General features: G+C 38.7%; 18 protein-coding genes across 30 annotated transcripts; 8 read left to right on the top strand and 10 right to left on the bottom strand.

Moving 5' to 3' along the window:
• The first annotated feature begins 9,856 nt into the window (after nt 1-9,856).
• Nucleotides 9,857-20,808, top strand: smarcad1a (SNF2 related chromatin remodeling ATPase with DExD box 1a). Of its 2 annotated transcripts, none has more exons than XM_032579340.1 (24): nt 9,857-10,316; nt 10,688-10,826; nt 10,925-11,054; nt 11,470-11,539; nt 11,741-11,835; nt 11,924-12,022; nt 12,246-12,324; nt 12,440-12,559; nt 12,662-13,311; nt 13,917-14,113; nt 14,493-14,583; nt 15,275-15,374; nt 15,531-15,590; nt 15,754-15,829; nt 15,939-16,074; nt 16,154-16,285; nt 16,553-16,648; nt 17,378-17,495; nt 17,584-17,699; nt 17,913-18,101; nt 18,194-18,312; nt 19,499-19,681; nt 19,789-19,898; nt 20,195-20,808. In XM_032579340.1, exons 1-24 carry the CDS (start codon nt 10,211-10,213, stop codon nt 20,254-20,256), a joined length of 3,273 nt encoding a protein of 1,090 aa, XP_032435231.1. In that variant the 5' UTR covers nt 9,857-10,210; the 3' UTR covers nt 20,257-20,808. The 2 variants fall into 2 exon arrangements, with proteins under 2 accessions (XP_032435231.1, XP_032435230.1); XM_032579339.1 differs by having other exon boundaries at nt 10,907-11,054.
• Nucleotides 20,809-22,227: 1,419 nt separating this feature from the next.
• Nucleotides 22,228-26,947, bottom strand: prf1.5 (perforin 1.5). The gene is made up of 5 exons (XM_032578321.1): nt 26,522-26,947; nt 26,053-26,328; nt 25,632-25,903; nt 23,519-23,660; nt 22,228-23,394 (listed from the first exon to the last, which is right to left on the bottom strand). Exons 2-5 carry the CDS (start codon nt 26,320-26,322, stop codon nt 22,507-22,509), a joined length of 1,572 nt encoding a protein of 523 aa, XP_032434212.1. The 5' UTR covers nt 26,323-26,328; nt 26,522-26,947; the 3' UTR covers nt 22,228-22,506.
• Nucleotides 26,948-29,751: 2,804 nt separating this feature from the next.
• On the bottom strand, nt 29,752-33,111 carry mpeg1.1 (macrophage expressed 1, tandem duplicate 1). Its single transcript, XM_032578320.1, has 2 exons — nt 32,630-33,111; nt 29,752-31,903 (listed from the first exon to the last, which is right to left on the bottom strand). Exons 1-2 carry the CDS (start codon nt 33,080-33,082, stop codon nt 30,245-30,247), a joined length of 2,112 nt encoding a protein of 703 aa, XP_032434211.1. The 5' UTR covers nt 33,083-33,111; the 3' UTR covers nt 29,752-30,244.
• A 2,801-nt stretch (nt 33,112-35,912) lies between these two features.
• On the bottom strand, nt 35,913-36,709 carry LOC116729648 (histone H1). The gene has a single exon (XM_032578319.1). The coding sequence runs from the start codon at nt 36,626-36,628 to the stop codon at nt 36,113-36,115; it is 516 nt and encodes a 171-aa protein (XP_032434210.1). The 5' UTR covers nt 36,629-36,709; the 3' UTR covers nt 35,913-36,112.
• A 5,231-nt stretch (nt 36,710-41,940) lies between these two features.
• On the top strand, nt 41,941-51,608 carry tspan36 (tetraspanin 36). Its single transcript, XM_032578753.1, has 7 exons — nt 41,941-42,145; nt 47,174-47,365; nt 47,532-47,606; nt 47,729-47,833; nt 48,294-48,428; nt 49,315-49,398; nt 50,276-51,608. The coding sequence occupies exons 1-7, from the start codon at nt 42,086-42,088 to the stop codon at nt 50,354-50,356; spliced, it is 732 nt and encodes a 243-aa protein (XP_032434644.1). The 5' UTR covers nt 41,941-42,085; the 3' UTR covers nt 50,357-51,608.
• An 8,455-nt stretch (nt 51,609-60,063) lies between these two features.
• On the top strand, nt 60,064-80,386 carry mapk4 (mitogen-activated protein kinase 4). Of its 2 annotated transcripts, none has more exons than XM_032577666.1 (9): nt 60,064-60,345; nt 62,368-63,706; nt 65,997-66,172; nt 71,414-71,558; nt 72,510-72,592; nt 73,918-73,996; nt 74,335-74,551; nt 75,205-75,370; nt 75,934-80,386. In XM_032577666.1, the coding sequence occupies exons 2-9, from the start codon at nt 63,340-63,342 to the stop codon at nt 76,876-76,878; spliced, it is 2,178 nt and encodes a 725-aa protein (XP_032433557.1). In that variant the 5' UTR covers nt 60,064-60,345; nt 62,368-63,339; the 3' UTR covers nt 76,879-80,386. The 2 variants fall into 2 exon arrangements, with proteins under 2 accessions (XP_032433557.1, XP_032433558.1); XM_032577667.1 differs by having other exon boundaries at nt 62,365-63,706.
• Nucleotides 80,387-81,019: 633 nt separating this feature from the next.
• me2 (malic enzyme 2, NAD(+)-dependent, mitochondrial) lies at nt 81,020-94,588 on the top strand. The gene is made up of 15 exons (XM_032577668.1): nt 81,020-81,193; nt 83,654-83,811; nt 89,066-89,199; nt 89,289-89,438; nt 89,638-89,713; nt 89,954-90,115; nt 90,229-90,442; nt 90,636-90,733; nt 90,910-91,023; nt 91,107-91,218; nt 91,387-91,529; nt 91,718-91,820; nt 92,004-92,074; nt 92,572-92,670; nt 93,019-94,588. The coding sequence occupies exons 2-15, from the start codon at nt 83,698-83,700 to the stop codon at nt 93,175-93,177; spliced, it is 1,749 nt and encodes a 582-aa protein (XP_032433559.1). The 5' UTR covers nt 81,020-81,193; nt 83,654-83,697; the 3' UTR covers nt 93,178-94,588.
• A 711-nt stretch (nt 94,589-95,299) lies between these two features.
• On the top strand, nt 95,300-98,834 carry elac1 (elaC ribonuclease Z 1). The gene is made up of 5 exons (XM_032577671.1): nt 95,300-95,569; nt 95,741-95,947; nt 96,035-96,093; nt 96,390-96,600; nt 97,300-98,834. Exons 1-5 carry the CDS (start codon nt 95,413-95,415, stop codon nt 97,782-97,784), a joined length of 1,119 nt encoding a protein of 372 aa, XP_032433562.1. The 5' UTR covers nt 95,300-95,412; the 3' UTR covers nt 97,785-98,834.
• Nucleotides 98,835-101,167: 2,333 nt separating this feature from the next.
• mier3b (mesoderm induction early response 1, family member 3 b) lies at nt 101,168-107,571 on the bottom strand. Of its 2 annotated transcripts, none has more exons than XM_032577669.1 (13): nt 107,538-107,571; nt 105,740-105,764; nt 105,378-105,523; nt 105,043-105,165; nt 104,814-104,937; nt 103,991-104,064; nt 103,813-103,885; nt 103,557-103,705; nt 103,360-103,441; nt 102,998-103,092; nt 102,781-102,908; nt 102,510-102,664; nt 101,168-102,383 (listed from the first exon to the last, which is right to left on the bottom strand). In XM_032577669.1, exons 1-13 carry the CDS (start codon nt 107,544-107,546, stop codon nt 101,911-101,913), a joined length of 1,656 nt encoding a protein of 551 aa, XP_032433560.1. In that variant the 5' UTR covers nt 107,547-107,571; the 3' UTR covers nt 101,168-101,910. The 2 variants fall into 2 exon arrangements, with proteins under 2 accessions (XP_032433560.1, XP_032433561.1); XM_032577670.1 differs by lacking the exon at nt 107,538-107,571 and adding an exon at nt 106,909-107,498.
• A 50,966-nt stretch (nt 107,572-158,537) lies between these two features.
• plk2b (polo-like kinase 2b (Drosophila)) lies at nt 158,538-163,444 on the bottom strand. Its single transcript, XM_032578722.1, has 14 exons — nt 163,208-163,444; nt 163,001-163,108; nt 162,781-162,897; nt 162,459-162,588; nt 162,075-162,258; nt 161,734-161,932; nt 161,457-161,604; nt 161,251-161,345; nt 160,811-160,943; nt 160,593-160,673; nt 160,303-160,462; nt 159,923-160,052; nt 159,667-159,777; nt 158,538-159,518 (listed from the first exon to the last, which is right to left on the bottom strand). The coding sequence occupies exons 1-14, from the start codon at nt 163,427-163,429 to the stop codon at nt 159,327-159,329; spliced, it is 2,010 nt and encodes a 669-aa protein (XP_032434613.1). The 5' UTR covers nt 163,430-163,444; the 3' UTR covers nt 158,538-159,326.
• Nucleotides 163,445-165,137: 1,693 nt separating this feature from the next.
• LOC116729877 (adenine nucleotide translocase lysine N-methyltransferase) lies at nt 165,138-169,807 on the bottom strand. The gene is given in 8 exon segments (XM_075074336.1): nt 165,138-165,627; nt 165,719-165,769; nt 166,517-166,582; nt 166,584-166,640; nt 166,642-166,659; nt 166,782-166,886; nt 168,118-168,305; nt 169,576-169,807. Coding segments are annotated over 8 exon segments (690 nt in total). The 5' UTR covers nt 169,601-169,807; the 3' UTR covers nt 165,138-165,447.
• Nucleotides 169,808-170,612: 805 nt separating this feature from the next.
• rab3c (RAB3C, member RAS oncogene family) lies at nt 170,613-185,140 on the top strand. Of its 3 annotated transcripts, none has more exons than XM_032578792.1 (5): nt 170,613-170,731; nt 172,948-173,172; nt 178,121-178,239; nt 181,519-181,643; nt 181,947-185,140. In XM_032578792.1, exons 1-5 carry the CDS (start codon nt 170,714-170,716, stop codon nt 182,135-182,137), a joined length of 678 nt encoding a protein of 225 aa, XP_032434683.1. In that variant the 5' UTR covers nt 170,613-170,713; the 3' UTR covers nt 182,138-185,140. The 3 variants fall into 3 exon arrangements, with proteins under 3 accessions (XP_032434683.1, XP_032434682.1, XP_032434684.1); XM_032578791.1 differs by lacking the exon at nt 170,613-170,731 and adding an exon at nt 170,892-171,133; XM_032578793.1 differs by lacking the exon at nt 170,613-170,731 and adding an exon at nt 171,041-171,274.
• Nucleotides 185,141-186,639: 1,499 nt separating this feature from the next.
• Nucleotides 186,640-397,366, bottom strand: pde4d (phosphodiesterase 4D, cAMP-specific). 6 transcript variants are annotated; one of them, XM_032578259.1, is made up of 17 exons: nt 397,243-397,366; nt 375,639-375,737; nt 353,800-354,038; nt 208,631-208,822; nt 207,067-207,103; nt 206,913-206,989; nt 206,324-206,373; nt 202,760-202,872; nt 194,430-194,523; nt 194,169-194,344; nt 193,978-194,076; nt 193,687-193,851; nt 193,434-193,533; nt 192,285-192,439; nt 192,060-192,182; nt 190,948-191,130; nt 186,640-190,863 (listed from the first exon to the last, which is right to left on the bottom strand). In XM_032578259.1, the coding sequence occupies exons 2-17, from the start codon at nt 375,681-375,683 to the stop codon at nt 190,372-190,374; spliced, it is 2,340 nt and encodes a 779-aa protein (XP_032434150.1). In that variant the 5' UTR covers nt 375,684-375,737; nt 397,243-397,366; the 3' UTR covers nt 186,640-190,371. The 6 variants fall into 6 exon arrangements, with proteins under 6 accessions (XP_032434150.1, XP_032434149.1, XP_032434151.1 ...); XM_032578258.1 differs by lacking the exons at nt 353,800-354,038; nt 375,639-375,737; nt 397,243-397,366 and adding an exon at nt 341,221-341,519; XM_032578260.1 differs by lacking the exons at nt 353,800-354,038; nt 375,639-375,737; nt 397,243-397,366 and adding an exon at nt 286,636-287,626.
• Nucleotides 397,367-404,673: 7,307 nt separating this feature from the next.
• Nucleotides 404,674-408,975, bottom strand: elovl7a (ELOVL fatty acid elongase 7a). Its single transcript, XM_032577741.1, has 8 exons — nt 408,849-408,975; nt 407,347-407,431; nt 407,060-407,250; nt 406,602-406,682; nt 406,421-406,477; nt 406,237-406,342; nt 406,019-406,155; nt 404,674-405,924 (listed from the first exon to the last, which is right to left on the bottom strand). Exons 2-8 carry the CDS (start codon nt 407,408-407,410, stop codon nt 405,676-405,678), a joined length of 885 nt encoding a protein of 294 aa, XP_032433632.1. The 5' UTR covers nt 407,411-407,431; nt 408,849-408,975; the 3' UTR covers nt 404,674-405,675.
• Nucleotides 408,976-409,697: 722 nt separating this feature from the next.
• On the bottom strand, nt 409,698-422,318 carry ercc8 (excision repair cross-complementation group 8). Its single transcript, XM_032577738.1, has 12 exons — nt 421,960-422,318; nt 421,084-421,179; nt 420,651-420,752; nt 420,321-420,444; nt 418,415-418,496; nt 417,426-417,494; nt 416,143-416,209; nt 415,452-415,555; nt 414,744-414,868; nt 413,986-414,183; nt 412,110-412,206; nt 409,698-411,108 (listed from the first exon to the last, which is right to left on the bottom strand). The coding sequence occupies exons 1-11, from the start codon at nt 422,034-422,036 to the stop codon at nt 412,117-412,119; spliced, it is 1,134 nt and encodes a 377-aa protein (XP_032433629.1). The 5' UTR covers nt 422,037-422,318; the 3' UTR covers nt 409,698-411,108; nt 412,110-412,116.
• A 73-nt stretch (nt 422,319-422,391) lies between these two features.
• Nucleotides 422,392-440,397, top strand: ndufaf2 (NADH:ubiquinone oxidoreductase complex assembly factor 2). The gene is made up of 4 exons (XM_032577742.1): nt 422,392-422,605; nt 435,591-435,680; nt 437,303-437,343; nt 439,635-440,397. The coding sequence occupies exons 1-4, from the start codon at nt 422,407-422,409 to the stop codon at nt 439,875-439,877; spliced, it is 573 nt and encodes a 190-aa protein (XP_032433633.1). The 5' UTR covers nt 422,392-422,406; the 3' UTR covers nt 439,878-440,397.
• A 1,266-nt stretch (nt 440,398-441,663) lies between these two features.
• On the bottom strand, nt 441,664-445,187 carry smim15 (small integral membrane protein 15). The gene is made up of 2 exons (XM_032577743.1): nt 445,076-445,187; nt 441,664-442,408 (listed from the first exon to the last, which is right to left on the bottom strand). Exon 2 carries the CDS (start codon nt 442,374-442,376, stop codon nt 442,155-442,157), a length of 222 nt encoding a protein of 73 aa, XP_032433634.1. The 5' UTR covers nt 442,377-442,408; nt 445,076-445,187; the 3' UTR covers nt 441,664-442,154.
• Nucleotides 445,188-448,431: 3,244 nt separating this feature from the next.
• On the top strand, nt 448,432-513,394 carry LOC116729637 (zinc finger SWIM domain-containing protein 6). Of its 3 annotated transcripts, none has more exons than XM_032578308.1 (14): nt 448,432-449,416; nt 489,130-489,486; nt 491,172-491,320; nt 493,427-493,577; nt 494,884-495,054; nt 495,689-495,859; nt 495,974-496,120; nt 496,836-496,982; nt 497,690-497,950; nt 498,861-498,996; nt 506,728-506,885; nt 507,307-507,470; nt 508,514-508,595; nt 508,691-513,394. In XM_032578308.1, exons 1-14 carry the CDS (start codon nt 448,984-448,986, stop codon nt 509,554-509,556), a joined length of 3,393 nt encoding a protein of 1,130 aa, XP_032434199.1. In that variant the 5' UTR covers nt 448,432-448,983; the 3' UTR covers nt 509,557-513,394. The 3 variants fall into 3 exon arrangements, with proteins under 3 accessions (XP_032434199.1, XP_032434200.1, XP_032434198.1); XM_032578309.1 differs by having other exon boundaries at nt 448,435-449,416; nt 494,884-495,063; nt 496,836-496,946; XM_032578307.1 differs by having other exon boundaries at nt 448,442-449,416; nt 494,884-495,063.
• The last annotated feature ends 27,087 nt before the right edge of the window (nt 513,395-540,481 follow it).

Here is a 540,481-nt window from a genome sequence, read left to right as displayed (position 1 = left end):
TTGGGATGGTGGCGTTTCATCTCAAGCTCTAGTTTTGGGATCTTTGATGTCCTTCGCAGTGTTCCTACGACTGCACTCTGTTTGAATTGAGATTTACAATGCTTCTCCAGCCAGGTGCCTGTTGGAGCCACACCATACTCCTCAGCATCTGCTGACCCCAGTTTGTGATAAAAAACAAAAACAAAAAAACCCCAAACAGATTTAGACTGAAAATGTTGTCCTTGTGTATTCCTGCTTCTTTTGTGAAAATGTTGTGTTAGCACAATCGCTAACCTGACCTATAACCCCGAACACATCATACATGACAATAACATTGGCAGATTACCTGTTCATGATTGTGCAGCAGTGGTTCAACAAAGTTCGCTTTGTAGCTCATCATTCTTGTTTATTTGTTGTGTTGTGTTTACTTGTGAAAAATTTCAGCATATTAGATTGCATCACAAACTTTAAAATTCCTGGAGACTTTAAATCAATTTAGAGGCACACACAATAATAATTGAAAATTCAAGGTAACATTGACCAAAAAATGTTTTTCTGTATGATCCAACATTCTGGTGAAAAGTTAGAGGAGGAGTAGCTCCTGTTTCATTCTAATCTCAGCCCAGAGTGAAGTTTAAAATGACTTTTCCTCATACGGACTACTTGTTTATTTTGTAGTTTAGGCTTACCTTAATGTTATTTAGTAAAAGCTGGACAGTGATTGAGGGATTAATCCTTATAATCTTTAATAAAGTGTTAAAATACCATAGGATTAAATATATACATAAAAAAGTTACCTTTCACTTGTAAGAGTTGTTAAAAACACAGTGGACAATTTTATGTTTATTTTACTGATTAAGATGCCATTGACTTTTTCTGTGTGTTTTGCTCATCATGCTTCTTCCTGTGTCCTCTCCTGATGAAAAAAAAAGTCTTCTCTTATTTCAACTTTACAAATTGTCTTATCGGTCAGTGAAGTGATTGGGGCCAAATGAAAACATGACCTCTAGATGAAGAGAACCCCCAGATACACAGATCTAACTTGATAACAGCTCAAGGAAGAAGATATGCTACATACTTAACTCCATGCTCACTAATCAGCAGTGATAGTCATATGAGGATAAGTGAGACCAGTGGAGTGGAAAACAAGTTCCCTTAGAGTTATTCTTCTCATACCTGGAGAAGGAGGGAAAGCAGGTGCTATTAGTACTACCCTGACTTTGTGATTGGTGGTTAGAAATTAGGCTGAATGGGTGACTAATGTACTGACGGATAGAAAAGGGGGAGAATAAATGGGTTGATTATTTATTTATATATAAATATATATATATATATATAACAGTTTTTTTTAAAAAGAATATATAAAAAAATAATAATATTACACAGAACATCAACAATTTAAATAAGTTTAATTTAATTTGGGCCTTGAAGTCACATAGGAATTGTTTTGTTGTTAAATGTATTTATATATAATAACGTTTATGTCTTTCAATGTGAAGCATTATCAGAAACAAAAACTTCAAAATAGTATAGATTTTTGTAAAATGTAACCTTCCTAATATAATAGCCTAAGTATTTTTTGGCAGAAGTGATTTTGGCAAGAAAAAACGTAGGAAGAATATGAAATGTCAGTTTTAGAATCACCGTCGTGATTTTAATGTTCAGTAAGATTTTGGTATGTTTTCTCTAAATTCATGTTACCTGTCTTTATACTTTACAATCACTGTGTGATGAACACAAAAAGGTGACATAACTTTTAGCATGTACAAAGACAGCATTCCCCTTCTCTTTTTTACTTGAGGGCTCCAGGATGGAGGAAGAATAAGAGAGAAAGAGAAGAGATGGGAGAAGAATAAAGGGTCACACTAGACAGTGGAGGCTTTGTTGGCACTTATCAGGCTGATGGCAAAGCTCTGGACCCAAAGAGGAGAGACATTGAATAGAAAAGGCATGTAGTGGTGTGTGTTCCTGTGTGTGTGTTGGACTATGTAGTCGGAGGACAGAGGGGAATAAAAGATAAGAGAAAGGATTCAAGTAGAGATCCATGAAATTTATGAAGTGGTAGAATGAAATTGGACTAGTAGGAGGCATTGCACCTTGATGCTTACTTTACCAACTAAAGTATATCTTCAGAAGAGATTGCAGAGGATGAAACAAAAAGTTATGTGTTATAAAAGACATGCGATATGGAGCAGGAGGACACCAAAAGCAAAAATAGGAAGATCAAATATGGATTGAGTAACAAATCCCGAAAAGTCCACAGTGATATTCATGTAGATATTGCAATGAAAACCAGGAAAGAAAGGCAGGATTAGTGAAAAAAAAGTTTTCTTTTGTTGTGTTTGTTGCTCACTTTCTAATCGAAACTATTGCCAACTTAAAGAGAATAAGACACAAACACACACAGTCAGCCTACAGCTTACAGCTCCCAGCTCCCCGCGGCGTGCATGCTGAGAAAGGTCATGTCAGACATCAGCTCCCGTCGCGTCAGTTCTTCTTCTCCCACAATTCAACACAGCTGACGATGTCATACCAATAACCTCCCTAGAAAAGGGAAACGGTCAATGGCCCCTAACTTTCACACAGACATAAACATGGTTATGACACATAGTGAAAATGCACACACACTCCTTCCCCGAGTCTCGTTGAACACACGTATTTAGATGCATTGGGGTCTCTGAGGAATCCGACCCCCAGCTGGTGCCGACCAGCAGGGGAGCTGATCTTGTGCTGACATTCCCATCTAATCCTTCTAAACTTCCTAAGCAGTTTCGAAAATGAACTGAATGGTATACACACACATGCACGCCCCAACTTACACTTTCATAGCTGTCATAACTCGTCTAATATTGGAAAGGTTTTTCAGTTTTCTTTACCCCCAAACTTACTTCCCTCTGGATGACCTTGTATGCATAAAACTGTTACTTTGGCATGTTGCCTTCAGAAAGGCTTAAATTCTTTGGGAAAAAGATTCATATAAGTGCCAGAAGCAGAGATTTGGGTCCATGTTGGCATGATAACGTCACACAGTTTCAGCCAATTTGCTGCTAATCTCCAGGTATCACCTCATACCAAAGGTGCCCTGTTGAATTGAGATCTGGTGACTGTTGGGGATTATTTATGCTTTGTGATTAGGTGCATTATTCTACTGGAGTCATTAGAAAATCTGGTTCTGTATGGTCATAAAGAGAAGGACATTGTCAGCAAATACACTTGGGTAAGCTGTAGTTTTTAAATCATGCTGAATTAGAACTCAGAGGCCCAAAGTGTACAGAGAAAAGGTCAACCCACCATTACACCGCCATCACCATATCAATAATACTCCAAAAAATTTGACTGTAATGTGTGGTTATTTGAGCATTTGATGCCTTTTTGATACCTAGTCCAGTCGTCCTAATCATGTCTGATACTAACAAGGCTTTTTTGTTCACACAATTACTGCTCACTGGATTTATATATTTATTTTTCACTTTTTCAGACTAATCTATATGACCCAGAGAGATGTTTGGGAATGAAAATCTCAATATACCACCTATTTTTGGCACACTCAGACCACCATGTCTGACACCAACAACCACAGCATGTTCAAAGTCATCCAGTCATCAGAATCCAGTTACTTTCTTATTCTAACACTCAAGAGCTTTTTGCACTACAGGCCCAGACTGGCCCCCTTTAGCCAGGCCCTATTGTACTCCAGTCCTGGTTGTTTTCCATTGATTGAAGTACCTCTTCAAAAGTGGGTGGGGAGTGTCATGTCAATCAAATTTCTGCTAAAACTACCGAAGCAATCTCCCCAGGCAGAGTAACAGTTTCTTTCTTGGATGTCCCATATGTATCCTCATGGAAATGGGTGCTAATTAGTGTTAGTGAGGAAGCTAAGGAAAATAATTACCTCAGATTTACCTTTAATTTAAAAAAAACAATTCTCATTTGCACATTGTCTCTGAACTGGACTTGCGTTTGTTGCTGCGGGATTTCTCCTATTGTCGGGAAGTGAGATGCAGAAATGCCCTCATTCACAGACCTTTCGACTTCTGTTTGCTTAAATTGGAGAAATGTTATTTACATTTACCATTAAAACCTTTGGCTGAAATGGCACTTGTAATCCCAGCCCATCGCAGATTCATCCACCAGTTCAACTTCAAAACCCTGAGACATTTTATGAAGTACAACCGATCCAGACCAGAAAATCGTAAGATTACATATACATTAAGGCTACAGCAGATGAATAGCTCATAATTTAAGGCAATCATTTAATTTTCTTGTTTATATGCAATTACTGAGACCATAGTCAGTGTGTGTTTTTTAACTAGACATGCTAGTTAAAAAAGTGCTTGGTGAATAACTGTATGCAAACTAAACTCCAACACTGGTGTTAGAAATTAGCTTGCAAGAGCATTTAAGTACTCTTACTCAAAGCAAATGCAACATTTCAGAGATATAAAGGGTTTCCTATCATCTAACCATATCAAGTGAAAAGTAATTATACTACTGAAATTTATTTAAAGGGCTTCATATAACTGGAGAACATGAATAAAGTCAAAGGTGACTGATTTAAAATTAAAACATGGAATCAAACACAAGAAAATGCTCAACCTGAAAATATCAAGCAGAGTTTAAGTATGATCCAGCCAAACAAACCCTCGACAGTTTACAAAGTAGAATAATAAATCACACAACATATTACATGCCTGACAAATATATAATTAGCATAATTTCTGGAGAAAGGTGCAAAGACACACACAGTCAACCTTGTTCTTTTTGAATAATGTTTTTTTAGGCAGCTTGGGAATCAGTCATTGTCCTCCTGTCTGAGTGTCTCTTTCAGCCTAATTAAAACACTGAGATTGTGTGAAAAACGCCAAATAATGGCAATAATTTCTACATTCATTGAAAACATTATGGATGATTAAACTATTCAGAAATTCAACTGAGGTAAAAGCAACTTTTTTTAATTGTGATGCCCCTTAATTAATATGTTCCCATTACAATAAATAGGGAGTCGGGAGGAGGAGCATTTTACTTCATGAAGCAAACATGAGGGGGTTCTGAGATATAAAAGTAATTAACTTTTTTTGATTAAGGAGTGAAAACAGGAGGACAGCATGGAGGAATGCAGTGCTAACAAAGCTCAGTTTGACTGATGTTCTGTAAGGCAGCCAGTAGGATCAGTCTTTGTCTCTCTCAGGATTGGTGGGTTGTCTCGGCTGCTCTGTGCCATCACCTCCTGCAACACGGGAATTCTCCCCTGCTGCTGTTGCTCTTTGCATGCAGACAGAAAGAGTAGATACATGAGTGATGACTAAACAAAAGCTTCACAAAAGAAGTCAAATGAGTGGTTGATACGTTTTCCGACAGCAGCTTTCCAAGAGGTGTGTCTTAATGCAATCATCCTGTAGGTTATAAAGGTAAGGCATTAGGGTTGGATTATATTGGATACAGTGCCTTCCACACTTTTTGGCAGTACAGATAGAAATGTGTGAAACATTTTACAATAAATGAGTCTATAGTATAATCCCATACTGAACATTTTACAAGTATTTGAGTGTATTGATTCATAGTAAAAGAAGTCTAACATTGATACGTGAACAGTTCCTACAAATACTATCAGAGCATTTTTTTTAAATTCATACTTTACTTTTTTTTTTTTACTTTGATGACAGTGTCTGGGAACTTTTAATTAGTAATATGTGATAACTTGTTCTACTGCTGTATATTTTTTTTTTCTGAGACAAAGACCCTTGTCTCTTAGCCACTCTTCAAAATGCGAAAGACTACAGACTATAATACTTTCAATATAATACTATAATGGTTGTGTGTTTAAATATTATCTTACCAATAAAATCATAGCAGATTTTTTCCTGTATACTGCCAAATTACATCAATGTGAAAAGATGTCCAATATTATTTCATTTTGAAGAAGGACTTATTGAATACATAGACAGCCAACTTGTTAACAGACAGTTTTATCAATACAAGCTGTCAGAAGCAGCCCTTTGAGGATATTTGTGATCTTGATATGACCCAAAATAAAAATGAGTTTGACACCCTTGCTGTAGAACATGCCTCTCAAGTAAAGCAGCTATGCCATGAAATGAAGGACTGGGATTTTGTTTAGTTACTTTTTGATTACTGTGCCATTTTGGTGGGATTTTGCAGTCTAGTATTTTCTTTTTTGTTCTTTTTGCCTATATGTCCTGTATGCACATTTGTATTTTTCAGTGGTTACCTTGTTCAGTGACTTCCCTCTGTGTTTCTTTGTAGTGTTTATGTAAACTCTGTCATTTCCAGCCCTTCTACCTCTTTGCCCCAATTTAAGCTCCCCCTCAGCTGTTCCAAATTTAGTTGATCTGAAACCTTTTCACTGATTCACTAAACTTGTACTCCTCATTTACTTGCAGTCTCTGTTAGATCGACGTGCTTCTATACCCATGCCTCACTGATTTGCTCCTTGTCATTTCTCTTTACATATCTTCTTCTTTGCGATCTTCTTGATTGTGCCTGCCCCCTGCCTGTACTTGGGGCCTACATATCTGCAAGGCCAGAGGAGCAAAGAGCAACTTTCAATAGTGAACCCTATAACTGTACTTCATCAAAAAGCAGAAAGAAAAATACTAATTGCTTTAATGAGAAAAAAATAGTTAAACCCCTTTGAACTTATACTTCAATTTGCCCAGATATGAAGTTGAAATTAAGCATTTTTTCCCCTGTAAACTGGTGCTATGCATCTTTCCTTTGAAAAGGTCAATGAAATGTTGTACAGTGCACAGAAAAAAAAGATCTGAAGGTCTACATTTTCCAAAAAGTAGTTGAGACCGGTTAAACATGGAAAACCTGGTACTAGTTAGAAGAGAAATAAACTTCTTAGATACCAGTATGAATGGAAACAAATTTAACTATTCATCATTTTGAGAACATAATTGCTACAGTAAACCCTTAGAATGCGGTTGTGTCTTTGGTATAATTTTGCCTGCTGAGAATCTGAAGTTCAGAGCTGAAGAATGAATTGATTGTGCTTTGCACGAATTCCCAAGAAAAACAAATCTAAATCTGACTAAATAATACAGAACACTACCAGACATTATTTCACATTTGAAATAATGTCTTGTCCTTCTGGGACCAATAGTTCCAGAAGGACCAAGAGTAATGGAAGACCTGATTTGATATCGACATGAAATTCCTTGTCTCTTTTTGGCCACTCAAGAGTTAGTCGTTAGTTTTAACATCAAATACTACTTATCCTTAGGGAAACCTTTTCTGAGTTTTTGAATGTGTGCATTTCTTAGGATGGGAGGGGTGTTGCATCCCAGACATGTTACCACGGCAACAAGGTGCTCCCTGCCGCCGTCGGGTCTCGGCCAAGTTGGGCGCCATGGTGGCTGAATGGTGACAGACACTGTGACGACACCACTAGGACACCATAGATGGGTCACATTTATAAATTCACACATAAACAGACATCCCTATTGTTATATGTAAAACCAAGTTTTACATGTAATATTACAAACATGATTATATTAAATAATTTTAGGTTTGCACTTGCAACCTTTTTTGTTGTGTGGATAAAACCACCCCATGTAGACGAACAGTATAAGAAATAAGCATACATGCTGCATCTACTATTGTCCCCAAATTAGTGCATTTGGGGACAATGCACACATTTGGGGGCAATAATAAGCATGTATGCTTATTTCTTATGGAAGTAGTTTTATGCATATGTATATGCACCCAAAGTGTTAGCAGAACTTTGGGTGGCAAAGCTCTGCTAACACTCCATTTTCTAAAGCAGCAAGAAAGTTCACGTAAATACCTTGTTGCTTTTATTTTCTTATATGACCTGCAAGAACATCCATGAACATGGTCACTGTACTATTTTATGTTCTTGTGTGTTGTTTGTGCATGGTAATGACCAGTGACAGCTTTAGGACAACCTTGTGATTTATCTATCTGAGATGCTGCACACACGATTGTATATCTGTGTGTTTGTCTAAACACACAGGCATACAGTTTAAAACAAACTTGATCTAGCAAAGTTTAAAAAGTTAGCATGAAAAACAAAAATAAAACGTTATCATAAATTAGAGGTAAGACACAAATACATACACCCACACAGAACTTGATTGGGAGACAGAGGAGAAGCAAGGAGCCACAGTTTGAGCTTCCCGCTGCGAGGGGTCATGACCCCTATCAGACTCTGTGTCAGTCCGCCTATTGTGTCCGGGCCTGAGCTCTAACACACATACATGCTCACATATACACACACGCTATGCTATAACTTACATGGTCTCCATGACAATGGTTAGGGCGACAGTAAGGCGGCAGGAAGGGGCTGTAGTGGCTGCTGCGACGTTCGAATGAAAAGGCCCAACCTAATCATCATCATTCAGCCACTGTACTCGTGTGGTCACTTCTATGTGAAGAAATTTTGCATATTGGACATATTTTCAGGTAATTTATAGCAATGATGGTTTAAGCAAGATTCCAAAATTGAGACACCAAAATAGAGTCAAACATTTAATCAAAAGCACCTAGAAATACAAATGACAATTTATTAAAAAAAAATGTATGTCAAGTTTTAAAGTAATCAATCAGTATGTGACTATGCATTTGCATGTACATTTGTTAAATTTTTGAGGGGGTTGGGTTTTGACTTTGACCTCCTGTAATGGTAACTTTGGAAAGTCACATCAGGGGAATTAAATCTATAGCTGACATTCAACAGAAATGTGTTAAGCTCATATTGACTTAAAGTATTTCTTATGCGACATATTAAATAAGTATATGTCACTAACAGCTGCTGCAATCCCTTCAATAAATATAAAATTGTTTTAGTCCTTATCTCTGCACATCATACCACTTTATGTGTTCGTTCCGTTTCAAGTTAACTTTAGATATTTTTGCCACTGCAGTGCAGTTTGAACAGTTTAAAATATGCTCTTTATGTTTTGCTAAATTAACATAATTGGCAAAGACTGTTTCTAGGAATGGGCAGAACAGGAGGAAGTTATGAGGACCTACAACATATACACTGCATAGGCCAACGTTTAAAATAATACCTAAAAGCTTTATAATTTTCTTTAACAACTGTCATCAGTTAGTGCAGCCCCAACATGATTTTAAAAAGTAGTTTATATTTTTGGCAGTAAACTCTATCATATCCTGTTGAATCTGCTGCCCTCTTTTGTTTGAACAGAGAATGGATAACAGACTATTTTGGTAGTTTACCGCCATCTGATGGACACATTTCATCCATCAGACTTGTTGCATATCAACAAGTGTTCGCATGTTCATTAAGAAATGAAAAAAAGTCTTCCTGATTTGTAGAATTTATGTTAAGTTGTTTTGTTCTTGCCTGTTTGACTTTGGGTTATAAGCACTAACCTAACGCTATTGAGTTATTGCTTATATTGTGGGGAGTAAACTACTCACATTGACTTATTTACTTTTATTTGAGAAAATGTTGGGAAAAAATGTACTTTAAGGTCTAGTAGTTTCCTTAACTAGAGCAAATCCTACTTCATAAAAAAAAAATTCTGGACACTATGTCTACTGTAAGTAACTTCATTAAATGAAGAAGAAATATTTTTTAACTGAAAATGTATAAGGCACAGACACACACCTAGCTGGTTCTTCTGTTATTTTTCTATCTACTGAGGCTTTTGCGCCATTTAGAATTCAAGTGAATGTACAGTAAACAATGCGTCTTGTCACTGGAAATACTTTACCCATACTTATTGATTTGGAAAAATGTTCCATATCCATCCACCCATAATCCAACTGGCTTATCCATGCAGGGACGCAAAACGGAAGTACCATGTAGAGTATTATCTTGACCCGATGGTGTAATACCCGCCCACTTGTGTTCCTGACCAATCATCTGTTCCTACTAGCTGCCTAACTAAGCGGGAAACCGGCTTTCCGCCGTGTGGAGCACAGATTATTCGCGTATTGATTTTGTTTTGTCGTGTTGTTTATGAAGTGCGCTACTTATAATTTGGTTTTAAAGCGCTGCGGTCAAAAACAGAGCAGTGACAAAGCTCAAAACTCGCCGCCTGCGCTCAATTTTCTTCCTGGCCCGTGTGCTAACACCTGGCGCTAGTTAGCTGGATCATCGCGTTAGCTAACTGGGACGTAGATGATGATGCGCTAGACGCAACAGACAACATACTGGCTGAGTAAAATTAGACAAAGGGCTACCGCGTTCCGATATAGACATAAAAGATTATCTAAAATGAGTATGTTCAATCTAGACCGCTTTCGATTCGAGAAGAAGGGAGCAAACAAAGATCCAGGTTGCGTGTCCAAAAGTCCGGATTCTGAAAAGGAGAACGAACCAGGTAACTAGGAGCAAACTAGCATGCATTGTTGTTAGCCAACATAGGAAATACTTGACTTTGTGACGATTAATCTTAGCGACACAGATATTACAATATTTTCAACGTGAGTACAAGTCCATGTGGTTCTCACGTTGCAAAGCAGAGATGTGACCAAAATGCATCTAAGCACATGTTGGATTGTGTGTCTGTGCAAAATCATGTTTGTTTGTTTTTTCCAACAAGTATACAGTTACAGTTAAGATTAATGTCAGCACTGATGCTACATGAGACGTTATTTTAAATGTAAACTCCGCCTGTGAGTGGCAATACATTTTAAATAAAAACGTTTCTCATGTACTGACTAGATGCCAACGTGATCGTTTGTTTTTCAGCTCAAATGAAATCATTTAAAGCCACGCCAAAGTCCCACGCACGAGGTGTGATTTTTGAAGAAGTCATTTCCATAGATTTGGAGGAAGATGATGTCATGGCCGAGCCAAACACAAAAATACAAATAACCACAAAGAACAAGTATGTGATTCCCTGTAAACTCAAATGAATTTGACATGTTGCATTTTATTACTCTGACATAACTGACTATTGTCTGACAGAGATGTTTCTGATTCTAGGAGCTCAGTTCAGAAGCTACCAAAAGATTTAGCACCACTAAATACAGATGATGAGGATGAGGAGATGGATGAGAAGATAAGCAAACTATTGGAATTGTTTCCTCAATTATCAAGAACTGAAGTGATAGAGGTGAGTCGGGTCCAGCTGTTTATTTAGTGAAAATGCTTGAGGTTAATTTTTGTTTTAGGTCCAGTCAAAGGTTACTGTTCAGTAAAGCAATAATAAAAACAAAAAAATATATATGTTTTATTCTCCATATTGTCTTCTTCTGTCATGATGTTCAATCTCTCTCTTTTACATTTCGCATTATTTAAACCAGTGATTGCACATATAACTTGACTTATCCCAGTCATTTTACGAAATTACAATAATAAATAATAAAGTTTTCTTTTGAAAATGGATCTTTCTTTCTTTCCAGAGCAACATGAAGACGCAGCTTTTATAATCAAAAATTGTTGTAATTTAATGCTGCTGTGATTTAGTTTTGCGGAAGAAAATGATTGATTTTGATTTGTTCAGCTCACTGTTTCTCTGATGCTTTCAGGTCTCTGGGAGTACGAGCACGTTGGAGGGCGCTATAGCTGTCTGCCTTTTAAAATTTGGGGATGAAGAAGGTAAATGCTTTTCACTTTTTGTTTAAAATCCAATTTTAAACAGAAATCACAAATTTTTGGAGTGAAAAAATGTTGGAGATTCATGAAAAGTACATCTAATATTTTAAATGCAGAAAAGGTCAAAATAGAAATCTCTGCCTAAAGGCTTCTGATGTCAATCCTTTTACCTCTTTTGAGATATCTTCCCGTTTTTCCTCTCAGCTCCAAATGATGGCAAGAAGAGAAAGCAGGGTGGATCCAGCTGTTCTCAGGACAGTGGTGATATTCAACCCAGTAAAAGACGGAAACCGTCTTTGGTAAGAACATGAGAGCTTTTTGATTAACTTTAAGAACCTAATGTAGATTGTAAGGCTTTGGACTTTCAGGCATAATTTTATTGTATAGGTCTCTGATGAAGAGGGCGAAGGCGACGAACCAAGCTGGGAAAAGCAGGAGGCCATGGTGAGAAAACTCCAGAAACGGTTTCCGGACCAGGACAAGGAGGTGAAGACACACAGCAAATCTGACAGAGTTTAGCTTTGTAAACTGAAGCCATTTTATGTCTCTTTTTAGTTTAAATTTATCTTTAGTTGGTCACATAAGGTCAAGTGAACCAAAGCACTGAATGCCTTCGGTAATTGTACCAAAGTAAAATGGTTTTAAAAAAAAAGAGAGAAACTGAAAGATGATTATTATTGTTACTCTTCTGATGATGTTGCTGGTCTAGGAGTTGAGGATGGTGCTTCAGGAGCACGACTGGGATGTGGAAGAAGCTCTGCAGGTTCTTCAGATGTTCTCAGAATCAGGTACGAATCCAATTAATTGTCTGGATCTAACCAATTTTTTTTACCTTTTTATAATTTTGATATTTAACAGTAATTCCTGGACTGACTGAAACTTTCTCGTTTATTTAATTGATAGATAATAGTAGCACCAGCCTGGTTATTCCAAAAGAGCAGAAATCAAAGGGCAAAGCTGAATCAACCAGGAACTACTCAGAGGACAGCAGTGAAACAAATGGGATGAGTACCGATGACACAGGTGCAGAGAATACATTTTGACTGAAACTAAATATAATTTTTTTTTCTTCAATAATTTCTTGTAATCAGAATGTGTTGGTGAACAATCTATTTCTTTTGACAGAAAACAGTTCTACTGACTCTGATAATTCAGAAAAAACAAAACCAAAAAGGAGACAAATGTCAATCAGAGATTACAAAGACTCAAAGGGCCAGAAGTCTACTGAAAGAAAAAGAGAAGCACATCATGGGGATCTTGAAGACCACAGAGACGTTGATAAAGCAGATGGGAACAGTACAGATAATACAAAGGACAGTGAAGACGAGTCGGAGCTGGAGGACACAAAAGTCTCCAAACTTAGTACTAGCATTCATACTGTTCACTCACGGATTGCGTTTTTATCATGCTCTCGTATGCAAACCTCTACCTCATCCACCTCGAAGCCTTCGCCTTCCTCCTCAGCCTCCCAGGTTTTGTCCAAGTTTTCTAGCGACACAGGACTCGCAAAGAAGCAGGCGGCGGAGAGAAAGAAGAAGGCACGAGCTACTGAAGAACAAGTCAGTTCTGATGATGAAGAGGACGTAGTAACAAGCGAGTTTGAGGACTCTGACGACGAGCTGGAGAGCATCAATGTCAAGAAGGATGTGAAAGATGAAATACTTGCGTTTTTCCAGGATGCATCAATAGACGAACTGTCGCTGATTTCTGGCTGTTCTGTTAAAAAGGCCCAGAGGATCGTGGAACTGAGACCCTTTGATAGCTGGGAATCCCTGGTGAGATTTATTTTTGGTTGGTTCTTACAGAAATCGCGTATAACTTGCACATATTATTCCAAAAGAGCAGAAATCAAAGGGCAAAGCTGAATCAACCAGGAACTACTCAGAGGACAACAGTGAAACAAATGGGATGTTTGATTCAGCATCAATCAAATTAATTTGGAAATACTTGGAACTATTACCTGTGTGTGCTAGCTTGTAGGCTTTACGCAATAAAGTGCGTCTTTGTTTTTAATTTAGCAAGTTTTAAGTAGGTTAAATTTCATACCTACTTGTATATATTCTACATGAATGGTTTCTTCTTTCTATTAATGTAGTTAAGTCATTAAATTTGCAGTGCAAACCCACTGTAACAATATATATTGATGCTGTTGTGTGGAAAAATATTTTAGAAAAACAAAACTCATCCATTTAGTGTTTGACGTTTCCTCTGATTTTTAGTTTCAAATACATTTTTTCTTTTAAACCGGTAACTTTTACTTTTGTAAATCTTTGTCCACTTTTAATATCTTTTAAAGTATGAACTGTTCATAAATACATTTAACACAGCATGCATACACTCTATAATGTGCAAGCTATTAAATAATGATCTCCCTCCTCAGTGGGATGTCTTCCACAAGGGAAACGGACTCTCAGACGATTTGATGCATGGCTGCAAGGTCGTCCTCAAAGAGAGGAAGGTTATACTTGGACTCATGTCTAAATGTCAAACAATTTCTATAAAAATGGTGCAACGGGTCACAGAGGTGATGGAGAGTGGGACTGGCTCCACAAAACAGCCCAGTTTACTTAACAGCCAGTAAGTAAAATTCACTACTGACCATTAATTTACAAAAAATGTTGCACCAGTTTGTGCCAAGTGGACTTTTTTTTTTTCTTTATACTTCATTTTTCATGTAAAATACTTGTACAAAAGAAAAAAGTTAATTTTCTGTCACAGACTGTTGTAAAAGACAGACATTTAGAGTTAAAATAAAAGAAAACAAAAGATGTGGTAACGATTTATGAAATGGCAAACAGCAGCAAATTAAACTTGACTTTGTTGAGAAGCTTGTAAAAATAGTTTGTAGTTTAAGCTGCCTTATGAATTTGGATTGGCTACATTTTAATGAGTAAAAATCTTTTATACATCATATAAAAGTGGGTTTTGTTTACTTTTCTTATTGTTTCCCTTTCAGGTTGCAGCTCAAACCGTATCAGCTGATTGGCCTAAAGTGGCTTATGCTTCTGAATGAACACAAACTGAGTGGCATCCTTGCTGATGAAATGGTATGGAAACATTTGGTGGATTTAATGTAGTGCCATACCAGTATTTGTGTTAAAATGCCCAACAATGGAATAAACTGGTTTAGATCTTTTACCCTCGAACCTGTTGACTTTTGGAAAGTAACATTTATGTCAAGATGACCTCCTGCCCAGCTCTCCTGGTTTCTCCTCAGAAGCAGAGGAGAGTCTGGGCAGACTAGACACCTGTCAGTTTGTTTTGATTGTGATCATCAATAACCAAGATTGACAAGTCAAGGTCTAATCAGTGATTTTGTTTTCACAGTCAGTGTTCTAAGGCACAAAAAAAAAACTGTGTTGGACATCTAGTTTTTGCTGTAATTTTCTTATTTTGTGTTACTTTTCCCACATAATTTTGTGATAAAACTTTTAATTTAATGTCTCTGAAAAGATCTACAGAATTAATAAAATACTTGATATGTTGCATCAAGTCTTACTAGATCTCATCCAGTTGATGCCTGACACTGAGATTTCGCTAAAGCACATATGGGTGTGTTTATTACACAGATGTAAACTCATCTGAAAAGAGAAACGTTTTTTATTTACAATTACAAAGATTGTTGGTGTTTATGCTTTTTTGCAACGTGCATGTAATCTAAAAGGAGAACTTTAAATATTGTGTTTTTGTATATTTTTCTCACCACGTCCATTTCCCGTTCGCATTTCTTGCTCTCAGGGTTTGGGGAAAACCATCCAGGCTATAGCATTTCTTGCTCAGCTGTATGAGAACGGAATAGAAGGTCCTCATCTCATCACTGTGCCTTCCTCCACACTGGGTATAGAACCTTCACACATAAAATGCAACATTTTCTCATACAGTTTCTTACAATATATTAATATCAGTTTTAAATATCTTGTTTTCTCATGTATTGCCTCGGAAAAATAATTATTAGCCTGCGATTTATGTTGCTTGTATTGTTTCCGTCTATTAGATAACTGGGTTAGAGAGCTGAGGCTGTGGTGCCCTGCTCTTGAAGTTCTTATTTATTATGGTAAGCAGAAGAAAAATCACCTTTTTCATATGTACTGTTTCAATATATAAATTAATCGGGTTTTTTTCCCCTTATATGCTGCATATAAGAATGCTATGCTAATATTCTATAGATTTGATGCCTTTTCCCTCTGAAAATCATTGTGTGCTGTTCTTTTCTATAGGATCTGTGGAAGAGCGACGCTACCTCAAACATGACATCCTCAATGGGGAAGTCCATTTTAACGTGATTGTGACGACGTAAGCAAACGCTTTGAGGCTGAATGGAAATCGCTGCTGATTTTGAGTTTGATGGACGTTTAACATAATTCTTCTTCTAACTGTTGCTTGCCATTTATTTCATTCACAGGTATAACTTGGCAATAGGGAACGACAGCGATCGATCTCTTTTTCGTAAGTTGCCTATCAAATATGCCATCTTTGATGAAGGCCACATGTTAAAGAACATGAACACTCTGCGCTACCGCCACCTAATGGCCATTAATGTAAGTTGATGTTTTGTGGAATTTACATTTCTTACCAAAGAAATCCGATTTAATGGTCTTCGTTTGTGTTTTCCTGCAGGCTGAGCATCGCCTCCTGCTGACAGGAACTCCTTTACAAAACAACCTGTTAGAGCTGATGTCGCTGTTGAATTTCATAATGCCTACCATGTTCTCCAGCTCCACAATGCAGCTCTCCAAGATGTTTTCTATGGTCAGTATCGGTATGCATGCTTGGTATGTTTCCAGTTTAGTTTCTTTAGCCGTCTAGGAAAGACATTTGAAGACATTTCCCTGTTAAGTAGCTGTATATTAACCAATGCAATGATGATGGACACAGTGATGAAGAGCATCTGGTTTTACTTGTCACATTTTATTGTTCAGCTGTAATGACTTCTTATACCAGCTGCCGGTTTAAATGTAGAATTTATAATCAAATAGTTTTATGAAATTTGACTCGTTTTTTCCTTTTTCTCATTAGAAATCTCACGAGGAACAAAGTCGATTTGAGAGGGATCGAATTACTCGAGCCAAACTCATCATGAAACCCTTTATCTTGCGACGAGTCAAAAATGAGGTGAGTTTCTTAGGAGAAATGACAGATATTTATCACACATTAAGCAAACTCCATGTGATTGTATGCAATCATTATAGTGTATGGATGAAGCTATAGACGGCTTGTAGAAGAGGGATGGTAATTTAAATGAGTTAGTTAATATGGATGCATCATGTGCTCCTATTGGCTGATAGGGTCTGACCTGTTTTTTGATTCTTATTAAATTGTAAAAGTGTTGAGGGTGCTTCTACAATAAGGCAGCACAATATATTTCAATATTCATATTGAATATGACTGCAGTGCAATGATTGTTGGCCTGAGTATTTTAAGTGGTATAATCTTGCATTTAGTCAATGTTCACATCAGACATTGAAGAAACAGTTAAGTCTGAGTGATAGAAGCATAGAATGAAAATAGTCATATTGCAACTGATCTCTTCATTGCAATATTGACCGATGTCGGCAGCATTGCAAAATTCTGAGAATACACTGCTTTAATTTACATTGTGAATATGGTTGGAGTTCTATAGTTTTGATGTGCTTAATGTTTATCAGCTCTATACTTGAGCCGATGAAGCAAACTATTAGCAAAAAAAAGGGATTTAAAATATTTGCTTCTCCTAAAACATAAAATTACTTACTTTTATTTTCACTGTTATCCTAAAGAAATACACTCTCCTGTTGTGTCCTACCTGCAACTGGATTATAAAAAAGCATTTATTGACACACATTGGTGTGTTCATGCTTCCAGGTTCTCAAGCAGCTCCCGGCCAAAGAAGAAAAGATCGAGTTCTGCTCCATGAGTGAGAAACAGCAGGTTCTCTACGAAGCGCTGCTAAAGAAACTAAAGAGTACCACTATTGGAGAGAGTAAGACTCATTTCAACTGCAGGCTCCCTGTTGTATATGTGGGCTTTATTAATAACATAATGAATTACAAACATCTCTTCTCTTTTAGAGCGTGAGCTGTGCAATGTGATGATGCAACTGAGGAAGATGGCCAACCATCCTCTTCTTCACAGACAGTACTACACCACAGAAAAGCTTCAGGCTATGAGCCAACTTATGCTAAAGGTCTGTCCTGATACTTTGCTGGAGCTCACTTTTGATTTCTTTTTTCTTCTTAAAACTAAAACTATGAACCTTAAATAATTCTGCTGTTGTAATGTTCTTAACTTTACTCTCCTAAAGTTGAGATGCCTGTAAATATCCACCTTCATTTGATTGATGTTTCATTTTGCAACATCTTGTTTTCCTCCCACTGTTATTTTCTTTCTTTCTCCTCAGGAGCCAACCCACCACGATGCCAGTGCTGCTCTGATTCAGGAAGACATGGAGGTGATGTCAGATTTTGAGCTCCATCGTCTGTGTCAGCAGTATTTCTCTATCGGCTCCTTCCAGCTCGACACAAGTCTCCTTCTCGACTCTGGGAAATTCCTCCACCTAAAAGAGCTGCTGACCTCTCTAAAAAGCCAGGTCACTACTGCTGAACTGTTTCTGTGACGCATAACCGAGAACATTTAATCTTTATTTACACTGAATATTTGGGCTTTTCTCTCATTCTGCAGGGAGACAGAGTGGTGCTATTCAGTCAGTTTACCATGATGCTGGACATTGTGGAAGTTCTCCTGAAGCATCTACAGCATCGTTACGTCAGACTGGATGGATCCACTCCTATCGCTGACAGGTCAGGGATATTTGTTTATGTTTTAATACTGATAACTCATCGCCTGTGACCAGCATGTTATGAAACCGATGAGCATAAGAAATATGTATAAAAGTTGTATACCAGCCATACAACTTTTATACCAGAAACTTGAAATGATTGGTTGGATAAACATGGTGACCTAACCTCTCACTGGACCTCTGTTCATATGTCAACAGTTGCTGACATATGAGACGTGCACTATTCTGAGAAATACACAGTGGTAAAGACTCTCTGTGCTGTATGATAAGTTGTTGTTCTCCCCCATGAATGTTATCAGAAGAACATTCAGTAATCGACCTTGTGGTGCCGCAGTTTCGGTGTATTTTCACACACTGACCTTGCTCTCTTAAATCCAAATACTATTCACATCGTAGTACAACTATCCACTAATCTCTCTTTAAAACATCTTTTTTTCACCTTAACAAATATATTGTCTAATCAAAATCTTGCAAAAAAATACCTGATACAATTTTACACATGGACGCTTCATTGTCCTCCATTGGTAAACAGGTAATATATCTGCTGCAGGTGCATCTCAAGATATTATATAATGGGAAAACTTAAATTCAGCAGAGTAAAACTTTTGTTTTTATAAAGTCATCGATTTTTTTTTTTTATATAATTAATTTTGATTATTAGAATTTACGAGGTACGAAAATCCAAAATACCTGTTTAATGTTAAACACAGCCTACTGCTTGAGAATCATTTTGCACAAATGAGTGCATCATTGCAGCGTGGCATCGAGGCGATCAGCCGGTGGATTGGCTGAAATGTTAAAGAAGCCATGGATGCTCTAACCTTCTGGGTACTAATAATTGTCTTCTTTTTATACTTTCATTATTTCTTATAGTAGTAAAAGTTCAATATTGGCCTTTTCAGCTTCATCAGCTGAGTTTATTTTTAAGGTTGGAAAAATATACTGTGGACCAAAGTCTGAAGTCTTTTAAAAAGCTACATATTTTTTAGAATCAGTATTAAAAATTGAGATTTACCCTCCAAGATAACTTCAAAGTAACTTTCAAGTTTGTTGTTGTTGAAAGATTTATCTAATGAAAACAAACATGCAGGATGTTAGCTTAGGATTTTGCTGAATAAATCCCTGCATTAAGGTGTTCTTCTAAACATTGCGGTATCTTCTAACTGCTCATAATTTCTCTTCTGCAGGATTGTTTTGATTGATGAGTACAACACAGACCCAGACATATTCGTGTTCCTGTTATCGACACGTGCTGGAGGGCTCGGCATCAACCTCACCTCTGCTAACGTTGTCATCCTGCACGATATCGACTACAATCCCTACAACGACAAACAGGCAGAGGATAGATGTCACCGCGTGGGCCAGACCAGGTTAGAATGGCACATCAGCTTATTGTTTCGATCTGATTGTACATCAACACAGTTACTGAAGAAGAAGACTTTATTTATTGATTAATTTACATCTTTGTAACTGGCAGGACTGTACAGGTGATAAAGCTGATCAGTAAGGACAGCATAGAGGACTGCATCCTGCATCTCGGTCAGAAGAAGCTAAAGCTGGAACAGGACATGACTGCTGCTGACCAAGGTAAGGGACTCTGTGCACATAGATGATGTAATTGCTCTCTGGTTCTGCAATACTTCAATGCAACAGTTAAAGAGAATGCACTTAACTTGAAAATGCATTTTAGAATAAGCAAGACTGTAATTTGTGGTAGAACCAGAGGCTTTGACACAACATTTTACAGTTTTTCTTGCCGTTACTACAATATTTTCACCAATATGGTGTGGAAAAGATATTTGATAAAGGAGATGTACTGTATATATTTATTAGGTACTCTGTTAATTTGTGGGTTGCTGAATTACTTATGCATTGTTCTATAGATGATGAAGGAAGCATTCCTGACGATATGGCCTCTTTACTCAAAGCCTCTCTGGGACTGTGAAGAACATCAGCCTTGAAACTCGTCTGAACTGATGAAGTCTTGTGACTGTGGGCAGGCTGCTGCCAACAATATTCTGCCTTGAAACAAGCTGTAGCACGGTAACTGTGCCTAAATCACAAACTTTACCTGCTCTGTTGTTCCCCACACATGTGAACTGCCTTTGCGTTTCCAGGCTCTGTACATGTTTTGCTGGGTTAACCAGCTGTCACAAAGGGTTCAGTATTACAAGAGAAGCAAAAATGAATCACCTCATTTCACATGTCATGTTCATAATTATTCATATATAAACTTTCATATATTTTGGTTTGAGTTTCTATATAAAGTACACTTACCAAAAGTTAGAACCATTTTGAAAGTATGCTGCATGTAAAAAGTACCGTCAGGTAAGAGATTCTGATACTCTCACAAGGCAGCTCTTCATGTACTGTATTTGGGGCCAATGCATTGGAAATGTACAGGTGTTACTGTAAAAGTTCTTTCCTAAGTCCTTTGTATGTTTCAAGGTTCATGTTTGGACTTAATAATAAAATATATAAATATTATTGGAATAAATATCAGTTTTTGGCGTCATTAAAATTTAGTTGAAGAAATGTTTTCTTTTCCACCTTATTCTTAAAATTGTGATGCTTTGTCTAAATTCAGCTCAAGTCGGCTTTCTACAATGTAACCAAACTCTCACAGAGTAAATATGGATATAAACATTACACTTTAAAACTGGACAATAAGGTCATAGCTAGATCTTTATTTTTCACATATTTGGACCTGATGAACCTGACTTTGACTACATCTACAATTTCATTTACCATTTTCATCCACGCCACAGCTATGGGTCGAGAACAAAGGTAAATGTATCGTTTGTTTTTACATGGTGTTCGCTGTGCTTTAAAATCACGTAGAGCACAATGTGTATCCTACATAGGGGGTTTAAAATAACTACACATTTTGTATTTCATTTTAAATTAACTTAGTGGAGTTTTTTTCTCTTTGTAGTTCTAAAATACTTTGTTGTTCAATCAATCAATCAAATTTTATTTGTATAGCACATTTCAGCAGCAAGGCATTTCAAAGTGCTTTACATCATTACAAACACAGAATCACAATGCAATATAGAATCAATCATTAAGTCAAGTTCCATCAATAAATTTGTAATTGATTACATTTCAAATACAATTCTAAACAGGTGGGTTTTCAGTTGAGATTTAAAAGAAGTCAGTGTTTCAGCTGTTTTACAGTTTTCTATAACATGAAATCACCAAAAAAGTTATCTACGGTTGTACATGACCGAATGTGAAAAGGTTAAGCATTATTAATGCTTTTGCAAAGAATTGTACAGAAGTTTGAGCATCGATTTAATTCTTAATGCTATTAGACTAAAAACATGTTTTAACAGAAATCCATGTTTTTAGGTATCGGACAGTTGTGGGTCTGGAAAGTGTTTTTAACATTGCTGTAAGGAGAGGTCTTGACCAGAGGATTATTTCTCTATCTGCAATTGGCAGAAGTTAAGAGGAGACAATAAAACTACAACTGCTGACCAGCTGGTGTGAGTGGACCCTCTCATAATGAACAAATGTTTGCTTTCTTTCTGAGGAAAGTTGTTGATTTATAGGAATGGCTGCAAATGTGATAAATGACCTCAAATAAGAGGAATGAAATTTGTCATTTTCTTAGTAATTCCCCTTCCTGCCACATCGTGGCCACATCTGTCAAGTTATGCTCTGTTGAGTACATGCAGCCCAGGGCCTTCCACATCTGTTGGACAAATCTATTTTATGCAATTTAATATATAACATAAGCAATAAACATTTGTCTTTGGTATTGTTTAAATAAATTTTACATCTGGGGTTATATAAGGTAGATAACATATTAGTGATTAATGTTAATGTTTAAAAAAACGGGCCCAGATAAACATGATCAACGAATAAAATATATCGTATTTAGACTCCTAAGAAAAAAACAAGCAGAATGAAGAATGTTATAGTGTCAAACATTTTTATTTTGTACAAATAATGAAAAAGGATTCTGATGCTGCATACATTTCTTGTGTATTACAAAGGGAGCTTACTTAGACTTTAACTAATAATTATAGTCTTTTACAACTTAAAACAGCTACTGTTAATAGGTGATGGTATAAGAAATTTCTGAAGTCTCTTACCATCTGTATTAGTGCAAATTACTATGTAGAACATAGGTTAGAAGTGCTCTTTGAAAAATGAAGAACTAGATAGAGAGGCTAAATACTTATCTTATTTACTCAGCATGTGGAGAATATCGGCCACATCTAAACCCTGTCAAATGTGCGTCGCAGCTAATGGCGTAGGTAAAATAGAGAACTCCTTTGCGCAGCTGACAGCTTAAAGAGTGAGTTCCTTTCTCAGGATAGACGATGCATATTCCTGCCATGTCATTGTAAAGAACGTCCCTATCCCAGACTTCGAACCTCAACTCCTGACCCAACTCCACTGAGCCAAAGTCATATGTGGCGTTCCAAACTGGGTCGTTGTTGTCCATCACAGTCTCAGTCTCCTCATACATGCTGCTGTAGAAGATCTTCACGTATGCATCCGTTTTTGTGAAGGTGTCGGCCCTCAATCCTGCGGCTCTGTGGATTTCCAGACTCAGAGTTCCTCTGCCGGCCCGTAAAGGACAGCAGTTATGATCCAAGTTGGGAGTCGGGGAGCAGTTCTTTGGGCCAAGCTGCTCCTCGTCCAGCTGGTTCTCATTTATGTACTGTGTGACCATGCTTCTCAGATTTTCACTGATCTGATTGTCCTCCACCAAATGATGCAGAGGAAAGATGGCATAGGAAACCACATCTGGGTTGTTGTGGAGGCTGTTCATCCAGCTGTGGTATGCCTCTGAGGGGTCTTGTTGGTAGAGAATGTCGGGGAAATACTGCTCTCCTCCTATTACCTCAATCTTATGCGTCATGAAGCCCTGGTAGAAGCCCATGCTCATGTTACCCTTCAGAAGATTGTCACACTTGTTGGAGAAAGTTGCATTAGCAGGAAGAAAACCAAGAGCCATCCGGAGTTCAAGATTCAGGCAGTTTTTGATCTCTGACTCCGAGAAGCCCTTCAGTGTGGCCAGACAAGTCCTGAAAGCAGTGATCCGCCTCACCTTACCCCCAAGCTGCACCTAGAAACAAAAAGTAAATGAACATAGAACTTTAAATGGTAGTTTTAGCTTTACTCGAGCACAGAACTGTTTGAGCAATGGGAGGGATGTTTTGCATTTGTACAAGAATAAAGAAGCTAAAAACCTGGTGTATGTAATGTGTTCCATAGGTGTCTATGAGGCGTCTGTACAGGGCTTTGTTCTGGATTGTGCTTAAGCTCTGTGGGAGTCTCCTCAGATGCTTTGTGAACTCTGAGCTCAGGTGGGGATGATCGGCCAGCCTATAGCTACAAAAACAGAAGGCTGTAAGACAATCACCAACATAATGTTCATCTTTCTGCAACAAAGAAAGTTTACAAGCTTGTATTATTGATGTGAGAGCATGATAGTAAACACTTTGCATTTCTTAGCTTTTCTAAAATATTTTTGGATATTTTCTAGATGGGAGTTTAAAATAAAACTTTTATCCCATCCTTGTCATGTCTAGCATATTGTTTTTCTCAGTATATTTCTCTGTAGTGAATTATGCAATGCAGTTTAAAGTGCATTTTACTCTCTGGTTGTTGGTGATATTCTTGTATTAGACAGAACACTGACGTTTTAACCTGTTATTGCCAAGTCATTTCATAATGTCCTTGTTAGACCATTTGTTTGGTCAAAAACAATCTGTTATGCCCTGCCGATGGCATCCTGAAAACTTCAAAATGTGAAAGTTTTTATAGCCTTGAAATGGTATTCTCATCTCAAGAATATTTAATAAGAAGCATATTTTTACATTTCTGTCAATATGTCAAAGTATCTCCCAAATAAATTACCTTATTTTGTAAATGCAGAAATCCAGAAAACTTTCATTATAGTACGTGATTACTTAACCTTAAATATCTACTCAAACCTTTATCACACTGTTTCTTTCTTCTATACAATGACTACATGTTTGAACTTTTTAGGGGCAGTAGAGACAGGACATAAGTATGCTTTTAGTCACAATATTAAAGTAATCTGCAAAAATAATAGTAACAATTTTTACAACTGCCCGTCTTCAAAACTATTAGTTTTTTCTGAATGATTGTTCAGCACATTGTCCAATCAGAGCACATTATGATGTTGCATCATGTATGGTAGTCTCAAATCAAAGACCAGGAACATAAAAGCATCCGTACATCCTAAACCAGAATTGACAGTTTTACAGTTTGAATGACGTTTTGGGTGAGATAACAGATGTAATGTTTAGATATTCTGTCAGACATCTGGGAGAAACGCTTCTCTAATCAGTTCCATGACCCACCAAGCAGTTTGTTATGACCAAATATAGGCATGCGGAAAAAGTCGAAGGGGAAGCAAAACTCTATTGCTGTCCTCTTGTGGCTTTTCTGGTGTGAAACGTTGGCAGATATAGGTTCTGAAACTTTCCAAGTTCCTTTCTTTACTTCCTCTCCCCTTTTTGATTAGAATAGATGTAGGTACACAAAACAAAACAAATGTGCAGCATCTTCCGTCTAAATTCTGAGAATACAGGAGCTTTTTATAAAAGAGTGTTTAGTGTTTCTTTGTATTTAAATTATCGGGAAAATTCCCACACTGTGTTGATAATGTTATTTATTAGTTCCTTAAGGGTTGTGTTGAATTATATTGATGCCAAATAATCTGAGAACTACAAATTTGAAATTTTCCCACTTCATATTTGTGATCAATCTCATTCAATAGGACAGTAAGGAACACATTTTCAAATACATTTTGCATATATTATGCTGAGACTGACTGATTTATTTATTATTAAGCTGGATTTTTATCTAAAAATATACATTAGTGCTACCTTCTGTCAATTTCAGATATTTTCTACTTATTTGGTGGATGTTTTTTTTTTTTTTAAAAAAAAGGTTAGAAAATGAAATGACATTAATTCACTCTCTTTTACTAATTAAGAAGTATTTGGAGAATGGGCGATTGTAGTCAGGGCCAAACATTGCAGTGCCCCTGTAAAACTGGTCCTGGCCCCTGTACTAAAGACATAATAGTAAATCCTTTTCATATGGTGGTCCTCACCGGCACAGAAACGGTAACTAATTGGTGCTTTAGACCAAATTTATTGTTTAACCTTCATAGTTTTACCTAAACAATGAATTAATAAAATTAACCTGTTATACTGAATGACCTATTTGACCTATATTTCCAGTTTTATAGAGAAATTAAGCTTCTTTATTGTATGAAACAATGCACTGCATTCAGCCAAAGTAAACCTAATTTTTTTTTTACCTTACCTGTAATAGGAGCAACTGATTTCATGCATGGCAAACGTAGCTTTGTCCACACTGTGCTGCGAGCGTGCAAACTTGGCCAAATCTGAGCGGCTTCCTCCTAGCACCGCCTGGCCTATTTTCTCTAAGCTCAAACCCAAACCCCAGTTGTTGTTCACCAGCGAGTTGGAGCTACGCAGCAGGGAGTCCACAGAGTGGTGGAGTGCACTAGACAGCTGCTTACTGCAGCGGCTGAAGAGACGCCAGTCCAACACTGCAGCTGGGAGCCTCTGAATCTAAGCAAAGTGGAAGGAGGAGAAACAAATGATTTAGCGTTAGGATTAGGGTCATGCTGAGGAAAAAAAACTAAATATTTCTATTAAAGTGAAGTCATTTTGAGAGGAGTGGAAACAGAAGCTGAAGCTGCAGATTTTACAGTTATCACCTGCCCGCCTTGGAACCTGTTTGGACACAGTGTGCAGGTACGGTTGTCATCCAGATGAGCTTTGACATTGATGACGTACGCCCCTGTGCGGCGCAGACGCACCACATCAAAACCCTCCCCTGCCAGGTTGTGACCTGGGACAAAAGGAGCCTTCTCACACTCTGGTCCGGTGCCAATCCGACAACCCAGGACCCTGCAGACTTCCAAAGTAACTGACAGTCTCAACACAAACAGGACAAAGTTTCTCTGCTGGTTTCCTCCTGCTTGCATGGTTACCTAAATGTGACAGAAAACAAAGAGGCCAAAGAGACATATTTGCTGTTAAAAACACTCTCTGTTATAAGGAGAGTCTAAAAGAATTTGTTTGATTTTAGTTTTAGATGAGCTTTAAATCCCTGGTATCACAGGAGTCTATTATAAACTGCAATAATCCTGCCTCAGATGTTGCAAAGAAATCATGCACACTCACCTCTTACTGACTTGCTTTTCCTTTTTTGTTCCTACAGATATTTTTCTTCTTAGCAGCGGTCAAGTGGCGACTTTCTCTTTGGAATAAACTACTACTTTGGGTTTTCTTCTTTAAGCTTTCCATTCATGGTACATTTGATTAAACGATGAAGTACAGAGACACTTAAATCCTGAAGTTGCAACTGCAGAGAGCTGTGGCGTCTCTGGCAAGCTGTACTGAAAGCCTGCAGAGTTCAGTCTTCACTATGTCCTCTGCATATTGAAAAGGAGGGAGTTTCCAAATGTTTGAACTATCTATCCAAGGCTGTCTCTTGCCCATCCTTATTTTCCTGTCTCTCTTTCCCTGCAGAATTACACATTTCCTCTGCATGAGTAGGTTTGTTTTCATGGTCAAGACCCAGTTCTGTAAATCCCAGCCAGCCGTGTGCAGTATGTGTGTTGGCATGTGGATGTGTGGGGGAGGGAGAGATTTTGTGTTGTCACAGCAGAGGAGACCAACACTGATTTAAGGACTTTCCGGGAAATGTGTGTCTGAGTGTGTAGATGCTGCCATGTGTGTATACCGTAGGCTATGTAGTTTTATGTCTGTTGGACTGCATATGTGTTTGTTTAAAACCTTTGAGCTGCCCTGGTTGTGCACAGGGGAAGAAAAAAACCCAAACACGTCTATTTGTGGATGCCAGTGGAATGTGTATAGGTTTTCTTCTTGAAGTCACGAAAGATCTGAAGACATTTTACAAAAGGTTTTATACACCAATAGAAACTCTCAAAAAGAAGACCCATCAGCTAGTTGGTACAACCCCTGGCAAAAAGTATGGAATCACCAGTCTTGGATGAGCACTCATTCAGACATTTCATGCTGTAAAACAAACTCAGATCAAAAACATGATACAATATTAAGGTCGTTCCAAAGTGCAACTTGTTGGCCTTCAGGAACACTCAAAGAAATGAAGAGAAACTATTGTGGGAGTCAGTGAATGATACTTTAATTGACCAAACACAGGGAAATAAATATGGAATCACTCAATTCTGAGGAAAAAAGTATGGAATCATGAAAAACGCATAAACAAAAGACCATTCAAAATACATCACTAGTATTTAGTTGCACCACCTTTGGCTTTTATAACAGCTTTCAGTCTGTGAGGCATGGACTTGATGAGTGACAAACAGTATTCTGCATCAATTTGGTGCCAACTCTCTTTGATAGCAGTTGCCAGATCAGCTTTGCTGGTTGGACCCTTCTTGTGGACCATTTTTTTCAATCTCCACCACAGGTTTTCAATTGGGTTGAGATCTGGACTATTTGCAGGCCATGACATCGACTGAATGTGTCTTTCTTCAAGGAATGCCTTCACTGTTTTTGCCCGATGGCACGATGCATTGTCATCTTGGAAAATTATTTCATCATCACCAAACATCTGTTCAATTGAAGGGATGAGAAAACTGTCCAAAATGTCAATGTAAACTTGTGCATTGATAGAAGAATTAACCACAGTCATCTCCCCAGTGCCTTTGCCTGACATGCAGCCCCATATCATCAAGGACTGTGGAAATTTGGTTGTTTTCTTCAGGCAGGCCTCTTCATAAATCTCACTGGAACGGCACCAAACAAAAGTTCCAGCATCATCACCTTGTCCAATGCAGATTCTTGACTCATCACTGAAGACAACTTTCATCCAGTCATCCACAGTCCATGATTGCCTCTCCTTAGCCCATTGGAGTCTCGTTCTTTTATGTTTAGGTGTCAATGCTGGTTTTCGTTTAGCTTTCCTGTATTGAAATCCCATCTCCTTTAGGCGATTTCTTACGGTTCGGTCACATACATTGACTCCAACTTCCTCCCATTTATGCTTCATCTGTTTAGTTGTACTTTTTCGGTTTTCAAGACAAATGGCCTTAAGTTGTTTGTCTTGACGCTTTGATGTCTTTCTTGGTCTACCAGTACGCTTGGCTTTAACAACCATTCCATGCTGTTTGTATTTGGTCCATATCTTGGATACAGCTGACTGTGAACAGCCCACATCTTTAGCAACCATGCGTGAAGGGTTACCTTCCTCAAGAAGTTTCACAATCCTCTCTTTTGTTTCAAGGGACATTTCTCTTGTTGGAGCCATGGTTCTCACCACTCCACGTCGTCCAGCAGCCCTCCAAGGTGTCATGACTGCAGGTGTTTTGAACTGCACACTAACGGGCACATCTAATCTGGGGCAGGTGTCCATTTAGGGAAAGGAAATAGACTGGGTGTGTCCTTTTTTTTCTACCTCCAATTTGAGTGATTCCACACTTTTTTCCTCAGAATTGAGTGATTCCATATTTATTTCCCTGTGCTTGGTCAATACAAGTATCATTCACTGACTCCCACAATAGTTTCTCTTCATTTCTTTGAGTGTTCCTGAAAGCCAACAAGTTGCACTTTGGAACGACCTTAATATTGTATCATGTTTTTGATCTGAGTTTGTTTTACAGCATGAAATGTCTGAATGAGTGCTCATCCAAGACTGGTGAGTCCATACTTTTTGCCAGGGGTTGTATGTTGATTTTGTAGAATTGCCTGAGCAGCAGGCTACGTCAGTCTAATGAACTGCTATATGCTGCCTCTATGATTGAAGACTTTTTTAAGTGATTCCTTTCATGTGATCAATGGCCGAAGGTTCTTCACGGATTTATTTACAGCTTCACTGTTTTGTTGCTTTATTATATATGTTGTTTTAGAGAGACACCAAGATGTAGATTGTGAGAGAGGAGTGTGTATGTTACTTGCAAGGCTCAAGTTATAGGATCTTGTGTACTTTTAATGACATAAAAATAAGCAGAAGCCTCACTGCTAAATGTTGTGTTTTATTCACAGCAGTTTCGGAACACTTATGCACATGTGAGACTGAAACAAATGTGCTTTGACTTTGAACCAGGGTCAAATTATAGAAACGCTGAACTAGATGCTACTTCACACACCCTTGAAGCTTTGAAAAATGTTCTGTACACAAAAAAACAGTGTACCTCCTCTAAAACAGATCATTAGAGGACGTTAGAGACTCATTATATGACTTTGTTTTAAAATGGGCTTTAAACTTTAAACAAAGCATGCTTCGGATTAAGTCAGATATTACCTCAATATGATCAATTACTCAGAAACAGCTTCTCCATTGGGTTTGATGTGGCCTCTCGCTGTTTTATAAAGATTTTATTTGATCAGATACTTAACATTCATGAGTACAACACAAAACACACACACACATTTACTAGTTTTATTGTTATTATTGCTGTCAAATAAGCAAGCATACATTAAGAGTGTCTTATTGGCAGTATACAAAAAGTAAGCTCTTAACCTGGTTTACACATGACACAAATCAAAGTGAACCTGAGTTGTTTTAATAATTTTTATGAGCTTTTAACAAAGAAAAATCTAACTAAACACAGCATCAAAGCATACCAAGTAGAGTAATAATAATAATATACAGTAAATGTGCTATTTGCCATGTGCACTTGGCACATGGGGGCAGCAGTGGTGCTTTACAGAGTTTAAAAGTCAGTTTTGCTTTCATCCGTGTGCGCTTTATATTGCAAAACAAATGCAGTTCTCTTTTAAGTTTCATAATTCATAATACAAAGTTTTATGTGTAAAAAAGTAATATTCTCTGTCACAAAATAAATCTTTAAATTTGTGGAAAAATTGTTTTAAGAATCAAAGGAAAATCACCCGATCTAAAGCCATGGGACTGCCGTTTTACGCCTCCTCCTGGGTTGTCTCCCTCTCTGGCTCTTCAGCTATTTCCTCATATCCACCTGACCTAAATCGAGAGTACCTCCTCTTTCTCCTAACAATCACTGCCACTATGACCACCAACGCTATCAAACCCATCACTAAAAATGCCACTCCTGCCTTTTCCCCACTTGACATCTGATTCATTTCTGGGTTGAACTTTCGAATGAGGTCTGGCATTTCCTCGGGTTTGACAAGTTTCCATGATTTAGTGGGCCCCACCCTGACCCAGCTCTGTTCTCCTTCTGTCATCACCATAACTGTGTTGGTGGCTTGCATGCTCACAAGAGGAGATTTAGTAAAAGGAGGGAGGAGGATTGGTTTCAGGTCACCCCCTGTAAACAGGCCAGACTGGACGCAGTAAAGAATTTCACAGCCATCGCTAACTGTGGCGAGGTGTTGGCTGAATTTGGGAGGGCATCTACGTTGGTTTTTAGCCAGTGGGTTACCAGACTCACAGCTGAAGAGACCTCCAAATGGGATGGAGTATCTGGTGCCAGTCTCATAGTCATTACTCAAGCAGATAATTTGGCCATCTGATAGAAACTTCACTGGAATGAAGTTTGCAGGGCAGCTTTTGGACTTGGTGACGGGGTTCTCGAAAGAGGTGCCGTAGATTCCTCCAAACAGATACCCTGAGTTTTCTGGAGCTTTTCCATTGACAGAGCACCAGTACGTATTTATTCGAGCAGAGCGAACACGATAGAGATTTTGACAGTTTTTCCGATGACAAGTGGACAACCACAAAAACCCACATCCATAGCTAACGTCATAGCAGTAATTTTCTGTGTAACCCTGCTGTCTCACTTCTGATCGTAATAAAGTTGGGGAGTAAGGTGAGCGACAGGAGTAATCACCTGTTGCAATATTTTTCTGGGCAAGGGTTTCGCAAAGTGGATCTGCATCTTTGGTAAGTTTTGTACACTGTTGGTAGACTCCTCCAAAACTAAGGTTGGTGGCTGGACCCTCGCATGAGTCGTCATCAACGTTAGCCTGAAAGTTGAAGTTCTTGGAACCAATGTCCACACAACCAGGGCGGGTGTTGACCTTGTAGTAGCGCTCTATTGCCATGCTCACTGTATGAGCCACTTTGCCAACTGTAGGCTGTGGCAGATCAGGAAAAGTATTTGAGTTTATAAAATAGTGGATGGGGAACCCAGAACGATCAATAGAAACCAGATTATTCCTGGTATTTTCTTGCCACTTCTGCAAAGTGATTCCAGGATAAAAAGGTATGCCCCCATGGCTTTGGATGAGGGAGTACTGAATATTGGACTGGTATGTTTTAAGTGATGAGCTTTGTTGGCTAGACTGACTGCTGATATCAAATTTTAGTTTGTCAAAAAAGTTTAACCCAGCCTGAGCTTTAACAGTGGAGGTATCTGAAGAACTGTCTGACACATAAGAGGAACGGAGATAGTCTTCCTGCACCAGAGATGCCCCGGCATCTACACTGGTGATAACATGGGTTCCATAGTCCAGCACCATCTTCTCTGAAAGGTACTCTGCATTCCTTGTCTGATTGTTTGCAATTGCATCAACAATTTCTTTGACTTGCTGAACAAAGCGAGAATCCAAAGTGAAGTCTGGGTAAGCTTTGACGGTGTAGATGAAGTTGCGAACCTGTTGATAGAATTAAAATATAGATTATATTCAGTTTTGTGATATGTAACTTTTCCTTTATATTTCTATAAATCTGAGCATGTGCCAATAATGAAAACAGACATTTTATTGCATAGCTGTTTACTGGCATAGCCAATCAAAAATTTATTTTTTTACCTGCTAACAAAGAACCTCATTGTATTCTACAACTGCCTAGAGACAACACTTAAATCATGTTGTTGCCCTTTGAGGATTAACCTGCGACACCATTAGTTTAGATCCGAACATCCGTGTTAAACACAGTCAAAGTCTAGAAACCTACCAAACGTAGACCTTGTAGAAAATGATATTTGCTGTTCATAAATGGTCCCAAATCAAATATGTGAAAGTTTGAGCTAAAAAAAAAAAAAAGGGTGCCAATATCTAGTTGTGCAAATCTGGTAGAAATCCCAAATAACCTGGTGACATCAGTGTTGCTCCAAAGTAGCACATAAATATGAATTCTAGCTACATTTTCAGAATTTGATTTGAAAAGATTAAATGTTTAAAAGACCGTTGATCATTCTCCTTTTCACTTCATAATCACACATAAACTTATCTATTGCATAAATTTTCGGGAATACAAAAATAAATGTGTGAAAGATCAAGGGGTCTGAAAACTTTTGCACAGATGTCTCTAAATATTTATAAAAAGTTTTTTTTCTCCCAAATAATAGGACATGAATGTTTCTTAAATATTCAAAGTACCTGTACTCTGGCTGTAGTCGAAGAATCCTTGACCTGATGTGATTTCATCCTTGTGTTCTCAAAGGAAAACTTGCCATTCAGAACTGAGAAAAACGATGCATCAGCATTGATGGAGTGAGATGTGGTGCTTTTCTGCTCCAGCCAGGAGCTGATTATCTCTGAGTTGGTCTCCACGCCTGTCTGCTTCTGAGGGATGACAAACACCTCATCTGGAATGAGGTAAAGTCCGTCCTCGGTGGTTTGGCACTGGAAGTAGCTGAGGTTCATCACTCGGCCCATGTCCAGGTTCCGGAGGTTGTCCCAGCCTCCTCCTGGCAGGACTTCCAGGGTTGTGAGAGAAATGTTGGTGGACGCCCGGCATTGTCTGAGCCAGTTGGTCGGACGGCTCACGGGACCAGAGCAGCAGATTTGAAAAAAAGTAAGAGTAGCAAGAAGTGTCAGGGCAGACTTCATGATGCCTCAGTCTGAAGTGAAATGTGAGGCAGCTATATTGAAGTTCATTCAGTCCCGCCTCTAATGTCTTGATCCCATGACTAACATGAAACACTGAGAGTTGGTTTGGTTTCACTTCCATTTTTCTTAGGTCTTTTTTGTTTGTTTTTACAGGCTGACAAGAAAAGCCTGTAAAAAGTTTGATCAAATTTTAAAACAATAATAATCTTATGATTTAACAACTGCTTATTTTGCAGACATTTGCAATTTCTCATTTATTTGTCCAGAACTAAAACAACATTTATCCCATGAGAATTGCAAAGAGGAAACAAATCTCAAGGTTAAATGAACACCACTAACTCTACTCCCCATCACTATTGTAAATGTTTAGCACACAGCAATAAAAGGATTACAATTTCATTGTGACAGAAAAGTTCTGCTCAGTGAAATATAACTATCATAAACAATTAAGTGAAACTTTTGTCACTGATAAATTGATACAGAATAATATGAAGAAAATTCCTTAACCTAATGTGCCATTTTCTGTTTTACATGGTTCTCTAAAAAGAGTGATTTTTAGAGAACCATAACAGAACAGAAGCAGAAAATCACCAGAAGCAGGACAATCTGTTTAATATAATGGTTTAACATAAAAACAAATCTCCCTTGCAGGACAGACAGGTTGTTATTCAAACAATCCAGACATGTGACTATAAAAGGAGAAGAGATTTAAATCTTCTTTGCGTGCAGTTCAGAAGATGAAATAGAACACTTTATCTATACTGATGCTTTATCTATACCTTGAGATAAGTATTTACAGTCTTCCTCATTTAAAAAGGGAACAGAAAGTGGATAAGGGGAAATAATGGTCTACATCACATGAGAGTGCATCACTGGGGAAACCCAGTGACTTTCTGAGTCACATTCCAACATTCATGTCTGAACCTGTTTCGGTACAGACAAGAGGCTCAGGTAAACGTCCAGGTGTTTGTGAGAAACGACCCACCGAGTTAGCAAACACATTTGGAAAAGCACTTCCAGTTTGGCAAGTTCCGGTTTTTCCCCTGTATTTATTGCAGAAAGATGCTGCACAGCAGCAAAATTCAAACCGAGTTGAGAACCTCTCTCACCCCCTCTCACTTTGCCATCACTTTTATTGTCAAAGTAGCACAATAAATTACCATGCCTCACAAAAGTTTTCCTACGTTTTGAACATTTCTGCACTCTGTCATGATACAGCAATAAATTTTGATGCATTTTACTGCACAAGGTGATGTATAATAGGGATGTGAAAAGAACACAGTACATGGTTTTCAGAATATTTCACACTTAGATGTGAGAAGAGTGTTGCATTAATATGTCTTGTACACTCAACAGCCCTGCCCTCCCCATTCCCAAATCAATACTTCACCTCTCACTTGCTGTTGCAGCTACAGCTGCAAATCTTGAGTTAGTAATTCTCAAGTGTTGGTCGATTCTCTATTCTACTTAGGTATTGACTTTGAGTGGCCCATTTTAAATGGTAAATGTTGTACATTTGTACAGCACTTCATCAAGTCTGAGGACAGATGGAGCAATCATTCAAACCAGCATCCCATCAGTTATAAGTCTAATCCAACCTCCAACACTTTTATTGTAGAGTTAGATATTTAATCTACAGTAAAGGATTCCTTTGTAAGTCTGGTTGTTGTCTTGCTGGAAGGTGAACCTCCATCCCAGGTCCATCCCAGACTTTTGTTGCATCTGTACCTCCTCCAGAGTTATAATTGGGCCACTTCATTGCTTCCCTGATTAATGCTCTCTTTACTCGGCCAGTCATTTTAGGTGGGCACCATGCCATGGTGGGTCTGCAATTGTGTCATACTCTTTCCATTTTCTTGAAAAGTAATTTGTTATGTGTTGAAATGTAATAGGTTGTTTTATTAGCTGTGTTGAGCTTCATCTCAACTCTGTCCTTCACCTGTCTGATGGGTTCAACACTATATGACATCCCAACATACCGTTGAGATTTTTCTTTGAAGGCTTCACTTCTGTACCCAATTGTGACCAGCAGATGGCGACAGTAAACTCTGAGACACTACTCACACACATAAAGCTTTCTAATTATGAGTCTGGTTTGACAAAAGAATGAAAGCAAAAAAAAAAAAAAAAAGACAGAAACCCCATGCCACTTTTTTTTATCTTTTGCAGTGAAGCTAAACTCGTCATAATGTTGAGATAATACGACTCAACCTATTTTTTACGACTGAAACTTATAAACCGAAGATTATGGTTAAGAACAGTCAAGGCCAGTATGAACAGAATGACAGCGCTGTGACAACGAGGCAGTGTGTTTGGAAAATAAACCTCTTGACTCTTGGCCAGTGGAGCGTTTCTTGGAGTCACACCCTCTCTTTTAATCTCCACAAATTTCCTTAACAGCAGATAATTGAGTTCAGACATTATTTTATCTAGTTTTGTCAGCTTGCCAGCTGAATGTAAAACAGGTTGACATTTGTATCAGGTTACAGCGGAAGGTGTATTGATGAGAACTTTACTTTACAAATAAAAGTTAAATATACTAAAACTTCAGCATTCCTGTTTACATTTGATTCATGTGTGCTTTTGATTTTCAGTTCAGAAAAAGTACAACTCCAGAAAATATTAATTCTGAGAATTAAGCAAACTAATCTTAAACCCAACAAGGAATCCTCCTAAACTGAAGCAAACAAAAGCTATTCTCAGTGAGTCTAACAAACTGTTTTGTTTACTTTTTAAGACAAAATGGTAATATTGCATAATTCTACCTGAACAACACACCTTTATTATATTACTAAGCAAGTACGTATATAAAGTAACTACATCACACTTCTTAAATAAGAATATATATATTTTTATTTCCAACAATGCAGTTCAGTCTATAACAGACTGTGACAGATGAGAAAAAAGAGAAAAAATAAGAAATGTAAGAAAATAGCAAGTTCAGTAAAGCAAACTTAGTTTTGTTGAATGCATCTTAGTCCACACCGAGTGAAAGCTCAGAAGAAGAGCCTTTTGGTTCCATGGGAGCCCTCACTTCTTGGCTGCCGCCTTGGTCCTTTTAGCTTTGGCCCTCTTCACCTTCTTGGGGCTCTTTGGCTTCTTTGCCTTTTTGGCCCCAGCAGGTTTTTTGGCTTTCTTTGGACTCTTGGCCTTCCTCTTCTTCTTTGGTGACTTTTTGGCTGCTTTTTTGGTGGCCTTCTTTGCCTTCTTCTTCTTGGTCTTTGGCTTCTTCTTCTTCACCACCTTCCTCTTTCTGGGCTTAGGAGGTTTTTTGTTAACCTTTAAGGAGCCCTTGGTCCGGATCAAGACTTTCTTGTTCACCAGACGCTTGATGGCAACAGAGATCCTTGCCTTGTTCTTCACCACATCGTATCCTCCGGCTTTAAGAGCCTTCTTCACGGCGGCCAGGGACACGCCACCACGCTGTGCAGAGGCAGACACAGCCTTCAGGATCAGGTCAGACACTGAAGGACCTGACTTCTTCTTGGATTTGGCTTTCTTTTTTGCCGGCAGTGCCCCCGGCAAAGCAATCGCAGGAGAAGACATTGTGGAGTTCCACCTGCAGGCTCAGGTCAGTTGAGGTCAAACACAGGATAGATTGGAAAAATCCTTCTGCTTGTCTGCATCCGAAAGTCAGGCTTTATAAAACCATGATGAGAACCCTATAGAGACAGTCCCACCACTACGGCGGGCACCTTCCCCACCCTCTCAGACATGATAAGAATTGTGTTTTCTTCTGCTGGATTTTTCTGTAAAAATATAAAGAAAATAGTTGAATATCTGCATAATTGAATGTTTAAAAAACTGCACATAACATCTACTACATATATATTAATCCTTACAGTAGAATTGTTTATATTTCTTGCAGTTTTCGTCCCTCTTTAGAAGCTGGCAGTTGTCTGATGTCATTCGAAATGTGGATTTTCTACATTTTATAAAGTTTATAACCTCTGAATAATAGGTTACAAAAACATATGACTAAAGCATCTAAAAGTGCCGGGTGTTTTTTATATATTTTCCTAAAAATTATTGTTTATTTCAGTTTCATTTGCGTAATTAATACATTAAAAGATAGCCAAAGAAACACAGTTGCCTCCAGGGTGTATTACAGTGATGATAGAAAAAGCCAAACTTCTTCAGAGAGAAGTTATTACGCCAACATAAACAGGAATGGGTTTCCAAGGATAGAGTTAAAATGGGCAATGAGAAAAGAAAAAAGAAAATACCTTAATACTATTTAACTCAACATAGCAGATGAAACCCTGATGAGAACTCTATGGAGACAGTCCCAGCACCATGGCGGGCATCTTCCCCACCCTGTCTGACAAGATAAGGTTTGTGTTTTCTTTAGCTGGATTTTTCATAAAAAATTCTGAGAAATAGGTTGCATATGCACATAAAAACACATTTCAAAAAATTCACTCAATGTTTACTTCATTGATATTTATTTTTGATAAAGACTTATTGTGGTTTATCACAATTTTTTGGTGTTTTCATAAGGTAGCGGTTTTCAGAAGTCTATTCAGATGTTCATTTTAGACCATTTCTAAGGTTTATTACCTCTAACCGATCAAATAGAAAGACTTGTAATAAAACCATCTTGAAGGGTGTGATGTGTTTGTTATATTGTCCCACAATTTCAGTTTTCTTTCAGTATTTTTTGCTTAATGGATTGATTGAAAGATGATCAAAGAAACACAGTTGAACCCTGTAAGATGAAGAAATGAAGAGTGTTTTTTCACAGATGACAACATCACAAACAATCGGAAATAAACATGTTTTTGATATTGGATTATGTGAAAAATAAATTAAAAATAGGTGAATAAAATAAGTGATAAATAAAAAATTATGCGTTATGCAAAAACCAAAAAAAAAAAAACATGATGAGGACCATATAGAAGCAATCCCACCACAGCTCCAAGTGGCAGCTCTCTAACACAATAAGGAGTGCGTTTTCTTCAATTGGATTTTTCTGTAAAATTTGAGAAAAAACTTTGCGTATCTTCTTAAAAGTACATAGTAAGAATTCCATACAATCTCTACTTCATAAATCTATAATTATATTAAAAACCTATTTGAAAATAGAAAATGTGTCTTGATTCTATACAAGCTGGCAGCTATCGAGTGCCATTTCAGAGATGCATTTTAATCACTTAACAAGGTTTTTGACCTCAAAATAATCATGTAGAAAAAAACAAACAAAATAATGTTTAAACTTGTGATCTTCTTTGTATGTTGTTGTAAAATGTGTGGTTTATTTAATTATTTGCTGAATAAATGCTTTGAAAAACGATCAAAGAAGCACAATTGTTTCCTCAGTAAGCTTAAATTATGACAAAACTAAGTCACTTCTTTGCAGATAAGAAAATTGTACTCATGTCCAAATGAAAATGCTTTTGAAGGGCAGTATGATGCTTGGTGACAAAAAAACCTTAATGCTGTGTAAATATTGTTTTGTGAATAAATCTCAAATGAGAACCATATAGAGACAGTCTCAGCACCACAGGAGGGACATTCTTCATCTTTACTGACAATAAGATTTGGTTTCCTTCTCCCAGATTCAGAAAAAAATATTTGAGTACTCGCATACAAGAACATTCAAATTTAAATTTTTTTCCATCTACATTTGTTTTTTAAATTTGTTCAAATATGTCACAGATTTGCTGTGTCTTTGCAAGCTGGTTGTTGTTAGACATCATTTCACATGTGCATTGTGTACCTTTTATACGGAGTTTGACCTCTAAATAATCAAAAATAAACGATTATTAGGTCATGTTGAACAGTTTAATGTTTTTGACATATTGTTTTAGGTAGTTGTTCAATTCCAGTTTTATTTGCCTAATTAATTCAATTTAATATAAAAAAATACTGTAAACACCATAATAAATAAATGTGTTATGCAGGAAAAGTATAATATGTGTCTGTTTCCACTTTTGGAGGGAAGTGGATCTGAGCCAGAATAACATTATCAGCCAGCAATGAAGGGAGGGTAGAAAAACAAATTTAAGATTATTTTCCCGGGTTCTCCCTCCCCAACCAATTTAATCAGAGGTGTAAACAAATTGATTGAACACAATTCCTTTTTCCGCTTTCTTGACCCAAGCATCAGTGTGTTTTCTCATGTCCTGATCTTTCAGTTCACTAGAACCTCAACAGTTTAAAGTGACCTTTGCACTTTTGAATTCTTATTTAATTCTGGATGTAAATACAACTATTAAATCAAATGCAACAGACTCATCTGAATAATTACTTATCCTTTCCAGATTTTTTTTAAAACCAGAAAATAATAATAGTAACACAACAGGCACAAAGCCTTTTAAAAATGCAGTGGAAATACCCTTCATATTTATTGTAATTGCCAGTATTTAATTTAATTAAATATAAGCAGTGACTGCTTTCTATTGTGGAAAAAAAGTTGTTTTTTCTCATCCTGAAACACTTTTATTGAAAATGATCAATTGCTTTAATAAGTCAAAGCGTTTTTTCTGCAAACTGTGAAAATGATGTTTTTATCACGACTGTTTCTCAAGTGACAGATTACATTAAAATAGAGATCATTAACAGATAAACTCACTAGAAGCAACAGATATTAAATGTTTCTCCCATTCAAACCGCTCAAACCAAACAGATATATATTCTCCCGCTCTATCATTTCTTTTTCTGTACTGCTGAGAGATAACAAGTTTGCATGTGTGTGCATGAGGGAGAAGATTGGCAAATATCCTGCTGCCTCCTGCGGTGCACTGATAGCGCCTCCTGCAGTTGCATTGAAAGGTGCATGCACGAAAAAGTCCAGCGTCAGACTGCAGTTCTGCTTTATTCCTGGCAGTGGCGACTCAGTGCTGGTGTTGGCGCAAATTAGTCACTGACAGTGACAGGTGTTTAGATACAGAATATGTAACTGTGCAAAAACAAGTGAATTTGGTCTTACAAGTTCAAGTTAAAAGTAGACATTTATTTTAAAATCTCATTTTTATCTTAGAAAAAATGAAACAATGGACAAACAATATCTGACTAAACAAGCCCTGCTTCTTCATCAAAGTTTAAATTTTTTTTGCTAATTTTGCAAATGTGTTTACACAGTCTTTTTTTGTGAATATGAACAACACTAAATTATTTGAAGATTATGATGTGATAGACCCCCAATCTGAGCAAACCCAAAAAGTCAGATGCAATAACGGCAAGATTTGTGTGCGCACTCCGCATCTCCTTGGTGCTCGATACAGTCAATTATACCAAGCAAACAAGTCAGGCTTAGTTAAAAAATACATTAATAGATGAAAATATTTAAATAAAGACTACTGGTTTATTGGACCTCCAGGATTTTATTGACAATTTCTCAGGAAAGACATAGAGCCATCTACCAGGGGACATTTTGACCCGACATGCATGATGTGCAGATCTTCTCAGTTGTCAATCTACTGTATGTTGTATTAATAAAATATAATTTTGGGGATAGGATACCAAAACTATCAGGGTATGTTGTCCTGAATGCACCACACCAATCAATCAAGTGTTTAACATGGCTTGAAGGTCATTCTACAAATTAGTTTATGTATAAAATGTTCTATTAATTACAAAAGGTAGATAGAAATCACATCCAGAGTTTGAATGCCCATGGCAACATTTGTTCAGAGATAAAATAGGTCAGGCCATTTACTTCCCTAATTTATTTCTCACAAAACTGTAAGAATTAAAATGAACTTTGTCCAGCCTATCTGACGTGATTTGTCTCCCTGACAAAGCCAACATATTTTACAGTTTTTAACACTTTCAACTTAGAGCCTCATGCCATCATGACTGACATAATAACCACAGCTGTATAAAATCATCTTTATGATGCTATTGTTTAATGACTAACACCCTCGCAATTTTCTTTTAAAATCTCTTTATTCATATCAGTAGGAGCAATATCACGGCAGCGCAAGAACTGGTTTAGTGGTGTATCATATTTCAGGTGCCCTGTATTAAATTTTGCAAGTCAATAATACATTTGACCAGTTGGATAGAGTTTGACTGTCTCTTCTGCTCACATGTCATATAGGTCAAGATCCTAAAGCTAAGGGAGCTCAGTGAGGACAAAGTGTTTTATAAAAAAAATAAATAAAATGAATAATGTGGAAAACATGGGTTAATCATAATCAGTGTTGTCATGGTAGAACTTTTACAAGAGAAAGGAGTTATTGACTGTCCAACCATGCGATCATTGTTTGATATGTACAGATAAGTTACCCCACGTGCTAAGCCCCCCCAGCTAAATTAACCACATGCTGAATCGCTAGATTTACTGTAGGAGTGAACTGCTTTGTGATCTGTAGAATATGCAGATAGGACAACCGCTTACGTCAAAAATGTAGTAAAAACTGAAAAAAATATAATTAAAAATCTAGAAAATTTACCCTGGAAAAGTATGGCATTTTGAAGTGGAAAAAACCCTTGAGTAGCTATACTAACACTGACCATGGACTGAAGATTTGGGAGTTAAAACCAGACAAAAGGTCATTAAGTCCTAATTCCAGTGAATTAGTCTTTTGATGTCATAACTGTACCACACAATACTCATCAGAATCATCACTGGTGAGTATTGTGTGGTACCAGTTTCAATTGCCTAATTAATAAAACTTACTGTGAAGTATCATCTCACAAGAAGCATTAACAACGACCACTCTAGGGCATTTCTGTTGAAGATTTCTGACTTGTTGCTGGTTTTTTTAAATAAAGATAAATAAAGTTAATTCACTAACAAAATGTTTCCCCTGGATTGTAACAATGCTCTGCTGCTAAATCTCGAACAGTTCCGTCAGTGACCCCTCCCCTACTGTTGAATCCCGTTACAGCAGTCATGTGACCATGTGATCACAGTCAGCGCAGTCAGCCAGTGAGAAGGAAACTTGTGACTGCGGCAGAAGCAGCTGGAGCGTGGCCTCTCACTGCGAGGTTAAAGAAAAGGGAAAGAATTTACAGGACAGCTCTGCTTCAGTCTCCTCAGCTCTATCTGGCAACATGGACTGCGGCATTTGTACGTCCAAGACCATCCTGCTCTTCCTCAGCTTGCTGTTCTGGGTAAGTGTGTGTGTGTGTGTGTGTGTGTGTGTGTGTGTGTGTGTGTGTGTGTGTGTGTGTGTGGGGGGAGGGAGATAAATTTGCACCTGCTGAGATTTGAATGCGGACTATTCGGGGAGAAACCAGAAGCAAATATGAACCGAGTCTATTTACTTTACAACTGCCGCGTTTTATTATTATTAATGTAATTATCATTAGGTAGACTACGCGTTTACAGAAATCAAAGTTGCTTTGATTAACATCACAGAAGGGAGTCAGCTTTAGTGGACAGCAACTTCCTTATTTCTATGTTGTCCTTCCTATGTAGCTCACATAGGCCGGATGTGGAGCTTTTTTGTTTTTTTTTTCATGGGGAGATTTAGAAACCCCCCACCCCTTCTAACATTTCCAGTAATTCTTCTTCTCCTGTGACACACTTTCCATGTCTAGACAACAGGCCCTTTCTACGTTTTGTTTTAACGTAAACACTTTGGTCCGAGCTGACTAGCTCCCCCGCTGTGTTTTTTTTTTTTCTTCTTTCTTTTTTTTGAGCAAACTAAATAGATTTTTGGGACAATTTGCAACGGAGGTCCGTGTAATTACATTACTGTCTGATTTGCCCGTCTGTGGGGGAGAAAACACTGATACTGCCTGCTTTTATCTTAATACCAATCTCCATGTTGTGACTTCCTTATCTGTCCGTTTCGGTTTGCTCCAGATTACTGCCCTGGTGCTGTAGGCCCTTTGCTGAAGTCTAACTCAGCCTGCACGTAGAAGCGACGTAACAAAAGGTTTACCAGCGACTGAAAACTTGAAAATTTGATTTGTCTCAGTGTATTTTTCTTAGATAACCACTGCGACATTGCGCTGATTAAAACCCTTTTCCGTGTGGACACTGTCACTAAGGGAAGAAGACTCAAAGTTAGGTGAAATGTTCATAACGTTAAGGAAATATAAGAAGCTATTTAAAAGGAAGCTGCCTTTTCTATGTCGGGACATATTCGTTTAATTTTAGCTCATGAAGAGTGAGAACAAGCTCAACACTTAGCAAATAAAAGGGAGGCTGAGAAGAGAATCAATCAATCAAGTCTCTTTGTACAGCACATTTCAGCAACAAGGCAGTTCAAAGTGCTTTACATCATAAAAACACAAAAAATACAGTCATAGAAAACACAGTTAACATCATAGAAAAATTGTCCTATTTTTATTCTTTTGAGCTCTCAACCTGTGTCTGTCATGGAATATGCTGAAGGGGATACTCAAAAGAAACTGTTACAAATGACTGCTTCAGTAATGCTAGCCATGCTAACCACTCTACTTACAAACATAAGCTGTGAGTGGAGTCACCAGCTCAGAATTTGGCCACAAAATTCTGTTCAATGCCTACATAAGAGGGTCTTGTTTTTCTGTTTTGTTGTTACAAATCAGCAACTGTCATCTCTGCATATGGAGCAAAAATGTCTATAATTCAGCCCTCTAGCAGGATCATCCTTACTTTTAAAAAACTGGAAGTCCTATTAGGGAATCAGTCAAACTTGCTTTTGTTTTGTCAGCTGTTTCCGAGAATCGGCAACAACGCAGTTTCATTTGAGGTTGTCCAAGAGTTAGGGTTTGTTCAAGATGCAAAAAAATCAAAAACTTACACAAAACATTAACTACTGTCCAAGACTTGATTTAAAATGTTGTTAACAGTGTCACTTAAAATGGCTTCATGAAATAATACAATGTCATACAGACACATCTAATTTTAGTGTTTTTATGAGACTAAAGTTAAACATTAAGTCAAAGTTTTGCAAGGACAAGAGCTGAAGTGATCAGCTGTTCTTCTAATTTTAAAAACATGCACGTGGAATGTGGTCCAGTGTGTACAGATCCAACAGGTTCTGCAAGGAACTCTCCAAAAAATCATCACCACAGATTAAGAAACATAACCTCAGACAGGCTTTCTCAAATTCCAGCGAGGCGACGCGGCGTGTGAACGCTGTACGTTGTGTAAGCCTCTTTGTGCTGCATCATAGACACAAGATCAGATTTTCTGGGAAAATTAGGGGTTGAGAAGCACAGGAAGAGGTGCAGAGGAACAGGGATCAGGGATCTTGTGACTGGGGAGTGATTAGAGAACTGAGTCATGAGACCTAAGTCCATGTAAATTATTGTTAGACTACAGATAACACACATCTGTACATATAAAAAAAATAACCAAACATTAAAAGAGCTGTAAAGTTAAAGAGGAAGTAATACTGAAAACAGCTCTAATTTTGCAAACACATGAAAGGCAAGTTTGATTTTAGTTTTGTTGTCGTGTTATAAACGACTTCATTATCGTCTTGCCTTTTGCATGACTGCATGATTTTTAACACGCAAAGTCAAAAAGAGCCAATCACTCATAGTTATTTTTCATATGACCAGAGTTATTGCTTAAGAAACACCACACTTCAGTTTGTTTACTTTCTTCTACTGCTATTGGACTTCTTTTATCAGTGACTCAGATTTAAATCAACTCAATCTCAAGGGGCAAAGGGAAATTGAGCGTGTCAATAAAAAGATAAATGCTTTACCTTTGTCTCCAGAGCTGACCCACTTTTTAAAATTTAGGTTTAACTCGCATTGAAATTATACAAGCAAAGCATGTTTACATAAAGAGATATGAAATGGTTTCGTATATGCGAAGGACTGACTCATGCATGGTGTCTTATGATTGGTGATGTCAGTGCTAAACAATGATAAGGTTGTGACTTAGTGTACCTTTTAACCCTGGAGTGATCACATGATTTCATATCACATGATATACAACAAAAGAAAATCTTTTCTAAAAAAACTTTACTGCTTTGCTCTTATTTTACAACCAAATGCATATGTGTGTTATATCTGTAATATTTTTCACAGTTATGTAGACGGAACAAATGACTTTAGTAGTTTTTATTTATTTATTTATTTTTTAAACTTTTGCTACATTTCTTATTGTGACTTATTAATTAAATCAGGACAAACACTTAAAAGAACAAGATTAAATCTTTAACATATTGACCTATCAAACAGAAAGACGTGAGTGACTATATTGTTTATCTTCTTAGAACGTATCATATTGTCTTTTTAAGGTCTGAGCTTTTTTCCTTTCGCTGTAGCTGTGTTTACAAGCAATCAATAAAGTTACAAAGTCCAGGTTCCACGTCACAGGGAGTTTTTCTCATCCACAGATTGACCCAGTTTTCTCATCTGCCTTCCCCTGCCTCTCTGTCTCTAGTCTAGTGGACAACAGTGCCTTATAGTTTTGCCTATTATCTGTACAATCATTTATCTGACATGCAATGAGGAGAGAGACTGCACCATACTCTGACAGTCCTTTCAAATACAGCAGATTTTGTCTCAAATATATGGTTTATTGGGTAGTGTGAGGAGCAAACGAGTATTCAATCATAAATGCAAAGTTTGGACAGTCTGGACTTTTGAGCAAATTGGCCTTACAGAGCTTAGATGCAGTGTGTTGTTTCTGACAGACTGTAATAATGTAGGCTTTTAAATATTAAACTGTGCTCATGGCTGCAGGACGTTAGAGTAATTACTGTATTAGGTTTGTGCTTTTTTTTTTGTAGAAGTTAGATTTACTCTTACTGTCAAGTAGTTGCTTTTACGCGTAAATGTGACAACAAGGTATTGTTTTTTAAGCGAGAGAAATTGATTATTATCTCAAACTTAAGCAATACCTGAACTATGTCTGGCCTTTAAAGAATACTGCCAAACGGAGATGTAAAAAATAAGAGCTACCAAAGCAAACGAGGTGGATTAGTAGTCCTATCCAACAGCTGACTGTGTCATACAAGATATGTTACTATGAAATATTGTCTCCTCTGACTGTCATGGTATCAGCTGTTAGCATACAGTCATGAGATTAGCAGTCTTTAGACAGACACTTATTGGGACATATGGCAGGTCTGACTGCTGCAGGAGTGACTTCCTGCCCACAGCCATAGACAATGACTCTTTGAAGAGAGTTACGACATCACTTAATTTCCCAATAGGATAAATAAAGTATTTTTTAAAAATTGAACTGAGCTTAAATTGAATTGAAAGACATCTCACTTGAGCTGCACAAAATACTGAACTACAGTTGTCATTGCAACATATTAATGTGTGCAAAATACAAATCCAAAAGCCTACTCGGACATAGTATTTTATTATTATAATGAAGGTGAAATCCACTTGTAATATTAGGAAAGCATATGACGTGATGATGTTGGCATAGGTTGTAACTGAGACATACAGTAGCTTTTAATGAATGCATGCTTAGCTAAGTGATGTCAATTCTAATTTGGTTCATAGAACCAATTTTATTTTATTCTGGAGTAACCTCACAACACTGGAACCTCAAAACATTGTCCTGAGCCGTATGCAATGAAATTTTGTTCTGTATACACCCTGTGCATGCAAAATGACAATAAAGTCAGTCTAAATCTAAGTCTAGAAGCTATAGACCCCAGATAGTGAGTAATCTATCCAGCTACTAGAGAAAAATTATTTCCATGTCGACAGCATGATTTTATTGAAAAAAGTTCCCTCAAGGTTCATCTACTGTTCTGGCAAACAACTTACCTGTACCCTCACAGTATTTTAGTCCACCTTAATATTTTCTGTTGCATTAAGCAACATATCATAAAGAATATTGGCATAGAGAGTGAATTCTTTGTGCCTATCTGCAGCTCAAGCAGTTTTTTGCGCAATTTAATCTCTTAATGGTGATAATCTCGTGAATGATAAATGTGCAATGTATTGTGCAGCCATAATTTATATTCTCCCTTCTAATAATATATTTATCCAGTTTGATGGACTTTCATTGATGCCTCAGGTATTCATGGCAGTCTTATAAGTTCCAAAAGCTCATAGAGACCAGTGGGAATATCATGATGGTGGAAGAATAAAATAACATTCAGAATCATTTTAAATTAATTGCTATTTCGATATTTAACATAATTACAACAGCATGTTTTCTTGTCTAATGCTACTCTGGTTTTACTAAACTGTGCCACAAAATGTTTTTTCTTTGCCTCGCAGGGTGCCGGAGCAGCATTGGCCTACGTTGGTGCCTACATAATCATGAGCTATAGAACCTTTGACAGTTTTGTGGCGGACAAGCAGTCTCTGATCCCCGCGAGCATCGTCATCATTACCAGCGTGGTGATGGTCGTCATCGGCCTGGTGGGATGCTGCGCCACGCTCAGAGAGTCCAAATTTGGCCTTGGCTGTGTAAGCATTTGTCCTTCTCTGGATCTTCTCAGCGTTTGTTCACTCGGTTGGAAGGGAATAGATTTTTAAATGCATGTTTTGCTCATTTTTTGCATAATTCGTTTTTCACTGTGTTTTAACAATTTCGCCATTCTAATTTCTTTCAACTGTTTCCCCTTTTTTGCAGTTCTTTCTGGTTATCGTGATAGTCTTTGCAGCTGAAGTGACTGCTTTGGTGTTTATCTTCATTTACCAAAGCAAAGTGAGTCACAATAATGCAGTCTCACTAATGACCACATTTGTGTGCCTATTTTTCTATTTTATAAATGTATTTCACTTTACTTCCTATAGTTGAGATTACTTTTTCTACTTTGTGTCTTGCAGTCAGCGCAGATAAATCAGGAGCTGGAGCGCTCGATGAATGAGACCTTTATAAAGTATAATGGAACCGATCTGAACTCCAAAGCTGTGGATGATCTGCAGTCTCAGGTTTGTCTTCCTGTTCACACCAATAGGCTTGTTTTCTCAGCTCTACTTTCACACACTTCAACATCTTTTTTGCTCTGCGTTCTCTCTCCCACCCGTGTGGTTTCATTTCCTCCCTTGGTTTTCTCTGTTTGCATTTCCTTCTTCTGGGAAGCCATATTAGTGTTCATGAATAATTATTGTTATTATTGAGCCTCCCCAGAATACCTCATCTGGAATTTTCGTCCAGATTAGGTATATAGGCAAGCAAGATGTAAGGATGCAACGATCAAAAATAAATGACTTGACTGATAATGTCTCTATTGCTTTGCAATTGTGTTAATATAGGCAGACAAATATTTGTGTCCCATTTGCAATACTTATCTCAGTTGTTTGTCAAAAACAGTAATACATGACCTATGGAATTTTTGTTTACATAGTAGAAGTAAGTACATGCAAATTAATTTATTTTTTGTTGTTGCAGTTGAAGTGCTGTGGAGTCATCAACTACACCAGCTGGTACAACACCCCCTGGTACGAAAGAAACAAAACTATACCTCCGTCTTGCTGCATAAACACAACTCGGTGTACCGGCCAAACCAGCCAGTTTTATCAAGAGGTAAATCAAACACAAACGTTTCTATCCACCAGTTGGCATGCAGTCATTCCTGATTGTGCCCTTGCCTCTCTCTGAATTACGCATTTTTTTCTCTATTTTATTTTTGACATTGCAGATTAGACCAGACTTTATCTTGTATTTTGAAAAAGTATATTTCAGTAGCTGTATACTTTAACATAAAATAACTAAACCTGCTACTAGAGTTGCAACAGTCAGTTTTGAAGTTGATTTCTGACTTCTGTGTTTGTTTTTTTTTTTTTTTTTTTGTAAAGCTATGACCCACTGATGATGATTCAGGCTTCTCTTAAAAGCACAGTTGCTAAAAAACTGCTTTACATATTCAACTGTTGTATGTGATTAATGAAGTTAGCATCAGTAAAACAAATGGCTGTGTATTCTCTACAGAATGTTGAGCCTTATATTTACAGCCAATAGTTCCAGATCGTACTTGTTCAACCTTCCTGTTATCTATTGAATGTTTTGCTCTCTCTAAAAGGCAGGCCTCCACACAATGGCATGCTCTGTCTTAGAAAATACCATTTCCTTTTAAATAGGTTCTTACATTTCTGTTCTTCCAACTTCATTTTGGAACACCTCATACAGACAACTCTGTATACAGAGACAACCTCTGTATACATATTTGGAGGTGAGACCTCCAAATATGTAGGTGTCACCATAGACTACAAGCACTTAGATATGATTTGTTTTCTCCAAATACACCCCCACAAAAACTGATTTTGAGTTTCTGTCCAGCCAGTCGACAATCAGGGTTGGTTGAAAAGTATCCGATTTGAGCCTCCAGCTCATTTATCTGTGAAGATTTCTTTTTAGGTATCTATGACTCTCTTTAGATTCTAATACAAACTCATTGTCTTTGTTTTTATAGGGCTGTGTGGTAAAACTGGAGAAGTTCCTGCATGATGCGTTGAATTATGCCATGCTGGTCATCCTTGGGTTTGCCATCATCAAGGTAATCAACAGTTCATCTGTGATACAATCTTTATTATGCATACTGGGGTACGGCATGTTTACACACAAACAAGGACAAATCAATATTGCGCCTTTTAAGTACTTTGATTTGTTACCTTATTAATGACGATTTCAGATGTCAGCTTGTCAGTGTTGTACACCATCCATAATGGAAGTACTCCAGAATGGAAGTCAGCAATTTAAATAGTACGCATCTCAAAAGCCTCATGTACAATACCAGCTGTGTCAACATCTCTTAAAACAAAAAGGGGCCATTGTGGCATTTTCCCAGCCATTTACGGCAGTTACACACTCCACTGATCAGATTATGTTTTTCAAGGAGATTTTTTTTCTAAGAAAGGCAAACTCCAATTACCTCAAGCATAAAAGATCTGAATGAAATGTTCTCTTTATTACACTGCATGTTGTCAGTTTTAATGTGGTAAGATAGGATTGCCAAAATCATTTCCATTTGCTAAATGCTTTAATAATGAGCAATAAAACATTTTACACAATGTTTTATTACGTTGTTCTAATACACAAATAACCCCCCCCCCAAAAAAACGAACTTTGCCTTAGCTTAGTAGGCAATTCTATAAAATACATCAAAAATTTGTTAGACATTTAAGTCTGAAAATGTGTATATACTGTGTGTATATATATATATATACAGTATATATATATTCTTTAAAAACTCTCTTGCTCATTATTTTGGGATTTAGCAAGTGGAAATAGCTGTCAATCCTACCCATCCTAAAAAAAATGAGTTTTGTCTCATCTTATTTCAGTAAATGTTTTTCACTGTATGTAAATATCTGTATTAAATTGTACTTATAAAGTACAGTAGATTGAAGATTATGTATCCTGTGTTGTTGCAGTTCTTTGGGATGCTGAGCGTCTGTGTGATAACCTGTAGAAGCGGCAGTCGGAGGAGTGGCTATGAGCCTCTTTATGCCTGAGACGCTTCCTGGAAGTCCCTGCTCATTTTCCTCAATGGGGTCTGCAGACTGATTCCTCTGCACTGTAAACAACAATCAGTTCCTTCTACAAATCTAAAGTTTATCTCAATAATTGTACCCTGCAAGTCATATTCTGAAGGGGATCATATGACAGCATGCCTCCTCAGACTGTAACAAAATTATATGTAGCTCCTTCCATGTAGATTTATCGTTTTGAGTGTATCTACTTTCAGTTAACTTTCCATGTAGTAGAGCTACTTGTGCTGTCTATATGTCTCTTTGCAAACAAATTAAGAAATGGAGTCTGTCTGAAATGCTTGAATTCGTTTGAACTGTTTACTGAAAGCCTTACTTGCCCGATGCAGACTCTCCCATTAGATGTGATGTAAAGAAAACTCTCTGACATTGAGGCCTCTTCTTTTACTTGTTTATCTTTAACCCTTCTCGCTTTTCTGCATCGTGTAGATAATCCTTCAAAGGACATTATTCTGTGAATGTACCTTAGTAAATGACGTCATTATATCTTTGGAGTTGTTTGTGATAGTTAACCAAAGGGTTTATTGCCTTATTTAGGGATCTTAAAGCAAACTAAATTGGGGGGGGAAATCCATGTCTTTCTCTGGTCAGCTAACTGTATGGAGAATCTTTATGTTTATTATATTTCTAAATTAAAAGGGTAAATATTTCACAATGTTGTTGATTTTTTTGTTGTTGTTTTGTCTCCACTAAATGGCTATAGATTTTCCTTAAAAATTGTAACATGTTACCATTGAATGACGTGTATTAAAAAAAGAAAACTTGTTGCTTGAAAAAAATAAGAGTATGCACACCGAGTTTCTTAAGGGTGACCCACCGTGTTTATCTGTAACCTCCTGACTCGGCTGATAAGAGGCCCACATGGTGGCGCAGAGAGATGATGACTATTCATCTTACATGAACTTTGTCACTGTTTACAAAGATAAAAAAAAAAAACAACCTGCAAGTTACATTCTAGAACTTGGCATTCTTGGAACTTCCTGAGCAGTCCACAGCCAGACTTCATTGGAAGCACAAGTCAGCCAATTAGAGGGCTGTCAATGCAAGAGTTCAGCAAGCTTTAGTTCAGAACTAAAACAAAATGTCAATTTTGTGGGCTTAAGCTCATATTCATTTGGATGTGCAGACTGTCACTGTGTTGTATCCCACTCAAATTTACAGGACCATGTGGTAACATCCCTCTATTCAGTACATTACATAAATTATTGATCTCTAACTTTTAGTCTTGCTCTTTGATTTTGATTTCACTTCCTGTTGTCAGTCTTTAAATTTGTGCATTGATGAGGATTTTGTAAATTGACTCTATTAAACAGAATAGCTTGAATAGGATGAGTTTTATTATTCTTTTTCATAAAAGCATTTAACCCATGCTATCACTTAACATTAGACTAGTCATGAATCGTAAAGCTTAAAAAGAAATTTAAAATCTCACCAGTTTTGAAATAAGTTGCAGTAACAAAGAAAATCCAGTAGGAGGTGCAACAGAGCCAGTGTTTCTCAACCTTTTTTGGGGGCACCGCCCCCCTGTCCATTATCCAGGCCCCCCATCAAAATATTTGTAGGCTTCTTTGCACTGAATATTATTTCATTGGTAATATTACTATTACCATTGTTGTTTTCATTTTTATGGTTGTTTCTGTATTTATCATCAAAAATCATTTCCCAGAGAACAAAAAAGCCATGTGAAAAGAAGTTATTTTTACAGGCGTCTGTGAAAAATGCAATGAATGGACAGTCAAGTTAAAATCGGTGGCCTAACAGCAGCCAGAGTGGAAAAAAGTATTCTTGTTCTGTGCCATTTTCTGATGTTAAATCTTTCACAAAATGACCAGATGAAAGATGTACAACAACGCCAGTTAAACTTTAAACTATTTGCAAAAAAAACGGTGCTCTGCAACATTAAGACATGGATAGAACTGCAATCATATCAATCATAACTTTTCTTCTCTTCAGTGTTTCTGTCAATTTCTGGTGCTGCACCTCTGTGCTGCCTTCAGGAGAATGGGACATCCATTTTTATCATCCGTAAAATTTCACCCACATGGCATTTACTGTGCAAACCAGTGCTTTCAGTGGAAAAACAAAAGTTCCAGATCCTTTTAATGCTATACAAATATGGGATAGAAATATGGATTATATCTTTATATAGACCTGACTATTGATTCATAGGTTAGTAGTTTTGCTGGACAGAAATTACAAAGACCAAGGCTGGTTCTTACTTAAATCCTAATGAGTCAGATTGAAAGTATCATGGAGTCACTGAACAGCCTCATGACATCATGAAAAATAATACTGAAGAAATAAATATATAAACTAAAATCTAATTAAAAACATAAATAAGCGATAAGGTCCTTACTGTTTTCGTCTGTAGAATATATTTCTTCTTAGTACTAGATGTGGTCCCAACAAACCCATGGCACTTTAACAATATTATCTTACCTTTTATCTGAAAATAGTGTCTGTTTTTTCTTGCCATACTATCTTCTCTGTATTAATTATTGCTCAAAAGGTCTTGAGAACTTGCATGGCAATAAACTTGCCATACAAGTTTATTCCGCTGCATTTACTTTAGTTTCTTAGTTTATTCTTGCAGTTTGTTCTTCATTCATTTCCATTTAGTTTTCTTTGATTAGTAGTATCCTCTCTTGGTTTATTATATCCTCTTTAGTTTCTTTCCTGTTGCTAGTTTTATTTGATTGTTTTTATTAACGCTCACCACCAGTAATCTTCACTCATCATGCCATTCACCTGCTGTGATCCTCATCATCATGTGTTTCAGATCATGTGTCGATTTGCCACTCATTGATTCTTCACTGTTCAGCGTCGGATTCTCTTGAACGGGTCTAGTTCAGATCAGAACTAGATCTGAACCTGATTCGGATCTAGTTCGTTGCTCCATTCTACGTCCTGGTTCTGATGTTTCCGAGTTTTGCTCAACGTGCGCGTCGTTTTTTTTTTTTTTTCCTGTTCTTGTTGTTTGTTTGTTTTTACCCCTACGGTGCGGAGCGGTCGGGGAGCGTATCGATGGAGAAAAGCAGACTGACGTAAGCCTTTTAAAACAACGGGAAAAATCCCGGTATACTGATGATTAAAAATTCAAAAGTGCTGTGGTACTAGTGTTTCATACCGGATCACTTTTAGCACCGGTGTTAACCCTCTAAAATAAACCCTCTCTAGGCCTATATCGTGGTCTCACCCATGGAGGGAGTTCTTTATTGGCTCATTTATTCGTTATTGGTTCATTTTTCTGAGGAATACACAGTGAGTGTATCGTGATTTTAGTTACATAAGAGCGATATTTCCTTCCATGGAAGCGGGCGGCATCCAGACGGACAATAAAACACGTTTTAATATAAGTGCTGCTTTGACATGATCACAACACTGCCAAAACATATGTGCAAAAATCCTCAATAAAACATGAAATATTTGAAAATCAGACACCAGACACGTGAATCACAGCGACGTCATCGGCCGGTGTAACACTGAACTGATGCGGTGAAGCTACCAGCAGCAGGAGAAACTAACAAACACTGAAGAGAAGGAGAGCTGCCATCGATACAGTTGCAGCCAAGCATCTTTTAATGTTACACAATACAGTTTTAGCAAGTTGCTCAAAGTCTAAACTGGCATTGTTGTGCATTTAAGTTGTAAAGTTTGCCTTCGAGCAAACGCCCCCCAAAGGAATTTCAGCGCCCCCCTTTTGTAAAAATTTCCGCCAGCGCCCCCTGCCGTCCTCTGAACGCCCCCCGGGGGGCGATACCGCCCCCGTTGAGAAACGCTGACATAGAGCCTGTAGGGCTGTGCCTAATGGACTCTGAAGTCAATTAAACGGAATATGACAACACAAAATATAAGCTTTTTTTCTTCAACAAAACAGACTACGAATATACAGTTTTACATATTTATTTTGCAAAGTAACATACATGTTTGCATCAAATGATATGTGTCAGCTACCTGCTGATTTTTTTCACAATCAGCTTTATAAGATTGTGTGCACAGGCAAGAAATTTCACTCAGCGTAGAGACATCAAATATAAATATATTTCTATTTTTATAAATATATACAAATATTTTTGTATTTATATATTTATAAACTTCAAGGGAATTAACATGAAAGGTAAACAATATTTACATACATATCTATATACTCCCCTCTTTCATTCAGTAAGAGGGGAGAGTTGATGAACTCAAGATGAAGAGATAAGAGAAACTTTATTATCCATTAGAACAAATGCTAAGAAAATGACAAATACAACAGATTGAAATACAAAAATAACCACAATATACATGACACAACCAGAATACAAACATAGGCTACCACAACCTTCATTTGGGCCTATTAGGAAAATTGTTACTGGGAGTGCTTCTTATATTGATAATATTTGAACCTTTTTCTATTTCACGTTATCATTTTGTTTCTGCAAGTAGCAGCAACCTGTAATTACACTTAAGAAGCCGTTTTAGGTAAGCTAGGCCAAGCTTAACTTTCCCTGTGAATCTAGTACTGCAGAGCTGGGGAAGCACTACAAGACTTATCCCAATTTACTTTACATCTTTACAAAGCTATTGAGTCTGTGCTTATTTTTCAGGGTTAGGGTCTTAAAAGGTTAAATAAAAGAAAATGCTTAAAACTGACTCAATAAAATAGGATTAAAACATTTTCATAAAAAGGAGTAAACATTAAAATTTCTCAAAGTTTGAGGGGATTGTAAAATAAAGTAAATAGAAGAGTTCATGAGAGTCCCCTCACTTCCAAAAGATTTCGTGCCTGCCCAACTGACCGCTTGACCAGATGAGAAATGCCACAGGCCCACTGATGCAGATCAGCCGAAGTTTATCATGACTTTCTGAACACCTCAGCAAGGCCACAAGCTGGTGGCCCTGGGGTCATGCTGCACTGATGAAGTAATTAATGCAGAAAAAAAAAAAAAACAGTCAAGTATTGATTGCTGATGCTGCACAGGACAGATATTGTTTTTACAGGCTAACATCTCTGTTTTAAAAATATCTTTTCAAATCAGTGTTAAGAAAAATTCAAATTTTGAGAGAATCTTTGTGAGTTTGGGGATTTCATTTATAAACTATTCCTTTGTGTACAATCTATATTTTATATGTCTTAAAATCATCTTACGGAAAACCAAAATAGCTTCCCAAATTAAATGTAAATCGACTATACTGACTTGAAAGGGAATCTCTAGCAGTAAAACCATGCTGATAGTGATTTTAATCAAGCTTCATATTCATTTGATACTTGATTTGCTTTTTCTATATTTACCCCTGGAGCTTCTTGGGTTTCTACTTTTTTGTGTTTTTTATTTTTTTTTTTTTATTTATCACTTCATGCATTTCCAATCTTGAAAATGTTTTAGAACAAAACATGTCTTACAGCTAGAAATGAACAGATTTAGGATTTGTTTTACGGCAACATGGTTCAGGCATTGAATTTGCCATTGTAACTCTTTTTATTCCCTCATGATTCAGTTCTGCACACCTACAGATGTGGCCCCTTTTCCTTCCCACTTTGTGCCATCAGCTCACAGGGAAAAATGCTCTTCACAGACATGCACAGACTGAGGCAGATGCCATCGCCGACCTCTAATTTATTTATTTCTGTTCCCACTTACGCTGGGATCTTGTGAAGGGAAGTAACCCGAGGAGGGACGACTGCATCGCTGCTGCACACTTTGTGCCGAAGGGAGATAAACAAAAGGGCAGGATCACAGCTTTGTGTGTCTTTGCACACATCTGAGCACGTTCATATTCAGAATTCCTTTGTGGCACGCACAGCTGCACTGAATGCCTTTCCTGGATTTGTGTCAAACCTGCTAGTTTTGTTGTAAATCTCCAAGCTTTTAGATCAAACAAGCATCAAAATCCTCGCTCTGGACAAACAGATTGAAGAGCATCACCTTGTGATCTTGTTTTTGACATATTTGGCGTAAAAATATTGCACCTGTTTTGTTTGTTTTTTTATTCAAAAGAGCATAGCAATGGCATTTTTGATAAGTGTTTAATTTTTTCTTCCTCTTTGGTTATTTTAAGGAGATGTACGCAAAGTAATAATCACACACTGCCAAGACCTGGAACAAGTCCCTCCTGTTATATGCAGCCAGTGTGAGTCTGTTTCTGGAAATAGCCACCCACAGCTGACACTGTGATGTTTCCATTTGTCAGACGCTATCAGTGTTAATTAGAGAGGGCAGCCACAAAAGAGGAACAGAGCTACACCAGAGACACTGAGAACAAAGACTGAAACAGACCGGAGTCACAGTATCATCCACATTTCCTCCAGCAGCACCAACCTTCTAACCTTTCGATAAGACCTCATGTCTCATTTATGCTTTATTCCCTATTATCTTTTCAGTTCTCTCTGGTCTATTTTCTTTTTCAGTTCCTAATTTACAGTTTTTTTCTATTTCTTTTGTTGATTTATATCCATGATTTTCTTTGTTTGTATTTTGCTAATTGTGTTTTTTCTATCATACAAAGCACTTTTAACTTAAATTTTTTTAACTATTCATAATTTCCTCCACTCTGACAGAACCCCAGATCCAACTGAAGCAGAGTTAAACCCCCCAAATAAAAATTCAAGTGAATGCTTAGAAGTTGTAAGAATGTTTCAATGAGTACAAACCAATGCTACATGGAAATTTTTACCTATTCTATTTTTTAACCCTAGCAGATTTTAGTTTAAAAAAAATTCATGAGTAGATGTTAAAAAATGCTTTGAACAGATTTATTGTGGTTTCATAACCAGAGAAAACTGACTTTTTTTTATAGAGGCATGCACACTTTTAATCTCCACTGTAAATTAAGTGAAAGAATGCGGCAATCTTTCATTTTGAATTTATCTTTTGGGGAGAGAGAGGTTTTGTGACTCTCTTGCTGTCATCGAAGATGAGAATAAACTGATATCAACAGAAGCATTTAATGACTTTAAAACTACATTCCATTTCTAAACCTGTTTTATGTCTTCCTGATACAAAGATCTAAAAGAAGCTGCACAGCGAGAGAATTATCATCCAGCCAGCTTTTCTCTGAGCACATCTGATGAAGAGTAGGGATATTGTGTGGATTAGAAGCAGTCACACCTGCTTATGAACAATATCTATAATTTCAACCCTCTCCTCTGCAAACAAAATAACAAAATCAGAACAAATCCACTGACCAATCCCGCCTTAGCATTGTTTTAACATTCATCAGATCATTGTGGCACATTATTAAGCTGAAGGGTGAGCAAACATGAACAGAACCGTTTTTGCTCTACTGACGAGAGTCAGCAAATAATAATAATTTTTTTCTTGGTGTATTTCTTGGTTGCTGTCAGTCATTTCAAAATAAAAAGCAGCACGCACACACTGAAACAGCCAAAGTGAAACCTTCTTCCTCAATCCCTGAGGATGTAACATCGTTTGGGAAACATTTTTATAATCAGCATGACCTCCTTTTTTTCTTTTGTCTCCTCGATGATGAAGCTCATTTAAATCCCAACCCACCAAACACAGAAATCACCAGATCGGTGTGACAGTGAGACACAGCAAACATTGGCAAAGCTTTCTGCTGTTCTCCTGTTGCTCTTCCTTCAATCTCAGCAGAGAATTCCAGGCGATGTCTTAAGAGTTTTCAGGAGTGCTTAAACGAAAGTAAGAAAACACAAAGTAATGCACACATCAACATGGGAAATGACAAAGTCATGAGTCTGAAATAATTATTTAAAACAGACAATGTTTAAACCTAGGAGGCTGCAGATCACTGGGTGTAGTAAGTGTCTTTTAGCTATAACTAAAAATGAAAAATTCAAATAATTTATAGCCAGGTGTATTCATAAATATGTTGACTTGTGCAATTTCAATGGCATATCCACACACCTGAAGCACATTGAGTGGATTCACCACTTTATTACCAGAAAAGTGGTCATCACAGATAAATAAGATGTTGTCCTGTCACAATAACAAACCTCTGTGTTTTTGTGACAGACCAACACATTATAATGTATAACTGTACAATGTGAATATGTAGTCAGTCTCCCTTAGTCGATACTTTGAAGATGCATGTCTTCACTACTTTTGTACATCTTGAAACTGAAATGTTTGCCCATTGCTCTTTGCAAAACAGCATTAAATTCTGTCAGATTGGATGAGGGCTGTTTATGAGCACATAAGAACTGACATAACATACTTTCCTACAAACCATTCCATTGCAGTTCCGGCTGTAGGCTAAGATTCAGTGTCTTCTAAACCCCCGGGTCGGTTGTGGCAGATGGCTGCTCACACTGAGCCAGGTCCTGCTGGAGGTTCACAACATGCTCATCCAGGAAGCATGAATGCTGCAGCAAGTCAATGACTCGATAATTTAGATAAAATATCTTAACAAATTTTTTTAAACCAATTTGAACACTAAACTGAACTCGATCAACTGTTTGATAACTGGGTCATTTGGAATGTATGCATGACTGAATTGAAATGACCTGCTGTGCTCTCTATGTGATTTGTGGCAAACATTAAATAGACTTGTTATTTTTTGATCTGTCTTCTTGCCGCTCAATAAGGTGTCAAGATTTGTGGAATAATGTAGTACGTAATTAGTTAGTGACTTCAGATTGCAACTAGTTGCTCTGGATTTTATGTAGGGGTAACAGAATTAATGGGTAAAGGTTTGTTACGACTGTTGTGTTTCTAGACCAGTAAGACCCCATCTTAACTTATTGCAAGATAAGAAGAATAAGATCATTTGGGATTAGGGACTCTCAGTCACCTTTGCGAATCCCCAATGGGAACTCTAAACCCCATATGTGGAAAAATGTGGGCAACACGACTCTTCAAACAGGGTGGCATAATGTCCATGGGTAGTGCCAATAGAACTCTGTTTTTTTAAGTTATATTTCATTATTCAGGAGGTTTCTACTGTTTGCATGTTCAAATCATGGGAAGCTGTGCCCTTCCTTCATCTTTTGCACCATGTAAGGATTGTAAGAAATATTGACTTTTCACATAAAAAAATGTAAAATTAAAAATCAGGACCACATTTGATCATCTAAATCCAAAGTACTTTAGCCAAACCAAAACTTTTTTCTTAAAGCAAAATTGAATATTCAAGAAACCTTTATTCTATAGATGGAGGTACAAAAAAATTGATTTAAGGTTTCTTTTACATTGAGACCTCCTTAAATTGAGAAAAAAAAGATGAATAAAATGTTTAGTTGGGTAAGTCATTAAACATTTTTGTAAACTACAAAACTAGCACTGAACATCTTAATATTTCTCAGTCGTTGATAGTTTTGACAAGTTATTTGATCAGAAGTAGGAAAGTGTTTTACAAATTGTAAAGGAGTGGGTATTTTTAGCCATGTGGGGATGTGTGTTTCTATTTAGTTTCAGTGTTCAATCTGTAGACCTCAACGAGTTTGAACCAGATAAAAAACCTGCAGGTTTACCTGGGGTCAGGCGGCCGTCTGGAGTTCTTGGGTGGTTTCAAAATCTTAACTTCACGATGGTTAGTTACAATGAAAGGGGCGGGCGGGAGTCATTATTATATTATAATAATTGCTGTTAATATGAAGGAAGCTCTTCATACTGCAGTGTGTGTGAGTTTGAAGCATCTTAAGGCTGCTGCCTGACTCTGGTGGGGGATCCCTCTCGCACTCAACCCCCCTCCCCTCTCAGATCATCCCTCTGAAGCGCTGACAGAGAGCGGACACTCGCCCACAGTAACCGGCTCTGTAGCAGCCACTGGCTTATCTCCTCTCGGAGGATCGGATCGCTCCCTCCGGTGCCAGTCCAGCGCCCGCTGACGGTTCCTCTCATAAATCGCCCATATCTCACTTTTCACCCGAGCGACAAAAAGAGAGATGGACAAGTGTTTCACTTTCTTCGCTCACAAGGATCCGTCTCTATCACATCTTTTCCTCCGGATCTTTGTTTCTGGACGGGAGGCTGCGGCTGCGTAATGCCTCTGTGAGTACAGATGGTTGCTGTTGATTTATCTTTCGATTCTATTTTTCCCCACTCTTTTAAAAGAACAAAAATAAAATTAAAATAAAGACAGCCACCAAAACACTCACTTGGGTAAGATTTCTAGACGCTTAAAATAGTGAAACGATGCACACGGGCTGTTTCTGCTCTTTCTGGGAAATGAGGCTCTTTGTTTTATTATGCACTTTCAGTGGTTTTGTTTCGTCAGAGGGGCGTTACTATGTGGACACAAACGCAGCTGCACAGAGCCAGTGTTCAGAGGAGATGCGGCGTTTTTATCAACTGAAGTAAATCTGCATTAGCGCAGCATGGAAAGTAAACAGAGTGGGGGGAGAAAGAAAAGAAAATGCAGCCGAGAGAGCAACACATGAAGCATTGTTTTGCTCATCCCGCTATCAAATATATTAAGGATATTGGCAAGTGGGGTTTCATTTCCTGCTTTTAAGCAGACTCTAAATGTCATTTAAAGCCAGCTTACTTGTTCTGATTTTGTTGTTTCTGGACTAACACGGAGCATTTTTGATCTTCTTTCAGATTCTGCAAAAATTAAAATGGGTTTAGCTGCTGAGTAACATGACGAATCAGGGAGAGTAAATGCTTAAAGAGAGCAGGAGCCGCTGTTGCAAGTGATTATGCATTATTTATAAAGTTACCCCAGTGCTGCACTTCCCACCCAGCTCCACTGCCTCCATCTCTACTCTCTGTTCTCACCTTACAATTTTGCAGCCTCTTGCAGTCTGCCTGAGTGAGCACGATCTGAGAGAAACTGTTGTTAGAAAATAAAAAAGACTGATGTGACCTGACCCTCATCTTCCAAACAGAGGCAGAAGCAGTTGCACTCAAGCTAAAGAAGTTATATCTGTTATAGCAAAGGAATCAGAAGATGGAGGAAAAAAAGGACAACACAGATTCCAGAAGCAGGAAGAAACACAAAAGTATCTGATGGATTTAAAATGCAGCCAAGTTGAAACTAAATAAACAAGCTGTGTGATCTGTTCCATCTTGTCAAACTGAAGTGTTGCTTTTAAGTGTAAACAGTAGGAAAAAATGGAGATGCACCAAAAAGAAATCCTCTGTTGACTAAAATCAGCTCATTTTCAGCTCGTCTGGCCCTGACTTATGATTGGTAAGCAGGAAACAGAAAAATCAAATAATTTCCCAGTCAGTGAATGCACTCCAACTAAATGATATACACGACCAAAGCTGTTTGCTGTATATGTCTAAACTGGGCAGAAATGTCTTGTAAAGATTGTATTTTTAGGACCAATTAGATGCTATGAAGTAAGAGGAAGAAAAAAAGTGTAAGAAACGTCTAGAAACTATGAAGGGATGCTCCCAGATAACAGAAAAACGCAAAGTTGCTCTGTTTTCTCCAGGTTCTTGAGCTTTTACTGCATCACCCCTATTCTTAATGTAAATAATTTAATGACTTTCATTGCAAGAAGACATTTTTCAATAAATTATTGAAAAATGTGAATGCTCTTCATTACATTTAAAAAAAATCTGCATCTCGGCACAGTTTTTTTTTTTTTTTTTTTACCCCTCCAGGGGGTCTTTTTGTGGGCTCTAGAGTCCCTTTTCATGAAGTAGGCTGACAGGAAAGGGGGAAGGAGAGAGGGGAAGACATGCGGTAAACGTCGCCGGGTCCGGGAGTCGAACCCGCGACAGCCGCGTCGAGGACTTGAGGCCTCCAAATGTGGGTCGCGCTAACCCCTACGCCACCACGGCACGCCCTCGGCACAGTTTTACAAAACAAAAAAAAAAAGAACAGAGATCAGAAATTGGCTGCAAAAGTCTGATTGATGCATCTTCAGCTTGCATCTGACATGACTGTACTTCCTGACTGAGAACACCAAGTTACTTGCGTGGATTAGGTTACGGTGCTGTTTGATGTTATGTAACAGTTACTCTTTAACAGACCCACTCGCTGTTTAACTTTCATCTATCGTCCGTGAGTCTCGGCTTTCCATTCACCCCGTTTCTCCTCTTTCTACCCACCAGCAGAAGAGGAAGAAGTAGCAGATGTGTTGTGCAGGATGTTCTCTGTTTGACCACGGCCTGCTGCTGAAAGCCCTACATCCATGAGAAGGCAACAGAAAGAAGATTACTGGGGGATTAAACACATGCACACGTGTGCACATGCAAACGCAGGGGGGTACTACGGTTCCGGGATTTAACTTCCATCCAACTGATCTGAATGAACTTCCCTGACTGACTGAGAGACTCTACAGGCATCATGGAAGAAGAGGAGGAGCCAACAGAGGCTCCCTGAATGTACTGCCGCTGACCCCACCTTCTTTCCACCTGTCTCACCATCAAAGGCTTGGAAAGCTTTAAATTGCAAAGCTGACTGTCCCACAATGTGTTGACGCTTAGCAGTAGAATTAGCCTCACCTATTGCTTGCATATATCTGCCTATCCCTACCCTGATTTATTTAAAAAAAAGACTAGCTGACATTCACATTTGAGAGATACAGAGAAAGCTTCAGTTTTTTTTTATCCTGCAGCCATAGCAAAAAAAACCCCCATCAAGTGTCAAGAGGAGGATGCTGAAGAGAAAGTGATATTTTTAAACCTTTGCTGTGGATGCCTTACCACCACAGGCTTACACACGAGACTGAAGGATGACTGATAAAACCACACCTTTGATTCCTTTAAGTTCAGAAGTTCTGTTTTTAGCTCAAGCTCTTCTTGTTTTTGATCACATCAACAACAACAAAAAAATATTCCTATTGCTTTGTTGTTTATGCTAAGATAAAGATATGTCTTATTTTTGCTGCAGCACATCTCTTTTCATGAGGATGTAAACCAGATGTGACTTTTCCAATATATTTTGGAATATATGAGGCCTTAACAACAAGAAATACATTTGCACACCGTAGGTTCCTAAAGAAAGTGCAGATGACTATTCACCAGCAAAATGTAACATCTTCTGTATAAAACAAGAACAATCCTATCCCCTCAAACTGAGCTGCAATGGCCAGCCAGGCCACCCCATTGTTTCTCCATGGCTTCGAACTCAGCGGTCACTTTGTTGACCCTCGACCTCTTGGCACCGGTGTCACCGGGCTGGTACTGTCTGCTGTCGACCAGCGCACTGGACAGCGAGTAGCTATTAAAAAGCTGTCAATGCGAGATGCAATCACAGTGAAGCATGCCCTGCGGGAGGTAAAAATCACCCAACGACTGCACCACGAGAACGTAGTAAGTGTCCACGAGGTCTTAGCACCATATGGATGGCCGCTGCCCCAGGACCCATCCCAGCTTAGTGCCCTGTACATCATCCAGGAGTGCATGGAGACCGATCTGGCCCGGTTACTGGACCAGGGACCACTACCTACAAGTAAGAGAGAACGATCAATTGTTCATTTAATTAATGGGTTTAATGAAAATAAGTAATCTGAGACAAATCGTAGGGTGGCAAATGACTTTGCCTAATAACCATGAGGGAAAAAAACATGGATTCAAGCAATACTATGATGTAAAAACATTTTTATAAAAAAAAAAAAAATTGCAACAGTTAATTCTACTTCTGTTAAAAAGCTGCTGACTATTACAACTAGATCAGTTTTATAATATATAATATTTTGATTTTGAAACCTTTGCTAAACCTTCGGTTGCATTTAAAAGGCCAGCAGAGATAGCAACTCTGATTGTTGAAATACTGTACTTTAATAATAAAATAGAGGTCTAGTAACATAACAGTTGTTTATTAAGTGTATTGTTTGTACAAATTAAAACAATAAAATGTGTATGTTTTGTCCATGTTGGTAGAATAAAATAAAGGCTCGTCTAACAGAGGGTTTTCTGCTAAACCTGTCACCATGGTAGTTGTGAATCCCGTGCATATTAAACTAGTTGGGATCAGGCTCCCATATGTGCTTGCGCTTTGATTTGTGAAAGTCAAATGGTCTCATCTCCTGTTTCCCTTTGTGTGTTCATTCATGCCTTTCCCATTAACAGACCTTTTAAAGCCCATATGGGTAGTCCACCTGGGTACCAGGGTGTAGGACAGGAGTGGGCAATCCTGGTCCTCGAGGGCCGGTGTCCTGCAACTCTTAGATGTCTCCCTGGTCCAACACGCTTGAATCCAACAGCTGAATCACCTCCTAAGTGCAGTCAGGTTCTCCAGAGTCCTGCTAATGACCTCATTAGTTGACTCAGGTGTGATGAAATAGAGATACATCTAAAAGTTGCAGGAGACCAGCCCTCAAGGCCTGGAGTTGCCCACCCCTGGTATAGGAGCTTCTTTGTTAATTTAAGTGACAAATTTAATGTGGATTTTAACCCTTGGTCAACAAGAACCCATGATACTCAGTACAAGCTTTGTAAAACCCAGTGACAAAATACAGGAGTTATAGATGGTAGCCAATAACATGTCAGATAAATTCTCAGGTTGTACCATCAGACATGAGAAAAAGATGTGGAACTGACCTTCAAATAAGTTGTTTTGCCTGCAGGTGTTTTCTTCAGTGACAACTTTACAACTATACATATTTCTTCATCTGTACCTGGGTTGTTTTGAGATGTTTTGGGGGTTTGATTTATTGATTCTAGTTTCATTATTATTAATTGTTCCTTAGTCTCTTTATTTGATTAGATCAGCCTTGTTTCTGTTTTACTTTAGTTCAGTCCTTCCTTAGTGATTCTAGTTTTTTATGTTTATTTCTTGTGTCTAGTTATTCTTTGTTAGTCTTAGGTTTAGATATTTTTTAATGTTAGATTTATTTCCCCTGCTGTGGGCTCTTCCTCATCCTCTGTGCCATTTTCTCTCTCTCTCTCATCAGCCTGTCTTCTGCTCCCTCCCCTCACACCCAGCTCACAATCAGCCGGGTCTATTGTTCCAGCATTCACACTCCCAGTATTTAAACACTTCTCTCTCCTCTCTCCCTTCACTGGTTCCTCCCTGTCAGCCCCTTGCTATCTTTTTTTCCCTGGGTCCCTGTTTTTTGTTTGCTTTGGCTCCCTGTGATATTTTAAAAATTTTGTTAATCTTTTTTATTTATTAAAACTTCAGGTAACTGACATAAATTTGTTATAAAAGTATTACTGGTTAAACTTTAGCTTTAATAATATAAAGCTACATAATTTTTTAAAGTTTAATCAGTAATACTTTTATAACAAATTTATGTCAGATCATGATTTCTTGGTTAATGTCAACTTGTCATAATGAAGACATTTTGAATAATGTCAACTTTGTATTAAAAATGTCATTATTTACCGAATGACACTTTATGACAACAGTCATAAATATTCATGAAGACTTACTCATGTTCATAACAGGTGTTATGTCATGTTTATGACGGTGTCATGACAGTCTTATTCACCCGTCAAATAAAGTGTTACCAAACTTCAAAACTACTCCTCATTTTAGCCCCTCTGCATTTGTGTCCTCTTCAATCTACACACCATGACACATTTATTCTATAAGATTTACATTGATGCATAAATTGATCCATATATATATATAATTCCATAATTTAGTTTTGTATAGGTTATATGGATCATGTTCAGATAAATTCATCCACAAAAGGTGATATGTAAATAAATCAATCTAATTTATAAAGTGGAAATGATCTACCTTAGTTTTAGATGCTGTGTTGTTAAATTATCTAACTTTTATCGTTAAACAGGTCATGCCACCCTGCTGTTTTATCAGCTGCTAAGGGGCCTAAAGTTCATCCACTCAGCCAATGTCCTCCACCGAGACCTGAAACCTGCCAACATCTTCATCAACACAGACCAAATGCTGCTCAAAATCGGAGACTTTGGACTTGCCAGAATAGTGGACCCCCATTATTCTCATAAGGTGAGTGTTAAACAAGCAAAGAGTCCCACTCCCACACATTCTGATGAGGGTTTACTTGTAGCTGGAGCTTCTGCCTCTGAGATGTTTCCAAATACCTTGCAGTAGATCTTCATATTTCTATCCTTCACTATAAGATGGAAACTTATAATTGTATCTCTAAAACGGGGCAGCTGTTGCTCTGGAGGAAAAACAGACATTTACCAGTTTAGAGGTTGTTAGCATAACTCCATCTTCGCCTCCACATATTGAACTGTTCTCTGATAAGACACTTATCTCTTTCGGTGTCCCAGATTTGCATATTATTGTGTTTCTTGTTTCTGAAGGGTAAATCACAACTGTAGCCCTTTTACCATTTGGTTTTACCTATAGTTGGATAGCATTTGATGGATGTTGATGGATGTTGGTTTGTTCATGTCAAAATATCACAAACTTACTTTAAAAGGAATGCAAGTGTAGGTCAGATAGAAAATGAGAAGTTTGGATGCCAGAAAATGCTTGTAATCATCTTGCTTTTAGCTATTTTTGAATCTTGTGGAATAATTATGTAAATCAACCATCTCTACATGGATGAAACGAGAACATCAAAACATTGGATCTTTCTACTACCTCCTTTGAATGTGTAATGTTTATAAGTGTTATATTTATATAATTCCTGTTGCAGAATAGTTTATTACATAAATATACAAGTCAGTAGATTTAAGGATTGTTTTTTTTTGTATTCTCATTGCTTTTATGCTCTCTGCAGCTGTTGAATAAATTAAAAGAGATAATTGTAATACTTATGTATGTTATCTCTTCTCCACTTCAATTAGAGCGGGTTGCTATCAAGAAACTGACAATAATTCCTCTGGGGCTGTGCAATTTTTAGACAGAATCATATTAACATTTTTCTCTGTGTAGCAGGGCATAAACTGTACTGCTTTCGTGGTTGCACAAACATTCTATCCCCCTCATAACTCTGACAACATAAACTTTGCAGTACATTGCAAAGAGTGACAAAAATAAAATTGTTCGTAGAAAACCATTAGAGGAAGGATCTATTGTTGGACAAACATCAGTTGAAGCTGTCAAGTATCAGTATGTAAGTCTTCAGGGCTTGTTTACCAATGAGAACTCCTGAACCAGAATACATTTACTGCAGGGCCAGGAGGACTTTTTATGTTCTGTGATTTTCTGTGGCTGTGGAGTTAAAAACACTCCACAGCCACAGGCATTAGAGTGTCTGAAGAACGACAATTGGCTGTTGCCGAGGAAGTTCTGCTTTACTATTTATTGACTCAGAAAATAATGGATGGACGCTTTTTAACAGAATGAATGAATGGAAACTGTGCACAAACCTGTATACACTGTCCTCATGGTGAAAAAAGGTGGTAGCGCCATCCTTGGGAAATGTTTTCTTTAGCGGGGACAGTGGTCATAATTTATGTGGAAATGCATGGATCCAATCCTGAAAGACAACTTAGCTAAAAAAGAATTGAGAATGAGGAGGAGGCTTATCTTCCGGGAACATGACCCTTAAGTCAGAGCAAGGATGGAAAAGTTTAGATCAAAGTATATTCATGTGTCAGTTTGGTCCAGTCAAAGTTCAGAAAATTGAAGTTAACAAACACTGTCCCTCTAATCTCACTGAGTCTGAACTTTTGCAAAGCATAAATGACACAAATCTGATTGTAAACAGACAACATAGGGCAATTTAATATTTCTGCAAAGTACTGAATGTAACTCATTGTTCTCTTTAGTCTAGTGGCATCAAGATGTCACTGGATTGATTCTGCCTTTTAGAAGGACAAAGACTTTGATTCCAGTCATCATTTCTAGAATACTTTCGTATCAAATGATGTGCAGGCAAAGCGGTATTATTTACTGGCACCATTATTTCTGCTCTCTCAGATTACTTATCTCCAAGTCCTTCAAATGAAGCTTCCTCTTATGCCCAAACCCCACTCCAGAGATGGTGTCAAGTTTTGCACGAATCAAGCTCTGTAATTAGGCTGTCAGCTGTACATAAAAACACCTGAAAGATTAATGGGACAATTCACAACTCCATTGTCCAGCTTTGTTATGTTCAAAGGTCCCATAGCAGTACTGTAACACTAGCAAGTCTGCATGTGTGTTCGTTTGTGTCTCTGCGAGGTTTGACTCGGGCCTGTGCGTGTGAAGAGGTGCTCTCCTGAAAGGAAATCTTTGTCAACTGAGGGCTCGGGACTTCGGGATCAGTTGGGTGCAGACACAGGGGTGCATTGGGAGAGCAATGAGGGAGAGGATGGAGGGGGCAGCAGAGGAGGAAGGTATGCTGAGTACATGAGAAGCAAGGATGGGAAATTTTAAACCAAAGGGGGTTGGGGAAAAGGGAGGTGAAAAGTGCAGAGGCAGAGGGGGAACAAATCCTTCAACATGAACAAACAGGAAAATGAAAAAGGCTCAAAAACACTCAAACAGAGAGAAAAATTGATTGAAATTCAATTTATTTGGTTATGCAAGGGAGTAGAAACAAGGTTCCCTCTGTTCTACTGCATGTTTTGTTAGAAAACAGTCTGTTTAGGCAGCTAACATGGAGGACAGATATAAAAAGCAGATGAATTGGGATCCTATTTACATCCTACACTGTAAAGAACTTGGTGCTTTTGTGAATGTGGGTGTGTTAATGTCACACGCTGAGTGAGTGTTGAAGATGCCCAGAAACTGTTCATAACTTGAATGAAAGACAGAAAGAAGGAAGTTGGAAAAAGGTCTAAAAAAAAAAAAAAAGCAGTTTTTCACATGTTGGGTGCAAGACAACCAAAAAAGATACAGGTGAGGAAGGAAGCAGAGCTGTAAAAAACAACAGTGAGATCCTGTTGAATGTGAAGACGAAGAGGAAGAACTGAGAAAACAGTCGCAGCAAATTAAATGAGAGGAAAGTAGGAGGTGAAGGAGAAAATATGAAAAAAGGTTTGTTACTGAGTAGCTGTGAGGCACTTTGAGCAGCATTTTAAACACCCTGAGCATAAAAGATGATTACACTTTGTACACAGGAAACTGTGATTTTACAAAAGCATTAGAACGTTTTTACACAAACCTTTATGTGACATATCAAAACAAAATATTATAAAGGTGAGTGGCAGAAAGAAACAAATAAATGTAATTTTAATAGATGAAAATATGTGGTGTGCATTTATATTTATCCCTTTTTATTCCGATACCCATTTATGAAATCACGCACAAAAAATTGCATAGGGACACAGCACACATACAGAAGTAGATGCTCTGGTCAGATGGGACCGATATGAAACTTCAGGTCGAACTGCAAATGCTTGAAAACTAAAACTTTCTCATACCATCATGCTTTGGGCAGGGACAGGTGTCTAGTCAGAGTTGATGACAAAATTGACAGAGCTCAGGAAAATCTTGTGAGAAATATTTTTAGACTCTGGTTCATCTTCCAGCAGGACATTGACCATACACATACTGACAAAGCTACAATGGAACAGTATTCATCTGTTAGAATGTCCACATTAAAGTCCGGACCTAAATCTAGTTGGAAATATGTAGCCATACCTCTCTGGCTCAACTTATGCCGCTGTGTAAAGAATCGATTTCAGTCTCTAAATTTTCTGCAACTACATTGGAAGTTTGTTCTGTAGAGTTGAGAGCTAAGTAAATGTGCACATCACTGTTTTCAAATATTTATTCTTGAAATATACACCAAATTTAGCTGTATTCTGAAATAATGTGAAAATAAAGATTTTTTTTTTTTTTTTAAAACAGTGTTTTTTACTTTGGTCTTTGCTTTGGGATCACCTTTATTTATTTTAGTATCTCCTTAAAATTTACTACATGTAGTATATGCCTGACAGGAAGCAGCAGTGAGAGCTCAGATAAAGACGGAGATCAACACAGGGGGTTGAGAGAGACAAGGTCAAAGAGTGCGCAGTGTGGTTACCGGCTACAGCAAAGATAAGAACAGACAGGAGGGAGGGGAAAGACAGGAGAAAAGAGATGTGAAGTAGAGACAGAATAATAACAGGAATAAATGGGCTAGTGTCCCAGAGGGGAAAAAAGAAGGATCAAAGGTGGCACAAGAGAAAGTGGTGCTAAAAGAGAGCAGTAAGATGTGATAGGCAAATAAAAGACCTGTCAAATATACCTGTAGTTACTTATTTACAGCTGTTAAGTTGTTCTCCACGACTGGGAAAGGAAGATTTAACACCAATGTCTCTGTAAGATTTACTTTCACACAGAGAGAAGCTGGCCCGGAAAACCTTGCAGAACAACTTTGAGTCAGGCTGAGTTCTGTAGAGGTTCTGAGACAGAGATACGAGTAAAGGTTAGGGAACCGTGTGAGTGACCTGCAATAAATGGCTTACAATTAACTGCTCATTTGACAAATACATTTTGAAAAACAATTTCTTTTTTATTTACAACTCGAAGAGCCCAACATATCTGTAAAAAGTGTGTAGAAACGTTTAGAAACATGTTTAGATTCTGAAATTAAAAAGGGCCTCCTAGATGTATTTCTCACGAAAACTGATGTACAGGTAGTTAACTGACCTCCATGCTGTCTAGACCGATCACTAAAATACTTCACCATGAAGAATACAACAAACAAACCCTACAAATACAAAAAGAAATGCTTAATTGTTATTAAAATGATTAAATATTTTGCTTTCATAATGAAAATTGATCCATTGCAAAATGGCCCATTAAATTAAGAAGGATGTTGTCAGAGTAGATGATGTTGATCAGTAAATATACATACCAAAAAATGTTTTGAAAATTGGCTCTCTGTTGCTGCTTTACATTTTTCCACAACGAATTCTTCCCTGACATGACTGTGTTCCTTCATGATGCTGTTTTTTTCTGTAAGGTTATCTAACAAACCTCCGAAACTTTGAGAGAACAGCTGGATTTATATGGAGTGTAAATCACACACAGATGGACTCTATTTACTAATAAATATTAGGGGGCATTTGATGTCCAGTGGTTTTCATGTATGGTATCAGGGTAAAAAGGTCTGGTTACAAAATCACGCCACACTGTTCAGTTTTTCAGGTTTTGAAAGCTTTCCTTTTACATCGTATTCATAATTTTGCCCTGTTTTGTGTTGTCACATAAATTCTAATCAGTTATGATGAAGTTTGTTGCTGCAATGTTAGAACATGTGGAAATGTTTAAATTCGGTGTATTTATATTCTACTGTTGTATAACTCAAACTTCTTTATTTCTCTCTCTGTTCCAATTTGGTCCAACTTCTCCCCTCAGGGCTATCTGTCTGAGGGTTTGGTGACTAAGTGGTATCGTTCCCCCCGTCTGCTCCTATCCCCCAACAATTACACGAAGGCCATAGACATGTGGGCTGCTGGCTGCATACTGGCTGAGATGCTCACTGGACGCATGCTGTTTGCAGGTACTGTGATGAAATCTTTATCAAAGGACTGTTGTGACTTCAATAAAACAGTAATAATACAGTCAAAGTTGTTGGATGCACCACTAATAATTCAACAGAATCATATTCATGAATGAATTTGGATTCTTTTATAACCAGTCTCTAGCTTCTTTCCAAAAGTTTTTTTTTTTTTTAGATTTTATCATAGTTTTGGTGGCTTCCACAAACAGGAGCTATTTTTTAAATTTTCTGTCCTCCACCAAAGACACTTCTCTCCCTCCTTGTGGGCCGCTTCTTTGCCTGAGCAGAATAACAATGATAATGGAGAAATGCTGTATGTCTGAAGCAGACGTAGTTCCAGCTGACCAGCTGATTCTGACCTCCACTGGATCCTCTGCGCCACAGGGCCGACCACAGAAACTCAGAAAGGTCATCTTCCTTCCCCCGCTGTTCGTGTTATGTGAGACTTTCACACATCAGGTGTCGGAGCTGTTTGCTGCAACTTTCTCCTAAGAAGCAGAAAAGCAGTGGACTCGCTAGGTTTTTGTTTATAGGGCGGGGGGAAATCATACACCCACATACAAATATACTGATTACTTACATCCAACAGTGTTTGTGTAGCACCACCTGCTGTTGTCCTTGAAGTATTTGTATTTCAAGTTCAGACATTTGTGTTGCTACACAAAACATTGGCTCTGTCTCCAATTCAGTGACTAAGACCATGTGATTCTACAAACAAGCTCGGAACATTAAAAATCTATAAAATCTGGAGTTGGAGCAGTAAAATCTCCGAGAAGGCTTGCTACAAAGTGCTGCAGCCTGTCTGCTTCATTTAGATCGAATCGTCTTCTGTTTCCTGTCAGCTCACACCTCTGGGTTATCCTCGTTTGACTTTATGTTTTTTTTATGCTTATGTAACCAAACCTTTTTCTCCTCTCTGCCTTTCCCTGATTGGCTCTCACTCCCTCCCAGGAGCTCACGAGCTGGAACAGATGCAGCTGATTCTCGACACAGTGCCAGTACTGAGAGAGGAGGACAGGCAGGATCTCCTACAGGTGACACCTCACAGGGCGATGCAAACCACAAAACTGCAATCTGACATTTGTGAATGTCTGCAAACACAACATCTCTGAGGGCATTTTGGACCAATTTATAGTCCTTTCTAAAGAAGCAAAAATTAAAAGCAGTTTAAACTTGTATGTCACAGCTGAACTTTGAGATCTTCCTATATCCATATCTGCTTTGATATATCTGGAGTAATATCAAAGTTAATCAATTTCACATCCCAGTCCCACAGAGATTTTTAAAAAATCTGCCCATACATTTTTTAGTAGATTTGCACTGATGTTGTTTCGTCTGCTGAATATTCAAGAAGCAGAAAAGAAATGGTATAATTCTAGACTGAGAAGAACTAGAAACCAACTCTAGAGCAAAAGCCAAACCAACCTATTATCACAAAGTATCTGAAAAGAATATACAACTAACATCACATTTAGATTGCTGCCATTTTTGTATACAGCTTAGCCCAAAACTTTTTATACTCCTGGAAGGCTCATGCTTAAAGTAGTCTTTTAATTTTACTGGCATGTTTTGTCTGAGTGAAATTGATACTAAAGTTTTGGATTGATACAGTCAGAGCCTCAACTTAAATTTGAAAAAGAATTATGTGGTCTTCTAAGACTTGGAGATAATCACCAAAGATGACAAATGGAAACATGCAAAAAGCAGGTTAGCAGTTAGAAGAAGGACTTTGTGCTTTAATGTCAATAAAGATTTTAGGTTGACTATTGAGAATGGTATAAAAATGAATTAGCATGCCATTATGGTAATAAAAATTCAGATAAAACAGATAGATATGTGTTTTTCAAAATGGATAAATGGATTAAATGGACTGGATTAAACCAAAATAAACATAAATCTAACAAATAAGTTAGAGCATGTAACAACTCTTTCGGTTTTCTTGGCTGCCCCTCCGTTTCAACACCCCGTTTAAAATGCACCACATTTTACTTTTGCTATATGTTTTGGTGGCATTATATTGTGAATCTATATATTGCTTTAATTGTTGTTTAATAACCCTCTATTTGGAAAGCACGTTGCTTATTTAAACTGATTTAATAGGCTTTGTTATATATTTTGACTGATTTAAACTGATTTCATATTAAAACAAAACAAAGAAAAGACAGAATGACAAATGGGCTAATACTATTTTATCAGATGTACACAATTTAATGAAGCCAATATAAAACATTGCAAACAGAACTGCGGCTCCACAGTCTCTTCATAGATTACTGCTGGTTGCTGACTTGATGGAAACAACCAGTGAAACACACATTAGTTTTAAAAAAACATTTCTGTATTTTCATGGTGCTTTTCTTAGGTGATGCCTTCATATGTCAGTCATGGATGGAGAATCAAGAAACCCTTCTCTGAGTTGCTGCCTGAAGTGGATCATTGGGGTGAGTGGAGTTAATTGAGAACTAAGTACAAAGAGGCAGAGAAGCAGTAAAATATGCAGCATTGTTTTCATTTTTTTATACTCCTGAAATTTTTACAAAAAATTTATTACTTTAGCTTAAAAAACAAAACTAACGCCCCCCCCCCAAAAAAAAAAAACACTACATAGGATTTCCCCCCTTGGAATAAATAGACTTAGATTGAAGGTTTGATTTAAATGTTTTTTACTCAAATTAATATAAACAGTCTTTAAATTAATCTCGGGACAGACAGAGGAATGCAGTATTTGCATTCACCTGTTGTTTCTCCTTCACCAGTTTCTCCCTGTTTTTCCTCTCAGCGGTGGATTTTCTTGAGCGCATCTTGACATTTAACCCCATGGACCGTTTGACAGCAGAAGAAGCTCTGTCCCACCCTTTCCTTCAGCAGTACTCCTGTCCTGAGGATGAGCCTGTCTCCTCACACCCTTTCCACATTGAGGACGAGCTGGACAGCCACATCACCAAGCAGAGCGTGAGCAGCAGCGACAGTCAGGCCTCCAGCTTTCACTGGGAAAGGTAAAGATTTTAATTTCACGAGGGAGGACATTCCTGCTATTGTCAATGAAGACACTAATGAATTTTATTAAGTTTATTGAATTTTAATTTATTTTTTAAAAACAAACTCAATTAAACTAAACTCACATTTAATTTTTTATGTTTTGCTTAAGAGGAGCAAGGAATAAATAAATTTGTCTTCTGAAATTGTTTACAAGTATAAAAAGCGTATGTATTATAAACTAGTGTAACGTCTTGTTCTGACGTTGACAGTCGATATAAATGCTAAAAGCAGATAAAAGCATTCTATGATGCACATTCCATAAATCTGAATGGAAGGAAAAAGAAAGTCTTGTTGGTTTGTAGGTGTATTCAGCAGTGGGTGTGTACTGTTCCTGATCATCTTCAGCTGAACATTCTATGTTGTTTTTTTTGTTTGTTTTTTTTTTACAATACACAGAAAAAAATATGACTGTAATTCATTCAGATTTACCAGTGACAAAATGAATGTGTGTGTGCAACTGGCATGCCTTTGGTCTGAGCTTGTAAGTGTTATTGGGTACTGCCATAACAGATAAAACACTAAAACATGTACTAAAACAAGAGATGAAAATATTTCTGTGCAAGTGTCGATTATCGGTAGATTGAATAAAAAAACTATCCTTTGCCTGCAGGTACGATAACAATTTAGCAACCAACATATGGGCGTCATACTCAGGCGAGATGTGTCGGTGCTTGCCCTCTGGTCCTATTCCAGCTGACCTGGGAGACACCATGGATAATGAAGAGGTGCAGCGGGACCCCAGGGCCAGTTCCAGCTCTCTGACAGAAGAGGCGCAGGTTGGATGTGCTGTTTGCCAACTTCTCATTAATACGCTCCTCATATCAATGCTCTCCTTACTTAATCAGCAATGAGTTTGCTGGTAATGGTTTTTTGGGCTCAAGCATTTGTTCGTGGTTGAGGCTTGAGGATAAACTCTGTTAAACAACAGTGATGATGCTAACGCAATAACCTTCGAAATGTTGTCACACATTTTTTGAACCTCTTTACATTGGAATTGCAAATGAAATGCATTCTAGGTAGATTTTATAGGGTAGACCAACACATGGTTGTGTGTAAGTGTGTAGTGGAAGGAAACAGATAACTGTTTATAGGTTTCTCTTAAAAAAAAAAAGAGAAAAAAAAAAGATTTTTATTCATAAAAAGACATTTTATAAACCATGTATCACTTTCATTCTACTATGCAATGTGTTGGTCTGTCACATATAAAATCAGTAAAATGGTATAACGTTTGTGGTTTTAAAATGACAAAGCGTATGATTACTTAGGGAAGGCAGAAAGATATTTTTCTAAAGGATTGACCTGATTTTTATCTCTCTTCTCTTCACCCACCTTATCACAGGTTGACCCCCGCAAATATTCCCATAGCAGTTCAGCTGAGCGTTTCCTGGAGAGCTCTCACTCGTCTCTGGAGCGGGTCTGTGCTTTAGGATACGGGGAGCTTGACTGCGGTCGCTCCTGCGATTACAAAGTGGGCTCTCCTTCATATCTGGATAAAATTGCATGGCGAGAGGGAAAGCCCCAGCACTACTCGGAGCCTAAGCTGATTCTGGATCTGTCTCACTGGAAGCGTAACACTGGCAGACTCCCTGTGCCTGCCGAGCCCATTGGTGGCAGCATAGAGGACCTAGGAGAGGTGAGGGTGGAGGAAGCAGAGGAAGAAGAGGAGGAAACTGGGGATTTGTTCCAGGAAATCACTCGCTGGGTGGAGAGTGCTCATTCTCGTCTGCACTCGCCCAGTACCAGTCCATTAATGGACCACTGCTCACCCTCCTGCTACACTTCCTCTCCCCCTCTTCCGCTGTCTCCCACGGACCTCCCAGCTCCTGTCTTCCACTACAACGAACACATCTGCCCTCCATCGGTTGACTATGACGAGGACAGACTGAGTCCCCTTCCTTCCAGCACATCTTCCTCTAACACCCTCCCCTTTCTCTTCCCATCATCGCCCACAGCTATATTTTCACCTCAAACAGCATCGCCACCATCTACTCCACTTGTGCAGCTCCCAGAATCTCAACCGCTGTCCTCTACCTCCTCTGTATCTCAGTCCCCTAATGCAGACTCCACAGAGTCTCTACCAGTCAAGCAAAAAGAGCGTTTGTTTGACCTTGATGTGTTCATATCCCGAGCTCTGAAGCTGGTCCGGCAGAATAAAGAGAAAGTTCAAGTGAAGAAAGGAAAAGATGAAGGCTGGATGGAGGAGAGCAAAGCAGCAAGCATTAAAGGAAAGGTGCCCCAGCTTTCAGAGCATAGGACTTCCCCATCACAGACTCCCAACTCCTAATCTCAGTTCCAGGGTTAGCGTAAGATAACTATAAAAATAGTCACACTTCAAAATATACTGCAAATGAGGGATGTTCTGCATTCTACAGTAGCAGCTTGTCTTTTTAGCCCTGAATTGGCTTCAAGACAAACCTTCAGTTTAAAAACAGCAGTTGTGCAGCTTTGGTTCTCAGGCAATACAAGCTAAGAAAAAACTTGAGTAAAATATAAATCAACACACTTGGCTCTATAAATACTAAGCATTTACTCAATGTGAGTAGTTCTGCTTTATGCCTGTTTCTATAGGTAGTAAAGCTAACTATCAATCGTTCAAGACTTGATGATCGCTAATGATGCATTGTCTTTGTACTAAAACTTGGATTTAATGAGTTCCCAGTTGGAAATACAACATAAATGTCCCCTGAAGTCACATCTCCTGTCAGTAAAGTGAGTGGTCTCTTGATGTGTTTAATTTGTTTTTGGAAGTCAAAGCTCTGATCTGAGAACAACATCGCACACGAGTCGGGTAATCAAGAATGTCCGCTAAAGTTAAAACTATGACTAAGAAGGTCAGAGGTTTCCTGTTAGTTTTTCTCTCACGTTGACACTGATCAGAAAATGACACTACACCTGAGTTTTGTACATTCCATTGGTGTGTTCTCTTATCGATAAGAAGTTAGATTTTCCGATTTCCCAGTTGAAATGCAACAAGAATGTCAAAATTCTACCTGTGAAACTGTTGGAGAATAGCGTTTTAATGCAAAACATGAAAACCAAAAACATATCAGCAGCTCCAAAGACAAATAGCCAGTCACACCAGTTTTCTGACTTAAGGCTACAACTCTCTCAAATAAGTCTCAGGTCTCCAAGACAAACTGAGCACAATATATTAGCAAATCAGAAAATTTGTGAGGTTTGCTAACTGTTTTAGTTCCAACCGCTATCACAACTTAAAGGCAATAAAAGGTTTTTTTTCTATTTTATGCCTTCAAACTCTAAAGGTATACATAGTCAAAATTGGAGGTGGCACAGCGTCATGCATGTTATCAGTTGACCAAGCTGCATGCAACTTTCACTGCGTTTAACACACATGACCACCATGTTGGATACTCTCTCTGTCTCCTTCTCTCTCTTTCAGTAAGATACTGAACTCTGGGATGTTTGGAGAATTACAACCTACCCAGTCAGAATTATACCTCCAGAATTCCCCCTGCTGTTGTATATCCGACTGGGAATTCTGGAAAATCTGACTTTAGAGTACAAAAACAAGTCACAATCTGAGCAGCCTCGAGTTCAGTCTCCATTGTCAAAATTATATAAGATATATATAAAACAGTGAAGGTTTCAGGAATAAGCTATTAACACTTCGGTCCGCTTGTGTCTAATGAAACCTGTGACACATGCTAATGCACAACCTCTGATTTTGAACATGCTCCTTTGCTATTTAAATGCATTCAAGAGAGAAAATTAAATTGTTACCAGCTTGTAGGGACGTGACGTAGTGCCAAGGTTCAAGCTCCAACTTAATCCAATGCACCATATACATGTCACAAAATATTTGTCACTGATAACAGCAATCTTAGACTCTTATTATGTGCTTAAAACCTGCTGTAATTAGCTTTCTAAACTCCATCCTGTTAACTCTTGAAAGAATCTGTCAGTCTTCCAATAACATTTACCAAATGATGACAATAAGTGACGCAGCAAAAGGTTTTTCTAAGCATTTGAATGTATTAACTAAGAAGTAACTGTTAGTTTCCTGTTAGCCAGACAGAGTGTGGCGTGATCAACTGTTCAGTTTTATTTATTGCTGTTTTAACACTCCCCAAATGACTTACTAAGTTTTAACAATAGAATCTTGTATAAAGTTATGTTCATATTGGATTTTAAAGTACATGTAATATATCACTAGTCATTTTTGTGTCTAAAATAGTTCTGCAATATTTTATAAATATTAGAAAATATGATCTTTTTAATGATTTTGAAGTTAGCTGGGATGTTTTTTGAATTAGGACTGAGCTAATCTATGGTAGCGCTCTATGATTCTTCTGCCAGCTGGACACATTTTTAAACGCATGTAATTTGTTTCCTGCTCGATGCACCAAATCTGTTCCACAATGAAAACACAGTTTTCTTCCATGGCTAAAGACAAGTAGCTCTATTTACAATGTACAATTTTTTCAGAACCCTTTTGTATTTATTAGGTTGTTACAGTAGATGCTTCTGTTTCATTTGTTTGTTTGTTTTTTTTATAGCATTTTGGCTCTTTTATTTCTCTCAGCCAAGTCTACTGGACTGCACACTTCCTGGCAACCCCCTAAAAATATTTTTTTTTATTATTTTTTTATTTAAGTGTTTCAGCTATAATTTTACAGTAGGAAATGTTAATATGCTTGGGGCCAATAATTGTGGAGGGTGGTGCTGCTGAGATGTGCTGTATGGCTGTTGAAAAAGCCAGCTAAGTACAATAAATTTTTCATACATCCTCTGACAACGGTTGTAACAAGTTGAAATGCAATGCCTTGCTGTGAAGTTATCTTTATCTGTATGCAGAGTGCACCTGTCCTGGAGTAACGCTGTAGAGAGTGCCAGAGGTAAAACTCTGAGTTCAAAATACACTGCCAGCAATACTGCAAAACAAGCATGTTTAATCATATTTTTGTCTTTCACTGAATGACCACGTTATAAACCACAGTGATATTGCTATCAGTCATTGAGTTTCGTATCAATCTGCTTATTTTATGCACACTGTAACCTACAGGTAGTCAGTATTTCCAAAGGATACTAACACAAGATATACTATCAGTACAACCCAGTGAAACAGCAGTCAAATCACATTTCTGTTGTTAAATTTACAGGAAAGCACACGTAGAATATGAAGCACATTAACAAAGGCAGCATTTGGTCACCATCAACATTACAACTCTGTATTGTCTTCTTTTGTCAGTAATGTACCTCTTTCAATTAGAACAAAAACCTTGGCCTATTTAGAGCACTCAAAGAAAGTAAAAACTGCACGTTTCTGATACAATAATAGATAAGTTGGTATACAGTCTGACTTTTACCATGTCTTATAGTCTACATTTGTTGCACAAATGTAGACTATAAGGCTTAGGTTGCCTTATTTCAAAGGCAACCTAAGCCAGCAATAATGCCATTATTGAGTGACACAAACACACTGTAACACATATGGTTACTGAGCCAAAAGTAAAAATAGAACATTGCTTATTCTATGAAGCAATCTTGAAAATGTGCCTCAGTACACCTCGATGCTTCCAACTTGCTGAATGTAAAATATGCCCTCATCGCTGTATGGCTATGCAGGTAGCTTAATCCATGTCTTAACGGTGTATGTCTTTGTGAAACAGTAACAAATTATCTGGTTTCTTATTCCATATTTACCATACTCATGCTTCAGGGGGATCTCAGCCTTTCATTTGAGAAAATTTGTGGGAATTTTATTGTATTGGATTGATAGCATCTCTTTTGAGTGTCAACCTTTGTTGGAAAATTAATAAAATAATGTTGGATAAAGATCTGTCTGTCTGTCTGTCCTAGTATCTATCTAGGCATAGTGTTAATCCCCTCCTGCAAATTGAATTTCCATGTAGAACAGAAAGGACATTTTGTATCACTATGTCAAAATGAGGAATTGATTTCTCAAAAGGTCCACATTCATGCCAAAGCAAGTGTGCTGGTGTCATAGGTGAAGTTCTCTGTGAAATGGTTCAATTTGGACAAAATTTTCAGAAAAGAAAAAAAAAAAGCATAACAGTGACAGATTTTAACATTGGGGACTTTAAATTGTATCTATAACTATTGCGCATTGATAAGCATAGTTCATTTTGACTGACTTGACAAAATAAATAATGTTATAAAGGAGTAGAGAATTGTATGGTAATAAACATTTGCTATTTGTTTGTAAGTAATCACAAACTGCTATTGTGATGAACAAAGGACTAATGTTGTGGAGGTTGAACCATGTCAGTTTTAGGTTTTTTTAGAAGAAAAATCTACCAAAGTTTGAGAAATATTTTTGCAACCTTACCGTAAAAAGGAATGATGCTTTGCTTCTGTCACGCGCGCGACCGTCTCTACGGCAACCAAGAAGGGAATCCCAGCATGTGATTGGATGAGCTGCCAACCTCTTGCGTGCAACAGTTCCTCCCCTGTTTCCAGTCATTCATCTGGTTCCGTCTGTAGCGGTAGCTCTTGTCCAAGGATACTCCAGTCCACTCCAGGGTGTCAAACCTCAAAAGTTACACCGAAGAAACATGCTGAATAAACATTAGGCTGTCCAGCAGAAGGAAAGCGGTATTTTCCACACCCGAAAGCAGGTAAACCAAGTCGCTGTTAAAGAACAGAAAGCTCCGTGCCACTAACGGAGAACTTCCCGTTTCCGAGACTAAATTAGCGTGCAAGGGGCTTGTTGATGATGGGTAGGAAGTGGTCAAGTATTAAAATTCTGCTGTGGTTATGATAACTTGTGCTGGAATGAACAGCGGCAGTTTTAGATATTTCAAAAGTTCATGCTGTGTGCGTTTCCGTTGGTGACATTTGGTGTGAAATCTGGGGTAATAAACACGTAAAGACATTACTGTTAGACTAGCAAGTTGCTAGCTTGTAGCACCTGTTAGCTACCTGTTTTATTGACTGAGGTATTTTTTTTTAAAGATTGCCATATATTTATTTATCTAGTTGTTTTTCCCATGTTCATGTTGACAGTACCGTTATATTTTCTCTTCGTCCTCCCACGTTTTCATTTATTACCAGCTACTGACTGCTGAGCCGAAACTTGTTTCTAAGTTTGACTAGTAACTCATTAAACAGCGGTGGCAACATAAATTTAGGTGTGAACAGAGCTTCCATTGTTCTGCATTGGTCATTGGCATATTTATATAATTGATTTATCCTATATAGCCACACTTCCGTCGATAGAACAATGAAAACATTCTTTAAATAAATTTCTGTTTTAAAAAAAGGAGGATGAAGAGAAATATATCCTTTCATAAAATGTACACATAGGTTACACATTAAGGCACGTGAACAGGACTTTTAGCTTGTTCAGCTGAGCAAAGGTGCATCCACTAAAATACACCGATTGCTCTATTATTTATGTCTTTATAACTTTTATTATTACATAATTATTTGGCGTTCCCTCGTCTCCAAAAACCAATAAATTGGACGCATGAGGTTTGTCTCATGTGCACTTAATTTATTTCTACTGTCAAACATCAATTTTGACAGCAGATCAAGATTTTATTTAAGCTGTACAGTATTGTTGTCAAATTCCAACAAAAATGCTGTCTCGAGTCAGAGATTTCAGTACAACTTAGTAATATACAGGAGTGACTAATTGATCATCATTTAAAGCACAACTGATGAAATCTAAATGCACATCTCCATGGTGCTGTTTGTTGTTCTTCATGGTTTCGCAAACAAGCACTTCCAAACTGTATTGACTTTTTTTCCAGTTCACCAAACATATAGACAGATTTGAACAATGTTGCAGAAATACAAGTACATACTATGTAACTAAGAATATTGTCAATTTGTCAGTTATTTGTTTCAAGTTTAAACGCATTTATTGCATAGGTTTGTTACACACTATGATATATCTCAGGAATTTATTTCTGTTAATTGTGGATTATGGTTTACAAATTCAGTTTCTGGTAAAGTTACATAAGATATAAAGAGGGTTCAACAAAAAACGTAACCTACGTCTCAGATGTGAAAACACCCTAAAAACCCCAAACGTTTGAAGACCAAGATGGAAAGTAGTTGATCAAAAGAATTGGGAAAATGTACTTCTTTTATTAGATGTTCTTAGATCTACTTATCACCCTTTTGAACAAATCTAGACTTCTTTGATTGCTTCATTAGAATATTGCATGTTTATTCTTAAGCAGAAAAAATACAATTTATTTAATTAATTAAATTTATTTTTTAAACTAAATACTGTGTACTTTAAACATGTGCAACCCTTTAGCCACATGTTCCTAAACACTGTTGCTCTAACTAGACTAATTGACACCTTACCCATGTGACTTGTATTTTTTAGTAACTATTGCTTTTTTAATGTAATAACTTTAGTCATTATTGTTTGCTATTTAAAACAATAATGACTACTGTACTGTAGAAAATACAAGATAAATTTTCCGAAGTTGCTTCTGGATCCAACAACTGGCTCTAAACCAGTAACATGCATGACCTTCCTTTGACTGTGATGATACTGTTACAGTAATAGTAATTTTTTTAATATAATCTGTTGAGATTGTTATTTTTAATCAACTAGAGTTTGATGTCCAGCATGTAGTGTACATTAGCCTAAAATATTAAAATTTGTTTCTGTGCTTTGGTTGATTCTTTTTCAAGATTTGTATTGTTGTTGTGTGTCTTCCGTTGTTTTCTTCTCAAAAAGGATTATGATAATCTTTGAAAGCTTTGTATTCATCAGGCTCTCGCTAAACTGCTTAAAACCAGAATTCAGATTAAAGACACTGATCATTTGTAATCCCTAGTGGAGGGACTGTCTGCACACACTACAAGCATAACCTGACTTTGTTGGTTTGTAAATTGATGATCTGCATGTAATTAACAAACTAAACAAACCTCAGATTGCGATGGCTGCAGAACAATGATTATGATGGCATTTGTTTTCTCACAAGCCATGTATGCATTGTCAGCCAAAAAGATTTTGTTTACATCAGGACTGCTTTCATTTGCTGACGATTTTTATAATTGTTAAAGAAAACAATGGATCCGTCTGGTAAACTTTGTCTTTTTTTTAACCACAGAAAGTTTCCGTCAGTGCTCCTTCCGAGATCATTGACAGTCCACCATGTTGTCAAGGTTGAGGACATCCTGGTCCCTGAGGCCCTGTGTCTCCGTTTGCAGATGGGCATACACCAAAGTAAAGGGAAGACCCCTAATGCTTAATCCTCGCACCAACAAGGTAGACTATGTCTGACTTTGCCTTCAAGTGTCAAGATTTATCCATAAATGTCTAGGTCTGCTTTGAGAAACTGTGGTCTGATCTATGTGTTGTGAAAAATGCATTGCTCAGCAAGAAACCTGTTCTTTTGTTAAGCCACAGTCCACAAAAGAAGAACTTTAGAGCGAAACTGAACACTAGACAAAATAAATGTTGAGTATCTAGAAAATGTTTCTCCTTTTCATGGTTTTCATGCATCCATGTTCAGCTAGTGCACCTTTGTTCTAAATTATGAGGCTACAGACAAACTAGTGGAGTTTGAGTTTATATATTTAATTCAGGACTATGCACAGGAATAATAATATCAGGACCTGAAGCAGTAACTCCATTCTTCTTGGATTAATTTATTTTTAGGATTTCTTCTGATCAGATCCCAATTATTGGAATTCCAGGAAGCTATGTGGTATATAGATAGGAAAGCTCACATCCACAAAGACAGTAATGGAAAAATGAAACAAAAAAGTCAGAGAAAGAATGGAGAAGCACAATTAAGCTCACAATGTATGGTAACAAATTATTCTGGTCTTTGCATCAGTTATGTAGGAGAATATTTATTGACAGGAAGAAGAAATGTATATTTTTTATTACTTCTATAATAAACAAATAGGTGTAGCCCACACCTATTGTACTATTCAGATTAAACACACTCTGCATCCATGGACCTTACCACAGGGGCCGCTTTTCATTGGCTGATGCCCATTCTACGTAGTAGCACGGCTACCACGTGCGTGGCCGTCTCACAAGCACACGCTTCCCGTTAGCTAAGTACAGCATAATGGCAGCACTGATACAACTTCTACACCTTGAAGCCTGTCTGCTACACAGTCTTACGTTAGCTAAACAGATCAATATGCAATGTGTACTGTATCTGACATACACTAAAGATTTTATTTTGGCAGAAAAGGCTTTGGACTAAACTGTTACTCGTGTTAGCCACTCTAGCGCCAAGTACAGTGTATCAGGCCTACAAAACGATGAATGCCCGACTTACCCAGCCTTGCAAGAACAATAGGCATCAGTGATCTTGTCCACAGCTATATTGATGTAGAGGGTGTGTGGATCTGCTGTTTTCCTCATCGAGCGAAAGCATTTTGCTGTGACGTGCACAATCTTGGAGGCATCGCGTGGCTCAAACACCTTGATCTCATCCAAAAAAGATGACATGAACTTCTTAGTTCCTCTGTCCATTGTAGTAGCTGATATATTGTGAAAATCCGGTAGAAATGATGCACTAATCGAGACAGAAATACACTGCAGAGAATCAGTCGAAGTGGAAGACGCCATGTTTACATAGAAACAACGCGCCGCGAGGCTTTGTTTGTGAGACTTGCGGCCACATGGGATTTTCTAGGTCGGTTGTGGGTGGAGCTTGGTAAGGTCCACTGTGCAATGGATGGTATCAGTCCCTCACATTAGTTGTGTCTGTTTTGGGTTTTAGTTTTTGTAAAAAAATAAAATAAAAACATGTTGCTAAAGCTTACAGACATTACAGATAATGTTGAAATGTATTGGTGTGTAACAATTTGAAAATGGTTCCTTTTAGATAAACATTGAGGCTAAAATACAATAAGAATCTTAGTGCTGTAGTTACAGGCCTAAAAGAGGTGAAACAGCTGAGATATATAAAGCTTGCTATGAGACTGCAGCTGTGAAAACTCAAGGCTATTGGCATTTTTATAGTCTTATAAATCAAACCTGTGTAATTTACTGAGAACACCAGGGACCATTACTGAGGGAGAAAGCAGGTGCACCGAGTCTGGTTTCCAAGGCAGGATTCAGTCCTTCCTGTACTGTTTCTGTGTGTTTGTGCTCAGTTTCAACCCATTGCCTTCGTAGGTTTAATTTTATATAATTCATTACTCAATTGTGAGTAATGAATTAAGAAATTTGCAATGCCATGTTTTTTCATAGTTTGCTATATTATGACCAAGCTATGAAAAAAGATCTAAAGTATTACAGTAATGATGTTAATCTAAAACAGTGTATTAGTGGTGTGATTTCCTAAGGCATGGCACCTAAGTATAGTTACTTATTTGCAAAATAATGTATTCCTAATAATAACTAAAATTACTTCTGGAAAAATTAAAATTCAATGTTTTTATCGATCATTGCACAGACTGGAATGCTTATTTTTTATTGATTTATTAGACATAGAGTGGGATATTTCAAGCCTGTATTTTTTTTGTAATTTTGATGATTAGAAGACATGTCATGTACATGTGCCAGAAGGAGGGCAAGCCACAAAACATATTGCTAAAGGTTCTGGTTGTTCAGAGTACTGTGACCAAGAACAGAGTGTTCAGTGGAAGGAAAATGTGTGGTAGGAAAAGATTCACTAGCTATAGGGAAAACTGCGATCTAGGGAGGATTTTTGGGCAAAGTTAATTTGAGAATTTGAGAAAGCTTCAAACAGAGTGGACTGAGGCTTGAATCGACACATCAAGAGCCACTAAACAGACAAATCCCACACAGGGACCACAAGGGTCTTACTGAGGAGAAAAAGAATTTCCATTTTATTTAGAAATTCAGGTCCCAGAGTCAGGAGAACGGGTGATGAGGCACAAAAGAGTAATTTTTTTTTACTCTTTATATATTCCTCTTTGCTGTCCGTGTATCCTCATCTTCATCCCGAAGTCAAGTGTGACATAGTTTGATGAATTTGGACAGCAGGGATTTCCTGACGATTCCCAGTGATGTAAGGTTCCAGCTGACGAGTGCAACGTGAAGCTTTAGCTGCTTCCTGTAACATGTTTGGAGTCGGTGCTAAGTACAGCCTAGTACATATCCAGTTGATATGTTCTGTTAAATATAGACATGTCAACATACATGAATGTGTGAAAGCAGGGAGCTGCCTGGTCCCAAATGTAGTGGAATTGTTGTGCTGCTTAAAACAGAAAATTGTAAGCCATATTGTTAGCCATACTGTAATCTAAAATTTCAGTATATTTTATTTTAATGAATACAAAACTTTCACAATTAATTGCAGTTTCATCTGCTTGTTGTTCTTCCAATGTTCCCTTCTTATTCCAGCGAAAAATTTCAAATGAATCAATTAATTAATCAATGTCCATATTTATGAAAAGCTGACACTTGGATTTCATCTATGATTGCTTGTTTTATTTCAAACACACTTTTCCTGTTACACTAGAAAGTAGTGTGTTTGACATGTTGCCTTAAAAAATCCACAGGTGTGCCTCCAGTTGACAAATAATGTAATGTAATTTGGATTTTCCAAATTGTTTTAAGATATATTTATTTTAGTATATGTAAAAAATGTATGGTGAAGACAATAATACAAAATTCTCTTTCTTTATTTTGGTACTTCAGGTACAAAAGAGAAGTAACTGATAATTCCTATTGACCTAAAACAGATCAAGTTTTGTCTTGTATATGTTAGACAGTCAAACGTTGCGGTCTTTTAGAGTCAACATCAAAACTGTGTTGTCAACAGTAAAGGGAATATGCTGTAAACTTTGTTGTTGTGGGGGAAGCAATATGTCGTCAAGTAGTATTATATAACGTAATTGATGCTGAGTATGTTTATGGAATTGGACACATCATGCAAGTAAAAAGAAAATATTTATATTTTTGTTTATACGGTTTAGCTTAAACACTTCAGAAGAACTGATTCTTTCTAAGCATCTACAATTATGTGAACAGAAATGCTATCAGATGTTTACAACACTGTTATCTTATGCTGAGAGCGGCTCATGTTGGAGCTAAGTGAAGAAAATGCTCACTCAGCATGACTTGGTATCTTTTTGTGAAGCAGCCCCTTTTCCATATGACTGTTACAGCACAATCAGCCCCCTACGCAGCCCCTCACTCAGTGCCTTTTTTTGTTTTCCACCCATTCCTGTAACTACACATGCACACATGTTCACATATGCTACAGGAACACTAACAACAAGAGCCCCATCTTTTATAAGGGGTGTTTCTAAAAACCGTGTCCCTCATTGGCTCCTTTAAAGTGACTCCATGTTTTATTTTCCTGTGGGCAAATTGCTTTCTTCTGTCTTCTCTCTTGTCTCCCATTGTGCTGTCAGGAGTCCATAGGTCAACCCTATAAACCCACATAGGGTGCCCTCTAGTGATAGAATGTCAGCACAAGATACTGTATATACCACTTAGCATCCAAAAAAAAATCAGAAAAATTTTAATAATCATTTCAACAAGATCAACATTTTAAATTTTACAGCAAACATAGAAGCCAAATGGTATACAGTTTTCATCTGGAAAGATAAAATGTCTAAAATACTAAATTGACTAACCTGCCATAAAAGCATATCTAAAATCACTTTCAATAATGAGTTCCAATAAACACATTATTGGAACACAACAATGTTACTGTAAATATGCAAGAAAGTGCAAATAATTGAAGCCTAGCTAGTGCAAGTGTCAGCATATGTTTGTAATTCTGCATGTGTTGTATTTAGCAACCCAGGACGAATTAGGGTTGGAAGGAAGGTTAGGATTAGGTTCGAAATTAGGGTTGGAACGAGGGTTGGAATTAGGGTTGAAAGGATGGTTGGGATTAGGATTGGAAGGAGTGATCAGATTAGGGTTGGAATTAAGGTTCAAAGGAAAGTTGGGGTTAAGGTTGAAAGGATGGTTGGGACTAGGGTTGGACGAAACGTTGGAGCTAGGGGTGGAAGGAGGGATGAAAGGGTTAGGTTTGGAACCCTCAGAGCTAACGGGTCAGTGATTTTTTTTTTCCTGAAAACTGAGCATAATGCAAGCATTATTTGAAACATTTGAAGATGGATTTATTGAAATCTGTAAAAGATATAAAAAAGCTGAAGTAAGTAGAAGCAGTTGAAGCATATGACTACATTTTAAAGTTTCTATGTGAAAGTTTGTGGAAGTAGTTAGCTGTGACAGAGCGCAAAGTTTTTAGCAGTATTTTTTTTTTTTTTTTTTAGAAATTATAGGATGTTCCTTTCATTTCAGTGGGGCCCAAGATGATCACACCAAGCTGAATTTTTCATAAACCCTATGATAAGATTTAATCAAAAGACGTAACCGGTAATGTCCTGAATATGGTAAAAGCTGGATGGTTAAAATTGCACAGTGTAGGGGGGAATAAAGTGGACAAACTCAAATATTAGTTTCCAGCAAAACTAAGTTTACTTTTTTTCTTTTTTTTTTGCAGAGATTCTTCAATACTTATTCATTCCTTTCATGCTCTTCTTGCATTTTGTATGTTACTCCACAGGGTATGGCCTTCACCCTGCAGGAGCGACAGATTCTGGGGATTCATGGTATGTTGCCTCCCAAAGTGGAGTCTCAGGACATTCAGGCTATGCGCTTTCAGAAGAATCTCAAGAAGATGACAGATCCCCTGGAAAAGTAATAACATATTTTCCTTAAAACTTGTCAGGGTGGGAGTTTTTGGATTAGTTTTTCTTTTTTTCTTATTTGTTTCCCTTAATGCACAGGTACATCTACCTGATGGGGATCCAAGAAAGGAATGAGAGGCTTTTCTATAGGGTGTTGATGGAAGACATTGAGGAACTAATGCCCATTGTTTATACTCCTACTGTGGGATTGGCTTGCACACAGTATGGACACATATTTAGGAAACCAAAGTAAGTAGGAATAACTAATAAATCTTTGCACATTTAATGTACTGATAAATTGTAGAAATATTAGTTACTTTGTTCTCTCTGATTTCATTGAAGCAGGAAGAGAAATATGTTTTAATTTAGAAAATAGATTTATTGTACTGTTTTAGTTGTGAATTAGTCCTAAAAAGGCTTAAAACCAATGTGTGTTTTCTTTCCTTAGGGGTTTGTTTATTTCAATTCTGGATAGAGGACATGTCCGCTCCATCCTAGATAACTGGCCAGAAACAAGTGTAGCAGTGAGTACCTGACCACACAAATTCATTTCAGATAGTACTAATAGAACACCTTAAAAATCACTAATAATGCATTATTCTTTCCTGCATCCACAAACAAGTGTTTTCACAAAGTTTTCTAGGATATTTAAGATTGATACCTGTAACGCTCCTGTTTATATTTGATTCAGGAGCGTTTAGATGAATGGCAAAATGATTTAATGTCAATTTTTCTCTCTGCCTTCTCTTGCTGTCTTTCTAAAGGCCGTAGTAGTAACTGATGGAGAACGTATTTTAGGCTTGGGAGACCTGGGTTGTTATGGAATGGGCATACCTGTTGGGAAACTCTGTCTTTACACCGCCTGTGCTGGCATTAGACCTGAGAAATGTCTTCCTGTGGTGATAGACGTTGGCACAGACAATGAGGTAGGAAGGCAGACTGTGCATACAGTACTTTGTTTGCTCCATTTATGATCCTTATTTCAGTTACAGCAGATTTGTAACACTATTCCTTCTTTTTATCTTTGCGCTTCTGTCAGACTCTTCTCAAAGACCCCTTCTACATGGGCCTGTATCAGCGACGGGATCGGTCTCAAGCATATGATGACCTAATTGATGAGTTCATGGAAGCAGTTGTGGAAAAATATGGACAGGACACACTGATTCAGTTTGAGGACTTTGGGAATCACAACGCATTCCGCTTCCTTCGGAAGTACAGGGAAAAATACTGCACCTTCAACGATGATATTCAAGGTACACCAATCCTAGCACTAGCATATTGGTGTTTTGGCTAACTCATCTGAATCAGTTAGTAAAAAATCAACTTATGGTAATATTTTAGTCTTGTACACTGGTAACAACTTAAGAAAAAAAATAATAAACAGACGAAAGTATTATTATTGTATTGGCTGTTTTCTGTAAGCTCTGTATGTTTGTGTGTTTCCAGGGACTGCATCTGTAGCACTGGCTGGTCTGTTAGCAGCTCAGAGGGCCATTGGCAAACCCCTCACCGAACACCGTGTTCTCTTCCTGGGAGCCGGAGAGGTAAGTCGACATTTCCCAAGTTTTTAAAACTCAGCTTCTCTATGAGAGTCACTCTGCCCCACACTGACAATAGCTGGTTTTACGGAAAAGAAACACAGTAAGACATGGATTTGCTCAGTTAATGTGATTAAAAAGAAACTGTTTCAATATACAATGTCTGAATACTTTCCCTCCAGGCTGCTCTTGGTATTGCCAGTCTGATTGTGATGGCCATGATGGAGTTGGGACTTACCCAAGCAGAGGCCAGAGAAAAGATCTGGATGTATGACGCTCATGGTTTACTCGTGAAGGTTAGTGAGCAGAACAAAAGCCTTCTGTGTGCACACAGCTTCTTTTTGACCAGCATGGCTGCTTCCTCCTTGTGAACCTTCAGGACAGAGCACACAAAACAGATGCCAACCAGGAGGTCTTTCTTCACGACAGTCCGGGGACAGTACAGACCTTCCTAGATGCTGTTAACACTATCAAACCCACTGCTATCATTGGTGATTACAGTCTATCTTTTTACTTCTTGGATGTAAAACACATGGCCTTTATTTGAGGTTTCAGTCACAAGTTTGTTTTTTCTGTCTTGTTTTTACAAAAAAACCCTTTTTTTTATTTTCAACTCAGCATAAGGAATAAGGTCTGGTGTCTTTTTTTTTTTTTTTCAGGTGTGGCAGGAGCCGGGCCTCTCTTTACCCATGATGTCATCAAAGCCATGGGATCCTTAAATGAGCGGCCAATTATATTTGCCTTGAGTAATCCAACGAATAAAGCAGAGTGCACAGCAGAGGAAGCCTACACGATAACTAATGTAGGCATTTTTTTGATTTTTAATTTTTTTTGCCCTCTATTTATTAATTAACTTGCTTAATTTTTGAACTGTTGTAGTTAAGTTTAAACTACAACAGTTCACATGGTTTACAGCAGTAAACCATGTGCATCATACATCCAGTCTGCTGGCTACCCCAATGCTTAGTCGTCTGTGTTTGTGTCTCACAGGGTAGATGTTTGTTTGCTAGTGGCAGTCCATTTGATGCAGTCACACTGAGCGATGGTCGTGTGTTTATACCAGGACAAGGGAACAATGCTTACATCTTCCCAGGTTATAATAAAAATGATTATGGATATTTATTATGTACTTACTTGAGCCTAAGAGAATATAAATTATCTGCACATTTCATGAACTTGTGAGATAAAAAAGATAACTTATACTTTGTTTTCACTTAATCAAGATGACTGATGACCCTATAGTGTGTACTAAAGCTCATCCTATTTTTTGCTTCAGGTGTTGCTATGGCTGTGGTCCTGAGTGGAGTGAGACATATCTGTGATACTGTATTCTTGGAGGCTGCCAAGGTAAAAAAAAAAAAGAGTTCTCAAATCATTTTTCAGACCTGCTGAACCTCTCCTTAACTTCACACTCTCTCCAGCTTTCCTTTTGTTGCTGACTGTCTTGTGTGTATGCTTCTCTCAACCTTGTTTAACCCTTTGATGTGTCCTTTTCCTTCTCTCTAGACTCTGGCATAACAGCTATCAGATGAAGAGCTTTTAAAAGGCTGATCCATCTGTGCGCTTCCTTCTTTTGCTGGGATACATTTCGATTAACGCTCATCACTGCAAATGATTAACAATGCGTTCATGTTGAAATAGGTGTCTGTATTGCAATGGTAGAACCTGTTCTGCACAGCTTTAGTTTAATGTCTATTTTATGACTCAATCACTTTAAATTAATGCCTGCAATAAGACATGATTGGCAAGCAGAATAAATTACTGACAAATGATTATAGTACTATATATATTTTTTTGATAGGTTGAAGAAATATAACGTTAAAGTATTTTCATATCCGTTGCAGACGCTTGCTGAGCAGCTATCAGATAAAGAGCTTGCAGAGGGAAGGCTCTATCCTCCTCTTTCCAACATCAGAGAAGTTTCTCTTCAGATTGCTGTCAAGGTAAACCCTGGAACAATACTCGTTTGTCACTTGCTAAATCATTATTAGTTGATGTTTCGACTGCTGGTAATTCCGTTTATAAAGTCATTTAATTTAGTCAAATATTTCAGATGTAATCTTTAATAGACGCTTATTTTGTCCTGGTAGAATCTGAATTCTATCAGTTTCTAATTATGGCAAAATTCCTGATCATTTGTCTTGTCTGAAGAAACTAGATATAACTTTGTAAATGTATTAAAAATTATGCTTTGAATGTCAAACTGAACATATCTAAATGTGGTGATATCAAAGTTTTAAAAACGTCTCCAGCACTGCATGTCTCCCTGATGTGTTTCTTCTTCATTGCAGGTGATGGAGTTCGTCTATGCCAAAGGCATGGCGTTCCGTTACCCTGAACCTCTAGACAAGAACGGCTTTGTGCGTGCCACTGCGTGGAACACAGACTACGACTCCTTACTGCCAGATACTTATGATTGGCCAGGTGTTAGCTTCAATCCTATCAAATAGAAGTAGAAAAACACATCCTCAAAGTGGCCAGTGTCATGGTGGACCCCCTCCCCCTTCTTTCATTTTTCACCCCAATTTTTTTTTTCACTGAAACAGTAAAAGCATTGCTGATGCAAACATTAGTTTGTGTCAAAGCAGTTGCACTGGATCTGTGAGAACTGGAGACTAGAGACAGACTGTAGAAGGAGCCACGGCTTCTCTTCACAAGTTAATACTGTTTTTTTTTTATGTCAACTAGAGGGCCACCTGGTGGTGGAAAGGTGCAGTGCGTGTGATACCTAGTGAAATTTAAATACCCTTTACATTTTTTCTTTGTTTGAAAGTAGAAAAAATGTGATAGTGTTATTTTTGTTTATTTACATTTTATGTTCCGCAAAACTTTGATCAAATACTTTAAACACCTCGATAGCAATTTTGTAAGAGAAAACAAGGAATACTGCAACTATTTTAGTTTAAAATGTGAATCTTTAACAAAACATATAGTTATTGTTTTCAATACATCCTTTTTTTTAAAAAAAAATGCCCTAATTCTTTTAAAACAGATTTCACCAGGTGTCTGACAGAATAAATGTAAGCCACTTGTTGTCTGCACTCCAAATGAACAACTATTTATTAAGCACAAATTTCGTTCAAACTTTTTAACTGCATGCAGATATTTCAACCAATGTTGTGTTAACACTCCTTTAGTAATTTTATATTAAATTATCCATCATCTTAAAACATTTCCTTTGGCTTAAGTGTTGAAGAAAATATATTACCCGTATTAGTATAACGTTATAGAATATACATTATTTTCTTAAGGTAATGTGCACTTTTTGACTCCATATTTATGATCATTTTTTTTAAACTTTAATATCTCTCTTTTTTGTTCACATGCAATCGAGCAAGTTGAGAATCTAGGTTTTTTTTAACTGCAGAGATGGCCACAGAGATGAAAATTGCAGCTCACAGCAATTTCTTTTTCAGCTAAATACAGCAGAAAAATATATTTATCATTGCTAAAAGTCAAAATGATAAAGATGATTTACCACTTATGAAATACAAAAACAAATATCTAGATTTTCACAGATGGAATAACTGTACAAATACACACAAGTACAAATATAATAAACCTTGTTTATTATAAAACAAAGTGTCAGTTGTGTTGTTAAATTACCTAAAACAATATTACCTATTGTTTTAGGTAATATTATTGTCATGCATTTTGCCAAAATTGCTTACAACATACTGTTGACAGCTGAGAAATGGTCTGACGGAACAAAAAGCGACTTTGGTTTTAGTATCGAATGGTTTTCAATATTCAGTGTGCAGCTTTTTCTCTGTGCAGCTTTATGATGTGATGTGTTGCTAAGGGGAAAGTGTTATTTATATTTATAAATATATACACGCACAAATTAAATTAATCTGAACTAGACTCTCCGTCGTTTCCTGGCAGTATTTGTCCAATGTTGTGTTGCTGATTTTTTTTTAAAAATATTATTGCTACTTTATTTTTTTTAATATGTTGGTAATTTTACTGAACTCTTATACCAAACTGCACTGCATTCTGGGAAATGTAGGTAGAGGAAAGGTTTTATCCACTCAGTCTCCTAGCCAGCTAAGCAAGGTGGGTGGCAACTAACTCGGAGGTAGTAGCGAGTAACTTGCGCAGCAGCAGTTTTGTGTTTCGCCACCGTGCCTCAACTTCTTAGAACAACGTAGAGTGATAAAATGAAGGCAACAGCTTAAAAGGAAATAGAGAGTACAGGTCCCATCACCAGTTTGGCAGTATTTCAGATATTTAAAACAAAAAACTAATCAATTGTCAATTGATATGAATACGCTGACATAGTCATATCGCCCAACCTAGTTGATGTACTGCTACATAATAAATTCTATTGTATATTGACTCACTTGTCTTGTAGTTTCCTTTTGGTCTTTGATCATCTTTTATCCTTATAGAGATATGTTACTCTGTTGCTTAAATAGGGACTTCTAGTATTAAAAGTATTTTAATCACTATGCGTTTATTTCATAAACATTACTGGGAAAAAATGTCGGGTTGTTGTCAAAATTAAAGCATTACACACACCAAGAAAATTTAAACCCTGTGTTTTTAGCGCGTCGTCTTCCAGCGCCGCCCCGCCTCACATTTTGCGTCATCACTGTGTGACCTGTTCTGACAGGCAATGTGGCTCAAGTCACTGTTTGTGGAAGTTTCGATATTTTTCACTGATCTCCTGTAACGCTGGGAGAATGTCCATGGATATGACTTTCCTCGGAACCGGGTCGGCTTATCCGTCTCCTCACCGCGGCGCCTCGGCCGTGGTGCTGCGGACGGACGGGGAGTGCTGGCTGTTTGACTGCGGAGAGGGAACCCAGACCCAACTGATGAAGAGCCAGCTCAGAGCCGGTGAGGAACCAGCCGAACCCCTCTAAGTATTTTAAAGTTAAAAAAAAAAAAAAAAGGTATTTAAGTATTTTTGCTCAAAGTTTTGAGATGGTAATAAACCAAATTTCTTTCAATCTGTACTTCTTCGTTGTTGGTAGAGCGTTGTCATGTCACGTCATGGTGTCCACACAGGGCGCATCACTAAGGTGTTCATCTCCCACCTGCATGGCGATCACCTGTTCGGGTTGCCTGGTCTCCTCTGCACCGTGAGCCTCAACACCAACCCCGACATGGAGCAGAGCCTGAAATGTGTGGACATCTACGGGCCCCGGGGCCTCAGGAAGTTTCTCAGAGTGACTCTTGGGCTCACAGGGTCACAGCTGCTCTTCTCATATGCAGGCAGGTGCAACGTAAACCTTCTGTTGCTAAAACTCAGGACCGAATTGAAAACATGAACGCATACCTTGCCTCTTGTTGCTGCTGTAGTGCATGAACTGGAGTCCACGCCAGACCAGAGTCCAGAAGATGGACAGCTGAGTCTGGAGGTACGTTTTTCTTTTTGAAGGAGTTAATAATGAAAAAATGATAAGCCAAACAGAAAAAAAAAACAACTTTTTATTTATTGTTCTATGTTGATCATGAGAAATGTAGGTACAAGCTGTTGAGATGAACTTCCTCCAGCATCTAAATGCAAAAGATTATTTTAGCTTCCCTATATTTGTTTACATTTCTTTAAAAATGGATTCTTTGAATCATTGTGTCAATATCTAATTCTTATTATTTTTGTTTGAGTGCTGCTTGTAGGTTTCCGATTTGCTCTAACATTTGTCTAACATTACAGATGACTGTGAACTCCAGTCCTCCCCATCCACAGGAGCAGCCTGGCAGGACGATTCCTCTGGACGTTTCCGACGACTGTTACCTCCTTTTCCAAGACAACAAGTTTGTTGTCAAGGCCTTCAGGCTGTTTCACCGCATCCCTTCCTTTGGCTTCTGCATCCAGGAACATGGTCGTCCCGGAAAACTGAAAAAAGAACTACTGAAGGAGCTCGGTAATAAATACCTCCTGATTTACTATCAACCTGAGAAAGGATTGGACTGTATTTTGAATTTCCCATAGAAAAACCCACTTTTTACCACAAACAAAAAATAAATTACAATTTTTTTAATAGATCATTTAGCACATATACTCCTTGTACTGTTGGTGAACATCGCAAGACATGAGGGACATTTTTGGACAGTCATTTCTGTATTTTTCAACTTTCTTTGTTATGTTGAAAGAAAATTTCCACGAGGAAATTTTACACACTTACCCCAAAAAGTGTGTAAAAAAAGTGTGAAAATATTTTAGGAAAACAAAATGAAAAAGAATTAAGTGTATAACCTTTTTAATGCAAATTTTAGCCAGCTTATATTTTGTTCAAATTTTCAAACTGAATTTGAAATCATTGGTCTAATTTCAGTCTAGTAACAAAGTGTGAAAATTTAAACAGGGACTTTGTGAATATATTTCTATTTAAAAGGCTGAAATCCCAAGAAAAAAAATATTTGATGTGAAGTTCACCAATAAGTGTTTCCTGTTTTTTCCCCCCCCCCCCAGCCAAGTCTACATTCAACATGTGTTGGCTATTCAAATAAAAAAAAAACCAACTTATAAATGTATTTAATTTTTTAAGATTATGAGCTAGACAGTTAAAAACTTAAAATTATTATCATTTTTTTTAATGATTGATGTATTTTCTCAACTTTAGGTCTTAAACCAGGCCCTCTGTATGGCCGTCTCAAAGCTGGCGAGTCTCTGGTTCTTGACAGTGGACGTTTACTGCATCCCAGTGAGGTTCTGGAAGCAGATATTCCCGGGAGGAAAGTCTGTGTGTTCGGAGACTGTAGCTCGGTGATCGGTGAAGGAGCTTTCCGTCTGTGCGACAGGGCGGACGTTCTGGTCCACGAGGCCACCCTTGGGAACGAGCACCGGGAGAAAGCTGTGGACCACGGACACAGCACGCCTGAGATGGCAGCGGCCGTGGCTCGGACTTGCTCTGCACGGAGGCTGGTCCTTTATCATTTCAGTCAGCGCTACAAACCCAGTTCCCTACAGAAGGAGGGAGACGAGGACGAGGTCTCAGAGCTCAAGAAGCAAGCTGACCAGGCTTTACAGGACACTGGGGTAGAGGTGATTCTGGCAGAGGACTTTATGACTATCCCCATTCCCCTCATAAGACAACCGTCCAGTTAAGGTTTGATGCAAGTGGATATGATTAATTTGACGTGTGTAATTTAGTTCTCAAGATCACTGACTTTCATTTCCTTGTTCACTATAAAATAAAAAATGTCACCCAGATATACCAATACACACTAAAGCTTTTCTTATAATGCTTTTTTTTCTCAACTTTCTTTAAAGTCAAGTAAAGCTAATTATTCACATCCTCCAGCAGGTTCTGGCATAACTTCTGTTTGATGACAAATGAAGGTTAACTGTCTGTATTGCAGTAAATGCTTGCTAATAACTCAAGTATATAATGACAATTGTTTAATGCAGCATGCAAGTTGAAGACATTAGGAAACTTCCACTAGTTTAACCTGATTAAAAACCAGCTCCTTGTTCTACAGTAAGTCTGGACCCCCAGCTATTGACAAATGACCGCTTGCTGGAGGATTGGGCTTTTAATAAACCTGAAGTGTAGGAGTGTTTTATTAGCTGTTCAATATTTATCTTTAAGATAACGGTTCTCACTTTCTTCTACTTGCTGGACAAATCTCCCTGTAAAACTTTCACCTCAGGTATTTACATTTAAGGAACAGAGAGCTTTCTATCACTGTTTTTATCTTTAGTAAAAGTTATTGATGCTTAATCATGCTTTGGTAACTTATCTGTATTTATTTATTTTTTCATGCCTTTTTCAAAATTCCCAGTTTCTGTCAGATGAATCTTACAAACCTGGAAAATTGTTTTAAAAAGTATTAATCTACAATAGGGTTAAGTTGTGACTGTTAGTTTGGCACCCATTTTTCAGGGATGTTAACTTTTCTTCTACAGCTGTTTTTTTTTTTTTCCACATTTCATCACCTACACCTGCCTTGAATATGCTGGCCTTACTGTAATATTACTAAAGACAAAAAAAGTATGCAATCATCTCTGAAGTTTTTCCAGAGCTTTATTTCTGGATCTGTACACAAGGTATTAAAGTACAACAGAAAATACAAAATAATGTTTAACAAAAGAAAAAAAAAAAAAACAGCAATGTTTATGTACAATTCTTATAAACAATAAAGATAGCTTCTTGAACATTTCTCATAGTGAAGTTTTTGATTGTCTATATTTCTGGATATACATTTTTAGGTTTTGTAGGGTTTTTTTTTTTATTCACAAAGGTGTTTTTCGGTTTTAAAGGATGTGAATTTTCAGTTTCAAAACACGACTGCTATATTCTGTTTTAACTTTTAAACTTCTAAACACAATACAAAATATAAAATAAATTTGTTTAGTGCTTTCCTGCACACACAAATCTCAAGCCAGAGAGATCAATAAAATATCACATTTTCGAGTTCACAGGGAGGTGAGAACCTACTCAAACTACTTAATGGCCTTTACATTCTGACAGTTTTTAGTCTTTGTACAAACCACAGGTGAAATAAATAGCACTGCACTGCTAAAGCTAGAAGAGCTTGGAGGACCTACTGCATTATGCACATTGCATTAAAAGAGAAACGAGCTCTTCGCATACTTAGAATCAGCAGCCATTCCTTAACCATCAAGACAAATATCGACGAGTAAAAAGATTTAGGAAAGAAAGATGAGTGTCTTTTACACATGGCTGCAAAAACCGCAACATTGAGCAATACCAGCACGTCTTCAGGTAAAGCCGTTTTCTGTGGCACACTAGAGAGGCAGGCGCAGCTGGCATGCGTGGTTTCAGCTGCCGCCTGGAGTTTTTGGGTATCGTGACTATCCAAACAGAGAAATGAGATTTGAACAAGTCAAATGTTTAAATGCAGGAGAAAAAAAATAATAACCCATGACTGTACATATCTACAAATTATTGCCTTTCTGACAGAGAACCAAATTTGAAACCTTTGTATCAACACAAACTCACAAGTGTAAGAGGTCAGTTAATAGGCGTTTTAAAGGCTATTTGCTAATTATTTACATGAAATGCAGATGTAAAGAACCTCTCTCTGATGCTGGGCTTCCGAACTGAATTTACATGATGGAACTTAGTGATGATTAGTGGGCGTGAATTTGATCTTTACACAAACATTATGGGAGAAATGCAAACATGTACTGGACAAAACTGACATGATGTTCCCCTGAAACAAACTAAACACTCATAGCACGATGCATAGATAAATTAAGTAAACACTACTACTGCATCCAATTCACTGATGCCGATCCGCTGAACCTTTTTTTTTTTGTTGTTTTTTTTGTTTTAGTTTTACAATTACGGAATTCAGTCAAGTAAAAACCGCTCCTATTCTGCTACGTTACTCCCATGAAATTGTCAATCGGGTTTTAAAAGGCATCTCTTGTCAGTACAGGCTAAGCAGAGGTTACAACTCAGAGGCTTTAAATAAACATAACACCACCAGCAGGTTTGCCAAAGCTTGCTAGTAATGAAAAAAAATGGAGCTACTTGATTGAGGAACAAATTCTACCATATTTAACAATAACAAGGTCATATACAGGTAAACCTGCCAAAGAGCAGCATGAACAAACTTAAACGTATTAAATTAAGTCTTACAAAGGTCAAAGTATACTCAATAAATACAGAACTTTACTGTGTCAGTGTTTACATGGCTATTAACCCAACCAAAATCTTTGCATTGCTATATTGCTGTTACAGTTTGCTCCAAAGAAGATTTCACAACAGGGAGAAAAGGAAAACAATGCGACTCTGATTACGTGAGGCTGCAAACCGTTTTCTTCACCAGCTGTTTAGAAGCACGATGATAAAACAAACCAGGGCCAGAAATTTAGGTTTGACATGAGGAGAAAAAAACAATTAGGATGCTGCAAAGGTTCGCACATGTCAAGTTAAGTCAATCTGAACTTAAAGATGAGATGCACCAAGAGACTGCCTCAAATCAAGACGTGTTTTGTGCATCGCACTCCATATCGCACAGTTTGCTGAAACTGAGCAAAAAAGACTGGAAGCTAATTATTTTAGTATCAACAAAGTGTTTGAAAATTAAACTTGTTTAATTTTCAAACACTATGTATGATCTACGTATAAATTAGGCTGCAAAAGAGCAAGAGAGAGCAAGACTTGAATCGGCCAAAGTACTGTTTTTCTTTAAGTGCTGTGAGTAATAGAACATGCCAGATTTGCCTTTTTGAAAACTTAATTAATTTGCATTCTTTATCGATTACAAACAAGGGCTAAATTTTGCCTCTTCAAGACAAGTCAAAATTAAAAAAAAAAACTATATTAAGGGGGAAGGCTGTGGTGGCGCAGGGGGTTAGCACGCCCCACGTTTGGAGGCCTTAGTCCTCGACGCGGACGTCGCGGGTTCGACTCCCGGTCCCGACGACCTTTGCCGCATGTCTTCCCTCCTCTCTCCTCACCCTCCTTCCTGTCTGCCTACTGTAGAAAAAAATACGAGCCACTAGCGCCGCAAAAACTCTTCGGAGAAAAAAAAACAAAAAACAAAACAAACTATATTAATAGGTTAAAGTGCTACAAAAAAAATTGTAACAAAGATTCTGATTGGTGCATCTCTATAAACTAACTCAAATTGAAGAACCTTTACAGCAAGTCAAAACACTTCCTGGCCTCTGAACGAATCTGCATGCTAGTGTTACTTCCACTCAGGTTTTTGGAGGTGGTGGGGGGTCAACAACACCATCTGCACCATTCTGATTACTGAAAAGTACCTGTAAACCAAACACAATTTCAAAAAAATAATTAAATATAAGTACCACATCAAATAAAGACAGGCAACTACTAACACTAGAGGCAGAAAACAATCTGTTTTGGCAGCTGAAAAGAATGGCAGAATAACAGACTGTAGCGCTGAAGATGCTTATATATGTCAGGGAAGAAGATTCACAACTCTCCTACTGCAGCTTCTGGGCCCCACGGTACATGGACGTTACACATCTCATAAACGCAAACAAAAATAAAATAAATGGCTATATAAACTCTTGAGAGAAATCAAGATTTTAGTTCTATATGGTAGACATCACTGATGTCATATTACACAAAAATGAAAACAAAAAGTATATTCATATACATATATATAGATATGTATATATTTATATAATAGAATTTAAACAAATCAGATTTTCCAGTGAGGTCAGTCTTATGTACAAGCAAGAAAAAAAGGTTTCAAAAGGGAAGAACAGAGGAAGAAGACGAGGAAGATCACTCTGACTGAAGCGCTGCAGTATGCTGTGTGTGGTGCCGTGTGTGCGCTCCCAGAAACCCGTTGGGCTCGCCGCTGCCAGCTAAGCTCCCAAAGTCTGTGACAGACACGGCCATTTTGGCGCCGGTGATTCGGTGGTGGTGCGTCGTTGTCCGTCGGGCTTCAAAGTCCACACCGAGGTTAGCGACGGAAACGTCGTTGATAAATGAGTCAGGCAGTGTCATCTTGAGTCTCTTAGAGGGCCGCTCGCAGTCCTTGCTGACGCACACTCCTCCGAGCTGGCCCAGGTCGGAGTAGAAGCCGGCGTCGAGCATGTTGAGGCAGTCGGGGTCGGCGCCGTTGGAAGGGAACCCAAGGGATTCGTCGTGGTTCAGGGATCCACGGTGGAGACTTTCCAGAGGAGGAAAGCTGTAGGAGTCCAAGCAACTCACCTCTCCAGGGGCGCATACTGTGGCTACAGTGTTGCTTAAAGCTGTGAGGAGACAGAACTGTGTTAGCATGGAAAACCTAAAGATGACAACTGCGATTAAAAAAAAAAAAATATTACAAGTCAGAAAATCATCTGCTATGAAGAATTTCACATTATTCCCATACAAACCTGTGAGATCGCTTGCAGTGATGGAGTTGAGCAGACTGAGCTGCTGCTCTGTTGTGGCCTCCATCCTTCCCCCTCCACCCGCGCCTGAACACACAGATGACGAGCTGTCCACCGCCAACCCCTCTGCTTCATCCACCAGCCTGTCCATCAGGTCACTGCGCAATAAAATCACAACCGAGACAATTTCTTTAACATCAGGTATCGGGTTTTTTTCCCAGTGTGTGTGTGACATGGAGCAAACAGGTCAAATCAACTTGTTCCGGTCACTTACGTTACACCAGGATAGCTGCTGTACTTCTTCTTCCCAAACCGATTCTGCTGCACAAACACGTCGAAGCGCTCAGACTTCTTCCACATGTAATAAAACGCTACACATTCTGCTACTGTCCGTGTTGTTACCTGAGGACAAAAACATTAAAATTCAATTAAAAAAATTTTTTTTAAACTTTTGCATAAATATTATAGTAAAACCATGAAATAAGTCTCACTTTGTGTTTCTGAATAAGGTGAAAGTTCTTGTCGTACATCTGGAGAGCGTGTTCAAAGTTCCTGCATTCTTCCTCCGACCATGGAGGAGATTTTTCTAAAGCAAAACACAACAAATATTAAACAGTGATTCCTGGAATCATCTGAAAAGTAAAGGATGTCTTAACCAGAGAGTCAGTCCAAATAACTGAGGTTAAAGGCTTAAAGAATTATGTTTATTAATTGATCCAACATCTGACAAGACAAACTTAGGATATTCCATGATTTACTACAGTATTAGACCTCATCTGAAAAAACTTACATATTTATAAATGAAGGACCTACTGACATAAGGAATAATGTGATCATTTCCTTGTTTGCTTACCTTTAGAGGATTTCACATGGTTGCAGTATCTTTCTAGTGCTTCACGGATGTTGTAGTTGCATTTCACAAGCTCATACAAAGCCTAAGTTGGAAATAATGAAGTATTGGACAAAACACATCAGATAAAAACTACCCATCGAAATCTTGATTTTTTTCAATGTGTTACATCAAAGGATTGTCAAGGAGATGTGACCTACCTGCTCATCATCTCTAACATGCATCCCTGGTTTGTCGTATCCTGTGCTTTCATCTGTTGTCCTTAACAATACTTCAGAGAGATAACTCCTAACCTTGTTTTCTGACAGAATGTCTGGGCTCCACAGTAACTCATCATCATCTTCATACACTGTTTGAAAGAGGAGATGATTTAGAGTTAGAGCTGCTGCTTAATTCCTTTTGGTGTTGTTAGGAATTGGCTAAACAGCATGTACAGATGCAAAAAGCAGCGCTCACCTTTCTCCTCGTCTTTGTAGTGACAGAGGCCAGATGGCACCTCTGCTTGGTACTCTGCCCCCACCATGATTTCCTTGAAAAAAAGAGAATACACAAAAAAGGTCTGGCTTAACGTCACATGAAGTTTATTATTACATAATACTGTATAATACTGTATATAATACAATGTATCACTCACTTTTCCAGAGTCGTCAGGGCTAGGCCCAAGATCGTCACACTCTGATTCTTTATCCCCATCAGAGATGGCATTGGCTAAAAAGAAATTTTTAAAAATCACATTAGTAAACACACTCCTTTACTTTCTGGTGCAGAAGCGTGAGGTTTAAACCTTCAAATAATTTTGGGAATCTACAAGGTCATCTCATTTGTCTCTAAAATTTTGCAGAATACACAAATAGTGTCAGAATTTAGTGTAAATTGGCAAACATTTTACATGTCACCTAAAGCAGTGGTCCCCAACCACCGGGCTGCGGACCAATTGGTACCGGGCTGAGCAAGAAATAATGAACTACTCCGGATCTTTTATTTTGAAAATCCTAAACCGGATTTTACCGGTTACGTCTTGCGAGTCAAAATTGAGCCAACTTGCAGCAGAATGAGTAACAAAACAACATCGGAGTTCTGCTGCGCGCGCACCCACCCCCCACCCCCGTTCCGCAGCAAAACTGCGAAGGGCTGACCGGTCCGCGTGACTAAAAGGGTTGGGGACCACTGACCTAAAGGATTTGACTATTTTCCCATGACTTTGACATATTGTTGATCTCCTGTTCATAGTTTTCTTTTTCAGGGTAAACACTCTGACTTTGATCATCACCATGTTAAATATTGAAAGACACATCATCAACCATGCCAAAATGTGATACAAAATGTTATAATAAAATAAATGGATGCAAAGTCCATTGTTCGTGCAAAGTCACAACTCTAATACAAATATGTAATTTTTCACTCAGTATGGTATACATAAAACTTTAACACCAGCAGACAGAAATCTGTAAACTTACATCGAAGTGTTCTTGGAAAGAAGTCTGTGGTCTCATGAGACGTAACTGATGGGGTCAGATCATCAGCTGAAGATTGGGTCTCCTCCTCATAATCACCAGATAACAGATCTTTCGCTATTTCCTCCTGATGAGACCAGAATAAACAATTAGATAGCCCACAACTAGTTATTCTGTCCTAGATATAAACTTTTAATATGTTTAATGTGTGTGCATATTTGCAGGACTTTACCTTATCCAATGTCATGTCAGGAAGCTCATCCGTCAGGTCCCCAGAGGAACTGTCTATACTGGAGCCTGCTGACGCCTCATAGCGATAAATAGCCAAAAGTTCTTCCAAAGGCATGTTCCCTTCCTGATTAAAAAAACCCCAACAATGTCAATAATTTTTCTGTGATCTGATGGCTGCATTAGATGGAAAACTTCAATAATAAACTTAAATTGGCTAAATTTAGTAATTAAGATTAAATTAGAACATACTGAATGTTTTAATGATAAATAAATAAATAAAAAATTGTATTGAATAAGTACGAAATTTGAAGGCAAATGAAATGAGGACTAGTTTACCCTTTCCAAATCTGCAAGTTCGGAGCTGAAGTTCCTCCCGCCGTCTAAAGACTCCTCCTCTTCAAGGGTCCTCTCGTCATCGTATTCATGAACTAACATTTCTGCAGTTGGGTCAAAGTCATGGTCCTCTGAAGATAAAGAGCCAACTGAACAAACAAAACGGAAATATCTTAGTGGCATAGCACAAAAATTGTCTTAGGAAGATCACACAAACACAAGAGAGCACAAGACTAAATTGTTCAGATTTCATTGCAATTAAAATAGTCAGTATCCTTCTAATATTTAAGTAATACAAAACATTTCTTTAAAAATGACTTCGGCAAATTAAACATAAAAACAATAATTCATGGTGCATTAATTACCTGGACTTGAACTTCCTAGAGAAGCCTGAAAGTAAAAAGAGCAAAAAATTTATACATATATGAAAAAAACAAAACAAAAAAACAACATACGAGAAAAAAACAACCTCTACCACAAAAACCATTCATGGACAAATATGGGAAATTTGTGATGCATATGAATCTATAAGCTAATTATCATAAAGCATTAACAGATGCAATTAAAAGAAATGCATACATGTTAAAATATGATCACAAATGCTAAGAACTGTCAAATTTGTGATTGTGTTGCATCAATAGTTACACAGAATTTTTTGGTTTAACAAAACAGTGTTTGATTCACCTGAAAACAAGCTGATGTTTTTTTTAAAGGTTTGGCTGTTGGCTGACATTTTCAAATACTGAAAGACCAAAAAATCTAACAATTTAATAGGTTACAACATGCTTAATTAGGTCTCTCCCATGCACACACACAACCACACACCAGGCTGTATTAAAATGCTGATATAATTTTCAACTAAAATTTAGGTCTCAACTATAATGTTTCACTTTAAAAAAAAATATAAGATGAATGCATTTTCATTTCAAGACAGCATAATGTCACCATTTTTAACGGCAAACATATATTTTAAATTATAGCGCTAATATATAAGAAATTATCACACTTCTCATAGCATAGCAATATTAAAAACATTTTTGAAACTAAGAATTTTTTTAAAGATTCCCCCCCCCCCAAATGTTTTATTGAAAATTCATAGGCATAAATGACACCAGAAATTCAGCTGCTAAAACACTGCACTTGTCTTAAGTATTAAACTACAAATGCAATCTTAGCATAAAATGATTTAATGCCCGTTCAGATGAAACTGGTTGAGTTAACATTTCCCCTCTTCATAATTTTACTAAAATACCTGTATGCAAAAAAGTGCATGGTGTTTATACAGCTGCAGTAATAAAAATGAAGCAAACTCGTGAAATAAGCTCCAAACATTCGTAATTTGATCAAAATAGTATCACTGAAAAAATACAAAACACAAATGACCTAAAACCTAAAATAGTCATTATGATGGGCCAAATGTAGGTATACATTTATTCTAAATGTCTCTGCTCCAAACAGCACCATGCATTCATCCAGAATACATGTTAACAATCCACAATGGGGGATACATAGTCAGAAATACCGTTATGGTTACCTGCTATAGGTAGCTAATTTGACATGAGCCGCAAGTCATATTGCAATTTCAGATTTGAAGCAAGGAATTGGGATTCTTCACTACATCCAAATAAATCAGGCCCCTGTGTAAAAGACAACAGCAAGATTTGAACTGAATCTGCTCCCGAAACAGTTTGCTAGCCGCCAAGCTAACCCTAAAAGCTTAATGTTAACGCTCTGCATCGAGAAATGTAAACACTAATTTGGTTTGCATCGCGCCGTCATCGATGGGGAAAGATGTTCTTTTCCGTAAAGGTATTGTAAAATTAGCTCAAGCCGTTCAAATAAAACTTAAACTATAATAAACTCGAAATACTCTGTTATTTTCTTTAAGGAGCCGACTGGCGTTAAATTTACGTATCAATTTACACAGCCGCTACTGCGAAGCAGCTGAGAGCGAAGGCGCAGAGGCCTCCTAGTGAAGGATCACTTCAGACATTCAAGCATATTTTATACGAATAAAAATGACATTTATGGCATAAAACACCCTATACATGCAGCAAAAACGTTTTTCTCCTCAATCGATAACATAAAGATTAAAACTAAAATACGTGAGTACAAAAAATATCGATTAAAGACCAGGAGCTTCTCCCCTGTTTTCCCTCTTACCTCCGCCATATTGGTACCTTTAGCTAATGAGCTCGTCCTAGCGCAATACCCGGATGAGAGCTCTGAGCCAATCAGAGGTCCAGGTGACGGCTGTAGTCGTGACGCCGGTCAAACCAACCACTGATCAGAGTAACGGCAATGATCAGTAAATGTTAAATTGACAGAGGGCATTTCAGGAAAACGTGAAAAAACCCAAGTCAGATCAGTTTTCTATACAGAACATAATAGATGTCATGTCATCGACTCTAATAATGCCTCACGAACCAGCAGTTCCAGCAGTTTGCTAGAACATTCCTGGTACGGACGCAGAACATACTAGCTTATTTCCTGCTCTTTCTATTACATATTGTAGCTATCTCATTTCCAAAGCTCTATTATGGACATGATCATTAATTTTGTTCCGTTATACTTGCAGCATAAGAAATATTTTGTAACCCTGCTAAGAAAATGGCCAAAGGCAAATTATTGAACCTTTTCAGTCTGTAATGTAAAGGCATTAGTCGTCCAATATGATTCTTTCCTAATGCATTAAATTTACCAACGTTTTTCTTCTCAAGTGTTTTCAATCACATTTAAGGGTGGCACAAAATGTGACATTTTCATAATAAACTTTCTTAAAGAGTTTTTCCACACGCGTAAGCCGATCATCGAAACAACAAATAGAGTAGCGTTCTATTAGTTGTGCACTGGGCAAACACTTCCTTTTACACCTAATTTTTATATAAAATTTGTATATTTTAAAAACATGGTAAATGTTTTATAAATTCGTAATCAGATATTTTAGTTCAGTTTTCAATCCTACATTTTTCATCGGTAGTTAGCTATTTAAAAATAAACAAATATTCAAAATAGATGTAGAAATATCAAAAGTAGAGTCACCTTAAAATGTTATTTGACTCTACAACGTTGCCTTCAAAGAGATTAAAACAATCTGTTTCTTGTACAATGGCCAGCAGGAGGCAAAATAAGTGCAGGGAAAGATTCTTTTCAAAGGGATAACATTTCCCTGATTCAGGTAAGATGAGAATCAGGATGGGACCTGCATAAATTCTGCTTAATAGAAAAGCAAAGAAACAAAGAAAGAAAAAAATAATAGATCAGATTTTTTTGTGACCCATTTTTTTGTTTTTGTTTCTGAAATTTTGTCTTGCTCAAGAAAGCTACGATCCAGTCATGTATCCAATGAAATGTAGTATTTATTTAGTCATTATTATTATTTTTTTGTTTCGCCGTCACAGGAAATTAATATCTCTAAATTTGAAAAGTGGAATCCCCAGTGAAGGACAAACAGTGTGGGCTGCATTGGAGGACTTATGAGTCACGGTTCCAGACTATCCAGAGGAGCCTCCCTCCACAGGTTATACTTGAACCATATGCAAGTGGGTTTTAACAGGTAAAGATTATGTACTACCTTTCATACCACTTCCCATACAGTCCAGAGAAACAATTAGGGCACCCTATGAAAGCTTGTCTTTTTTCTAAGGTACCCCAGGGAATATTTTGTACATGTAAGTACGTACTTTAAGAATAGCAGTTAAGGGGTTAATATCAATTTTAATACTCGTAAACATTTTAAGTTATATAAGCAAACAGTAAGAGTTGAAGAAGAAAACAAGTTATAACTGCGACAAACTGGCGACCTGTCCAGTTTCCTCTCGCCCGAAACGTTCACTGGAGATAGACACCAGCACCCCTCCCGACCCCACTAGGGACAAGGGTGTACAGAAAAATGGATGGAAGATGGAAGAAAGAATAATCTATTATGGCAGTTGGCTAGTTTACATCAAACATAATTTTTGTTGGATTTCTTAGTTGGTGCATCCCTTGTGATAAGCACAGTAAAATAAAAGCAACATTTTCTACCTGTTTTGTTCCCCTTCATCCCTCCCTCTCTGGCAAATATATGATTACTCACTTAAAAGCACTTTAAATACCTACTTTCACAGAACAATGTTGTCAGGAAGATATGTGGGCCCTTACTTAATGAGTGAAATTGCCAGGTCAACAAGTTATCCTCTGACGTAGGTTGTGGAGAGGCGGGTTAGAAAGGGTCACCGATCCATTGTTATACTGCAAACCGGAAGCGCATGATTAACACAGGCCCACACCTACACTGAATCTGCAGCGGTCCGGCAACTACCCACTCAGCTGATGTACCTCATAATGCATTGTAACACTAATAACTTGATAATTATCTATTATGATCCAGGATAAATGGAGACATTCACTGCATGTAGATTAAGCTAAATATCACGCATCGTTTAGGAATGGCACACTGACTGAAATGTAAAAACTGCTAGACTATAACAATTAAAGTGGCAACTCAGCTTGTCTACATGTATATGTATATAATAAATATAATATAATACAATATAATATTTTTATGTTGAATAAAATAAAAAATAATTTAATTAAGAACAATAAATAAGAAGTTTTTTTTAAAACATACAATGAGGAAAATTAAATGTCATTAATACTATAGAAAAAAATCAGTCACCATGACTAAAATATTTTTTAGATAAAGGAAAATCTATTAATCTGTGCAATTAAATCGCTTATTAGCTGAGCTGTTTAGTGGGATAGAAAAGTGACAAAATAGTAACATTGCTGAATCCTGCTGAATATGTTCCCATTTTACACTTTTTAAGTTCACCGTGTACTTTCCATGAACACCTGGGTACTCGCGTTCCATAAAATAACTGACCACCAGGTGGCAGTGTGTGGATGCTTTGGGTTCGAGATGACTCAGCTAAAGCATTTTTCCATTTTCTCTGTGTTGCTAATACACCATCGTTAGCAGTGAGTGCTGCAGCAAACAAACAACAACAAAAACAGAAAAACAACAACAACAACACAACACAAAAAAACACAGACACACAAAGTACATTATCATTGTGTTATGTTTGGATGAACCCTGTAAACTCCAACATGTGCAATGACACAGGTCTGTTTTTATCAAGCGGAGCATTTCAGTCCACCATAAACAGTGAGCAGCTGCAGAGCAGTTTCCACAGTGTCAACAAACTGCTCTGAAGGACTTTGCCATTTGGAAGTTTATATTATTCATCCTAAGCATAAACATGGCGTTGTACTTTTTTTGGTAACAAAGTAATTTCCACGAAACTCATGAAAAGTGATCGTATGTCTCACTACTTGCATTGGCCCGTGAAATGAACTGGAAATAGATGCAAGTAAACAGTTTACAAAGAAGGTAAATACAACCACGAAAGCAGCCTCTGTCGGGAAACTTTGATCAAGATTGAATTAGTTGATGAGAAACACATGCAAGTTGCATTTAGGCATTTTGTGATAGCTCTAAAAGTTCCTATAGTGGATATAATATTTTTTATGAATGAAAACAGATAGGCCTAATTGAAGTTACTTGAATATTACTTGAATATATTTCAAATATTTATTATGTTCACAGCAGAACCACTCACTATCTTAGAAAGTGTAAAATAGACCTTTGATGCATTGTGGAATGCATTACCAATATTTGTCCTGTTTCTATAGTAAAAGCTATCCTAGTCCAGCCTGCCAGGTTAACTGAGATGCTGTATCTTGGTAGGTTTGTGACACATTCATTCTAGTTTCAGAGGGATTGTACAGTGTAACATAATCTATAGGAGAAAATAAACACAATTCATTTTTTAAGTGCAAAAGTTTTTTTTTGCATGTGTATGTTCTCTGACTTTTTTCCTCAGCATACAAATACGACAAGATGGTTAAACAGGAAAGGTTTTCCTAATATAGGTCTTGTGTGTTTTGTTAATTATTTTTGATGTTTTTCCTGAAAAATAAGCAGTGGCTCAGGGACAAAAGTGGTTTGTTGTAAGAAAGAAATTGTTAGTGAGATCAAAAATAAAACACCTCTAATATTTTGGTTCTGAAATGCACCCATCTAGTCTCTCAGGAGGGGTTGTTTTATTTTTAAGGGTACATTAGCAACCATGTGTTCATACACTGAAGCTATTATGAAGCAAGAGCTGCAGTGGAAGAGTCATTATTTGTCCTATGTATGATTCTACTGGATAAAGGTGCTGAAGTACTTCTTAAGAGCTCATCTGAACAGATCTGGGCAAGGGGAACAGAATAAAAAAAACACAACTATTTCCGCCATGATAAAAGGACACCTCAACTGAAGCAGACAAAACAAACATAAGTCATGCACATAATTTCAGGTTGTCAACGTCTACCATATAAATATGTTTTTGTGCACCCCATTATTCCTTACGATGTAGTCATACGATGTTCCAGCTTGTATTACATAATTCTTTTAGGCTAATTTTGTTCATATGCATCTTTGCTCACATTTTAAATCTCTCTTTGGTTGGCCTTGTACATTCAATTTTTTTTGCCTCTCTTTGCAAGCTTCTGCATATAACTTGTGCCATCTTAGGCCAGATCTAGGTTTAGAATTTTGTTGTATTTTGAAACATTTGTACAGGTTTTAATTGTGTCTGCTCATGTCTAATCCACATTTGGTGGAAGTTAGGTAACAGCTTATGCCATGCTGATCCTCAGTTCCACAGCATGGCAGCTTTTTATTGCCGTTCTTACCTTCTGTAGTAATTTTCTATTGAAGTTGAGCTTCCACATTTATTTGGCTTAAGTTTCTATTCTATTCTACTCTATTCTATTCTGTTCTATTCTATTGCAGCACACCCACTTCTTATTTCTCAGACACCACACAAGAAAATAGTTCTTATGCTTAATGCACAAGCTGCAAGAACTCCCAATGCAGAGGTGAAGGAAGAGAAAAACATGATCTTGTTCTTGCAGCTTTTGGAGGGAAGAACAGTTGTTTCTGTTATTGTTGAGTATGAATTGACATTATCTAACCAACCTTTTTTGGCCCATTCTAAGACAGAGCATACCCCTCACTGAATAAAAAGACACATGTAAAAGCATAGATAAAGGACAGGCCAGAATAATTCACTGATGAAAACATTGCCTGGTTAAGGTTACAGTCTTTGGTGTAACCATAATCGGGCAATATTTTGCTTCTTCCTGTATTTTACATTAACTCTGTATTAAATTGCTGACTAGTTGAGGACCCTCAGTGCAATTATCTCCTGCTAAGTGTACCAATCCCAACAATCGAAAAGTCAAGAGCTGTTTCTTTATTAAATCACCTCCTAATGCACCTATCTAACTTCATTTTAATGCAGCCATTGTGAGCTGATACACGATTGTCTGCAGTCTGTGAGGAATCTGTTGTGTCTCCTCAGTAGCTGGTGAGGTTAGGGAGTTTGAAGCATGCATCAACCATGTGTGTGGGAATTAGCAAGGCTGCTTCTGAACTCGGCCCCTCACTGAGCTCTGAAGCGCTGCACAGCAGATTTAATATTTCACCGGTTGCCTTCATGTAATGTGTGTTAGATATATGTGCATGACTGACCGAAGGTTTTGAAATTTAATCTTGGGTAATTAGAAGTAGTTACGTAGGATCAGAACAAAGTTCCATTTGTAAATTATTTCATATGTATTTGTGTTGAACTTTTTTGTACCAGTTTCTTTCCGTTAGTAATTCATTATTCTGTGATGCATCACTTTGATGAACCAGCTAAAAAATTATAAATATGCTAAAATCTTACATAATTTAACTGAATTGTGGATTTCTTTTCTGAATATTTTATATCAAACTCTGTTTCCACCTATTGTGACAAAATTACCCAGAGTCATCTCCTGCTGGTAGATATTAAATATTAGAGTCACATAATCATATTATTCCTAAAGCATACCAAGAGAAAACAAGCTAACAGAAAATACCTGACACACTCTTTACCAAAAAGTCAATTGTGTAAAGACTAAAACTACAAAAGTAAACACAAAGACAAGGCACAGAGACAATAATTTTAGCTGAGCACACACTGAATGACTTTGGGAAGTAAAAACAATCTTGAAACTGTAAGAACTGCTAGAGAAAAAGTCTAGTTGTCCCCTTTCTCTCATAGAGATACAGAATAAGAAAAGGCACAGAAAGTTTATTCACTTAGCAAACATGGCTGCCATGGTATAAACCACTCTTGACCAAAAGCGAAACACAGGCTAATCTCACATTTCCCTAACATTTGGAAGATCCCCAAGACTACAAGTTTTATGTGGATTGGCAGGACACAAGTGGAACTTTTTGGAAGGTATGTGTTCCATTAAATCTGCTTTAAGGAAAAGCAGGAAACAGGATGCCTCTCTGATGAACACACTGGACACCATCCGGGTAGACAGGTACTCTGCTTTGAAACTAACCGTCTCTGTGTCGTGACAGAATTGTATGAGACACATAATTTGTGAAAAAATTTAGCTTCTCTGACTCCTCTCAGTGCTACCTAGAAACAACCAATCAGAATTAGGAGGTGTGTCTTAGCCCAGTTAATCCCCCTTGCATTGCCTGTGATGTAAGGGTGATTACGCTTACTCTTTCCCCTCTTCTTCCTGATAGCAGAGCCTGTCATGAATGCTAGCCTAGCTACCATGACCACCAATGACTGTGGACAAACACAGTCATTGTGTTCCTATAAGTAACTATTAGCACCTTGAACAGCAAGTACACATGGATGATTGACAGTGCTAAGACACTTCTCATGGTTCTGATTGGTTGCTTTTGGTCGGGAGTGGTGCATTTCTTCAGACATCAATAATAGCCCAGGGAGGAGGTGGAGGAGATTAATCTTTTCACAAATTATCTGTCCCTTATTACACTGTCACGATATAGTGATGGTTTTAAGAAATATGTAGAAAACATATATTGCTAAAAAAGTTACATACTGCATCTTTAAAGTCTGTACACGCTGAGCATATTAAACCAAAGTCACATTCTTTGTTTGTGTTCACAATCTTGACCAATATTCAATATTCTATTCTGATCCTTATATTAGACTTCAACTGATTAACTGAAACATTTAAGTGTGACAAAAACACTAAAGCAGAAGAAATTTATAAGAGGGCAAAAACATTTTCACAGCACTGTAGAACATCACAAGACTAGGCTCAGTTTCCACTTCATGAGAAGTAAACCCTTCCAATTCCTAGAAAATGTATCAGCTTAAAGTTTATGTAAAAGGGTCTAAGTCCTGAAAAACCTGCCGCTTCTGCCTGTGCTCTGATTCCTTTTTGTAAATATTTGCAGCTCCACAAGGAGGAGAAACAGAGAGTGGGCAATGCAATTTCCTTTCTTTCTGTGCTCAGACGTAGTATCTATTTGTGTAGGTGTTTGTATTTCTAATCACCACCTGCGTCACTCCGGGCGCTCACGTTTCACGTAAGATTACTTCTCTGAATGATTATTTCTTTAAGAATCAACGGCGGAAATTCCCATATTTGTGAATATGACGCAACATGTCAGTGGCTAGGAAAGGCGATGTGAGCCTTTCTATTCCTTTTAAAGCAAGATAATCATTTATTAACCCAACACCAACAAAGGTTAAAAGATGTGCTCAAATTGCCAAAAAAAGAAAAAGATGTGTTTGTTCCAATACCACCAGATCAAATGTTGTTTCTTTTCACACATCAATGCTCCCTTTGAACGCATTCATTCAGATGCATCTGCTTACAGGAATGACAGTTCAGAGAGGCACTTATCATGGCAGCAATGGTGAAGGTCTTTAGCAGTTTAGGCAGGATGCTGGGCTCCAAAAGCTCCTTTGATTCGAATCCTGTGAAGAATATGCAAAGTGATGAGCAATGCACCAAATGTGAAGGAAAGAGGAAACAGCTGTGTTGTCATGGATAAGAGGCTCCTCATGACGAGACACGTGGGTGATCCTGTCTCCATGGGAACCTAAGATTCTGCCACAAGAACAGTTTGTGAAGCAAAGAGGAACAGAGGATGGAGAGTGAAAACTTGGGAAATGTTCTATTTCTTTCTTTTGTTTTTTTCTTTTGTTCTTTGGAATGTAAATTAATTCATGTTTCACATACACACCTCCCATTCTTGAACAGCCATTCTCACAGTTGCTAAAACACAAAAAGGAAATATCAGCTTGAGCCACCTACACACCGGCTCTCAAAGCTATTAACAAAAATGAGCTAGGCCTTACAATGGGCATGCCTTGGGAAAAAAAAGACAGTTGTGGCACACTTAAGAAGAGTGGCTCTTTTCTTTTCTGATTGAGAGGACAAGTGACAAGGAAGGAATCATTATCTGCCATGGGGAAAATTAGCTCATAGTTGCTGATATTTGACTTGTAGACATATGGTAACCTCAAATAAATAATATATGTGTGGATTTTTTTTTATCAATACAAAAAGCTAAATCCTGTGCAAATAAATACTGACATAAATAGATTTTTGAGTTGAGATTTGGCAATTTAGAGAAAATACTTTTTCGAGCAATTATGTAATCAGAACAGTCGTGTTCTATCCACAACTTTCAATGTCCTTTCTTGATATTTTAATCGATGGACCTGCACAAGGTTGCACATAATGTTAAAGTGAAAAATGATATAGGGTTTATAAAACATTACACTTTAAAATCTAAAGTGTGGCCTGTATTTCTATTCATCATCCTTTAGTCTGATATAGCTAAATAAAATGAAGAACAACTAAATCCCTTCAGAAGTTGCTTTACTAGTGTTTGGGGACGACACATGTTAGTTGTTCACTTCACAAATCTGACCTTTGTGGAAGAGTTGCATGAAGAAATCCCATAACACTGCAGGGAAGATACTGCATATGTGGGAGAATTTGTTCTGGTTATGTGAAACCAAATTGAACCTTTTGACCTTTGTGCATTTACAAGTATGTTAGAAAAAAGGAAAACTTGTATTAAACATACTCTTTTCATTGTGAAGTTTGGTTGTGGCAGCATCATGCTTTTGAAAAAAAAAAAAAATTGTCAGTGATCTAAAATATGTGACTGCTCAGCGTGACAGAGGCACCGCCTGCTAATTCAAGGCTCCCACAAACAAAGAGGATCAGCGACACGTCAAGTTGTGTTTGATATTTCCTGGGAACAGATTTGTTCCCAATATGAAGATATGTTTTCAGTTGGTTTTTATGTTGATTCCTTCAATTCTTATAACTTGGTCTGACCAGTGATAACTGAGTTAGATGCTTCTCTGAATTAAGAGAAACTCTTGGTGATTTGCTTTGGGTGTCATTGCTTTGTGAACTGTCAATGCAGATAGTTCACATATCTGACAGAGCTATTGTGCTGTTTATCACTCACCTGCTGCTAACTGGGTGATTAGCTTTGTAAAGCTAAGACTGCTGCTTTAGTTAGAGATTAAAAACTCTGCATTTGCAGTTGTGACCTGTTTAATGTGTGTTGGCGTGTGGGCGTGTGTGTGCCTATGTCTGACTCTGCAGCAGCGTTAGTGGTGGTGAGGTGGACACGATTCTTCTGTAGCAACAAGTTGTGCAGTCTCTCATATTCCATCGTGCTGTGTACAGTGTGACACGTTGAGATCCTGTCAGATATTTGAAACAGTACAGTGTGTGTGTCAGGCTTTAGAGGGTGTAAAAGACTTGAGACTTAAAGGGAAGTTCAACTTTTAGCAGGATCAAAGCATAATCCATGGATTACATCTGCACACTAAAAAAGTAAACACGTAAAGCCAAGTTGAACATTTTTGTCATAACTGGAAAACTGTGCTTTGTGTTGGTGAACAGCAATTTGCCCAGTCTGACACAGCTGGAACTACTTTGGACAGAGGATGAGCAAAAAGGTAAAATGTGCCCAGCTGGTAGAGCCATGCCTCAAAAAATCTGAAGCGGTTTTTCACTGATCAAGAGGATTCTGAAAAGAGTTGAAAGAAGGGTTGAATAAAATTTTATGATAACAATTTAAAAAGAAGAATCAGTTTCTTGCATATTAAAAAATTAAACACTACTTTAAATTGCAGCATAAAATCCCATTAAAATAGATACATGTAAATTGGGGTTATAATTGGACAATGGAGAAAGAGTGCAGAGAGATTGAACATTTTTTGCAAGGGATTGGAGTTATGTTTAAGTTAATAAGAGAGTCAATTATCAGATTGCTAGTGGTGATAAAACTAGCAATCTGATAATTATATTTCTAAACTGATCTGTGCTCCAGCTATCTCAGTTCTTTTATCGGTCTTGGGGCGTCTGAACCATCCTTTAACATTTAATCTTATAAACACAAAGAACTCAATTTCCTGTTGTTTTATCCAAGCTAAAGTTGAGAAAGAACAGTAGGACCTATTTTTAGCAACAAGATGCATTTTGCCCGCAGCTTTAAGTTTATATGTGCAGTTAATCTTCCTGTTGTTCATATGGCGGAATGAACAAAAACTGTCTAAATAGAAAAGAAATTATTTAAGCATAACTATCAGTCTCCTAAACTGGAATAAGTTTATGCTTAATAAACTTGACAGTTGCATAAATGTAACTTTCGGAATAAATGAAACCTTCAAAAGGGACTAGCCTTATCTTCTCAGTGACCTGCAGAGAGGGAGCTTTATGTCATCATCTTTTTTTTCCTTTTTAAGTCTGAGCCCTGACATGTAAAGACAGCCCAGCTGTTTCCACAGATGCCTGCCTGGAAGCAAAAGCTCTCTGTGAACAGTGATAAGCAGACAAAAGGCTTTCATAACACATTACTTTTAGGAATGAAAGTTTTGGCTAAATTGTATTTAGTTCGCAGTGCATTAGATTTTGTGCTTCATTTCAGCAAGATATGTGTTGAAAAATTATACTAATGCACACATTTGATCAGTATATGAAAATAAATATTTAGATTTAATTGTCACAGACTGAGATGGAGCTTCACACTTTGTGAAAGAGCAAATAATCCAAAGAAATTTTAAGGGAGAGTAATTCTGTGGTCTCAAACTTCCAAAAATTTCATAACTACAAAAGAAAAGTGTTCTGCAGTAAAATTCATATTTTTTAAGCGGCAATTTACTGATATGCTTCATGAAGTTCCAAACAGTGTTAAAAATGTTTTGGCATCCCTTGAGCGTTTCAGTTCTGCTCTAATCACACCTCTATATTTGCAAATGCTATCAGAAGACCGTAGGTGGATAGACTGGAAAAGGAAAATGAAGAAAGGAAGTCTCTGGTGGGGTAGCATTTAATGTTACATTACATAATCGCTCACTTTTCCCATCTGCATAACTGGTATGTTACTTGGCCTACATGTTTCTATTGTCTTGAATTCTTCACTGCTTCCATGTTTTTCCTCTACCTCACCACTGTTGCAAACAGGTACACAGTTCCAAAAGTTTTAAAACCACTTCAGGTTTTTCACACTTGGTCATTTCACAACCACTAGTGTATTTTACTAGGATGCCAACACAAAGCAGAGGAAAATGATAGACGTTTAAATGTTGTTGTAAATTAAATGCGATACATGGGCCATGTTTTTCTATTCATCTTAAGTCAATATTTTGCAGAATAATCTTTAGCTGCTATCACATGGAGGTATGTCTATGCAGCTTTGTACATCTAGATACTGAAATTTTCATCCATTTGTTTGTAAAGTAGCTCAAGCTCAGTCAGATTTGTCAACATTAACTTTCAAGTTTTGCCACAGATCCTCAACTGGATTGGACATCTAGATTTTAACTGGTCCATTAAAATCAATGTTTAATATTGCTGTCTTGGCAACATTATGCTATCACTAATTATTTTCTAGGTGGGTGTAGTGTTATGAGAGTTATGTAGAGTTTTTTCACCACACAACGTTTTGCATTTAAGTCAAAAAGTTCCATTTGAGTCTTATATACCCAGCAAACCGTCTTTCACATGTTTGCTATATCCTAAATGTGCCTTGTGACAAACAGGCTTTTCCTATGATCATCCTTGAGCAAAGCTTTCTCTTTTTTCCAATCTGAGATTAAGATTTATGCATTTCCAATTTCCAATTCTTAAAAAATATTTTGTGGCTCTCATTCCTCTTACCTTGACCTTTGTGACCCACATGGCACAAGACTATACACTTGTGCCAAGACTATACACTTGTGCCATGCGATCTAATTAGGTCAGATCTCCACAGAAGTCATCGCATTGGATTGTACTTATGGGTTGAATACTTATGCACACCACAATTTCCAGATTTTTGTTTTGAGATAGAAAAATTAAAATTATGTACGACCTACTTCACAATCAGGCAATATTTCTTTGTTGGCCTATCACAAAAAAGCCCAGTCAAACTTTAAACTTTATAATTGTAGAATTTTAAATGTTTTTAAAAAATATATGAGGTATTAATACTAGTGGAAATTACTGTAATTTGATTCTCCTTTTTAAAATGTCATCTTACATTCATCCCTGTTTTCAAAAACAAATTTCCATTCAGCATAAAGAGACTGATAGGAAATCTGCATATAATCTGCATTGTTAAATCCCAAGGAGACTAAATATAGCACCTGAGAAACATCCTGAAAACAAAGCTGCAGCTGAAAACTTCCATCCTCCATGCTATTCTGATCAGGTTTGCAACGTGAGAATGTGCACGACAGATGTCACTTTGGCACCAAGCCCAAATTCACAGTGACACAAGGTTGTAGTAACAGGAAACGGGGGAAAAATCGCATGATTATTTTTTAAACTTATGGATTAGGTTGTTCTGTGAGCAAGGTTTCTATACAACGTTCAGAAGTGAATCAAAGATTATCCATTGTTATCTAATTTTGAAATCCTCTTTATATTTAAACACTATTTTACTCCCACACTGCCTGTTAAGTAAAGTTTGTTTTAAGTTTTAAACAGGTCATTCTGTTACCTTTCTATAATGGAAATGGACAAACCTGAATCCTCCATTAATGCCAAATCAGGCAAGGTGTTCCCACAGGTTGCTAGGAAGTACCAAAGGGGACGTGGCTGGCTCACCTCTCCACCTTCTGATTCACGAGCACCTCGCCCCACTGACCTGGGTGGAGGCTGACTTTCACAGCATTGTTCCAGACCTGCCATACTCCACCATTTTGTTTCCTGTGCAGAACAGGAAGTCCTGCCTGCAGCTGTTCCCAGGACTGTGAACTAAAGAGCTTGAACAAGCATTGACATTCATACACCCCAACACACACACACACCCACACACAAAAGAAAAAAAAAAACATAAAGCAACATTTATCCACTTCCTTTGTGCTTCCCCTCAGCCTGAGTCCAGGATGCCACTCTCTGATGTGAAGATGACCCCTAAGGAAGATGGGAAGCAGTCGAGCGTGTGCATACTTTCCTTTTCAAGACAAAACCGGTGCTTTTGCGTCAGCTGTACGTGTCACAAAGGAGCTGAAAGGATATTGTAATTTTCAGCAAGTTTCAACATTCTGAGCAAGATATCACAAAAAAAAAAGACGGAACAGAAAATAAATGATTGAAATGTTCAGATTCAAGAACCAGCAAACATGCAAATTAATTAAACTTTTGTTCCACAAATTAAACAACTGCAAACAGCAAATACTTTGATTCATGTTTATCTGGTTTGATTCATGTTTACATTTAAAAAGGGAATAGATGCTGGCTTTATGATGGCAAAAATGAAATTACTGTATACTCTAGATAACACACAAGGTCATACTTGTTGTTAATGTTGCTCAACAGGATGTTTGACTATTTAGCAATGCATCCAGAAAGTATCTTGTGATGACAAGCTTAACAAAGTGAGGCCTTAGACATAGAAATTACTTTTTTCCCCAGGAATAATCTCAGTAAAAGTCAGATTTCAATGTCGATGGAAGCAAATGTTTTCATTATTGCTCAAGTAAAAAGTACTTAACTTGAAAAAAGTTAATTGTGTGCTAGAGCACGGCTATGTTGCCTTCAGCTCTTATGACGGATTGCCACATTAATAATAGCTGTGGTCCTCACTTAGCCCACTTTAGGTTCCCATCGCCGGTGGCTGAACATTGTCTGTGAACACAACAGGTGGGAGGCAGGAAAATACCCTGGACAACTTGTTAATGCATCAGATAGAATAAAACTCCATCTCATCAACCTCTGGGCAATTTAGACTCCAGTCTTTCTGATTTAATGTGTGGGAGGAGAAAAAAAGGTATGCAGCTAAGCCATAACAAGACTGGGGGCCTCGAGATGTTTTACATACTTTAAAAATTCTAAATTGGCTCCTCAGCTGTACGTACAAAAATGATCTAGTGTTAGCCATGTTTGACCATTGATCACATGAGAACAAAACTGTAAATCTTTTTTTGTATGTTTACAATGTGAATTATCCTTTTTTTTGTCGGGATAAAAGAACCACACATTATGCTCATAGGGCTCTTGTTACCCTGTTCTGCCCACATGAAAAGAACTCGCAAATGCAGTCAGCCAAATTAAATATGACCTATCACGACAGCAATAAAAAGCTCTTTCCTCTCATATTATAAATAATTCAATGACAAGAAAGTTGCTGTTTTTTTTAAACCTGGAAACATTATCTTTCACTACATTTAAAATCATCCAGCCACCCCCTCAGAAATAATAGGAACTTATATTTACAATGATTCTTGAAGTAGTTGAATACATTTTTGCTTTACAAGAAAAAGCGAGAAAATTAACTCTCACTTTCTTTCATATATTCTTTCAAATACTAAGCGACACAAGACATAAATACAGAGCCAAAAGTTTCCTAAAATTATTATTGTTATACTTCAGGTGGAAAAAAATCACAATAGAACTGCAAGCAAATAAGTCTTCAGCCATCACATATTTGTCCTGATTTGGGAGTTGGTTACATTTGTGAAAACACAACTTTAAGTATTTATTGCTCCTAACACACATGACCTGAGTGAAGATACATGCATGTTTGTTGACCCAAGGAATGTTAATGCATGCCACACATTCTCTCTTATTAAGGCTTCCTCGCTGCATCCTTTGTTTCACCCAGAGGAGAAGCTGGTTTCTTCCTAAAAATCAAACATATGTTTCCTTTATGGAGGATGCTTCTAACACCTCCTCCTCCTCTTTGAGGGTTCCACCCTTTCCTTTCTTTCGACCCTTGGCTCAGCCAGGCAGAGCAGTGAGGTCCGGATAGGGTGTGACGTTTTCACACACACCAGGCCCTGATTACATGAAAATGTGGAATACAAAGGGGCAAATGCGGCAATCACCTTTGTACGGAACATTTTCTACTCATTATGGGTGTGTATCTGTTGATTTTGAATTTATTGCATCATTTTTTTTATTTGTATGCAGCGGCTGATGTAACTGGAAAGCAATCAACTTATTCAGTCAACATCCCACTGTTACTCACAGGTATATCAAACCGTTTAAGTGTATGGTCTTAGCAAACCATTGTTTCAACAAAGCAATAACCTCTGAAATCACTTCACGGCATAGAAGTGAAACATATCAGAGTTAAAACGAGGACAATGTGGGGGAGTCTTCTGTTTCATAGCCTTTAAAGATGGCTGCATAGGCTTTAAAGTTGCAGTTGCTGCAGCTGAGCATGGGGGGCACCATCTGCCCACACGGGCCATCTATATCTGTGGATTTGCTTGTGACTCATTGTGTTAAAAGGAACAGCTCTCTGACTAAGGTGAGAGAGGAGGTGGAGGAGGGCGAAATATTGCTCGGATCAAGCGGAGCGAGCCGAGGATATGTTTCTCTAGACGAAGGAAGCTCTGTGAATCATCACTGGGATTCCATGTGCGCACAAGGCACACAAGCCTCCCTCTTAAGAGCTCTGGAGGAAGACTCTCCCACAGGTGAATAGATGAGAGTCAGGAAACCTCCAATCACAGGCAGGGAACATGAAGCCCAACAGGAAAAGAAATTAGGGTCACTCCAGGCAAACTAGTCCGTGATTCTCAATTATTAGAGGTTGTTAGAATATATTAATACAGGGAGGAAAACTACTGCTTTCAGCAATATCCTTCTCTCTGCAAAGAAAAATTAAAGCTTGGATACATTTATCCTGTTCTTCAAGAGCTGCACAACAACATTTCTGGAACATGTCAAGCTTCGCCGCATATTTCTGGATATTTATGAAATGTTTGCATGTCTCTTTTTCCTTCCCATTCTTGGGTGGAAATGTCCTAGTGAACGTGGGCGGACTTACACAACTACATCTGTGAAAGCACAGCGTGTGAACACCTGGGTAGCAAAGCAAGCCAAAATTTGTAAAAAAAAAAAAAGGCTCTTATGTCATTAGCAGCTTTCACTGAATCCAATAGATGAAAGAGTCAGTGAAAAGACTCTTTAAGATTTCAACACACTTGTCAACTGATTACTCATAATGAGGATTCAGCAGGAAACAATATAAGTGAGGAAAATGTCAAAGTGTTGGTATGAAATTGAAAAAAACTAAGTAAAGTAACAGATGTCAGGAGTGAAATCTACATCATTCTGGAGAAATAAAAAGAAATCTTGTTGAGAAAGTGCCAGATGTTGCAGGTTGGTTTGTATGATTTCTGATAGACTGGAAAGTGCAGTTTGCAGTGTGTGAGGACTGCCTCCCTCCAGCAGCTCATGTTCCGCATGGCTGCAGACTGTTGAACCACCTGGAACTGAGCTATGATTCGATGCCTCTTCCAAAATTACAATATAATTTTATGTTTTATGCAAAAAATTGTATACATATAACTGTTAAAATAAAACCAGGTGTTCAATAAAGAACAACGCTGTTTGTTTGACATATATAATCATTTTTACAACTTCAAAAACAATGTGAATAAAATGGTGAATGAAGAGTTTAAGTTTGGAACAATGAGCTCATTAGCTAATGAAGTCAACAGTGGCATTAAGTCTTCTAATTAGTCTGTCATAAGTTTTTGGTAATTATAAAGAAAATGCAAAACATATATAAATTCAGGATATTTAACAGCTATATTCAATCAGGATAAAATAGAGGCCAATTTAGAAAGTAATTAGGGACTAAAAGGACAAATTTATTTATGACTTCATTTTCACATTACTAAAACATTCTTCTGCAAAACGCTGCACATATACATAATGCCAGCCGGTAATTTAGGACAATTACTGTTGCTGGGAAGAGCTTGTCAAAACTGGACAAGGTGGAGCACCAGCCAGCTGTGGTTATTTGCAGTCCTCTGGGGAATGGTGGGAAGTACTCCGTTTTCCACCAAAATATTGTCAGATTGAATCAGTTAAATGCCGAAGCAAGATTAGTTCTAGGATTTAATAAGCGTGTCTCAAAGCAGCTCTTGGGCTGTGTCAAAGTAAGGTGTCAGGACAACGCCAAAGCTTTATTTTTCAAAACTAAAAACAAAGGAGATGTAGACATTACCTCTTAAACTTGCAGAATAATAAATGCAAAAGCAAATCTCTTTGTAACAAGTACATGGAATCAAGTCACAACAAGGATAATGAGTTCCAGCTATCCCTTAAGGCTGAAAAAGTGTAACTGCTGAAAAGATTTAAATATGCTCCTTTTATGGACTTAATTCTTCCATCGTACAAATCAAAATGGTAATCAAGTTTTTTATGAGAAAGGAAAAATGGTTGTTCAACATTTTTAGCTGGGAAACTCTCAACATTTATATAGCATTTAATAGTATACTTGCAAAGGGAAATACAATTATGGTAAATTGATTCATTTATTCATCTTTGTGATTATTTTTGAGCAGAAACAAAGTGAAATAAAAATTGCACAACCCAAAATGTTCAGGACACCCAGGATGAGGTAATGTAGCCAATGGTAACATGTGGCTATTTGCTTTCTGCGCTGCAAATATTAGAACTGTTAATCTGTTTTCAGCTGTGATCTCCCAGTGGAGATTGGTTTACTTTCATCAAAGGGGAACTTGCTTTTAGAGATTATGCAACTTCATTAATGCCACTCGGCTTGGTTGCTGTTCACTAATGTTCTCGTTGCACTTCCATCACGATGAATGCTCTCTGACAAGAGCTAACACAATTCCTTTGAGGCCTTTGCTTCGGTGGATCCATGGGGATTTCTGCAACCTGGGGTTTAAATAATAATGGCATAGAAAGTCTCTAAACTATTAAAGTCTACTCAAACTTGTGATGCTTTAATAGATAAGGCTATTTTACATGAAGGGTTAAAATAGTCATGGATGCTAGTTGTGTTGAAAGGTCCCTTTACTTCCTCACTTCTTTACATTTTACCCTAAAAATAAAAATTCTTTGCAATTTAATTTTACCTTCATGTTTTACCAGACACGAAGGTCTTTAAACATTTTTCTCTTGATGATGGCTGCCTGTTGACTCACAAGTCCATCCATCCATTTTCTGTACACCTTTGTCCCTATTGGGGTCAGGAGGGCTGTTGGTGCCCATCTCCAGCTACGTTCCGGGCGAGAGGCAGGGTCACCCTGGACAGGTTGCCAGTCTGTCGCAGGGCAACACAGAGACAGACAGGACACACAACCATGTACACACACACACACTCACACCTAGGGAGAATTTAGAGAGACCAATTAATCTAACGGTCATGTTTTTGGACTGTGGGAGGAATCCGGAGTGCGACTCACAAGTCCACAATTTAAATTTAATTCATATTTTTGTTTTGCAAGTATTATGTCTACACATGATACACAACTAACAAAAGTAATTAGATCTTTAAACCCTTTATTACTTACAGCCTTCGGCAAAATAACATTCCATTTTCCCAAATTTGCAAAAATACCAAAGATAACACAGTGTGACAGACATAAAATAGCATCTTACAACAAACAATAAGCAAGGAGCAATTATAAAATTGGCAATTGAGGGATACTGAGGGATAATAAATTTTTCAGCCCCACCATAAATCTGGAACTTTAAGCATCCAGTTCTGCTCATTTGCTTAGGTTGTATATATATATATATATATATATATATATATATATATATATATATATATATATATATATATACTGTATATACACAGTATATACGTATATACACACACACACTTCTGTGAATTGTTTATATTGCAGTATCTATGCAGATACACTGCAGAAATGCCTAAGACATACCAAGTTCCTGACCCAATGCTTTTTGGAGTTCACCTTGTTTTTCTAAACATACTGTTTTATGTCACACTATATGATTTGAAAGTACATTTAAAACAAACTGAGCTTTGTGGCAGGCTTCTTCTTGCAATTCATCCTATATACAATGTAGAAATGGTTTGCTAAGTTGTCTATTATGTGGAGACACAATTAGGGTTTTACCCTTGAGTTTAAGTGTCTTTCATACTTGAATGACTCATAGGTCAGACTCAGTGGCTAAAACAAAACATTCCTCGACAGGTTGTGAGATAAATGGAAGAGATATATAAGAAGTAAAAGCATCATAAGAGCACGCGTAAACACAGACATTTCTTCTGTGTTTGCATATTTTTAAAGAGGTTCAACAGTGGCCATTGCAGCACTGCAGTTTGCAAGGTAGACGTCATCATGTGTGCCAATGTTTAACAGTGCAGAATGAGCTCAGAAACAATGGACGGGGGAGCCCTCAGGGGCAAACTCTTTCCAGGGATGATTTCAATCCAGAAGGAAGTCAACTGTAAAAATGGATGGAAAAGTTTGGAGAGAGAGGTGGGAAGGGAGAGAGGAAGTGGAGAACTCTGCAGCCTTTTTTCCCACAAAGTGCAGCTGCAGAAGCAAAACAATAATGTCATGAAAAACAACTGGCAAAAACAAGCACTCTCTCAGCAAAGCACTCCTGATACCTTGGAGAAAAACACAACAGCTTGTGATTAGGCACAAGCACCAATTAATGACATGACCTCGAAATCCAGAAAGGTCAAACTCCTGAGAATACAGTGCAAATTTCACTCATTAAGCAGCCTGGGTGACATGGTTTGGGTATCAATGGCATTCAATGCCATTGACACCACTTAAACTTAACACTTAAACTTTTTCATTATATATTTCTCTATGTAGTTTACAGCTTTGGGAAATAAATTTCAATTTAGTGCCACTGAATGAAATAATTCAAGTGTTTATTGTCTTTAATAACCTGAACATTAACCTACAAAATCTAAGCTTAATGATGTTGGCTTCTGTTAGCCACTTTAATTTATTGTTGCTATTTATAAACCAATATGACAGGAATGGTTGGAAAACAGATTAATCCAGCATAGAGCCAAAATTCACCCTGTTCTGATCTCTTTGGAGTGCAGTTTTCTGCCTGATACTCAGCTAAAGCTAACGTCACTTAAACATTTGCATTGTACATCTCTATGTTGGGCATCTTTTATTTCAAAACTGATTATTGTTGTTCACATTTGGACTTTGTTTCTGATGACTCCTAATGTTTTGAAAGCAAAAAGAACTGTTGTCTCATCATGGTTTCCAGGCTGCATAGAAGCGTCCTGTTTGCATTTAACTGAAAGCATCGCCATGCCCAAGAAGAGACTGATAGAGTTGAAGCAGTGGAGACCTCTGGAGAGAAAGCCCATTATATTGAGTGAAAATGTAAATAAGCTGCCAAAAACAGAGCTATTGGTATTTCTGCATGCACACCAGCCATATGAGTTTGGTTTTTCATAGTGATTGAACTGAACGTTTCAGGGAAATCACAAGCAGCTGAAATCAAGCTCATTAACAATCATTGTTCTCATCATTATGCCTCGGGATACCGCTGAGTTTTTGGTATACTGTGACTCACCGGGGATAAGCATGGAGAGAGAAAACAAGAGACGAGGGGGAATGATGGAAGGGAGGGTTTCTCTGTTGCATCTTTCAGGAGGGGCTAATTAACAAGCTATGTTACTTTGCTGTTCTTTAGTTCGTTGGGACTTTTCACAATTCTACATTTTTAGAATTGCCAAGAATTAAGAATCAAGGACTAGACTTGTTATTAAGCTAGTTTCTAATGAGTAATTAAGCAAAAAATAAAAATGAACATCAATACCTAATGATCAGCTAATCAATCTATATTTGAAATTAAAAGAGAAATTTAAACTAGGGTATGAATTACAGAGTGTTACCATCTTAACTGTTCATAGCTCTAACATTTATCAATTATCTGTCAGACTACCAGAGGCCTAAAATAAAGGGCTTTTTGGTTTTATTGTGAGATTTTACACCTACCTTTTTTCAAGAGGGAAAACTAAAAATGATGGTAAAGCCAAGATTCAGAACCAGCCTTGATGCTTTCAGCATCAGAACTGATGGAACTAAAATTATGACTTCCTGGATTAGACAAAGGTTGTTTACTCACCGTTTCTCTAACCCTGGTCCTCAAGGGATACTGCCCTTCATGTTTTAGATATTTTCCTGACAGGGAAATATATAAACCATCCCTGCACACCTGATTCAGATGACTGCAGTTCAGTAAACGTCTGTTAATCAGCCATCAATTGAAATCAAGTGTGCTGAAGCAGGGAAGGGCCTAAAACATGCAGAGCAGTGTGCTCAGAGGACCAGGGTCGACAAACGCTGGTCTAACTTTCCTGGAACTTTCCTGGAGTCTGAAGTCTACTACATCAGAAGACATGTAGCAAGCAACCTTTATACATTATTTTGAATAATCTCAATAGAAAACTTAATCAAACTTACTAGCCATAAACATTTGATCCTGAGACATTCCAAAAACTGAATTCTACTTTAAAATGTAATTTTACCATCCCACTGCAAATGCATTTCTTTCATCATCGAGGCGGCTCATGTTTGTAAATATTAGTCTCCTGGGGGCCTTCATGACCTGCTTCTCATCGTGTTTACTCATGTACTTGAGTATCTTTAATCTGAAGCCATCAACTGGCTCTCAGTCCTGTTTACCCTGCTACATGTGTCCTCATTAAAAAGTGTTGTGCTGCTGGCTAGACAACTCACAGTGACTTGGTGGGCTGAACTTTGAGGGTCGCTGAGGGAAAAGGTCAGCACATCACGAAAACCACAGACTCGGTTAAGAAAACCCAATCTGTCAATCACATCATGACTGCTAAGAAAATGCACATGCACAATTCTTACTTCAACATTGATAGTAAGGATTGCACTTCAAGTTTTACCTGGAAAGAAATTGCCAGCCTTAGAGCTGCAGACTTGTTTATGCACAAAGTGTTCTGGGGACAGCTGTGCGAAGGACAGAGGAAGGAATACAAAATGTTTGACCTTTAGAAGACTGTGGTCTTAAAAAAGAGCAGCACACTCTCTTCAGGCCTTTTCAGGAGACGAAGAGGATTCTGTGAGCCTGACTCTCCGTAATTACATGTTAGTCCCGTTGGATGAGAGTAGAGAGCAGGCAGAGAGGGCCAGAGAATAGGCGTAGCTTCACAGTGGGCGTGCATGTGGGTGTGTGTGCGTTTGTGTGCACAATTCAATTTGGGGATTAAAAGGCTTTTAAGGCAAGGACAAAATGTCAAAGTGCTCATTCTAAATCGAATTAATGTTTAATTGAGCTCCTGGACAACAGTGAAGTTCAAGTTAACACTTTGTATTAATATCCTGGTCTGCTTGGAATAGCAACGCAATATATCCTTTGTTCAAACTTTTTCTCCAAGCTCATCTTTATAGAAGGAAGAGTCTATCCTGCTCTGCCTCATTCTCATTTTATCTTTGATAGTTGTTGCCTAAGTTATTTATTATGCTCAGTAATTATAGTTAGCTATTGCCTCCTGCAGAAAATACACCACTCATAATCAGAAATAACCAATCACAGCCAGGAAAGAGTCTCACTGTGCTGAATGTGCTTATGGTGGATAAATAACCTGTTTATCAAATTTTTGATTTAGTTTGATTCATTTTTAAATGAAAACAATACCGGAACACATATGCTTTTTATGAGTCAAAGGTTAACTGAGGCCAACATGGACACTGAAACGCACATTTAACACAACGCATAAGCGCTAAAGTGTCAAACTGCCAAGCTGATTCCTATTTCTGTATTACTTTTAAATGCTTTTTGTGTAATTTCTTAGTGTATTAAGTGTAGGATTGCATCTTACATAACTAGTTGTTTAGAATTGCCCACATTGTGACCAGGTGCATCTCCTCATCTGCACTTTGCTCCAGGGGACAACAAGCACCTTTCCTAGCGCTTTGGCAACACTGAGAAGGAAAAGACCCTAGATGTTTGTGTGTGAGTTCAGTGTGCATCAGTGAGCTGACGCTGGATCCAGGCATGTGTGAATGCCAGCGTACATCTGTGCTTGTGTGTTTATACGTCAGCCAGAAAGTGTTAAGAAACGGCCACATGGGGCAAGGGTGGTGAGTGTTGCTTGGTGGTAGGACATGATGAATCCTGATAAAGTGTCTGTGTGAGTTTTTGTTTGTGTGCTGCTTGAAGCACGGAGGATGCACTGGTGACGGCTGTAACTGGCAGCATCCTGGTCTGAAAATTTACCTCAGCAATGCTTTGGCTTTCACTTGTTCATGTTCACTTTCTCTTCAGCAATGAAATAGGAAAAGCTGAAATGATTCTCTGATTATCTCCATTTATTTTAGCAATGTATGCATCATTTGTATTCTACTTTTCACTACAATAAGATATTTTTAAAAATTAAACAATCTTCTTAATCTGACCAGTCTGTTCTCTCAACATCATGCTGTTAGTTTAATATTTGTCAAGCAGACATTGCATGCTAGTTTGATTTGAGTGTTGAAATGCTGCAGTGCAGACAGTGACTCATCGAGGCTCAGGAAGCTGTAGTTGACAGAGCAGAACCTAAGAAGAAATGTCTTAATGCATTGTCTGTACATGTCACCATGGATACCACAACAGGTTTTATATATTATATTTCACTGTGATGTGACTGATACTATTGAATATTGTCAGTATGATAAATGAGGTTAAAAACGAGAAATCCATGTTAAAATGAAGAGCATATTTTGGATTTGGTAGCTGGTGAACCTATATACATTAACTAATTAATATTTAAGCTGGCTGAAATTAATTCACAGCTAATTCCTGTTAAAGAGGAATGATAATATATTTTACAGACACATAGTGCCGTTTTATAACACAGTGAAGTAACTTTGTTGCCTTCAGTTGGTATGAACATGCTGTGTATATAAAAAAAATAAAACTTAGAAGAAATATCAATTCAGCTCGTAATATTTAATGCCTTGAAATTGGCATCTGTCTCTTTAAGAATTTCGTACCCTTTCTGACACTCTCACCTCAACATGTCATCACAACAATGCTTCTCTCCACTGTCTATTGAAGGTCCAAGACAGAGCTTTGCGACAGGCAGTGTTTTGTATATGCATTAAGGCATCCCCGAAAGATCCTCTTGGTCATAAATCCATATAACTGAAAGGTCACACTTCTAAGGAAGTTTAAGAATTTATTTGTCTAATTTCTGTTTTTTCTGAACTGTGCATAATCTAACCTTTTTCCTTAGTCAGTCTCAGTGCACAAGTTTCTATAAGACTTTAAAAGGAAGTTGTTTGACTTCCAATAATTTTCCAAAGTATGAGCTTAATAGAATATTTTTTGAATCCTCCGGGCGTGCCTGCACTTTGACAGAAGCTGGCAGAAACCCGTGATCAACCCGAGACCAGAAGTCTGCGGCAGGGTGAGGGGAACTCTTCTCTATGTCAGCCAAACTCGGCAGTTCCGGTTGCACATTGAAAAAGTAAGGCTGATCTGTCTCAGCTAGGTGCTGTCTGGTGCCCAGTAGGGTCTAAATTAAGCCCATTTCATAACCTCTAACGTAAGACTTGTTAAAAGTAATCCCTCTCTCAGCTCCTCTACTAAATAAAGATATTACTGTTACCATGTTTCTAAACTTAACATAGACTCACCTTGTTTTGTGGTGAATCACAGTCATTTTCAGTTTAGTTATTTGTTAATAATAAGCATCAGTCTTGTTGGTACTTCTGTCATAACTCAGTTTATCACTGATTGCAAATTGTTTATGGTTGGTAAAAAAATACAGTTCAGTAAATTTCAAAAGGTAACCTTTAATCCTAAGGAGCTTAACTTGCAAAAGCAATGTGCATACTAAATATTTCCACAGTGTGAGTTTGAACTGTTTAGCATAAAGAGTCAATGAAACATTTTAGTTTGTGTTGCTATTTTTGACAAGACAAAAAAATGGTTGAAGGTGGGAAATGAAAACACTTTCAGATAAAAACTGAAGACCTACGATACAGATTTTATATGAAAGACAGGTCTGGATATTTGGTCGGACAAGATGGGAAAAAAAAGATTGGGTCTGTAAAGGAAATTGACTTCGACCAATTCTGATTCAGCTAATTTATGACATTGTGCAATGTACCCAGAAAAGATGTGATGCATTTGTTTGGCTTTGTTGAGCCAGACAGTCTGTGCTAGTGCTTGTGGTTATATTTACCTCATTTTTTTTAGCATTTTTTTCAATCCAATAAAAGCCTCAGTCAATGTAATGTCACAATAAGCCCACAGAACTCAAAATAGCCAGATTCAAGTCCATCCTTCCAGCCAGTTTAAAGGATAGCTGGTATCTCTCATTTCCTACCTGAAGCATTTAGAGAACATGCTGTACTTTTATTTCCTAGACATATACATGCACTGAGGTATTTGATAAATGAGTTATTATATTTATGAATCCAAATAACTAAATAAATTGTAATTATCTTGGCAATAAATAGAGTTTCTGATTATTGTAACAAAATTAGATCCAACATAAAAAGTAAGCATGTCTAATTATACATGAGAAATGTTTAAAAATAAACAGTCATGTTTTTGTGTACTCTTCTTTATTCTGTTTGTTGTTTCTTGTCACATCTTGTCCACTTGTAGCTTTAAAATATTCTGACTGAAGTTCATGTTCACTTGTCCCTAAAACATACACCTGGCATAATGAGCAAAGTACTTAAAATATTTGGATGGAAGAGGTGGCTCACACAAAAAAATATTCAATTTTTATAACAAAAATCCTAATTTTGTACTTCATCTTACTCATGTAACAACAAGTTTTGATTAGGATGAATAACTAGAATTCAAAGTTTCCTGCGATCATTGTGAATTTTAATTTCAAAGGTGAAGCTGGACATTTCATCAGAGAGCCATTTTCCTCCTCCTTTTATTGCTCTGTTGACCATGTTATTTTAAGTATTCAGTGTGTGTCAAAGGCAATGTTGCTTTACGGGCAAAATATGCAGCTCAGACAAAGTCCACAATAGCAAAATAAAAAAAATAAATAAAGTCAAGGCCAGCAGTGTAAACCCAGTCACATACATTTAATCAAAAATAAAAGGCTGGTTTTGATATCAAGAGCATGAAATGTCAAAATAGCCAAGAGGTGAACAACACAAAGAAACTTTGCCAAGGACTCTGAAACCGTCATGTCAAGAAAATCAGGCAAGTGAATGTCAGTAGTAACATTATTAATGACCTATAGAAACTACAGTTGTTGAAGGAAATGCTGTATCTCCACTTTACATAACTTCATGTCAACAATTATTAAAAATCTTGAAAATGAATGCCACGCAAAAGTGGTTGTGGTATGAGTCGACAGAATGTGGTCACATTACACAGCTAGAAATAATTTGAAGAACCCATTTGTTTTATGACCCTGAATTTAAAGCTAGTATTTCATTCATTGGCTGTCTGTGAAGTTGGGGCAGAAAGTGAGACTGTCACAGTGTTTTCACTTGTCCTTGCAATGGTTCATTGTATTATGCTTTCATTTAGATGCAGACGTATGCTTTGCTTATGAGTTTTATTGTATTTGTTTTACTCTGCCACAGACTCTGCCATGCCTTATGATTTAGCTTTAAATTTTTAGCATCATCAAAAATGCTAAAAATATTGCAAAAAGGGGAAGAGTGCCAGTGGGCTATGTTTATTTTTGTCTGCTTCATTTGTCTCTAAGCGAATCAAACAACACTCAAATTCTATCAGATCATGACAGAAGAGTTCTTTCTTCTGCTAAGGGCTTTAACATTATTTTAGGTTCATAGGAAATATGCTGAATAATGTAGGACTCTGAAATATCTATAAAGCCATAATATTTTCATTAATTCTTACTCTGGATAGTAATGCACATTTGACTTTATTAAATAAATTGGCTCAAAGATGCTCCAGAAATTTGCAATGGAACATTGACATTTTAGAACCTTTCATAGTTCTTGCATTTATTACACAGCCCGTTTTCTGGGTAGGGAGTGTACCTGCACAAACAAGCAATTTATGCATACAGACTGTTTTGTAACATTTTTAAATACAAAAGGACATAAAAAAAATAACACAGAGTAGTAAGGTGGCACAAGTGGACAGGTAAAATGCTGAAAAGACTGTTGCAACATGGTTGACAGCCAGCACATGTGGAGTTGTGGAGCATGTGGACAAGAATTAAATTTGATCCATGTGAAGTGTTCACAAACACTTCAGATTAGACTCCATCAATGCTATTTGGTGTTGCTTAGTAACTTTTTTTTTTTAGTTTAATCCAGGGGTGTCAAACTCCAGTTCTCAAGGGCCAGTGTCCTGCAACTTTTAGATGTGCCTCTGCTGCACCACACCAGAATAGAATAATTAGGTCATTAGCAAGGCTCTGAAGAACTTATCTACTCAAGGAGGAGGTAATTAAGTCATTTTATTCCAGTGTTTTGTAGCTGTGGCACAGCTAAAAACTGCAGGACACTGGCCCTTGAGGACTGGAGTTTGACACCCCTGGTTTAATCCAATCAAAAGTGAGAAACCACCAACACATCAAACCTTGTCAGAATTGACACATGCCGGTCTGATTTACCTTCCAGACAAATCAACAGCTGTTTGTGCTGAGATTTGAGTAAGTTGAGACCCGGAGCAGTGGAGAGGGCTGATCTGCCCAGTGAATGAGTCAACAGCCCGATTCAGGGTAACACAGTGGATAAGTAGGTTCTGGTGCTGGAAGATGACAAATCAGTGTTATTCTGAACTCTGGCCATCATTTCCCCTTTCTTCCCTGCTGTTGTGTATTAAAACTCAAAAATAAACCCAAACGCCTCTTTCCTTATTCTCTTGATTGACTAAAAGTGGTGATAAATGTTAAAATATTTAAATGTTCAGTTCTCTCATAACCCAGCTTCCTATTTTACCCTGTAGTAGTAGCTGAGAGTAGTATTGGCATTGATGTGAGAAACCAATGCCAATACTACTATTGTTTTCTACATTTGTCAGTTTTTGTGTCTCTTCAGTATCACTAAATCAAAAAAAAATTAATTAAAAAATTAAATACAAAAAATAGATACATTTTGAGTACCACTTTATTGTTCTTATTGTATCTTTATTAGCAGTCTTCCTATTTTAAAATTGTAATAATTTTAAGGCTGGTCAAAAATAAAAAAATAAAAAATCCAAGTACTAGAGACGTCAGAAATGTTGCATATTTTTTTTCTAATAGAGACCGCTGAATTTGTATGTATTTTTGATCAGATTGTGACCCTGGTTGATTTATAAACCTTTTTTCACACAGCTTATTCAGGCTGCACATTCTTTTTTCATGATGCAATAGACAAATAACAGATCCAGAAGAAATAAAATAATAAAAAAAAACAGCTATAACCGAGCCCTGTGAGCACTGTGACAACACTCCAAAGGAGGAGTTATGGTTGCTAGTAATAATTTCTGAATGGCTGCTTCATTACTTTGCTGTCTGAATGCAAAGACAAAAAAAAGAAGCTCTGCATTTTCTGTCCTTCAGTATACCTAGTCTCATTGAACAGCAGCTTGCTCTGTTGCTGCTGTTTGGCCTTCGAACACATTGCATGGTGTCGCTGTGATAAATCCTGAATTCGCTCTTGGTTGGTCAATTTTATGCGATTCATGTTTTATGAGAAATTTACATGAATCCCAAGGCTCTCTTGTACAATCGGTTCTTTAATCGTTTTGAGGATGTCTCGTCACACACAGTCGTCAGCACTCTCTCTCTCTCTCTCCCTCTCTCTCTCTTTCTATCTGCTTCATCCCTCTTCCTCCGTTATCTCTCTTTCACCATGCCTCCTGCCACCATTAGTATTCTGTTCAGTCCCAGCCTGTCTATGAAGGTAGTAGTTGGCTGTCTGCTCCTGTGCTTTGGAGCCAATGGCGTGAGATAGCCTAGTATGACAGAATACCATTTAAATCAGTTTTTAATTTCTCTCCTATACACACACACACGGCATCACAAAAAAACACTGCCAAAATTACATCAATCTTTGTATCTCATCCAGCAACCCCCCACCCCACCCCTTGACACCCACCTCACAATCCCTCTCCTCTCCAGTGCGGTAGTAAGTAGTGCTGCTGCACTTCAGGCTGCCCCTGAGTGCAGTCTGAGCTGACAGATTTCATTAGAGCTGTAATGCAGCCTGTCTCGCCTGCCTCACTACGTCCTTCAGGACAACGCAGACCTGAGACATCACGACACAGCTCAGCACCCAACAATGCATTTAGAAAAGCACAGCAAGATGCAGCACGACAAAGCGAAAGGAAGAAAAAAGATGAGCATGGAGGGGAAAAAAAACTAATCTGACAACTCCATTTAATAAATGAGAAATTTGGTGAGTCTTCTTGTTTCTTAAAAAAATAAGCACAGGATGACTCAGGCCATTTAAGGCGATGACTTCACCAGATGACAGGTGAAGTGTACTTACGATGCTCTGCAAAAATATGTCATTCTTGTTCTTTGGAGTCCCTTTTACTATCCCTGAAGATGGTAAAATAATGTAATTCATAAGTAAATATCTGTACCTAGACAGACTCATACTGAAGAATATTGCTGCTTCAGCTTTCTGTGATATAACTTTTGTATGCAGGACCATGTTTTTACTTTCAGCCAGGGTCATCTGTGGTCAACACACACAGAATTTTACAATTGTGAAGTTGCCACAGAGACCATTCAGAGAATTGGAGTCTGCCTTTTGTGAGTGGTGCACAGCATCTAGATAACAAGGATGAATATCAATTTATGTTATTTAGTCATTGAATAAAAACCTTAAACTGAGCTCTTTAAATTTAACTTTCGTTGAAAAACATATGTCAGTGCGTGGAATACATACATTTTTGTTTTCATGTGTCCCAAATGAATGAATTTTGATCTGCTCTTAAAGGATATCACTTGTGTACATCTTATTTTCAACATGTGAATGTACTTTCTCCCTATGATGTTCTATGTACTATTTGTTTTTTAAATATTTTTGTGTTTAGATGAGTCAGAGAACAATGCTGCAGATGCTTTATCCAGCTCAGCAGGGAAGGCTCCAAACTCAGCAAGGCTCAGAAAAAAAACCCCTACTCTACACATTATTGTCTGTTTTACATCAAATTCTCAAGAACTTGCTTTCATCTCAGGTCTTTTTATTACCTTTTCTACATTGTTATGGACCGCTGAGTCTGAAACATAGCTCGAACTTAAAAGAACAGCTGTTGTGTGTCATATCCCTGATCACAGTTGCCAGGGTAGAAGAAAATTACAGGTGAAGAGGGCATGTAGGACCATCAGTGGGGGATTTTTACGTCAAGTGGATGACGTACAAAAATCCCACACCTTTGCTGCTGCACACATTTAGATGTGTGCATCATCTTTGGATTGACGCACATTTGAACAAATGAAGCAGTAGGAAGTGATTTCTGACCACTTGGGTGAGACAATTTAGCAATATCTAAGGTTTAAAAATGCAGAAGTAAACACCCCCATGCTGTCTTGAGGAACAAATTACCCACCTCTTTCCATTATGTGTGCTTTCTACCTGAAACATCCATAATGAAGTGTGCAGTCTGTATCATGTAAATGTTCATTTAAGGCTGACAGTGGCTCAACATAAATTGTGCCAATCCCTCATCTTACTAAAGCCCTGACAGCAGGGCTGTAATACAGAAACCTTAATATAGTACAAAATCTTCATGCCAGCTTTCCTGGCTCAGTACTGATGAGTTATATTGACATAAAAGATTCAAAGGGTTGCTGCTTGAGAACCATGTGGCACAAGATGTATCTTATAAAAGTACCACAGTCCTTAGGATTGTATTTGGATCCATTAAATCTGAAATGTGTGGATTTGTTTCCAGCCCCTAAACTCTGATACACCTACATAAAATCTAGCCCAACCATTTGCCTTCAAAAGTTACACAATTAGTCCACGTTTGAAATGTTATCTTCACTTTTATGAAGTGGAAAAGACAGCATATCAGGAAAGCAGAATCATTGCCACCTGTTGTGTAAAAGTCTAGTTCTGACACTGGCTCTTGTGTAGTTAAGGGGGTCTAATCTAAAGTCAGATAAGGTCTAATCCAGTGCTTATGCCTTTTTTAGATCAGGATGATGATGGAGGGTTTAAAGCAGGAGAAAACCTCACACAGCTTTAGAGACATGTTAAAAATGCAATGTATTAATATAATGCCAATTCACAACAAATGATATCTTGAGGACCTTTGCCAAAAATAAATTAAATTTGATTCAGTCACACATACATTCAAATTCTGAGTTAAAGATCTGAGTGAAACTGGGGGCCAGTTGGTCAGCACGCTCATAAGCAGGAAGGGGACACACCTCCTGGTTGTGATGCTTTCCTGTCTTCTGATGCTGGAAGAGTCCATTCATATCTTCCTCAGATGTCTTTAGTGCAAGCAGGAAGTCAGATTAAAAAGGGAGGGAGGGGGAATACAGAGTTGTTGTTGGGCAGGGGAGCAGGTAGTCCTCTTGTATGCTAGTGACTCTGGCTGAATACTTGATATTATGTCTGTATTTTGGAGGTTTGTTAAAGATGTTTGTACTGTTAAAATTCTCAAGAACAATAAAGAGTGGGGTATTAACACCTAGATAGCGATATTTATAGCTCATAAATATGGACTCCAGGCAGGATTATATGACGTCTCTAGCACTGTGACATCAGTATTCCAAGTTTTATTTTTGTAAAGATAAATTTCACCCAGTCTATTTGCCTGCAGTCTACATGAAACTTCAGAAAACCCATCATCAACAGTACACTGAGATTTCAGGCACAGTACAAGTTTCTGCAGAAGGCCCTGGTGGGAACTTACATGCTAAAACAAGACGGGGAAATTAGTATCAAGTGGTCAAGCTAACATCAGAAAAATGAAAATCTAAAGAGAAACTTTTGCTAATGCCAAATAAATTCACTGACAGAAGTATTTATTCAGCTTCATGTATTTAAATCCCATCTTTTCTGCTTTCTTTTGCAGAAACATACGTTATATAACAACAAAGTCCCAGCAAGGTAAAAGAGATAAAAAGCAATAATACATTGACCAGAGGCTGTACATTTCTTTTTTTTTTCAATAGCTCCGAGAGGTTTCTGCTGCTGTCACCACCTATTGAAGTAATTCAAAATAATAAGAAGGAAATTTTGATCACCTCTCATTTTATTTGTTCGCTTTGTCCTGCACACAGAGGGCCTTTATCAAACCAACCACATCACTTAGCGGCCATTGGTCTACTGACCTTCTTCTTCTTCTGCTACTGCTAGAAATCAATACACCAGAATGAGCTCTATTGCCTTGCTTTTCTGTGTTTCTTTTCTGCCTGTGCATTAAGTGTTTTGTTGTGAAGATGGAGAAGTGCACTTGTAAAAGATTTAATTCTATTTTTAGTTTTTGTCAGATCCCTCTTAGATACAAGATCTTGTCTTCCAGGTAGTCACAAAACAAGGATCAGGCAAAAGGAGCACCCACGTCACCAGCAGAATTACACCAGCTGCCTCCTTTCACTGGTGACCTCAATGGTTCTTTTTTGAGAGTTTATTAATTTGGCAAACACTTGACAATCAAACCTCCTCCAAAGAAGGAGACCTTTTTAGACTCTATCTCACCAAGACAACCAAGCACAGCGAGTTTATTTCAAGCTGAGGCACATGAGGGTTCATTGACATTCTGAGACAAATCACACTGAGTTATCATCTGTCTGAATCCTATGGGTTACACAGAGCTTGCATCAAGCCGGACATGCAGTACTGGCTTAAATTACTGTGATGATTTGGAGTTTCATTTTAGTGCAGGGCCATTTAATTACATTTTTAACTAACACAATGCTACAGAAAGATAAGTAAAACTTAATTCAAAAGTACTGAGGCAATCTGATCAAACACAGCAGTTCATTACATAGACATAAACAAAGATGGAATGCCACTGGATAACCAGCATTAAATCCACAGCAAGTCCAAAATCCCAAGACACCAGTTCATTGACTTTACTCCTCAAGATTTGCTGGTTGTTAGTTTTTGAGATGAATTATACTCAAGTCATGAACAATATAAACAGTTTGAGAACTGTGGCTTGCTTTGAAACAGGCCTGTCCTGCATTACGTGGTATTTCAAACAAGTTCAGACAGATTCTGTAACTGAAGCTCAGAACGCAGGCTCCTGTTATGACACAGGAAAAAACAGAGAACTTTGCACGTGTGAGCATTATATCGAAAACAACCTGACAGTTCTTGATGAGTTGGAACAAGTAAACACAGTCACATGAAGGCGTGTCTGTGTAAATGCCGTCTTGAAAACCCAATATTTAACAATTTTGTGTTAAGTTCATCATAACTTAAAGGGATACACTTTAAATCTTTTCTTGCATGACTTTGTGGTGCAGGGTAAAGCACAACCCACATATGGAGGGTTTAGTCCCAGACGCAGCCACCAGAGGTTCGAGTGCCAGGCCTGACGACCTTTGCCACGTCTTCCTCCTCTCGCATTAACCGCTTTCCTGTCTGACAATTCTCAAATAAAGGCCACTAGAGCTAATAAGACTCTTATAAAACTTGACTGTGCCGTGAGAAAATTTCAAAGCTGTTCAAGCTGTTTTTGCTTTGAACTGTTACTTCTCAGCAGGATGGTCCTTGGTTTAAATCTCATCAGGTCTCTTCCTGATGGAGTTTGTACCTTCTCTCTGTGCATGCATGGATTCTCTTCCATCACCCCATCTTCCTCCTACAGTACAACAATCTGCACCTTATGTTAAATGGCCAGTGTGAGTCAGCATGAGTGTGCATTGTCCAGGGTGGTGGTCAGACAGATCTCAGTCACAATCCCTTATACTCCTTTCTAACTGTACCATCTCCAGCTCTGCCACCTCCAGCATATCCTTCTGTCTGTTTGTTCATGCCATTTTCATTCCATACGTCATTGCAGGTCTCTCTCCCATCTTGGGAACCTTCGCCATTATTCTCAGAGTTATCCTTCTGTCACAAAGTAACCCTGTCACTCTTCACCACCTAATCCTTTATATCCACCTGCCCTTTCCTCGCCATCACAGTGGAAACTCTTTTGGATGATTGACCACACATGCTAAACTTTATCCACCATTTTCAGTTAAATCTTGGAATTTAGATTATTCAGTTTATTTTATTAATTTGTTTACTTTCTTCACTTCAGTATAAGTAAATTAAGATTCATTTTGTGAATCAAAGTTTAGCAGGGTTCCATGCAATCAACTGTCGCAGTGTTGAGAAAACTGCCAGCTTCACATGTGGATCAACAACAATGTTGAGTTTAAGTTTTCTAAAGCCTCAATAGAAGTAGTAGAAAGTCATTTTAATTTCTCTCTTTCTGTTTTCATTTTCTTTCAGAGAAACTTTCAGAGGACACCATTTTATATAAATTTCCTTTAACTTCTGTTGTATGTCAGTTCTTTTATAAACAGGCACAAAACTCACTTTGTTTTACAGTATTAAGTGCTTCACACACCTGCTGAGGAAAGCAAAGACAATGGAGTAAAATAAGCTCGTCCATCAACTCCTTGGAGGCCTTCCCAGCTCTCTTGTGCTGATCCCCATTTCCTGTTGTGCAGGAAGTGAGACTGAATCCACTCCACCCACCAGCTAGACGCTAAATATTGTGTAGTGCAGCAAGATTGAAAGCATGGGTAAAGTGAATGAGTTGTTAGCTCTGTTTATATAGCTACAAAGCAACACTGGTGTAATTTTACCAACAGTGATGTTGGTAAAATTAAAATATAGCTTTCTTAATCAATGGGCGTGAATACAACTTAACATAACAGCTGCATTTGTCCATTGTAGGAGGTCAGTGATGGTTCAGTAACTCGGGAAGCAGTCTGGCAGGAAAAGAACTGTTGGGTTAATTCATGGTACAGGAAGCCATTTGCTTGGACAGCCATGTCTTTCCTGCTGGAAGGAAAGGTGTGATCCCTTTCGCACTCAATGATCTGCAGTTACAGGCCTAGTTAGAATCAGCTAACATTCTATTGTGAGAGATGTTTGCAAAACAATTAATGAGTCCCATTGCATCATGAATAGACTGCCAGTTTTTCTAATATTTAAATCAAAATTAGAGGTTTTTGTGCATTCTATGTAAATACAGTCCAATATAAGATTTGTGAACAGCAGATAAAGGGAGTTCAAGTTTGGGGCCATTTAAGATTTCAAAACATGCTGCTGGCTTCAAATTAAAATGACTAACTTTGTCATGGAAGTGGAATAAAATGACCCTTTTCACATTCGATTCATTGCTATTTCTAACAAAATAAAATTATAATTTGTTATTAATTTAGGGTTTTCATGCAGTAAAAGCTTTCTTTCACTTACTTACTTACTTACCACTGCGAAACCATTGAGATAATGATGGTCATTAATCATGCAATCACTGAGATGTATTTTTTTAAAACAGTTTATCATGTTAATTTACTAGCTGGTGGTAATTTTTGTTTATGCTTTGGTTAATGAAAATGTTTCAATCAGTTAGTTGTTTGACATAACATGAGCTGGCATCTCCAATGACCCATACCTGGTTCCCTAACTCTAGTCAGTGTGTCATTTCCCCAGTGAGGTTGATTGAACACACCAGTTTCTTGTCAGTACTGCTCATGGGTGCATTTCCATGGCAAAATGTGAACATGTGACCTGAATGAGAAGAAGAGAGTGATGAGAAAAACAGCTTAACACTAAATTAATAAACTAATCAACCAGGTTTAAATCCTTCCAGTTGGATCAGCACAAATAATAAAAAAAATTGATTTATGAGTTAAATTAATGTTGTGCGTAAAATGTACCGGTAAATAAAGAGGGGAGAGTCTGTCAGAATATGAAAGACCAAATAGGAAAAGGATAAATGTGTTTCTTATTTTCTTGTTTATTACAAGAAAATAAAGTAAACGGTGTGGCTTGTATTTTCTTCAGCCTCTAGCTCTGTGAGAAGTTCAAAGCAAATGTACATAAAAATACATATGTTTACTTGTGAGTGTGCGGTGGTTCAGTGGGAAGAGTTTTCTTGCAATCAGAAGGTTTTATGTTCAAATGCAGCTTCTTCTCTCGCCACATCACTATGCCACCACAAGGCATTTAACCCTGAGCTGCCTTTCTGGATATCAGTGTATCCAGCCTTCGTACTGAGCAAAGCTGGATAAATGTAAAACACTTTAAGTGGTCAGTATGAATAGAAAAGCTCTATACAAAGTTTAAATTTCCTTTATAAACTCAGTCCTTTTACTTGTACAAGAAACAGTTTCTGTGAATCTGTGCAAGCAGACAAAAGATATACTTTCAACCTCTTAGATGAAATTCAATTAAATCTAACTTGACTCTAATACTTCATTGTTTGACAATCCCCTGCAGGGAAGATTTGGCAATCAAATGGCAGCTTGAATGTCATTTGGTTGTATTTACCTATGGGCTCAGCGCATCCCAAACTGCCATTTGCAGTTCAAGATTCTAGTATTTTTAAAAGAATCACATTAGTTCTTGTTTTACCTTAAAGATTACTTTAAATGTTAGCATTTTCTGGTTACTTTTTTCATTTTCTCACCGACTTTTCCACAAAGAAACATAACCACTCACAAGTATGCATGGCTTTCCCACATTGTTGTTGATCCACATGTGAAGCTGGCAGTTTTCTCAACACATGCGACAGTTGATTGCTAATGGACTGAAAGCAAAGGTCCCTCTGTGAGGCTGTTTAGTTGCTCATCATCATTCCAGTCTTCTACACACCAAAAAGACACCCCACTCATCCACATACCTTAAGCGTGCCTCCTATCAGTACAAGTTAATATACCTCGTCTAGTCCTAATTGATGTCCTTGCTCGGACCATAACCCAGAAATTGAAAGAACGTAAAGTCACCATTAACCAGCCGTGACCAGATGCTCCTTGAAACATTTCAAAGTACTAATCACATAAGTTGTTCAAGCAGCAAAGGCCACTTTGAGAAATGAATTCACCCTGATTGGCCTTTATGTGCATTCATTCACAGGACTGCACAGTTTAAGAAAAAAAAGTTATTGTTAAGGTTTCCTGCAAAAGATTTGGACAAGTCAAAGAAATCCTGCGAGTATATTCTGATGAAATGAGACCAAAATTGAACTCTAAGTGTTACATTTCACACGTCTTTAAAAATGTTGCTCCGCTACCCTAAAACACTACATCAATGTTTCTGTATTTGTGGATTATTTGAGTTATTTTTCTGTATCTTGTGTTGTGTATATCTAATGTCAATTAGATATATATTTACTGAGAAAAATATTGACGTATTTAAGACTTACTTACCACACTAACAACTTCACACTATCGTGTTCAAAATAACCAAACAGTCATTTTAAGAGGTGAAAACATAACACCTGTCTCCCATTTGTTATATAATCTTCCATAAGCCTGGTGTAAACAGCAGTCTTCAGGGGAACGTGGCAGTAAAAATCTTTAAAAAAAAGAATGATGCTGATGTCATTTATTACGGTCTACCAGAACATGTTAAGATGATTTCAATTTTACAGAGTAAGTGGCGGGTGATCTCATTTTGTCTGCCACTCGTGAATAGATGTGAAAACATTTGATCTGATTTTGTGTCTATGACTGGTAAGCCATGACATCATCTGAAAGCAGAAGCAGATAAGATGTGCCGTTTGACCAGCGTTATCATAACATCATTAAGCTTTCAAGGACGAGCAAATGAGGGCTGACGTAAGACCAAGAAATCCAGAGACAGATGATAAGGAAAAAAGTAATATTACCTGGCAGGTATTCTTTGAGTTGCAGAACATTCTTAATGGCAGCTGTTATTCCCACATGTTGAAACTAAGATGATATCACACGTAGAGTTGTGTTTCAGCCTTGACAATGAAAATAAACACACACAATAATTAGACCGCTGCTGCTTTCATTTCTTTTTTGCACTTCTTTTTTCCCACATTTGAAAGAAGATAGCTGGCACCTGGCAAATTTCAGTAGAGATATAAGTCTCCAGTCTCCACATAAGGTGGAGACTGGAGACAATGTTATTTGGACAATGCGTCTTCACAGAAAGAAACATAAGAAATAATTGACAAAAGATTTCCAATAAATCACAAAGATTACCCCATAAACAAATAGATTATTTTTCTCGTTCTTGATAAGGGAGAGTTGAGGATTTTGAAGCATGCCTGGACTCGCTCATACTGGCACAAAAGATTGCTTAGTAATTAAATTTTTCATTTTCTATTGTACCTTAACATGAAAGGTTGTCAAGGACAGTGTTATTTATTTATTTTTTTACAACTTTTGCCAAACAACCCTGACAGAAAAAATATCAAAAAATTTTCTTTCTACATGATTTTGGGTCATGCTTAAACCAAACCTCCATCTGGAATAAACATAAGGTTATCCCTAAATTTTCTGCAGTTGTTTTCACTTCCTTCATAGCTTGTTCTTAATAGTATGTAAAAGCAAATGTACCTGCCTCTTTCAATAGTTAAATGTAACTTTTGGTCTGCAGGTGGTCTTTCAGCTGACACACACACACACAGATGTACAGACATAAAGTAACAATTACTTTCATCACGTTACTCTGATAAGAGGGTGAGTAACTCTGTTTGTCTGTGTTGTTGCTTTCAGTCAGTGTAAGTCACACACAGATGAAGTCAACAGAGACTCACAGAATCCTATAAAAACTTCCCCTTGGGCACAAAAAGCTACATGTAGCGTAGCTTGCAGGCTATTTGGAAAGTTACGGCTCCTTGAAAGGACACAAGACAAGTCAAAGTATAGGCTTTGTTCCATGATAGCTGAATACAGAAAGCATTGTGCAAACTTGTCAACTAAAAGAGCATGAAAATATACTTTTATGAAAAAGTGAACATTGCTTTGGGCTGCAATGAATTAATGAGTTTTATTTGTAACAGAATTAGAAAATATTTATGTCTCAGTGCAACCACTGAATTTATCATTGTCTAAAACTTAGAGTCACCTAATTGAAAAAATCAGAAACTATTTTTACCACAGAGAAGTCCCCATCAAGTGCTCCATTCTTTTAAATGAAAAGAATGGAGCAACAGGGAGCAACAGGGAGCATGCAGGACAGTGGACCTTGAGGAGCAGGTTCTGGGAAACTCTGAATTAGAGCATCTCTTAAAAATTCCAACTCTGATTGTTGGAGTTTTCAAGGCAACCGCTTCATCAAAACCCAGTGACCCAATATGCTGAGCATACAAGTCATGACAGCTCGAATCAAACTCTATCATTTCACAAAACAATTTGCCCACATAGTACGGCACAACCTTTGTCTTGTCAGCATGTTACTGCAGTGTTTAAATAGATTTTCATTGGCTTTGTGTTCTATAATTTGCCTGGTTAGCTATCCTATGGTTTAATGCGTGTAATTCTGAAAATAAAGGGATCAACACATAAATTCTAGCTGATGGTTTATTACATTCCATTTATAATTTAACTTAATTTAATAAAGCATGCCCTCAGGTAGAAGTACAGTTTAATCTTTCGGCACAGCCTAGAGGAACCAGTTGTCTTTTAATATGAGATGTGATATTAGATAATGTAATATTAACTGTCATTTAAATTAAGATTTTGACTTTGGAATTACATTTCAGAGTACATTAAAATGTTTTCTAGGAAGTTGCCTTCATTTTCCTTGTACCTGATTTGCCTTTGAGGATTTGAAAATGGCTATTATATCATCACATTTCTTGTTCTATTATTAAAAAACTGTCTTCTAGAGATTTTCACCCACCTCCTCCATGTTTTCCTCCCAGGGCTAAACTCATCTGGCTTATTGTTCTGATTTCATCCATTGAACCAAACAGAGGATATCCAGTCGGATGTGTTCCTGTTCCCTTCTCCCAGAAGCAATACAAACAGTGACAACAGCTATTGTCTTGCTGCCTGGTTAACAGTATGTGACATGACAGTTCGTCAGCAGTTATTCTGTCACTTCTGGCTAAAGTCGAGGGTTTATTCAAAAAAAGCACGTACCTCAGCGGCTGTCACTGTTTATCAGTCCTACGTCAATCTTAGAAATTATTTTCTGAACAGTGGCAGCAGCTGCATCCTATTGTTGCAACTAGTACAATGAATCTTTCCAACAAGCTACTTCCCTTGAAGGTAAAAAGTGTTGCTGAAACAGCTGATATCCTTACACGTTGCACTTGTTAGTTTTAAAATGCTTGAATTCAACACTTCTGAAAACTAAAGAGAAGTGGTCAAAGCAAGTGATGAGATAACCATGTTTGAGATAAACAACTGTGTTTACACAGGCTTATCTGGGTGGACACTTCCTGGGGATATCAGAAAGATAACACCAAAGTGAGTTTTAAATAGGGATACTTGATAGAAATGAGATTACACCGATAAAGCAAATTAGTTTTGGAAATAAAACCTCCAAAACATGTCTAAAAATAATCCCTGTTTTGTTTACTTAAGATTAGATTTTAGCCTAATATTTTCAAACTCAAATTAGGTACACCCGACTAAGACCTTTTTGGCTTCAGAAGTGCTGTAAGTTTCTTGTGACATCTATTTTTGTGACTCCTCCATTTCACCACATCTCAAAAGTGCTGTATTGGAGAGATCTGATTTACATGTAGGTCACTGGAGTACAGTCATGGAGCTCATTGTCATGTTCAGGAAACCATTTTGAGATTATTTGAACTTTGTGACGAGGTGCATTATCCTGTTGGATGTAGCAGATAAAAAAAACATACTCTGTAGTTATACAGAGATGAATATTCTACTACTACTAGCAGTTTGAACTGTTGATACAAGGCCAAGTTTTATGCTGTTCACACCCAGATTTTACCCAACTATCTGTATTTTGTAGATGTTGTGACTTATCAGTCTAGGCAATGCTGTTTTCTATCAGTTATTGGTTTCACTCATCTGTTACCCTCGTCCACATAAATGCCACTCACCCAATATTAGTCTATTAAAGTCTAGTAGATCAGAAGTTTCTGACACATTCAGACATCTGACAACAACAACAGTGCCGTTTTTAAAGTCCCCTAAATCCACTTTTTTCTCTATCTGAGGCTCAGATTGAACTTCAATGAGTCGTTGTTCCCACCACTAGATGTCTAGATATGAATGGCTGATTTACATTTTGTGTCAACAAACAATGTAATAGGTGTACCTAATAAAGAGGTTGTTGATACAAAAAGTGTATGCTCCCTGTTTCATGCATTTGTGTCTTAAGTAGATTTTTCACTGGAACTGTTAATTGACAACTTGCCCTCGTTTGTCCTGATTTCTCAATTAAAAGGTCAATGTGTCCTTAAGACTGAGTGCTCCATAAAACAGAGTCAAATAAAGAGCATAACAGTCACACTCCACTTCTATTGATTTAACCTAATCAGATACAAGGAGGTGTGTAAGCAATACAGGATGACTAACACCGAACTGCAGCTGGATGTTTACATGCGGGCAAATGTGAGAAAACTGTTTGCCATGGAAACAGCATTGTCTCCCACTCTAGTGCAAGTGGAGGATGCCGGTCTATTATCTGAGATGATGTGCTGATTGGTTCATTGATGTGGCTGTCCAACAGGCATACAGGAACACTTCTATTGACGGCTCTCTTCTGATGTCAGCCTCTCTTGTTTCCTCTTTCGCCTGACATTTTACAGCTCTCTTTCACTGTCTATGAATGCCTGAGCACAAATTGATTCTTCATGAATGAAAACAATAAGGCAGGCCTGGGGGGCAGCAGCTGACTAGAAAGCTCTGTTAAAGTGGGGGTATTATGTATGTTTCAGGTGCATAGTGCCATTTTAGAGCACAATTATCTTCAGTTGTTATAAAAAGGCTGTCTGTATCAAACATAACTTAAAATATATTTGACTTTCAAATCTGACACTTTGGGATTGGGTCTCTGTCTCTTTAAGAAGGTCTTTCTGACATGTCCATTTCACGTCAAAGTAGTCTGTTGGGGGAGACCTGAGAAGGGATGCTCTATGAAGCAGAAACTCAGCTGCTGCCTGCAGCTCCAAAGATGAGCTTTCTGTTAGCAAGCTTTTAGGCACCCCAAAATGGTTGCCATGGGAGATACTAGGATTCCTCAAATATTAATGAAAAAAATCAAATGGTAAAAATGGTAAATGACCTACACTGGAACAGCTCTTAATCAAGTCCAGAGGACCCCAAAGCGCTTCACACTACATTCAGTCATCCACACATTCACATTCATGTGCTGATGTTGGCAAGCTACTCCGAGGAATAACATTACACATAAAGCTAAAATAAAATCTACTGTTAGAATAACCTGAAGTTATTCTGTGTGACATGAGAATAATGATTAATGAAATAAGGTTATGTTTAACATCTATTCATTTCGATTTTGCTATCTTGAGCAAAGACAGAATGAACCCACTACATTTAGCAGCAGGTTTTAAGTACAAAATAAATACATTTGCCTTCCACAGAGCAGCAAAGTCCAAAGTTAGTAGTAAAGGATCAGAGCCCGGCATGTTGGAGACATTTCCCTGTTTCAACACACCTTAATTAAATATGAGTGTCTTGGGCAGGCCCCATGCAAAACCTCATGTCCTGCTGAGGAACTAGTTAAGTCCTTTAAATGAGATGTGTTAGAACAAGAATCCATCTGTTTTTGAGGGCTGTCACTAAACAAATTAAGAAAAAATACTTTCTTGTAAGGGACGAAAAGTACTAAAAGTGGACCACTACAGCTGTTTAACTCATATGAAGTGTGCGTGTATGTGTGACAGGGTTAAACAAATTTAGATGAATCAGCAGTTTTACATGAAAATGACTTGAACATAAAATATTCTGTGTAGCTACCAGCTCAGTGCATCTGTTGAGACTTGAATAGATTGTGAAGTGCCAGCATGAAGTTAGAAAGAAACATTAAGATTAAAGGGTTCCCTTATTGAGCAACATGGCCCCACCTGCGTGTACAGGAGTGTGTGCTGAAGGATTTTCTTTGTTTCCTATCTGTGTGAATCACAGGACTGAAATGCTGCTCTGATGCCTCAGGGCTTTCCTCCCCACGGAAGACATGGCCATGTTTAAACACTGGCCACACTTCACAGATCTTTTCTGCACAATTACTGATACCGACAGTCAACCTAAAACAGGCTTTGAACAGACTTCAGTAGCTTGTGTGGCTGATTAAAAGACCATGTGGCTTTTTTTGTTTATGACTCCAAATGTTAACTTATACAAGTTAATACATTTTCATAATGTAACATGTTTTAGAATGATTCATAGCAGATTGTCACAAAGCAGGTTTGAATTGTGTAAACTTATTTAAAAGCAGTCTTTTGAAGCAAAGTTTTTGAACAAATAACACATGAATGAATCATCTTCTGTATCAGCTTTTACATGCATACTTGTTGAAACTCTGCACAAAGGAATTAGAGCAGGGGTTCTCACACCCTATTGGCTGCTATGCCTGGAATTTGGGAATTTTTTTATTCTTAGTTGAAACTATTCATGAGAAGAGCTTCGAACAATAATTATACCCCTGTCCAGCACATTTCGGTGATTTACAGTGAAACTACCGTGTTATAATGACAGGACTGACTGTGTGGAGCTTTTAGGCAAGGTTTCGATCCCACTGAAATTACTGCTGCAAGTTAAAGCAAAAGCAGGCGGTGTAGGAACAGTCAAAATATGTAATTGCCTTGTTTTGATAGAGTTTGAGTTTAGTTTTATCTGAATTGCTTTTGTTGTTTATGTCAGTTATACAGAGCATCCTTTAGTGTCATTTTCCTTTGGAACATTTTCCTTTCTTTTTCTGCCATATCAACGTTGCTTGGTTTTCCTTAGTTCTCCACCCCTGCAGGTTATTCAGGTTATTAAACTCACTCGTTGCTTGAATAAGTCTGTGTTCAGTCACCATTATCCACTCCTTGGTGCTCTCCTGATTGTCTTTTTGTTCTGTAAATAAATACGCTTTATACAAAAACAAAACAAATCTTCAGTATGGCTTTGTAAAACTGCAGCGAACATGTTTTCACAGTTTTCCACACTCCAGATTTGACGACTATTCCTGATGGTTGCCATGTCCTGACAACAAAAGCGGAAACATATGAAAAAAAAGAAAAAGGCACAGAGGAAACTTCTACCTCAAAACATTTCATTATCTTCTTTTGGCCTTTTCCTGTTTATGTATGTTTATTTTGGATTTCAGAGTGCAAAGCAGTTTGAACTGGTCTAAGTAATCAAGCATCATATCGTCCATCCTGAAAGAGAAAAAAACATAACATTTTCTCAATGAGTTGGTGGAGGTCAAGGATTGTGGTCATAAAACAGTGAAAGGTTTGCATTGCTTCAGCTTGCTATTGCAGATTTGTCAAAACCTTTTCTGATACCAAGTTTGTTTTACTTTAATTTTTAAAAGAGAAGCTTGTTAATTTGAAAATTGCTCTATATGGTGTCTTGGTGAGAGAACAGAAAATGGCCTTTCATTACCCTTAGTCATAAGTCTGCCCACACACACAATCATGTGATGCTTTAACAGCACGTCTGCAGGTCATCACCCCATTTTTCAAGGAAACCAGATTCTCCTCAGACCTCACGGAGGAGGGCTGCTCCAGTCAGAAAGGACGTAAGAAAATCTCTTATTAGAAACGGAACAAAAATCATCCGTCACTTCAATACAGTAATCAGCTTGTGATGCTCATCTGCATGTGACAGCATCTGAGACGGTAACGCAGCGACTTGACGTATGCAGTCTGCGAGGGTTCATCTGAGTTCAGTCAGTCTGGCACATGTGATTAATGTCTGAATAAAAATGTTGTTCTGTCTTAATGAGACATGTTCAATAAAACATGAAGCCCAAGTATTTAGTAATGGCAGCTTCATTAGGAGCTGGACAACTGGACACAAGGGAGACAGAATGAATTAGACAAAAAGAGTAAGATTAAAGCTAAACTTATTCAGCTTCTCTGTGCACAGTGATCTGGATTCAGAACATGGGCTGTGCATCAGTCTCTAGTCATGTTGGTAAATGGGGATATTTTGCCAAACTATTGTGTTGTTTTAAAGTGGAATTGATAAAATCTTCTGAAAATTGTTTGAAAGGACTTTTAGGGTTTTTCTTAGGCTTTGCCTACCTCTTTAATTGTTTGTAATTCAGAACTCGGCATTTTTATTTTTCCTGGTTTAGCGTCTTAACTCTGACCTATAGTAAGGTTTTGAAAAGACTTAAAATCTCACGAGAATACCGTGTCTACATAAAACAGATTTCACACACACACAAAAAAATCACTTTAAAATTTTATTTTCAGGTAATTTGTTGCCGATTGTCCAAAAATGTGATTCCTTCACATTTCTATTGAATTTATAAAACATAACACACTTTAATTCACCAGAAATGTAATATGCCTATCACTTTAGGTATATGTACAGTACAGACCAAAAGTTTGGACACACCTTTTAATTCAATGAGTTTCCTTTATTTTCATGACTATTGACATTGTAGATTCACACTGAAGGCATCAAAACTATGAATAACACATGTGGAAATATGCACTAAACAAAAAAGTGTAAAACAACTGAAAATACCCCTTATATTCTAGTTTCTTCAAAGTAGCAACCTTTTGCTGTGATTACTGCTTTGCACACACTCTGCATTTTCTTGATGAGCTTCAAGAGGTAGTCGCCTGAAATGGTTTTCACTTCATAGCTGTGCCCTGTCAGGTTAATAAGTGGGATTTCTTGCCTTATAAATAGTCATGAAAATAAAGAAAACCCATTGAATTAGAAGGTGTGGCCAAACTTTTGGTCTGTACTGTATATTATAGACTTGTTCTTCTGCACTCAACTTGTCTACTGTCAGAATTTTAGCCACGTATTCTTTAATACGCCATTCCAGATAGAACTGACAATTAGTGAACAGTCGAAGTCAAAATAAAGGCTTTAGAAGACTAGAAAAAAACTGCGGATGAAGACTTCTTTTAAAAAAATGTAAAATGTAAAAAGAAAGAAGGGATTAAACCTCCAAAGGTTCACAGGAAGGGAATAGAAGTGGTGAAAAATTTACATGAAGGTGTGTTTGAGAGGGTGTTTCATTTGGAATCAGTCTTTGCTCCTTTTGTGCTTTCCCACTGAGGTATAATAAGATAGATTTGGCACAATTCTTTGATCCACAACTGAACCCAAGCCTATTTTTATAACATGCAAGCTTCTATTTTTAGTTGGTCAGAAAAGATCTCTTCAGAGGGCTGATTGTAGGAAATTGCCGGAATCAGAGCGTCACACAAAGTATCCACCGCGTCTTACCCGATGACTCATCCCCAACTCTAAATATCACTGAACACCTGGAGGGAAACCAAAGCTGACATGCTGCAAATACACTTGAATATCTACAATCTTATTTAGACACTCAAACATATTTCTTTTATGAACAAGAACATTTCGGCCCTAGGTAATTTTGTGACGTTCTGATCTTTCCAGTCAATAGGCTACTGCTGGAGTAGAGGAAGGGCTAAGTTGCACTCATCCCAGCTCTTTTTCTGTTTTAGTCCACAGAGTAGGAGGAGTGCTGACATTTGATATGCAAAGGCCTTCAAATTCCCCAAGTACATCCCAGTATGCGTGTGCTTCAAAGCTTTTTGTTCCCTTTCAAAACTCAACTCAACTAAATTCTCTTTGTGATACCAAACTGACTCATTGTTCTGCCTGCAGAGAACTTTCTAATAGAGCTTTAGCAATAAAGAAACTCATTTCACTACCAAGCCTGCTTGGTGGAACAATACCTTTCGCAAATCAGTCAATATGTCACGATTTGCAGTAGAGAGGTGGTGATGCAGACGTAGAGGACCCAGGCTGGTGTGAAGGAGATGATGATTTAATGAAGAATGGATGTCAAAAATACAAAGTCCAAAAATCCAGGCAGCACAGAATGAGCAGAAGGCTAAAACTCAAAACTAGTAGCAACTGGCAACCAAAGGACATCTGACAACAGACTAGACAAAACAGCTTGACAGCAAGACAAATAAGACAAGGACCCAACAAAGAGCAAGGAACACAGGTGGGATTAAATACACAGGGAGACAATCAGGAGAAACAAGGAACAGGTGTAACTAATCAAGGGGTAAATGGGACAACACAGAGTCTCCACAATACAGAAACCTAAATAAACACACAGAAACAACCAAATCCTTACACAATATGACATTTTGAAGCAACAGCTTTGTGGGTTTCGAAACGGAAAACGACCATATTTTGCTAAAAATTTAATGGGAGATTGCACCATAGCAGTGCTTCTCAAGCTGTGTGAGAAGTATCACTTTTAGGGGTGCATAGAAGAATGTTAAACATGAATTATTAGCAAGGCATATACAGATTAACTGTAGGATTAAAGTCATTGAAAGCCAAAATGACAAGTTGTTGTCAATTTACAACTTTAAATTACATTAAACTAAACTTATTGTAAGTGCATATATGGCATAGACCACAATGTTAGGCTGACTGTCTATCTATCTATCTATCTATCTATCTATCTATCTATCTATCTATCTATCTATCTATCTATCTATCTATCTATCTATCTATCTATCTATCTATCTATCTATCTATCTTCTGCAGGCATTGGTAAGCTGGTCAGAGTTGATTTGAAAACAGGAACAAGCAACCTTGCAGATGTTATGATGATGAAAGGTGGATCTACAAAGTATTGCCTGAGGGTGTGCCAGTGGATGGTGGGGGGACTGAGTTAAATATAAGCAATACTTTTTGGATTTTTACTTGTAAAACATTTGGAAAATCATGTTGTGTTTTCCTTTCACTTCACAATTAGAGCTATGTTGGACAAAATCTCAAAGAACTACATAACAGTTTGTGTTTGTAATAGGACAAAATGTAAAAAAAAAACTTTAAATACCAATTGAGTCACGGTAATTTAACTTCCAAAGGAAAATAGCCAAAATAGGTTTTTCTGTTGTTTTGTATGGAATAACAAACTGGCCAAAATGTAATTCCTGTTATGGTACTGTTGTAAACCATATACCAAGTTGTTTAAGTGAGATGGTATTGTTAGAAAAAGTTTGAGAACTACAGCTCCATATGATGCCAAACACCAAAAGCTATTCCCATTTATTAAATTTTTTTAACACAAGCAGATTCCTATGTGGCCGGACAAGTTGATCAGCAAACATTCGCTGACTCCTGATGTGACCTGAATTTCTGAGTGTGTGTGTGTCTGTATAAAAGCTGAATCTATATTCAACCATAGAGAGTTCTCACACTAAAAGCCTAAGGGTAAGAGCCATTTTCCGAGCTGCCTCCTCAGAAATAGCTATCATTGCATCCATGCGATGAAGATGCTGCACGTCTATCCAGTAGTAAAGATGTCCTTGAAGGACTGAAAACTTCCCATCAGCAGCAGGGTCTATTCCTGTCAGGCTGAAGCAGCCATTCCAGGGGTCATTACTGTCTGAACACGGGCACACACACACACACACACACACACACGCCCACAGACCTGGTGGTGTTGTCATGAATAATTCCCAATCGCTGCTCCTGTAGGCTACTTCCTGCTCTTGTTTCTTTTCTGTGTGGGTATGTTTATGCATGAGATATTCATAATTGAACTCTGAAGTACACAGATATTTTCTGAGTGAACAACTAAAGATAGGGGATGACTCAAACATCCATCTTCAACTTACACCATTACATAAGCATGAGAGAGGTGGAAAGGTGTTTGGCAACAGACGGGTGAATCAAACACTGGCTGGGGATGAAGGGTGATTCTCATTCCAGCAGCTAAGCAGCCAGTGGTTGTGATTTTCAGTGCAGGGGATCAGCGAAGAGAAGCAACGTCACACATCCGTTACGCAGGGTTTGTTAATTTCAAGCTCTCATCACTTTGGTCAGCAGGTTGCTTGTTTCCATGGCCACGGAGAGTGAATGCGAAAAGATGTTCAAGAATGAGTGTAGTGACTTTCCCTGAAATGCTGTGATGTAATCAATGACATAGTTTGGCAAAGTCTGCCACTGTGATAGTGTGTCTGTGTCCAGCAGGCTTTTCTCTCCACATTTCTGAGCCACCCGCCCTGCCCACGTATCTGCTAATCAGTGTGCCTGTTTGTATGAGAAATAATGACCTCCTGTGTGTTTGTGGCACAGGGTCAGCCACATTGCACAGACGTCCATTTTTGCAATCTATTATTTACTGCTGCAAAAGAAAGCTAAGCTGAAGGAATAGGGAGCCTTGAACTGCACTATAAACTACTTCTCTGTAAAAAGGTTTTCTCATCTATCCATCGCTCTACCATTTCCTGTTGTAATTCCAAGGTAAAGTACCCAGACCAGTGCATGGCTTATAGCAGAGAGTTTTAAGATTTCAAACAGACTATAAGCTTAGTTCAAGTGAGATTCTGTTGAAAGGTTTGAGTAGTTATTATCTTACCTGTATGATGTACCTTTTCTTCGATCTTTATGTAAGCTTCAGCTATACTATTTTGAATAGGTAATAGATAAGCAACACTCCAGCATGAAATTTCTAACCAATTAACAATGTAGCAAACACTATTTAATCATCAGCTAAACAAAACTACCTCAAGTCTTATAGACATGTTTAAAACTCTGCAGCATAAACGTTGTAGCGCTCAAATGTTATGTATATCGCATATGCAAAATTGATATAAAATTTCCACAACTACCTATCAAATGTCCAGACAATGTACTCAATAATAGCAATACTTAACCTCAAAACCATGCAAAAACTGCACTGATGAAGATATTCTCACACAAGGATGTCTAAAACTGAAAACGAAAGTGGCAGTGTTACCCACCTTTTGATTAATTCAGCTAATAATTACACTTATGCCACTTATGTGCACACATAGAGTTTGTTTCGATGATCCTTGAAAGAAAATTAAGACAAAATAAGACAAGACAGTGGGTGTTGCAGCTGAAGCAACATACTCCATCTTAATGCAACTGGAAACTATGAGTTGCACACCTTCAATCCTAACACACTCACAGTTCAAACTATAAATTAATAAAAAAGTGGCTTCAAAGACATGACAAGACCCTGTGGTCCACATAGTCTGCTTCTTTTTCTAGGCTAAATGTTTTAGGTAACATGCATTTTTAAATATGAGGGAACATTTTCACTAACATGGTTTCTTAAACAGAATATAGTAGTGGGCATAATCAAAGTGGGCCTCTGCGTCATAGTTTTTAATAAAACCTGTAATATCTTAACAACCACAGAGTTTAAAAATATCTCCAGGTTCGGGCTCTTCACTGAAATCTACTTTTCTCTCAGCACAAATGGCAAGCAATGCAGAAAAAGCATTTTGCAAACATCCCTGTTACTGTTGACAGTGTCTCAATACAAATACAAATTAGTTGATGCTGGAGGGTAAAGCTAATGTCTCCCAAAAGAACCATTACTTTGTACTTCTACAGTCTTAAAACAACTCCAGTTTAAAAAATGTTAGAGTTATTTATGCAAATGCAATTTTATGAAGCCTTAAAACATTATTCAATGAGACTGAAGCTTCTGATTATTTACAATAGAAATGGAGGTAGGAGGTTGAGTGCAACCAGTAAATGTCTTGTTTGAAACATACTAAAAACAAAATAGAAAAGTAAGACACTCTAAAAATGAACTAAAAATGATAAAATATGTGAAATGTTAAATTACTGTATTTTTCTTTTATTCCTTTGGATGTTCTGTTCTCAGTATTTGCTTCACACAGGAAGAATGGCGCGTTGCCTCCTATCTCCACTTTCTGTGTAAATAATCATTGGCTTCTTGGTAAATTCCCAACTTTTGCAAACATATTCACAGATTAAATGTTCATAAAATACCATTTGAATTCAAATCCACTTGGGTCTGTCTAGGAGTAGCAGTTAGCTTAATTCTGATCTTGATTTATGCAAAACAGATATTACTGTACTCTAGTAGAGTAATCTACTGGAGGTGAGATGTTAACCACCCACATTGCAAGATCCTAACAGAACTTTACTCTAAAAACTCTTCTATTAAGAGTTCATACCTTGGAAAGTATTCAATAAACCTCAATGCCTTCCAAGTGTTTATTAATGAAAATTAGTACAGAAAAACTCAAATGAAAAGAATAATCAACTTTTTTTTAGAAAACACTCTTGTTTATTAAATAAATAAATACTGCACTTTATCACACAATAAGTTATTTAAGACATTGTTACCTAGGTGATAATGGCTCTTAAATGGTTCTAAAAAGTCCTGGTGTAATGTCATTCTACATAACCTCTCGCTCAGAGTGCCGAGACCATCTGTCAAATAAAGACAATAAGAAACAAATCACAGTTTTTAAAAGTTAGCGTAATGTTACACCCCTCCCTGCTCAGACAAACATGTACTCATTTAAACCCTTCAACATCCACACCAGTCATTTCTTTCCACAGCTGAGATGGCTTGGACATACACTGTACATCATTTACAGTATCTCACAGTCGAGCTCTGTTAAAGTTCAGAGCTTCGTTTTATGCTTCTGGAATAAAACCAACTGTTCTGTACACACCTAAGCTGGAGCCAGCCCAGCATTAGTCTCATTACATGCCAAAAAGCCCAACATGTAGGGTTCACATTCGTACCAACATCCACGGTCCTCTCTCTCTTTCCCAACAGTACAAATCAGCCCTTTATTTCCCATCAACATTCATTGTGCTACATTTCGTTTTCCCAGGCTCTTTCAGTCTCTCTCTGCATTACACTTTCACCTGCACCAACGCTGAGTCATGACAGTGAAACGGTGCAGGGATGTTCATATATTTTGCTCAAGCCCAGCCTGAATATCCGCCTGTTCCCTCGCAGGTTTCCTGTTCCTCTGCAGCACTGCAGTAACACAGTGGGTGGAATTTTCACTTTTTCAGTCTACGCAATTTTTGTGGGTTTAGCTGCATCTCTGAAGGAGCATGTTGAGGGAGTACACCAAGCGCTGGCGCAGGTCGTTGGGGCAGCCAGATGTCAGCAGGGAGCTGAGCTTGAACGTTTTAGAGACTCGTTCCTCGTTGATGTACGTCAGCATGTACTCATCCCTCTGGCAGCACAGGATGATCTTGGTGTGATCATGGTAAAAGTTAACCTTTGGAGAGAAAAATAAGCAGAAACACATTAAAATATTTTACCTTTTTATCTATATTTGATGTGTAATTCAGAGGAGAGAAAACGTCATGGCTTGCACTCAGACAGTTCCTCTCAACATGCCCAGCAACAGCTGTGGGTGTGTTTACCTGGAAGGTGCCGTCGTTAAAGAGCATCATGAGGGCGCGGTCTGACTTGAGCCACTGCAGCAGGTAGAGACGGGGCATGTGTGAATCTGTTGTAGTACCAAGGTCCCCACCCTGAGAAAGCAAAAAGACAAATACCTAGGGATTAGACAGGCTCCAACTTGAACATTTCTAATGTTCTAGGGTGTGGAGAATCGAGGAGAAAAAATAACAGCAAAAGAGATGCAGCTTAGCTTGAGAGACTGGTATTTTCACTTACATCCATGAGGTTTTCCTCCATGTAGTGGGAAAAGTACTTCAGCACAGTCACTTGGCCCACAAAGTGCTCAGGCACCTCACAAGTGGGAAAGACAGAGCGCTGGCCTAACTCAGCATAGTAATGAATGGTCCTGAGAAGGAAGACAACACAGGGTGTTACACATCTAATTTGTAAAACCAACACTAGATAAAATAAACAAAAACATATAGCACATTTTGACTTTTGGAAACATTTTTTTGTGAAAACGGGAGCTGAATATGTCAAAAATAACCCAATCTTTAAGGTAACTCCTTTTTCTTTTTGTTAACCTGACTGTACCACTAAGCCAACAGCTTTAACAACAAAGTATAAGTGTTATGATAGCATAGACTACTGCGTACTTTCTATCAGGCAGGAGGCTCATGTGGGTGCCATTGTTGAAGAGAACGCCAACGGTGTGATCAGACAACTGGTAGCCGAAGCCGTACTTATTGGAATAGTCCACCCATTTGGTGACCCACTGAAGACTGCAGCTGTTTAACGTCTGAGGAGTGTCATTTGCTGCAAGGAGAGAAGAAAAGTCAGGATCAGAATACAAGTACATGGAAGATCTTGGGCAAGACTCATGCATGAAAGTACGCAAGGGAAAAGCTAAAGGACTAAGATTTGAATTACTCAGTAATTTACTCACCTTTAGGCATATTTTCTAGGCATCCTCTTAACACACTGGAAACAGTCTCAGCCACACTCCCTGTTGTGTTGTCTTCAAGACCTTTGGAAACAAAGACAGAGAACCATTTATATAGATCAGAGGTAAAAAAAAACAAACCCCCTCTCCCCCGAAAAAAAACCCCCTACATACACTCAAGATTTATTACACATAATCTTTTCACTCATGATGTAACTTACATTCACTGCTGCTGCTACAGCTGCCCAGACTCCCCCTGACGATCAGACGAATGGTGTCTTGCGTTGCTGGCGACTGACTCTCTGTTGCTAAGGCAACGGGGCTCCCGGCAGATGGCGGAAGTAGACTTCCATTCTGAGGTGGGAACGAGTGACGACAAGGCTTAGATTCTGCGAGTTTAGATCATCTCTTCCTACTATGACTCAGTGGTCACCCACAGATTTCAAAGTGCCTGGCTGTAAAGGTTGAGATTAAAGTGTTTTCAACTAGTTCAGAAACTGTGCTTGTTAGAAAGTTTTGCTGCAGCTACAAAGGGTGATTCATTGGATTCTCCACAGTGGGGTATCTCAAATCCACACAAGTTTTAACTGCTGTGTGACTAATGCACCTTCAAAAGTAGCCTACCCACACCCTTGTAAATATTGGGCTGTTGCTTTCTTACCTCAGACATCTTTCTGCTCTGCTGTTGACTGATGACCGTCCTCTCCAAGTCGTGCTGTAGTTTGTAGATCTCCTCCTCCTCCTTAGTTAACTTGTCTGCAAGAAAACAGCAAACATTAATCCTTGAAGCTGCACAAACTGACTCTTGGAAGGTTGCATGCAGCCATCATCTGAGTCAACTAAGTAGTTTTTTATTATTATACTCACTGAGGGTCTCGTAGTATTTGACCTTATCTCTCTTCCCACCGAACAGTGCAGCAGCAGCTTTCTTAAAGAAGCTCTTTGCAGGACTGGAGACATGAAAGTCTGGTGGTGAATGGCAGCAGCTAGGCGACAGACGCTCTGGACTAAAGCCCTGTGGAGAAATGAGGAAAGTGGGTCAGTGTGTGGACAGATAATTACAGGGCCGGAAGGGTCATCTCTGAACTCCCACAAAGTGACATTTGCAGACTGAATGCCAGAGTAAGCCGAATAGAGGTCTAACCTGGGTGAAGAAGTCGTGTCTCAGAATATGGTCTAGATTGGGTCTGTCTTCTGGAATCTTGGCCAGCAGATTGGCAATGAGCTGCTTCGCCTGCGGTGACAACGAGGAAGGGAGCGAGTACCGTGCTTCTCTTATACACCGGTAGGTCTCCTTCAAGTTGGTGGTTTCAAATGGAGGTCGGCCCAACAGCATAGTGTACCTGAAACAGAATCCAAGAGTATACGGTTTAGAAAACATATCTTCTATCTTCAAGCAGTATTCACTTGCAATTTATGATGATGATAAATTTTACTGAAGCTTTTTGCAGTCCCTAACAGTGGAATAATAGGAACCCAACTCACATTACACAGCCCAGAGCCCAGATATCTGATTCACAGCCATGACCCTGCTTGTTGAGGACCTCAGGGGACAAGTAGTTTGGAGTCCCGCAGATCGTCTTCCTCCTGTTTCCCGCTGGCTCCAACTTGGCAGCGAGACCAAAGTCTCCGACCTTCAGTTCCATCGACTCACTGACAAAAAAGTTCCCTTTGGGGGAAAAAAAGACAGTAACAATATGAACACTTGCTAAGCCAACCAAAGATCAAAGGCATGGTACTGCACAATTACTATGGATTTGAAGAGAAAAGATGTTTGGTAACAATAAATCACACATACATGTACAGATTTGCAAAGTTTTGCGAAATAAAAAAACTGTTGCGTAACTTTTGTGGATAAAAATTTCTTACCCAATTTAAGGTCCCTGTGAAGAATTTCTTGTTCATGCAGATACTTTAGTCCAGAAACAATCTGTCTCAGGTAATACCGCACTTCTGGCTCGGTAAGCACTTTGCGCGCCTTCAGAATGTGGGCCAGGGACTATGGAAAGACAAAATAGAAAATATTTAAATATATTCACCTACTTTAAGACATGCTCCATCATAAATGCAACTCTGTGGGCTTCATTAAGAAGTCGAAGGTTACTATATCATGCAATAAAATATGAATAACTGGTTGATATATTTACTTTCTATGCAATGTCTTCTTTATTTTTCTTATAATTGCACTCACTTTTCGACTGCAGTATTCTAGCAAGATGTAGATGTTCTCTTTGTCCTCAAAATGGTGATAAAAATGCACGATATTTTTGTGGTGCAGGACTCTGTGCAGTTCAATTTCTCGGTCGATCTGCACACAGAGAAAGGACAACACGGTCACGTCTGTAACCAAAGACATTTGAGTGACAACATGTCCCGTGGGTGCGCACAGACACCGCAAGCAGCGCGCTTACCTTCTCCCGCTGGTGAGGCTTGGATACGCGCGCATGTGGGATAATCTTCGCTGCGTAAACTTTGCCGGTGGAGAGGTCTGTCATCTCATAACATTTAGCAAATCCTCCCTGGATGAAAGAGGGGAAACAACATTGTTAAAACGCCGTGCCGTCGGGATGAGAAGTAAATTCCAACGAGTCGAGGGCAGAGGCCGAGCTGTGCGCTACCTTTCCCAAAACTTTCCCCCGGCAGTAGCACTTCCCCGTGGCCGGGTCGGTGATGATCCTAGCCATCTCTGACGGAGCGCTGCGCTCCTCCGTTCTCTTCCGCCGAGGCTCGCAGGACCTCTGCGTTGATTCGCACATGCTGCTGCTGTTAGTCTGTTGGAGGACGGTGCTTTTATGTACTTCCATTGGAGGACTGATTCTCTTCCCGCATACAGAATGCATCCCAGAGAGGCGCTCTGTAAGCTTTTATACCCGCTCTCCCTCCCTCCTTGTGCTCTCCCAGTCTCCCTCCCCTTTTCCCCCTCACCTACCCAACTCCTTCTCTCTCTCTCTCTCTCTCACTCACGCACACACACTATCGGACACACACTCTCTCTCTCCATCTCTAACGTCATTGTAGGAAACGGGAGCAGGAGGTCTGACTTTTATCGATTCCCTACCAGACAGAGAGACTGCCCGTTGATGGTGACACAGATGTAAAATACGAATTTAATAAAACAGCGTGTTTTGATTGATTCATTTGAATTGTTACATTATGACCCCAATTGTTTATTAGAAATGGAAAAATGGTAAATGGCATTTATTTACATTGCTATTTATCAAGTCCAGAGGACCCCAAAGCGCTTCTCACTACGTTCCATCATTCATGCACAGATTTACACACTGATCAATGAAAAAATATTTGAAAAAAAGATTTGATCACGGAAACAGTAAAGTAAAATGTTATGATCATTATGGCAAAATAAAAAGGACATCTAATCCGTGGGTCTAATCCAAAAAGTCTGCATGGCACACAAAACCAATCTGCATTCCGTACAGCCTGGTTATAGGCTGTGGAGTACCAATGGGCAGTTTAGAGCTATAGCGCCCTCAGGTGGATATTTTGGAGTCAAGTCGGAAAAATGTGTCGGCATAATACACATATCAGATGTATGACCACAGACAGGTGAAGTACATGGCTCTCACTGTCCGGGTGGGATATATTAAGTAGCTACAGTAGATAACCTGTTGTCTTCAAAATGAATATGTTAGAAGCAGGAAAAATGCCCAAGAGAAAGAGTTTGAGCATATTTCACATGTACATATCCAAAACTGCAGATCTGAAGAGGTGCATACAGTGGTCTTCATCTATCAAAAGTGGTCTAAGAAGAAACAATCTTGATCCATCAGACAACCAGACAACTGCTGCAGAGGCTGATTCTGACAGAAAGGTGCCAGGATATAGTAATGTAGTTTGTTGCATGGACAGAGCAGTCAGGGTGTCTAAGCTAACCCATGCTCACTGTCAAAGACATCAATAATGTGAACATCAGAACTGGACTATGGAGCAATAGAACAGTTGCTCCACACAACAACCAGTTAACTGGTTGTTGTGTGTGTCACAAACACATGGCACCTAGATACAGTCTGGGAAGAAGGTAAGCCACAGGCGTTTTGATTTGGGTAATGATCAGCTGGGATACCCAATATCCTACTATCCACATAGATGGTAGTCTGACAGGTACCAACTTCCCTGCAGCCCAATGGCAGACCATAAATCATTTAATGAAACAATATTTCTTGATGGATGAAGCCTCTTCCAGTAAGATAAAATGGTTCAGGAAAAGTTTGAGGAACACAATAATATGGTTAAGATGTTGACTTGGCCTCACAATTCTCCCAAGATCTTGGTCAAGAATCTGTGGGATGTGCTTGGCAAACAAGTGAGAATTATGGAGGCCTTACCTTGAAGGATCTGCTGCTAATATGTTAGCACAGCTTCAAGTGAGTGGAATCCATGATTTGACTCCAACAGACCCCGTTTCCACAGTTAGCACAATTTACAGAAAAATGTCCAACTTCTTGAAATTCACTTTCTTGACATTTAGTGATAAAAGGCAATTACAAATGTCTTCTGATAGCCTTAGAGGTAGAACAAAGTCAAGCCATATTGACGTTTAAGAACTTGTTTAATTAATATTTAGACAGAGTGCTGCATAGATAATCAGTGTTGCCTTGAAAATGTATAATTTTCAATTAGGTTGTAAGTGTTCTCCAATGTAAAAAAAGATCTTTCCAGATTGTCACGAATCATCAACAGAGTAAAATAGGTTAAATGTTTTATGAAATACTGAACAACAAATAAATCATAATATTCAGCATTCTTCATACTGTACAGTTAGTGCACTAAATCAAGGATGATTATCAGAATCAAGGATGATTTAGGTGCAGTATCTGCCACAGCATCCGACTCATTTCATCTATGGCTTTGGTGGATTTCTCAAGTGTGAGCGCACAGAGCTGATCTCATAAGCAAACGTCTGGTCAAGTCCAGAGCCGACAGCTGATTTTTGGGGCCAGTTAGGGAAAGGAAAACGGCAAGAAATGACCAGCGCATCTTGAGGAAGCTCCTTCAGCAGCTTCTCTCCCAGCACCTCCATCTGTTAACAGTCATAGGAATACAATAACAATATAATAATATGGTAGCAAAAGTGAAGTATAGAGAAGATTTTCAATAAAGAAATGGCTTACCACTCCTGGAGCAAGGAAAGCGGTCACATTGTTGTACGAAGACAAATCAGTCTAAGACAAAAGATTAAGACACTTAGGACTTTGATCACATATTGTGACTTTCTGGATTCTTTTTCATATTTAGGAATATTACAACCACAAAGTTTAATAGATTTTATTTGAATTTTAGTGACACACCAAATCAAGGTTGGGCATAATTTTAAAATAAAAGGGAAATGCTACATGGTGCACATGAGTCAAACTACCTACAATAGTGTTCGCCAAAGACCTAAGACCTGTCCACACAAACTCCATGCTGTGATTACAGCCAAAATCACAATTTATTTTTACAAAAGCTGGTGAATATGTTTTCATAGACCCTGTATCAGCTGTCATGTCCCTGACAGCGTGATGCTGCCACCACCATCTTTCACAGTGTGGGCCAGTATGTTCAGGGTGATGTGCAGTGATAGTTTTCCTCTACTAAGTTTATTGCAAGTAAAAAAAAAATTATAGTTTGGTCTTGTTTGACCAAAACACTTCCTTTCACATGTTTGTTGGGACTTCTCCAAAACATGTGGACAAACTTTAAATATGACTTCTTGCTGCTGGGCATCAAGAATGAGTTTTTTTTTCAGTATTCGTTCATAGAGGCTAGATTAATTTAGGGCCTAACAGTTGTCCTGTCAACAGATACACTGTAGCTGTGAATCTCTGCAGCTCTTCCAAAGTTACAGACTTGGCCTCTTAACTGTTTGTCAGGTATTGTGATGGCTACTTTTGAAAGGCACAAGAAGACTGTTTTTGTCCAAGCCTTACCTTCCAGAAGTCCTTCTTAAGAAAGGTTACTTGGCTGGAGGGGATTCTTCTCCAATAGGCTTTGCTTCCTTGCATAAGCCACTAGAATTGAGTTGATCTCAAACCCTGTGCACTGAAAACCAGGCAGAAGAGGCTGCAAATACCTGGAAAAAGCACAGCATCGTGTAAAAGTCAACCACAGCAAACAAGGCAACAAGAAAAGTGCCTATTCTGTTGCCATTGCACATTTTGATAAACTTGTTTCAGAGAGCCTCTCTTCACTCACCAATCTTCCATCTCCAGCTCCAAGATCTGCTAAGCGACCTCTTCTCCCTTGGAGCAGCTTCATAACGTTCTGTGCTTGGTCTTTACTGGAGGGCAAATATGGAACCTGAGCCACAGTGGACACAGCGTGTGGTGAGTCAACAGTGCCTGCCTGAGCTGTAATTACTGTAAATGCTACTTTGCTTTTCCAGTGGTGAGAACAAGTAAGAACATAAGATTCTTTTGTCACATTATGGTAAATAAACTCTACAGAGCTTAAGTGTTGCAGTGTGGCTGTTTAAATCTTCCCAGTGTGAAATACAAATTTCTTTTTTTGTTAACTTACTGAAAATGCTTCATATTAAATATATTTCCGCTTTCAGTAAGCTCTCTCTGTGTTGTTAACAACCTTGACTGACTTTCGTCTGTCTATAAAATAACATAGCAAATCTTCAGATGAATTCTCTTTAGTTTTTACCTAGTAAACTCAGTTTTAATCTGTCACTGGGAAAATCCTCTTCTCTTTTTGTTTGTCTTGATTTTTCTAATACACTGTCTTACTCTATATTTTCAAAAGAGGAGTGGCATCGGTTCATAGTGGTAGAGCAAGTGGTCACAGACCCATCATTCCCCAGGTAGAATCTTGAAAAGCATGAGTGAACTTATGCAATTACAAAGATTTGTTAAAGAACGGGCGCTCAGTGAATTCCTCACTACTAAATGTACTAAATATTATGGTAATATAACAAAGTCGAAGTGATTGAAAACCTCAGTGTAGTAACAAGGTCACTTAAAATCACAAAGATCATCATCATGAGTGTCTGACCTCACATTTCTAAACGCTGTGAAAAGACTTCCTAGAAGAACTGAAGCTGCAAAAGGGTGAGTCAAAATCACATTAATGCCTATGGACTGAGAATATGATGTCCATCAAGGTCATCCATGTGTAAAGGCAGACGAGCAAATTCTTTAGGCAGGATAGCTGGTAATGTAAAAAATCAAATGAGCGTTGCATAAGTAAAAAATTTAAAAATAACAAAATGTTATAACATTTAGCTTTGAAAATAGAAGCCATAAATGAATTACAGATAAACTTTTTTGGTTGGTGGTGCAATTACCAATAACAAAATTAATAATTACAGTTACAGACTTACCAGTGTTTTTCTTTTCCCACAATTGATGCTGGCATGGAGCACTATGCTCCAAAATAAGCAAATTATTGTTAATCAACAAGTCAAAGTGTGTGTCTGTTAAATTTTTTTTATTATTATTATTTCAAGCATGCAATATTTAATAGATTTAAGGGGCAAAAACACACAAGGCAAAAGAAAAAAAATAAAAGAAGCAATATTTTGTACCTTAAGATGCCATGGGATTTTGCGGAAGCCAGGCATGGTGAAAACACTCCATAATCCATAAAGACCTGTGAGGACAACGCCTGTGCAGGTCGTCACAGTGGGATGGGGTCTGCTGGTGGGAAAGACCCCACAGTAGTCCTGAATGAGCAGCTCGATTGAGTCCTCCATTGCAAAAACAGTGTGAACATCTGTACAGAAAATAATCAAAAATGTCTTCTATATTTAAAGACTTATTACAACAGTAGAGCTTCATAAGAATAACAGCAGCCGAAAAGGCTTCGACTTCTTTGTTTTGATTAAATTAGCAAAATAAATAATATTTTCAAAGATGATGGTCATCTGCACTTTCTTTTTTTCGATTCAGGGACTTTAAAACAAAAAGTAACAAAGGATTTTCAGCAACTTAATACAATCTTAGAGCTTATTGATGTGATTAGCAAATGTTTTGGTTAAACAGAAATAGGAAGAGGAAATTAAAAACATAACATCACCACTCATACATAGTAGCAAGTGCTTTTGACATAGAGCTCACAATATCGGTAAATATATTTTCTTAATATTTAAACTTGTCCAAACTCATCCAAATTATATATATATGATTAAATCATACATTTAGTTCTATTTTTAAGTTGAAAAATGTGTGAGCAGGCTTTTTAAAACATAAACCTACTAGGACAGTGTAAGCCTTTCTTACTCGCTCTGGAAATGAAGCCATTGAATTTCAAAGAAAATTTGAGATTTCAAAATAACTGGGATAACATTGAATAAAAGGTGTTACTTTGTTTGTTTGTTTTCCCCCAGAGTGAGGTAACAGACTTATTTCTTTTAAGGACAAAAAGCTGGAACAAACATCTGTGGCAGAATGAGTGGAAAAAGGGAAAAGTGTTATCTCAAATTGGTTGCAATTGAGAGGTTGACCCAGATAATATTGAACATTTCTGAAGAGAGGAAATTTCCTTGAAAAGATTACTCCTGTAGGCCCAAAAGAGTTTTGTCAATAGAAGGGTAGTGCTGAATAACATACAAAGAAGGCTCTCAACAGTAGATGATAGGCAGATGCTGCCATTGTTGCATAAGGTTCTGCAAGCATTAGAGAAAAGCAACAATAAGATGAACGCAACGTTGATGCTGTCAAATAATGTGAAGGCTTTATTGCTTTATTTTTTATAATATTGTCCTGCTTTAAACATTTTCCACAACGATGTCCCCTGGTGCCTTCTTGACACTTTCAGTTCTGTAATGTTCTCTAATAAACCTTTGTATTTACGCTGTGGATAAATTACACATCCCGGAACTGTATTTACTGTTTATTTTTGTTTCATTGGCGTGTCCACAGAAAACAACGTACAGGGCAGTTTATGGAGCTGCAGCGACCTTTGGTTCCCCTAGAAACCTTGTAGAAAAGTTTGGCTTAACAATAATATAAAATATCGACTTTTATCCTCGCATATATGTTACCTCTTAGCGAAATATAGAGCAACATGGTCGGATTTTCGCAGAAGTAGCTTGTAAACAAAGTGAAAAGTTTAGGATCAGGACTCGCTAGAGGTAGCCGATCGATGCGGAATAAGCTGAAGAAGTTCTACATGCAATAGCAGTGCAGAATGCACACAGAAGCACTCTTCTAAGTAAGGGGATTTTTGTAAAACACAGCATAAAGTGCATGAAATTGTGAACACATGTCTGAGCTGCCTACCTGCCCCGCCCCTCTTTCCGCTGCTTCACAGTCGCAGGGGTGCCCAAAGTCGGTCCTCGACGGCCTGGCATCCCTCATGCTTTAGTTCTCTCCCTGGTGGCAGTAACAACCTTTTCACCATGTCAGTATACTTCTTAGGCCTTCTAACGAGTCATCATTGGATCCAGGTGCGTTATTAAACCAGGGAGAGAACTAAAAGATGCAGGATGTTGGCCCTCGAGGACCGACTTTGGGCACCCCTGGTGCTGCACACGGGTCGTCCAAAGGCCAGTCAGTCACAATAATCCCGCCCTGTGACAACTAACAGGTCCTATCAGTTGTTTGCCAAGCAACGGATACTCTCTGTCTGGCAAGATGAAGTGTATATTTAATCTCCAGTCTGCAGTTACGTAATATCTGATGTACTGTGATTCTTAAGGTCATTAAAGTCCACGCAGTGTCAGGTCTGTGCATTAATGCACAGATGTTTAATATGTCATCTCCCCATATTAAACAGCATTTAATATGTCGTTATTAAATCACAGCATTGGTTTTATATTCAATTTTCTAATCTGCATACAAAATCCTCAATGTCTAATTTTAATTGCAAAACATGGACATTTATTTATCTAGGAAGCTCTTCCTCCTGCCGCCATTGTAAAGCCCATAATATTAATATTCATCAGCACTCAGGTCGCTCTATTTTCTCTGTCTCTCTGAAGCGGCGCTGCCTGCTTCAGGGGCGTGGGCACGCCAGCAAAACAGGGTGAGTGACGCAAAGAGCGAGAGCCTATTATATTTTGCTTCCTGGAAGAAAAGGTGGTGCGGGAGGGGAGGAAATCCTGGCCAGGTTGGAGTTGATGTTCACTGGGGAAAAAAATAAAAGACATACAGGTGGAATATTAGGCTACTGAGGATCAAATGGACTTGTATGGGAAGGTAAGGTTGTTAAATTCATGTAACTAGAAACTAAGAATGGGGAAAACTATTAGACAGGGCTTGTTTTGTTTTTTGTTTTTTTGTTTTTTTTACAATGAAAGGGTGTGTCTCAGATAAACTGAAGCAGCGTCTCATCCAGCTGTTAGCAGCTTGGAGACGCTCCACGCTGGAGCTGCTGCCTCCATGCGCTTTCCAAACTGTGTAAAAAAAAATAAAATAAAACAACAAAAAAACTACAAGACCCGTGTTCTTTGTTCCCGTGACGTAGCTGATACCCATGACACGCGCTTCCTTTCGCTCAGCCGAGCCAGCAGCAGCATCATCACCACCACCATCATCATCATCATCAGCAGCAGCAGCAGCAGCAGCCTCCAGATCGGAAGCGGAGGGGACAGCTCCCAGGTGCTGAAACTGGTTCGGAGACAGAGAGAGAGGGGGAGAAAAATACCATAAAATCAGCGTCTGCGGTACAGATTCAGAGAAATAAACCTCTATCCTGCTTATCAGGGGCAAATACAGGTCGAAACGAGGCCTTCGAAACAGGTTTGTCCACACAATGTCCTTTTAGTTTCACATATGTGGAAGAATTTTTGTGAAACGATAGAATGACATCCTCCTGCCCAGAACAGCCAGTCTATGTAGTTATCTGGCATGCGGCTTCTTTGCTAAGCAGCGCTTGATTATTATTATTATTATTATTATTATTTTTGCATAACCGGCTTATTATGGCGTGAAAACGGTGTCCTTGCAAACACAGACACACGCGCACACACACGGAGGCGAGTAGAGAGCGAGTGCAGGACGGGCATGATGGAGGTCCGGCATCTTTTATTTAGGCTGCAGGGAAAGATGGTCGCACATGTTTAGGGACGGAAGCTGGACTGTCGGGTCCAAACATTCACCTTGGAGGGAGCGATAACCGCTCTCCTGTCATCTCCCCAGTGCAACGTGCATCCTCTGAGGTGGCTGACTGCTGGCATGGAAAAGCATTATGTCAGAGTGTGAGCTTTCAGTACTCTGTGTACAATTGTAAACAAATAGAATCAAAGCGACATATTCAATTTAATTGGGTTAGATTTTAATAATTTTTTATGAGTTTAAAGGCATAGTCCCATTTTTTTCAGATGAAGTTATAATCAGAAGTAGTTGTCTTGTTCTTGGTTGAAAAATCTGAGAAATAAAAGTATCAGCGGATTTTAATTTTTTTCAGAAGAGACCATTGTTAAGTGTGTTGCTGTTTTCTCTGCTGAACAACTTCTCTGTCATTTTGCTTATGTTGCCACAGATTGTAAATTAATCATATTTAACAGCTAAAATCAATTAGTCAACTGCCTGCTAGCTTCTAAAATCTGCTCTAGGTAAATCCTGCTTCAATTTTTGCTTATTCAGTTTTCTCCTCCAGGGTACAAAATAGGAATTGGTTCACGAAAAAGGTTCGATAACCTGATATGTGTCGTTTATTGGAAGAAGCTTTCTCAAGATTAATTCACTCAGCTTGCTAGCAGACTTTAGCATTAGCACTACTGCTAAATTAACTTAAGTTGGATATAAAAATGTCAAAATCTGTTTTATTGAGGTGGCATTTTAAAACCTTCCCCTAGCACATTGTAGCTCAGATTAATTAGCAATGGCTGCCTCAGAGTTAAGACTTAGTTTGAATTTGGCCTTTTTTTGTTGCAAAATAGACATTTAAAGTTACTGAAAACCAAAATCTTTCACAATAAAAGTTCTCCATATTTGTACAAATAAAGAATCTGATATTTTTTAATTCACTCCCTTATGAAGAAGCTTATGTCCTTGGGTAAAATTTACATCATTTTAATATCCAATTTCCAGTACTCTGAAAAATTCATTAGTAATATTTTATGAGCCAAATGTTGCCCTTTTAGTAATAATATGAATAAAGACTATTGGTTTAGTTATAGAGATTTTCTATGGTGGAAAGAATTCAGCTTGTTATCTAATACTCATTAAACCAACAGCTTGCTGTGTTGGTCATGCTGGTTTTCCTGACGCAGCCTTCTGTCATCTCTTGTTCCTGTAAAACTGTACAATGCAACCAACATGTAGATCTTATAGTTGTTCCCTCTCCTTTCCTGCAACTACATACAAACTGGTTATTGCTGTTTTGATGACTTGCCAGCAAATTATTTTATAAAATGTGTTCACATGTACAGTGTATGAAGTTTTCATTCCTGTTGTTTTTGTTTTGGCAGATGGCTGCCACTCAGGATGTCAAGGGAAAAGGAGAAGGAGGAGACCAAAATTTCGACTACATGTTCAAGTTGCTCATCATCGGCAACAGCAGCGTAGGGAAGACATCCTTCCTGTTCCGCTATGCTGATGATGCCTTCACGTCAGCCTTCGTCAGTACAGTGGGCATCGACTTCAAAGTTAAGACCGTATACAAGAATGACAAGAGGATCAAACTGCAGATCTGGGTAGGAAATATTCACCAACGCTGACATTAAACTTTCAGAAGCCACAAAATGTTTTATAGCTGATTTCTGCTGACAAGCTAAGAGACCACGAAGCCAAGTTCTGGATGTGTTCGCATCTCTTTTTTTGGATTATTTTATCCAAACAAATTCCTGTTTCAGTTTTACTGTGTAATATTTCCATTTGGGATTGTTTATTAGATGTCATTTTATAAAGATCTGTGATAAAGGTGGCTAAAAAAGGAATAGACACCTCTTAAACATCAGGTTTCTCTTTTGAATTTCAAGACTTTTAATCTCCATATGTTTGCTGTACAATTCAACTGATCAAATCAAAGTAAAGCAATCCTTTGTTGAGGCACCTTAGATTTTATTTCAACTTTTAATATTCTGGATTTCCTACTTGCATGTCAGAAATGCATCTAACCAAGCATATATTTATAAATAAATTGCTCATATGCATTTTTTAGGATGGCAGAACTTCCACAGAAGCGTGGAACGCAGAAGTTGTAGAGGATCAAAACAAGCTCTGGCACAAATATATTACACCAGAGAAGCGTACGAAAACATCAATAGATTCATACATACATAATATGGCATGGTGAAGATTGTCATTACTAACAGGAAAAAATTATGCAACAAGAGAGCCAGTACAAAAACTGGATTTTCCTCAAATCTGATAGAAAGAAAATATTCAATTGGTCATGGAGGCTGCTGAAAGGCTGATAGAAACACCGAAGGAGCTGTAAGAAATTCTGGTTGGTACTGGGTTGTGTTTTACAGCTGAGAATGATTTCATGTTATTCCATATTCTATTCCACATGTTAGGGAGATGGCTTGCAGCAGAACATGGTAGTGGCGGCCTCATGATGTGGGCCTAGATATGATTTTGGATTTTGTTAAAGGGGAGGCAGTTATAAACAGTCATTTCCGACCCAAAGCCCTCAGGTGTCAGATAGAGGACTGAGGATGAAGAGGGATTTAAATTCCAGCATCACAGCCTTATATTCAAAACAACCCGAACTAGATATTCATCAGAATAAAGCTGCAGACAGGAATTGTCCTTACTGCTGAATTTATTCAGATCATGTGTGTAAGGTACAGTGAGCACATATTGCCAAGACAATATATAGGGATGCTGACAGACTCCTACTAAAGAATCCTAACAGTAAAAACTATTCTTTGGCAAGTATCAATTTTAGGTTGTGCACGCGATGCAACCAGACCTTTGCATCTGTTTTGTTTTAGATTTTTCCCTTTAACAGGGTTGTTCAGTTGAATTGTAGAGGAGACACACTCCTTCCAAAGTGGAAACATTTTTTAAATAATTTACCTTGGTCTCATTTTTTATCTGGTATTTTTAGATTCAGTGTAATTTATATCCCAGTGGCCTCCAAGGTCTCTTGAAGAGCTTAGATTTTGTTTGGTTGCTCTTGCAATGTGATTCCTGTCGCAGAAAGGTTGTTGTTCTATATCAAGAGTCCATTTGATCCATGTTTGTCCCATTCTCTGCCCACATATTTCATAGATGCCTGATACGTCAATGAGAAATAAGAAAAGTACACCTGGACAGTTCGAGTCAGCTTTTTGGCTTGTAGGGCAAATAGAGATTGCTTACATACAGAAAATCTCAGCCTTGCATCTTTTGACAACAGGATTTGCATTTTGCATGTTTTTTTTATGAATAATCCACTAATTGATAAATATAGGACTAAGATAAAAAAAACTATTATGCCCACATAAAAACGTTGTAGTAAATGCTCAAATAAGTGTCATAATCCCTAGTGTTCTATAAATTCATGCATACAGCAGACATAGAGGATGATGCATTTCCTTAAAAAGTATTCACCAAACGGCTTTGTTGTGCTTTCTAACACTGATCTAAGTGTGTAGGCAGATGGAAATTCGCAGCAATACTGACAGCAGACTAGTAAGTGTTAACGTGGCACATTGCAGGGAGGAACGCAGAAGCGACACCTTGCTTGGAACGTGTGGGAAACTGAAGAATTTGAATGTGTTTAATTAGGAATTTATCTGAGGTGCAAAAGCAGATTGTCTCCCTTTACCTCACAGACTGTAAACATAAAACAATTTTTTTTTAAATCCAAAAGACATCCTGCCTCTCTCTCTTCTCTTTTTTCCATGTGGAGGCTTTGCCCATTTTGGGGAGCAGTAGGCAGCTTCTGCAGCAATTATCCATCCTTAGAAAGTGAAAAATTTTGTTTGAACAGGAAGATGAAAGCTAATCGGGATAATGTGTTTTCATCAGCAGCAAAGACAAGCATATTCTGGGAGGAAAAAGGATTGCCCTTGCATCCAGATAATTGGCCTGTCTCTTTTAATTGGCCTAAAAAGAGCTGAGACATAAAGTAAAGGGAGCTTTTAAGGTGATGTGTATTGGCTAAAGTCTTTGCACTTGTCACACGTCATAATACATTTGGACTTCTCGCTGCAAATGTGTGAGACTGTGGTGAATGAAACTGACTGATAGCACTATCAGAAAAAAATGGACACACGCAGAACAAGAAGGCTTTTGCACACAGCATGTTTCTGCTCGCTGCCTTGTAGAAGTCAGCCGCCTTGATTGATTTCTGCTGAGCACCAGACGAAAAGCAAAGCTTTTTAAAGTGCTCAAATTCCATGGACTTAAGCAGATTTTTTTTCTCTGTTTCACTCTATTTTTTAACTATGTCCAGTGAAAGAAAAACACTTAAAGCTATTGGATAAGTGTTAAGTTTTCAACTAAAATCTCAAAGACGCAAATTTCAGACAGAAACACAGACTGGGGTAAAATGTGCAGATGACTAAAGCATGACCTGGTTTATGCGCAATGACAAGAAAAAAAAAGCGGAGGCATTTCCATTCCTTGCTTTTATACTGATTGGCAAAAATATCCACTCAGCTTTAGCTTGTTTCCACAGGCTTTCATGTGATAACCACAATGTGTTTTAGTAGCATTTAATTTAACATACCATGTCAAAGTAATTTATAATCTTAAAGTGGAGGGAAAAGGTTATATGGTTTTAAATTTTTTTGTGTGACATTCATTTTTACTTAGTACCCCCAACTCAATATATTGTTGAAGTTGAATTACATCTACAAGTTGTTTAAAACTGTCACACGTGAGCTTTTATGAGAGTTTTTTTTCCCCTGTGGTTTCGGGAACTGATGAGCTGACGGGACGCCCTCAGTGCTTCCCCAATGTCCGACCGTTCCTCACTCTTCCTGAGTTAGAAAAGGGGTAGGGCTATTAGTGTATGTCTCTACTAGGTTTGGCAATATATCTCAGACTCATTCACTTTGTCAATTAGATTTAGATGTGAACTTTAACTGGACCATTCTATCACAAAAAAATCTAATATCTAAACCATTCCATATTATTTCTGGAAAAAGGTTCCTTATCCTCCTGGAGGATGGACTTTGCTCTCAGTCAAGTCTTTAGGATCTTCAAACAGGTTTTGTTCCAGAATTGCCCTGTTTAAATCTCCATCTATCTTTCCATCAACACTGATCAGCTTCTCTGTCTGTGCTGAAAAAAAAAAAACATTGCCCACAGAATTATGCTGTCACCACTACATTTCAAATTAGGAAATTATCAGTGTTATTTTTTCTGCCAAAAGCTTTGTTTTGCATGTAGGTGAAGTAGTTTTGTCTCATCAGACCAGTGCAAGTTTTGCACATTTCTTGTGTCTCCTACATAGGTGGTGGAGAATTTCAAACACAATTTGTTCTTCTTTTACCAATGGCTTTCTTTTGTCACTCTCTTCTATAAAAGCAAGGTTTGTGGAGAGTAAGAACAAATAATGTGCTCAATGATTCTCTTCCCCCTGAACTAAGGATTGCCCTAGATTCCCCGTATTCCTCTTGGATAACAGATTAAATATTGTTCTAAGATGTTCAAAGCTTGGAGAGATTCTTTTATAACCAATTCCCCACTTAGCAATTATGATCTATTTTTATATGTCCAAATACATTAAAGTTTGTGATAATAATTTGACTAAAAGAGAAAAAGTTATTTTTCAAGTCACTGTTTGTTGTACAGAACATTAGTGAACATTACAGGCTGGTGCTGGTTTTGGTCTCTGCATAATCTGACAGAGAGTCCCAGCTGCAGTGAGGGACCTGGAAACAGAGCTGACCGGCTGTGAGCAGCGTCTCTGCAGAGTGAAGGTCAGATAGTGTCCTCTGGCTATAACAGGCCCACTGTTGTGATGGTGTGCAGGCAAACAGAACGCCAGATTACCGTGGCAAACACAATCCCGAGCTCCCTGGTTGCCGTCTGTTCGTCAAGAGCCAAGTAGAGCAGCCAGTATTCCTCTGCCATGATTCACAGACAGCATGGAAACACACTTGTGGGCGTAAGAACAAAGCTGTAAACATACAGAATCAGCAGGAGGAACAGGAGGGATTTCTCATTATGTAACCCATAAAACAACAAAACTACTGTACAAATTTGGTAATCAGCTCCTAACTGTAAATACACTTTTTACATTTCCATTTGCTTCCTGAACATCTTTTGACTGTGATACATGGATCACTTGTGTGTACACAAACACTCTCTTAAATTGAAATGGTCTTATTTCTATATTTGGAACTTTTTTGATGAAATGCATGTGATGTTCTTTGCCTCACTGAACATCGCTGATTGATTCTCTTGGAAAGAACTAAATCAATTTCATCAGCTAAAACTGAGGTGTTGCTCCTGGCACCCTATCACTGCAAAAGCCAGTTCAGCTATTGGTATAATGATTAGTTCCAAATAATGAGCAGCGAAAGAAGAGGAAACTTTGAAAATTGCAGCCATGACACCAAGCAGATCAGGTTTTGTGTGTATTAATAGCAGTGCATTAATAATGTAAATGCCCGGCTCATGAACACTGTGCTCCGCTGTGTGCAGCTTCAGCTGTGCAGGGTTGGGTCAGTGACACCGAATCATGATGTCTGTGTGTAGGACACTGCAGGCCAGGAGCGCTACAGGACCATCACTACAGCCTACTACCGTGGTGCCATGGGCTTCATCCTCATGTATGACATCACCAACGAAGAGTCCTTTGGCGCTGTGCAGGACTGGTGAGTTTGTCTTGTTTTATTGATTTATATTCACTCTCTAAAAACAGTACACTGAATATTGACATTTCATAAATTTTTAAAGTTATTATCTAATATGGATCAAGTTATGGTCATCAGTACAGTGATGTCTGAAAAGCGCTCTCCCATTTTATCTGCTTCTGAATACTTTGTGTGAAATCTGACAGACTCCCTCTGCAGCTTGCGTGTTCAAAGGTTTCATAGAAACCTTTGCAGGCTGAACCGTAACTCTGAGCCAAACGTCTGTTCTGTTGACGCATTCGTGTCTAGAACTGGGATAGCAACATTCAACTAGTCACAGAAATTAGGTTTCTGGGTTAGTGTTCTTACTTTGGAAACAACACGAAGCCAGGATGCCAGAAACAGAATGTATTTTCATGTTTACTAATCAGGTGTCAAATTGTGAGGTGTTTCCGACAAACCAAAGGTTTTGCCAGCTCAGAATTGGCATTTTGCTAGAGGAAATTATGTAGAGAATTATGTAATTCTGTGCATTCTGCATTAAGTAAGATTACATCATTTGATATGACCTTCATAATGTGCCATACTATCCTGAGCCACCCCGCATTTGTATATTTAGCTTTTAAGGACTCAAAAGTCATCCTAACCTCCAAGAGATTAGGATGACTACTATGCAAAACTGTTTCAAAGTTTTAACTTGTCCTGGCGTTTTCTATGAAACATGTATTTATGCCTTCAAAATGTAGAACTTTAAACTCTTTATTACTACTCTCTTCCCAACACAAAATCTGTTATTTCTTTAGATAAAGCTGTGAAAAATACAAGTTTGTCAAACACAAAATGGTATTCTGATATAAATGTGATCTCCAAAGACAGGTGTGAAAATTAGTACAGAGTCAAAGACAAACTCAACATTTATTCATCTCAAATGTCCATCAGATACATTGCCTTTCAAAACTATTAATAAATTACAAATGTTTTACTTTCAGATATCATGTGATTGACCAACAGAAAGTAGTTAAATTATTCAGTGCAGGATGAAAGGTCATATGGTTTTCACATGATAATCTGTAAATTACTGTCAAGAGACTGACATTTTTGCCCATTCTGTATTAAAACATACCTTATGAGTGCATGGGAAGTGTCTGTAAGCATTCATCTTCATGTCTTATGCCAGGCTGTCTATTGGTTTATGTATGCAGTCTGATTGAGACAACACTTTGAACTAAACCGTTTCATTGTTGCTCCAGTTGCTTGTTTATGGTTTATGGCTGCTATCCTGCTGGAAGGTGAACTTCTGCCCCAGTTTCATATCTTTTTCAGTTTTTCCCCCAGTAAAAAAAACTGGGGGAAATATGAAATATTTCAATATATATTTCAATAGAAATATTTCAATATTTCTGATTGAAATATGTTAGAGCTGATATTTTAATCAGCTATAACCTGTCCTACTGAAGACAAGTATCACCATAGCATGATGCTAGGACTCGACAGAGAATTCGAGAGAAAAAAAAACCATCCATGAACTTTGAAATATCCTCCAAAAGACCACCATGTCTCACCTCACTTTCTCACTTTTAGATTAGTCAATTTTACAGCTACTTAAGAGTACACATGTTCACTATCAGTCTCACTATCCATATTGCAGATGCAACACTGTAGGTCAATGGTTGATTTACCCTAATATAAGCAGCCAGATTTTAATCAAATCCCTGTGAACCAGACAGGTTTTTCTGTTGGTCCACTTGTGATTGTTTCAGGACCCTCTGACTCTTTGAAGGTTTACTGCAGTCTGAGCACTGACTGTGATGGCTGTCTGATGAAAGGGAGCCATGCTTACAACAGGCCTGGGTTACCTGAGAGCTTACTTAGCAGAAAGAGGACAATGGAGTAAAATACATAAATGCAGCACTCCTCTTTTGTCTTTGCCGCCAGCTTTAGTTCTACTTTCTCTTGTTCCTTGTGAAAAAAGGGAGGGGAAAAGGAGGTTACCATGGCGATGGCTCCATCCTAAACTGTCTCTCAGCTAGTCTTTTGACAAGCCCATTTATGCCTGAGTCAGAGACAACCCAGACAAATATTGTAGCACTGAAACTAAATGTTGAATTGAAAAGAAATTAATAAACAGTCATTTCAGATTTTGTTTTCTACTTGTGAACCAGCAGTGAGAGGGCAAGCTCTAACATCTTGTTGCCATCTCTCTTTGTTACTCAGTCTTTCTTGTTGTCTCCTGCTTCTCTCACTCCTGTTTTCTGCTCATGGTGTGTTTGCTGCCCTACTTTCAGTAAGACTGCAAACCCTGCAGCAGCACGTTCCTTAAATTCCTGCTTATTTTCCAGAGTTCAGAGAGGTTAGAATAGAGCTGACCTTAATAATAACCTTAAGCCGGGGATTTTTAAAAAAAATTAAAAACAACTAATATAACAACAGTAATTACCATTTTGTTCCACATAGAAAAATCATTTTAAAATGAATGGTGTTAACACTTCAGCACGAGCAAGTTTTGAGTGTTAATGTAAAAATCTTCATATTAGCTATAAAGTGCTCCTTTTAACAATAATTTGAGTCGAAAATATCTTTTTGACAAACAAATTTTCTTTTTTATTCAAACTAGTGTCATTTTACACATTTATAGTTATTCCAATACACATAAGGGAGTATTTTTACACCTAAATTCTGGACATGAATGAGGATTGTTACCATTATTATTAGAGTGATGATGATGATGATGATGATGATGATGATGATGATGATGATGATGATGATGATGATGATGATTGGCACCAGGATGGTAAGCAGGATAAATAATATGATGATGCAGAGGGAGAATAATGTATAGGATAATGATGCGAATTATGTCATTTGATAAAAATGAGGATGTTAATTATAGGAATGATAATTAGGGTTGGTGATTATGGTGAATTTCAGTTGCACAGTGTTTGTTGATACCTTATCCTAAAAATTGTGTAATGTGCAAGGAGTAAATAATGACCTATATTTGAACATGAAGTGGCAGCATATTTTTGCTTCACATATTTGAAATTGACCCACTTTTCTGATAACGCCGTCAGTGACTCACAAAATGGGATGAGCCAAAGAACATGAACGTAATCGCTGTTCATGACCGCTCCAAATGGCGGACAAACATTACATCATATGCCTTCTTCCTCCATCTTTCCATTTTTGAAGGGTCCTGTCAAACAAACAGAGGCACAACAACACATATCTGTCTGTTTCTCTTGCAGCAGACCCCATGAAGATGATTGGTCTCTCTGTGTGTTTGTTTCTGATTCTGTGCAGGTCGACCCAGATAAAAACATACTCTTGGGATAATGCTCAGGTAGTGCTGGCTGGAAATAAGTGTGATATGGAGGAAGAGAGAGTGGTCTCGGTGGATAGTGGCCGCCTGCTGGCTGAACAATTGGGTAGGTTGTACAACAACATTCTCAGCTACAGGTATTTTAAATTATTATGCAACACAATGAAAGAGTTGCATACAAACTGTATGCACCACCCTGCAGAAGTTTACGTCCGTCTTGAACTTTCTCACATTCTGCCATGCTATTATAACAAACATTAGCGTACATTATTAGAAAACAATTGGATAAACCTACAGTACAGACCTATACAATTTATCATTTAAGATGCTGAGAGAAAGATGATCAATGGTTTTCAACTTCCAAAAAAGTCTGTAAAGTGCGGATAACTCTTTGTTTTCTTTTCTGTAGGTTTTGAGTTCTTTGAGACGAGTGCAAAAGACAACATCAACGTCAAGCAGACGTTCGAACGTCTCGTCGACCTAATTTGTGACAAGATGTCTGAGAGCTTGGACACTGATCCGGCTGTCACCACGGGAGCCCCCACCGCCAAACTGACAGACAGCGCTCCACCCCTCCAGCAGCCTGGATGCAACTGTTAGTGGCCGGCAGTAGAAAGCTGTCGGGGCAGGAGAGTGCAGGAGGTCCGCGCTCTGCCAGAACCGCCCTCACCGGACTGCAGTTCAAAGCCTGTTTAGTAGTAAAAATTGCAAAGGCTGCTGCTTTATCTCCCAAACGTTATCACCTTATATAATAAGCAAGTACAGTCATTACTAATGTAAAACATATAACATCACAGGTTATCTAGACTATAGGGAATCAGCATCCTTCAGCTAGTTAGTTTGATAATAAACCAATCCTGTCTGGCAGGACTTGAAATAGTTCAACACTTAAACTTACACAGGTTGTCCTTCAGACCTTTAATATCTTTATGAATACCTATACAAGAAATAGAATCAGTGAGTGCTTTAATATGTCTATGAAGTTTTCTGTATGGTGCAAATCGTCCTTTTTTTCTGGGTAATTTTGACTCCTAGAGCGGCCAAATCTAGGATTTAGCGCACTAGGCGATGTAGCGGCTTTCCTTTGTGTAACGACTGTCATAATAAGCCTCTGGCTGTGACTGTGCAGTAAGTGAGTGTGGATTTGCATGAGTGTGTCATGTCATGTTGCCATTGATTAATCAACTACCTTTTGGGGAAAAAAGTGGCCTTTCAGCATCTCCAACTCGGCCTCTGTTAGTCCCTCTGTAAGTCCTGCTTCCCGTTGGAATGAACTGAGTCTGTGTAACTGATGGGAGTACAGTTTCACCCTTTTGCTGTATGTAGATGTGTGGATTCTTTAATAAGTATCTGAAAAGCAACTCAATCATTATCCTCAGCCTTTAAATGTTTGATGCAAAGAGCATGCTGCCAAAAGGTCAAACATGTGTGCCAGTTTTATCTGAAGATAGGCCTTACCCAAAGCTCCTCATCCTCAACTCCATTTCATCGAAGCACAGTAAAGCATTCTGATAAAAGCAGACGATGCGTCCTGGCATGGAATAAACAGCCATAATTTCTTATTCAGCATGACTTGTGCTGTAAAATTGAACCCCTTCTTTAACAAGAGGAAAACAAGATGTATGTTGCTTAAAAAAAAAAAATCAGAAATATACACCACCTTTGTCTTTAATAAATCTGTGCCGTGTAAAAGTCGGAAGTAGTTCAAAAATTCAAAGTTTCGAGTTCATCTCATAAATTCATAAAAAAAAGTGCCAAAAACATTACGGTTCAACTAACCTCTTAACTGTCACTCTCAAAATACTTACATATAAGTTAGTGAGTCCGTGAGGAGACTGGTCTCCTCATGACAGTTAAGGGGTTTTAACATTGTTGGTTGCTTGTTGCATAGGGAAACAAAACTACAAAAATGTAAAAAAAAAAATAATGCATGAAGTCAGTCCTGACGTATCGGTGTAGAATTATACTCTGAGACACTGTAAATATCACTCTGTCTTACAGATTTAGGAGCATTGTCATGGCACTCGCTGTGAAATGCAATGGGCCAACAAGTGCAATATTTTATGGATGAAAACCCTGTAAATAGTTTCCTTCTGTCATCTTGTCCAACAGCTCCATCTGCAGTTTGAGAGAGAAAATAGGATGGCGCAGTTTTGAACATGCTGTGTGCTCTCTGAAATGAGTGGGAGCTTCACTGACAACCTGCAGTCACTGAACGTTTGGTGTCATGTGTATAGTGGATATAAAAGACTGCAGACCCTGTTTAAAATGTCTGATTTTTGATCTGAGATGATGAGATCAAGATAAATCCTTTCAGAACGTTCCACTAGAACCCAGTTTCAGCTGAAAACAAACACCCCAAAGCATTGTGCTGCCACCACCGTGCCCTACTGTGGGTATCTTATTTTGGTGATGTGCATTGATATTTTGTGCCAAACAGAAAGTTCAACCAAAAGATCATAACACATTTTCCAACATATTTTTGGGGACATTTAAATGTTTTTTTTGTGCTAAATTTATATTGACTGGGATGGTTTAAAAAAATGCTTTATGTCCTGCCACCCTATCCCATGTCTCTGTGTTGCTACACGCATAGCAGACAGTTCTTTAGCATATTCTTTACACTTTATATAGTTCTCTTAATAGCCTGCCTAAGAACTTTTCTTTTTATTATTTTGGTGGTACATCCAGTTTTTGATCATATTTAATGTTTTGCAAATTCTTCTTGTAACTCATGCTGTTTGACAATGAGATCCATCTGATGCTTTGGAAGCTGTTTGCAACGCGTGTGGTTTTCTGTGGAAAAGTCTAAAAGAAAGGCTGAACTTTATTTGATGTGGATCAGACTTTAAATGGTGGGAGATGTGTATTGATTCCAATTTAATGTGGGCTGGAATGTGGCCACTAATTCCGAGCACAGCCGCGTCCAGTGTTTTACGAAAGTGAGCAGACTGGTGCAGCCAGATTATGGGAGTCAGATTGTTTTTAACATGGCTTTTAAGGTCAGAGGTCACGTTATAGGGGTAAACATTCTGAAATTATCTATCTTGACATCACAAAAACCTCCCACTTTAACAGGGGTGTTGACCTTTCATATTTACTTTTAGTGTGTGGATGGGCGTACATGTGCGTGTGTGTGTATATATGTCTGTCTGCCATATTGAAGAGACGAATTAGAGCTCTATAGTGTATTGTTTGTGTATACCTTTTTGTACAATTGTATTTGCGTACTGTATGCTGTTCCTGCTAACTGTTGGGTGTTGACTGAACTTCTGTTATGTCAAAATGCAGTGTTGTTGTGCAAATAGTCAGGGAGATAACCTAGTCGATGCCATATGCTGTACTGTTAACACAAGAAAAGGGATACACTTAAACTTACACACAAAGTGTGTTTGTTAACATATGTGTACGTCTTATAACATGTTGGAATAAATTATAGTAGATCCCAAGAAAAGATTCATTTCATAGAGAAAAACAGTCAATCGGATAAATAAAATCTCATTTTAGAAACCTTTACATATAACTGAATATATTTCTTGGAGTGCAAGCAAAAATGAAATTGTATGTTTTTGAGATTATAGGAAATAAATTCAGATTCTATGACGGCGTCTCTGTTTCATCTGTCTTCACTGACTGTGATAAAGCACGATAGGGGGCGCTGGAGGCTAGTGAACAGTGTGCAGACCTCTGTCTCAGCAGCTTTATTCAGTTGATGCAGTGGAAGTGGCCTTTTTGCAAGGCAAAGTGCGCCACCTAGTGTTAAAATGAGATCTCTACAATCTCTTATATTTGCTCTTCCTGTCAGATATTTTCATCAGTCAAAATTATAACACCTGCTCAAATACACACATACATGTACATTGATATATGAAAAAAAATCACTTTTGCAACCTTCAGCTAGCTTCTGGCATCTTCTACTTATAACTGGCTATTCTCTAAATTGGAAAAGCTCATTAAAATAGGTTGATTTCATGGTAACCTAATCCTCTGATCTTTAAGGAAAGGGCTATGGGGAGGTAATTTAGGAAGCTTAATGTAAGACACTATTATTCATTCTAAAACATTTTCACATCTTTATGACAAAACTATTAGAACAGCCTATCTAAAGATTTTCCCACCAGACTCAAAGTATTTCTCTCACTAAAATGGTTAGGGTGCTCAGCAACAACCAGGTTCAATCCAATCAAAAGCAACAAGATACTGATACATTGGTGTCACAGTTCACAATAAAGCATATTTTCTATACTTTACAACAAAGAAATAGGCCCCTGCTCCACATACCTACTCTTTCAAGTTGGACTAAAGTATGCAGCTGTCAACATGAACAATCCTAATGACCTACTTGAAAAGATTTTTTATTGTCACTAGTGGCCTTTATTTGAGAGAGGTCAGACAAGAAAGTGGAAAATGAGAGAGGGAGAAGACGTGCGGCAAAAGTCATCAGCCTGGGACTCAAACCTGTGACGCCCACGTAGAGGACTATGGCCTCCATATATGGGTGATTCTTCGCCACCGCACCATGGCAGCACCCTCCTTCAAAATATTTTCATGTTCACCAGCAACAAAGATGAAAAGTTTTGGTCAAAATAACAATAATAAAGTTTGGGAAAATTAAGCTTCCAAACCAAAAATAAAAGGTATATAAGACCAATTTTTTTTTAAAATTAATGCCAATGTTTGCTATAGTCAAAAGAAAATGAGTCAGCCATAATGGACAGTTAGAGAACAGCACAACTCTGTATAGGACAATAAAAACCCGGCTGCAAAGAAATAGTTCTTTCTAGTTACTAGTTCTTACTTCATCAAATGTAATCATAACCTGCGTAGCAAACCTTTAGGGTTAAAGGTTTGCTATGTATCTCTTTAACCCTAACTCTAGGGTTAAACCTTTAACCCTAAAGGTTTGCTATGCATCTCTTGTATCCATAAAATAAAGCACATTCTTATAAACTTGAAGCAAACATGTTTAAATTTCTAAGGAAAGTAACTAAACTTACTTATTTATACATAAGTCATCTCTTGAATTGATACAGAAATTTGCTCCTGTGTCTCAGGCGGCCTCACATAAAATAAAAACATTTGAAACAATAACAAGCAACCAGTGAGTAGGCAGAATCAACCCATGCTTTTATTTATTCCATTGCATATAAAAACTTTTTTCATTCTTTTTTGTTTGTTTTGTAGATAAAGTCGTATGATCTACAGTGCTATCCAATAGACTGCGATTAACAAGGAATCCATTAAAATAACATTTTAATTGTCCTGTGAAACGTCCAGACAAGTTGGCATTCTAAAGACAAAACCCCAAAAAATAATTGTCCTGAAGACCATTTCTTGTTTTCTGAAGTTACAGTTTGTGTTTTCCTTGCACACCTTAAAAAAATAGAACACATAATGAGAAAAGAACCCACTATTTCCATTGGTCCAGGGCTGTTTAAAATCTACAGTATGTGTGTCAAAATAAGAGTCCTGCTTTCAGGACAATGGTGCAGTCCCCCCAAACCCCCCACCCATTTTCTCCAGTACAGAAATATAACAGACCCCTCTTCTGTCCAGGCAGAAACATGTCAGTGGTTCTGGATATTGCAGATCACGTGAGTGGAAGTGTGAGCCGAGCATGGATGAGCAACACATCGTCAAGTGTTTCAGCCAGAATTAATGCAGCAGTGGCTGAACGTGCAGATGTGTCCCAAAGCCTCTGTGCTTCGGATGGCCGTAGTCGAGCACCAACTACACACTGCTGTAACGCCCCATTCAGTGTTTGGTAAAAATTTAAGCTGTGATTCAATCAGAAATCTGACATATAGATTTATATATATATAGAGAGAGTCATTCGACAGCTTGAGTCTCGTCTTTTGAGTGTAGAGGCAGAGCGTAAGTACAGTGTGAGCCGTTCAGACCAGGTCTACAGCAAAATACGAGTCTTTGACATCCAGCTACAGGCCACAATCACTCATGCAGTGAATGTATGGCTTGTGGTTAACCTGAACGCCTCAACAAACCTCTGCCCCTAAGTGTGACTAATGAAAAAAAAAAAAGGCATCTTTTCTCCACAAGTCGTCAGGCCAACCAAAGCCAAGCAATTCACCAAATGCAGCAAAGGAGAACTAGAGAATAAAAAAATTAAAAAGGCTAAAAAGTGTATGATGTGTTAAATTTTAAGGCACAGCCCATGGGCCAAGGAACAGCTTCTTTTTTAAAAAAAACAATTTGGCTTTCCCCTCTGACTCTTTTCTCTCTCTCTTCTTTCTGAGCTAGTTCTCAGGTGAGCAACAAGTCGATGGAGTTTTTTCTATTCTTTCCTTCTTTTTTTTTTTCACCGAAGCTCGTGTTAATAAACATTCTCTCAACAAGAGGTACATAATTCAGCCACGCCATCACCAAAAGGGATGATAAGAATCAACCATTTACAGCAAACTGCATTATGATAGTAATAACATTAATAATTATATATTATATACAGCACAATAAATATATGTTTGTAAACAGCAATAAACCAGAAATTCTTATTACAGGTAAGGGCATTGGGTGAGGATGAAAAGAATAAAATAAAATAAAACATTGGCACAAAATAAAAGTCAAATATTTTTCTTCTTAAATGGCATATCAGTAAAACAAGACCCTCTTTGAAAAAGCAGTGTGCAGTATTTAATTTTTTTTTTCACCTTTTATTTTTTCTTAAATTAGTTAATATTTTCCAAAATATTTTTTTTTGTACAAGGGGAAACAAAAAAAGTGAATTTAGGTGTAATAACTGGCAAGCTTGTGTTATCTATGCTACAGTGAAATATCGACTGTACCACCTTTATATTTCAAAAACAACTGTAACAAATAGAAAAATATATAGCAATAAATAACAGCTTCGAGTTAGAATGACAAAAAAAAACGTAGTTTGAAACGTAAAAGAGGAGACAATGACGTTAAGCCTGCATTCAACAAGGAGTCAGTGTTTGAATGGGTTAAAAATATTTAAAGAGATGGTATGCAAATGTATTAGTGCATTTGAATACAAGGGAATCTCAATAAATTAGAATATCATTAAGAAAATTATTTAAAAATAATTTTCAAAAAATCATTTTGATTTATTAAACAATAAATAAAAGTAAATTTTCAGCCAATTTAGCTGAATATGCTTTACAGTTAATTCAAATCCAAGCTTCTGAAAAATGTATCCCTGTGACTTGTGCAGTTTTTTCTTCCACTTGAATTTTCTATCAATATTCTCTCTGGCTCTCTGTGGTGAGCCAGCTTATTTAAAACCGACACAGCGCAACATTTCTCTATTTATTACTCCTATTTTTATTTATCTAATTTAGTATGCTGATTTTTCAACAAACTAAGTTAGGATTTTCCTAATGTAATCAACAAAATTAACTGAAATAAATACATGAAGCTCATTACTGTTTCACATTTTGAAGTGAATTGCTGAAATAAATGAACTTTTCAGTGATACAGTAATTTACTGAGATGCACCTGTATCAATGTAGAGAATTGTCTTATCTGATATTTATGCTGTGCAGCTGATTGTCTTGTTGAAAGCAAAGACAGTAAACTGGAGTTAATGGCAGGAATCTGATGAAAAATGAATCGCTGAAGGCTAAAGATAAGCAGCAGGTGCCGATGTATAAACCAAGTCAAACAGCTAAGAAAATAAAACTAATTTCTCTTTACTTTGTTATAAAATCACCCCAGTCATTTTCAACACCATTACTATTTCTAAACATTTGGAGCACTAGTCAAACCTCTAAAAAAGGTGCTTTTTGTAATAACTACAAAGCATTGCATTGTCTCAGGATGTGTTCAAAAGAACTATAGGCAACAATAAAAACATTTAAGGGCTTACTCCAGGTTATAAACGACTCCCATGAGAAGCAAAGCACAAGACCTCAGGTTTCTGCTTCCTTCTCAGAGAAGATTTTCTCTAAAAATAAGAGTTACCAAAAAGAAAATACAGATTTTAAGACACAGAACTAATTGAATACAAGTATAGTGGTATAGGAGTATAAATGCTGTTGGAGCTCTTTTGAACAGCTTCCAAAAGCTTTACATCTGACACATGTCTCCCTCTACGTTTCTACAAGGTTCCTCAACTTCTCTGACAGCAAAATTAAACTCTAGAAATAGAAAATATCTGAATCTTACATACAATACCAAAAAAAAAAAAACAAAAAAAAAAAAACTAGAGGTTTAGGATAGCATCATGGTGGTTCAGATTTTAGTTTTTGTCAGTCGGGTTATGGAGGAAGACTTCCACATGGCAAATGTGGTTGAAAAAGCTCCCAAATGTGCTGCAGCGACCTGTCGGGTTTTGAGCAAAAACATTCTTTCTAATTTATTGTGGAGGGGGAGAACATGAACAAGGAGAAATATAAAAATAAAAGGGAGACTCTGACCAATAACCGACCCTTTGGAGTTATTGGCACTTCATAAAACATAAAGACACAGGTGAACTTTCTGGTGAGGCTGAGACGGAAGCAAAAAAAAAAACAAACAAAACAAAACAAAAACAGATGTGATGTATGAGCAGCACTGAGGAGACCGTCCGAGTCTCCAACTAAAGACTGTAAGGAGGAGGTGGAAGTAAAGACACACCACTTCAGTACGAATGGGAATGAAAGGGAGTTCTTCCTGAGTGCAAAAAAACTTGAAGTAGTACCAATGGGCGTGTCTAAATAAAGGAGACGAGAGGAGTAACCCAGGGTGAGGAGCAGCGCACGCTTTGGAAACACAGACGTATAAAAAACAGATTTCACAAAACTCAAAATATATTTATTCTATAAATAATAATCTGTCATTACTAAGAGGAGCAGTTAATCGAAGGCTGTCCATAACTGCTATGTGTCGGGGGATTTCTTCTCCTCTTCGTCCTCTGCCACCTCTTCATCTGCAACACACGGCTCTGAGCAGGGGGTCTCCCCCTCCTCTTCTGCATCCCCCTCCTCATCGTCATCATCATCGTCCTCCCCCACCTGTTCGTCCAAAGGTATCTCTGTTGATTCGGAGTCCTGCGTACAGAGTGTTTTAGAGTCAGTACAGCTGTTTTCCTCTTCCTCCTCCTCCTCCTCCTCCGGCTGGCTGCCACTGTCCTTTTCAGTGTCGGACTCCCCGTCCTCCTCCAAGGTCAGCTCAAACTGGAACTTGTCTGCTCCTGGGGGTCGAGTGCCGTCCTCTGGCTCGTCTAAAGCTGGAGATGGACTTTGGGGGATAGTGCTTTGGTACCACTCTCTGTTGTCCTCCAATGTGTCCAAGATGTCTTGTGCGTCCGGATGGACAAGGTCAGCCCACGTCTCCCACAGGGGGTGGACGATATAGTCTATGAACCCAACCTGCAATAGAAATGAGGCTCAGTCAGTGTTGAATTGCTATGCATGTAGGGAGCATCTTTTTTTTTGCCATCCTGGAATCCTCACCTGGCTCTTTTCTACAGAGGCGTTGTGTTTGTCACACATGGGGCTGATCTCCATCCCCCTCTCCCTCTCTCTGTCCCCTTGGCTGAAGAACTCCTCCATGATGCGATCCGTCCACTGTCGGTACAGCTGAAGAGGCTTGGTGGGGTTGCTTAGGTCAGCACAGTGGACCATGTTCTGGAGAACCTGAACCCAGACAAAATCTGTCAGTTTCCCCTTGATAGGCTCTGACTGATGATCACCAGGTCCAACGCATTCATTAAATAGATTAAAACCAGAGTGGACTATTTTTCATTATGCATTGCGAGAATTAAAGCTTAATTACAGCCATGATCCTACATGTTTACAGGGGAAGTATGAAATGATTCACTAAGTAACACTTAGCAAATTGAGGCATTTTGCTAAGTGAGTAAAGTGGAGTTATCCCCCAAACCATTTAGATGTTTTGCAGCCTTCAGAGTGACATTTATAAAGAGGTAGAGGGTGTATTGGGTGTTGCAGTCGGTTTGGTTTGCCCTGTCATCTGCTCTGCAACTAAACCTCAAAAATGCCCACATTTACAATGCAGGAGAGCTTCTTCTCTAAGTTTTATATGCAGGCAATTAGCAGAACTGAAATAAAACATGAGCAGAAGTATCAACGAGTCATACCACAACAAAACAAAGAGTGAATATGCAAGCTTTAGCTTAAATCACAGCATAAGCAAGACAGAAGTTAATTGATGGCTGTAGCTGTTTGGTTTGAGTTAGATATTGGTTTAGAAGTAAGGGATGAAGTTGTCAGAACATCATTTTAGCTTTCATAACCCCAATAACCCATGATGGGAATTGACATTTCAGGGCTATCATGAAGAAGACCTGGTTTTGGATAGAAAATAGATATCTGAATATCACTGGTGAGTGAATAACGCAAGACAAAACCACAATACTAATCTAAAAGCAAGCAATATCGTTATTTTATTGTTTTTACAGGCATCAAGTTTTCAAGCATTTATATTGCTTGAGTTAATAGACTTGAACATACTATAAGACCGATCCTGTCAGAAATAATAATAATAAAAAAAAACTAGATTATTATTGTTTTATTTTACTTTTTTTCTGGACCATGAAGCTCACCTGTATCCTGTCGGAGTAATTGTCCAGCAGCAACACGCCGGAGCTGGTCACTTTCTTTGTTTCCACCATCGTCTTCAGGTCAGCCAGCAGATTCATATGTTTGGACATGTCTGTTGCTAGCACCTAGGAACCCCCAGAAGAAAAAAAAAAAGAAAACAGAGCACACTCAGCTCAAAGTTTTTTTTTTGGCAACAATACAACTTCTTTTGTGATCATGGAACTTACGATGTCAATGACCATCTTTCGCAGTGATTGTCGCTGTTTTTTGGTCAAGTTTTGGAAGATGTCACAGTTCTCCTCTTGCAGTAGCTTGAAACCAACTGCTAAGTGGTGGTTCTCCAACACTGATGAGTCATTGTACATCAAGGCTAGCTCTGAATCTGCAGGGAAGACAGAATCAATTATTTTAGGTGTTACGTTTAAGTAGAAAAATGTGTATTATGCTCTGTGAAACGAGCACCATCATGTTTCATACAGATAGCTTTCCTTTACCAGCTTTAGTTGCTCTGACTGTTGGAACGCAATAATGTGAAAGAGGATCAGAGAGAAGAAAAGGGGATCCTTATCTGTTGCTCTTTTGGTTGACAGAAGATCGGTCGGGTGACTCCTAACTAGGATGACTCATACCGTCTTTACTGCAGGGATTCCCTATTTGGGTTTTCAGGGAAATGCTGCACAGTTTGTGTATGTTTATGTGAGGCGTATGAGACTGGACTGTGTCTATTCTGCACTGATTAGAAACAGTCTTTTGCAACATTTGCCTGGAGGATGGTCATTTAAAGCGATGCCGCCCAGTGGATATAAACTCTGTGTTTTTGGTATAAATCGCCAAATTAAAGCGGTGTCCCCTGAAGCCATGATGAGGGTGAGTCAGTTAAAGAGGCATAGCCAGGGTTGAGATTGTTGCTCAAGGACACATTTAGTAACACAACACCATTAGTCCTCTATGTCAGGTTTGAAGCTCAGCTTACCCTTTCTCAACATTTTGTTGCACTGAGTCAAGCTTTTACTTTTCTGGGTTTAGAGACATTCTTTTTGTGATTTAAGCCAGTTTCTACTGGAAGACACCAGAAATATTGAACTTATGCTTCTGATTTTTATTTGTAAATAAGAAAATTAAAGGTGAAGTATCATTTTCTTTCCACTTCAGAATTATACCCAATTTTGGGATGATCTATCATATAAAATCATAATATAACACGTTAAGGTTTCTATTCATTGCTTCACAAAATGTAAAAAAAAAAAAAAAAGTTCATTCAGCATGAATACCTTCACCAGATACTGTAAGGATTATTTTAAATTGAAGAAAATCCTGTTTGAATTTCTCTATTTGTTAACCTAATTTTGCTGACAGAAGCTCATATTTACACTTACTGGTGTTGATGAGGAACTGGTTTGAGACTCCGGGATGGTCCACATCATGAATTGCACTGGCGAAGATGGCAGCGAGGATCTCAAGGTCTGTGAACACAGCCTGAGAGGAGAAAAAGCGGAGCACAGGCAGGGGGAAGGAGAGAACATTGATTAGACTTCGAGTAGAGGGGGTTTGATTGAAGCCGACTGTAAAAAGCATGCGATGTGTGTTTTTGAGCAGACATCTGAAAACGTCTGTGCACGCGAGTTTTACCTCAAGGGCGGGGGTGGATAGCAGCACATGAGTTGACTGGGTGACGTCAGCAGCATGGATGTTGTTATGGTAGGCCACATCGGCATGATAATGGTCTTCTAAGGTCATCAGGTATGTTATAAAGGTGTCGAGTGGAATTTTGAACGTTTTTAACAAGTCTCTCTCCTGAAAGTAAAAAAAAAAAAGATCAAGAAACAGAAAGCATTTCTTTTAAAGGGACTAAGGTTGTGTATGTTTATGTGAGGCGCATGAGATGCCTCATATTCTGAGTATCAGTATCAGAATATTTACCTGAAATATTGTGTACATCATTACTGTCAGTGGCCGATTCCCAGAGAATTCTGAGATTTTAAAAACATTAAGGCCCCATTTGTTCACATGTTCCAGCTCCTACAGAAAATTTAGAGACACAATCAGAACATGTTTAAGTGTGTGCCATGCCGGGGCTGTTTCCACCGGTTTCGGTGAACATGCAAACACACCTTTGCCAGCTCATCCTCAGTCTCCGTCTTGACGCCGAAGCGAGGGATGTTTGAGTTTGTGAGGCTGGAAGAGTGTTGCAGTTTTTTCACTCCGCTGATCTGAGACATGGGCTTGTTCTTCTTCTCCTTCTCTTTCTGTGTCTGCGGGGACGGCATCTCCACCTCATGTTGTTTGTCTGCGCCGTAAGTGAGTTGATTGTGAGAACAACTATTAAGGTCTTTTTTTATTTTTATCCAAGTAACTCCTGAGTCATCACTCACCGAGAAACGTGCTGGAGATGAATTCAGACACTTGGTTCCCAGATCGGCTCATCTCTGATAGGTGAGTCAGCTCCCGATTCAACATCCTCTTAAACTGAAACGAGGACACACATGCAAACATGATGGCTTTGACAGCTTATAATACAGAAAAAAACCCATCAAAAGTAATTGTTTTTCCAGCTGCTCACAAAATCAGTCAGGTGCATCTCGATAAACAAGCCCAAAAAAAGTTTACTTACTTCACAGATTTCATTTGAAACATTGAAACCGTATTATACAGACATAAGTTAACTTTAAAGATTGTGGCTTACACTTCTTGGAAAGGCAGAATTTTACATAAATCCAATAAAAATGATTTTGACTGATTTTCATTGCTTTGGTATCTTTTTCCACTGTTATTGTTTTTCTTCCACTACCCTTTCCATTAAATTAGATTGATACAGAGCTGCCTGAACTGACCGCTTCTTTAGCAATGAATGTTTGTGCTTTAACCTCCCTGGGCAGGGTGTCACTGACTGCCTGCTGGACCTCCGTAAAGTGCAGCATAACATATTAGCATGGGTAATAAAATCACTTTCCATTGGTACAATGTCATTTTTCAAATTTTCCGAGAAAATGAATATGCAAAAAGAAAGAAAAAAATTGAGAAATTAAATCTCCCAACATGCTCCCCTATATTGAAATACAGATCTCATTAATAAGAACTAAGGGACTGAAAATAGCGTTGAATAGTCCAATAGAGTTTATGTATTTAACTTCACAGATGTTTGAGTCACTTGCCATTTAAGTGCACAGAAACCGTGGAGTGCTAGTTAGATAAATCAGTTTCAGTTGGAAATGGTAAAATTTTAGAAATGTCTAGTTTCATCAGAGAAGAAGCTTCCAGGAATCATCTTTTTTTGATTTAACACACACACAAACCCGCACACAGGGGGATCATAGAGGACTACTGCAACAAACACAAACGAACAGTAACCCAGATTCCCCTTTTTTTTTTTTTTTCCACTGCCACACTGCCAGCCTCTTCATCTTGCTCCTCTGCATCCTCATTCCCTCTTCTCTTCCCAGGGCTATCCCTATCTATATAAACACAAACCCAAATTTAACCATGGCTTTTGATCTGGAGACCCAACAGACATTTAGATCTAGATGACAACGTTTTAATCTACGGATTTTATAGCGTAGCTGCAAAATTGAGAAGCAAATGATAAAAGGATGTGAATGCAGAGCTCTGCAGATCACAAAAATCTATCGCAGAACTGAGATGTTATATTAAACAACGGTCTCTCTAACCAGGCACAAAAATATTCATATAATTTATTGGTTTTTCTAAAAGAATGTCATAACTATGCAAATCAACTAAATCATAACAGAAAAAAGGGCTTGAGTTTTGAGATTCTACTGTGTAAAAAAGAAAAAAGAAAATTATTACTTAAAAAAATATAGATGAACCTAACCATCCTGAGTACTGCTGACCTGTCATTCATTAGAGGAAGAAGAAATAACCAAATACTTATAAATGAACAAAGAGAGATAGATTCTCTGTGGCCTAGAATCTAAATCTTATGTGTGTTTTCAGAGCTTTACATGTAAACCTCTCATACATCGTCATTTGTTCTGTTCAAAGATACGTCCCGATTGATAAGGGATCCAGATCAGACACACCTACGAAAAATTATTCTGTGGTCGACATGTTGGTGCAGTTCTAAATATAGCAGATTATGTGTTCATTAAAAGCATCATCCAAATCTGTCTAAAGCTTGAATAAAAAAAAAAATCAAGCTCTCTTTCACACGTATAGCGCTAATGTTGGTGTAAAAGACCAAACAATTAACCTAAAAAATCTACATCAGGGGAACAATTCTTACCTTTATGTAACCCCAGGAAACAGAAAGGAGATAATTTGCTTCAGGCATTTTGACAAAGTAGATCCAGAAACAGAGAGGGTACGAATATATGTCCTTGTGAAGTGCTCACAGACAAAATAGAAAAACAAAAGCAGCCCAGACTTCTTTCCTCCACCAAATGTTAACCTTAGGAGCCCTCAGAGCTCAGTTCAGAGTTAAGCATTTGAACAGGGTCCACAAACGAAGCTTCATGTTCCAGTCCTGCGTATATCCACAAAAATGTGCCAATGTCCCAGAAAGCAGAGAAGAAACGCAGATTTTGGATGATGAACAGCAGGGACGTGGCTCTCAGAAGGTCCAAACACAGCATACTGAGATCACACACACATACACAAACTCTTGGATATAGGGACACACTGCTGGGGCTCTGAATAATTGATGATGGTGCGGAAGCTTGGTATATGCCAAAGCAACAGGACAGTAAAAAAAAAAAAAAAATTCTATGAACTCCTCCCAAACAGGACGGGTTGCCTGCTTCTGTGTGTATGACACACTCTCCCATGTGAAGAGCACAGGCTGCCTCTCTCACCATGTCACACAATAGCAGCAAATCAGGGTAGAGAGTCTGAGCTCATCATCACCTCTGATTGGCTTGGATTGGAACAGACTTGAGACTACCTGCTGCTTGATTGGCCACAACTGAAGTCAGTGGAAAAATCTACGCTTTTTCTTTTTCCTCTAATTCCTACGGTGCAGCAGGATGTTGTTTTGTGCATGTAATGTGTAAAAAGTGCATCCATATTGCGTTGATCCTGTTAAAACAGTATGTGTGCTTGTGATTACAAATGAATAGCCTCACCTTTTGTGCAGCATGATGTAAAAGTATGGGTTACCTCATCCGACATGTTGCAGTAATAATAAAAAATCTGAGGTCACCCTCCACCCGAGTATCCATGGGCGGTGAATCACGCCAGCATCAATGATGTGATGATGTAAATATGGGAAAAAAGACACATCAATCTCACAAAAAGAATGAGCCGTCAGTTATCTGAAGTGGGCTCAATAGTACAGAAACTGCCCAATGTGTTTTTCACTGCACTCAAAAAGCTTAATTTCAAACAGATGTAGACCTTTTAAAATATGGATGGACATTTTCCTGAGAAGTGCACAAAACCAAGGAGGTTAAATAACATATATTTGTAATATTAATATAAATGTGTTTTATTCTTCTGACCAAGTAGCTGACAGAAAATTTTCAGATCAAAATTCTTGAGAAAGGGACAGTTATTTTTGTTCATTGCAAATAAATGTGTGCTGTTTAATATCAGAGAATAAGGGACATTAAATTAGTGTCGAAACCTAACTACATCATCCAAGGCAGGACTGTAGAACAGAAAGCAGAGAAGGGCTGTTCTTTGTACAGTACTGGGAAACAATTTCAGGGGAGATTTCAAAGAAAAACTGCTAATATGCACCAACATAAATGTATTGAGGCAGTCTTGGTAAAGACTGAGCATACAGTTTTTCCACAAGTGGTACATGTACAGTAATTCTTTACTCTGTTTTTTTTTTTATATCTACATTTCTTAATTTTTGAAATAAAACTCAATAGAACTAGCATGAACTGCACTGAAAACATAGTAATATATGCCCTTTATCTTCAAGCTGTTAACATTTATTTCTCATAAACATTATACAATTGAATGGAAGGACATCGTATTTCAAGCTAGCACTATAAATTGTTTGGAAAACCCAGATTAACTGTTTAATGTGAATTTTTTTTCTGGTGCTGAGCTTATCCTATTTCTTGTTCCAGAAGAAGGCAACAGTATTTAACAACATTCTAGATTTATCAATTAATTTTTAAGAATATTGGTCAAAAGTTGTTTTTTTTTTTTTTAATAAGGCTGGTGCTACTAAAAATATGCCTAATAACTGCACGAGAATTATATATTATCCAAAATATTCAGACTTATAAAATGTGATTTAATAGCATGATTTTACAAATAAATACTAAGAAAATTGAAAAAACAAAAAACTAAAGATGTAGAAATAAACAGAAGAATTGCTAAAATACAGTATTCCACATTATTATTTATGTCACATTACGGAGGGTTTAATTGTCTATCGCTACGATACTTGACTTAAAACCTCCTTTACATTGGAAGCGTCATTTCATGAATATACTTGTAAACATCGATCTTGAGCGATACTCCTACAGACACTGAACACGTATAAGAAGGAAGTCTTTTTTTCTTCTTTATATGTGTGCATACATGCATTATCTTAGTGAGGGCACAGCGGTTGCATGGATTGAAAAGAGACAGAGCATGTCTGCCTGCTTTACACCCAGACTCAGCAGCCGGCCTGGTACTGTGAGTAATTTACAGCTACGCTGGAGCAGATGAGACCACCTGCTAACTGACATCCAGAGTATTTGACTAACTCTGAGCCAAGCAGGCCAGCACAAGCTCTCCACACACAAACACACCGACACACACTAATACGCTTGCAATTTATCTCAGGGTGAATAATACAGAAATGGTGCTCAGAGACACCCCTCCCTGTGTAACTCACTTTTACTGTCACAAACACACACGTACAAAAGCCTTAGTCAAGAGGTGTGAACACACACTATTGGGTAAAAATTGGAAAGTGTCACACCTATCTTAGCTGTAACTTGTGTGTAATTTGTTCCTCAGAGGAGCAGCCAAAAATATCCATTCCCTGCTGTATATAGCCCTCAACACCTTCGTGTCTCTGTTGATTTTTTGTTCTCACATTCAGCATTTAATCTGGCAGCAGACACCCCCTCTCTTCACAACACAGACAAACTGCGGTCCCTGTCTTCAATGAAAATACAGCAGTCAGTTCGTACTCCATTCCACACAGTTGTTATAAAGAGGAAACATGAGGACATACATTGATAAAAAAAAAAACTACGCCTGACCAAACTTAAAAGAGAGAAAGTACAAGAAGTTCAGCTGCTGTAGAATGAGTTTTAGATGTAAGAATAGTCACTAAGGAACACAGTAAAGGCCTGATTTAGAGGCTGCTTTATTGATATTATGGGACTTGAGAACAATACCATACAATTACAGAAAAATTCAACTAACAAAGCTGAAAGCTGCATTTGGCATCATGTCCTTAAAGTGAATGATACGACCTACAGCCAAAAAAATGAGTAGAACAAGTGGATTTTCAGGTACTTTCATTTGAAAAATAATAAGGTTTGAGAAAATCCTAAATAATTAATCAGTCCCAATTAGCAGATTTTTAAATGTTCAGTATCAGTGTCCCTGCTAAATTGTCTACAGATAGCTGTTGTTGGTCATTTATTGTCCAAAGGATCCAAACTGTTAGGAAGAACTCATTAGTACCAGCTTTATTGATTGCAGCTTACAAAGTTGTGGTGGAAACCACACCTTGGGTCTGAAATAAACAAATGTTTTTGAGATATACTTCAAAAATTTCACAAAATGAAAATGAGTATGCTCAAGCACTATTCTTTAATAATTAGAAGAGCTAAAGAGACATAAACACAAACAAATATAAGCAATATATTGAATGTTAAAGCGGTGTTGTCACTGCACCTCTGTTTATTGGATTTAGTTGAAATGTTGGTATACTCAGTCTAATTTCAGTGCTTCTTGTTTTTATGGAGTAACTTTATCAATAAATAAAAAAAATCCTAACAATCAAAATGGTTTTTACACTTAATTTTCACAAATTGACAAAATAGAAACTGTTGCTTCTTTGGCATCTCAATTCAGACAATATGAACAGAAGTAAGAATGATCTAAAAGGGTTAAGTGACCTTTTTGAAGTTTGACTGTGGGTGTTAATTTGTTAGTAACATAAAAAGCAAAATAATCAATGAGCTGGACAAAAACTCAAGAGAAGTGCAAAACAGCAGATAAAGGCCTTATTCCCTTATTTTGAACTATTAGATGAAAATTTAAATGAAAAATGGACAATAACATTTTCAAATATTTTTCAAGAACTCAGATGATATTAAAGAAATCTAAAGTGGGTCATCCCTAGAAAATGTTAAATTTTCTTTCAGAACATTGGATTATGGGCTTCATGCTCATATGCATCACCAATTATGAAAAAAGAAAAACCAAGCATTCAGTGAAAATCCCTATTTATCCTTTAAAATAGGTCAAAGTGACACTTTCTAAAATCTCTCCCCTTTTATCTACAGTGACCTCCAAAACTGACGATCAGACTTAAGCAGCACACAGTGTTCTCTCAGCACAGGCAGAAAAAGATTTAGAGCCAAACACAAAGGATCACTCTAAAACAGAGCCCTCATCAATTAAAACGATTGATTGAATACTTTAAAATAAATACAACATGAATGTAAAGCTAGTGTTTGAAATGTGAAAAACTACAGGAAGCATGCCCTTCGTGAATACAGCCTGCCGTTAAGTAACGCAACAGTTTTAGGGCACAACTTGCATCATCATGCAGGTTTTTTATTAATATAGTTAAAGATTCGAAATTCAAGAAAATGAAGGCTAGTTTTGCTGCAATTGTATCCATTTATTTTAAGGGAATTCAGGTTGATTGTTTTCTTTCAATCTCTAACGTTCCTTCATAAATGTCTGAAGAGTTATGTTGAGAAACAAAAAAATAAAAATAAAATAAAAAGTTTGCAGGTCTCAGACACCAGGTGATCACCAAAGATGCATTCGCTACCTGTGATGTTTGTGTATGTATGTGAGTTAGTGGAGAGATAGCAGGGCGGCCGGGCCTGTGGCTGTTACCATGACAACTGGAGATAGCTCTGTTGGTGAGCGACGGTGAGGCAGAGCTGTACTCTTGATTTCTCATCTCTTTTAGAAATCTCATGTTTAAATGAGTCCAAGTTGTGGATGGGCTAATATTAGAGGTGAACACTGTGCAAGTCCTTTGTCTTGTCTGCCCTCGCCATCTCTCCTCATCTCTGGTCTTGTGACATCACGGCGCGTGACATCACGAGGACCCAGTGCTCATCAGCATTCAAAGCGACGCAGCAACCTCCTTCCACACACACACACACACACACACAGGAGGCAACTGAGCATGCTCATACCTGGACTCCCTGCCTGCATGACAATGCTATCACTAAGATACATGAAAACAACACAAACAATTTCACTTTTGATGTTGATGCGCTACAGAGTAGCAGGTCATGGCAGCTTGAGCATGTTCAATCTCTACCTAACAGGCTAACACTCAAACAGGGGGACATTATTTAAGTAATACTGCACTGATAGCCACCACGCATACTACAGTCAATAAAATCAACAGTGCATGATGTACCAGAGCTTTCTGTTCTTTTCTTTATTTATCAAGATGCGCTGATCATGAGCATTATGCTAACAGGAACACTGCATGTGAGCAATTGAACAACTACATTATTGTCTATGACAACATACCAGCATATGCAGCACTCAACAGAGTATATGTAAGAGGAGTGTCCTTGGAAAAGGTGTCGGACTGACAGCAAATAAAAAATGAATTTTCTTTCCTAAATTAATTGAAGAGGATTGAGATCACCCTCAATTTTGAGCAACCTCAGCATACAGTTATCTAATACAGAAAAACAGTCTAATTTTAGGGTCAATTGACAGTCAGAAACTCAGAAATCCAATCTTTTTCCTATCAGCAAACATAACAACTAGACATCACTAGTCTGGCTACACACTGCAGGGTGGAGATTTGAGTGATTTAAAATAAAGAGGAACCACAGAGATATTACATAATATTTAAAAGGGAAATAAAATTTCTACGACACACAGAGACATGTCTGAGGTTTATTAAGGCTACAAGAGAGTGAGCAATACTTTTCAGTGGACAACAGGAAGGCTGATAGCCTCTATGAGTTATGGAACAAGCAGGAATGTTGAAATGTTGGTTTCTTGTGGGAAACCTTGAACATAAGGGAGTCATAATAATTGTATAACTTTAAAATTTAAAATGCCAACTTTTAATCACTTCGCCCTTGTTATAAAGTAGTAATAAAATCTTTCTTTACAGAAAATTTGTACAATGCTGTTCTTACATATTATTTTAGTGCCTAAAAAGAAACTGGAATCATTTAAAATCTGTATCTGGAGGTCAAAACTTTACAAAATTAAAGTCAGCAAATTTTGGCCAGTCAAATTTGATCATTGGATCTTTGTAGCAGACCTTGCTTACAGATATTTGCAACAGTGCAACTCTAATAGACGCGAAGTATGGAACACACATATAGAATCCTGAATACCATCTATATATACCATCACACCCAACTTACAAACTTCAGTGGACAAGTTCAGATAGGCATCTTGATGACCAATAACAAACAAAAATATTTTAGTTAATTCTTTGAGCAGCTTGTCCATGTTTTGAACAGCTTAGCATATTAATTTTAAAATTATTATTTGATCTTATCAACAGACATTGCAAAGAGATAAATATCAAACAGCGGAAAAACATTTTTCACATCCTTACCTTGTTTGAGGCCATCTCGCTGACCGAGTGTCTTGTCTGCAGCGTCTCCAGCTGGTCCAGGCACCAGTCCAGCTCCTCCAGGGTTTCGGTGGCCAGTTTTTGGTAGGCCTCCTCTGCAGGGGCAAGACAGGAGGGCAACGGGTCAGTGAGGGCCCGCTTCAGAGGACGAGAGGCCGGTCCGGGGTCTCCCACCCTACAAACGGTTAAGCTGGGATACCCCGAGTAAACGTATGGGTGACTCTTCATAATGGAACAGGTGAGCCAGCGGTGACGGCCTGGGAGAGGGGCCTTCTCTGCCTTTGTATGCCACCTTGCAGCACAGCTTGAGCAAACTTTGCTGACTTTTTGCAAAAAGTTCAGTTCTGCACTCTCAACCTCGGATTTTTCCTTAAATGCAAACTCAGCTACAGTCCCCTGGAGTGTTGTGGTTGTCGACGGGTGGCGATCTGCCACCCTGTTAGTTCTTTGAACAGATGTTAAGCCTCAGCAGATGTTGACACGGACTAAATGCAACAGCAGTAGGAATATAGAAACTTGTCAGACTCATTCATGAGCAGCCGTACACAGCGAGATGTTGAGAGTGTATTCTCTCATTTTTAGAGGATGTGTAATTCCAGTCATGTAGCAGGATGAACAACAGTCTGTTTAGCAGGCCCATGTCTGCTATTGGATGGACAGAGAGGAGACAGGGATGATGGGAAGAAGATGATCCGGTGAGCACCTCAGAGTCAGTCAGCGTCCACAAGAGTCCAACGGTCCAGTACAGACCAAGCATGTCCACTGCACCAAGACATGGTCAAACAGTACAAAGACATTTCACACAAACACATACACTCGGAAGCAAGCAGACACACATGTATACACATACACACTCACACCAGCTGAAAAGCTACCCATAACACATCCTGGTTTTGTCTCCTTTGCCCCCCTGCCAATAAACCCCCCCCCCAAAAAAACATCCACAGTATCCAAGAAGCAAGTGGGTACAAGCTGGAGCTGTGTGTCTGTGCCGGATGGTGTATCCTACAGATGCTGTGTAAGTAGGTGGGGGGGGGGTAAGAAGGTTGGGCTGCTGTTGCTTCGGCGTCCCTGGTAGCCAAACGTGCTGCTCTCCCCAAGCTGTACCTAAAGCCTGAGAGGACTGAGCCGTGGACGGGGAAGGGAGGCACACAAAACATGGAGTGGATAAAAATAAAAATAAGAAGAGGAGTCAGAGCTTGCAGCTCCAAACGCTCTGTGTGTGTGCATGCATATATGTGCTCAGCATACAAACACCAGAAACAACAGAGAGGTAGTTGACAACAATATGATGAGAGTCTCAGCATCACAAGCTTTCCACATGACAAATTTTTCTGTTTTCATTTTGTCTCAAAACAGAAGAGAAAATGTCACCTTACCAGACACCAGTTTGTACTGATTCCCTTCATAAAGAAGAAAGCAAAGGATTTTAATACTTTGTGAAAGGAGGTGGTGGTTAAGAGGATGGGAGATGTATTATTTCAGTATTTCAGTCAACATTTATTTGTATGCCTAAATGTAGCAGCAGTACTAAACATGTGGAATTTCTGTTGCTTTTTTTTTACATTCAATTACTGATGTCTTGTTGCTGCAATTGCATGTGTACATTTTATCTCATGAATATTTTGAATTATAAGAACAATTTTGGTATAATTAATCTGAAATGTGTTTTTAGATTATACAATATGTTCAGAAAGGACTGCTGCATCCTTGCGCATTTTTGAAAGGATCATTTTTTGTTACTCTTGACTCTACCTCTAAATCTTTATCATCTCATATGCAAAAGTCCAGTCTCTCCTGCTTCACTGCCTTTAACACATTCTCTTTCCCTTTCTTGCATTTTATGCTTCCTCCACTGCTCGTCCTTCCTTTTGGCCCCCCCTTTTTTTGCCTCTCTTCTTTCAACCTTTCAGCCTCCCTTTTTTTGTGTCACCGTCTTTCTCCCCCAGTGTGGTGTCAGTGGCTCGGGTGCTACTCTTTCTGACAGCAACTGCACTGACGTCAATGACATTCTTCTCATGCTTAGTGCGACATCAGACACCGGCGCTCGGAGAGGCCACTCTGCTGCACAGACGCAGGGCTGGAGCCAAACTATGGAACAGCTTAACAGCAGAGATGGACTGGCAATGGAAAGGAATGACATTCAAAGAGTAACAGGAGGGGAGGAAAGGGACAAGCCAAGAAAAGGAGGAACCCTGACCCTTGATCAAGGTAAAAGCATGTGAACTCTGACACATTTTAACCACAAACTTCACTGTGCTGAATAATGAAGGAAAATAAAACACAGTTTTTCCTTTTACCAACATTTTGTAGGGTGCTGAATATAAATGCAAAGCACACTTTTCAGATTTTTATTTGCACAAAAAGTTTTGCAAACCATGCATTGTTTCTCTTCCTCTACATAATCCTGCCACTTTATATTAATTTATTATGGAAACACCTTCCAAAAACATACAGAGGTACATACTGTATATTATCATAATCTAGGTTAGTTCAGACTTAGGTAGATAGTTTTTTTAAATTTCCTAATGTATTTCAACAAGTAAATCTAATAAAACTAGAAAACCCCAAGATCCTCAAATCAAATTGCAACTTTATTGCTCCTGGGAAAATCATTGAGATAATATTAATTATGCTCTTATATTGCTTTGCTCTGCAAGCTGGCTTGTTGCACAGTCAGTATGCTTTTGGACATGATGATCGGTCAATACTCTGATGTAATGATGCCCATGACTCACAGCTGTCACCACTTTATGGCAGGAGCAATAATGGCTTGCAGCAATAGGATTGTGTGCTAAATATAGCACAATGTCACTGGGACCCCAATATATAGGCAGGTCATGAATGATTTCAGATGTGACACTCAGAGAACTGCTTTAGATATATTTTTAATGTTGAAGGGAAATGTGACACATTCTCTATTTTGAGTACCCTGTTTTTTACTTTTGTACTAAAACCAGTAAATATTTTCACTTTTATGTAAAAGTGCTTTTTTTTTTGGTTCTGCGGAGGTTCTTTGCTATCATGATCCTTATACTAAATGGGAAATGTGAAAGGTTTATCGGTTTTGAAAGTCATATGGAGAGTCTTGGCAAACATGAGCAGCTACTGAAAGTGTTGTACTGTCAAGGGTGAATCTTTTCTAGCCATCTGATACAGTTTGCACAATGCCATCCTCAGAAAACCCATTCAGAAGAGACCAGACAGGTTGTGCAGTGAAAGATGACTGTCTAAAGGACAGCTGTGAATACACATTCAATAACTAATGACTCTTTTATGTTGGCATTGATATGTCTATGTCTACAAAAAAAATTATACTTGATCACCATGAATATGAATGGTCTTGTCATGTGTCTAAGCAGTTCTTAGAATTTGAAAAAGTAAATCAATAGTAAAAAAAAAAAAAGGAAATCTCTTTTTCAAATGAAACCTGAATATTTATAAGGATGGAAACAAAGGATGAGAAGATCTGCTCGCGAAAATAAGTATAGTGTATAACATTGAAATAACAATTTTCTCATTACATTTCTTGTTTAAATGTCTTACCTGTAAAGGTGGTCTTGGTGATAGGGGGTGGGTTACACATGGGTGATCTCCTGTCATAAACAGGCACATAATATTGCGTCACTTTAAAATTCTAACATTTTGTAGAATATTGAAACACAATCCATAACAAAGAAAAACAACATCTAGCATTGGCTCAGTAAATGCAAAGAACCTTGACTGTTTGGAGCTACTGTAAAGAAATCACTTAAGGAGCTATTGCAGTACTAAAAATGAACAGCAGAGGGCAGACACAGCCAACTGTACAAGATGAGTGTGTTTGAGGGATCCACTGGCTGAAATACAACATGAATTTAATAACTGTGCCTTCAGTGTTTTATAATCCTATGAAAATAATAACCACTGTGAATCACCTCACTGCTCTACTGTATTTCTACAACATCCCCGACTAAGCAAACTGGTCAACTTTTTGTAGAATATAAATGCGTTGGATAACTTGTTTACATGTTTAGAAGCTAGTAAAATATCTCCTACATGTTCGGATGTTTAAGGTTGGAATCATCTAGAAATTAGGGGCTGCATCATGCCACTCATTTTATCTCAGTAATCATAAGTAATGAAAGCAACTTACTTATTAGATGCTCTGTCTTGCTGTAGATTGGTTAATGCACCAAAGTTGTTCCGTACGGTCCTCAAGCTTGCAAGAACCTGAGAGCGGGATACGATTGATTAGGATTTAATCAGGCATCACAAAATGCAAAATAAGAAAAGACAAATTCACATACCTGTGCAAATGGCGTTACAATCATATCGTCACCATGACTGAAAGAAATAAAGAAAGTGGAGTCTATATTAGTGGAAACTCCCATATTGCTGAAATTTGACAATATGTTGTGCTCTGGAACCTATTGAGCTGCAGATATGGGATAGGAAAAAGCTCTGTCACCCCAATGTTTGTACTGTGGAACAGTAAGTAACTGTCTGAGCTCAAAGACCTGCTGCAAACAGAAAAGCTCAATAACTTTGATAAATAACTTTGTTTTAAAAACAAATAATGAAAGTTTAAAATGTATTCTGGAATGGAGGGGGAGCAAGCATAGTGAAAATACATTAAGAAAAATATCAAATACATTGGAAAATATCAGAAAATGTTATCAGAAAAAATAGCATCAGAACCTACTTTTTGTGCTTAATCACAGCAAGGCTGCTGTGAAGAATGCTAGCTCCTATGCACCTGTGAAAACATTCCTAACCTTTTTCCCATTGCTTTCCTTCTCTTCTTTTAAAGGAAAAGTTCTGATTATTTCAAGTTGTTTTTCGCTGAGATGTCTTAATCAGACAACAATTGACTATTATCAATTACTCAATTATTTTGTTACGTTAGCTGCCCAGCACTTTGGTCAACTGTTGTTTTTAAATGTGCTATTGAAAAAATGTGACTTTGACTTCAAGGCTTAAGCACTTTTGGTGCACTTTCAACTTTTGGTTGAAATTTAACTTTACAGATTAAATATTAATATCACACATGTTTGATTTAACTGCATTGATTGCCTTGAGTGTCAAGTGGTTACCTAAAGTTTGAGGCTCAATAAGGTTAAGTTGAAAAGCCTTGATTAAAGTTGATACCAACCCAAAAGGGAAACTACAGCTACTACTGATGTAACCAATAAACTGAAGACAAAGATACACACGGACTGACAACATGTGCAGGGGAACAGGTGTGTGTTACTATGACAATGACTATCCCTGTTGCACAAACACCACAGCTACAACATTTCATTCATTTGTACTTTCAGCATGTGAACTGGTATTTGTGGGATAAAAATCAAATGAGATGATAGCTTTACCTGTGCTCCTAAAACACAAAAAATAAAGAGATTTAGCTAAATGAACTTAAAAAAAGCCTGATATCTTGTGTAAGACCATTCAAAAACTTAAAATAAAACTACTTTAGTACAAAGTTCATATTGTCAACTTCCTAAAATAATGGTTTAAGTCATATTTTGCCAAAAGGGTCACTTTTTCTTTTCCTTTTTTGCCTAAATCATATTTTGGCAAAAAATGACTTAGGCCATTATTTCAGAAAGATGCTGCATATCATCAAAATGTGTTTGCACCACATGCTTACTCAATTAAATGGGCATGAGTTAGTGTTAGGATATGTGACACCACACAACCATCTGCTGCTCGTGCACTCTTCCCCTGAGGTCTAGAACGGGTCCTTAAAACATCCAGCTGTGACAGATTCACCAAAACACAAAAGCCCCCGCTGAGATTAACAGATGTACATTTTATTTGGGTGGATTGTCTAAGTGTTATAAATGAAAGGAACATCTTTGTGCCACTCACATGTCACTGGCAATGGAGGAGTTTCGGGACATGGACTTGGGGGAGAGGTCGTAGTCGCTGTCCGAGCGGTAGAGGAACGACTCTCTCCGCTGGCTGTGGACAAAGTTGGCCTGCAGGATGAGGCCTGAGCCTGGGCTGGCCATTGGGTCCAGGGGGCTTCGACCTGATGACGTGCCATTGTCCACATCAAAACTGCAGGCACAAAAAAAGAAGAAGGAAAAAGGGTATTAAAATATGAACAGTTTTTTTTATTTTTTTAGTGGGTGTGTAAATAATTAACTAAAAACAGTAAAATTTGCAATCCATTGGTCATTGGGCATAAATATTTTACAAAGCATTGTAGTTATCTTTATATGGCAGCACTGTTCAATATTATTCAACATTTTGAATATGTCTGGAATTTAAGTGTTGAGTGTGACTTATCTATGATGTTGTATAAAGTGCTGGTATATATATATATATATATATATATATATATATATATATATATATATATATATATATATATATATATATATATATATATATATAAAACATAAACTATAAGGACTGTACTCCCCTATCCTCTCATACAACAATAACACATGGACTATCCTCACACACACACACATCACGGACTGTTTTCTTCACACACACATACAACCTGTAAATTTTATCTGCCATTATTTATCTATAATCCATTCCCTAGCATTCTTGTATATTCTGTATAATCTGTGCATATAGCTCCCATATTTATATTTATACACAATATCTATATCTCTTGCTATAACCCCTTATAGTCCATACATACATAGTCTTGTACATCTGTAAATAAATATTTATATCTCGTAGAGCACTTCTGGATAGATGCAAACTACATCTCGTTGCTTGTACTTGTGACAGTGCAATGACAATAAAGTTGAATTCTATTCTATTCTATTCTATATATACATATATACTGTATATATATATATATATATATATATATATATATATATATATATATATATATATATATATATATAGACATCAAATCATGGTAATGTGGTTCCAAAAGTGGGCTCCTACTCTATTTTCAATCACTTAGGCTTATAATTGATCACAGCAGGTTTCTTCACTAGTCCCGGAACATAGAAATCTGTTCACACAGAACCACACTCAGCATGCTGTATTCCAACTCTCCTCAGTGCTACAGGGAATACCTCAGTTCTGATGCTGCTACTGACTCACAGCTAAGCAGTGTTTTTTAACCAGTGACACCACTTCCTATTTGGATGTCATGCTGAGCTCCTTAGTCTCCAAGGTGATTGTGCACCCAAGTGATGACTAATGCATATCTACAGAGACATCTGCTTCATCGAAAAGGCTGGGACGCAATCCTATAATCTGGTCTGGGGAGGATGCTAAGGTCAGTGTGGGATTCCCCTCAACACAATGCGTAATACCCAGGAGGGTGACGTCTCCTTATCTTATCATAGCCATCATAGCAATACATAACAAATAAAAACAAAAGTTTTAATCCAGCATTTTTTCACTTCTAATACTGTTAGAGAATGTGCAAGCCTGTGCACGTGTGACAGCCTAAAATATGCAGAGTGAACACTTATTGAAATTAAATCTTTTTAAAATTTGATGGTATATACAGTAGACAGGTTATATGTTGTGAAAGGTCCCCCGATAATAAATGTACTTGTGTAAATAAAAGAATTCATTCAAAGTAAACTGGCTCCTTGCCTTTAACTCCAAGATAAAACCTGACTCCTTCAGGTAAAGTTACACAACGCCTGCAGGTGACGTAAACCCTGGCTTGGTTTGTCCAGATGATAGAACAAGAGTTGGCAATTAAGACCCACAAATTTGGAAATATGTTGCCTACTTTGTATGAGAAAGCAGAGAATCGAGAGTATGGGTTTTACGTAAAGCCAGTCTTTAAGTAAAGCCAATGTATCCACAGATACATTCTTAAATGTATGTCTTGATAAGTTCCAACAGTACAACTGACATTATCTAACAAGAAATAAATTGAGAAATTAAGGAGGTCAAGCAGAGTACAGCAAAGTTGCTCTGTTCTCCTCATGAGCTTTAAATGTCTTTTTGTCATGAAAATTCCTGGATTTGGAAATGTTGTCAACTTTTTACTCAGTGTTAATGTCTATATTCTGTAGCATATGAATCTGAAAACTGATGTTTTGCCATGTTAGCCACACCAAACACACCAATCTCTAACATATGTTAAATACAGTTTAACGTGAACACAGTCAATGCTCTTCTTGTATCTGATTATATCACTGTCCTCTTTATAAACACTGGAGATCAAAAACTAGCCACAGAATTGTGATTGGTGCAATCTGTAAAATATCTAGCTTTAGTCACATCTTATCAAGCTCCTCGAAAGCCACACTGCAACACAGGACATGCCAAGCATATTTTCCAGAATACTTGAAGGGCTAAATGATCTACCTTTTTCCTGTGATATAACTGATGGCAGAAACTGACTGAGAGTGAGCTTTTGTTGGGGAATAGGATAGTTTGGCTGCCTGCCTGGAACAAAGGGCAATTGTATTGTCCTTGCCCTCCTCTCCAAGTTCTTCTTAGACAAAAAAAAGACACACAAAAGTGCTGCAGTCAAAATGACTCTGGTAACTTTTCTCAAAAGTTGCTCTCCACCCTCTCAAAGAGCACCCATCAGTTTGAACCTCCCTCATATCACCCATCTTCACACTCTTATCAAGCCAAGTAATCCTTCTGCTGTCTTTACTGCAAGTGTGAGAGCCCCAACTCACACCAGTGAAAGATAAGTCATCACTGCTAACACAGGTCAGCTTGTCATGCAGCTGCTCTGTGTGGTAAGTGCACACGAATGAGTACATCCTGTATGTGAACAAGGAAAAGATCTCAAACTGAGACAGAGAAAGAGTCGACACAGAGCCTCTAGCATATGTTTAACATCTGATCGCACTCTGACGTCAAAGCCCACGCTCAGTCTCACCTAAACTGCATGTGTGGTTTTACTCTATAGACACACCCTCCCTCCTCTGGAATAACAAATACATTTTGGAGCAAAGTTAGCATAGTATTGCACCAACATTGACATCATAGTTGGAATACCTGTTTTTTTTTCTCCCAATAGAGCAAATCTTTGAGACAGCAGTCGATAAAGAAAAAAAGAGAAAAGAAGGCCAACACTTGTATGGCTATATAGTAGAAATAAACAGAAGACTAAGTGAGTGTCTTTTAAAGAGAAATACTTTTGAACTAGGTCAGCAAATCCAGCATTACTTTGATGTTGTAATCTACAATAAAAATACCACTGGACGTCAATATAAAAAAATTGTAAAAAAAAAACATATATATATATATATATATACATATATATATATATATATATAACGGGTATAGACAATAAATGGATGGATGGATGTCAGGCAGTAAGTGTTTCTGAGATCGCTACCTCTTTAAAAACTTGGTGTTTTTCTCAAAAGTTGTCAGTCTTAAATAAATATGTTGCTAAATTTTGGTGTCAATATATCTATAATGATACCAAAAGAGAAAACCATCCAATTGCAAAAACTGTGCTGAGTTATTTCAAAAACATCCTAAAACTGTTAAGATCATCCAATGTCATTTTTCTGTTGTTGGCTTTAGCATAACAAATCCATAATGAGAGCTGATCGAACTGTAGTTGTCATAATGAACATAGCCAATACTCTTCTTGTTTTGCAATCTACTCAATTAAACTTTTAATTTACAGAATCCATTCATGGTTCCTGGGAGCTCACCAAGCCAAAATATGTGTAGGCTGCTTTCTGAAAGCTACATTATTTAGTACTTCAGCGAGTGGGAAAAACTCTAAGACTGTTTTTATCCCTTTTAAAAGATTTTGAACCATGGGAACATTCTCCATCACTTTTAACCCTTCAACCCTCCCGTGGTCTTAAGAAATTGGGTCATTTGGACCCTATTAATTTTTTTCTCTGCGCGGTCCAACCAGGTCACACTGACCCTGTGTGGGCTTTTATGAGTTATTTTTGTGTGTAGTTTTGAGAACTGGTGGGGTGACAGGACATCCCCCCCACTTTCCCGATGTCCGACATTGACATTTGCCACGGTTAAAGCCTGATTAATAACCAATAGCATATAGATGGTATGTCTCACAAAGAAGAAATTGACTAAAATACAACTGATGCACTGACCCTGAAAATATAAGTATCACAGTCCATTCAAACATTTTCATTAGAGGTTTTCTGTCTTCTTATTCCAACTACAGTACAACAATAATTATTATTTTTTGTAGTTTGACTCTGGAAAAGACTTATTTTTAAAACAAAAATGTCAGACAGTTTCTTTATTTTACTGTAAACATTTTGAATGAAAAGCTTTGTATTCTATGAAATTCTTGTTTATTGATTGTTGTTCTACCAAACAGCCCAAAGCAGGTACAGGGTTCGATGCAGATGTTTTTTTGTTTGTTTGTTTGTTTTAAGTAACAAATTTCAAGGTGGAGTTCCCAGTTATGAGCACATCAAAAATGATAAAATTATTATTAAAAAACAACTACACAACAACAGGGAACAGCTGCACATTTCAATGTAGCTCCTGTGTGACTCTTCAGGATTAACAATGCTGTTAAATTTCACATTTTTATTCCTTTTCATAGTTCCATCACCCCCTCACACATTTGCTCTCAAACACTGAATTAGTTTATCTCCTTATTTCCAAAACGCTGAGTCTACTCTGAATGATCCACTTAGTTAAAAATGGCGAAGTGGGGTACTGCTGTCAAATTATTCTGGGACACGACCTACATTTAACAGCCATTCTGCAAATGTGGCTCTTAGTGATTCCACTACGTAAGAACAGGACTTTGACATCTTTTTGAGTTCTAGTTCAGCAGCAGAGCCTTCTGTAGGAAAAACCTGCATATTTTACACTTACAGAAACCATTCATAGAGAACTAAGTGACAAAAAAATTAATATGCTACTTATTGTGGCTTTAACATGGAAAAAACAAAGCATTTCAGTATTATGTCCCTCAAGCAGGGAATCAAACTCCATGAACTACATATTAATATATATTCATTAATCCTCTTTTTACAGCTTTAACCTCAGAAAGGTTAAAACTTTCTGAGGTTAGCTTAACAGTGAGGGGAGAAATATTTCTCTTCACTGTTTCTCACTAGCCTGCTTCCTTTTGTGTCCATAGCTTTCTAAAAATAAAGCAAGAGTCGTCTTCCCTCTGTCTGCTTTAACACACAGCTTGTAAACATTTGGGATTCCAGGTTTATAAGATCTTATTTTTATTTGTTTTAATGCTCTCTGTTGAGTTCTATATAAACCTCACACTCTTTGCACTTGGTTGCACATTTAAAAGAGACACATAACTATGTTCGTGTTATGTAATGTGGCCAACACTGTTCTCATGGCTACACCCTCAGGTGGAGCAGAATCCCGTCTATCCTCATCCTTGCTGATCTGCTTAAAAAGATACACTATACTCTGTCCCATCAGCCTGTAGTTATGTGTAACAGCTCGGAGCTGAAAGTGAATCAGTGAACTAACCATTTTCTGTTTTGGTGTAAGAGGAGTACAAGGAAAAACGAAGAGGTGAGTGAACTGTGAAAAGTAGATGGATACAGAAGGAAAGGACATGAGCAAGGTGTTGCACTGCGTCCTGTGGCATGTCCATGTCCTACAGTTTTAAAATGGCAGCACAGTGTTTATGTCAGGGTACCGACAGCTATGTGTCCCAGAGGAATGAGCTACTATGAGATTATCATAAAAGTATTGCCTTGAGTGAAAATTTTACACAAAAAACTAAAAGATATAGCATGATATAATTACTTTATAACAGAAAACCAATTATGCTACTGCTGCTAAAATATTAGAACATATTGATTAACACAGTTTTGATATGATTATTTTATTTCAATACAGAAACTCAAAGAAAGATTTAGAACTGACTGCTCAACTTTGTTGTTTTAAAGCAACACTCAAGTAGAATATCATAAATTTCTATTGCTGTATTCTTCTGAAAATAACACCAATTATGACAGGCTGATATTAACTTAATTATTGTTATAATTAATTATGTAGTTGTGCTGTCTGCTCAGGTAACTGGCCTGAGGTTGACTGCCAAATATTTAGTCCTCAAATACAAATGCAGGTAGTGAGGGTTCACCAAATTCACCAAAAAAATATATTTTAGGTTGATATTCAGTGTAAACAAATACTTGCAACAAATCAAATAATAGTAAGCTTTATATCTACCAAGATTTAGAAAATAAATATTTTGGCTCTGGAAACCATCCACTTGAATTATTACTGTCCAAACAGTTGGATGCATTAAAGATTGTTCCAAAAATTCCCTTAAAAATATCATTTTTATTGTTATTATTATGATATAAGTATCTTGTACTTCTCTATGTTAAAGGATGATGTCCTCATGTGATAGAGGTTGTCTTTTTTTTTCTTTTAGCAAATAGCAGTCACTGTAACACTGTCGCAGGTCAAAGCAGATTGGCTATATGTTAAAGGCAAGCCATACCTACAACCTGCAATATATTATTATTCATGTCAGGGCAAATACTTCTCTTCTTTTACCATCTGGTTTGAAAACACTGGGGGAGGAGGCAAAGAATTTGTGACAAGGCCATCAACCACAAAGCAGACCGGACCAAGCAGATAAGGACTGACCATTCACTGATAACTACAACGCCTGTTTCCTTTATCTGCACTGACCACCCACACAAACACACATGTATTCACAGAAGTAAAAAAAAAAAGTCAAGGCAGATATATGTTGATTTGCCAATACCCGACACTAAGCAATAGCCAAATTTGTCTTTGGCTCAAAAATTAGGAGAGAAATCTAACCATAAATTCATAAATATTTGGCAGCTGAAAATCATTCATGCAAATCTTACTGAAAAAAATCACCTTAAAACAGCTTGCCATAATTCTTGGAACGTTGGTAGGAATTTTTACTGCTTGGAGGACGTGTACTACTCAGTTGACCTTTTTTGCATAGCAAGATGCAATCAAATCAATTATTAATGGCAGTGTTTCATTCCCTGGCTTGCTTTCCCTCTCTTTCCTTCAGACTCTGTGAGATATAAATAATATGAATCTTTGTCTTCAGCCGCAACACTGCTCTAGCACCTACTGTCGCAGCTGCAACACTGAGAAAAAGTTAGTCAATCATGAGACACAGAGAGGCACAAGAGGTCACCATGGTAATGCGCCGTCATCTTGGTTCGTATGGGTAAAAGCAAAGCAAGCCACTTCAGCTCCAATACACACCGGAGGTCCAGTTAGCTGTGAACCTACAGTATTTTTCATTCTATTCATCATCTTAGGAGTGGGCTACTTAAATGGTAAATTTAGAAGAAATATTAAATAACCTACATGCTGTCATGCCTTATGAAAAGCCTGACCTGATGTTCAGTCATTGCCAAAAACTGTTAAAACAAATCGCTAGCATAAAATTAATGCAACAGTTTGCAAACATTTTTTGGGGATACGCTTTAAACAATATTTCTGAGTTTAAATGAAGAAAGTTAAACATAAGTGGCTGATAACTTTTTAGATAATTTTACTCAACTTATTTAATTTAGTTAATTATTTTGTACTATGCCATCTCTATTCTAAGTCACTTCTCCTCGGTCCTCTTTAGTTGCATCCTTTCCAGCAATCACCTTCTCTCAAATGTTTTCTGTATTATTCCACATATTAAGAAGAAAGAGAACCCTAAACAACTGGATTCACTACATCATAAACAGTTACTGAAAGAGTAATAAAATTTGACATATATTTTACAAAGATTGGTCATGTTTGAAACCTTTTCTCTGAGAACCTCAGTTAAGATGTGCTAATCACAACTTCAGCCCCAAGGTTAAAATGTTCAGCTCATTAGCTCTGTTGACTTTAGAGCTTTTTGCTCCAGCACAGAAAGTTTCTAAACCACAAGACTAAGGGCAATTTTTATACTGACCTATATTACTTTTAACTTAAGGAGTTATTTTAATAAGAAAAAAATCTAATTATAGAAAAGCGTCCTTCACAGGACACAACTCAAGACAAACAAGAATAACTAACATTTGACTTAGCTAACATCTTTGAATTCTTGCAAAAATGGTTTTTGTATTCGCTACTAATTTAAAGTGTTGAACTTTACATTCAAATTATATGTTCCTCATTAACTTCATATCGGCAATAATTTAATATAATTTAAATAACAATGTTTATTATACCTTAAAATTTCTGAAAGTGTAACATTGGCTAGAAAAAAGTCAGATGCAGTAGCATTAAAATTAACACTTCTTCCATCTTTTCTTGCTTATTTCTCCCTATTTACATCTTCTAATGATTTGATCTATGTTCATTCTGCAAACACAATGATGGACACCAACAGTCTGTAATTGTAAAACATCTATTTGCCTAGTTGAGACAAACAGGTCTGTTTGGATTTCTTTATGCTGAATTTTGTCATTGTCTTACATAGCTATGCACAGCCTCACACAGCTGTTCATGGAGTTTCTGCAAAAAAACAACAACAAAAAAAACAAGTTAACCTGAAGACATCTAATCTGGCATGTAAGGGCATAATATAAGCCATCGTGATACAACACACTTATGTTTTTACTGGACTTGAGCACATACATTTGGATCCTCTTCATAATACTGCATCAGTGATGTATTTTTCATCTTAAAAACACTCAGATATCTGTCATGACAGAAAAAAGGCAATGTTAGAATTAAATGAAAGAAGCCTCCACAAAACAGTAAATGGCATAAAGGAGGGCAGGACAGATGGAGTAGGCGGTGTGCCTTGTCCAGCTGAGTATTGCTTTTGGTAGACATTCAAAAAGATGGCTCATACAAACCAAACACTGACAGATTCTCAGCTTTTACTAAGAGCAAAATAAAAGAGACATTTTGCAGTCAGCTCTTTTACTAAAACCAGTTTTATAACCACTCACTTTACTGTACGTACAGTAATATGTCACACCTGCAGAAGCACTATAACAGCGTGAGACCTGGTTACTATGTCTTCATTTTACAAAAGCTGAGTAGGTTGCAGAGCAGACTGGTAAACTGACATGAGACTATAAGACTCTACCAGGTTTAAACACACGTCTCTTGTAAAAAACCCACAACTTTATGAGCATTGTATTATTAATTGTATTTTAATTGAGTACAAACCACAGTTGTACTCAGTCACCATCCTTCTGAAAGAGAGTAATGTAAAATATGTGGGTCGACATCTTCAATATTGGAGCTGCAATTCATACTTTTTTACTGACAAGCAAGAACAAGCTGCAACAGGAGGGAATAGGAGACAAGAGGGGAAGGGCAAGGCGAGTTCTGCCCCTGGGGATACGTATAGCATCCTGAAGTCAACTACAGAAAAATTTAGCTTTTCAGTAGATATGCAAAAACTGTCTGGACTCAGAGGATTTTCAACTTCACCAAACACAAGCTGTGACGTTCTGGTTGGAAAGTCTACATTTGTACTTTGCTTTCATTTTCAGTGAACTAACAACACCTGTATACTAGCAGCAGTGCAAACAATGTCACTACAATGGTGAGAATATTAAAAGCAAGCTATTTAAAGCATCTGTAAGGAGTACAATAAATAGGCCAGATGAAGAACAGAGATGAAAGACATTATTTAAAAAGAACTATAGATATGTCTAGACATTGGTTCAGGTTTTCAGATACCAAGACTTTCAACAGAAAACAATAAGGTTTAATAAAGTAGATAAAAGTTGTGATTTTATCGTTTTTGTTTTCATGCATCACGCATCAAGGTGGATTTGTAAATCATTTCATAACTGGAAAGTTTTAAAGATGAAGATGTACTGTACATTAGTTTGGAAATACACAGAGGCTGCTGTATCAGTAATGCTAGCTGAGTTAGCATTACTGCATAGCAATAAAATAAAATGCTGGAGTTTCAAATGTCATCTCAATAATTGTTTTGTCTTTGTTTAAAAATAATAAAATACTTTTGCTGCTCTCTTAAAACACAATGCATGTGCTTCTAACATAAAGCCTCCAATGCAAAAACAATGACCACTAACAGAACAAATACCAGGAAACATATTTTGACTGAACGACAAGTTCTTTTAGTTTTTGAGAAGAAATCAGAATTAGCTAAAATTGGATGTGATTTGTTAAGTCTTTACAAATAACAGGGATCAGAAGTCAGCCACACTCTGATTGGAGCATCTCTATTTTTCTCAACCTATTTTGCTTCACCTGCTGATAGAAACGCTTGGGTCATCAAAGCAAGTGTATGGTGATGTCAAAGGCAATCTCATCCTCTGACAAAAGAATGAGTAGTGCCTTGCAAAGAAAAAAAAACAAGCACTAGTGAAGTAAACAGGAGCAGGATGACAGCATTTAGACCTAAACTGAAAAGAATGTGAATAAAAGTAACTACAATTAACAACAAATAGAAAAAAATAGTAAAAAAAAGAAAAATAGAGTTAGAAGATAAAGTTTCTTATCAATTTACCATATCCCCTCCGTGTTCTTCAAAGAGCTGGTGGAGCGAGACCGAGGCTTAAGAATGATACTCATCTTCTGATTTTTCCTTCCACATCCACACAGACGACATGTGTAAACTCCTTGTGTGCATAAAGTAGCAAACACCTTCTCCAGCGAGCCACCGGGATCCCACTGACCGGCCGCCGCTGATCTGAAGCGATCCGGATGGAGCGTCCTTCCCCCAGCTTAGCAGAGTGGTCCAGACTAAACAGTTCTCCACACTGCTGCTCCTCCTGAAACTCTGGTGGTTCGGCAGCAGGTCGGTTTGTTACCCGGCTCTCCCTCTCACTCACTTGCATTTATCTATCATGCCAGAGCGGCATGTGATCTTCCTCTTTCCTAATCCAGCCATGCACTCACTCACACTGCTGCTCTCCTTCCTTAGTCTGTGCCTCCCTTTCAAGTCCATGTGCTTATTTTTTCCCCCCACCGAAGGGCTGAAATAAGATTCCAGTTTCTCAGGACGTACGTGACGGTCTTTCTGCCCCTCTGTTTCCCTTGAGCTGCTGCCTGAGAATGACTGAGTGGGGAAGGGTTGTTTTGGTAGTAGTAATTGTTGAAAGGGCGGGCCTTCTCTTATCCGTGAGCAGTCTTAACAATCATCTCATGCGTCAGTCACTCGGCAACTGCTGTAACCCAAGCGCCAAGCATTCCAACATTCTTTAGAGCCGTGGCAAAGATAGCATAACAGAAGTAGTGAATTACATTAAAATAGAAAAACAAGTGTCCTTCCCCCCCCTTTTTTTGGTAGAGTAACAACTCTGTGCAGCATAGTGATCTAGGCTAGCAGAAGCGAACCAAGGATTAGCCACAGGAGGAAAAGACAATATGAAACAATAAAATAGTTGTTGATGGTGAGAAATGACCAGCCATTTAAAAGTAAAACAAGAACACAAAATCCTCCATCTTTAAATTGTTTTAATACATATTTTCTTTAGCGCTAAACATGTCTCTGTGCAAACCATTAAACGTTTGAGGCAGAGGACCTGTTTTCTGCTGAGATAAGCCTCTTAGAAAAGGCAACAAAGAGTCTTGCACAATTTTTGAGGCCATTTGTGATTCACATTTTCAAGTGTGCAGTGTCTTTAAAAAGCAGGCAGGAAAACTCAGAAATCAACCTACTCATCTCCTTCAAGATTCAGTTATTTATTTTGTTTTGAATTAGGGTAAGAAAGTACATTTTAGGACTATTTCATAATGTTCAACCAAAGATGTAATTTGTTAAAGTCTGGAAAATTGGCTAATCTTAAAAGCAGGCTTGGGTTCTGTTTTTTCATGTATTCTTGGAGGGCTAATTTATAATTCCATAAATTAGTAGTGTTGGTCATCACCCATGATGTATTTTTGACAACCAATGATTTTAAAGCAATTTTCCATATTCAGCCCTAGTCTACTCTTAGGATATGTGGTTATAGGACTCCAAGAAATCATGTCTACCAAACACAGGTGATTTGGATTTGTTTTGGTTTGATCTGGAATAATAATTTAGTCCAAACCCGGATCAGAACTTTCTCCCTATAAACAAGATAAAGAATAATCCTAAGTTTTCTTACTGAACAAAAAAAACATTTTGCTACAAAAAGATAAGACACGTCAGCTCCAGATCAAAACAAATAGAAACAGATATTTTAAGAAAAATATATTTCTGTCCTCTTATTTTGAAAGCAGTGAAAATACTTGTCATTAACAGCAGTTGTTATGAGAGGAGGCATAATGAGTGTGTGAATTCAGCAGACTGAAGGCAGAAAAAGAAAATGCTTACAAGGGTTTAAAGGAAAGAATTGCACTAGGAAAGAAGTTTGGCAAATACTGACAGACTGCACAGCCTCTCCAAATGTGTAGTTAAAAGCCAGCAGACTTCCATTACTACACATCCATACATACATCACTTTTTTATACTGGATAATCCTGTTCAGATTAAGAACCAGGATTAACCAAACTGGTGACTATCCCAAGAGTCATTAGCCAATCTTCACTTGGACAAGTTGACATGTTCATCACAAGGCAATCCACACTTGCACCATAATGGTCAATTTGGACAACAAAACTCAATGTCATTGAAGGAAACTCATGCATGCCAGAGAAACTCCACACAAACAGGCCTAATGTATTATGTTTACACAGTAAAAATGTCTAAATGTTACCCACTCAAGATGATATAAAGTCAATTGCACAAGCTAATGTATTGCTTACAGTGCACAATAGCCAACTGATGTAGATTAGAGTTTTGTGAAAAGGGGGAAACTAATCCTATCACCACAGACTGGAAGCTCCACGTGCTCAGAGAAATGGCTGGAGAACTGTTTACTGGTGGAAATTGACCTTAAATGGGAAACTATTCCTTTATAGCACAACGAAAAGAACCTAAATGAAATCACAAAAGATCACTGACTTTTTTTAACTTTTGTATTACCCGTTATTCCCTCATGTTTACTTATACATCAGATGATGATATAAACATTTCAAACTGCTTTAATAAAGTGAACTATGTAAAATCAATCCAACCTGATTCTGTTGAGGCAGCAGATCAGTTCTGCACATATGACCTGGTTTTTTCAAGACTTGATAATGAGAAGTTTCATGCAGTGGGCTTACTGTATGAAATACAAAAGAAAAAATAAACAAATATGCTTACTTTAAAGTAAATATTTGGAGTTTAATTGATATTTCAGGATCTGGGTGCAGTTTTTTAGTAGATATGCATTTTACTACTTCTTCTTTGGCCATTCAAAAAACATCCAGGGCTTCAGGCACAAAAAGCCCAGGTGTAAGTGGCGCCTATTAAAAAGTAAGTTATACAAGCAGTCATAATGCTTACGGTGAAGTAAGGCAGACTGATGCAGTTTAGAAATTGGTGACAAGGGGGAAACTAATCCTATTACCAGTCTGCGAATTCCATGTGTTCAGTGAAATGACAACTGTGAAGAACTAATCTCTGGTATAAACTGAGCAAAATGGCAGCCTGTTGTTTTACAGTGAATTAAATAAACCTAATGAATGAACGTAGTTTCTGACTACGGATCACAGTCAGAAGCATAGTTGGTATTGATAAAATAGGTCCACGAAGCAAAAACATAGCTTCATAAACTCAGGTTCATCTTTCTTCAGACTGAAAATAAATGTTAATATGTCTGAATGAGCAGTATAGCTGTTTTCTGAAATAGTAACAGCACTTTACTAAGATTAAACAAGTACCAGTACCTTTAAATACAGCTCAGAAACAGGGGTCTAAAATCCTAGTAGTACAATTCAAAATTGAACATGTAATCTGCATTTAATTTGAAGCAATACAGTAAAATCAACACTCTTCAAACTTTTCAACACAGGGACATTCACATAAAGCATATTTTAACATTGAAGCTGCTTTACTGCCACCTACTGGTTGCTGGGTTATTATATGGATCTACGTTTTGTACATGCTGAAATGTAATACTGTCTCTAGAAATGATGAATTCACCATAAAATACCTCATGAAGTAAAAAAATACAACTCTTTTTTTTTTACATTTGATGCTGCTATGAGCAATAAACACCTTAGCCATTAGACATTAATTGTTCTTTATCTCATTTCAAGTGCTTGTGAACACTAGATTTGACTTTTCCTCCTCTCTGTTTCCTTCAGATCAGTTATGAAATATTTTTGCTAGAGCTTTTAGGTCATGCAAAGATAATCTCTTATTCCATCAGGTGGTGTCCAGAAACCTGAAAATATTAATATTTTCACATTTTAAAATTACCCATCTTAAATTCTTAGCAATTCTGAAATGTTAAATCCAAAAGAAACACATATCAAGTATAACACATCATTTTTAAATCATGCTCACTGTACTTTACTATATGTACAACTTTTCAACAGAGCCTTCAGAAAATCTTTAGGTACATTATAAACTAATTATAGTGTAGAAATAATTTCACAAAATCTCATAAGTAAAACCTAATGAGTTTAAAATGCATTAGAGACAACAGTTTTTTTTCTTGTTAAAACATAAACGCATTACTGCCACCTACTGTTCCAATTAGTTATTGTTATAAACCTAGAGACATGGGCTAAGTTAACAGAGTAATTGAGAAAGTTATAGATTTTTTTTTTCTCCTCCAAGAGCCAGACACACAGATATCCATTAAAGGTTGAAATAAATAGCACTTAGAAAGGGGACAGCACAGATGGCTGGTAAACATTATCGACCAGGTTACATCCATATTTGTATGTATGGAACCGCCTGCCAATAAAGCAGCATCCAAATACTATGCAGGTGCATATACTGGTGATTATTCATGTCAGACATAGAAAACAGGCAAGAAGGAACATCGAATGACAGCCACTTACTGGGACTGTGGACAACATGTTAGAGAAATGATGAAGGAAAATCAGGCATAATGAGCTCCTAAAATGTATCTTTGAGCTTTAATGGACACAGAGTGGTCTGATGATTAGCCTGGCCTCTGCTCATTAGTGAACACATGGTCACTTGATGGAACCTGCTTATCTCTCAATTATTACATATTTGGCTGTGCTTTATCAAAAGCTTGGAGAATACTTTGTTTTCCTCACAAAGCACTAAGGAACACAAACGTAACCCTGGTCAAAATGACCTACACTTCAGGCCAACACTATGAGTTTTATAAAGCAAACAGCAAAACTGCAGAGCTGCAGCCACCAAGCAACGGCCGTTTACACAACTCTCCGTTCCAGTTCTGTGTTGTCCAGGTAGAACTATTTATCAGCATATTTTCTGATAAGACAGAGCACACATAAACACACACACTGTGCACATAAATACCAGTAATACAAACACACAAATCTGTTTTGGGCACAGTATGAACCAAAAGAATACAAGCACAAAGCGATAAGAGTGAGTTTTTCGATTCTCATTCCTCTTTTATTTCAGTTACCAAATCTCAACTTGTCGCATGCAACCAAAAGCCCAATTCCAACTATACTGCACATACAAAGCCAGTTATTTGAAGAATGTTATAGGATGTTATAGGAAATAGCTTAACAGCATATAGAAATCAGATTAAAGTTTGTTTACTGACACACCTTCCTGCAAATAGTTTTGGTGAGGAGCCATACCCTCTCCTAGAACGAGGTTTGATGTCGATGGGCTTGTTCGTGGCGTAGGGTGAACCATTGGAGCAGGCGTGGCGGTACCGAGCTATCTTCTCCAATGACAGATAATCCGAGTTCACAGGCAAACTCATGTTTTTTTCTTAAATGAGTTATATCGCACATGCACTTGTGTGTAGGCTCAGGCAAAAGAGGAAGAATAGATGGAGTAAGACGGCTGATAAAGCCACCTAACTAGATAGGAGGGAGGTGTGTGAGGACAGGAGGAGAAGAGAGGGATCCGAATGGGTGTGACTTGAAACAGAAAAAAAGGAGAAATATGGAGAGTGAGAGAGAAAGATGCAGACAAGGGAGGAGCAAAGTGCAGAGGCAAAGCAAACTAATTTAGATTTTCTCTCACACAGCCACTAAGAGTACTTGTTGACAAAGAAATCATATTCAGTGGTGTACTATAGATTTGGTACAAAGTTAACATATTCAGTGGAATCTTCTGCTTACAAGGCTTTATCAGCATAATTGTTACAGGGGTATGAAAATGAAATTAATTACAAAAACAAAAAACATAAAAACAAAAAAGGTTTTGAAAGCCCAAACTAAAAGTTAGTCATCCATCCATCCATCCATCCATCCATCTTCTTCCGCTTATCCGAGGTCGGGTCGCGGGGGTAGCAGCTTCAGAAGGGAGGCCCAGACTTCCCTCTCCCCAGCCACTTCTTCTAGCTCCTCCGGGGGAATCCCGAGGCGTTCCCAGGCCAGCCGAGAGACATAGTCCCTCCAGCGTGTCCTGGGTCTTCCCCGGGGCCTCCTCCCGGTGGGACGTGCCCGGAACACCTCACCAGGGAGGCGTCTAGGAGGCATCCTGACCAGATGCCCGAGCCACCTCAACTGGCTCCTCTCGATGTGAAGGAGCAGCGGCTCTACTCTGAGTCCCTCCCGGATGACTGAGCTTCTCACCCTATCTCTAAGGGAGAGCCCAGCCACCCTACGGAGAAAACCCATTTCGGCCGCTTGTATCCGCGATCTCGTTCTTTCGGTCATGACCCAAAGCTCATGACCATAGATGAGGGTGGGAACGTAGATCGACCGGTAAATCGAGAGCTTCGCTTTTTGGCTCAGCTCTCTCTTCACCACGACGGACCGGTACAGCGCCCGCTTGACAGCAGACGCTGCGCCAATCCGCCTGTCGATCTCCCGCTCCCTTCTTCCCCCATTCGTGAACAAGATCCCGAGATACTTAAACTCCTCCACTTGGGGCAGGACACCCCCCCTGACCCGGAGAAGGCACTCTACCCTTTTCCGGCTCAAGACCATGGCCTCGGATTTGGAGGCACTGATCCTCATCCCGGCCGCGTCACACTCGGCTGCGAACCGCTCCAGCGAGAGCTGCAGATCACGATCTGATGAAGCCAAAAGGACCACATCGTCTGCAAAAAGCAGAGATGAGATCCTAAGGCCACCAAATCGGATCCCCTCAACACCTTGGCTGCGCCTAGAAATTCTGTCCATGAAAGTGATGAACAGAATCGGTGACAAAGGGCAGCCCTGGCGGAGTCCAACTCTCACCGGAAACGAGCCCGACTTACTGCCGGCAATGCGGACCAGACTCTGACACCGGTCATACAGGGACCTGACAGCCCGTATCAAAGGGCCCGGTACCCCATACTCCCGGAGAACCCCCCACAGGGCTCCCCGAGGGACACGGTCGAACGCCTTCTCCAGGTCCACAAAACACATGTAGACTGGTTGGGCGAACTCCCATGCACCCTCCAGGACCCTGCCGAGGGTGTAGAGCTGGTCCAGCGTTCCACGACCAGGACGAAAACCACACTGCTCTTCCTGAATCCGAGGTTCGACTATCCGACGGACCCTCCTCTCCAGGACCCCTGAATAGACCTTGCCAGGGAGGCTTAAGAGTGTGACCCCTCTATAATTGGAGCACACCCTCCGGTCCCCCTTTTTGAACAGGGGGACCACCACCCCAGTCTGCCAATCCAGGGGAACTGCCCCCGATGTCCATGCGACATTGCAGAGTCGCGTCAACCAACACAACCCTACAACATCCAGAGCCTTAAGAAACTCCGGGCGGATCTCATCCACCCCCGGGGCCCTGCCACCGAGGAGCTTTTTAACCACCTCGGCGACCTCGTCCCCAGAGATTGGAGAGCCCAACCCAGAGTCCCCAGGCTCCGCTTCCTCAGTGGAAGGCATGTTGGTGGGATTGAGGAGGTCTTCGAAGTACTCTGCCCACCGGCCCACAACGTCCCGAGTAGAGGTCAGCAGCACACCATCCCCACTATAAACAGTGTTGGTGCTGCACCGCTTCCCCCCCCTGAGACGCCGGATGGTGGACCAGAATCGCCTCGAAGCCGTACGGAAGTCTTTCTCCATGGCCTCTCCAAACTCCTCCCACGCCCGGGTTTTTGCCTCAGCAACCGCCCGAGCCGCATGCCGCTTCGCCCGCCGGTACCCATCAGCTGCTTCCGGAGTCCCACAGGCCAAAAAGGCCCGATAGGACTCCTTCTTCAGCCTGACGGCATCCCTCACCGAAGGTGTCCACCAGCGGGTTCGAGGGTTGCCGCCGCGACAGGCACCGACAACCTTGCGGCCACAGCTCCGATCGGCCGCCTCGACAATGGAGGCACGGAACACGGTCCACTCAGACTCCATGTCCCCCACCTCCCCCGGGACGTGTTCGAAGTTTTGCCGGAGATGGGAGTTAAAGCTCCGTCTCACAGGGGATTCCGCCAGACGTTCCCAGCAGACCCTCACAACACGTTTGGGCCTGCCAGGTCTGACCGGCTTTCGCCCCCACCACCGGAGCCAACTCACCACCAGGTGAGTTAGTCATGTTTCTAAAATTAGATGTGTGCTAAATGTTGACTGGTTCCATATATGAAAGCAAAATAAATTTGAAAAAATTTAAAGTTAACCTATAAAATCACCCCTTTGTAACTATTTTGAGCACCTTTGTCTGATATACCTGAGGATGTCCCAGAGTGATCAGAGTGCTTTATGATGCATGCAGTTGCTTTAGCACCAGCACTTCTACAAATATCACAGTCAAATACACCGTTTGTCAGGTATCTTAAAAAGTTCCTACATCTTTCCCTCACTTATAAGAAAGACATATTTGGCTGTTTGGAAATGATGGCCTGTGAGGATAAGCGATTTAAAACCTTATGGCTATCAGCAGGAAGGAGCTGACTCCAGGTTTACTCAAATAGTCTGAATAAGTGACCCGCTTATATCCACTGATTATACTTGTGTTACTTTATAAAAAACAGAACTTCAAAAAGGTGTAAAATGAGCAAACAGCATTTAAAAATAATTCTAATTTTAAAAGGTCTTAAAAAATATTCTTGCTTAAGATTTATGAGTAAAAATTAAAATAAAACTGTACTAGGAAATCTAGGATGGAAGGTAAATATTGCTTTTCTACTTTAACAAAATGCAATTAGATCATGTTATATATTTATGTTTTAGAAGTTTATTGGACTGTGAGAATTTAATAGTGATTATTTTTTAAATTAAAGATTGAGTAAAACAGCAATGGGTGCAAATCAAAAGACTGAAACGACTTCCCCATCATAAAAAAATCATAACATACTTTTATAAATCTTCTTTTGGGTTTAATATTGTATTCCGTAGACAAACTGAGAAACCTAAGGTTTTTTTTGTTTTTTTTTTTTAATCTAAAGTTCTTTGAATTAAATCTTCTAATGGTAATTCTGTCTTTCTGTCTGATGTTATCTTTTTGAAGATTAAAAATTATTTCTCTAGCATCTTAAATAGGAGATAATTAGCTTTTTTAGTCCATATAGATGATTAATTTATTCACAATGTTTAATAAAAAAACATCTTAAATTCTTATTTTATGATGAGGGTTAAAATACATTTAAGATCCAAGAAAACAAGTCAGTTTTACATACATGAAATGAAGCGTCTCAGATGAGCCGGTAATAGCTTTTTTGTACCTTCAGGGGGCAATATAGCTCCATTAAGCATGTCAGAATAATTTGATTTGACATCAGAGCTTTCAGATTTAGATCACACGCTTAAATTTTGATTAGGAAAATGTGTTGCATAAAATTAGTCAAATTAAGAGGTATAAGTAATACTACATGATCAGGAGGGAGATTTCTTCTCTAAGTAATATCATAACTACTTTATGGCAAATGGTCTTATTTGTCACAGTTGCATCCATGCATCCATCCTAAACTGATAGATCCTGAAGAGTTTCATTCTAAACTGCCAGCAGGTGGCAATCGTTTTCATAGAGAAAACTCAGGTGTAGGTGAGCAACAGCCCAAACCAGGAGCAGCACAGCAGCACAAACATGCAGAGCAGCAAATCTCCTCGGAGCTCCAGCTCCTCCTCAGCTCTGACAGAAGCAACCAGCATGTGACAACAACTCCTGCGTGGACAGGGAAGGCTGTCAAAGTCAAAGATACTCAGACAGATGATGACAACCCTCTCCATACTTCCTGAACATCTGAACACATCAGCTCACCACACACACACACAAAGACACGCCAGTTGGTAAACAGCAAGAATTAGAAAAAACCTTGCCGCAGCATGTTAAATGCACACAGATCATCACACAAACACACTCTGGGACACACGCCTATGTTTGCTCTGCTGCCGAGTCGGCCACACACTGGTGGTTGTACTGACGCGCCGAGACGCAGTGCCAGGCGACTGTCGTCACTCAGACTCCCCAAGGGTTAAAGCCATGAAAGCAGAACAACTGGATTTGAAAACTGAAACCTTTTCACACCAGCTGAGCAGCTTAGACGAAAGGTTACGTACTATTCAAATTACATGAATGATAGATGTGTGCAGGATTATAAATTCTTAATTTTGAAAACACCACATTGAACTATTTGAAATAGGTAAAGTAACTACTGTTTAGAGGCTCAGAGCCCTTGGCAACGCTGCAGGCACTGCAAGAAGCCTGAATATGATTACAGTGATTGCATGTTTGTCTGTTGAGTATGTAAATAAGCCAATGTGATGTGATTAAAGAGGGGGAACAATAGAAAGTTAATTGAAATTCAAGGGGAACTGCATTTACTTAAAATAGGACCTGCTCTCATTTAAAGTTTTGTCACTTTGATATGGGCTGCTAATATGTATGTCAAGGAGCAATTTCTCAGATAGAGTCACGCTGCATGCCTGTCTTCCAGCATAGTCCCTCTGCTGGATTTATGTTTATAATGTGGTTGCTATGGCAGAATTCAAAGGGGACAGGTAGGAAGTTACAACCAATGAGCCCTCAGTTGCTAAGGACACGAGGGAAGATTGTGTTATGAGAGATTGAGAATGACAGGGTCAAGGATGGAACAACTGAAGTTATACAATCAGGGCTGACTGTGGAGGGAAATTTGTTTATGATAATGCAAAGCATTGTGGGGCAGGATTTCACATTGGTTTTGGCCAAGAAATTAGTTATTAACAACATTCATTTAATATTGCACAGAGTCCATGACTTACCTGAACTCTATTTATACATCACGCTGACTCAAAGGCCACAGAGCGGTTTTAAGCTGTTCGTCTCATAGACTCAGCCGAGCACAAAGAAGAATAGAAAGCACCTTTACTGCAGAATGAGAAGTGTAGAGAAGTACGGAGATCTGAATATCAAACCAACGAAAGCTCTTAGTCATGGCGCACATGTGCATTCTTGGAGTGCTTACACATTTTGCTGCAATTGCTGAGAATACGGCAATACAAAGAGAAAGAGACAGAGAGAAAGAGAATGACAGAGAGAGAGAGGGTGAGAGCGAGAGTAGAAGAGAGCGAGTGTCGTGATGAGTTAAAGCTGAAGAGATGCTGGACTGAATGAATTAGAAAAGCATGTAGTGTGACCGGCATGAAGAAATCAGTGCTACACGCACAAAACCACTTGTGTCAGGATAGACCTCAGAGTGAAATCCACAGCAGAAATAACAAAACCAGCTTGACGATTTTATTTTTGATAATCCAGCATTATGTGTGATCATTATTCAGAAACAAAACCCAAAGGGCTGCAATTTATAGTCACTCTAGCGAGGCACCTCAGTACAGAATGTACTCGAAAGGCAATGTTCTGGAATACAAAAGCAAATCCCCCCACAGACTTGAGGATTTGTGTCCCCTGGGTCAAAAGAAGAAATGCATCTCTCCTTACTGGTGGGTTACTGCTGTTAATGTGTAAGCAGGAGGGTGTTGATATCCCACAGCCATTTTAACGTTTAAACAGTGGTACACCAACAAAAGTCACACACACCACCGAATCTGAAAGCATAAGGCTTTATAATCTACTTTAATGACATTTGGTGGTTTTATAATCTGGAACAGTTTAACTCTTTCCAATCCCATGTCTGCTTGCTTCTCTAACAGCACTAAAATCAAAACAAAGTGAATAAAATCATATTAATATTTAACAGAAAATTAAAGAAATACCTCTGATTACTTAAAAGCCAAATGCCAGGTATATTTGTCAGAAATTCCACTTTTAAAAATCAGTTTATTGGATTCTGGCAAGACAACTTTTTTTTTTTTTTAAATGTCACCTTTATGTATTGGCCATGTGCGACAGACTGGCGACCTGTCCAGGGTGTACCCCGCCTCTCGCCCGGAACGTTCGCTGGAGATAGACACCAGCACTATCTCCAGCTGGTGGAGATAGTGCCACTTGGAGACCCCAGGACACCCTTGTCCCGACCCCACCAGGGACAAGGGTGTTAGAAAATGGATGAATTGGCCATGTGTTTCTGTATTTAACATATTTTCTAATCAAAGTGACAGCTTCTAAACTTTACATAATACATTTAAATACATATTTAAATAGTAAAATTTTAGAAAAATCAGAAACTTGTGAAAGCAGGAAGCAGACAGTCGTGGACTTGAGCACTTTGCCCAGGAGGCTTTTCCATCGCACACATGCACACGTAGCTGCAGCTCAAGTGCACCTCAAGCACATGGTGAAGTTAATAGGTTTAAGTTGGCAGCGGTCCCTGTGATGTCAGAGTAATCCTTCATTAAAACTGTGATGACATCATTGGGCTGCTCGGCGTGTGAAACCTGCATATGGCCACATATTTACAGGCCGTGTGGAGGGGGATGCCCTGCCACCTTGCACAAACAATGCCCTGAACATGTAATCCAGATTAGGCTGTTCTTCAAAACACATGCAGAGTGTACCAGTGTCACAGCAATTTTATGGAATATTCTGGGGTCTGATATGCAATTTAATAAGTATGACTCTGAAGTTGTGTAAACAGCAGTACCCCCATCAGTGAGGAGGCAAGTGGAATGGGTCGATTTGATATTTGTCCACCTTAAGTAATAAGTATGTGAACTAAAACTAACAGTGAAGATTGCAGATATACATTCATATTTAATACATTAGAATAATATTAAAAAGTTCATTCATTTCAGTAGCTCAACTCAATAAGTGTAACACATTCTACCGATTAATTACACAGAGACGTATTGATGTATTCAAATGCTTTCAAATGAAAAGAAAAAGAAAAAATCAACACAACATTTGACATGAGAGCATGAAACAGAGGAACAGGCCAAAGTGTCTGGGGAGAAAGAAGTCTGGGCCTTTGCTTAGGCTGCTGCCCACGACCTGTCCTGGGGAGAGAGTGGGTGGATGGATGGATGGATGGATGGATGGATGGATAGACAGATGGACAGAGTAAATGCTGTGTTCTCACAGGAATGGATATTCTACTATGTTGAATGGGTTTGTAAGCACTGAAAAGGACCTGAAATTTGACCCGTTATACTACCTAAACCTATCTCAACCTTTTCTGCTGTGAGTCAGGGAGCGTTATTCTGAATGAGGCTACAGCCATCAGCGAATACTGTTTCTATGTCAGAGTGCACGTAGTTTGCAACGTATTTTGGTATGTGGACAACATCAAACTAACATCAACAAGCTCAGGGTTTTCTAGCAGAAAATTACATCAGATGATAAAATTGACCCATTACAGAATTATCTTTATCAGAAGAAATTAGAGGTTGCCTTGACTGAAAACATGTCTGAATAATACTCCAACATTACATAAAATAAGAAGGCATGTCCCCCTTCTTATTGAGGGACATCCCATGACACTCAATAAGAAGCTTGCAAGAGACTCATCAGGACTTAATTGCGCTTTGCTTGGGCAGAAAAAAAATACTGCAGAAGTAATCAGCAAAGTCTATTAAAACCCTGTTACAGTGTTCATTTTGGTAATATTTAGTAAACCATAATGTGGCAACCTAGACTGAGAATACCTGAGGAGCTGGGATATTTAATATATTCCTTGCACACTTGTAATATAATCATTTTAGTTATTTCATATTCATTATTTGCATTATGCTGGAGGGATTGAGAATAATGTGTAGGCACACAGAAAAAATGAGCAACATTGTGAACCAATCAGCTGTTATGTTTTCAATCCAATGCTGTTCAATTTTGGAGAACAAGAAGCCGAAAAGAATGCAAAAATACTGCAATGAAAAACATGTATTTATATCTGTGTGTTTATCTAGTTAAACTAATGAATTAAGTTGTTCAGTGTCCATCCATCCATATTATGTAGCGCACAACACCATGTGATGTGAGAGTCTCTCCTACTGTATTGGACAGGAGATCACAATTATGATCAGTCAAGCAAGGCTGCAACGATAAGGAAAATCATGCAGACTAGAAATCGGCCATAAAAAGATCAAATCTACTGCACTTAAATGGAATGAACCAATGATGATCAGTGGAATGAGCTAAATTCAAAGTCAAACCATCCAATTTTGTGTATGAGCATAAGCTGAAGTTATAAGCTAGCAAAAGTCCATAATATTTCTAAATCCGGTGAAGTATGTGTGTGTAAGTGAGGGGACACCCTCTACAAGCCTAAGCCTTTTAAGTCTCTTTCTATGCCTCCTCGTACATGCTGTCGTCATCATGGCAATCCTAATCCCCACCTTCGTCAAAAACAATTCCCTCATGAAAATGAACACGTCATGTCGGTGTTTTTGTTCTTGTAAGAGATAATTCCCCTTACATTTGTGATGCTCTGGGCTTCATGTCTGAAACTTGCATCACAAGGGAGGTGGCAGAACAAAGAAGAAAACAGGTGACCAAATACGTATTGAATCAGTCAATTTCTTGGACAAGTCAACTGTTTAGAAATCGGCATTTGATGGGGGTTGCTGTTCAAGCTTGAGGATTCTATAAAAAAAAAATCAAAGCAGGTCCAACCTCTCCATTTCACCTTCTTACAAAAAGCAGGGAGAGACACAGACACCAATCATACAAAGTTTATCTTAATGAAAGCCCCAGGACCTAGGCCTTTGCATTACTTTAAAAAATAAAACAAACACAAAAAAACAAACATATTTTCATTTCTTTACAACTGAAATAAAACATCTAACCACAAGAAACTGCTTGGTTTTATACCTGGAAGGAACCTGAAACCATCTGGGTTCAGGACAAATGGGGACGGACAGTGCTGCACTGTAAGGATATCTCATGGCTTCTTTTGATTTTCCATCAGCACACTTAAATGTCAGGAAAATTTGATCCCTTTTTAGCCAGATAAAGAAACTGTTGTTTTTAACCAATAAAAGTAGGTTAACAACAACATAAAAATATATTACAGGTAAAATACCTTTTGCAAGGGATATTTCTAACAAAAAAGGGGTGTAGCACAATAATATTTCTCAATTAACGAAGTGGTGTATGTTTGGTTTAGCACTGTCCAGTCATTGGATATGGTCTTTAAGACAGTTTGTGATTAATGAAACATTTAATCTGTCAAAAAATAAATTCCAAAAGGAAGCATTTGATTTTGTCGTGGGACATTAAGATCACATTTTGGCAATGAAAACACAATCTATGTACTCATCAAACTTGGACTGGATTGTTGTATACTAATTACAAATTTTGAAACCACGTGTTGTAATGCTTTTATGGTATTTCCATCCATGCATTGTCTATACCACTTATCCTACTGTTGCCTTTCAATCATCCTGAATCAGTCCACCCATTTTCCTCTGACGTTGAGGCATTATTCGCACAACTGCCACTCGATGGATATTTTCTCTTTCTCAGACCATTCTGAGAGATGATTGATGTGACAATCCCAAAAGTATCTGAACTACTCAGCTCTATCCAATAAATGTGCCATGTTTAAAGTGGCTTAAATCCCCTTTCTTCCCACTCTGAAAATCAGTTCTAAAGTCATCTTTACCACATCTCGATGTCTAAATGTGTTGCTGCCCTGTGACTGATTAATTCAATGTTTGTGTTAACAAGCAAATGTACAGATTTACCAAAGAAGGTGCCAACGAAGTGTATATAACATTCAAGTTTTTAACTTTCTCCTTTAATTAACAGCAACACTTGTAACACCTACTTTCGATTTATACCGAGCTATCAGACGGACCACCAGCTAACCCCCTAGCCTCCAGCGTCTGGTTTCCACACTGTGTTCTTATTGATCTGTCCATCTTGTTGCCTCCGTCCTGCAGATAAGACCATGATTGAATACCCTGCCCAGCAGCTGCTGTGCAGACAGAGACAGTGGCAACTTAGGTGACTAAAATTGGAATGAAATTGATATTTAAAATGATCCCAAAGCCCCCTGAGGGTCTTTGTCTGGAACCGAAGCTCTTGTGTTCATTTCATATGCATTCCAGTGAGGCAGTTATGTAACTATAGTGCCACATAGTTATGCCCATTAGCACCACTCACACTGCTATAGCACATCCAACTTAGGTCTTTCTGTTTTGTGTTTATTAATTATGATAGGTAAAGACAGAATGGCTGTAAGAGTTAAAGTGCTCTGATAAGTGAATTCAGAGGAAACAACCTATGCACTTTTCTTTCATTTCAAGCAAAACAAGTAATGTAAAAGTAAATATTTCTAAATGCCAGCTGCATCACTGAGTTGATGACAAATATGCACAAAGGTTAACTTATTTTATTCAGACAACTGAATAAAATAATATGCTCGGTTATCTCTAATACGCTCAGTTATCTTCATAATCCAAAAGCTGCGTGTGTTTGGACTACACTGGTCTGCCAAAGCTTGTTTTTGGCACACCGAGCGAGGATAACAGAGAATGAGGACAATCCTCATTCTGCACTGTAGCTCATCTGATAGGTTTCATGGAACACATGAGAAGTGAGAAAGATGAAAAACAAGGGAAATCTACTGTAGTGTAAATAGGTGGCACAAAAACACAATGTGAAATCCAAGAGAAGCAATGTGTGACACACAAATTGGATGATGAAGCAAGCAGAAGGCTGGGACAGAGAGGAAGGATAGGCATGCCAGTAATAACTGACTCACTACTTGTATGAATTAAAATAGAAATAAATAACACTGGACAAACAATGAAATGACCATCAGTGGGAGTGAAGAATTAAGTGTGAAATGGTGAGCTGATTGTTTATTAGTTCAAAGAAGGGAATGTATTAAAGTCCAAAAGGAAAAAAAAGGTTACAATCTGAACAGAAGTGACTATTGAACTGCAAGCACATCAACAGGGGCATGCCTGATATGCTTCAAGTATTTTCTAAATCAATTTAACACTGCAATGCTTTGAGGAAAAACAAACCGACAAGAGCTTTCTTTGCCTTACTGCCTAAAATCTGACTGACTGTCGCTGAAACGACTTACAAATATTATTTTGAAAGGGTGGTCACTTGACATGCTTTAATAATTATTCAGCACCAGACCCACTTATGTTGTAAAATAAAATAGACTTTGACAATAATTAAGATCCCCAACCTGTCAGCCAAAAATTGGAAGATGCTCAGTTCCCCTTAATAAGCTCTGACTCATAATCAGCAGATCAAATATTGAAACATATTTTTAATTATTATTTACAAGATGCATCAAAACTAAAATCTCCCACCATTTATAGTGTGTTAATCAACCAACTGCATTTATATTGAAGCACTTTTCTGAGGTTAATAAAAAATCTGGTAAAGGTTATTTACATATGCTTTGGTAGGAACAATCTTGTAAGGTGATTAAAAATACTCTATAAGAAAATCTGATAAATAAATATATATATATATATAATATAATTCCCTTCTCACCCACCGCGGGTGGTTCTTATCCTCTGAGCTCGGGTCCTCTACCAGAGGCCTGGGAGCTTGAGGGTTCTGCGCAGTATCTTGGCTGTGCCAAGGACTGCACATTTCTGGACTGAGATGTCTGATGTTGTTCCTGGGATCTGTTGTAGCCATTGGTCCAGTTTGGGGGTGACTGCCCCGAGGGCCCCGATGACCACAGGCACCACTGGCTGGATAGCTCAATAGATAAGGCATCAGTATATCACCCGAGAGGGCAGGGTTCGAATCCAGTCTGGGTCCTTAGGCAAGACCCTTCAAGCTACTGCCTACCTCATACCATGAGAGACACAAAAATGCATAACATGCCGGCTCAGACGTCGCCCGGCCAAACAAGGTCTGCGTCAGGTGTTGGGGAACCAGAGCACCTTGATGACAAATGGGCTACTGGAACAAGACGGAAATGGGCGAGAGATGAAATGTGGATCTGTTGGAATATATATATATATATATATATATACAGTATATACAGTATATATACTGTATATGTATACAGAATCTCAAAACTCAATTATCAAAGGAAGGTAGTTACTACAAGTTTTTCAGTCAGGTTTTGTTCCTGTAGTCTAATTTTCACTGTAAAGTGCACGAGTACCTTGTTCAACATGTACAAGCACAGCTCTTTCATTCATTGTGAACATGAGCAAAGCAGCAGGGCTAACGTGAGAAAACGAAGTGTTAAAAAAAGGAATGTGTGGAGAAGAAAGGAGTGTTAGACTGTGTGGCCTTTTCAGGTGAGGTGAATTGCTAGCACCCTTAATAAGACTGTGTAAGGCAGAATCTCCCCTGCACAGCAGGCTGGCAGAGATTGATGCTGGAAGTGAGCAGCAGACCTGTATTTCATACCCACACATGCACACCCCCTTGCTCATAGCTCACGGAGTGAAGGGACAACGTTGACTGATGAGTGCATCTCCCGAAAACTGACAGGAAGTCTCTGCCGTCCCCAAACAGCACATTTTAGAATCTCTGCCTCGGTTACGACACAATGAGTCGGAGCGATAGAAAGCAATCTAAAACCCAGCTGAGACTAACCCATCGGAGCTGGAATCAATGACAACGCACCATGGGAGAAGCGTCAAAGAAATGAGATAAAAATTCCATGTGTCTTGTTATCTAATAGATAAAATACATCTGAGGTAGCGACTGCTGGGGCCACCAGAAACAAGGAAGGGTGAGGGAGAAATGAAGTAGAGAGAATAAAATCTGAAGTTCTTAAACACCTTGCACACAGCAGATTATCACATCCCAAACCGTCATATTTCCACTGAATCCACTCATGCTACAAGACTGTAGTAAATAGTAGAGGACGGGAAGAGAGAGCAATCGTGCAGCAGAGCATCTGCAATCTTTGCTCTAAATATAGCCTCTCCTTTTCCCTCTCCCTGCTCTCTGAGGCGCTGGATTCACTTAAGTGGATTACTACACAGACTTTTCATCTCCTTTCTGGTTAGTGTTTAATGAAGTTTAGGCAATCATACATCTCAGTTTGTTCATTGCTCAGCTGGAGGCAACACCCAGTGTCAGAATGTGGGTTGAACTGTTACAACATAACTAAAAGCCAGTGTGCATCTGCATTATTCATGGAGACTGTAGTGACTCGGAATCTTTATTAATATTATTAAGCATCAGCTTTTCCATTTTCATCCTACTAATAAACAGCTGTACATTTACGTAGTGATGAAATGAAATCAGTGCATTACAGAAGGTAACTGCCCCTGTGTCTGATGAAGCCTGTAAACTAAATACCAGTTCTCTGTTCTAGGAGTGTAATGGGAGCTTGTAGAGTGAGGCTTTGCAAGACTAAAACATCATGATAGCTTTTATCAAGGGGATTCAGTCTCACAAAGAGCTACTTAATTGATGTCAACATGATTTTGTGTAATCTTAGATTGGAGCATATGTTTGGAACTCTTATTTTGTAGTAAGAAAGGAAGTAGTACTGTGGTTTTGAAAGTATCTACAAATAAAACATCTCAACGGGCTGCCTGATCAACACTAAAAATCTATCTCCAAACTTTGCTTGGCAGGAATTTAAGTATTTTAGGGTATCAAGTGACAGACAAAGTACAAATGGTTTGACAGTGGCAATGAGAATACACTGAGTGGCTAATAGTTGGATGCTAATCAGGAACTTCTTCTTTTTCCTACTAATCTCGATGGCTAATGGTGTATTTTCTTAGTAATAAGAAATCAGATATTTCAAGTTGCCATATATAAATACAACAAAAAGTCAGAATTTCTGTAAAGTCTGAACTCCAACAGGGAAAGTCGGTGGCCACAGAGCAGCAACAAGTACAGCGTCTATGGCTGCTATACATATAACCCTACATCAAGCCATTAAGCAGAGATTCTTTGAAATACAGTTTAGAATTGTAAAAAAAAAAAAAAAGGCAGTTTATTTCTAAATTACTTATTTATAAAATTCACTGAAGGCTGCCTAGAAAGCTATTGCAGATGCTGTAGCCAGAACAAACATACAAAAACGAGAACAGATACTTGTCTTAGATTGGAGCATAAAACATTTGCTTGTTAGAAACCTTTAAATAACATTGGCTTTTCCTAAAATGGGCCTTTTTCTTTCCACTTGGCATTCGCATGGTCCAAACTAACCACTGGAGTCCCCAAAGCATGTTTCTTTGTGTACATGGGGAGCATAAAACAATGACCAGCAGTCTTCAAGTTCCCAGATGAAATCCAAAAGGGCTTATATCATAGTTATTTTGTTCTGTTTTTAGAAGTTATCAGGCTTTGCCTAATTTTATTCCCCAGTGCATGGTGGTTTTTAAAAAATATCTTTTTAATTAAATTTGGCCCAAATTAGCCAGTACTTAGCTGTTTACATGCTACTATCCCTAATAGCATGTGAATTACTAAGATTACATGCAGTTTATGTGCATGCGAACTGCATGCATACAAAAGAGCATTAGCAGTCCTTTTGCTGATGTAATGTTTTTATTTGTTTTAGGAGTAAATGTTTGCAAATCTGAAGCTGTTACAAAGATTCTGTTTTCATAGTATAATGAAGGATCATGTTTATCTTTGTATTATTTTAGATTTTAAATAAGAGGTAACCAAATGTAAGTAAACTTTAAATTTAGAACTCACATAAAAATGTCTGCATCAAATACTGGGAATGTATACTATATTTTAGCTAATCCACAAACCTTGTTAATTAGATATGACAAAATACAATGTAAACAACCCAGTTGGGATCAGCTGACTCGTATGTAAATATTTTGATTTTGTTCACTTCAATGTACCCGTTTTAAGTTTTGGAGTGGCTTAAAAGGTCAAATTTAGATAAAGTAAATTCAAAGCTGAGTGTAAAAATAACTACAATGCTCTACTGTTGTGAGGCTTGTTGAGACACAGAGAGGGCAATGCGTTTCAGAGACAACTGTTGTGACCATCTGAACTTTACAGCCCCTGCAATGGTTTCTTTTTTTAGCCTTCAAAAGCTTTACCTTGCATATTTATGTGCAGAAGAGTGCATATACAAAAGCATACTTTAAACTGAAATAAATTCTATCTTACTGTAATCCTTATGATCTCTTTCCTTTTAGTGCCGCACAGAACAACACAGGTCTGACAGAGAGTAAAGGATGGGTCCATTATCAAGGTGCAATGAATAATACAAGTCTTCCTGAGAGCTCTTTTTTCACTTGCACACACACATCTAAAAGTCACAAGGCTAATAGATTTACTGTGTAGAAAAAAAATCATTCCAAGGTCTGAAGGAAAGTCTGAGAGCCCGATCTTCAGTTTCTCAGACTAATGCTTGCATCTGAAATTTTTAAACAGGACTGAATAGTTATTTGCAACTAGACTGCAAATAACTATTGCAGTTATTTGCAGAACTCAGAATTCTTCTGAGTTAGAAGAATTCTGAGTTGAGTCTGGTGGAGCTGAGTGGGGAAGGTGCAAGGGGAGGGGAGATGTAGAAGCTTGGCTGGAGACTGCAACTTCAAGGAGCTTTGCAGACATCTATGGCGGTTTGTGGGAGCAAGATTTTAGGCACCTCTGAATTTCTGCCATGGGATAGTCAAGGATTCCTCAAACACACAAGGCAACACTCTAGGCATGTTTCTGATGAGAGGATGTCATTATAACATGATGTAAAGCTCAAAAAAGTCAATTTCACATAATAACCTCTCCCTCCTCTCATCCCCCACCTTAACTACATATCTGCTGACTGGTAACTACATCTTAGAATTGTTATTGGTGACTTTAATCAATGGTTATATCTGCAAGAGCAAACCTACATGTTGAAATAAAATAATTCTATGTTTATGAATTAAAAGTTTCCTTGCACTCTACTTCCATAATAAAAAGTCAGTTCTCTTTCTGTCTGTCTCCGTGTGCTGTAGTAGGTCTGGCTGGCCATGCTTATGCTTTCCACTCTTCCTACTATAGCTCAGTGCTGGAAAATTCAATAAACAATGCCGTATAAAATATTAAAGCCGCAATCTGCTCAGCTTGATAGAAAGACTTCAAACCAATAACTGGCAAAACTGTACATGCCTTCTCTGCAATATGAACAGATGCCCCAACCAAATCAGGAAAGAAAATCTGCATCACATGGTGTACTTTAACAAGAGATGAGTGTGAGTCTAAGGAGAAACATAACAGGAAATTATAGCACAAGGCTTAGGGACAGTCATAACAGGTAAAGGAAGTTTACTGCAGTTAGGATAAAAAGCTGACAGCTGTGTGAGACAGCAACAGCATCATCTTGTTTAAGGAAATGACACTTGGCTGGAAACCCTTTGTAAAAACTCAACTCACTGGAAAAACCATGTTAGGAATACAAACAATATCCATGTCCCAACATCCCCTCCATCTGACGTCACTGGCTGCTTTGCGTCCCGCCCAGTTTACAACACAGCTGAAAGACAGCTACTCCCAGTATGTATGTACCAGCCTTAAGAAGAAAAACCAACACAGGACAGTCAAAACAGTGTGAAAACACATTAACTAAATATCCTCCCTCCCCGTAACAGCAGTGTGCTGTTGCATTACAACACCACGGTGTGCTTTTGCTTGCTATTTCTGAACTGCCTTTAAGTTTATGGATCAACTAGAGCATTTAGTGTGGGAGAAAATGACAGGAAATGTCTGGCCCATTTAACAATAAATTTCCTTGAATACATGTGAGCTGAGCTTGGGAAAAACATAAAAGGAGAACAGGGATGGGCAAGTCACGAGGGAGCGCTTCGCATACAATTAAAACAAGAAATCGCCATAGAGTCCCACAAAACGTATTTCACTTGTTGCTGTAAACTTACCATATCCACGAGTGTCGTCTGACAGGAAACTGACTGAGGTGCATCATGGACCTGTCACAGCGAACACCTGGAGATTGTCCCGGCTTCATTCCAGAGCTGTGTCAGGAATGCCCTGCACCCTTGGAGCCCCTCTTCTACAAATTAAAGTTTTCTATCTATAGATCCTGCCCCATGCTATCTGCAGACCCCTAGACATGATAAAGTGTTCCATAGTTGTGTGAAGTCCTCCTATGTGATGCATTCAGACCTGTCCTTGAGTACAGAACTTCTTGCTTCTTTTGTTTGGTCCTATCATCATTAGAAGAAGTTCCTACTTGTCTCTCAAAAGGCAATCTTTAAAAGAAATAATAATAAAGCACAGCAGAATCCATTAAAAAGTGAGAGAAAAAAAGCTGAAGTTGAAGTATGAAGACTTGAGCCTTGCATGAAGTCAGTTTCTAAGTGAAAGTGTCAGCAGTGCCAACAGGCAGGCGGCCACCCGGCAGGACCAACTAAGCTCTCCGGCCGCTGCTCTTTTTTCCGTGGGATTCTTCCTGCGAAGGCTTGGAAATTACTGTCCCACATCCACATGGTGAACTGGTTCAGGGACTCATTCTTAGCGTAAACATTCCTTTTCCTGAAAGCCGATGACGCCGGTTGGAGAAGGCAGCCACAGTCGCAGCAGCATGACAGAGCATGTTGCACACAGAGAGTCAGTCACACTCACAGGTTCGCTTTCACACTCTCAGCTCTGCCACCTCACCACCCCTTCTTTCTTTGTCTCTCTTGTTTCTCTCTGCCTGTCTGTTCTGCCCAGGGAGGAAATTCAGGATGGAGGAAGGGAGTATAAAAAAAGAAAACAGTATAGCGTCTCTTCAGTTTCTCTCTTACTCTCTCTTGACTTGCTGCTGATCGTCTTTCTCGCCTTTCCTCCCTCCTCCCTCACCCTAGTGGGATGTCCTGACTCTGTAATAGGTATGCCTGTTGTACTCAGTAGGCTAAACCTAATGATCCTCTTAAGGCTTCATTCAGAGGAACAGGTCTGCACAAACACAATTTGCATAAACAGAAGAGTGTATACGGTAATAAGGACAGACTTTCCTGCTCTTTCTAACAGCCTTCCATTGTCATGACAACAACTTCTCCTGTTCATTATGTCAGTCTGTCTTGTTTTTATGACTCTGGGCAGAACTAGTCTGTCTCTGGCTTCTGCATGCCAGTCTGTGAACCATGAAATTTCAAACCACACAATGCAAAATTGTTCTTTTTTTTTTTTGTTCCAGTAAATGCATCCGAGTGTAAAACATATAGTTGACGCATGTGTGATGAAAGCAAGCGGGGGTTTTATGAAGGCACGTTTGCTTCTCAAAACCAGTTAAACTGGATGCCTTTTTTACTTGCAGCAACCTCATGAATAATTCTGCTTTTACACATGATGACTGTGCATATGTTGGAATCTGTTTTTGCATATCTGACTTTGCACTCCTTTCTAAGCATGTGTGTAGAATGAGACTGGAATTGGCAAGGATGCTAAGAGTCGAGGTTGGAGTTACCACTCCCAGGTTGTGTCTGAGTGTGCGTGTTTCTCATTTAAAGCCAAAGTTCCAGTCTTTGTGGTCTGAAAAACAGGATCCAGCGCTGCTTCTTGCACACATCCTGCCTAGCACACACGTCACCAACTTCTTAACTGCTGCCAAAATGTCCAGCCACCTCACCACCCTCTGTATAAACTGGCACCTTTCAGTTAAACCACCATGAGTGGCAGACATCAGGGAGGTAAACTGTGTGGTAACTTAAGACAGGAATGAGTCAGTTTGGGTGGGAGGTATGTAGTTAAGTCACTGGACTTCACACCTCAGGCAGAAGAAAATACAAGGTAAACTGAGTTCACTGATAAAACAAAACCTTTAACAAAAGTGAGATCTTGAGATCTGTTGTTGGTTTTATGTTTGCAATCAAGTCAGCCATACCGACAAGATGCAAGATGCTGATATGTGAGCATTTTTACAGTCACTGTCTTTTTCCTTTTCCTTTCACAACTATTACATGTCTAAAAGACATTTTACTAGATACACCTGTTTAGTATCAAGTTGGAGTTTTTTACATGGAGTTTTGTAAGATGGAGTATTATTCTGCTGGAACTGTCAAAAAGGAAGGGTCATGGTTGGCTGTGGTGATTAAATGAAACTCAATTGGTACTAAGGGGCCTAACGTGTGCCAAAAAAAAAAATCTCCTACACCATTATACCACATGTACCAGTCTGAGCGATTATTATAAGGCCAGATGGTGCTTCCTTATAATAAGGAAGAACCAGATGCTTAAGGATTATAATAAGGAATAAAATTCCTTATTATTTAGTTATATGCACACAATAACTAAACTCTTCAGGTAGGCTCTCTGGTTATAAACAGGGTTGAGAACAGGGTTGTAGTTTAGTCCCAACCTTGAACCTAACATCTGAATGTTAAAGCTGAAATAATTATCAGACCAGGCTGCAGTTTTATTATCTGATATTCTCCAGTTTGTGTGAGCAGGATTACATTAGAGCCTCACTTTCCTGCTCTAGACTGTCAGAGGTAGTACTCAGTGTGGTAAACTGCTGCTGTTGTCCATTCAGCATTCAACATGTTGTGTGTTCAGAGATGGTATTGGTTAGAGCAATTATTTGAGCTACTGTTGCCATTTCATCATCTCAAACTAGTTTAGTCATTCTCCTCAAATATCTGACATGGACATGTCATTTACATGACCGCAACTCCCTAGATATCTCCTGTTATACAGACCATGCTCTGGAAACCCAATAGATACTTGTCCATGAAAATCTAAGAACAGCAGCCTATAAAATATTCAGACCACCCTGTCTGGCAGCAACAACTATGCCACACGCAAAGTCACTTAAGTCATCTTGATCCTCGGCTCAAACTACAAGTTGTTCTGAGTACATGAAGAGACCTAACCACATTGAGTACTGCGACTTGCCGAGTCTCTATTTGTGCTAACAAATGATGACAAATGGAGATCTAATAAAGTGATCATTGATTCTGTATAGATCACTTTGTTCTGGGTTTTCCAAATCTGGCTGGATGTTTTTTCATCGTTTCCTGATGTTCATGGTACAGTTGTTTTCTTTCTGTCATGTGACCTACTTTGACAGTTGGACTTGCATATACTGCTTCAGCTCTGTGTAGCAAATGAAGCTGCGCTTAGCTTAACTTTAGTACTAGTTGTTATACTGTATCTTACAACCTTAAAAGCAAATGACTAAGCAGGGGAACAAATCTTTCTGAAATTTATCTACACATGATTAACTGGAAGTGAACAAACATGCACACAATAACTAAACTCTTCAGGTAGGCTCTCAGGTTATAAACAGGGTTGACATGAGGATGGGGTGTAACTCAAATTGGGATAATATTCTAAGGAAACATTAAAAGGATAAATAAATAAAAACACTCGAATGAAGACTCAGACAAGGACTCTGCATCCACAGTAGATCTCATCTTAATCTGTCATCTGATTAAGATGAGAGAACATCTTTATCAGAACATCCCTTTAAAAATGTAGCAAAAAATTCTTCATTTGTTTCCTAGACCATATTATTAAAACCATCTCGCATACAAGCTGAGTGCACACAGTATGTTTCAGTGCAACTGTATGTGCCAGTGGGTGGTATTGCATAACTGCTGTTGCCCCTTGTGCTGCTCAACACTTGTAAGCTGTCACAACTCATCCTGCAACCTGCGTGAGACCAAAGAATAGAGGAAAAAGTCAACTGAGGAAAAATCTGAGCTTCCAAACAAACAAAGGATAAAGAAAGCAAGCATCAGGGAGATGAGGGAGAAATGGAGAGCGAAAGAGTTGGAGGTTGTTCATGAGTCTTTTGAGCAAGATAAAAATCAGTAAAGACAAGGAGGAGATGGAGGAGCGACAGTGTAGAAGCAGCAGAACAAGGGGAAGATTTATGAACAATAAAAGTAAATGCAGCTGTGATGGAAGGACACAGCAGCCTTGAAACAACAATATGTTCCCCAACACAGCTAACATCATAACTTATAGCAACTATAAAGTCATAGAACAGCATTAACCTATCAACATCTGTGACCCCAGCTTGTAAGCACACAGATAGTTTCCATCCAAAAAATATCACATCATACTCCAATCAGGGCAGTCCTTTCCATTACATTACCACTCTGTCTGTGTAGCTCGGACTCAGGGGGAGGGGGCCGGATTACACAGCGGCACAAGTATACATCGATTTCATGTGTACTGACATTTAGCAAAGTACTTTTCTTCATTTTTCTGCAGATCGATTGTCCTGAGAACACAGGCTGAACGGCCTCTGCAGAAATGGGTCCAGCTAAGCCCTGCAGCAATACCATGACAGCTGCAACTCCTGCTGCTTGCAAAACAAAAACATTATGTATGCAATGCTTTACATGACAAAAGCTTTCAAGGCACATAAAACTGGCAACACAAAATTGTTACAGCTACTACGAAAACTAATCACATTATCAAATTGCTGTTCATTAGCAGATTAACCAGAGAATAAATCAATCACAACAAATGCACTTAGAAACTCTAGTCAATTCATTATCACATTAGAATAAAAATCTTACATATTTAGCTACTGAGTAACCAAGAAAGTCTCACAGACTGACACAAAACTAAACCTCGTGCAATTATTCCCCTGAGGTAGAAAAACTGCCTATCAGTCAGCATGTTGCTGTGGAAATGCCTTGGGCCTGGTCCTCCTCCTTGCCATTCACAGATGGTAATGCAGTGGCATTTCAGCAAAAGGTTAACTCATTCCCCCCTTTTCAAATCAGATATTTGTAATTAGATCCCCACATCTAATAGGAACATGGTGGCTTCAAGGGCCATTCTGTAAAATGTGAAGAATGTTTAAGTAGAGAACAAAAATTACTCACTCATTGAGTTGAGAGGCTTTTCTGACACTTTGATTTTAAAGTGGGCCAAAAGACAGTGAAGGAGGGGATTAATTCATAAAACAAAAACTGGTACATTAAAGCTCAGTGTGAGCTGTGAGTGGTGTAGCTACAGAACATAAGCTGTGCACATTCAGACGGACATTGGAGAATCATAAATGAAACAAGTAATAATATAATCCCATAAATATAACCTTTTTACAGCAGAGTGGCAAGAAGATTGTTACATTTTCTAAAGAAGGCTATAAGAATACCCCTTTGCAGTCTGTCGCCACAGATGGAGGAAACACAAAGAATGTGCAAAAGTAGGTCTGATGGTGTTTTTCTCAGATGTGACAACCCTGAACAATTTTAGCCAACATGCAAAATAAGCCCTAAACATACCACCAGCTCTGCAATGAAATGGCTAAATAAAAGGAGACTCGTGTGTTAGAATGGGCTAGATTTAAATTTAATTCAAAATTTGTGGTGATTGTGTGTGTTATAAAAAATAATAGTCAAGGTGACAAAGCTTTCTAAATGTGCCCCAAATTTACAAGAGATTTTTAGGTCTAAATTAGAGCAACGAAAAGACTGGGTGTTCAAATCAGGTGTTAACTGTTGGGGAAAGAATGAGACTAAATCTGAAAGTGACTGAAAGCACAAATCCCATCATCAACACAAAAAGTATGTGCCATGCTTTTTACATTGTCTATTGCCTGGAAGAATATCTTGCTATATTTATCTCATTTGCATTGCTTTTTCGATAAAAGAATGAGTAAACTGAAATTAAAATCTATTTAGTTTACTACAGTAACAGTTAACAAAAAACAAAGAATAATTTTATATAAATATTTCCACACATAGATGTGTAAATCATGTACGTTTCTTTAAGATTTTTTTAAATAAACAACTAAGATATAATACCACAGTCAATGTGGATGGAATATAAAAAAACTCCAAATCTCCCCTTTTCAATGTTCACAGCATAGAAAAAAAAGACAAATCTGCAACCATTCATCAATCAGCTCAACTGGATTACAGGCCACCATCTGTGCTTAATAGCATCATTAATACAAAGTTAAAAACCACGACTCCAAATGGCGATGTCTGCTGTGAATGCTTCACAAAGCAGTTTTTTCCCCCAAAGCAGGTACAGATGGGAATGTACTGAAATATCAGTGGTCCATTACCACAGGCAATTTTTACTCTAACCCCATCTGGTAACGGTGACTCTCACTAACAGTTGGAACGATCAGTTTCATTCTTCTTTATGATACCTTAATTACCAGATTATATAGGTTCAGGAATCATAACTTGTCCCCTAATAAGCTGACAATAACGGGTGAAAAAATCTTGTGTGTTCTACACAAAAGGTAGGTTGTGGAGTAACAATGCACAAAAACTTAAAACCAAGATTACTGTATGAACTTTTAGAACTGTGTAAGACATATTTTTCTCTGTGCTCTACTTTTTTCTTTTTTGGTTGGTGCGAAGTCTAGTGTGAATTCCCCAGGAAGTTTTAGCATAATAGCCTTTAGGTAGGTATCTTTGGTATTCCACAGTTAGACGTCACAACTTCTAGAGACGCGGCTGAAAAGTGTTTGCTATGTTTTAAAATAATGTAAAATATTAACATGATTAACCCATGGTGCCCTTAACAGAAAATAATATGTGAAGCTATTTTATAGTAACAAACATTACAAATTAAGTAGGTCAGAGATGTTAGTGTTAACTTCTGACCATTTTGATGATTTTAGCTCATAGGAAAAGAAAACTTAACCATAAATATAATAAAAAAATAAATAAATAATTATAATACAATGCTGTATGCCTACAGAAATGGCATTTCCATGTATAATGCACTAAATATACTCAATTTCTGGATTTTGGAAAAAAGTTTTTTCATTTGCATTATATACACACCTATAAAAATCCTTCAGCTATTCAAACTTGTTCTGTCACCCATTGCTCCTTTAGTTTATCACTTTATTTATGGAGTTGGTAAGAACCTCCTGAAAACAAGTTTTCAAAACAGGATGTCTTTAGTTACGGGCTGCAATTGTTACTTCTTTAGTTATTCAGTAAAACTGAAGTTGCAGAGACAACCATTTGCCATTTCCAGTTAAAATAAATACATTAATCAATGACACATTTCAGGAAACTCTTATGTAATGTCATGTCATGTTCAAACTGTGCTAATGATAAAATCCAACATTTAAATTCAATCAACATATTCTTTATCCATCCCAAAGGGAGATTAATATGGTTATTACTCATTTTATGCATGCTTCTTGAAAGAGTTGTAACAGAAAGTGCGTAGGAAAGATGAGTTGTCGTGATCAGTATCATACCAAATTTAACAAAAATAATCTATTAATTTGAGTCATTCTGCATGACCTTGCTGTGCTGGTTTACTGTAAATGTGTCTCAAAATGTCAATCTAAGCTCAATTTGTTTATCCCTTTCTGTATGGAGTTGGTAAAAACTTCCTGAGCATGTTTTCAAAACAGTGACTGCAGACAGGAATTATTGCATTGCCGGTATTCCACAGTTTGACGTCACAGCACTCAGAGGTGTGTTGACACGTGACGCACAATGAAAAGCCACAAGCCACAAAGTCTAACTTTTGAATTTTCATTGCTGAACGAAAACTGTGCTTTAATGAGTTTTACAAGCTCAACAACATAGCAGTGCTGCATCTTTTGTTTGTGCCTGTCTCTGATTAGTTAAGGGTTCTAAGGAGCAAATTTGGCAGTTAAGATACAAACATTTTATCTGGCATTAATTACCCATTTTTAATGCCACTCTGAGCATAATCATGAAGATTACATATAATTTTATATCTTACCTTTCAAATCTATAATTGTTTTGGCTCTGTGCAGCACAGCGGAACATGTGTTCAGTTCTTACGCAGTGAAGCATTTGTCGAAATTTTGTTCAGCCTCATTGACTTTTTGGCAACACGTCCTCTGAATGGGATCGGACAGTGACCCTGCTCCTCGTTTACAAGCTTTCAGAGACCTGTGAATATGCGGGTATGGGCTAAAGATGACAATGATTATCAAGTGTTCTGTCAATTGCCAGCATTGTGCTGAGGATCTGCTGCCATCAGAGCGTAAATGCTCCTCTGCACACTTGAATGAGAGCTTTGTGCCTGGGCCATCAAATTAAACTCAGCCACTCACGCGGTAGGGGTGAGTGCATTTTGGAAGCTTGACACTCTGGGAGCACTCTAGTTAAAGCGTCATAAAATTTCACTTCTCGCCAGTTTTTGTCTACTTTATAATTTAAAGTTTCTTCACTCCTTCAACAGCCTGTTGCTGACGTAGCAAAAATAAGTAAATAAAAAAAAGAATACAGATCCATCTCAAATTAGAAAAACCCTGAAAGTTGATTTATTTAAGTGATTCAGTTCAAAATGGAGAACCTAGATAATACATAGATTCGTTAAATAGAGAGTAAGGTATTTCGAGCATTTAGAATAAGGCAAAACCAATAAAGGATATTTTACATAAAAGTTCATCAAAGTTATGCTAACTTGAGTTTTCCATCAATGACACTAACAACAAGGGGTGTTAGCCACAAGCAATCATTGCTAGTGATCTAGCCAAGGAACGTGATGGAAAAATGTAGGACAAAATGTATGCACAAGCCACAGGAATAAGCCAAGCCTTGACAGGACTGTGAAACAAAGTTGATTCAAATTTTGTAGGGCTTCACAATGTATGGACTGCGGCTGGAGACAGCGCTAACAAAAGACACCAGTATCTAGAACAAGGGCTGCAACTTTCCCATTTCTTTTATTAGCCGGTCATGAAGCTAAGACAACAAGGCTTCATTAGCATTCAATTATTTATGCAATAGTAGCCTAGATCAAATAATAAATTTATATACCATACAGTACAGTAGACTGACATTTCCCTATATTCAAAGTATTTTCTCAAACTCAAAATCAGAATAGCTTCATTGCTCAAGACTGTTTGAACAAACAAAAAAATGTGACTTTGGTTTTCTGCTGGTCTGATGTAATATTAGAGCTTCTTTAAAATTAGCAGAAAAAATGCTTGAAATACATCACACATTTTTGATGCTTGATGTATTTCATCATCTTTATATCACAGAAGATATGAATCTGATATGCAGATTCATATGTAATGTATCTGCATATCAGTTTCACTATAAGTTTAAAAAAACCTGTAGCCTCTTTTGCTTATTTTAAAGAAGAATGCATTTTTAGCTTTCACAAATGTCAGTGAATCTAATATGCTATAAAAAAAAGAGGTCTAATGGAAATTTATTTTGCTGGAACAAACTTATGATAAATATACCAGATTAAAACAAGATCAGATTTAATTTTCTGGCCCATTAATTGTCCTGGGACATATTAACCACCTCTATAATGGTGTTTTGTAAACAGTTTCAGTCTAATACCCTCATGTTTCATTTGTTGTAGTTGTCATGTTTCATATTTGACATCATTGCTTCAAGCCAATTAGATCCAACAGGGATAAAGAAATGACTGGATACATTCATTTTATTAATGTGCTGCACAAACTAAGGTGTGTATAAACCTGTTGAAGGCATAATCAACAACTGAAAGCAACCGGTTAAATAATCTACACACCCTCCATTTCTAACCATGGTCTCAGCTCTGTTGCTCAACAGCTCCAAAAATAGACTTTTCCTGCATTGCACCATCGCCGTGTCACCGTTGCTGCCAAAGCGCTTGACTGGCTCCCTCTGGACTGTCTGACTAGTCTGAACCTTAATCACAGGACTGGATGAACCCAGTACATATTTGGGTGTGATTAGCTGTTCCTCTGAGAATTTATATGACCCAATGATGACCTGCAGTGATTAATTGATTATCATTGGCTCAAGGGAAAAGATGAGCCTGTGGGTTGCAGTGACTAAAGCACAAGACCGTTAGGATCCTGCTCTGAGTTGCCGGTTTTTAGATTTAGGTTTTGTTATTTGTCATTAAGATCTGGAGCAATAAAAAGTAAATGCTAAAGATTACCTTGTGATTTGAAAAAAAATTTCATTTTACAAGCTTTGGCATAAAACTGATGCATTCATTACCAGGAATTCTTATGTATTTATTTATTTATTCTACTACACAGAAAGCACATTTCTTTTGACTTAAGACACATTTATTTAAGTTAGACAGAAAAATGTCTAGAGCAGTTATTATTAACTTATAATGATTTATGCACTTAATCATTTTGTTTCACTGGAGGGCCAAGTGGCACTAAAGCTTTCAGCATTTGTGGATTAATTCTTCCCAGTGACACAATTACTTATTTTCACTCTCAGACAAATAATAATAATAATAATAATAATAATAATAAAAAAATCCAAATCTTCATAAATTATAGTTTCAAACTGGTGAATAAAAACGCTAAATGGGTTACCAACTAATTACACCCTTACATTAAAAATCATAAGACATATGGTTATTTAAAATAATAAAGACACTGTTTAATAAATACACAAAGTTCCTAATACAGCAGTTATGTAATGCAGCTCCTTCACGTCTATTTTCCCTTTGAGGAATTTGAGCTACACCTTTTGAACACTGAGCTCTGGATGCAGAAAAACGGTCAGTATGCCACTTCACTGAGTAAAAACAGAAGTTTTATTAGTTGTATGTTGAGCAGAACTAGTAAGCAACTTCCATCACCCTGCTCTTAAGACCCTGATAAATATCTAACATCTGTGAGTAGAAAACAAGAGTCTGCCTCCCTCATTGGAGAAGAATTCAAACACAAATAAAAGTTTGAAATGTCTGAGGCCTTTATCTTGAGAGCATATAAAAAGCTAGACCGATTTCTTTCATACAAACGGGGATGCCTATTTTGTGTTTTTAAAAAAGCAAAAGTAAATTGCTCTTGTCGACATTTGTTTCTTCTTTCTATAAACATGTTTACGATGCGTCCAAACATCACTCAATAATTTTCTGAAACATTAGAGTCCTGACCCTGCATGTTGATTGGGATTGTGGACGTAAAATTTTGTAAGTAAAAATAATGTTATGCAGTAGAAATAACAAAAGTCAGATTAATTTCCTGTCATGTACACAACATGGGACATTTCTGTCATGCAGAAATGTCCCATGTTCAGTCTGGACAAATTTTAAAGTGAGGCAGTTACTGTGGCTCAAACCAAATAAACAAATCAAACAAAGAGATAAGAGACTGAATATTATGGTTGTGAGAGAAAGAAGTACAAAAGTCACTTATCTGGATGAAGAAATCATGTGAGTGACTATATCAAGTTTTCTTTATTTTTCTGAGGCTGCCCTAAATCTCATTAAGGGGTATGAATTATAAAGAAGGAGCAGCATGTAGGAAAGAGCTCTGTGGGGGATTTGTCTGACATTAACCTGGTGAAGTAATTACATGTTATAGGGAGGTTTGCAGAATGTCAAAAGAGCTTCCCCTGAAAGCAACTCATTCGCTCAGCAAACTGGAGAGCTTATACAAACACTTCTACAAATATGTAGACATTTGTCTCACATTTCAGTTTGGATGTGGCCATAAAACAAGCAAATACACGGCATGTAATGGAAGTGCATGCAAATCAGATATCAAACTGCTGGGACACAGATATTTATAACATTGGAGGAGAGACACATTAAAACAAATTGAAAAAAAATGGGAAAAAACAACTTTAAACTAATTTTAAAAAGAACTGTGCAAAGTTTGAGATATGAATGTGAAGACTTTCTGCTTAATCTTTAACTGTGTGTGACTAATTTTCAGATTTCCGTTACATTTAATTCAGTATATTTCTCTCTTCCTTTGTTCTCATACACAGGAAGTGCTCTAATTGAGCAAAATTATCCAGTGCATAAAAAGAAAAACTACCGCACAATCAGATTCCTACAGTTTTCCAAACGTATGTAGAAAAGCAAAACCACAGCACAACAACCTCCATGAGTTCAACTACTTGACAGGCAATCCTTTCTCTCACCAAGTAATGAGCAACGAATCCTTCAGCGTGTCAAATCCGGTCTTGAATAGATTCATCTATGTTTTCACATGCTGCATTCACTGTCTGGAGATTTGGCTGGGTAAAAGGGTTGTCCATCAAACACCACCAAGCAGGAGATCAAGAGAGAATGCATGATGAGATGCACACATTTGTAACACATGGTTTTACCATTTACCGTGGTTTGTTTTTAAGGCACAGATTAATTTCTTGTACAAAGTCCCAATGAGAATCCAAAAGCTTTGTAAGACACCTGGAAATATTTATGTTGCAATATGATGACCATGCCCACATTTGTTTACAGAGTTGTTGCTGTTTATTTTGTGTCATGGTGGCTGGGTGTTTGGTGTTTTTCTCATGAGGTTTTATGTTCAATCTTGTTCCACAGGTTTCTGCTATTCGTTGCTTTGTCTGTGGGTTTGGGTTCTTAGTTGTCCTGGTGTCATGTTTTATTTCAATTAGATTACTGTTTTGTTTCCATTTGTCTCAACTAGTTCTCATGTCTGGTCTTGTACATATTCATTATTTTCCTTGTCTTGGCTTTGTTTTAGCCTTGATTATCCGCATGCTTCAGTCCTGTTATGTTGTAGAATGTTGTAGAATCAGTGATTCTTTAGTTTCATTTGAGGAGTTTTTATATCTGTTAGTTTGGTGAGCCCTCATGTCAAGTGTTAAAAGTCTGATGTAAGTTTAAATACATTTTCACCATGTCTTGCCTAAGTTGTCATTTGCATATTGGCTTTTCCTTGCCTCCACCAATCATGTATTATTCTTGAGGTTTGAGGAACCTTAAGAATAATACAAGACTCTTGTTGTATGAATATAGTTTTATTATGCCCTTATGAGGCCCGTTTCCAATTCCAAATGCAAAAGACCCATCAACCACCTCATTAGTTATGCCTGTTCAACTGCTCCAACATTAATAGTGAATCAACCAATCACATTGCAGCAATTTTAGCCTTTTAATAGTTTCTATGTGGAAAATACTATTTGCTGATTTTCTAATGAGAATCAGATTGAAACAAAGGTGAGGTATGGTTGTTGGTGCCAGAGGAGACATATTGAGTGTTTCAGAAAGTGCTGATCTATTGGGATTTTCACTTCTTCACTGTCATCTCTTAGCTATAAAGACTGTGGTCTGAAGAGGAGACTATAGCATCTTGTGAGTGAATGTTGTGTGGATATAAATGCCTTGTTCATGTTGGAGTGTGGAGGAGAACTGATACACTGATCCATCCCTTTATGACCACAGTGTGCCTGTGTTCTGCTGGCAACTTCCAGCAGGATAATTAGCCATGTTACTGAGTTCAAATCATCCCATACTGGTTTCTTCAGCCTAACAAGTTCACTGTATCCCAGAGGCTACGGCAGTCACCAGATTTCAATCTAACCAAGATACTTTAGGATATAATGAAACAGGAGATTTGCATCATAAATATGCAGCAGACACATCTGGAGCAACTGTGTCGCACTATCATGTGATTATACACCTAACTTACTGATAAATGTTTCTAACAAGGACAAAGAATTAAGCCAAAAAGGTCTGTTGTTGAAACCATGACCTGTACTGTGTAAGAGGTGGTAATATGGAGGTAAAGTGGAGGTGTTTAGACTGAGGGAGGCACTCTGGGCCACTGGTATAGAGCATGACAATGTATGAAGAGAAGGAGAAATTCAGTGTTACAAATTGTGTCAAGCCATGAAAGTGTTTCAAAGTTTTCCAAATGTGTGGATAATCATATGACAAACAAGTTAACTCTTTTGGTAGGTTTCATTATTTTCTGAAAAACTGTCATTCATTTAATACTTTTTGTGTGTAGGAAGGATCAACACAGAACATTTTTGTCAAGAAAAAAAGAAAAAAAGCATTTGTGGGTAAATCTGGTTTCAGTTTAATAACCAGAACAATAGAGCATGAATAAAACGCCTGCCAAAGTGATGAATCACTGTGAAGTAAACTGTAAAATTGACTTCCGCAATCAGAAGTAGGCTTATAATTACAGTGTTCTAGAGTAAGTATATTCACTTCAAGTGTCATTTATTCAACGATAATTAATTCGTAACCTTTACAGGCATAAAAATACTAAAATATTTATTTAACACTAAAGCTGTGTGCCAACATAATATTTTATCCTGAAAGAGTCAAATTTAAAAAAAGAAAATGCTTCAATTTTTAAAATAGCATTTATAAACAATCCTAATTTTATGTGTGATATGTCGGAGGACATTGTACACCTGAGTGAAGCCGACAGACATGGTCAAGGATTAGACAGCTGTGACCATGCCACCGTTGTCCTGCTGCAGCCGGCCTTGTGACATTTAAAAGCCAAACTTTCAGCTAAATCTCACCATCACCACAGGAAACCTGTCAGCACAGCAGAACCCCCAGGCAGGAGGGGACTGCTGTGAGCCCGAGACATCACATGGAACATTTTTACTGCAGGTTGAAGAATGAAGGAGCATTTAATTGAGTCAGTTCCCCTAAATATTTTAAAGAGACAGTGTTGCAACTACAGAGTTTTAAGATGTGTCAAGAGCCTTTAAAAGTCAGAGAGTGGGTGAGAGGCTGTGTGTGCGTGAGGTTCATTATATGCATGTGAAATCTGTGGGAGGCTGGGGGCAATTAAGGTCGGTGGGATGAACTTCTGACATCATGCTAGACAGAAAAAGAAAGCAGTACTCACAAACAGTCTGCTGTGAAATCAAAGACATTTTGGTGGAGGTTTGTCAAGTGAGCCGACTACTGAAGTGAAGAATAGTTCACACTCAAACATAAACAGATGTTGAGCACAGAAGGAAGGAGAGTCGTTTGAGATGACTAGGTCTACGTCTTTCGGTTTAGCGTATGCGTAACTGTGGTTAAAAGCATGTGAGTAGTACTGGGTATGTAGCCCACAGCAGGCTTGCACGTGTGCACATGTGCTCATTTCTTATTATGCACCTGTGTGTTTCACATGATAAAGCAAAGAAACAGGACAGTTAAAAAACAAGATGGGATCATGAATCCATCACTATTTCTAAAGTTGTATAATATCTGCCACATTATCTTTGTTGAAAAAAAATGACCAGAAAACTCAGACAGACAGAAGAGTAAACTAATTCTATATGAGGCTACTGTGATCTTTCTGTGTAATAACACATATTTTTAATCAAGAAATAATTTGTTTAAATTATTTTTATTCTTCTTATCTTTTTGTTTTTAGCAAAACTTATAACTGTTTTCCACCAAACTGATATGTGTATGAAGAGTCGTCTGGGTGTTGTGACCAACATCACCATGTAGAAACAGTAGCTCATAGCGGATAAACTGCTAATGCGTGTTATTGTTCAGTTTCACTTCATCCAGCCCAAAAAAAGTTATAGATGATGTTAATATCTAGATGAATCTGTTTTTAATCAAACTCAAAGAATAGCTAGAGATGATAAGACCTGCGTAAAAATATATTCACATATTTTTGTTCAATTATTCCCACCAGCAGATGTTGATGCTCCAGGGCACGATGGCTCCCAGCGACCCTGATAAAACTGTCTACATTAGATGTAAAACAGTTTCTGTCCCTGCATGTTTCACCAGGGGATGTCCAGTGTGTCAAGTGACGCATTGTCTATTTACATGCCGTTTGTGTGTCACAGGCTGCCACAGATTTTTTTAACATTATAAAATATTTCACAGCAATAGAATCACAGCTCTGCGACATTAGCTGTACTACCCATAAGTGCACTTGAATGTCAAATCAGTGATCCAATAAGAAAAATTTAAATTATCTCATAGTGCAAAGCTCCATCTGATGTACTCTGTCACATATTTAACCAGGAATGTTAAATAATTGGATTATCCATAGAGCATTTAAGCTTCATTATAGATTATAAAGTATATAAAAGACAAAAAACAAAGGCAGCATTTCAAAAATACTTAATTTAAAGACGTGACGGGATTTCACGTACCACAAAATGCTCATTTCTTCAAATTTAGGCAGACTAGGTATGGACAAGAAATCAATAACAATATAGACATATGGTCAGTATCAGCAGATAATACATCTGTTAGAATCTTCAGTAATTTCACTATTTTTACTGTGTTTTTAAAATGTTTAAATTTTCAGCTTATTTTGAGTTAAGTAATTAAAAATAATCTTTAAATGTTTTTACTGTCAAAGTAATAGGTATGAACCTACCTACTGGAAATAACTCAAAGGTTTCACTCAGACTTTCATCAAAGGGGAAAAATTACAGTTGTTCTACTTTCAATCTACCGATATTGTGAAAGCAATGACTTCCACGTCTATGCCTGAAACTACAATCAGCAGCTATAATTGGATGAATCACACTGAGGACACAATTTTCAGCCCCGCTGAGTGTGAACTAACTCGGAAATAGTGATATAATTGACGCCAAAGGTAACATCAAACACATGAAAACAGCAGTATGAAATGTATGATGGAAAATTATTCTACCAAAATAAATATTTGTTGTAGGGTTTTTTTTTTAAATCACACAACAGATGGAGATTTAAAAAGTTTAAAAATAAACAACTACAGGAAAAGTTAATTACAGACAACATAGAAAAGCCCTTAGAAAAATCAGTATGAAAAAAAAAATTCCAATATGAAAAACACAGAAAAAGGTTTGAAGGAGTGAAACATGAAAATATTAAAGATCTAGTTTGTTTCATGGCAGTCTAAATAAAGCACACCTTTGAACTGAATGCCATCTAAAGTGGAAAAAATTACATCTTTTGTGCCATCCTGTTTGAGAATTCTCTATTTGTGGTATTCAGCAAAGACACTCATGCTGCAGAGTACTACTCCCTGGGAAAAGGAGGAGCCATTCCGAAGAGTGACGTACTCACCAAAATATTTATACTAGGATTTTACAAGTCATAGAAAAGCTGGGACTCCTTGACGTCAGAAGACAAAATGCCAGCCAAGCAGTAGTATTTCCATGGATTATCCTCAACATACTTTGAAACACATTTAATTTGCACAGAAAAAATAGTATTACTATCACAATAATATTATAATAATACTTTTACAAATATTGGAGAGTTTTTAAATCATGTCCATTGTTAACAGTTAACCCAATTTAATTGCGACTAATGCTGCACAGGACACTTAGGCCTTAATCTACTGTGAATCCCATCAGTTCAATTGGCCACAAAATGTCACTTCTGCATAGTTACCAACATTTAAATCACTGACGAATCCTTCAGAGTCTTTCATACATGAGTCAGACAACTACAGTGTAGATGCCTAAGTGTAAAACATTTAAGGTATTAAGGTTTAGTTTAAGTTTGGCCACCTGATTCTGATATTATAAGTCTACGCCTTTGTTGCTCAATTGTTACTGAGTAACATTGATAATTGTATATCTACTGCCTCAGCCTCTGCAACACATCTCCCACCTGGCAGGGAGTACAGAAGTGTCTCTGAACTCATAACCCATGGGTGGATGCAGGGATGTTGGAGGGGCAGGAACAGAAGCAGTGGTAATTCATTAAATGCATACTGAAGCAGAAGCTTCAGTATGCATGCTCCCAGATATAGACTCTCCAGAGTCTATCTTTGAGGGTTTGCTTGATATGTTCTATGTAATATGAAAAAATATCAAATGTGAAATAGGAATTGAGATGGAGTTAATTGTCATTTGTCAAAGGGCAAAGTATAATAAAGGTTCTCTATCTGTGTTATAAACATTTTTTAGTGGCAACATGAAAATTAAGATTTAAATAAATTACTTGTACATGTCATAAAAATATAGAAAAGTAAATTTACATTGAGTTCAAATATATATAATATTAAACTTCCACATTTTTAAAGCATGAATACATTTAGTCAAGTCTGTTTTTGAAAGTGTACTGCAACATATGCTGGTGAAATAACAATATGCATTGGCGGCACTGTGCATTATCTGCTCATATGACCTTGTAAGTGTAAATTAGTCTCTATTGCATTAGAGACATCACTGGCCTACTGATGCAAAATAATGGGCCTGCTTTTCAAAACCCTAAAATTGTCTAGCTTTTCCAAATCATTCTGCAAATATATTTTAAGACTATACCAAATAATATTATGTACTGAAAACAGACAACTAAGATACCAGACAAGATTTGCATATGGGATATTTTCCAACGGTTAGACACCAATGCTTTTTAGTGTAATTTAAACCTTTTTATGTCAGTCACTGTTCCAAATTTCCTCTCAGAAAAGCACACATCTTTGCAAAGTGAGAGCAGCAGAAATGGGCAAATGAACAATGAACCTTTGACACCAAGATCATTTAAATGTCAGGTTAGAGGCATTATTAAAAGTGTCAGCAGTAATAATGGATACATGCACCTCTTCCAAATGCAAATCTGTCATTACTGTAAGAGAGTCATTTCATCTACAGTATAGAGCAAGGATGGCTTGTTGCAGACGTCAGTCAGCTGTTGTGAATAAGAGAAAGTTTTCTTGAGCCATTGTAAGACAGACAACGGTTCAGGCTGTGAAAATAATGGCCTTGAGTCATTCAGTTGGGAGTTTGTGGTGATGTGGCTGCAGCTTTGGTATACCTGTACCTACTGCTCAATGAATTAAAAAAAACTGCACATTTATGAAGGAGACTTTAGGCAGTTGCTGTTTAATAAATTTACTCAAATTATGCAAAATAGATGTCTTTTAGGATTAAAATAAACTGCATAGAAAATCTGTGGGTCACCTTTAAATGTAACAAAATCCATTTGAAGAATGAAATCTCATCTAAAGATTTCTTTTCACAAAGAGATATGTCATTTATATTAACATGGATGATGGCTTAAAGCATTTTTATAAGTCTAAATTCACTATCTCAGAAAATATGACTACATAAGCCCAATACATACAATAAATCCAGAAATGTTATAATATGGCATATATAATTATTGACAGTTTTTCAACAGATAATTTATGACAGTCAAAGATACTAACCAATAAAATGTAATTGCTAAAGAAGCAGACTGTTCATAGAGTGGTGTATATTATTGAACAGTTGTGTGGAAGAAAAAACTGTGGAACGAAAAGATTTGCAGGGTGCACCAGGTTTAAGTAGCCAGGAAACTCAGAAGATCTTTAGGTAGATCTCAAAATATTTGAACATGGTCAAAAAAATTCTATACTTTTTGGAAGTAATTTCTTAAACTGAGACACAAGTAATATAGAAATTCATTATATATGGAGTAAAAATATATAATAAGGCTTTATTTTTAGTGACTTTGAATAATTAGAGATTATAGAATTAAACACCAAAATAACTACTGTTCAATAATAATTTATTGTGATGACCCAGCAATGAGATTATACAATAAATTTTCTTTCTACAACTTCTAAAGCTTGTAGTTTTTTTGTCTGACATATTCCTCATAAAACAGGCAACAGAGTAGCTGCAAAGTGTAGAACTGAGCTGTTTATAAGTGACTGGTGTGGAGGGAGTACTAATAAGCCTCTATAACTATGCGGCAGCTATATCACTGGGAGGAAGGCATACTGCAGAGAAGGAGTGGGTGGGGATCAATGCACTGAGAGGGCACAATTATACAGAAAGAAGGTACAGATAGAACAGAACATAAAACATCAGAATAAAAAAGTGAAAATGTTCGACTAGAGAGAGCTGGAGCCTGCTGGCCTGCTGGAACATCACGCTGAGCTCTGCATCGGCACAAATAATCCCTTAAATCCCACTCAAACACCACGGCTCCAAAAATATCTATACTCTCTCCAGTTACAGCACGCATACACACACGCAAAAACAAAAAAAAGTCGTGAGAGACGAAGACAGAAAGATGGAGAGTGAGAGAGGGGACAGTGGTGAGAGAATAGCATAGTTGCATAACAGCAGCAGCATGGGAGATACCAAAGGGGAGCTCCGGGGCCTTTGCAAGTTGCAGAATGACGCATTGCTATCACACACTTAACACACACGCACATATGCCACCTTCATTGCAGTCACACAGTGACACTGATGTACTTTATACCAAAGAGGCCACTCCCACACCTTTGTCACAGTTAAACTCCAAAAAACACAGGACTGACAACACTGTTGGCAGCAGAAGAGAAGACATACAACTGTTTTGTCAATATGGTTCATGAACTCTGCTGGGATCAGAAGCGATAGCAATCATGGGCAACTAAGCTAATAAGCAGTTTAGGATGTTTTTTTTGTTTGTTTTGTTTCTTTCATGTAGACTACTGCAATGATGTTATAACTTTTCCCCCCACAAGAGTTTCTGTTTGCTTCCCCATGCAGCTTGTTGCTAAATGTTTATTAGTGGATTTTTAAACTTTGAAGCAATGAAAGGTTGAAGGTAAATATCTGACAAAAACTCCAACTTTGTCATGCATATACAATTACGCAGTTGTTGAAGAACAATAAGGTGGAATGCTGCAAGCTGCAAAATGAGAGGTGCTTCATAGCCTGCCTGAAACAAGAGAGCAAAAAAAAAGACAAAAAAAGAGCGGTGGCAAGTAAAACTCTTTCAGCACTATCAATCTTTGTCTTTCTGTCAACCGGCCTTTAAATGCAAAACATGCCCCTCTAGCAATCAATCTCTTTTAGTAGCTATTTTCACATCCAGGCATGACTGCGGGCATACAAACCCTCACACGCAGAACACAACAACCTCGAGCTGAGGCGAGGCGGGATCGATTGATGAGCTATGAGGAAGGCAACGAGCATTCTTCCCATCTAGGAATGTGGAAACGGGCAACAGTAACGTGCTCAGCTCCAGCACAGGAAATCAATATCCTGCAAGTTAATGAGATAGACCCCCCACCCTAGCCATCTGATTAGATAAACAGATTAGCAGTGAAACACAACATTGCCATTAGGTGAAAGCAGCACAAGCACATGCTGCTTATGATGGGGTCATTATACAGACACGCAACCTTATGGTTTGCGATTAACTTAAGATAAATTAATAAGATTTCTGTTGCAGCCTGAAATATGTGTATTTAGACCGGCTAAATATTATGGAAGAAGTGCTAACATGCAGTAATACTAAAGAAAAGGCAATGGAGATAATGATTTGTAGTAAACTACTTAATTGATTTCCGCAATCCACAGACGCATAATCTCACTCATTGGAACATCTGACAAGACAGTAATGATACTGGAAATCTCAGTGAATATACAGTTAGTACTCGCATACCTTAAACCATTGACCTCAATGTAATTAATTTAATGAACAATTGCTCTAAAAAGTGAGGCATGCATTTTTTCAGCTACGCTTTTTTGACGGCTCCTTTAAGAACTTTAATGAACAAGCAGCATAAAAACTATAGAACACACTATGCAGACTATGAATAAAGTTCTGGGAGAGCTTAAAGGTAATAAACAATTATAAAGCTTTGAACAACACACAGGGAACTGCTTGAGCATTTTACTGGCAACTTAAAGAGTATGGCCCTACTACAAAATATTATGGCTAAAACACCTCAATGGACAGACGAGGCAACCAGAGAATCACTGAGAGAATAACTAAGCAGTCCATGGCAAGTCTGGACAAGCTGCAGCGATCCACATCTCAAATGGGAAAATTTGTCACTATGCACTCTACAAGTCTGTTTTTTATGACAGTGTTAGAAGAAAGACATCATTCAAAGAAAGTCATAAGAACTTGTGTTACATTGAGAGGAAGCTCATATATTAAGCTCAGCTGGTGTGCAGTTGCTGCTAATTGCTGCAACCTAGTCTGAAGGAGCAGAGTGGGTGAGTCGCAGGGCAGGGAGGTGTGTTCTGTGAGGCGTTATCTTCTTAAATCATGAGATTCAACATTACCTTTTGGGAGATTCATCATACTTTTCTGATACAATCTCAGCTGATTTGTCACTTACCTAGAAAAAGACAAGAAATGGAGAGATACAGAAAGACAAAGGGTGAGGGGAGACAAAAACAGAGAGTGAGTTGTAATTTTAGTAAAAGAAAATGACAATTAGAAACAGTATTCCAATCATGCTTTCTCTTAAGGCAGCCTCTTTAGCAAAATGCATGCATAAACACTTGAAAGGGTTTATTTGGCAAGGAATGGTTATCAATACACTGCAGTGGTAAGAAAAGCACCCCCTCTATATCTCCTTGGTGCATCTCAATGCAAGCCTATTGATCCATGCCAAGTCTCCAATATTCAGCTCAACTTCACACTCCAACACACTGTGTACTCTTTCTTATCTGTTGACATAGGCCTGGAACCTCCTCCCTAAGGAAAAAAAATGTCTGCAAATTTATGACAGTCTCTCAAAGAACATCTGAAACTGGCACGATATGGAGAGGGATGCGGCAAAGCTGACAGTCAGAGAGAAGAATGTGACAAGGCCAGAGCATAAAGAACAACTTTGGAGTGCTGCAGTGGCTCAGTAAACACGGCTAGAAGGAGAGCAGTGCCTTTTTCTGTTTGCCTTGGCTTTTTGGATAGAAGATGCATGTACTTTTCAGCTTCACTGGATCCATTACTCCCAGTTAGAGAAACACAAAAGACAATTTTAAGTAAAAATAATTCTAACTATTTTCAGGACACAAAATTATGGAGTGCTGTATCTTTTATTGTAAGATATCCAATGAAGCAATACATGTGTTTTGGTATGATTTTGTCAGTGAAATTATATCTTCTATCAAATGTCAGGAGCTAAGACAGCCCTTTGGATCAAAGTAGGTAGATCCTGTCACATCACTGGACCCCATTGAGCCCCAGAAGGATTTGTCTCAGAAATAAGTGTATTTTCTATATCCATCCAGATAACCAGCACTTCTTGGACCAATGGGGGGTTGTAGTCCACACAACTTTCATTATCACTATGCTTATTAAGTCAGGCTAGGAAGCTTTAGATCAACCTTAATGCTGTCATAGAAACACAGAATTTTAAAAAATCTGAAGAGGGAAGACAAAAATTTTTAATTTTGCAATTGTTGCACTATTTTATATTCATTGTCTCCATATTACCTTATTTATGAATCTGACATAATAAATAATTTAAATTACCCATTTTTTTTGCATTATATAATAATGATTAATATTCTGATTTCATCCAGAAGAACATCTGATCTATCATCATACAGTAAAAAATCAATACTGTTACAAAACTCAGCATTCTATGAAGCTGAATAAACACCCACTTCCCCCGTTCCTATTTTCTACTTCTATTGCTGTTCTGATGCATTGTAGTATGCTCAGACCAAAATGTCATGTAGGCAGAGAAAGTGGGGGGAATTGAATAAAAAAGCCCTGTCTTTTACAATACCACCTAGCAAAAAGGTGAGAACAAAATGATAGATACATTAAAAATAGCAAAATAAAGAAAATAGAGACTAAGGTAGTTGCTGATTGAGGAATTTGTTAAATGATTGGTATTAGATTAACTAAGCCTAACCTGGCTTAGTATGTTGTTGGTGTTCAGTCTCTGTAACTATGTCCATCGCTCATTAGCTGAGACGATTTAAAAGATTTTTAATAACTTTTTTTGTTGATCTAATTAATTAACATTAAAAAAAATTTCCTCACGATTTTTTCTTTAATATTTACTGTAAGGTTCACTTACTCTCTGTAACATGATTTTCTCTGCTCGCTGTGAGAACTGCACAGAGAACAGCTGAAGAACTAGTCACTACAGTTGACATTCATAGCAAAGCTTTGATTTTATAAAGATGGAGAACTACTTCTCAGTCCGTTATTTCAAAACACAGAATAAACATGCAAGCTACAGACTAGCACATCAGCAAATTGCTCTGTTAAAAGATTACACTCACAGGAAGACACGAGTTTCTTTAAGTCTGCAGGGGTGTGTGTGTGGGTGTGTGTCAACAAAATATCTGGCACTGTCCAGAAAAACACACACTGCAGAATCTGAAAATTACTGAGGAATGAATTAAGTTTATTAATGAAATGCAGCATAGTGCTTTACTATACTTCAGAACAACTGAGTTGTAAATCCCTTATACGGAATTGATTTTATTGATGAGTCAGACTCGGAAAGGAGAAATCCTGATCTGGACATCTCCAACAGAAACACATACTGACTGAACTCCAATGGGGGTAAAAATAAGAAGCCAATAGGGGGCGCCTTAAGGCTAAGTGGTATAGAGACAATAGTCCTTAATGCAGCTTTTGCAGATACTGTACATCTTCCTCTTCTCTCTCAGCACACTTTCCAGTCACCATACAATCTTTAAAAAAAAGTGGACATTAACTTTTGATTTAAAATGACTTCTTTATAGGAGTTACCTTACCTTATCCAATGAGAAAAATAAATTAACTTTAACAATGACATGAATACTTTGGTTTATACTATGGATGTCAAACATATTTTCAGTTTGGGCCATGTCAAGATCATGAATGTCTTGAAAGGGCCCATTGTGGTAGAATGAGAATGTACTGATAAAACTACCTGCTAACAAACTGTTAGCTAAAATATGAATAAATAGTCTCTACTTTTGACAAGTGCTTCTTAAAGTTTGATATCAATCAACTTTTCACATTTATGTAATTTGGCAGCATAAAGATAAAAAGGTCCTTGATTTGATTAATAAAATATTCAAGAATTGTTACCTTGGAGGCTCTATTCATATGTCCTTCTGTGGTATAGAGGGACACAAAAGTTGTGACAGGCACAGATTTGTCCCTCATGCCTCGAGTTTGACACATATGGTCAATACAATGGAAACCTGATCTACTTTTGATTATTGACAGAGTCAATCCAAGAGTATTTCCTTTTATCATCAGGCTACAGTATTAGATTGTTTTCTAATAAAATGGACTAATAAATTGTCACACTGTTTTCTATGTTTCAAAGACTAATTCTGCTGACAGATTTCTCAAAATGTATAAATAGATCAATAATTCTTTCATTGCCTTTTTCGTCCCCAGCATCCAGTCATTATTCAGAAATGTCTTTGAATTGTCAATATCAAGGGGAAAAGAGCCGCTTAACAGTAGAAGGCAGTAGAGATGTTTCACCATCCAAACCATCAGCGGTGACATTTATAGAGATATAGCAGATTTACAAGAAGGGAAGAAAGCCGCTGAAATGAGGTTAAGGTTACACAGGTTCTCAGATCTGTTCTTCAATACGGAAAGCCTGGGCTGAGTGTTTGATGCAGAAAGTGCCAAGTATAACATCTAGAGTAGAGATCTTTGAGTTTACACAACATCAGTATTCACTTTTAAACAAGCACAGTGATCTCAGGAAATGAACCTCAGTCTCTAACATATAATGGTCAAAATGTATAAGCTTCTACTGTCAAAGTAATTCAAAAGTGAGCATATATATACAGTACAGACCAAAAGTTTGGACACACATTCTCATTGAATTCAATGAGAAAGTGTATCCAAACTTTTGGTCTGTACTGTATATATTATGCATCAACTTGTCTCCAGAAATAATCACACTAAACTTGTGTGAACAAAATTAAGAAAAGATATACAATTGGTTTCTCAAAAAGGCTTACCAGGAATTATTTTTCATTAACTAAAACACTCCTTCCATTTCTGAATGCAGTGGCTTATTTCCTGTTTATGTGGAATATATTTTCTACAAAGTAAAAAAAAAAAATGCTTCTGAAATTGTATTCTCCTTCATTATACAATTACTTAATGTGAACACGCAAAAATCTTGGAAACCCTATGCCACAAGTTGAAAAACAATGTTCTGATTGGATATTTGCAAGACGAAAACATGTTTCTTTATTGGGGAAAAATATTATATATCTATATTTTTGTATATTTTTAATGTTCTTGATTATTAAAATTATATTTGGTAAAATTGTTATAGATATAAACAGAGCTGAGCAAAAAAATGCTGAATAATTTTGATAATTACCACAACACAGTTTTAAGGTATCAATCCACTATTAATTATTTATGATACTGAACTCAAATAAAATAATTATTGTAAATAACAAAGGAGATTTATTATAAATAATTAAGGAATAGTGGCTCCTCATAGTGGCTGATGATGAGTCACATGTATTGCCTGTCTTACAGAATTAGCATAACTTTATTATTATTATTGTAATTTTTTGCTATTAGATAAAATCAAATTTGCTTGTTGTTTTTTTTCCACACTAGATAGCATTTTGCAATTGGTATATGGTTTGAGGTAGTAAACTGCATATAAAAATGATAAGCCTTAACTACAGTCTTATGATTGAACTATAAAAACTTTCCAGAATAGGTGAATCTTATATGCTTTTTTTCGGCAGCCATGTTATCATTTGAATTCTTGCATCTCAGCAGGGATGCAAGAATGAACAGTGGAATCACACTGCATACATTTAGTATCAAATCTTAAAATTATAGGTGAATAAAACAGTTAAAGATTCTTCTGCTCGATGTTATTTAGAGCAGGAGGAAAAGCAGAACTCTCTTCAGTTCACCGTTTCTAATGAGGCATGCTTCAGTGGTGGCTGAACTTTCAGCAGGTGATTTATGGCATCACACACACATCATAAACTCTGAAACTTCTGGTCCTAGAGTGAAGGACGACAGCTTGTGATCGGGAGCAGATGTGGAAAACAGGTGTGTGCAACTCTAGGTACAGCAGAAGCAAGATAATGATGGCTTTTAATCAGCAGCCCCCAGCAGGAGGCTGCAAGTCTGCGAAGCTGAAGATCTTTAGACTAAGCTCTGTGTGTGTTTTATATCCACAAAAATGTGCCTAACTGCTTATTATTGTTTTAGAGTGCATCTCTGAGTGAAACTATGCCGCAGTAATGAAGGAGAAAAATCAACAAGGAGCCAAAGTGTATGTACCAGCAACACCTCACCACAAAATACTGTTCCATGGATAATTCCAATATGAATGCACCAAGCAAGAAAGTGTGACGCAAGTGATTCCACAGGCACAGCCCACTGTACCACAAAGTGAAAAACATTCTCTTTACTTAGGTGAATTTACATGTCTTCAGTTGTTTTACTCAATGTTCTTAACCATGAGAGAAAAATATCTTAAACTCAAAAGATTACCACATGGAATTCACATTTGAGGTTTCACCTGTAAGATATACACAAGCACTTAAGCTGGAAAGTAAACAAAGGTAGGTGATGGCGGCTGATAAACTAACTGTAGGAGCTTATCCGCAGCGACTTTGTCTACAATTGGGAAACCACTAATAGAAGCCTTGCCGCCCTTGGCAAGCATCGCAGATATGTTTACCCTCCCACAACAAACTGCCGACACGCTCACAAGATAAAGCACACACTGGGGAGAAAAAAAAACTAAAGCTCTTCATAACAGTTTCTAAATGTACACTTCATCTTCATGAATGTTTTTGTAAAGATGAACAGTGTTGTTTTAGAACATCAAATTGGGAATAAACAAAATCCAGAATAGATGGCTTCTTGGCACTTCTTTCATCAGACTGCATGGCTTCCAGTATGCAGGCTTTCTTTTTTTTTTTTTTTTTTTTGCTGCATCACACCAAAACATGCAGGTCAGCAGCTTATAAGAAAATAGCCTAATGCAGTGGAACCTGCTGACGCTTGGAAAAATAAACAGATTTATGGTGGATCCTCCATCACTTGCTACCTCAGCCCTTATGGGAGATGAATGAAAATGGTTATCTTGTTTACATCTAAATACTTGATGAAACTTTGCTTAATATCAGCATTTACAATATAAAGTGCCATGAAAAAGTATTTGCATTTGTCAGGCCTATTTACTCTCTGACCTATAGAATCAAGAAGTCACTTACTACTAAGTAATTCTCATTACTGGTGTCACACCTAAACAGCTAGCTGGAACGTAAACGAGATCTGAGGGAAAATTGGTGACACCAAGATGCCACTTTTGTTACCTTTATTATGCTCCTCTGTGGCAATTTAAAAAAGGGTTCTCGTCAAGACTAAAAGGAATAAGGCCCTTTCATGTCATGTTTTCTACGCCAGTGAAACAGAAAGTTTATTAAAAATTTGGGATTGATGCCACTAAAGGGATTGATGCCACTAAAGATTTTGTTAACGACATTTATTTCTTAATATGGGATGTTTTCACCTCTGAATAGATTAACTTAATGGCTGGACTTTTCTAAAATGTGCAGTGTTAGATTGTACTAGTGCAACAATAGGTTAATTTAAGAATTTTCTTCATATCTTTACAAATGGTGCCATTAAACGTGGGTGCTAAAATAGCTAAAGGGATAGCCTGCTGAGGTTAGCTTTTTGGCAAGCCATAAGGCAAGTCTTAGACTTAGACTTAGACTTGTACTTTATTGATCCCTTGGGAAGACTCCCTCAGGAAATTGAAGACTCAAGACTCAAGACTCAAGACTGGTCCAGCAAATTAACCATAAAGTTAGCTCAAAATCTGGTCTGTCCATTTGCATTCACTTCTGTACATTATTCCTCCTGTTTTTGTTTTCTTCCTCCTCGCTTCAGGTTTGAAATAATCTGTCTGTCAAACACCAATGTCAAGACAGGATTTAGCAGATTTGCCCATCAAATCAATTTCACCCTTGTAATGTAGCATAGTGACAAATTCATATACACATACAAATGACAAAGTCTGCAGACTCAAGGTGCCAGCAAACATCTCTTCCTCAGAGAATGGCGTCATTTCGCCCTAATCAGGAACACAACAGAGATAATTAGCTGGCATTGTGTCGCATGGCTATTATTTATTTAGACATCAATTAATTAGATTCTGGCATCCATCTTAGAATAGGATACAACATGCAGACGTTAAAATCTAGTATGGTGACTGGCTTTTTTTTTGTATGGGCAGCACAGCTCAGGAGTTGAGGAACACTGGAAATCTGTGTGCAAATATTTAAAATCACCGAAAAATGTATCCACATGTCAACAAAACAACCTAGACGCAGCCTAAATATAATCTCTTCACAGTAACACTTCAGAAAATGCATGTAATCAAGGTCCACAGTGGGCATGCCTGAGCTTTGAAATTGATCCATAGGTACTCATTAAATTACGTTGATTAAATAAGGTATCAAGTCTCAAGACAAGAAAGGCAAAGGCACACAAACATAATCTATTCACAAATCACAGGAAAGCCAAGAGGTGTTTTGATCTCCAAGCCTTCCAGCATGCCTGATGTTACCTCGAGGCTCTGTTGGTATGAAGAGTTCATATCAAGACTACGTGCTTGTTGTCACGGAAAATAATGAGTACTTTGACGTTCAGTGGCAACTGGATCAAAATTGCATCTACCTCAAAGTGCATGACAACATTTAAAATAAAAAATCTGGATTTCTGTCAGCAACTTCAAGCTCATGTATGTTTGTCTCCATCTCCATTTCCTAAAGACATAATACTCAACAGAATTTGTCAATTCCAAGTTGTTATTAATGCACATCTGATACTGAAGGAAAACAAAAGAAGGGAGATGAGTGAGGAAGTGAAGGTGAGGGAAGAGTATATATATATTAGTTGTGCCACCCGGGTGAAAATTTTCGGGAGGACAGACCAGACTGTACTTTTTAAGAAAACATGGGTTCTTGTAAAAGTCTGCCCTGGAGGAAAATCAGGTTTTTCTATGCTTGCTTAAGAATATATTAAGATGTCTGTTTGCTTTCTAAAAATATTTACACATGCTAGATTGTTATCTGCACGACAGAATCTGATCCAACATGACACTGAAAAAGTAACCAACTTAAATGCTGCATTTTTTACAAATGGGTTATCAAAATTAGATTTATCCCAGTAAATTTTTTAAAATAGTAAAATATATTCAATTGTTCTAGACTAAGGGATGTTAAATGTCGCCACAAATTTATGCTGTAGAGCAAGGGTTGGCAACTCCAGGCCTCGAGGGCCGGTATCCTGCAACTTTTAGATGCATCTCTACTTCAACACACCTGAGTCAAATAATGAGGTCATTAGCAGGACTCTGGAGAACCTGACTGCACTTAGGAGCTGATTCAGCTATTGGATTCAAGTGTTTTGGATCAGGGAGACATCTAAGAGTTGCAGGACACCAGCCCTCGAGGACCAGGATTGCCCACCCCTGCTTACATGTGTATCTGTATGGGGGTATTTTTTTTAAAAGCCCAGGAAAAAAAATACTGAAATAATTCAAAGTAGAAATTCACAAAGAGCTCACTCACGCCAACCATATTTATTTTGCACAAAGAAACAATGGCTTAAGGCCTTTTAAGTAGACAGTGGGCCATGGAAATGAGTCCCTATTTAAGCCACCTTAGTGTTTCAAATGCCAACAACTTCATGTCATTGTGTCCTTACACAAATGACACCAGAATTTTCTCTTTTTTCATGTTCTTTTCTTGTATGTTTATATAGCAAAAAATTCTAATAAAAATATTTTGGGAAAAAAAAAATGACACCAGAATTGTGGCAGCATTATTGTTTCCTTTTCTCACTTACTCCCTGTTTCGCAACATGATTCCTTTCAGAGGAAAAACAGAAGCAGGTCGACTTCAAACCCAACCAATCAACGCATCTCCGGCACGACTTGAAAGAGTATTATCACAAAGGCTATTAATGTCGGACTGTGGATCAAACATGCATTACAAAAATGGTCTTTATGTATAAATGTAAATGCAAAGATGAAAAAATAAATAAAATTAAAGCCCCAGCAACTGTACTGCCACTGTGTGGTTCAGTTTGTCTGTGGATTTACTCATCTCATCACACATTCATCTTTCCCCTCAAAACCTTTCAAAGATCACTCACTTGAAGCTCAAGTTAGTCAAGTTATCTATATAGGAACAGACCATAACAGAAGTCACCTAAATATATTTAAGATCCGATTTATATCTGTTTGTGTTAGACTCTGAATTGAGAAACCAGTATGTCCAGCAGGGGGCCTATGATGTCCAGAGAACAAAGTACCAAGATTTTGAATGTCAAGTTCCATTTAAATAAAAAACATTCTAGAATAGGTTTGCTTAAGTGTGTGCCACTCCATCTGACAAACCTTTTTTCTGTCCTGGACAACAGAAAATGTTATGTTGATGCTTCTGTGTGGGTATTTATAAAACCAGAGTCACAGAAAGACAGATTTGCAAAGAACAGCACAGAAATAACTTCAAACCCTGAGCTTTGTACCTGTCATTAAAACAACAGGGATATGCAATCTTTTCATCATTTATCTACTTTGCTTACTGCTTCTCAATTTTCCACATACAAATAGCATAGCAATAATAAAACAATTCAAAGCACCCCTAAGTCAAATTGAAAGTAAAAGCAATATTTGAGATTATTGACAGAACCAAGGGTTTGTATTCCAAATATTAGTGTGAAGAAATTTTGATTGTGCCACTATATACACATTTTGGGGGAATTAAAACAAAAAGTACCTTTGCAGAGTCATGCCTGAATGCTGAATGTGTGGGTGTATTTGAGTGTGTTGTGGGGGAAGTGTGATGCAACGGTTTCCCCATGTCTTTCCTGTTTCCCTGTTTACACTGTGTGTGGGCATTAATGGACGTATGTGTTGCCTAACTGTAGTGCCTCTGAGAACGCAGAACACATTTATCTATTTGCTGCAAAAAAGAAGTGATGGATGGTTGAACAAACATTTCTAGAATTAAGAAATGTTCTCAGAGTTGTCTTTTTTTTGTTAAATTATGTGAATATGAATCTATTATCTAAAAGGTTTGTAGGCTCAAGTACAAACAATTTTTGGGAAAAAAAGAGACAATAGTCTACAGTTTGTGGAACAACAATATAGCAAACCAGAACATGGCCTATCCCGTTGTCACATCCAGAGACAATCTTTTCTTTGCAGAGCAGTCCGGAGGCTGCTCTAGGCCAGAGCATCCATTTAAAGCCATGAGAGGCACTCTGAAGCTGTGATACGTTTAAAGCACCTGTGCTAATCCCTCCACTCGAGGTCAATAACCTGACACTCCTTGAAAGCTAACAAAAAAAAAAGTCTTTGTTAAAGCAGCTGACAGACACTAAACACAGCTGTTGCTGACACATATTCACAATGGTGCATGTCCTCTTAGTCTCTTACAGAGTACATCTGTCAACTTTCTAAATCAGTCAAATTTGGAATTGTTTCAAAATTTTCAAGTATTTTTTTTTGCTACTATCTTGCAGTTATTAAAGTTTGTATAAAAATGCTTGCTTTAAAATTCCAAACATACATCCTCCATAAAAATGAAACCATTTTCTTCTTGTATTTCCCAACAAAGGGCTACTGTGGCTTGAACCTAATCAGGCTGAACATCTGGACAAATTGTTGTTCTGTGGTGTGAAAGTAATCACTAAATTCATGCTAACCACCTGTTGAAGACCTGTTCTTCAAACAGTCGCCTAGTTCACAAATAAAACTGCCAGTCAACCATATGGCACACAGCAAACTGACTGCAAAACAAATATCAGTCTCTTTGTGTTATGTAGATGGAGTGGTTTGATAGCTGCAGGTCATTCAAAAGGGTATGTAAACCCCCTTTGCATCCCGGGATTGCATACACTCAGTAGTCACATCATCTGGTACATCGATTAATTGCTTGTCTACAGCAGGAACAACTAATAGCATTGCAGCAACTTCATCTATTTTTCTCCATAGTTGCGAAGGTGATCTGATAGGGATGAAAAGGGAAATAAGCAGCTTTGAATTTCATAATGGTTGTTGGTGCTTGATAGGTTAATCTGAGGATTTTACAATCTTGTGATCTGCTGAGATTTTCATACTCAGCCATCTCTCAGGGTTATTGAGAACGGTCTGAAAACATAAAAATACTGTAACAAGTGAGCAACGTGGGAAAACGTGTGTTGTCAGAGTGGTTTAAGACTATATAAATTAACTTAAATAGCCACTTAAACAGCCACAATGTATGTGGTAGCAATGTATGGTAGTAGCAAGAAGTGCATCTAATAAAATACACTTCAGAATATATAAACACTGAAAAATAAATTATCTCGTTATAAACATGTCATAAAATGAGGTAAATAAATCTTAAATTAACAACTAAAGGTTTCATACTGCGATGAGTGAAGAAAACCAAATCATCAGTCAAGCGAAAGAACTGTAGAGAACCTAGAGGACCCTTGCATAGTAAATAAGAGGTTAGGTAGAAACTAGGTCTGCTTCTTAGACATGCCTAATTAACTGATAATCTACATGAGTAAGTTCATCTATCAAAGTAAAGGTTACCACTGTCTGCTGAGAATTTGGGGATGTTATCATAACAGCAATGAAAAAAGATAACAGGCATATTTCAACTCATGAAACAATAAATGTATGTGTGTACACCATACTGTAAGTCTTTTAGCCCTCATTAGAGCGTACATCCCAGAAAATCAAACCATTTAAAGTTTGATAAGAAAGACATTATGATTTACCTTTCAAATTTGAAATACTATAGTTAGCAAGTAAATTCTACATATATGTCTTATTGGACATTATCTATGCATATAAATAAGTAAACAAATAAATGCATATTTATAAAGAGATATGTATTTATAAATAAATAAATACAGATAATACTTATAAATAATATAAACAATATTTAGATTTTTTTTTATATGTAAAACCACTTGATATACAGTACAGACCAAAAGTTTGGACACACCTTCTCATTGAATTCAATGAGAAAGTGTGTCCATACTTTTGGTCTGTACTGTAGGTTATCAAGTTAAATAAGCAAAGTTATCAAGATAAATGGGGCGCTAACCATTTACCTATAAATGGCCATTTACCTATAAATCTACCCATAAATTTACCTATAAATGGCGCTCGTATAGCACCATTTATAGGTAAATGGCACTATACAAGTACAACGCCATTTATCATTCCTACTTTGAACTATAAGAAATGCATGATGGAAATTTCAATGGATTTTTAAGTTATCTCCTTTCTGACCTCCTGGTATACTTTGATATAGTCACCTGCCCATGCCTACCATGGAGTTTTGCATGCTGACTTAAATAATAGCCAGGGAAAACCACAAACAGTTTCAATTCTTGACAAAGAGCAACAGGGAATTCTGTCTCACACTGCCTACATTTCTTCCATCTTCCTCAACCCGTGGCTTCCGATAGTCATGGGAAACTGGGTGCAGACCAATTACCTCACACTCAGACCATGCTGTTCATTTTTCATCTTTCATTACTGCATGCGGCAGTACTAAATCAATGCAATCAAAGGAGACGACCCCAGTGGTCAGACAGACAGCAGAAGAAAGATAATCAGAATGGATGATACAAACAAGAACACACGTAGTTGTAAAAAACAATACTTTTTTTTTTTTTTTTAAACACCCACACAAAAAGCCAGGAGCTCATATGCATTCAAATTTATGTGTGTATTTATATAAAGGACACACACAGAGACACCGCCAGAGCCACCAGATGTATTTGCACTGTTTATATTTGCACATGCATAACGCACATGAATGCTGGTACATAAAAGATGAAAACCGACTCTCATAAAGAGCAGGATATTGGAAGCAGCTGTGAAAAATGATCAAGGGGTGACATCAATAACAGGACAGTGCACACAACACAGGAGGCAGCTGCATATTAATTGGACAGGCACCCCATTAGAATTGCTCTTAGCAGATATTGTCTCTTTAGAGTGGTTCCATTCAGACGCACAACACAAGGTTGGATTGGAGAAGGTGGCTTAGTTGGATGAAGGGAATGTTAAATAGTTGAATATCAATCACTGTGAGCACTAAAGCAAAGATAATGTTTTTACCCCATATGTTCAACAGAGGTATCCTAAAAAATGTAAATATCAAAAAGTGAAACATATGTCACTAAACAGAGTGACATTTTCAAGCATTAGTTTTGATGTTAATGAATGTTGGCGTGAATGAAAATCCAAAAAATCATCTTGTCAGAAAATTTCAGTGTTGCTTAAGAGTAATAAGAAATGTGTGTTCTGATGCAGAAATATAGACCTACTGAAAAGTATGCCCAGATACGTCAGAATACCTAGAGCCTATACTCGGTAAGTCAGAACTTTGATCTAGCAGCAGGCAATGATGATTTTCTAGCCCAGTTTTGGTATTTTTGGCAGTGTGAGACGGTTTTGGAAAAATAAATCAATTTCTTATCAGCAGAAATCAGCATTAAGAGTACCTAAATTACCTGGGTGAGAAAAACTTTGGACTTGATAAAACAAGAAGAACACTGTGTCTACTACCACACTTTTCCCTTCCTCTCAATTTTTCTTTGAGCTGCTTGGATACAGCACTGTGAACAGCCAGTTTCTTTAGCAGCCCCTCTCCACAAGGAGGCCTTACTTTCCTTGTGGAGAACGACTGTCTGCTGGAAACATGTTATGCCTACCTCATAGTTCTGTAGGTAGGAGCATAACTGTTAATCTTCTCTATTAACAGACCTGAATGCTTGAATTGTTTGTAATGAAACAAGAGATGAGTTTTGCTTTTAAAATTGAATTTATGAAATAAGTAAACTTTTCAATGACACTTTCCCTAATTGTGTGGTGATGTATTTTGTGCAATAACATTAAGGAACAACAATGTATGTTGTGGGGTTTACAGTTCCCCTTTTATTCTTCATAACATCATATTTTATAAGATGCAGTTTCAACATCTTTACATTGCTGCAGAATGAGTTTCTAGAGGACATCTTTAGATGGTGGGAGATTTTGTATATGGCTATTTAATGACAGACCAACACATAAAAATGAGCCTGAAAAACCTAAGAAAACTGAAGAGAGAAAACACTGTGGAGAAAAAAAAAAAAAAAAAAAAATCAACTTTGGATCTGCTGCACAGACCTGAGGTATATTTCTACAGAACCTGGAAAATTATTGCCGAGAAGTGGCCAACCTCCCAAAGGTAGAGATGGGTTACTTTCAAAGATATTATAGTATAATAGTTAGTCTTAGAATTGATTAAGTTTATTGCCTTTTTCACTAGGGAACATTTATATTTCTCTTTGTACAGTTTGTCTTGAGTTATTTTAAGTTACTTGTAGTGGTTGTTCCTGCCATCTTTTATGAGTCTATATGATCAACTTCTAAAATGTAGCATTGCCATTTCCAAAAAACAAAACTAAAAAAATCTAAAAGTTTTTGTTTTTAAATGTGCATAATTTTAAGAAACCCAAACAGAACCCTAACTGTTTCTGTTCCAGTAAAGCATTAAGACTTCAGAGGATATTACTTTTAATTACTGCTGAGTCTGCCAACTATAATCATGTACGACCAATGAATTTATCACAGTTTTGCAACATTAATGGATCTTACCTCAGGCTAATGAGACTCTTGCCAGAAAAAAAGATAGTGAGAGCTTTGGAATACATCTAAGACTCTTTAAATCAAGGGAAAAAAGTTCTTAAGTCTTCATGTCTTCCTGAGGAACTTCTAGAGCGGTAAAAAAAAAAGGACAGAAACCAGCTATCTGAAATCCACTACAAAGATTCTGGAACCATTAAAGGCTTATCCTTACACCTCCTATCCATCCTCAGGCTATTCTGCTGCCTGCTAATAGGTCACCGAGTTCTTCTTTAGTAATGAAGTCAAAAGGTCTGTTTGGTGTAATGAGATGAGGTTTGCAGAGAAAGGATACAAGCAATAAGACTAAAGACAGAAGCAAAGGTGTAAAGGGAAAAATCCCACAGAGTGAACACTTTAACAAAAAGCTGCCAAAGAAATTGGAGACGTACAAATAAGAAGTGAATAACACAATTAGACAAACAGGTTCGTGAATGTTGGACATGTTGCGCAAGTACAAGCAGAATCTTCCAGGCATTTTGCTCAATCAAAAACATATCAGCATATCAAAAGGCCTTTGATGATACACTGCAGCTGCAGCCTCTTCAGAAAAGATTAATTCTGCTTGTTTAATTAAATCTGAAAGTGCAGTATCTACCGCTAAAATACACTTTCGTGTGTCTGGACCTGTTGGGTGAAAATGCTCATCAAAATGCACATAAGCTCTCTTATTTCAGCTCACTGGTAGACCTGACAAGGCGAGCTGAGGGAATTGTATTCATAGATCAGGAACGGGAACATTCAGAATGGATGGTCTTCATATCTACAAACAAACTGGAGGCAGCGTACATCACTGCAGCTATTCACAGCATTATAGGATCTGGCATTTAGTAGATGTGAGCTTGACAACCTCTGGCAAAGCGCCAGGATTGATGATTATGTTGTAAGGAAAATAAAAAGCAGAAGGAGGATTACTGAAGGCAAAATAAATAAATACTTCACAGAAGCTTGGCATAACTGGGATGTATAAATCTTGAAACATTTTGTTGCTTTTCCAAATTAAGGAAAGCAACATAATGAGTAACGGCAGTAAAGTCAACATCAATGTTTGTTGTTCAGATAGCTTTTATACCTTATGCTGAAACATTGAATAAATTAGAAAACTATCATCTTGCATGGAAGGAGAGTCTGGGAGAGAAAAGTTCTTGCATTTTTAAATTTCAAAATGATCCAGTTGTGATGTAGTTTATTATCAGACTTTAATGCATTAGGCTTATGAAACCTAAAATCAAATTTACCAGCAGAAGTCTCACTTCTACAGTGTGTTGATAACTCCTGGTAATGTAGAAGAAGGCTTAAAATAGATGCATTGTTTATCTTATCGAATAAACATGTACAATTACTGTATTGTATTGTACATGCTTAAATATGAATTGCATATTTCTGCCTAGTAGTTGAACTGAATTCAAACGAATAAAAAGAATGGCATCTTACTCTGTCTAAAGTATTCTTTCAGACAAATCTTTATCAGTGATTCAGTTAATTGTAAGGGGTGCTGCATCATATTAAACATGTTTTTTTCCAGTTCCATAAGCTACATGTCATATGTGTAAGAATTACTGAGCAACAGAATTGAGTCTAAATAGCTAGACTTAAGTTTAAAAATATTGTTCATGTAATTTGATAAAAAAAAATCTCCAGTCAATTACCATAAAGTAATACCCCCTCGTCCTTATTCATCCATCTTTGTTTCACACATGCTGTCACACAGTTACATAATCACTTTCTTGCTCATGTCATCCATCTCTGACTCTGCCATTACCTCAAAACACAAAGACAAATCTGAGTCACATCACCAGAATCTCATCCAATCTGTTATCGGATAAAACACTGAGGGTCTGTATCAGATGCATTTGCATGCCTTTAATTAGCGTGAATTTTTTCTTTGCAAATAAAGTCTCTGCTGTGCAGATGTATTGTGAAGATTGCACCAGCAGTGCACAGGCAGCACAGCACAAAGCTCATATGTATGCAAATCAGAGGCATTCCATTCTGGCGGCTGGAGAGGAGTGTTTTGGATGTTAAAAAGTAGGAGAACCCAGCTTACGGCATTGCAGGACAGAAACCCCATCGTAATACTACTGCAAGTCAAGGAAAGTGAAATGACCAAAACATAAAATATTAATACAGGACTGATATAATAATTCATATGAGAAATTATTTATAAATAGAAGTTTTCTTTAACCTGAAGGCCCAGTTAGCAGTGGCTGAAAACTTACTGTGGACTCATGTTAGAGAGACTGTATGAGATTTTCATTTGTAACAGGTGAACACACTGATGAACAAATCTGTGCTTCAGGGTAGAGAGAAATGGAGTTTCTGAACCTGCACATATTTCATTTGCATTAACCAAACTGGATTCTATTTGAGATTCTGCAGCAGTTATTGAGCCTTGAGAGGTTTTCTAAGGGGTATTTTGGTACAGATGTGTCATAGATATGTTTATTTTAAATATGCAAGCATGCCATTTAAACCTTATAGGAAGATATTATTCCTTTTTTCGTTTTTTTTCCAGAAAACATTCTATATATCAGTTCATCGATTCCTGTTATAGTAAGAAAAAATAATTCAAGAATTGCTAAAAGAAAATACAGGATACCATAATGTTAAAAATCTTCCTTAAAACACCCATTTAAAAACTTAGAGTAGGTTATTGTAATATCAAATAAAATTGTTAACCTAAATTTAATTTGAAAGAACTTTTAAATGTGTAAACTGTTATTAAATGTGACACTCTAAATCTAAATCAATACACAAAGAACAGATAATAACAAAGAACTAAGAATATCAACTCAAATCAATGAATTGACATAGAACTTCATTAGTAACAATCATCAACTACTAAAAGTATTCCAAATATGAGAACCAGTGAAACCCCAAACACAAAGACCCATGGATCATGGCAGCCACACTGCTCAACTCAACCAGAGTTTCAGATTTAATATGTGCATTTTTGTTCATCACTTAAAAAGTATTTTTTTCCAAAAAGTTACAGAAATGCTCAAAAAACAACCAGCCTGTAGCTGTAGCAGATTGTGGCAGTAGAGGAGTGAATTGTTTCACTGGTCCAATGATTCCCTTCAAATGGATTTAAATGCTTTTATCAAACATGTCAATCAAATGCTACATTGTTTTTAATGTGCATATAAGAGATCTTGAACAGCGACTGCGAGGAGTTTTTTATGAGATTTAATAAAAGTAACAAAAACAGTAGAAACAAAAGTGAAACCAGTGCAGACATACCACTCAACAGAGATGATATAACCAAGTAAAAAAGTGAAGAGATTCATGCTCTGCTTAGATTAGCATTACCTGCATTTAGCTTTAGGTCCTCTACTCCCACACTCATACAAAAGCTATCTCACATCATTCCACTCTTTCTACATCTGTCTGTTATTCCACAATCTTTGAATTATTTCTTAATTCAACCTTTAGCCTTTAACAAAAGTGCTGTACTTGGATCACTTAGTTACAGCAGACCCACTTCATTCACCAGTTGGATCCACCTGTTCTCCCCCCTTTGTGAATCTTCCCCTTTCCTCTTACATAAACAGACATTGCAATGTTGCAATGCACCATCAGGCACTGTTGTGCAACAACATTAAAAATACCTCAGGGTCGGTGAGGAGGAAAGTTGAAAACATAATATCTGAGTTATTCCAGTGGAGAGAATGGAGTCGTGAGGAACTGTGATTTGAAGGTAAAAAAAAAAAAAAATTTAAAAATGCGCTGTTCAGCCTCGGCATTGTATGCATACTGCCACTAAAAAGCTTAGAGAGCAGTCAATAGCTTTCAGTGTGAAGACTTTTTTTTTTCAATCCTGTCTTTCTAAATAGGCAAAGTCAATAACAGCTATCTGTTGACATACCTAAAATGAATATCAAACATGTAGGGAAAAAAAGATGTGGGAGAACAACGAGCATATGTGAAGACAGAATGTTATTTTTATGTTTAAGAAAATAAATTCAGTGATACAGATGCATACAAAAATATAAAATTTAAAATAACTGCCTTCTTTATGTCTTTTTGAATGCTTTCAGATTTGACAGAATTCATTTGAAAGAAAGTGTTATTTAAACCATAATTCTATCACCATAAGTTACCACAACTCAGAAATAATATCCTGATGGGAAAGACACAAGGAAAATTACTAGGGAATATATATGTATGTTTCATGGGGGTTGCAGTAACTGTGTATGAAGGGAAAGTGTACCCCTCCCTTTCAAAAATATTCATTTGGACCCCCTCATATTTATCATAAAACCTTACTTCCCTCAGCACTGCTTCTATTGGTTTGTGAAGGAAACTATTCCACTTGATTGACAAGAGAATACTCATATGGCTAAAACTCTACTCCGTGTTTTCCTGGTTACCTACAACAACAGACCGCACAGCTAGTGCAGGCTGCTGAGAGCTGGACAAGATAACATCAGTTTCATTGGCTGCAATTGAGCTGATTGAAACTGCAGGTGTGTGTGAAGTGTCTTTCCCGAAAGAAAAGTTAAACCGATTCAGAAGTAGGATCAGGCAAGAAAACAATATCCCAATCTTTAAGCATCTCTTGGATTCCTTTTTAATACACTGTCTGATCATGACAAAATCATGGCACCACTGCAGACATGCCAAGACATGGCTGCCCCACAAATCAACTGCTCAGGAAAGGACAGCTTAAATCAGAGAAGAAGCCAAGAGGCCCAAGGTAACTCTGGAGGAGCTGCAGATATTAGCTAGTTTGCCACAAGCATGTATGATGAAGATGCTCCACTAAGATGAGATCAAAATTAAACATTCTGGCCTACATGCACAACACTAACATGATGAACACCCCATAACATAAAATAGTGTGGTGGCCGCGTCATACCTTCGGCACGCTTTTATTAGCAGGGAACAGGAGGCTGGTCAGTTAATGGGAGGTAAAAATGACAAACACTGAAAGAAAATTTGTTGGTGGGAGCAGAAAACTTGAAATTGGGAGAAGAGGTTTATCTTCCAAGGGGACAACATCCCTAAATACAAAGACAAAGCTATAACATAATGGTTTAGATAAAAGCATATATGTCTTTGATTGGCAGAGACCCAAGTTCAATTCAGAATTTTTGATAAAACTTGAAAATTGATGTTCATCAATTTTCCATGTCCATGCAATCTGACTAAGATGGGTTTTGCTGAGAAAGAATGTCCAAAGAGTTCAGTGTTGATATTTGAAAAAGCTAGAACATACAATGCCAAGTCTACAACTGAATACCTATATTTTAATTTGTAAAACATTTCAAAGCCATGCATCAGTTTCCCTGTAGCTCAACAATTATGTTTGAGCTTCTGTCTATCACAAAAATATGCATTTGAAAAAAAAAAACATGAAATGATGATGTTGCTAAGCCTATTAGGAAATAAACTTCCTATCATCACTTTTAAATAGTATATTTAAATATGCAACATATCTTTGTTGCATCAATGCTAACAATTACATGCAATTAATTTATTTAGGGGGAAAGGAGCCAATTAGTCTTAGAGATGCTTTCTCCAAAGCATTCTCAGAGGAGCTGTAATGCAATTTGTGAATGGTTTTCAGGGAGTTGAATCCATAAAGCTGTACATGAGGCCAATCGGCCCATGGAGAAGGATTTTCTTGTTAATGAAGTGTGGAACAGAGCCACTGAGGACAGTGTATGTCACCAGATTTACACCACAGTGGTCTTGTGATTCCCTGCAGCTGTAAAACAATGAGGATGTGATTGGAGTAAATTACGCTGCAGTTGTCAACATCCACACCACTCACTGGCGTCTCACAGTGGATTTTTTTTTTCCTCTTACAAATTGTTTCTGTCTTTTACCCCTGGCTTACACATGTACAGGCTAGTTTTCTCCTAACCTCCTACACCTACTTTTTCTCTCTGTGACATTCACTCAGTCACATTTTTCAAATGTCAAGAGACAACACAAGGGCATGACCACGTCACTCTCTGATTAAGTGCTCTTTCTACTTTCTTATTACTCATTTCCTACTGTGCCCTCTCTCACATATTGTCCTTTTTGCAACAACCTTTAGAAAAGTACTATCTAAAAATATATCTATATCTGCCTATGGAAACATATAGGTTTGCCATAAACATACGGTAGCATATATATGGCAATTGTCCCTGCTTGTCCCTGTCTCAAGTACAAAGGTCATTTCTTCAGGAAGAGCAAGTGAAGGCTAAAGTAAACACTTTTATAAGACTATGAACTAAGTATGTTTTTGACTTGAGAAGAAATGCCAAAAGGAGTGGTGTTTGTCAGATTTTCAAAATGCATACAGTTAATCAAGACATTATTCATATCTCAGCACATTCCTAAACCAAACCTGCTAGTATAAATAAATAAAATTACATTTTCATGATCTTGTGTACTGAAATTTCCCTGAAATTTGGAGATAGATGGAAGTAAGATAAAAATGTGGAGAAAACACTCATAATATAAAATATAAGAAAAAACCTGTGTATGATTGAGATTGAGACTGAAATAGGACATTCTATCGGACAGAAGGTGTGCCGAGATAAAAATGGCAGATAAACCTCGAAAATGACTCTTGTGACAAATTTTTCACAGCTTTATTGGTGCTCTGTGTAAGATGTCGCAGTCACAGCGGAAGGTGTAGGTAATTTCTTTTTTTTTTTTAATCTTGAATGCTATTTATATCTGACTGTTATACGCTTCTTTTCTTCAGAAAAAAAAGTGAAATATAAATATTTTGTATTTTGTTGGTGGTATTAGATGCTCTAAGTGAGTTGCCAGTTTTCTTTTCTATTCTTGAATTGATTTAATGCAATTGTCTTTTTTTCTTTCATTTTATCCCTCACTGAGTCTGTCATTATTTAAGAATTAAATGACATAGTGATGATTTGCACACAATGGGAAAATATTTATATTTTTAGCATGTCGTGTTAAAGACACTTCTTTTCATTTTATTTTAGATTTTAGAATAGTGCATATTGCAAAAATGTTAGCCCCTGTACTCTGATACCCTCACACAAAGTCTAGTGCAACCAATTGTTTTTAGATTATTTTTTACCAAATATTTCACCATTCATCAATGGGTAATTTATTCTCCATATTTACAACCAATCCAACTCTACTTACAAGCACTTTTAAAACAGCAAGACTGACCAACGTGCTAAACAAACATCATAAAAGCATCAAACATAAAGCAACCAGACACATGAAAGCTATTATGTGCCATTTTGTTAGAGAACAAAATTGAACAAAGTGTAACTTTTTAGCTACACTAGTGTTGAAAAAGAACTAAAAGAAGCAATGTTTGAAGTTTTCCACAAATAGAAAAAAAAAATATGTAAAAGGTGCTCAGGTCAGATAAAAACAACATTGGGCTGCTTGACCTTCATGCCAACCTTTATGAGGTAGAAAAATGGTACTGTACAAGACCCTAAATAGGCTTTCTTCCAGCTGCTGGATCAAATGGGCTTGGAAAATATTAATAATATAGGAAGAAAACCATTTAGAGCTCGCAAACGACTAAGTGGAGGTTCTCCTTACAAGACGCTCTCATCATGCAGCCAGAATTACGAATGTTTGGATGAATATTTATGTGTTAAAGTGGCCCAACCAAAGTCTGGACCTCGTATTGACAATCTGTTTTAAGACTTAAAATTTTTCTTTTAAGTCTAGAGACTATTTTAAATCAGACTCGGTTTGAGGTGTACAGAAATACCCTAAAAAACCTGCAGCTGCAAGTTCATGAAAAGGTGCTTCTATAAATTGTCTTAGGGGATCTGACTGAAATGCATGCTAGTCTTTTCAAAAACGTATTTGTAAAAAGGGTAAAAACAAAACAACAAAACATCCCTTATACTTAACAGAAAACAGTTGGTGGTCTGTAACCTAAAATCAAGAATGAAGAGAAAACAGAAATAATACCTAACCAGCTCATTTTTGAGTGCATTTATAATTAAATTACCTCCATTTGTGCTGTGGACATAACTACCAATTACACATTTCAATTTGATCACTGGGCTGAAATAACCGAGTTCTCGATGTGTTTGAGAAGATAGGAATTTCTGAATTGCATCACGTCTGATACGGATGCCAGAAGAAGTCGTCTTCTTCTGGCAGAGGAAGAAGTGGAACACAAGACGTACAGTAAATGAGAGAGGGGGTAAAAATGGAGAGGAAAAGGAGATGAAAAATGAAGAGGGATGATGAAAATGAAAGGTGTTTTGGAGGGAAAGGAGGAGACATAATTGGTTAGAAGGGGGGAAATCAGAGCTGGGAGGAGGGGAAGAGTGCAGAGAGGAACAAATATGACTTGAAGAAAAGGATGACGTGTGGGCGAATGCAACAGAGGCTGACAGACGGCCAGGACTAATTAATAGTCAAAAAATGCAGGACAGGCAGGTGTGGAGAGAAAACCACAGCGAGGGGGAATACGTGTAGTAGGTTTCCGTTATTTACTATAATAAGGCAGATTTTTTTTTTATTTTGACTGAAAGAGACCACAACTGCAGAGAAAGTACAGGAATGGGGAGCGGGGAAGACGTAAAAAGGGAAAGACAAGTACGAATGGCTAATAGACACACAGAGCAGAGAGAGGGAGAGACACTGGAATAGAAATGAGGTGAGAAAGAGCAAAGCAGAAACTCATTATCTAAAGGTGAGAAGAGGGTTTCCAAGGAGATTTCAGAAAAAGGAATTTAGAAGAGGTATTTGCCAACACAGTATTCTTTCATTCCTCCCTGCATTCAAGTTAAACTGCAAACAAAGTTTAATGACTCATAGGGGTTATTTAACAGTAACTTCCCAATCACAGTATTACGCAAAGTTATATGCTTAGAAGTTTGCAATGGGTGCAGCTAAAACAACACATTTTGCCAAATAAAGAACAGATTCATGGAACTCTGCATGCAGCCACCATGCTGGACATTTAACTCTCACCATGTATGTGCAACAGTGAAGCGCCTCTGCTTGTGAATGTTGTTGTTGAGCAACATGCGGCGGAGCAGTCGTGGCGAGTTGCGTGGAGAAAGGCGTGGGGAGATGGAGGACGGCGACCGCCGATGTCCCCGCGGCCTCTCCGGCTGCAGCAGGTTCTCCCGTAGGATCTTCACCAGGTCTTCATTCAGGCCGGAGTGTTTGGGCATGGGCGGCACTGCCAGGGTGTCCTGGTGGGCCACCCCTGTGCCTCCCTGCTGCGCCATGCCTACCCCGGCTTCACCACCACAGCCTCCACCAGCAGAAATGCAGATGGGTCGTAGGGACCGTTAAGAAAAATGGCAAAAATAAAGAACAAATGCACTAGAGGCGTGCGTTTTCTAAGAAAGTGTCAGTTTAAATAATAAAAACAGCCATAATCCAAAAGTCCTCTCTCTGATAAAGTGGGGGAAAAAAATCTGCTGGTATTTTCTCAAACCGGCATCTCCTTTTTTCCAAAGGCAAATGAATTAAAAGAGAAGGGGAGCTCCCTTTCCTCCCTTGTTCCCCATGAACAAAAAAGAAGCACAGAAGCCAGCTGCCTTTGTCTGCTCAACACTGGATGTCTGCAGTGAAAGTGTAAGAGAGAAGATGAAGGCAGGATGAAAAAAAACTGGGAGAGAGGGTGGGATGCAAAAAAGCAGGGAATTCCATGTCCAGCTCTTTATCCTCCAGACCTGCAGGAGAACTCCTCCCAATCCAACAACATAAAGCCCAGAAAGAGTTGAACTTTGCTAATTCAGTCTATTTGAGCCCAGACCTGTCTGGCAAAATTCAATGCCTTAAACATGCCTTAAACAGGAAAGAAAAAACAACAGGAAAGGAAAAAACACATCCCAGTATGACCCAGTCCAGTTAGGTCAGCAGAGTTCTGGTCCGTTCAGTCAAAGCAATTTCTCTTTCCCTCCCTTCTCTCCCTTCACTGAGAGAATGACTGCTTACTGCAGCCAGTTTATAAGCTACTGCTCCTTTAGAGCTGAGCAGAGCATGAGCGTGTGTGAGTTTTTCAGAGAGGGAGGGAGTGAGAAAAAGAGAGAGAGCGTCAGAGGGCACTTGTGTGTGTATGCAGAGAGAAGGGAAGCCGTGAGGAACATGGATGGAAGGATGAAGAGATGGTGGGCATGAGTGACAGTTTGAAAAGATATTGTATGCAAGAGGTGGATGCATCTTTAAAAGCATGCTTTCTTCACTGAATTCAGTTCAGTAACCCCACACAAGATTCCTCGTGTGAGAGCCAGGACTACCTGTATATTCACAATTTACCATTTCATTTGAATCAGTATTTGCACACAGTACAGAAAACAAGAACACATGCAAATGATCTACCAAAAACAAAAGTGACACCCACCCGTCTTCTTCTGCTACTCCCTCATAGTGTTTTCCAGTTGCATATAAAATGTCTGAGGACATTTTATGGCTTCTATAAATGTAAATGAGATCCTATTCTCCCTTAAACTTGGTGTCTTGATATCCATAGAGCGTCCGTTAAACCATTATTCTAACTTTTTGAAACTTTTTACATCCTTAAAAAATTAATTTTTTTATGGAAGGCATACAAATATAGAATTGACATGACAAACTTTACTGTGAAGGTTTGGATCTTACCAAATTGTTACATAGTAAAACTGCAAGAATCTCCTTTGGATATTAGAAAGGTATAGATACTGTATTACAGCAGGAAAAAGTCATATCAAAATGAGATCAAATCAAGGACAGAGATGTAAGACGCTATTAAAAATTAAACTGCTTCTTCTGTGACATGTTCAGATTTTCTGAATTCAGGTGCAAGAGAACTGGAGAGAGCGGAATTTTCAGCAGATAACAACAAGGCTGACTGTATTAGAATGGAGTTGCCCTTTCTTTATCTTTTGAGGTTTCAACCTTTGTAAATATTTGAAGCATTTTCAAAATGTTTGAGTTAAAATATTGATTTAGGGAAATTATGGCTTTAGCTATGTTTATGGTGCTAGCTACACTAAAGAAGTATAACCTTCCAAAGACAATTAAAAATGTAAATTGACAGAAGATCATGATCACAAACAACTGCTGAATGGCAATATTTGATAGAATATTACAGTTCAAGAGTTACAGTAACATATTTATTTGGAGAGTTAGCTGGACGCCAACTGGCTTAACTGATGTAGAACAACAGTCATATGTTTTAGAAAGTAAAATGTAAAAGTTCACTTATAGTTATGGAGACTTTGTATAATTGTAATGTTAGAAAAATGTAATCGTGATCAAAAATATTTGCTCATTTATATGTCAAGTTTCAATAACCAAAACTATCAAAACTGGTGTCCTGTTTTAACGTCTTGTTATCAAGGTTGCAAGTTTTGTAGAGAAAAAGCATCTAGTTCAAATGAATATGTTACCCTTTGGCTTTTCAATAGAGCAGTACGATGCTACTTTCTGCTTAGTCCTACTCTGCAGTATTTTTGGGAAGCTGTCAGATATTGCTTGATGAGTAAAAGCAACTCCCAATGAAGCATTCCAGAAAGAACTAAAAATATAGATGTAAAAACATAAACACTGAGTCTCACTGAATACCATTTGCATTCCTAGGCTTTATGGAAACAAGACTAATGCATTCCTTTTGCTCACAGTGGTAAGCACAGTGGTGATATGGAACGACCTCTACGCCATCAGCACTGGTGTTTACATGCTCACAACAATGTTAATGCACTGCAATTTACTTATGTTTGTGTTCACAAATGTAGTTCAGCGTGTTAAAATGTTCACATCCGGAAGCATTAACATAGTTCAGCTGATGTCAGTGGGAAATTAGCTTTGGAGGCACTTCTCTTCAACCAGTTTATGCAACAAACTGAGGAATCAAGAAGTGAGCCAAGGTTTAGAATCTGCCCTCTAGAACACCTTAAATATTGCACCAATTCATATGGAGATATTTCCCTGACTGATTTAGAATTTGCACAAGTGATTAAACATGATATTATAGATGACACTCGCCAACATCAAAGGATTCCTTTTCTGTGACTAATAGCTCTCAGCCTGTTCATGGGTATCCTACTTTATTAATAAATTCTGAAATTTGCAAACATCATATTTAGAGGCTGTATAAGGAAAGGAAAACCTATTTGATCCATGTGATACATGCTGAAATATTCTCACTTCTAAAAAGTAGTTATGCAGTAAAACAATGAGTTAAAATTTTAGGTAAGCTTAGATTTTATAAGCTAAAACTTCTGTTTGTATAACATAACACGCAAGAATGTTTGAAATAGTGAAAAGTTGAACAGAAACCTGGAATTTCTCATAACATTACATCATCATTACAGTCTGGGGGACATTGCCTACCAGTTTAATGTTCGGTAGATTCAATATTAAATATGTTTTTATGCAATATAAAGATAATATTAGATATGAACACCGAGCTGAACTAGGAACACACTTAGAAAGGGTGATTTCTAAAACATCCATCACACTTTGGTAATACTACAATATTGGCAAAAGATACAGTATATTGGCAATATTGTAGACTCTTCCGAACATACAGCACTCTCCATTATTGCTCGACAACCCCAGGAACAATGTGGAAGAAGGTAAATAACTTCATTCACATTGTAAAATTGTACATTTAAATCCCTCATCAAGAAATAACTGTCAACAAAATCACTGGTGGCACAATTATGTCTGGTGGCATCAATAGTTCAAGTCCTTTTTGCCAAAACGACTCTCCTAAATGTTCTCCTATATCATTTAATGCACAGGTGTCAAACTCCAGTCAAACTCCAACTTTTAGATGTACCTCTGCTGCACCACTCCTGAATAGAATAATTAGGTCATTAGCAAGTCTCTGGAGAACTTAGCTACACAAGAAGGAAGTAATTAAGCCATTTCATTCAAGTGTTTTGTACCTGTGGCACATCTAAAAACTGCAGGACAGTGGCCCTTGAGAACTGGAGTTTGACACCCCTGATTTAATGTAAGAATGGTGACTACAGAAGGAGAGGTCATACACACCATTCTCTCATATGCTCTTTTCTCCTCAATGGTTTAAACAAGCTGCAAAGAACTTAAGTCTGACAACTTAGATAGCCGTAACTATGGTCTCGTAACTTATGACAGTTTCTTTCTTGATTTCTCTTTATGTTTTAGAGAACTCTCCCACTGAAAGGTCTACTCTAATATTACTGGTAGAGTTTTATAAATCAAATGGTAATGGTAATTCCAAAAATTAGTTCATAATGTCTTGTACTGTATAGTTTGGAAGCAAACAGGTGCTTAAGATTACAGATTCTCCACCACACTTAACAGTAGGTAAAAGGTGTATTTATATTTTAACATAAGTCTGACACAAAGTGTTTTCAGGCTAAAAAAACAAACAAAAAAAAGCAACATGTAATAAATAATGTTCCAGCATCACCTTTCTCAGCATTAACACTGTAGCCTAAGTAATTTAAGTCACCACATAAATCTGTGGTTATGAAGGATCTGAAAGGCTTGAATTTTATAATTAATTCAGCTACTTATTATCTGACCACCTGCAAGCACTCACAACACTAAAATTTAATTTACAAACATTAAGTTTAGCTTTAAATATAAAAAGAAAAATAAAACAAGATAGTGACATTACAACAAAATATATCTGCCCTGACACAAAAAAAACACTGAATTGCATTTCTTTGATCCTACTACGCACACATTAAACCAGGAACACAACAATGGAGACATGTAGTTTATGGTTCACAAAATATTTCTTATTTTCTTGTGTTTACAGTGAAACATGCATTTTTCAATAGGCTAGCATATTTAATAAGACACATTGTGGCTTTGGTCTGGGAGGTTTGTTTGTTTTGTTTTGTTGTTTTCTTTTTTTTACAGTAGGCTACATGAACGGTTCTCAAAGCTGTAGGTTCCCAGATCAAGTCCAAGTAGACTTTAGCTCAGGGCTTTTCAAAATGTGGGGTGTGTTCTGAGGGGCCCTCAAAAGGGCCGTGGGGTGCACCAGAACTTCTCATGGGAGTTTGTGCCATGAGGGAAAAAACATACCAGAGAGCACGAGAGAGATAAAGAGAGTACACAGGGGACTAAGAAATCAATGTAATGAGTTGACATAAAGAACATAATATAGTACTAGAATATCTAGACACAAGAAAGAAACATGATAAACTAAAATCACTAAGACAGACTGAACTAAAGTAAAACAGAAACACAGTTAATCTAATCAGATAGACTAAAGAACACAGAATAATAATGAAACTAGAATCAGTGAATTAAACCCCAAGGTCCTGATGGAGACAGACGGAGACAGAGTCTGAGTCAAACAAACAAAAAACAAAAACAAAAGAAAAAAGAAGAAGGAAGTATGACCATGAATATTTAGAGCTCAGACTGTCATGGGCTGGATCCAAATATGCTCCACAGCCTCGGTGTTATCTGCAAAGCTCTAGGAGGCTTTTTGTTTTGTTTTTGTTTGTTTTTCTTTTTACAGTGGGCTACTCTCAAAGCAGAACATAGTTCACACTTTTAGCATTTTAAATGACAAGGCAACTGAAACATTACAACATGTGGTGCTACACATATCTAAGCCAGGTAAACTCCACAGTATCAGCAAGACATGCATGGATCATTAAGCAAAGCAATACCAAAAAGTTTACATAAATAATATTAGTGATGTAGTTTGAAGGAGGGGGACCTTGAAAGTCTCTCCTTTAGCTAAATTTGCATTTTCTTTGAAATGCAAAGTTTTGAAAGGTAAGACAAAATAGACCTTAAAGATCACATTTGCCATCACTCCTAAACAACTGGGTAAGTATAGCATTTAGTTTTTATACTATTGATAACGTCCAAGTTGCTCAATGGTGCAGGCTTCTTACAGTGTTTTTTGCAGATGAAGTTACATCCCCTAACATTCCCCTTACATCCTCCATGTGTAGCAGCAAGATAAAAAAACAAAGTCCTCGTTCAGCCTACTGAAAATTGGGTAAAAGACAGAGGCTTCTAAGTCATGTCATACTGATACTTTAGGGAGACAGGGAGTCATGGATTACTAATCATCAGATCCAAGAGACTGATTAACTTCAAAAAGTAAAGTCTTCTCTTACACGCTTTACTGCACTAGTAGTCTGTTTTGTATTTCTCATTTAGAAGAAAAAATGTCGAAATGACGTGGAAAATAGAGCGGGGGTCTGATAAGCATCAGATTGCAGGTTTTCTACATCAATAGAGAGCTTTGGTAGTTATAAAGCTATTAAAAGTTTGTGATGCTTCCACTGTCATAGTAGATATTTATTTTACAATGACTCTTAAATTAAGAAGCTATATGTTCTGAGTTGTGTTGGAGTCTTTTACCTTGTTTCATCTGCAATATTTATAATATTAAAACCCGGTCTACAGAAATCCCATACTCTCAAGCTGACACTGACATTACACCTATTTAATAAATAATTATATCTAGATTTATACTTTTTTCCTTTGGCATAATGCCAGTTAAAAATCCTTCCCTATTTACCTAACTGTTTAACTACTAATTACTCCAGAACAACTGCAGTTTTATTTGACACATGAGGGAAGTTTCACATAGTCAAAGCTGTGTTTGTGAACTTTAGCCATAATGTGGACATTCTGTAGGATCTCACTTTCAAGCTACATCAGTGAGACTGTGGAACTGTAAATGGAATCTGAGTAAGGTGAGTACGATAAGCTCCTCAGTGTCACTAAAGGAGAAATTTATAGGAGGAGCTGTGAAAGACAGACTCACATGACTCTCTAATCTCCATAAAGAGTGAGTCACTGTTGGCAATGAGCTCACATGCAACCGTCTCTTAGATAACCTAAGCTACACAGAAATATGGATAGTTTTCACTTGTAATCTGAGTAAACACTGATGATTATAGTATGGCAGCTCATACTATAATCTCCCAATCCAAATTAATATTGACTTTTTTGTAAATTTATTGGTCAACATAATCACATCAAAATGTTACATTAAAACCCAATGACAATCCAAAAAATTACCACCCTTTTTTCACAGCTACTTATGTCTATTACTCTTTATCAGCCAGAAAACATCCATCACTAGACATAATGTTTCTCAGATTATTTTTGCACTTCCTTTCCACACTTTCCCATTTGGCTTCTGCTTCCTGACTGATTTTCTCTTCCCCTCCTCTGCTTTATAAAATATTTCTCATAACCGCAGCTTGTTGCTGTGCATGACGTCCATGAGCATTTCCCTCTGGTTACCAAGGGCAACATAGATGGAGACGGCCAAGTGGATTTGTCAAGAACTGAAGGCTGGAAGAACAAAAGGAAGAAGAGAAAAGCCAATCTGCAGAAAGTGAAGTAGATCCATACACTCAAACATAGCTGTACAGAAGAAATAATTTCTTGGTGCTATGGACTAAAAAACTAAGTTTAGTTCCCTTAGTTTAATTATTTCTGCTATGGGACTGAAGTTAAATAAATGCTGCTATAAAGATGGAATAATGCAAATTAGCACAGTGGGTCAAAAATCTTCGATAGGACAATTCTATTCATCAATTTCAGGTCAGCAGTAACATAATTTGACAGAAATTCAGATCAAGGCAAGACAAAGAACCTTAGGGAGAAAAACAACTGCCAACGTCTCTGAACAACAAAACTAATTTCACCAATGCAGCATCTTATGTGGTAAAGAAATTGCATTTGCAAATATTATAACTGTAAACTTTTTTAGTCATTTAAGAACCCCCCTATCCCACCCTTGTACCCCTAAAAAAAAAAAAAACCCTGAAATTCCCAATATGTACTCATCTTGCCTTTGATTCAATTTTATCTCCCTCTCTTGGCTGTGTAAACTAAACAAAAAACCACAACACTTCAGTGTTCAACTAATACATGAAATCTGCATGCTGTATTCCACAAGTGCTGTGCAAAATATTGTTTAACCTCAACAGATTGGGCGGCTCTCTTTTGGCAGCACACAGCATGCCGTCACCTCAGTGAGCACAGAGTGAAGTCTGGTTCACTACTGGCAGAGTTCACTCACATGAGGCTGTCAAGGATGACTAAGATTTACTACATTTACCTGTTGCTATAGTTACCATTTACAGCATACAGACATATGATGGGTTATGTGACAGTGCTGATGAATAAGCATAAACTGTGTCACACACTTTAAAATCACACTGAGGATATCACTAGAAATTCAATTTTAACAAGTATCACTTGACAGGTAAGGGCTACTGCAGGTTACTGCAGGACCTAATATAATCTCACTTACAGATAAAATACATCAACTGTCCTGATGTAGCTTTGTCTCCCTCAAGTGGACATCTTTAAAAAAAACTCCCTATCCAGGAAACTGGAATAATGCATTCAGACACAATTTGAGTTATTTTTTTTCTCTATTTTTAGAAGGTCCTGGGATCGTTTCCCGGTCCGGGGTCTTTCTGCATGGAGTTTGCATGTTCTCCCTGTGAATGGGTGGGTTCTCTCCGGGTACTCTGGCTGCCTCCCACAGTCCAAAAACTGTCAGGTTAACTGGTCTGTATAAATTCTCCTTAGGTGTGAGTGTGTGCGTGCATGGTCGTTTGTCCTATCTCTGTGTTGCCCTGCAATGGACTGGCGACCTGTCCAGGTTGTACTCCGCCTCTCGCCCCTTGAGAGGCGAGAGGCTGGAGATAGGCACCAAATGAATGAATGGATGGATGGATGGATGGATGGATGGATGGATGGATATTCAGGAAACACAGCAAAACATTTTAGGGGAAAAAAAATCATTTTGCAAATATTACATTAATTTAAGAAATAAAATTTTTATTATAATTAAAGCTCCACTCAAGTTGAAAGCCACAGACTAAAAATAGGTCACATATCATCATATTTTGGAGGCAGAAAATTTTTAAAATTTGGCAAATTACCATCATTGTTCCAACTAGTTAAAGCTCATGAGTCACTTTAAAATTTAAAGACTTTATGTTAACATTTATTATAAGCCAAGTCATTTTAATATTAGCCAATACATAATTTTTGCCTAGCTATTTTTTTATTAAAATAAGAAAATTCTTTTTTTCAAACTGATACCATCCATCCATCCATCCATCTTCTTCCGCTTATCCGAGGTCGGGTCGCGGGGGTAGCAGCTTCAGAAGGGAGGCCCAGACTTCCCTCTCCCCAGCCACTTCTTCTAGCTCCTCCGGGGGAATCCCGAGGCGTTCCCAGGCCAGCCGAGAGACATAGTCCCTCCAGCGTGTCCTGGGTCTTCCCCGGGGCCTCCTCCCGGTGGGACGTGCCCGGAACACCTCACCAGGGAGGCGTCTAGGAGGCATCCTGACCAGATGCCCGAGCCACCTCAACTGGCTCCTCTCGATGTGAAGGAGCAGCGGCTCTACTCTGAGTCCCTCCCGGATGACTGAGCTTCTCACCCTATCTCTAAGGGAGAGCCCAGCCACCCTACGGAGAAAACCCATTTCGGCCGCTTGTATCCGCGATCTCGTTCTTTCGGTCATGACCCAAAGCTCATGACCATAGATGAGGGTGGGAACGTAGATCGACCGGTAAATCGAGAGCTTCGCTTTTTGGCTCAGCTCTCTCTTCACCACGACGGACCGGTACAGCGCCCGCTTGACAGCAGACGCTGCGCCAATCCGCCTGTCGATCTCCCGCTCCCTTCTTCCCCCATTCGTGAACAAGATCCCAAGATACTTAAACTCCTCCACTTGGGGCAGGACACCCCCCCTGACCCGGAGAAGGCACTCTACCCTTTTCCGGCTCAAGACCATGGCCTCGGATTTGGAGGCACTGATCCTCATCCCGGCCGCGTCACACTCGGCTGCGAACCGCTCCAGCGAGAGCTGCAGATCACGATCTGATGAAGCCAAAAGGACCACATCGTCTGCAAAAAGCAGAGATGAGATCCTAAGGCCACCAAATCGGATCCCCTCAACACCTTGGCTGCGCCTAGAAATTCTGTCCATGAAAGTGATGAACAGAATCGGTGACAAAGGGCAGCCCTGGCGGAGTCCAACTCTCACCGGAAACGAGCCCGACTTACTGCCGGCAATGCGGACCAGACTCTGACACCGGTCATACAGGGACCTGACAGCCCGTATCAAAGGGCCCGGTACCCCATACTCCCGGAGAACCCCCCACAGGGCTCCCCGAGGGACACGGTCGAACGCCTTCTCCAGGTCCACAAAACACATGTAGACTGGTTGGGCGAACTCCCATGCACCCTCCAGGACCCTGCCGAGGGTGTAGAGCTGGTCCAGCGTTCCACGACCAGGACGAAAACCACACTGCTCTTCCTGAATCCGAGGTTCGACTATCCGACGGACCCTCCTCTCCAGGACCCCTGAATAGACCTTGCCAGGGAGGCTTAAGAGTGTGACCCCTCTATAATTGGAGCACACCCTCCGGTCCCCCTTTTTGAACAGGGGGACCACCACCCCAGTCTGCCAATCCAGGGGAACTGCCCCCGATGTCCATGCGACATTGCAGAGTCGCGTCAACCAACACAACCCTACAACATCCAGAGCCTTAAGAAACTCCGGGCGGATCTCATCCACCCCCGGGGCCCTGCCACCGAGGAGCTTTTTAACCACCTCGGCGACCTCGTCCCCAGAGATTGGAGAGCCTAACCCAGAGTCCCCAGGCTCCGCTTCCTCAGTGGAAGGCATGTTGGTGGGATTGAGGAGGTCTTCGAAGTACTCTGCCCACCGGCCCACAACGTCCCGAGTAGAGGTCAGCAGCACACCATCCCCACTATAAACAGTGTTGGTGCTGCACCGCTTCCCCCCCCTGAGACGCCGGATGGTGGACCAGAATCGCCTCGAAGCCGTACGGAAGTCTTTCTCCATGGCCTCTCCAAACTCCTCCCACGCCCGGGTTTTTGCCTCAGCAACCGCCCGAGCCGCATGCCGCTTCGCCCGCCGGTACCCATCAGCTGCTTCCGGAGTCCCACAGGCCAAAAAGGCCCGATAGGACTCCTTCTTCAGCCTGACGGCATCCCTCACCGAAGGTGTCCACCAGCGGGTTCGAGGGTTGCCGCCGCGACAGGCACCGACAACCTTGCGGCCACAGCTCCGATCGGCCGCCTCGACAATGGAGGCACGGAACACGGTCCACTCAGACTCCATGTCCCCCACCTCCCCCGGGACGTGTTCGAAGTTTTGCCGGAGATGGGAGTTAAAGCTCCGTCTCACAGGGGATTCCGCCAGACGTTCCCAGCAGACCCTCACAACACGTTTGGGCCTGCCAGGTCTGACCGGCTTTCGCCCCCACCACCGGAGCCAACTCACCACCAGGTAGTGGTCAGTGGACAGCTCCGCACCTCTCTTCACCCGAGTGTCCAAGACATACGGCCGCAGATCCGATGAAACGATGACAAAGTCGATCATCGAACTGCGGCCTAGGGTGTCCTGGTGCCAAGTGCACATATGGACACCCTTATGCTTGAACATGGTGTTCGTTATGGACAATCCATGGCGAGCACAGAAGTCCAGCAACAGAACACCGCTCGAGTTCAGGTCGGGCGGGCCGTTCCTCCCAACCACGCCCCTCCAGGTCTCACTGTCATTGCCCACGTGAGCGTTGAAGTCCCCCAGCAGAACAAGGGAGTCCCCAGGAGGAGCACTCTCCAGTACCCCCTCTAAGGACTCCAAAAAGGGTGGGTAATCTGAACTGTCGTTCGGCCCGTAAGCACAAACGACAGTCAGAACCCGTCCCCCCACCCGTAGGCGGAGGGATGCTACCCTCTCGTTCACCGGGGTAAACCCCAACGTACAGGCGCCGAGATGGGGAGCAACAAGTATGCCCACTCCTGCCCGACGCCTCTCACCTTGGGCAACTCCAGAGTGGAAGTATGTCCAGCCCCTCTCAAGGAGACTGGTTCCAGAACCAGAGCCGTGCGTCGAGGTGAGACCGACTATTTCTAGCCGGAACCTCTCGACCTCACGCACTAGCTCCGGCTCCTTCCCCACCAGAGAGGTGACATTCCACGTCCCAAGAGCCAGTTTCTGCAACCGAGGATCGGACCGCCAGGGTCCCCTCCCTCTGCTGCCACCCATCCCACACTGCACCCGACCCCTTTGGCCCCTCCCACGGGTGGTGGGCCCATGGGAGGGGGGGCCCATGTTTCCTCTTCGGGCTGAGCCCGGCCGGGCTCCATGGGTAAAAGCCCGGCCACCAGACGCTCGCCATCGTGCCCCCCCTCCAGGCCTGGCTCCAGAGTGGGGCCCCGGTGACCCGCGTCCGGGCGAGGGAACACCAAGTCCAAAGTTTTCCTTCATCATTGGGGTCTTTGGGCTGCTCTTTGTCTGGTCCCTCACCTAGGACCTGTCTGCCTTGGGTGACCCTACCAGGGGCATGAAGCCCCAGACAGCATAGCTCCTAGGATCATTGGGACACTCAAACCCCTCCACCACGATAAGGTGGCAGCCCATGGAGGAGTCAAACTGATACTTCAGATATTATTTTTATATATTTTGCTAGAGATCAAAATGCATGGATTTTGATGCATAAATCAAAATCCATGAATGCAAGAGAAGATGCAAACTCCTTGCAGCAAAACCACAAGCTGCCATGCAAACCCAGAGCTACTTGCAACAGTGAAAACTACTGCAACACCATGCAGCATCAGCAAAATGCTGTAAGTATTTATTATATTTTCTAAAAACGAAACACAAAAGTAACAGATTATCACGGAGCTGTGGATGATGACATGAAAGTTATGTTGCAGCTGATAAATGTCTGCATGTAAGCAATTAAAATTATTTGTTACATTTGAAAACACTACATTGCTGCTAAATCTTTTCTTACAAAATACATTAAAAGTTAAATTCTTTATGAAGAGAATCAATTACTTCAGAAGCCACACTTCCTGTGAAATAGGTCTACTACAGAAAATTATCAGTACATAGAAGAGGTAAAATTCTGTTAGGTCCCAGCATTTTATTTCAGATAACAGAAAAGTAAAATTTCAGTGAATGAGATCATTATTTTGATGATGAAACCCTCTCAGCTGATTAAGTGCAGCAAATTAGACAGTACCAGAGAAATCACTTTTTAATGTCGAGTTAGTTTCTATCTTTGGCCAACAGATGGCAGCAGTTGTTCAAAAGTTATCAGAAACATGTACAGCAAAACTTCTCATCCATGTCAAGGCAAGCTGTCCCCCATCTGCTGCGCCCAGCAATTAGGTGGATGTTTATACTATTGCAACTTCTGTTACTCTTTGTCATGTCAAAATGCTGCCCTATTTAGACCTTGATCAGCCATACCTGCTATTTTATACAGAGAAATGTAGTAGCACCACTATAAAATGGCAACTCATTATTTAACATAAACATGAACAAACAGTGCCACTGTTTCCTGTTAATTTCGGAAATAGTGTGAAAATGTCTACACATTTAAATGGGGTTCATTTGAGAAATTTTAACCACAACTGAAAAATTTACTTGTTTTCTTTCAAGTGGAAGAGGGGGATACTGCAAATGACAAACCGTGCCACAATAATTATCAGCAGCTCCCAAGGGTTTCATGCGGAAAATAATAATCTCCAGGATACTGAATTATAAAAGAATTATAGCAGCTTTGCATCTCTACCCCAGATAAACTGCCTAGCAGAAAAAAGAAGCTACATTTTATCATCAAGATCATGTTAAGTGCAATTGTACAAAATGTCACCTGAAAGCAAAGAGAATGTGAGAACTGCCATCATTTTCACTTTTATTCATATGAAGGAACTGATTGTCTCTTTCTAGATCTGAAAGGGTATTTTGTGTTTTACTTTTAATACATGAATATATCTTATTTTTCACACTTTTTTAATTTCTGCTTTCTATGCCTTCATCTCTGTTAAACGAAGAGCTACTAGTCTATGCAGCTGGTACCTCTGGCCCAACGAGAATATTTTTTGGACAGATTTTTGGCTGGAGCAGCAGTACCCAGCCCTCAGAGGGACAGTGGTGTGGTCCCTCGCCCATTGACAGTTAAAGGTCACACCCTTTGTCTCCGCAGGCTTCAAACACACACATGCATTTTGGCAGATGTGCAAAGAGGTTCATGTCTACCAAAAATAATTATGTAGCAGTGATGGCATCATTTGTTGCTCTGATTTCCAAAACTGCATTTTAGAGTGCAAATTTCCAGCTTTGTCCTTAATTAGCCAAATCTGTAAGTCATCCATGAATTGCCAGAGAAGGGAAAGAAAAACTATTACTAATGTAAAGCATGCCCACTCAAAGTGAGTGCGTATCAAGGCTGAATAATCACCAATTAAGCTAAAACCTTCAGGAAGTATTTCAGGCTTCACTGCCAGGAGAAAATGAAGAAACAATAAAGAGCCTGGCGGGGATTGACTCAAAGGATCCACCAAAATCTCTGTGTGCTGAATGGTGTCTCAGGTTCGGTCGTGCTTGTTTTAGAGGACGGTGAGAGTTGTTATTTAGTGAGTGACACAGTGCAGTGATGGACCAGCCAGCCATGATGAGAGAAAATGGGCAGGGCTGGGGAAAGAACTGAAGGGGACTGAGGGGGGCGAGGGTGGAAAAGTAGCAGAACAGCTTGCCAAGTGAGAGGGGAGCTCAGAGCACGTTGTAACTGAAGCGGGGTGACAGCAAATGAAAGTGGATGAATACAAATGACCACAGGGACATGGAACAGGGATTGAGAGGGAGCAAGGGTTGAAGAAAACACAAGAAGACCACAGTGGCTTTGAAAATAACTCATGGTGTTAAACACAGTAGTTCCTGGAAGGATGGAAGTTCTGCAAATGAATATTTGCCTTATGTAGGACTGGACATATACTGGACAATTCACATGCAGGAAACAGCATAGTAGTAATTAATGTGGTGAATAAGGGACTAAGCATTTCAGTCAAGACCGACAGGTATTTCTGTAGTTTGTGGCCTGATGTAAATAATTTTGTAAAGATGCAAATAGATTTTATTTAGAGTCACCAGTCCTTTTCCTGCTCCACATACTGTAAATTCACACTCCCTCAACTCACACACAGCTCCCCAGACTAGCGGTAGCAGCAATTAGCAAACATCTATTGGAACTGCGCCCCTGCTGAGCTTATTATACAAACTACAACGGTTGTAAACAGCATGGAAGGACAGCATGGAGAAGCAGTGTTGGGATGATGTGCTGAAGGTGGAGAGTCAGAAAGTGTAGGAGGTCCTTAAAGTGACAGAGGCCTATTTCAAGGTGTCAGGTGCGGACATGATTTGAAGTCAAACATACTAGTTCATATATCAAGTGAACTTGATATATGAACATGACTTGTGCATATATCAAGTTGTTCTTGATATATGCACCATTTTCATAGCAACAGAAGGTGCTATGAAACCTTCTGTTGTATGTATGTTTTGTTTGTGCCTGAAAACAAAAAATACATAATACTCCACCTGAATTCCTGTCCTAATTCAATAGGTCAGGCTGTAATCAGCCATGTGTGTGGATAATCAAATTGAACCAACTAATAACAGGTTCAAGGAAACATGGAGTTTAACATGGCTTCAGAAATAGATTAATATAATGTCCTGTGTGTTTCTGTACCTACTGCTACATTTGATCTTTCTGAACAATGCAGTACAAGAAACAGCACAGTACTATTTAATGTGGTGAATCAGGCAGTAGTTGTTGCTTATCATGACCTTCCAAGGTCAGATTTGGTGACACATCAGTCTATTATCCAGAAATGGAACTTGGTCAATTTTCTATTGATAATTTCTTACTGGTGATCAGCAGGTCAAATACTGAAAAGTGTTGTTGTTCTTCCCCTGCTCATAAAAATCACTATGAATTCCTGCTTTTTTCTAATTTTTTGATGCTTTTTGTTTTGAGTATGTGGAAAATCAGATTAAGGTTAGGGATGGATGCTTTGATCCTGCAGACTTAAGCAGCAGCTTTTATAAGTGAACGTGCTTGTTGCACAAAATGTTATTTTTTGTTGTCGTTGTTCTGCTCATTTCCAAACAGTGCTCGGAGATTAAAGCTGGTTAAAATGACAGACAAAAAAAGCATTTGCCTAATAAGAGAGATGGGTGGTGCTCCTGTAGTTTCCTTGCTATGACTTTCAAAACAGATGAGTCTCTTTTTTCAAAGCTATGTAAACAACTTGTCCTGAAACAGCCTGAAATCTACAATCAGCTAGAAAAAGACTGGTCAATACATTTTTAGTCAGAACAATCCAGATTTTTTGTTTCAGCAATGATTGATTGGGTCATCAACATGCTTTCAGAAAGAACATGTTTTACATGATAATAATGTGCTGTTCATGCATGAATGTTGCACTTTATATCTGCGCCACACCCACCTCAAATACATAAATACAGTATTTGAGGTCTCTAGCCCTGTCACGATAGCAAATTTTGCTGAGCGATTAATTGTCTCAAAAAATTATTGCGATAAACGATAATATTGTCTGAAGACCTTTTTACACTGATTTAATGGAAATGACGTAATAATGCATGTGATTTCCTGCCAAAGATAGATACACTTTATTTTCAAAAGAATATTTAACACTGGAGCTGATAAACTAAATAAACAAAACAACCAAAAACAAAATGGATTCTCAGTCTCCATTAACAAAAAATGTACTTGATAAAAACTAAACAACATAAAGCCAAAGTGGAAATAAATACTGCATTCAACCCAAAGAGTGCAGATTATGAAGTCTGTATACTATGTTGCCCTTCAGTAATAATTAGATTTAAATAGAGAAGATGGGCACATCGACTACCTGATGCAATAGTTCACACTACATGATTTTTTGCTACTATTTTTCCCCATACAACAATCTTAGCACGTTGGTCTTCCTAAGATTGTGTGGTGTGTTACGGTAGATTGTCGTTGCCGCTCCGATCTAAATCAGGGGTTTTCCCCGACTGGGAGCTTTAACGCAACCTGTTGAAAGTGACAGGTAGCCAATCAGAAAGCGCGAATTCTCCTCCGTGTTTTCTGAGGGGAAATTACGTCGGGGAATCCCAAACAGCTGACATGGCGCAACCCGAAGTCCAGCCGACGTGGAAACAACATTAATGTTTATTCAACATGCAAAGAATATAGAAATGACAAGGGGAGGAGTTGGAGCGAAATTGCTACCGCACTTGATAAACCCGGTAACTTTTCAGCTGTTCTTCGTTAACGTGACGTAAATATGTTCTAATGATTTTCATTCAGTCCGGACTTTACGCTGACACTAGCCACATGCATTGCAGGTAGATTGTTGTAAAGCATTGATTAATACCTGGTTTTAAAATTAGTTCACTGGACTTGTAGCCATTATTTTGTGCCCATTGTTGGACACCACACGGCAGGAACGAACCCGATCGAACCGTTATACCTAGGATTTCTGTCGGCTAATGTGTGGTCTGTCAGGTTTTGAAAATGGGCCGACAATCGGCCGACAGCTCTAAGATCGTGTAGTGTGCGCTGGGCTTTACACTAAGGAAATGAGGAAGGGAGGAGTCAGTGGAGAGCACCGGAGTTGAGCCTTTTTTCATTCGGTGTCATCAACAGAAAGAGAAAAAGGTCGGGAGAGACGATAATGCCGATAATTGAAATGACGTCGATAGTTTTAATTTATCGTACGATTAATCGATTTATCGTTTATCGCAACAGGCCTAGAGGTCTCTATAAGTTCAGAGTAAGAGACTAAAAATGGCAAGATTAAAATAAATGCTTTCAACAACAAAAAATAGATACTTTAAATATGTTTATCCTTTGTTGTAAACAAAAAAGTCCTTAACTGGAACTCTACACAAGCTGGCATACATAGCTGATTTATAAGATCCAAAGATATGTAACAGTAGTTAACATACACAATCGTATGTTTTAATAAGTGTAATCCATTCAGACAAGGAATAAGCACCCTCATAATTTTTGGTACTGTGATCCTCACATATTCATAGCAATGAACATTTCATTTATATTCAAATTTGCTTTTTTGATTAACTCCAAATATATTTTATCAATGTGTTAACGTACCAATGGGTATTTCAGTCAAATTCAACTATTTCTGTGCAAATAATAGCCACTAGCCTACAGCAGTCCAAAATAGCAAAAACCGCCTGCAGTCACATCAAAACGTTATCAGACTGAACAGAGGCCCCTCTGGAGAGACATACAGAGAGTGAATAAAACATCAAGAATGGCCATGTTGGGTTTTTCTATTATGTATTTTTGTGTGGAGCTCGCGGCTAAGGTATTGTGAAGCTGTCTCTGTGACCAGGGATGTGTTAATGCTGTTAGTTACACTCCTGCCTATGCCATGATGGCAAGGCAATTTGTTAGTTGTATTTCTATAAGGAGTTTTCAATTGGTTGCTCTAAGGCAGAATTCAGTGATGTCTTAAATTACAATGGTCTAATCTTTTTAGTTGTTTAATACGAAGGTCAAACTTAAAATTTCAGATGTGTCCTAACAAAGGTTAATAATACAGAGAACCAAGTCAACCAAAAGTCATCATATAAAGATTTCCCACTGTAACCACACAACAAAAAACCCTGCCTTTCCCAGACATGCAGAAACTGCACAACAAATAAAACAAAAGACAAACAGCTGATATTTCCAAAACACATGTATGCAATTTAAAAAAATAAAAAATAAATCTGTATTCAGAGTGTTACATTATCATCAAGAAACATCTTTCCATATATATGACTATGGAGATGAATAAAAGTTCACATTTATTTTAAATAAAAACATTTCTAGATAGAAAATGTACTTGTTGTTTTACTAAAGTATCTGAGTCTTTAGCATTTTTGGTCACACTTTTCAGATCTTCAAAAATGCTATAGAACATGAAAAATTTGAGTAAATACAAAACAACCTTCCTTTCTGAAACTATTCAGAGTTTCATCACATTATTTTCTCGGTGCAGTATGTAAGTGCACGTGAACTTGAGATTACAAACTGATGGCTGATGGTTGGAGTTATCCTTTTTTGCAGTGACGATACAAGAGAAGCATTGAAGTCTCTTAAAGCGCGACTTCAGAAAACTGCTAGTCACTTATTGATTAGGAGGCGTTACTGGTTTCAAGAACTGAACTCATCATTGGTAAAAACTGAAAACAGTGACTGAGCGTATTCTGAGCTATTAGGAAAATCAACAAAGTGGTCCAATTTCAGAGTGTATATGTTTTTGTGCTGACAAGAAAATACAGCAAACCAGGATGACCCCAAATGACAAAATGTCCGCCATTGTGTAGCTGTTTGTGTTTATTGCAAATCATGTCACGCAACTTTGCAGGTCAACTTGCTGTGATCTTAATGCCTGCACTCACGCTAAACTCAGGATCATTGGGATACACATGACTGACTCTTCCAGGAGTAAGCTTTATCATAATTTTACAAGTTCAGTAAAGTCGCAGAAACGGGCAAAAACTCTTTGCCACTTTTTTTTTTTTTTTAACAAGCGCTTCTATCAGATTTTACACCATTGGAACAAAGAGCACAGTGGTAAAACGTGAACTACTAAGTGATGGGAATAAAAGAGAGCTGAACATTAAAGCTGGGAGATTTATGTCTGCTGATCTTATCAAGCCCAGAAGAGCACAGTACAAATGAACAGCAGACATCAACTCACTCTTTAACTGAAGATTTCATTTTATGTGAAACTATAAGGTTTGAATTCAGGCTACATTTAATTATTAAAATACTTAGCATTTAATTATTTAAATATCAAAAATATTTAAATAATTAGTTTGTCCACTAATTGCAAGATGGTTCTACCTGTCCACCTTTAGGCACTATTAAGAGATCAAGACAATCTACAAGTGCATGGGAAAAAAACAAAAGAGGCTTAGCATTGAACTGTGGATGTGTGAATGGGAGGAGGGCGCCAAGTGGTAGCTAAGAGTGTGAGTTACGCCAGCTGCCATGAGAGGATAATTCATAAAATGAATGAGACAACTGGGACGCTTGGAAGAAAAAAAGATTTTCTTCCGCCCACTTTAAATCATTGTATTCCTCCTGAGGCAGAAATATGATAACATATGTAATGTTCATCTGTCGAATTATTGAGCGTCAGCCCTTCAAGGACATACTACTATACTGGATTCACTGTATAATAGTATTGTACTGTAGATAAAGGTTTTAATCTCATTCCAGGAACACACATACTCACTCACTGCAGTTGCCCGTTAGTCCCTCATTATCATGTTCCTTTACAGATGAAAATGTCCTACTTTTTGTTTTTTTCTTTCCACAAAACAAAACAATGTCAGCGACCGACTCCTTGGAGAGCAGCAACATTTACCTCTCCACCTCCCACTGCTCATCTATTGCTTCCTTTATTTGCTCTCCTCTTACCGTGTGCTCTGCCACTGCTGTGGTTGCAGATGATGTGGTGGGCCTGACCCTATCTGAACCTCATGATAGTAAAAAGAGAAGAGGGGTGGGGAGGAGGAGAGGGATATTTATCCTTATTTCCTCCTCTATTGTTACCTTAAGGCTAGGTCAAATTCAGTGACTTGATGCACATATCTGCTCTCACATGTAACCAAACCATCAGCAACAAGGCAGTAATTACTGTGCTTAATACCTGCTGTAGTTTAATATTTGAGCTTTATTTACTTTACATTTCTAGAAAGATAAGAATACATTTTTGCATGATTAAAAAAATGGGTGATGCCCTAGATAGAGAATACGTAACAAACTTGTAACATAAAATGTTCACAAATCTATGTGAACATTTTAAGGTAAACGTAAAAATAAACCAACATTTCAAGGTTCATTGTAGGATTAGATATTACACTGAAACCACAGTATCGATAAAAGAAAAACTGTAGCCATTAAGCACACTGCAGAGCCTCAGTATTATCTGATTATCCTGTTCTTATTTATGACGGATCTCTTTCAGCTAAAGTTCAGGGCTGTGCATGAGAGACTCACATGATCTAAGAATCACAGCTCCCACAGGTTGAACCTTGTTGCAGTGAAATCAATACAAGCAGATCAACTCTGTCTTTTATGCTTAACATGTTTTGACAAGTTGTCTCATCTGTTGGTAATGGAGAATTTTATGCAAAGGTAACTGGAGAGTAAATGTTCTTTAAAAAGAGCTCTGGTGAAAATTTATGGGACTGGAGGTGTGATACTAACACGGTAATGTAATAATCTAATTTTTGTTCCAACCATTGGTTCAAGCCATCAAGGAGCAGTTCTCACATTCAAGTCAAAGAGCCATCACACAGCAAGTAGGGTTTTAATATCCAATCTATAGTTAAGCCTAAATGTATTCACACCCTAGCACTTAAAACCTTTGCACTTTTATTCTTTACAGCAAAATGTTTAAGCCATATCTGAGAAGATTGCATGGATTTCAGAGAGATTTGGAAGCAGTGAAACACATGGACGTTGTCTTTAAGAAAAAAAATGTGAGCAGAGTGGAATAACTAAATGTCATCACCAAATATCTTGAGTGACTGTTTTGGAAAGAACTGTGTATCTGAATGATGCTTTCCATCACAGTTTTCAAATCCCACCAATCATTATTGTTGGACTGCTGCATCACCCCTACAGCTCTGCCAAAAATAATCGCCAGGTAGACAGACTTATTATGAGCCTCACCGTAACAGCTAGCCATAAAATGAATCCAGGTTCAGTGCTGCTCTCTCTACAGTATATCATTAGTAAACATCAGAGAGAAGAACTCAGAAAAACCTATTGCTCAGCAGTCTGGAAGAGATAAGCTTTTTTGGGTTAACCCCAATAGTATCAGTTGAGACCTCATGCAGTGTCACTGTGCTGTGAGATCATTATGCTATCCAAAAATGGTTTGTGGCGAGGCGGGTCCTCACTTAAACTATAACTCAAACATCTAAACTGTTTTCAACTCAAATTCTTAATGTCTCTCAAAATAGTTAAAAAGTCACTTGTCACACCTCTGTCATGTCATTGACCCAATTACAAACAAAGCAGAATAAGCAGCTGTGTTTTCATTATAAGTTTGTATTTGTACGAGAAACAATTCACCACTTCATAATACCTTTAAAATAATATTTAAAAATAAATTGTGATATACATGACCAGTCAATGTATTATTATCAATAATGCATTAAAGTAGTTTTATTAACCTTTTCTACAAGTACATAGTCAGCGCAGATCAATTCTACTTGGTTGTTAGGGTTTTCCATTAGTGATGATTGTGTGGTACTAGCTCCCTTTTAGTACCTACTTCGCTGTGTAATAACCAATTACAGACTGATGAAGCCTTTATTGGATGAAACTCATGTCAGAATAGGGCTCTATCTGAAATGAAGAATGAGCAGCTGCATCAGACCCATCAGTTGATCCATTACAGACATTAATATAGACAAAGGCAGTAGCTGGCTTAGAGTTTTCTTTGTACATCTATATTATGCCTCATGTGGCGGAGAGACTCCCTTATCCAGCTCCATTTATTAAAGCCCATTTCATTTGATCCTTAAGGGGCCAGGCCATGTCAGTGACCAGTTTTGTATTCCTTCTTTGGAGATGTCTAACTGGCAATACAGACTTTCAAAAACTACTTTTGTATATACATATATACATTTGAGATTCAAAGTCCTAAAATGACAAACTTTCTGGATATTCAGATTAAACTGGATAAAGCTGTAAGTTTAACTTTCTGCAAATTGTTTCTGTTTACCTGTCTCTCACACTGAAATATAAACTTACTCACCAGAGCTTGTTTAGACGTACAGTGCTTTTTCTCCCCTCCCACCCCAATTACTTACAACTCTGACATCTGCTCCACTTTCGTCTCATTCAATGTAAAGCTATGAGGCATTTACGCTTTCTCTCAATACTTCAAACAACAACTGAGGCTGTCATTGAGCTTTTCTCTACCCCTCTGATGTTCTACTTGTTGGTGCATTCGTGTACAAGTAGTAATAGGGTCATAACTTATTCATTTATTTGCTCTTAAGCCCCTTTGTGAATATACAGTTTTCATTTGTATAAAACTATTCATTTAGTAGTGAAATATTTGCAATAAGCATACTAAATGAAATTGTCTTTGATCAACTGAAAGTACGAAACACTGTTTGGCTTTCAGATCAGACTCAACTTAGGCAATTCTAGTCTGTCAATAAGAACATATGTGGGAATTAGTCATTTAATTTTGCTCTACAGCCTCGCCTCATGACTAAAACTCCTAGCTTTAAAGCATATGAGAAATATTTGATCATACAAGAAGCTAAATCTTTGTACATTCATAATAAAACAGGGGGAAAAAATCCAATTTTGCAGGTTCCAAAATTGGATTAATTATTTGATTCCTGGTCTGACAAAAAGAACCCAACTGAGGCTTATCCTTTCAGGTGGTTAGTTTAATCAGCCAGACCAGTATAAGGAGGAAGAAAACAATCTAGAGGACTTACTGGAAAGCTCAGGTGCTAAGTACATGTTGAATCGCCTGAGCTGCAGTTTGCTTACAAAGCTTACAACTGTGTGGTTGCAGCTTTCTGTTTGTGCTTGCTTCTTGGCTGGGGAATTGGTTGTGTGGTTGTATTGCTGATTATCTGATTGGGTGTCCTTTTCAAGGAGACAGAAGTCCACAGCACTTGTGAATACATATGCACATTTAAACTTCTTTTTTCCTTGCCAGCTCAGTGAATTTATTACCACCCCAACCAGACCTGACAAACCCCCATCAAAAACAATGATGTTCTGTCACTAACGTAAAGGTTAGAACATCTTGTCATCCAATAGCTTGTCTTACTCCTCAAGGCCATTTATTCACATTGACTTTCCATTTCTTCTTTCCAGTCCTTGGTGGATTTACTGTTACATTTTGGGATTGTTGTAATGTTGTAAGTTCCACTTATCATTATTATATATATAATAATGTTGAATAATAATATATATATCATATATATATATATTAATTATATATATATATATATATATATATTATATATATATATATTATATATATATCTAGTACAGACCAAAGTTTGGCACACCTTCTAATTCAATGGGTTTTCTTTTTTCATGACTATTTATAAGGCAAGAAATCCCACTTATTAACCTGACAGGGCTCACCTATGAAGTGAAAACCATTTCAGGTGACTACCTCTTGAAGCTCATCAAGAAAATGCAGAGCGTGTGCAAAGCAGTAATCACAGCAAAAGGTTGCTACTTTGAAGAAACAGAATATAAGGGGTATTTTTCTGTTGTTTTTACACTTTTTTGTTTAGTGCAATTTTCCACATGGTTATTCATAGTTTTGATCCTTCAGTGTGAATCTACAATGTCAAGTAGGAAGGAATAAAGGAAACTCATTGAAATTAAAAGGTGTGTCCAAACTTTGTGGTCACAAAGAAAAAAAAAAAATTGAGTACAGACCAAACAGTTGGAGTGGACCCACAGTTTGGGGTTTATTTGGAATGAATTAAGGTTGTACACAGGGGAGCACACATTTGTGTAGTGTCCAACACTTTTTTGGTCCTGTACTGCAGATTTTTTTTTTTTTTAACATATTGTACCTAACAATATTTTCTTCTCAGACATCCTGATGCCTTAGGGGTATTTGTTTTTGGGAGGTCCGATCCTGTTATCTGTGAGGTACTGTAGGACTACAATAGGTATGAGCTTATTTTACCGAATGCTGTATTTAGTTGATGCCACATATGCGTTTTCTCTTCTGGTGTCCAAATAACCCAAAGCATACTCATTTGTCCAAAGAACATTAACCTAGAAGTTACACTATATAAAAGCAGACAGGGCTTTCTGATAATAAAATAAACTATTTAAAGGGATACTATAAACTCGTGTTATCCCAGTGCTAATACTACTTTTGAAGTAATGTTTAAGATTCACACACACACACATTCACATAGTGATGGTGGTGAGCTACACTGTAGCCACAGCTGTCCTGAGGCAGTCTGGCAGAGGAGTGGATGCCATGCCAGCACCACCAGGCCCTTTGACCACCCACCACCAGCAGACAAAGCTGATGATGAAGTATCTTGCTCAAGGACTTGACAGACAGATGGAGCAGGTTCGAACAGGCAACCCACTGATCACAGAACAAACTCCTTACATCATCACTTCATATTTGCTTTACTTTATGATGTCAAAGATATGGCGCAGGAGATCATTTGTATCTCACTCTTGACATGTCCATACTCTAATTATTAGTTTAATAATATGCTCACCCACTAAATAAAACCTCAATAATAAAAACCTCCCTGACACAGTGAAATCACGCTTCAGTTTTATCTACTTTTGGGCATTGGTGGGCTTTATTGAGCAGTAATTTGATGGGAAACTCTGAGGATAACATGTGGTCTCTGCTCATGCTGTGCCCACTCTACTTGCTGAGCCGTACAGTGCCCATGTATCTTTAAAGTAGCCCAAAAAAGTGGGTTCCTGTCAGTTATATAATTGTTGTTCACTGTCTCGCACAAGATTCAAGTTAATCAAATACACTTCCCATCATTTCATTACTAACAATACATCTACAGTATATTTCACTGCAAATTAATCTTAGTATTTCTACAAAACTGTATGAATTTATTTTAAACAATATGCTTCAATACCTGATACTTAAACTGTTGTTAGTAAAAATAAAAATCTCTGCACATTGCAGCAAAGTTTGAATAGTGAGCAAACAAGTAACTGGCCTGTGTTAATCATCATGGGAGTGAAGACATACAGTATGTAACCATATGCAGAGAACTTCTTCACTGAAACAAAGCATTTTAACACTGCAAAATACCCTTGGACAAAATCCTAGTAGCTTGCATATTTAGTTTCACCTTCCAGCTTCTTCGACTACTTCTCCTCTTTGTATCCATTTCTCCTTTAACATTTAACATTTAAGAATGTCAGCCACACTCTAAAAACAAGTAGCACAGAGTGAAGTCAAACGAGTGAGGGCAAAACTCATTAAATCAGCATAGGGGATTTTTTTTTTTATGATAGAAGCTTCCTCCATGATTTTTTAATGACATAACAAACAGCAAATATTTAGCTCAATCAACAATAGAAAAAGACCCAATAAACTAATCACTTCCTGCAGGATTTATGCAATGAATCAAAATACTAATGGGGTATTTGCTTCTAACAACTGTAGGAACTATAGCAGACATTTGTCCACAGAGATTTGGATGCTTTGTCACTCATGTTAATTATCATCTTTTCAAAGCAAAATTCAATGCGAGTGTTGTGCAATGCTTTTCACTGCAGTGCATTAAAATCATTCATTTGATTTTAATGCACTTCTTTCTTCAACATTGGTCAGGGGGAAACAGAGAAACTAATTACAATGTTGTTTGCTAGAAGAGCTCAAGCTTTCAGAAGCCTGAATGCTTTCAGTTCCACAGCTGCTTTTGATGACATTTACCAATCGTGTCTCAGAGCAGCTTTAATCTGAAACTACGGCCCTCTTAGGTACCCATCGAGTATACAACACAATCAACAATATTCCTCTGTAAAAATCAAGCAAGCAAGCAAGCAATCACTGGATTTTTGCATAGTGATTTAACACAAAGCTAAATGCAAAGTGATTCTCAGGACTAATGTAAAAGAAAAATGCTAAATAACAAAACCTTGAGTGAAATCTTTGACAAACCTCATCATATGGGAGCTCATTATTCTGGAATTATGTGATTATTAAAACAGAAGATAAATATTTATCATTGAGGTAAGAGGTAGAGTAGATGAGACATTTTTTTAGAAGGTTTTTTTACATATAACATTTTGGATTGAATGAAGTTGCAAAGTTGTCAGAATATGGTTCACCCTGAGGTGGTTTCTATAAAACAAAAGTTAGTTTTAACTCACCTAAAGGATTTTTGTTAGTTAGAAAAATAATAATTGATTTAATTTCAATGCAAATGCAGCTGTTTTGAAATCAAACAAAACACAATTTTCGGTTGTTTTATTTGTTAGCCAGATTTCTTTTTGAGGTGTCCATGTGGGGATGCTTTTGTTCAATAGGGAAGCTGGTCAAAAGTGATGGAAGCTAGGACAATTGTCAATCTTGAAAGAAAAAGTTGTAAGAGGATGCTTATGGTGCAAGACTGGAGATGAATTTTCACCATCCAGCAGGACAGTGACGATAAACATGCAAACAGAAATCTATTGGGATGTTTTTATGGCTTCTTCATGTGTTGAACCTGCCTAATTACATGTTCAGAATAAATTGAATGGAAAAACTGTGTCCTCCATCCTATCTAAAAGAGAATGAAATATTTTGAGAATAAAAAACATGTGATGGTTTATCACTAGTCTGGTAAAAACAATCCTCCTGTTCTACGCTACTTGTTTCGTACAAAGGGTCTGGGCTCTCAGCTGTTGAGAAAGTGATGAGACTTTAGTGTGAGCAATTACACCAGCCTGTTCAATCCTGTTTCCATAAAAATGTGCAGTCAACATTATAATCTTAGAAATCAGGCTGTTAGTAAAAAAAAAAAACGTCTTCTTTGAACTTCCAGAAAACTGCAAAACTGAAGCACAGTGTTTCTTTAAAACAAGGTTAAAACCCAGCTTGCATATTATTAATGTGCTCATTCTGCTGGATGTAGTCTCATCACAGTAGACGGCCATGCCTCACCCACGCTGCTAAAGGCCACAGAAAGTATTGGGAACACACACAGGAAGAGAGGGGTGATCAAAATTCTAACGCAATATCATTACTTTTTTTTATGAAAAATAGCCTCATCACATGATTTTCCATTATTATGCATCTGCTACTGTACAAGCATTAAAACAGTCTTTAGTAGATGAGATAACTGGGTTTCTTTAACAAAAACCTCAAGCACTGAAAAGCAGCTTTTCTTAGTTTTAAACTCCTAAACAGATTTTGTCTTTTCTAAGGGTTTACTGGGTACAAAGCTCTAGAATCTGACTTTTCTGTTCTTTATATATATATATACACTGCCTGGCCAAAAAAAAAGTCACCACCAAAAAATGGTCACACTCTAATATTTTGTTGGACCGCCTTTAGCTTTGATTACAGCCCGCATTCGCTGTGATATTGTTTCAATAAGCTTCTGCAGTGTCACAAGATTTATTTCCATCCAGTGTTGCATTAATCTTTCACCAAGATCTTGTATTGATGATGGGAGAGTCTGACCACTGCACAAAGCCTTCTCCAGCACATCCCAAAGATTCTCAATGGGGTTAAGGTCTGGACTCTGTGGTGGCCAATCCATGTGTGAAAAAGATGTCTCATGCTCCCTGAACCACTCTTTCACAATGTGAGCCCGATGAATCCTGGCATTGTCATCTTGGAATATGCCCGTTCCATTTGGGAAGACAAAATCCATTGATGGAATAACCTGGTCATTCAGTATATTCAGGTAGTCAGCTGACCTCATTCTTTGGGCACACAATGTTGCTGAACCTAGACCTGACCAACTGCAGCAACCCCAGATCATAGCACTGCCCCCACAGGCTTGTACAGTAGGCACTAGGCATGATGGGTGCATCACTTCACCTGCCTCTCTTCTTACCCTGATGCGCCCCTCACTCTGGAACAGGGTAAATCTGGACTCATCAGACCACATGACCCTCTTCCATTCCTCCAGAGTCCAATCTTTATGCTCCCTAGCAAACTGAAGCCTTTTTTTCTGGTTAGCCTTACTGATTAGAGGTTTTCTTACGGCTACACAGCTGTTCAATCCCAACCCCTTGAGGTCCCTTCGCATTGTGCGTGTGGAAATGCTTTTGCGTTCACAATTAAACATACTCCTGAGTTCTGCTGTTGTTTTTCTTCGATTTGATTTGACCAAACGTTTAAGTAATCGCCGATCACAGTCATTCAGGATTTTTTTCCGACCACATTTCTTCCTGGAAGACGATGGTTCCCCACCATCCTTCCAGTTTTTAATGATGCGTTGGACAGTTCTTAACCCAATTCTAGTAGTTTCTGCAGTCTCCTTAGATGTTTTCTCTGCTTGATGCATGCCAATTTGACCCTTCTTAAACAGACTAACGTCTTTTCCACGACCACAGGATGTGTCTTTTGCCATGGTTGTTTAAGAAATGAGGAGTTACTCATTGCATCAGCTGGGGTTAAATAACTTGTTGCCAGCTGAAAGATAATCGCCTATGCGGTACGTATCCAATAGGAGGCTTGTACCTATTTGCTTAGTTAAATCCAGGTGGCGACTTTTTTTTTGGCCAGGCAGTGTGTATGTATATATATATATATATATATATATATATATATATATACCTATTTGCTTAGTTAAATCCAGGTGGCGACTTTTTTTTTGGCCAGGCAGTGTATATATATATATATATATATATATATAAACCAGCAGGAAATAGACGAGGTAAAAGTGGGAAACAGGAGGAAGAGATTGCCTCTCAAAATGAACTGCCAACTTGCAGGCTTACACCTTTAGTTGCTATCCAGCAAGTCAGATTCATTCTGTGTTTGGTCAAAAAATAGAGGTAAATCTGAGGGTTATTCCAAACTTTTAGAAATTTGTAAAATTGTTTTATTTTTGTAAGTATCAATACCCTTTTGGTTTTGTTTTTTTTTAAAAAAAAAGACCAAATTGATTTATTCATGATCAACAATGGTTCTTTAATAAGTTTGTCTTTAGAGTTTGTCTTGAGAGAAATCACTCCTCACAGATCAAAACTATCAAGCCACTAAAATATCAGCAAGAGGAACTCTTATCTTCACTATTGATAATATGTGGAGAAAATAAATAAAAAAGTTTTAAATTTATTTTTTGCATCCAGAGAAATGCTTGCCCACACTTCTTTTTTTTTTTACATTTTATCAGAGCAAATTTGTAGTTCATGACCTTTATAGCGTACCGGCTCAGATGATTACATACCTTGTCATAAGAACAGTCCTTTTTCTTTTCTTTGTCTCACAAGCCATGAGTCACCAAGTTGCACAATAAAGACGCACAAGAAAGAAAAGCTTTACCAAGAGCAACACTATCTTTTGTCAAGTCTGTCTACATGCTTCTGTTCAACAACAACCACTGACAAGACAGTTTCCAATTATAGCAACCAGACACTCATGAAGAGAGGCAAGTTTCACTGTTCACTCAGAGACTCCAGGGGCAACTTCACTTTGCCATCACAAAGCCACAAATTTACTGGCTTCAACGCTGTTATCTCAGCAATTATTCTTGATTTTCTTTTAAAGTGTTCAGTTTCTTTAAAGCTGCAGTTTGCAACTTTCATAAAGAATGTTTTTTACATATTTGTTAAACTGTCACCAGGTCGTGACAGTAAGTTATGAGACAGCATTACAGGAAAACCATTTATCCGCCGTCATCAGTGGCCATGCTAACTAGACTGAGTATTCACAACAGTTGAAGGGGGGAGAGATGAGCAGCGCCACACAAGATTGTGATTGACAGCGTTAAGACCCCTGTCCAGGTTCTGATTGATTGTTTCTAGTTAGCGCTGGGAGGAGCCAGAAGAGTTTGATTTTTTCACAGATCATCTGACTCATACTGTACTGCCACAACACAGTGACAGTTTCAACAAGTATTTAAAGACATATTTTTTTATTCAAGTTACATACTGCAGCTTTAAGAGGTTTTGGGAATTTATCAGTTTCTTGTTCTCTTAATGAATCCTACTGGATGTCCTCAAAATATTCTCCTGTAGTTTACTTCTTAAAAAGGCTCCAGTCTTAGTGACTGTTGGTTCTTTTCATTTTTTTTCCCATTATAGTAGCTTGTTCTTATTTTCTTTGACCTGACCAGAAGTGCAGCCAAGTGACAGTTTACAGGATTAGTCTGAAAGCAGCTCTGTTCTTCCGTTGCTCCAGAATGGAAAACGTTACTTTTAGGCTTGTTTTGTCTGAAAGTAAAAAGGCACTTAAATGACAGGAAAACTTGTATTGTGAAACATTCTTTTTACCTGGACTCCAAAAAGCAAATATAACTCAAATTTTAGAGATATGTATCAAATCTTAAATTCAAATATTATAGAAATGAAAAAAGTAAGAGATATTATTATAATTGAAATATTCTTGTGTGGTGATTAGTGCAATAATAATTATTTCACTTTTGTATTTCTTTGTAGTTATTTAAATGTTTATGTATGGAAGAACAAACTTTATTTCAGGTAAACCTTTTCTATCTTCTACATCTAAAAGTTGAACATATGAACACGACCTCATCAAAATAGGTCCAACCTGCACCATCGGCAAAATAAGATAAAAAAAAAAATCTCTTAGAAACCTCTAGTACCTGAATTATATTTATATAAACTCTATTAAGACAGACTCTCAAGACCATGTTGCAGTTTAGCCTTCGATGGTGGTTTATGCCCTCTGCACATTTGCTGCACTTTGAATTCTCATCTCTCTCATACCCATGGAGCTCACTTCATCACCAGAGGATATTATGAATCTCCAGGGAGCACACAAAGAAAACCAATGATATATAAGTATATATACAGTACATACTGTACATACATATATTAGGGATGCTCTGATCAGGTTTTTTGCTGCCAATTCCGATCTTTGCCGATCGCCTGGATTGACTGTTAATTTTTCGCTTTAGGTATAACCAATACTAAGTGATCTGGCAAAATTTAAAAATGATCTGGCAATAAATTCACCTAATTTAGACATAAACATGAAAAATACAGCTGCTATTTGGTCAAAAAGACAACTGAAAAATCTGCAATCAGTAAAACAATATTTAACAGTAAGGCTCTCAGCACCATAAATTATTAGTCAAATAAATCTCACAACACTTATCATCAAACAAGTATATCAAATAATGTCAAGTAATAAAGGAAACATTCATTCAAAGTCAAACGCAGGTTGCATCAAAATAAACAATCCTGAGTTACTAAATCAAAACTTCCAGCATTAATCAGAGCGGCTCATATATATATATAGGCCTGTCACGATAGCAAATTTTGCTCAACAATTAATTGTCTCAAAAATTATTGCGATAAACGATAATATTGTTTGAAGACCTTTTTACACTGATTTAATGGAAATGACGTAATAATGCATGCGATTTCTTGCCAAAGGTAGATACACTTTATTTTCAAAAGAACACTTAACACTTGAGCTGATAAACAAAATAAACAAAACAACCAAAAACAAAAATAAAATGGATTCTCAGTCTCCATTAACAAAAAACTCACTTGATAAAAAAAACTAACAACATAAAGTAAAAGTGGAAATAAATACTGCATTCAACCAAAAGAGTGCAGATTATGAAGTCTGTATATTATGTTGCCCTTCAGTAATAATTAGATTTAAATAGAGATGATGGGCACATCGACTACCTGATGCAATAATTCACACTACAGGTTTTTTGCTCCTATTTTTCCCCTTACGACAATCTTAGAACCTTGGTCTTTCTAAGATTGTGTGGTTTGTTACGGTAGATCATCGTTGCCGCTCCGATCTAAATCAGGGGTTTTCCCCGACTGGGAGCTTTAACGCAGCCTGTTGAATGTGACAGGTAGCCAATCAGAAAGGGGAAATTACGTCGGGGAATCCCAAACAGCTGACACGGCGCAACCCGAAGTCCAGCGGACATTGGAGATGATATGTGGAAACAACATTAATGTTTATTCAACATGCAAAGAATATAGAAATGACAAGGGGAGGAGTTGGCGCGAAATTGCTACCGCAGTTGATAAACCCGGTAACTTTTCAGCTGTTCTTCGTTAACGTGACGTAAATAGGTTATAATGATTTTCATTCAGTCAGGACTTTACGCTGACACTAGCCACATGCATTGCAGGGAGACTGTAGTAAAGCATTGATTAATGCCTGATTTTAAAATTAGTTAACTGAACTTGTGGCCATTATTTTGTGCCCATTGTTGGACACCACACGGCACGATCGAACCCGATCGAACAGTTATAGCTAGGATATAGCTGTCGGGTAATGTGTGGTCTGTCAGGTTTTGAAAATGGGCCGACAATCGGCCGACAGCTCTAAGATCGTGTAGTGTCCGCTAGGCTTTACACTAAGGAAATGAGGAAGGGAGGGTCAGTGGAGAGCACCGGAGTTGAGCCTTTTTTCATTCGGTGTCATTAACAGAAAGAGAAAAAGGCCGGAAGAGACGATAATGTCGATAATTAAAATGACGTTGATAGTTTTAATTTATCGTACGATTAATTGATTTACCGTTTATCGCGACATATTGTCGCGATATATATATATATCTATATATCTATATATATATATATATATATATATATATATATATATATATATATATATATACACACAGTGAACCCTCGTTTTTTGCGGGGGTTACGTTCCAAAAAGAACCCGCCATATGCAAAATCCGTGAAGTAGTAACCTTTATTTCTTTTTACAATTATTATACAATGAAATACTCCATAATACATTGAAATCAAAGAACAAAACCTTTTTACAGGCCCAAAGCATTTGTTTAACAAAGAAAAGTACTGTATAAACGTTTGTTGTTGTTTTTTTTTTACCTATAACTACTGTACTGTAAAATAATAATTTTAATCATCAATACGAACTGAAGGCTTCAAATTGCGGAGATCAGCACCGCCCCACAGCGACCAGAGTCATTGGATTAGAACGGGAGAAAATGAAAAATGACTATAAAAAAAAATACAAAGTACAGTAGGACAAATAGTGACTCGTGTATTTCACTGCTCTTCTGACTGAGCCGCTGCATCCTGACTCCGCTCTGTAGCGGGTTTTTCTTCTAAAGCCCGCGGTGCAGGTGTGTTTTTTCGAGAGAAGAACATAGTTATGGGTAGTTGTTGTCGCTCTTTTTTCTTCTGGCAAAAAGATTCTTGAAATTGGCAAGCTGGTTTACGTACGTGTACATATTAAACCGCAACGTTATTGACACACAGGTAGAGAAGAAGTGAGAGACTGTTTAGCCAATCAGAATGCAGAACACAATGCATGATGCAAATCCGTGACGCAGCGAGACCGTGAAAGGTGAACCGCGACATAGCGAGGGTTCACTGTATATATAAATATAATGCTTCTGCTCAAAGGGAGGTTAGGGGAGACTTTGAAAGCAAGAGCAAGAGATGGTGGGGAAAGAAAAGTTAACCGCTTAAGGAGAGATTAATAATGGCGTCTTCAGTAAAAGTATTTAACTGGACCAAAGACCCCAAACTCCTGCAACATAAGATGAAGGAAAATTTTACCCACATAAAGTAAAGGTATGCAAAAACAAAAAGAAAAACATAACCAACATATCCATCCATCCATTGTCTATGCCCGCTTATTGTCATCTGAGCATCTTTTAAACCCCATAGCCTACTTGAGTTGTTGCTGACCATGTTCATCATTTCATTACTACAACATACCCTTCATTTGATAGCTACTTCCAGCAAGATAATACACTTTGCTATGAAACTCAAATATTCTCAATCTGGTTATCTGAACATGGAAATTTGTTCCCTTTACTCCACCAGTCTCCACAGTCCCACATCTCAGTCCAACAGAGCACCGTTAGGTTGTAGAAAAATGGAGATTGGCATCATTTATGCGCAGCCGAAAAATCTGTAGCAATGTTGTTATCCAATTACATTTGTATGGACCAAAATCTCTGAAGAATAAATCCAGTACCGTATTGAATCAAGACAGTTCTTACGGTGAAAAATGGTTCAACTCAAATCCAACCCAAGACTTGCAATATGTACCTGATAAAATGGCCTATTTATACAGGGGGAAACATTTGTGTATGCAAGAATTTAGATCAATAAAACTTTGAAAACACAGCTGTGTAACAATTTGAATGTCATTCTTTCATCAAGAAACTAGTCTGAATAAATGTGAGGTCGCAAAGCTACAACAATCACTACAACGAAAGACAAATAGGATAGGGATAATCATTTTGCACACATGATTGAAAGCCAGACACTGAAAGGTGCTCTATTCATAGAAATAGCTACAGTAACAAAGGTGATAAGGAGTTACTACTTTAAGAAAGTAACTACATTTATCTCACCACCTTTAAAACCTTTAAATCCCTGCTAAATCAGCAGTCACAAGCCATGGTAGAAAGAAGACTCATTATCTGCATCATGCAACGTCCTTGTGATAAGGACACCGCCACAAACAGGCAAGGACAAAACTTGCAAAAAATGTGAGTGGAAGAACTCAAGTTTTTTACTCAAGTTAGCAATAATATATTTGTTCATGCAAATTACAAACAGACAACCCACACCGCTTGTCATAATCTGTTTCAACATAAGGGACAGACAACATAAAGTTACAGTCTTTCAGAGACTCGTTTCTGCTGATGCCAGAGGGCAAGAAAAGAAAGACGTACTGCCCCAATATGAAGGACAGTCTCATTAAACAGTGACTCAGGGGAAATAAGCTTGCTTGCATACCTCACCCAATATGGAGCAGAGCATGTGAAATGTTAGAAAACTGTGCTGCTCATCACCTTACAGCCATATTGTGGTGCAAGGAGAAGGAAATGTTGAGAATCATTCCCATTTTGGATTTTATGGCAAAGTTGTCATGTAATTTGATAGCAGGTGTAGAATTTATAACAATGGCTGGAATAAAAATGGATGCCCTTTCTCTGTAGTACAGGCTCTGCAGTTTGTAGCTAAAACAAAAGTTGACGTGTGATGAACAAAGTCGGATGTGAGAAGATAAATGAGTCAAGATACTGGTGAGAGTTCAGGGTTTTATGGTGTAGAGAACAAGTTGTGCAAACCCCAAGCTGAGCCATGTTATGCGTGTACACACTATTGAGGGATATTCTACATTAGCATTGGCATTTTAATAGAGTTGTGTTCCTTACGCTTTGTGATGCTGTTTGTTTACGTATGTTCTCTAACAAAAGTCTAAGGCCTTCATTGAACAGCTAGTTTTATATTGAGAATAACAAATTAATAGGCTGCGCTGGTTTACGTTTATGGATCTCATAATAAAGGAGGACAAATACAAAAGAATGCCATATTTTGCAGATTTTTATATGTAGAAGTAGCAATGAGTAATTCTCATTTCAGTTTGTGGTTGTAACATGACAAAAAATTAAAAACTCAAAAGGGTATAAATAGTTGCAAGACTGTGTACAGAACAGTTAAGCTTTCCGGAAGCTAAAGTTTTGTTAGCAAAGAAAAATAAGCAAATTGAAAACCAGCTACAGAAAATAATAATAGCACAAACCTTCTAATTACTAATCTCTTGGGGATTATTTCATTTTAATCCTTTGTTAATAAACATTTATGTGAACCTCTTTGACAGTTAAAAGCAGTGATGGAAGAAGTTGTGGTATTAGTTTGTCATCATGACATGGCTGTTGTATAATGTTCTCCTGTAACTTTTCCAACTTTGACTGATATGTCAGCTCATCTCAGTTGAGTGCTTTGGGAGTATCACCAAAACTGGGCTGATTTGTGCTGAACTGTTTGGAACAGTACATACTGTGTATTGTCAGTCTTCAGTTTGGTACACTCTGTCATCTCAACTTAAACTGCCAGGAAAGTCAGGAAGACTACAATTCAACAAGAGCTCCAATAATAGAGATTTTTAGAAAGGAAATCTTATCTACAACTCATTTTTTCCCACCCTGGATCAGGTTGTATATTGGTGCCTCGGGTGTTAAGATAGTAGTTAGTAATGCACATAAAACATTTGCATTTTTCAGAATAACTGAAATAATCCTATTTTGTGTATTTCTGTTGCTTTCTAGGTCTCGTTACTCTCAAAACTAAGTGAAACATTTGTTGCAGAGCATTAAACTCAGAGAGAAAGTACAGTAATATGTGCTGCTGTAAAGATGCAACCCCCAGTGCAGCTTAGGAATTAGGCACCACTTAATTTTAATGAGCCCCATCACCATCAGTCCTGATCCTTCAGAGTCAAAGGTCCTTCAGATGTGACTCTAGGCATGGTTTAGTGGTTAACCACATAAACAACTCTTAAAATATAGTTAAGGTCTCCAAACTAAAAAATCTGCATCATACCATTTTAACAGTTTAAGGTCCTTTTTGCGACATGCCAAAAAAAGGAATTAGTAAGCAGAGATTTCTACAGCTGTATGAAGGGTAGAGTGACATGGTGCAACCACTCTTCACCCGCTCCTGCACACCCAGAAATACTTTTTCATGCAAAAAGCACAAACATTCAAGGAGCAGAAACTAAAGAAGCCCCAACTGTTAATCTAATCTAGTCGGTAGGTGATTTTAAATGAAGGCATTAACATAATAATAAAAATAATTTTTCTTTGTGTTAGTTTTATACCATGAAATCCTTGTACCCATGATAATCATACAATGAGAATCCTATAGCAACCTCGTACTAAGCCATCAGTACAAGATCTATATGTAGGGGATAGTGCAAAAACATTCTCTCATAGTAATTATTAAGTTTAAGGAACAATTTTATTACTGAACTGTTTATAAAGATTCATTTAGCAGAGAATAAATAATTTGACACATTTTTTCTAAAATGTAAATAAAAATCAAAATGCAATCTGCGTTATTTTATTATTTTTTGAGAAATATAAATATGTATTTTAAGGATAAAGCACCACAAGCACAAGGTGTACTCTTGTTACATAAGAACTAGTTTATGGAGCTATTGGTAAAACAAGAAAATATAACAGGATGCATAAAAACAATACCAAAGTCTCACTTCTTTGGCAGATTGTCAGCATAGTCTAATCCTTCATGATCTATTACTTTCCTTATATCAGCCAACATTTCCCCAGTTCCTACTGTTGGGACTCTCCTAATAGGCATTTTTTTGTCCTATACATCCCACATAGTCTCTATAGAAATTACATCCAGAGAATTTTTAGGTCAAGTTAGCAATTGACACTATGTGTTGTGTTGCTCAAAGCACTCCTGCAGCATTTTAACAGTGTCTTAGAGAGCATCATGCAGCTGGAAGAAGCTTCTGTCATTTGGGAATTCCCGTTGGCAACCTTGATCAGCTACAATTTTCAGGTAAAAAATGGATGTCAAAATAAAGCACATATAGACAAAAGGTTTTCGCCCAACACATCACACATCTTCACTGACGAATTACTGTCCTTGCACAGTACATCTTGGGCTTTTTTAAAAAATGAGAAAATTATCCATTGCTATACGTTGATAGAATATTTTCATTTATCAAGGGTTCGATTTTAAGTATCATGCGCTGATAAAAGCGCATGATACTGAGAACTGCAGACCTAAAACATCCCATTACTGGATCAAAAGTGCAGAAGCAATGACCTAGGCATCTTGCCATTGCTGGCAAGATGAATAAATGTAATAACCAATATATTGCATTACTTTTGCAGTAATAATGATAGTTGCTTCTCTGTTTAAATTAAAAGCAACACAAGGTGGCCCAGGCATGACAAATTCCCATAATGGTTCACTTTTAGAAAAAGACAGCTTTGTCTCCTTTTTGAGGCATTACTCTTATCTTAAAACAGAGTGGAGCCTTGAGAAAAATGTACCATTCTAAAGCTAATGGTCAATATTTTTTTCTGCCGCTTCAAAAAAAGCATTCTCCACAGCAAATCAGCTCAAAGTAGGCCACAAGCACTGAAATTATAAATTTATAAACCATTCCCATTAGGCCTCAAAGTTTTAAAAAAGTATGCCCTGAAAATGTGAGCACCTACTTAACAGAGATGGAAACTACTCTATGCAAGTGTGTTTCCATTTTGCCAACTCTCTGCAAATATCCTTCTTAGTGCACGTTCTTCCCTATCCTCCAAGCATCCTCATGAGATCTCATCAAGAAATTAATGCACCCCTCAACTCAAGGTGGCTATGGTAACCATTCCCTAAATGAGCAAGGTGACCTTCTGTGAATTCATTTAGGGGAATTCCAACAGATTATGATTCCCCTGTAACTTGACATAGCTACATAATTTTTTTACTAATGAATCTATTTTAACATAATATCAGCCCCCTTCTGTAAACAGCACATCAGCAGTACAAGTCAAGGTCTGGAGTTCCTGGAGGGAAACTACTGTCAGTAATTTATCTAATGGTTACTTCCAGGCTGGGGCGATTTCTACACTTTTCCCCCCCATCAAGACATCTTCAATTCTATGAGATTGACAGATGGGGAATCATGTTCTAGACATTTTTGAAGGCGGTTGATGGTGTATTGTCAAGTGTCACAATCTGTGAAGGGGGAAAGCTTCAATCTCAGACATTTGGGGTTTTTAGGCAGTCCGCAGGAAAGAAACTGACATTTGCCATTGGTGGCAAATGTCTATCTTCAGAGTTATACTTAGTAAGGAGATACAGTGTCATTATGTCACATTTACTTTAGCACATACCCAACACACCAACTGCATAATGTGAAACATAAAAGTACAAACAATAGCATAATTTTCACTTGTAGTACTCAATTCATTGAAGCTTAAAGATCCTGGAACTCAACAGCAAAACATCTTGTGCAAAGACACTGTCCATAATTATTGAAGTCATGTTAAAATAATGAAGAAAAAAAACAAACTTTAAAGCTACAATTTCATTTGCCAACTTTATGATGCAGTGCAGCAAAGTGTCATGAGTGTACTTAAGAGATCCCAGCCCCTAAATCTGACAACCCAGCTCCTCACAATTTTTCATACCCCCTAAAAAAGACCTTCAATCTTACCAGAGTTGCTCCATCACCAACCACATTGTCAACTTCAAGCCATGTATGGACTGATTAAAATAGACAGATGAATCAGACACATATATGTCTCAAATGATTCCTTGACAAACCTGGTTACAATTCTCAAGGTAGAATCTCTGGCTCTGTGCTTTCTTTTAACCTTAGATTGCTCAGCAGTCATCATTTTTACCTTGTTACATGTTTCATAGGTGGTATCGCATTCACACAACATGGTTCTTTTTATTTTGAATGTGATGGAGGAAGGAAACGAAGGGGCTAGCGTTACAAGAAGAATATTGCAGATGGTGCATTTCTGATTGTTAAAATGGCAAAACCTGCAGACATAATCAATTCCTGCTGTTAAAAGTAAAGAAATCCAATGCTGTGAATAGTCAAACAGAAACTCATTTGAGGACATGGAAAAAAATTAAATGAGGATCTGCAATAACGAGCAGCATGGGAGGTAGAGTGACCACCCCATATAGTGGCAATTAGTTCAAAATGCAGTCATCCATTCAATTCCCAACTCTGAGACCTTTGTTTGCTTTCCCCCTGTCTCTCTCTACCCATTTCCAATGAGATCTCCTGCAAATAAAGGCCACTAGTGCCAGAAAGACACTTCTTACAAAAAATAGATAACTTGATTTGTATATATAACAAAAATGTCCTTTGTTGCTGCAACATCTGGACTGTAAATGTCAAAAGTTGACTTTTGTTTGGTTTCATTTCCAACATCACTTCAGGTCTCTCTCTCTCTTACTATAAACCAGATCAACCAACCAAATTCGGATGTCCCTTGCAGGTCACATTCAATTTTATTGTCTCTGATGATGATGATAAAGTCTAGAAAAAGGCAGTGATACAATATGAATAGATTAACTAACGGCAGAGTGGCAGTATCCATCAAGACCAATTCTTCATTCACTCATTACAATAGATGAAATCTATTTCCTGTTAATAAGACTATAAAGCTATGCCAATATATTAGTCAGTCATATCTCCATTGTGACATGAATCTTACTCATCAGTTATAATATTTAACTGCTTCTCCAACAGAGAAACCCTTTTGAAATTAACACTTCCCTTTGGTTTGAAGGGTTAATAAAAAGGGAAATTGAAACCTTTACAGAAAGCATGACTTAGTCATTTTGAATTCAAGTATTTAAGTTCATCACATTTACCACAAAAACTTCAGCAACTTAGTTTTCTTTATATAGCTCATGGTAATGTTTTTGTATCTGTAGCGCCCCAGCAGAGAAAAAATTAGAAACAGTATTTCTTCTTTTTTTTCAGTAAATTCCAACATTTGCTTTTAATAAAAAGAATTAGAGAATGTGATTGCTACCTCAAAAATTCAACAGTAGTTTACAAGTGGCCATGTGTTTTCTGCATTTTTGTGTCTGTCGTTTTGCGTAATTTGGGGATTTTTGAGATAACCTCTAGCCCTCACTTTGACATTGAAAAAGGCAAGGAAGAGGCCACATTCATTTCACCACACACATGACAGCATATACACATGATTTAAGACCACTTTACAAACATGCAGAAGGCTAAGAGCTATTCACCCCTGACCTGTGGTCCGTAGCTAAAGTATCTCTCTGCTTGCTGCCTTATAATTAGCAAAACTGCTGGCAGTGTTAAAATGGTGCATGCATCCAAAGTCAATCAATTTTAGCTGTCTGGAAATAAAAACAGTTCTCTGGGTAAATACCTAAAACACACATTTTAGCCTCAGCAGATGCATTCACTCCAACAATCTTTGACAAAGTTTGCATAACTGAGTTCCAATCTTGCTGTAATTTTGGATACTCCCATACACAGTGAAAAGGAGCACAAAACCACGGAACATTGAATACGACGGAAATAAACTTTTTTCATTCAGGATCTTTCAGCAGAGACTATCCGACAGTGAACCGAGTTCGACATCAGGGATGCATTCGCTGAAAAAGAATGTTCCGCGGGTTTCAATATATTCCATGAAAAATAAGGATCCTCCACAATGGGAAGATACAACTGTTTTCATATCCTAAGGAAGCCGGGGATTTCCTCCGCACACACGCTGGACAGGACTGACTGTACGGATGAGGATGGCTCTGTGCTGGTTCGTTTTTGGAGGTGCCAGGGTGCGGTAGGCCCTCTCAATGGTGAAAGATCTATCGATCTCCAGCCAGCGCAGCAGCATCTCCTGTATAAACTCCAGCAACCGCCGCTGACCCTCAGCGCTCTCGTGGAGGCCAAAAAGGCGTGGGTTCTCCCTTCAGCCTCGATTCTCCAGTTCGTCAGTCATAGCTTCCAAGTAGGATATTCGCTTCAGAGTTTTGGTAAGATTAGCCGTACTAGTTTCTAAAAGTTCATCAGCTGACATGATTCTGTTTTCAGCTTCCTCCAAGTCTAGAAGCATTTGCAGCAACATTTTCTTCACCTCCACTATGTTTTTCTCCAAAGAGGCGATTGACTTCATCATTTCACCCATACGGTTATCTATGCTGTCCAGTTTGTTTCCAAATCCACCGAACTCTGAATGCAACGACTGAAGTTCAGCTAGCACCGCGCGAAGGTCACACATGCCATCAGTGCTAGCGGTCCCCTCTTTGTCTTGATATGTTACTGAAATATCAGCTTTAGCTGGTTTTTGGGAACCGCGTTTTCGTGTGAAAATATCAGTCCTTGAGTTTGGTCGATTTTGACATTTTTGGATCCAGTTTACGTTTATAATCCTGAGTTTTTCCAAAGTTTTGAAGCAGGTCACACGGAGCATCCACTTTAAGCTACCATCTTGGCTCGTGGTTCCACAGCGCCCCCCTTAGAAACAGTATTGAGTAAGGTCTATTAACTTCACAGAATAGTATGTTAGCATAACTTTGGCCTGCCACAGTCAAATTTATCAATTTATCAATTCATATATGAGCTGCTTGAATCCAGTCAATTTGATGAAGTAGTTATCCTGTAAGTCCCTGAATGAGAAACAAAAAAAATAATTTTTGGAGTATCCCTTTGATTGCCTCAATGCAATAACGTTTAATTCTAAACTGCAAATAAAAAGCTGCATTGGTTATTGACATTAAAGTAATTAATGTAGAGTAAAACAGATACTAATATGACTGAAAAATTCAGAATGAAGAAAGAAGATTTTCCATAATTCTTATACATAATGTTATATTCCATTTGTCCCACTGAACCTCAACATTACTGATGCACAATGAATTATGCATGCACTATGAGATTAGCTATTCACCTCCCACCCAGCCGACCACATCCATACACACACACATGACATCCACACACACAAACACACATCTCAATGAAAGTATCCAACATGCAAATTAAAGATGACCCTGTTTCTTTTGGGGAGTATACTGTACACCACAGAAGATTTGGCATAACTGCTGGCAATGGCTGGCATTCAGTTATGTATAATTCTGCCAACATGATTATCTTCAAGTGAGATTTATTCCGTAATTAGATTTTTTTTTATTCAATGTTGCTTTTAAAGCACTAAAGCTTCATAATTAACAATTGTTAAATAATTGTTCCCACATAGCCATAATGAGCTGTGTGATGTAAAGCTGGACAATATAGTGGACAACGCAGGATATCAACCAGGGCCTAGAAACCTTAAGATTTATAACTAAAATCAACAGATCCCAAAAGTTTGCACCATACATACAGTACACCAGCAAAGTATTTAGTTAATTGTTAACAGGTTCTGTATTATGGTTTCAGTCAGCAAAGAGAAGTATTTATACAGTGATTAAATGATTTATTCATCCTTCCATCCATCTTATTCTATCTCACTTTAGTCAAAAGATTATACACAGATAAGATCATCTTTTCAGTCTACCACATTACTCTGTAGGAAACATGCAGATAATCTTCAGAGTGGAAGATGTCAATGATGGAAGATGATGCAAAGTTAGCCTTTTTGAGTTAGATGTTTAAAAAATTTGTCAGGGAAGTACATTAAACTGTACTTTCTCTGACACGGCAAGACATCTGCAGTTTAAGTCAGGCTATGAGAGACCAAGACAGTAAAACATTTGGTGGATAACAGGAAGGCTGAGTAAAATACAGTATAGGTATCAACATTTGGAGGTTTCAACCAATGTCTGTCATGGCTCAAGCTTAATTTAGAAATATCCGTTTTTTCTTGAGTCTCAAAGTAATATAGATTACATTGAAAATTTTAATTCTCTATGATATACACAGAAATGCCCTTCTGTAATACTAGCAATACCCACAAACTGTGTTAATATCTAATAGCGTATGCTTAAGCCAGTTTAAAATGACAACTTACCAGGTCGCAAGGCATTGTGGTTGGCCAGGCACAACATTAAAGTAGAGATATACTGTACAGTGTTAACAAAAACAAACTAACAATGGAATCATTTGGTCTACGTTTTGAAATAATAGTAAAATCCCCTAGCAGCTGCTCTCACACAGCAGTGTAAAGTAACCTTTACTCCAAATACAAATTATTTACTGCAGATGCCAAAAAGGCAAGATTTATTTTTTTTTTAATTAATTTATTTTTATAATGTAGCCCTCAAAGAGACGCTTGAGTCAACTGTAATCGGTATCAAAGCTTAATAAAAAATAAAAGATAAAAATTCAGTCAGATCTGTTCATTTGCAACTGAAGCACTTCTTTAGCCCTCTGGTTTGTTTTTGAAAGCTGCATCTATGCATTTCTGCTCACTGTTTTCAATAATCTTTAGCCAGTCTTAATTCATGAAAGGTTTTGCATCATCACTGCCTGCAGTCTACCAGCACTCAACCATCTACTGAATGTTGTTAGAAATAATAAACCTCAATATTTACAAAAGAGATCAGCAAGAGCATAACAGGCTGTCAGACAATGGTTCGAAGAGGGAGATTAATTCAGCAAAACAGAGTCCCAGATGTGTGGGTCCACTTTCCTCCCATCTTTCTTATATCCTTCAAAATCAGTCCACTAGTACTAAAAGCATCAAAACAAAAGAATATACGAGTAATAACAGGGTTTGCAAATGCAAAATTGATTTGGTTCTGAAAAAATGTTTTGATGTAAAAATAGTAACAATAATGCTTGGTGAAATATAAAAGCAGTTGTGAAAAATGAGGCCAATTTATTTGGCTTTGTTAACATATAAGCAAAACTTAACAGAAACAGATGTTCAGGAGATGAGCATCCACTGCAGGGCTGTTTTCATGACCAGAGAGGGCCAGTTGACATGAGTGTGTATGGCAGTGTTTGAAATGAGAAGAGACAGATATGACAGGAGACATGAGGCCCTCAGCAGGAAAGCATTCAGCAGAAATGCTTTCTGCAGAATTTCTGAATTCTACCTAGAGATTCGTAGAGACGAGGAATCTCTAGGTATAAACGTGTGAGATCAGAAGGAAATGAAGAAAAATAGCTTGAAAGAGAATATGTTAATGGGGAATAACTCTGTTGGTATGGGGTGATGTGCATCAACCAGTTATTTGCAAGTATGAGTCAATAAATCAAGAAATGAAAAAAATGCATCAGGGGAGCAAAATGATTAAAAGAGAGGGAGAAAGAGAGACAGAGCAATTTGTTGGTGGGGGAAAAAAGGAAGAATTAAAAGCTGAACAAATATTTAAAAGCTGAGGTAATTATATTACAGATTACTCACGATGCATAAAGTGTGAAGCTGTTTACAGCTGACCACCTTTTCATCCTTCATTACACTTTAATATAAAACTCTCCTATTGTACAAAAACCTTCGCACTTGCTCTGAGGCTAGTTATTGCATGTTTATGCCATTTAGCTAATATGTAAAGTAAGGTCACTAAATTATTCCAACCACTGATTTAGATTATATGCTTTAAACGCACCATTAATTGATGTGAGTGATTAAATCACTTCTAGTGAGTTCTACTTTAATGGCACTGAAAGAGCCAGACAGAGCAAGACTATTCTCAGTTCTCAGCATCTTTATTACAAATATCTAAAGACGTACAATATTAAAACAAGTTGACTGATTATGAAAAATTTACCCTTTATAGTTTGATCGGCCTTCAATGGTGACCAGCCATTTGAAATCTAAACATTTTTTTAATTTCTTAATGTACACTTCACACAAAAGCATTACCACTTCACACAAGAAAACAAAAAAAGACAAACATTCAGCTATTTACATCCCAACCAGCTATTTGAATCCCATTATTCTGTCTTCATCCTAAAGACAGAATCATATTAATACATAAACCCTGGAATCTTAGGGCTAATTGTCATCAATTGTTGTTGTTTTGGATGATTACTGATTGAATAAGCCAATGTAAGTTGCTTATGTTCAGTTTGAAATACTGTTTCTATGAAGGCTGTTGCACTTTATTACATGACATAATGCTTAAAAACTCAATTACATTGTGTTCATTTGACAATCTCTCTTACTGTAAGACTTCTGAATGAAGAGATCATGTTGAACTTTTTTTCTAATCAGAATGGGGAGTAAGAGCTGGGTTGTACTGAAACCACTCAGTGGTGAAGGAGGGTGAGAGAACATGTTTTGCAAATTTCTACCACATAAATCACCACAAAGACAAATCTGAATCAGTCAAAATCAGTATCAGAAGGTTCAAGCCTCACAAAAACTAGATTAGCTACAAAATCAGAAATGGTGCATCTCATTCAGATATCCTGACAAAAATATAAGTCTTATCGGTCTCAAAGCAATTAGCAGACCTCACAACAGACCAGTTGCCCACTCAGCTCCAGTCTTTATCGCCCTGTTGAGTGTAATATGATCAGAGCATCACAGCCAGCCAAGAGCTAAGGGAATTACCCGGCATCAAGAGGGTAGTCTACAAAGCCTTTGGCTCACAGCCGCTTACAAGAAAGGCTGTCCTTCAAAAATGGTTTTCATGCATTTTATTAGCCCAACAGATGACCAGTGAGAGAGAGAGCGCGCCAGGAGAGAGCTATGAAAAGCAAATGCCTGTTCCTGCTGGTAAAAATGTCCTCTCTGCTTCACATACACTGTCGGAGTTGTGAGATTTCACCATTTCTGCACAGTTTCTCTCTTCTAACACACAATAATGTTTCCCCAGAGCCTGTTACACAGTAGATTGTGTTAGGTGCTGGACATTGTGTAGTTTTGACATTTAATGGATTTGTTCCCCAGCCAGAATTCACCTGCTCCATCCATCAGCACAGCTATAAACGGTTGCTGTATGAATTAAACATTAATTTTCCTAGTTGTTGACCCTGATTTCAGATTTATTTGGTTTGGTAAAAGATGACAGCTCTTTAGTGAGCAGCCACACTTTTCCAGTCATGCAAAGTAGGTTTGTTTCACATTTATGCAGATTTGCATGGACATATTAATTGTTTATTAAATAAAACATGTTGTGCATGACCTCTTTCACTGACTGAAAAGAAGCCAATTAATATGGCACCTTTTTAACACTGAAACTGCTGGAAAATGAACAAAATTTGTTTCAATTACTGCTTCACAAACATGTATCATAAGCAACTTGCCCATTAAATAAAAGCACAAGAGTTCAAGCTAAAGCTGTGGAGTCAGTTTTTCAACACACAGTTTATTGATCAAATGTGTTCAAGTTTAAGAGATGATAAAAAGCCTCCAAGTACCAAAGAAATTGTGAACAACCACTCGACTTGTAACACCTTAGATGTCAACCAGGAGTGAAGTATTGATGTAACATCTAACCCAGAAAAATAAGTGGATGACATGTGCTATTTCTAGGTCAGGCATGTGTCACTCAAGCTGGTTGCGCTCCATTTGAAAGAAACCATCTAGACTGTAACTGACCATGGGAAAAAAAAAAATCAGCTCCCCCATCAGTAACTGTTATATCAGTGAAACCAAAAACCCCTCATGATGACATAGCCTAATATAAATGCAGATTAATAATCACAGTTAAACTGCAGCCATTTCCAGTCAGGTTAGCTGAAGAAAACCAAGTGAAGCTTTCCAATGGCTGTTTTTGTGTTGAAATCAATATCAAGGAGTAGAACACACCCCAATTTGCAGTAAGCGAGGGAAGAAAGCAACAACAGCATTTCTTAGACAGCCATTCAGAGAAGTAAGAGCGCAAATGGGAACATTATTGGTAGATTATTTCACTCTTTCATTTTGCAAGCTAAATGGTGAGAAGTTTTTCATCTAGCCTTAATGCTGTGGTTATTGTTTACTGTATCAGGAGGTCTTTCCATCTTACGTTTGTGTTAATTTCTGTCTAAGCATATAAGGAACAATACAACAGCTTAATTAAAGGAAAAGAGTCACATGTTACCATCCTAGAATATAAAAGTAGGACATGCATTTGGTATGTGTTGTGTATATCGTATCTATATTTGGGTCACATATGCACAATAGTTGCTGACTTTTCTTCAATGTCAGACTTGTTCACGTTCTGTGCTGTCCTAAACAAATTTCTGAGACCTTTCACTAACACAAGCCAAACCTTCAGGTGATCCACAAATCCATCATTTGCTCAGAGATTACATGCAGCTCAAACTGTAATATTAAATAACAAGAGCACAAATGTCAGTCTACACTGTGTTTAAATAATAGCAGTCAATGTTCAATGACAAGCTGTGTGTTAGATGTATACTAATTATGCCATTCTATATGCACAATGAAATTTCTAATGAGAATGACTACAATCAGTAATTTAGAAAACTAATTCAATTTCTTTTAATAATTGAGTATCAGTCAGGGAAACTTCAGCCATGGATCAAAGGAAACAAGGTACCAGGCCTGAAATAGTTTCTAAAAGTTCCAAATTGCAAAAGTTACAAAGATCTCTCAAGAACTTTCACTCACTCTCATAATGGCATGCTGTTCAGGTATTCACCGTTTCAGGGATGAAGGTACTGTGTTTATTATTCATGTTTCCATTTATACCAAGACAGCTGATAAAATATGGGAGATTTTAAGAAATCAATTAAAAAAAGAAAATAAGTCTAGAAAGTCACAAATATGAAACAAAATAAACTACACAGCAAGTCGAATTAGCTTAAGCACAATAGCAAAATATGAGCATGTAATTTTGCAGACAGATGCACTTCTGATACTTGAAATGTTGTTAGCCTTGGACAAAATCAATTTTCACAACTAAAGCAAAAAAGAGGTGCAGTGTCCCGAATCATTATGCAGACACTGGAGTACAGGCGTGAGTTAGACAAATTTCACACAAGGACCTGTAACAATGTTCCCCACAGACTGAACAGTTCAGTGGCTCTCAGCATTTGTATGAGCCTGATTTTTCACAATGTCGAAGAGGAAATGGTGACTGCTAGGAATGCTGACACATTCTCACAAAGAAATCACAGCATCTTAGAATATATACGTGTGAGGACCCTCTATATATCCCAGCTATATATCCCAGCTAATTTGGTTTTAAAGAAATATTTTCAAAAGAGCCATTTAAAATTATCAATAGACATACTGCTGCACTCAAAGATAAACTAAAAGTTTGGGGTTATTTTCTTACCTGCCAGGAAAAAAAAAACATAAACTACTAACAATAAACAAAACTTGCTGCTAACGACATATTGACAAATCACCTTTGGACAAAGGCATGAAGACTGTACGGTGACTGACCGGGGGATATGTACATGCGTACGAGTGTGAGAAGCTCATGCACAAAAGGGGGCTAGACAGCTCTGATTGTAGATTTAAGCAGAAGAGTTTAAGATTGGCAACACCTGGTGTAGCACCGTGCTGCTCAAATAGTCAAAGAAATACACAACTGACTTGACATTACATGTAATTGCTGCTCTGAAACTTAGTTGGTGTATGATGAGCTGTGAAAGTTAAGTTATTAGATGCTTAAAGTCACATCAATTTAAGATGTCATTTGTTTTGCACAATTTAAAAATTAAGCAAATGCTTATGTCGACAGTGGGTGAACAGCATGCACATAAGATTCAAAATGACTTATTTTATAAATTACATCTGCCATTCTGACAAGGATAAAGCTGTCAGTGGTACATTGCTGGTCTAACACAAAATGGCTAATGAAATTCCAAAAAGTTGCTTCTGTGATACATGTGGAATAAATGCCCATCTGGGTATACAACAGAAATCATGAGGTGGTTTATCTAAAGATAAATTGTGGTTGTTATGGGACAAAATTTGAAAAAGTCCAAGGGGTATAAATTCTTTTATCAAGGCATTGTCATCTTGCACTAACATCCTCCACATTATTTATTCAGAAGAAAAGGAAAGAACAATCAAACCTTTACTTAGTGAGGTGTTTTTACACTCCTGTTATGATGCGACTTCAAGTTGGCTCTTTGATCTGAGAAAATGTTTGCTTTAGTACCAGCACTGGTTAAGCGCTGGAACCTGTTCCCTGGAAAAATCCTACATAAGCACAAATAAAAAATCTTACAGAATGCAGAAATACTATAATAATTAGCTTCCTTGTCTTAAATTCTTTAGTTCTCTGGCAGAAAACCTCACAAAGTATGAAAATAATAGCTCTTAAGCTCATTACCCAGGCTACATAATGTTTGCTGATGAGCTGAACTAATGGAAAGTTTATGACCGCAATGGGTTCATTAGACCTTTTGAACTTGCTTCACTCCAAGTGCCGCCATACAATGTATCAGAACTGCAGTGCTGCAGAAGCCTGTGCACTATGTCTGTGATTAAGGCAGTGACTACAGATATTTATAGCTTTGTACCCAATAGCAGTTCCTGCCTCGCTCATGAACACCCTAGGGATCTAATGACATAGCCAGGGGTTATTCTTCGTACTGGTTAAAAGCTTCACTCTGCAAATGCCATTCAGAGTAGGAGGACTGGCTGAAGTGAAAAAAAAGAAAATTCAGAGGCTGATAAGTACAGTACAGACTCAGAGAGTGGCGGAGTGAATTCCAATCTTTATGTAAAGGGATACAAATATCCAAATACAGTAAACGTTATCCATCACCTCTTCTCCTTTTAGATGCTTACATCATTTTTGTTTTGATATTTTGCCTCCCACTGAATCACCCCATCTTGAGATGCGACTGGACAAAAAGGAAAGCAACCATAATCTTCCTCCTCACTGACATCTCCAAAGATAATGAAACCCCCTGCAGCTTACCCATGGCAGGAGCACTCAAGTAGCAGGACAGGAATGGGAGAGATGCCACCTTCAAATCAAATGATGATCCAGATTTTAAGCTGAGATCTCACAGGAAGCCTGGAGCAGAAGCGTGGCCCGACTGTGACTGCAACATGTCAGTCCTTAGACCTCAGGACTGCCGATCTTTGCACCACACCAGCTACTTCACCGGCAACAACACAAGTACCTTCCGGGCAAAAATTAACTGTCTCTCCCTATAGGTTAAGCAAATATCAACAGCATGTGCTAAACAAGTAGCTGGCACTTCTCATTAGCTCTCTACCAGGGTCCAGCCTCAGAAGTTGTTTGTATCTGCCTGTTATAATCAGCGTATTTGTCTTGTTAGGATGACTTGAAGCTATAACTCGATTGCAGAGGCTTGCATGTGAAGACGTGTGACCTTCTGATGTCTTTTTAATTGCAGCAGTCGGTCAGAAACTGGATTTTAATGTAAACAACACATGCATCACACACCAGCAGTGTGTAGGTTTAGGAATAAGGATTTCAAGCCCTTTAAGGAAGAGAAAGAAGCTTCATTTCTCTTATAAACAAAGTCTTGTTTTTGTGTTCTGTTTTTAATGGCAGCATTTAAACATTTAAACAAAATGTGTGTTTTATGTTAATATTTGCACTTACTGGCCATTTTTTAAGACAAATAATAAATAATCCAATAATATCGGAGTAATTTTATTTATTTAGGTCTGGTGAAGATGACTCGTAGAAGGATTGAAATAGGGAAGAAAGAATGGGTTCCATTTAGCTCTTGTCTTAGACAAGAGCTAAATGGAACCCATTAACTGTCACCCTCTAAATGCTTACATGTAAGTCAATGGGTCCATAAGGAGGCCAATGTCATAACAAACGTTTACGGGGTTAAACATAGCATGGTTGTTGGTGACAGATAGGCTGGTCTGAGTCTTTTAAAAACTGCTGATCAACTGTGAACTGGTTCCAGGGTTTTTCCACAAATGTTTTTTTTGTTTGTTTTTTCAGAGAAAAGACTAAACAAGAAAAAACATCTAGTGAGCATCAGTTTGTGGGCAAACAATGTCCTGTTGTTGCAGACTAGTTTTAAATGATAGAAAGGCAACTGTAGCTCAAATAAACTTCCTGTTACAACCAAGGTATGCAAAACACCCTCTCCAAACCTCCATCATTTAACACTTAGAAACTGTTTGACTACAGCAGAGGAAGATCACATCATGTCAATCCTAAGAAAACAGAGACGACAATTTACACAGACACCAAAGTTGGACAAGAGCTAAGTGGAAATGTTTTTCCTGGTCCAATGAATCTTTAGCAGCACCATTTAGACTGTCGGGTACCCACACATTATGTGTCACCTCTTTCCCATAACTGCCAGTTGAAATCTTCCTTTACTTACCCCTACTGTTTGATTTTCCTCATAATTTTATGATTGTTCTATGCTGCGTACTTATGTATTTACATTTCTATGTGTTCACATGTTTATGTACCATTTCTTTAAAGGACCTTTGGCAAGGTCATGTTGGTAAATGAGAACTGGCTCGCCAACAGCTTACCTAGTAATGTAAAGTTTGTGGCAGTACTAGAACTAATGAAAGATAAACACCTAACTGATGCACATAAAACAACTAATTAAATGTCTGTTTTAACAGCGAAGAAAGATGTGGTACACGGGGCCCAAGGTTTGAATTTAGCCTGGTCTTAGTACTGGAGAGCAATGTGTGCCTGTTACACAATTAGCGTCCTGTGTGAAATCTGATTTGTTTGGGTTAATCTAATTGAAGCCTAATTTACCTCGTGAAGCAAATGTGAATGTTGTTTCAGTGATCCACACTGCAGATGAACTGCATTCCTTATTTTAGAAATATCTGAATCAATTTTAAGATCACATGGGTGTTTTTAGTTCAGCACACCAATTTGCGCTTCCACCCTGTGTCCCAGGCGTCCGCTCCCTGTGTAGCTGTTCTGCCTCTGTGACAGTAGATGTTTTGTCTGACAGCCAGAGATGCAAGAGGAGCCAGCGACACGCTTCCTATAGCTGACTTCCAAGGTGACTGGACCGGCGGGCAGGCATCACTCATCGAAACCTGCATTTATGGAAGAAAGAGCAACCGCAGGAAGCGGCGAGTCCATCTGACACAAACTTCCATCAGTAGTGTTCACTTCAGCCAATGAGCTTGAGGTGACCTTCTCAGATTTCATTACATTTGGTCTTTTTTTTCTCCCTCCTTTCTCTCCCACTCTTCCTTCTTTCCCAGAACAAGTGAGTAATTAGAGCAGAAAATTTTTCCCCACACACCCAGGCTGTCTTTTGTGTCAGCCTGTATATGCAGACAGTTTCACTATAACAGCTGTAACTGCACGGAAAGACCCAGCATATGTTATAGGTGTGCTGTTCTAATCCATACTGTCATATATAGTCAGTGTGCCCTCTCAGGAGAGGTTGTGGTCATTGCGTAATTAAGGAAGCAATAACGCCTCTCTTTATAGCGCATAGTGGCAGCCAAGGGACTAAGTAACATTTGGCTGCATAGAGATACTAAACCTAAGTCAATCGCACAACACATTTTAACATCATTATTTTTACAGAGAAAGGTGACAAAATGTGATGGGTTCAGGTGCCAGCCCATTTTAATCTTTCCTCTGACCTTTTACTTTTCAAAGCCAGACAATTACTCCAACCGGTCTTTATGTCACTCCAGAAGAAAAAACAAGAGAGAGGCATCATTAAATGAACCAAAGATATTTATTGATGTCTTTGGTTCATTTGAGATCAGTAAGTAAATTGATTTGAGATCTGTAAGTAAATTGCTAAATATATATAGTTTTTTCACCCCCTGTTTTTGAACTCCAATTATTTTGTTTGTGAACATACTTGCCAACACTATGTGCTCTGATGTACTTTTTTATTAAAATAAAAATGAGATGATGATCCGAGATAGAGATGCCTCAATCAAGCTTCTTCTTGGCTGATACTTAACTGTAGCTTTCTTTACAGTTTGCCTGTTGGTTCATATTTTGACAAGTTCATTTCTTTTCTTAAGGACTAACATAAAGAGGAAAAGCTGCTGCAGCTTCTTTCATGAGAAAAAGGTTGGAGGACCATCTATTTTTTGTGTGTACTATGATGGATGTAAAAGAAACATGCGCTTCAAAGTACATGCTATTGATTGGTTGGTTTTATGGACCAAAAATTGTCATCATTTTTTAGAGGGAACTAATTTCCAGTATTTAAAGTGCATGTATAAAACTATCCACAATGCATTTAATTTTGTAAGCTATAATGTTGTAGTCATTAAGAAATAAAATCTAAATCAGTCAAAATTTGAATCATTAGTTGAGTCTTCCAAAATAAAAAACATTTAAAAAAATCTGAAATAGGTATCAGTCAGTGACCAGTCAGTGCAAGATTCTCAAAGAAAATCTATTCAATTTCAACATTCCCTTGTTTAAGACTCTGAATCTTTACAGGGACAAAAGTCTGAGAACACATCTACATATAAGGTTGTTATAATTCTTAATTAATTATGTATGTTTTCTTATTATAATCCAATCCTCATAAGGCTGACACGTTTTGCCTGACCTAAATCAAACGGCCAGCTAAGCATTTGAAAGCTTCAATGCTTAGAATACTTCAAAAGGGAGATGAGCTTAATTTATAATCATTTTAATTGGGTTTGGTTTGATAATACTGTACCAGTTTATTTATTTTTTTGCATTATTCCTTATGCTATCGACCGAACTGCATGTGACATTTACTAGTTTAACCTTTGTCCCTGCGTCCTCATCAAGGATTTGCAAATATTTTTTGCTTAGTGCATTTAAAAAAGTCATGTAAAACTAAGGGTGCGTAAAAAGAAACAAAGCCAAACCTAATCCTCTAAAAGTTGCTACTAAATACAAGCGCATCATTTTAGGTCCACAACGCCCATCTCCACCGCCGGAGATTAAAGAGAAACAAGCTGAGGAAAAGCTGTTTCCTCTTTTGTTGTTGTTGCTCCTTACCGTCGAAGACCTTGAAAGGAGGACGGCCACGACATCCTGGATTTCTTCAGCCCGGGTCGGTGCCCTGTGTCCACGGCATAAGTCCGGTCCATGTTCCTCGCGCTGAGGTACCGCTCGGTGTCCGAAAAGCCTCTTTGTCTCACGCGGTCGTTCTTGCGCACTGCCAGCGCGTGGCGGAGCGGAGAGAGCGACGCCTGGTTCTGCTGCCTCCACAGATGTTTGGGCGCCTTTGCACTCACGCCTGCTCCGCCGGCGGCAACCAAAGGAGCCGTCCCCACCGTCCCGCAAGCAGGTTCCATCCTCCCTGATCCCGTTGGTTTAAAAAAAAAAAAAATCTATCTATATATTTTTTCAAGTTAAAATAAACACTTTCTAAACATGAAATCGGAAGAAGTAAAATAATATTGTGAGAGATTTCCTCAGGTCAGGTTTTTCTCCCTTTTATTAAAAAAGGACATAGAAGCCGCAAAGTAAAAACAATGTTCCTCGGTTTCACGTCCAGTATGTTTTGAGTTTAACTCCATCAACTTTGTCCTTAAAACCAAGCGCAAACGGGACAGAAGGAGCCCAAAATGAATCCATTTACAAATTACGAGGCAAAGCTCTGTGGCTGCAGTTTGGACAGGAGGAAACTGTCCCAGAGTAAGCTTACAGAAAGGAATTCACAGCTGAGCCCGGTGTCCATGTGCTCCCCGCATTGTCCGTGCATCTCTGCAAAGTGCATATGGTCATGCGGCAGATGTTCAGTGCAGGACAGTAGTCCCCAAGAAACGTGCAAAACTTCTGAGGGTGAAGCCATCCGGACGTGTCACCATTGTTCCTGCTTCTAGGTTTGTCTTGCATGAACGAACAGCCGACCGGAATATATGCAACAGGAAAATACATTAAACATGAGGGACCCACCCCGAGGTACCTCCCCTAAAATCATCCCGAGTAAAGCAGGATGTGGGATCGGGCATGGAGCCAGGTGGTTAGAAGATGAACACGTTTCTCCCAACAATAGCAGGCTTTTTTTGGTGTTGCAAAATTGGATAGAAAGTAAAATGCTGAGCTTATATGTTCCATCATACAGGTAACACATATATACACATTTTAAAAAAGCTGATCAGAGTAAATAATTAAACTAAGACTGCAGGATATGTGTCCATCACTGCAGGTTACAGGAGTGCAAACATCCAGTCCATCTCGTTAAACCTCCCCTCCTTTGCTGTTTGCCATCAATTCCAGGGCAAAGGTGGACTCATCTTTGCTTCATTTTGCCCTCCCCTTACGCTCACGGTGCAGCTCGAGCCCATCATCCTGGAAGCTATAACGTTGTTGGCAATGCAGTCGCACATGTTCTAGCAGCAGAAATGTAATCCTCCAGGAACAAGGTGAGGGATAACGGAAGTGGCAGGTATGTGTAATGGTGACAGGACGGCACAAAGCACACAAAGAATGTGAGCACAAGCATAGCGTGCAGGTGGACTCCATGTTAAAACTCCCAGACAGAATCACGTTATATGGATTCCAACCCATTTGTAGCAAAATAGCAATCCTTCAGTGAACTTTTCTTGCGTTCTGGATGCCTGCAGCAAAACTATCAAGCAACTTGTGAGAACATTGCATAGTGAGCAAAAGGCTGAATAAAATTCCTCAGATTTGAGTTTCAAATACCATGCTATCCTGCTGCAACTTGCAAAATTGCTGAATAATTATGCAATGACTGCCAAAAATGATCTCTTGATGATCAAGAATGATAAAGGTAGATCCTTTGCTCTCTTTATGCACTTTGTAGCATGTCTAATGCATAATGTTTTGGATTCCTATGACTGCTGTATTGGCATGCAAGATAACTGAGACTATGGCATCAGAATGCAATGTTTATGTGTGGCGACCATAAACAGAAATCAACAACATGCTAAACTCTGGGAAGAAGCAGATATAGATTGATCCCAGGTTGAGTGCTAAAGAAATTCATCCTTACTGCTGTTTCAGTTTCACCAACCAAGTTAGACTTCAGCATCTATAGGTTTTCAGAAATATATTCTTACTCAGACATACCCTCGGATCTTCCTCTGTCTGATTTTTATTTTGTTCATCTCCGTCTGAGTGGCAATTCCTCGGGGAAAAAGTGCTTCAGAATCCATCTGGGAATGTGTCATAAGTCACTCTCTCTGCATGCTGTTCACTAAAGCCAACTGATCACCTTGAAAGTTCCTTCTTTGCATCAGTCCCGGTTGATTTGAAATTTTGCCATCTATCATCAATGTTTTACAACACCCACCGGCTACTAAAAGGTTTACTTTGCAGAAATATTTTTGTGCACTTTTAAAATTTGGTTAGTGTTTTTAATCCTTCTTTAGAAAATCAAAGTATTATAAATCTGCCATTTTTCTTTTCTAATTGATTTGTTGGTAAAAAAAAAAAAAAAATAAATAAAAAGGATACGAACCTGCTATGTGCTTTAAAGTCAAACGTCTGTAGCAACATTTACACTAAGAACGAACACTTCAGTAACTGAATTTGTGTGTGCATTTCTTTTCTGTTATTTACTGCAGAAAAAGAAACATATCTAAGTAAATGACACATAAATAGGTTTAGTGATTTTTGAAACATCATCTTTAAGTTCTTTTTTGTGCAATATATTTTATCAGGAGTTTTTCTTTGTTTATGTTGTGTTTGACTGTTGTATTGAAGATACAAGGTAGTCCCTGTGGTAAGTATGGTACAGTCAATAATTAGCGATTTCCCCTGACTGCTCCAATACAGATCTCATTATACTCACTGGGGTTATCAGCAAAGCTTGACTAACTCAAATAAGCAAGTTGTTTGGTTGCAACAATTTAGTGGACATTCACAGACATAATTATGATTGGCACAAGTCAGAAAAAAAATATTTGTGCATAAATATTTTTGCAGCATAAATTATGCTTATTTGCTGCTTTATGTTCCTTTACACACGGAAAAATGAACCTAATCAGTTCCTCACACTGAGCAGTGCAGAATTTTAATTAAGAGGAGAGGGGCAGGGGAAAGAGCTTGTATTTGACTGGTATCAGGGGGGAAGAAAGATTTGTACGTCTGAATCTGAATGATCGTGAAATTGTTCTCTTCAAATTGATTCCTAGTATAAAACATACAATCCACATGACAACTTTTTCCTTTTTAGGAAATTTATACTGCATTAAGATGAGATTAATCTTTCATAGTCCTTGGCTGTTCATTTGGATCAGACAGTCTTAACACATAGTTTTGCATAAGTACTTTTTTCTTGGTTTATTTGTTGAAACTTGTCTAGGATGCAAATGCAGAGTCACGGCTTTCCGAACACAAAAACGTTCATGTATATGTAAACGGAGCAACGTTTCATCTACTGTTTATCAGCGTTGCATCATTTGTTGTGCCAGCGAATCACTGTCTCTTGGGACTCGTGGCTGGCAGCGGAGTCGGCCGATGTTTATGTGGGACTATGCTACAAGTCCAAACGCAGTGAGTGATCTTTCACAGAAATCTAAAGGTGGTGGTGGTTGCAGATAAACAGTAGAACAACAGAGATTATCCTTGCAAAAGTATTCATACTCCTTTAGCTTTTGGATTTTGTTATGTCTCAAGCACAAACAGCATAATACATTTGGATTTCATCTGCCTGTGAATAGCTAAAACCCACAAAAGTTTGAGCCCTCCTCTCAGAAAGCTTATATCTGCCTATTTTAATTGTCCAAGCAACAAATATATCTTGATATGCATAAATATCCACAGTGGAAACATTCTTACTTACCGGCTAGCAGCGTGTTATGTGCTATTCCAGGTATTTCAGTTTCCCAAGATGCAGTTTCTTTTCAATATTTTAGATATTCGCAAATAGATTGATTTTAGGTGATGACTTTGGATACAAAAGCTTAATGAAAATCTGGACCTAAAAAATAATGTTTTAAGATACTCTCCATCCAAGCTGTACAGAGTTTGAACTATGTTGCAAAGAAGAATGATCAAAAGAGTTCACTGCCTAGATATGGAAAACTGGCATAGACATACCCGAGATATTTTCTCCTGCAATAGGAGTGAAAGGTAATTTTGAAACAAATGGACTTACCAGGGCTGACCAGTAAATTCATGTCACATTTTTCAGATTTTATCTGCCCAAAAAATTTAAAACTATGGATAATGGACTAATATCACATCGCACATATGGTGAAGGGTTATTGCTGGAAAGCAGAAAAACTGTTGAAAGTTCCAAGGGCCATGAATACTTTAACAAGGCATCTTTTGTAGTAAGAAAATATTTTTGGTCTTGCAATAAGTAGCTGAGATTCTTTTTCAGCTACCGTACATATTTAGTGTCACAAATTTCTCTCAGAAGTTGAAGATGGTGCATTTAATGGCATGTCCTCCATCCAGAATGCCATACTGCAGCTGATTGATAAACCAAGGTAGTGCAGCTAAGATGTATACCACTTGTTAAACATCCTTCCCATCACCAGTTTCCTCTCTGCATGTGTTCTGATTTGAGCCAGTCAAATTTCAGTTATGTGATTTTTGTTTGACTGTTTGACTAAATTCAAAACACCAGGATTCATGAACCTCATACTGTAAAAGATGAACTCAACAGAGCATGAGACATTGTCTTTTTTACACATGAACTGGCCACCTTAGTGTCTTAACCTTATTTTAACTCAAGAAATTGATTTGCTGAACAAAATATGGCTCATCTTAAAAACAACTTTAAAATGAAAAAGAAGCAAATGTCTCACTTGCTCAGTCAGATAAGATGAGTGTCAGTGAATATCAGTTAACTTTTGCCACAAATTCTTAATGCTAGTTTTTCCACCATGCATGGCATTTTACATACAGGCAAAAACGTCTTGTTCTTGACGTTTTGTTTTTCTTAGTGTTTACTGTGTCCCTGACATGGTTTTTAATGGGAATTCTTACAGACTTCTAACAATTCTTCTTACCAATCTTCCTTAAAAGGTCAAATATTGTCCACAATCTTACCCCCAGCTTCTCTGGTGTGTTTTTTGGTTTTCACGATGATGTTCTGTCATCAAAGTTCTTTAAAAAAAAATGTCAAAGGAACAACTGTATTTATATTGAAATTAAATTGCAAACATGTGGTCTTGCTGGATATTATTAGGGGGTCTTAGAGTAAAGGCACAACATGCATCATCAAAACGCACTGAAGATTGCAGTGTATTTTTCTGATTTTATCTGCCCAAAAAATAGAAAACTATGGATAATGGACTACTATCACATTGCACATATGGTGAAGGGTTGTGGAAAAACTGTTTTTAAAAAGTCAACACCTCAATACTCAAACACTTTTGCCTGGCATGTCGCACCTGTTCGTTTGTATTCCAGGCAGTGAACGTGTCTAAAGAGATGACAAAATCCAAACCAGCTTTAAAAATCACTGAAAAAGATCTATTGCATATATTTAAAACTAAAGCCTCTAAAAGGTCCACGTTATATCTAGGTATTTCTGTAAATATGAGAGAACTCTTTAAAATGATAAAATGGCTAATTCAGCTAATACAACTTAATCTCCAAAGAGTGCTCTGTAACACATGTTAGGAAAGGTTGCCGATTTCTGATCAACTCATCGAAGTTCACTGACAGTCGGATGGAGGCTGAGCTGCCTCTACATCAAATGCCCTATGCCTTTTTTCACATTATCAGAACAGCAAGATGAATTATTCAGTATTGACAATGTTTCTTCATTATGAGTGGCAGGCTCTGTCATAGATACAGGTGACTGAACAATGTAGATGTTCAACGCATCTACGTGACAGGCAAAATTGCCGAATTGAGAGTACATGTTCTTGTAAATCAAACAGCAATTACAATGAACAGCAGACAGTTTCCACAAATTTACCATGAAAATAGCTTTGCCTGCTTAAAACTTAACTACTGGCAACTTATTGTATGTTGTTTTTCTAAGTTTTTGTCTTGCTTTATTGCCATTTAAAATATGCTTACAGAACTGTAATCATGTTTTTTTCAATTGTGGAATTGAAACAGCATTTTGCTATAGTAAGCAGAAACTGACAGCTCATTTGCTGTACCTAAGGTCCTATCATCTATGGTAAAAGCACAGAGGGAGAGCTAGAAATGTGAAGGATGAAGTTGGTGTATTTTTCTTCTCATCTGACATATTAGCAGCCACTGTACAGAGGTATGCAGGTAGCACTGTGTGTACAAGTAAGATTCAGAGCCCTTTTGAAGACTGCCATCAAGATCAAAGTCGAGTCAGAGAGGACCATCATCGTCCCCTGGGTAAATGAGAGGATTCTGTCATGTTTCAACAGAGACAATGTGGGATTTTAGATTTGACAGACAGCTTTGACCACTGACTTCACAGGCTGCTTTAAACTTACTGGCTGTACTTCGATTTCCAAACTGCATCATGACTTCCCCACTGGACCGCCAGCTCCAATACAGAAGGCTGGTGGGTATATATAACCCTTCAGGGAAAAAAATGCAAGTAGGAGAAATCGTGTTTTCCTTTGCCAAAACTGACTTTATCCACAGTGCTGTGCTAGCAAGAATCTCCAGACAGAAGCTGATTATTTCCCTAGATTTGTTTTCCAACACATCCAAGGTTCACAGACAGTATGTATAAAACTGCTTTGCGTTTTACTTTGAAATAAAACCTACTGATTTCTGGTTGCCTTAGCTTGTTACGTCTGTAATGTTCCCTCTTTTACTGTTAGGATTAGTAAGTCACAGAGGTGAGGAACAGAAATCTGTTAGACCTCAAATGTTTGATGAGTCACACTGTCTGAAGCCAGATGGGGAACATTTAAATACCAATGCTTTGCGTGTTATTAAGCCATTAACAGCAAGGATACTTTCCTTTGCTGCAGACTGATTTCATATTTTGCTTTCTGCCCTTTATGATGCTCTCTGCTCCTGAGCAAGGACACCCAATTTGTTACGAAGCTGATATTCTGTGACAATAGACATTCTGTCACCTTTTTATACCACTCTCTCTTTAGGACTAAAACAGAAAGTGCAGATGTAAAAACTAAACTAAGACTTCTGCTCCTTGTCATAACTGCAAGAGCATCACTTGCAGGTACAGTTGCACTAATTGATTTTGCCAAAATCAATTAGTCCATCACTAATTGATTTTTTTCCAAATCAATTAATGTGGATATAAATATTGGCTGTTTAAAGGATGTGAAAGATGATGGATTGATTCTTCCCTGTTCAGTAATTCATTCTTAGATGAATTATAAATGACAAACGCCTCAGTGGACATATTTTTTATGGAGGTAATTAAAGTAAGCTTTGTTTATGTCCCTGTAATTGCAAAGCAGCTCTTGGAGCATTTCAAAACCAGAAGGTCAATTTTCTGAATTTACAAACGAGAAAACAATTGACTTACAACACCTTTTGCACAATTTATCTCTTTTGAGACATTACTGACTAAAACACCTCACAAAAGAATGAATTTTACCTTTGGAGACATCACTACTATGTTATTTCTGTAAAGCAGTAGGAGCAGCAAGCCTTGTTTGTTTTCTTCTTTTGCATCTAAACTACCTCCACCTTTCAGTAGATGATGTTTTTAATACAATCTGTGTGATGTGAATATCTCTGGTCATTTAGAAAAAATATCAGTAATTTATAAAAACATGCCTCAGAAATGGTTTGCAAAATAACCCACTTAAATTCAGGTAAACTGCATCAAAACAAATAGATCCAATTTAAAATGCGGTGTGCTGCTTCACAACTAGACGGACAGTCATGCTGCCAACAAAGAGATTCTTCAATTTGCCAAACTGACAACCTTCTGTTGATTAAAGAACTCAGGAAAAAGCACTATTTTTAATATAACCAATTTAAATCTCACAGATTTTGATTAATGTGCGATTCTCGTTGCCATCAAACCCCACATTTTACAAAACAGACTGGCCTCTTGATTGAAGCTCCCTCAGTACTATGCTGTGTTTGGTTTGCTGAAGACTTTGGTGCATGCAGCAATTGCGGACACTCTTAGTAGTTTGCAAAGGTTTATTGAGATCATAGATGGTTTGGCAGGAGGAGCTGGATCCCCACTGGAAGGGAGGTAAGAAGCAAGTCTTTGATCTTTGAGATTTTGCAGGAGAAGGAGATGGACAATGGAGAATGGAGTTTCTTACTGTTTGGGAGGAGAGATGAAAATCTGAGGAGAGTTAAGTATATCCACAGAAGAGTTTGTGGTAAGTGGATGACTGGTTTGAGTAGTGATTTTTATCCGTTCTCTGTTCCAGTACTAGCAGCGCTGAATGAATACTGGAGGGTGAACAGGTAGCTGCATGATGAAGACCGGTGTGGAGATGTACAACGGAGAATCTGGAGAGGTCGAAGGAGACCCTGGAGCTTATCCAGGTAATTCCTGATGTCGTCATCATCAAAGAGGAAGAGCGATCGAGTAACTGCCTATTTACAAAATATGCAGTACAACAAAAGTCAAGAAAGGATCATCACAAATCCGAGAAAACCATTTGCAGTCTACTTCAGGGAAACCGCTCTTCTAAATACTCCTTCGTAATTTTGGTCACATGTATTCCAGCTAGATCACAAGTGCAAGTGACACCTCTCAGAGGAAAAACAAGAGAAACAACACACACACATGCACAAAAAACCTCCTTTCCTGCACAGAACATTGTGAACAAAACACAATGTGCCCATGCTGAAAACCTGAGCAACACAATTCCAGCTCGTTGTAACACCTTCTTCGTTTTGTCTCGTCTGTTTTCAAGTGCCCTCTTCAGTGTTCAGTGGAGTTGGGTTTAATTAACTATGGTCAATGACTCCGTGTTCTTCCTTCAGTCAGAACTTCAATGCATGTTTTGGTCTCATCATTGTGCTGCAGATTGAGTCAGGGTCAAGGTGATTCAGTGGAAAAATCCTGTACAAAAACAACACCTCCAGTCTGACCACCACTATTATTTTCTATTCTGTTTGACTTATTACACATGCAGTTCTGGTATTGCCATCGATATAGAATGTGCTTCAACTACTGGGATCTTTTGTTTTTTTTTCTTCTGCCACTTAACAGTGAAGTCTTGTAAAATGGGGAGTTGATGAAACATTGTTGAAATAACAGCAAGCGTGACTCGAGAGAAGTGTTGGACATTTCCCCACCAGCTGTTGATCATTCATAAAATATTGCTTATTTTTGTTGTTTCTTCTCGGCCTATTCATATACTTTAGCTACGTGTCCTGTTACAATCCCCTGTGTAATGTCATCAACCTTCTGCAAGGAATCTATTAAAAACTCCTGCTTTAATTCAATCATCCCATCCCATATATTTGGGTTATCTATCACTACTCCTCCACATCGTCATCAGTTAGTTCTCTAAGCAAACACAGACACCAACTCTGATTAAAGGAAAAATGAACTTAATTTTGTGGAGTTTAATTGGAAAAAAATGTTTATGTGGGGAACTCTTAGTTATCACTCATGACTGCCAGGGACACACAACAATCAAACCTTCTGCCTCAAATCATAATATTTCATCTTTTATTGCATCAAGTTTCTGTCTAAATGCTAATCGCATATAAATAGAGTTTAAACTCAAATGAATAGGTTCATGAATTTTAACAGGAGTGGACTAGGACTCATCTGAACAAGCATCAGTGCACAGCATGAGGAGCTTCTGAAGGATTGTAGCCAGTAAATAAACTTTTCTGCTGATTAGTTATTGACCACGTAATATTTCATGGACACTAGAGGCAGTTCTCCTAGATTGGCAGACCGGTCCCCCTTTTTGAATGCGGTCCCCTACCCAAAAAAGGGGGACCAGAGTTTTTTCCAGCTACAGAGCGATCACATTCCTAAGCTTCCCTAGTAGATTCTGGATTCTCAGAGTACCTTGAACAATCCCACACAAGTACATGGAAAAGCCATACAAACTCCAAATACTCCTGCTTGGGATTTGAATTCAAAAACTTCTTGCTTCTTGATTAAAAATCTTAAATATTACAGTAATTAGAAAAAAAACCTATTTTCAGCTATCTAAATGAAGAATAAGCACAAATGAAAGTCAAATATCAAGTACATGACACTAATACTTTCCAAAAATCTATAGCTTTAAACACTTCAGTAACGTTGCCTTTATACACATCTGAAACTGTTGCAAAGACAATTTGGTTTCGAGCTCAGCCAGGCTGCCACAGGTTTGAATATTATCAAAGGGAAAGTAGATAGTTGTAGGAGCTCTCATTATCTAAGTTTCTTCAGTTATTATAGATGGACAGGAAGGATCTCCTGTTGTGCTCTGTGGGTTTTGCAGCGCTGTTATAGCCAGACATGTTGTGTTGTGGAGTTACAGTTTTATGAAGTGGCTGGTTAAGGTTTTCCATATTGATTTTCATTTAAATAAGCACCCTTTTTCAAAATTCAGCTCCAGAGGGTGTTGGGTGGTCTTTAGAACAAAGCAGTCTTATTTATCAGCTTTTTGAAGTAGCTTGCTCTGATGCCAATACGCTAACAGATGGCTCTAGATGAGCCTGCACTCTCCACAACAGACCTAAAGATTATACAGAACATCTTGCTGCAAACACTGAAGGACCTGAGCTTCCTCAACAAGGAATGTCTGCAATATCTCTTTATTTAAAAAGGCTGAGCAGAAATACTGTAAAGTGATGGAAAGAATCCAATATATTTCTTTTTTGTCAGCAAAACATCTTTTATTTTGGGAGTAAAATGTGTCATGTTTTATGATCAGCTCAATATGCTATACTCTTCCCCTTTATTATTTGTTTTTAAGACATATTTATGTATTTAACACAGCAGAAAATAGTATATTTTAAGGTACAAACTAAGTGTCTGGAGTTGTTAAATTATTTTATATCTCAAGTTGTTACTTAAGGAAAGTAGAAGTCTCCCTGAAATCTTATGTCAGAGCTGAAATGCTTATATTTATGATTACAGTTTTGTATTTATTCCAGCTTTTGCTGAAGAAAATGTGGATCTAACATTTGAATAAGGGAGCAAAGGAAAAGAAAATATGTTAACTCATTTTGTAAGTTTGCACTCTTACAAAATGCTCTCAAATTTACATGACAGTTTCATTACAATGCGAAGAGGCAGAATATTAGCTAAAAATCCAGAAATAAACATAACATCAAAGTTAAAACTGATTTGTATGTCATAACTAAAATACTTATTTAGTCACTGTCTTCTCCTCTGGCATCCAGATCAATCAATGGCTCTGTGTGTAAAGCATACCAAAGAAAAAGAGCTGCAGTGAGGCTGAAATGTTCCCCAAGACTTTCTTGGTGAGAAGGTGAGAGGTTTTGGTGCAATCATTGGAAAATGGAAGAAATATTAAATGACGGTTCCGCTTAATTTGAAGCTCTGTTCAAGAATTTGTCTCAAGCAGTGAGAATTTTGAGAAAGATGGGGAATTAGGTATGTTGCTGATCTGAAGACAGCGCAGACCAAAGTCATAGTCATGACAATTTTAGAACACATAGAGGCCAATGGATGGTACTCTGTACTAAAATTAGGCAACAACGTTATTTTCTCATCCAGAAGACAAAAGATGGGTGATGAATTTTGTATCACTGACCTCTCTGAATACCAACAGTATAAAATCCAGCATTCTTTGTACATTGAAGTCAGTATCTTTGACAACCAGGCTTTTCTCTGTCTCCCTGAATAGAACTTGACATATCGATATTTTTGATTGTGTTTTCACTTCTGTCTGGGAGAGTTTTGAATACAACCGATTAAGTTTCTGTTCAGCAGTATGACGTCCACAGAATTCATCAGTCTAGTGATGATTTTATGGTAAAAAGTCTGCACATGCTCTGCAAAAGAACATAACTTCTGTATCTGTATTGCAGTTCAGAGAGTGACAAAAAACTCACATCTTGAATTTGTTTACATTTTGTCACCTTGCAGCTGCCAACTTCAGTCTTCAACAGATCCACACAAAATAATGCATAAGTGTTCCACCGAAATAGAAAATAAAATGAGACATTGCTTTTTGATTTATTTAAAAAAAGAATTCTAACTACTGATAATTGCAACAGCACATTAGCCTGCCCAAAGCTCAGGATATTGTTTTGTAACTTAAGGATGCTTTAATCAGAGCTTTGCTCCCACATCTTAATTCTCGACCCCCCTGCTGTGTTTCTTGGTCTTCATAATACCATTTTTTTTTTTTACTGATTTTGACAAATTACTGAGTCCTTTGTAAAACTGGCGTAGTTTCTTTTTACAAGAGGCCCACTTGTCAGATTAATCGTACCTTTTGAAAATAAAAATCTTTAAGCAGGTTCTAGACTTGCTTTTTAAGCCCATATTTCTGTATTAAAATAGTTTTTTACTTGTGTGCTGTAATATAATTTATATAAATGTTATGTTTACATTAGATGGGAACAGAAAATTATCAGAGTTAACAAAGCAAAGGTTTTAAAACATTATTATGTGTGTAATTAATCCATATGAGAGATTTATCTGCTGGTTTTGGTCATGTGACATCAGTGGGCGCCACTTATTGGTGCAGATTGGTTATACTGTAACTGACTAAGCTTTTCAGGTTTTATTCATTCTATGCCATGTAGTTGTTTGATGCCCATGTGTCAATATCCTCCTACCTGGTGGTGTCAGCAGATGTGATGGCGATGAGTGGCGGTGCTCGTAATGGCAGTGTTGTGGGCCGAGGTGGAACTGTGACTGTGTCCGGCTCGGGCTTCCGATCGAAGTAGTACTGTTCAGCCTGTCTAAAGGCCAAGGGGGGTAGCTGAACTGTCCGGCAGGAGAGCCTCCGTACCATATAGGGCTCCATGCAGGTGACGGGCCCTGGTTCTGGGGAGTCAGATGACTCATCCGACACCTGTGTGAAAAGACATGGCTGTTAAAATCTGACATTGAGGAAGTGGGGGGCAGACTTGTAATTATAAAAAAGTCTGGATCTATAAAGGCTGGAAACAACCCTGGATGGAATATTATAAAACACCAGTTATTTTTATATTGTGCTGCCTCTTGTTCAAACAATATTACCTAATATCTAATCGAAACCTCACCAACTCACATTATGTTGAATATTTGGTTAACCCACAAAGGCATCAGGCAGGTTTCTAAGGGCTTTAGCAACCAGACATTTATTCAGGTCAATGACAACCTTCATTGATGTAAAATATACATTTGTCACATGGCTCAATTTGCAGTTGTTCCATACTCTTGTATTATTTGTTGCTGGATTGAATAGTGCTCTGAGAAATGTTAAAAGCTGAAAGCATACATTTATTACCAAACCCTGATTCAAACTTATTCACAACTTTATTATTTTAATAGTAAGATATTAAGAGTAATTATGTATAATTTCCCTTCCATCTCTCGATTTTAAATTACTTTGTGTTGATCTCTCACAAAAGAAAGTCAGCAAAATCCCATTACTACGACATAAACAAAAGTATACAGAGATGAAATAAACACCAAATTGCAGGAGTAATTCTCAGAATGCTTGCAAGAGCATTGTTGAATTTTCAATATGGATAAGTTTGTGCTTTTACTCAAAGTAGTACAGGAAGCCACTAGAGCAAGTCTGCCTATTTGGAATTTAATTAAGAAAAGTTTTTCTTTGCTGCATCAATAACCTTGCAGCTATGGTTCCCAGCAAATGCAAATAGAGTAGTTGTGCATTTAGGAATACACACCTGATAGTGTATTTTATCAAATAAACAGCTACTAAGAAAAATTACACATCATGAATGAGAACATCATACCCCATTTTTACTTGACAAAAGATTCAAATACAAAGTGATTCACTTGAGAAGAAGTAGAAGCTCAAAGTGAAAATGACACTGTACAGACAAGAGAGGAGGAGAGTGGGAAAAAAATATGGATAAGAGCTCCAGCTGAGGGCAGAGACAGCCGCCTGGAAAAATGAAGACTTTAAACATCTGAGATGAGACGAGAGTGAGAAGACAGAAACTCATTTTACAGTGGCAAGTTAACCTAGAGGAAAGACATCGGGTGGTCAATAAACCATTAAGTGGTTATCAGAAAAGTTGATTCTGGTGCAGTAATGGCTGCAGCAGAGCCTTCCCTCTCAAAACATTCATCTTTAGCAAAGTTAGCCTTGTTTACAATTTAATGCAACTCTTTTGGATGCTACTTTTGTAAATGAATTAACAAATATTTTATATTCAGAACTAAACTTATTGAATACAACTTTCTATTCCTTATGCTTTCAAGGGTTTGCAAAATTATTCGGACCCTCTGAATGTTTTTCACATTTTCTCTCCTTAGAACCACACGCTTCTTTTGAAATGGATTTTAAAGTGGAAAGAAATGATAAATGGTTTATAAAATCTTTTCCAATTAAAAGCTGGAAAGTTTGGCATGCATTTGTATTCAGTCTGTTTACTCTGATATCCTAAAACCAAAGTCTAGAGCAACCAATTGCCTTGAAAAGTTGTCTAACTGGTCAATCGAGCCATCCTGTGTGTATTCTAGCCTCGGTATAAATCTAACTGTTCTATGAAAAGCCCTGGAGGTTTGTTGGAGAACACTGACGAACAAACAGCATCATAAAAACCAAGCAACATGGCAGACAAGAAAGGGATAAAGTTATGTAGTAAATTGAATCGGGGTTATAAAATGAGAAAACCTATTTGAGTAGTTTAGATCTGTGGTGTACAAAGTCACTTCTCAAGGGCTGGTAAACTGCAATTGGTGGATGTGTCCCTAGAAACCAACATACCTGAATTAAATGACTGAATTATTATCCTCATTCACTCAAATCCAATAGACTCTTACTGGCAGTTTCAGGTGTATGGACCTTACCAAGCTCCGCCCACAACCGACCCACATGACCGCAAGTCTCACAAACAAAGCCTGGCAGCGCGTTGTTTCTATGTAAACATGACTGATTAGTGCATCATTTCTACCGGATTTTCACAATATATCAGCTACTACAATGGACAGAGGAACTAACAAGTTCATGTCATCATCTGGGAGGAAGTTACTGGTTTCTCAGTCACAAGCTGGTTGCAAACCTGAGGCCAGCAGGTGTCAGTCAGTTATGGTAGATCTGACATTTGGTTTGATGACGTCAATATGAGAAGCTACAGACTGATAGGAGGAACCAAAGAGCTCTGTAAAGGTAAAGGCAAATCTTCTGAAGCTGGGATATAATTAATTTAATTTCACATAATTACCGCGGTAGAAGCCATTTGTTTGTTAAAATTTTATGAAATATATTTGTTCTATTTGACGTTTGTTGTGAATGACATTTACTCACAAACGAACGAGGTAATTAGTCCAACGTTTAGAAACTACAGCTGCTGTAATGCGCCACAGCAAAGGTAAACAAAGGTAAAATAACCCGAACAGGTGATCAACTCAAAACCACTCCTACCTTTTTACTCTCTCTTTTTGTAGTTTAAGCACACCTGTTACCGTGGCAACCGCCTGCGCCCCGCAAGACGAGCAAAGATTACGTTAAAAACATAACATTCAGTCCGTTACGATATCAAGTTTCCAGGTTTGATATTTATTTCTCGATTATTAATCAGCGCTTCCCTGAACACAGCGATGGTTGATTGACTAGCTGTACTTGGTGCTAACGTGGCTAACACGAGTAGCAGTTTAGTCCAAAGCCTTTTCTGCTAAAATAAAATCTTTAGTGTATGTCAGATACAGTACACATTGCATATTGATTTGTTTAGCTAACGTAAGACTGTGTGGTAAGGTCAGCGGCTGTTTCCCTGCTTAAACACACCTGAATCAAATGATTGGCTCGTTGTTCTTCTTCTTCCTCTTCTTGTTGTTGTTGTTGAAATTTATTGGCGGTTGGCAAAAAACGTTGGGTGAGAATCACCCCCACCAACTGGTAAGGAGTGTGGAACACATGACAACAACAAAAAAATTTAAAAAAAAACAAGAAAAAATCTCTGAATTCTGAGATTAAAGTCAGAATTCTGACTATGAATTTTGCAAACTGACTAATGAAGAACTAGAATCTGAGCAAATGATGGATTTTAATGGTCTAACCTCTTCCACCCATTGAACTAGCTTTGCTAATGCAAGCAAAGCTAGCATTTCTCCTGTATACACCGATACTCCATTACTAATCCTTTTCCCTACCTTAATTTGAAACTGTGGCACAATAAATGCTATCCCCACGATATTAACTATTTTTTTATGCATCTGTGTATATTTGTATATAGTTATAATATTTATTTAAGTATTCTTGTACTATATATTTATTCATAGGCTACTGTGATATTTATCTTTGTTCTTCTTTTCTAATAATGAAAAATCAACTTCAGCATCAGGAAGTATCCAAGGTGGTACTGCAGGTAATGGAACTGTCTGACATATATTTAACTGATTTAAATTATTTTCATTAACTTTAGAGTTTATTATCCATCCAAATCTCTTTAACTGTTTCTTTTCCTTTTCCCATCCAGGTTTAAGCACCTCTAATGTTGGATGATCATTTCTTTGTCCCGGTAAATTTAACCAGTAGTTTAAAGATATTTGATCCCTTCTAACTTTAAGAGGCATTTCTCCTATTTCAACCTGTAATGCTGCTGTTGAAGATGTTTTAAAAGCGGCAGTACATATTCTTAAAGCCTGATGTTGGATAATATTTAACTTATGGAGGTTTGTATCTGCTGCTGAGTTATAAACTATACATCCATAATCTAAGACTAACCTAATTAACCCAGTATAAATTGCTTTTAATGAATTTCTATCAACTCCCCACTCTGTTCCAACTAAACACCTCATTATATTTAATACCTTCCTACATTTATCGATTATTTTCTTGTGCACACCCCATGTCATTCTTTCATCAAACCACATCCCAAGAAATTTTAATTGTTAAATTCTTTCCAAATCCTGACCACATAATTTTAAGTAAAAAATTTTTATCAACTCTTTTCCTTGTAAAAAACATTATTTTAGTTTTCTCTGCAGAAAGTTTAAAATCCCATTTATATGACCATTTTTCTACAACTGAAATTGCTCTCTGAAGCTTCTTTACAATGAAGTCTAAATTTCTTCCTCTTTTCCACATTACTCCATCATCAGCTAAAAGTGAAAATCCCATTCCACTCTCTACTACTTTAAACATATCATTAACTACCACTGAAAATAATAACTTATTTACTATACCCCCATTTTCTATATTCAAACTTTCAGAATAATCCTTCCCCATCCTCACTTGTATTTGTCTTTCTTCTAGAAGATTTTTAATCCATCTAAACATATGACCATTTATACCCATTCTTCTAATTTTAATTAATAGCCCTTCCCTCCACATCATATCATATGCTCTCTCAATATAAAAAAATACTGCCACAACGCTCTCTTTATTCACTGATTGGCTCGTTAACAAGCTTCTGCAAACTTAATGCCATTCAGCTGAAGTTAATTCCACCCATCTTCAGCGAGCCATCGTCATTGAACATTGAAGGGAATGATGTCAACACCAAACAGAAGTTCAATGTCATGTCAATTTTGTGGTGCATTGTCCTTGGGGGAAACCACAAAGGTAATAGGTTTTCTTGACAATGAATGGCTCCGACAGTATCTTTCAGGATTTAGGACAAACATCAATACACCAGCACACCAAGGTGTACTAGTGAGGCAGCATGATAAACTGATCATGTGCTATTAATCTTCCTGGAAACTACACAGAGTCATTGTTCTGCATGAATGAAAAATGATTTCTTGTTAAGAGTTGGGTCAACCGTTAACATTCACATTCTACTCAGAGCGTTTTTAAATGGCTGAGTGCCGCAACATCATGGACGTTTTCAGAGAGTCAATGTTGTTTCTTTTATTTCTGCACATCCTGACACAAAGTGGAAGTAGTACTGTAAAAACAGTACAGTCATGTCATTGCTCTACTGAAAGGAAGTCCAACAGCAACATAAATATCTGCAGATGTGCTGGAAAACAGAAGGAATATTCTCAAGTGGACACTCTTTGGCTTTACTTTAAAAGTTTGTTTTGTTGATTTTGTTTGTTTGTTTTCTTGCTTTGTAGCTTCTCCAACTAATCTCCAGGCTACAATCATGATAAGATGTCAGATTCATGACATATCTATTTATGTGAAAAAGATTTGCTCACAGAAGACATTTTAAGCCTGAGGCTTGTAGCTGTGAGTGTCTTTTGAGCCGTATGGATTAGGACAACAGGATCAAGAGACCACAGCTAGCCCCTTAGACAGCTAAACGCTTAGGGGATTATTTCCTGTGAGGTGCAGGTATGACTGGAGAAGTTTAAACAAAAGGTATTTTATGGCCACGCCAAAGTACTTGCTGTTACTGCAGCAGTAGAATGATGCTCCTCAGGCTCAGAGGAGACATTTTGCCAAGAACTACACTGGACTTCACCCTCTTTGCTTCGGAATCAGCTTCCTGGATCACCCATTTGAAAGATATATTCCTTATTATGCATTGACAGTAATTAAATTTGATTGCACCTTTCACATCTATAAAAAAAAAATCCAAAGCGCTTCAGAAGGAGAGAGCATAAAAAATTAGAAATGGAAAAGGCAAAGCAAAAAACAAAATGGAAAAATGATTGCAGATTTTACTGAACTGACTCATCAGCACATGTTAGCTTTTTTGAATCCATAAACCTCTTGCAAATGTATAAGTCTATACACCTTTATGACAACTTCTGCTTGTTTTTGCCTTGATTTTGTTCCTTTGAATTTTTCTTGTACTTGAGAAGAATTTACTAATAAAATCAAATTGACTCAAAAATATCTGAACTACTTCAACACAATCTGAATTACCTTGAACTGAAGAGAATTGAAACAAACTGAGGCAAACTGAATAAAACACAAATCAATTGAACTGAATTGGACTGAACTGAAATTATTTGGGTATTCCACGTCAAGAGATTCAACAAATTCTTGTAAAATAGCAAGCCATGTATACAATTTGTTCCGATATAATGAAATAAGTAATTGACAACATGAAAGAACTAACAAAAATGAATGAAAACTGATTTTAGTTATTTACTAGAGCAAGATTAGACATCATTTATATGCATAGAGGTGGAAAATGAAAGAATGAAATTCCGATCTGGTCTTGCTAAGAAAAATTGAATGTCAGTCAACAAAGATAATGCTGAGTTTTTGAAGCTTAGATGTAAGATACTAGAGGAGCATACAAAAAGAGGAGCAGAAACTCTGAAATTAATTAGGGTTTTAGCAAACTAAAAAGATTTTACATTTTTGTACCGATAACATTAATAGCAATGACATTCCCAAGGCTTACAGTAGTAGTGTTTTCTGCTGCCCAACACAATACCAATGATGATAAAACTAAATGAGTCAGACTGTATTATTTTGGTTTTATTTCTTATAAAGTTATAAAGCACTTCTGATTATTAAGATGCCAGAGCTAAAGATTTCTGAGGTAGGTTAAACAGCCCATGTTTCAAGGCACTAACAGCAGCTCTGGTCTGAATAGTTCATGTATGCCCTGCAGCAAGCTGCCAAATAAAAACCCCTTCGGCTGTAAACAAATGCATTTCCTCAGTAGTTTGTGTTCCACTATTCCCTGCTCCTCACTGCAACATATGTCTCTATCAGCCAAGAAAATTGCCCTAAAGTACCGACTTACTTATGTGTATGTGTGGCTTTATCATCCCTCCCCTTTCTGTCACGACAGTTCTGTCTCACCAGTTACAGCTGACACACCTCACCCCCACCCCCACCCGTCCACCCCTGCATGCATCAAGGTGCCAATCTTCATCCAGAAAGTCAAGCAGCCTTTCATTCCCACATAATTACCTGCATTAGACTCATTGGCAGACGGTGGCTTACAGAGAGGAACGGGGGAGCCAACATGATTTCCCATCACTTTTCAGTGGGCTGTAGGTAAAGCAGGTGGGAGGTGGAGCTAATGACTCATTGAGATTCAATTAGTACTAATCTTAAATTCCTTTCATGACACAATCACAGACCACAGAATGAACTTATGTAACGGCCAGCTGATCCCTCTCTCCCCTCGGTTATGCTCCCACTTGCCCTTCAGCTGGCTCTAATCCTCTGTAAAACGTTCATTAAATTCCCCAGTGTCTCTCCTTCAGCAGCTATGATATTAATTAACAAGGGGAAATATTTGCATACTTAAAAAAGTGAGCATTCAAACTGGTGCAGCTCAGTAAATTAGAATGTCAGCCAAAAAGTTTAACTGATTGCGTAGATTTGCTACGCAGAAATAAACACTTAATTGTCACTGAGTTAACTTTGATGCTCATGGCGTCTAGCAAAAATAAAACCCAAACTTCAGGCAGTTGAAAATTTTAATCTTACATGACACCAATACAAAGTGATTTTTTTTTTCTTTTTTAGTTAATTATTTCTACTTTTTAGACATGACAGATGTCCAGCTGACAGTTCTTGACACATTCCCCCCGAGAAGGTGAAGCTTCAAAAGGGCATTGCTAAAGGAGAAATGACCTTTAGCATTGGGTTTTCATTGTTTTCAATGTTGCATCCAAGTATAACAATGGAAGGTTTAGAGGGAAGGAAAAAAACATGTGGTAGAAAGTGGTTCACAAGCAAAAGGATCAAATATTGTGAAGCAAAATACATAAAATAGTTTGAAGGAAGGTTTTAAAGTCTAAACTTCAGCTGGATTCAGAACCTTGAGAATCACTACATGCAAGATCATCCAAGCAATTAGCTATAACCGTAGCATTCATTGTGTTAGGCCACTCTTGAACCAGAGACATTGTCGTACCTGGTCCAATAAGAAGAACTGGACAGTTACTTGGCAGTTTAATAGAAAATGTCATTTTTATCCTTATTTCATCTTTGATGGAACTGATGACACTTTTTTTTTTTTTTTTTTACCATTTATTTACTGATTATATCTGCTGTGTTTTTGTATTTCTGCAAGATTTGTTTTTCCATTGAAGAAGTTTCCTGATAATATTTAGATGTTTCCGCAGCTGTGATAGTAAAAGAGACCTGTAGACATCTTGGGTAAAATACTTAACCTGGCAATTGTCTCAAAGGACTGACGTGTGGAATGTAGTTTGTAAACTTGTTTGATCCTGCACTCATGACTGACAAAGAAGAATTAGAAGTTTCTCCTGAAATCCGTATCCGAATGCTTTTATCTTCGAAAAAAGAAACATAGAGACAAAGATGAATCTTTATCTAATTATTGAAACAGATTCTCATTCTTTGATAAATGAAATTTTCATAACACAGTCTAAGGTCAAATGAAGGTAAACCTGGCTATTGGATAGAAATCAAACTCCCAGAATCTGGAAGAAGAGTGAGCAGAATCTACTGAAGGGCCAGTGAGGAGGTACCACAGTGTTGGTTCACTGTAAGAGCAGCTAACAGGTCATTTGAGAGCATGTTATGCTTCCCTCTGATGGTAAGGTTTATAGAGATGCTGATTTGAGTTTCCAGTAGGACTGGGCAAACACAGCCAGGTTTGATAACAATTACTCAATTCAATTGCAGCAAATTTCTTTGACCTAAAGTCCATAGATAATCTAGGGAGTATCTATGGACCTGAAATCCATGGATACTCTAGAGAGTATTGTTAAGAAGAACAGGAGATGCACCAGATCCAACAATGCCAATGAGATAAAGGTCACTTTTTAAACAACTTGAGCTTGCTAAAGACCTCAGTGGAACCATAAGTTGATCACCTCAATATGGCTTTTGCAGTAGCTGAGGCAGAATGTATCAGGGCATACACTGTATGGTATATGAAGATTTACCAAACTCCTTGAGTTAGAGATACTGGACCTCTGAGGTGTGTCTGGTGGACCCTTCAGTGCAACATCGGTCTTCTGCACACCGAATGCTACCTGGTGTCCTACAGCAATGCAAAAAGTACCATAATCAGGTTCAAGAAGTTATGACTTTCCAGTTTATTCCATTGTTTAGGCAAGTCAAGTTAGGTTTATTTGTATTGTACATTTTAGCAATAAGGCAGTTCAAAGTGTTATATGACAATCTGAAAGTGGCATCAGAGTTTTTATCCCTGTTTTTATTTTTTCAGCAGAACAATGAATAAAATGATCAGTTATTTGTTTCATCTCTGTTGTTATCATTTGGATACTCAGCATACATGTGTGTGTTCCTACTGTATCATGATTATGCACATGATCACTTCATTTTCACTCACTTTGGCTGTTCCTCCTAATGCCTCAAGTGTTTCTCTATGATAAGTGGGATCAGGGAAAGGTTAATTGGTCTGCAATGACTCTCTTGTGCTCTCAGTGGACTTCATATTATAATCTGTGTTGTCAGGTTGACCTGTTCCAGTGTGGCCAATTACATGATTCTCCAGTGGATGTATTTTCAATAAACAGCAAACAAACTTTAATTTGTGGGGAAAGCATTTAAAATAAGAGGAAGATTGATAATATATGAAGGAAAGCGAGAGCATGGTCTGAAGCATATGGGTAAATATTTAGACATTATATTGTCCGGGTGTGCATGCACACCCGGACAATAGGCAATATATTCATTGCCTAAACCCACTTTCCTTGCAGGGTCACGGTACAGCGCAACAGTTGTAGAATATTTACTGCAAATAATTTGCAGTTATTTTTTAAAAGTTTGAAACAGACAAATGAGATCATGGGAAGTGATTGTCAACCTTGTTTGTGGAACAGATTTTATCAGCTAAGTTTGCAAAATCTTTACCCTTTTACCATGAAATTAATGCACAATTTCTATTCTAATCAGAAGGTTAGTTCACTATTTGCAGCTTGACAACATAGACTCAGTTGGTACTAATGTATGCATCAGCCAATCAGTTCTCTTAAATGTTCAGGTCTGAGTTAAAACATACATCCCTGTAACATGTTGAAAATATATTCTAAAAAAATGTATATCTCACAAGTGAACATGATAAAGCAGTGGGTGGCATTATTGGCTTGCAGCCAGAAGTTCCTAGCTTCAAGTCTTGGTTTGCATGGACTTCTGCATGGAGGTTGTATGAGTGTGAGGTTACTTGGCCTCACTAATTTGCCCTTAATTGAGAATAAGAGTGTGCACGGTTGTTAGTTTTGTGTGCCTCTGTGTTGCCCAGTGATGATGTGTTGTACTATTCCCACCCTCTCACCCAGAGGGAATGATTCATGAACTACTATTCTAGAAATAAATGTGTGTTTATAAATGATATTAGCCCAATATTTTTGAGACTTTTTTATTGTCAAAGAGCACACTTAAATACTAGCATTTATATGTGATTAGCTACTTTTGTTAAAATTGCATAAACAGTGCTGATTGTTTAGAGAACATTTGAGAATACATGCACCACACATTCGTAGCCAGATGCTGTCACCATGAACCATGAACTTTAATGGTAGGGTTAGCATTATGACGGGGAGTAACACTGAAATAAGTTTTGAAGAGTTGATTTTCATTCTTTATTCTATGTTGCAATGCTGTCTTTCACTGGAAGTGCATGGACAATTAGGTGAGTCACCCAATGTGATGCAACTGAAGGAGGTTAATATGGCAGAAAAATACATGGAACACCATCCAAACAGAACAAAAGTAGAAGCTATATAATGTAAACCACAGGAACAACTCCAAGAACAGAGCTCAAATAAAATAAATCTCAAAGTCTGACAGATGATAATAATGTGGACAGCTTTAGTTGTTTTTTAAATGTGCCCTGTTAACAATTTAATTAGCAAGATGAGCTCTTTAAGAGTCGTGTATGAGAAAAACACAATTTTGAAGCAAATATTTTGCAATCATCTATTAGTAAAGTGCTTAATTTTTGGCAAATTGAAGGTTAGCTGTTTTATGATGACAATTTATCTTCCTTTCAGGAAATCCATCCCAATCAGCTTTTCTGCAAAGGCTAACAGTTTAAAAGATCCAGATAAAGAGATACTTCAGGTCCTTAAATTAGCTCTGCGACACAGTGAAACTCTCTTTTGGTCTCAGTGAAAAAGTATCTAATCCAGTTGATCTAATTTTAGGGGAACAGGCAGTTTAAGAAATCGATGTAAAATGGGTCAGACTCTAAATTGAGCTCTTACCTTGCAAGATTCCTAAAGATAATCTGAGTCGTATTTCATGGAAGTAGTCTTGTTTGACTGAAAGTTTGCATGCACACCTGGACACGACTGCTTGAATCACTCATTTTAATATCTGCCGCCAATATGAAAATGCATCTTAAGGGGCAGCAGCTGAAAAAAAAAAAAAAAAAAAGACAGCTCACCCTCTGCTTTGATTTACGCTTTTATTATGGAAGTGGTTAAAAATGGATGTGGAATAAAATTTATGAGACAAAAAGAAAAAATAATTCATCCACTGTTTCTGTAGGGGGTTGTAGCCTTTGATGAAAACTCTTGATGTGAGGCTTCACAGAGATGCAGGTGGTTCAATACTGGCTACTGGCACCATTCAGGTATTTTCCCCCACATCAAGCTCTTCCTTATCTGAGGGCTGAAATCCTGCCTTATTATCCTTCATTTTAGAATATTATTCCCTCTCCATTCGGTCCACTTCTTGCCTTCCACATACAATCTGATGAACTGACTTGATATGAACTCCTTCTCAGGATTTCACATTTTAATGGTCCTGCTGCACACCACACATTACTCATTTCTTATCATAATGCAGTGCCGTTTCCAGGCTCAGCCACTCGAGATCCAAAAGGCTTTTTACAAGTGAATCTTTTCAAGTTACTCACTCTTGTGTTCATGATCGATGAATGAATTCATTTCACTTAGATTCCAGCGAATGGGAAATGCATCAGTTGGATCTTTTATGAGATTGGTTTGAAAGTGCTCTCTTTCTTTTTTTGACCTTTTCAGAGATTAATAGGCCAACAAATTTCAAATGGTGTTGCTTGACTTTTTGGATGATATCTGGACAATGTCTCAACTCCGTGGCTTTGTTTGGTTTTTATGACAATTACTCTCAGAGACACAGAGTTGGCGAATTATTAGTATGCGGTGTGTGCACGCTGCAAGAAGTTGTTTCCCTGCAGCTTTCCCTCTATGTTTTTTTAAGCTTACGTTATCAACAGCATCTGCTAAGAGTGTGTGAGTGAAACCTGAGGCAAAGCTAAAAGGCATTCTCTCACCTCCTCGCACAGAAACAAATATCATTACCTTTTCGACCTTCACCTTATCACAATAACTTCATGAATTTATATATTTTAGACTGCATACATCATAAGTTTAAAAAACAGAACTATTTCCTCATGAAAGTTAAAATTCTAGGTCACAGAAACCACTTAGACAACAAAAATATTCACACACTGTCTTTCTTCCATAAGCTACTTTACAAAATATCTGTTATCATGAGATGCTTCAAGGGTTGGATTAAAAAACAGGAATGCACTCTTTTAATTTCCGCCCAGAAGGCAGAGTCAGCTCAGTCTGTGCATCTATTCATGATCAGAGTCATCATTCATCTTTGTTCTCTGATTTTACTGCTGCAATAGATTTTTATTTTTTTTATCAGTGGAGAAACTTAAATGGATTCTGGGGAACACCCTGAGGCAAGAGGAGAAGAGGAGTGACAGAAGCAGAAAGAAGTTAACACGAAAAAGAAAGAAAGATGTCAAGGAAACAAGCGAGGTAATTAAAAAAAACTGATTGGTTTGAAGGAAGTGCAGTGAATCACCAGGCTGAAAAAGACATTTAGTACTCCTGTTTGTCTGAGAGTTCATTGGCAGTTCTCACTTCATTTTTTTTTCTAAAAGCTTTGACTGTATTGGTAACAAACCAGAACATTTTATTTCAGGGTTATTGTATAGGTGGCTTTTTTTCTCTCCAATTTTTAGTCCTTTTCTGTTTTAGAATCCCTGAAACTGCAGAGAGTAATTCATTCACAATTGTTAATTTTACTCTGCTGTAATAGGAATAATTTCTCATAAAACCTGGATTTTCTTGCATTTTATGCAGGCAATGTCAGGCTAAAAAATCTCATAGAGACTTCAGCTTTATTCCATGGTGAGAGTTTCTGGTATTTACAACCAGTGTAAGCGTCTTTACTGCAAAAACAAAGCTGTAAAACTGTGGGGTGATAAAAGAAGAGCTTCTTTTGTCTTCTACATTAGACAGATCACAAGGCTTACCAGCAAATTACATTACCGTCTGTCTGTCTGCATATCTATCTATCTATCTATCTATCTATCTATCTATCTATCTATCTATCTATCTATCTATCTATCTATCTATCTATCTATCTAGATACAGGTTCAAACTTTTTCTTTAAGCTTACCTGTATAATCCTCTTTCAAACATTTCCTTGAGCCTGTTATGAGTCTGCTGCTACTATCATATCAAGTTCCCTCTGTATTATAATTTTTCAAATTTTAGTTAAAAGAAACAAAAATATGCAATATGCATAACGATTTTAGTGTATTTCAGGATGAACAAACAGTGCTGCCTAGCACCTTCTGCAGCTGTTGTAGAATATTCTCTGCTTTCAGAGGCCAAGACTGTACCGACTGGTATAAAATAAACAATGAGTATGCACAAGAGTGAACAAATTTAATAAAATCACAATTATTGTCAGTTCTTTTTCCACCTCCTTAGAGCAATAGGTCATCTCTTTGTCAGGATCTGTGTTTTTCTGTGTCTTGAGTTTTCCGAGTCTCTGTGCCGTCCTGTCTCCCCTTGATCATTCCCAGGTGTGTTTCGTTTCTGTGATTACTCCCTGTGTATTTAACCCCACCTGTGTTCCTTATTCCTCGTCGGGTCCTTGTCTAAGCTGTCGTCTCATTTGGCGTCGAGTCTCTGTCATCTGTGTGCCCAGTCCATCGTCTCATCCTTTGTGTAACCGGTTGCTACCAGGCGTCGAGCCCTAGCTTCCGCTTGGCTGTGCTGCCCGGTATTCTGGACATTACTGGACTGTGTAATTCTGGATTTACTTCATTAAACCACCATTTCTCATCTCATCCTGAGCCTGCTGCGTTTTCCTCACCACCTACACCACCACCACATGACACTCTTACTTGTTTCCTGTTTGAAAAAGTTGGCTGGAGAAAGATACAGGGAAATCCCAGAAGAAAGCCAGTTAGGAATTACATACGACCTCACAAAAGACATGATCTGCAAACAGTAAAGCCAGAGAGGGCTTAGAACAAAGCATGTTCATGTGTTAGAATGGGGCAGTCAAAATCCAGGTCTATTGAGAATCCATGGCAACCTGTGAAAAACTATGCTCAGATATTTTTATTCCAATTTCATTGAATTTGAACTATTTCTCCAAAGGAGAATGGGCAAAACCATTAGCCTCTACATCGGCAGCCCGGACTGACATATATGCAGCCATAATGGCAACAAAAGGTGGTTTAACAAAGCATTTACTCATGAGGAGTTTTTATTTATTAAAAAAAACATTAAAAAATACAAAAAATTGTTCCAATTCATAATTACTCTCTTATTTGTCTTGATGTATCACATAAAATTGTAATACATTAATAAATAGGCTTAATAAACAAGGTACTGTGTGTGGAATAGTGAAACCAGCAGTGACAGTACAACTCTTTGGGTAATGTTTTGCCTGGATTCAAAGGAAAGTGCTATTCACCAGGAGGTTACAGTGACATAAACCACCTACATAAAAAATGACAGTGTTCCTTCCTAAAGGATAATGTGGCCTTCAACATGACAAAAATAGTTTGAGAATGCTCTGGGGATCAAATCAACTGAGGCACGTGGGAGTAAAAGAAGCTGCTACTGAATGCACCACCAAATGAAACAAATCTGGGAAGAGAATAAGAAGCCACAATAATAACTACCAAAATTATTTGTACGCTAAAATTTAACCACTACTGCAAGATAAGAGCATTACTAAACGGACTTCCCCCCAAAATACTATATTGCTCAAAGAGTGTGAAGCAATTCTTGACTTTCGCCTCCTAATCCTAAACTAAAGCACAAAGGAAAGCTAGTGGTGAAATGAGCTTCTATTTGATTGGGAGATTATGGGATGATTTTTCTTCCAAGTTCTGCCCTTTGAATAGCTGGTACCATAATCTGCAGTGTAAACACACTGAAGACAAAAAAAAAAGAGTTATTGGCGGTGTGTTTTCCTGGAGGGATTTCCCCTGTCTTGCTATTACAAAGCTGTGTAATATTACTAAGGCAAGAATCAGGGGTCACTCATCAGTCCGATCATGGTAAATGGCAGGGACATGACCTAGAGTTTTCTGCAGCTTCAGGCATTTCTGTGTGTTGCTTGATGCATAACAAAATAAAAATGAGATAAAATGCCTGCAAACATTAGGGAGAGGATAATCTTAGCATCAGAAGCAGACGGGGGGGGGAAAAAAGAAAAGAAAATAAGCCTGATTTCTTGGCTGAAGCTATTAAACTAGACAAAGTACATTTTCTTTTATTTCATCATCTGGGCAGAAGGTCATTATCACTGTGCTGTAATGTGGAAACTTCAAGATGTATAGTTGAGCCTGGTAGCAGTTTTAATAAAGGTGTTATAAAGACAAACAATTAGAACCTGCTCTGCTTCAACAGAAGGAAAAGCCAGAAAGATGCCACTTCCTGAAGTAAATAGAGGTAAACCTTCACTCTAAGAGGTCAGCAAACATCTTTGCATCCTCACAAACGACCTTTGCAGGCAATTGTTTAAGCATCACTCTTCATTCATCAACCTCCGGTCGCGGAACGAGCACACCGCCAAACATCTCATGCAAGATTAATCACGCTTTAAACACAGTCAACAGGCAGTGAAATGAGAACGGTTAGTGGGCAATAATGTTTCTCCACACACGGTGTAAATTAGAAGATTAAATACAAATCAGACTCCACGTAACCCTTTACTTATCCGAGTCGAGAATTAAGCAACATTTATGTGCAGGCTCAACACAGAAAACTGCGTGAAGACCACACTGATAAAAAAAAAATAAAATTGGCCCAGAGAGATTTTTGAGTGCCTGAGGACATCCCCATTGGTTGGTGATGCAAATCCAATTACATGTTTTGAAATTGCTGCAGGTTGCTCCACTGACTCATGAATAAGCACGCGGATAAGCAGAGGCTGAAAAGCAATTGACAATGTTTTCTGTAGCCCCCACAAATGAGCGGTACGTAGACGGTTCTTATCGACAGTATCATGTCACTGACCTGTTCTGTGTATTGTGCAGTAAAACTTTTCAGAAAGATTTGTGGCAATGCTCAGGGATCACAAAACTATTAAACCAAATAAACTGTCCCAAATAAATACTTCATCAACCATTTTTTAAAATTAATTTTCTTCATTAGACCAGGCTTGTTCTGTTGAAAACATTTGCAAACAGGACTTAGACAAGGCAGTTCAATTCTGATGCTCACAAAAATAACAGTTAGTAGTAAATTACATGAAAAACGATTTTGAAACACCTACTTACAGTTAGCCCAGTCTCCAGAATTTTCACCAGATATTTAAATTCTTGCAATAAACTTGAAGAAGAACTAGCAATTGCCTGGACTCTGACGCCAAGATCATTCACAAACAAACCATTTGATTGTAAAAAAAACAAAAACCAAAACAAAATTTTCTGTAAGTAGTTAAATTAAAATCAAATGATCAAGTGTGCCAACAGATTTAAAGCTGTTTTGCTTCTTTCACATTTCATCATGCTCATAAAACTGCACTTTAAAACAACTTTTTTAACAATATAAGAAATTTCTTTACATTTTAGCGCGTTACAGAAAGCAGATGACATTCACTCTAGTATATTGTTGTCTATTTTCTTCATTTTGTTTTCTCCAGCTGTTCTTTTACTGCTCACCCTCAGCGTCTTCTCCCCTTTTCATATAACGCTTCTCTCTGCTGAACTGCCCAATCTAATTTCGTTGCTCTTTCATTAAATATCTTGTCATCCACTTCCCATCTCCTCTTCCTGTCAGCCCTCACCTGCACGTGTTGTTTGGCAACTGGCTTTATCATTAATTAATGTGATTTTAAGTCAAGACAGATCAAAATCTCCCGTCTCCCTGCTCTTACCAAGCACATTCACCTGCTGTCTTACTGTCATTTTTCCTCATTTCCCTCTGTTGACTTGCCTTTTTCCACGCCACTCACCTGATCCACCAAGCAAAACACTTGGTCTGAACGCTTCCCTGCCAGGCTCTAATTGGTGATCAAGATGTGCACAGGAAAGGAGACAGAGGAGCCTTTTGCCCATTTCTGTTCCCTCATCACATTCACGGGGCCACAGTCACATCTGCGTAACCATGGCAATGCTGATAAGGTGACTCATGACTATTCATCAATGGCACCGCCTGATTGGACAGCCCCCGGGAGCCTTGGGAAGCGTATTCATCAGCGCAGCCTGTGTCCCCGCTCCACCTTAATGTGCCCCTTGGAACGGTGAGGAAGCCTCTCTGCTGCTTTCTGTTTGTTTTTCACACTCACCTCTTGTCTTAATCGCTTCCTCTAGCTTTCCTCCCGTCTCTCTAATTAGCTGTCCCACCCATTCTCTCCCACCGGTGGGAGGTCAAGTCTCATAGCTGCAACCCAATGACCTGCACGCCTCAAGCTGATGAGGTCACCAATCACATCCACGTCTGACATGAGCTATTACTTTCTTGGCTAATTTAATCATTCATCATCCTTGTTATTTCACAGCACAACTGAATGGTAAATTTCAGAGATATTCAATAACTATTCCCCAGGACACTGTCTTTCAGAACATTCTCTTCTAAAGCCCCTTCTGAGACATCAAATGTGAATCATCAAACAATTTTCGCTCCATTGGTGCTGTTTTATTCCATTTTAAAGGTCATTTACTCTTGTCTCCAACAGTTTTTGCAGCAACCTTTTCTGTTTGTACAGTCTGCTCTGTTCTGCCAATAGGAGTATCTATTTTTGTCTTAGCACACTGGCATGAATCAGTTTGAGCAATTCTTAGAGGCAAAGATGCCATTTGATTTTTTTTTTTTTCAAACATCTGACCTTTGGCTTTCCTTTCTGAGAGTAGATTTGGAGAAATTATAGTCATCAATGTTTTTGAAGTTTATCTGACTACATTTTCAGTCCGATGTTTACATGCAATGCAAAAAAAATGGAGAAAAAAATAAGGCAGACAGGTTTAAATTTTTTGTGGAATTCTTACTATTCAACTGAAATAGGAAAAAAATACACACAGGTTGAAAATATCTATACACCACTACTTACATTTAATTTATACTTAGATCCTATTGTATCTGCACCAGTTTTTGATACAGGCTAGTTCACAATTCTTGGAAGTCTTGGTATGTGCTTTTTTTTTTTTAGATTGGTTAGGTTTCCTAAAGTAGAACAAGGTTTCACAGATTTACAATTCAGTTCAAGTCAAAGTGTAGAAAATGTAATCCAGGAAGCTTAATATAAAGATCCTTCATCCACTCCAAAACTATGTTTTATGTTTAATTGGGATCCTTATCTCTATTACTAAGTTGCAGTCACTGATGGAAAAAAATAAGTTAGGATCTTCAAAAACAACCTGTGTCCTGGCTTGATGAAGCCTCGCTTCATAGTGTGAGCGGAAGCCGCGACACACTGGTGGACCTACTGCCTTCACACTATACTGCCCCCTTGTGGCGTACTCCACAACCGCATTCACCTCAGGATCAACCAAATGGATATTAATAACAAGTACTTGTTAGAATATTTTTCCCGTATGAGTGAAATGCTCCTAATAAAGTGTAAATAAACTATGCTCCATATAAATGTGGCTGCACAATTTGTGTGCGTCAAATTAGCAGATAGCTGATTTGAAAGGAAATCAACTATTGGTGAGATTATTAACCTAGATACCAAGCCAGCTGTCATGCATGGTGGTGGAAGCATCATGCTCTGGAGTTGTTCTTTTGTTTGTTTTTTTTGTAAGAACACATTATGTAAATTACTTGAAATTATTATTATTAAGACAAAACTATATCCAAATATTTCAACTCCATATCAAATCAAAGGCCAGGCAAAATTTGCTTGGGTTCCCAAGGAGGACATTAAAACAAAACACCCATCTCACACACCAGACATGTAGGACCACTGTGGCTAAGTGTGTAATTCTCTTGCACTTAGAAGGTTGTGAGTTCAATTCCACCTCCATGTCCAACACAGCCATGTCACATGTTACTGGGGGGAGGTGTAAAAGCACTTATCCCCAAGTGATTTTGGAATGAAGTTTCTAGTATGGCTCTGTGTTTGTGAGAAACTAGGTGGGGCTGGAAAATGTCAAAACACCAACTGCCCAGCATGGTGGTGGCAACATCATGCTGTGGGGCTGTTTTACTCCCAGTGGAATAATGACGACAGCAACTTGTCTCCAAATTATTCTACCTCACCTCAGATCATCATGCAGGTTGAATTTGAGGCAGAATTATGTGTTTCAGCAGAACCATGATCCCAAAAACACATCTGAACTGGTTTAAGAATGGAGAAAGAAGGCTAATTCACTCAATTCCTTTCTCAAAAATTACCAAAATTGTATTATTCTTCCACCTTGAAAAGGCACAGTTCAAATAATCTATTTAAAAGCCAAAATCAATATTAATGCTGATAAGGAGTGGATGTTAACCTTACACTGGCACTGTCTTCACATATTATTTCAATACACCCTTAAATAAACTACAGATAGTGTGATAATATGTTAATGTCCCTCTACACACAGAAGATTGAACAGAAACGTCTCAATTTAAAGGCTGTTTTATATACATGTTGAAATATGAAACAAGTGTCAAACAGCAGCAGATCTGTTGAAAGACATTTTAAGAAATATCTTTAAATATTTTTATCTTATTTGGTCAGACAAATAAGATAAAGATCTGCCTTTATCTTATTGTCCTTCTCTCTGAAATCGTCTCATGCAGTAGACCTACATTTGGACTTGAACTAAAGGTCAGGAGGATGACTGGATATCTTATTTATGTCTGTTAGATTAATCCTGACAGAGGCTGCTGCTGCTGTATCTGATCTACATCCTTCTACTCTTATCTGTGTTGTTTTTGTGAGGATTTGCTGGGAACCTGCCTCGTCCATCCAGATGGATAGAGGTGGGTGATGGACAGCTTGCACACAACTCTGACAACATCGTGCGAGAGACGGTGCAGTGAAGCTGTTGTGGGGGATGGGAGGACGTGATGAAGAGAATGAAAATACCAGCTTTGCACTTCTGTTAAATATTTGTAATTTTGAGCTATACATTTTTCCACTTGGTAGAATCTTACCAACTGAAAAGACAAATACGTGACAGATGAAATCACTCTACTTATTATTTTCTGTATGTTTTAGTCAAACAAACATTCCATTGAATTGTATATACTTGAAATATTTATGTCTCTTCAGCAATAAAGACTTTAATCATTACAGTTTGCAGCTCTACTGGTGTTTCAAAGTAGAAGTAGCTCAATAATAGCCTTTGTTCACTGCAGCAGCACAGGAAAATTATTACAGCTAGGATAATTACTTTTATATACACTGTGGTATTGTGCATTAAAATATGTTTGTTTGTTTTTTATTACTGGTGAAACCAGCTCCATCAGGAACTCCTGATTCCACAAAAACAATTTTTCTGCAAGTCACAACCTTGGAAGTGAAACACTTGAATAAATATTCAGTTAAGGTTTTACACAAAATAGATTTAATTATTGCTTCTCCTATTTGAATACAACACTCACTTATTATGAGGAAACAAGGAAAAATCTCTAATCATGTTGTTTCTTCAATTCTTCAAAAGAGAGTATGAATTTTCTGGAAAAAACTGTCAAGGTGGCCATCAACATATAAAACGTCCAGACAAATCAGACGGTTTATTTGCTTGAGTAGGCGCAAGGCCTTAAGATAAAAGGAAAATATATTTTGAAAAATATTTAATCATAATACTGTTGTTTATAGTTGATATCAATGACGACCACTATGGACTAATATACTGCATTGAGCTACTCCTACTGATGAAGATTTTCTGATATTTAAATACAAATGACCACAATTAACCTTTTATCTTAGACATCATAAATTAGGACAGATGAATAAACAAAATGAGACTTTGCTATTTAGAGAAATCAACAATTTTAGGTGAAGTGTAAATTAGGGCTATCATGGCATAATAGAGTGTATGTTCATATTAGTGGCGCTAATGTAAGCGCCACTATATCACCCAGCAGAGAAATTTGTGAATATCATGTGGAACATTGTTTTGGAAAATAGAAAATAAACAATTCACTCAACATATAAATTGAGCATCAGTATTCAGGGATGTGCATGTAAAATATTCAAGTAAAAGACCTTTCTGCTAAATGGCAGAGTCAAACTATTGACTCTGAAAAGCATGCTCAGAATATCAATCTTCCTACTACGACATGCATCACAGCTATTGGGTTTCAATGCCATCTCACCGTACCACTTTAGATGTTAACTGTGGCCCTTAATGGGTTACTCTAAAACTAATAAATCCCAAAAGCATAACTGAAATCTGATCTATCCTGAAGCATATTTTGAAAACTATAAAAACTGGTGTTAGCTTACACTTTCCCGCTGGCTGTCGTCCCCGGACCGGTCATCCTTTTGCATGTTGCGGGCCACCTCTGGCAGGCCTCGGTCCCTCACAGTTACCTAGAGAGGGAACTAGCAAAGAGCAAACACAAGAAACTGTATACAGATGCAACACTTTAAAACCAGACCAAAAATATTCCACAAATTAGTGAGCAATCACACGCTGTCTACATATCTATTGGCACCGTTGGTAAAGATGTGTAAGGAGCCTTTAATTTAATGCAGAAATATAATTTATCATGGAACATTTCTAGAGAAAGCCAACCTTTCATCTGAGCACATTTATTCACAAGAGGAGAAATTCACAAGTTAAGAAAAAGAGGTTTTAGACAAAATCCCCAGTGGCTCATTTATTGACTTTCCTGCTGGGTGTAATTTGTCCCCAGTATGATGCCTCACTCATACAGAAAGAGAGATCTTTGATTATTCCTTTTTGCACAGTCACTTTAACTCAGGGGTCCCAAACTCCAGTCGTTGAGAGGATGGGTCTCCTGCAAAGTTTTGATGTTACGTCTGCTTCAGCACAAATGCATCAGTAAGTAGCTCGTTAGCAGAACTCTGTGGAGGTTTACTGCGTGCTGAGGAGCTAATTCAGCCATTTGATTCAGGTGTGTTGGACTGGGGATCTGTATCCAAGATCCCTGCTACTAAAAGTTGCAGGGTGGCCCCTGAGTCCCAGCTGGGATGAGTTGGCTTCTCTGCAGCTCACCCCACTGCTTTTCTACATGGTTTATGCCGAGGGAATGAAATGGCCATAAAAGAACCGGGGTGATTTGAATCAGTGTCCTTCAGAAAATACCAGTTTTCTATGTAGTTTTCTTATTTAAATACTCACTTATATTCATACTTATAAGAGTACGAATAAAGGATGGAAGGGCCCTTATATTCCAGATAAACATAAAGACAGGGCTTTCTAATTTAAAGTTCATGCAAACTTGACTCAATTAAGAAATATAAAGAATGAACTAAAAAAAATACGTGAGTTATTTTTTATTTTAAAAGGATTGTAAGGGCAACTAACACTGCAGGTGATTATTATTATTTTTGTAAATGAATTTTTCTGTATTTTTTGTTGTGGATCCTCCCCACCTTCCCCTTTGCAAATTTCCTTGTTTAGTGGATTTTCTGTGTAATGTAACTCCAAATTATTCTCTGATGTTTTTTCTCAATCATTATAAAAACAATGCAGCTTGGAATGGCAACATACCTAGGTACAGTATTACTTGACATGTCATTAGCTGGCATTTGTAAAACTGACAATCCAGGAGTGCCATTCATTTTCTTAATTGGTCAAGGAAAATAATACATTTTAAACATGAACATTTATTGTTTCCTCACTTTGCGTCCTTTTCAGGAAGTTAGTGCGTGTTTAACAGATTGATGATTCTTCCTTCTCTCAGGGGCTTTTAGGTAGAGGAATATAAACGCTTTGATCTCCCAGACAACCAGATAGGTGTGTGTACATGTGTATGTGTGTCATTGTGATGAATGGCCATCATAAAGCGTGTGGGTGCGTGTGTGTGTGTGTGTGTGTGTGTTGGTAACAAAGGAGACATGCTGGGATCTGCTGGCCTATTAGAATGCATTAGAGTGTAAAAGGTAAAGGTCAGTGAATTATCAGCCAGAGTTACACAAGCGTCTTCTGTTTACCTGGCCTAATAACCCAGAGCCTAAACCTGCCCCATGTCTGTCTTCTTTATCTGCTGTCCACATACACACACACACATGCACATGCACTTAGCCAAGGCCAGCGGTGCTGAAATGCATCTGCAACTCCATTTACTGAGCGGAAGGTGTTGTGATCCTGCAAAAGCTTCAAAGAAAAGAAATATTCAATTCCAATTTATGCTCTGTAAATAACAAAATCTGAGCAGAAACTTTGGGAACAGCGCCTGTAACAGCTTTCGTCCAACCAATACGTCTGTGGTGGTTGGGGAAACAAAACGTTTTGTCCTGCAGCCACATTCAGAATCTTTCACATTCATATTATCTTGGCACGCAATGGCTTTATTATGCTTGGTCCATACATGGCAACATATGTAAGTATGTCTCTGGCAGCTACAACCAGCAGATCAGAGACAACAGCAGGCCAAAGTTTCTCTGTTCCTGCTGAGAAAGAAAAACGTTTCCCCACATCACTATGCTGCCACCACCATGCTTCGACATGTGTAAGGTGTGTTCAAGGTGATGTCTAGTGTTAGCTTCCTGTTATAGATGCGGCTTTCCATGTCAGTCATGATGTGTCACTTTTCTTCCCCTGACCAGAGCATCTTCTCCCATTTATTTACTGTGGTCCTTACATTACTTGTGGCAAACTTTGAAAGCAACGTAAATGTTTCTTATAGCAATTGTTTCGTTCTCAACACTTCCAGAGAGGAGGCATTCAAAAGGCACCCAATTAACATTTCGCTTGCTTTTGTCTGTATTGGTTAATCACTGCAGCTCTGTCAGAGTTAGCTTGTGATTCTGGCTGCTCTCTGATTAATTTATCTCCTTGCCTGGCCAGTCAGCTTTGGTGAATGGGAGCGTCTCGGTAGGTTTGCAGTTGTACCAGATTTTCTCCACAGGCTGTAACATCAGAAGGCAGCTGGTTGCGTTCGATTTTTTTTCCATTTGTCTTTCATTGATCTTTTTTTCATTAATTGATTGATTTAAAAAAGTAATGTTTTAATTCAGTCTCCATCTGTGTTGACTGAGTTACGATACAACTGCCAGATGTTGGTAGATTTGTTGTGCTTTGCAGATTCTGCTCAGTTGCTCTTTTTGTTGGCCTATAGGAGCTGAAAAACCAGCCAAATATTTTAGATGTGTTTATTCTGAAAAAAACGAAAAGCCTTTCATCAGCTGGAACTGCTTTTCTCTGCTAGCACTTGGCAAATAAAGGTCTGGCCATGGCATGAATTGGAAGAAAGCTGTTAAAGATGAATGAAATAAATTCTCCTAATTTTCATTGGTATTCGAAGAACATCAACCTTGAAAGCACAAGGCTAATTTAGCACAAATGGAATCAACAGCAGCTATGAGTCTGAAAGTGTACAGAGGAGTGAAAGTGGAAAGCATTACACTCCTCATCTTAGTCAGCCGCCATTATTCACTGTCCTAGACGTGTCACTGAAAACTGCACTCAGGAGATGAAAAAAGCGATTCCAGTACCTACATTTTCTTACAGCTTTTTTGATTTTGATATTTAGAAGACACAAAGCATTTGGTAGCTGTGTGTGAGCAGCGGTGTACAGGGGTGCGTGGGTGTGTGTGTGTGTGTGGGGGTGTGTGTGTGTGTGTGAAGTAGATCATCACAGGAACCACAGGAGTCGAACCACAGGAGGCTGATTTCGGTCTGAGCTCACAGACTTCAATCCTGGTCAGAATCACTGACATTGCTGGAAGTGTAATCACAGCAGTTAGAGTACCGACAGAGAAAGAAAATGCTAATTCTATTGTTTTGTGTTGTGCTGTTTTGCTTAGAAATGAAAAAAAAAAACATCTTTGTCCTTTTAAAATTAAAAATATCTTTATCCCTGTAAGAAGACAAAAGACATATAATAGTCATGCGCCCTGTAGGGAGTTTCAAATGGCAGACATAAACTAATAAATTATCTTTTTAATAAAATCAAACTAATTTGCAAAGTACCGAAGGCAAGGCCCTCTTGTAAAGTTTGTAATTTTCTGCCTTGCTGCTGAAATGTGTTATACAAATAAACTTGATTGACTGATTGATCTTCTGAAAGGATAACCACAAATAACTGCAAGATTTCTAATAGTGGAAAAACAAAGTTGTCCCTAAAGCTACAAAACAATTACTAGAGATTTTTTGGTAAAAAAAAATATTGTCATGAAAAAAACTGCCAAAGATATATGAAAAACATTCATTTAGATGACATGAAGAATATACATCCATCAATGACATCTCTTCCTTATCCCCTGCTTTTCTCCTTTATCATCTCATATAGTATGTTCTGTTTTTACTATGAAGTCAGATCTTGTAAGTGTACTGTTCAAAAAGCAACAATATTGCTTGTTTAGCTTATAAAGTTTCTTAAAAATAAGTTAAATTGATATTATGCTAGACAATGTGTCCATATTCCAATATTTAACCATTAACAATGTACAGTAAAATGCATTTAATTTGCCAGAATGTGTCAGCGGGGAAGGGCAGGTGGACCTTTTCTTCTCCCATCAGAGGAAAAATGAAAACTGCCCTCCATAAATGTGATTTCGTCCTCTGTCCCTTTGATACGATGGGGTTTTCAATTAACTTCCTGACATTTTTTGGAGAGTGATGAGAGTTTATCCTATTTGATCACATTAAAGGTGAGGGAGGAAAAGGGAGCTGAGCTATGGCTTCTCCTCATCCAGCAGCAGAAGGTCGCGGCTGCTCTAAATTTCCGCTGCCGTTTGAAACGTCTTCTTTCTCTTGTTGAGAACTCACAGCTGCTTATTGAATAATCGGTCAAAAGTATCTCAGCCTTTTATTGTGCCCATTCAATCAGATGAGATGAGCCGGCCTCCATGGCTGTGTTGAAGCAGGCCGTCACTTTTATTCCGTTTGGCAGAACAGTGCATGCCACATTAATGAATAACAGTTCCTCTGTTTAATTTATCAAACTAATTATTTGGTGACAAGCCACAGGAAGATTGTACATTACAGACATTAATATTCAAACTAGGATGTCGAATTGGGGAAACATATCTTTTAAAGCTGCCGCAAAGTTCCATCTAAGATTTTATCCAATTACAATAAATTACAGTTCATTACATGCCACATCACAGCGTTTTAGTAAATAGGCAGTGACACTTATCTGAGAACTCCTCCACGTACCTTCCAATTATCAGTCTGGTTGACTGAATTTTTTCACCTTGTGGAGCTCATTCAAAACACAAATCATCAGCCTCTCTGATTCAGACTGACTTTATTTTAGTCACCGATTGCAGCTTTAGGGCTGCTGCTGAACCAAGTCTAAAGTAAGCTGGGGACTGACCTGGATTATTAACAAACAGCAAAGGAGCCGGTGTTCATAAACAAACATCAGTCTCAACTACCACTGACTCAAAGCGGGAACTGAAACTAAACAGTGGCTCCTCCAGGTGATGCCGCAAAATTTGAAATGCAATGAAGTGGGAAGAGGCTATTTTTACCCATCATTGAACATTCAAAAAATTGGAAATCAACGTGGATTCACAGAAATATCAGGTTACTTGAAAGAGGCTCAACTTTCTGTTGCGATATTAAAAACTTGGTGATTAATAGGCTTCCCAAGAAGATAACGATTCCAAGCACACATCTAAGTCTCCCACGGTGTGCGAGAAAAAGATCCTGGAGAGTTCTAGTTTGGTCTTCTGTCTCCAGGTTCAAACCAAATTGAAAATGTTTGGTAGTTTCGATACGGAGACCATCAAGCATCACTGAGGTTGAGTATTCAAGTGTGAAAAATTAGTAAAGTTTCCAATCAAGAGGTCTAAGATTCTTCTAAGAACTTATTAAAAAAGAATTATCATAGCTTTCAAAAGAAAGGGAAGTGACATGAAAAGCTGTACTATTGGATAAAATGTTTTGTCTTTGTCTGGAAACTATTGCAAAACATGGTTAGCTTGTTTTGGCATGTGTGTTAGCACAAAGAGAAATATGTTACACAGATCTGAACACGAGGAAATAAAGGGAATTCTGTGGAAGATGAATTCTCTGACTCCAGGTCTGTGTTTGAAATAAATCTGTTGCCTTTGATGTTTGATGCTCACTGTTTGCACTGTGTGTGTTTGCTGGGATGAAGGAATTCATATTGTTAAACTGTGTTAGAGCAAGATACAATGCTGTACGTAGCGTTACCGGGATCCTGGAGTTCTCTGCCATGTCCAAAAAAAATAAAAAAAATATTAATAAAAATAAAAACAAAAAAAAATCCATTTAGATGATGATCAGATTATATTTGCTACAGTTTTAAATGGGGTTGCTGAACAACTTTTTACCTATGATAACTTCCCCTCCTACATCATTATAAATGCATAAAAATGGGATTATGAAATAATGTGATTATTTATCATTATCATGTTATTCAAGTCAAAATAGGTTTTCTCTGCTACACTATAATTAAAAAGCATTTAACATAAACAAATATGACTTTATTTTAAAATGCAATTGAAACCATAACAACTGCATGTGTTTTACAAAGTCAGAACTGGGGTTTCCATGTGAACATGTGAAGGGATTTAGAGATTTAACAGCAGCAGTGGATTCACCCCATTTCAGTAAACTGGCAATAAAAGCTGCCCTCACAAACATAGTTATTACAGTTATGACTGAAAAAAAAAATTGCTAACGAACTTTGGAGGGGTTTTTTCTACAGCATGTGCACCACCAGTATGACTGTGAACCAGCCCTGGGTGAATTCTAGATGTTTTTGGACCCCCAGGCAAAAAGAGGCCCACACAGCCACAACCTTTACTTACAACTCTTGCTGACCCTGCCTACCATTAACTTCCACAGAGATTAATTTTTAGCATCAAGCGACGGTTGGAGTTTGACTTTTCATGTACAAAGACCATTTCTTCTTCTGCCCACTTCTGCGGATGGATTTTTATGAAATTGCCAATAATTAAACTTTCATTCTCGAAATAATAAGCTGTTTTAATTTCAAAATAATGTGTTTTTCTGACCTTCCAAACTGCTGCAGTGCTGTTTTGCTTATGCAAAAGTCTGAGTCAAGCCAGCCAGCTGCACAACCCTAGGAACACATTATGCATGTGGAATATTACTGCTATCATTTCATACACTCTCCATTTCAGAAAATTACAAAGGTCAGTACTTCAAAAATATATAGATTCACTGCTTTGCAATAACAAAGGTGTACTGTTGCGTAGATTGGCAAACTGAGCACGACTGCAAAACACCCACTTTTTATTTATTTATTTATTTTGCTCCTCTGAGCATTTTGTTGGTGGGAACAAGCTTTAAACCATTTCACCGCAAGCCAAGCAGGGATGATAATACAATAACATTTGCTTAAAAATGTAAATTAGCTCTCACACCTCAAGCTCCTTGAAAATAATGGTCTTATATTCAGCTCATTGTCTACCAGACCCAAGGGTGAGTTCATTGTTTTCTTTTTGTGTGTGAAATCGGTGCCATCGGGAGTGGAGTATTTTTGAAAACAGTCTGAAAATCAATAGCAAAGCAATAGAAAATCTCAGTGCTTTTATTTCTGCAATAGATAAAAAGAATTGATTTGATCACTTGTCACAAAAAAGGGCATAATTATTATTTATTAATAAACACTAAACAGAGACATGGATGTTCAACAGTTTCAGAACAACAATTTTTTACTGTATTGGCAAAAGAAAGTAATAAAATATGAGAATAAACACGCGGGATTTTAGTTCTTTCACATGATGTGATATAATTCACATACACAGAGTCTATTAAAATGTATCGGTAGAGATTATGTTTTAGATATAAGATGCAGAAAAATCCATAATTTGCACACTTAAAATTTGCACACACCGTGGCACCTGTAGGAATTCCACAAAAACCAGTGGACGCCTTCCACATACCGACTGGTTGTTTAGAAAGCATAACATTAAAAAAAAAACCTTTTCTGTCCTACCATCACAAACATAAAAAGGAATAAAATGTAAATTCGTAAGAGATTTTAACAGGAATTCTGTGCTTTGCTGAGTTGAAAGGATTTTTTGAACTTCCAACAGCGTTATGTCCAGTGGGCTACAAAAGGATGACCATGTGGTAAAGCACCTTAAGCTCATTGTTAGAAGTCGATCCTGTGGGATTGCATCTGTTCTGAACTGTCTGAAAACCTTATTAAAGCAAAAAACTCAAAGTACAATTTTGATAAAATTGTGATGGATAATGACAGAAAATTGAAAATGGTTAATACTAACATGTCCTTCTACAGAACTACATAGAGCTACATTAAAAGTTTACTGAATACAAAGTTAACCTTTTTACATGGCCATCTCAGTCATGAGACCTAAATCCCGAAGATAACTTTGAAGGTCAGTCGAATAGAGGAGCAAAGAAAAGATCCTAGGACTCTGGGTAATCTAGAAAGACTGTGCAAAGAAGAATGGTCAAAGATAACACTGACTTAAATAAGTCCTTTATTATTACTAAATTAATGTTTGCCATTTCACCCTGCTGCCTTGATTCAGTTTTATTTTTCAGTTACCTGGCTCTTCTCTCAAGACCTTCATTCATAATGGTCTGCACTTTTCTTTTTTTTTTTTTTTTTAGAAATTTCACAGAATATGATTTAAAATGTCCTATTTATTTTTATTGAAAAGGGTATAGCAGATTGCTTTGACTAATCCAAGATGTCTGCTAGTGCTTGTTTACCATTTGCTCTGCTGCCCCCATGTGGTTGAAATAAACAACGTCCCCTAAATGATGTTGCAAGAGTGGATTCATAGCGGACATTCTAAGTCGGGCCAAACAAAGCAGACTGGCAGTGCTACTGATCAATTCTATGACATAAATTCTAAACTACGGGATATAAAATTTGATGTATATCTGAAATATTAGATTTGTATTTATAAGTCTGCAGATATTCTGTTTCCGTTTTTGACACAAATCACATTGTGCAGACAGACATTTAAATGAATCCGATTGAAATTGTAACAGTTTGTAAATAGTCCATGCTAATTTTTAACATTCTCCGTTGATACATTTTACGGAGGAAATTGCTGCTTTGTTTTATACCTCCACCAGAGGGCTCTAGAGAGCCACAGTTGTTTGGGTGTTTAACAACTCACAATAAATCATTGTTACATTTTCTAGCCTCCAGTTTCATAGTACAGTGAAATCATTGCGCAGGTACTGTTTTAAATTTACCTTTCGTTTTCTCACATTTATTCAAAAAGTTGCAATCATCCATCCCAAACCGAAGCACTCCTGCACAAGGCATTGTCGGCTCACTCTGACACACATGGCACCTTGGCTTAATGACTTCACTGACCCGAGGCATCAGTGAAGCCCCGCAGAGCTGCTGATGAGTCACTCCTGACCATACAGCCCAGCAGAAAACAGCAGGCACATGGTGCGAGCTAAATCTTGGCCTGCATCTCTCTCATCATGTTGTGATTCAATATTCACAATGATGAATGACTGAACACTGCAGTTCTGCCCAACATCAAGGTCACAGAGTCTGGTTAGGTCCTCATACATACTCATCTGAAGAGAGAGTAGAAGACAAATACTCACATAATAAAGCACTGACATATGTTTGGAAAATCATAGCTTTTTGCATTTATGTAAAAGTTTTACATTAAAAAAAATGTGTGCCTCTTCCGCTGCCTCCGAAAAAACGCTTGCATTAGAGTGTTTTATGTGTAATATAATCCACAACACAGTTGCATTCACTGTGAGGCTAATTGTAGAGTCATGCACACCTGCAGGTAAGGGGAAAACAGCCCCACACTGTGTCCAAGCACATTTATAAACTCTCGCCCAAAGCCTGACATGATTTTTCCTTTAGTACAATAACTTCAGATCCTGTGAATGTCTGCTGTGTCAGTGTTACACAGTTTGTTCCTGTGTTTCCTTGTTTATCAGGGAGACTTTCTTCCTGAGATTTCCTTTGTGTTTGAAGTTCTGCAGGATAGACTGTTACATTGTCATCTATTCATTTAAAATATCATACCTTAGTGAACTGAAAGGAAAATGAGACATGTTGTCACAACCTATTTTACAAATAATATTGACAATGTTGCTGTTTACTTGCATTTAGCCCCTTTTACACTTTATCCAGGGCAATCACTTGTCTGACAGATCAAGAAAAACGTGGCAAAGTGTGAATCTGGATTAGTTTATGAAACAATTTCCCCAGTTTTAGAATGTCTGCCGTGTTTAACCCACAATGTGAAAATTGAAAAAGCTATCAAGACGAGTGTCATGTTTGTTTTTCATTTGAACCCAAATGCTGTCAGCACTGAGGCTGAGAGGTGAAATAAAGAGTTTTAACAGGACGTGGAAGCTGCATGAGTGTGACACAGACGGTACCAGAAGAACCCAGGAAAGAACAAAGAGAACTGGTGAGAATATACTGAGGCAGAGATGGAAAAGAGAAAGGAACCAGATGAGCTAATCAGAAGAGATGTGGGACGGTTACGACAGAATGAGAGCAGGGAAACTGAGGAAAAGAGACTAATTACCAGAGAGGGAGCTCAACTAAGACTCAAACTACAAACCAAGAAGAAAAGATAAAGATCAAACCACAGAGATGATTGAAGACAACTAAATACAAATGCACAAAGAACAGAACACAAAAACAAACAAAGAAACTGAATCCAAAGAAATAAACTTATATGGCAAACCATTCTAACAATAATGAGCACAGGATAATGAACTATGTATGGCAAGACATATTGGACATAAATAAACCACAAGAAAATTATAAAAAAAAAACAATAACAAAAGAAAGCCGAAACCCAAACACCACAGAAGAATAACAAAAACATTTGGCCTGAATCAAAGAAGAAAGTCACTGATTAAATTAAATGATACAACAGTCCCACTGGCAGTTTGCCCAAAGCAGCACAGAGGACACAGCAAGCCTGTGGAGGAAGGTGCTCTTGTCATAGCAGAGCAAAGCTAAATATTTTAGACAATATGCAAAACTTTAAGTGTGAAGGAAAACTAACAAAGCAGCCTGAACACACCATAACAAATGGAGGCATCAGCACCATGCTGGAGGGAGGATTTTCTTTCAGGAGGAAAAGGGAAACTAGTCGATAGGAAGTTGGACTGAGCTAAAAACAAGGCAAACCTGGAGGAAAACCGGTTACAGGCTGCAAGAATAGATTTGAGAATGGGTTCACCTTTCAGCAAGAAAAGAGCTCCAAACATATAGCCAGATAATGGCCCAGTCAAAGTCCACATCCAAATCTTACCAATAATCAGCACTTGAAAATATCATAAAAAATGTTTGGTAAAATCTTGAGTCTAGGAGGGTACATATGACCCACTTTACAGATTTTATTTGTAAAAGAATTTGGAAAAATGTAAGACATTTGTGTGATACTGTAGGGTTTAAGAGCTTTTGCTGCTGTTGGTTTCTTTGTCTCCTGTTGTCACGTTTTGTGCTGTTTTCAGATTTGTGATTTGTGTCATTCCTGCTTTCATCACTTGTGTGACTTTCGTTTGTTTCAAATAAAACTTAATTTTCAGTTTACCAACCTCCCTCTTGCCTCTGGTGTCTTGAATGTGACTTCATGCCCTCTAGAGCCAAGAGTAAAGAAGTCCAAAGAGAAACAATAAATGTCCATGTGTACTTTTGCAGTTGCAATTGTTGAAAATTGATTTTCTCCTCTGTGTCACCAGAGAAAATATACAGTACACATGAAACCTTGCTGCTTTCAGGTGATTTATTATCTCAGACTCCCCTTCATATTACGTAAGGAAGAGCCGGGCCCTGAGGCTTAGGTTGGCTTAGGATTAAACGAGAAGAGATGTGAGCCTGATTAAACCTCCGTAATCTTATTTTTATAGAAACATTTCTAGTGGCAAAAACGCAAAGCGGTTCTGACTACCAAAGTGATATGAACAGATTGGGGAGTATGGAGAGCATAGTTCAAGTGTGTGGTCTAGAGGAGCCCACCAGACAATATAATCTATTATTGTTTTCTATGACTCAAAATTCAAAACTCGTATAGATTAAAAAAAAAAAGACCACTGTAATAGCCTGGTATCATTTCATAATCCATCTTGAGTCTCTCTTAAACTACATTTTATTCATAACAATTTGTAAGGCCAACCTATAAAAACACACTGATCCACATAGTCGAAGTCAGCATGGTGCGATGCTTCAAATTCACTTTTGGTTTTCCTGAGGCTTTTGAGCCAACATCCCTTGGTGATCACATCGGATTAGAACCTGGGATTTTACTGGACACTTTTACAGCCACTGTATAAAGAAAAAATAGGTGAGAGTGGGTAAGCAATACAGTAAAAAAAATTTCATATTGCTATTTTCTTGTGCACTAAGAATCAAAATCATCTTCATATTTTACTATTAGTTGACAACATAAATATTGTGGTGGTGAACAAGTTGCCTTTACCAAAGCATGTCGTACTGGATAGTAAGAATAATCATTTTTAAAGAGCTTGCCCAAAGCAAAGAAACTAAGTGATTCCTCAAGAACCAACCAACCCAACCAACCAACTTCTCACTCAGAATCCAGATGTCAAAATTTGCTGTCATGTTAATAAACGATATGCCTACAAACAAACAGCCTTGTCTTCAGAAGTAAATTACTGCTGTTTACTTATAAAATGGTGTGCATTGAAAAATTTGAGGGTCAAGTGAAGTCCAATCTGTGAGTAAATCAATGAAGTCATTGGCTTGAGATTCGACTTGTGCTAACGTTAAATGAGGCGTTTCCTTTTATAACCAGAATAACATCCCTGATTCATGGTTTAATATTTTGATGAACAAAACTTGAACAATTGAACATAGTAGGTCAATGATAAATTAAATTGACAAATAGTGTTTGATTAATTTTTTTAATAGTTTTATAACAGTTTCCTGATCTCAGAAGATTATACAAAGTAAAAATAAACAACCATGATATTCACTGATCTCGCTAAAGTTATGTAAGTATAAAGGAAATTCAAGTAATTTTGGGTCAGATCATTTATTTTCTGGTACTGAATAGTTAGAATAAAGCTTAGCCGACCACAAACTAGGGGCTAATTTACAGTTCACTCAGGTCTGTGACATCTGTGTCAGATGTTAAAATTATTTTGGTCATTTGAAATATTTAAGTGTTGCAGAAAAGCAAAACAGAAGAAATCTGTTAAACAGGAAAATACTTTTTCACAGCATAATGATAACATTTCAAAAATAGCTAGGCTGAAATCAGGCTTGAATCTGGAGTAATAAGAAACCATGCAACTAGTTGATAATTCATAGCAGGCCCTGACCTAACAAGAACACAGAATGGTCTTGTTTTTGTATAACTCCTGGGCCTGCTGGTTTGAAAAAAACATATACACCAAAAAGGATTCAGAGGGTGGAGGCTCTTTGCAATTATCATTATGGTTCTGTTTTGGGAGAAATGCATGAGATAATCAGTGTCCAATTCTTAAAATACATTCAGCCAAATTCTTGCTGTCAGAAGTACTTAGTGCTGTCAGAAGTACTAACGCTAAAAGAAAGAAGTATTTCTTTCTTTTAGCTGGATTGGTCTGAACGGCACTAACTCTGATTTTATTTAGTCCAGGCAATGCAGTTATAACATAGCAAAAGTTCAACTAATATGGTGCAGGGTAACTCTATCCATCTGTGTCTGCTGGAAACTCTGTAGTCAGGCTTGGAATCTTTATTAAAGGCTCAATGACCTCCTTAAATTTTGCATACATAGTCTGTGTTTGTATATATGGCCTAGTAATTTGTGTAACGGTGACAAACATCTCATTTGATAACATTTAGCCTTTCACACACATTTAGTCATCTCCTACAAAGACCTTGTAGTCTCATATAAATAAACATCTTGCAAATAGATTATTGTAAGTTGTTCTGGCTGCTTGAAGTCTGACGAGGTGGATCATCTTCATGTTATGGTCCGGCCAAAGACAGACCACAGCAGCCTAAAAGTACATGGAAAATGTTGTGTACTAGTGCAGCACTTTATCAACTCCAGAGGACTCAAAGCGTTTCACACAACATTCAGTCATTCACGCGCATATAGACACACTGATGGTGGCAAGCTACTGGATCATAGCAAGAGCTGTCCTGGAGCAGTCTGACAGACGTGAGGCTGCCATGCACCAGGGTCTCTGACCACCACCAGCAAGCAAGGCAGGTAAAATGTCTCTCCTTACAAGGACACAACAATGGAAATAGACAGAGTGGGAGCTCGAATGGCACTCCGCAAGTTACAAGTTTTACTAGGATAAAACAGGAAAACTATGAGAACAATGAAAACACAGGAATATTCTTAGCAGTCATTGTGTTAGGCCCCTCCTGGACCAGAGACACCAGAAGTGTCATACCTGGCCCAAGAAAAAGAAGAACTGGACAGTTACTCCGCTGTCTAAAGTCCTATTTTCAAATGAAGGTAAACTGTCAGCTGGCTCAGATATCCAGTTGTGATTAAGTATGAAGCATTTTTATAAATATTGTGACCATGGAATAGAATGGCATTTTGTCTCTGAGTTTCAAATCTCTGTCTGCATCATCATTAAAATAATCTACATACCTGGGACTGGAATATTTGTTTAAGTGGTTTAAGACCAAGTTGCACCTAATGTCACTAATTTGTATAATATCATAAATGTGCAAAAATAGATTTGTGAAATTTTCAAATTCATAATCTCCACTTTATTTAAAATATGTTTCACAGCTAAAACACAAAAACAAATTAAGAGCAGGGGGAAAATACAGGATCTTTTCAGGGTTTCTCTAGATATGTGGAATATTTTCTGGGATATGTAAGCAATTATTCCATTGGAACTGATGTTTCACAGATATGCAACTAAAATAAAACCGAGTCTATTTCTATTTATAGTAATGTTAATCAGGGGGAATCAGCCTACAGAAACTCAAAGCCTTCCTGGTCTTGTGGGACTTATCTCACAGAGATCAACTCTACAGATCAAATAGATCTGGGTTAAATTTCACAACTGTTTATGGAAAGTTTTTGTTTTTTTTTACAGTTTAGGAAAAAACTGTATTATTATTATTATTATTTTTTAATTTGTTAAAGGGCCAGGATTCAAGATGACCAAACATCATACCACTTCTCTCCAGGGACCTCATCAAGCCCCTCCCCACCCACTCCCTCTACAGTTCAGGCCATCCAGGCCAGATTGTTAAAACCCATAACTGTGCATATAAAGAAACATTTTTAGTCACTGCAATTTGTTTTTTTTTAAAGAAGCTCACAAACACAATGACAGGACATCCAAACCAACAGAGGAAGAGGGAAGGCCAAGTGAATTGTATCCACAGCTGTTTCTCTCTTCTTCTTCTCTGCCCTGTCCCTTGGAGGTCACTCTTCCTGCGTAACATTACAAAGTCAACACACACGGATACTGCTGCTTCTGCATGGCCAGAAGTCTTCTCAAATACTTTTCTGTTTCATCAGCCTTTGAGCATGTTTACATACAGTTCACTTCTGCTGGTTATAACAATGCAGCTAAAGATGTAATGTTGTGGTTCTGTTGATGCCATCCAGCTGGACCCTAGATCTGTATTTATTGCACTGCAGATGGAGATAGAGAGGGAAGAAAGACTGGGAGGCAATCATGTTTTATCTTTTTATCTGCTCTGATTTCCATGTCTGCGTAAGTCGCTCTGTCATGGAGTGTGCCTAAGATGCTTGCCTTTTATGGGCGTGCAAATAGGAAAGACTCCTTCAGGAGTTAAAAATTTAAGCAGCACACACTGCACCGAATTTATGACAATGAAACCAAACATCTGGAGTCAGGGAACTTCTTTACCTAAGCAACTAATCATCCGCAATTGCCAAAACAACGTTTTTCCTCGCTCTAAAACTGAAAAATAGGCATGACCCTAACAGGCTTTTGATAATCGGAATCAGATTTCCATACATGCCTAGTAAAAGTTAGTGGAGCTCAATGGTCCAAGAATGACCTAAGATCACTGAGTACACAGAGATTCCCCCTCTTATTGTTATGAGAACGGCCTCTCCAATAAAAAGAGGCTTGAATAAGTGTTTGCGTGTGCGTGTGTGTAACATCTGTGCGTGCGTGTGTGTGTGTATGCATTATGCAGTGCATCTGCGTGAGAGCTTTGGAAGACTTATGCATGCTCTGCCTTGCCAGAAAATTTGAGGAAAACAAACAGTGTCTTTATTATAGTAATGAATATGCTTTGGGAAGCAAACGGTTTAATTTTCCATTAACCCCCCCGCCCCCCTCATTCCCTGCAAAACACTCATAAAATACCAAGAAAGGCTAAGGGAAACCTGTGACATTTCACTTTGTTGGCACCAAACACTGCAGTCTTCCACTGCTGCTTGACCCTTGAACCCTCACCTCTGGAAAATCCTCATTCACAATACGAGCCCCAGCTCATTTATATATATTTTTTCCTCAAAAAGAGTCATCTCAGTACAACAAATTTTGACAAACATTTGAGTCGACACTGTCACTTTAAGTTAAGGTCATGCAGAAGATCAGATTTGTGCACACGGCGTATACGTGGAGACGTTCAAGAAAACAATCCACAGAGAATCCTCTTTGGAAAAATAACGCAAAGCTTTGCTGAGGCAATTTACATTCATGTAAGTTACATAGATTTACATCAGGCCTTTCGCTGACAAGCAGCAACTCTCTGAAAGGAGTTGTAAGAGTAAGAAATAAATGTCTGTTTCCTAATAATTTACTCTGATGTAACCTGGTTTTTAAGGAGCATAGGAGCAGAGGGGGGTGTGAGCACTCCTGTTGTGTAGCCACTGCACAACAGGTCTAATAGCCACAGCGCTCAGGTCAGGTGTACACACCTTAAACAAAGAGCTTATTGTGCTGCTTGCACCTCATTGATTCACCCACGTGAAGGTGGAGTGCAGCACAGTTATCTCACGGTATATATTTGCATAGTAGAGGTCAGTCACAACAAAGGGCTTTCTGTGTTTCTCACTGCAGTAAAGGCAATCTGGCTAACAGACTTGTAGGTATTGCAAACTGTAGGCTAACTCACCTGCTGGAGAGGTACAACAGGCTTAGTATGTTGTCAAGTACACTTAGGTTATAAACCTTTAAGAAGGTATTGCTCAAGCCAGTAAAATATTCCATCATTCTATTCTCATGATTTAAAGTTTTATTCTTCAGATACCATAAAAATTGTTGGAGTGACCAGAGTTTTATTTCCAGCAGTATGGATGATGAAATAAACCATCACGTTGCATTCTAGCTTGCCATGTGTGCTACATGCTACATGGCTCTAAATATGATAAAATAAGAGTCATTTTTGTGGAGCATTAAGTGATGTAACTTCTCTTCCAAGTCTTCATGTGATGCTCTCCATGTTTTCTGTCAAGTATGTATTGGGATGAAAGTTGTAGTATTGATCATGTTCTGCTGTATGAGGATGTGGCTCTTCACCGTGATGTCACCATCTTGTTTTCTCCACATATATAGATCAATTGACCATATAGAAATTAATGTCAAATCAGCTCCGAGGACCCCCAAAAGCTTACATAATAATTAGCTCAATTAATCAGAAAGTAGTTCAACCTTCACTCAGTTAAAAAATTCACCAAGTTGAAGTAGGTAAATCTTCCTCAGTGCAGACAGAGTGTCTGCAAAGCATATCATGAGTTAAACAATCTTATTGTTGGGTAGCTGCTGCCACATTTGTGTAACACTTAATCTTTTTCAGACAGAAGCCTTGTATTTTATTTTTTGTGAATATTAATAATGTCAGTCTTCACATCATATCAATATTAGATGTGGTCTCATTGATGCATAATGAGACCAGTCAAAAGCATAAAAAGAGTACAAAACTTTGCCCAAGCAGGATGAACTTACATTTATATTTTTAAAAATTCACATTTTCGTTTCCTGAAAATGTCCATTTTTGGATATTTACAAAGAGGATGTTTATGTCAGACTGTGATGTCAACTAACAGCAGTGGCTCCTGAGCAAGCTACTGTATACAGTACAGACCAAAAGTTTGGACACACCTTTTAATTCAATGAGTTTCCTTTATTCTCATGACTATTGACATTGTAGATTCACGCTGATGGCATCAAAACTATGAATAACACATGTGGAAATATGCACTAAACAAAAAAGTGTAAAACAATTGAAAATACCCCTTATATTCTAGTTTCTTCAAAGTAGCAACTTTTTGCTGTGATTACTGCTTTGCACACACTCTGCTTTTTCTTGATGAGCTTCAACAGGTAGTCACCTGAAATGGTTTTCACTTCATAGCTGTGCCCTGTCAGGTTAATAAGTGGGATTTCTTGCCTTATAAATAGTCATGAAAATAAAGAAAACCCATTGAATTAGAAAGGTGTGTCCAAACTTTTGGTCTCTACTGTATATCTTAGAGTTCGGAGTCAAAAATTTTTTGATATGTCCTGAAAAGGCCTTAGGTGTCTGCTGGACATCAAGTTGTTAATGCTACAAATGTATAGGAGTTTGATGCTGAAGCCTTATTTCCTCAAACTTATTTAGAACTCAATGCAGGTACGTAATAGTGAGGAGGGTGTACCATATTGGTGCTCCACCTGTTGCTGTGCTCTGTTCATCTGAGTGAAAAAAGGTTCCAACACTTTTTTGCTTTGTTGCAAGGAAGCTTAATTCTGCAGTTTGAAATAGTTTCTGTCCCTGAAAAAATCTAGAGAAACACCACACATAACTCTCATTAAGGTTTCGCTGTTTAAAAACAATTGGAAAGCTCCCTGTGGCAGATCTTAGCAGGCCACAAACAAACAAACAGACCAAATAATTACTTGCAATTAAAGCAGAATGCTAAAAAGTTATAATCTGCAAAATACAGAAATGAAAACTAATAAATCTAGGATCAAAATCCAAAATGATAATAAATAAGCTTAATAGTAGTACTACAGCTGTAAGAATCAAAAACAACATTTTTGCTGCAGTTTAAACAATCAGTGCATTAATTCATTTTTGTTTTAAATAAAAGCCATCAGATCATGCTATGTGTGTTTGTTTAAATTTCCAGAGTAATTACAGTGACACAGCGCTATTTTTAATCAAGGCTGTCTGTGAGATTCTCATATCAACACCAGACTAAACAAAGTGCTTTGTTTGTTGTCATAAACATGACTATGAACTCAACTTCTCATGTGGAGTTGGTCTTAAATTAAAATGTGAGATAAAAGTTTGTATGATCTCAGAAGAATGCCACAGATATGTCATGAGTCTGCGGTCTTCACATTTGAGAGCTGGCTGGGATTTAAAACAGAAACAGGTCCGTATGGTTCCCTTACCTGCGTTAGACAGACGCCAAACAAAGATGTACTTATCAAAGGTTTAAAAAAAACTGAGTCTGGTGAATTGCTAAAAGATAGTCAAATAGACCAAACTTTAATCAAATTTGGCTATTAAAACAGCTCAAACTGTAAATGTTAGATATTATATTAGCAGATAGAGTTCTTCAACAGGAAGACTTCCATGCTGCCATGCAAACTTTATGTTGCTTGACTCTGTGGACAGCATCAGTCCACCTGATCATCTGCAAATCGTCAGTCTGCTCTAAGTCTGTCAAGAGTGGTGTACACTTTCAGATTTTCCAACACGCTACCATTTGTGTAACTAAAACAAAGATGGTATGCTCTGGTCCTTTTTCTAGGTCTCAGTACTTTGGAAAAGGTCCCAGCTTATAAGGTGGACTGAAACAGTTGACACCATCAATTGGTTTAACTTTTAATTAGGCATAGCTTAAATTGTCAAGAAAAAACTTGACAATGCACTTAATTTCAAAATACAAAAAAACACTTTTTTAATCCAAATAGGAAATAAAGTATTAGACTTTGTGTAAGTTCTGACAGTTAGGAGTAGAAAGGTTCTCCAGTAGCAGTCAGTCTGACAAAGCCTCTGTCTGAAAACACTACTATTTTATGGCAGACTGATTAAGAGATTGCTCTGGATTGTCTGTAATTTTCTTCATTTCAAAAATTATTTTTCTTTTCAATCATCTCCAGAGTTTCCAGCGAAGTCTTCAGAACAGAACCAGCCTTCTTTATCAGCTAAAGTCACTGGTTCTGATGAAGCTAGCCTGAACAAATGATGGTAGAAGGGATTGCACACTTCACAACGATCAGAGCAGATATTCAGAATCTTACTACAATCACAAAGGACTTAAGCTTCCTCAAGAAGTGCAGTCTGTTCTGTCCCTTCCATCGCTCTGTGGACTTCTTTACCTTTCAACAAAGTAGCCACAATATAACATACCTTGCTTTAAATAATATAAACTAATATCTTTAACCTCACCTCTAAAAAAACAGTGGAATTTGCAAAGTAAAATGCCAAGTGACCAGGCTAAGTAATAAGCAAATGACAGTGGATTTTTTCCTCTTGAAGTGGTCTTCTACAATGCATGTGAAAAACTCATGGAAGTATAAAGCTTAAGAAGTTCAAACTGCTTTTTACTTTTACTAGTCAGACATATTGTATTTTAAGTCAAGGTTGTTTTATTTATTTATTTTACTTTTCCTCTAAAAGTTCTGCTATCTAAAGGGGCAGTATCATGTAAGATCAACTTTTTTTTTAGCTTTTTAGCTCTCACAATGTTAAAATGGTATTTTTTCATTTCTGTTTGATAAATCATTAAATCTCCCATGGCAACTATTCAGCTGTTCAAAACGCCTGGCTGGACCAAGCACCACCTTCCAGGCACAGCTCCTCCTCAGACCTGCAGTTTCCAAGCTTTCGAGCTTTTGTCTCTCAGAGCATCCCTCCCCTGCAGCTCCTCTACTCAGCTCTGTCGGACTCACCAGCAGTAATTAGAAAACACCTGATGGAATTGTGCATTCGCTGAGCTCATTATATGAGCGACTTCTCAGTGCAATGCCTTTAAAAGTGTTGCTAAAGGGTTAATAGAGAGACGATGCTGTGATGAATTCTTGAAAGTGGAGTTTTAAAAAGGGCAGGAGTTTTTAAAGAGACAGAGGCCAAATTTCAAGGCATTAAAGCAGGAAGTAAGATTTCTTTTAAGTCATATTTCATATATGTACTATTTTTATAACAACTGAGGGTGGCATATGTACTTGGTCATGCTACAAAATGGCTTTGTGTGCCTGGAAAAACACATAATACAGCCCTTTTAAATACCAATATCTACGGAAACTCAAGAGACAAGACAGATTCACCTTTTTCACTTATGGCAGCCTAACGAAAGAAAACTTCATTTTCACAGCTAGATCAACTCACTCACATCATCTGTATTATAAAGTATTATCTATATTCTGCTAGTGTTTACCAAAGAGTCAATCGCTCTGTTACATGCAGAGGATTAAATCACTCTAAACTATAAAGCAAACACCAGGTGGGTTGTTTCTTGTCCACTCTGAATTTATGTGGGACTGCAGCACAATTTGGAGCAGGCCTATTTATAGCCAACTATATACCAGCAACATCCGCCACCAGCACCCTGCAGCCTGAAAGTCACACCGGGATGATTTTGGGAGGGGGAAGTCCTTGAGCTCCTCTGTCAGTGCGAGGCATTGCAGTGACAAGTTTGCTGATGAGGTTGGTGACTGGGAAGTCGCACTGCACCGGTCCCCTCTCACAACCCCATCCCTCAGCTGAAGAAGACTACTCCAAGTGTATGCTTTACACCCACAACATAAACACACACGCAGCTCATACACTCCGGTGTGTGCATGCCTATGCATGCAGGCATGAACAAAAACATTCCCTCGCACACTCCACGTGCAAGCACACAAGCTGATTAAAACTGTACAGAGGTAATGTTTTGACTTTGTGTTTTGCAGATTTGAAGTCAGTCCCCCATGTGTTATTGATTGTTGCTTTGTCGGAACATTTTATGAAGCCACTGTGGTGTTGAAATACAGCACTACAACTGGATATCATTTTTCCCAATGACAAAACGAGACACTGAAGCAACTCACCTTAAGCGCTTCAAAAATATCCTGGGAGATTATTTATCCACCTCCAGCTCTTGTCAAGTCTCCCCCTGTGTGTTTCCGAGAGTCCTAATTAAAACTCACCAAACAAACAAAAGTATCTGGTGTGCATCTCATACACAGCAAGTCCCACTCTGCTGCTCACTGATGCTCTCTAAAATAAGGAGGGAACTTTGCTCACAGCTGCCAGGTTTGCAGCCAATAACGTCACATTGCTTTCCTCTTCTTGGCCAATCGTGTGCCTCTCCTGCTCCACCCTCTCACCCCTCCTCCTCTTTTGCCTCCTCCAGCTCCTCCTGCTGGTGCTGGGAGTTCACATTGTGGTGGACAAACCCAAAATCTCTCAAAACTGAGATGAACTGCTGCAACATTTACAGGCTAATACGACAATGCAACGATTGTGCAAACAGAAAATGAGACAAGGGGAGAAAATGAGACTGGGAGTGTTTTACATGTTCAAGTTTCTTTGTGAAGAGGTGATTTATACAGCGGTTTATATTAAAAAACTGTTCTCTTTCTCAATGTAAGTGTTGACAAATCCCTGCTTACTAGCTGCCAGTATCAGACATTAAAAGTATGGGATTATATTAAAGAAGGGATGATAGGGGATTACTTTAGGAGACAGCAAAAACTCATTGAATCCTGTCGGGATTTCCAAGTGTGTCTTTCACCACCAGGAAATAACTCATGACTTAAGCGTAGATTTTTATTTTATTTTTTTTACCTTTATGTATACAAATGGTCTGGTTGAGACCCAACATCTCATTTACAACACAGACCTGTTTTGATAAAACAAACACAATTACAAACCTTGAATCTAGTTTGGCATTATTCTCTCATATCACAGATGCTTCTCACACATTCCAGAGATAAAGAGTACCTTGAACAATCTGCGGGGAAAACTTTGCTTCCCGAAAAGTGCCACAAACAGATTGTTCTCGGCAATACGTTGACACATTTCGGCTTGTCTTGTTGAACCAAGTTATCCTCCTCTTGCGTAATGCTGAAACAGGATCTGTCATATTTATTTAGCCATAAAAGCCTCCACTGGTAACTCCACTGACGCAGCCATGCAAAGTGAGACATCTTTGTTTTTTGCTTTCAAAGTACAAGAGCACTTTCTTTTTACTTTCTAAGACACATTTTCACCTCTATATTTATGAATGTAGACCAATTTCCCCTCACGGGGGCAGTACATTTTAAGTTAGGAACATAAACTTTCATATAAGGGCTGAACGCATTGCAAATAATAACTATGTGCAACATAGAGGTTCTTTAAATAAAGAACTTCAGTCACACCATAATAGGACGTGTAATGATGTTGCAGAGAGTGCAAACAAAGCAGCACATAATATATGCACAGTGGACATCAGAAATAATTCAATCTTATGAAGAGTGCACCCTGTAGGCAGCAGGATCCAGTCTTGTGAGCTGTCCTGTTGTACGTCTGCAAGAGTTTTAGATTATTTTTGTCACCCATAGAAACAGAAAATCTCATAGTAGTTAATTTGGTATTTTGTATCAAATCCCACTTTCAACTCAGAATTTTACTGAACAATATTTGTCCGTTCATTGTCTTCTGTGCAACCGAGAACGGGTCACAGTGATCACGGGTCCAGGACGTAGATATTCCTGGTTTCCATGACACTTCATGTTGGGGGATCCAAAGGTGTTCCCATGCTGGAATAGACATACTGGGTCTGTCCTGGTGTCCCCCTTCTATGGGGAAGTGTCTGGAAAGCCTTCAAAGAGAGGCGCACCGCAGGGACACTGATTAGATGCCAGAACCCCCTCAGCTCACACCTCTCAACCTTTCAACCCTGAAAAGCAGAGGCTCAACTTCAAACTCCAGCACCCTGCGGGAGGGGCTCATTTGTATTTTATGCTTTCGCTCATGTTCCATATCTCGTGACCATAAGTGAGTGTTGGAATATGGACAGGCGAGTGCATCAACCGACAGGTGGACGAATAAAGTCAAGATTGGATGACTGAGAACATAGTGCACAGAAAGGTCTCCCCTTGCAAGAATAAAGATAAATAAAGTCAATGGTGAAGTTTGAGTGAGAAATTGAGTTAATTTCTCACTCAATTCAGTTATTCAGGCAGCAGAGTTGGTAGGTCATCAGGGAGCAACCAGGCAAATGGGCAAAAGCAAAGCAAGCAAGCAAGTAGAGTGCTGCTGCACCAGCCTGTCTGGCCCTAAGGTTTGTCAAACTCACAGGAGCGGAATGGGTATTATGCCTGCAATGTTCAAATAGGGTACAACTTGTTCCTTTTTATGCGCTATATGTGTAAACACCAAGAAATAGATATTGTTCTAACTTGATTGAAGTTCACAAGAATGGGGATTCAAGCTGGATGAAAGGTTACTTGAATGAAAAATAAACTTTTATTACAAGAAATGCATGGAGACCAGAGTCACTCAACTGAAGCCTTCAAGACTGATCAATAAGTCTCCTATGGGACTCATAATACATGGCTGGTGCTGCAGAAGTCGACTCCGTCCATTGGGCCAGAACACATCACGTTTATTCCACTGCTCTGCACTCAGAGAGCTTGCAGAAGTTGTTGACAGCAACCACCTCCGAGGAGGGGAGAGAGGTGTTCTTCATGATACGAGGTGAGAGGACACCGTGTTCTGGAAAATCCTGCCCAGAGGAGCAAACACATACAATCATTGCATCCAACGATGTAAAAGTGGCGGTAAGCAGTTAATGCTTGTGAGGCCTGCAGAACCCACCCTGTTTGGAAAGCTTAGGCGAATAAAAAAGAACGTCGTGCATGTAACGCCAGGGTCTAACGTCACCGTTGTAGGTGGTATTTAAGAGGTGGCGCACATTAGAATATCAAACATTAGCACGAAGTTGAAATAAAAAGGAAAAAGTTCTGGCTTTTTTGTACTGAGAATGTCATGCAGTAATCACATAAGCCATGCACTGCAACATCTCCAATTGAGAGACATTATAAAAGAAAGCAGACTGTTAGAGTGGTGCAAGCCGTACTGGCAGTATTTCACTCTCCCACCACAGATATCCTTTACCTCTAATAAGCCAAACTACATTGAAAGTTGGTTTATACAAGAAGAAGAAGGCCAGGTTAGCATTTGTTAAAGCACCTGGAACCTATGATTATCTAAAAATACCAACAATTACTGTCACATTCATGTTCCTACGTTTCAGTTCAGCAAGTCCCTGGAGCTTAAGAAGATCCTTAGTTTGACCTTTTTTATTGTTCAAACCTTTTACTCTTCGCGGTCTCCAGCAGCTGCTGTTCTCTCCCACATACTTGGTACTTCTCAATGTTCATTGTTCTCCCTGGCTTGTACTTTTACAGGGTGCTGTCAACCCCTAAGATAGAGGAACAGAAGGCACACAGACATACTCCATCCGAAAAAAAAAAAAAAAGTGGTCACGATTTGTTCTAAATCACAAAAGGAGCCGAGCTCCTGAGGGTGGCACTGCCTCGGAGAATCGTGATCTGGTAAATTACAGAGTCCACAAAGGCAACAATTACTCTCTGCTTTTCTTTTTCTCTCTTATCTGCAATCACCTCTTCCTCAGAGCTACAACTCTGACATTTAATATCGCAACCCCACTGTCATCAGAGGACAGCTCAGGAGACAAATATGTGACGCGTCATCTATAAAAAAAAAAAACATTTGCCGTAAAATGCACAGAAATTATTGAATATCTTTATTCTATTATGATATGTGATAGACCAACACGTATTAGTACATAATTATACAGTGGAAGACAAAGAGATACATGACTTCTAAAAATGTTGCATACAGCTGTTCTGAGCCCCTTTTACTCTAATGCCCCTTGGTAAAATCCAGTTTAGTTAACTACATTCACAAGTTGCCTACTTCATAAATGGAGTCCACCTGTGTTTAATCTAATAAAGATGTTTGTTGGAGAATCCTTAGCGAACAAACAGAATCATGAGGACCAAGGAGCACAGCACACAGGTCAAAGGGGAAAGGTTGTGCAGAGGCGCTACTCCCAATTTAACAACATCCATCAGAGAAGCAGCACATATGTTCATCCATGGTCACTATGCAGAAGCGTCAGGGATCCTCAGCTAAGGTAGAATATGTTGACAGGAAAACTGTAATACTGCAAATGCACTTCACAAAACTACCAGAAGGGCAGAAACAAAGCCATTGTTGAAAGAAAGCCATGAGAAGTTCTGTTTTTGGTTAGCCACAAACCACTCAGGAGGCACAACAAGCATGCGAAAGAAGTTGTTTGAACCAGATACAAGACAGATTTAAGCCAGATAAATCTGGCTTGTATACCATCATCTTCATCTTCTCAGAATTCATCTTCAACTGAGAAAATGAATACCATCTTCTCAGTTAAACATGGTGGTGGCAGTGTCATGCTGTGGCTATGCTTTTCTTCACCAGGGAAACATATAGCTGGTAAGGATTTATAGGAAAATGGCTAAAGCTAAAATAAAAAGTGAAACTGAGAGAAAACAAAGCAAAAGACATGAAAATGGGGCACAGGTTCAAATAGCAGTAAACATACTGCCAGTGCCAGTGTGTATATAAAAAGCAAGTTCCTGTGTCAGAATTATCCAATAAAAATCAAAACCAATTGAGAATGTTTGGCAAAAATTGAAAAGCTGAAATATACCCTAACATGCAACTAAAGCTTACAGTGAAAGTTCTACGAATACCGACTCAGCACTGCTGAATGCAAATACAATTCTCAGAATTGTATCTGTTATTATTTTTGAAAACCACAAATCACTTTTTCTTCCATTTCACAATTATGCACTAATTTGTGTTGGTCCATAACATAAAATCACAATAAAATACATTCAAATTAGAGACTGTTAAAATATGGGAAATAAGGTATGAATACTTGAACTCTAGATCCAGTAAGTGACCCAATATAGATTCAAGTAAACCAAATCTGTAAGTAATATGAAATTCCCCCGTTGGTTAATCTGACCAGACAGTTTCAGGGAATCCCTTTATAACACAACAGTGATTAGAAACTGTCTCTTTATTACTAGAGATTTTATTTACATTTCATTATGATTCTGAAGACTTTTTTATTATTTTGCTGCCTTCTCCAGCTCTAATGTGCAGAGAAGGTGACAGTTCATCTGGCTGCAGCTACTCATCAAGCAATTAACTTGAAGCCTCTGACAATTAGATGAGACAAAAATGTCACTGAACAAATACAATTAGAGCTAGTGGCACTTATTAAAGCAATCAGTTCAACAGACAGAAAATAAAGCTAACTTGAATGTTTATTTTAGCTGCTATTGAAACCCTACTGAAGTCTGACATGAGATGTACCACAGATGTTTTTTTTTTTTTTTTTTTCTTTTACAAGTGTCAAAGTCAGTTTTAGTCAAGAGCTGGTCTGGTAATCATTACAGGATTTGATTTGTGAAAGCACTGAAATGGTCAAATGCCATTTAATTCTGTCCCAAATGGAAAAAAAAAACAAATAGACAAAACATTAATTAAGAAACTGTAACAACATTTTGAGGTGAACAACAGTAAGAAATCGTGCTCATTGCCTTTTCTGTGAGCCTTTCTATAGAGTCGCTGTGATAATGACCCAGTTTTCTTGCACTAAAACCAGGAGAGGAGCTGCAAGGGTCGCTCGAAGACAGACAGTCGTTGTTGAAACTCATCATTTTACGGCGCGATCATCCATGCCCTTATAGGGCTGAGTTGTCCTGCTGTCGGTTCTCATCCCATGGTTTGAATCCTTTAACCTCTGCACTCAAACTCAATGTTTATACATATTTAACATGAAAAACAAGGTGGGTCTGGTGTTACTATGAGTTCTTTTCATGCATGAAGGGAAGCTCAAGTTTAAAGGACAGGTTTTTGTGTTGCTCTGTTGCAGTAGAAGACCATGCGTGTAAAGTGTCGTTCTTTAAATATTTGACTTAGAACACTACTTAATGAGATATATTTAAATGTAATCAATAATAAATGTCATTAAAATCTTTCAAAGCACTTTCTGCACTGGTGGGCTTTCGGTACTCATAAGGTTGCATGGAAACAAATCTGTTTTGACTGTAAAAAAAAAAAATGCAGACATATGGACAAGTTTGATTCTTGTTCAGCTATCGTTTAGTGTAAACATCTGACAGAAAATAAGTCTGTAATCTTGTTAGTGAAAGGTTGAAATGAAAAATACCCTGTTTAATGTGTATTACAGTTATTGCTAATAATTCAAACATTAAAATGCATTTGAAATTGTACGTATAGCAAAATACATTGCATTGCAGCAAGTTTTAGCAAAGATAATAAATTTAAGCTTTATTTATTTAAGCTTTTGTTCATTACGGTTGTAAAGGGTATTGAATCAAACCAAGTTTAGTCCTACAACACCCCCTACTGGTGACAAGAGTTTATTACAGTGACAACTAAGCTGCATTTGTGGAAAGCAAATATTTAAAATTTTACCAAGTCAGTTTTAACTTTAAACTGGTTTTATGTCTTGACTTTTACAAATTTTGCCAGAATATTGTCACAGACAGTAATATACGTCATAGAGATTTGACAGAAATTGTTTACTTCCACAGAAGAAAAATAAATGCTTTACGAAAGTTTCTAGAAATGATGCTGCCACCATTATGTTTCATTTAGGCTATTTTGTTTCCAGGGTAATGCACTGTATTAATTTTAATAAATAGTGATAAACACTATAACAAAAGAACATTAATAGTGTAGAGCTGAAAGGGCACAGCTTTGGACTCATCTGATGAGAGCACCTTCCATTCATTGTGTCCCCTAAAGAGCGCGAGTGAACTTTTAAAAACAGATTTTCCCTCAACAATTACTTTGTTTTTGCCACTCTTCCATAAAGGTACATTTTTCACACCTAAGCTGTGGATGTGAGGCAAAGGTAAAATTCTCCCCAGACTTTTCCCTCAGACAGCAGACGGTAATGCAGGAAATCTTTATGCACATTGAAACCATAAATTTACCTATTCAGGACATAGGTTAGATCGGTTATTAGCCAAGAAAGAAAAAAAAATTTTAAAAATCATTGGATATTCACCAATCCTTTCAGAACTCCTTTAGTTCTGAAAAGAACCAAAACTGGTAATTTTAATGTCGGATCAGTTCAAAACTGAAATGGTAACATGAGTTCTTTTTCTCATAAAGTGAAGGCCCTTTGGAAAAGATTATTTGGACAGATTGATAAAACGGATATGTGCACTTCACTGTTCTGCACCAGGTAGAAAGTCGAACTTAAATTTTAAAGTTGTTAAACGCTGCAACCTAAAATGTGGCAAAATTTAACGGATGGCAGGACTTCAGGTAATGTATAATTTGAATACATGAATTCAGAAACAGCTTCAAAGTACAATCATTGTTTATTTTTTTACATAAATACATATAAAATACAATATAAAGTTTTACAGTATTGTTCATTGGTATAAATGGATCTGAAAAACAACAACAACAAAAAATTACTCATCTGTAAACCTTTTGGGATGGTTTGTGCTTCATTAAAAGGTGGAACCCCTTCCACACAAAACTCAATCCTGTGTCCTCAGTCACCATAGTGTTATATTCATGGTCGCAGTTAAAATCAGTAGATATAAAACTGACAGTCAAAGGCACCAACTATGGAAAACCTCATTAGCACACCTCTCAAAAGTAAGAGTGCTCGGCCTAAAAATGAACCGTTATTGTGCAATATGCCTCGGTAAAGACTGCAACTGTGGTTTGATGGGTCTGTTCTGGATTCTATAAGAACCACGGCAGTCCATTAGGTTTACACTGGGGATTCACAACATTGCTTCATAGGACAATGGAGGCAGGAATGAAAACTGATGCCACTGCAATCAGACTTGGCTTTTCACTGCATGTCTGTACCATCGGCAGCTGCTGTGGAGAAGTGACCATACGTGCATCACCAAAAGTAAACAGTGTGTAGCATGCTGACATTGTTGTCAGAGCAAGTAAACTAAACAAACTTTAACATCTCAGCGAACCACTTAAGAACAAAGATAATTGAAGTCTGGGAAGAAATGGAGATGAACAAAACAAAAAAAAAAATAGGAGTAAAATTTTAACAAACTCCAGGTGATATGTACAACTGAGGGTCATCCAATTTCACCTTCAGCAGCTTTATGGTCAGTTTGAGACTTGCATAATAAAAAACAAACATGTATTTAAAGTCTCTGTAGCAAAATATCACCTTCAATATAAACAGAGGTCAAGTAAAAGCTTTTAGCCTTTCAATATTGTAGGTAAAGGTCAGGTTTGGCTATAATTGAAAGATTGTCTTTAACAACAGATATAGAAAACAGCCAACATAAATAGTCCAAAAACAACAACAACAATAATAATTTGGGAGGCATCTCACTTCACCACAGTGATTTGCTTGTGTGAAGGAAGTCAACTCCAAAAATCACCATAAGAATGCATCACTGGTATTTGTCATGATCTACATTTCCATTCATGACTCCGTTGGTGTGGTGCCCCCATGTCTGAGCCTGCAGCACTTTAGGCAACCTCTTGCCCTTGGTGTAGGCGTGGTACCAGAAGTTGAGGAAAAGGAACAGGAAAATCAGGCCGTACGAACCAATGATGTAGATGAAGATGGGGAACTGGTATGGGCAGTCTCTCATGAAGAAGTACTGAGAGATGTGGGTGGTAACCATGACAAACTGGATCTGAGGAAAAGCAAAGAAAATAAAGTTGGCATCAGTAAACTGGTTAAAGAGAATTTAAAAACTGACTATTTTAACAAACGTTCAGGGTACACACCAGCTGAATAGTAGTGAGGTACTTCTTCCACCAGAGGTACTTCTGGTAGTTGGGGCCCAAGGCAGTCAGCCCGTAGTATGTATACATGATAACATGGACAACACAGTTCAGAAAGGCGTGGAAAGTTCCCAGTCCACCTGAAACAAGGAGTGATTCTGGATTAACATCACAATATCACAAATACTCTTACCATGACATCACAGGGAAACAAGTTTTACCTGCAGCAAAACGAACACCAAACCACCAGGTGAAGGGCATGATAGAATGATGATAGACATGAAGAAATGTCACCTGACTGTTCTTTTTCCTCAGCACAAAGAAGATCTGCAGAACGAGATTCAGTTTAATAACAGCATAAAGAAACATTAATCTTGCTATGCAGTGAACAGCTGTCTCCTTTACCGTGTCAAGCATCTCGATGAACTTTGAGAAATAGTAAAGCCAGCACGTTGCTGCCATCTGGAGGAGAAAGTTCAGATTTAAACACTTATTACAGGAATGCAGTTTTACATTGATGAGGAGCTTAGAATAATTGGAAAAAAAAAAGGGAGTTAAGCTAGTTGGTGTAAAAAAGTGAGCTTACCCTGATAGCCTGGGGTGATTCGGAGTAGTCAACAAGGTCGCAGTGAAATGAATATCCAGTTCCCCATCCTGACATCACAAACTGAAGGGGAAAAAAACAAAAAAACGGAAAGAGATGAGCTAAGAAATATGTGAAACTCATTTTGTATTTAAAAAAAATAAAAAAAGCAATAACACAAGTTCATTGAAAAACAAGGAGGGAAAAAAAGTAAGAAAAATATTGACAGGTTGCAGAGCAGCATTTTCAAGAAAGACAAAAGCACTACCTTATCTGGTTAACAGTTAAAACCAACTCCCCAACAATGACTCAGAAATAAAAGATGAGGAAATACTCATGTTTACTCATCATTCAGACCAGTACTACAAACTCTGACTTGACATCCAAGACTCAAGAGCAATTTAGTAGCAGTAAAGTTCCAGGATCGTGCCACGTGAAGAGAAACAGAAGCCCAAACACACCTCATAGCACATGTAGAGTGACAAAGCCACCACACTGAAGTTGTAGACAATAAGGACTCCTTTCAGGTCAAAGCCTTTCCGGTTCTCCATCAGTCGAGGGCCCACTGACGTGACGAAGTAGATGTAAGCTGCGATGATGATGGTTTGGGGAAGAGGAGACGACATGAGGAGCCATTGTTCTGTCCGTGTATCTGCAACAGAATAGAGAGATTAGCAAGGTTTACATAAAACGAGCCGACTGAAGATTAGACTATGGAGAAAAGGGAACATTTATCAGCAAGACTCACCCGCATTTTGGATGAACTCATCATAAATGCGTGCAACAGAGGTCTTAAGATTAAAAAACTCCATTTCAGGCAAGATCCCAGCAACCTAGAGGAAGAAAGGGCAAAAGGTTACAGTGTCAGTTTGTTTCCCTCAAGTTCACTGACATTTAGAGAAAGGGTACAGCATATGTTAGTGAACATTTTCTTCCACCTACAAAAAAAAAGAAGAAAGAAAGTATTTTCCATTTCACAGCATTAGAATATGCAAGGACATCTCTGCAAGTGAGGAGGAAAAGACAGCTACACTGACTATGCTGAACAGTGAAGATATAAGAAGTCAGACATATACCGAACACTGACGGGTTTCTTTCGTTTAATGCAACGAAGACGTTTCAGGAAGTATTTTAGGAATCTGGCAAGACCTGAATTCTGTTTAGTACCCCATTAGTCACACATAAAGGAATGGAAAAATACAAACAATTAATGTGTAGGAAAGGGGCATCCTTCATCTTTACAATTAGAAAACTATTCATTTACAGACAAAATGCATTTGTAGTATTTCTTTAAAAGCCAAGTGAATCATATCCTTAAGTAAATATCCTTTAGTTTGTGTTTATTTTTATATCCATAAATACAACAATTCTGTCAATTAGGTCAGTAGCAGTAAGAAAAATAGTTTTCAGGAGTGTCAGTAGCCTGGCATAAAGACCAGGGTCAGTGAGGAAAACACCTGTACTTCAAGTTTATCCATTATTCCAATAATAAATTATAGAAATTGTGCCAACACTGAACTTGTGCCAAGACAGGTCAGTGCCACAGCAGGGGTTTAAACGAAACTCCATAGCAACTTATTTACTCTGGTCTAATGAAATGTGTGTGTGTGTGTGTGTGTGTTTGTGTGTTTGTCAGCAGTTGGGGAAACTGTAAATCACTGAAAAAGCAAACATCCCATGAAACACCCTTCTGGACAGGTTTCTCAAGGTGTGCCTCCCTGATTGCAAAAGAAAAAAAAAAAAAAGCCCTGAGTCTCATCCTTAACGAACCCAATGACATGTCGTGACACGCCAATTCACGTTTCCCCCCCTCCTTTTCTTTTCATGGATGATGATGATGATGATGCAAAATGCTCCTGCTGCCATGGCGCGCCTAATAACTAAGATGTGTACAAAGTTCACCAGAAAAAGAAAACATTTCAATTTGATGCAGAAAGTCTGCAAAACATAGTCAAACGGTGTCCAACCGACATATGAACGCCACAATTTGGGCGTGCTTTCGCAAAAACATATGATAAACATACATGTCCAGCATCCAAACAATGAATTCACTCGTAGCTCCTCACGTTTCCACGGTGCTCCTCAAACACTGTAGCTACTGAACCGAGCAACTATTCACATCCATTAAACATACATGTTTAATGGATGTTTTAATGCATGTTCCTATGATGTCGCGTCAATACCAAAACTTACGTTTTACACACACTTCTTAATTTTCATAAATTGAAAAAGTTTTTTAAAAGTACACACCTTTAATGTCGCTACTGCCGAACCAACGCTGAATCCCGTCGAGTTATCTTTCCACCTGTTGCCTCTTGGCAAATGCGCTGCCCTCTGCCTCAGTCCGGCTGCACGGTCCTTTTGATCCGGAGGAAAGGGGCGGGACTACCTGTTAAGCAACGCCCCTTAATTTTTTGATTGGTCAATTTGTAGTCCAACAGGGCCATTCTTGAGTGATGTCTCATAGAAAACTATGTACGATTTAGTGAAAGAACAATGCATCTTCAAAGCACGTATAGTCTGGCTTGAGAAAATACGAGAAAAGGGAAGAGAGAGAGAGAAAGTGCTTAGTGCCGGTATTTTCCACAGCAAGATGACAAGATGAGACTGAAGGAGATACGCTAAAAAGTCACAATATCTGATCAGAGCAAATATTCCTATCAGCAGTTTGGGTTAGATGTTTACACGGTCACTTAAGACAAAGTGTGATACTGAAAGGCGTGTTGCCCAAATGAGAGGTTTCAGTGTCCCTCCTTGCTCCTAGTTTCTAGAGGGGTTAACAAAAGAATCTTACAAACAGATGTAAATTTCCCCTAGAGGACAAAGGGAGAATCGGTGCTTTTAATGAATGGTTAAGTCTTTTCAAAAATCACCTGAGAAAAAGTCATTATCTGAAAAGACCTCTAGAGTTATTGATCCCCCTATTTTGCCCTCAGGTGTGACATCATCAGATGGTTCATGGTTTCTTCTCGTGAACCATTGACCTGTCCAGATAGTCCACAGTGTATCCTCTTACCCATTCGTTGGAGATAAGTCACCCAACAAAATGCACACAAATCTGTCCGACTTGGGAAAAAATAAATACACTGACTAGAAAGATGCATTTAGAGTGCCTTTAACTTCTTCACATTTTGTCATGTTTATTAGGGATTTTATGTGAGAGACCAACACAAAATAGAGAAAATTGTGAAGAGTAAGGCAAATGATACATGGTTTTCAACATTTACTGATAAAATAAATGGATGTTTCTGTGTCTAATTGCTGCCAAAATTGCACTGGTTTTCATAAAAAATGGCAAGAGTAGCCATTGTTGAAAGAAGTCTTGTTTGCAGTTTGTCCCAAGCCATGTAGGGGATACTCCAAATATGTAAAAAAAAAAAAAAAAAGTCCTCAGGTGAATTGATACTAAATTTAAACTTTCTTCTCTATACGCAAAACTCTAAGTGAAATATGTACCATTGAACATCTCTCTGAACACACCGTGGTGAAACATGGTAGTGGCAGCATCATGCTGTTGGGATGCTTTTCTTCGGAACAGACATAGAAGCATGTCAAAGGTCACAGGAAGATGGCTGGAGCTTCACTTTGCAGCATGATCGTGTAAACTTAATTAAATTGTTTATATCAAATTATTTTCATGTTAGAATAGCCTGGTCAAAGTCCAATAGACAGTTTGTGCCAAGACTTGAACATGTACTGTATGTTAACAGATTAAACATTCAATTTTACTGCACTTAAGTGACAAAAAGACAAAAAATTAAGTCTGTAGTTGTCCAAAAACAGTAGAAACATAATCTGAAAAATACCTGCAGCTCTGACAGCAAAAAAAAGGTGGTTCTACATGTTGTACTGACTCAAATGCACACTGCATGTTAGAGATTTTTATTTGTAAAAAAATTAGAAATCTATGCATCATTTTCCTTCTACTTCAGTTAGGCACTGCTTTGTGTTGGTGTATCATCGAAAATGATCATAAAATACATTGAGGTTGGTGGTTTTAACATGATAAAATGAAAAAAAAGTTCAAGGCTTTTAAATAGTGTTACAAAGCACCACTGGTTTTCAAAATACAAATAGATGCAACACCGAAAACGAAATCAAATTACTTTTGAAAATAACATTTTATTGATGTAAAAAAAAAAAGTTTGAAAATGAGCTCTACTTGTAGAAGGTCCCTTTGGTGCCACTTTAAAATAGCACAGCAACGGAAAATGTATAATTTAGTATCAAATGTTTCTAAACGTAGCACTGATTATAGTTCTATACAAACAACAAACAAATATTTACATATTTCTATGGGTTTTGAAGGCTGCCGTCTCTGCTGTCAAAGATCTGACAGCAGCAGTATACATAAACCCAAAAAGAGAATTCCTTACACTAGCTTTTGATTAAGTGCAAGTTCATTTGGCATGCCTCGGCTGTCCACACATTCCGATCCTTCTCATTAATCTTCATCGCTGCTCCAATTGTCTTGAAAGGCAGGATTCACAGCAGACAGGCTGGCAGCAACCTGCGAGGAATTAAAATACCTACATCAGCTTCACATGCGAAGACGACGCATTTCTCTGAGTAGAGCCTTTACAAAAATAAGACATTTACATCAAATAAACTATACATGTAACTTACATTAACACAGCGGATATTTGTGATATATTACAACTAACAAGTGTCACTGTGTTCCAGATAAGGCTGACTTGACATAATTTAAATTCCCAGGATGACATCTGTGGTTTCATTCCTGTTACTGGAACAACAAAACCACTCCAGCACGTTTCTGAACTTCAGAGCTGGCTCTATTTTCTGCCTTTATCACCACTCTTCACACAATAATGGTTAAAAAAAAGTCTATGAAAATAATGGATATAATAAAAATCTTTGTAATATCAAACTTGAAATGCCATTTAAAAGATAAATTAGGACACCCGCAGAATTAAATCCAAAACACTGAGACTCTTATAGGCTTTTCTTTAGATACACTTAATGTTTTTTAATTAAAATATTGGCAATAGGCAAACCATGTCTGGAAAGGGAGTGTTGATACTGTTGATGTTTCGAGTTGAAATGTAGTTACTGTTCAGGCATTGACTAAATGGCAAACAAACGCAGTTGGATTTTTTTATGGGATACAAAAACTGTATAGCATCAATCAAAGTAAGTTACACAAACTGATTCAGCCACGTTGTGTACTAAATACACGTGAAGTGTTTAGGGGTTTGTTTTTTAAATTACGCACACTGGAAGCTGATTTGGGAAGATCTGTTTAAAGGCAAATATGAAGAGGGAGAGCATTCAAAAGCAGCAAAAACCTGTTTGAGTATTCTCATCCGAGTTCTGAAACCAGACCTACAGCCTATCCTTTAAAAGGGTGGAGATTTTCCATTGAGCTCAAATCTCTGCTCTTGTTAATAGTGAAAACAAAAGCAGTCATTAAAGTCAGCTCTATCTCAGACGTTTCTTTAATTTTCAGAATTCTTTCTTCTGGTGATACTTTCAGTTTTTAACGGCCTGTACCTTATTTTCACCATTGGGCTCTTCTTCCACATCTGCGGTACGGACGACAGGGCACCCACGCCAGCAAGTTACCATCTTTTCCTCCGCTGTACAGCTCCTGCACACAAACAGCATCTCTACGTGTCACCTTAAAGTCCCCACAACAACTTCCCAATGGCACCAGCCTTAAATTCAGTGTTTGGGGTCAAGTGTACAGTAATTAAAGGACCTAGAAACATCCATTCAAGCAAGATGTCTCCTCAGAGACATTGAGATAACTTTGGGAATGATTGAGTTCAATGTAACTGAACAGGAAACAAAAAAAGTACGTTTTCAGGACTAAATATCCTTTCCTGGATCTCTGAGTCGACTAGCTGCCAAACAACATTCTTATTATTCGTCACACGTTGAATATGTGTCTGTGTCACCGGATGCACAAACTACCAAATAAGGCTGGCATGAGTTGAATGACACCCAGTCTGCGCCCCTCCTTAAAGACAACTAATAAGTCTGTCTGTGTTATGTAAACATAAAAGTAAAGACAGATAACTATCATCTGACTTCATTGTTAAAATATATTTAGCTTCAAACAGAAGATTAGCGATCTAGTTGCTCTTTTGATCATTTATCAGTAATACATTTCCGTTTGTTTAAAAGTTCAACATGGTAACAAGCCTACATCTGAACTGGTCCATCTCCAAAACAAAACTTTGTTGACATTTAATGTACATAAAAGTCAGCAGAAAACTTAATGTTTACCAACGTGCCATGCAGTTTTAGAGGTTTTGTACCATGAAATATATGACTATTACGCAGCACTCATGAAAATATTTAGCAGCGCCAGAGTTGTGTTATCTTTTTCCTTTTTGCTGATTTTTAAAATATACAGACAAAATTTCACAAAGAATTTAGGGGAGATATTTCTACATTTAAAAGACTTTAAATGTGGAGCACAAAAAACAGACGGAAATAAAAGAAAGGAGAAGAAAGAGAAATAAAAAAAGGACATAAGATAGAAATGTCGAAATGATATGACAAAGTGAGGAAGGGAAACATAAAGTTAACAATTTTGGGGCTATTTGACAGAAAATAAAGTTTGTGAAAGCACATTAACATTTATTTTGAATCACAACAGCCTGGAACAATGCATCCATCACAAACAATTACTTACCACAGAAGGGTCAAACTATCAAGTTCCAGTTTTTTTTTGTTTTTTTTAAAAAAAGAATCATTTTCAAACGGACAGACGTGAAAATTAGCTTTTTGTTTCTATTTCAAGAAAGTGTTTCGCAGCTAAGCTAAAAACTGAAAATAATTAATAATTAATATTTTTGCCTATAAGTCCAGAACTGCGTTCATTTACTTTTAAATAGGCACAACGGGAATTTTAAAATAACACAATCAAGAAAATCATGAAGTATCAGTCACGTCGATGCTCCATTCGTTCTGCTGTACAATCCTGAACTGTCAGCCAGTTCAAGGAGATGTCAGTTGCAGATCTTAGTAGTGATGTTACAGACTAAAATAAAACAGTCCTCACTGTCCTGACTTATTAAAAATGAAGCACTAAACTTAATGTGTGTAGAAATGGTCTAACTGTGGGAATTATGAACAAACGGGAACAAACGACAAGCAGTCCTGGGAGTAACTGCTTCTTCAGCTCCACAAGAACACCTGCATTGAAATTTATGGATGCAAATGTTGACACGGCAATCTTATCTGTCAAAGGGAGTGGCAGTCACTTTGAGAGCCGAGCTGATGGGTTTATGGAATAAGAAGGCAGACAACCTGCCGTGAATTTTCCAAGCATACAGGACAGAAACGTCAGACCGATCCGGAACAAATGAGGGCTGCTGATACGAGGCTACGTGTCGCCTGGTACTTTGGAGAGTCTCACCTGGTAGTCTGGGTGAAACTCGCAGCAATCCACGTTGTTGTAGTGACCCCGCAGCATAGTGATCAGTTCTCCTGTGTGCAGCGCGTACACTGCCACCGAGCTGCCGCATGGCACAAACACAAACTCTGGGCTGCAGCCGTGAGACACGGAGAACTGCAGCCGTTTACGGCTCTCATTGCATACCTTCCCATAATTCACCTGAGAGAAACAAGAAAAGAAACTGGATGTGTGGGATGGTTGAAATATTATACACTGATTATGAAACTAAATAATTCTCATTGCTAAATGGTTAAAAATGTCACTGCACATAAACTAGAAAAATTATATACAAATGGGCATATTACATCATCACCTTTTCTCTTTGGGTCAGATTCTTACTTACTGTAGCTCTGATTCACTCCTTTGACATCTGGCTAAGGTGGTTCAAGGTGTCCTATTACACAATCGTTACTGAAGTTTGACATTTGACCCCAAAATATGTTTTTTTGTGTCTTCAAGTAAAGGCTGTCACTCAGTTTCATAAGCTTATTAACTGTGGTGTCTATATATCACATACTTTTATTTTACATTTTAGCATTTAGTAGCCAGGTTCTCAGAAAAAGAAAAGGAATGTAGTATGTTTGTATATTTTTCTTGCCATTTGTACATCTTTCGAAAAGATGTTCAGCCAGTAAAACTGTTTTTTTTCTGCAGCTGTATCTTTCGAAATCTAAATCAAGGTTGGCTATGAGAACAAAATCAGGTTGCGTGAACCTTACCAGTGTGTTTTCCCCTGTGGCGCTATTCCATAGCCTCATGCGGTCATCTGTGCCAGTAGTTAGGAGGTAAAGGCCATCAGAAGTAAAACACAGACCATTCACTCTGCCGTTATGGGCTGTGTTTTCTAATCAGAAACATGCAAAACATTTAGATTTTAACATTTTCCTCCACTTCTGCTGGACATTTACAACAAAGTATTTTTTATTTCAAAAGGTATTAGAATACGTAAACTTGTTTCAATAGAGAACTACTTTTTTCTTCAGAAAAAATAATCTTTCTACATATTACAATTTATTTCTCTTCCATATTTATCCAGAATTATTAAAATACTAATAAATTAAATCCACATTTTCTATATTGTGTAGAAATTCTGTTTAACAGAAACACATACCTCAGAAATTAACACAAGGAACCAGCTGAGGCATGCATCAAGTTAATGGGGTTCAAACACAAAAAGGAGTCGAGGCCTCTAGGTATCTTTATGGGTTCAGTCATGTGTGCATCCACAGTCCTTTCATTATTACAACTATCCAGTCATTTTCCTATTATTTCTATTCGTTTATGCTATATTTTTGTAACATTTATGTACAACATTGTACGACTGATGGTCAAAAATCACTGGACAGTGAAAATAGGTATGATAATTCTTAAAGGTGTCTAAGATCATAATAATTTACTATAAAGGTCTGAATACTTGGAAAACGAACCTGCTTGTGATGAGGCTTTCGACTTCTCTCCATTGTGCTGATCCAAAGTGAAAAGACTACCTGAAGCTCGCCGCACATCCCAAATGTTCACCTTGCTGTCTGCACTTAGAGGAAGGAATAAAAGACATTATTTGCACATTGACTTTCTCCTTGTTAATACATGACAGAAGCCAGTGTGTTTTAATTTCAGCTGGCATCTGCAAGAAAGAGAAGAAGCTCAATATTGTTTATTTACAACAGTGTTTGTAACCTAATTCTTGCTTTTAAAGGTCAATTTTCCGTTCGGAATTACCAAGCTGACTCATTATAACATCCGTACATTACTCTAGGCTCTCCGCTGTGCCAGTAGTTTTCAAAATCACTTACAATCCAAAGGCAGAGTGGTGCACCGATCCCAGTGGGTTAATTAGCAGGTCTAATGTGGCATGAAAATAGGTGGGGACTGTATCCACCATATGCTAAACTGACAGCGCCACTAAACCACCACATTGCCTGTCTGGTAGGGATGTGTTACCATTATCCTTGACTCTAAACGTGGCCAGATGGCTGGGATGTCATATGCCACAATCAGCTGGGCCACAACATAGTGGAGATCGTGACAATTTAAATTAGCGTTGTCTTTATACGATGCTCAAACCGCAAACTAGGTTCAATTAAAAATATATATATACTGCTGCAAAGCAGAGCTTACCTGGCAGTTGCTAAGATGTTCTCGTATCTTGGCGACCACCGCACGGCCAGTACTTCTGCTCTGTGACCTGGATATGCAAATATTATACTGCTTAACACATACATATGGACGCAACCACAAATACTGTGCAAATACACAGCTTACAAAGCTTTAGAAAATGTCCATTAGAGATACATCGATCATTTTTTCAGAGATTTGAAATGATGGTGAATTTCCTCTACGTTGACTGATCTGTGATTGCCAAGTCCCATACTGATTTTAAACTTTATTCATCAAATACATCAAAACAAACTCCAACCATTTGGAGTTTCTAAATCAATAACCAATAGCTTGCGCTTTGATAAATGTTTTCTGTGTTCACTGTAAATCAGATAACAGATAAGACACATAACCTTTGGTGCATTTATGGGCATAACCTTAGAATTCCTACTTCTTTATTATTTCAAAACCGTTGCCTGTATCAAAGAATTTGCAGTGCATTTATTTTTTTATCTTTTATATGTTAACAGCTTTTAGGAAAAGAAGAATCGGAATCAGTCAAAACTGGGGAAAAAAAATTAAAAAGAGAGAAATTTGAACTAGTCAGGAAAAACCTAATAGATGCATCCCTTTTTTGTGAATGCATTTAGATAAACCTTTAGCCATGTGCCTGGTTAAAGCTCTGCTAACAAGAACGACAGCCTCAGTTTTATCGTCATAAACACCCTTTTCTCTGGTGGTTCCTCCCACTGGGGTTTGAGCAAGACTGGTTCTTCTGCCTTTCTGAAATGCAAATTTGTGTCTAATAGGACTTCTTTAAGGTCCAATAAAAATGAAAGCATTTTCTTTATTATCCTGAATTTAGTCTATGTCACTAATCTATGTAAAAGAATGTCAACTCTGAGAAAAACAATCATCATTCAACTTTAAGAATGTTTATTATTCAGGACCATCAACTATTTGTGTGCTTTCTTGAATTTCTACTGCAAGAGTTCACAAAATATAACATTTGACCAATTCTGACTGTTAAATCTATTTTCATACAGTTCTGTTTATCTAGGTCCAATTACATTTAGTCTCATTTGATCCCAAATATAACTATAACAGTGAAGTCAAATTCATTTGATGATTTAATGCCAACAGGTAAAAGTTATCCATTTAAGGAAGCCCAGATGACTGCATCAGTTTTAACAAAACAATTGCATTCTATGTTGTAGCTATGCCTTTGTTTTATGCACAAAAAGATGAACCGTATTTTAAAAATTTTAAAATTGTCAAAAGTTATTGTACAAAAGAACACAAACCCTGAAGAACGTGGATCCGTGAACCAGACTTCAGGTCACAAAGTTGAATTTTAGGGTTTTTGGTACCAACTGGAAGCACAGACACACACAGGTTTGTCTTTTAAATTACAACAGTGATAAAAGAGAAACAGATGATAAGCACAACCCTCAAAGTATATGATGCCAATCAAAGTTTGTTTACATAGTTTCAAAATAACATTTCTTCCAATTAGCATCCAGCAATTACCCTCGTGTAAATTCTGTCAGAATATTTGTCACAACACTAAATTCTAGAATCTTACAGATAAGATTTGGTTAAAACAACTGATGATAAGCGACAGACTCACACGCCCTCTTCCTTTGAAGTCATGAAAAAGAGAAATGTAGATATACAACATTCACAAAACCAACTACTGATTTAGATGGTGGTTAAAATATGACTTGATACATAACATTAAATATATAAGATCAAATTGCTTTTCAGGAAGTTTCCCTTAAAAACCTTTGCTTCCATGGAAACAAAGCCATAGTGTGGGGGATGCATGTAACCTGTTTGACAAGCCTGTCACCTTTGGAACACCTTCGGTCTTAAAGCAGGAGGCAGGCTGAAGGAACTGGTTTCTGTATGTGACAAGGAACTTATCCGTGTGTTTGTGAGAGCACACACTCAGCAGGCCCGACGAACCTGCTGGTCCTGCTTCGCTACCCGGGAACACCGAGATTCCGACAATGCTTCTCCCCTGAAGTGTGCTCATATGTAATCAGTTTCGGATCCTATTCTGTCCCCTCCAGGTTGATGTCATTTTACAGCCTGAGGTGCGTTGTGAGGCGTTCTGTCTGTGTTGTTTTGTGGAGCAACATGTAGCACAAAAACTGAAGAGAGACAGACAAACTAATGGGATTTCTGCCCTTGGTTTTGTGTTTGAACACAATGCAAAGAGTCCAAGAAAATTCTGAGGATGTTTCGTGTTAATAGGATGAGCAACAAGTCACGGTGAGAGGAAACACACCTGCGATGAGACTGTGCTTCCTGGCAATGGGTGATAGGTGGTGACTGTAGACATTCCCCTCAAACTCAAATGCTTCAGCTGGCTAAAAAAAGAAAGAAAAGAAAAAAGGAGCAATTTATAATCGGGTCTGTGTAAGTATGTCGAGTGAAAATACAATATAAAGATTAGTTGAACAACAGAAGCCTTATGGTTTAGTGTGGATAAATGTCAGCAGAAAATGATATAAAAAAAGATCATTGAAAAAAATGAATATAAGAGGGAAAAGAGAGAAGGCACAGCAGCTCAGCGCTCACTCGGGCAGCCACTGGTGGTTACAATGCAAATTCTTCTGCAAACATGAAAAGCTTCTCTGTGCTCCATCTGTCAGTGAGTGCCAGCACAAGCATGGGCTGTGCCAGTGGGAGGAGGAGAGGGGGGGTTGGTTGCACAAACACTCAGTCACACACATACAGAGGAGGATCTGTTTGCATACAAATGTCACACACAAAAATAAAAAAGACAAAGAGAACAACAATGCAAAACACACAACATATTTGAAAAAGGAGAGAGTGTGCATTTGTGTGGCACTCACACACAAATAGAGTAAACTACTTAAAAAGGTTAGTGGGTTCTTTTCTGTCCCTTCTGTGACCTTTAGAGGCAACCGTGGTGCCAGCGTAATTCTAGCACAGCTCTGGGCCTGCCATATGGGACGTAGAATGGTGGGACGCATGAAGCAGAAAAGAAGAAAGACAGATCGAGAGGTGGAGGGAAGTGCAAAAAGGGGGTCTCAATATGCTGAACTTATTAACGTAAGAGGTAGACTGTGAATATAAAAAGCTTACACACCCTATAAATTTTCTCCCATACGGAGAAAATTTGTGACATAGCAAAAGAAATCAATTCAGAAAATGTATGTGATCTATAACCCGGACAACTAAGTTCAAAATCAAACAGATGTTTAAGGTGAAAAATAAACATCTGTTTGATTTTGAACAACTATGCATAGTTGTCCATGATATTGATATTTGGCCAATTTTCTTTGTAAAAATAATCCAATATGTCAACTTCTAAAATAATGGCCAAAGTCAAAAGTGATTTTTTTTGCCAGTATCAATTGTGGCACAAAATGACTTATTATTATTATTTTAGGAAGGTAACAATATGTCAGATTGTGCAGGCATCTACAGGCATCTACTGTGCCATTTGTTCACTGATTTGGTGATTTGATGCTCCAAATAATTATTGTGATCACAGATAAAGTTCCTCTAAACATTTAGTTTTCTAGAAGAGGCCTGGAGGTTTTTTGATTATGTGGCCCGACATTCATAATGTCATAATGTCTCCACTTTCACTGAGGCACCAAGAAAAGCTGAAAAACAACTGCCCTAAAGATAGGGCAGCTGATAACAATTACTTTAGTAATCTATTATTCTATCAATTATTTTAACAATTAATCGGATATAAACATCGGCACAGCTGCAGATTTACGGTAATCACGTAAGATTCACATAATTCAAAAATACATAAAAATTGCAAATAATTCTGTTATTTTTTTAACAAGCAAAACATTGCTTATTAATGTTAAGCAATGAAATAATCAAGTTTCCATTTAGTGAAAACTTGATTATTTGTAGCTAAGTATGCATCTACAGCTAAAAAGAAATACTAACATCAACAAGTGAAAAGCTCAGCCTTTTTTGCTTGACTTAACCATCAATACAGTGTAGGGCTGGTCTGTTTTTTAGAAGGTTTTTCTATTTTAAATGCAACATGTATATATTTTTTGAAGTTTTGGCTTTAACTCTTGTGGGGACTGATACATTCAGACAATGAGATCTGTTTGATGCATTGGAAGCTTTGTGCAGACCATAGCAAAAGCTATGAGGTATTGTAGTAAATAAGGTTTGTAGACATCATGGCTTACCTTTAAAGTCTCTGTGTCCCACACTTTCATGGTCTTGTCAAAGGAACTAGAGACAAACATTCCTGTGTCATAAGGATACCACTGAACTGTCTCCACGCTGAATTTGTGGACATGTCGACTTGACCTGTGAAAACAAAAATCATAGTCAAACCCTCCTGACATAACTACACTAAATGGTGTTTTCTGTTCGTGTTTTAGTGTTGGTAGGAAATGAAAATGAATTACTGTGTTGTGTTACATCCTTGCAAAAAAACCTAGTGAGCAACTCGAAAACAGAACAATAATAGATTGCTGCCCTCTAGCGGACGAAATAAATAAGTTGACATTTACCTTCCAACAGTCCGGACAGGTCGGCAGGTGTACTGTTGTTTCCCACTGTGGTTCTCCAGGTCATAGATGACAATAACGCCATCTGCCCCTCCAGACAACATACTAACAAATGATAAAATATTAATTCTCAAAACAAATTACTTTGTCTAAATATGTATGATTTTTACATGACTCCCATTCTTTAACATAATTTACTGCTTGTAAATTGACATTTAAAAATAGAATACTGCAAACATGTTGCCCTATTGAGATCTTATCACTTTTTCCAAGCATCTTTTCAATTACATTAGCAGACAGCACTGGTTAACTACAAACCCAAGTCTTAGTAATATGTGCAAGTGTAACAGTATAATGATAAAACAAAAACTTGAACTACAATAACATTAAACCTGTACAGTATTACTGTAGTAAAATAATGACTGAGAAAACTTACTATCTGCCTTCAATCGCATCAATGTCAATGGTATTAATCCCATTTCCATGGATCCGGTCCACATCTCTGTCGGGATTTAGCTTCAGACTGAGGACTCTGACAGATAGAGAAAGAGTCAAATTGCATGAAACCTAATATTAAGATGACAGATTTTGAAAACAATCTGCTGAAGAAACATTGGGGTACAGAAAAAAGCTACAAGGTTATCAGGTTAAAGGCAAAGCTATAAATATTTGCCACAAGATGTGCGATTCTAGCCCATGCCTGCTTCTTAGTATTCTTTACACATATACTAATAGTACACGTTATAGTTGTAAAGCAAGATGATTGTAATAATCTAATCATCTAATAGATATTTGATTCACATCATCACTTTCCACAATGACTTTTTGAAGATCCCATTTAATTTTCCTTCAAGATGATTTAAGTATTTTTGAACTTAATTCAACTTCGATCATTACAGCCTTTCTCTTTAGACAAGGGGTTTCCTCACCTGTCTGTTTCTGACCTACAAAATGAAAAATGTATCAGGGTCATGACCCTCGAGGGTAAAAGAGCAAAATTATTTCAATAAAGTAGCAAAGAAGAATTTAATTGAATATACCATTTTGGTACGCTTCCTTTGAAATATTCCAGTTAGTATATAAAAATGTATTTAGCATGATGATTAACAAGATGTTTAAATAACCACTAAATATCACGGCAAATACTTGAATTGGAAAATCTAATTTATATTAATCTTGAGTCATTAGAACTTTCCCGTACAACAGTGTCGCAAAACATTTAACTTAACCAGCTATACACGATTTACAAACACTTCAAATCTACCAGAGAATACATCAGCATATTTAATATCCACCGTATATTTTCCCTCACCTTCTCGTTGACTCAGCACGTCTAAGTCGCAAAGGGTCATCCACACCGGCCTGTCTTGCTGATAAGAATCCCAGCATTGCATCAACTTGAAGAAATTTGGTTGTAGAAATAAAAACTCAAATTTATTTCCACCAGCGGTATCTAAAATAGCTTAAAGGCTAGCATGTCCACGAAGCTAAGGTGAGTTTACAATCCATGCGGAATATATGCGAATTATATAAAGCATTTTATAGCAAAACGATTTGAGTTAAACCATTTTATGCATTTAAAAAACGTCTAAGTACTGTAAAGTGCTATAATTGCATTTTTTTATTGTTATTTTGAACGAATCCTAACTAGCTTCACATCGGTTCCAAACAATAAGCCGCCATATTGCCTAGTGACGCAAAAACAACAATAACTGCTGTGATTGGTTGGAGCAATGTGGCTGACCAATCACGAAACGGGATGCTAGTGAAGCTGTACGAGAAGGCAGAAAACTGTCACCAGATAAACCATTGCTCTCCAGAATTCTCGGGGTGTCCTCCAAAAATGAGCAGGATTGCTGGCCTCCTACGGCGAAGCTTTGGAATAGTACGTGAACATGTCGGGACAGATCACTTGGGGAATAAATATTACTCTATTCCCGAACAGAAGACGTGGACAGGTATCAACACTTTTGTTAAAATTAGCTTGTCCTGATTTCAAGTGTAAAACTTACACATGCAGACATATGAAGTCAGCTTTGGAAACCGTTCGGTAAAGTTTTTAATACGCCCTGACACCGAATCATACAATGTAGGTCGTGCTCTGTTACCTAAACTTCTGTAGTTTCTGCTCCGTTTTTATTATCCAACTTTCAATTAATTCTTACGAAGTTGGAAACAACAATTGTTGATATCTAAGTTCTTCATTCGCATTAACGTGGTATTGTTCTCTTGTTTACTGTAGATTATGACATTACCCTTGCCCTGAATCGTTCTGTCCTTACCGTTTTACCTTTGTAGTACTCAATTATCGCCGCTAGATGGTGGAACAGTCCAAATAGCAGCCAAGCGGCAGTTCTGCGTCTGATTATTATTTATAAGGAGGCCCTGCTGAAACCTGGTATCACTCACTCCATTCAGGAGAACTGTGTCCATTGGAATATGACAGGGCTTCCAAACTCTATTGCGAGAAGTAGGGTGAGTCTTTCCAAACTGAAATTGAGTTTAAAGACACTGATCATGCCAACCACAACACAGTGATTGAATGTTTGTTGGCATTAATAGAGTTCTTTGTTGTAGTTTGAGATATGTTGCAGCTTAGACTGTTACATTATTTTCAAAAACAAGACAATGCATTTAAAAGTAACTGGATATCCACTGTGGCTGGCAAAACTATTCATTCCTTTTGAAAACATGAATTTTATTGGAATGTTATGTGACCAACCAACACAGAGTTGTGCTAAATTTGCGAAATGGAAGGACAATGTTATGTGGTCATCAAAACAATCCATAAATGAAGAAAGTTAAAAGCAGTATACGATTGCAATCCACTCCATTTTGGTTTAGATAAAATCCAGCACAACCATTGGCCTTCAGAAAGTCACTCAGTGTCAGTATAGATACAGCCGCATAAATACAGCTGTTCTATCAAGGCAAACATGTGGATGAAGGTGCCATGGTCAAGTGAGGTCAAAATTAAACATTCAGAACAATATGTGTTACAGAAAAACAGCACTGTACATTAGCTAGTACACACTAGTTCTAGTGTGAAACACAGTAGTTGGAGTGTCATGCTTTGGGAGTGCTTTCCTCTTCAGGTGCAGGGCAGCAACTTTTAGATATTTCAAAAGAGGTGCAAAGACAACAACTCTAAACATAAACTCAAAGCTATAATGAAATGGTTTAATGCATATTAAGGTAAAAAAAAAATCCCTCAATAAAATTCAGGAACTATAGATTCTCAAACTTTCTGTTTGAGAGTCTGTTGCGAGTCTTAAACATGGATGTTCACGGTCTTCATCCAATCTGACACAGGTTTGTTTGTTTTTCAAAGAAAAATGAGAAAATTTCCATCTCCAAATGTGCAAACCTAGTAGAGATACACCCCAAAGAACATGCCGCTGTGATCACAACAGAATCTACGAAATATGGTCGGATGCCCATGCGTACCAGTCCTGGTTTTATAAATAGATATGGAAAGCAATATCTTATTTTTCTTCTGATTCAAAATTCTGCACAACTCTGTGTTGCTTTATCACATAAAAATGATTTTGCAAGACACTGTACATACTCTTTAAATCCCAAGTGAAAGAGCAGGGCTTTTGTATCTTTCAATCATCCATTTCTAGCCAGTTTAGAAGAAAATGTTGTTGCCATAATTAATATGATTGAGTGGAGTTTGCTCTGTTGTCAGAGCAACAGAGAATGACATGAATGCATTCCCTGCAGAAGAAATGAAGCCATTATCTTTGCATCGTCTGTTTTGCTGTGGAAGGATCCACCTCTTGCAGGTTAAGCTTCTGCTTTTTTTTTTCTTCTGCCTGAACGTGACTTTATTTAATTTAATTTATTTTTTTGGTTCACCTTTTCTCAGCAGTTTTTGCGGGGGAATCTTTCACCCGCATCGTATTTATAATTCATTACAAGGCAGCTCCTCCACCTCTGCCTGTCAACCTATTCAAATGAGACATCAGAAAAGCTGCTCTCTAGCATGCTTACAAGGTAATGTATGCACTGTCCCATCGCTAAGACTCACAACTGCTGATAGGCTAGCTGGTCTATGTAAAATAATAATAAAAAAAAACTGTTGAGATAAACACAAGTCTAAGCAGCAGGCGGGCACAAATAAATGCTTGTATTTACATTTATAATAAACATAGAAAGCAAGTGTTGCATCCTTTTGTCTACATTCAACCTTGTGGAACTAAATCATATGCATTATTCAGTCCATATGTCTTGCAGAAGCTAGCTTTTGATCTCAAACTGATAGGCCAAGCATGGGCTCAGGGCCTGGAGGCACAGACCACAGGGCTTTTCACTCAAGCGCACAAGTTTTGCTCGAAATAGGTGAGGAGTTTCTCTCTCTCTTTTGTCTCCCTGCTCTGTCTACCCATTTGTCCATCTCTCCACATTTATCCATGCTTAGCTGCTTCCATTTTCTACCTCTCTCCATCCGTTAACTTTTGAAAACTGGGGCGTAAGCAATTCTATGAGCCAGAGGTAGACTGCGTGTTAGGGCTATAATGGCTGCCATGATAGAAAAACGTTTTTCTGTTTGTTTTATGTGCATTTGTCTGATTTGATTTCAACAACTTCTATTTGGGTTGTGCTTTTATTTGTTGCCCTTCCCCTTGTACTTCTGCCTCTACATTTTTTCCCCCTTTGAAGTAAGTCCAGCAAAGATTCTATTCAAAACACTAGCACAGAGAGATAGACCCAGCAGAGAGCCTTCTAAATCCCTATCCTCAGATGTTGCTCCTCATCAAAATGAAAGGGCATGGGTATAACGGGGACTTATAGTGGGAGAGAGAGTGACGGAAAGCGAATCTCGGCTTCTGGTCCAGCAGCTTTAAAGAGCTCACAGAAAGAGCTGCTCTGCAGGCTGCGGGGTTCCTGTGAGTCTCGCCTACAAGAGAGCTGCTGACAATGTGGCCACTGGTCTTAGAAGGTCTTTGCCTTGTCGCCATTTTCACTGTGCTGAGCTGAGAATCTATATTCTCCCCCGTCTTTTTTTACGTGCGCGTCTGTCCCCCAGGCCCAGCTCTGCCTCACTCTGCATGGGGGCACCGTGTCACGCTGCCCAGATGAAAGCCTGAGCGCTCTCTGGATGGGCTCATTCGTCTTCAGTAGCCAGACCCGGAGCCCCGACGCCCGCCTTCCCTTCCCTTCCCTTTTTTTTATTTAGGGAAGTGAGAGGCACGCTGACATTATCGGCTGCTGCAGGCACATTTGAAAATAATTGCCTGTATGATTGCTATTTTTTCTTACCTCTTTGAGGAGGTGTAGCCTTTGTCTTGGAATCAATGGCTGCTCAATACCGGACAGGGGAAAGGCAGTTTCCTTTCATGTCTCAGTGAAAGGGATGTATTTTTAGCGCTGTTCGTTTTAGCTGTGTGTGTATGTGAGTGTGTGCGTGTGTGTGCCATGCAGTTTTAATCTATTGGTCCTCTTTTGCTGTGGAGAATGGAAGAGATTCAGAGGTTCTTCAGAGGTGTGCCACGCATGCTGGAGAGAAAAGAAGCATTGACTTGTCGTCCTATCACTATCTCCTCTCTCTCTCTTTGTCTATTATTTATTAGTATCCCCAGCTTGGTTCTATGAAGTGAAAACGTACTCAGTTCTGCTATTTTCAGGACGGGGCGACTCTTGGGGGCCGAGGAAGGAGGTGTGTTCTTTTGCATTAGTGCATCTGTTAATGCACCATGGCAGCTGCACACCTCAAATTTGTATTTTTAAAGAAAGTAGAGGGGAGGGAGGGGAAAAATATCATTTGTTGTGTGTTTTCTCCCCACTTCATGCCCTAACACACTTAACACAACAACAGATGGCTGTGTGTCATCAGAGCGTTGATTCAAGCCTCATATTTCCACCCAAAGACTCACAGCGGAAAGAGACAAGGGTCCAAATGGCTGTTCATTCTGCCACAAGTCATCCCCTGGGTGTGATGAAGGAAGGTCTATCCCGCCATAGGACACCGAGTCAGTGTTTACAGGAGCGTCAGTGTCCAGAACCGCCACTGTAAATCATGCTAATTGATCAGCGGCGATGCAACGCGTGGGGGTTTAAATGAAGGTTCTTTAATCATTATAGGGTCTAGCTCATCTAGCTCTGTGCGCCCTGCCAAGAGCGTATTTGCATGCGTGTCTTGTGGCTCATCATGGAGTGACTTCGCTTGTTCATTAAAAAGGCATTTGAAGAAATAGATGCTGAAAATGAGAGAGTGGCCGCATTTATTTTCAATGGCGGAACAACCCAAGTGGGCTCTGATCCAGCAATGGGGGTTCAAGTGTTTTGGAGGTCCATTAACTGCTGCCTATCTGCAGTGCAGCTGGAGATATACAGTGCCTTGCAGGAGTTTCCGTTCTCGTTGGAACTCTTCTACATTTTCTCACCCTAGAACAACAAATGTCAATGGAACTTATTAAGATTTCATGTAATAGGATCAACATAAAGTTGTGCGAAAGGGTGAAGTTAATGTAAAACCATGCATGGCTTTCAAATATTATTTTCCCCAAGAAAAAAGTTTTTTTTTAAAATTAAGCCCTATTTACTATTAGAAACTCTAAATAAAATCCAGTGCAACCAACTGCCTTCAGGCTGCCTCTGATTGCCCAAATATTCTGAGAGGGCCACAAAGGTCATCACTAAGACAAGGGTCAGGGATAAATTTGTGGTGAAGGTTAAAGCTGGGTTATGCTATAAGCAAAGTGCTACGCTTTGAATGTCTCACACCGCACTGTTCAATCTGTCATCTTAAAATGTAAAGAGTCTGGCATTGCCTATCAAGACATCACTGTATGGTGATGCTGATAGAATTAGAATTCCTATATCGTCATTTAGCAAGAAAGCACAACAAAATTGAATCAGTCTGTTAAATGTCCAGTCCAGAAATCTTTATGTCTTTATGAAAGGGTGGGAAGAAAAAAAAGTTATTGTTGAGAGAAAGGCAGGGCACACCCTGGACAGGTCGAAAATCCATCACAGGACAACAGAGAGACACACAGGACAAACGACCACACACACTCTTATTTAAGGGCAATTTGGAGAGACCAATTAACTAACAGTCATGTTTGTGGACTGTGGGGGGAAGTCAGAGTTCCTGGAAAGAACAACACATCCCAGAAAGACTGGGATTCGAATCCAGGACCTGGCAAGGCAGCACCGTTACCAACAGTTCCACTGTCCAGTTTTCCTGAACTGAATACTAAACCTTTAAGCAAAATGCTATTTGGAAAAAAAAAACTAACTCTACGCCTTGACATCTCCATCTTTACTGTGAAACATGGCAGGTGTAGCAACATGGTGTTTGTGTGGATTTATTCAGAGGAATCAGGGAAACCGATCATAGCTGTTGAGAAAACAGATAGAGGTGAATACATAGCAGTTATAAAGAAAACCTTTTAAAGGCAACAGCAAGTTTAATACTGATGAAGGTAAAGCCAGTTGAAAATTGATATTTACATATGCTCTCCAATTAGGCTGACTGAGCTTGAACTTAGTCAGCCTACTTTAATCTAATATATATACTGACATATAGTCTACTTTGTATCAGCATATCATATAAAATCCCGATAAGATACTCAGAAATGTAATTTATTAAGTTTTTTTTGTTCTTTTTTCTATCCTATGTTTACTGTATGATTTACAAAGAAAAGGAACCAGAGCGTTAATGTAAAAATAATCATATTCTGCTAGCCTAGATGTGTTTTGACACCCGAGGACTCTTTGTCGGTCAGAAACTCAACCTGGAAGACTGACAGACAGGTAAGGCACAGCAGCAGACGGCTCCTGGAGCCTGCCACTGCTTATTCAAGTCAGAATATTTTAATAAAGCAGACAGGCAGAGCGAAATCAGGCAAAGTGGAAAAGGAAAGGAGAAAAGATAAGACCAGGGGAAACTATTGGAGGGTGGAAGAAAGAAGATGGCGTACATGGAGTGAGTGACAAAGAACAAAGAAGGTGCTGACATATTGGGGTGAAATTATAGAGTGGAGTGGAGGGAAGAATGGATGGAGTAAAAGTGAAAGGAGGATTTCTGACAGGGTAAAATGAGTAGGTGGATATGTGGAGGGGGAAAGAGAGGTGGTAGCGATAGGTTAATGGTGAGAGAGTGGTGGTTTTTGAAGATGTAATGGAGGGAAAGGAATGGAGGGAGCATGGAGGATTGGAGGTGAACAGAAAGGGGTGGACAGCTAGGTTTGTGAACAACATACACATGGGCCTCAGAGGAGGTGTGGAGGGAGGAAAGGAAAGAAAAGGGGGTTCCAGACCGCTCCAAAGCCTCACAAAGGATTCTGACTTCCTGCCTTACCGTAGTTCCTTTTACAAGCCATTTAGGAGTTGGTGAGTAACTTAGTAAGGATGGGTGGTCTCAGACAGAGCGAGCCAAAGGATCACTGCCACCTTTATGTCTGCCCGCCTTTAGGTATACGGTAACAAACAGATTAAATTGGTGTTTGTATTTTAAATGAACAATTCTATCATAAATTGCTCAAACCTCTTTGGAAACAGGAAAGCGTCTGATAAATTAAACTGATCATTACTTTACGCTCAAGCTCCTCCTCTCTGTAGAACTGGCGGAAAACAATGACTGGCATTTTCCTTCTAAACCTCATCCCACATCACTAGGCTTCAGTATAATGGGTAACCATGGTTACAGGCTTCACACATGCCTTCCATGATTATTTTTTTTTCCCCTCCTGGAAAAGAGATTGGGAGGGAGGAAAGAGGGTGTCCTTATCGGTGCATCAGTCACCCCTATGTATCAGTGATGCTCATTGGATCTCTCCATCTTCATAAGGCTGTCTGTTATGATACAGGCATTCACCCATTCCCCACACAAGGCTCAGCTGGAGATAAATATACTTGGCTGAATGCGACCTGACAGGCCCGCTCTGTCAAGGAGGCTTATTTTTATTTTTGCTTCTCTTTTTGTCCCAACACTGAGCCCAAAACCTTCCCCGTCTGGCTGAGAATGCTGCTCTCTATTGAGAGATGGTGACATTGCAGATGGATGCTTTTAACACTAAAAGTTCTTATTTAGACTTTTCTCCCCTTTTTAAAAAAAAAAAAAAAAAGTTGCACAATATTTAAAATCAGTGCTTATCTCTAGATCACTGTGTCCATTAGTAATCACAATCAGCAAGCAATTTAACATATTCACGCTCGGCATACTACTAGGGTATATCTAGTCTATTGGATGAGCTTTGACTGCTCTGGACAACCAGACCTGAGCAGGAGCCAAGTGAGAAAAATGTGAGTTTATCACAACCAATATGGCCCTTGCAATATCACAATTGCACTGTTTTCTTCATATCATGCAACTATATTATAACAAACATGCACTAAAACTGCTGCCTCATTCTTCACTTTGGAAATTGCTGCTTACAGTTTCAGGAAATCCAAATGGTCAAAATAACTCAATCAGTGGGTGATTCAGAGGAGTCTAGATCCAGAAAATATACTTAGTCAAGAGCAAGCCGGGGTTGAAATTCAGCCCAGGAGCTTGGTTTGGAGAGGCCTTTAATCCAGGGGTCGAAATTAGCACCCGCCACTGGCCAAATGCGGGTAAAAGTATGAAGTGGCGTGTAAATTGGAGCAACGTGCCCGCCACTGTGGCGGGTTGACAATTTGAACAACAAAAAAGCTGCATTCAGTTTGAACTTCTGTCCAGGGTAGGAGTGGCTGACTGGACTACAGACTGATGCATATAGGATGGACCTAGCCTGTTATAATTTAACAAAAAAATATACAGTACAGACCAAAAGTTTGGACACACCTTCTCATTGAATTCAATGAGACAATGAGTACATCAAATATAGTTCTTATCGACCGCGACAGCCCATTGGTTGATTTCATTGACGGACATTGGACTTATCCAATTAAATCCCTCGGTTCTCCTTGGCCCGCCCCTCTCCACCGAGGTTATAAATAGCGCCATTTCAACTAACCGGAGTCCCGAGAAAAGTGAGCGGGTACGAGACGGGGTGAGTCAGAAAAACTACGACAAGTAAAACTAAAAAGCGTGTAAGCCCATTCAGAAAAATGTGTCAAACTAAGCAATATGTTAATTACCACACAGTAACGTCACCGTGTGTGTGTTTAATGACAGAATTAAAAATAAACATGAGTCAACAAAAGTTTATTAAGGAAGCAGCTTATAAAAATCAAAGCAAATCTTAGGGAACAAATAATTCCTAAAGTTATACAGACCTATTTAATTTATTATGGGAAATTATAGGTTTTTAGACAGTTTTAGATGTCATAAAGTTTGGACCACAATCCTTTGACTTTAAAATGTTAACACATAACATCCCAAGTTTGCGACAGAATGACTGTCATGTAAGCAGTGCTTGCCAATCATGCTGCTTGTTTCTAGTTTCGTCTCTGACCATGCCCCCTTCATCACAGAAAGTATCTGTTAATTTGATGCAACTTGCCAAGTCCTGCAGTAATTTTTTTGTTCTTTTATCCCAAAGTTTTTCAGCCCCACCAATGTTTTCTCCTTACTGTTTTTTTTTTGTTGACAAATTGGAAAGGACCGCTCATATCTCCATTTGGTATGGAAACTATCACAACTGCCTATGAAACGCCAAAGTGGCCGTGCTGATGAGCTTTATGGTGTAAGAAGAAGCAACAGGAACAAACCACGTTTTTGGAAAGCATCATGAACTCCTGTACTTACAACAGTTTCCTTAAAAAACAGTCCCTTATTGTAGGGTTGGTTTTTTTTCGTATTTTTCTTCCTGTGAGCTATATAGGAATTTGTACAGGAATTCCAGCTGTGCAAATTCCTACACATAAATTTCTTGCAGGAAATTTCCCTGCAAGAAATGTTCTGTCTTGCAGTTTTCAGGACATAAATTCTTGCAGGAAATTTTCTGTCCTGCAAGAAAATTTCTTCATCGAGTTGTTTGTGTTCCTCAGTAGAAGTGGTCATTTGCATCTAAAAGGTAATTTATGTATCTGGTAAAGGTTATGTCTGAGAGCTGTGCCAGTTGGACGATGACAAGGGTAAAGACTAGGTGAGCAAGGTCTGATTGGAGTGGGATGTTGCATTCTGGTACAACACAAATGAACACGGTGTTTTTAAGCTGTAGATGTCAGTGCGGTGATAAAGGGAGGGTGTGACAGAGTCCACCTGTTGTGGTCTGGTGCAGAGTGTGTTTTAAGGAATGTCTTCCGCCGTTGTTGAGCGACGTGTTTTCCCCTGACATCTTTCTCTGCCAGAAAAAAAACACACAAAAAAACAAGACGCAGCAAAAGAGATGGCATGAAGATGCCGGGGATGACATTGTGGAGGTGAACAACCTCTCGGGCCGCCCCCAGCGGTACTCACCTGGGAGCTGATGTGTGAGATTGTTGGGGGGAGAAAAGGGGAGTGAGGGGTTTGCGTGTTGAAGCAGGTGATGGAGTTTAGTGGGGTGTGTTCAGGGTTCAAAGAGCAGCCCTCGGAGCGCATCATGTTTTATTTTAACGATTGGGAAGGATTGAGGTACGGCTGCCACGGCAACCCCCTCACCCATCCTGCTCCTCCGCTTCCATCCTTCCTTCTTTCCTCCCTCCCTGCCTTCCTTTTCCCCTCCCCTCCCCCAGGATTCACAGCCAGCCTCACAGATGAGTTGTGCTCAGACAGGTGAGATGGCTCATGAATATTTATGCCGTGGGATTTCATTCCTCCCTGCCGCTGGACCCTCCCCCTCCTCTCCAAGGCGGTGCTGCGTTCGTCCTTCACGGTAAAGAGGCAGCGTCCTCGCTCCTGTCCCTCAGGTTAATCTGCCTTGCTCTCTAGCCAGTTGTGTGTTGGTGTGTGTGTGTACAGGTGTGTATTTGACTAGTAAATAGGCTTTCCCCTAGTGAGTGATGAGAAGGCAGACGTGTCACAAGGGGGCCCGCTGAGATTGTGAGCTCCTAACACCTCTTCATACCTCTCTGGGTGTCTTACTCAAGGTGGAGAAAGAACTGTGGAGCAGACAGATTACACACTGATGACTGGATGTGGCAGGAAGAAGTTATTCTACCATCAAAACATGCAATATTAATATTTAGGTATTAAAATTTATTCATTTATTAGATTTTGGATTCTTTTGATTAATCAGATGTGATCCAGAAACACGAAGAGGCAAAACTCAGTGAGCCACATTTAAAAATCCTGGGCACAACTTCCTCTGTAATTGCATTTAAAATGAAATCTGTAATATGCTGTTTTCAAAACCTTTAAATGCAAATTCACTGGTTCTGGGAAGCAACCTTGAAAAAACTCATTACAGTATGGTCTGACCTTAGTAACTTTTTAAGTTGTGGATAGATGAAAAGATGTGCAAAACCCTTTAACTGACTCACTTTACAAGCTATAGCAGTGTATTTCACTGGGATTTAGTGTGACAGACCAACAGAAAGTAGTTCTCAGCTGTGAAAAAGAAGTTTCACAAATAAATCTGAAACAAGTGTACATTTGTATGCAGTCCCCTGCGTCATTGTTTTTGTAGAACCACCTTTGGCTGCAGTTACAACTGCAAGTCTTTTCAGGTTCGTCTTTATCAGCGTTGCATATCTGGAAAAAAAGTTTTTTGCAAAATCTTTCTTTTGCAGAACATCTCAAGGTCAGGCAGGTTGAATGGTGAGCTTCTATGAACTTCAGTTTTATGACTTAGCAAAGATTCTCAGGATGTTTTGGCCAGTTGTCTTGCTGGATTACCTTCCAGCAAGACAGTTTAGCCCTCCAATCCAGTTTAGCTACACTTATCTTTGTTTAAACTATGCCTACCTTTTACACAGCATGGCGCTTCCTCCACCATGTTCCATTGTGACAAATTTTTCAGGTTGATGTATAGTGTTTTTGTTTTTTTTGGTGGGGGGGGGTTTGCATGAAAGGACAAAAAGAGCAGTTTTGTCTCATCTGATTAGAGAACCGTCTCCCACATGTTTGCCGTGTCCTTTACACGACTTGTGGCTACCTTTTGTGAAAACCTTTTCCAGTTTATTATCAACTATAGACACTGCTGGTTGAGCTCAAGATATGAAAGCACCCAATATTGTTTTATAAACCCAACTCCGTATTAAGCCTTTCCCAACTCACAGCTTTGTGGTTGGGGAAAATGCAAATCCCAATAAATACTGTTTGTACAACACTGTTTGTCCATCACAAACATGATGGGAGGATCCAGAATGGATGTACAAACAGTATTTGTCACTAAAATCCAGGGATAAAACCTGTACTGGAAGTGGGGTTTAGTCATGCTGCAAAATCATCGCTACAGGAGTGGAAGCATGTCGGCGTCAAACAGGAAGGGAGGACTGGGAGGGGAGGGAGAAACACAGAGGAGACAGAGAAAGGTAAGCTCCTCTCTTTATGCTTATTATTTAGGCATTAGCTCGCTAAGCACATTGCATGTGGGGACTTTAATGCAATTTTCCATTTCATTCTGCTGCCACCCACTCCTGATGCAAATATGGATATGATCTGTTTATAATTAGCATACCTGTTAAACGCCTTAGTTAGTATTGCCTAGAGAATCGCAGCCTTTTGTTTGCAGGCAGTTGTCTTTGCTGTGCCATCTTGGGAGAATTTCAAGGAAGCATTTTCCCGAGAGACATCTAAGATTGGGTTTTGCTAGCTAATTGAAGGATCACATTGTTCATTTTTCTCCTTTTTGCTGTAGTTTAGCAGAACAGGTGAAATCTGGTGTTTGGATATCGGCGAAATCCATCTGCGTGCTGAGCCGGAGCCTGCGAGGGGCCTTTTGTGACAACCTAGTGGGAACCAAGGCAGAACTAAAGCATTACTAGCCTAATTAGCTGACCTGATTACTGTACGGACTGGATGGAGTGTGGAAAAGAATCATCCTCACAAGACATAATTACAGAACAGCACACAGGCGCTGATTTTCAATGGGGAACCAAGGGCCGTGAACAGAACTCGCTTCGTCACTTTGGAGGGCCATCGTTTATCCATCCCAGTGCCAGAGCTATATGTTATGGCTGAAGTAAACATTAAGGCCATCAGTCTGCGGTGCGCATAGGCGCTGCTTGCATCCATTTGTCCTGTGTCCAGTGAGCTGCGGAGAGACTGTGATGGAATCCTGACAGATTGTCTGTGTTTTGGAGCGTGTTGTTTTCTTTGCCCATACATTTTTCTTCTTCAAGCCATGTTTGCCATGCATCATCACGCTCTCTCTCTTTCTCACTCTTGCTGCCTCCCTGCTTCTTCCTCCTCCCTCATCGCCTCGTCCTTTCTCAGATAGACATCTGACTACCTGTGAGGAGAGAAACTATGGAAACACAGAACTTGTTATTTCTGAACACGACTCATGTGAAGACGACACTGGCAAAAAGTGGGCTCTTTCTTCTCCTGTCTCTCTGTGGTTCCCCCTCCCCTCCTTCGGTCACCGTCTCCATGTCACTGTGTGCCAGTCCAAACTTGTCTAATCAGCAGATTTGACCAAAATAATTGGCAGTGGCCTTGCTGCCAGCGAGCGTCGTGCTGTATACAGATAGGGAGAAGGAACGCTTAATATTCCAAGCAGCTCGTGCCTCTGCTGTTCCCTCTGATATCTGACCTCTTTTGTCTCCTGCTGTGCTTGATGTTGATTTTGGAGGGCATTGTTAGCCAGGGCGCTGTGATTGGAAGAGGTAGCCGGTGGAGGGGGGCCGTGGTTGGTTGGGTTAAAGGAAAAGCCCATTTGCATAAAGGCTTAGCCCAGATTTGGAGCCACTCAGCGAGATCTGAGGAGAAGGGCCCGAGGGCCGCGAGGTAATCATCCATGGCCTGTCACAGCGCTGTCATCCCCGCGTGGATTTGTCTGTGTGTCTGGAGAACATTGTGTCTGGACTACTTTGTGTTTATTTCCCTTTGCATTTGGTGTGCAACATTGGCGAGCGCCTCCATCAAATCACACTTGCTGTCTTTTTATTTTTTATATACTTTTTTTTTTTTTCCCTTTCCAGGGAGGCAGATCCGTGCCAAGCGGATGGTGGAGGCAGCCAATCCTGCAGAGTATGAATATATGGAGGGCAGCATTCCGATAGAGTGGGAAGGTACGTTTGGGCTACAGAATCTGTGCCGCATATTGTACTTATCACTAATTTTAAACAAAAAAAGGAGCTAAAATAAAAGAGAATGACAGATCCATGGCTTCATCTTCTGGGACCTTGGCTAATCCAATAGTTTTCTTTTTTTTTTCTCTCCCTTCATCTTGCAAGATGGAATGGGGGCTGGGAATGAGTTTATCAAAGATGCCTTCTGCTGGCGTTATACAACCGTACCATAAAAAAGTGTTTCTTACAACTGGATACAAACTGTTCCCTGTGTCTCAGACTGGCTTTATCCACCTTAAACCCCCTCATCCTGCCTCGCCCCATCCCTCATGCATTTTCATCAGGATGCAAATAAGAAATGGATAAAAGAGGCCCAGAATCCCCATGCTAGCTGGAGCAAGAGTTGCAAAATCTCTCTCCCTCTCTCTCTCTCTCTCCTTCTCTCTCTCTCTTTTTCTGGCTCCCTTTAACCTGCTCTGCTGTACAGCCAGCTCAGCCTGAATAGCGCTTCCTCAACAGAGGGAGGGAAAAGAGATGTGATGGAGAGAGTTCTGCTCAGGAGTGGAGGGAGGGATGGAGGTGTGTATGAGGAGTGACACAGCATGTGCTTTAAAATCTGAAGATCAAGGACGATGGACATGTCTCGCTGACCCTGTTCTGCCAACACAAAATCCGAACGGATGTCTTGTATTTATCATGAACTATAAACTTCTTTAAAAAGTTGAATAATTTTCCACATTACACCACTTCACATCTACAAATTTTCATGTTTTTGGTTGGGGAGTTTTTGTAGCTGATAAACATGGATTAATGTTTTTTTTTTTTTTTATGTGATCTGGACAGTGTGGTATGTATTTGTGTTCACTTCCTTTTTACTCTGACGCAGCTGAATAGAAAAACAGTTCAACCAACTGCATTCAAAAATCAACTTCATAATACATAAAGTCCATCTGTGAATAACAGCAATGTGGAGAAACAGGAGCAGACTGTTTCAGGGAGGAAGCTCTGGTGACATCTAAGGCAGGAATGTGTTATAAATGTTAAACTTTGAACTTGTTTCAAAGGTTTGATCAGTTTATCATCCAAAACAGTACAACGTCAAACCTAACAAGACATGGCCACCCTAAACTAGCCGGCTAGGACAGGAGAGCATTATGTAAATTACAACACAAGATGATTCTCCAAAGTGTTGATTCAAAGAAGTCTGAATGCAACTGCACAACACACTTCAGATTTTTATTTGTAAAAGTTTAAGCTTATAAATTCCCCTCCACTTCACAATTATGAGCCACTTTGTGTTGGAACGTCTTATCTAATCCCAATGAAACGCAGACATTTGTTGTCCACTAAATGTGAAAAAAACATTCAAGCTATAAGAAGAATCTTGTTGCAAGGCACAGTAGTTCTGGGCGCTTTGGGTTTACAAAGTCAGATAAAACGAGACCAAGTAAATCAAAAGCTGCGTATCAGTCCCCAGCAAGCATGGAGGCTTCCTCAGTGATGCCGGAGCTGCAGCCTTTAAATATGACTGCAGGTTTTGTTTGTGCAGCGTATGTTCGTGTGGGTGTTCTCACTCTTGTGTTTTTTTTTCTTCTTCTTCTTTCTCTCTTCTCTCCTTGCAGCTTGGATCCGAGGTAGACGGAAGGAGCCTCCCTCCATCGAGGTACACTCTCCCCACTCCTCCCACCCCGCAGTTTCCCCGCTGTGCTGATGGTTGGACTCTGGGGGATTAGTTCCAAGGGAACGAAAGAAGCAAAGCTGGAAAGAAAAAGCTTTGATTTGTTTTATCGTACTGAATCCAGGAACTTTAGGGGACAGGTGTTAAAATAAACAGCAGCTGAAGTGCCTTGATGGTGAGACTGAGAGCAGAAACAGCCTCCAAACAAGGAGGCTCACTGACACCGTGTCCCAGTTTACGTTCTCTTTTTCCAACAGAAGCCTCCATCTCGGCTTTTTGTATTTTATTTCTGGCACTCTCTGAGACGGGAATGGTGAAAGCGTGCAGTTTTTGTTCCCCCCCCCCCCCACACACACACACACTCCTGCTCCTCTCTCTGGGTTTATTGCTCTTTAAATGCGAGAATGCTGGAAATTATTTGGCTGGGAAAATGTGGGCCTATAGGAAATCCCTTGGAAGGCCGGTGCTCAGGCACTCTCTCTGTCCCCCCCGTCCTCTGTCCCTGCCAGTAGCCAGTGCCATCTCCTGCCTTTCTTTTTGCCAGAACATTCTCTTCCAATTTTCTGCCTTACTTCTGCCCAATAGCTGCCATCGACAGCTGGACGGCGGCGATGCGGCCAAGGCTCCACTCCCAGCACATTACCCTGCCCCTTGTCACGCTCCCTCTTTTCCTGGTCCAAATCGACATAAATTGATTGGATTAAATCCTGTCATTAACAGGCTGGAAAAGCAGCTCAGTATGTTTGTCTCCCTCCCCAAAGCAGGTCTTTTTGGCCATAGATCTCCCTCTTTTTTTCTTTTTTTTTATTTTCCAGTCCTTCAGTTTTGCCAGCACACAACAGCATCATGCCCAGTCCTCCCTTCCTCTTTGGCTCCCGCAGCCAGGGCAAGGCTAACATCACTGTGAACACTAGATGCAGGGCTCAAGTGGGTAACTATTCCACCAGTGGACTGTTCATTTTATAAGCGTTTCCAGGATTTAAATTGGTTTCCGATAATGCAGTATAAATGCCTCCTGTCCTTTCAGTTTACCAATCTGTTCCAAGTGCTACAGTTTTAAGCAGCGGTTATTATGTCGCTGCAGGTTAATGGAAAGTTGCACTTCTGCCTCAACAGAAACAGCTGTTCATTCAAGGACTGGATTAAAACTTTACTTCTCTGATTTGGACAAGTGCGAATCAGATGCTCCAACAATAAAGAGAGGTTCTTCATTAAGGAGGGAGACTATCATTGCTTTCATTTGAATGTTCTGGCCAGTTATCTTGTGGTCACTATTCTGATTTTCTGCAGCGTTTTTGTGCTCTCATTTTCTTAGAAGTTGGAAGCTCAGCACTTTAACCAACACAGATATTTGTTTTATGATGAAAATGAATGAATAGTGTCAAGATACATATGCCAGATGTTTTGAGTTTTTTGTTTTGCTCTTATATTTAGAATGATAATGGGAATTAAAGCTAAAATAAATAGTAGCACTTGTTGAGTCATGTCAAAAGAAAATTTCAAGGAACGTTACATTTATTTTATAATGTGTTATTTTTGCATTTAATGAATATTTTTTTTCCAAGTCATACAACAAAAAGTTATAAGATTTTTTTTGAAATGTTCAGGTTATTAAACTTTAGTTTTGTTCCTAAAATAGAGACGTAAACATCTTGGATAGCCTTGTATCCTATTTAAAGTAGTAACGTTCTAAGTAATAGGGATTGCTTCTGCCCGTGAACTGCAGCAACTGCAAAACAGTGCTAACCCACAGACTAAAAAAAAAAAAAAAAAAATCAAAGTTACTTCATAATTTCCTTATTTAATCAGTCTGAATGTATTTATTATGCACCTACGAAGCATGACATTATGACTTTGTCGTATACACTGTAGGTCCCAGGTTTGCTGCTAAAGCAGCCCAGATCTCTCAAGGTTTGGACTTTACTCTCGATAGATACAAATCGCTGCAGACTGCGAACTCTCCACCCTCCATATCAGCTCCCATCCTTCCCATTCCCTGTTTTACCTTCTAACACAGAAACTTTGAGCACAACATTACTGCCCTATATATTCCATCCACTAACAGGTGTCAAGATGAATCGGTCTAATTCATTTCACACGTCAGTCAGTGTTCATAATGTTTTGCCTGACCTGTCGTTATCAGCTGAGACGTCATTACATTCCGAGACGGTGAAAGTGATTTTACGTTGCTTTTTATTTCTATAAGATTTTAGAAGTGTTTAAACGTTCCTGATAATCAGTGTAAAGAACGTAAACATATGTGGTTTGTTACTCAGGAGCTGATGATGCACGAGTCCCAGAGGAACGAGGTCAAGCTGAAGGCGATGGAGCTGGAGGAGAAAGATCTGGCACTACAGGCTAAAGACTATGAGGAAGGCCTAGTGGCGACTCCTGCCAGGACTGTGGCCAAGGGCCACGCATCCGCCGCCGTCTTTGGCAAGGAGGAGCTCAGCGAGGAGCCAACCAGCACTGCAAACAAGTTCCAGCCCGGTTCCTGGATGCCCACGTCAAAGAAATAGCTCGAGACCTCCACAGAGACTGAGACATGAGGCAGTGCAAAGTAAAATACAGTCCAAACGTTAGCAGTGAGTACTTTGTTTAGGATTGAAATTCTTCTATGGAAGAGTTTCTGTTATCAAATTGAAGACTTTAACTAAATATAGAATGATCTGTTTTTAGGTTTAAAGAAAGTCTGAAAAAAAATTAGTGTGATTTTACTTTAAAACTGATTGATAGAATCAGTCATTCTATCAGACTTTATTTATAGAGCACTTTTCTTACACTCAGGTGCAACACAATGCTTTATAGATGTTAAAAACAGAAAGAAGGGACAGCGAACCACAACAGACACAATGAGATTTACCAAAGTGATCAAATCAGGGCAAGTGCAGTTGTATAATTATATTGATAAATCTGATTTAAACAAATGGTCTCCACATTTCTACTACCAGAACATACAATAATATTTCACTATAATTTCATAAGCAATCCTTTCATTCACTCCAGCAGATTTCTGTCAAAATTCAACAGAGAATCCAATTGGAAAAATAACTGCAGTTGGAGATGCATGTATTCTTTTAGAAATGTTGCCTAAAGATACAAAAATAAAGTTTGCCAACTTAAAAACTGACAACAGATACACACCTCGCTGTTTTGGTTTCTAAAGACAAGTGCAAGAAATAATTATTTTAAAAAAGGTTTGGATTTTTAAAATAAAATTGTTTTAAACATTGTCTGGTTTCCCCTTTATTATCGTAACTGATAGGCTTCTGTGCTATAATGACAAAAAGGACAGGGGCAATTAATACAAATAAATATCACGAAAATAAAGCAGCTGATGTGCAAAATGAATGTGCTAAAAGCATGAAATGGACAGTTCAATTTATAAAAAACATGAATGTTTTAATAGTTGCTTATATCAAGATATTATGGGTTAAAACATTTAGAATTAAGTAAATTTAACTTTAGCTGAACAACTCATGAAATATTGCAGTGTTTTTCAGCACTGGTCCTCAAGACAAAGTGCCATGCAGGTTTCAGCAAACCTGATTTTAATTGATAGCTGATTAAAGTTTTTGCTGAACTGGAATCGTCTGAATGAGGTTTTGGAACAACCAAAAGCCGTGCAAAAATGTAGAACTGATTCTGTTTTGAAGGCAAAGGGTGGTTGTACTAAATATTGTTAGGTTTAGATTTCTCCAATATTCATTGTTTGAAAGCTTTTCATCCATCTATCCATTACAGCTGCTTGTCCTTAAGCCATCTGGACAGGTTCTTATAAATCTTCTGTTTTAAAGTTCCATATTCAATCTTCAAGATGTTTTCTGGTTTACTTTTTAGACAATAGCTGTTGTGATACAAATATCGAAGGGCGAGTTCACAGGGTTTTAACAAGAGGCCAAATTTAGCTCAATTAAAACTCAGAATACAATCAGAGATCAAAATATTTTCTGCTAATTGCCACAGGTCAAACAATACAACAAATGTAAGCTCTTTCCTTTTTCATATATCAAAACTAAAAACTGCCATCGCTTTCTGTCAAACACTTCTACAGCTTTTAAGTAAGAACCTTTTTTTAGTTTGATATTCAGATAAAGGTTAAAGATATTTATTTTGATGCATAAATGGGGATAATTTAATTCATTCACTATCCTTTGATACAAAATGGTTTTCTTTTTATATTCTCCTTAAGAAAATAAAATAACAATAGAGTGGTCATGGCAGTTAACGCAAACACAGTATAAGAACCTTGAAAAGTCAGAAATAAAATTATCTCCGTCGTCAAACACATACAGGAAGCTCCTCTCGATTTTATCTCCACCTGGATTTATTTAGAAATATTTTTCAAAGTATATCTTCATTCAGATCTGTGATGTACAGGATCAAAAGAACCAATTATTAAAGGCATTTAATTCTATTAACCATGAACATTTTATTGATCAGAAAGTTTGAGTTTTGGTAGCAAGTAACTGATACAATATATCTTCCAATAATCATCATCATCATTATTATTATCAGGTTAATTCAGGAGACCAGGTATGTTAATATGGAATGCAACGTTTTAGCTGCTGCACAGATAAAACCAGAGATCTCTGTAGAAAAAGTGAACCAGAGGACCACCGGGCTCCCGCTGACCAGAGTCCCACAGGGACAGCACTGTCCACTGTCAAGTCCAAGGGGCCAGCGTCCTTCCTCTTGGACATGAGGCGTAGCAGCCCGATGTTGACAGTAGGGCTGGGACGAGCTCGCTCGGTTCCTTCATCCCTCCATCGCGACCCCCCGTTCCTCCGGCGCCTTCAGTCTTTCTTCCTCTTGGCCTTGTTTATGTTTTCCTGACGCTTCTGCTTTCTCTTTTGTTCGCGGTCACGTGCCTCGATCATCTTGGCCAGTTTCCAGGACAGCAGCGCGCTGGCGATGAACAGAGGGGTCAGAGCCAATATGACGGTGGTGAGGAAACCGTAGGGGTCTTTGGCAGCCCACTCCACAACATACTCTGCCCATGCTCGCACATCAATCATCCTGCTCAGCAACGGCCAGCGTCAACTCAAACCTGAAACAGAGACGACCGTGAACAGCTGAGAGCAACAAATACACATAATCAGCTTTCCACAACAAACTTTAATATATTTTACTGGGATTTCATTAATAGACAAATATAAAGTAGCACATCACTAAGAGGAGTAAAATCAAAAATTGAAAAAATAAATAAATTTGTGCACAAATGAAGTTTAAAGCAGGATTAGATTATAAAGCAATATGCCGAGCTCAGTGCTAAGAGCTCAGTTCAGTCATGCAAGCATGTGGAAGAAGGTGATCTTAGATGACACCAAATTTAACACCGAATGCAATTTTCAGATGCATCCCTGCCCCAATCCACCTGAATCAAATGACTGACTCATTATCAAGCCTCCGCAGTAATCAATTAAACACTGGAGCAGCGAAGAACCCAAATGTTTTCACACAGCAGCTTCCGAGGAGACTGGAGTTGGAAAGCCCTGATTTGTGTGTGAGCATGTCCTTTCTTTCAGTCTGGCTGTTTTGCAAAGAAAAATATGCAAAAATATCACTCTTTAGATATGCAAAGCTATTAAAAGACATGCTTACAAAGACTTGCAGATGTTAATTTACAGAGGATGAATACAAATGCAAGCCTCACTTTTCAGACTTTTGTTTTGTTGTAATGTTTGAAAAACCATGGAATCTTTTGCTTTCGCTTCACAATTATGCACCATCTTGTGCTGGTTTATCACATTAAATTCCAGTAAAACACATTGAAGTCAATGTTAGTCTCATGACAAAAATCTAAAAATGTTTTATGGACACTTTTTTCCAGGACTCTGTATAATGACCAAATATGCTCAACAAAATAAATGAAAAGCAGTTTATAGATAAGCAGAACCGTGATTTATTCATTAACAGGAAATCTACACACAAAGCATGACTAGAAATATGTTTATAATCTGTATCTTGTTGAGATTAACTGCAAATTAAATAGTGTCGGTCTGTGTGCTCAAATGTTTGGTTTCACCTGAGAATCAAGCTGGCAAAGTTACACATGTTGACAACCAGTTTAAGTGAATTTAGATTTGAGAAACGTCTTTGTGAAAAAAAAAGAAAGAAACGAGGATTAACAGGTTCTTTGTTCTAATCCTCAATGAGAGGCAGTCAGTAAATTTTATCAACAACATAATATGACGTAACAAAACGCGCAATAAAGCCTCACTGCTTCCAGACTATGACTTTACAAAAATTAAAAATGTCAAATTTGAAAAAATGTCAGTTTTTAACCTAGAATTAGTAGTAATTAGAAGTTTGTCCCACTATGAGGGACAGGCAAACTGAGTCAGGTGTGCTGCACAGCTCACCCTCACACCCCTAACCACAGGCCCTATTCCTCCATCTGATTCTGAACAGGATTAAACAGAAAACAGAGATATTCATCACACCTAACCTAACATTTAGAAAGCAGTTTTGATAAGTAAGTCAAGGTGCAACAGTACATTAGTAAACTTGGGGTTGAAGTGGAGGCTGACCTTGAATTTGACGGTCAGATGAGGATGGTTGTGAAGTCCAGTTTTTTATCAGTTAAGGGAGTTGGCCAAAATAAAGAAAGCTGTATCTAGGAAGGACTTTGAGACAGTAATCTATGCTTTCATAGGTGACTGGATTACTTTACAGGCACTTTATGTGTGGGTTAGCAATTCCTAAATTGCTGTGGGATGTTTTTTTTTTTCTTATTACTATTATTATTTGGTGGTGGTAATATGAGAATATTCCTCTCATTTTAAAATTGTTGTATTTGTTTTCAAAGCTCTCCGTGGTCTTGCCCCTTGCTACCTTTCCGAGCTGCTGAACTATTAACACTCCCTCCTGCTCATTCATGTCAGCTGATAAGCAGCTGCTGAGTCTGCCTGAAACAAGCGGAAGCTTATAATCTGCATGCTTTTAAAATGTGGAACGACTTAAAGCTGCACATCAAACAGGCTACTTCACTGTCTGTTTTAAAATCACGCCTTGTTCATATTCTATGTTGTTCGTTTTTTTTTAATTTTATCTTCGTAATGATTATTATTTTATGTATTCTGTGCTTTACTTCCGTCCCTCTAACAATGTAAATTAAGTTGGACTAAGCCATTTTCTTTTACTTCTAGCTGCTTTTATTTACAGCTTATTCAAATAAATATTAAAGAAGAATGCATAGCTAATAGTTTTTATTATCATGATACTACCGTAAAATCAGGAAAAATGTGTCTTCCTAAAGAGAAGTTGAATAACTTTGCTTATTGAACCTGACCGGGCCTTAGTATATGTATGCATGCAATTTTTATCCACCAGCTTCCTGCTAATGTTCAGAAAACACATGATGACCATTTGCTAACTAGCATGATCCTACGTGGCTGCTAGCATTTACTTATCAAAAGCCGAGCGGTTCTATTACACTGGATTAAATCTCCAACCGACAACCCAAAACCGAAAAAAATCATCTCCGTTATAAAGACTGACTATGAATTTTACTGATTTGATGAAAAATTGTATCACATTTGCATTGCGGCTACTATCGAAGCTAATAAGGCCAATCTGCAAGGCCCCATCTTTCGAAAGCAAAATCACTGACTTACGGTCAAGAAGCATTGCAACATGAGAAAATATGATCTATTTAAGATTCCACAATAGTAATAATGGTTTAAAATCCAATACAATAAATAAATTAACTCACCAAAGTGCATAAATATGTGTTCACATCCGCGATAATAACCACCAGCTCCTCCCTGTTTCACTTAAACCGTTTCAACATTTGAGGCGTTCAAGAAATTTCCCCAAAAAGGGAAAAAAGCAACTCGTCTTTACTTTTTTTTTTTTTTTAATTATGAGCGTTTCTTGTATTTTGTTTGATAATGTGCGCTTACGTATGCCTTGCATAACTTTGCATAACATGTATCAATGAAAATGTTGTGAGCTTTAACAGAGGTGGTGCGTTAGTGTCAAAATTTTGTGAACGACTTCAATTTTAGGAAATCCGTGCCATAGTATACCAAAGATGCCCTGAATGCAGCACAAGTCTTCACTCGTGATAGGATATGACGTATACCTTGGCTGATGGGCAATGTAGTCCATTAGCTTTGAAAACTAAAAATATTAACAAGCAACCCTAATTTCACATTTTTTCAGCGTTTTAGCCTTTCATCATCACATTCTGTCGAACCAATAGTTTAAATTCCTGTAAATAAAGCGTTCATTTATTTCAGAGCTTATAAAGAACAACTTTTACGCCCACTTCAAATGTTAGAAGTTAGCAATAAACCCAGATGTTGGGTCTAATAAAATAAGCTTTTTCAGAATATGGTAAATGAAAGAATCAGGGTTTTGTTGTTGTTGTTGTTGTTTTTTGTTTTTGTCGATATAGAATATCAGGAGCTCTGATTTACTAGCAATCACAGGAACATCATCTCACTTCTGAATTTTAGAACCACAAGGCTATGAATAAAGGAAATCAAAAGTGTTTTGTGAAATTTCCTTTTAGGAAAAAATGAAGAATTTGAACATCTGTGAAATAAAACACAAATTGTGCTTTTTTTAGTGGTCAATATACTTCATTATGTAGACCATAAGTGTGACAAAATAGCTGCAAAAACAGGATGATTACAGTCTAATGGTACACAAGACTTGAATAACAGACAAGTGAATTTTCCTGCAGGATACTGAACAGGATGACATTTATCTGCTGCTGAAACATTGAATAATCTGTGAAACAGTTTAGGTAAAATTGAAAAAAGCTAATTATATAGCAACAACTGTAAGGGGAAAAAAAACATAAGGCTCCAGTGGCCCTCTGAGAAAAATTACTAACATAACAAAGGAGGACCTGCTGGCTTTGTGAACTTCCTGTGGGGAAGTATTGAAACCAAATCAGGTTAGGCCACATCTGCTCTGTCCATACGGCATGGATCACTTTCAGAGCAGTTCAAAGGCCAGCCTTTTTAGACTTACTCACAGAGGATGGAGAGGGGCAGCTGAGAACACATGCACCAGATAGAGGCTCTGCATGCACACATCCTGGTTTACCAGCATAGTTTTGGCCAAGTTTATAGACAATTTAGAAAAACATCCCCAAGGTGGTTACTTTTTTTATTGTTTTTAAAGTTGCATTCCTTTTAGCTTCACATGTCTAGCCACACAGTAAGATCCAGAAGGTAAGCAATGCAAAGCCGCCCCTCCCTTTAGATGCTGGCTAGTGTGTTATTCAAACAAAAGTGAGGCTCTTTACACTATCAACATCATTTTAATAATTAAAATTAAGTGATCATGTTTGGATTACTGGACCTAATGTATGGGTAAGTGGAAATGCTGCACTTTGAATTGCGAAACATAATGGATTTAAGCTGCCTTGCAAAGAGTACTTGAACTCCTGTAACCGTTTTATTTGCAGAAATCATTGTTATTGTACAATGCCCTTGTCAAATAAACCGATAAATTGAATAACTGAAATTGACTAACATAAAGTAGTAATTGATTCAGAAGTGAAAGGAAAACAGTTTGTGATTTACTAAGTTTTTCATGAGTAGAAACCTGAAAGATGTGGTTCACATTTGTGTTTTGCCATTAGTCAAGACTTTGAAGACCACCTTTCATGGCAATTGCAACTACAGATCTTCATCTAGAAACTCTTATCTTCGCCCATTGTTTTTGCACATTACATATAGATCACTCAGATTGGATGGAGAGATTTGTTGAACTTAAATTTCTTCCCACAAAAGAAGCACAATTGAATTCAGGCCTGAATTTTTCCATTCTGAAGAACAAATGCATTGATCTGAATCTTTCCTTTGTAGTTCTGGCTATAGGGTTGCTGCTGACCTGTAAGGCGAACCTCTGCCTCAGCCTTAAGTCTTTTGCTGCCTCAAACAGGTTTGCCTCCAGAGTAGACAGGTCAATTTTATTAAGGACAATCATTCCACGGGATGGTGCTGCCACCACCAGGGTTTATTATGGGGATACTTTATTTAGAGTGATGTACTGTGTTAGTTTTCCTCCACTACAAGTAGCACTTTGCATGTAAGTTTTGGTCTTATCAACCCAGAGCTCTTTTTTTTTTTTACCAATATTCCCCTACATGACTTGTGTGAATGCAACTTCTTTTGGGACAATGGCTGTCTTTTCCTATCTCTTGCATAATAGGCAGTTTTGTGCATAAATAATGATGACCTTTATCAACATATTGTCTCTTCTGACCTTGCAGAGTTACTATGAGTCTCTTAGTGGTTATTCTGATAAATACTTCTCCTGCTTGCCTTGTCAGTTCAGTTGAAAAGCTTGGGACTGGAATGGTTTGAAATACTTTCTCCATTTTCAAATAATGGATCAAACTGTGTTCTTTGATATGCTTAAAGTGATATTGTTTTATAACCTTTATAGCTTTACTTTAACGTTCTCTCGAGCTTTATTCCTGGCCTGTCCCGTTTCTTCGTTTTAACAAAGCTGCTTGTTCACTGATGTTCTCTAGCAAACCTCTAAGGTGTTCATAGAGTAGATGTAGCTTTACTGAGATTCAGTATCTCTATTTATGAATAAGATGACTTGTGAAAGCCAATTGATGAACTTGATTTTATTTAGGGACATCACCTTTTTCTTTCACTTCACATGTATTTAATACTTTGTGCTTGTTTATGAAATAATATCCAAACAAAATATATTGAAGATTGTGGTTGAAACAGAATGAAATGTGAAAAATTTCAAGGTGTGTGAATATTCATATATATATGCACCGACCTTTAAAGCCGTCAGCGTGAAACCCATTTTGGTTTCTGAAGATAGAATGGTGACTCCTTTCAAAACACATATGTTCTCACATGGAGAGTAGCTGTTGAACTCATCCTCTTATTTAAGTCACTGTTTTAAAGCAAACAGTCGCAATGAGAATCTATTTCTTTCTTGGTTTCTTGGCAATAACTTTTTAACTTTAACTTTTTGCAAATGGAAATAACAGTGTACCAAACAGCTGACCTATATGTGAGTGATGTGACCAAAGTGGACAGGCATGTCCGCTTCATATCTTAATGTTCCTCCTCCTCCTCCTCCTCCTCCTCCTCCTACGGCCCTTCTATCTCTGACAGCTGAAAGTCCTTTTAAACCTAAGCTACAAAATCAACCGTCAGTTATTGAAGAAACTGGAGCTCTGGGTGATAGCTTATCCTCCAAAGATGGGGGAAAGAAAGTCAGTTTTCTTGGCCCCTTTTACCCCTGTGGGAAACTGCGAGGCCGCCCCTGGATTAAGTCCCCGCCTTTAAACTCAAATAAAAAGGAAACTTCAAAGGCCGTCGGCCGCCGGGGCTCCGCCCTCGCGCTCCCGGACGGCTTCACAAAGGATTTGCCGACGTTCGGGAATTCCGCCTCCAGTTCCTTTTATAGCGCCACTCGTGCGCTGGCTGCCTTCCAGAGCCCCGCCCATCCTCGTTACTTTGACAACACAAAGGACTTCACGGAACTCACAAGGTCCGCCCACCTCTCCAAATAAGGGCAGCCTCTCCATGTACGGCAAACAATCGGTTCGAGATTGCCCTTTTCTCTTCCTTATCCCGTTTATATGATCGGAGAGGAACTGCGCTTCAGGTTGGAAGCGGTGCGATCATGGCCGAGCGAGTCCAGCAGCCCCCAGCCAAGCGGCTCTGCTGCCGGCCCGGCTACAACCCGGCATGCAGGCAGGGGCAGCGGGCTGGAGGAGTCCCGTGCGGCGGCGCGGGGTCCGCTCCGGGAGGGTCCGGGAACGGGAAAACGCACAACCCCGAGTCGCTGCTCGACATCGCGGCGCGCAGAGTCGCGGAAAAGTGGCCGTTCCAGCGGGTGGAGGAGCGGTTCGAGAGGATCCCGGAGCCCGTCCAGCGGAGGATCGTTTACTGGTCATTCCCGAGAAGCGAGAAGGAGATCTGTATGTACTCTTCTTTCAACGCCGGGGGAGAGGAAAGTGGATCTAGCGGGGACAATAATGACGAGACCCAGCTGCCTTTTCTGCGGGGTGTCACTCTGCTGGAGGGTGGCTGGGTGGACAACGTATTGCAAGTCGGTGAGTGGACTAAAGCGTCACAATAATGCAGGAAAAACAGACTGTAAGAAAGAAAACATATCTCACTCGCCCTGTTTGCTTTTTCCCGTGGACCTTCCACGGGGTCCTGTGTTTCTTTTCCACAACCGTGCCTATTATAAACAATGCAGGGTATTTCCACACCAGTCTACCCTATAGCTGTGTGAGAAAAGCCTATTTTCAGATAAGCCCGTAATTTTAGCCCACTTCTCCTTGTTTCTAACCACTGAGCTGTGCGCATTGAATGGCCCCCGAGCAATTCCAATTGGAAGCTCAGGACTTTGTTCCTATTTTTGTGTCTTTCCAGCTCTCCATGCCCCCACCAATGGGTACGCAGACAAAAGCCCCCTATATCTTTTCACCGCTGGCTAAATAGACGATATTTAGAAAGGCTGGGGAGGGACGGCGATTTAAAGCCACAGTGCTTCTATTTTGTTTGCCAAACATCTTTGTGAGACACACTGAAGCTTTTTTTTCCCCTTTTCCCCCAGCTTCTCCAACATTTATCTGAAGCCCAAGCTGCATGCACCTACACAGACAACGATATGTTGTTGTTGTTGTTGTTGTTGTTGTTTTTGTCTTCCAGCTGCATTATTTGTGGTACAGCTAGGAGTAAACAGAGGTGCTCCAGGCTCAGCAAACCCCCTCTGATTCCCTGCCCCTCTTGGCTAGCTGGCTTGTCTTTGCCAGAGCCCGAATATTTCACTAGATTCGTCAGTGCAATAGACTCAGCTGTCAATCTGACTCCCCACCCTTGGAAGCGGTTCAGGATTCTAATCCCATTACCCTCCCCAGTTCATCTGAATCTTAATGCATTCTGTAAACAAGATTTTATGCATGATCTTCCTCCCTCCCTGCCTCTCTCACCATCTCCATCTCTCTCTCTCTCCCCTTGTTCCCCCCTTCCCTTCCTATCTCACTTCTTGGCTTACTATCTCCCCCCTAAAGAATCTGTGGAGATGGCTTCAGCTCTTGTGGGCTCAGAGAATGTGCAGTGCACAATAGTAGCCATGGAGCAGACAGACAGGCAGGCAGCTCTCCCTCCTCTCTCTCCCTTTCTCTCGCTGGCCTGTTTACCAGATTCCCCAGCATTAGGCTCATTTATGTGCTCACTCTTTTTGGGGCTTCAGGAAGCTGAACACTCAGCCCGGGGTGAAATAAAAAAGTATGAGGCATCACTAAGTAGATAAGTGTGTGTGCTTTGGGTTAAGCAGTCAGAAAGAGGGGAACGAGGTCATTTGCATCTAGAGATCCACCGAAGCGTCGTCCAGAGGTTGGAATCAGCCAAGTTTTCCCTGTTTGGCAGGTAAAAAACATCAACAACAACTGACAACATATTTCTGGTTTCTAATTAATGCATCAAAGCTAAGAATTCCCACCTATTGTGCTCTTTAAATGCATCGACCACGTCTGTTTGTGGATGCACTTTTTTTTAGTAAAATAAAACCTAGTAAAGACTGATGATGTGTTTTGATACATACACAGAGGGAGAATTTTCTAATTCCTTCATTTTCTGTTGGTTTCAGAACTACCGCCTCTACACATGACTTTGCCCATGTGTTATAGTCTTCAGATAAAGAAGAAACAAATAAAATCGGAATAGATAAGTCAAAGAAAACCATCCTGATCAGTCCAGCATCGTCGTCTACCTATTGCTTTGTCACTTCTTTAGGATTATGAAACTAAGTGGGGAAAAACAAAAAAGAATCTCAACGGCTCGTTTTGTTAATTGTAAGTTAATAAAGCTTTTATCATTGCACCTCAATGAGTTCTCAGTTTGGATGTATTTTTCTTTCCTTTGACTTTTTTCAATTCAGAGCCAGTCCTGCCAGCAGTGTTTGTCACAAGAGAGGAAAAAACATTGACGACACTCCGTTTGATCGTCCAGAGACTTTAATCAGCTTCCCCCCACCCATATATTTCAGCTTTAATTGGTGATTGGCAGATAAAATGCTGAAAAAATCCGCCTTTTTTCCCCATAACTTTATAGCCCATCAGAACTACTGTAGAAGCTCTCACTGTTTTTAGTTTATAAACTCATCAACCCGTAGCATTGGTGCTGACGGCCTGTTTTTGAGGTCAATAAAAACCGGTAAAGGTTAGGGAGATATGTGCTTTAAGTCATGAGTGATTATATTGTAATTCCTTAACTATCAGTTTGATTCAAAACTACAATTAATAGACATCTATCAGGTTCAGCAGGTCAGATCGAAGAGAACATCGGTATCGGCCAGGAGGAGCCGGATCGGTGCAACTCTGTTTTCTGTGGCCGTCTGTGTGGTTCTTCTTTTTTTAGCATTCTTGGTGACTGTGTGTAGGGGGTTTAAAAAAAAAAACACAGAAAGAGGTTGCGCACACACTCACACACACGCACATGTTTGTCTTCATCTGTGCGGGCTGTCAGTCTCATCCCGCATGCTCACAGAGAGTGGAGAATGACAGGCGAGAACACAGCAGGGAGGAGGGCATGTTATGCTGATTGCGATTTTTGCCCCAGAATTTCTTACACTCACTCTCTCTATTTTTTATTTATTTTTATTTTTTTACTAGCTGGGGAAAGATAAAGCCAAGGAAGAGCAAATGATAAATAAAAGATGCAATCTACTCCAGGGGACAGGCAGCCACTGGAGGATGAGGGCTTAAAAGCAGGACGAGTTCGGGAGGGTGGGGACTGGGGGACGGGTGGGGGTGAGGGCTGTGTGTGTGTGTGGATGTCAGCCACATCACACACCACATGTATTGGCCCCATCAAACACATCCAGTGGGTCTGGCCTGTAAAAGAAGCATGGGCTGATTGCGAGGGTGTGTGCAGGCGAGCGTTGGTGCATGCGTGGCTTTGTGCGGTTCCTTCTGTGTGTTTGTGCTGTCACAGGGATGGGGTTCAGCACTGATGATGAAAGACAGTAGCGCAATAGAATAGACGAAGAGGTTATTGTGTACGGAGGTGGGAGGGGGGAACTAATATACTTGAATGGATCTGCTGTCGCCGTATTGCTCTCCTTCCTCTCCAGCCTCCTCCTCCTCTGCCTCCCTTTGCTCCCAAGTGAGCAGCTATAAAACTCTCCATATTTACTCCCCTAAGGCCAACTACCAGCCCCCAGTCTCCTGTGATTATTTATCTTTTTTCTCAGCGACATTAATCACACGCTTTTTTTTTTTTTTTTTTCTCCCCTTTTCTTTTGCTCCATCTCTTTCCATGCATCGGTGCCGCAAAGAGAAGAGATTGGAGGGGGTAGCTTTTTTTATTTTTTATTTTTTAAGGAGAAGAGCAATAGATCGGGTGATATCGAGAAAAAGAGGGGAAGCCTAGAGGGAAAATGTGGGTGGAAAATGCAAAAGAGGAAAGAGAGGCATTGAAATGGTGATTGCAAGTGAAGGGAATGTATGAAAGTAAAGAATGAGGCTCAGAAATGGGGAGAGAGTGAGATAGATAGCTTGTTCTTTCTCCCATGCGAGCTCATCTGTTCCAATGCCAGCCTTCGGGATAAATATTCATATATGAATGCAAAGTGTTATCTAGCAATCCGCTGCTCCTCGTTTATAACGGGCTCATACAAGCCAGCTTCAGTCCGCACCTCCAACCCACTCTTCCGACTGTCAGATCACTGATGAATTTGTCACCTGCCGAGTGCCGAGTTGTGGAAGCTCAACCTTAACAAGACCTGGTCCTAAAACAGATTTAACTCTTGTTCATAGTTCACCAGCCAAACATTTCTGGAGCCTAAACATAAAATAATTCATGTTTATTCCTGTTTTCTTCCCCCTACAAATATACATTAATCACTTACTAGCATGCTTAATAAGTCATTTGACTGCAAAGCACTTTGGTCCACATTTGTTGTTTGTAAATGTACACATATAAAATTGACAGCTTGCATCTGAACGCTAGGCTTTTCCAGTTTACTTTTTCTGCTGACCTTTCTCCTGCTCTCCTTCTTCACTGAAACTGTATTAATTTGGGCAGATTCTCAATAAAGCTGTTCTCATCCACATATTTACATCCTTGAGTTGTCAGAAGGCATATTAAGTCTGAAATTATAGTATACGTTTGGCAGATCAGACTATTTGCAGCCTCCCGTAAAGCACTACAAGGTTGGTGCTCCTCTTAAATAGAGTCCTGATTGCATTTTAACAAGCTGACAAAATGTTCACAGCAATATCTGAGGTATTTTTTTTGGCCCTTATTTACCTGTGCGATTGTCAGAGAGAAAACTCAGAGGAATATGAATGCGTTTAAAGTGCAGGTTTGTTCCTGTGCTAGCCTCTGCAAACTTACAGCTTGACTCACTCTCTGTCTCCCTGTCAGAAGCAGGCTCCCACACAGAACAATTACAAATACTGTGCAGGCACAACTTGCAGTTTGGATGCTTTGGGCATGAGCCTTCTTTTATAGGGAGAAAGGCATGCATTACACCCATGATTATCCAACTGTGGTACAAGTCCCTCTGGACAAACTTGGGTTATCTTTAACTATAATCAGAAGAAATTAAGATAAATCAAATCTAATTAAAAGCCAAAAAGATGAGTTGTGCAGCACATTCACCTTTTCTTTAAAGAGAAATGTCTCAAAAGAGAGCTGCAGGGGACAATATTTCCAGATCTCTCAGTATAAACTGAAAGGAGATAACAGTGAACAAGGAGCACGTGATGGTGAACAACTTATTCACCTCACAAATGTCACCATACCCAACCTACCTAGTGTGTTCTAGTTGGAAACAAGAGCTAAGCTACTTTTAGCAACATTTATTTATACCAGTATGTACTGTATATGTATGAAGTTCAATAGTATTGAGCATTTATCGTCATTGTGAGAACTTTAAATACATGTCTGAAAACCCCCAAAACTGACGGTGTTGTCGGGATTGTTACTTTAACCATTTTCTCCACTGTTGATTCCATGAGAGCGTAAATAAATATCATTAATTTGAAAAACAAAAAAACATGATGAAATGCAGTTATTGTGTCCAGTTTACTGATTAAGAGAATCACACTTCTTTGGCTAGTTATCTAGCTGTCTGCTCACACAGCAGTTGCCAGTTGTATTTTTGCAGCAGTGTTACATCAGTAGGAGTGATGAACAGGGATGCTTTACTGCCATGCCATGTCTTTCTTGCTATTTTGTGTCGTGAAACATTTTCAAAAAGCCAAAGTAGTATATCTTCTAAGCAAGGAAAAAGTTTAGTATTCTTCTTTCAGCCAGCTGACCAGCAGCGCACAGCAACGGATGAGGGAGGGGCAGTGATCCATTATTCTAAGCTCTACACAACTAGAGAAAATGATCACTCCTGCACTTTCTCTGGCACGATGTCGTGTAAACTTTTGAACACTTTTGAGTCCGTAACTTTAAAACTTTTTCATGTACTTTAACACTAGTGACCCACATCGCACCTGGACCTACCAGGCCACCATGTAGGAGGAATTGTTATGAGGTGATCAGAAATGTGCTACTGTTTCTCGCTGAGTTTCACCTTCTTTGAACTTATCAGTCAGTCTGATCACTGTGGCAGCCGAGCATCAACCCACTGTTAAAGCAATACTTCAAGACCTGCCTGTTCTGATCGCAGCATCTGTTCTCCTCTTCCTTTGTGCAGTTTAGAGTCAACAGCTCATCATGCTTGAAAAGAAAGGCTAGCATTACGGAGCCCCATCCTCTAATTATAGAATTCTAATCCTATGGCTCTAGCATGGCATGACAAAGCATGTTTGCACTTCATTACCTTCCTTCCTGTTTCAGCCCTCCAGTCAGGGTCAAGTTCATCTCCTCTTGTCTCATTTATTCAGAACATAGACAGCCCCGCTCCGCCTCCTTTTGACCCTTCATCTTCATATACCTAACCCCCTCCCACCTTCTTTGTTCTAAGAGGTTAAAAAAAAACCCATAATGCCAAGCATCACACACACACACACTCACGCCTACACACACACCCTTACTATCCTGTTACGGTAAGCCCCATGTCCCCAAGGAGTGACATACTGATGCCTGGCATATGTCGCTCTCTGCTATATCATTAGCATAGGCTACATGCTACAGCCTATTTATCCAGTTTTCCCCGTTAAGCTAATTTTTCACATGAGGCTGCATGTCATTTTTATCACGCTGCTGCCCCAAATCAGAGTGATGAGGTGGACACTTTGAGGCTGCTTTAAATTCAAGTAGAACGGAGAGCAGAGTCGCATATCCTGTCGACTATTTTTGGTGCGTTTTCCATGGTGGTGTTGCTGGAAAAGATAGCCTGTAATAATTTGCTTCTCCCCTGTCCTAAAATATCGCTGGATGTCCATGGCGGTCATGCCTGTTTGAGTGTGAATGTCATCCTCCTCTGCTCCACCTATTTCAGAGACAAATTGGTGTGTGTGTGTGTTGTGTGTGAGCAGATCTGTCTTTTGCGTCTGCATGCTCATAACTCAGGTTAATTTGTTCACGCTCTGGAGAATCTTAATTAGGTTTCAGCGTCATCTACTCCAGTTCACCCCCTTTTCATCATGATGTCAACGGGATTGTGAAATAACAAGCACAAGGATGCTTCTCTTTTTTCAGACAGTTTGTTTTTAAAGTCGATCATCACGTAGACTTCTCTTTGGTTGGATTTCATTTCTTAGGGTTGTCCTCATCTAAGCCCTTCTCCTCCACTTATCCCACGGCATTTAATTCAGGTAATAAATATAAAGTGCTCCACCTAGAAAAGGCACTGCCCTCTTGTATCCTCATGTCTTTTTTCCCCCCCTAAAATTTCTAATTAAATTTCAATGTTCTGTGAGTGTACAATTGGTCGGTTAACTATTAGTTGAGCTAATTAGAAAGTAGGTCATGCCGTCAGTAACACAGTCGTAATAAAATTGATACCATAACGTAATTCAGCATTAAAATGCAAGTCAGTTGCACAATAGGGTTGTGGATAAAAGCATAGAAAACATTTTGTAGTCTAGCTGAAACATTTTCTTTCAGCTAGCTGAATGGCAGGGTGCAGCAACAAGTTGACACCAATAATCAGCCTTGGCCTACCGACAAGATATTTGAGACAGAGAAATACAGTTTTATTTATTTATTTTTAATTTTTTTTTTTTTTTCAGTTTTATTGTTTTTAAGAAGAACTGAATGATAATCCTGGCTGTTATGACAATAAAATATTTTATACTAAGGTATAGTCAGTTTGTTTTTTGTGTGTTTTTACTGATTAACAGTAAATAACTGTGACACCAAATAAGTTATTTTGTTACCTAAAAGTTAATTCAGAAAATATTTATATTTGAAAGGATTTTTGTGAGTACAGCTCTTACTTCTGAAAATCCTTGATTAGGGCCAACAAAGATATTTCCCTTCACCCACCCTCTTTGCAGAAACAATTGCAAAAGTATGCCCTTTAGAAATGTAGGGTTGAAGACTAAGAATGACGGACAATGGGTGAAACGGGATTCAACATAACACTCTTATTCATCTCGAAGGAAAGCTGTGAGAACACATGCCAGCTTTGGCATTCAGCATTCTTCTGAAGATATATGACAGTTTCTGACATTGTAATACAGCATGCAGAAAGACAACAAAACAAAGGAGTGATAAAGAACATTGCGCAAACTACTTGGTTATTGTTTGTGTGAAAAAGCTCTAAGCCAAATGCCAAGGAGAAATTTGGCTTCCAGAGTTAAAGCAACATTGAGCTCTTTTGTGAAAGAACACACTCAATTTCCCTAGCAAGGACTTTCAAAGGGCTTCTTGAGGACCCATATTGACTTCTGAAGCATTTTGCTCACGAAGGTGCAGAATTTGAGATCCAAAACTTGAATCTTGCATGAACATGTCTTCTACATAACACGGGCAGGCTCTGCAGAGATTTTTTGTGTGTGTATCTGAGGGCTTATTCTCCCTGTTTGTGTGTGGGCTGTTTCTTTGTAAGTGGGTGGATCTGGTTTTGTTTTGCTATTGGACTGGAGCAGTTCCTTTATCTTTTTACAATGCCCATTGAGAATGAGCCCACATGCCTACCACTGACGACAAGGATACAGAATGCTTTAAAACATGCTGTTATCATGAGGGAAACCATGTTTTTCAGGGACAAAACTTGTGACTTTGGAGATAAAGAAATACTGGCATGCTATGACGTATGGTTCGGAAAAATATTGACAACCCTAATTGGATCTTAAATATCCTATAGTCATGAGAACAGATATAACCCTTGGACACAAGTCCACAGTGAGCCTGTGGACGTAGCAATTTGGTCCAGGATCTGGCGCCTCTGGTCTTCCCTTAGGCATGTGACTAACTCTGAGCTTGTATCCTCATGGAAACATGGCTTAGCCCAGAGCAACTATAAACATCTGGCCGTCCAATAGTAAGGGGCAGCAAATAAATGCAAGCGAAGTTTCTTTAGAGAAAATGTCCTCTCTGTCTGGCTCTGTGTATCTTAGTGGACGGGAGAAACAGATTCCAGGCCTTTGTCCCCTTGGGTTGGCTGAATGGAAAGACGAGGGGATACCTTTCAGCTGTTGTGTAATGGAAACACATTAGCCCAGCCTGGCTTTGTGTCGGCCTGTCGGATCCTGCACATGTGGCTGTGTAAATGTTAAACAAAGTGTGTCCTGTGTATGCTATCTGTGAATTAGTGCTTTAGTTTTTAGTATTTAGTTCTAGTTTAACATAATTATTGTTTAGAAAACATTGCTTTGCACAAATATCTTATATGTAAGAAAGTATTTCATTCATTCAAAAGGAAATTAAATATTTCCAATCCAAAAAGAAAGGCATCTAGGAGTGACTATAAATCTATAAACATATGTTTAAAATTTAGTTCTGTTGCATAAAATCAGTTTGGGCTATCCTTCTTAACTCTTCATAACATTAAGGCAGTTTTTTATGACAATGCCACAGTGCATATATTGAGGATACATTTTCCAGAACATACCAAGCTTTCTCTGCTTTGTCCCCACATCCAACAACCTCAAAATACATACATTAGAGAAACTGCCTCATGATCAAGAGACTTTAAACTCAGTGAACCCTAACTGTGGACTCACTGGTCAGAAACTCTGGATTAGCTATTTTCAGTGTCAGTGAGGAACTTCATACGTAAATTGGTAAACACTGATCCGTAATAAGTAGCCGGTAGTTCAGTCAGCCTGACGGTATACAAGAGAGAGCATGAATTTTCAGTAGAAAACATGAAGGCTGAACAGCGTGCAGCAAAGTGTTTCTGTTTAATCTTTTTGAACTTTCAGCCTCCATCATGGAACATGCTGAATGTTGGAAATGCTGGCAGTTGTTTGGAAATTTCAACTTTTAAGTATTTACACAGAGAGTGGAGTTTAATTGTTCTTGCCATGCTAATGCCAACACAATTTGAAAAAAGGAAGGCAAAAATATTGTGACTAATATATTATGTATTATAGATGATGGATCTATCATTGCCTTTCTCTCAATGATGGGTGGATGGATGGATGGATGGACGGATGGATAGATGGATAGATAGATGGATTTACAAAAAGCAGAGATTAGAAACTTGCCTAGAAACCTTTGGTCGGTGCACCTCAGAAACGCCTCTGGATATATCCTTCCTATGGCAAAATGTATTATCCTGTAGAGTGCCTTATCACTGTTCTACAATCTTTTCCTCCTGTTTGTATTTTCAGCAATACACTACCCAAGACATACATTTAAACAGCCCTGGCATCGTCCACAGGGACCAACGTCTGGATCCCTTATTTTTCCAGCCAGTCTACCTGACTGGAGCCAACCTCTGTCCCAGCACTATTCCTGGTCCCAGACATAGTCATTGCCTCCCTTCCCCTCTTAAATCATCACTCTGAAGACCAAGCCTATCTTCCTCGAATCTGCCACACTGCATGGCTTTCGCAACCAATGCTTAAGGACCTCTCCAAACACACACTAGAAGAGTTGCATGCATTAGGCCCTATTTAACTAAACCAGCTAAAGTAATAAAGTTCCAGCCTGATCTCTGTAATGTCTGCCCACGTCCCCTACCCCAATCCAGCCTTACTTGTCTCCTGTCCCAGACTGTGGCTGCTGGGTGTGCGTCAGCACAGCTCTTCGGCTGGCTGAGTCTGTCTAGGAATCCAGTCCTGCTTCCACAGAGCTGCTGCCCCTCTAGTCTCCGCCAGGCATTGAGGCACAGGGAACAGAGGATAGAAAGGCTACTAAATTCACAATGACAAGGGCCCTATTAAAAGACGTTTTTTCTATTTCATTTAATGACTTTTATTACTAGCCGCCCCTCTCTCTTCGATTTGGTAATAATAACAACAGGGGAATGCAGCTCTCAGCATTCTCCTATCTGTTTCTGCCGTTTGCTTTTATTTTATTTTAATGAATTCCTCTTTGCACCAATGGGATGCTGAAATAAGCACAAACGCCCAATACTCTACTCACTGCAGCGGAGGATTCTTGCATTTTTAAAAACTTTATATGTATGCACATGATGACAGTATATGTCAAACAGTAAACACCTCATATTCTTTAGCCATTACCAATAAACATCCTCTCTACTTGGTTTAGCTATTTTACCTGAGGAGGCAGAAAACCCCCCAAAATGTTGCTTGAATTTTTTACCTGTATTTTAAAATTACATCCCAATCTCTTTGCTTTTCTTGTCCATAGGTAAACCATTTTGTGCACATTTACTTGGCAATTGCATATGACTTTATTTGTTTGTATATTATTATTTAATTGTACATTTCTGAAGTATGTCCTATTAGCAATGTGCTTGACTCAATGAACTCAAATTAAGCCTAATCAAACCAAAATACCTTTGACGACCTCTTGTTGGTAGATAATATTTAAAGGGGTCCCATAACCTCTGTTGTTTTGTTTCCACCTACTTCTGTGTGAAATTTATCCTTCTACTATTAATGCATCAGTTCAAATCTGCCAGAGGGACTTTTTGTACCAAGTTTGACAAGCAATGATTTAAAAATAATTTAAAAGAAATTTACTTACGGTTCATTGTAAGGAAATGCAGGCATTTGATTCCAATAAATATCTGTCAGCAGTAGGTCACTTTTGTGATCGGGGGCTATAATCTTTCATATTTCATAAACGTCAACTGGCCCAAACATCAATGGAAGGGAATGTGCAATATTATTAAGCTTACAAAAATAATATTAAATTCAATTCAATTATACATGAGATTTGAGCACTGGCAACATGCCCAGGGTGTATTCTGCCTCTAGTCCAATGACTGTTTGAGATAACCACTGTTCAAACCCCTCACCCGTCCCCCTCACGACCCTGCGTGGATAAGTTGTTATAAAGGGTGGATGGATGGAAGAGATTCAAGTATGTTTATGATCTTCTTAAATCACAAAACACTCATAAAAATACGCAGCAAGAAAACGAATTAGAAATAGTTTGCTTACCACTATTATACCAGAGCTGTTTGGGCATTTGGTTATTGTGGGTCAGGATCAAAGCTCATCTGAACTCTGGTTTAGACAAAAACTAATAAACTCTAGTCCAACTGAAAATGTTGGTCGCATTTCACTTGAACCAAAACCGTGACGTAATTTGCTTTGAGTAGGTGACGTCTCCTAGACGTACAGTATGATTTATGAACATATATATGAGCTGGAAAAATTAAATAGTTGCTCAGTGATTTTAACATTTAATAGGTAGGAAGGGTAAACCAATTATCTATTATTCTATTTTCTGGTGGTAGAAATCAACATTTGATATTTTCAGAATTGTTTTCTTCCGATGCATTGGGCATCTTCCGATGCCCAATGACCATTTCAGCTACCTCAAGAATTAGTATTATCATACTAATAAAAGGAGAAACTTTCATTTCAGGCGTGACTTTAAAATTAAGATAAGAGTTCTAGTTCTTTATTATCACTAAATCCTAAACAGATTGCCATACCTGTCTACTGCTCATGCTGGGCAGCTTTTTGTGATTGCAGCAGTTTTAACTGCATTAAACCATCCAGGCAGATTGGTTCCTTTGCAGTGCAGTGTCAAAGTGAACCAAACCAAATGAAGGCATGACATTTTTTGGCAATCATTCCTGCATATCAAAACTATTCCTCTGAACTACTTCAGTGTGAAACAGTCTAGAATTGCTGGAATTTAAAGTTTTGTCCCATTTAGGACAATAATTTCCTAAGTAAAGTAATATCTTTACACAAAATATCAATGTTTGTATATGTGGGTGGATTCATTTTGTACCCAAATAAACTCTTTCAAAGACTCTCCCAGCTGAGTAAAGTTAGACTCTTACTGTTTATTTTACCTGAATGTGAGTGTATGAGTCTGTGTTAATGGCTCGGTGGAGGTGTTTATGGCCGTGAGTGTGTCATACTGAATAAAGGTGAAGCATGTTAATGATAAGAGGGTGGATGACATTCCCGTCTGTCATCATTCCCACCCTATCTCATTTCCACCCTTGTGTGCACACTCTTGTTCCAAAAAGCTTTAAGACACACACCAACGAGGCGCCTCAGAATAAACACCGGCTGAGGCCATGGGTTTACCTGCCACTGACCCTCACTCTTTGATGGAGGTGTTCACTCATTGACTGGCCTCTCCCCCGGTTATTGAGCTGGCCCAGTGCTGACCTCCTCACTTGACCCATAGGGATTTACTGAAGTCAAAGGTCAAGCTGGTCAGACTGTCCCTTCAGTGGCTGATTACTCTGCCTGAAAGACAGGCCTGTGCTTCCATTATTGTTTTCCAATGAATAGCACATGACCGAAGGCAAAGATCACTTGCATGATTGAATGTTGTGCTTTGCACATCCCAATAAGCAGTTCTTCACCTGAGAGTTCAAACTGGCAAAGGACAATGAGTATGGCCCCTCCATTTGTGGAGCACTCTGGAATCTAAGCCAGATTGAAGTGGAGAGAGAGAGAGAGTAAGGGGTGTTTCACCCCCCTTCTCTTTTTTGCTCAGCAAGCTCAAGTGCCATGTGAGCTATGTACTGTAGACTGAAGAGGAGGAGGGCCTGGGAGTGGAAGGTGCCTCTGGCTGTGCCTGGTCCAACGATGTCGTGGCTGTGTGGCATGTGAGACATGCATTCATTACCCCATTGCAGAGCCAGGCTGAATAGAGCTGGAAAGGCTCTCCAGGCATGAGAGCAATGGAGACAAAAAGAAAGAGAGGGATTCAACAAGAATGAGGGCTAGGATTTCAACTGATGAGGGAATTTAGTTTGCCTTTCTAAAGAGTTTCGTCTTTAAGGACTTTCTACAAAAAATTCTTTAGTCATTTGCTTTCGTACTTGGATTTTTTTGGGCTCTTTAATCCTCTTGTCATGTTCCTGCCTTTTCTTCTCCTGATTACTTCATTCCCACCCTCCCTACCCTCTCTTGCATCGCCTCCTTGTGTTTACAAGTTCTCATGTTTGCTGTTCATCCTCCTTTTTGATTTTCCACTTTTATTTTCGAAACTGTGAAACAAAAACTCAGTGTGTTAGCATGTGTGTTAGCATGTTAGCATCTAGACAGAGCATGTTTCCACACTCTGTCTTCTGTCTGCACTTCCCAAACCAGGTTAGTGGCCTCGTTAACTCCTGCTCTCAGTCCTAGTCTGTATCCAGACCTCAGAAGCTGCTTCTGTTATCTTATTCAGAAGCTAGATTTAGCTGTGGGTACACTTATGAGATAAACATACTTAGACTTGTATGGTGTTTTTTTTTTATTTCTCCAACTTTATTTAATAATTCTGAAATTACTGTTTTCCTTTAAAATTTGTGGCTGAGCTTCTTGAACATGCCAATACAGATAGTCCAGGGATCTTGATTTCTGTTCAGGGAGTGTCATTCATAGCACAAAAAATATGTCTGCCTAGTCTTCCTGTTGTAAGTCATCAATTTTTATGAGCAAAAATGATGTCATACTGTGTCTCTGTGTGTGTGTGTGTGAGAGAGAGAGAGAGAGAGAGAGAGAAAAAGAGTAGTTGTTCACCCTTCATGTTATCTGTTACAGATTTTGCTCTCTCTTGGTCTCTCCCATCCTGAATGAACCACCTCTCTTCCTGTCAGCTGCCTTGTCGTGCCATAGAAAATAAATCTTCCCGTTCAACTGCTTTATATCCCATTTGTGCTTTCTATGACTTAGTTTTTAAACGCCTGACTGTAATAGGCGTTTATTAGAGTCCATATGGAAGAGTGTTATCAGTGTGACCTAGTCGTTTTTAGGTATGGTGGTTACAATGATCGGGAAAAGGGTTTGATTTTTAACTGAATACAACCTTTTACTGTGAAACGTTAAGACTTTGTTATCTGCTAAAATTGGCAATGGGTCAGTTTGCTCCTTTGACAGTTCTACAAAATGAACAGTATAAAACAGTCGAAATCACAAAGCACAAAATGGCAAAATGACTAGAATTTAGTTGAATCTAGCTTTCTTTCATAACAGCTTGTATAAAATGTGGTTTCCTTTTAAATGGTTTCTTACACCTGAAAATAAATGTTTTTATCTTTATGTTTGTGAATTTCCCAGACACTCTTATTCACATTGACTCACAAATCAGGATATAACAATGCAGTTAATATCAAAACAATAAACAGCTTATAAGCCACTAATCAAGTTCTGTCAACGTGACAGGTGTGACAGTATAGAAATAGAGAGCAGAAAGAAAGAGCAGTAGGGTGGATGCCACTGCTGACTCAATTTTTACATAGTTCATGGATAGTTCAAAAGGTAAGTTTGAGTCGTCTATCTGTCACAACTTCAACACTAAAATGTCGTTGCCATCTGGCAGAGCTTATCTATTGTGCATGCACTAATTAGAAAAAGTGCATTTTCAACATTTTCTGACCAGTTTCATTTTAAATTTCTTCTTAGAATTTCTGATTCCTCTAACTTCATTTTAAAATACCTCTTTTAGACTGAAAATATCTAATTTCCAGTCTTCTTCCCTCACTAAGCTCTTCCATACCTAATAGGGTTGTTGTCAGTGCTACCTGGTAGACCACAAGTATGGTAGAATCAAGGGCTGCATACACTCAGGAAAATATCTAATTGCAATATTAATGCTGAAAATTGAAATAATCATATTGATTATGATTGACCAACATTTTACTGAGACTCTCCTTTGTTCATTGTTTCACAGCATCTGCTTCTGTTTTAGCGTCTCCATTAAGATAGAAGTCAGATTGGGCTGTTAAAGACAGTCAGAGCCACTCCAACGGGCCAAATATCATCAATATGCATTCAAGCGTGAATGTCTGAGTATGAAAAACTGTGTCCAAACTGCTTTTTGAGATTGTAATTTAACATGCACTGAGATTCTAATGATGATTGGGATTTGATTGATATAGCAGTTCTAGTGTCTTCACTGGTTGGAAAATAATCAAATGTTTGAGTTTCAAACCAGCTAATCACCAAAACCTCCCAATTCCTGTCACCAGCATATTTCTCTGGTGCCTCTCTAACTTTCCTAAAGCTCTTTATTTTTATTTTTTTTTACCTCAAGTGCATAGTTCAGCTACTTTTTCAGTGAGTTATAATATAGTAGTTGCTTAAAATTTGAGGTATACGTAACCAAAAAAGGGCGGAGGCCACTTTCTCCCCTCAGTGGTTCATGTGGAAATACATCAAGTTGAATCTGTGCCATGTCCTGAAGAGTAAGTAATTTCCATTATGGTGGAATAAACTGATGTTTTAGCTTGGCTTTGGAAAGAAAGACTCTCTGCCACAATGTGTCATTACCACTTTGTCTGCATTTTTGCCCGAACCTCACTATCTTGGCCTGGCTGTCTTTCTAGCCATGAGGTGGCTTGCTGCTGTCCCTCCTGGGTGGCTACATCATTTACCACCCTCCACCCCATACCCTCCTCCACAGCCAGTGACAGCCTCAGCCCAGGGAGACATGGGTAATGGTCCTCTCTGATGTACACCCTGACTCAATTGAACTGGATGGCAGACACACGCCTAAAATAACAAAAGGAGAGGAAGGAAAAAGGGGGGGTTGAGTGGGAAGAAGGGGAGGGAAGGATCCAAGCGATCGATAAAGCAGGGACACATTGCCTAATAAAGATTTATTTCTTTTTGTCCCCCTCGCCATTCGCCTTGGCAGGGCTGAGAGGGGGAGGAGAGAATGTGATTAGTGGACTTCTTCTCCCAGGGTGCCTCTGATAGCGTGTGCATCTGCAGCAGTACGTTTGCCCCGATGCGTTTTGTGTATTTTTACATCTCTCGTGAGTTTATCACATGTGTCTGTCTCTCATCCCAAGAGCGAAGGGGGTTAAAAACAGCCTCCGCCGTTTGTTCAGCCAGCAGTGGCACTAGCAGCTGCAGCTGTGTCCCTGCCCCTCTCTGCCTCTCTTCCTGTCAGCTAATATTTAGTTAATCTTTGGTCTGGGACCTACGGGACTGGCCGGAGCTCCTGGTGCCCCATCCATCTCGCACTGATCTATATTCCACGCTGGATCCCTGTGCCATTAACCACCACCGAGGGGGAAGATGGAGCCGCAGAGAGGTAGAGCACAGAGGAAAGGGCAGATGGGTGGAGGTAGAGCCGCAGAGAGACAAGAGAGTGATGGAGAGGAAACTATAGAAGGAGGAGGGGAGCTGTCTTCCATCTCAACACTAAATGAGAAGAAAAAGCTATTCCAGTTGTGGAGGAAACCTTTACTCCTAATATTAAGGACATGTCTGTGCAAAAATAGTGTACTCGGTTGCGTTTTTAAAGCATTAAAATCCTATTTCCAGCCTGGGAGGGAATGCTGCCTCATTGTGTACGAAGGAGCAGGTGAAATTACAACCTGAAGCCAATCTTAAGTGTTTTTTAGGCATGGTCGGGTTACCATTATCCAATCATTCAAAGATTTTTTTCTAAACCATTACAGTTATGTGTTATCCTGCTCCTCGGGTGTAATGTAGTTAGTGAGAAGCCAGAGAAAGGAAGGACGTTTTTGAGACTGTATGGAACGTAGAGTAACATGGCATTGCCCCTCCTCCACCTGTTGACGCACACTGCCAGTCAGCCACCAGGAACAAAAGGTTACTACACATTTCTCTCACATATAAATAAGGCAAATTTGACATTATAGAAATACTGTCGGTCCCAAAGAACATGGATCGTTGAGGTATACAAACCAAAGCAACACATTCCATCATTCATTCTAACTGGTGTCATGTTTGAGTTCATTACAGTTGACCATTTTATGTGACTTCTTCATACGTTTCTTTCTAATTATAACATACAGAGTATATGATGGTTTTTAATAAAATCAGGGCAAAACAGATTTGTTTTTATTTATTTATTTATTTTTTGTTTGATCTACAGATTTTCATTTTGACCAATTTCCATTTTTTTGGTTCCTGTGAATATCAGATATAAAAAAAAGACTTGTTTTGGGGTTTTTTGATATAGGAAATAAATTTCAATCCAGTGGAAAATGAAGGAAATACAAGCTCATTAGCATTTTTATCTCTATCTGTTAAAAAAAAAAAAAAAACTCAAAAGAAATTGCATCAAATCACATCCTGTTAGTTGATTTGTTTATTATGTGAAAATGTTAGGAATTCTACATTTTGATGCCTGAGATAAATCTTTTTTTGTGTTTGATCTTAACGGAGCAGAGACAATCGAAGGAAAATTGCCTGATTCCGACATCTGGCTGATTGATTGGTGGCTTTTTGTTTGAAACTACAGTTGCCAAGCTACAAACGGCATGCTTGACTGCAAGCTGGCTACCTCAGCAGATAGCGTGACTAATTTAAAAACTGAAATTAGCTAGTCATGCCTCTTTTATAGAGTAAAAGAAGGATAATATTCCATGCACACGGTGGCCAACTCCAATCCTCGAGACCCAGTTGGCTGCATGTTTTAGACGCTTTTCTTGTCCAACACATCTGTATCAATTGAATGGCTTATTAGCGGGCTCCTGCAGAATGTGAAGACATGTTAAAGGGTAATTCAGTCATTTGAATTGCCTTTGTTGGAGCAGGAAAACATAAAACAAGCAGAATGTTGGACCAGGCCCTTGAGGGCTGGAGTCGGCCACCTCAGCTCCATGAGTGGAAAAAAATACTTCTAAATTTAGCTGGTGATTTTTTAAATTTATTTATTTTTGCTGAAGTCATTGTGTCAAAATAACAACTGAATATTATTGATGCTGCATCAATGAATGTGTTATAATGTTTTAATAACACAAGGAGTATTTCTAGCTAAAAGCAAGGTCAAGTTTTACATCTTTGTTTTTCCTGCATAAATAAAGGGTGAGACTGTGGTACCACAAGAACCCTCATACACATTTCAATTCAACATTCAATAACAGGGTGTGACACCTGTTATTGAATTATGTTATGGAAGTGATTCCAGGTGTGACAGCCGGCCTGGAAACTAAAAGGAGCACTTGGCATTTACAAGTGGATACTATAAAGATGGAGGCGGAACAAGGAAGGCGGAGTTGGACCAGCAGATGGAAAAAACTGAGGCAGAGAAGCAGGAGTGCATGGACTGTATGCAATGAGTGGGCCACTTGGTTGATATGCATTGTGCAGTTATCAGAGGATCCACCTGCGAGGCTCTAAGTGCTGAGTCACTTACGAAGGTGAAGACTTAATGCTTCTCTGCCAGATGCATGGTCCATCTCAATGGAATATAATAGGCTGTAAAGTGCTTTGTAAGCAGTGACTGCTCGCCTCATGGCTAACCCTCGACTTTCACTCTCTTGAGCCCTGCTCCAAACCTCATTTTATCACTTTTATGGAAGCATGGTATGTATTTTTTCTGTTGTAATGACATCTGTTGTTTGCACTTTTTCTTCATTCTTCTTCATTCTGGACACCCCTTTCGATCTTCTCTCTGCTGGCTTGTGCACATGTGTTTGAACGCAGGCACCTGTTCGAGATCTTAGTGTGTATGTGTGTGTTTAGGGTCATGCCTGCGGGTCATGCGTAATGAATAGCAGGGCTGTTGTTGAGGCACAACTGGCTGAAAAGGCAGCAGCCGGAGAATAGCTCACCAGTGACGGAACGTGAGGAGGAAGAGGAGGAGGCTGGATGCAGAAAGGGAGGAAAGGAATGAGGGAACCGGAGAATCACAGAGGAAAGAGAAGAGCGGTTGCAAAGCCACTGAGCCCTAACCACCTTCTGTCAGCCTGTCTGCTCTCAGCGCTGTTTTCTCTCTCATAGGAATCTAATGGCTTTTCCACTGTCCCCTTTCCAAACCTCCACCTCCCTCTTCTCCTCCTCCTTTTTCTAGTGCTGGACTGTTTTCTTCCTTATTCCTCCCCATCTCCTTTGCCAGCTTGATTTCTCGCATGCAGTCTATGTGCTGCCTCCCCTCCCGTTCAGCCTCTTTTTGCGTCCGTCCAGCTGTTGGCCAGGGGAACAGCTGACTAAATCTAAAGCTCGGGGCCCCCGGCTCTGGCCTGGGCTCCGGCCCCAGCTCCACTCCCCCTCCACCTCTGGCCTACAGCCCTGGCTCCTCTCAGCAGCCCCTGCTCAGCCCTGGCCCTGCCTCTGAGCTTCGACTCCAGCTCTTAGCAGTTCCCTCCAACCAGCCCCCTCTGTCCCACCTTGTGGCTAAGAAACCTCAAAACCCTTTATCCTTTGAACCTGTCCTCATTTTTGTCCCCACTTCCTACTTTTTTGTACTTCATTTGCTCTCCCTACCCTCTGCTTCCTGCTCTGACAGGCTGTAGCTGGGGCCCCTGGTACTGTCCCAACATATCTGGACCTAGGCCTCCTCCAGGCTGGCAGCAGTTGTGTTCTCTGGCTCCAACAGTTAGCCACTGTAGCCAAGCATCTTTCTCTCTCTGGCTAACCACTGTAGCTCGTTGCTTTACTCTAAGCAACACTCAGCTTGCGCATTTGGTTAATTCTGGCTCTGCATTACCCCGCAGAGCTTCCCGACTCTCTACGCATCTCTTTGTTTTCTCCGATCTTGTGTCTCTGCATCTCTTTAACTCGAGCAGACAGGCTCAGCCCCGGCACAGGCACAGAAGCGTGCATCCAGCGAGAGTGCAAAGCATATGACACATGATTGGCAGCAGGGGGAGGACGGGGACGAGCAGTGAAAAGGGGAAATGGGCCTTGTCACTTCTCCAGACGAGCCGCGGGCTTGAGTTTGATCGCTGCCCTGGGAAGTGAGCCTTTGTCCCTCCTCCCCAACCTCTGCGGCTGTCAGAGCAAACGGAGCAGGCTCGTGTGATTAGGTGCAGGCCCAGGTTCTGCCATCATGCTTGCGAACAGACACCTTGGATGAAAGACACATGTCAGAGCCCTTCCTTCTCTCTGACGTCCAACTGCTCTGAAATGACTGACTGAGGTTTGACAGACTAAGGTTCAGAGTAAGCCCCTTTAGCTACGCTGGGATGCATGTTCCCTTTGATTGAAAGTGGGACAGCCGAGCTCAGGCGAGAAGATACATTCAGTTGGCACAAGCTGAACCTCATCACAATCTTCCATTGAAAACCTCTCGGCTACTCACAGATTGGAGTTCAGCTTCTTCCCATCTGTCTAATGCCTGGCACGGCTTTTCCTCACCCGTGTTGCTACTTTTTGTTGCTGTGTTTTGGTTCTACATACAGTAGGTTTGTGGAGAAGAAACTTGGAAGCAGTAAACAATTTTCCTTTGGTGTCACCTTTTTTTTCTCTTCGACTGACAGATATGGGAAAATGAAAGCAAACCGCAGCATGACACTGACTTCAAACATTCCTGTGTTTCAACATTTATTAACAAGGATGCACAATAATCTGATATAACGGTACATCAAGACGTCGCAGGATTTTAGTCTTTTGTTTTTGGTGGGAGGGGGGGGGGACTGGAAATAGTTAATGTGAACTTAAAATTTGCAAGTTGAAAGTTGGAAAAATTCTTAGAAATACTGCTTTTTAGGACCTTATGTTGCAGTAGGTAGTCGGACTGCTGACATGAGTAAATAGAAAATTTCCTGGTATTCATACTTGGCACCAGAATAAGATTACAATGTCATTCTCAAATTCAGACATTATGAAGTAAATGAAACGCTGCATAAACAGCCAATATTGCTTATTTTTGGTCTGCTGCATTTAGCTTGAGTTCATTTTGAAAGTTCTCAAAATCCCTTTGAAAAGGTTTCACACAAAACAAAGATCAGTGTGCTTGATTAGCTCATCTTTTTGGTTGGTGGTGGTCACTGAAAGTAATAAGGCCTTAGTTCGACCAGGAGGTTGAGAATCTGGAGCTATTGAGACCAGATAAAAGCAATTGAAAATACTAACTTCTTGCATTTAAACAAGTATAATAAAGGTTTCATAAGGCTCAAATATGTGTGAGAATCTCTATTCAGTTTTGAATTGTCCAGTTCAGCTTTTTAACGAAATATTCAACAAATTTAGTCCAGATTCCTTAAAAAAAAAAAAAATAGCTATTTACTTTGATGCTTGCTTTGCTAGCAGCTAATAGGCAGTTTTGATATTCTCCCAGTTCTTACAAACCATTCATATCTTTTCTTTCACTCAGTTTTCTTTTACTTCACAGAAAAGATTTCAAAGTGGTGAAGGCTTCTTCAGTGCTTCGTAACTAAATGTTATTGACAGCCATGATTAGCAACGTTTATTAACTAACTGTATTGTCAATTAACAATTCTGGAACAGCTTTTTCTTCAGGGTTTCCATCAGTATATTACAAGTCTGGCGGGCCACCAGGTTTTTCTTAACCACCAGGCTACGCATTGTTGGTTTATTTCAAGTTTTTTATAGTTGTTATTTGGGTATTCATAATAATGTCTGTCAATACCACATAATTACCTAGAGATATTTTCACATTTTCTGTCAACTTCAAATGTAGGCTGCTGGATGACTGCCCTGGTGCCTCTAATTCCTGGCTTTGCAAGGTTTCTGGGGGAAACCCTGATTCTTCATTACAAAATAAAAGTCTTAAACATATACATGGTGCCAGGCTTAGAGCATCTCATACACTAGATTTGGCAAACTTTTATGCTGACAACAACTAAATATTGTGTCATTTTACTATGATAAGATGTTGTTGTATTCCTAATAGCCCAAATCAGACAGGGGAATGCAAACTTTCTCATTGGCTTCAGATGTGCTCCTATTCTGATGCCAAGGATGTTTTACGGACCAGTGGAACATTAATTACCTTGGTGTAAAAGCCAACATGAACTAAGCCGCTTGGTCACGCTCTTCTAACCTTATAGACTTTCCCTCTGTCTTCCCTTTTTATGCCGTCTCTTGCTCAGGATGGTACCCATTGACTGCCGCTGACCTAATTTGGGCAAATTTGACTGACCCACTTCATGGGTGAATGCTGACTTGCAGCGGGAGGTGATTCTCTCACTCACATTCACACTTACTATTCTCCCTCCTCATGATTATCATGCGGCCCCTCAACCTCCTGTTGCGAATGCTCTAGTACAGGGCAATTTGTGTGCTTAAACACACCCTCCTGTTCAAATTTCATCTGCACTGTTCCCTGAGCAATCTGCCTTCCCAAATGGATGTAATGAGGATCTAAAAGTCCAAGCACATCATAAAAATAAAGAAAGTATTTGACTTTTGTTTCGGATGGTCTCAGAGGTGACATAGTCCTTCACTTCATGAGTCACCCATGAGACATAATCAGCATAATTGTGTAAGGATGTGATTATTCACCGGTCATCTGTGCAAATGCTAATTTGAACAAATTTAATGAAACAGTCTTGAGAGCATTCGAGGGTACAGTTACAATTGAGGTAATTCTTTTATGAAGTTGGAAGTGTAAAGACTATCTATCAGACATGGTAATCCCATTGGAGGATTGACTTTTTAACTGCTTAGAAATTAATTTGTGGGCCATTTCATCTCAATTCTCAGTAGAATGGACATGTTAAATTTCTGGAGTTTTCTTATTTTTGTTGGAAAGTCATCACAGATGGAGTATTCCTCTCAACCCCTGCTTTTTTATATAAACCCATAAAAAAAACCTGTTGAATACTAATGGAATACAACCCAAAGCCCTAAATTTCCCACTATTGCTTACTGTGCTGGCATCTACACCAACAGTGAAGCTGTTATGCTGCTTAAGAAAAACTACATCTTTGACTATAAAATAAGGTCTTGAGGAAGTCACATACTGCACAAATAAAATAAAAGCACTGAAGTATTCTTAATGCCTACTGGATAGCAATGTATTCTGGAATTAATCCACACAGACCACAATGAACTAACCAATCTCAAAGAGTTTTAGCATTTATGTCACCTTTACCAAGTGCAGCAATAAAAGACAGCCTAAATCCAGCTAACAAAATTCATTATTTGCAAGCTCTGTTTAAATGGATGGTATAAGACGTAAGGTAGCCTTATATCTTCTAAGGCTACCTTATAAGATATAAGGTATGTCTTATAAGATAGCTGAATCCTAATATAGCAATTAGGATTCAGTGTATTTTGTATATCTAAATTATGTACAAGATATTAACATTTCATTTTACCAAATTACATCTAAGATTCATGAAAATAATTGTCTATAAAAAAGATGATAAACTGTGGTTTAAACATATTGATGTGAAAGGTTTTGTGCACAAGTAAGAAATGGAAGTGGCAAGATTGGTGCAAAATAAAAATAGATGATGGAGAGAATTGACTCAGGGAGGGAGACCTAACTCTGTTTCAGCTTGTTTGTTATCATGATGTATTTAATATCAGCATCATTGCCTCTTGTAAGCGCAAGATAAGTGTTGCGCAATTTTTGACTACAATTCCAGAGATTGTATAGATGTTTTCAAAAACAAGGGAGCCCAAATCTGTTTCGCTTAAACACAAGTAATTTCTTCCTGGCCTTGTGCAGCCAAACTAGTTCTGTGTCCGAAAAGGAAAAAAAAGGAATTTGTATTTCTGACTCGGCCTGGACCTGCCTGCTCTACTTGGTACTCTAACATGTACGCACAATAGGAGCATCAACAAATAAAAACATATGAATGCAAACAAACTCATGTATATACAGAATCACCCCAGGCAGATATCTGTAGTCATGGTAACATGTACAGATGATAACAAAAGAGGGGAGGGGGAATTATTGTCTCCCTCTTGTCCAGCAGGGTGCAATTTATCTTAATGTAGCCCATGGAAGGCAGCTATTTACATGAAACGAGAGCTGTTTCTGGGAAATCGAGGTCTCTCTGAAGGTTTTGATGTCAGCTGCCTGCTTTTAGCTTGAGAGTGGAAACCCTAACCATCCAGTGAAGGAGAGGAGTAAGAGCTGTATACCTACCGAAACGGCTTGCTTCCCTTGTGCGTCTGCTGCTCTTCACCCCTGAAAGTCTCTCATTGTTTCCCTTCGATGCACTAGAAGAGGGGCCAGGCGTTACGTGTGATTTCAGGCGCTTGCTGTTTGCACTGAGCGAATCTAACCCTCTTGCTTTATAACTTATCCTTTGGAGAGTGATGCTAACATCAACGTCAATATTTACAGGAATCGCCCGCAGGCAAGCAAATCGACCACCTCCATTCAGCAGAGACACGTTCAACCTTTTGCCCGCTCCCCCTCCTTTCCCCTCTCTTCCAAGCCTCACTCGTCTTCATCATCCTGTTTTCTGCTTGACGACGCGGCTTTTCTGTTGTTTGCTGACTTTGTCCGCTTGTTCTGGTGAGGTGCGTCCTGCGTACACGTGCGAGGGATTTCTGACGGGGCCACCATGGCTTTGAAACAAGGCTGAGCGGCTCGCTGTGAGATGCTATATGACGCATGTCAAGCGATATTAAACCTTTCCTTCCTCCTCTCATTGAATGCCCCTACGCCCCCCCACTCCATCCTCTCGCCATGTCTGCCATGGTTAGTGTGAGCTATGACACTTTTCACTGGGGCTTTTCAGGGAAAGAGGTGCCACATCTGATGCACAAGGCCTAACACCTTTGTGGAAGGGACAATTTAGTCTACAGTAAATCAACACAGGAGCAGTTGAATGTGATTTGTAGCTTGCTAACCCGAACATCTGAAAGGCAGACCTGGGAAAAAGGTGGAATTGGGCAAAATTGACGTCAGACCTAAAATTGGCATACGCATATCTCATTACTTCACAATTACTCCCCTAGATTTGCCAGAATATAATAAAAAGAGGTGGTGATACTACCTTTGCCTTTTTTTGTGCGTTGAGAACAAACAACAGTAAGTGTGACCTCGTTGACTCCAGAGAGGGAAGGGTTAAACACGAGTCGGCATTGCTGCGTTACGCAAACTGGCGGCTGGCTGGAGCTGAAAGGGGAAGTGCTGAGCTCAGAGAAACACTGGCTCAGAGCCATCCCTCCCTCCCTCCCTACTCTGAAACTCCCCTCCTCCCCACCACACAACCACCCTCCCCCCCACGTCCTCCCCGCCTCCTCGCTACAGCTGAGCGCTCCCCATGCTTCCCACCGCCAGGCGTGGTGATGTGTGTTTGTGTGTCTGTGTGCCTGTGCAGGAATGCAGCTTCCCCCTCGGCTGGGGCCTTGCATTTGTGTGTGTGTGTCTGTCTGGAATGATGCCTCCCCTTGTCTACTGTGTGACGTCAGTACACACAACGGGTCAGCTTAGGGCTAGGCAGCATTCTGTGTGTGTGTGTGCGTGTGTGTGTCATGGGGGTTTGGTTGGGGGGGGGGAGTCTGTTACTGGAGAGAGAAAAAGGAAAGAGGTGGCACGGTTTGTGAGCAGAAGGAGGCTGACTGCAGGGAATCACTGAGGCCAGTATGTGTGCATGCATGAAGGCACCAGTGAGTGTGTATCAAAGGGTGGAGCCATGTGTGTGTGTGTGTCTGGTGGAGTGTGTAGAGTGACTTTCCAAATGAAATGGGAAGGGTAAAGAGTGTAAGGTTATTTCCCCGGCATGGAAAAGTAGACGTGAAAAAGTGCACAATATTTCATATGTGCATGAGACCATTGTTGTTAGTGGCCTGGCATGTTATTATGTAGTAAGCTACTTTGTACTTTTAGTGTCCTGTTTTGTGTTGTGTTAACTTAACTGATGTATTTTACTGGATCTTGTTACTGGTGTGACATTTTTTTTAGATCTTTGGCATGAGGCTGTATGTGTAAGGCTTCTAAAATAACTTTTTTTTCTACAGCTATACTAATATTAAATTTTTTGTTATTTTGATTTGATATTTGGAGAGTACAAGGAAAGGGGTTGGTGTATTGACACTACTCTGACTTGCTAAAACACGGATCTACCTTGTAAATTTAATATGAATGCTGTAAGCTGATGTTCTGAAGGAGCTGAGCTGGTGCCAAAACACTTCTGGAGAGTAGACATATTAGAGAAATATTAGAAAAACAAAAATGGATAAAAAAAAAGAAATCTGTTAGCAAAATATACAGCTCAGAAGAAGCTGAAGCAGAAACATGATGAAGCTAAATTGAAGCAGAAACTCATTATAGAAATGATAAAAGGAAAATAAATCTTTCAAGAAATGTTTTAAATAAGTATAGCCGAAGCCTGGTCAATAGCAGGAGCAGTAGAAATCCAAAAATGGCAGAAGCTGAAGTCCAACTGACCGGGACTACTTTCACTTTGGTCCAACCATTTGAAAGCAAGATCAGCGGCAAAAAACGTTGTTTCATTGGTATACTTTGGCAACAATAAACGTGATTACTGTATAAATAATTGAGGGTCAGAATATATTTTTAATATAATAATTATCAGATTTTTTTCTTGCTTAGTCTTCACTTTCTTTTAAAGACACTCCCTCTATCTTTGACTATATAGAATAGAATTCAACTTTATTGTCATTGCACTGTCACAAGTACAAGCAACGAGATGTAGTTTGCATCTATCCAGAAGTGCTCTACGAGATATAAATATTTATTTACAGATGTACAAGACTATGTATGTATGGACTATAAGGGGTTATAGCAAGAGATATAGATATTGTGTATAAATATAAATATGGGAGCTATATGCACAGATTATACAGATTATACAGAATATACAAGAATGTTAGGGAATGGATATAGATAAATAATGGCAGATAAAATTTACAGGTTGTATGTGTGTGTGAGAAAACAGTCCGTGATGTGTGTGTGTGTGTGTGAGGATAGTCCATGTGTTATTGTTGTATGAGAGGATAGGGGAGTACAGTCCTTATAGTTTATGTTTTATGTCAGGAGGAGTTCAAAAGCGTGACAGCTGTGGGAAAGAAGCTGTTCCGGTGCCTGGTGGTTCTGGTCCGTAGGCTTCTGTAACGCCTCCCAGACGGCAAGAGGGAAAAGAGTGTGTGTGCTCGGTGAGTGGAGTCCTTTGTGATTTTCCCGGCCCTTTTCAAACACCGCTTCCTGTAGATGTCCTTGATGGCAGGGAGCGGTGCCCCGGCGATATACTGGGCAGTTTTCACCACCCTCTGAAGCGCCTGCCGGTCGGAGACAGAGCAGTTCCCGTACCAAGCTGTAATACAGTTGGTGAGGATGCTCTCAATGGTGCAGCGGTAGAAGTTCGTGAGGATCTCTGAGGACAGGTGGTTCTTCCTCAGGGTCCTCATGAAGAAGAGGCGCTGATGCGCCTTCTTAATGAGTTTGGAGCAGCTGGTCGTCCAAGTCAGGTCCTCGGAGATGTGGACTCCCAGGAACTTAAAGGTGTCCACACGCTCCACCACTGTCCCCTTAATGTGGATGGGTGGATGTGGGTCAGCGTTCCTCCTGAAGTCCACGATAAGCTCCTTGGTCTTCTCGGTGTTCAGCTGCAGGTTGTTTTTGTCGCACCACTCAGCCAGACGGTCTACCTCCTCCCTGTAAGCGGCCTCGTCATTATCTCTGATGAGGCCGATCACCGTGGTGTCGTCTGCGAACTTGATGATGGCGTTAGAGCCATGGACAGGTCTGCAGTCGTAGGTGAAGAGGGAGTAGAGGAAGGGACTCATCACACAGCCTTGTGGCACTCCGGTGTTTATGATGATGGTGGATGAGAAGTGGTTGTCCAGCCGGACATGTTGAGGTCGACTGGTCGGGAAGTCGAGCAACCAGTTACACATGAGTGGACTGATGCCGAGGTCTGTGAGTTTGGTAATGAGTTGTGATGGGATGACAGTGTTGAATGCTGAACTAAAATCTAAGAACAGCAGTCTGGCGTAAGTGTTCTTACTGTCCAGGTGAGAAAGGACAGAGTGCAGCGCTATAGAGACTGCATCCTCTGTGCTCCTGTTCTGCCTGTATGCAAATTGGTGGGGGTCTAGTGTGGGGTGGAGACAGGATCTGAGGTGTGCTAGGACCAGCCGCTCCAAGCACTTGGTAATGATGGGGGTAAGGGCTACTGGGCGGTAGTCATTGAGTCTGGTTGGGTTGGGATTCTTGGGGATTGGGACGATGGAGGTAGACTTGAAGCAGGTCGGTACCACAGCACGGGCCAGGGACAGGTTGAAGATGTCCGTCAGCACTCCTGCCAGCTCCCCAGAGCACGTTCTGAGGACACGTCCAGGTATGTCATCAGGACCCGCAGCCTTGTGGGATTTAATCCTGCTCAGAGCCGCTCCTACGTCAGTGGGGAGGAAAGTCAGTGGCTGTTGGCCTGGGGTGGTAGCTGCTTTGGTTGCAGTTGTGGTATTCCCTCTCTCAAAACGAGCATAGAAGTTGTTAAGTTCGTTGAGGAAGGAGACATCAGTAGAAGCGGGGGTGGTATTGGGGTTCTTGTAGTCTGTGAGAATCTGAAGGCCTTGCCACATACATCGGGGGTTGGCATTAGAAAAATGATCCTCCACCTTCCTTTTGTAGTGGTGTTTGGCCTTCTTGATTCCCTTCTTCAGCTCAGCCCTGGCTGCACTGTAAGTCTGTGCATTCCCTGACCTGAAGGCGATGTTGCGGGCCTACAGCAGGAGACGAACGTCTCGGTTCATCCAGGGTTTCTGGTTGGGGTACATGGTAACGCGTTTGCAGGTGGTGACACGTTCTATGGTGGTGGAAATATGGTTCAGTACAGATGAGGCGTACTGATCCAAGTCTGTATGGTGGAAAATAGTCCAATCTGTATTCCTGAACCGGTCCTGGAGCACAGCGTCTGAGCCCTCTGGCCACACCTTTACTGTCCTCACGGTAGGTTTCACACGTTGGATGAGTGGTAAGTACCGAGGTGTGAGGAACAGGGAGAGATGGTCTGATTGTCCGATGTTGGGGAGGGGTGTCACATTGTAGGCTCCAGCCAGATTGGAGTAGACATGGTCCAGGGTCTTGTCTCCTCTGGTGTGGCAGGAGACATGTTGGTGGAATCTGGGAAGAACTGTCTTCAAGTTGGAGTGATTGAAATCACCTGCAACAATAAAAGCAGCCTCTGGGTATTTGGTTTGGTGTTTGCTAATAGCCGCATAGAGTTCTTTCATGGCTAGCTTGGCATTAGCATCCGGGGGGGTGTACACGGCAGTGAGGATGATCGAGGTGAATTCCCTTAGGGAGGTAATAAGGTCTGCATTTGACCATTAAAAACTCCACATTCTGTGAGCAGTGACTCTCGGTAGTAGCAGAGTCTGTGCACCAAGCTTTGTTAATATAAATGCACAAACCTCCGCCTCTGGTCTTGCCGGAGTCATCTGCTGTCCTGTCGGCTCGGTGTGTGTGGCGTCCACTTAGCTGGATAGCATTGTCCGGGCAGCTGTTGTTTAGCCATGTTTCGGTGAAAAACATGACATTTGAGTCCATAATCCGTCTGTCACTCGTGATGGATAGTCGTAACTCGTCCATTTTATTAGCCAGAGAACGGACATTGGCGAGGAAATGCTGGGTAAAGGGAGCCGATGTGGTGTTAGCTTTAGCCTAGCTCGCACCCCTCCACGCTTACCCCGCCTTTGTTTACATTCTCGTCGCGGCCTGCGAGGTTTGAAATGAAATATTTGTATGCTGTGATACTCTGTATCAGCTGATGGCATCTTACAACTTTACAAATTTCACTCTGAGACGGCAAATTGAAGAATTTATTTGTAAAAATTCAAAGAATTATGCGAAAGATCCAACGAAAGCACATTCCAAAACTAACGACTTTGTGCATTTTGTATTTTGACCAGATGAGTTCATCCCTGCACGGCATCAGCTGCATAGGTTTGTCATTAAATGCATAATCTACCCCTGAAGTAGCAGACAATGGCTTTTCGATGGATCCCATTACCTCGGCGTATAGGATGCGTAGCTCTACTGGGACCAACCTTTGCTAATTGCACACATTTATTTCCAGCCAGCTATAATTTCATTCACACTAATGAACCTTGGACACAGACGGGCATAATGTATAGTTAATGCACATACAGGAGATGAAATTAGCAGGCATCTGGCTTCTCCAGTGTCAGAAATTTGTTGAGCTGCGACCTAGAGTGACACAAGCCAAAGACATTTGGACCTAAATGGTAAAATGAGATGAAATTGTTAAACAGGTCCTTACAGGTCCCTCAATAGCCCAAGTCCCTGATGTTATTGACTTTCTATACTGGTCAGCTTTCAACAGGCTTTGTGATCCATCAGCCAAGCAGTAACACCACCCCTGCCTGACAAGCCCAATCCAGCAAAATTAGAGTCTATTTTGAAAGTGATAGTTGGGAAAATTGCAAGTCATTCCTCATGTACTGCATGGCAACTAAGTGGCAGCAGCCAAGCAGTTGACTGTCATTTTAACCGCCAGCTGATGACAACTCCAATCACCCACACATCCATCAGTGCACACACAGACACATACACACATTTGAATATTCCCTGCCATCTCTGTGAATTGCATTCAGACTTTTTTTTTTTTTTTTTGCTGTCAGAATCTCAAGCGGAAGTAAAAGCATTGAAATTCATAGAATATCTCAAAACATTAATTTATGCTTGCCTCTGTCTGTCAGGATAACTGTGAGAGTGTGCGTGGGGGTGGGCGTGTGTGTGTGTGTGTGTGGGCATGTGTGTGTCTGTATGGGTGATAAGAATGCACCCACAAAGGGGAAAAAACGTATCACACCACCAGTGGGTTCAAGGCATTAATACAGCAGCCCCTGGAGCTTGCCGGTGTTATTCCAGCCTGTCCCACACCTAGGACACACATGCACACATACGCCTGAAGCAAGGTCTCCTGCAGAAAAGCACTGATCTCTGTTTATGGTCTCTGTATGAGTTCTTCCTTATAGGACCACACACGTATGCATGTGTTGTTGCTCATACAGGCCTATCCTCCAAGATGCTGAAAGGCCTTGTCTTGCCTTTGTACCCTTAATAATTGGGACAGTTCAAGGAGCCGCCATGCAGGAAATGCTCTCTTTAGCTGTGGGTGGGATGGGGCTTTGGAGGTGGTTATTGGGGGTGAGTGTTGGGCTGCCAAACAGTTCTTGACCCTACCTCGACCTACACTGAAGCATTGCTTTTCTTCAATTGTGGTTCAGATCGGCTTTCACTGGGGCCTCTCAGTTCAATCCAGCCAAATGGATTGGATTCCAGTCCAATAGCCTTCCCTCTGTGAGGTTTTAGCAGGCTGTCTTTGGTCAACAGAGAGTGGGATCCAATGTTAACGCTCCAGCTTCCGCAGGTGGTCCCCTTTGGATCAGGGAATCAGTCAGATTTAGGTGTTGATCCGCTTTTCTGAAGCTCATAGGGTAACTTAATTTAGGTAGAAAGTTACATTTAATCCTTGCAGGTGAATAAGTCCTAAATATAAACACTTACCAGTCAGTATATTGGGCATAGTTGTTTATTTAGTCACAGAAAAAAAATGAAAATCAAGCACTCACATGGCAGCAATGCAAGGCAACTTGCTGTAGTTCAGATCAAGCACCAAAGTTGAGGAGAAAAGAGGACTGACTTTAAATAGCATCATTGTTGGTGCCAGACTGGCTGCTTTCAGAAACTGTTCATGTACTTTGATTTTTATGCAGAGTTTACAGAAATTGGACCAAAAACCTATCAACTGGGATGAAGTTGTTTAGATGTAAGTGCCTCGTACAGTTGAGAAGTCAGAGAAGAATGGACAGATTCTTTTACTTTGATAGAATTACACTTGCACAAATAACCACTGATTGCAACTAAGTTATGCAGAATACCATCTCTGAATATAGAACGTGTTAAACCTTAATGGGTCACAGCAGCAGAAATCCACACCGGGTGTCACTTCTGTTAGTTAAGAACAAGAAATCAAAGCCGCAATTGACATTAACTCACCATAGTTGAACAATAACTATTTGGAAAAATGTTGCCTGGTCTAACAAGTTTCGAGTTAAGTTTGGACATTCAGATGGTGAGGTTAAGCACCCAGCATGCCCGGGCCAAAATCGAACTGTTGACGCGTAGTCAAGCAGTTGCAGAACATTTGTTTACATACACACTCTTCAAGGTTCACAAGACATACCAAGCCATGCTCCTGTGAACCCGCTCCTGCTCCAGTATATGCCATGGTGTTTTGTCATATATGCAATTTACAACAGTATTGTAAACACAGCGACCACAGCATAGAGGAACGACTCTGATGAGTTCTCAACTTCGAACGAAATAATGATTCTGTTCTTTTTTTTGGCAAACCTACAAAAAAAGAACAGAAAGCATCGGTTGGCTCTAAGCTTGCTGCCTCGTACGAGAATTGAGTGGAGACAGTTCAGTGTTTCGATCTAACACTGTGTACTTCCTCATGGCCTCGGACAATTATTTTTCAAAACTATCCATGCTGAAAAACCAGCTTCTTGAAGTCGAGTAATTGGGACTGTTTTTAAACATACCCACAAAATTTACACCAATCACTCAATAGTTTTGCACGAAGGAGGTGGAAAGTTTGCCAGAGCTTTGTGACAAGTAAGGGCGGACGACATGAGGCTGAGAACAAAATGATGCAAATTTTGTCACACAGCTGCAAAGATGTGAGAATTGATTTTGGCACTTCTGCCTGACCATGGAGAGGGCTTTGTACCAACTGAACATCGTTTTCACTCTTCCTCAGAATTGTTGCTGACCATGTCTGTTTCTTTATGACCACAGTGTACCCACCTTCTGATGGCTACTTCCAGCAGGATAATGAACCATGACACAATGCTTAAATCTTCTTAAAGTGGTTTCCAAAACACGATGATGGGTTCACTGTGACCTCCACAGTCATTAGTACAAAAGCAGGAACTCTTTAATGCCGTCATGTTAATAAGGACCAAAATCTGTGAGGATTTCATTAAACGCCTTTCTGAATATATGTCTCAAAGAAGTTCCGAAGGGGGACTGACCCATTACTGACAAATTGGCGAGTGAGTGTATTTTCTCCGATATCCTCTTTCAATTTTCCTTGACTTGCTTTTAAAACAGGCTTTTTGTCTCAACTTCTTAGCTTCACAGATAACCGTTGTGTATTTTTATTCTATCAAGCACAAATCCAGTAAATGAATGCTATCTGAGCCACAGGGTGCCATATTAGATTTAGGTGACAGTCACTCATAAACCAGTACAGCCAATAAACTAAATGACCTTCCCACTGTTAGGGCTGAATTTTCTCCATTGACTTGGAATCTTAATGTGATTGTGGAAATGTATGTATGTTGCAGAATCTAATTTAGTTCAGTGATTTTGCTGCACTCGTGAGCAAACCTCTGAAGCCAGACCCTGATTCCTGCCGTCTGCCTTCATGTGGGAAGCATAATCTTGTTTTATTGGGATATTATGAAAGTCATACTCTGATACCGGTGTTGAACTTGCAGGTTTCGGGTCCTTCTCTTCCTTTTAACAATAGGAGGAATCCAGCATTTCTAGAGCTTTTTGTGCTGAATGGACTCAAGTGCTTTAAGCAATTTGTGGGTGCAGTGCAAAACTGCAGTAAACACTCATTTGTAAGATTTCTCTCATGAGGGTCCCTTAAGAAGTCAGTGGGCCACTGGTATTTGTGGAATCTGCACACGGACACACAAAATACTGTGCAAAAATAATTAGGCCACCCCTAACATTTTAATACTTTGCTTTAGAGGTGCCTGGCTTTCTTGTAATCTTTTGAAGTGGTCTAACCAATAATTCTTCAGGCCTTCTTTAGGACTTTCAGAGTTTTTCACAATGTTTTGAACAAGTTGTGAACAAAATAACTCATTTCATATTCATGAAAGTCATGTCTTTGGGACTGAGGAAATAATACAGCAAAGACCCGAGACAACACTGAAGAGATTCATCATGCCTATTGTCAACTGTATGCCAAGTTTTCAGTTAATAGCCCTTTGGGAATGACCTTCTTGGAGAGAATATATTTGTTTCTCTCTGCCAAGCTGTGGCACTTTTGAAAAAAGTTTCATATACAGAATTTTGAAAAGAAAAAAAAAAGTATTACTTGGTGCTAGTCATTTCATCTCCCTGAGAATTTGAACTTTTGTACTTCTGGTTGTCTTGTGCCTCTTTTCTTTGAGTGCAAAAAGAAGCAGTTTGCGAAGGAACATTTCATACAGACCTTGAAAATCTGTTATTTCTGTTATTTATTACGTGTACTTGGAAGTCAGGTTTTTTTGTGTGTGCTCCAAGTCTGAAAAGGAGTGAAAACATGGCCTGAAGTTGTAATCAAAACTGGAAAAGTTGGAGGTCTCTGCTTCAACCTTAATATCCCTTATAACTGCTACTTAAATAAAACGCTGTATAAAGTATTTATTAGCACTTTTGACAGTTTGCGCATCTTTTTACACGAGTCACACACCAACTGTTTTGTATTTATTTATGTGCATATTATTATTATTATTATTTGTTTTTGAATGGATAAAAATGACAAAATACATTGTCTTTGAGTTGCACTGATAATAGCAGTTAGCACCAGAATAATCAGAAAATCCCAGCTATTTTCCAACTTGGAACTAGAAGCCACTCAATCTACAAACGCAATTTACTACAATCTACTTAGGGATGTCATTATGAATCCATTGGCATTTTGCAGTGGGATATTTGCAGTCTTTTTTTTTAGATTGATCAGGAATTATAATGTCATATATAATAAAAGTCACCATTGGTTGAAATTTAAAACGATGAGCAATACAATATAAGAATCTCTCTCAAAAAAGCCATTTAAAATAGATTATTTTTTATGTGAACAGTTTTAGCTCTGTAATATTTAAAATGTTGAACTACCAAGAGAAATTGAGGTATACCGAATGGCGAACAATATTTCATGGGTTACAAATGTCACAAAGGGAGCACAATATGGTAAAGAGGAGAATTGACCAGGATTTAAGCTCCAACTTTTCATATTGGGTGAAAAGGAAGCAAGATTTCGAAGTTATTTTTTCAAAAAGATCATCCGAGGGTTTGAAGAAACATGAAAATAAGAGAAGTATGGATCTCTTAACTAAAAACACAAAATGATGTGGCATGACTCAAAACCTTAGCATCACAATGTATAGTCCACATCTTCTCCATCTCGCTCCCTCGGTCACACGCTGTTCTTGCAACCTTGCAGTGTGCTTTGTGCCAAGTGTGATTTCACCAGGGCGGTCAGAAGGGGTTTCTAGGGCAACCTCACAGAGGCCTCGTTCTAAAAATGGCCACCATGGTTACTTTGAAAGCCAACTCTGGCCTCTTGAACATGTGCTGAAAAGAGCCAAGAGCGCCACTCTGGGAAGGGAGCTGGGTGGATTGGGTAAGGGGGAAACCAGGCTCTCTAATAGCTAGCACATGAGACACTGAAGGTTTCATAGCCACCCATCCAGGAGTTATGGGAGGTGTGTGCATGTGTGTGCGCGCCTAAGCAGTAATATCCCTGTACTCAGCGCTTGGCTAAATTAAAAGGGCATTTCTGGCACAAGGGGCATTTTTTGGTGCCCAGACAATTGGACGGGGAAAGGCGAAACTCATTACCTACCCATCTGTCAGAGAGTGAGAGTGAAAGAGCTGTGGGAATGTGGACTGACGGAGGGAGGGCTGGAGCAGGGAGGGGGAGATACAAAGGGCTTGGAAGGTGAAAGAGTGAAAATGTCCGATAAAGGAGAGGGAAACATGACAGAATCACCCCCCCACCTCCAGCTTCAAACCTGCAAGTCTTTTATCACCGGGTAGAGTTTCCATGTGTTTTGAATTTTACCGTGCATCGCCGTTAATTTTCCCTTTGAGAAAGAAAACATTTGCAAAAGAAAGTGCAGCTGCCTTTGTAACCTTCTGCTCAGAATGTGTGTGTGTGTGTGTGTGTTTGCTTGCATCTGAGGGTGATTTTTCTTTGAGCTCTCTCAGCTCCCACATGTTTTTGATGTTCTCTGTTTCTTTTTTCCTCTCAACCAGGGGCCACTCTTGAAATTCTCTTCACACAAACAAACACGCACTTGCAAACACACACATATCCATACGAAAGGTATCACTGATTATCAAACGCTCATTTTCTCATTTGTGAGTCGCGTCGCAGTAAAATAAGTTTTTTTTTTTTTTTCTCTCCTCCATGGGCCAGCTGCGGCATGTGAACCTTTTTGTCTCGTTTAGGATTGTTTCAGTGCGGCTCCTTGTTTCCCTCCGTCTCCCGCAGCTGTAGACATCCAGGCTTTGATCACAGCACATGCGAGGAGCTGCCATATTCGATCCACACCCCTCTTGTGTGGATATTGTTAACGAACATGTGCTTCCTCTGCCAGCTGGCTTTCAGAAGGGGAATGCATATCTCTGTGGCAATGTTTTGCAGCTCTGCCTTGCGTCATATTTGCAGCCAACACTTTATAGTTCTGCGGATAAAGAATTAACAACCAGGCTAACTGGCATATTCTGTGACCGTGCAATTTATATATAATCCATCCATTTATTCAGCCATATTTCCAATAGTCACTAAGTCCTTGCAGTTCTGGCACAGTGAACAAGAGGGAGTTTACTCTCCAGATATGCTTGGAGCAGATAACTGAAGAGATGCATTGTGGGACTTGGGGAGGAAGCTGGAGTATCCAGAGAAGATGCATGGATGCCCAGAGAGACATACAAACTCTGCTCCAACAGTGTATTGTAATTTTTTTACTACTTAGTAGAAAACTCAGTGAGAACGTTCAGAAGATACACAAAGTCTTGCAAAAGTAATTGGGATCCTTGACCACTTTTTGTTGCCCAAAGTTTCTATTCTGGGATCATTTTATGTGAAACCAACACAAAGGAGAATGCAGTTTTGAAGTCAAAGAAAATTAGTATTGGCTTTTAGTTTTTTATTATTACAAGTCAGAAAGTTGTGGTGTGGTTTTTCTATTGAGCATCCCGAGATGGATACTTCGTAGAACCACATTTTGTTGTTGTTATAGTCTATTATTTTATTTTAGTTTATTTTGATCAGCTTTATACATTTAGATGTACATTGCTAGAATTTCTATTCATAGTACTTTGCATGTAGGCTACAACCAGAATACCTAGTTCCACATTTTTGCTCTCTTGTTGCAAACCGCAAGGGTAGAACTTATTTTGGTCTATCAACCAACGCTTTCTTCTAGTCATTCTCCCATAAAGGCCAAATCTATGAAGTCTACCCCTAATAGTTTTCCTGTCAACAGATTCTCATACCTAACATGGGGCTCTGTACAGCTCCTCCACAATGTTCATGCAATGGCTTCTTCCCAGATTAACAGTCTTCTTGCATGGCCTGTTGCTTTGGATTGAAAGCCATGTCTTGGTAGGTTTGCAGGAGGAGCACGCTCTTTCTGTTTTCAGATGGTGGATGGAACAGTGCTTCGTGAGAAGTTGTTTTATAACCTAACCTTGCTTAAACTTCTCCAGAAGGTTATCTCAGTCCTGTTTGCTGTGTTCCTTGGTCTTCATGACGTTGTTGGTTCACTTATGGTTTCTTAAAACGTCAACATTTTTAATAGAACAGCTGCAATTAAACTCGGATTGAATTACTCACAAGTTGCTCATATAAGCATTGGTAGGTTTCAGGGTAAAATCAGAGTAAAATGGGCTAAAATAAGCGTACAACCACTTTTGGGGAGGCTTGGTGGGGTTTTTCTTCGTAAAATATCCACGTATGTATTTCCTTCTAGCAATAAAATATGTTAAAGGTTTTGGTTTTTAAGATTACAATATGTGCAGATGTTTCCAAAGCACTATATGAGGTCCCTCAACCCCGTGCTTTATTTTTACATGCATCCTGAGGGCATAAGCAAGGGTTATGATCTTTTGTTTACTATCCTTTTTCTCATTCTTCACATCCACCTGCGTTCTGACTGCATCTCTAAAGCACAGAGGATGGAGAGCCACGTTGACCTGACCTCCGTTTAGCTTGCTTGTGCAATCATTTCCATCTATAACCCATGAAAAATTCAACCCTTGCTCCTCCCCTCTCTCACCAGAAAAAAACCCCCTTTGATGTAGATGCATTAACACATGCTTTACATCGAGGCTAGTCAGCGCTCAGCCCTTTGATAAACACATTAAAGATATGTGTGTCTTTGCCTGGTGCACATGAATTGCACATGTTTCTCCTGAGTACATAAATGCATTCATAAAGCCGCACCAAACCCCTCCCATTATTAATAAGTCATGAACTCACACTGCGTCCCGGCACTTGGGTGCACGCCTCCATCTTTCATGTGCCCATGAGTGTGTGTTTTACGACACAGCCAGGGGACCCCACCTGGCTCATTCATATTCATCCCTGCATAATGAGTAGCCACACCTTCAGGTAACGCAGTCAAAATGAGATCAAACAACATTTTCGAACAAGAGTGTGTATAATTCATTTTGGTACACCCCTTCTCACCGCTTCGTTTCTTTTCCCAATTCCACTTGTCGTTCATCAGAAGTTTCATCCATCTGGGTGGATTTCTGTCAGATGAGTCTTGATTGTCATATACAGGTGCATCATATTATAATCTAAATATTAACAAAAAGTTGAGCTATTAGTTCAACAGATGAACTAATAGCCCACATTTTGTCAAGCTGTGATTAATGGGCACAAAGCTTGATAAAACACATTGGACCAACATCAGGAGATGAAATGGCTCCAAAAATCGTTACTGTTTGTGGAAAATTCTCATCGAGTCTAATGCAATGCAGACTGTGTGCCTCTTAAGGAACTTATAGTTTCCAAATGAATTGCAAACAATAGACTAAGCTGAAAACAAGACTTTTGACCACTGAACAAAGGATTTTTTTTTTCTAAATGAGATGTTGCTGATGTCTCTGGTTCAGGAGTTGTTTAACACCAAAAATTAATGGGACACAAATGTGTGTGGTGGCTTTTGAAGCTCTGATTCCAGTCCAGTCCACACTTTGTAAAGCTCCCCAAACTTTTGAATGGCTTTACTACACAATCACCTTAAGTCTACAGTTATACTTGCTGTTTGTGGACTTTTTTCTTCCATCTAACTTTCCACCCAAGTCTTAGGATGTAACAGTTTGAGAACAGTCAGCTTCTTTAGCAGTGCCCTTTAGTGATTTGCTCCCGTTGGGAAAAGTGTCAATAACTGTCTGCTGAACATCTGGACAGCCAGCAGTCCATATCTTAACAATCTGTAATATTATGCAATATTCTAATTTTCTTCTAAAATGTTTTGGTCATTAATCATCAGAATGAATCAAAATAAAGACCTGAATTATAGAACTCTGTATGTCATAACTTTTCAGTGTATTCTACATTGTTGAGCTGCACCTGTATTAACACCTTGAGAGTGTTTGGTCTTCAATAATGTCACTTAAAAAAGGACACATTCATTGAGTTGATCAAGCGATTCAATTTGCAGGTAACTGATTCTGGATGCTGTGCGGACACAGAGCTCCTGACATTATCGAGCTTCTGCCTGGAAATGATTGGTTGAAGCAGCAAAGGCAGCAGTAGGAGTAGAAACTAGTCTTGAAAATCACTTATAATAATAATAATAATAATAATAACAACAACCCCCCCATCTATTGAAAAAAAATAATTTCTATAAAAATTCTTCTCCCTTTTCCGATTCTTCTCCAGGTTTCCACCTGAGCGGCACGGTGACAGATCCCGCCACGCCCTCGTCCCCGGAGCTCGTCTGCAGCGTCAGCGTCAGCTTCGACCGCTGCAAGATCACCGCCGTGACGTGCACCTGTGGCAACAAGGACATCTTCTACTGCGCCCACGTCGTGGCGCTGTCACTTTACAGGGTGCGCAAGCCTGAGCAGGTCAAGCTGCACCTGCCCATCTCGGAAACGCTGTTCCAGATGAGCAGAGACCAGCTGCAAAAGTTCGTCCAGTACCTGATATCGGTCCACCACACCGAGGTGTTGCCCACGGCGCAGAAACTGGCCGACGAGATCCTGTCGCAGAACTCTGAGATCAACCAGGTTCATGGTGAGGAAACCAGTGTGTGTTGGAGGATGGTTAGGATAACATGCCCATCTGCAGTTGACGTGTACCTTCCTGCCCCTACAGTCATAGATATTGATTGTCTGATGAAGGTAAAGTGTGTCAGGATCAATGTTACTTATTAATGAGATCCATGTAGCAGAGCAGAGACTGTAATCAACACTGTAGACCAATTTAGGTCTGAGAGGAAGATGAGGAAAATAAAAAGCAAAGCAAAAGATAGAAAGAGAAACCCACAGGGGCAGGAAACATAAGACTACTAAGAAAGAAGATGAGCTACTGCTGAGTAGCTCTGACGAGAAAAAAAGAGACATCAGAAATAAAGACACAGGAAACTGACTTGGAGGAAGGAAATATGAGGAAACCGAGGGAGGGGCCATGAAGAAAAGAGTTGTGAGAGGAAGAAACAACATGAGCAAAGAGATCAGCAAGACCAAAGAAACCTTTTAACCTTCTGAGAAAATCTCTGCAAATGCAAACCAAAGGCATTTTCACAGTCTGGAGAATCAGTTTCTGTCAGGGCCCAGAGCTGCCCTGTCACACATGTGCAAGGGATTAGGAGATTGTTTAGTTCAAATGCATTCTGCAAGCTAGAAACAATCTGTCTTCTCGTCAGAAGAAAATCCAGGATCCCACATGATGCTCTGCAGTACGTACTTTTAATTGCTTCAATATCTGCAATCTAGCACTGTACATATTAACTTCTTAAATGCTAATATACACTTTATTAGCATTCTACAAATTCACATAGAGGAAACTACCAACATTTTGTACTTGGAAGCTGCCAGAGTAAAGTCCAGTCAGTGGATTAAACATATTTTCAATAAAATTAGAAAAATCAAACTCTTAAAATGAGTACATTGTTAAAAAAAAGTCCCACATTAGTTTGTCTTTTTGTTTTGTTTTTGTCGTTTTTTTTTACAAGAATGCGAGCACCATATTTATTGGTGCCCCTAAACATTCCTATTAAATAAATATAGATGAACCATTCTCATCATTGATAACCTGGACAAAATGCTAATGGAGGCAAAAACATTCAGGTCACTGTTGGAGAGGTGCAGCAGATAGGAGGATCCCAGGTGAACAAAATGGCTTAAACAGAGACACTGAAGCAACAGTTAACAGTTTTGTGAATTATTTTATGCTGCTGTAATTTTAAATCAGATGAATACATGTTTGTATTATTCTTAAGTTGTATTGTACTTCTAGTTTTAAAGATGTTTCTTTTTATTTGTAGTTTCAAAACTCGCCAAGGACGTGAACTAGACTTCAGACAGAGGATAATGTTTTTTTTCATGAATGTTGCATTGTTTTATAAATTGATCAAATAAAGTCTAAAGAAATGAATAAGCTTGACATCACCAAGTCTCCGTAACAAAATTATATTTTGCAAGTTTTACACATCTTCACCAGGGATGGCATGATCATAGAGATCATAGAGATCAATGCTGGTGAAGTAAAGTCCATTCAGGAAAACATTTTGTTTCTAGGTTGATGGGGGCGGGGGGTTGTCTTTAAGATCAAACAAAAAATATGCAACACATATCCTGCCATGGGGTGAAATAACTTACTCTCCACCTCTGAAGCTATATTTGTCATCAAAACAAAAGGATATCAGGGAAATCCAAGTCCTATGTGCTTTAAGTGTGTGTGTTTTTTTGCTCGTATAGGGGCCCCGGACCCTACAGCTGGAGCCAGCGTGGATGACGAGAACTGCTGGCACCTGGACGAGGAGCAGGTTCAGGAACAAGTCAAGCTCTTCCTGTCCCAGGGAGGCTACCACGGCTCAGGAAAGCAGCTCAACCTGCTCTTTAGCAAGGTTGGAAGCGCGTTCACATTGATTCAAGCAGAATCAGAACAGAAAACACACTCACACACAGCCTGCGTAGGTTTACGTCCCTCCTTTTGAGCTTTCTTGGGTCCTTTCAACAGATATTTTCTCCCACTCTCTTGTGCATTTGCATCATCCTTTACTCCCTCAAGAAATGGGAATAAAAGAGAGCACATAATGTACATTCATTAAAGGGCAGGCCGTGTCTTAGCTCAGGCTAATTGTAGGAGTGAGGGAACAGAAGATAAAGGGAGAAAAAAACAAGGTATAGAAAGTGGGAAGCCTTGCACTACACACTGTATATTAAACGCTTACATGAGAGATGTTTGCCTCACTCAGTTGCCTGCTATTACAGTGGCTGAGCAAGGCCAGCATTAATGCATTGTGTGCTATGTAAAGACCGCAAGCCAAGGCCATTATCATCCAGCTCGCCTGGCTTTTAGAATGTCTCTCAGCTTCATGCACTTTGAAGCCAGTTATCTTCTTTAATATAACACACACACACACACACACCCACACGCCTGCACACACAATGACAGGCACGTTTTCTCAGCCACCTTGCACAGATCCTTAAGCGCCCACACAGAGCTGCGTCTGCACACTTGTAATTCAACAGCATCCTCCCCAAACAAATAAGTGAGTAGCAAAAGTTAGGAATCTGTTCTCTTTTTTTTTTTTTTATCCCACACCTTTTTTCTGTGATCTTTTGTTTTAAAGAATATACAAACTCTTTGAGAAATTGCAAAAAACAAACAAACAAACAAAAACAACAACAACAAAAAAACAACTATTCAGGTAAATTTGAAAAGGTGTTTGAGGCTTATTTCAAGTAAAGCAGAAAGGAAAAGGCAAGGACAAGGTTAGAGAGCTCTTATGAATACTTCAGAGCAAACCCAAGTTACACAAAATGAGAAGAATTTCGTCACGAGATTCGTTGAACAGTTTTTTATTTTGTGGAATCATTTATTGAGTTGACCATGAAAGGTGGTGGTCATGAAAGCTGGCATGTATTTGATGCAAATTTCGCACCGATTTTGTTCAAGACTGGCAAACTTCATTTTTATTGGTTTGTTTGCAGTCCTCAACAGCTTCAACATTTTCTATTAAAACCAAAATTAAGTCAAAGTTTTTCTCACTCTGTGAGGTTATTTAATAAATTCCCTCACAAGTGGGCCTTGAAAAAACACACAAAAAAATAACACCCATTTTCTACTACTGAGCAACAGCAAACAAAAGTACCACTTTTTAACACATAAAGCTTCTTACATTCATGTATCATGTGTGGATTAGGCATACAGTGTTTTCAGGATTTTAAAAAGTTTTAAAACTGCATTCTGGTAGATTTATGCCCCAGTAGTCAGAGAACAGAGAAAGTGTCTGATGTGGAGATTTCTCCAGCTATCTGAAGCAACACAGCCCCTCCTTGTTGAGCACTGCCGGTCAGCTGGTTGAACGAGACCTGCTACGATTTTTTTGCTTTCAAAAAAGACTGAAATAGGCCTTTTGGAAATATTGCCAGTGACACTCAAAATTTCAAATATTCTGTCTAACAAGAACATAAAAAAATAAAATAAAAAAATTGTCAAGTGTTCTAGTGGGATAGCTGTTTGTTGGCATTAAAACAGTCAAATGCTTCTTGTCGCAACTAACAGGCCTCCAAAGGTATTTCTACCCTTAAGCTGAAATACAATAATAACCTATTTTTTCATGTCATCACACCATGATGATCTCATACCAGCCCCTCTAGATTCAAAGTAAATTAGGATTAGTTGAACCTTTGGATAAAGTCTGTATTGTTGTTGCTATTCATTGGAATATTTCAAATATTATACGCAGCAACGTACCATGAACCCACCATAGAAGAGAAACCTCAGAGGAAGAGGGAGCTTATAAATGGCTGCAAACCTTTACAAAGACAATAAATGAAGTAAATGTTGCAACATTGTTTTCATATTCTAAATTTAGTCATTGTAGCTGAAGCATGACTATGTTCAGCTATCATGTCCGCTGCTTGTTGTGCATGTCCTGGTATAAACTGTGCGTGTCTGTGTGTGTGTGTGTGTGTGTGTTTCTGTCCCATCCCTCCCTGTGTAGGTGAGGGAGATGCTGAAGATGCGTGACTCCAACGGAGCGAGGATGTTAACACTGATCACAGAGCAGTTCATGGCCGACCCTCGGCTGGCGCTATGGAGACAGCAGGGCACCACCATGACCGACAAGTACAGACAGCTCTGGGACGAGCTCGGTGAGGAGGGCCGGGGGGAGACGACAACAACATACACACACACACACACACACACACACACACCTTTCCCCCTGTATACACAGGAACTGACAGATATAGCAAGATGGGTGATCGAACCCAGACGTTGACACAAAGGCACACAGGCATGTTTTTATTTCTGTTTGTTTTCTTGTGCTTTTATGTCCAAGAAAGCCCACAGTCTCCGATGCGCTGACTCGTCGCTGACAGCCCTGTTCCTCTCCCTCCCTCGCTGTGGCTGTAGCTCTGGCAGCTCTAGATGAGATCTTCTTGAATTAAAAGCCGTTTAATGCAGCACACAGAGCCTCACCTCTGCAGTGTTTTCAAACATCTCTCATTATATTTGTGGTAGATGTGACAGAGAGCCGCTTGGCACAAACCGACACGGTTTGAACCCTACAAGCCCGTCAGCGGGACGGCAGCCGCAGCGTCTCCCATCATTGCTGCTCTCCCCTAGCGCTCCTGTTATCGCCGTCGATGATGAAGATGGTGTTTGTCCTCTACACTCTGTGAAGACAGCGCAGTGATCTCGTCTGTTTCAGTCCCACGTATTTTTGGACTCTTTGAAGTCCGCACTTCAAACCTTTCTTCCAGAGTCCTTATCACTCCACCTGATGTGTGAATACTGCCTCTCGGCACTGCTATCCCCGCTTTTGTCTTTCTCTTCTTTTGAGTCTCAGCTGAGCCACAACCACTTGTCCTTGCCCATGTCTCCATGATATTTATTTATTTTGCTTTTTTGTGCTGCAAATCACTTCCACTCTTGTTTCTTGTGCTCTTCTGTCGCCATAGTCTGCACATTCCGTTCCGTCGGTTTCAGTCTTCACATCCCTTCTCTTGCCCTTGTTTTGGATTTTTCTCCCCAAAATGTTTCTGTCTGTTCATCCGCGCATCTGTATCACAATCACACACTCACCGTAGAGCGTACGCATCTGTAGCACTCTTGAGAGTAAAATCCCTGAATGTTCTTGCTTCCCCTGAGACTGCCGTTTTTCACATTCTGTTTGTTCCAATTTACTCCAAAATGATGTGTGTGCAAGCAGCGTTGCCTCTGGATAGCCAAGTCTCGTTCTATCTGAGCAGAAAATGGCGGCAGCAAAGAGAAAGAGTTCTAAAGGATCAGATCCACAGTTTTTTTCCTGAAAAGCAAAAAAAAATTTTTTTTTAAATACTGCTTTGACCTTACACGATAGCTGCGTTTTAAAGCTCAAAAGGCACACTTTTCCACTGATGCCGACATCATCCTCATATACATTAGATTAAGTCTGCGCGTTCGCTGCATGTACAGGCGCCCTGTGGATGTGCATCGTGCTGAACCCCCACTGCAAGCCTGAGCAGAAGTCGTCGTGGTTGCGGCAGCTGCGCCGGTGGAACAGCGTGGACGTCTGCCCCTGGGAGGACGGCAACCACGTCAATGAGCTGCCCAACCTCACCCACTCACTGCCCCAAGGCGCTCACGGTAACCAAGGTTAGAAATATCATGTGTCACATTGTCACAAGATTGGTAAACATTTGATCACAAACTTCAAAATATTACCTTGGGATTTTGTGTTATATACCAACAGAGAGTGGCATCTTATTGTGAAATAAGAAAAAAACAAAAAAAAAGCGACAAATTACTTCCAAAATCTTAAAACGTGTGGCATGCTTTTGCCCTTTTATTTGGATATTTTTTTTTAAAAATGATCACTTTTTGTTCAATGGAAAGAAATACTTTCCATTGAAATTAAAGGAGTTATTGTTCAGCTTTAGTTTAACCACCAAGTTAATCAACCAGGTTATTAAATTTAATTCAGTTTATTTATGAAGCGTCAATTCAGTTCAACCACACATACAACTCCAACTCATTTAAATCTCATATTAAACGGGTCTCTGAGATTTTCTTCTTTCACCCTCAAAATATGACCAAAATCACAAATATCCTGTCCAGGAGTGATGCTGAAAAACTAGTCCGTTAACATCGTATTTTATTTTATGCTCATACAAATTTACCCATTCTCCCTAGAAATTGATAAATGCATAACGGCATAAATAAGCAGATTTTAAAATAGTTTTGAAGATGTTTGAGCTCAAACTGTCTCCTTCCTCTGCAGAGATGCGTCCCCACCGGACTGTGTTCACGCGAGCCATCGAGGCCTGCGACCTGCACTGGCAGGACCGACACCTCCAACACATCATCGCCAGTGACCTCTATGCCAACTACTGTTACCATGACAACCAGGAGGGCTCCCTCTTCGACTCACGCGGCTGGCCTCTGTGGCATGGTGAGTCTGCATACATATGTAGGTTTCAAATGACTTATTTAAACACTGAAATTGGGCTCTGACCATCAAACGGCAGGAGCCGGATTATTAAGGTGGGACTTGTCTTTTCCTCAGAACACGTCCCTACGGCCTGCGCTCGGGTGGACGCCCTGCGCTCACACGGTTACCCCAGAGAAGCCCTCCGTCTGGCCATCGCCGTGGTGAACACGTTACGGAGGCAGCAGCAGAGGCAGCTGGAGCACTTTCGACGACACAAAAAAGGTTAGCTGTGGCACTTTGTTTATAGGTTGAAAACGTCAAAGCTTCTCTAAAAATTCACATTTATACCCGTCTCTAAATTAGCTAAGCAGAAATGTAAAGCTTCTCTTCTGAAGAAACCTGCTGAAAGGATTGTTTTTGATTTGTGTGTGGTTTCATGCTAAAACACCAAGTGATGAGTAGAATCGAAACTGATGATTTGTATTAGGACAGAGAAAAAGATGCATACGCGGATCGCAATTCCCTCTTCTGTTGCTCCTCCGCTCTTTGGTGGTATAAAAAAAGACCTGAAAAAAAAGAGCTAAGCTCTCGTTTTCTCAGTTCATCTGCAATCTTTGGATGCCCAAAAGAACGAGATACCTGATAAGAGCAGCTGAAATTAGCTTTCACTCTGGGCTGGTTGGACTTACCCTTTGAGATAAGGTGAGGACATCAGAGCAAAGCTCCTAGGCATCAACATGAGTCATCTGAGGTGATTCAGGCATCTGATCAGGATGTTAGGGGATTTTCCAACTGTAAAAATAATAATAAAAAAAGAGACCCGGTATAGTAGGCCTCAACCTCTCTGGATAGACTATATATCCCTTCTGGGCTTGGACAATGGAATGATCTGGATGGTGTCAATTTGGAGTGGATGGATGGATTTCCAAGTAGATCTTGTATCACTTTATAAAATAAATCCCAGTCATTCAACAATTGCTTGAATATCTGTTCACAGAGTTGCTCCATAAAGGCCACACTTCCATAACGAACATGGAGGGCTGGGTGGGACACCCTCTGGATCCCATCGGCACCCTGTTCAGCACCCTGACGGAGTCGGGACGAGCGGGTGAGGAAGGCTCCAACACCTGCTTAGACCTCTCAGGTACTGATGAGTCACATGAACAGAATTAAACACTAGTTTCCATAATGGATCCATAATACATCTACAGCCCGTGCAGCGGCTGCTATAAGACCATGTGCATTACGAAAAATGTATGATTTCTATTGAGGTTTTCTATTTTAGTTCCACAAACACAAATACTGCTCTCGAAAAACATATCCATTTGTAATATGGTTCTTTAGGACTCCAGTCACATAAATTGATGTGAGCTTTATCACTAAACTGCTCACACTAACTGCATTTAACCATATTTTCAAATGTATTGATACTCTCATTGTACAAACAATATAGACAGTCGGTAGGTAATAAAGCATTAATTGGAATTTAACTTGGCAACAATAAATTTAGATCCTTATCATGATAAGAAATGTATCACAGAAATGAAAAGCGATACAGTAGTAATAGTTTCTGTGTTGTTTCATCTTTATGTCTGTTCTGGGTACTAAAACTCTCCTTTCCTACGCGTGTGGTTGTTCAGTCCCTCGTTGCCTCCTCTGCTAACAGAAATAGCCCTCTACACTAAAGAGGAGCAGTTAGCACAGAATCCCTCCTAATGTGTTCATATGCATTTTAGATGCCCACTTAGAGCTGCTTTCGTAGGATCTGCAGGGAACGTTCATGTAGACTAGAGTCATCTAGCATCCAAAACCCCAGGGAGTGACACAGACATCACGGCGTTGTGTTCACAGATTGCTCCAGCGTCGTGAGCCGAGCCGATCTTCAGCGGATGCCCGTGCAGCGGCTGCTGGGAGACGGCGAGTCGTACATGGCGCTGGCGGTGGAGACGGCTCTGATCGGCCTGGGCCAGCAGCGGGTGATGCCCGACGGGCTGTACGCTCAGGAAAAGGTGTGTCGCAACGAGGAGCAGCTGTTGGCCAAGCTGCAGGAAGTGGAACTGGATGACTCCCTGGTCAAAATCTTCCGTAAACAGGCTGTGTTTCTGCTCGAGGGTAAGGAGACCCACAGACTGATTCTTTCAGCTTTTACCGTCTGTTGACTTTTATTTCCCTAAATTTCCCTGCAGTCCGCTCTGGTACAAATGCACACAAATATATACACAGCAACGCCTCCTCCCTGTCATTTCATAACCTACCCACACACGGAGAGCCAAGGCATTCCTGCTAAAACAGGAAAAACACATTTGACTTCTGTCTCACTATTTATTATCCTTTCATTTTGTGGCGCAAATAGAGGCTGAGCCGTCCTGGGCCAGACCAAAATGAGCTCTTTACACAGCAACGCCAGGGGTATTGTGTCAGCACACATATGCCGGTACACACAAAAGTGTGTGTGCGTTTACAGGAGCTGGAAGAGAGCGAGTGGGTTGTGGGGAAGAGGAAGGAGGGACAGAGGTGGTGGTGGTGGTGGTGGAACCGACCGAGTCAGACTCGGCTGCAGTCCCCACCCAAATCCCAGCCCTGCCTCGTCCCCGGCGCGGCGCGACCACCCACCTCTGGCTCCTTCGCTAATAGAGCAGCTCGGGTCTGAGGCCGCTGCGGGGGCCCCAGGAGGCCTGCAGCCGCGCCGCTCTGTGATGTGGTCTGCAGCTTAGAGGCCCGTGGGGGTTTAAAATAACCCACCAGAGATGAGGGGGCGCGTAGGAAGATGCAGAGGGAAGGAGGAGGGCACGAGGCCAAATCCGCACACACGACCATATGTGTTTTGACGTCACAGTTTTGTTTAAATGCCGCGTGGCTGCCCTGCTTCCTGTCTGGAAGGGAGCGTCACTCCGCAGCATGCCACAGGAAATCATGACTCAGTCTTTTTATCAGCATGAAAAGTTTAAATTCCTTTAGTCTTGGTTTACCGCAAACACATTTGTTCATCAGCGTGTTGCGTTATGTCGGTTCTTCTTCACAGCTGGTCCGTACTCTGGCCTCGGAGAGATCGTCCATCGAGAGAGCGTCCCCATGCACACCTTCGCTCGCTATCTCTTCACCTCTCTGCTACCTCATGACGCTGAACTGGCGTACAAAATTGCACTGAGAGCCATGCGGTAGGTCTCCTTGTAAATGACGTTAATCCCTGTGAAGGTTCATTAAGACTTCAAAGTTGGAGTGAACTCCTTAAACAGGGTCCTGCTGGGGTTTTTAAAACCTAATGTGAAAAATAATGAAAATACAATCAAAACAAAACGTACTAAAACCTAAATTAAACAACACATATATTTAGTTTTTGTGTAAATAGTATAAAAACGTATTTCATTTTTTGAAGTCCATTGTTTGCTCAAATAGGTTTGATCAAGTAGGAAGAGAAAAGTTGCTTGGTACAGTGCTAATACCCTTGCTACGACCAAGATAAGCGCAACCTCTCTCCCCATGTTGAAGTTGAGCTCCTCACATCAGAGCAGCCTTTCCTCCGGTTCCATGTCTGTTCTACGTTCAGCCAGGAACGCCCCTCTTGCCTAACGTGCCCGCACGATGTCCGTCTGATGTCTCCATGTTTTTAGCTCGCGCTCTCAGCTGTGGACGGCGTGCGGAGCATGCGCGCGCGCGCTAATCGCCCTGCGCCGCTCTGTTTTGATGTTGTGACTTGTGGGAGCTGGATCCGTGAATATTAATTACATTAATGAGAGTGTAATTAGCGCAGCTGTAATGAGGAGGAATCACACACACATGTACTCGAGTACACACGTCGAGGCGACGGGGGAGAGGAAGTGGGGTGTGGAGGGGGAATGTTTGTCTTTCTGTGAAGCTAAGCTGATCAGGATAATGGAAAAAAAAAAAGCGATCATTTTAATGGTCTTTTCTGGTGTGATTGGAGATTCTAACGTTAGTGCAAATTCATTTGTTGTTCTTCTCGCTCCTCCCAATGAGCGGGGACTCACAGCCGGCCAAATCGTGTCCATCCCAGCGGACAGGTGGTGTTCACCTCTCCACACGTAATGAGCGCTTGAATCACTGCTGGCTCATCCCTTCAAGGCAGTTGCGTCACTTTCCCCACACTGCTATTGACAGTTATTTTCTATTTTTGTGAAATATATAGAGCAATAAACATTGACGTTTTACTGCAACATGTTAAAAACAAAGCCACTATAGAGAGAAAAATATAACAAAAAGCTAAAAAGGACACAAAATGAATGTGTTCAAAAAGTGCTAACCTTTTTCTCTTGGGGAATTTTTACTTTGTAGTTTTAAAAGGGTTTAAAACTCTTAAGAACATTAACCCCCCATTCTCCACCTCTTGGCAAAGATCATTGCAGTGGTAACACTTTATTTGACGAGTTGTGAATAAGACTGTCATGACACCGTCATAAACATGACATAACACCTGTCATGAACATGAGTAAAGTCTTCATGAATATTTATGACTGTTGTCATAAAGTGTCATTCGGTAAATCATGACACTTTTAATACAAAGTTGACATTATTCAAAATGTCTTCGTTATGACAAGTTGACATTAACCAAGAAATCATGATCTGACATAAATTTGTTATAAAAGTATTACTGATTAAACTTTAGCTTTAATAACATAAAGCTACATCATTTTAAAAGTTTAAAGTTTATGACAACAGTCATAAATATTCATGAAGACTTACTCATGTTCATGACAGGTGTTATGTCATGTTTATGACGGCGTCATGACAGTCTTATTCACAACCCGTCAAATAAAGTGTTACCATTGAAGTTATATGAAATTGGAACATTATGCAAATTACGTGATGATGTCATTTAGCGACTTTTGTGCAGCTGAGGAATTATCAACTCTGGATCAGGAGGTGAGTGTCTTGAAATGTAGCAGAAGGATGACAGACACTTCTAAACATGTTAGTATGTAGAAAAATAGCATCCTCCTTATAGCAGGCTGACAGGCTCTGTGTTTTATCCAGCTGCTTGCCTCCAAACCAGAGTTCCCAACCTGTTTTTAGTGAGTCTGTCGCTCTCTTTCCATCCTCACCACTTCCCCTCACCTTTTCCTTTTTGTCCCCTTGGCTCCTCCATCCTCACTCCTCCGGTGTGAAACCGGCGATTTAGAATAATACAGCCACTTACGGGCGCTCCTGGGAACCAGAGGTGTCTACTCAGCACATAATGAATGTGTGTAATGTAGCGTAGTGTAATGTGATAGCATATACCTCCTCGCTCCCACGGGACAGCGGACAGTTAAATATAGAGGAGGAGGTAAAGTAACCAGGTCTCTTTTAATGGACCTATTATAATACTATCATTGATAAAAGAGGAGACAAAAGAGTCGGGCTCTTTCCTCCCTCACATTGTTTTTTCTCCCCCCCCCCGCTCTCCTCGCTTTTTAAAATTTGTCTTCTCTGTCGCACTTGCTCCACAAGTAACTGTCTTTTTAAATGAGAAGTCGGACTGGCAAAGTATGCGGATTATTCAAAGCGCTGTGTGTGTGTTGCTGCGTCTTGGATGAAGGTTAATTAGTCGGTGTGACACCAGCATATGCCGGCCGATGGCTTGGTGCGGGTGACCAGCATTAAAATAAATAAATAAATAAATGAAAAGAGGATCTGCCTGCTGGTTCACAGGCTGCCCACAATTTGATTTCCGCCAGAGAAACAGAAGAAAAAAGTCACTGCCTCTTCAGACTGTGCTCATCTTAACTGTTTGTGAGCCAAAGAGAAGAGACCTGCTGTTATCGTGGGAGAAGTCCAAATGAGATGCAAGTTTTCCAGATTTAATAGTGCTAGATTTTTACTGCATAATACATGGTCTTTAAGCAGGGGGAATATTTACTACAAATTGCCAGAATTCTAAAGCCAGATATCTTAGGCCTACTTAAATGTTTACTAATTTTAAATAATTTGATCTTGTTCCAGTTTTGGCCAAATATTTGCTATATTAAATGGAACAATCAGAGTGCTTTTGCATGTTTGCCAGGAATGTATCAACACTTTGCCAAGATTTGTAGTTCATCCTAAATACATACACTGCCTTGCATAGAAGCATAGCCACTGAACTATGGCTTACATGAGCATGCAGTCACGTGATTTCATCCTGCACTTTCTTCCTTTACAACCGCAAATATTAATATATTTAATAAAAAAAAAATATGCATGCATTTAATTCCATGCATTTGTATTCATCCATCTTTACTCTTCTACATGTGTGATATGTCTATTTGCTTTGCACCATCCATAAACAAGGTTCTTTAAAAGTGCTTTGCAGAAAAATAAATAAGCAAAGTTAAAGAAAACTGCAGTCCAGTGCCATGCGAGCATAGCAGCCTGTTACAGCAGCTCTCATGAAGCAGTCTGTCAAATTCACCAACAGTCTCCCACCACCCATGCTTCCATGCATAAAGCTGTTGTTGAACTGGAAAGCTCCTCCAGTGACAGACTGTAGCATCCTCATTGCGTAAAGAAGCGTTAGCATAGATCCTTCCTCCCAGCAGCTGTTGGGCTCTATAACTATCACTGCTTCCAACGAACTCAATAGATGTTTAATTCTGAAATTTGCACAGTTTTTGTCATTTCAAATAACATTTCTGCTGTTATTTCATTTGCAGAGTTTTTTGTCCCTTGTGGTAAATAGTTTGTTGTTTTAAATGTGCAATTACACATACACATTTTGTACTTTTTTTTTCAATTACCCTACTCGGTTGCTCATTTCTTTGAATTGAAGTACTATTTTTAATGACTACAGTATTTTATGTTGTAATTTTTCACTTCCTATACAGCATGTTATTCTTAATGCTGATTTCATTTTTTTCTACATGCTTTAATTGCCTGTCAATTTGCTGCTGTTGCACTGATATTTTCCCACTTTGGGACAAAAAGGGTATAGCTAATTTATATATCTGATGAAATATCATCTGATTCTTTTGGGAAAGTTGTGGTAAACGGTTTTCAGTCCTGATTTGAAGGAGCCAGCAGTTTCTGCACATTCTTGCTGAAATAACCACTTATGCTGTATGTGTTGTCCTTCTACTTTTACAGAAACTTTGAAAAGGCTTTTTAGTCCTTGAATGAAACGCTGATGGCAAATTGGCTGTTTTAATCATCACGTACACTTTGAAAAAACAAAAGAAAGATATTCCGTGTTTGGTCATGTACGACTTGGTCCTTCTTGAAATTCTCCCCTTGAAAGAGTTTGTGTATACAGTCGAGGTCCTTCCACCGGATGTGTCGCAGGTAGCTGATAGATGTGCGTTTGATGAATGGTGAAAGTGAAGGCTGTTTACAGTCGGAGGGGGAAACGCAGCATGAGGTAAAGAGGTCAGTCGTCATGGTGATGCAGAGCAGAAACCCAAAGGGCCTCAGGATTTAGGTAAAACCTATCAGGACTGCTTTTTCTCATCATCTCAGTTGAGCCTCTTTGCTAACCGATTTTCTTTATAGTTCATTCCTGTTTGTGTCCATAAATAAACTTTGGCCATCAGCAGGTTTACTATTTCGCCTGCTATTCTCCTACAGAACTGTTTATGAAATGTTTAATTAACGTGTGTATCCTTGTCCAGGGACTGCTTATGTCTTTACTAGGGGTCTAATCATACATCCAGCTCACAAATACCAGAGGTTGAACATTTCTGTTTGTCTCACAGACAGAGAAAATATTCCACTTTGTTTTAAGAAATCTACAATGGCTGTTTGATATTCTTGTGCAGATTTGGCTATTCTATGTTTTGTTTCCAATTCTGAAGTGGTCCTTGTGAATAAAATGTTGAATTTCACATTCTTCGTTAATTTAAAACCATGGTGTCAGGTTAGTCCTTCAGCTTAGCACCAATAGGAGCCTCTGAAGCAGATGCTAACTTTTAGCATTGTTAGCAGACACCAGGGTCAAACTTTGTTTCTATGATGAGAGAAGAAGTTGAGGTGGTGGAGCATAAATGCCTCGGTTTTCACTTGAACAACAAGCTGGATCTGCATGAAGTGACTGAGCACAGTTTACTTCTTGAGACAGCATATGTGCTTCAAGATTTGTAGTAAGTTGCTATGAAATACTCTACATGTCTCTTGTGGAGAGTGTAATCTCTTCTGTCATTATCTGTTGGGGCAGCTGCATCAGAGTCAGGGACTTAAAAAGGCTCAACAACCTGATAAAGAAGGCTGGTTCTGTTCTCGGGACGACTGTGGAAGCTTTGGAGATGATGGTGCAAAGAAGGATTTTACATAAAATCAAGAAAATTAGTCAAGGCAGTACTGGGCATTCTCTTCATGAGACTGCTACACAACAACATTGTCTTCAGTCGGAGGCTTCTTCAGAACCACTGTAATACTGACCGCTCTTTGAAGGTAATTGTGTAGTATGTATATTCCCCCTGGGATCAATAAAGTATTTTTGAATTGAACTGATCTGATTCATCTCAACTAAGATATTTCAAAAATATTGTCAAGTTCACATCATTGCTTATAGGAGCTAAGAAGCAGATTCTCACGTTAACATTGTTAGCACCTAACAGTTATCTACTCGCCATATTTTTAGTGCTCTACAAATCATTCGTAGTTTGCTTCTCATTCTGTTGCTTTTTAATTTCTTTCACTGAGGACCCAAATGCTGCCAGATAAAGATATTAACAAGCATCGTCAGCATGTTTATTAGACAACTTTGTCAACGCAACAGGGATATATTTCAAAAAATGCTACTTTTTGTACTTCAAAATAAGTGTCTCATAGATGCAATGTATCAAGTTTTTAAAGAATCTGTTTGCTGTTAAATCAGCCCTTTAGTTTAGTAACGATGGCAACTCTGATGCCAAAACATTTTTTAGCTTGTATGTCACTCTATCATTTCTTTTTACTTACAGATTGAACAATACAGTAACTTAGTATTGTTGACCAAACCAAAGATATTATTTGCTGACTTCATCAACACAACAGGGCAACAATTCAACATGTGTATAAAACATAGACACAGGCGGTTTTAGATAATCTGTTCTTGGTGTTTGTTCAGCCTTTTAAAAAGTCCTCTGACAGATGATAACGTTAGCATTGTTAGCTGCTAAAATATTAGTCAGTCACAATACAGAGTTTTAGGATTAAAGCACATTTCCATTTACTTGGACTTAATTCAGCAGATGATGTTATGTGCTAGCAAACGTCACTTTGACAAAATAGCGTAGCACTTTAATATTGCTTCCATAGTCTTTATAGTTATTGATGACACATTTCTATTTCAGCATGGTTGTAAAGAAAAGCGGATTTAATTTGTTTTTATCACACTTGTCAATGACTTGAGAGTTTGTTTGGCAATGTCCCAGCATTTAAAACGTGTGCGCACTGTCTGGCAGGGGTGCAACATGCTCAGTGAGAATGCATCACTGAATAAACTGTCCTTGTGCTATTTTATCAAGCAGCCCACAAAGACTGTTTAAGTCCTTTTTGTAATCATTTTTTTCTTTTGTTTTCTCCTGAACAATAACCTGGTACAGCTTTTTCCTCCCAAACCTTTTGAGGAAACTATTTTTCAGTCCTCTCAAGTTCTTATCCAATGGAGGCCTCTGGCTCTCTGGTGAAAACCAAACAAAGACAGGAATGTTGATGAGGCCTCCATCTTTACTCAAGGCTCTTTTTTTTTTAAACTCTGCTTTGCTTTGCAGTTCTGCACCCCAGGAATCTTTCTGAAGGCCCCAGTGTGGTAGAAGCTTTTAGCAGCTCCTCAGTTGTATGTGGCGTGAACTCTGCCGATGCTGGAGCTCGCAAGCATCTCCATTTTGCAGCAAGTGCTGGTGTTCACACTTTTGTTTTTTGTTTCTTTTTAGCACTTTTGCTGTCTGAGAGCTCAACCCTCCCCTTGTGCTCTTGTGGGCAAAAGTGAGCAAAAGACAAGACTGTTTTGTTGTGTTTTTGTTCTTGTACATGCCTTCATTCACGTGGCAGCAAGATCACATGCACTTTGCTCTGAAATTGAAACTGGCATTTAGCATCACGTTGCTTTTACCAGGCAGCTTTGATGTGTTTTCAAAAGGGCAGGTGTGTGTGTGTGTGTGTGTGCGTGTGCGATGTGGGTCTCTTTTCACTCATGTGTGTTGGTATTTGTTTGATGTGTGTCCAGCCTTACAGGGCTGGAAGGTGAATTCCTTAATTTCCCCACGGACTCAATTAGCTTTGTGATTGGCTGAGAGAAGGCCAGGTTGTGCCGTCTTCTGAAGGAAAGAAGACCTTTGAAACTGAGGTGGGAGCGGAGACAGGAAAGAAAAAAAAAGTGAAGTAGAATAGGAGATGAGCAGGCCACAGTGGTAATCGTATGGGGCTCCTGATGCTCCAGAAGCCTCGGCCCCGTCTGGATTATTATAATAAGAGACAGAAACCTGAGAAGCTCTTCCATCCTCCAGCAGGTGTTGCACAACTCTGACTTCATTATGACCAATTAGAGTGAAGAAAATACTAATTATACTTTAGTTTCTAGGTGATTAAATGGTAGGTTGAAAGTAAATTGCAGGGATAGGGTAACTGAAATCCCCCCGGTGGCGACTTGAGTCATTTTCATTTTGAAGTCACACTCAGAGCGCCATAATGAAGACTTTTTCTGTCTATGCAGTATTCCTGGCTGACTGCTTGTTACACTAGGAAGAAAGAGGTGATTTCATTATGATGTTGATCATTTGGGCAACTTTAATGTGGTTCTCTCTGATCACCAACCCTCATTTATCCTTCTTCTGCATTTTCATATCCAAAGTATTTTTTTTTGTCCCCATCATTTTGTGAAAGTTTCTAATTATTAAAGTAGCAGGAAAACTTTAAAAGTAATGTCATATTTTTAAAATGGAAAAAGTATCTCACAAAGAACACCCTTTTCTTTTTTTTTAAATGCGTCTCTCCCTCAGGTTGCCGGTGTTGGAGTCCACGGCATCGTCCGGTGACCTCTCGCGACCTCACCACATTGTGTCTGTAGTTCCCAACCGCTACCCGCGCTGGTTCACCCTGAGCCATATAGAGTCTCAGCAGTGTGAGCTGGCCTCCACCATGCTCACTGCAGCTAAAGGTGCAAATTCACTTGCTTAAAAAAAACAGGCTTACTTTCTTGTAGGCATTTCTTTATTTACTAAGATAAAGACACACCTAGCTTACTTGAAGGCCAACTTCTCTTGCCTTTCCCATTTTAAGAAATATGGAACTTCTGTGTTACATCAAAACTATACCCCAGGAAAAGAGAAAGTAAAGCATTGCTAATTAAAAGCTTCTACACCTTTGGAACCAATAAAATTTAGACACAAATTGCAAAAATGCCTGAATTAGATCAGCGGTACCAATAATTGTGGCACAGCTAATTGTGTTGACAATTACTTCTCAATCTTTTGTCCCCTACCAAATGAAAGTTAAATAACAGTCCGTTTAAAGTTTAGATTTAAGTTGATTAAGTGATGACCTTACTCTAACTTATTTCTCTGCTTGTATCCTCATAGGTGACAGTCGCAGGTTGGAGACGGTCCTGGAGTCCATCCAGAAAAACATCCACTCCTCGTCTCACATCTTCAAACTGGCACAGGATGCTTTCAAGATCGCCACTCTCATGGACAGCCTGCCGGACATCACTCTTCTTAAGGTTTCTCTGGAGCTCGGACTGCAGGTGTGCAAACACATCGTCACTGGTGGTAGAAATGGCCACCCGCTCCTAGCAGTAATCACAAATCAGACGTTTGGTGGCTCACTTGTGTTTGGCACCTGAGGCTAGTGACTGATAAGCAGGTGAAAGGGGTTTTATCTTCCTAAAAGTTCCAGTTTCCTGTAGTTCCCGTAGTTCTCTCTCTCTTTAAAAAAAAAAAAAAAATCCATCTCCTGTAAGCTAAAATTCATTTGTACACACACATTATGAAAGGTTATTTTTTTCAATGTCTGGACATGTTCTTGCAAGTTTTTAAAATTCCGTGTGTTGATTCAGTTATTTAATCACTGTTCTTTCTTGTAGTACTAATTTGTTGCATTGCTGTGTCTTAAATTCACCAGTTGCTGTGAATGATGTAATCATGCAAATTCTGCACTGATTTGTTTTGCTCTTAGGAACAACATTTGTTCTAGAAATTCTACCAACACAGTCTTCCTGGACCATAAGCTTCTAATCATAACTAAGCAAATACTTTTATATTTTATTTAATTTTACCCTCAATATGTTTCATTTAAATGATTTAATTCCTGCCTCAAATGGACAATAGCATTCTTGCACCATGAATTAATTTTTATAATTTCTACAAATATTTATTTTATGTGCCTGTTCTGTTTTAAATGTGTTTATGTATTTTGCTGAAAGAAAATCTACGAAATAATGCCTGAAAAATTAAGCAAAGATCATAGCAACAAATGTTGCAATATCTAAATCAAAGTCCAGACGTCAGTATCGCTGACATTAACCTCTATGAACTTAATCAAGGTTGTTAGATATTCTGCAAAGCCCAAATTTGCGCAAATTTGCAAAGTCCAAACGGTAACATTGCAAGCAGAAATGTTTTTCTGCTTGCAATGTTCTTATGTGTTTTGGCATTTTATAAATCCATCTGTGTCTGCTCGACAGTCTGCTGCAGAATTAATATGAACTGGAAAGAAAAAAGTTCAGCCCTTCAGATAATGAATTAACTCACCTGTCACTCCCCTCTCATCACTTCTTGCCTTCTTTAGGTCATGAGAATAACTCTGTCCACGTTGAACTGGAGGAGGAGAGAGATGGTTCGCTGGTTGGTCACGTGCGCCACTGAAGTTGGTGAGTCTTAATCCGTCACGAGCTAGATCTGCCATTGTTCTCCAAATTTAACCTCATCTATCATTTTTATTTTTCCCTCAAAATGTGTCCTCCAGGTGTCTATGCACTGGACAGTATCATGCAGACCTGGTTCACACTCTTCACTCCCACAGAAGCCACCAGTATTGTGGCGACCACTGTCATGTCCAACAGCACCATAGTTCGCCTGCACCTGGACTGCCACCAGCAGGAGAACCTGGCCTCGTCCGCCCGTACGCTCGCCCTGCAGTGTGCCATGAAGGACCCCCAGAACTGCGCCCTCTCCGCTCTCACACTCTGTGAAAAAGACCACATTGCCTTCGAGACAGCCTACCAGATTGTACTGGACGCTGCAGCAACGGGAATGAGCTACACGCAGCTGTTCACCATTGCGCGCTACATGGAGCACCGCGGCTATCCGATGCGAGCGTACAAGCTGGCGACGTTAGCCATGGCTCACCTGAACCTCAGCTACAACCAGGACACTCATCCGGCCATTAACGACGTACTGTGGGCCTGCGCGCTCAGCCACTCGCTGGGCAAGAACGAGCTGGCCGCCGTCATCCCCCTGGTGGTCAAAAGTGTGAAGTGCGCCACCGTTTTGTCTGACATTTTGCGGCGGTGCACGCTGACCACCCCGGGCATGGTGTCGGCGCTGCACAGCCGCAGGAACTCTGGGAAGCTGATGTCGCTGGACAAGGCGCCGCTCAGGCAGCTGCTGGACGCAACCATTGGGGCCTACATTAACACTACGCACTCGAGGCTCACGCACATCAGCCCTCGGCACTACAGCGAGTTCATCGAGTTCCTGGGGAAGGCCCGGGAGACGTTCATGATGGCTCACGACGGACACATCCAGTTCACCCAGTTCATAGACAACCTGAAACAGATTTACAAGGGCAAAAAGAAACTGATGATGCTAGTTCGGGAGCGGTTTGGCTGAGGGTGCGGCTCCTCTTCCACTCTAGTACTTTTCTATTAACTTGAGTCTGCCTTTTGAACTTCTTTTGGACTAATAGACAGGTAAGAGGGATGTGACTTGTAGAATGAAGCAAAAAGAGAACGGAAAAGATGACAAAAAAATCAAGAGCCACATGCGGTATTATTGTTCTTGCTGTTGTTATTGTTATAAACATTATTGCTATTATTATTATTATTATTATTATTATTATTATTATTATTATTACTACTATGTGTACAGAAGCGTTTTTTTATTTTTAAGGAGAGAGGAAATTTGTCACATTGTGAATGTTGTGTGTACTTCTCTACATGTGTGCGAGATGAAAATGAAACGTGAAATGGCTTTTTGTTTTCTATATTTTTATGATTTTCAAGCATCTTTTTGCTCCCCCGCCCCCATTCTCAGTGTATATTGAGTTTTATGTTAATGAGTGGCTGAAGCCTTTGTACAATAGCGCTCATGTTTAAAAAAACAAAAAAAAAATCAAGAAAAAAAACAAAAACAGACCGATTTCAACGTCTCGGTATCCTCAAAGAGAAACTAAGGCTTTAAAATGACACAGAGCACCTCCCTTGGTCTAGGCCCCTGCTGATGGGCACTGGGCAGCATTGCACAGCTTCGCTCAGCTCGGCACAGCTTGGGTTAGCACTGACTTAAAAAAGGCACCATCAGCATTTCCTATCACACAGCAGCAGCACTTGAGCAGCCAATTAGCTTTCTCTGGGTCACTTCCACACAACAATGCTCTTAGCTAACTCTTGTCTTTATAATTATTGTTATTATTGTTGTCGTACAATTTTACCCACGCGCCCAGTGATGACACATCAAAAAGTGAAGTATTATATCTACATTAAAGCAACTCGGTGCAGGCGGAGTTCTTTATTGCTGAAACCTGGACTGAATTGTGGCGCTTTTCAAAAGAATTTATGCCTCCCTGAGCTTTCTCACATTTGGGTAGTGTTAGAGACACAAACATCAATGCGTGATTTGATGGTTTTTGGCCCAACACAAAGTTGGGCATATTTGTGAAGTGAAAAGAAAATGATACGTGATTTTCACATTTTTTCCGAAACAAATATCTGAAAAGTGTGCCAGTCATATGCATGTATTCAGCCCCCCTGAGTCAATACTTTGCAGAGTTGTTTTGGGGTGTGGCTCTACCAGATTTACTGCATCTGGAGATGTTTCTTCTTTGCAAAATATCTCAAACTCCGTCAGATTGAAGGAAGCATGTCGGAACAGCCATTTGAAAGTTTCACCACAAATTATCAATTAGATTTATGTCTGGATTTTAATTTGGATTTGAATTGAACCATTGGTGTTGCTATAGCAGCATGCTTAAGATCTTTCTTCTGCTGGAGGGTGAACCTCAACCCAAGTCTCCACCCTTTATTTCTTCCAGGATTGTCCTCTATTAATCTTGGTCAATCTTATCCACTCTGTCAGTTTTCTTTCCCTGCTCAATAAGCGCAGCCCCACAGCATGACACTGCAAACACTGTTTCATTATAGCAGAGTTCTTGCCAGGATATTGTTCATTGTTAGTTTTCTGCCAGAGATAGTGTTTTAGATTGCAAGCTGAATGTTTGATTTTGACCTCATCTGACCACATGTTTTGGGTGTTCCTCCATGGTTTGTGGCAGATTGCAGCTGGGATTTTGTTTTTATGCCTTTCTTTCAACACTGGCTTCCTTCTTGGCACTCTTCCTTAGAAGCCTTACTTTTGGAGTGCACAACTAGGTCAAGGTCAGTTTTACATAAAGTATTTAAATAAGAATGTTGTACCAAAGTTTTTCAAAAGTCAGACATGTAACTACTGAAACTGTATGCCGGACACATCAGGGAAATGGTAAAAAACGTTTAAAAGCAGAGACTTGAATTAGAACAAAAATATAAGGAAGAATGGTAGTTGTCTTGTCTCCCACCTGAGCTGTGGATCTCTGTATCTCCTCCAGAGTTTCCATGGGCTTCTTGAGTGATTCTCTGAGTAAACACTCTCCTTATCTGGCCTGTCCGTTTACGTGGATGGTGATAACTTGGCAGGGCTGCAGCTGCACCACATTTTTTTCTCCCTCTTTTCAGGTGTTTGAAGCTTGGAATCTTGACTTTCCAGAATTTTATCCCTGACGTGTCTTGTGTGTTCCTAGGTCTTCACTATACTCTTTGTTCAACACTGTTCTCTGGCACTGAGTAAAGAGGGGTTGAATACATATGCACGCCACACTTTTGAGACTCAGAGTCAAAGGGTATGAATCCTTTTGTAAGCAGCTGCAGTTGCTGTTATTTTGCGCAAGAAATTCCTGGGGGGAGAAGACTACCTCATGATGCGGTATTAAACCTGCTCCCAGTTTTTGCTGTCATAATATTTATTCACTATGATAGCTGACAGTGTTAATAAAAAAAAAGTTGAAATCCAGCGTTAAACGGAAACAAAGAGTCAGAATCCTCCTGAAGTCCCTTCAATGCTCTGCTGCCCCTTCCTCTTCCTCGCAGCCCTCACTGTAAGTTGTTTTCAGCCGAGGCCAGTGTCACTCCGCTCTGTGCATGTGAATCACAAACATTTAGACTTTCTACTGTTATATTTCGTCACGTGGAACATTCAGCAACCGGAACGTTCTCAGGGATTTTCTCTACGCAGGAAAAAAAAAAAAAAAAAAAAAAAGGTGGAACAAATCAAACTTCGAGGATGAAAAAGAAAAAAAAAAAAAGAAACACGACATGAGCAAGCATTTATTGTACTCTGTATATATGCCATAGTATATGTCTGAATATGGAGGATCTGAAAGTATATGTTAACTAATTTATACAGAGTATTCTATGTAATGTGAAATACTTGAAGCCGCTGTAGTTTGCTCTCTCTCTCTTTCTCTCTCGCTCTCTGGCTCTCCATCGCTTTCTCTTTTTTGTCTTCTTTTTTTCTGTTTTGTTCCTCTTTTGTTCAAATTAACATATCAGAAAGACTAGCATGACCTCCTTGAAGGTATTTTTTTTGACTTACAAAGCCACAAGTGTTCATGTTTGAGACCCTGGATTTTTATCAGAACTGCAAGATTTCTCTCAGAGAGGATGACTGTACTTCATTCCTGCTGATCGATGCGTAGAAAGGGGAGGGAGGCAGACTGCTTCAGGTTACTGGTCGGCACGACCAAGAGGTTGTGAAGATACTGACGCAGTTTTGCTGTTGTACCATGAAATTCTTTTGGAAAAACGAAAATGGCATAATGTTTTTGTCCATGCATTTCAGAATATTTCTCATCTCCATCTCATTTTGGAAAAATTTAACAATTGCCAGAGCAGTTTTGTCAAAAGAAAAAGTATTAGGATCTCTGTCTGTAATCGTACACAGGTTCAGAGCTTCAGTATCACAAATCTAGCTTTTAGAAAATGGAGTCTCCTCCGTTCTCCCTTCAGTTGCAGCAGAATTTCCAGTCTCCTCTGCAAAGTTCGCCGCTCTTGTCCCATAACTAGTCTTTTTTTTTCTTTTTAACCGTACTTCTGATTTTTCTGTTTTTCCATTTTTGTCTTGTCTGTGTTGTGTTGATTAAAGATAAAAAGCAGCCTTTTCTCTTGCCTTGTCTTAACGCTTTAAAGTAACCAAACAGAAGATCTATCTAACAACCAAACGCGTTCGAAAGAGGTGAGAGACAACCAACTTTTTGGTCCCAGCTTTAGTGTCCTTAATTAGTAAGTGAATGGCTGTGTAACTCCATGCTTTAACAAAGCAATTCCTCACGCGTGTTTGATGGGAAAAAAAAAAAAACGTCGTCCAGTGTCTCTTGTTCTCTTTGGAAACAGTTTCCTCTTGAGTCGTCTAGCTGTTTTTTATTTTATTTTTTATTTTCTACTTTTTTGGTTTGTGTAGGAATCTTCTGCGCTCTCATTTTATTTATTACAATGACCCATGTATACATGCTTATGAAATTAAGATTTGATACACCGATATCAATTTATTTATGTAACTAAATCACTGTTTTATAATCTTGTTAATGAGTCAATAATTGATTTGTTTTTTGTTTTAATAAAAGTTAGTTTTTTGAACTGTAAATTGTTTTAAAGCATTTTATGTTGTCAACACACTGTTAAAAGAAAAATGTCTCTAATTTACGGTAAAATACCGGCAGTAAGCCGCTTTGCATATCTGCAGCTGGAAACTGGTTATTTACTATAGCTTAAGATAATTTAGTTAAGCCCAGGTGACAATGGGCTGATTCACCAAATTTGAGTTAATTGGAGGCATGTTTTAGCATGTGTTTTAAGGCAACAGTTCATTCCCATTGATTTCTTGTGCGATACTATTGAAAAATGCAGCAAAAAGATCAAGCAAGAGAATTGTGGACCTCCACAATTCTGGTTCCTCCTTGGGTTAAATTTCCAAGACAACTGAAATTTCCAAGTTCATCTGTTCAAACAATTAACTGCAAGAGAAAGTTCATGGAGGAGATGAATTCTGTGTCCCAGAGATGAACCGATTTGGTGCAAAACGAGTATATATCAACCCCAAACCAAAAGCCAGAGGCCTTGAGAAGATGATGGAAGCTGTGAGGGGATATTTTTTAAGTATTTTGTAAAAGTTAGAGATGGATTGATTTTGGTCATCTTGAGATATTTTAGATTATTTTAAAGGTTTTATTTGACATGCATTTTTTTTCTTCAAGAGAGTAGGAATAGAGAAAAAGGCAGTTTTGGAGAGTATTTCAGTTCTGTTGGTATATGTTGGGCACATTTTCCTGCACTCACATTTTGTTTCAGGACAAGTATATAATACAAAACTAGTGTATGTCTAAATTGGTAATTATGCATGGCTTGTTTGAAATATTACGGGTGGAGCAGAATATATCCTCAAATTCTGGAGTAATTCTGAACCTTTTGTGGATTAGATGAAAGCCACAATAGATTTCAGCTTGTGCATTCAGATGCATCATTTATTCATCATTCATGGAATTAATGAAGAGATATAAATTTCTAATCAACACTGTAACATTTTGTTTCAGAATGTTTGTCACGGAGAATTATGGGACGCGGCCTTTGAACCAACAGGCTCACGCTGAAGCCAGAGCTGGTCAGGTCTCCATCACACAGTTGTGTCAGAAATAAAGGCAGAGATGGATCACTCCCTCTGGCAGCAGCTTTCACACTGTCATCTCAGGCGAGCTCATGAGGAATATGAAATGTATCAATTGATATTCCCATGGTCTTTGTAGCTTCTGTCAGGAAGGCAGACTCAGCCAACCACAATAACCTGTTTACACGTTTCCAGCACTGACAGTGGTGCCACAGGATGACTAAATCAGTGTATGCAGTTTGTCAAGTGTGTGCCCGCTTGTGTAGACATGCTTTTTGTGTGCTGTTTTCTTGTTTGCATGCCTCTGTATGTCTGTGTATGGTTTAATATGATGTGTGTGTGAGTCTGTGTGTTTAGGTCTTTAGGGAACCAATGGGAACAGGTGGTAGCTCCAGACTAAGGGAGCTCCTGACAGCAGCAAGGTCCCCAGACTCCCAGCCCCTCATTAAACATTGACACAAAAACACTGCAACTGTCTGTGTGTGAACAGTAATGAAGCGCAGACGGCTACACCGGTGTACACACTGCAACTTAGCGCAGCACGAGCCTGCGACTGTGGGTTTACCTGCATGCGTGTATGTGTGTGTGTGTGCGCTGTCCATCTGTGGGTACTCATTAATGAGGTACATTTGTCTACAGAGGTGTCCACTCAGATATTGAAGAATTTGTCAGGTTTAGTAACAAAAGCAGGAGTCTGCTGTCGGACGCCAGACAGGACTGTCCATTTCTTATGTGACGGATGCCTGCCTGTGAGAAATTCTCTGTGTGTATTGATGTGAGTAAGCATACACTTACTTTGTGTGTGTGTGTGTCTTAGCCTACTTCCTGTGTGTCTGACCTGTACTCAGGTCCCTGCTCACTTCCAGTTGGTAATGACGTCCCCTGGGTGCAGCACAGTACAGCAGCCTCCTCCAGTCTGTCTTATTCTATACTTCTAATGACATCATGATCACACACTGGGCCCTTTCATGACAAAAGCCCTCTTCCTCACCATCACCATCAAAACTTCTTCTATGTGGAGCACTCATCGTCGCTTCTCTTTGACATACACTCTCACTGCACCATGACTCTACATCATGGTCTTGACATTTTCTCATATAGTAGGTCCTTTATGTTGCATGCTTCCATACATACTGTAGAAAGCATCCATTGTTTAGAGTTTCTATGCTGCGCTATGGAAAAGAGTTTGGCCCCATACAACTTCCTTTTGCCTTTTTGTTGCATTGAAATGTTTGAGATCATCAAACAAATAGTAAAACATGGGTTAGGATGAAGTACAGTTTTTAATTTTTAGTTTCTTTTATTAACCAGCCTATGCAAAAATGTCTCTTGTGTTAAATCATGAATTTACTGTGATTAGCAAACTTTTGGAAAGCTTCATTCAATTTCAGTAGCTTTACTGTCTTACCACAGCAACCAAGAAAACACTTAACTAGAACCTACGTGACAACCTGAGGTAGACTAAAATTTATCTAAAAAAATGGAAGAACTATTAAAAAATTCTTTCATTAACATCTATCAGTCTGGAAATGGTAACAATCAACTGCTTTGAGAAATCGGCTAAACGGTTTAATGTATTTGTGTGTAATCTAATCAATATAAATCCAGCTGTTCTGTGGAAGCATCTGATGTTTTTTGTTAGAGAACATTAGTGATAAAACAGCATCATGAAGACCAAGGAACACTGCAGACAGATCAGGGATAAAGATGTGGAGAGGTTTAAGCTAGGGTTAAGGTTAATTAAACAATAACCGAAAGATGTATCACACAATCCATCATATAAAAATGTAAAGATTATTAGAAAGATGAACATGAAAAAATAGCAGCATCATGCTGTGGAAATGCTTTTATAAAGCAGAGACAGGAATAAACTGGCCAGTGTGGAATAGAAGATAGGCAGAGGTAAATTTAGGACAGTATTGGAACAAAAACCTGCAAATGACTCTAGACTCAGGCAGAGGCTCATCTTTCAGCAGGACTATTACTCAAAAAAACAAGCAATTTTTCAAAGCAGAATTGGTAAAAGCATGTCCCAAAAGACTTTCAGGCCTGCTACCACAAAACATTTTCTACTTTTTGCCAATCTTTAAAGTAGAATCTCATTGAAGTCTGTGGTTGCAGTGTGTGAAAATGTGTAAAAGTTCAAGGGGTTTGAATACTTTTGCAAGGCACTGTACATCCAGAACTACATGACAGATAAGGTCACCTTTTCTAAAGGAAAGCCAGTGAAGTGTTCTTTGAGATGCTTTGAGAAAAGGCTCATAAAATGCATTTGATGCATTTGACATTGAAGTGTTCGTGGCGTCTTATCCTGCATGAAAAGCATAAAAAGCCTCAATGTTTACTATGGTGCCAAAGTTAAACTGCACTGTAATAAACCTGAGGAAACAGCTGTATAGAACTGTTACTTGTTAAATATATATTTTTTTCCATATAAATAAGTAATAAACAGAAAAATTGTAAAAAAAAAAAAAAATAGTTCGAAACATAACTGAGAGTGAGTCCCACAGGACAGGTGAAGTTCAGCATTTGCATTACCCAACTAATCATACAGGAAGAGAAAACAGTTTTGGTTTTCAGATGTTTTTTTTTGCCCTTTGAGATGCTCTCCTTCTTACTCTTTTCACTGAAGCATGCCTTAACTCCATTTTCCAGGCTGCAGCTATGAGAAGCAGTTTAGATTTTAGATTCTAAAGTGCTTTCTGCCTCTGACAAACCTTTCATCATTGCAGGCAAACAGCAGAAATCAGAGGGTTACAAAATCGCTGTTTGTTGTTGCAGGTGGAAGTCATGCATTCTAAAGAGGAAGCCCTCGGACCAGCTGCAATCCTGAAAATATTAGGTCCAGTTCAGTGAGACTTTAAATGTCTGCAGTGCTTTGACCTTGTAATTATCACAATTTTTCCCAAGCTATTTTTTTTCCTGCTTCTGACACATAAAATCAAAGAAAATTTTATGCTTCCTTTCATATACTGCCCGCCATCTAATTGATGGACAATTAATTAGGATTATTGACATCTGTGTTCAATATGTGCCTGATGGATATATACAAAGTTGACAAAGAAAAGCCTTATAGGAAGGCCAGCCAAAAAACTTCATGTGCTCAGGGCCCCCAAACCAACAGGGGACAAGCATCATTGTCAGTGTTTACAACTGCAGATCTTTCAGATAATTTCAAAAATAAAACTTGTTAACCTTCATATTTCAAATGTCAACAGATTTTGGCTGAAAACCGTGACTATTCTGCTACCACTCCCCACCTGTCTGCAATCTTCTCATTGTCTGCTGAGGATTGAAGGAGCTATGAGACAACCTGTCTTCACCAGATGATCAGTCTCTCTGCTGTAGTCAAGCACAAGTATGCCTACCTCTTGAGAAGTTTACCATCCTTAAGCTTCTTCTCTCTTTGCTCCAGTTTATCCCCCATGCTATCTGTGCCAAATCTCTCTGTGCCAGATCATCATCCCCTTCACGGCTATCCACAGCAACTTTTTTTATCCTCAGCTACCATTTACCTGCCCACTTTCCAACATACTCTGTTCAGTAACCTTCAGAATCTCACATATCATCTGCTTTGCTTGTGGAACTGCAGACTTTCACCAAATACCTTCTGCCAAGATCTCCTTTCCCCCTTAACATCAGATCACCTTTCCAACACTAGGAGCCATTCATCTCCATATCATTGTTGCCATTTATAACCACTCTTCTCTTCCTCCAGATCCCACCAAAAAAAGACCCAAATTTTCCTTTGTTGTGGATGCTATTTTAAATAAGCATTACTCTCATTCTGAGACCTGCTTGTCAGGAAATTATCTGGAAACCTGAGAGGTTATGCTGGATGTACATGGCATAAAGGTTTGAATTTGGATGACATAAATAAGTTGTTAGTTCAGTAGTGATAATTGATGTTCTCCTTAAACATGACACACTGTTGTTTCCTCTCAGTAGTGGTACTTACATTAATGGCATGTCAAGCACAAGTAGGCCTACCTCTTGAGTAGGCATACTCAAGAGGTAGGCCTACTCCTACCTCTTGGAGTATCAGTAGGCCTACCTACTCCTACTCCAACGTCCCACAGACATTGGAGTAGGAGTAGCTCCAACGTCTGTGGTCCCAAACTAGTTAAAATCTTAGAAGTTGTGAGATTCTGAGCTGGTTCTTCAAAAAGCATGAAATATATCCTACCTTTTCTCAACACAGATGGGTGCAAACTCTCCTTTCAATTATGTATGCAGGTATTAGTGGTGAATTTGTGACATTGAATTGACTTTAAGTACGAGTATGAATGTGCATTAACTGGTGACCAGTACAGGGTGTAACATGTTTTTCCACAATTGCTTCTAGGATATTCTTTGGGGCCACACAATTGAATAGGATTATCAAGTTAAGAAATGGATTCATTAATAGATGATTGCACTTTAACGGAGAGGTTCAGAAACCTACTGAAAAACAGACATACAGAAAAACAATAAGCAAATTGTGATATTAAATGCCCAGGATCTTGATAACTCACTTCATTTCACTAGCATTCAATGGTTTATGCAAAATCAGAGGGATTTTCAAGCACAAGGGTTTAAGAATAAGCTTTATTACCACCAAATCCTCCAGAGTTTTATCCTTATCACTGCTCATTCACTGATCTACTGAAGTCTAGCTAGGAAAAGCTCTCAGCCAGAACAGTATCTGCTGAGTGCAGTCTATGTTCATCCAACTCTGCCTCTGTCGACAAAAGGTCCAGGGCCTTTTACGGTGCTTCGAGCTTGCTATCATTACAGGAGTACAAAAAGAGGATCATAGACATGTGTTCTTCAGCACAGCCTCCAGCATCGGCTCAGCCACCACAGGGACCGTCTCTCTTCCCATCTCTTCACGCAGTAGGCCGCTAGAGTTTGATCTCCTCTCTCTTCCCTCCATTGGCCCCGAGGCGTCTGATTAAATGCTAATTAAAGCCGTTAGCGCTGCTATCACCGCTGCTAACTCCCCTCTCTCTGTCACAGAGATTAATGCCCCTCGTTCATCATCCTACCTCTCCCAGCCCGAGTACCTGCCCGCCTTGCAAAACCTGATCAAGTCATCAGCCCCCCCAAAACCCCTTCTCCCGACGCCCCAACCCGTCGCACGAAGATGGACGAGGGGTTTAAATTTTAATTTGAAAATTGCCCTCAATTACTTCTGTGCCGACCACTTGCCGGAGCTGCTCGTGCGCTCGAGTGGGAAGGGGTTACAGCAGCGGGTCAGTGGCCGTGATGAGCGATAAGAGGACATTAATAAGAAAGGCAGAGGTTCATTTAAAAGCAGAAAGGACAGTGGGAGCAGCTTTCTCATTATTTAACTCCCCCAGCTTTATTTAAAGGACTTTATTTAAGGATACCAAGTTAATGTGTCCTCCAGGACAGACGGTTAAAGCGCCTGACAGAGTGAGAAAGTTACGGCCATAACTTACACCCTGAGCACACACTGCGGTGCCATCTTTTTTTTTTACCTCTTCTGACATTCTCACCGTTTTAAGCCAGAGCACAACGAGCCTCAGAGGGACATAAAATCTCAGAACAAACTTACACACGTCATTTAATTTTATTCTTTCACAATTTCTGGCCCACAAATGTTTTACTGGTTCCAGTATTGGTAATTATTATAAGCTACTGGAATACACAGAGCTTTGTGTGACAAGTCAGCCAAAAGTCACTGGAACTGCTCTTGTATTATGTGAGGCTTGGCCTGGAATATTCTGCTACTCTGAAGAGCCTCATCTAGTTTTTGTTTCATGCGTGTCAGCTTGTCTTATCTCCACTCAACTTTCCTAAATGATAAAATGTGTCTCCTTTTATAGTCAAACTTGAGGCAAACAGAGTTTTGTTTGGATTGAAGAGCCATAATTAGCTTGAACGAAGCTTTATTTCAGAAAGTGCTTTAAAGGAAAATTTTAGGATTTTTTAAAATGAGGAGTGACAATACCACTTGGCGCAATAATAAACTGCCATTAAATTTCTCTTTCAAGAGAAGTCTGTCTGAACAATTGCTACAGTGGCCTCCTACCTGCAATTTTTTCTGGTGAAGTAAGAACAGTCGTAACCATCATTATTAAAAAATAAATAAAGGACTGAAAATATCAGCCCATATGTAATTAATAAGGTTGAAACCAGATATGTAGATACACCAAACAAAAAAGACAAACACACTTTTTTAAATGTCTGAAGTTCAACCAGACTAAACTTTTATTGTTTTAAGGTCATTTAGAATGACCTAAATTATTTCTATTTGCTAAATGGCTGAAAACTTAAGAGTGAACATCTTTGAGGGACTGTTTTGTAACTTTGTTCAAATTCAGAAGTGTAAGTGCACTTTTAATATAGATAATTAGCTGCTGACATCAAAGAGATGTGACAAAGACTGTCCAAATTCCAAGGCTCTTCAAAATGCATAGTACAAATGCATTCCCTAAATATAAAAAATGTGTCTGGTGTATCCTTTACTGTATTGCAAGATTAATCTCAGGCTGAACAAGAGAGTTTTGTTCTTGTTGTAATGATGGATGAAAGAGAAGAGGAGTACAGTTTTAAAGATAAGTATATTAAAAACTGACAGTCCAAATATAAGAGCTTAAAGTAGCTGTGTTGTTCAACTTTGCCTAGGCAAACATACACTTTGTTTATGAGACATGCTGAGAGTGAAACATAGAAACTGTCTGATATAAAATTTATTTAAAAAACAAAAATGATATGCCACATTATGTGTACTCTGTTTCTTCAGTGAATTTTTACAACGTCTTACCTATGTATCAGACTGCTTGTATTACGTGTTTCTGGAGTTTTTAGTCTGAAGGCAGCAGAAGACCATTAGTTTCATCCTCCGGTACCAGGTTATACTAAGTGAAGCCTTGTTTTCTGCTTGTAAGATACTAACCTAACAGAACCTCATGTCAAAAATCCAAAAATATCCCTTGCGTCAAGCTTCACATTCTCCTGCACCTAGAAAGAAAACCGTGCCAATAATTTCAACACCCAAGCGTTTCCAAAGACAATTAACAAATATGGAAAGATTTATGCACCTTGCCTGCTCCCAACCCAAAAATATTTTTCATATCTTGCTGTTGTTGCCAACATCTTGCCGGATGGCTGTCCAAAGACCCTAAATCTATTTGCCTGTGTTTATATATTGTCACACTAAAAGCTGAAAAATGGAGGAAAACCCCACTTGACTCCTTTTTCCCTCTCCTGTAAAATGTTCTTTAGATACAAAACATAAGTGTGGAACTGGTTGCAGAACATTAATTTTTGTATTGTTGACCAAAACTTCATATTTAATATGACCTGAGACTGCTTACTGCAGCATTAATAGCCATCAGGGTCAAGGTGGGAAGGCTCCACAGGAAGAGAAAGTCCTAACATTCCAGTGCTAGTTGATTAAAAGCCTAAATGGGAAGCAACATAATGTCCCCCCTGCTCACTCCATCATCTCCTCGCGCCTTCTTCTTCCTTTCTTTCCGGCAGCAGCTGGCAGCATGTGTCCAGCAAAAAGGGAACAAAGAAGAAGGAAGAGGGATGGGGGGGAAAAAAGAAGGATGGAGCGACAGGAAGAGGAGAGAATGAGAGCATATATCAAGGCCGCTTTCACTGACATTTGTGCTCTCGGTGCGGAGAGGCCCTATGAATATCAATATGAACCCATGGAGAGGAAACATAGTCCTTTTTTCCCCCCTTCTCACTGAGCTATTCATGCACACAAGAAATCCATTCAAGTCAGCGTAATGGCCAGTCTGTGAGCCTGTGCACGGCTGTGTGAACAGTGCTGCTTTGCCTCAACAGTTTCCCTCTCATGACTGTGGCTTGTGTTAGTGAAAAACACTCTATGTCAAGTGCAACTGTGGTGAGCACTACAGTATGTAAATCAGATTGGATTAAATAGATGGCATGAGTTGCAGAACCTCGGCTACAGCTAGCAGCTTCCTCCGTGTATTTTCTGGTGCAGTCGCACACTCTTTCCTCACCTCTTCCTCTCCTCTTCCTCTGGTGCTCAGAGATATACAGTCAAAGGGATGCAAATCTACCCACATCCTTCCTCCCACCCTCGCCCTCCCCCATCTGCAAGCAGATAGCCCCAGGCCAGTCCCAGGCCTTTCTATATGCAGAACCAGTGACAGGAGTTATGCACTGTTCTCCCCGGGTAACAAACTGCTCCTTCCATAACAAGCTGCAAGCCCGACTCTCTCTGGGCGGCACACACGAAGCCGCGTGTGATTGGTTTTGCACGGAAATAACAACACAGGAATTGTGGGATTGCTGCCTCCGCCCTTTCGCATTTAGATCTTTCCTTACCCCGCACACCTTCTGCAGCCGTAACAGCGCTTGCATTTTTGCGATTGCCGACGTTCCAATCCAAACTTATTACTTTAAGTTGTCTCCAGTCCTGCTACTAATCCCTGCCTTCTTCGGGGAGGGATAACGATAATGCAACAAGATCCAGAGCTCCTAATGAAGTCCTGCAGGGTTCCTGAATGTGGGAGAAAATGAGAGATACCGAGAAGCGTGAAGACTGAGAGAGTATTGATCGTGCGGAGACCAAAGCTGGACCAAGATAGGAGGAAATGATGGGGGAACGAGAGTCCGAGAATAGGGAACTGAAAAGTGAGTGCATAAACAGAAGCAGAGCGTGGTGGAAAAATAAATTAGAGCGTGAACGGACGTAGAGAAGAACAAAGGCGAGATCAAGAGTGGATGTGAAAGTTGAGTGCAGACACAATGTTTTCTCTTCAGTGACCCAGCATAACAGCTGAAAACACATCAGCCCTGACTCGAATGGGTTTCAGACCCAGACCGATTCCTCCTCCTGCATCTCCCCCGCCAGACCCACAGATCGCCCCTGGGATTGAATTAGGCCTGGCCCATTATGCTGTTGCCATGGGGACCCTGACACCTCCACTGACGAAGCGAGAGCCACGCAAGACAGAGCCGCTGATCAGAAAGTGTGTGAAAGTGTGTGACAGCGTACGTGGGTTTGTGTCAGTTGCAATCACTCAGAAGAAGTGTGTGTCTGTAGATATCACTCAGTTCGGAATAGACTAGAATCAGTTGCTCCTTTCTGATTCATACATCCATTTTTCACGCATTAATATAATATGCTACTGCCTCATCAAAACCCATTTTATTCACATAATGTCATTCAAGACTGTTTTGTTTTAAAGCACAACTAATTAGGTTTGACATTTTATGATATGCAACAGGAAAATCAATGACAATCCCACTGAAATGTATTATTTTTCATAGAGATGTCACACTTTGAGTCCTGCCATTATTATAGCAGTACGTTTAAATTCTAGACTGACAGCAGGCAGCTGAAGCCACATAATATCGCTGTCATGAAGTGCGGGGTGTGGTGGTGAGGCAGACGCTGTAGGCCCAGGTACGGAGTGAAATGGTGGTTTTAATGAACAAAAACTAGACACAAAATAATCCAAATAGTCCAAAAACCAAGGCAGCACTGCTAAGCGGAATCCAGGGCTCTACGCAGGTAGCAACATGGCACACGAATGGACTGAGACGACGGTCTGAGGAACATCAGACGAGAAACCGAAGAGGAACAAAGGACACAGGTGGGGTTAAATACCTAGAGGGTAATCAAGGAAACGAGACACACCTGAGAAACAATCAAGGGGAGACAGGACAACACGGAGACTCAGAGACACAGAAACTCGAAATAAATTCACAGAAAAACACGGAACATGACAATCGCCAAGCATTTGGTCACAAAAGTACAACTATGCGTGGATTAAAAAGCACAAACTGAAGTTGTTTATTTCCACTTTCACCACTTGCTTGAGCAGAATGAAGGATTGCTGCAAAGTCAGTGACATGATGCAGTTGGCTCAGCTTCCTTAGATAAGAAAAAGCTTTATCAGTTGGCGTCATTAAGCAAATCTGAGTTCATTATAACATGAGTTGGATTAAACTGGATTGTATGAAGATAGATTTTGATGGACGGATAGGTGGGGTCAGGAGGAGGAGTTTGTCTGGGTATCATTTGTAGAGGATCCACCACGGATCATGAGCTTTGCAGCACAATAATTGTGTGATGGGATTTTGGGGTTATTGTCTACAGTTTCTTGATTATCCCAGGTTGTTTTTTTTTTTTGTCTCATTTTGGTGATTTCCTCCTGGTCTGATTTTCATGTTGTGATATTTTGTGACCATGTCCTGTTTTATTTTGTGGACTCTCTTCCTGTTATTCCTTAAGAGTTTTATTGAATCAAATTTTTATTTATTAACCTTCACCAGCCTGCCTCAGGAACCTGGGTCTGCAGTAACTTCGCATACCTCACACTACATATCTGACATCTGTCCAAGAAACTGTGAAAGTAGTGAAAGTGGATCAATAGATGGGAAAAATGCTACATTTCTAGAAGGTTTCAAAAAATAGCAATCTTTGGTCTTATACTACTATTTACATAAAATTTAATGTTTACTTTGAATCTTTCAGATCTGTTGCTTGCATAAAAATTAATTTTTTTCAAGCAATTAGCGTGTATTTGTGTTCAGCTCCCTTTCCTCTGATGCCCCTGAATAAAATCAAGCTTTTTTGAGAATGCAGCTGTTCCTGTGAATGAAGGCAACATTAAGCAATTCAAACATGTTTAGTTGTTGTAAAAAGGACATTTTGTAGTTAAACAGAGAATATGTTAACTAATGTGCAGATCCCAGAGGAATTGTGTTTATAACATTTAGTATTTTTTTTTTTTTTTTTTTACAAAATCTACGTGTATTCATTACACTACATCTGTCCCCAAAGACTGCATTTGCGGTACACATCCCAGTTATCCACATTTAATGTTGTCAAGCCACTCACACACACACACACACACCCCCACCCACCCCCACACACACACACACGCACACACACCCCCCCCCACGCGCACACACACCTATACACAGTTGGATGAATTCTGAAAGTGGAAACCTTGTCTGTCTTTCCTTATTGGAATCTTGTCACCAACGCAGTCCTAATGGATGGCCAGAGAAAGGATGCCACCCACAGCACCATCTGGCTAATGCCCCGTCCTCTGCTTATGAATTACGCTAAATTGTGCCCAAGAGAGAAAAGCCACATGTTCATTATGAAAGCTGCAGGGGTATTAGAGATCCCCAGAGTCGTGCCAAACGAGCTGCATGTCACAGGACGCCGTGACACACAACACGGCGCCATGATGGGGAGGAAGTGAAAAAAAATCACAGCCTCCACTGGTTTAATAGGATGCATTCATCAGAAGACCTTGACTGAGCTCTGACAGGGTTGGTTTTCTATTGTTTCGATGATGATCAACTGCTATGTCAGGGCTGAATATTTATCGTGGCCATTTGGAAAGTCATGTGGTTTCACACTCCACATGGGCTGTTGTGAGTTGAAATCAAATCAAGTATACTTTAAATCCTTGAACAGAGTTTATGCTGCATTTTATTTCAGTTGGAAGACCTTCCTGGACTTTGGATTATGCCGCACTCACATTAACCTTCTTACTCATGCAAATTCTATTTGCTAATGACAGGGTTTGTACCCTGAATTTTGTATTCTGATGCAAAAAATCAGAGGTTTTGGACCTCAAAGCACAATAAGGCTGCCTGGGGAATTAGGTATGGGTCATTTTGTCATGAAATGGTGAAGAGCAGAACCCAAATCCAGGGAGCAAGCAGATGAAATTTTTTTTTTAATTTTATTTTTTTTAAAAAGTTAAGTCTCAGGAATACAAGGAACAGTCTGGTGGTAACATCAAGAGGATGTGACGCTGAATGAGAACCAAGTAGCATTTGAGCTCGGCAACATGATAAGAGGAATGCAAGAGAGGTGGGTTAACAAGCGGATGGGAGACAGCTGGGGAGTGGAGGCAGCTGAGACTCTGAAGGAAGCTGCCGCGTAGATCAGGGAACACTGAAAAACAAAATGAACAACATAATAAGAGAAGTAAACAGAGATGCAAACATAAGAATACACCAAAACACAAATATTGTACAGCAGAAGACTGAGAGACAAGTGGTGAGAAATACTAAAGTACAGAACACAAACACAAGGAATATTAAAACAAAGTAATGGGGTGTCAACCAAAGTCTTATAATACTATAAACGATTAATATTCCCCAGCATATTGTCCCTACAGTTAAAAGTCCTTTTGATGATACCAGAGAAAATTGCCATATATATATATATATATATATATATATATATATATATATATATATATAAAGTATATACAGTATATATATATATATATATATATATATATATATATATATATATATATATATATATATATATATATATATATATATACACAGTATGTGTGTGTGTATATATTTGCTTTTTTTTAAATTGTGTACTCAGAGTACACAGGTTGTAATCTAAAAGGCTTTGTTGTTGATGCAAACACATTTTGTGCCCTAAAAAACACAGTGTCATTACTCAGGCCGCAGGCAGGCTCTAAACTGAAACATGATAGCCATTTCGAAGCACGATGCTTACAACATAAGCCAGTGTAGGCAAACCACCATTAGGCGTCTTTATCTGTGCCCAGACCATCGTGACACCAGCCCTACAGCATCTGTCAGTCCCTGCAAAAACTCCCCTGGCACCATAAAAAACCGAGCCTCCTCAGCGAGAGAACCGAGACTGGAGAACCCAGTGGGGACCCAAACGACGGTAGGGAGAGAAATAAAATAATCTGCTGCCTTTTTCCCTTCCACTCTTTTCATTCCACCACAATGTGCACCATGCATCGCCGTGAAGGCAGATGGGGGAGGTGGAGGTGGAAATAAAACATGCATGAGTTGCCTGCAGCCCAGGAAAATAATTACTGTCATTTAGCAGACATGTAGAGGAGAACAGTGCAGCCCAGTGTGCCCACAGTATATCGCCACGCCACCTGCATACCGATGAACTGGAAGGAAAGCTAAGAGGTGGGATGCCCTGAGTAGGAGTGTGAGTGTTTCCCTGCTCGATGGTAATGGAAGCCATTGTTTATTTATGTGGTTGTTTTCTTATGTCAATCACATATGATAGAATCCTGCTGCAATCACTGGAAATTTGACAGACTTTTCTTTTGATCTGTTACTCTGACACATTACTGTGAACTGTTCTGGCTCCGGAGGTCTCACAGGACATGAGGGGTGCTGTATATTTTTCAGAAGATCAGAGAGAGAGAGAGAGAGATTTGACCTTTGCGTCTTTGCCAAGGCTAAATCATCTGCTCTTTTTCTCTCTGTCTCTCCATCTCTTTTCTGCCCCTTTTTTTCACATCTGTCCATTTTCCTCCTCTTCTTTCCTCCACCATCACTTCTCTCTTTTTTTTGCCTGCAGACAGAGCACACCAAAAAATTTATAGGGGGTGGAGGAAAGCCAGCGGAGGTCAAACGCGTGAACGGCTTCCCGTCTGCCTCTCCTATCATTCTTTATGGCCGATGTAGTGGCGGAGCCTTCATTACCCTGAATTATACGCTGTGATTATTACCTCTCCCCCTGGTCTATGCAGACCGACCCTGGCCTTATCGTCTTATCATCTTACCCAGGAGGAACATAACGCACCCAGCTATGGATATATAACACAACATCTGCCTTCAACATGACTCCGTTGTGTTTCTTTGAACTTTACAGGCTTACATCCACAGCATGTGATGTATGGGGGTGCATGACTGGCAAGGGTTTATTTACAGAAACCTATATTGGGCTGCAGAGGCAAATTTCTGATGCGGGTGTGGGACTCACTGCTGTGTATAATCTATGGGTTAAACAGATCCCCACATGACTGGAAATCTGAAGTTTTGCTCCCTGGTGCTGAAGTGTAAAACCATCCAAAGTTGTTCCACAGCTCTCTATGATCGTCACCGTACCTCAGAGGAAATTGTATCCAGTTCCTACCTTAGAGTCGCTTGAAAAAGTACTCACACCCATTGTAGACTGTTTTTTTTAATCACATTTTAATCTCAGATCCAGAAACGTCAATGTATTTTCTTAGGATTTTATGTGATAAACTAAGACAAATGTAATGTATAGTTGTGAAATGATGATACATGGTTTGCATTCAGTGCCCCTGAGTCAGTAGTATTTAGAAATATTTTTCTGTTGCTATTTCTGCTTCACTTACTTTAGTGTTGTGTCTCAAACAGAGTTGCCCACATCACTTTTTTTTGCACAAATTCTCCATTAGATCTAGCTTGACTGGGCCACGTCAATATAACTGGATTTGTATCTCTGGTTGTATGTTTCCAGTTGTTGTTCTGCAGTAAAGTAAACCTCTCACCAGTCAGAAGTCTTTTCCAGGCTCTATGTCTTCATCCGTGACTGTACTGTATTAAGCTCCATCCATCCACCAATCTACTCATCATCTCTCTTGTATAATAAAGAGCTTTTTCAAGGAATGATGCTGCCACCACCAGGCATCACCATGTAGCTGTTGTGTTTCGGGTTGTGTGCCATAAGGGTGGGCCAAAACTTTAGTTTTCATTTTATTTGGCCAGAACACCTGGTCACATGTTTCAATTATTGCAAACATTACTTTTTATAGCTCTCTTTCAAACACTTCTTCCTTATTTTTTCTAAAGAACAATTTTTTAAAAGTAAAAACTATTTTCTGTTAAACCTGTTACAATTCTGATCTTTCTACTGAGTTTGTCAAGATCCTGGTTGAGTGTGTGTTTTGTGTGTTCGTGAGACTTTTTCTGAACCGATGATCTCTGCTGGAGGGCGTGGCCTGCCTGCTGCAGACTCCATGCCTATCTGCAACAACCTCATTGCCTGCAGAGGATTTGAGGGGCTGCCAGACAACGTCTTTTCCAAATCAAAACCCTCGGACCCTCCAACAAACCTCTCAACATCAGATCTCCCCTGAATGCTTACCCACTCTGTGGCCATCTCCTACAACTCCATCTTCCTCAACGTCCACCTGCCTGCCTACTCTCCAGCATTGTATGCTCAAAGCCATTGAGGTCTCACAGCCAGGATCTCCACTCACCCCTTAACATCACTTCTTTGAAACAACAACGCTGAACTTCGATCCAAGCCTCCTTTCACTGTACATATTGTTTTATCTCTGTAAATCTATGCACCACAAATTTGGAACAAACTTCCAGAAAACTGTAAAACAGCTGAAACACTGAGTTCTCTTAAATCTCAACTGAAAACCCACCTGTTTAGAATTGTATTTGAAATGTAATCAATTACAAATTTATTGATGTAACTTGACTTAATGATTGATTCTATATTGCATTGTGATTCTGTGTTTGTAATGATGTAGAGCACTTTGAAATGTCTTGCTGCTGAAATGTGCTATACAAATCAAATTTGATTGATTGATTGATTGATAAATAAACTTAATTTTTTTTGTTTGTTATTTTTCTCATCCTGGTGTGTTCTCACCATTCTGCATGTGGTTCAGGATGTTATACAAAAACATGCAGTGCTTCCCTGTCTTCATGACGCTGTTTGTTCACTGATGTTGTCTAACAAACCCACTGGGACCTTCACAGAACAGCTGGATTTATACAGAGATTAAATTACGCACAGGTGAACTAAGTAGGTATTCACTAATTAGGTGACTTTTATTTATGGGGAAGGAGGCTCAATACAATGCATGTTGATTTTTTAATTCAAACACACATTAATCACATATTTGTTTCTTCAACTTCACACTCAAAAAAAGCATTGAGCAACAAATACATTGCAGTTTGTTGTAAAGACGCACAATGTGAAAAAGGTTTAAGTGGTATGGGTAGTTTTTAAAAGCACTGCATAGGCTTTGTTTTGTGAGATATTTTCCACTTAGACCCACAGCGACTTCCATATGCCTGTTTGCAGTTTTTTTTATTCTCATCTGGTTTTGATGTTTATGAGAGAAATACAGCGATGATCCAACTCCAAAGAAATCTGGCTGAAAAACTAAAAATCTTGTTCCTATTTGTGAAGAATTTAAGAAACTGTGCAACTGTGATGTAAACGGTGCAAAATCAGAAGGTCTGGACTCATGTTCTTGTTGCTCCTTCTCTCATATTTGTTTCCACTACTGAGGAGCCTGTGTGAAGTCTGATAATGTGAGAAATCAGCGGGGTGTTCAGTGAGCAGCGAGCTCTGGCGGTCCTGATATAGTGTACTTTTCACAACTCATCTTTTGAGTGGGCACCCTGAGAGAATCAGTGTTGTATCATGGAGCACATATCAATGCAGACACAGAGAGGGGGGTCGCTGTCAAAGACTAGATGACACGGACAATGCGGTAGACTTCAATATCAAGGCGAGGTACCAGAAATACATCCCTAGGTGAAGATTTGTCTTACACATGTCAATGTAATGTAAGACAAACAGGATCAAAAACTGTGTGCCTCGAGAGGTTTGAAAACACACCTGGTGCAACTTTGAGTCTGCTTGTATTTGCTTTTCCACATGGAAAAATGTCATCCAGCTGGATTTGTAAGTGTTGCAGCTCCAGTGATCTAAAGATTAATATATTTAACCTGAATGTATTCATCATATGTAAAAAAAAAATTTAAAAAAAAGTACATATGTTGTGTTCCCTAACCTTTTATACCTTATTTTTTCTGTAAATGAATGCTGAAGAAGCATTTTAGGACAATGCAACTCAATCAGGACCTAAAACTATGTTTATGGATTAAACAATTAACAAAAATCCGTATGAAAATGTGATTAACTGAACGGCTATTTGAATAGACAGTTGTTCTTAATGACAACATCCGTCCACTGCTTTAAGGGTGAGAGGTCAATGAAAGTCTTTATAATACAACATTTACCAAAAACTTGTGTGAGGATGGCATTTGTGGATTTCAGTTTGGCCTTTAACTCCTCAACCTCAACAAGCTGGTGGATCAGAGACTTTAACAAACAGGCACCAGTACGTCCCCATAGGTGACACGTCCAGACTGGACAAACTGACCAGGCGTGCCGGCTCTGTGGTCGGCATGAAGCTGGACTCTCTGGTGACGGTGGCAGAGGCGAGGACACTGAACAAACTGCTGGACATCATGAACGATAGCAGCCACCCTCTACACGTCGTCATCAGCAGCCAGAGGAGCCTGTTCAGTGACAGACTGCTGCTTCCCAAGTGCCGGACCAATAGATTTAAGAACTCTTTTGTCCCCCATGCCTTCAGACTGTACAATTCCTCATTGGGGGGGGGGGAGGTGACACAGGACAGAGGATGGAAGGAGTAGTGACCCCTTGTATTTTTCTCCATACTTATCAGGTCAAACCACATAGTGCAATACGATATCACTGGTCAATCTATCCGCCAAATTCTTATATATTTTTTTGTGTTGTATTTATATTTACTTATATTCTTATATTCTATATTCTTATTCCTTGTTTCTTGCATAATTTAAGGTTTTTCTTGCATAATTTAAGGTTTTGGTTACTCACATTTGGTGTGTACCTTAGTATTTAATTTGTATTTTGTATTCTTTTGCACTTTTGCTTACTGTGTGTTAACTTTGTTTTTTTGCCTGGGAGCTGCTGGTAACTTCAATTTCCTGAGGGAGTCTTCCCAAAGGATCAATAAAGTACAAGTCTAAGTCTAAGTCTAAGTCTAGGTTACCCCACCTCTTCCAACCTCACACTCAGGACAGGAAACCTCCAAGGGCTCAGTTGTGGCCTCTGCTCTCTGTTTACCCATGATTGCAGGGCAACCGCAACAGCAACATGACAGGCCTCATCAATGATCACAAAGTTGGGGCCTGCAGAGAGGAGGTGGCTGGCAGTCTGGTGCAGGAAGGACAACCTGATCCTGATTATTAAAGACAAAGTAGATGATCTTCAGGGACTTCAAGAAAATGAGGACAATCCATCCAGGATTGAGCATAAACAGCCAGCAAGTGGAAAGAGTCAGCATGCATTAATGTTGGGGTCCACATCTTGACTGAGCCTTAACACTTCACACCTGATAAAAAAAAAAGTTCTAGCTTCAACGAAGCTGCCTGTTTTGTTAGCAAAGAAGCTCCTGACTAGATTCCACCGATGCACAACAGAGACCGACTTCCTGTTGCACAGTGTGGTACTCTGACTGCACTGTGGTGGTGAAGAAGAGCCTGCAGTGAGTGACTAAAATGACCCAGTGGATCATCAGATCCCCACAGCCTGGCATTGAGAACATCTACTCAGCACGCCTGCACAAGCATGCAAATAGCATCCTAAAGGACCCCACACACCCAGGATGCTCCCACTCTTCCGCCCTCCCATCCGGCAGAATGAGGGCTCACAGGACACACACAACCCGGCTCAGAAACGGCTTTTAGATGATAGATACTCTGTTAAATCAACCACTTTGAAAGTGGATGAGTGAGAAACAGGGGGCAGACTTGCTGTAACTCTCAAATATGTGCATCCTGCTTAATTTATGTGTGACTTTCATGTATAGAATGACACAATGATCGTTTTTAATCTTTTATCTTACTTAATATTTGAAAACTTTTGTATAAGTACTTTGCTGTTTTTCAGCTGTTGGACTGACCATTGTCAACGTAATTTCATTGTATTATCCTAAACATAAAATGACAATAAATCTGCTTATCTGCTTATCTTATCTGCCAATTTGCAAACTGCAGTTGGCAGTTGCAAATTGTAGTTTATACCACTAGATGTCAGTCCAAAGCTCAGCACTGTGTGGATCGTCATCTTAAACTACCCATTTGTAATCGGCAAACTATAACTGACATAATTTCTAGCAATGGAAAATATTAAGTGAAACACATGTTTTTATATATTTTTTAATAAGTAGAACCATGTTTATCGAGACACTTTTATTGAAAAGCCAACTTTCACACACAAATCAGCTTTTATTAACATTACTAAACTTGGCTAAATATAGCAAGCATCTTAAAGGAAATAACCCAAGTCTTTCTTATAATTAAATTTGTTCAATCGAGCCCAAAATAACTTCAAAACCATATGCCTGTCTTTTAATAAATGTGCAAAATCCTTTTAAAATTTTAGATCTATAATTAATAGCATCTCTTTCCTTTTGAATAAAAAATATATGTCAGACTATTTTATTTGCCTGATTTTAATGCTTAACATATTCTTGGTTCACAAATACTTTTGACTTGACAATTTTGGCCCACATGAGTGTCCAAAAGGTTTGGACGCGTCCTTTAATAATGTATACCACACATTCTGTCAGCTTATTTTCATATATGAGAGTAGAATAGCAGATCACTTATCATAATAAGTGATTTGTATTCCTCCACAAATATGTTTCTTTTGTTCATCAAAGTTGTGTGAGGTTCGTCTTCTGTAACTTTCTTTTTACAGGGCCTTTATCATCATGTTTACTTGTAATAAAGATGAAACTGAGCTCAATATGGTGCTTTGCTGCACTCACAAGGCAATCACCTCCATCAGTGAGTACAATTACCCAACGTGTTGTGCTGTATCATGGCCAAAGTGTAAGTACAGACTCAGCGGGGTTCATAGCCATTATTTAGGATGGCCCACACACACACATGCACACCCCGTCGTCTCCCCCCCAGTGTGGTGCTATATCAGGCAGTCAGGCAGGGAGTCAGGGTGCAGTAACAGGGCTATTAGAACTCCCAGGGACCCTATCGATCTCCTCATTGATCCCCTCCTGCCTTGGCCGATCCAGACAAGCATGTGGGCTCACACGGCTACCATCTGAAAGAGCCATGAAGCACTACAGACAAGAGCACAAGGAGCAGCTGAAGAAATATTAAGTGAGGCTTGAAAGTTATCTGTTCAGGCAGTGTGAAAAGTATTCACGCCCCCTGAACTTTTTAACATTTTGCTAAGTTGTCATTGAAGACATCAGTTGTACTCTATTGAGATTTTATGTGAGCAATCCATATAAACCAATCCATAATTATGAAGTGGGAGGAGAATGATTAATGGTTTTCAATGGTTTTTTACAAATAAAATACATATTCAACCCCCTCTGTTGAGATACTCCTAAATAAATATCCACTACAACCTTGAGAAGTTACCTGTTTAATCTCAATATAAATCCAGCCGTTCTGTGAAGGACTCAGAGGTTTGTTAGAGCTGCTGAGATTCATAGCTCAGGTGGGAGAATCTGTTGAGAGAGCTGCACGATACCTGGCATTTATATGCTGAATAGTGAAAAAAAAACCATAAGTTCTGTTTGAAATTATCCACAGGCCACGTAGAGAACACATAAAACATGTGGAGGAAGCAGGTTCAAAGCTGAATAAAATTTCCTTACATGCACAAAACATTACGTGTAGTAAGATAAAGTGAGACCATGAACAAATCATTTTCACAATAAAACATGGCTGTTTTATCATGTTGGGGTTGCACTTTATTCCACCGAGGAGGGAAGCTGTTAAGAGTTAATGGGAAGATGGATGGAGCAAAATACAGAGCTGTTCAGAGGCAGCTCAAAACGTCAACCAGGACAAAACCCCTAAACATAATGCCACGGTACAATGAAATGGTATAAGTGAAACCAGGCACAATTCAAGTGTTAGAATGGCTTAGTCAAAGCACAGCCCTAGATCCATGTGAGGATTTGTTTCATGTTTGAAAATATATGTTCACATTATGCTCTCCTCCATCCTCAGTCGATAGGCTGACTGAGCTTCAGCTAATTTGCAAAGAATAAGCAAAAATGAGACCTGGAGAGACCTCCCAATGTGATTACAGCAAATGATTCAGGGTGCATTTGTAAAAAAAAAAAAGGTTTGAAAACCAAGTATCATTTTCCTTCCACTTTACAGTTATTAGCTAATTTGGAGATATGTTGAAGTTTGTAAACATAATGTAATGTTTTAAACCCTCATTTCCTCCTTTGTTGTCTCCCAATCTCCTCCCTCCCTTTCCTTCCTTTAAGAAAATTTTCTAAAATATTTCTTCCTTCATCACACATGGCTCTGATTTTATAAAGCTGCTATCTGAAATCATCTCCAGATCCATAGAGTGACACTGCTGATTGAGACTGGAGTGGAAGGTTTCACCATTATAAAGATGTTCTCTTAAAGCTGAGAAGATTTATAATCTGTGACAAAATGGGCAGGAAAACACTTGGCCACAGTTTTCAGAGTGAAGGAGCATCATGGTGGTTATTGAAACCAGGCAGGCTGGAAACTTCACTATTCCTCAGGCTGGCTCATATTAACTTACATACATAACTGAAGGCATCAGGTATATTTTAGCACCTCAAAATGAGCTCATCAAGCTGTTTGCTGTGGGGGAAACTGTGTGTTTCAGACAGTTGCTTCAAAACATCCCAAACTACATGATTACCAAGCAGCACAGCAAACTTTCTCTCTTGCATTGGCAGCCGTGGTCAGGGAAAAAAAAGATAATCCAACACTGCCACAAGTGGAGCATCAGTGCAACTACATCTGTACCTCTCCACCAGTCTTGCACACGCTGTGATTTATGTGCATAAATACAACACCATCGGCTAAACAATCAAATTGCTGATATGTATTGAGTTAGTGACCATATAACAAGTGAAGTTGTGTTCTGCTGAGCATGCAGTCTGACCCTGATTGATGACGGGGGGTGGCAGGTCCTCATCAGGGTCCATCTGATTAATATCCGGCCCTTCACTCCTTTCCTCGCTACTAATGGCTCCCTGCTTCATCCTGTCTATTATTATCATTCAATAATGAGATCTAAAAGAAGGTATGTGTGTGTGTGTGTGGGTGTGTGTGTGTGTGTGTAGTTGTGTGTTGTTCATTGAATTTCTAAGCAGTGTACATGCATCCACTTTTGTATTAGAACATGCGAATAAATTAGATCATTTCACAGCTATGTGCAAAATTGATGTTTTAGATATTTATTAAAAGGTTCACTCTAACACACTGTTTTAAAAAAGGCTGAGGGAACACAAGTCACCAAGTAGGGAAAGTATTTTAAAGGAGCACCCTAAAGTTGTGTATTAGTTCATTCCAGCACTGAGAATTCATCAACCCTCGATAGGTAAATGCATTCAGAGTAAATAAACAAACTCAGAGGAAGTTATTCTTTAAAACACAATACTCCAGAGGGCAGGGCCACACAGTGGAAGAATTATTAGCAGTGTTGCGTTGCAGCAAGAAGGTCCTGGGTTCAGATGCCGAGTTGGAGTCTTTCTCTGTGGAGCCTCCATGTTCTCGCTGTACACGTATGGATTTTCTCTGGGTATTCCGGTTTCTTCCCACAGTCCAACAGACTGTTTTTTCTCATGTGCCTTTGTGATGTCCTGTGAGAGAACAGGTTGAAGTAATTAATTAATGTATTAATTTTGTTCGATTTGGTAATTGTCTTAATTTAGTTTTTAAAAAAAGTAAAATTGAATGTGTAATGACTAAAACACCCTACTTATAATTGTGCTCAGATGCTAAACAAACAAAAAGAAAAATGGTCAGGAATTGACAACAAAAGCAGTGCTGAGACAAAATGTTTCTTCAGTACAGTCAATTAAAATATACATTCAGATGAGCCTTATTTGTCAGATTAAAGTAAATTTCTAAATATTATCATTTAAGCAGGTATTAAACTTAGTTTTTAAAGCCCACTTTCCTGTATTAATTTTTTTTCTTTATTGTTCTGATGAAACTTTCCAATCTTAAATGTTTGAAAAGTTGCTTTAAATGTTAAAACAATTAACATTGCTTTCTCTACTTTCAGTAGCCAGAGGAGAAAAATCTTATTATGATAAGGAGCTACTGAAATAGATACATTTTTCAATAATACTTCCGTTTTTTCGAATATTACTGTATGTACATTGTATGGTCATGGTTTTATTTATTCATTTACTTATTTTTTAAGGATTGTTTTGGCTCTAGTGTCCTTTATTAGAGCCCGTGCATGGATCGTACACTCTACCCTTTGCGCCACTGACGCAACCTTTACATAATTTTATAACTTAATGTGCTTTATGATATCTCACCGATTCAAAGTGGCCATCAAAGCCTTAAAAACAAAAGCTCCAAATCAGAGCTTTTCCAAATAAATAAAATAAATTCACTATGGGATAGGATTTCTCACTTGTAGTAAAACTGATGTAATGATTCAGACACTGAAGTCCCTCTAAAGACCAATGAATTCCCAGGAGAAATCAGAAGAAACTTGCCTCTGAATATGAGCTTAATCTGTGGTATGCACAAGCAGAAAACTGCAGCATGATTCAAGGATTCAATTTATGTTCTTAGGGCAACAGACCAGACCAGACACTGTGTGATAGCTGTGCTAAAGATAAAATAAGTCGTCATCATCTTCAAAGCACTGTAAAGTTCCTGGGCTGTTAAACGCAGCTCAGTATCGCATCTGTCATGATTTTATATGCTGCACCAGGCTGCAGGATGTGTGCATCAGCAAGTGATGTGTGGCTTGCTTAGCAATAATTAATGCCTTGATTCAGACTTAATGTTTGGCAGCTTCTGCATAATCTGGTACTGTGTAGAGTGTCCTGTCAAAAGTATTCAAGCTCCTTGAACTTTTCCAATGTTTTCCTGTTACAACCAATAATGGATTCATAAGATGTTTCATTTTACCACTTTTTCCTTGTTTGTTTTTTTTTTTTAGTCATGTAAAGCACTGTGAATTGCCTTGTTGCTCAAATTTGATATACAAATAAAATTGCTTTGACTTCACCGTCACTAAATGTGTGTCACATGAAGTACACTCTGCACTGTATCTTTTAGCAATGGCTCCAGGCAGCAATTTTGCACAACTAGAAACACATTTTTCCCCGGTTTTCTTTGAAAAACAGTTCAAACTCAGATTGGAAAGACAGCAGTTTTGAACTCTTTCCAGATGTACTCAATTGAATTGTGACTGTGGCACAGGAACACATAAATGGGTTTTGATCTATATCTGTCCATTGTGGCTGTATGCTGTATGCTGTCCTGCAGAAAGATATTTCTCCACCCCTATCTCAAGTCTTTTCTCGTCCCGAACAAGTTTTCTTCGACAATCTGCCAGTTTACGTAGGGACAGGTGTGTTGGTAGGTTTACAGTTGTGCCAGAGCGTGGATATAGTTTTTTGATTCAACACCACTTTAAACTTCTCTACTTCATTCCTGACTTGTTTGCTGTGTGGGTTTCATGATGCACTAATGTTTTCCAACAAATCTCAGAGCTATGAAGAACAGATGAATTTATACTGAGATAACAACACACACACACGCACACCCCCGCGCACACACCCACACACACCTGTTTGCGCACCCCATCTTTGCGGGGACTTTCCATTGACTTCCATTCATTTCTATAGCCTAAACCTTACCCTTACCTTTACCCTAACCCTATCCATTACATACCTAACCCTAACCCTAACCAAAACTCAATTCACACCTTAGTCCTAAATCTGACCCCTGACCCAAAAACAGCGTTTCCCTTGTGGGGACGAGGCTTCGGTCCCCACAAGAAGCAGTGTGTCCCCACAACGTAGTATATGTCAGGAAAATTGTCCCCACAAGGTATTAGAAACAAATGTGCACACACACGCATAAGCACACATGCACGATTGGTTGCAATGTATATTTATTTTGAAACATCAGAGTATAGGAGGATGAATAAATATAAATTGTAAAAAAAATACCCATTTAAAACAATTTTCTTGCACTTTACTATTTATGCATTCCTTTATGTGTGTCTCTCACATCAATCACAACAGAGTACAAGTCATGCTCATCATTGCATCAATGTGTGCAATATCACAATCACAAATGATTGCTTGGATGCAATATTTGGTGGGTTGATATATTTCAAGTGCCCTGCACACCATTTCTCCATGCCAGTGATATATTTGTCCTGTTGTGTGGATTTTTCATTGTCATCTGCATCATCGTCACAATGTTCAGCAATGCTACGGTAATTACATGTTTTCCTTATATTATGCAGCCCAAATTAGAGGGTTTGGACTTGTGTCAAATGGTTCCCATTTTCAGATGATTAACTGAGGATTGCTCAATATGATGCTCAAGGCTTAGAAATCGTTTTATAACCTAACTCCACTTTAAACTTCTCCATAATCTGATTTCTGAAACGTCTTCAGTCTTCCTCAGTCTTTGTGAAACCGTTTTATCACCGTTGTTTTCTCACAAACCTGTGAGACCTTCACAGAAGAGCTGGATTAATGCACAGATGAAATAACACTAGCCACACATTTTCAGATTGTCTGATTAGTTGTCTAATTTTCCTCCCACTTCACAAGAATGGCCTGCTTTTTCTTAATCCATTGTATGAAACATATCATGTTTGCTGTTGCTATGTGAGAAAATTCAACGGTTTGAGTGGTCTGAATGCTCTTACATGTCACTGAATGTCACGGTCCTGAAACACTGGGGTGTGTTGACTAGAATGACATTGCACTGATGCAAAATCAAGATATTTTTCAAGCTGGACTGCACGCTGATATGATTGATAAAGTTTATTGAGCAATCAACCGCGATGAGGATTGAGGAGGGTGGCGACATTTCATTCATAAATATGGAACTATTTATAAGGGCTTGAAATGATCCCATGATGATATTGTGCAACATACCAAGAGCAAAGGGCTCTACTGAAAAATGACAAGAAATGAAAGAGTGATCTGTGTCAAATATGTAATGCTTTACAAAAATGTTATCCACAAAAAGGTCCCAAATAACAAACCCCATAAGCGCTGCATGGTGTATTCATATTTCTGCAGAGACTCATGACAGCAACATAAAACCTGTTAAACTGACTTCATTTTTCTGCCACATATCCCATTTAAATGTTTAGTACTGTCATTTTTTTTGTATGACAAGAAAGTTAGAAGAGTTTCAAATGGAACATGTAACAAGCATCGAGATCAAAGCGTCCCGAGGACTTCATAGAACATGTTGGGTTTGAGTAACTTTATTTAAGGATGCA

The sequence above is a fragment of the Xiphophorus hellerii genome, chromosome 12, assembly GCF_003331165.1.
Source record: "Xiphophorus hellerii strain 12219 chromosome 12, Xiphophorus_hellerii-4.1, whole genome shotgun sequence".
NCBI lineage: Eukaryota > Metazoa > Chordata > Actinopteri > Cyprinodontiformes > Poeciliidae > Xiphophorus > Xiphophorus hellerii.
Note: the sequence above shows the minus strand (reverse complement) of the source record. Positions and strands in the feature narration are given on the sequence as shown.

Coding starts and splice junctions, on each gene's coding strand:
- LOC116729637 (XM_032578307.1), top strand. CDS start 448,984: ATGGCCGAGCGAGTCCAGCAGCCCCCAGCCAAGCGGCTCTGCTGCCGG. Junction 496,983..497,689: donor CACCTGCTTAGACCTCTCAG/GTACTGATGAGT, acceptor TTGTGTTCACAG/ATTGCTCCAGCGTCGTGAGC. Junction 498,997..506,727: donor ATTGCACTGAGAGCCATGCG/GTAGGTCTCCTT, acceptor TCTCTCCCTCAG/GTTGCCGGTGTTGGAGTCCA.
- elovl7a (XM_032577741.1), bottom strand. CDS start 407,410: ATGGAGTTTTTTAATCTTAAGACCTCTGTTGCACGCATTTATGATGAG. Junction 406,156..406,236: donor TGGTGTTCGTTTTGCTGCAG/GTAAAACTTGTT, acceptor TCCTTGTTTCAG/GTGGACTGGGAACTTTCCAC. Junction 405,925..406,018: donor ACCTCACTACTATTCAGCTG/GTGTGTACCCTG, acceptor GCTTTTCCTCAG/ATCCAGTTTGTCATGGTTAC.
- LOC116729648 (XM_032578319.1), bottom strand. CDS start 36,628: ATGTCTTCTCCTGCGATTGCTTTGCCGGGGGCACTGCCGGCAAAAAAG.
- prf1.5 (XM_032578321.1), bottom strand. CDS start 26,322: ATGCAAGCAGGAGGAAACCAGCAGAGAAACTTTGTCCTGTTTGTGTTG. Junction 25,904..26,052: donor ACAGGTTCCAAGGCGGGCAG/GTGATAACTGTA, acceptor CACTTTGCTTAG/ATTCAGAGGCTCCCAGCTGC. Junction 23,661..25,631: donor ATCAGTTGCTCCTATTACAG/GTAAGGTAAAAA, acceptor CTGTTTTTGTAG/CTATAGGCTGGCCGATCATC.
- smarcad1a (XM_032579339.1), top strand. CDS start 10,211: ATGAGTATGTTCAATCTAGACCGCTTTCGATTCGAGAAGAAGGGAGCA. Junction 14,584..15,274: donor GCATCCTTGCTGATGAAATG/GTATGGAAACAT, acceptor TCTTGCTCTCAG/GGTTTGGGGAAAACCATCCA. Junction 17,700..17,912: donor TGAGCCAACTTATGCTAAAG/GTCTGTCCTGAT, acceptor CTTTCTCCTCAG/GAGCCAACCCACCACGATGC.
- rab3c (XM_032578791.1), top strand. CDS start 170,915: ATGCGCTTTCCAAACTGTGTAAAAAAAAATAAAATAAAACAACAAAAA. Junction 171,134..172,947: donor GCGGAGGGGACAGCTCCCAG/GTGCTGAAACTG, acceptor TTGTTTTGGCAG/ATGGCTGCCACTCAGGATGT. Junction 178,240..181,518: donor TTTGGCGCTGTGCAGGACTG/GTGAGTTTGTCT, acceptor GATTCTGTGCAG/GTCGACCCAGATAAAAACAT.
- elac1 (XM_032577671.1), top strand. CDS start 95,413: ATGTCCATGGATATGACTTTCCTCGGAACCGGGTCGGCTTATCCGTCT. Junction 95,948..96,034: donor GCTGCTCTTCTCATATGCAG/GCAGGTGCAACG, acceptor TTGCTGCTGTAG/TGCATGAACTGGAGTCCACG. Junction 96,094..96,389: donor ATGGACAGCTGAGTCTGGAG/GTACGTTTTTCT, acceptor CTAACATTACAG/ATGACTGTGAACTCCAGTCC.
- smim15 (XM_032577743.1), bottom strand. CDS start 442,376: ATGATTGATGTGCGAGCATGGGCAGAGTATGTTGTGGAGTGGGCTGCC.
- tspan36 (XM_032578753.1), top strand. CDS start 42,086: ATGGACTGCGGCATTTGTACGTCCAAGACCATCCTGCTCTTCCTCAGC. Junction 47,366..47,531: donor CCAAATTTGGCCTTGGCTGT/GTAAGCATTTGT, acceptor CCTTTTTTGCAG/TTCTTTCTGGTTATCGTGAT. Junction 47,607..47,728: donor TCTTCATTTACCAAAGCAAA/GTGAGTCACAAT, acceptor TGTGTCTTGCAG/TCAGCGCAGATAAATCAGGA.
- me2 (XM_032577668.1), top strand. CDS start 83,698: ATGTTGTCAAGGTTGAGGACATCCTGGTCCCTGAGGCCCTGTGTCTCC. Junction 90,443..90,635: donor CTTCAACGATGATATTCAAG/GTACACCAATCC, acceptor GTGTGTTTCCAG/GGACTGCATCTGTAGCACTG. Junction 91,530..91,717: donor AAGCCTACACGATAACTAAT/GTAGGCATTTTT, acceptor TGTGTCTCACAG/GGTAGATGTTTGTTTGCTAG.
- pde4d (XM_032578258.1), bottom strand. CDS start 341,519: ATGGAACCTGCTTGCGGGACGGTGGGGACGGCTCCTTTGGTTGCCGCC. Junction 206,990..207,066: donor TTGTAACGCCATTTGCACAG/GTATGTGAATTT, acceptor TCCCGCTCTCAG/GTTCTTGCAAGCTTGAGGAC. Junction 194,524..202,759: donor GCGAGATGGCCTCAAACAAG/GTAAGGATGTGA, acceptor TCCTCGTTTCAG/TTTAAGAGGATGTTGAATCG.
- mapk4 (XM_032577666.1), top strand. CDS start 63,340: ATGGCCAGCCAGGCCACCCCATTGTTTCTCCATGGCTTCGAACTCAGC. Junction 63,707..65,996: donor CCAGGGACCACTACCTACAA/GTAAGAGAGAAC, acceptor ATCGTTAAACAG/GTCATGCCACCCTGCTGTTT. Junction 74,552..75,204: donor TCCAGCTTTCACTGGGAAAG/GTAAAGATTTTA, acceptor CTTTGCCTGCAG/GTACGATAACAATTTAGCAA.
- mpeg1.1 (XM_032578320.1), bottom strand. CDS start 33,082: ATGAAGTCTGCCCTGACACTTCTTGCTACTCTTACTTTTTTTCAAATC. Junction 31,904..32,629: donor CGACTACAGCCAGAGTACAG/GTACTTTGAATA, acceptor TTCTATCAACAG/GTTCGCAACTTCATCTACAC.
- mier3b (XM_032577669.1), bottom strand. Junction 105,524..105,739: donor TCTAGGAAGTTCAAGTCCAG/GTAATTAATGCA, acceptor TTGTTTGTTCAG/TTGGCTCTTTATCTTCAGAG. Junction 105,166..105,377: donor AACTTGCAGATTTGGAAAGG/GTAAACTAGTCC, acceptor TTTTTTAATCAG/GAAGGGAACATGCCTTTGGA.
- plk2b (XM_032578722.1), bottom strand. CDS start 163,429: ATGCATTCTGTATGCGGGAAGAGAATCAGTCCTCCAATGGAAGTACAT. Junction 163,109..163,207: donor GGGGGAAAGTTTTGGGAAAG/GTAGCGCACAGC, acceptor TCTTTCATCCAG/GGAGGATTTGCTAAATGTTA. Junction 162,259..162,458: donor TCACAGGGACCTTAAATTGG/GTAAGAAATTTT, acceptor TTTCCCCCAAAG/GGAACTTTTTTGTCAGTGAG.
- ercc8 (XM_032577738.1), bottom strand. CDS start 422,036: ATGCTGGGATTCTTATCAGCAAGACAGGCCGGTGTGGATGACCCTTTG. Junction 420,753..421,083: donor GATGCGATTGAAGGCAGATA/GTAAGTTTTCTC, acceptor ATCATTTGTTAG/TATGTTGTCTGGAGGGGCAG. Junction 417,495..418,414: donor GAAGCACAGTCTCATCGCAG/GTGTGTTTCCTC, acceptor CTGTGCTTCCAG/TTGGTACCAAAAACCCTAAA.
- ndufaf2 (XM_032577742.1), top strand. CDS start 422,407: ATGCTAGTGAAGCTGTACGAGAAGGCAGAAAACTGTCACCAGATAAAC. Junction 422,606..435,590: donor CGAACAGAAGACGTGGACAG/GTATCAACACTT, acceptor TTCCCTTTCCAG/GGAGGCAGATCCGTGCCAAG. Junction 437,344..439,634: donor AGGAGCCTCCCTCCATCGAG/GTACACTCTCCC, acceptor TTTGTTACTCAG/GAGCTGATGATGCACGAGTC.